This window comes from Xiphophorus hellerii, chromosome 11, assembly GCF_003331165.1.
Source record: "Xiphophorus hellerii strain 12219 chromosome 11, Xiphophorus_hellerii-4.1, whole genome shotgun sequence".
NCBI lineage: Eukaryota > Metazoa > Chordata > Actinopteri > Cyprinodontiformes > Poeciliidae > Xiphophorus > Xiphophorus hellerii.
This window is the reverse complement of record NC_045682.1, coordinates 6,517,916-7,012,549: the sequence shown is the minus strand read 5'-3', so window position 1 is coordinate 7,012,549 and position 494,634 is coordinate 6,517,916. Positions and strand designations below refer to the sequence as shown.

Below are 494,634 nucleotides of genomic sequence, written 5' to 3'. Positions count from 1 at the left end.
ATTCTGTGCTGCCTGGACTTTGGATTTTTGTATATTTTACCATTAAATCATCATTCTCACTCAACAACCTGGGTTCATCGCATCTTCCTCACCACCTCACACCGCAAATTATGACAGATAAGAAAGAATAACACAAGAATAAAACACAATAAGTGAAATATTTAGCTTGCTAACTGAGTATTTTGTGTGTAATCTAAATATTTAGCTTCAAACTAAATATTGAGCTCAGATCTAAGGATTTAGTTTGGAGCTAAACATTTCTTTTGTAAATAAAATAGCTCTGGATAAAAAAAATAACAAAATAAATAATTAGCTATGTATTAAAAATATTTAGTTTTGAGCTAAATTTTTAATTTAATATTAATATTTGCTAATGAAATATTAAGAAATTGTGACATTTATAAATAAATGAATAACATGGTTAAAATATCATGTTAAATGAACCTCCATTTTTTCTCTAGGATGCTAAATAATACAATTTTTAACTGTGTAACTACAAATGGCACCCTATAAGTGCACTAAGATATTTAGTGACTCATATTAAAGGTGAAACAAACAACCCAGGTTTAATGTATAATCCATGAAAACATTCTGTAAGCTTTGTAGAACCACTCTTGACAAACATTCAATCCAAAGTATTTATAAACATAACAGTTGCAAATGTTATGAATCATAGTTTGATTATTCTGAGATACCACCTGCTTGGAATAAATATGTCATTACAGGCATTTGGAAAGGATCTGGAGAAAAATGAAGTTTAAAGTTCAGGTCTGGGGTGTTCTGGTTGCTTCAAGGTTAAACATGTTTTGGAAGAAATATGTCTCAGATTAATGATACTTCAAAAATTAAATGAAACAAAAACATACAAAGAAAACGATCATTTGCAAAGAGGATAAACATCATATTGAAAAAAAGTAAGAGTCAAAAACAAACAAAAATCAAAAGCATTCACAAGAATTCAAATGTTAGGTTAGTCACCAGATAACAAACAAGTAGAAGTTTTGTTTTTATTAGAGGATTTGACATGCTGTCCTCACAAAGTTCATTCCTGCCTTGTGTCCCCTGGAGACAGAAAAACAAGAATAAACACACACACACTCACAGGGGTCAGGTTATAAATAATCGATATGGAAAGAATAAATCTATTGAGCTGTACATCTGCAGGAGTTAAGCTGAGCTGCTGTAGGTGGACCAGCCTCCTCTGCTGTGGGAGATTTATTTTCTGCTCTGCTGTTTAAACTCCCACTGAGGTTCTTCAAGAAACTTCTGTTTGTATCAGTTCAGACCAGGTTCTCTGAAAAACTGCTGGAAAGTGTCTGTTCTAAAGGTGTTTATCAGTTAAAGGTAAATTAACATGGTACACTTTCTGTTTCCAACTTGACTTTTATAATCAAAGAAACAGGAAGGAAAGAGTCAGAATTCATGATGGATGGCAACATTGAGGCTTTAATATTTTATTCATCAGTAAAATCTTGATTGATTGATTGATTGATTGATTGGATTGCTACAGGAAAGTTGAGTTTTGCGTAAGTACAAAAGTTGGAACTTTAGATTATTTTAGTAATCGATTACTCTATCAAATATTCTGATAATTATCTTAATAATTGGATAAAAAATTGCAAAATTCTGCAGATTTTCATCTGACTACCTAAGACTTTTAATACTTCTGCTGGCTTCAATACTAATTCCTGCATATTTACTCTGCCGTGAATTGTTACTGTTGATTAATGTGCACTGTCCTAATAAAATTAATGAGATTAATCTAAAAAAAAAGAAGCAAATATTTGATATGCAACTAGTAGGAAAAACAGAAAGTGAAGGGAAATCGGATGTTATGTTGATACTGTATTTCTAAACAACAAAGTCTGTCCAAATTAAATTAAAAGTAATTATAATTTTTTACCTCTAGGAATTAATATTGGGAGTCTAAAATTGTGTTATTTGCATAAATCAACCCTCAAGGACATGTCTTAATATATTTCTGGCTAATGTAATTGCTGCATTTTAAAATGAGCATAAGAATATTTAAATTGTGAAGATCTGAATATTAATTTGTTAAATTTGATCACAGAAATGTAACAGACTTTATTACCTCAGATTATAGCAACATTAACATAAAATCTGAGCATAAATGACAGTGAAGTTGAAATGTTTTATTTAATAATATAACTGATCATCTGTCTCTTCATGTAGCTTTTCAATCTCTTTTAAAGATAATAAACTGAACCAAGTCGAACATATTCTGACTTGATTAAAATGTAGCTTAGGCTCATGAAGCTAAGAGGCCGTTTTAATACTGGACATGAAAATCACTTTTCATTATGTAAATACATAAACTAGCACAAACATGTGGAGAATCCCAGGATTATTAAGGGAATTATTAACGCACGCAAGAAGAAATATAATTTATATAATAAATCTCCAACAACGAGAACAAATACGCAGAACTTAGATTTAAAGTATACAAAATTAAACTAATAAGTTATTAGTTTTCATTAAAGTATATATATATATATATATATATATATATATATATATATATATATATATATATATATATATATTCTCACAACGTAATGTAGCTGTAGAAACATTTTTAAAGAAATGTTGAAACTGATTTACAACATGAGAGAACTTCAAATGTGGAAAATGAAAACCAAAAGATCAGAAATAAGATCAGGAACATAATTAGATTTAGCCCCTCATGGTTCTCCCTTTGGTCCTAATTTATTTAAATGTACATTTATAGCAACTATTAGGTTTCCTTTGACCACATTTTAAAACAGTCGAAATAAACAGCTTAAAGCAATGAACTTCAGCAAGCTAAAATAAAACTTACATTTATAATTAGTAACTGTAAAATCAACAAGCAACTAAACATTATACTCACAGTAAAATCACAACTACAAGGTTAAAAAAGAACAATTAAAATTATTAACCACCAAATAATCCACTGTACAGTCTTTTACATATTTGGAAATGTGTAAGATTTCAGAAGCACAGATTGTATAAAATTTATATTTCAGGAAAATCAGTATGACTTTAGAAATCCAGGAACGTTCAAAGTTAAATTTAACAACATAAGCAGGAGTGAATTAGTATAAACAATTTGAATGTTTCTCTTTCTTTGTGTACAAGGTACAACGATTCTTGATAACTTTGTGGCTCTCTTCATAAACCAAAGGACTTTTTGCTGCAGAAAAAAGTAAATCCATCTGAAGAAGTGTGAATGAAAAAAATAAAAAGAAGAAAAGAAAAGCACCAACAGTTGTACTTGGAGCATAAAAGCTGTTCTTGGCAGTTTTCCATTGTGAAATCTAAAGGCCTGCTGTCGCGTCTCCCAGGGAGTTTCACACAACGAGGAAGTCAGTTTAATGTTTGGTTATATTTTCATATTTTATCCAGTTGAATATGGACATGAAAACAGATAGAAAAACATTTTGAAAACAGATATTTAGTTTTAAGATGGGTGGATTAAATGTACTGAGTCTGATTTTAAACTAACAAGAAAAAAAGCAATGTTACATAAATACAGCATGACGGTTTTATTGTAACTGTTTGTGTTTTCACAAAGAAAAACAAAAACTAAACAGAACATGAAATATTACAAAAGCTTTATATTAAACAAATTGTGCTTGAGTTCACATTCCTCATTATGCTTTTTTCATCTTGTTGCTTTTATTTTCAGTTTTTCAAGACAGAAGCATGAAGCACAACACATTACAAAACAAAACAAAGTTTATTTTATGTTTCTGATTTATTCAGGAAAGCCTCAGGCTGTAGACGAACTATGGATGCAACATGAATGGGAATAATTTTTCTACTGTTTCTCCAGAAGAGAGATTTGTTTTTTTTATCCTATTCCATCAAATTAATGTTTTTCAGACAATCAAAAGTAAAAATATTTGTAAAAATGATCAAATAAATTATCAAGTCAACTCACATGCAACTTTACACAATTTATTTGAAAAGGAACAAATTCCTCTCATAATTTCTTCGGAAAAAGGGGCTGCAGATTACACAGAATATGGTGCAATAGTGTGAAAGTTTTTACACCCTTAAAAGCACAGATAAATATTTCAGATCAAACAAATGTTATTATGTCAGATAAAGAGGACTTAAGAAAATAAAAACAGCAGATTTCTAATTTATTTTATTTATTTACTTATTTTAATTAAAGGTATAAAAAACAACAACCCCTAAACCTGTCTTTGGGAAATAGTAATCACCCCCTATAATTTTTGTTATTATTTTAATCTGCCCAAATGGAACTAAAAACAAAAAAAATACCTTTAATCTAAGGCCATTTAAATTATATTGGCAAAGTTTAAAGTGAATAAAAGCGATCTGGAATAAAAGCGATCTGGATAAAGCCAGCAGAGGCTCTGAGTGCTCTGACATGTTCCACAGATAGAAATAGAGTAAATAGATGCTGCGATAAAGCTCTCAAATGCTTCAGGAAGGATAGAAATAATCCTCAAGGCCGTAAGCCACATGTGTGAGTGTGTGTGTCTGTGCGAGCGCACATGTGTGTGTGTTTAGGTAAGCACCGTGTGCGGGCGTGTGTGTGTGTGTGTGGGGGGGGTGTATGAGAGGGTGTGTATTTGTTTTTAATGCCTATTTAGGACTTTTCCTGAAGTTCATTGGTTTTATAGGGACCAAAGTAGATTCTTCAGCAGGAGATCCACATTTCTAGGATTAAAGATGTTTAAAGGAGGAGTATTATGTAAAATTTTGCTTTTTTGTTTTAATATTATTACCTCATCTAAAACATTCCTGGAGTGTTTGTTTGATTCTCTTGTGCATGTTTTAGAATTTCTTTAATCTCCATGCCAACTATTCTGGTGTCTAAACGCTTGCTCTCACAAAGCTCCACCTCTTTCCACAAAGCTCCGCCCCCAGATCCCCATGCAGCTCCTTCACACTAGTGGCAGCAGCAATTAGCAAACACCTGGTGGAACTGCACATCTTCTGAGCTCCAGAATGGTTGAAAACAACATCATGGAGGAGTTTTGTTGAGATGGGCTCCTGAAGGCAGAGTTTCAGAAAGACCAGGAGGTTCTTAAAGAGACAGGGAGCCAATTTCAAGGAGTTAAATTACGAAATCAAATTTCTTTTAAGTCATGTTTGATATATGTAGCATTGTCACTACACATTGTGTAGTGACACTATGTGCCACAACAGGAACATAATGTAAATGACACTATGTGCCTGGAAAAAACACAACACCTGCCCTTTAAGGTTTAATCCACATTACCACAATTCACTGCACTGTAAATATACAGGAGTTGGCACAACAGCTAAATTTTATCCTTTGTCTCAAGACAAGTAAGCAGAAAAATCAAAACAGCCTCACTATATAATTCACAGGACAAAACCCAGTAAACATATTCTATTAAAAGAATTACATAAAATACAACATTTACACATGAAGCAACTAACCAACAGACGGAAAACATAAAATCAGCTATAAGACGTAGAAGATGTTACAAATGGGTACATAACTGGTTTGCTGGAGTTGCTTTCTAAAAATTGTGTAGCTTTCACTGTCTTTGTTGAGATTGTGACAAACCAGCACAAAATATTACATAACAGTGAGTTGGAAGGAAAATAATTCTTGTTTTTAGGAGGTTTTACAATAGCAATCCAAAAGCTGTTAATAAAAAAGCTGAACATGTATGCAGCCAGACTTTAAATAATATTCTTCCTCTCCATTTTGATGGTCTGTTATAAAATCTTGGACATGTTTTTAAGGCAGAAACTGAGCTGAAGGATTCAGATTGATGGTTTTAAACTCCAGAGCAGCCTTCTCCCCCTCCTCCTCCACCTGCTGCTGAACCTCACCATCCTCATCTTCATCACTAAATCTGCTGCTCTGAATCATCCAGTTACGCAACACCTCAATCTGCTCCACCATCAGAGGGAAAACTCTCTTCTTCTGATCATCCTGAGGCCCCGGCTCCCTGCAGCGGTAAGAACCTCCAGGTATCAGGTTAAGGTCTGGATCTGACCTGAATTCAGTCGTTATGACATCAGTCCTGCAGCTGAGCAGCATGGCGTCCTCCTCCATCCATCATGGTGAAACTCCCACCAGCTGCTGAAAGCCGCCGGTCCAGCCGGAGCGGAGGAGGACAATCAACTAAAACTTCTCCCAAACTCTGAAGTCCTGCATTTCCCTATTTAGAATCATGCAGAGCTGGTCCATCAGCACCAGGGTCAGAACAACGGAGAGCCTGACGCCGCTTGTTTCCAAGCTGTCGCACGCCTGAGCGGCCGGCGCTGAAAGCTGCAATCCCAGGAATGTGGGGCTGAAATTTAAAGGGGCGTGCTGCTCTTTTTAGACCGGAGAGGAATAATTCAAGATCAGAGAGCTGCAGGCCGCTCTCAGCACTGGTGTCCCGATCAGCAGATCAATCCCAACAAAGAAACACTGCTGGAAACCAGATCCAGAATTATGATTTTTAGCTGAAATCCAACTTTTTTACCTGCATGGTTCTACTAATTAAACCCAACCGCAACCAGACTTCTGTGTGATCCCCGAAGCGACACGCATGCGCAGAAAAAGAAAGTAGACGACGCCCAGCAGCGCTCTGTTTACAGCAGTAATAATGGCCGCCGCTGTCTACGGATGGACTTTAAATAGACAGTATCATGTAAAATTGACCTTTTTAGCTTTGCATCATGTTATAATGTTTTCCCTCATCAAAAGAAAAACCCTGGAGTGTTGCTTTGATTCTATCATGTTTGATAAATCCTTTAATCTCCATTGCAACCATTCAGCTGCAAACAGCAATTTTATACCAACTGAAGGAAATATAGTTGCTTGATGATGCTGTAACAAGGCTCTATGTGGCTGGAAAACACATAGCACTGCCCCTCTGAAAGGTTCTTCAGAACTGACAGAATGGTCACCAGATCCAAACAAGTTCAAGTTTAATAGTGCAGAACATTTCAGCAACAACTCTAAATTACCTTTAGTTTTAGGGGGTTTAGTCTAGATTTGAAGACACTCAGTGTTTTTGGCTGTTTTGCAGTTTTCTGGAAGTTTATCTGGCTTTTTCTGCTGCAGAATTATGACACATTTCTCACATCAATGACGTAAAAGTCACTTGGATGAGACTTTTTAACGTCTGTCAAAGCAGCCAGGATGTTGATGCCTAATGAACAGTGATGGTTTGGATCTGCAGTGCGTATTTCTACACCTGATGTGAAGTCACATCCTAGAGTTGAAACTTTCTTTGTTTATCGGCAGGAAACTCGACTAGATTGCATCAAGAGCGCCGCGGCGTTTTTGATTTATATTTGAAGAAGCTCGCTGAGACAAAGCCAGATGGCCGGAGTTTAGACATGGATAGTTTTATCAGACAGGTCAATAGTTTGAACCGGATCAGAATGAATCGTTTGGAGCCTCAGGTCTTGCTTTTAAAAGACTAAAGTGACAGAAAGTCATGCTTTGTCAATGCTAACTTCACCAGCACTGAAGGGTGTGTGAATCTGACATCCTGTGTGTTGATGGCAGTCTGCTACCTGATGACTCCTCTCCTCGTTGTCTGACTGAACTTTCTCAGCTGACGTGTTTCTTTCTTCTTTCTGCTTCCCAGAGCGTCTGAAGTTCATCCCTCATTTCCTGCTGGAGGAAAACAAACCAATCTGTTCTTCATGACAGCGCTGATGATAGATCAATGATCCCTACAGGACAAACACCATGTTCTCACACACAGTCTCCAAAAAAAGAAAGTACACCATGCTGCAATGCTTAGGGTCTTAAAACTAACGAAATCCAACTGAAGTCATTATTTAATCTGCATTAGTCAAACTCCAGGCCGTCTACCTAAAAAGTCCAGTTCGCTTTGTTTGTTTCGCTAACCGACCTCTGACCTCTGGTCCTCCAAACCTCGGTCTGGGTTCGGTTGAAGTGAGCTCTGGTTTGGTCTGAATGCATATGTGAACGCCAAGCGGACTGGAGACCGCTCCAAAAGCAGGAAGTGGACGACAGCACAGGGCATTCTGGGTAAATACAATCAAAGCTAACGTGCTAGCCTAGCGCTAGCTATAGAAATGGCTCATGGTTTTATAGCCAAAGTCTAAAGAGAAATCCTAGAACCGCTAAAATCTGACGCATCCATTTTAGTTTCCAAAATGGTGAAGAAGGAAGTCACGCTCCGTGTCTTCAGAGGTTTTTGTGTCGTTTCCTTCAGTGGTTCTCGGTGCAGCGCCCCCACAGATGAGGAGGGGAACAGGTTGCTCAGAGGGTTTGGTTGGTTTGACTCAGAGCAGAGAGAAAGAGAACCACAGCAGCCGGAGTTGGAACAGATGATGAAGCTTTGGACCCAATAGAACTGGGTCGACCAGACCATTAGGAGGAAAAACGCCATTAAATCCAGTTTAAACGCATTGTTTAAAAAAATAACAACAGTGTGGAATCTTGAGTAGTTTTGTACTCTGGAGCTTTAAGATAAACTATTTTATAGATTTGGAAAGATTGATATCTTCTATGAAAATAACATGAATGTGTTTTCATATTTTGTTGCACATGTTACTGATGATGTTTCATTCGGCTGTTGTGATGTGGTAGAGATGCAGAGATTCATCCCAGATTCAGCACTTTGAGTCAGCATCACTTCCTGGCCGGCAGCAGGAATAGGAACTGACTGATGGTTCCTGTGGGACACTGAAACCCGGATCAGAGCCAAGGCAGGAGAGGGCCACCTTCACAATCCAACACACACACACACACACGCACAGAGAGATGCAGAATTTGGCTCACAGTGTGTGGGCGTGCACAAGCACCCCCACACACTGTGCTGCAGGACTCATCTCAGTTCACTAAGATCAGGGTGTCCAAACTTCTTGTCACGCGGGACAAAACTGTCCTAGTGCATTTTGATTTTAGGTTTCTTCCAAAACTAAATTTACAAAGCAAATGTTGCTTTGTAAAAAAGACAAATGATTCTTTAAATTATTGCAGATCCAAAACTAAAAGATGATTTTGCACGTTTGCTTTTAAAAAGGAAAAATTGTAAATTGTTTTGGGCTTTACTGAAAAAACCCCACTATATGATTAATATAGCGTACAATTAACTTTGCATGGAAGCCATAAAATTAGGACTTTCTCCTGCTAATATTATGACTTTGTAGTTTTATATGCCAGGATTTCATTTAAAAGTCATATTTTTCCAAAGCCTTCACTCTGAAACCTTAGATGTGAGTTAATGTTGAACCAGCGGGTCCAACTGAACTCTGGGTTCAGACATGAACATAATGAGGGTCAGCAGGGGCCCGGCTACCTCAGGGGGCCTCAGGGGGCCAACGCAGACTCTGAAAACTGGAGTTTTTGTCTTTCCGTCTGCGTGAGATGTTTTCTAACATGGCGACCTCGGGGGTCATGGGAAGAAGCCAGTGCTGCTCAGCGCTTAGTCCCCCTAAAACTCTAATAATTGCTTGTATTTGTGTTTTGGATTAAAAGGATAATTGACATGTTTGAGGGCCTGAAAGCAGCGGAGGAGGAGGAGCAGGTCTGTGGGGTAACGGAGTGTTTTTGCTGCTGAGTGTGCCGGCCGCGGCGCTAAAGTTTCCCTGCAGTTGAATAATGAGCAGCATCACAACCTTTTAAAAGCACCATCTGCTGACCGAGCGTTGGCTCGCTCTCAGACGAGCCCTGCAGATATTATTGAACTAATCATAGTGCCAAACACACACACGCACACACCCACACACACTGCAACATCTCTGGATGATGTGTGTGTTCATCAGAGCTCCTGAGCGCCACCAGCTTCTCCATCCGTCAGCGACGGTGGAGATAAACAACAACATGAGGCGATGACACGTCCAGCCATCAGAAATGTAAAAGATAAACCTGAAAAGATCTGGTTTATTTATGGAGCCTCGTTCCTCACACGGCAAATAAAACGGTTTTACAGACCATAGAAATCTCTGAGGAAATAAAATAAACAACAGCTTAGTCATGAGGTTTAAAGAAAGAAGCAGTACAAATAATTTTTACCAAATAAATGCGTAAAGTGCTAAACCACTGCAGTAGCAATAAAGTTTCAGTGTTGAACAGTTTCTAGAACATCTTGTGTTTTCATACAAGCCTCTCTAGTTCTGGTTCTGGAAACAGAGTAAAGATGTTTCTGATGACAGAAACTCTGAGATCAGTAAAGTATGGCGCAAGCTTCAGCTCCATAACTAAAACTATTACAGCCACATTTCTGACAGTACTTGGAACGTGACAGTTGGATGATTTGGTTATGGACTTTATGTTTGTTTAAGTTTAACTCTGAGTCCATGGCTACACCGACACCAGACAACCAATGAATGAACCAACCTACAGACCAATCAACCAATAAAACCAATCATCCTATTAACCAATGAATGAACCAACCAACAAACCAGGAGACTGAACCATTGGTTTGGACTTTGCATGTTTTGTCTCTTGTTCACAGTAAACATGTTCGTTTAGTGGCTGAATGTATCAAATACATATAAATCTAAAGTTCTCAGCTTGTAGCACACTGGTGACATAGCCCAACCAGCAGCGAATCCCAACTGGAACACTGGAACCAACACTGGCTGGTTCGGCTTTCCCAGAAAAGCAGCATCACTCAGTGTAAACAATTAAAAGAGAGAAAGGAGCAGATTTAATCCTTATGGGTTTAAAATCTGTGTGTAAAGATGTTAGAATGGAGGTGGATTCAGCCTTGGACCAAACTGGATGTTTAAACTGTGTAGAACGAACACCGCTCTGTCTCTGTTGACTGTTTATGTTTAGATTCAACCTGCAGCGGCGCTGACCTGCACATTCAGCTCCCTTTGTCTCTCAAATCATACGCTCTCCCTCACAGCGGCTTCAAGAGATAAAACCCCACCAGAGAATCGATAAGTGACTGAAACAGAGATCATTAAAGAGCTCCGGAGGCGAAAAAGGACCTTGATGACGTGTTTGGTCTTTTTTAGACTCTGGGTCCTCTGACCGTTTTCCTCCTCATCCTCCCCATCAGCCTGTCAGCGGCAGATTTAAGGAGTCTGTGTGGAATTTAAAGCTGTGCTGACGTTGCCTCACCTCAGTCTGACTCACACTCCTCCTCCTCCGCTCAGACCGTTAGAAAGCTCTCTGTGCCTCCTGACTGATGAACAGCCTCCATGTGGGGGTCACACAGTGTTTTAATGTCAGGCTGATGAAGGAACCTACGGCGGCCTATTAGGGCCATCACAGAGAGAAAAACAAAGGAGGAGTAAATTTGTGCCAAAGAACAGAATCTTTCTAGAAAAAAAAAAACAAGATCTATAATCTGCAAAAATAGAAAATTTGTGAAACTTATTAGTTTTAAACTTTGAGCTTTTGAAACTGAGGAAATTTCACATTTTGTCTCTAATTTCTGAGACTAATTGAAAAATATCTGGGGATGTTTTCTAATAAGTGTTTTGATTTTTGAAACTCAGAAATGTTCAATTTCTAGGCAATTTGTTAGATTATTCTCACAATTTCAGAGTTTTTTTCTTGCAAATTTTTCTACTTTTTCAAAAAAAAAAAAAAAAGTCCATTTTTTTCTAGAAAATATTCCCAGAATTTCTGAGCTTTTTGGCAGAAATTTACTCCTTTTCCGTCACTGTACTGTGGCTCCAATGGGCCGCTGTAGAAGCCTGTGTGATGTTATTCATCAGATGTCAAACTGAAGGTGGTAACACCAACTGAACCTGAGACTCCCGCCTGTGGACCTGCACTGTGATTGGCTGCCGCTGTCAGGGCGGTTACTGCTGCCATGTTGTTGACGGGATTCTGCGCATTGCTAACTGGAAATAGCAGCTAGGCTACTTTTACCAGCTGGAACTGGGCGACCTTGACTGGGAGTGATGCAGCCTTGGTCTTGCATCACCCCCAGAGGGTGGGGCGGGACTCTGCCAGGTCTGGCCCGGATCCGGACCAGGTGTCTTGTTTCTGAGTGAAACCTGACAAACAAGCCGCTCTGCCTCCTCAGTGGGTCAGTACCCGGTGGTTCTGATTGTTCCGGAGGGAAGCAGCCCAGACGCATTTAATCTGCTCATTAAATCATTTCTGTGTTTGAGGACATTCGCCGTCAGCTTCAGCATTTCCAGGAAATTTATTAGCTTTGTTAATGGAGCCTCCAGGAATGAACTGAGTGCTGTGGTGCTGGTGGACGGACCCCCGGGGGGCTGAAGTGACCTCCACCGAGTGTCAATGTTTCCTCTCAAAAACCAGCAGCTGAACGAGAGGAACCGCAGCAAATCCAGATTAATTCAATCATAGTTACAGGATTTTACAGAGCCAAGGCTTTACAGAGGTTAGATTATGTAGTAGCATACATTTTAATGAGTTAAAAAATTTAACACAAAAAATTGCTTTTATTTATGTACTTTTTGTAAAGTCCCAAGGTGGAACTTTTGTGCTTAATTGTTTCTGGTACGTCTGTAAATCTGACGCATAAGCAGCTTACGCAAACAAGAAGAATTTATCTGGAAAAATGAATGCAGTGGAAGCTAAGAGCGATAAACATTTTGAAGGTTAGCAAAAACTCTGAAGCGCTAAACAAAAAATTAGCTCCAATGTTAACATGTTAACCTGTTATTAGCATTAGCATATATGCTAATAACAGGTTGAATGAATCCGCTGACATGAGACAGAGCTGCCTTGGTGTTTCTTTTCCCTCCATAAATCCCAAACATGTGCAGGTTGAGGTTCAACTTGCTTCATGGCGTTTTACACGTTTGGCCAAATATTGCACATTGTTTTACTAACTTTGACCCTCTGCATCGTTTCCATTATAAATGTGTGCAAAACTTTGTCAACATTTTGCTAAAAAGAAACTCACAATTTTGCTGAGCTTCCATTAAATAGGAAATGCAATTAAATCCACATTTAAATAAGTTTTTTTTTCACACAATAAGTCATTTAAAAACACGCAGTAGCAGCGGAATCATCCTCCAACAACTTCCTGTCTTCCTCCTCTGCGTTTCCACCAGTAGTAACATCTGGTTGTTTATCACGTGACTTGTGTGATGCAGTGATGCAACATCGCAGTTTAGCAAAATCCCCCCAAAAAACCCCCACCTCAACCAAGGACCAAAACTTTTTATGGAACAACATTTTTGCCGTGTTTCCATTAAGTGAATTTATTTTCTAAATGTCAAATTGCATAATTATATGATCAGTAGAAACAATATCTATAATATATCCCAACTTGTTCACCCAGTTCTTACGGTTTTAGTACGGTTCAAATTAATCCATAAATGTCCCAAATTAACACGTCATGTCTATGATGAATGGATGTAAACCTGAATGTTTAAGTTCACATCTTACATATTAAATCTAGTTTCTTGAGTGTTTTTGTGACATAATTTCATGAAGTTTTAGGGCTATTGTTTGAAAACTTTCACGGCTGAATAATAAATTGCCTCAAGTCTGAATATGTTATTCAGAAGATTATCTGTTCGGCTACAAGTGGGAGACATTAATTAGAAAAGGAAATAACTGTCCTGCATGCTGATAATTAAAACAACTGTTCACTATTACCTGACTGCATTTAATTAACACAACCTTGCCTGAAGCTGTTTGAGCAAAATGCAATAAAATGCACATGAATTTTAAAGCTTGTTGGTAAAGCCAACTTTACAGCAGTAAACAGAATCACTCAGTGAATGGCTTTAACTCTTCTAGTGAAGGGGTGAAAGGTCAAATACAATCAAATTCATCCAATTATTTAGAGCCAATTATGTTGAATCAAGCTGGTCTTTTAGAAATTACTTTAACTTTAGAATTAAATTAGTACTTTATCCTCTACGGTGGGGGTGTGAGGGTAAATTCATCCATCCATTCAGCAGACGGGAAAAGAAAATCACATTTTCTGCTGTGGTTCAGGTCAAACAACCTGAACTGGACTGAACTGGTTTCCATAAAAGGACCAATTTTGAACTGAGATTAGTTTTGAATTTTAGGCATTCGAAGAAAAGAATCAGTTGAGATAAACCAATAAACATTAAGTAACACAACGAATGGCATCTCTTGATGTAACGGAACCATATCATGACATGTGGTTGAAAACACTAAACAAAGCTTTTAATCACTTAAACATTATAAATTAACAGAAGAAACCCTGATACGTTTTAACAGTACCTGCTATGCAAAAGTCACTTTTCGTTTTGAAAGTGTTTGTTCTGTAATTTGGGTGTTTAAAACCCAAAGACACCCAAAACCTGAACTATTCTAACCGTGAGCTCTACTGCTCTGACTATCTGAGGAGGACTTTGTGCAAAAAAATGTAATAAAAATGTTTATTTGCCCATACAGATATAGCAACTTGCATAAAATAGAGCATAACAGGTCCCCTTTAAGACCAAAAATATTCATATTTTCCGTGGTATGGCCAAATATTTTTATGTGGATCGTGGGAAACAACTGATCACTCATAAATTAGGCCGCTGTGCTGGATCACAGAGAGATGGAGTTCTGGAGTAAAAGAGAAACTTTGACATTTCCTGTTGAAACCAACACAATTAGAATAAAAAATCTTTAAGCACCAAAACCCGAACAGTCATCCAAACCTGCAGAAACGTGTAAATGATTAAATAAACTTAAACCAAACTGAACTGGCCTTGAGAATGCGGCTGTGGTTACGAAGCTTTGAGCGTCTGAAGGAAATTGTTTGCAGTTTGAGGCTTTTCTCTATATCAGGTTTTATTTGCTGGCTCACCTCCAGCAGAGGAACGTTTTATACCTCCATCCTCTGCTCCTGTAACAGCTGACACATCGAGTGATATTAAATGAGTGGCGAACCTTCCTCTGCTCTCCATTATGAGGAGTTAATTACAGTCACTGAATTATTCACTTGGAGGCTGAAGCCTGGTGTCTGCAGAGAAACAGACTCTGGAACATTAAATATGCCGACTTTAACGTAGGAGGATGAGATGCAGAGCAGCAAACAGAAGGCGTTCCTGAGTTATGATAGAGACGAATAAAGCTATTTTAATAAACTACCACCAGTCTGATATTTGATTGCATTGATTTGTGTTGGTTATAGTCAAAAATCTGGTTCTCTTTTCTGTTTGTGCCACAATCCATTCCTTATTTCTTATAGATTTAATATGAAACACAGACAAGGAAGAAATTATTTTTTACTAAAGATGTGAAACATTAGAAACATTTTGTTCCTGGAACTGGCACTCAGCAGGAAGAATCAGTCACACGTTTTGTTGCTTTACTGAGGATCCACAAAAGGTTATACTCTCTGCACATGGAGCGTGTTTTAGGCAGGTTTTTTTATTTTTAAATATAATTTTGTTTAAGTGACAATTGCAATGAATTTCCACAAATAAATTACACTAAAAGTACCAGTTGTACTGTCTAAGATCTTGTTTTATGCCATTTTTAATTAAATATTTTCCACAAATGTTAACATCCCATAGAAGAAAATGCATCCATCTTCTTTTGGGAAAAGTTTTATGTTTTTCTTTATTTAAATGCCTAAAAATAGCGATAAAATGGGGGACGAATCACAATTTTCTTAAATAGACATTTATAATAAAGTAAAAAAAAGTTATGTAAAATTTATGGCTCTAAATTACTTTTATTCAGCTGGATTATGTGCAGAAATGGATTGCTGTTTTGGTACAACATCCCAATCATTGATCAATCCATCAGTCCCTGCAGTACCACCAGGACCGTCCACACTTTTCAGATTGAAAAGCAATCGTCACAGCTGCTTACCCTTTTGGTCTGTCACATAAAATCCCAGTAAAACATTGTAGTTTATGGCTGCAGGTTTAAATTGAAGCTGCATCTTGACATCAGATGAGTCCCGCTCTGCCTCTGGGAGGGAGTGATGCAGCTGAGTGTGTTTCAGTGTCTCTGCCTTTTCCCCCCTCATCTCTCCCAACTTTCCCACATTAAACACTTGGACCATAAAAGGAGACGCAGATCTTCTCCCTGCGCCTGAATCAGCAGCTCAAGCCGAGGAGGAGCTCCGCTGGGCCGGCAGGAGCCCGCCAGCCGCTCCGCAGAGCCCCAAGCCCCCCGAAGGAGTCCGAATGGACCCGAGCGGACCCGAGCCTCCACCTGCCGCTGCACAGCGCGCGCCTCCCGCTCAAACCGAGCGAGCTCCGCACGAGCGCCCAACTCAGCCCGGGATTTAACCAGAACCAGAAGCGGGTCATTTCTCTCTTCTTACAAGTTTTCATCCAAAAACTCTTTTTAAACTAACGGAACCGGAGCGGTTTGGACTCTAAAACACATTTAAAGAGTTCCCCCCCCCCCGACTGGATCAAAGTAAGTCCCGCTGTTACCCGCAGTGAACGTTCTTTTCCATTTAAACATCTGACCGCTTCCCAGCATGAGTCTGCGGACTAACGGCTCCCTGCCGGACCTGTTCCACCAGAACTCCTCCTCCAATCGGACCGGGCCGCCGGACCCCGCCGCTCCACTGGACCTGAGCCGGGCGGTGCCGGTCGGAATGGTGCTGGCCTCCTTCATCATGTTCGCCATCGTGGGGAACATCCTGGTCATCCTGTCGGTGGTCTGCAACCGGCACCTGCGGACCCCCACCAACTACTTCATCATCAACCTGGCCATGGCGGACCTGCTGCTGGGCACCACCGTCCTGCCCGTGTCCGCCACCCTGGAGGTCAGTGAACGCAACACTGATCGATCAGTCTCTGATCATTATGGATTATATACCTGTTTACTTTCAGCTCTGAACAGCTCCAGCGAAACCCAAAAAGTAGGAAAAGTTATTTTTATATTGAATAAATTGGTAAAATTACAGTAAAGGTGAAAAATAGCAATATTTAGTTCTGCTTTAAACTCAACTGTTTGGTTTCCTTTTTATGTGGCTGAGAAAACAAGATTGGAAAAGATAACAACATTAATAATAATAATAATAATAACAAAGATACAGAAAATGTCAGCATTTATTGTACCATATTGCTAATATTAGTGAGATAAATGCAAATGTAACAAGTGTAATAATTATGGCTGCACAGCAACCTGGAAATCTAAAATAGCAATTCATTTTAACATTGAATAAATCCTTTAATTAAATCAGTTCAATATATCTTATTGTAATAAACATGTAGGAATAGTATATTTTATTTATATTTTAACATATAATAAATAGTATTTATTAGCTGCATGATGTAGAAAAATGACCAAATCTGAAATCACTGTGGCAACCAGATGAGTGTATGTGTATATTTTATTGTGTATATACATGCACGTTTCTTCTTTTTAAATGGCTCCAAATTAATAAAGCAATAGAACAAAAACAGATGAATAAAAATCCTTCATTTATCCCAAAAGGAAACTAAATTTGATCAGAACTGGTTTCACCAGGTCTCTGCTGATGGCGATGCTCTGAGCTGGAAGGATTTCCTGTAGCACTCAGTCTAGCTACGGCTCTGAACAGGCCTCTGACTGAAGACTGTTGCTGTCTAACAGGCTAATGACTGTAACGACATGCTAACACTAGCATATCCTTTATGACATCATCAGCTGCTGCTCGGCCTCCTTTGCTTCAGCCGCTCCTCTCTGGTTGGAGATGCTGGAGTCTGGGAGACGAGATGATCGGCCCTGGAAGACTCTTCAGGGTCAAAGTTCAGGGATTATTTTAGCTGTAGAAATGCTAATCAGCTGCTCCCCGTCGTAAAACAAAGCATTGCCATGGTTACGCTTCACCACTGTCTGAAAGTTGAAAGGAAATGTCAGCTGAAATGTCAGCCTGCCATATATTATATCCAAGCAATGCTTCGATGTTATGATTATGCATATTTTGATATTACAATAAGAATTATAATTTGATGTGTTTTGCAGCTTTTAGAACAATAACATAAACATGTAACGTTTGTAGAAATACTAACATCCTGTTGGTGTTACTTATAATGCTGTAGTAGGGGGAACTGTTACTGTAAATGCAGTAATAATAACAATAATATAACAATAATAACAATAATAATGATATAATTAGTTGCACCCAGATGGAGGAAAATAAAAGAGGTGAAAACAGAAATCATTTGAGTTGAAGCGATTTAAGCAGTTTGTGTAAAAATGTGAAATATCTGTTTCCTCAGATGACTTTTGGCTTCAGCAGCAGATCAGATTATTCCATTAGCTGACGGCAGACAGAACGGCTCTGTTTGGAAACAGTTGTTGACTCGTTTTAAAGAATCGGCGTAATGAAGACCAGCTGCAGGAAACACACAACCTGCACATCCACACGCACCTTTCTATTCTATTTCAGGCCCAGTGGTTCATTTTTGGTCCAGCCCAGAAACAAACTCAGTAAATGTTTCTGTTCCAGCCAACATGGCCGCCGGTTCATCCTGAAGAGGAAACATCAGCAGCGATTCCTCACCTTTGAACCACGCTGTGACTGCAGATTAGTAAAAACAGGATCTTGCATTATTTTCATTTTATCATTATATTAGTTAAAAAATTGTCTCAAAATGTCAATAAAATCTTTTATTATGATCATTTCTGGGACATTTTATCCCATGGTACCATTGGCTGGTCAAAAGCTCAAGTTTGTTCAGTTTAGGAACCAAAGACTGATTTGTTTTGGTGGTGGCAGCATCATGCTGTGGGGGACAGTAAAGATGGTCAGAAGATTCATGGAGCTAAATCCAGAACTAATAGGTAAATAATTTGACATCAGTTGACATACAGTAATAAACCTGTTGCAAAAAGCAACAAATCAATAAATAACAGGATAAATTAAAATTAACTCAATAATTTCCATGATTTATTGTTTCTTCTTCTACCAAAAGCCGGATAATAAAAGTTTTCACTCTGCTGTTTTGGTCTCAACTAGATTTCTCTTTTATTTGAAGGATAATTTTGTTTAATTTAATAATTAATTTTATTTGTTTTTTCTGTTGTTTTGTTTATTTGTTTTGGATATCTAAATGTCTTCCAGATCTCTCAGTGCTAAATGTTTATTAGATTTCATAGTTTATTGATCTTTGATCTTACCTATTATATAACTTGAAAATTGTCTCAAAACAACAATATTATCGTTTATCATGATAATTTGGGACGATTTATCGTCCAGGATTAATGTATTATGGTGACAGGCCTGTACAGTAGAAACTTTGTTTTAAATTCACACAAAATGGACATTTCATACGAGACATTTTATAAAACAAAGATAATAAAACTAAACTCAAACACACACAGCCATATCAAACACACACACACACACATCACCATGTAGGCTGACCTAAATGTTTTTTCTGTTCAGGTCCAACGGATTCTTTAAAAACTTTGTTCCAGTTCAGAAGCCTACTGGTTTTCCTCAGAACCGGTGGGACTGGTTTAAAACCAGCAGAACATCCCTGAAGCGTTGTGTGTGAATCTGAACGGTGCGGTGGGCCAGTCTCTCTGACGTTCCTCCTGGTTCCTGCAGGTTCTTGGCTACTGGGTGTTTGGTCGGATCTTCTGCGACATCTGGGCGGCGGTGGACGTGCTGTGCTGCACGGCCTCCATCATGTCGCTCTGCGTCATCTCCATCGACCGCTACGTGGGCGTGCGCTACCCACTGCAGTACCCCATGGTGGTCACCAGGAGGCGCGCGCTGCTGGCCATGCTGGGAGTCTGGATCCTGGCGCTGGTCATCTCCATCGGGCCGCTGCTGGGCTGGAAGCAGCCGCCGTCACAGGTAACACCGGGCCCGTTTAACCAGATCAGAACCGTCTGACTGGAACAGGATAAGAACAACATCAGATATTTATTAAACGCTTTCACGCTCCAGGTCCAGAAACCAGAGGAAACTATTTACTGAATTCATCTCAGTTTATTTCCATCATGGATGTAAACAGATCTGTATGTATGTGATATTAATGCTGCAGCCAGTTTGCACTATTCTCACATTCTGCACACAACTTTTAAAATTGAGATTAGTTTTTGTTTGATTAAATAATACTGGGACAAATGTATCTCCATATTTGTAGCTAAAAAAATCCTCGGAACATGAAGAAGCTCAGACCTGAACTTCAATACTGTGATTATTTAATAACTGGATTCAAAAGGTGATTAATAGGTTCATTCACAGAAAGTGAAGCTTATGGCGGAACAGATTTTCAGATAAAGAATGTTTTATAATGTTTATATTTGCTGTGAGTGTGTTGCTCTTTCGTTCGTCTGATGGACGGTCAGTTCTGACCTCTGAGGCTGTGAGCGTCGAGGCGTTCAGGGAAACTTTGTTTCCACAGAGAGACGAGCTGAAATAATCCAACACACACGTCACTGTGGGTGGTCACACAGTCACATTGGCTCATCATGTTTTCATCTCATTTTAGCAAACAGCGTCGGAAAAACAAAGAGTTCATTCATCCTCTGGAAACTGAGTTAAATATTACTGAGATTTTCTCCACAGCTGAAGACTCAAATCATTTAGCTGCTTTTTCCTCCTCAGGTGGGATCAGCTGTTTTATGTTTCTGCCTCATTCAGACACAAGTCAGAATAAAAACTGAATGGTGACTAGAGGCCAGACTCTGTTAGCTGTTTTATCACCTCAATTCATCACCACATTTACAGAGTTTAACCTTTAGATGTGTTCAGGGTTCCAACTCAAGGTGGGGATTTTCATTTTTGCATTGAGGAAAAACAGATGAGCCCATAAATATTCATACACCTGGAGCCTCAAAAGCTGATAAAATGATAAACACAGGAACTCATTTTAGGGGGAAAAAAATCACTTTTTATTCATGTATTTTATAAAAATGTCTTGTTTAAAATGATTAATGGGAAAGTCAGTATTTCCTTGTTTCTCTAGTTGTCATGGTTACTCTGTGGTGAAGGCAGGAGGCTCTGTACCATCACCCTAATCTCTCCTCAGATTGATTCAGGCTGCGTCACTCTGAAACATGAACCACCAGCCAGAAGAATCAGGTCAAATCAGTACGAACAAGAATAAGTTTATATGAACATCCTACAATAATATCAACCTGGAAACACAAACAGTAAACGATGAGACAATATGATCAAAAACAAGTTAAAGATTATCTATCATTTAACAGAAACAGAAAAACATTAATAAAAATATAAACAGATGAAAACTTCACTGTGAGGTTAATCTCTGTTTTTGTTATTTTCCTCATATTCTACACATTTATCTTTTAAATGGGATTAATAAATTATATTACATTTAAAAGTTGTTAAATTATTAAAAACTAACATTTAAGTAAGATAATAAACTGTAGGAAATAATATTTCTAATTTTTAAATGCTGTTTTAACCTGATGAGTTGAAACAGAAATCAGGAGCTAACCCTCCTGGTTGTTCAGTATGTTACTTTTTAATACTTTAGGATTAAATATTATCTCTTTATCTCTCTGTATTAGCTGTCAATACTGACAGCGTTGCTCTGTCAGTATTACTTATTATCTGTATTTCTATCTGTGTTGGTGAGTTTTGAGTCGTTTCAGTTCCAGACGGTTCAGGTTCTTTTAGCAGCAGATGAACTAGTTCCCAGAATCTGTTTGTGGATCATCAGCAGACGGTTCTCCGTCTGTTCATACGTCTCTGAATTCCTCTGTGGGTCAGAAGCAGAAGCTTCATTCCTCCACCCACCTTCATCTTCAGCAAATCTGTTTTTTTTTTTTATCTCAAAAACCTGGAGATCAGTAAAAACTGATCAAATTATTTTACTGATGATATTTTCCGTTTGGTAACATTGTTTCTTCTTTCTGTGATTGATGAAGAAAACCAGGCGACTCATCTCCTCTCATCCTGACCTGAAGCTCAGGTTATTTTGGACCTTTAAGGATTTTCTGGTTCTGGTCTTCATCCTCAGTCAGTTGATGAGACAGTTTAACAGGAATCCTGTGCAGATTACTGGATTTAAATAATCCAAACAGGGTCAAAATTATACATTGGGGCTGCATCTAATGGTTGTTTTGGAATCGATTATTTTGACAATTTACTGTAAAAAACCCCAAAAAGTTCTCATTCTGCAGATTTCTTATTTAACAACTAATTTTATTTTAGATATGAACAACACATTCAAATACCTAAATAAATAAATCTTTATAAAAAAAAAACATTTATAGAAATTATAAAATAAACATTTTATTGTATAAAAGCAAATAACAGCATTCCTTTAGAGCAAAGGATGCCTCTGCAGCTAAAACCTTTTTCAAATATCAAACTTTCTGCTGGATTGAACATCAACACATTGTATTGATCTGGGGATTAATTATGGATTAACTGATTAATAACCGGACTCAATAGGTGTCATAATGTTTTTTGCCTCATTAAAATCAAACCTGCTGTGTTGCTTTGATTTTTTTCATTCTTGAAAAATCCGTCAATCTCTGTAGCAACCGTTTAGCTGTTCAAAACGCCTGACTGGGCTTAGCCCCGCCTTAGAGACGCAGCTCCTCCCCCCACTCAGCACCTTCAGACTAGCCAGCAGTAATTAGCAAACAGCTGGTGGAACTGCTGAGCTCATTACAGGAGTTACTTCTCTGAGCAACGCTGGTAAAAACGTTATTAAAGGGTTAATAGAGGAGCCATATTGGGCAGAACTTCAGGTACAGACAGAGAGACAAAGGTACAATTTCAAGGAATTAAATCAGGAAGTAAAATTTCTTTTAAGTCATATTTGATACACAGTATTTAGCATTTTTAAACCAACTGAAGTTAGCATAATCACTTACAGTAACTGTGCTATAAGAGCATTATGTGCCTAGAAAACACACGATACTTTAACTTCTGCTCTGAGTACTGTTCTTTCAGCTAATGGCCTTTTTAGAGTCTGTATAATCCAGATAACGGTTAATCCATTAGTAAATTAGTTGATTATTTCAATAATCCATTAATCATGATGAATCATTTCAGTCAGGATATAAATCTATTCTCTTTAAGACACTTTTATCTTCTGATGTTTATTTAGATGACTCTCCTCAGTGTAAAAACCAGCAGCAGGTGTTCTCCAGGGTGTTGAGAGGTGAAAGGTCAGGCTAAAGTTCTGCTGTGTGTGTGTGTGTGTGTGTGTGTGTGCAGGACGACACGGTGTGTGTGATCACAGAGGAGCCTTTCTACGCCCTGTTCTCTTCGCTGGGGTCCTTCTACATCCCGCTGGCCGTCATCCTGGCCATGTACTGCCGCGTCTACGTGGTGGCCAAGCGCACCACCAGGAACCTGGAGGCCGGCATGATGAGGGACCGCGCCGAGGACTCCAACGAGCTCACCCTCAGGATCCACTGCCGGAACCAGCAGATCCACGACCTCTGCCCTCCCGCCAAGGCCGCAGGGGGCGGAGCCTCGGCCGGCCGGGGCGCTCTCACCGTCAAGCTGCTCAAGTTCTCACGAGAGAAGAAAGCTGCCAAGACGCTGGGCGTGGTGGTGGGCATGTTCATCCTCTGCTGGCTGCCCTTCTTCCTGGTTCTGCCCATCAGTAAGTCCATACAACTATGCTGATTGGTTCATCTAAACCAGACAGGTCATATCCAGTATGTGTGGGGTCTGCAGAGGTGTTAGCTGAAGTCAGCCAGAAGCAGTCTTTTTTAATCTATAGAGATTAAAAAAGACTGAAGTGTCTCCAACAAATCATCCATCAAAGATCTTCTATTTGTCTATTAGCTGACAAAAAATGCATCAAAGGGACTGAAAATGTTGTTCAGTCCAGCTTTTCATAACCTTCAGAAGTAAAAGTCAAAGTAGAGTAAACATTAGAGATTCTTAATGAGATTCTTATCGGAGGTGGGATGTTATTTTCTCACTTTGATACATCTGTTTCTGGGTCAGAACCCGTCACAGCAGAACTGAGGCGCTTCATTAGAGGAGAAACAAGAAGTCCAGCTGAAAATCAGTCCGACACGCCGCCTCCCATCAATCCTGAGCAAACATAATTTCCTCTGGTTCTACACTGATAGCTGTTAGCTGTGGGCCCATAGTTCTCTCAGCAGGCCTCACCGTGTTTCCAGGATGAAACCAGATCCATCTTTACCCCAATAAGAGCCGACTGATGCTGAATGTCTGGAATAGTCTCAGCTGCGGCTCACCAACTTTCACAGAAAAGAACCTGAAACGGGTCCAGTTTCCTCACCAGGAAGTTTATTTCCCACATCATGGAAGTTTATCACTCTAGATCCAGCCGATCCCAGCAGACAGGAAGCGGTTTGTAAACAGTCTGTGAGATCTGTGCTGCCACACGGATCATCTGAGTACTGAGGAGGATTTAATAAACTCAAACCAGCAGCAACAGGTTATTCTAATCATCTGTTCTGTTTTTCATTTCAACAAACTAATTACCAAAGTTTTACGTCTTTAAAAGAACTGGATCCAAACCGAACATTTTCCACCAGTCCTGTTCCGTCTTCTTTAATCCCACTCCAGTCCGTTTGCCTAGAAAGTCCGGTTCAGTTGATGAGGTCTGAATGCTAATCGACCTCTGACCTCTGGTCCTATAATTTTGGTCTGGGTTCGGTTGAAGTGAACTCTGGTTCGGTTTGAATGTATATGTGAACGCCAAGCGAACCGGAGACCGCTCCAAAAGTGGACTACAGTGCAGGGCATTCTGGGTAAATACAACCAAAACAAACGTGCTAACCTAGCGCTAGCAGGAGAAATGGCTCATGGTTTTTAAGCAAAGACTAAAGAGAAATCCTCCAACCACTGAAATTTGACGCCTCCATTTTAGTTTGCATTTGATGAAGAAGGAAGTTGCTCTCAGTGTCTTCAAAAGTTTTTGTGTCGTTTCCTTCAGTGGTTGTTGGTGCGGCGCCCCCACAGGCCAGGAGGGGAACAGGTTGCTCAAAGGGTTTGGTTGGTTTGACTCTGAACCCGACCCGGTTCCTCTGGACTCTAAAACATGGTTGCTTCAACATCTAGAGTAAACTCAGTCTCATAGGACCTGCAGCTGGATCTGTGGGCTCGGCCTGGTTATCTGACAGACCGGACCGGACCAGCTCAGGTGTTTTCTCTTCAATAATGTGGGAAGTTTGTCTCAGGCTGAGTTTCCATTTTCCAACAGGCTCAGGACGGTGATGAGGACGGTCCACTCAGGGACTCGTCTCTCTGCTGAGTCATGATCTGCACTGCGTCCTCACAGGAAGCTCTGCAGTGTTGCATTAAATCTGCTGCAGCAGAGCAACTGCAGCATCTGACCTTCGGATCCAGGAGTTACAAAGAACAAAGTAGCAAATAAAGCCTTTAATAATGCGTTATATTTTCTTAAACTCAGCTTAGTTTATATTATTACACTTAAAATAATATTATGTTTTCTTGAAAAAGTCATTTAACTTTTCCTCTGAGATCAGAAACAATAAAATTAGTTAGGTGATTTAGGATTACTATTTTAAGAGTCAGATATTTCTAAAAATATTTAAATTAATTTCATTATTTTGAAACTTAAACTAAAAGGTGAAGTCCAAACTAATTTAATCTTTAATTTTCTGTAGCTTTGAATTAATCTGGATACCAGTTTCAGAAATATATTTTCATTAGGGGTTGGATGTTTTAATTTTTAATGGAGCTAATTCTAGGCTCTGTAATTAATAATCACATTTTAATCAAACCATATATCAACAAAATCAACATTTTCAATTCATAAAACCTTTTTGCTGCTAAATTATTGAATAAACAGCCGCATGAGCTCAACAACAAGTGAAGCTTCTTTAGAAATCAGGGCTGTGGATGCTAACATTAGCATTAGCTGCTACATGTTTAGCGTTGAGATGCTATTTTAGGCTAGCATAGCTTTGCTGACAGGCTAACTGCTTTTAGCCCAACTTGAACACAACAATAGCCTGTTCAAATCTGGTTGTTTAGAAGCAGAAACTAAAATTAAGAGAAGCTGCTTCATCCTCCATTGCTGCTGTTGGCGGATGTGTGTCAGAAATGCGGGCGTACCAGAAACACATGAAAACAAAGGTTCCAGGTGGAACCCTGAGTCCAGCTCCTCCGTTCAGTCCAGCTGTCCCACTGAAACCTGCTTTCCGTCCATCAGGCAGCGTCTGGAGTGTCCTCTCTGGTTTCCTAGCGACCCAGACGTGTCATCGTTGGTTTTATTGATAGTTTTTCTTCTCAGTTGCCAGAAACCACTTCAGAGTCCCTCTAACTGGCCTGAAACCAGCTGAATTCCTCCAGAAGCTCCTGGGAACCGCTGGACGACGTGGCAGGAACCCAAAACGTCCCCTCGCCTCCAACCAAAATAAGCCCTGCTGCCGGTTTGGAGGAGGATCTCCAAACTTGGAAAGATGAGTTTTCCTGGGACTGCTGCACGGCGGGCAGGTGTCACATGGCTCCATCGTCTGGTTCAACCAGGAAACTCTTCATATATAGTCAGAGATCAGAGCCTCAGGCGCAGGATGGCCTTACAAGTCCATGAGCAGCGGCGCTGATCCACCTGCTGAGGAGCTGGGCCGATCCAGAACCTGATCCTGCTTAAGTCCAGGAAGATCCAGGGACACGCTGCGAATCATCAGAGGATCATCAGCGCGAGCTCTGGGACGAGCCGAGGAAGATGAGGAAGCTTTCCTTCAGAGGCGAAGCTGAGACTCCAATGAGTTTCTGCAGCTTGGTTTTTATTTTTCATTTTAAATGTTAAAGTTACACTAAAGCTGAATTATTCCCAGCGTTATCAGAAGGGTTTGATTCCACTGATTATGTAGAATGATGTGAATACTGTCTGACTGGCCTGTTTTTTATTCAAATTAAAGACATTAGACATTATATTTAGCATTTCTACCTGCACTTTCTGAACCATTTGAAAGAAGGTTTGTTGAAGTTTATCTTTGACATGTTTGACAAAGACAGTCAACCTGTTGTTATTTTCTAGTGGCTGTAATTCTCCTACCTGCTCTGACTAACACATTAAAGTTGTTTTAACATGTTTGACCAGCTAGTGGAGCTGTTGGTGTTATGATGAGCTCTTCTGATGCAGTTATCAAATTCATGTGTTATTCAGGATATTTATGTCTGTGTTTTTGTGAAAGAAACATTTGAAGTGAATTCAGCTGTTTTTCTGTATCAGATCCGTATCACCTGATACTAAACCTCAAATATTGATATCAGAAGTGAAAAAGTGGGTCTGTGCATCGATAATGAAGTATAAATAAAAACATTTATATCCTCCATTGTTCCGTTATCTTCTCTCGTCTCACTTTCTCTTCACTATTTAGCTTCAGACTAAATGATTTACTTCTGAGCCAGCTAAATATTTAGCTTTAAACTGTGACATTTATAAATGAATATGGTAAAAATATGACTTTGATAAATGAACATTCATATGTTTTCTCCTGGTTCAGGCTACTTGCTGTTAATTTGGTTTGTTCCTTAATGAGCCTCGTTGATCTTCTTCTCTGTTGGTCCTCAGGCTCGTTCAACAGCAGCCTCCGACCTCCAGAAACGCTCTTCAAGGTCATCTTCTGGTTGGGATACTTCAACAGCTGCCTGAACCCCATCATCTACCCCTGCTACAGCCGCGAGTTCAAACAGGTAAGGCTATGAGGAGAAGCTCCTCCCCTCCCCGGAGCTTTTCTCACCGCTCTGCTCCGCCCGCAGGCCTTCATCCGCATCCTGCGCTGCCGCTGGAAGAGCAAGCGGCAGGGCTGGCAGGCGTACTACAACTACCGCTGCCAGCAAGGGTCAAACGCCTCGTCCTTCCTGAACGGCAGCCAGCAGACGCTGTCCTCCGCCGGCCATAGCCCCTGCTGCGTCTCCGCCAAGCTCCGCCCACCGCCTTGGCCCTCCGCCGCCAAGCGCCCGCTGCCCGGGTCGGCGCCAAGGCCCGGTCCGTCCCCGCTCGCAAAGGATGCTGGGAGGCCGGGGACGGGGCCAACGGCCTGAGAATCACCAGAGAGGAAGAGGAACGACACGGAGGAAACGCCCTCTGAGAACAGACAGGAAGTGATGTCATAAGCAAAGCACTGGCCAATCAGGCTCTCAGTCTCATGGACGCACCTGGCTCCTCCAATTCCAGGTGTAGACTAAGAACTCCAGGCTTTTATTGTGAAGGAGGCAATTAAGATCATGTAAAAACAGAACCTGATCAGATCTGCATTTTATTTAATTTAATCAAGAGAGTTTTTATTAATAGGAGATAAATCCATAATGAGTCAGTTTGTCTGCTTAAAGCTGTAAAATAAATAAAGCAAAGATACGCCGAGTTTAAACTGATTTTAAGTACAGATTCTCTTAAACTTGATATTTATTTATTCTGTTTTACATTGTGATGAAAACTTTCAGATCCTTGCAGGCTTTTATTGTGAAAGTATCAGTGGTTGTATTATGACTTTTATTGTGAAGGGTTTTTTATATCTCAGTGTTGAATTGAATCCAGCTGTGCCCCCCAGATGTTCCTGCAGCGACCCGAGGATGAAAAAGTTCTAATGAGGTTTTGATGAAGTTCTGAGACAGGCAGGAAGTTGGGAACTGTTAGTTTTAACCTGGTTGCAGGAAGACTGCTGCTGTGTTCCTGCAGCACCACCTGGCGGACAGCGGTAGAACTGCAGCTGCTTTGATTCTCTGTTTTAATGTTTTTCTACTTCCGGCATCAGCAGGTCTGTGTGAGTTCACCTCCTCTGTTCGGTTCAATAAAAACCTGTTTGCTGTGTTGTAAACTCATGCCTGGGTGTTTCTGATCTCATCTGGAGCCGATCTGGACCGAACCCTGAGTTGGAATCACTGCAGGTTTTGCATCGTTTTGTAGTTTTAGTTTTTTAGTTTGCCTCGGTGGTGTTGCACAACATTATAGTGTGATGTAATTTTATCCCTGCTCATTTCTTAAAAGTTCTGGCCCCTCTTGGCCGCTGCAGTTAGAACCAAACAAGTAGCTTCTATTGTACACTAGTCAGAAACTAACTCCCAGAAAACTGCAAAACAACCGAAACACTGAGTTCTTTTAAACCGAGGATAAAACCCACCTGTTTATAACTGCTTTTGATTCATAACTGGAACATTTATTCATGTATTTTATGTATATTTAATTACAAATTGGTCACTTATTTCATAACAGCGTACTGTACTATGTTTTTGCCTTGTGAAGGACTTTGAACTGTCTTGTTGCTGAAATGATCTTTACTAATAAACTTCATTTATTTGTGTAGATAAAAAGCTAAACTTAAATCAGAGGAAATATGCAAAGAAGTCAAACAAGATTAAGATTGAAACTCGCTGTAAAAAAACAACAAAAAAACACCTGTTTTCAGTTAATGCTAACGTCAGGTGACTGAGGAGAAACCAGGCCAGAACATTTCCTCCTTTCAGGATCGGTTCCAACTGCATCAGATGGACCTGCATTGATTAGATCTGTGAATGAAAAACAGTTCTCTGTTTTTGTTTTTAAATTAAATCAGGCAGTATTGTTTAGCCAAGCTTAATGGAATAAATCCTTAACCACTGCACATTTTTATTACAGGTGGTGCTGGCACAGGAAAAAATCATTCAATCAGGGCAATTGAATATGAATCAAAACATTTATTGTCGACTGTGAGTCGATAGTTGCTTATCAGAAGTGTTGTTTTTAGGTAAAGGAGCACATGTTGTGTAAAAATGTGATGGCTGATATCTGACATCCAGGAGATGAGTTATTGTCATTTCCTGTTTAGTAGTGAAAGATTAGCAAGAACTTCCTGTAGGGTTTGATAGACATGATGTGTTGTTATGAAGAGTTAGATGATCCCATTTGATCATACACACAGTGAAGAAGTAGGGATCAACCAATAATTTCAGTATTTTCTGAGAGACTTCATCATCATGTCATTTATGTCACTTAAATGTGAATCAAAGTGTAAAAGTAAGAAATCCAGCAGAAAAAACAGGTGACTTCCTGTTGGAAGTGGGTGGGGCGGAGGTTATGTCATCAGTTAACCATGTGAATGTGATGAGGGCTGGTCTATAATGAGACATAGAAAGTCTGATGCAGCTCTGACTTTGTATGTGGAAGTTATTGCACCTTGATGTTTTATGGCAAATAGTCAAACTTTGACACTAAGCCACGCCCACATGAAAAATCCTGTGATAACTGTTTGACCTTCAGTGCCTCAAGGTTATGCTGAGTGATTCTGAAGTCCGTATCTCAAAAGCTGTAGGACGAGTTCGATCAGATGAGACGTCTATAAAAAAGAGGAAATGGCGGCTTTGATCCAAAATGACCGTCTTCCTGTTGAGTTTGGACCATGGCTCCAAGAGACGTTTTTGTAGGTCCTGACCAGATACACATGTGTACCAAGTTTCATAAGTCTGGGTTGAAGCATGGCTTGGAGCTGATGTTTTAAAAGCTTCTAGGGGGCGCTGTAGATAAATTAGGCCACGCCCACCAAGGATTCTTATGGATTCCTGACTGGGGCTGGATAAGGATCCATCCCAGTAAGTTTGGTGCAGCTCAGTCGAAACATGTGGAATCTAGAGCCAAACATATGGCAATGGTGTTACAGGTCACTTCGCCACGCCGCCACGCCCACCTACTCCATCGAAACCAGTCAGGGTTGGAATACACAACCACTTATACCACAGCAGGTACGGAAAACCACAAACGCAAAAATTCTAATTTGTAGAAATCTACTGTTAATCTCTTCATGTTAAATAAAAAATATTACTTAATATTTAAGTATTTAGTCATTATTTCAGCTTGACTCATTCAGAACTGTTCTGATCGTTTCCATAGCAACGATCAGAAGCAAGACCTTGCCCCAGAAGTCCAGTGAGCTCACTGATGAGGTCATAGATGACATCATGTACATCACAATAGATCAAAGAAGTTCTAAAGATTTAATGTGTTGCTCCAACATTGAGCCCAAACAGTTTTCAGAGAGACCAGGAACAACTGCAGCCAAGATGAAGATCCGCGATCGCCTTAGAGCGTTTAGGGAGAAACTCCGTTTCCACCCAAAGGCGATTGTGGAGAGGGAGGACCCACTAAGCCCCATAAAGATGACAAAGAACATGAGACGCCTTGAACGGGACTTCAGACCTGTGGCACAATTTTTTAACAACCTGTCTGCTTTATCCAGCTGGCACTCTGTGTACATGACAGCCTGTTTTTTCTGTCTGTACATGTGCACAGTGTGGTTTAGCTGGACCATTTCCTCCATCGTGCTCCTCGTGATTCTCCAACTTTCCATAAATTATTTAATTTCCAAAGGCTGGAGGATCCCGAGGAGCATCATACCCGACATGTGTGAGCCAGGGGAACATCTGAAAGGCACAGGTGTCTTACATATGGTCCACTTGGCTTTCGATTCTGCTCACAAAACCCAGGAGCTTTTTGGAAACATGGCCGACACGCTTGAGAAGATCAAAAATCTGTGCATTTGGGTCCGGCCAGAGCCCACAGTAAAGATCTACGTGGGACTCTGGCTGGTTTTGCTCTTCTCATGCGTGTTGCCATACCAGCTGCTGGGTTTAATCCTAGGTGTTTCTGTAGGGATCAAGTTTTTCATCATTGACTTGATCTTCAAAAGGTTCCCGAAGCTGCGGCAGCGGTTTAACACCCCCTACAACTTCTGGGCTAGTTTACCCACCGACCTGCAGCTGAGGGAGCCCAGAAACACCTGGTGGAGCAGATGGATTGCCACGGCAAGGGCCCGATGGAGCACGGCCCGAAGGAGCATTTCTAATGCTCTTCTCGGTGCCAGAGAGAGGCGTTTTCTCCCTCAACGCTCTCGATTCATTGGGACCTTGCAAAAGTGGCGATGTCGGCTAAGGAGGAGGTAGCAGACCAAAGTGTGTCCCAGGTCTGTCTGGACGACGGCAGCAACTAGTTTTGGAAAGGCGTTTCAACGGCAAGGAACAACCGGCGGATGTCTGTGGGAAAAGGTAAGAAATGAAGTCACATCTGACGTTACGGTTTCTCCAGCCCCTCCTCTTCAACATGATCAAGGATCTTTTGGAGAGGAGCTAAAAATAACGAATTCGGAAGATAAAAAAATCCCAGAACAAATCATTATTGACCATTTGAGGCTGGAGAAATCTGACTGGGACTGAACACTTATCCTGATGTGTTCAGTTAAATTAAATTATTAGATTGAAAGGTAAAAAGATTTGACAGGTTTCCTGTTTGCAGGTTTCTCTCCGGGTGCTCCGGCTTCCTGCCACAGTCTGAAATTGAGACTGTTTAGTTAATTGGTTTCTAAATTTTGCTTAGGTGTGATTAAAACATTTCTTTTCTTTTCTTTGAATAAGACATTTGCCTGGGTCTGAGTTCCTGCCTGGGTTCTTCTGTCTTTATGGGGTTTGCATTTTCTCCAAGTGCATTAGTGGGTTCTCTCCGGCTTCATCCCAGAGTCCAACAAAATGACTGTTGGTTTATTTGGCTTGTCTAGTTGACCTTTGCCCCCTCTCTTCAAAAAGTAGTTTCCTGTTTGCAGGTTTCTCTCCGGGTACTCCGGCTTCCTGCCACAGTCTAAAATCACGACTTTAGTTAATTGGTCTCTATATTCTGCTAAGGTGTGATTAAAACATTTCTTTGGTTTTCTAAAATGTGGATTGCCACAGCAAGATGGCTGCCCCTTGCTGTGGTAATCCATCTGCTCAGGAAGGTGTTTCTGGGCTCCCTAAGCTGCAGGTCGGTGGGTAAATTAGCCCAGAAGGTATAGGGGGTGTCAAACCGCTGCCGCAGCTTCGGGAACCCAGCCTTGGCTCTTCTGTCTTCATGGGGATTGAATGTTCTCCAAGTGGGGCCAAAACTATCCATCCATCCAGCAAGGGGGCAACGTTGATGGCGCAGGAGACGAATCCTTGAAGGCCGGTCCGGCGGACAATGTCGGCGCAGGGGCCGGACCACCTGGAGGCGACGAGGGAGCTCTGGGACCACCTGGAGGCGACGAGGGAGCCCTGGGACCACCTGGAGGCGACGAGGGAGCCCTGGGACCACCTGGAGGCGACGAGGGAGCTCTGGGACCACCTGGAGTCGTCGAGGGAGCCCTGGGACCACCTGGAGTCGTCGAGGGAGCCCTGGGACCACCTGGAGGCGACGAGGGAGCCCTAGGACCACCTGGAGGAGACGAGGGAGCCCTGGGACCACCTGGAGGCGTCGAGGGAGCCCTGGGACCACCTGGAGGCGACGAGGGAGCCCTGGGACCACCTGGAGTCGTCGAGGGAGCCCTGGGACCACCTGGAGGCGACGAGGGAGCCCTAGGACCACCTGGAGGAGACGAGGGAGCCCTGGGACCACCTGGAGGCGTCGAGGGAGCCCTGGGACCACCTGGAGTCGTCGAGGGAGCCCTGGGACCACCTGGAGTCGTCGAGGGAGCCCTGAGACCACCTGGAGGCGTCGAGGGAGTCCTGGGACCACCTGAAGGCGTCGAGGGAGCCCTGGGACCACCTGGAGGCGTCGAGGGAGCCCTGGGACCACCTGGAGGCGTCGAGGGAGCCCTGGGACCACCTGGAGGCGTCGAGGGAGCCCTGAGACCACCTGGAGGCGTCGAGGGAGCCCTGAGACCACCTGAAGGCGTCGAGGGAGCCCTGGGACCACCTGGAGGCGTCGAGGGAGCCCTGGGACCACCTGGAGGCGTCGAGGGAGCCCTGGGACCACCTGGAGGCGACGAGGGAGAATCGGAGGGAGCACCAGGAGGCGGAAAATCGGAGGGCCTTCCATTGAGGAAGCTGAGCCTGGGGACTCTGGGTTGGGCTCTTCAGTCTCTGGGGACGAGGTCGCCGAGGTGCTTAAAAAGCTCCTTGGTGGCAGGGCCCCGGGGGTGGATGAGATTCGTCCGGAGTTCCTTAAGGCTCTGAATGTTGTAGGGTCGTGTTGGCTGACGCGACTCTGCAATATTGCATGGACATCGGGGGCAGGTCCCCTGGATTGACAGATTGGGGTGGTGGTCCCCCTGTTCAAAAAGGGGGACCGGAGGGTGTGCTCCAATTGCAGGAGTGTCACACTCTTAAACCTCTCTGGCAAGGTCTATTCAGGGGTCTTGGAGAGGAGGTTCTATCGGATAGTTGAACCTCGGATTCAGGAAGAGCAATGTGGTTTTCGTCCTGGTCGTGCAACACTGGACCAGCCAAGGTGTTGAGGGGATCCTTTTTGGTGGCCTTAGGATCACGTCTCTGCTTTTTGTGGATGATGTGGTCCTGTTGGCTTCATCAGGTCGTGATCTGCAGCTCTTGCTGAAGCGGTTTGCAGCCGAGTGTGAAGCGGCTGGGATGAGGATCAGTGCCTCCAAATCTGAGTCCATGGTCTTCAGCCAAAAAAGGGTAGAGTGCCTTCTCCGGGTCGGGGGTGGAGGGGTGGGAGTAGGAGGTGTCCTGCCCCAAGTGGAGGAGTTCAAGTATCTCGAGATCTTGTTCACGATTGAGGGAGAAGAAGGGAGCTGGAGATCGACAAGCGGATTGGCGCAGCGTCTGCCGTCAAGCGGGCGCTGTACCGGTCTGTCGTGGTGAAGAGAGAGCTGAATGAAAAAGCGAAGCTCTCGATTTACCGGTCGATCTACGTTCCCACCCTCATCTATGGTCATGAGCTTTGGGTCATGACCGATAGAACGAGATCACAGATACAAGCGGCCGAAATGGGTTTTCTCCGTAGGTTGTCTGGGATCTCCCTTAGAGATAGGGTGAGAAGCTCAGTCATCCAGGAGGGACTCAGAGTAGAGCCGCTGCTCCTTCACATCGAGAGGAGCCAATTGAGGTGGCTTGGGCATCTGGTCAGGATGCCTCCTGGACGCCTCCCTGGTGAGGTGTTCCGGGCACGTTCCACCAGGAGGAGGCCCCGGGGAAGACACAGGACACGCTGGAGGGACTATGTCTCTCGGCTGGCCTGGGAACGCCTCGGGATTCCCCTGGAGGAACTGGAATAAGTGGCTGGGGAGAGGGAAGTCTGTGCCTCCCTTTTTAAGATCCTACCTCCAACCCATCCATCATGCATGGATGGATGGATGGATGGATGGAGTAAAAATGTTGTAGTGATAGTAAAAATAGGTAGTAAATTCAAGTCTAGGGTTCCTGTATAAAGCCTGTTTTATGGCACATTTCAGCAACAGCAGTTCTTGGTGCTTTACATCACAAGTCATAGAAATAAATAACAAAGATATTTATCATTTTTAATCTGTTCTTCAGGTTCAAAATGTTTTTCTATCCTTTTATCTTCACAATTTCATGGAACGTCTGTAGAAATGTGATTATAAATGCTAACATTTGCATTAGCTGCTACATGTTTAGCATTGAGGCTATTTTAGGCTAGCATAGCTTTCTGACAGGCTAACTGCTTTTAGCACAACTTGAACACACTGGTCTCTCCCAGCATCCAATCAGATCGTGGCGCCGCAGGCCCAGGTAGAGCAGCCTGCGCCCCTCCTCACTCCTCTTCTTCCTCACTCACACATTGATCAGATTTTCTCATTTAATCTGGTGATAAAATAATTTAAACCGGAAGAATCAAATTCACATTTATTATCATTGATTATTATTATTGTTATTATTATTATTATTATTATTATTACTAGTATTGTTTGTTTTGATCGGAGCTTTTCTCCACCAGGTGGCTTCAGAATAATTAATAATTTAGATTTTTTTGCATTTTTTTATCTGACATATTAATAAAAATCTGGATGTTTTCAGGTTTATTCCAGTCAGGTGATTTACCTGCTGGGTAAACAGAAACAAAATCCTGACCTGCCTGCTGGGACGAGTTTAATGTTCACTGCAGTCCAATCATGTTAGAATAAATGTTTTTATTAACCATAAATTTGTTGATTTATTACTCAATTGATTGATTGATTGATTGTAAATCAGGATTTTCTGTCTGACTGATGGATGTTTCATCATTTTGGTGTTTAAATGTTGGTGGTTCTGTTGCTCCGGGTCAGGGCCGTGCAGAGATCTATGGAGGGGCCGGGGCTGAAATTTAAAAAAGGGGCACATTGAACAAAAACTCCATACAACAACATAGCAACAACCCATATTAATCAAGAATCTAATTGGTTCCTACTATATCATTGCCATCATGTGGGGAAATGCAAAGCAAATCTAGTCTATATTTTCCCCAACAGGTATAAAGTTTCTGTTTCTGCTGCTGACAGTCCTGGAGATCTGAGCTGATCTGAGACTGTAGCTGTTAAACAGACCAGAGGAGAGAAGGTCAAAGGTTATGAAGTTATGAAATAAGAAACTTTGCTGCCATTTTACTAATTAAGTCCTAATAATATCTATTTAACCTCTAGAACAACCTGGCTGCAGACTGATTTATAGATCAAAAAGCTCAAAGGGGTTAACTCTATATAATAGTTTGATGTTAGACTTCTAGATCTAGAATTATAAGACTGGGATATCAAGGCAAAGAAAACTCAATAGCTGCTGATAGGGGCCATTCAGGGGCCTCCAGACACTCAGGGGCCCCTAGAAATGGTTTAATTGTAACACAGACTGTAGATCTAAACATGTAGCATCATTTATAGAGAATGACAATGTTATTAAATTTTATTTAAGGCATTCAGCTGAGGAAAATAAATAGTACATGTAGGATTTAATTAGGACGTTTACTTTGTAAAAGTTTAAAGAATCATCTTGATAGTTTGATTGTTGCGTTACCATGGCTACAATATGGTGTAATCTTTGTGTTTGAATTGGGTTTGTTCACAAATGCATCACAGCAAATAACCAATAATCAGTGATTGATTTTAAACTGGGCCAATAAACCTGGTCTCCTTCTCACAGATTCACCTGATCGATATTTAAACATGTTAGTGATGCTGAGGTTCTTAGTAGGACGGGTTCCAGAGGGTTGGGGGTTCTGTCTAAGGCCCCATATTACCTTGGGCCGGCCCTGGAGGAACAGCTGCTGCGATGCGCATCTCTGGAGTCTACCTGGAATCCACCTGGAACTCCTTTCAAAACAGTCAGTTTCAATGAACAACCCACAGGGAAAATACCACTTTTTATCCATTCATCCACACCATACACACTTTTTTCTCCATATTTAATTATCATACAGTCAAACATTTCACCCGGAGGAGGAGATTGCGTTCTGGAACCACGTAGACCCATTCTTCTTGAATTGGGTGGCTTATCCTCTTTAGACTGCAAACGTCTTTGCAGAATCCAACAAATCAGCTTTGTGGTCGCTCTGCCTCTTACTGCTCTAAGAGGGGCCTTTATTTCCGATAAAGGTCTTTAGGATTCTCTAAGGGTTTAGTTCCCTCAATTTAGAAAACCAAAACTCAAGAAAATACTTGCCTTGTTTACCAATAAGGACTTTCACTAGGACTCTAACCTAGAAACCTGTGGTTCCTTTTTTTTCTCTTAACCCGGTTTGGGACTCGAACCCAAACATCTGGGAGGGACTCTACCCCACCCCTCTTTTATTTATTTATTTTATATATTTTTTAATTTTTATTTCCTCTGGGACTTTAACCCAACTTTTCCTCTTAATACTGCCAATCTCTATTCCCCAGCGTGAAAGGGGAATAGAGATCCTTTAATACAGTGATGCCCAACCCCCGGGCAAGAAATAATTAAATATTTCCGTTTTATGTATTACTTGAGTCTGGAGGATCTATTGTTTTGAAAATCATTTAACCGGATTCTCTCGGTTACGTCTTGAGCGCCAACATTGAGCCCACAAGCAGCAAAATGAGTAAGAAACAGATCAGATGTCTTTGGAAAGTTTCTTAGCGAAGTGGAAAAGACCCAGAGAAGAGACAGGAAAATAGATTTACCCTGGTAGGTTATTCCCACATTCCAAGCCCGCTCTGCATAATGTGGTGACCAGCTCGTTAATGAGGCAATGAAGCTTCAAACTGCTTCGCCATGTAGAGACCAAGCACCCTGAGCATAAGCAACACTTAAGCCCACACAGTTTTCATAGAGACCAGGATCAACAGCAGCCGAAATGAGGATTAACAATCGCTTTAGAATTTTTAGGGAAAAACTCAGTTTCCACCAGAAGGCGATTGTGGAGGGAGGACCCACTAAGCCCCATGAAGATGACAAAAAACATGAGACGCCTTGAACGAGACTTCAGACCTGTGGCACACTTTTTAAAAAACCTGTCTGCTTTATCCAGCTGGCGCTCTGTGCACATGACTTTCTGTTTTTTCTGTGTCTACATGTGCACAGTGTGGTATAGCTGGACCATTTCCTCCATCCTGCTCCTCTTGATTCTCCACCTTTCCATAAATTATCTAACTTCCAAAGGCTGGAGGATCCCGAGGAGCATCATACCCGACGTGTGAGCCAGGGGAACATCTAAAAGGCAACCCAGGTGTCTCCTCAAGAGGAGCCGTACAACTCTGGTCCCTAAGAGCTCGGATCTGGTGGAGCTGAGTAGAGTAGAAAACTGGAGGCCCATCTCTCTTAGCTCCACCATCCTGAGGCTCCTGTCTAAAATTCTCTGTGACAGACTGAGCGAAGCCTGCCCTGCCCACTCGTCACAGAAGGGCTTTACTAGGGGCGAGGGCTGTAGCACTAACCTGATGCTACTTGATGGTGTGGTGCGGAGGGCGGTTCGCCACAAGGAGACCCTCGCTGTGGTGTTTATTGATCTGGCGCGCGCGTTTGACTCAGTCTCACACCAGCACATTCGTGAGGTGCTGGAGCTGAGGAAGGTTGACGCTGGCATCTGCGACCTGATCAGCAACTCATACAAGCCGACGTGTGAGCCAGGGGAACATCTAAAAGGCAACCCAGGTGTCTTACAGATGTTCCACTTGGCTTTCGATTCTGCTCAGAAAACTCAGAAGCTTTTTGGAAACATGGCCGACATCCTTGAGAAGATCAAAAATCTGTGCATTTGGGTCCGGCCAGAGCCCACTGTAAAGATCTACGTGGGACTTTGGCTGGTTTTGATCTTCTCATGCGTGTTGCCATACCAGCTGCTGGGCTTTATCATAGGTGTTTCTGTAGGGATCAAGTTTTTCATCATTGACTTGATCTTTGAAAGGTGCTCGAAGCTGCAGCAACGGTTTGACGCCCCCTACAACTTCTGGACTAATTTACCCACCGACCTGCAGCTGAGGGAGCCCAGAAACACCTGGTGGAGCAGATGGATTGCCACGGCAAGGGCCCGATGGAGCACGGCCCGAAGGAGCATTTCTAATGCTCTTCTCTGTACCAGAGAGAGGCGTTTTTTCCCTCAACGCTCTCGTTTCATTGGGACCTTGCAAAAGTGGCGATGTCGGCTAAGGAGAAGATAGCGGACCAAAGTGTGTCCCAGGTCTGTCAGGACGATGGCAGCAACTGGTTTTGGAAAGGCGTTTCAACTGCAAGGAACAACCGGCAGATGTCTGTGGGAAAAGGTAAGAAATGAAGTCACACCTGACGTTACAGTTTCTCCAGCCCCTCCTCTTCAACATGATCAAGGAGCTTTTGGAGAGGAGCTAAAAATAACGAATTCGGAAGATAAAAAAATCCCAGAACAAATCATTATTGACCATTTGAGGCTGGAGAAATCTGACTGGGACTGAACATTTATCCTGATGTGTTCAGTTAAATGAAATTATGGGATTGAAAGGTAAAAAGATTTGACAGGTTTCCTGTTTGCAGGTTTCTCTCCAGGTACTCCGGCTCAGGATGATGAGAGCGACTGGTTATGGAAAGGCGTTTCAACTGATGGCAAGGAACAACCGACGGATGTCTGTGGGAAAAGGTAAGAAATTAAGTCACACATCGGACACAGAAAACAGCGATGACGTCGTGACAAAAACGCGCTTCTTGCCCAGAGAGCAAGAAAAGCCAAAGAGTGATTTGAATGAGATTAAAGGACTTCTAGAATCGCTTTACTAGAAAACCAATTCTTACAGAAAGAGCTGAAGAAATTGAAGGATGAGCCCCTCAAAGATTCACTTAAACAGGAACTGGAGAAAGAACTATCCAAACGCATTGAGCTGGAACAGAAAGTCATAAAATTAGAAGTTCAGGATTCTCCATCTCAGTCATCAAAACCTCCATTCCCTCAACCTACAGAAAAACATAAAGAGAACTTCCTGAATCGGCTTCACAATCATTTCGGAGTTTTCATGGAAAACTTCCGTTTCCACCCAATCACAATAGATCAAAGAAGTTCTAAAGATTTAATGTGTTGCGCTCCAACATTGAGCCCACACAGTTTTCATAGAGACCAGGAGCAACAGCAGAAAAAATGAAGATCCGCGATCGCCTTAGAGCTTTTAAGGAAAAACTCCATTTCCACCCAAAGGCGATTGTGGAGAGGGAGGACCCACTAAGCCCCATAAAGATGACAAAGAACATGAGACGCCTTGAACGAGACTTCAGACCTGTGGCACACTTTTTTAGAAACTTGTCTGCTTTATCCAGCTGGCGCTCTGTGCACATGACTTTCTGTTTTTTCTGTGTCTACATGTGCACAGTGTGGTATAGCTGGACCATTCCCTCCATCCTGCTCCTCATGATTCTCCACCTTTCCATAAATTATCTAACTTCCAAAGGCTGGAGGATCCCGAGGAGCATCATACCCGACGTGTGTGAGCCAGGGGAACATCTAAAAGGCAACCCAAATATCTTACAGATGTTCCACTTGGCTTTCGATTCTGCTCAGAAAACTCAGAAGCTTTTTGGAAACATGGCCGACATCCTTGAGAAGATAAAAAATCTGTGCATGTGGGTCCGGCCAGAGCTCACAGTAAAGATCTACGTGGGACTTTGGCTGGTTTTTATCTTCTCATGCGTGTTTCCATACCAGCTGCTGGGCTTTATCATAGGTGTTTCTGTAGGGATCAAGTTTTTCATCATTGACTTGATCTTTGAAAGGTGCTCGAAGCTGCAGCAACGGTTTGACGCCCCCTACAACTTCTGGACTAATTTACCCACTGACCTGCAGCTGAGGGAGCTCAGAAACACCTTCCTGAGCCAGACGAGAAGAAAGTGGCGGCTGATACCACAGCACAAAGAGAGGAGCTTTTCACGAGGCTTTCAACCTTCCGGAGAGTGAGCGGGTATGGAGAAGATAATTGGACTATTACTTTCCTGGGAAGAAGTCGGACATAGTTGTCTCTCAATTCCCTCAGGATGATGAGAGCGACTGGTTTTGGAAAGGTGTTTCAACTGATGGAGTGCCCCTCCTGGGGACTCTCTTGTTCTGCTGGGGGACTTCAACGCTCACGTGGGCAATGACAGTGAGACCTGGAGGGGCGTGGTTGAGAGGAACGCTCACCCCCGCCTCCCGATCTGAACTCGAGTGGTGTTCTGTTGTTGGACTTCTGTGCTCGTCACGGATTGTCCATAACGAACACCATGTTCAGGCTTAAGGGTGTCCATATGTGCACTTGGCACCAGGACGCCCTAGGCCCCAGTTTGATGATCGACTTTGTTGTCGTTTCATTGGACCTGCGGCCGTATGTCTTGGACACTCGGGTGAAGAGAGGTGCAGAGCTGTCCACTGACCACTACCTGGTGATAAGTCGGCTCCGGTGGTGGGGGAGGAAGCCGGTCAGACCTGGCAGGCCCAAACGTGTTGTGAGGGTCTGCTGGGAACGTCTGGCAGAATCCCCTGTGAGACGGAGCTTTAACTCCCATCTCCGGCAGAACTTTGAACAAGTTCCGGGGGAGATGGGGGACATTGAGTCTGAGTGGGCCATGTTCCATGCCTCCATTGTCAAGGCGGCTTATCGGAGCTATGGCCACAAGGTTGTCAGTGCCTGTCGCGGTGGCAACCCTCTAACCCGTTGGTGGACACCTTCGGTGAGGGATGCTGTCAGGCTGAAGAAGAAGTCCTATCAAGCCTTTGTGGCCTGTGGGACTCCGGAAGCAGCTGATGGGTACCAGTGGGTGAAGTGGCATGCGGCTCAGGTGGTTACTGAGGCAAAAACCTGGGTGTGAGAGGACTTTGGAGAGGCCATGGAGAAAGACTTCCGCACAGCTTCGAGGCGATTCTGGTGCACCATCCGGCATCTAAGGAGGGGCAAGCAGTACAGCACCATCACTGTTTATAGTGGGGATGGTGTGCTGCTGACCTCAACTTGGGACGTTGTGGGCCGGTGTGCAGAATACGTCGAAGACCTCCTCAATCCCACCAACATGAAAAAATAAAATAAAAGAAATAACCCATTCTTTTCTATGTGTCTGTCAAATGTTCTTTCAATGCTTGTTTGGTCTTTTCAATGTGTCTGTCAAATGTTCATTCAATGTCTCACGGCTAGTGACCAGTCGGGTCACCATCTACCAGTTCACTCGGTCCTCTGGGCTGGGGCTCGCCATCCAAGTTCTGGAGAGGATGATCTTGACCTGGAACAAGGCCAAAGTAAAGCATCTTAAAATACAGGATGCTAATATCAATAAAGCTTAAGCTACAATTCAAAGAGATATTTCATCATTTCTCAAGTTTTTTCCATGTTGTACAACAATATTCAAGTTATTAGAGTTCAATATTACCAACACATCAGTAAAACTAAAGAAATTAGCTTATATGTGGTAATACACACACACACACAGATATATATATATATATATATACACACACACATATATATATATGGGCCAATGAAGTACATCTATAACACTATATTTAACATCAGAATGTGGATTAGAAGCTCACATTAGCTCTGACCTACTCAAAACAGAAAGTTCCCAAGCAATGCCAACAGAAAAGCACATTACAGCACCATGAACCATGAATTAGCACCGTTGAAATATTAGAACATGTGCTAATAGAAAAATAAGTGCAACTACATAGATAAAATACAACATACACAATAATAATAATAAAAAATCTTACAATACAATTTTATTTTTATTACATTTGATCAGTTACTCGGTATTTTATCCAATTTTCAGCGAATTTACTGAGCCAACTGCCAAGCGCGTGCTTGGCAGTTGGCTCACCGATGCTCCGATGCTACACGATGCTACAAGGGGATTTTTCCGGGCTTCAGCCGCTCACAAGGGAAGCTTTCTGAGATTTAATAAAAACGGATTTACTATTTTGAATGATATATTTTGCGAATCTATTTTAACGTTGTTTTTTCTTACCGATTTCCAAGAGTCTGTCAAATTTGACAAGATCTCCAGGCTATTAGCGGAAACAACCGTTAGCGCTGAGCTCTCAAGCGTGTATGACGCAGTCTGAGCAAAATCTCAGCACATCAGTTAAAGAGGCGGGACAATCAACCTTATTGGCTGATGTGAAATCACACTGTGCCAGCTATTGGTTGTTTAATCCGTCACTAAAGGCAATCACTAAAAGCATATGTCAAAGTTTTTAAAGATTTTTAGAACTTTTTATCTATATTTATGAACATATTTATTAACTTATTTTTTAAACTTTATTACTTTTAACTCTTACTGTATAATAAGACATGAAATCTATTTATACTTTTTAATCTTGTAGAAGAAGACATTAAATCAACATCTATTAATTATTTACTTGTGTTTTTAACACTGGGTTACAGTTGGGATTCCCCCCTGGAGGAGCTGGAACAAGTGGCTGGGGAGAGGGAAGTCTGGGCCACCCTTTTTAAACTGCTACCCCCACGACCCAACCCTGGATAAAGTGGAAGAAAATGGATGGATGGATGGAGTAAAAATATTGTAGCGATAGTAAAAATAAGTAGTAAATTCAAGTCTAGGATTCCTGTATAAACCCTGTTTTATGTCACATTTCAGCAACAAGGTAGTTCTTGGTGCAGGCCCAGGTAGAGCAGCCTGCGCCGCTCCACATTCCTCCTCTTCCTCACTCACACATGGATCAGATTTTCTCATTTAAATCTGGTGATAAAATCATTTAAACCTATAATTTAAACTGTTCAGCTACCTGACGGGCCGCCGCGTCAGCGAGGCGTGCCAACTCGCCCAGAGGGAAGGTGAGAAGAGCGGACAGAACCTCGGGTTCTGATGGAGACCGGCAGAACCTGATAGTGAATTTAAACTGGAGCTATAAACAGTGTTTGGCAAATGAGTGTGTGTAACCATGGTGATGTGTGTGTTTAGGCGACCACCGCCTGGCCCTGCTGCTGTCACAGGCCTCCGGCTTGCGGTTCTGCCGCCAGCTGTTGGACCTGCAGCTGGCCGACTGGAGCCGGACACTACACTACACTACAAGGTGTATTTGACTGGTTCATGTATCAAGATAACGGTAATATTCCTGAGAATACTCTGGAAGTCTAAAAATCAACACTTGTATTACTGAGAAAGAACAAATACATATGGCACACAGTGAAAAAATACTAAATAAAAATAATAAATTCTAATAGAATACATTACGTAATGTGGATTTTCTTTAAAAGCATCCAGTGGAAACATAGAACCTCTAGCAATTCACAATACAGGTTCTGACCAATTACTGGACCAAATTTCATTCCAAAAACCTGAACCATAGACATTTTAGAAAGGTATTGGTTGATAAAATTCCAGGCAAACATTCCAAATGTGCCATTTTTGGACATTTTGGCACCAATTACAAATTTCTCTCTTTTTTTAAATTTATTTTTTCCCCAACCTATATCTTGCTATAAATATTATTTGCAATTAATAACAGTGATTTTTTGTAAACAATATAATAGTGAATTACTACTAAAAAGCACAGTCCTGGGCGCTCTGGTTATAGAAGCATTGAGTCAGAAAACCAAACATACAGGGGAGATTTTCTGCAGCCCATTGGTTGATTTGGGTGATTGACACATCTAACAGCCAATAGAATCAGGTTGATTACAAAATCCCATAGCAACATCATTCACCAATCATAAACGAGCTGAAACGCATTTGCGTAAACGACCGGAAAGCTCCAGCTAACAAAGAAAGTCGTTTGAGTATAGAGGCGGTATCCATGGAGATAGAAAATTTGAAAATGGTGAGAAATCACATCAGTGTGACACAAGAACAACAGATTACAGTACCTGAGTGGAAATATTTACTCTAACATGGATTATGACCACGAAACGGCAAAGGTAGAACTGAATTTATGTTTTATGGGTACAGAGTGATACAAAGGGCTACCAGTTTGATAAACTCTTCTGAAATAACAAATTTGCTCAGTTTGCATGTAGTATACTAGAAATGTCCTTAATCCAATAATCTGTCATATTTTACATTAGAACGGGATTTACCAGAAAGACTGAACTGATTCAGACTTACAGAAGGTTATAACAATGTAAATGTAAAACAAGCGTCATGAAATAAGTGCCATGTTGCAAAAAGCAATGAATCAATTAATTGTATGATCAGTTAAAACAAACTTAATAATTTCCATTTGCCTGATTTATTGTTTTTCTATTTCTGCCTAAATATGGATGATGAAAGTTTTCAGTCTGGAGTTTTGGTCTCAACCAGATCTTTTTTTGAAGGATAATTTAGTTTATAGAGACTTAATAATTCTTTTTATTTGTTGTTTCTGTTTTATTTATTTAAAAGGTCTTCCAGTTCCAGTGTTGAATCTTCATTAGAATTTCAAGTTTATTGACAAATGAAAATCTGTTCTTGCATTGTTATTGTCATGGTAGAGTTAATTGTCTTAGCCCACATGCAGAACACTACAGGAGGTCATAGAATCAGTTAAAGATGTTTATTATAACAAGGGTGGATGATGAGGAATAGAGGGGAGGAACACCTCAGGATGGACTAACGGAACAGTCGGCTCACTACGAGACAGTCAAAAGAGATGATGAGTTCAGAGAAAATGGGAAAAGGAAGTGATCAACGGAGCCGGGCTAATCTTACTTGTGAGGCAGATGGCCAATCCAGGGAAGGGGTTCGGCTGAGGAGTCGGGGCTTACGTAGGCTGACAGTCCATGTTCCAGGAAGCAGAGGCTACAGCCGTAGCGGATCTGCACAGAGGTGGGCAGACGTGGGGGAGGACGGACAGGTAAGAGCGAGAACACCAGGAGACCGAAGAGCGAAGACCACCAGCGGGGAAGGAGTCCAAGACCACTAGCGATCGACGGAGGAAGTGAGAGTGGACTCAGGCAACCAGCGGGTAAGACCCGCGGCGTCGCGAGGAGGATGTTTCCAGATATCACCAGTGGAGATCGTCTGTGGATGATCTTGAGCGTCACAGGAAAACAAACCCTGAAGGCAGGAAAGACAACGAACAAATTACTCAGGACGAACTACGAGGAAGGCTCAGAGAAGGAAAATTCTCTAGGAGGCTCAGGGGTAGTACTGGCGGTCATCTCCTCTTGTACTCCCGGTAGGATGAGGTAATTGGGTTCAGGTGAGCAGAGCCGCAACAGGCTCTCCCAGGTAAAACAAAGAGTCTTGATGCCTCCTGGTGGACACACCTAGATGCAACAAGGAAACCCCACACACCCCGATCCCTGACAGTTATACCATTGCCATTGTACAACAATATTACCGTTTATCACAATAACTTCTGGGACAATTTATTGTCCTGTAACATTTGTTGTTGTGACTAGGGGCACAACTACATACTTTCTGAGGTGTATGCGAACATGTCATCGCATGTCATAATTTAATATATATTTGAGCCAAAGAGCCACTTCTGTTAGCCTGTGTCTAGAACCGCCTGTGGGCTGCAGGTCTGAGGCTTTTTGTTAGCATGTTTTCTATCATTCTTATAGCTTGATAGGAAGCCTGATCCAAACTGGCAACCCACATTAATAAAATGGTGAAATAATATTAACCACAAAACACTGTATTTATAAAAGATATCAAAAAATGTTCCTACACAATCCTAACAAACGTTTTTAATGTTGAAAAAATAAACGGTTTCTCTTCACAATATTTATTTATTTACTATTAATCTATTTGTATGATTTGTTCTTTAAATCGCCATTTATATTATTTTTAGGTCTCAGGAAATGACTGAGGGATGAAGAGACTGATGTCTGGTTCTTTAGGTTCTGACGGGTCTGCGGTTCCTCTCCTGACCCATTCTGTCTGATATCAAACAACCCACTGTGCGCCACTGAATATCGCCGACACATTTTTTAATGCCCCTATTAAACTTCACTCTGGTTGTTTAGCCTGGAATGTGTGTCTTCCTACTACCGTCTGTGTTTTTGCCAGAGGTTTTGCTTCTAAGGACGGTGTTTTATCGGGTGGACATTTTAAAAAGACGCGGGTTGGTAGCAGCTCACCGCGCCTGCGCAGCAACCGTCTCTAGGTAACCATGACAACAGCGTCAGTTCGTGGGGAGGCGAGGAGGAGGTTCGCATTTAGGTCCCGCAAGGACAATTTAGCTGACCTTAATATTTCCTCTGTTTTGTTTTGGTCATTATTATTACACTTATTGTCGAGATGTGTGTGATAGGTGTGTCTATCAGACATTTATAGCAATACGGAATAAATCGCGTCCCGTATTGGACAACAACCGCCTGTCATTTTAGCCTAGCTTAAGCTAACCTGAATATTTACAACTCTCTTGTTGATACACTGACATTACTTACCTTCTGTCTTTCAACCACTTTGAAAAGCTTTTCTTCGTCTCTCTAACATCTTTATTCCTCCCCTCTTCCGTTTTCTGTTTTGTGCCCTGGTGTTTTTTCTGCCGCCCCATCTTTAGCTCCCTGTAGTCGAGTGCATTACTACAATTCAAATTTAAAAGAAAAAAAAAAAACGCGCCTCAGCTCGTTCTCGAAGGGCCGCTGCTCAAGCTACATGGGAGGGGAGAGCGGCTGGCAGGAGGGGAGGGCCGCCTGATCAGTGCTGTTCCTCTGTTATTGATCATTTCATACACAAACAGCTGTTAAGTACATAAAATGCTGACTAGAAAAAAATAATTCCCCACATCGTTTTTGCGCCCCGTCTAGTGCAGCGCCCCCTATGCGTTGCACACACTGCATACCCGCTTTTTGAGCCACTGGTTGTGACAGACCTATGCAATAGTAAACATTGAGACTTTTCTTTAACAACCAAGGTTTTTCTTCAGTGTTAACAGGGCCTTGCAGTGGACTGTTGGGATATTTTTGTTTTTTCCGTTGTGGTTGTGTCCGTACTCCAGATTTCACCGTAGGTCTTTTATTTTGTTGTGAAATAATAATGTCCAGTCTTTTTCTAACGAATGCCAGACTGACCTCGACATCCGTTGTCAGGCATGTATAAAACCAGCCCGTCCCTGGTGTTGGTGGACGGTGTCCTCTTGCGTTTGTCTGCTTTAGGTGTTTTAATCATTGATGTTCCAATCAGAAATGTCCTCCAGTGTGTTTTAAAACATCAGTAAATCTATCTACTCTATGGACCCTTGAAACCTCTTCATCAGCTGAGATACTTTCTGTAGACACAAGGGTTTCACTCCACATCCTGTTCAGTCTGCTGAATTCATCACAAGTGGCAGCAAAACAACTGAAGGATCATCAGGGAAATATTGACTGCCACAATGAATACTTTTACATTTTTATAAACTTACAAATGTGTCTACAATCATTTTTAGTTTCATCATTGTGAGGTATTTGTGTAGATTTAAAAAAAAAACAACAAAAGTAACGAAAAGCAACCAAAACTGATTGTGTAAAACTGTGGGGCTGTGGAAACGTTCTGGTGTAGATATGAAGCCGAACAAACGCAGACTGAACCAACAAGGAAACCTTGATGTCAGGCGACTGATGAGAAACACAGAAACAGAACATTTCCTCCTTAAGGCCACAGGAACAGGTCCTACTGTATCAGGTGAATTCAGCAGAGAAACCAAAACATGAAAACCAGTCAGTGCAGATTGAACATTTCCCTGTTTCACAGTCACAGAAAATACAGACTTGATCCACATTTACACTAATGTACCCAAAACTAAAGATATGTTCACTGACTTTTGTAAATCCCAATCCAACAGCATTACCTGCACAATCATTCATGACTTTTCAAGTTGAAACTGTAACAGATTATAAATTATTGGGAAGTGTTATTAATAAGCTGAGCTTTGAAAGAAACAGGGATGCAGTGTGTAAAATGCTACAGCAGTGATACTTATTTTAAGGAAACAATCGTTTTAAAGTTTGTAATTTATGAATTTTATTGGATCTGTTGTTATTGTTTTGGTTTGGTGGTGTTGTTCATAAGAGAAGACGACTCTTATGTCTCTGTATTGTAATAAATATTAGTGTCTTTATAAAATAAAAATAAAGAGGGTTAGGGTGAGAACTGTCCATATAGCACCGTGGAAGAAATGTTTGAAGGCTTGTGCATGAATCAAGATGTATTTGAATCAGAATTTAAACGATTTAGTAGGAATGGTGTTGAAAAGGCAAATTAAAGAAATCTGGATTAATCCATATAGTAGACCGCTGTTAAAAGCTTGGAATGCAAATATTGATATCCAGTATTGTGTTGATGCATATGCATGTTGTGTTTATATTGTATCTTACATGTCAAAAATTTAACGTGAAATTGGTTTTCTTCTAGGAAATGGACAAAAAGAGAAGCAGCCAAAGAAGGAAATGTTTGTGCTAAAGAAGCTTTAAAGAGATTTGATAGAGTCTATTTGCATAACCGTGATGTTTGTGCTCAGGAAGCAGTGTATAGACTCACCAACATGCATTTAAAGGAGTGTTCTCGGAGCGTTATTTTTATTCCAACTGGTGATAATATTGTGAAAATGAGTTTTCCCATTTCTGTTTTGAGACAAAAGCTACATCACAGGATCTTACCCCAAAAGACATGTGGATGACTGGTATAGTTGACCGCTATAAGAATAGGCCGAATGATAATATGTTTAATAATAGGTGCCTGGTTAAGTTGGCTTCAGATTATAGCGTTTTGACAAAACTTGAGAAATGTAGAAATGCAATAAAGTTGAATAATGACTTTGGGTTTATTGCAAAAAGAATTTAGACAAAACCAGCAGCTGTTCGATATGTGCGTTTCTCTGAAACAAAAGAGCCAGAAAAGTTTTACCAAAGCATAATGCAGTTATTTCTACCTTATCGCTTTGATAGTGAACTCAAGCCTTCAAGTTGTGCAACCTTTGGTGAGTTTTACAGAACTGGTTTGTTTGGTTTTGTTGATGGAACAAAACATTCAGTAAAGTCTGTTGTAGATTTAAGTAGGAGTGAGTTTGAGTTGGAATCTGTGGACAATGTTACTGGTGATGTAATGCTGGAAGACGATGGGCTGAATGGTGTTCTGAGGTTGAATTGGAACGCTTGGAGTGTGTGGTATTACAAAAAGGAAGACAAATAGAAAACAGTGATCAGGAACAAATACCTGATTTAAGTCTGCAGTGTAAAGACGTTTCATTATTTGAGAAAAATAAATTAGAAGAACTGAAAGCCTTGCATTGATTAGATCTGTGAATGAAAAACAGTTCTCTGTTTTTGTTTTTAAATTAAATCAGGCAGTATTGTTTAGCCAAGCTTAATGGAATAAATCCTTAACCACTGCACATTTTTATTACAGGTGGTGCTGGCACAGGAAAAAATCATTTAATCAGGGCAATTGAATATGAATCAAAACGTTTATTGTCGACTGTGAGTCGATAGTTGCTTATCAGAAGTGTTGTTTTTAGGTAAAGGAGCACATGTTGTGTAAAAATGTGATGGCTGATATCTGACATCCAGGAGATGAGTTATTGTCACTTCCTGTTTAGTAGTGAAAGATTAGCAAGAACTTCCTGTAGGGTTTGATAGACATGATGTGTTGTTATGAAGAGTTAGATGATCCCATTTGATCATACACACAGTGAAGAAGTAGGGATCAACCAATAATTTCAGTATTTTCTGAGAGACTTCATCATCGTGTCATTTATGTCACTTATATGTGAATCAAAGTGTAAAAGTAAGAAATCCAGCAGAAAAAACAGGTGACTTCCTGTTGGAAGTGGGTGGGGCGGAGGTTATGTCATCAGTTAACCATGTGAATGTGATGAGGGCTGGTCTATAATGAGACATAGAAAGTCTGATGCAGCTCTGACTTTGTATGTGGAAGTTATTGCACCTTGATGTTTTATGGCAAATAGTCAAACTTTGACACTAAGCCACGCCCACATGAAAAATCCTGTGATAACTGTTTGACCTTCAGTGCCTCAAGGTTATGCTGAGTGATTCTGAAGTCCGTATCTCAAAAGCTGTAGGACGAGTTCGATCAGATGAGACGTCTATAAAAAAGAGGAAATGGCGGCTTTGATCCAAAATGACCGTCTTCCTGTTGAGTTTGGACCATGGCTCCAAGAGACGTTTTTGTAGGTCCTGACCAGATACACATGTGTACCAAGTTTCATAAGTCTGGGTTGAAGCATGGCTTGGAGCTGATGTTTTAAAAACTTCTAGGGGGCGCTGTAGATAAATTAGGCCACGCCCACCAAGGATTCTTATGGATTCCTGTCTGGGGCTGGATAAGGATCCATCCCAGTAAGTTTGGTGCAGCTCAGTCGAAACATGTGGAATCTAGAGCCAAACATATGGCAATGGTGTTACAGGTCACTTCGCCACGCCGCCACGCCCACCTACTCCATCGAAACCAGTCAGGGTTGGAATACACAACCACTTATACCACAGCAGGTACGGAAAACCACAAACGCAAAAATTCTAATTTGTAAAAATCTACTGTTAATCTCTTCATGTTAAATAAAAAATATTACTTAATATTTAAGTATTTAGTCATTATTTCAGCTTGACTCATTCAGAACTGTTCTGATCGTTTCCATAGCAACGATCAGAAGCAAGACCTTGCCCCAGAAGTCCAGTGAGCTCACTGATGAGGTCATAGATGACATCATGTACATCACAATAGATCAAAGAAGTTCTAAAGATGTAATGTGTTGCGCTCCAACATTGAGCCCACACACTTTTCAGAGACCAGGAACAACTGCAGCCAAGATGAAGATCCGCGATCGCCTTAGAGCGTTTAGGGAGAAACTCCGTTTCCACCCAAAGGCGATTGTGGAGAGGGAGGACCCACTAAGCCCCATAAAGATGACAAAGAACATGAGACGCCTTGAACGAGACTTCAGACCTGTGGCACACTTTTTTAACAACCTGTCTGCTTTATCCAGCTGGCACTCTGTGTACATGACAGCCTGTTTTTTCTGTCTGTACATGTGCACAGTGTGGTTTAGCTGGACCATTTCCTCCATCGTGCTCCTCGTGATTCTCCAACTTTCCATAAATTATTTAATTTCCAAAGGCTGGAGGATCCCGAGGAGCATCATACCCGACATGTGTGAGCCAGGGGAACATCTGAAAGGCACAGGTGTCTTACAGATGGTCCACTTGGCTTTCAATTCTGCTCACAAAACCCAGGAGCTTTTTGGAAACATGGCCGACACGCTTGAGAAGATCAAAAATCTGTGCATTTGGGTCCGGCCAGAGCCCACAGTAAAGATCTACGTGGGACTCTGGCTGGTTTTGCTCTGCTCATGCGTGTTGCCATACAAGCTGCTGGGTTTAATCCTAGGTGTTTCTGTAGGGATCAAGTTTTTCATCATTGACTTGATCTTCAAAAGGTTCCCGAAGCTGCGGCAGCGGTTTAACACCCCCTACAACTTCTGGGCTAGTTTACCCACCGACCTGCAGCTGAGGGAGCCCAGAAACACCTGGTGGAGCAGATGGATTGCCACGGCAAGGGCCCGATGGAGCACGGCCCGAAGGAGCATTTCTAATGCTCTTCTCGGTGCCAGAGAGAGGCGTTTTCTCCCTCAACGCTCTCGATTCATTGGGACCTTGCAAAAGTGGCGATGTCGGGTTAGGAGAAGGTAGCAGACCAAAGTGTGTCCCAAGTCTGTCTGGACGACGGCAGCAACTAGTTTTGGAAAGGCGTTTCAACGGCAAGGAACAACCGGCAGATGTCTGTGGGAAAAGGTAAGAAATGAAGTCACACCTGACGTTACAGTTTCTCCAGCCCCTCCTCTTCAACATGATCAAGGATCTTTTGGAGAGGAGCTAAAAATAACGAATTCGGAAGATAAAAAAATCCCAGAACAAATCATTATTGACCATTTGAGGCTGGAGAAATCTGACTGGGACTGAACACTTATCCTGATGTGTTCAGTTAAATTAAATTATTAGATTGAAAGGTAAAAAGATTTGACAGGTTTCCTGTTTGCAGGTTTCTCTCCGGGTGCTCCGGCTTCCTGCCACAGTCTGAAATTGAGACTGTTTAGTTAATTGGTTTCTAAATTTTGCTTAGGTGTGATTAAAACATTTCTTTTCTTTTCTTTGAATAAGACATTTGCCTGGGTCTGAGTTCCTGCCTGGGTTCTTTTGTCTTTATGGGGTTTGCATTTTCTCCAAGTGCATTAGTGGGTTCTCTCCGGCTTCATCCCAGAGTCCAACAAAATGACTGTTGGTTTATTTGGCTTGTCTAGTTGACCTTTGCCCCCTCTCTTCAAAAAGTAGTTTCCTGTTTGCAGGTTTCTCTCCGGGTACTCCGGCTTCCTGCCACAGTCTAAAATCACGACTTTAGTTAATTGGTCTCTATATTCTGCTAAGGTGTGATTAAAACATTTCTTTTGTTTTCTAAAATGTGGATTGCCACAGCAAGATGGCTGCCCCTTGCTGTGGTAATCCATCTGCTCAGGAAGGTGTTTCTGGGCTCCCTAAGCTGCAGGTCGGTGGGTAAATTAGCCCAGAAGGTATAGGGGGCGTCAAACCGCTGCCGCAGCTTCGGGAACCCAGCCTTGGCTCTTCTGTCTTCATGGGGATTGAATGTTCTCCAAGTGGGGCCAAAACTATCCATCCATCCAGCAAGGGGGCAACGTTGGTGGCGCAGGAGACGAATCCCTGAAGGCCGGTCCGGCGGACAATGTCGGCGCAGGGGCCGGACCACCTGGAGGCGACGAGGGAGCTCTGGGACCACCTGGAGGCGACGAGGGAGCCCTGGGACCACCTGGAGGCGACGAGGGAGCCCTGGGACCACCTGGAGGCGTCGAGGGAGCCCTGGGACCACCTGGAGGCGACGAGGGAGCTCTGGGACCACCTGGAGTCGTCGAGGGAGCCCTGGGACCACCTGGAGTCGTCGAGGGAGCCCTGGGACCACCTGGAGGCGACGAGGGAGCCCGAGGACCACCTGGAGGCGACGAGGGAGCCCTGGGACCACCTGGAGGCGTCGAGGGAGCCCTGGGACCACCTGGAGGCGTCGAGGGAGCCCTGGGACCACCTGGAGTCGTCGAGGGAGCCCTGAGACCACCTGGAGGCGTCGAGGGAGCCCTGGGACCACCTGGAGGCGTTGAGGGAGCCCTGGGACCACCTGGAGTCGTTGAGGGAGAATCGGAAGGAGCACCAGGAGGCGGAAAATCGGAGGGCCTTCCATTGAGGAAGCTGAGCCTGGGGACTCTGGGTTGGGCTCTTCAGTCTCTGGGGACGAGGTCGCCGAGGTGCTTAAAAAGCTCCTTGGTGGCAGGGCCCCGGGGGTGGATGAGATTCGTCCGGAGTTCCTTAAGGCTCTGAATGTTGTAGGGTTGTGTTGGCTGACGCGACTCTGCAATATTACATGGACATCGGGGGCAGGTCCCCTGGATTGGCAGATTGGGGTGGTGGTCCCCCTGTTCAAAATGGGGGACCGGAGGGTGTGCTCCAATTACAGGAGTGTCACACTCTTAAACCTCTCTGGCAAGGTCTATTCAGGGGTCTTGGAGAGGAGGTTCTATCGGATAGTTGAACCTCGGATTCAGGAAGAGCAATGTGGTTTTCGTCCTGGTCGTGCAACACTGGACCAGCCAAGGTGTTGAGGGGATCCTTTTTGGTGGCCTTAGGATCACTTCTCTGCTTTTTGCGGATGATGTGGTCCTGTTGGCTTCATCAGGTCGTGATCTGCAGCTCTTGCTGAAGCGGTTTGCAGCCGAGTGTGAAGCGGCTGGGATGAGGATCAGTGCCTCCAAATCTGAGTCCATGGTCTTCAGCCAAAAAAGGGTAGAGTGCCTTCTCCGGGTCGGGGGTGGAGGGGTGGGAGTAGGAGGTGTCCTGCCCCAAGTGGAGGAGTTCAAGTATCTCGAGATCTTGTTCACGATTGAGGGAGAAGAAGGGAGCTGGAGATCGACAAGCGGATTGGCGCAGCGTCTGCCGTCAAGCGGGCGCTGTACCGGTCTGTCGTGGTGAAGAGAGAGCTGAGTGAAAAAGCGAAGCTCTCGATTTACCGGTCGATCTACGTTCCCACCCTCATCTATGGTCATGAGCTTTGGGTCATGACCGATAGAACGAGATCACAGATACAAGCGGCCGAAATGGGTTTTCTCCGTAGGTTGTCTGGGCTCTCCCTTAGAGATAGGGTGAGAAGCTCAGTCATCCAGGAGGGACTCAGAGTAGAGCCGCTGCTCCTTCACATCGAGAGGAGCCAATTGAGGTGGCTTGGGCATCTGGTCAGGATGCCTCCTGGACGCCTCCCTGGTGAGGTGTTCCGGGCACGTTCCACCAGGAGGAGGCCCCAGGGAAGACACAGGACACGCTGGAGGGACTATGTCTCTCGGCTGGCCTGGGAACGCCTTGGGATTCCCCTGGAGGAACTGGAACAAGTGGCTGGGGAGAGGGAAGTCTGGTCCTCCCTTTTTAAGATCCTACCTCCAACCCATCCATCATGCATGGATGGATGGATGGATGGATGGATGGATGGATGGATGGATGGATGGATGGATGGATGGATGGATGGATGGATGGATGGATGGATGGATGGATGGATGGATGGATGGATGGATGGATGGATGGATGGATGGATGGATGGATGGATGGATGGATGGATGGATGGGAGTAAAAATATTGTAGTGATAGTAAAAATAGGTAGTAAATTCAAGTCTAGGATTCCTGTATAAAGCCTGTTTTATGGCACATTTCAGCAACAGCAGTTCTTGGTGCTTTACATCACAAGTCATAGAAATAAATAACAAAGATATTTATCATTTTTAATCTGTTCTTCAGGTTCAAAATGTTTTTCTATCCTTTTATCTTCACAATTTCATGGAACTTCTGTAGAAATGTGATTATAAATGCTAACATTTGCATTAGCTGCTACATGTTTAGCATTGAGGCTATTTTAGGCTAGCATAGCTTTCTGACAGGCTAACTGCTTTTAGCACAACTTGAACACACTGGTCTCTCCCAGCATCCAATCAGATCGTGGCGCCGCAGGCCCAGGTAGAGCAGCCTGCGCCCCTCCTCACTCCTCCTCTTCCTCACTCACACATTGATCAGATTTTCTCATTTAATCTGGTGATAAAATAATTTAAACCGGAAGAATCAAATTCACATTTATTATCATTGATTATTATTATTGTTTTTATTATTATTACTATTATTATTATTACTAGTATTGTTTGTTTTGATCGGAGCTTTTCTCCACCAGGTGGCTTCAGAATAATTAATAATTTAGATTTTTTTGCATTTTTTTATCTGACATATTAATAAAAATCTGGATGTTTTCAGGTTTATTCCAGTCAGGTGATTTACCTGCTGGGTAAACAGAAACAAAATCCTGACCTGCCTGCTGGGACGAGTTTAATGTTCACTGCAGTCCAATCATGTTAGAATAAATGTTTTTATTAACCATAAATTTGTTCATTTATTACTCAATTGATTGATTGATTGATTGATTGATTGTAAATCAGGATTTTCTGTCTGACTGATGGATGTTTCATCATTTTGGTGTTTAAATGTTGGTGGTTCTGTTGCTCCGGGTCAGGGCCGTGCAGAGATCTATGGAGGGGCCGGGGCTCAAATTTAACAAAGGGGCACATTGAACAAAAACTCCGTACAACAACATAGCAACAACCCATATTAATCAAGAATCTAATTGGTTCCTATTATATCATTGCCATCATGTGGGGAAATGCAAAGCAAATCTAGTCTATATTTTCCCCAACAGGTATAAAGTTTCTGTTTCTGCTGCTGACAGTCCTGGAGATCTGAGCTGATCTGAGACTGTAGCTGTTAAACAGACCAGAGGAGAGAAGGTCAAAGGTTATGAAGTTATGAAATAAGAAACTTTGCTGCCATTTTACTAATTAAGTCCTAATAATATCTATTTAACCTCTAGAACAACCTGGCTGCAGACTGATTTATGGATCAAAAAGCTCAAAGGGGTTAACTCTATATAATAGTTTGATGTTAGACTTCTAGATCTAGAATTATAAGACTGGGATATCAAGGCAAAGAAAACTCAATAGCTGCTGGTAGGGGCCATTCAGGGGCCTCCAGACACTCAGGAGCCCCTAGAAATGGTTTAATAGTAACACAGACCATAGATCTAAACATGTAGCATCATTTATAGAGAATGACAATGTTATTACATTTTATTTAATGCATTCAGCTGAGGAAAATAAATAGTACATGTAGGATTTAATTAGGACGTTTACTTTGTAAAAGTTTAAAGAATCATCTTGATAGTTTGATTGTTGCGTTACCATGGCTACAATATGGTGTAATCTTTGTGTTTGAATTGGGTTTGTTCACAAATGCATCACAGCAAATAACCAATAATCAGTGATTGATTTTAAACTGGGCCAATAAACCTGGTCTCCTTCTCACAGATTCACCTGATCGATATTTAAACATGTTAGTGATGCTGAGGTTCTTAGTAGGACGGGTTCCAGAGGGAGGGGGGTTCTGTCTAAGGCCCCATATTACCTTGGGCCGGCCCTGGAGGAACAGCTGCTGCGATGCGCATCTCTGGAGTCTACCTGGAATCTACCTGGAATCCACCTGGAATCTACCTGGAATCCCCCTGTGGCTCCTGTCAGTCCACCGATGCTTTGGAGACATTTTGATTCATTTCATCGTGGCATGTTTGCCTTTTTGCTGCAGTTCTAATTATTGCTACAATATTTTCTCTGATGTTTATTTCATGAACTCTAAATGGGCCGAATCTTCCTTTAACACTTGAGGTTCTGCAATAACTTCTATTTACAGTCGTGAACCTCCAGCCCAGATCCTGTCAGCAGCGGCTTTAACCCTCCTGGTAGAAACGTTAAGGAGAAGCAGAAGCCAGACAGAGGATAATCTCCAACAATATAATTTAACTCTTCATCTTCTGTTGGAAGACTATATTTTACTGTATTAAAACTTAAAGATGGAATAGGTTTGTTTTCCAATGTCCAACTTTTGAAAATCTTTCCAATATTTTGGATGAAGTTGCAATTGAAAAAAAGATGTATTGTCTTAATTTCTTGTGGAGAGTCATTAAAGGGGTAACTTCGTACATAATTATGAAATTAATATTTAAAATTCTTTTGTGGGATTGAATTAGAAAGCTATTTGATTCTCATTTTCTTTAGAGATATCATCATGACAAATGTTTTCTTCTCAACGTAGAGGGGAAGAAAACTGAGGTCAGAGTTCACCCATTTTTCCCCTCTGTGCAGCACGCAGGTCCGTTTACCAGTGTCAGAATCCGACTAAAACCCCAGTGTCGTTACCTTGAGGAATAATGAGCTTTGGTTAACTATAAAACAGGCTTTAATGCAGAAAATGACCAAATGTTACAGGTCATCCAAGTGGAACAGATACAGAGTGACGTTCACCGTCCAGCGCTGGACTCCTCTCAGCTCACCTCAGGCCCGACACCAAGTGAAGCAAAGATTGTAGCGAGTTCAGCTTTATTTTCTCCTCATTCTGCTTCCTCTCTAAGCTGTTGGCCTGCCTAAATCAGGTTTTGTTTTTGTTTGACTGCCGTCCGTCTAAAATGTTACGGTGACGTCAGCGTGCAGCCGTGTGCGTGTGAGCAGATAAAACAGAGAAAAGACAAAGAGTCCTTTAGTCCATAACGGAGTGTTCCTTACGAATTTTTGTAATATTTGTTGTCTGTAATATCACAAGATTCATAGTTTCTTTTACGAAGGACATTTTAGTTCCATTAGTCATTTTGTGTTTCACAATGTGGCATCAGGTCTTTTTTCTGATTTTTTTTTGTATTTATGTTTGTCCTTAACTTGATCTTTGTTAGCTCATTAGATCCACTTTACACCAAACCAACTTTTGCCCACATAAAACAATTTTATTTTGCAGATGAATATGTAATCACATCTCTAATTAGTCAAATCACAGGCTGTCGTGTTCATTTTAAGGCTGACTGAGAGCAGTATTTGCTTTTGTTGAATATTTTAAACGTAGCACGGTTTGAGCCTGTAGCTAACAGAATGCGTCCCTTTGACCCAAAGTGCTGCTGTTCAGCTGTTCACAAATGCACCAAAGCAATCAAGAATAATTGTAAAAGCAAAGATCACGAGTGATGAAAGAGGTCTGCGCGTTTGATAAAAAGAATCACATCAGTTAAAATTTTACCACATGTTTCTTTTAAATGTGTTATAAAAGTCTGAATTGTTTTCTTTTAATTGGGTTAATTTCTGAGTTTTAATTTTTTGTTGTAATTTTGCATTTACAACAAATGCAAATGCTCTTCACCACCCAGCATTGTGATATTGTTCTTTTTCCAAATAAAAGAGGCAAACCCTTTTCTGTTTGTACAGAGGGTCATTTTCACAGCTCGTCAATAAACAAAATGATTTTACTTTTGGGAGCAAAGGCAGATTTGAATTCTTGTAGATTGGAAACCAAACAGTTTTTTCTTTAAAAAAAAAAAAAAACATCAACCTGAAAACAAGAACAAGTTGCTCTTTCTTCAGAAAATCACTTTATTTCATCAAGTTTACAATCAAGTTTATTGGACAGATCAGTGTCTGTCCTGTGATTGGTGGCTTCCTGTCCAACAGGAAGTTGTAAACAGAGTTTAAAAGCTGCTGTAGGGCAGCAGACGTTCACAGGAAGCTGGACCAGCAATGGCTCTGCTGAAGGTTCTGCTGCTGCTGCTGCTGCTGGGGCTGGGTGAGTCGGACACACTGGAGACACTGGAGACACTGGACACACTGGAGACACTTCCACTGGTTCCAGGGAGGCTGCTGCTCTCTGTGACTCTCAAACTTCCCTCTGATTCTGTTTCAGACTGAAACTTCTTTGCATATAAAGTGTGATGCGTTTTAATCTTTAACTGTTTATCCCTTTTCTGTCCCAGCAGTCATGCTTGCACCTGATTTCTGAGTAAAGTCCTCCTTTTTCCTCTTCAGGCGTCTCAGTGAACTCAGATGTTTCTCTGCAGAAGAGAATCATTGGCGCTCATGACTATGACGACACATATTGTTCTCCTGCGGCGCAGCAAAGGTACAGAAAGGTTCCGCTGTGGAGGATCTCTGATCCACTCTGAGTGGATCCTGACTGCAGCTCACTGCTGGAAGTCGGAGCCAGGCTGGTAGGAAAGAGACATTAACAGTTTATTTCTGAAGGCGATCAGGTTTTCTGTGTGTTCATTATAATCTAACCTTTTCTGCAGGACTAACGTAGCGATGTTAAAAGTTCATCCACGGTCTGCTGGGCAGCAGGATCAAGTAATCCGTCACGATCCTGTGGTGTACACTCGCCACGGCCAGCGGCATGACATCATGTTGCTGAAGCTTCAGACACCGGTAACAGATGTCCCACCTGCTCAGCTACCAAGATGCAATAATCGTCTTAAAAAGTAAGTCTTTCTCTGACTGAAAACACGACTTCAGGTTTTCTGTCTCCGTTCCTCCAGTCCTGCTGCCTCTGCTCCAGCACACCTGAGTCAGGTAACTAGGCCGCCAGCAGAACCAGAACCCGTTTAAATCAGGTGTGTTGGACCAAAGACACATGTAAAGGACGTAGGACACCGTCACTGAGGACTGGAGGTGGACACTCCTGTGTCAGTGGATGAAGATCTTAATGGATTTATTTTCTGTTCTTTCATTCTTCTTCATTTTCTACATTGTTTTTTGTATTTTTACATTTTATTCTTGTGTTTCAGAGACGATGTTGTTCAGCTGGCAGGAGAGGGAGCAACGACCACCGGCCCCAATAATCAGCGATGTGAGAGAAATATTGAAGCCATGAGAATAAAATCCTTGCCTCTGTCTCTACAGAGAGGGTCGAGTGAAGAACATGTTTATGATTCTCATGTTTCTCTACAGTAACCAAACTTCCTCCTGTTCCATCACATCTTCAGTGTGTCGACATGAAAGTTGATGCTGTTTCCCGCTTCATGCCGAGACACGGGCATATATTTCTTACTTCAGCACCGAACAAGGATGCATGTATTGTAAGTTTGTTTCTTCAGTGTCTCTCTACAGTGATGAGAAGACGTTTCTGTTTTACAACACGAATAAATATATTCACATAATTTTTTATTTACAGGGCGACTCTGGTGGAGCAGTGGTGTACAACAACATGATTTATGGTGTAATTTGTTTAGGCGGAAGCGCTCCATGTCAGAAACCAACTGTAATCATAGATGTGTGTCAATACATGGACTGGATAAAACAAACAACTGGCCTTAAATAAAACCCTCATCAGATTTCCTCTCAGATGTAATTTTGCAGTTGTACCTTCATCAGTTTGTCCCACATGTTTGTAGAATTAGGATAAATTAATAGTTGTTTTTTTTTTTCTGTCACCTGACCTTGACCTCCCTAATGGAGATTTCTCTGCCTCAGAAATGAAAAACAAATCAATAAATGCATGAAAAAGAAACATTTCCTGGCTGGTCGTCTTTACATTCATGGTTCAGTTGATATTTTCCCTGAAAACGTGGCACGAGTTTTAAATCGCATGAAGAGGAACACCACAAGTAATTTATTCATTCGGTTTTTGTCTTTATTTTACATCAGAAATGAACATGCAGCATCTAAACTCTGCAGCTCTGGAGTTACTCTTCCTGATTTTGTTCCAGAGAACTTTACACTCCAACAAGACCAAAGAGCTGTGCACAAAAAAATAATGAAACAGAAGTCACTAAATACAATTAACAAATAATAAAATCCTAATAACTTAAATGTAAAACAAACAAAAAAAAACACCTCATTATTAAAAAAAGATACCCTTTTATTTCGAGGAAATAAAAGGTTCAATATTTAAAGCAATTTAAAAGTCAAAATCTGAAATGTAAAGAAGTCTTCACCCTCTAAATGGGTCTTTTTTGACCCGGCGAGGTCATTTTTCTGCAATATCTTTGTAAAGAAAATTTTCCATCACTTAATATTCCAGGTACTCTTCAAAAAACATGTTGCTAATATCATGCAATTCAAGTTTTTGCTTTTACTTTGGGAACCACTGCACTGGAGGGACCCAGAAAATCAGCCACGACGCAGGAGTGAGCAGAAAACTCCGATTTATTGGAAGCTCAGCTCAGACCGGGCGCGCTGGATCTTCAGCTGCAGCACTGCGAGAGGACGAGGAGAGGAGAGATCAGTGACTAGAGAAATACTACTGGCGGAATCAGTTTACTGCGATGAGGGCGAGATGGGAGCGCTGGAAAACTACCAGCTGACAGCGTTGGATAATCTGGTTGTGACCGAGAGAGGAGTAAACAGACAGGAAAACAAAAACACAGGCGCAAGGAATAACGGACATGAGGGACAAGACATGGATCGACTCAAAACAGAAGACACAGAGCACCATGTGAGCGTCACAGGAAAACAAATGACCCACTCAAAACAGACCCACTCACGGAAGACTGTATAGTCAGTCACTCAAGCATCAGAGGGCTAAGAAAACATTTTAAAACGGGTCAAACTTATTAATGGTAGTTTCTCGTTGCCACAAATTTAACATAAAATGATAGTAGAACATTTTCCTCTATCGCAGTTAAACACAATGTCACTGTTAATTAGGATTTTTTAAAAAAAATTTTGACACCTTTTGTAGGCTTACAGAAAGATATATAAAAAAGACTTATCTTAAAAACATTAACATAAAAATCTCCTGCAAAATAAAGGAGGAAGTGCAAAAATATTTTGTTGCGGAAAGTGCCTCCACTGTATGAGATGATAGCTCAGTAAGTGGTGTGTATGTTGAGTGTAGTTGAGCGAGATGTGTGGCAGCCGTCCTCCGGTCCGTAGGGGGGGCGCTGCGTGCTGTAAACAAGAAGAACCGGGAGGCTGGGGGAGCGAAGAAGAGACAGTATGTGGGAGGGGTGAGGGTAGCCGACGACCGGAGCAGTAGCTAAAGGAAAAACTCTGTCAACTTCCAACTGTAAGCTGGCGCTATTAAAAGTAAACTTCCAGCCACCTTCGTGCCACCGTGTGATTCATGTACAAGGCGTATGAAGGAGTTAACCCCGAAGTAGACTTCACTTCGGCCCTGGAGGAAGAGCTCCCCTGTGTCCTCCGACCACGGTCAGAAGACTGAGCAGGAAAGGTTAACACTGGCGACCACGAAGGGACCTCTTCGCCTTGTTGGACGAGTGGTGAGCTTTGAATAAGAGAGATAGTAGCTGCTAGCAATAAAGCCGAGAGACTGCATTAGCCCGTTGCTGAACAACTGCAAGATGGACGCCGCCGCTCGTCACTCCCGTAAAAACTATGGGCTTGAAACAGATTATTCCAACCCGTTCATGACATTGGATGTGTCATGCGAGGGTGCAGAGTGTAGAAAAGCTACGGAAGATGTGGCGGTGGGGAAATGTGAACATTACAACCCTTTTCTGTGTGACGAACGCTGTTTCGGCTCGTACGCCAAAGGAGGGGACATGCTCGCACCGCAATACGGCCCCGCTCAACCACAGGCTAGCTCTACCAACCCATTCGTTGCTGCTGAATGTCAAGGTTATGCCCATGGGGGGGATGCAGACGACGGGACGCATTACTACCCAGCCCCCACGTTTCAAACGAAAGATAATTGTATCTCCAACCCATTCGCTCCTGCTCATGTACGAAGCTTTGTACACAGCACGCCGGCCCCATTTAACCCTGTGGCATTTCCCGCCGTGCAATGTACCCCTAAGCTGGATGGAACTATAAGCTACAGGCAAACCCCTGCACGGCCCCAACCCCGATTAAAAGCCAATAAAACCCGTTTCATGTTGCAGCAGCCTTTGTCCGACAGTGAGGAGGATGGAGATCCTAGGGAGAGGGTCCCCACTTTGCGTCCGGGACAATACGACGGCACCACACCATGGAAAGAATTTCTGCACCGGTTTGAGAGCTGCGCCGAAGCGAACTACTGGTCCGAAAAAACGATGACAGTGCAGTTGAAATTCTGCCTGGTTGGCGCAGCAGGGGCCATTGTCCACAGAAATCCTCGCTCTTCCAGGTGGGGCTACCGCCGCCTGGTGGACGAACTGGAAACTGCATATGGTCCATCTTCTGATCATGCTGCTGCGGTGGCAGTAGAACTAAGGCAGCGAGTACGGAAACATGGAGAGGCCCTGCATGCATTCAGAGATGATATTTATGGGAAAGTGACGGTGGCTTATGGCGACAGGGCAGAAGTTGAACAGGACTCTATCGCTGTCGAAGTTTTCACAAATGGGCTGGGTGATGCAGAAATAGTCCAGAAACTATTAGAGCAACGACCAGCCACACTCGCCCGTGCATATGAAATAGCTCATGCTCATGAAACCACCAAAAGGGCTGCAGCTTATGTCACCAGTGCCATGCAGCCAGGAGCCCGCAGCATGATTGAACGACGGCCCAGAACTGCTGTGGTCAGAGCAAATGACAAACATGAAAGAGTTATCAAAACTACACCTGTAATCAGTTCTTCACCGAATTGGTTTGCCACACACACACCCTCGGCCTTTAATAACCGCAAAAATTCTACAAAAGGGAAAGTCCGCTGCCATAACTGTCAAGGTTGGGGTCATATCCAGAAGCAGTGCCCTTCTCCCCACAAGACCACCAAAGATTTGACATCCAGCAGCTCCCCCTGTGACACCCAAGAACCTACTGTGCTCCACCTGAAAGACCAAAGCCAAGAAATGAGTATCCACATGCAAATCTACGAAGTGGAGGTGTGTGCTGTGTTGGACAGTGGGGCGCGGAGAAATGTGCTGCCGCTGCGCTACTATAATTCCATCCACCCTGACGTGAGACCTCAACTGTATCCATCAAATGTTGAGACTTTACTTGGGGTGGGACCTGTAGATGTGCCAGTGCTGGGTGAGGCCCAGATACCTGTCCACATCAACAACCGTCAGGTGGATGTGGATTTTCTTGTAGCAGAGATAGCAGGGTTAGAAGTGCTGCTGGGCCATCCCTTCCTCGCACAAGCTGAAGCCCGTCTTGATTTCGGCAGACACCGCATCACCCTGTTTGGTGAAGAAGTGCCCTACTACCAACCTGAATCTAACCCGAAGTCGCATGCAGTGAAAATATCCAGAACTGTGGTGGTGGAACCAGGACAGGAGTATGTTGTGAGGGGCAGCATGCATCTAAGTGGGACAGCCCGCAGCGACATGATACTTAGCCCTACTAAAGGTTTTATTGAGAAGCACAAAGTGCTCCTCGCTAGAGTCTTAGTTCATCCCCAGACGTCCAAAACGGTCCCCCTTCGCCTCTTTAATCCTGGCAATAAAGCTGTGACCATTAAAGAAGGATCCCTGGCTGGTCTCCTCCAGCCAGCTGAGGCCCTGCAGCCTCCCTGTGCCTCCCCAGCTGCAGACTCGCCAGTCAGCTCTCCGGTGGTTCCTCTGCACCTAGAGGAGCTCTATACTCAGAGCTCTAAAGACCTCAATGATGGGGAACGCCTCCAACTTAAATGTTTGCTTTCTACTTATGGACATGTGTTCTCTACTGGGCCTGCTGACCTGGGCCGGACCAACCTCGTCCAGCACGATATTGTACTTCGTCCAGGTGCCCCGATCAAACAACATCCACGTAAAATGACGAAAGAGAAGCAGCAATACGCCGACCAGCAGATACACGACAGTCTGCAGAATGGTCTCGCCCAACGCAGCCACAGCAGCTGGGCCTCGCCCATAATTATGGTACGTAAGAAGGATGGGACATATCGGCTCTGCATTGATTATAGGGCTCTCAATGAGCGAACCATACCGGATGCGTATCCCCTGCCCCGCATCCAGGATACGCTGGATACACTGTCTACTGCCAGATGGTTCAGCACGTTGGACCTTACCTCGGGTTACTGGCAGGTGGAGCTGACGCCAAGAGCACGCAAAGCAACTGCATTCTGTGCCAGGACGGGCCTCTTCGAGTGGAATGTCATGCCGTTTGGGTTGTGTAACGCCCCGGCGACATTCCAGCGGCTGATGGACCGCATCCTGGTTGGCATGCAGTGGGAGACCTGTTTAGTCTACCTGGATGACATCATCGTCCTGGCGAGGGATGTGCCAGAGATGCTGCGGCGGCTTGGCCAGGTGTTTTACAGACTCCAACAAGCTAACCTGAAACTAAAACCTGCCAAATGCTGCCTTTTCCGCCGGGAGGTGGCCTACCTAGGTCACATAGTGTCTGAACATGGTGTAGCTACGGACCCCAGCAAGGTCCAAAAAGTCCAAATGTGGCCCACGCCGTCATCCATTCAGGAGGTTCGACGTTTCATTGGCTTGGCCTCATACTATCGGCGATTTGTGAAAGACTTTGCATCCATTGCTGAACCCCTTCACAACCTAACTAAGAAAAATGCTCGTTTCCAGTGGCATGCTGAGCACCAGGCTGCTTTCGACGAATTAAAGAGTCTCCTCATCTCAGCCCCCATTCTCGGCTATCCCCTGGACTGCGGTGAAATGGTACTCGATACTGATGCAAGTGACACCGGCATCGGCGCTGTACTGTCGCAAAGGCAGGAGGGTGTGGAACGAGTTTTGGCTTATGGCAGTCGCAAGTTGGCAAAGCCTGAACAAAACTACTGCACAACAAGACGTGAACTTCTGGCTATAGTGGATTTCACATCCCATTTTCGTCAGTATCTCCTCGGCCAGCCGTTTAAGGTGCGTACGGACCACAGCAGCCTGCGCTGGCTGACCAAAATGAGAGAGCCAGAAGGACAGTTAGCTCGATGGCTTGAGAAACTGGCTGAATATGACTTTGAGATTATCCACCGTCCGGGTCGACAGCATACTAATGCCGACAGCCTCTCCAGGAGACCCTGCCGCCAGTCCTGCCCATGTAAAGTGCAGGACCTCTCAACATCATCCAAACCCATCAACCATCAGGCTGTCCAGTGTGAGTTGAACTCTGACATCAGTTCCCTGTTGCTGAGTTCAGTGGGGGAGGAGGACCAACCATCCACCACAGAGGTTTGTCCAGTGGGGGTAAGTCAAAACACCTTTACAACAGATACAAAGACTTTAGACCAAAACATTTCCACTGATACAGATAGAATGCATCACAATGTTCAAACTGATGGGTGCACTTTGAAATTGACTGAGAAAATATATGTGGCTAAGACTCTTGACACGACTTTGTTTCATGGCTGGACCATGGGGGAGTTGAGCCAGGCCCAGGATGCTGATGTGGACATTGCACCCATACGCGGCTGGATGAAGGCTAGTGATAAACGCCCCCCGTGGCCTGTTGTCTCGCCATGCAGCCCAGCCACTAAGACATACTGGACTCAATGGAAACGACTCTACTTCAGAGATGGAGTTCTGGTCCGTCGGTTCTATTGCCTTGATGACACCCAATTCTACCCACAAATTGTGCTGCCACGTAAACTACAACTTGATGTGATGAGACAGATGCATGAGGGGCCAGTGGGTGGACATTTTGGTGTAGAGCGGACCCTGACCAGATTAAGAACCCGGTATTACTGGTACCACATGAGGGAGGATGTTGCCCTCTGGTGTAAAACCTGTACCAGTTGTGCATCAAGGGCTCGACCCCAGAAGACACCGCAGGCTCCTATGGGAACAGTCCAGATAGGAGCCCCTATGGAACGCATTGCACTGGACATTATGGGTCCACTGAATGAGACTGAGCGTGGAAACCGCTATGTGCTTGTGATACAAGATTACTTCACAAAGTGGACTGAAGCATTTCCTATTCCGAACGAGCGAGCTGTGACAGTTGCAGGTATCGTTGCTAGTGAGTGGGTGTGCCGCTATGGAATCCCTCAAGCGCTACACAGTGACCAGGGACGCAATTTCGAGTCTGAGGTGTTTCAAGGGATGTGCAGTTTGTTTGGGATAGACAAGACTCACACAACACCATTCAGGCCGCAGTCAGACGGTCAGGTCGAGCGTTTCAATGCCACCCTCCAAAAGATCCTGGCTACTACAGCAGCACGCTGTCATTGGGATTGGGACCTGATGATTCCTTATGCTGTTATGGCGTACCGGTCAACCAAACATAGTGCGACAGGTTTCTCTCCAAACTTTATGATGTTAGGCCGAGAAGTAAGTGAACCAGTGGACCTCGTCGCAGGTTTGCCCCCTGATTCGGAACACCAGCTCACTGCTCCAGAATATGTGCAGCAGATGCGGGAACGGTTGGAGCTGGCCCACCAAATTGCTAGAGAAGCCCTGAGGGACTCGGTCACACGTGCAAAGAGACAGTACGACAAAAACTGCTGCCACACACAGTATAAAATTGGAGACCCTGTGTGGTATCTCATTAAAGGAACACGTCATGTCAAGAATAAAGTCAAAAAGTTCCTCCCATCATATGAAGGCCCATTCTTCATCCTAGGCCAACTGGATGATCTAGTTTACCGGATACAAAAGAACCCAAGGTCCAAGGTGAAAGTCGTCCACCATGACCAGCTAAAGCATTACCGCAGCCGGGAGCCTCTGGACAACGTGTGGGTCCTGGAGCAAAGTCAACACTGGGAACCTACTGAGGTTCCACCACCAACCTTAGAGGAGGACTCTGCAGACGGTGACCTGGATTTACAGGGTTTGTTTGCTGATGCAACCAGTGGAGGCGCTGGCTGTTCTCTGCTGCCTACCTCAACTGCAAAGGATCCCAATCTGGGTGTGTTTGTCCCATCATCCCCTTCCCATGTCAACCATGAGGATGGTGGGGGTGTGGTGGGATATTCACCTCCTCTGGGCCCGCCGGTTCGACGATCCAGGCGCCGGCGTAGAGCACCAGACCGGTTCGGCACATGGATAGTTCCAAGTAGGACCATGGACTCAGTTTAAGGTTCCAGAAGTTAGTTGAACCTGTCCAACAAGGCCACATGTGTCTGTTCTCTTTATTACTGTTCAGTTGTTCGAACTGCAAAGAAAATTTAACAGCAGAGCAAACGGTTTATCTCGTAGGACATGTTTTGCCGTATGTTTCTCATACCTGATGGAGTTCAGTTAGTGTCCTGCCCGGTCGTCATGTATGTTGCTGAGTAATTCCTCTCCTCCCCTGTTGCATGTAAAGCTTAATTTTGCACATGAGGTACACCTTAAATGAGCTAATTATGTCACTGGCTAATTATGGTTTGATGCTACGCCTCACCTATATGCATGAATGATTGTCACAGTAATCTCTTGTTTGCGATGGGGATTGTGTATCGGTTTTATGCATTGTAAAGCTGGAGTGGAATTATTGCTCAATTGCCATCCAGAGTGGGGGTAGTGTTGCGGAAAGTGCCTCCACTGTATGAGATGATAGCTCAGTAAGTGGTGTGTATGTTGAGTGTAGTTGAGCGAGATGTGTGGCAGCCGTCCTCCGGTCCGTAGGGGGGGGCGCTGTGTGCTGTAAACAAGAAGAACCGGGAGGCTGGGGGAGCGAAGAAGAGACAGTATGTGGGAGGGGTGAGGGTAGCCGACGACCGGAGCAGTAGCTAAAGGAAAAACTCTGTCAACTTCCAACTGTAAGCTGGCGCTATTAAAAGTAAACTTCCAGCCACCTTCGTGCCACCGTGTGATTCATGTACAAGGCGTATGAAGGAGTTAACCCCGAAGTAGACTTCACTTCGGCCCTGGAGGAAGAGCTCCCCTGTGTCCTCCGACCACGGTCAGAAGACTGAGCAGGAAAGGTTAACAATTTGTTTTCTTTCACTGTTGCGATCATAACAGTTCTAATCTCCCACTAGATGCAAATCCTTCCGACCAATCTCACTTATCAATTCTGATGCCAGAATAATATCTAAAGTACTAACAATTAGGCTTGAGAAATTTTACCATCCCTTTCCGACCCTGATCAGAACGGATTTATAAAGGGTTCACCACGGTAACCGTCGTGTACTGAATACAATTCATGCAAAACATGAACATCCTGATACAGCTTCGCTTTCACTTGATGCAGAAAAAGCATTCGATAGAGTGGAACATAATTATCTCTACAAAGTTCTCTCTCAATTCGGTTTTGGTAGTTATTTCATAAACTGGATTAAAATAATTTATAATAAACCCTCTGCCTCAGTTCTAACTAATAACATTGTATAAAAACAATAGATTTGGATACTAAACACCTTATTACCACGATTACACATCATAACTGTCTGAAATACTATGAAAATGATATTCATAATACTATTTTCAAAAGGTACTTTCAATCCGACAAACCAGACTCATCTGAACGCATAAATTAATTTAACAGGCCAAAGTGTCTTGTAGTACACCATTATGGCCGCTAGATGGCAGCAGTGACCCTTCACATCTGACTGTGTTTTCTCTGCTAAAAACGACATCAAAGACTTCTGTTGTGTTTTTATTCTTGTGATTCAACCTTTTTATTTTATTAATGTCTGTATTTGCGATCATCTTTTTTTTTTTTTTTACTTTTTTGGTCAAAAGGACCACAGGTTTCTAATTATATGGCCTAAATCTAATTCAATAACTATTGCAGCCAGAGATATAACAAACTTTACTTAAAGTGGCCAGTTTCACGGTATTTTTGCTATGCTGTGCTTTTTACTTTTACTTGAGTAACTTTTTCATAAAGTATTGCTCCTCTTACTGGAGTAAAATGTCTGGATACTCAAAAAATTCTCAGACATTATTTTTGGTTAACCTTCAGAATTTTGTTAAAGTTTCATAAGTTTTATATTGAAAGAAACTTATTTGGAAATGAATTTCTTTATATAGTGTGATTTTGTTATTTTGTAATTATGTTTATTATTTTCATTTTGGTCCTTAAAATACCAACATTTCCACACAACTTTATATTCTGGTGCCTTAAATTGTGTCATTTTAAATACTAAATGATTGATGTTTTGATCAATTACCAAATACTTTTTTTTTTTTTTTTACTTTTGAGTTAAAAATATGTTGAAGTAGTGCTAGTCTTACATGAGTATAATTTTTGGCTAAACTACCCGGCCGTGTATTGTGAAACAACTTTAATGTGCGTTTGGGATCATTTTTCTTACTATATCCAAGTTATTTCAGTCTCTGTTCATATCAGGTAAGTAAATTAGAAAGTTTTGCGATGCACTAGTAAAACAGCCCCACAGCATGATGCTGCCACCACCATGACAGCTCATACAGTGTTTTTACGTTTGAAAGCCTCTCCTTGACGTCTTGAAACATATTTGTTGTCACTGCAGCCAAAACGCTTCTCCATGTGGGGATTCTGGGTTTTGGTTTTGCTTTGGCTTTGGGACTCTCTCGGGCTGACAAGAATCTTTTCTTTTCTTTCGAGTGACACCAGTTCTCCAGGAGTTTCCTGTTTACGGTAGGATTGAGATCCTGCGGTTCCTGGACTGTTCCTGATTATCCCGAGCAGCTGTCTCTGATCTGAGAGGGACAGTTTAGATCAGGTGGTTGAAACAAGCAACAAGGTGACTTTTTGAAACGCCGGTTACCGCGGCGTTTTCCCCACAACTCAAAAATGTGTCTGCGTAGGACTCTAAATTGCCCTTGGGTGTAAGTTTGGGTATAATGTCAAATTCACCAGACAAGCAAACAATTTAAGTGAATTCTGCTACTTCTGCCAAATATTAAGAAGCTCGGTTATTGTGATATTACAGTCTCATGACTGATTACGTACTAACAGCCCAATATCTGGGTAGTAAAGACAATAATCTACAGTAACACGTCCTGGATGACACCAAGCTCTGCTAATCCAGCTGGTTTGCTTTTGCCACTCCTCTTTAGATCTCTGTCTTTCTGTATGACGATGGATTAGGAGATATGATCGTTCTCCACGATGCCTCCATTTTAGCTCCTCTGAGGTTTGAGGTCAGGGTTCGGGGGACATTTGAGCTTTTGATGATGCTAACCAGCTGCTCCCGGTTGTAGAAACACCTTGTCACCACGGTTACACATCATAACTGTCTGAAAGTTTTAAAAAAATAAATAAATAGCTGTATTCCAAAAATACAAAATCTTACCAAGTATTTTTGGTCTAGATTCTAGTCAGGATGTATTTAGTTCACTTGAAGTAACACAAAACTAACTTGCAAGTAACTTTTCAGCAAGATATAGGATCTTGTTCATATCAATTATTCCTTCATATTGATTACAAAAAATATTGCTTCCGCTGGCAGAATATTTCAATAATAAGACATTTTTCCCATTTTACAAGTGAAGTAATCTGCCAGTGGAACTAAAAACTTTTTCATCGGGAACTATTGACTTTAAACAAGCTCCTATATCTTGCTTGTTAGTTTTAAGTTAGTTTTGTCATATTTCAAGTTGACTACAATATTTGCACCAGAAATATGCCAAAATAAGTAAAGTAAAACTTTATAATTTTTTGCAGTGTCCAGCATGTAAAACCAGAGTGAATAATTGCCCAAACATGCAACAGTATAACCAAAATATTATATCAGAGCTAGCGTAACAGAGCTGCTCCAACACGCCGCCACCATGAGATTAAAAGCAGATAAACAACTTGATTTGTTTGGTCGATTTCAACACAAAAAGACATAAAAACAAACTTCAGTAATGAGCTTTGACCTTTGTTGCAAAATCTGAAAGGAGAGGATTGTGCGTTTCATGTTGTTTATGACTCAAAGAAAGCAGAGCGTGAGGCATAAAAAAAAAGAGACGCATGCATGGAAGATCTGAAGGAATAATACCTGAAAAATTTAAAATAGGAACCAGCTTCGGCTCCAATTTACCACAGCAGAGCTTCTTCCCCCAGCCGAGCAGAAAGGCTGCAGGGCCAGAGTGTACGGGAGGAGGAAGAGGAGCGGATCGGCTGGTACCAGCAGAGGAAGAGGAGGAGGAGGAGGGCCCCCTTTCATCTTTCTCATTAAAGCCGGTGCAGCGGGGGCCGTCGTGAAGGAGCCCAGGGACATGAGGATCGGGCCTGAATGGGGCGACAGTCGTAAAGTTACACAATGCAGAATTAACAGCAATATTTAGGTTTATGCAGTCAGTCATGGAGTATGTATGTTACTCATACATTCATAAATGTCAGAGTTATAGACTAAATATTTAATCCACAAGCTAAATATTTAGCTTACAAACTAAATATCCAAATTAAATATCTATTTTGCTAACTATTTAGCTTTTAAGCAGTTAATTTCCAAACTACATATTTAGCTTGCTAATGATAGCAAATAAATATTTAATTTGGAGGTGCATATTTAGTTTGCAAACTAAATATTAAACAAAAATAATTAGTTGGGAACTAAATAATTGTTTCAAAGTTAAATATTAGGCTTGCTAACTAAATAGCTAAGTATTTAACTTGCTAAGTACTTACTTAGCGAGTATTTAGTTATGTCTGAGCTAAATATTTAGTTTGGAACAAAAATATTTATTTGGAAATAAATATTCAATTTGGAGCTAAATAGATTAAAAACTAAATATTTGGCTAAGTATCTATTTAGTTAGCCAAAAACTAAGTATTTGACTCAGACTTAAACATTTAGTTAAATATTTAGCTTGGAACCATATTTTAGCAAAATACATAGTCAATTTACAGCTAAATATTTAATTAGTAGACTAAATATTTAGCTTCCAGCTAAATATTAGCTTGTGAATTAAATAATTTTTAACTATTTATTTAGTTATAGTTTTAACTGACATTTATGAATGAATGGAACGATGAAAATACGACTTTGAAAAATGAACACCCACATGTTTTTCTCTATGACCGGCTAAATAAAACCCAAATCTTGCTGTTAATTTTTTTTACTGTATAACTTGACAAACGGGCCTTCATGGCCTTCAGGCACCAGAAGGAGGAGGAAGTGGACGGGCCTCCATGTCAGACCTTCACCTTAAACTTCCCCGCCTTCCCCCAGGCGCCAAGATAAAGACCTCTTATCTGCGCTCACCTTCCCTCCCGGCCGGGGAGCGACCCCAGCAGCTGCCGGGAGGCTGAGGGGCCCGCCATGGCTGAGTGGCTCTGAAGCGTTCTGTCAAAGAGAGAGGATATGAAGGAGCAAAGCAGATGTTAACAGCCGCCATGTGGGACGGAGCGATTATCACGGGGAAAAGAGCTGATCCGGCGTCGGACAGACCAGGAGTTTCAATAAAACATTCAGACCAAGATTCTTATGTTTTGATGGGTTTTTTGTGTGTGTTTTTTTTTCATGCTTAAGCCTCTAATAGAGAATCCAGACCTTGAAGAATTTTGTTTTGTTCAGAGCTTCCTGTCCGAGTTTCATCAATTAGATTAATCTCTGAGTTTCAGAGTTTTTCCTGAAATTTGCTCCTTTTGTTTTTGATTTTTACCTATAATGGTTCACTTTTGATGTGAAGTTTCTATGCAGAAACTGAATCAAACCACTAAAATCTGCTTGTATTAACATTTTAATTTAAAGGACCTTGATCAGTTCCACCCAATCTTGCCCACTGTGGAAGGCCCAAAGACTCACATGACCCGGCAATCAGATGTGGACTTTCTGCTGAACTCGGGTTCACAGTTCTACTGCATAATGAATGAGTTGCTAATGAGCTTTTGGACTCATTTTGGTCGACGACTATATGCCTGGGAAGGTTCTCCATGGTTTGTTAGCTGTAAGACTCCCAGACTGTTAGATATCAGTGGTTTTGTTTCTCATTTGTTTTTGGATGTCTTCACAACAGGACCTTGTGTGATGCTTTATTCAGTGGACTAAATTGGGGACCAGAATTTCAACATTTATTACATTTTCTACTGTTGCGTGTGAAAGAGAGTTTGATTTTTCAACCAAACCCTTTGAAAAATATGTACTCCTCCTGGCCTTTGGAGGCGCTGCACAAAGAACCACTGAAGCAAACAACACGAAATCCTCTGAAGAAGACACTGAGCGCAACTTCCTTCTTCATAAAATGTAGATAAAAATTGAGTGGCGTCAGATTTTAGTGGTTGTAAGATTTCTGTTTTTAGAAAAATGAGCAATTTCTACCGCTAGCGCTTGTCTGGCGCGTTTGTTTTGGTTTTACTTACCCAAAATTCCCTGCACTGTAGCTCACGTTCTGTTTTTGGAGCGGTCTCCGGTCTGCTCGGCGTTCACACATGCGTTTGAACCGCACCAGAGTTCACGTTTTACCTTTGGGCTCATTCACACCAGCCCAGTCCAGAACACTTTAATCCAACTCCAGCCAAAGTCTGGTTCATTTGGGAAGGTGTGAATGTGTGTTCAAACTGGAACGAACTCTGGTCCGCCTACAAACCTCTCTCTCGGTTCGGTTGAAGAAAACTCTGGTACGGACTTCAAGTCTTTTAGCCTTCTTCATGTTGGCACTAAGGTTCTACTTAGTTTTTGTTTTAGAGTGGAAATTACATTTTTACAAAGGACAAGTTGGTTTGGATAGCTTTTTGTCCTTTCTTAAAGGAAATCATTTTCATAAAAAATTATTTTGTTTTTTATTTTGTATTTACTTGGGTCATGTTTGATAGTAAAAATAGTTTGATGATCTGAAAGATTTGCACATAAGAAATCCTCAAGGATATTAATAGTTTTTTACAGCATAAATGATATTTAATTCCTTTAAAAATGTGTTGAATCAGTCCTTTAATGGTCTCCAGAGGTTAGATTGGGATGCTGCAGGATCCTTCCTTCTCCTGCACCAGGGCATGGTTAGTGTTTTGTTATTTTTCTGTTGACTGTTTGGGAGAAATGCGAAGTGCATCCGCATTAAAGTAAACGCTTCAACAAAATAACAAATTCAAAAAGGAAAAAGACTTTTTGCTCATGCGGCGCTGCATCTCAGATCTCTCCCCTCCTCGTTAGCAAATTAAGTCCCATGACAGCAACTCCTTCACCTCCCGAAATACGAACGCGGAGACAAATTAAACATGCATATTTAATGGGACAGGAGCATGATTACAGGCTCTTGCTAAATGAGAGCGTGAGCGGTGAGGAAATCCAAGAGTGAGAGCTTCATGGCCCGCAGAGTTTGAAGGAAAAAAAAGAGAATTCATCTTTATTACATGGCGGCTCTTTGGGAGTAACCCTGGCAGAACTTCCCCCACTCTGCAGGGCTGATCTCACTCGGGTCGGTGCTGCGGGTTTCTATAACAACCACAAAAAGCAGACAGTGTAGTAGACAAGCTTGGCATGAGCCTTTACAACCACTTGAACCATCAAACAGCATTTTGGAGGAGGCCGTGCGCTGCCAAGTGGATTCAGAACCTCAAAGCGTTTCTTTGTCAGTCTGCAGTGAGAACGTTACAATTTTAAGCAACTCAGAAATTCTTGCACTTATGGAATCCTTTACGGACGTGTGGAACATCAATAACTACTAACAAACTTATTATATTTTATTAAGATTAAATCGATTGAGTATCATTATTATTATTAATCGTATAACAGATACCGAGATTCGGATATTAATATTGTATGAATGATTTTTCTCATGTTCATGTTTGTAGCAAAACAGTGAAGAAAAACAACACAACAGATCTAAAGATCTGTTTAGATCTTCATGTCTCCTGCATTTTTGCAGTGAGGACAAAAGGACAAGAATAGACTCCGGCCGTGTCGTAAATAGAAATGTGTATAAAACTCCTCTAATCGTTTGTATTTGCTGGACTGAAAATACTTAACGCTGCATTTCGTTTACATCAAAACACGTAGCTGGGAAGTCGACGTGACGCGATTTCCCCACTTTGTCGTGTTTCAGTTATCGGAAAGCCTTTAATTTACTAACCCAACCTTGCAACCGCCAGCAAACACTATTAACCGGGGCTGCACACGACTCATCGTGCAAATAAACACCGTTTTACTACTTGCTATATACACATAAAAAGTACTACTTGTACTTTTACGTGATTAAAGGTGAACAACAACTAAAACAACAAATATTGAAACAGTAAAAGTAACAGAGTTGACCGCTAAAGCTGAGAGCGCATCTTGAAATCCTAACTGAGTGCCAGTGAGGTTTGTGAATATTCTTTCTGTGTTTGGACGTCAAGTTGTTTGGAAATAGCTTCATAGCAATTCTCTAAGATTACATCTGATATCTTTCCGATCTGGCATTGTGTTTCCACACACCTTCATCCTCCAGAATCAACAAACTCCTGTTTTTACCGAGCTGCTTACCCTGATGTTTATCGATTAAAACAGTTTATTTGACTGACCTTGCTTCTACTCTAGCTCTTATTTTCTTCTGTTTAGCTTCCTTTGTCAAAGTTTTAGACGCGCTGGCTCCCCGATGAGTCAGACTCCCGTCTGATTTGCTTTGTGGTTATTTGTCACGATGAGCAAGAAAAGATCAGAAAACGAACGTTTTCAAACTGTTTGGGTTTTGTGCTGAAGACGTTGTTGAGCAACGTGTCGACAAAACAACAGTTGACGAGTTGCTGCCTGCACAGTCCTCAGACTAAAAATGTTATCTGGAGGGAAACAGAAACTTCTCCAGAACACTGCAACTCAGGAATGACCCAATTCTGCAGATACTTCTGCGTTTCCCAAAATTTCTTGGGGAGCAGATCTCCCAAGTAAATAAAGTATGACCTTCAAAACTCACACCGCAGCATTTGCTCTTGCGATTGTTGCATAACATATCTTAAGAATGCATTTCTAATGGAGGAAAATTGCATTTTACCTCAAAAGTCCAAACTTAACAGAATTTAGGAAGAAATAAAAGCCTGTTTCTGTGGACCTCTATCAGTAGAGAAAATGAAAACAAAAGAAAGAAAGAAGAACTTCTGCTGATTAAAAAATCTCTTGGATGCTGCACATTCAGTATGCTGGGAGGAACTGGGTCAACCGTTCTCTATAAAGCAAATTATCTTTCACTCCCTTGACATATGCACATTTGAATTTAGTGTCTGTCAAAAATCTGTGTTTTTAAGGTGCTGATTTGTTGAACGTAAAGTGTTCCTAACGCTGAGTAAAGTTAAGCTGTCGGCTCGGTAGAAACCGACTTAGAAAGCTGTTACTCTTGTAAATAATTATATATATATATATATATATAAAAAAGACCTCTGGGGAAAAAAGAGGAGCAAAGCTCAGCTGTAACCACAGGAAAATGCATCCTAATTCTGTGGATCCAGTAGTCATAAAAACCTGCTGGGTTTATACTGAGGTGTGATATTATTAATGCTACGACCTTCTTAAAACTTTGATTTCTCTCCCAGTCTGAGTTCAATGTCAATTGGAAAGCAAAGACATTAAATAATTCAAAGTTATTTGAAGAAAACGTGCTGATTTGTAAAAATTTTTTAAGTAGCAAATATCTGCAATATTCAAAAGAATATACTTGTGTGTAATCCTTGTTGTACCAGGGAATACCAGGGTTCCACTGTATCATAATAAGTTCTTAAATTGGACGTTGACCAGACTGCAACTAGACCCTCAACCTTTTATATAAAAGTTCTTTTGTTCTGATCATGAATTTTAAATCCACAATCTCACATTAGAGCCACCCAGCTAAACACAAAATTTAAAACATGAAAAGTAACATTTACATTCAACCAGTCGAGCTTTCCCATTTGTTCATGAATATGAAAAGAGAAAGCAATCAAGCAAAGAAAGAAAGAAAGAAGCATAGAAACAAGCAGACAAATACAGAAAAAAGCAAAGAGAAAGAGGCAAACAAAGAGACGACGTGCCACATTATGGAGACACTGTGCATTCGTGAAGGTTGACTCACGTCGGCATGCTAAAAGGCTTGGAATGACAGTTGGAAAGTTTCATCTAATATGTTCATCTAATTTTATATAAACACTTGGGAGCATGCATAGACTACAACATTTAGCTTCTAACCTATAACACATAAAACAGAAATAAAGCTAGACAACTCTGTGCTCAGTGGATCATTTAGAAGACAACTCTCTTAAAGGCTCAAAACGTATGAAATACCAACTGATCTAAATTACATACTATAAGAGGAGGTACATCAGAAACGATAACACACGCCATGTGACAAGACTTGCATTGTGATACTGACGGCTTACAATTTCCCCACAAAACCCCCCTAATGAGGAGCGTAAACTTTAATTTGTCACCTGCCTGCGCAAGGAGTCTGCACCTTCTCACACCGTCACACACAGCAGCGTCCCGTAAACGTCCTTGACCCACATGGATAAAATATTTGGCCCCCGGGGGACGCAGAACGAACAATAAACTGGGTCAAAAGGTTCGCTCACACACACACTGGGGCTTCTTGGAGGCCAGATGGCCAATTTGGTTCGAACTAAAGAAAAATTATTCACCACACATCTCGTCCTACATCTGAGTGGCTGCAGTCACCCAGCGCTGCCTCCTGCAGAGCGCTCAGCAGCCAGGTACAGCATGACCACTGAACAATTACACACCCAGCAGTCGACTGTGACCCACAGGAGGATTTCCTTCCATAGTTTCTGGAAGACTTTCTGCATCATTCTGTGCAAAAACTATTCCCGGAGAAACCAATTGAGATACGGCAGAAATTTAGACTGTTGACTGAATTTGATGAAAACATATGAGGCCAATTTCTGTATGAAAGAGTTGATGCATTTGTTTGAACTGTTTGGCTGTGGGTCAAAATGTTAGTTTTCCAAAGGGAAAGGAGTTCCATTGATGACATGTGAACACAGATTGTTGCAATTTAAAGGTCTTTTTCATTTTTCAGCTGTATTGAAATTGGTGTATTTTGCAAAACTACAATGGAAACATGTTTCTTGAATCACAAAAGTCGTGATCAACAACCGGATGCTACTCCTGCTGGAAACGCTGAAGAAGATAACAGGAAGTGGTTGGAGAACGGTGACACGACAAGTTTTTAATCACTTGTCGTGAGAACAAACTTACGTGTGATTTTATTTTATTTCGGGTTTTTTTTCCAACATTAGCAGAATATTGACAAAGTTTTGTGTACATTTGTAATAGAAATGCAGCTAATAAAAACATATTAACGCAAGAAAAAAACTGAAATGGCAAGATAATAAAAAAACACAGGAGAAACAAAACAGGAACAAAACGTCTAAACACCTACAAACTGACATAAAACTGTACAATTCTTATTTACAGTCAAACAGTTATTGAAAAAGTACACATGTTTGCATGTAAATATCTCATTTTAACTGTAATTGTTCAAATTTAATTTCTGTAAAGACCACGCCCCCAAATCCTTTTTCCATTCTGTCTCTGCCTGGGATGTAACTTCATTAAAATCTAATTAAAGTTAATAGTCTGGCCTACAGACTGTGAAATTTGCGAACTCTAACTCCCTATCAGCACATTCTTTGTGTGTAATGTAATGCTGTCCTGAGGTCATTAAGCTCATTTTCCCATAGATAACACTGAAAGCTCTTCCCTCTGTGGGCAAACGACACACATCTGAAATCTCAAATAAATTTATAGACCTGATGCTTTTCAGTGCAGAGAAGAAGAGAGGATGCCCCCACACAGATCCTGCAGATATAAATCTGATAGATGATGAGTTTATAGGAGCAGCTGAAATCCCCACATTGTTCACGTGACAGGGTTGAACTATCCCGTATCGTCCTCCGTTTCTCTGCTGAAAAGCTTTCTGTCCACTGTCGGTTGTTTCTCTCTGACTCCTCCAGCTGCCTTCACCCGCTCATTGTTGGTTTTACTGCTTCCATTGTCGATGCCCGCTGGTCACCGCTATTTCCAGTTTCCCCTGGTTACCATTTCACTTTTAAATCCGGGCGCGCGCCCACGCTGAGCCGAGGTGTAAACAAGCAAATAAAACAAAGCTGCTGCGAGAGCGCAGGCAAACAACACAGGCTTTAAATAGACACAAATGAGGCTCCGCTGTGTTACCGGAGGTCTTACCTGATGAACCGCTCCTCCTGTGGAACATGGCGGAAACGGATAAAACAACAGAATGCATGGAAATTGTTTACAGTGCTTTTCTCCTTTTACAGAATTTTTTCCGATTCAGCTTTTTCAGTCATGATCAAATGTTTGATCGGCGTATTAGGAGTACATTTCTGCCAATAAACTTGGAAATTCCTGAGCTCAAAACTTTGCAAGAAAACGTAGAAAATTTGAGGTTAATCTCAGAAAAGTTGAAGAAAAAAAACGTGGATATTTCTAAGTTTCGAAAGTCAAAAATGTTCAACTTTTCAAGCTCAGAAAAATCAAAAGCTTTTGACTTTTGACATTTTCTGGTCATCAGAAATGTTCAAGTTTTTTTTCTAAAAGATTTCTAAGATTAAAAATTTCTCATATTTTTTTCCAAGCAAAATTTTGACTTTTTGTGACAAAAAAATTCAAACTTTTGTAAAAATTTTCTGTGATTAATCTCAAAATGTGTTTTTTTTTTCTAGCTAATTTTCTAGCTAATTTTCCACTATCACAGATTTTTTTTTTTTCCTGTAAATTCTTTTACTTTTGCCGATGAGAAATTTTCTTGTTTTCCTCCAGAGCATTTCTGAGATTAATCTCAAACTTTGAGTTTTTAAAAAACATTTATGACAACTTTCATCACCTTAAAAAGATGCAAATCAAAATGTAACTGCTCTATTTATTCTGTAGATGTTTGTGGCACTTTACAGTTTGTTTTTCAGCATGGGATTTCACTGAATTGTTCAAATCAAATTTAAAATTGGATTTTTCTAGGGGGGCTGCACAGTGGCGCAGTTGGTAGCACTGTTGCCTTGCAGCAAGAAGGTCCTGGGTTCGATTCCCAGCCCGGGGTCTTCCTGTGTGAAGTTTGCATGTTCTCCCTGCATGCGTGGGTTCTCTCTGGGTTCTCCGGCTTGTATTTACGCGCCAATGTAAATACAAATGTCTAATTAAATAATATTGGTTAACCTCTCTGAATATGAAGACATGTCTTTCTTTCCCAGAGGACGGGTCAGGAGAGTTCACCAGGAACACGGTTCACAGCAAATCTTATCGGCACCAGAGTCAATATTTGCAGAGTTGTCCCGCTCTGGGCAAGACGCGGCTATTGGGCAGAAAGAAGGGCTCACTGTTTCTCATGCTCAAGGACATCGGTGTTCAATAAGTTCTGTTGTTGCATTGTTGAGGAAGGCAAAACATTGTGACTAAACCAAAACTACTATCCAGGAGTCCAAAACTATTACAGCTGGGAAAGAAATGCATCAGTCAGAGAAAAGTTCAGCCTTCAGATCAAACCACTTTGCTACACAAAGGCTCGAAAACTCCTTCAGTAGTGCTCTACGTGAAGTTTATTTTTCCTGAAACAGCCAGAAACGTTCAACATTTCGTCTCACCGCTGAGCCCATGCTGGCTGAACAGACACTGCTGCTAAATCATGTCAAAATTACAGATTGCTGCTGCAGCATTACTCACTCTGCAAAGCAGAAACAAGGAGAGAACAGCAAATGGCTGGCAGCTGCAGGACTCTCCTTAAAGACCAGGGTGGACAATGAAAACCACAGCAGCCACTGATGTGTCACAGCTGTCTGTGGTGAACGCAGAGGACCGCAAAAATGGATTGTGAGCAACACATCACAACAATAAAGCATCGTTTGAAATGGAAAAGGCTGCGAATGGCTGAATGACACAGCAGCCTGCGTGAACAGCAACTTTACATCACAAAAGAGCAAATAAAGACAAATTAATCCCAGAACTAAATGGCAAAATGAGAAATTGCACACAAGTTTAAGTAGGTAAATACATGTGATATTACAAGTAATTATTCAGATTTGAGTAAAAACAAAAAAAGAGAAAAAAGTCTGATCCTCAAGGAAGTGTAGTTTTTGGTTTTACTGGGGAAGTTTAGGGGTTTGTTGGTGTTTTAAATATATTCTAAGTGCAAAATAATAAAACACAGTAGACATGGTTATGGTTTATGGTTTTCTACTGCATTAGTGAGTTCTGTCCAGCAGTGCAGAACTCTGAACCGTTGGCTGCGTTGCTACGTTGCTACGTTGCTGAAATATAACTGTATTAGAAATTGCCCTGGTTTATTTCAAATGTAATGGACACAATAAAGGGAGAAATAAATAAATAAATAAGTCACAAAATTTCTAATAATGCTGAAGAAATTGCAGCTAGGTTTACTGTTTGTTTTTGTTTTAAATACAGTATAGTTTCACAGAGTGGGAAGCATAAAGCCAAGATTTATCCACATCCCTTTGATGCCACCTAACAGTGAGACTTCTTCCAATAGCAAAGTTTAAACCATTTAAACTTTATTATCTGTATTTATCATTAGCAGCTCCTAACAGGAGGAGAAAGCCTACGAGACTTGAACTGAAATTAACCTCAATCTACATTTAAAACTCAGCAGTAGGCTGTGAGTATCTGCCACCTTAGGGAATGCAGCGCTGGACGTTTTAATGTGATCGGCTGATTTATCGGTTTGGGGTTAATGGTGTTAGCGACAGCACTTGGAGCTGTCAGTCACACGCAGGCTGAGATCAATCGGGCTCTTGTAGCGCTGCCTTTAGAGGATAAAGCAGAAACTGCATCGCTACTTGTATGAGAGCTGTTAAAAGGCCTGTCACCGGGTCCGATGGAGACGTTGTTTATATTTCATATCTGGGTTCTGCAGGTTTGAAGCGGTGAGAGACGTTTAACATGAGTGTTGATCCAGGCAGTTCATTAAGCTCAGTTTATTGCTCAAATTAGTTTCAAAAGTTTTCTGTCAATAAAATGACAGTGGAGAGGAAAAACTCTTTCTTTGTCAAGTACATTTATTTGTCTAGCTCATTTCAGCAACAAGGTATTGCAAAGTGCTTTACACCGTAATACAGAGACTAGTTATGAAACAAGCAATAAACATTACATTTTGTCAAATGCCACCGTCAAAACTGAGGGAAACCTTCAAGTTCGCAGCTGGAATAACAACAAGTGATGCAAATTGGAGAGTAGTAGGAGAAGAAAGTGAGGGGAAGGGGTCAGTTTGACCTCCAGTAATCCAATTATACTGCAGGAAAACTACAGAGAGAAAGCTAATCCCTTAGAATGAGGCATGGTGGAGCCAAAACATCACTTTGTATGTCATTAATCTATAAAATGTTTCACATAGTGTTTATGGAGTTACGTGTGCTTTTATACGGTGGCTTGTTAGGAACACTGTAGATGAAAAAACGCAAATTGAGGAGTAAATTTTCAGCAAAAAGCTCAGAAATTTTTAGATTAATTTTCTAGAAAAAAATTAGAAATTTCTGAGTTTTCACAATGTTTTTGGGCTGGAAACTGTCAGATAGATCAGGCAATCCTGAAATAGTTCCTTTGCTCACCTCTGGCCTTTTCGGCCCGGCTGGTTGGACATCTACAGCAAAATGACCCGGTTCTCCAGAATCTGGTTAATCTCTCGTCTTTCTGCTCCTTCTGTAAACCAGAGGTACCAACTGGGGGTGACTGCGTCTCCTGCTGCTGATCACATCCTATGACAGGTTTTGCCCTGAAGGAAGCCGTCATGTTCCTGGTGACCCTCCTGAAAGATTGTTGCCATGGCGATACGACGCCTAAACGAGCTAATGAATCACTGCGGCACACCTCAGCATTGAGGGCACAGAGGGAGGGAGGCGGAAGGGGGGATGGGTCGGGTCGGAGCAACACACACATACACACATCCCCGCATGCACGCACACACACACACACACTTGGTGGAACAGTCCTGGGGTCTCAGGTGGCTGATTGTTCCAAAATGTAGTGAATCAAAATTTGGTCAGAGCAGCTCTTAATCAGCCGGCGGCAGTACGTTCCTCATTCATCCTCCTCTGATCGCATTACTAAGGCATCTAGAGGTGTCCAAAATGCGGGCCGGGGGCCATTTGTAGCCCTTGGCACAAGTTTATGAGGTCCCTCAACCGCAGATTAAACAGCACTTTTTCTTTTTTATACTTTCCTAGGATGAGACCTTCTTAAATAGAAAATGTTCAGTAACACGGAAAGTATTTTTACTTTACATTAGCCATGTTCTTCACCTTTATTTTAATGTCATTGGACTTTTTCTGGTAACCCAGACAATAAACTTGGGTAAAGAGAGCATGGATTTTTGAAGAAAGTTCTCACTTTTGTTGTTTAGATTACACTAAAAACTTTGGAGAAACCTTCAACCATTTTCAGAAAGGTGTGCACTCCTTCTTCACAAAATGTAAACAAACTGGATATTGTCAGATCTTAGCGGTTGTTGGCAAAAGACCAGGAGACATTGTGTGTAGTCAAATTCCACAACAACAGCAAACTCTGGTCCACCTAAACCTCGGTCTCGGTGGAGTTGAAGTGAACTCTGATGTGGTTTGAATGCATATGTGAACACCAAGTGGACTGGAGGCCACTCCTAAAGCAGGAATCAGGCTAACGTGCAGGGCATTCTGGGTAAATACAACCAAAACAAATGCACTAGCCTCACACTAGCGGGAGAAATGACTCATGGTCTTTTACCTACAAACATTAAAATCTGATGCCACTCCACTTTGTTTACTTTTGCAAAGAAGGAGGTTGAGCTCATTGTCTTCTTCAGAGGTTTTGTGTCGTTTTCCTCAGTGTTTTTTGGTTTGGCGCCACCACAGGCGAGGAGGGGAACAGGTTTTTCAAAGGGTTTGGCTGGAAATGTAACCAATGTTACCATTTTGGTCCCCAAACAAACCAAGTCTACTGGACTATTTATTGTTAATCTAACAATAGATCATCACACCGACGCCTTCTGCTGTAGTAGTTTATCTTTTTCCACTGCTGATTCAAGCACAATGATTGGCTGATTTACTGTGCTAAGCAAGTACTTATACAATTTCCTTTACCCGCTCATTTCAATTGTAAAATGTAGTCTAAATACTGTGATATATTTGATTGTTTTTCAGTGATTTGTAAGTCAATAACAAAACTTTACATTAGCAGCTGTTTTCTGTTTGCTATTTTTCTGTCAAAATTCTTCTGTACGTTTGCAGAATATGTCCCTTTAAGAGTGGGATTATTTCTCCTGATGTAGAAAACAGATTTCTTAATAATTTCTTTATCTAGCTTGTTTGCTTCTTCTGCAGATTTTGTGAATGGCCCCTCACTCCCCTGTCAGTCTGTGCAGATCACCAGTCCCTGACTTCGTCTGGCACTCCTGTGGAGAAACACTCTGGCCCCCCAATCTGTGTGAGCCGAGCAGCCAGTGTGTGGGCTCACCTCAGGCTACTCACACATGATGATGATAAACTGCAATGTTCTGCCTCAGTTTTCTTTCCCCTTTGTGCCGTTGCATGATTTAATTCGCTGCCCTCGTCTTTCCCTCTGCTGTTTGAACAAATTAAAGCCTCTTCAGTCGAATCCTGACCTCTACGACGGCGCGTTAGGGCCACGGTAGATAGAAAAAGAGTAGCGCATTTCTGCCACAAACTTAAAACATTTTTTTTTGTATTAATCTTGGAAATTTTCTTGAAAACCGTGGAAATTTCTGAGTTCAACATTTTTTTTTCCAAAATTCAAAATTTTTCTGCTTTTGAAGCTCAGAAATTTTCTTGTTCTTCCTAGAAAATGTATTTGACTGATCTCAAAATTTCTCAGCTTTTCTAGCAAATTTTTGCCTTTTCAAACTCAGAAGTTTCCATGTTTTTTCTAGAAAATTTCTGAGATTAATCTAAAGATTTTGCAGTTTTTTGGCAGAAATTTACTCGTCTTTTTTTTTTTTTTTTAAAATCTATGTCGTTGTGCATATACACCACCCTCGAGACTGGAAAAATATACATCTGTTGTACATTTGAGGTATGAAATATTACACATGGATGTAATTAGACGGAAATAGACGGAAAACATCTTTTCACAAAATCTGGATTCTGATCCTGCTGGACATCAGCATGAGACCATGTGTTTATTGTATTATAATTGGATTGAGTCAGACAGTGCTTATTTAGACTTTGAATTTAAAATCACAGTTTAAAATCCACCTGGTTTTTTCCCCTTTTTTTGGCAACTTCTACAGTTTTTTGTATTTTATTTTTTGTATTCATGCTATAAAATGTATTTTAAATTTGTGGAGTTTCTGTTTTTAAGCTTTGCTGGGTTCCCTGTGTTGATGAAAGCAGCCTAAAGCCTTATAAAAACACGTGAAATGATGAATGTAAGAGTCTTTTCTTTAACTCTATCTTTAACCACAGCTGCTTCCCCACAGCGAACCCACCTTTCAGCTGAGGGAAGTCACTGTGGTCAGGTTCAGAAATAAGACCTTCTGAATTACTCTCTCCATCTTTCCATGATCTCATGATGTTTTGCTGCAAGAAAAGGAAATGAGTAAAAACAAACATAAACATGTTTTTTTTTTGAGTTTATAACCTTTAAATATCAGATTGTTTCTGACTTTGTGAAATATACAAAAAAGTGTAAATGAATGTAAAGCACTGGTTGTCTTAGGTGCCCTACTCTGGATATTTGAAAACTGCAAAAAATTTTTTTTTACCAATTTAGTTTTTTTTTATTTTATTTTTTTTAGAAGATCTACATCCAGTCAAAACCCTTGTAATACTTTAGCTGCGTCACCAGGTGGAGACAACATTCACAATAAAGTCACGTTAAAATTCACAAAACAATGTGAGCCTAGCTAGGTTGCTAGGTTGCTAGGTTGCTAACAGTGCTAGGTTGAGCCTCTCTTAAAATGGTTATGGAGAAATAGTTTTTCAAATCACAGTGTATGAAATATAAAATTAGAGTGGAATAATTCACTAGTTCATATCTTAATCTGGCAATCCGCTAATGCACTAATAGCATAGCTAATTTTTAGCTGAGCGATTTAGCTAACTTTGAAAACCTTCAGTGCACTGAAAATCTTCCCTAAATTAACCCTAAATTAACTCGTCTGTCTGTGTTGAAGTTTTGATTATTGACTCAAGAATTCTTCATGTGGTTAGATGTTTACATTCATGCTCTTATTTTGAAGTTGGTCACCACTGTTCACACAGCAGATCCGTTTCCTCTCCTCCAAGCTCTCTCTCTCTCTTTCCTTTTGACTTTATTTTAAGCAAATAAGATACAGAAATAATTATTTAAAAACAGACAATTGAGAACAAGATTTAACCAAATACAACATCTGATGTCAAAATTAAATTGGTGCTCAAGGTTTGCAGTTTATCCAGGGCAGATAGAATTTGAATTGAAGTTAGCCTTTTAGCACCTTAGCATTAGCATCTTCTATGTAGCACTTTAGCGTTAGCAGAACTTGTGTTTTTGATTACTTAGCACAACTTAATGTTTAGTTAGCAGTGTCCACCAGTGTATTTTTATTTATTTATTTTACCAGTATAAATATTCCTTAACTGATAAAAAAAAATTGATGATTGAAAACACATCCTCACAAATAGACAAAATGTTTTTCTTTATAAAATAATAAATTGTTTGTAAACAAAGCTTTGCTCAGCAGTATAAGCTCTTTTGGGGAGAAACTCATAGATAACACTTCAATGTAACCAAAGTCACAGTTCAGTTCAAAAATATTTTAACTATGTCAAAGTGAAATCAAATGTTGTCATAACTCATATCACACAAGTGTCTCTCAAGAGTCATAGTGATGTCAGTCTTGCAAGGAATCTGACACACTAACATTTGCTACAGTATGCTAACAGGAATAGGAGTATTGTCTGTCTCATGACAGATTTAGTTGCATTGAACGAAGCTTTAAATCTTCCCTTTGACTCCCTGACCTGTCATATTGAACACATAATATCTCCCCCTGACTTTTTCTTTTCCCTTTTTGCTCTCAATCTAATCAGTAGAGATGATTGAAATGAAAAGAAGCGAGAGCAAAAAAAAAAAAAAGAAAAAAAGGTGAAGGCAAAGAATGTAACAAAGAGGCATAGTTGATTTAAAGTGGAGCAGGAGAGAGGGCTTCGGCAGTGGGGAATTGTCATTTTTTTCCTGCCTTCCTCCAAAGCTCTCCTACTGAGGGAAAAGAGGAATTTCAGATGAGGTTTGGGATTTCTGCCCACTTCAAAGACGTCTTCACACAAGTCCTCAGCTTTCTTTTCACTCTTATGTGAAACAGATTTCACTTCCAAGGGGCAGAGTAATTTGTGCCACCCTCCCTTTAACTCTATGAACTGTGGATTAAAAAGAAAAATATAGAGTTTTACTGCAATATCACAGCACCCTGTACTGCACTGTAAAGCTCTATGTTGTTTCTGACTTGAAAGCTGCTCCCAGCATTTACAGCTGAGGTCAGAGGATTGGACTAACTCACATTCAGCATAAATTATTTAGCTTTAAACTAAATATTTGAACTTTTTTTTTTAAATTATTTGCAGCATACATTTTTTCCTGTCATTTAGGATTACCAACATTATTTCTATTTGCTAAATACAAGAATAACTTTAAAATCTGGAGTTTATATGCATTGAGCATGAAGTGACATTAACAATTCAGCTTCAAACCAATTATTTGAACATTTTAAAACTGCTTTTAAACTTCTCCTGTTTTAGCTTGTTTAGAATTATCAACATTATTTCTATTTGCTAAATCCCAGAATAATTTCTTTTAAAATCAGAAGCTTACATGCACTTCCTGGTATTCCGGCCCTTTCTTGACAGAACTGGCGTAACTGGGTCAGGTTTGTGATGATGTTGATTATATGTAACCTCCTGCCTAGAACTGTCCTGCATTTACTGAGAGTTACCGTGTAAAATTTACAATTGCTGTGAAAATATGTCTTTACTTTCTGCTTTGTTTGTCACACAGAATAAAATATCCTGCAATAAATGCAGTAATTTTAACTGCGAAGAAGATTCAGATCTTGGATCGTGGCGAAGAGCAGAATAAATACTAAACAAAAAAGGAGACTAAATGTTTAAAAAAAGGTTTGATTTTGTGTCAAATAAGATTAACCCAGATGAAGTGGACCTGTGTCTGTTTGCAAACACTTTCCTGCCTTGTGAACAGGGAGTCACAGTTGAGTTATGGGAGCACATGGTTCCTGCGAACCTTCGGTTTGTTACGCTCTCCTGGCGGACTTGTTCCTGCATGGCAGGTGAGGAGAAGGAGCCGGTCACACCATCTGTTGCAGCCGCAGCACATGGCGGTCTGCACCACTCCCGAGGAAACAGAGCCAAAACAACACCGACCGCGGCTCAGAGGGCACCAAAGCAAAAGGAAAAGGTTGAGTGATGGTCCAGATAATCTGCTGTCACAACTCTGCAGACATTCTGCTTCTGTTGATGGATTTAAAATGTTCATAGAAAGGATATTGTGCGTGGCTGTACGCCATGTGGGGAGGCTAATCTCTATGGGGGCGATAAAAGGCAGGACGTTAGCAGGTGACCGCTCTGCACTTCCTGTTTCTGACCAGCTGTTAGCTCTGGTTCCACACATACCGACTCCTCAAAAATGTCACTGTTGTTCCATTTAGGTTTTACTGACTGAATGTGGCACCTGGAAGGTGTTTTTTTCTGATTTCTTATTAGTTTGGAACTATATTGTGCACCAAAGTTACAATAATGGGTTTTTCATTATAGTTTAGCTGTGGCTTTTCATTTGTCTAATTCAGAAAATCTTATTCATTTTTAGAGTGTGTTTGCTAGTTTTTATTACTAAAATATTTAGTTTTATTCATTTTTAGAGTGTGTTTGCTAGTTTTTATTACTAAAATATTTAGTTTTATTCATTTTTAGAGTGTGTTTGCTAGTTTTTATTACTAAAATATTTAGTTTTATTCATTTTTAGAGTGTGTTTGCTAGTTTTTATTACTAAAATATTTAGTTTTATTCATTTTTAGAGTGTGTTTGCTAGTTTTTATTACTAAGATATTTAGTTTTATTTACTTTTAGAGTGTGTTTGCTAGTTTTTATTACTAAAATATTGCTTAGGTTTTATTAGTTATGTTAGAAGTTTTAGTTTTTCATACTTTAGTTCACTTTTAGGCTCAGAATTCAAAAAGGTCAGAGTATTGTATTGCGATTATGTACATTGATTTGGTGATGAATACTCAACAGAAGATGCAATTTTCAAGAAATGGATTTGATTATTGTTGAGCAACCACATGACTGGTGTTTTCTCTCAACTTTTGCTGTCGCCATTTTGCAGACTAGCAATCACTCCTGTGAGTTTTACACCAGAGTATTGGGGCAACGCTCCAACAATTTTCATTTAATTTTGAGGATGTAGTCATAATAGTAAGATGCAATTTTACCAGAAGAATGTCTTAAAATCATAAGAAAAAAATTTGTTTCAATGAGAAAAAACTTAGATAATATTTTTTCATTATTTTTGTGTTGGAGTTCTCATAAAACCACAGCACGGCTACTACTTCATTCTCCTAATACTACAAACATATTTTGGTAATATTAAGGCTTTCTTCTTGTAGTTAAAAAGAATAAAGCATTTTATCCTGGCTCTAATATTTTTTTGTACAGTTGACTTGATTTCAAAGGTCAAATAAATAGAGGTTGTTAAACAATATGGCTGTCATGGACTGAATTATGGAAACCCAAGAAATGCATTAGTGAAAAACAATCATTATTTTGCAAAAATCAAATGTAGCGTCAACCAAAAAGCTCATGCTAACTCTGGAGGAGCTGCAGAGATCCACAGTTCAGGTGGGACGGTCTGTGGACGGGACTTCCATCTTGTCAGGGGGGCTGAAAACGAAACCATATTTTTATATTTTTTGTTTGAAAAAAACTTTTACAAACAAGCCTAAACTTCCTGTTACAGTAATGCGCAACTTGGACCAAATAATGTTTGTGTTTAAAATGTGAAAAGGTTCCAGGGGCACGAAAACTTTTTCACAGTCCTGTGGACACGAGGAATAAAAAGAAATCTTCTTGTTGGAAAGCAAATCAAAATCACAATGAAATGTTTTCCAACATGACAAATTATGCATATTCAAGAAGAATTACATAAAGATGTTTTCAATTTCAATAACAATGCTTTGAGTTCAGAGGAGGGACGCCTGAGTAACGTGGCTAACTAGGGCAGGGTTTATGCTGAAGGGAATAGAGATGGTGGAGAGAGAGCTTGTGATTTTTTTTTTTTTTTAAGAGAAAATGTGTGGGCAGAGGGGCTGAAAAAGCTCCTTTCCGGGGAGCCTGTTAAAAACCATCTCTTGAGTAAGAGGTAGATAGAAGTGCAGGAAGGCTTCCTGCAGAGAAGCTGGCTTATTTCCAAACCAAATATTCCCTCATATGCAGCGCTGCATACACTTTTGCACATGTGCACCGGCTGCTGTCCTCTTTTCAGCCCCAGGCTTTCTTTGGGATTATTTTTGGAGTTGACAAAAGCTGATTGGGTAATGATTCATATATGTGCTACCTTCATATATGATGAAGAGATGGGGGTTGGTCTGTGAGGCACACACTGAGTTGTGGTCATCAATCTTGCTAAATCTGAAAGGTTTCCAGGCAGTGAATGGGCTCATAAAGCTCAAACATAGTCTGTGGTTTACAACAAGATGAATAAACTGAACTGTGATTCGATAGCTTAGTTTGACTTAAATACAAATCAAACGACTTTCACTTCGTCAAGTCTCAAAGTACTAATATATGTTAAAAATAAAATGATGGAAATGTCATAAATGATATAAGCATTCTTCTTTACACATATCATCCAGAGCATTTTGTCCCTCTAGCTGCATTTCTATTGAACATAAAATTGTGCAAACAGGAATTATATTTCAATTTGCTTAAAGGAAACATAGCAATTTCGAAAACATTTCTTGATTAAAAGGTTTTTTGCGCTGGGAAGAGGTGGTTTTCCGGCTGTATTAAAATCAGTGTATTTTGCAAAACTGCGATGGAAACACTTTTTTTTTGTATCACGAGTCATGTGATCCACAACCAGATGTTACTACTGGCAGAAACAACAAAGAAGATAAGCAGAAATGGTAGATAATGGCACAGCCTGTTTTTAAGTAATTATAGCATAAACAAACTTATTCATGTGTGAATAATTATTTTTGGAAACTCAATTAATTATTAAATATTTAATTGAGTTTCTTATTTAATGGAAACACCTCAATTACGAAATTGTGTTTTTTTTCCCAACATTAGTGATGAAAAGGCAGCTTCTTTTATGTTCTACTTTGGTGTGTCACTTGAGGCCAGTATTGGACTTTGTGTCATGTTTTCCTATTAGAATACGACAATTAAAAGTTGGATTTCTCTAAATAGGTGCGACATAATGTTACTTTTGCTGCTTGTATAGTCAAGACCAGCGTCTCACTCTATAAAAACAAAAACACAAAATGTAGAATATGATTAAGTGTTTCTAAAATTAATCTGAAAGACCCACATTCCCATAAAGGCATCCACAAATTCATGTATAATCATGAGCAAAAATCAAACTTTGGTAGGAGTTGACATCAAATGCCCTGTCCCCTCAATTGCTCAAAGTCAATACTACATTTGGTTACTTCCCTGAATACATTAACTACATTAGCTTGTGGATCTAGCTAAGTAGTAAACAGCTGTCAAGAAATGGTAGCTAGTTCTCTAAAACATGCAGTATTTACTGTACACAAATAGCTAACTTAATATGTACAGCTAATATTGACTAAACGTCTTTGTGTGAGAACACGGTAAAGATTTTTGATGCAGAGGCAGATGGCTAATGTTAGCTGGCTAGCTAGCGTTGCTAATATCACTTACACATAGCTTACTTTTCTTTGTTCTTCCTGTCTAAGTAGTAATAAAAGTTTGATGTCTCTGAAAGTGAGGCATTGCAGAATTTACAAGTGGCTGTATGCTTTTGATGGATGCTTCTACAAATATTTATAATTTATTTAGCTGAATTGTGTTACAGAAGATTTATTTTGGTGACGTGTCTTGGAGTCCGAGAGAACAGTAAAAATATCTTTAGTGTTTTATTTGCTGACATCGCATGCAATTTTTTCAAGGTTTCATCCAACGACTTTCCTGAGGCGTGCGTGGCGGCCATCTTCTGTAACCCGATAACCAGCAGTTATTGTTCCCTAACCAAAGGTTTCCCATCTGCATATCTGCTCTAATCTAGTGTCCACATGTGATGAAGACAGGCAAGCAGGGTGACGAACTCCAAGGAGCTTTTTCCCCCCCTGCAGCTGTTATCCAAGGTGACCCCATTCAGTCACTGATAAAAACACCACAAACCTGCTCAAGTTACATGTTCACTGCTTCCATTGTTTCCAAGTCTGGACCAATCTTATTTTAACACTATATTTCTTGTGCCACGGTGGCTTGTCTAAACCCTAAGTTTTGATAATAAAGTGATGTATGCTCGTTCAGATGAGGAAACCATCTGTTAGATGGATGTATGTTGGAGAAACGTGTAGGCGAGCTGGAGAAGGGATGTTTCAGTGGTTGCTATGGCTCACTTAGTTATCAGAAGAGTTATGTTGGCTCATTTATAACCATGCATTTAAGTCTAGTAGGTAATAGAGGAAATATGAAAAAAAACAACAATCTTTATAAAAACGAATTTTTCAGTGTATTTATTAGATAAATTTAAAGGAAATGGCACAGGAAACTTCTCAAAATTAGGATGACCAAGCACTGGGAGGTAACGGTCTAAGACGTGAAATTCACTAACAAAAACAAAACTAAATGCCTTTAAACATTCGGGCCCGGTGGAGTTCAAACCAAGCACCAGAAATGGGGAAGAAAGCAGATTTCAGTGACTTTGAATGTGATTTTGTTGATGGTGCAGGTCAACTGGTCTGAGTATTTCAAGAATCGGCTCATCTACTGGGATTGTCACGCAAATAACCTTCTGTCAGATTTATATAGAATGGTTTCAATCATCTTTTTGTACAAAAGTCCAAACATAATTCGCAGTTCATTAAACAAGTCAGAATTTAGGTGACATGTGCACCATAAATCCCGCAGCTTGTGGAGAAGTATTTATACCTTGTTAGCTTTTATCGTAATTCTATGTTACAGCCACCAAGTTTGATATGTCTTATTTGGATTTTTTATGTCACTAAGACAAAGTGATGTATAAATGAGAGGTGGAAAGAAAATGATGCTGTCTGAACTTGGTTTGTTTGGGTTATTCCTGGGTTTGTATTTTTGATCATTTGTCATGTGTGTTTGGCGCCAGTTATTCCTTGTTTTCTTTTTCCTAGTTGTGATTTAGATCAGCCTTTGTTTCTGTTTTAATACTTCTGATCAGTCTATTCTTAGTTGTTGTTTATTTAGTTTTGTTTATTCCCCAGTTTGTTTACACCTTCTTTCTCCTCTGTGCCATCTCTCTCTCCCTCAGCCTGCTAGCTGCTCGCTTTTCACAGCTGGATCTTGATTCTAATAAAAATCTGTCTATTGTTCAAGCTCCCTGTATTTCACCTGCTCTCCTTCACTCACTCCTCACTGATTTCTTCCACTTTCTCATGTTTCTCTGTCTCCGTTAGCTCCTTCTGTGTCCCTTTCTGTTTATTTTTTTCTAAGCTGTTTTTAGGATTTTCTTCTTAAAACATTATTTCATCATATCCTCCCAGATATCTGCTTTCTCTTTGGTCCAATTCAATGTAATTGACATGACGGCTGCCTGGTCTTCAAACGTTTCACAAATGAAAATCGGAGTGTGAAACCTCAAAGTTATTGACACTACAGGTGGATTTATAATGAGACACATTTACATGCAGGTGTATTAATGCATTAATAAGGTGGCATCTGAAAAGTCCAGACTCTTATTTGTGGAAATTTAATTAGAAGGAGCTAAATATAAGAGTACAACACAGTTTTTATCTGAGAAAATATGCTTTACTGTTGACTGATGTAGTACAAAATCTCCACAAAATAGATAGTTTGTTGTTGCAGCATGACAACATGTCAAAATGTTCAAGGAGTGGGACTAGTAAGGACATTTTCAGCTTTAATTAGCTGAACTCCAAGCATCAAGTCTCAGACAAACAGAAACTAGGTAAAAATCTCAGCAATCACAATCAGCTGCGAGTTTTACTGTTGTGAAAACAACAAGAGGGTGGTATGTCACAGCTTGTCATCTGCTCTTCTTCACAGGATGGATGAACGTCGGTACCTGCTGACTTTAGGTCTCACGGCTCTGTTTGCTCTGGGAGTCGTCATTTCCAGAACCACCGCCCAGATTAGCGTTCAGTCTTAAAACTCAAAGACATTTTGGCTCTGGAGTGAAAGCAACAAACCCACCCAGTTTTTCCACCTCACTACAAGAACTACGCCGGCGTATTATCTGATAATAGAGCCATTGGTCAAACTAAATTTTTTTATGCATCCATTTTGGATCTAAAGGAACGGTCTCGGGTCTGCTTGGCACTCGCATTCAAGCCGCACCAGAGTTCACTTCAACCAACCCGAGTTTGTAGGTCGACCAGAGTTCACTGTTTTGGTCTGCATCAGTTTGATTGTGCATTCACACCTCCCCAAACGAACCTGACCTCCATAGGCAGATAAACTACAGTTTGATTAAAGTGGACTAAACGGGACTGGTGTGACAGAAACTATTGATAAATCTGCCAAGCAACAAAGCCACGTAATCAACAAAACAAACTCTGGTCTGCCTATACACTTGGTTTGGTTGAAGATTATCGTTAAGTCTTAAAACTTAACGCTAAGTTAAGGTTTCAAGACTACACACCAGAGTATTTGACCTCTGGTGAATGCCAAGTGGGCTGGAGACTGTTTCAAAAGCAAGAAGTGAAATATAGCGCCGGGCATTCTGGGTACAACCAAAACAAACATGTTAGCATATCGCTAGCGCGTAGCGGAAGAAATGGTTTGTGGTCTGTTATCACAGACAAAAGAGAAATCCTTCAAGCGCTAAAAATTTGACGCCACTCCATTTTTGTTGACAGAAAGTTGCGCTCAGTGTCTTCTTCAGAGGTTTTCGAGGTTGTTTTGTTTAGGTTGTTGTTGGTGCAGCGCCACCACAGGCGAGGAGGGGAAACAGTTGCTCAAATGTTTGGTTTGTTTGATACAGTGCAGTTGTGAAAGAGAACCGCAGCAGCTGAAAATGTAACAAATGTCGCAGTTGTGGTGCTTAGTCAAACCGAGTCACACCTCGGTTTGACTGTAATAAGTCTATTGTGAACCGCTCTGGTGAATGCTAAAGGACATGATCCGAGGAAGCTAGCAGAACTGCTTCATCCACAAAAAGCAACCTCCGCTTGAATGTTGTGATTCTATACACAATTAATTTCACCTCCTTTTTGCTCTTTCTCCATGTTTACATACTAAAAAAAAATAAAAGCTGTGTATTTTGTGAGGTTGAGGCGCAAAACTAAATGTCTGCACTTTAAAGATAAACCATATCAGGCCCAAAAACTCTTTCTTTTTCTTTTTTTGTTATTCTTTTATAAAAATATTCTGCATCTGCAAAATTAGACCTAAAAGGACTCGCCACCTCCAACCGATACGGGAGGAAATAAGTTGTGTGAATGCAGCCAGCGGGACCTCAAAGGTGTGGCGCGATAAGGCAGCCATGTTTAATCTCAACCTTAAGGTCTTTCTTCCAAGAAGAAATGTGAATTTGGAGCAGGAGAAACACAGATAAGCTGCTTTTTTTTTTTTTTTTTTTTTTTTAAATGCAGGAATAGGAGGAGGACCCCGGCAGGACCTTAATTGCGTCCCTCCCCTTTTCCTCCCTCCTCTTCTTCCTCTCTCCTCCGGGCTGCTGCCGAACTTCTCTTCCACACCGACTCCACTTGTGTTCAGTTTGTGTTTGGACTGAGTAGGAGAGAGGAGCAACGAGAAGACATGGCTTTCCTACGAGGAGCGTTTCTGCCGCTGTTTCTTCATATCTTCCTGCTGAACCGGAGCGGTGAGTTAAACCGCATTTTAACTCCTCTTCTTATTATTTTTATTTAAAGAAAAAAAAAAAAGTTTCAACCAGACAACAGACGGCAAGTTTTACTGAAAATTTAGCTGCTTTTTTTTTTTTTTTTTTTTTTGTGGATGCTCTTGACATTTTTATGCGCAAACTCGTCGACGCCGTTCAATTATAACTGCGTGCTAAATAACAACAACAAATAAAAAAAAATCTCGCTTTGCACTTATAATTGCAAACAGATAAGTAAGCATGTCCAGCTGGTCTAGTTTGTTCTTGTTTAACTTTTAGTTTGAGCTTTTTAGACCTTAAAGTCGGGGCGTTGTAAAAACCCTGAAAGGTGTAATTAATTACTTCGTAATTGATGCTGCTCATTAGCACTCCGAGTCCTGGCTTCAGCCGATAAAAGCCAGTTTAAACACTCTGACATGTGATGGGTGTTTTTAAAGGCGTGTGACCTTGTGCTCTGAAGTCTGGAGAAGTTATTAAAGCCTTAATGCTCCTTGCTGTGGAACCACTGTTCTTGGCCGCAGGGCTAAAACTGGATGGACTCAATGCAGTTTGGGTTTTGTTAGCCAGTAAATGTGATGGAAAGCTTTGTTTTACACTCAGTGTGGTCATAATGTTTGTTTCTTTTCATGCCTGCTGTAATTCACTTGTTGTGGGAAATAGTTGGAGGTGATCTTTTTTTTTTTTTTTGTAAAAATCTTGCTGTAGTCTGCAACGGAAACATTTCTTACTGAACTAGTCTGCAGTATTAACCCATAAATAATTAAAGTGCAGCTCCACGTAGCCCAGTATCTGTGCATTTGGGTTGCTTTGTATCAAGAAGTGTTGGAATCAATGGTATCAACATTTTGCAGGTTATTGAGGAGAAATTAACTGTGATGAAAATCAGAAGAAAAAAAAAAAAGCAAAAACAGATAAAAGTAAGAGTTGTTTACCCTCCCTTGACGTTTGTTGGTCAGGAAGTGCAGCGGAGATCGTCTCAGGGAACCATTGCTGGCGGCATTGTCACAGCTCGGATCTGGGAATGACTTCAAACCAACTTAACTGTGTTCCAGTTCCAAGTTCAAAACCAGTGGGTGGGTTGGTGGTGGTGGTGGGGGGTGGGGGGTCTCATTAAAATGCTCAGTGACCAGGCTTATGGGAACCGCCTCTTTCCAGACAGAAACCGGATTTTTACTGTTCCCAGTTTTAAATACGACAAGAACAAAGACCAAGCAGAATCAAAAGCAGTCGCCATGCATGTGAAATTTGGTGAGCGTTTCAGTCAGGAAGTGTTTGTTTGACCTTGTCACAGTTTATTTCTGATTAAGCTTGTGCTACATAGATAGGGCGTTCTTTTTGTAGTTACAAGTTAGATTTTCCCTGTTTTAAAATACATCAAAAATTTCCTCTAAAATCAGAATTCCAGCTCTAAAACAGATGGGGGTCCTCAAACATTGCTGCGCTCAAAATCCAATATGGCTGCCATCCATGTCAAACTGAATATGGTCATTTATTGGCATTACTTTAAATTGCCTGTTGTCAAAGTTGAATGAAATGCCTTAGGGTTGGACGATATGGCTGAAAAACATGTCACAATATAAGCGTTTCATATTAGTCGATATCAATAATTGTCTTTTGATAATAATTGATAAAAGATTTTTTGTTTTAAATATCTAAATTATTACCAAACTGGTGGCGTGACCTTTCCCGTTTTAGCCACAGCTTTCACCTCACCGCATTGTTTTCTTAGTTTTAAGGAGTTATGAGAGACAGTGGCAAAACCTTAAACTGCTGCTGTGCACGTTACTCAGCAGTTGTCGCTAGGTAACTGAAGTCGGGAGCAGGTTGTTGCTTGGTAACCAAAGAAAGATTGATGCCACCAAACCAGCTTAGCTGGCCTTTCTTGTGAGTCATAGTTCAGTGAATATTCTATATATTCCATCCAACCGTCCGTCCGTCCGTCCGTCCATCCATCCATCATCTTACATGGTTAACCCTAGTGGGGTCGCCAGGCTGCTGGTGCCTATCTCCAGTGGTATTTTGTATGTATTGAGTATTGAATATTCTATCAGATGTATTATCAATTGATATTGATCACTTGTCTGTTGCAATATACCCCTAACAGGCTTCCTTGGTGAGGTCTATGAGGTGTATAGTCGGGACAGTAAGCTCAGACATATATGCACCATTTTGTGCCCAAACAAAAGTTGGTTAGAAAAACTACAGAGGCAAAATTACCAGGACCCAAAAGCAGTATATTATTGGCTTCTGTTGCTAGTAACATTACAACAATTAGCAAGTCCAAAAAAATGCTCAAATGATGGGATGTTATACAGGACTAAGCTGCAACGTCTGCAAAAAGCCAATCCATAACTGCTGCAAGTAAAACAAACTGAAGGCAAAATATTTCTGTGTTTTGTGTTAAAACACTGAAGCAACGTTTTCACTTAAGGAGGTGGTTTAGTGTAACATATGTGAAATACTTTGCAAGATAGAGATTCTCAGAAGTGTAGATAACTTTCTTCAACTACCACTACCACTACCACTGTTACACATGCATGGTAGCCATATTGGATTTTGATGTTGGGGTCAGTTTGAAAATTCAGATTTCCCAAATTGGGATCCTGATTTGTGAAACGTTTCTATACAGGTGTGTGCGATATGGACTTAGAATGCTGTCATGATATTATGTGGTACTATTGTGACAATGATAAATATTGTGGAAAAATAAACAATTTATTACTACGTTTTAAGGTAACTGTATTACCTGCATGCCATTTATACACTGCAATGCAGTGTACAAGTGTAAAGTGTAAAGGCTAAGTATGGTTCTACTTCTGTTTAAAAATGGTGGTACTTGTAGTGTTGGTCTCGATCTGAGCTGATAGTTAAATGGTCAGTTTTTGTGTTTTGACCAGTAAAGAACCAGCAGCTTGATGTGAAAGTCCAGTTACGATGATATGTGTCCATGTGCATGCTCGTACTCCTCCTGGTTCTGTGAAACCAGTCAGAATCTCTCTTTGTTGTTTTTTTTCTTTTACAACCTCATGCCTCATTTCCTCTAATTGCTCCGGTTCTGTATTTTTGCCTAAACTCCCTCAGTTAAGGCTGCAGCTCACTGTATCTTTATCGGATCATTCTGCAGAACATTTTACGCCTTATTAATCCACAGATACTTTGAATAGAGATGTGTAATCTGCCCAACTCCGTGCAGCCCAAGGTCCTGCATGCAGATGTGTTGCTTTGTCTGGAACACGCTTGAGGTATGCGAGGTATTTGGTTTGGGACTTTTTAAACAGAGAAGTCACTCGCCAACCAAACATTTCAACTCCAAATTTAGCTCATGAGGATTTGTTGACAGAAAAACAGGTTGGTAACTGTTACGCTAAGTAGAGTGAGGTTCGAATGCATTTATTTCCTTTCACTCTTCAGCTACACTTAAATGATGTAGATGGAAGTTATAGCTGTCTTTTCTTTGTTTATTGGAAGGAAAATTTGCTCTGGTCAAGCTAGATAAAGAAAAACAAAAAACTTGAGATAATAGTTACCAATGTTTTTGTCTCCCTTTCCTTTAGAGGGTTAATTGGCGTGGTCAGCTGGGGACAGGATCTAGGTTTGATCCAGGACTCCCTGTCGGGATTATTTCTCCTAGCTGGCCAGGGAACGTCTGGGAATGTCACAGAGGGAAGAACGTGGTAGTGGAAACAGGGATTTTGTTTTAGGCATAATGTTGTAAGTTATGTTTCCACATTTTTGTCTTTACCTTATTGGTAGAATCTTGTAATGTTACCGTTCTTCACCGATCACCAGTTGCATTATTCCTTTTCAAAATGACTTTGCCCATTTTCTGGCTCGTTTAGTTTAATGTGAATCACATCTTGTCTGAAGGAAATGTCATTTCTGAACTAGAAAAAAAAATAATTTCAATAAAATACAAACTTTTAATGTAATCTATTACATTTTACTGGCAACTCTATAAAGTAAAGGATTAAGCAGGTATTTTAAGGAAGTGTTTTGAAGATGTCAAAGAATCTGACTCCAATTTTTGGTTCCCTTTCTTATCTTTACAAATTTGAATTTAACCTATATATTTTCAAAATTTAATTCAATCCAAATTAAAAAATACTTGATAGATCCCGAAGGAAAATTAAATAATAGGAGGATGTAACTTTTGTGAAAAAAAAAAAAGTTTTTTACGTATTCATTAAATTGTCACCATGCCATGACAGTATAATGTGAAACAGATAATCATTGAAAAGATCAATCTCCTCCTATTGCCATCTGAAGAAATGCACTTCTGACTAAGAACAACCAATCAGAGCCAGGAGGAGGATCTTAGCGCTGTCAACCATCCTCATGCCTTTGCTGTGCTAATTGCGGAGAAATAACTTACTGTTAACCAAAACCGTTTATCGCCAGTCATCGGTGGCCATGCTAACTAGCATTAGCATTCACAATAAGCTCTGCTAGCTGCAGTGTATCAGAGATCAAGGGCTGGGGATGAGCAGCGCCACAAGGAGGGTGATTGAGAGCGTTAATACCCCAAAACAGGACCAGTTAGGTTAACTGGTCTTTAAATAGTCCTTTATTTAAATGAGAAAGTATTAAACCTCCTATCTAAACTTTTCCTACCCAAGTGGAAGCCTCCTTCTTTCTCTTTGTCTCACAACAGGACAGCACTCTCAGTCCCGCCCTGATCCCCTGTTTTTACCCCATGAGCCTCGTCTTAATTGGGTTACCTCCATTACATCCTCATCTCCCCTCTCCCTCCTCTGGAGAAGGAGTAAGCTGTCTGTTTCTGGATTAGGTCGGGGGGGGCCACTCCCAGAGACCCCGGTTCCTCCAAATAACTTTTAAATCAGGCACCGTCTGAACCGCCCTGCTCCCTAACTAACCCTGAAGGACACTTAGTCAAATACAGTTTGAGGCTAAAAGCGTTTCTCTTGTATGGAAATGAACCCAACCGGTGTGTGAGGAGAAGCCCAAACATTTAGCCATTTAGCTCAGTAGATACAGCACACACACACACACACACCCCCACACACACACACTCACAAACATTGATTTCAAAGTCCAGTGTTCATCAGCATGATGGTCATGTTCTCCTGTAATAATGGGTGAGTGAGCCGCGCTGTTGTGCAGTAAATCTCTGCGTTGGCAGAGCTTTTATGTTGACATACACAGACAGGAAAGGATGGGCTTTTTAATCCATGCTGTAATGAAATATCTCTAACTAAACAAGTCTTCATCCTTTGCTGCCTTTAAAGGCAGGGTGGGATCGATAAAGTCGCTTTCTTTCTGTGCAAAGTAGCTTTTGCAATCAGAACATGGACTGGCTGTTTTTTATGCTGGCAAAGTAAAGCTACTTACAGTAATCTCAAATTAGACAATAAATATGTTCCTACCAGAGGTGGGTCGTATCTAGTTGCACTTACGTGAGTAACTTTTTGGGGAAAAAAAATATGTCTAGAAGTATTTTTACTAAGTTTTCCCTTACTTCTTATTTGAGTTATTTTATTCAGAGACATGTCTACTCTTGGGCCTTTTACATATGTAGCAAATATCTCTGCCACATCGTTTAAAGAAATAATATTATACACACAGGATTGCTTTCAGAAAAGTTTTCATCCAATGAATCCGCCCAAATCTGGCCTGAGCGTCATTTTAAATGTGCCAGACCCATAGGGGGCAGTGTACCATAAAGCTGATACCTATGTCAGCCAATCAAATAGCTTCAAAACAACCTCAACTTCCTGTTAGGAATTGAACATTGTGTGAGGACATTTGTTTGTGTGTCCGGTCATACTTCATGTTATTTTTTACATCTGTAAATTTTGCGCATGCGCACAGTGCTGGAGGGCAAAAGACTATGGGGCCCCATAGGGGACATTGGTAAAAAAAATTTTTGCGTTCCCTCGCTGAAGTATTGCATTCCTTCGCAATACTTTAGCTTTACCTCGCAATACTTTTGCAAACTTACAGACATAAACATGCAGTGAATAAATACATTTTCAATCAGTTTTTTGCACCACAGAGTTAAGAATAAACACTGAGGCTCTTTAAATGTGCATACATTTGAAATTTTAAATTGACATTTGTGACTGTTTACAAAATAGACCAGCAAATATTGCAGTAAGTATATTGCAAGGTAACACAAAGGTAAGAAAACATTTTTCTCATGTCCTCTAGAGCACTCCGTAAAAGACGATTCTTTTACTTGCCTTTCAAACAAAATGAAACTTGGAGATGTAGGTGTTATTAATTTATTGCCGTGTGCCACAACAAAGGGAAAAATAATGCAGAAAAAAATGTTCAAGAATGACTTAAAACCACTCAAATTCTTCTTTTTCTCCCTGTTGAGTATATAGATATATTGACGTATTATTTGTCATAGACTGTTTCCCACGTAGCCACACAAACACAGATACAGAGTTTTATTAAATCTTCACTTTGGTTGGAGTTTAAAAATAATAAATTTTAGTTGTATAAAACTGAGTTTTTGTGTGGATGAAAGACCAGAATGCATAGAAATGTTTGCCTACATGTGGGCTCGCCCTGACATCAGGAAACTCTACCAATGAAAGTACAAGTAACTTCCCTGAAAGAAGAACAAGCTTGTTTTAACCAAACACAAAGATATATACAGTAGATCAGATACTCAGAACTTCATCTGCCTGGTGTTTTAATGATCTCTAGTCTCTAAATACGTTTCCTTTCTGGTATGTCTTGGCTAAGTGCACAGCTTTGGTTCGGTCTCCTCCAATTAGAGCTGCTTTAGATGAATTGTGACACTAAACCAGTTTCTCAGTTTTCTCCCGGGGTTTCTTGAAAATCTGTCGTGTAATTTCTTGGAGAGCTTTCATTCGCTCCAACAGCCAATCAAGAGCGTGGGATGACTGTGGGACGGTTGCCATTCTTCAGCTGCAGCTCTTTGACTGGGCAGTGCTCACTTTTATTCTTGTCTGGCATCACTACTAAAGACAAACCCTCTGAAATATCTTTGGCTTTCTCCCATCTAAAAGCTACACATATTCATGGCTGTACTGTCAATTCTTTAAAAATATTTTGGTGTGGACATCTATAGATGGATTTCTGTTTTTCTGCTGTTTTTTTACTTTTTATTTATTTTTTTACCATTGGAGCAAACACAAAGGTAGATTGATCTGAAGATTTTATTTGTGGTGCTACCTGAGACTAAAAACCAGTGTCTGTGACAGACTAACGACTATTTGACTGTGACTGAAGTCGTTTTCGTTGGTCTGTGAGGATTTATTGCCAGTTTAGCTAAAGACAACATGAAGGATGAACAGTTTTTACCAAAATGTTATTGTTGGCAAAATTCATCGGGGCTGTAATCTTTTTTTAATCGCCATTCCATTTCCAAATCCTTGCATATAAAGATTGTACTTTTGTTTTTTTTTTTTTTTTTTAAATAAATGGAGACAGAAAACCGCCAGTCTAAAGATAAGTTTGAAACTGTTGGGATTGAATTAGCTACAAAATTCAAAGTGAAAAAAGAGAGCAAAAATGATTTAGCTCATATTTTTCTTAGCTTTAGAGTTACTATTCTATATTTTAATTGGCTTTTAGAAGAATAACATAAAAACTTTCAGTTGCGAAAGTTAAGGATAACAAGCTCTTGCTGCAAGGTCAAATGGAAATAGACTCTGTACCCAGAAAAAGTTGTTTTTCTCCTTGAATTCAAACCAGAAAACATTTTCTTATTTGTGATGCAATACACATCTTTATATATATATATATATATATATATATATATATACATATTTGTGGGGGGTTGTGTTTAATATGTTTAAGTTTAAAAAGATGACCCAGAAAAATAAAAAGCTGTTTGGTCTCCTTGTCTTCTTGTTTTTTTAACAGATAAAATGACTTTTCTATGGCAACGCTGATTGTGCTGTTGATAAGAATATCTAGTTTTGGAAACTTTATGGTGGTTGGGCCTATCAGTTAAAGTAAACACAGGCTGGTCTTTCTTTATCCGTGTCTGGGTGCCTGGGAATGCCTCCGACGGGCTTGTCTGCATGCTGGAGGAGGTGTGCAGCTGTTGGCTCCAGTTGTCCATGTGGGATTAGTGCGTTTGCCTGAGTGATAGTCGGCCATGACAGCCATATAATCTAATGTATTGGCTCATTGTTTTCATTAAAGAGAGTGTGCTGTTTGATCCCGGCAGAATTATAACGCTGCTGCCCCGTAACTTTCAGGCATATGTCAGCTAATTCAGCCGGCGCGCAGGTCAGTGTGTGGAGCAATCAAATCCCACCTTCCAGATATTTAATCTGCTTACTTTAACTGAGCTTCTGTCTACATTGAGCAGTGTCTGTTATCGCACACAGAAGACTAAAGCTGTAAATAATAAAAGGTTAACAATAATAATAATAATAATAAAGGTTCACAGTTATAATCCTTGTCCTGTTTGTTTAGGTTTGAATAGGAAACATTTCTAATGAAGCTCAAGGAATTTTAGTTAGTTTTGTTGTTTTTTTGTGGATTAACCACAAACATGTAACATTGTTTTTTATACACACTCTTACACTAACGTGTCTCCACCACACTTTACCGTTGTCGATGCGAGGAGCCGCCGTATTGGATGTCAAAGTTTTCTTTTGAGAAATTCTCTGACTTTTGAGTTTTGCCCCGGAGGTTCTAATTGATTTTCTGACTCAGAAGTCAGATTTTCCCAATTCTGGCTAAAAATGAAATGTATGTTTAATATCTCCTCTGAGAATGTTTCCGCCCAACTTCCAAAAGTTTTGAGCAAACTTTTAAACTCTGTTAGATGCTCATATAAAATTTCTGTTCAATGTAAGTAAACATTTATATTTATCTTCAAATTGACCTGTAAGGCTTTATGATATTTGGTCTGGTCCTGTGGACCCAAACATCATTGTAAATGTGTAGGGAGTGTGTCAGGTGTGTGGTCATCAATTTTATTTTTCTGAATTACATTCTTCACAGAAAATGACCCAAGGCCAACGAGTCTCAGGTTAAAAAAAAACAACAAACTCTAATTGTTTTGCTATTATAAAAAGCGAAAATGGGTCCCACACACCCGAACAGATAAGATGTTGCAAAAAAAGAGGGAAAAAAGAAGAAAAAAAAGTGAATTAGCCAAATCTACTGGTTTGGAATGAATTATCTATATATATTAGAATGGATGTAATTTTGTTTAATGTTGTCGTTACGTATGGCTGTAACAATTAGCCTCAGATAAACAGAGAGAACCCTCTCCTTCGCGCTGAAGGTTTGGACTGAAGCTTTTCTTTTTCAAGTTTTGTCCCTCTGGTAAGGCAGAGACTCACCAGTGAATGGGAATGTCCGCTATGTCACAACTTATTTGTCAAGTGTGCTTCCATCTCTCCTTTAGCGCTTAAACTCTTTCAGAAAATACAAAAACCACCCCAATCGTGTGTAAAAACGTTTTAGCGAAATTGATAGTTGTTTCAAATTTTGCTGTTTCCATCAACTGTTTCTTACTCATACGCATAAAACAAGATGGAAACGTTGCTGATGTTAAGCTTATTTTCTATATTTCACTTGTGGTTCACACTAAATGAAATGTGTTATATAACTTTAATAAATAGAGTTTATCAGCAGGAGGTTTCTTATTTTGGTTTGATCAGTGGTCATAATTCTTCACATTTTCCCCAAATGTGAGAGCAATGTCAAAGTAAATATGCAGTTAAATTACAACATAGGGGAGATTTGAGTCTTAATTTCTTTGAAAACAAATTTAAAAGCATTCATTTTATTTGGTACAAATTGGCAAAGAGAACAACTGATCAGTTTAACCCGCCTTGTCGTTTGTTTTTTGCCGTGTGTTTTAAGCCGATCATCAGATGTTCTGAATCATGTTTTAGGAAAATCAAAGAAACAGTGTTTAGCTGGCAGGAGCAGAACTGACAGCCACCCTCATGCCTGCGTTAAAGGCGGCTCGTCTTGCATGTGTAGGTTTGAAGTCTGACTGGGGCTTTTAGACCCAGCAGCTGCTTCTGTAGTTTGATCCAAACCCTTCTGGGAGGGAATTTCTTCCCTATCGACTATCTTTCTGGTGCTGAAGAGCTGCTTGAAACATCCTCGACTCGCTATCCTCAGAGCATATCTTCCGACTTTACGAGATTGGAGACGGTTATTTAAACGCACTCAGGAAAAAACGCAAACAGCTAACGAGAAAGCTGGTGTTCTGGTCTCAGAAATGTGCTCCGTGTCTCCTGTAACAGAAATGATTTTGTTTTTGTCTGTTTTGCTGAACAGTGCTTAGAGGCCTGTGCATCTGAATCACAGGTATTGAATTTGGCTGCCCTGCATGCACAGGATTGATTATTTCTGCGCAGCAGTTTGAAACGGTTGTGAAGTATGCAGAGGCAAGTTTTTACTGGCCTTGATCCTCCCACTAGCTTGATTTTTTAAATAGGTATTTCTAATGAATGCTTATTTCGCAGACATTATGCTTTATATACACGTCATATATATTATACTTAGAATTCCTATTTGCATTTTCTGAGCCATTTGAAAGAAGGTTTGTTTAAATTTGTTTTTACATGTTTGACCAAGCTAGTCAACCTATTGATTTTGTCAGTTTCAGTTTATTTTTTATTTTACATTGTCTGTTAATATACTCCTAATTGCCCTGACTGAACAAATTCAAGTTTTCCATGTTGGATGAAATTTGTGAAGTTGTGGGTGTATTTAAGTAAGCTGTACTGGTGAAGAGTTATCAAATACATTTTTACTTCAGTACATTTATGTCTTTCTTTAGAAAAAGAAATGTTTAAAGTCAGTCCAGCTGTTTTTCTGTATCTGATTGGAATTGGCATATATTAAATCTCAGTCATTGGTGTCACAAGTAAAGAAAGTCGGACCATTTGAAATGAATCACTGCAATAAATGAACTTTCCAATAAAGAGATAATGAAGAAGCAAGTAGAATTTGCATTATTTTGTGAATTATACGTGAAACGTCTTGCATATGAAGAATAATATTTGTGAAAAAGTAGATTAAATCAGGGATGTGTTCATGTTAATGAAAGAGAGGAGTCTCTTTCTTTGTTTTAAAACAAGACGTTCATTAGCCGTGCTTCAGTCCTCAGCAGATCTGGCAATTTGTCTCTGAACTATGCCCAGGCAAAATTGGCCATCTGCACATGATGTCCCTTCATATTTAGAAGGCCCATCTGTAAGGACACATGGCACTCTCCTGGGCCGGGGTCCAAGTGTTGGCAGAGGCCCCGCCGGAGCCAAAGGGGCAGGGGAAAAACACCCTCCAGTGAGAAGCTGTTCCTTCCTCTTTTCCTCACTTTTCTTCAGTCTGCAGAGCCTAAACAGCAGCTGCTCACACCTGACGCCCAAAACCTCGGATGGACCACATTCTGCAGGGTGGGGGGCAAGACCGGATTCACGTTACAAAGAAATTATACAAAAGGTCTTCGCCTGCCTCCCGCCTTTTCCAAGTCTTAGTTCCCTCCCCCCCTCACCACCACCACATCGTGTCTCCTGAGGCACCTCTCTCATGCCCCACGTCTTTGTTGTGTTTTTGTTTTCTGAGTGTCGTGGACGGAGCCTGGGAATATTTACTCTTCCTCGTAGACAACAGTTCTTTCAGGAACAGCAGGAGTGCACATGTAGCTGCAAGAGAACCACAGTTTTAATTTTTAAACTAGCTTTCAATAAGAGTTAGTTTTATTTAAACATATTTTTAGATGTTACCATGCCTTGCAGTTTTTCTCTGCAGTTTCTAGCTTCTTGTGCAAATATCTCAGTAAACTTAAAATAAGACAAAGCTAACTTACAAGTAACTTTTCAGCAATATAAATGTTACTTGTATATTGTAACTTTAATTTGATGAGAATTATTGATTTCCATCAAATTATTGATGAAAAAGTACTAGTTCTGTTAGCAAATTATTTCACTTATAACAAGACATTATAAGTGAAATAATCTGCCAATGGAATTACCGTATTTTTCGGACTACTAGCCGCTACTTTTCCCCCATGCTTTGAACCAGGCGGCTTTTAGCCCGGTGCGACTTTCCCGTGGATTTTTCTTCAACCACCAGGGGGCTCTTTAGCAGGAAGTGAATCATTGGAAGTCAAAATTGGAAACCAAAGAAGAAAGTGCTGATTTTCATTTAGACCAAGCAAATGCTAGCAACAGGCACGACGGAGAAATGTTTTCAAACTCATACCCCCTCATCATGGAAACAACACGAAGAAGTTCAAATGATGCAGCTTTTAAGTTGAAGGCTATCGATCTGATAGTACAGATCGATAGCCGCTGCACGTATTATGCTTGACGTGAACGAATCCATTTTTTTGGCGTTGGAGACGCAGGACTGCGTCCTTAATATCAGGTTTATTAAGGACACAGCCCTCTGCTGCGTCCTTGTGGAAAACCGAGAGCAGCGGAGATACCAGCGGCTAATAGGCCGGTGCGCCTTGAATATGTATGTTTTCCAGTTTTTAAAAAAAGCTATGTGGGTGTGGCTTTTACTAAGGTGCACTTTATAGTCTGGAAAATACGGTAGTACTTTTTTTAAAAATCAGTATTAAGGAATTATTTACTTAAAACAAAGTCCTGTAAGATAGGTATTTCAAGTCTACCTGCAATAAGCTTGATCAAAATTAGATAAGACATTATCTAGTTACATAACTAAATAATAAGGTCGAAGAGACAGTGAAATGTTTTTATCTAAAAAAATAACAAGGGAGAGGTCAATAGGTTAGCTATGCTAGCTTGACTTTGACAACCTTCACTTGTAGATCTGCTGCAGAAAAATAAGGTGGCCCACAAACCATCTCTCTGCCAGATCATCAGTAAAGCAGCTGTTTAAATTAACTACTGAACCACTGCTGTGTTCACTTATTAATAATCGCAAAATAAACATCAAGCCTGAAAACATTTAACTGTAATGTGTTCTTTGTGTGGAAAATGTTTGCGTGTTTTTTGCCGTTGGATCCCAATACTTGAACGTAATCTCTATGTTAGCTAATATGGAGCTGTTGTCAGCCAGTTGCTACGGCAACGGCTTTGTGTAGCCGACACGGAAAAAAGAAGAATATGAGTGGTTTTGAATTGTTCTTCAGCGGTTTCTCTCTTTGCTGTAGGACACCGCACTAAATGAATAATACATGCATCTCCAGGTTACATTCTGCTAGCGGATTTGATTCGTCTTTTTGCCCTCCAGCGTTGTGCGTATACGTAAAACTTCCTGTTGCAGACATTAAAATGCTATGGTGGCCTGTACATCTAGTGTTGCTCCTAGAAAAAATCCTACAGATTCCCAACAATACGAGGTCTGATTACGTCACCTGGAGCGTTGCATCATTCGGTCAAAGTTACCCATTAATCAGTTGAGCTGTAAAAAAAAGCCTCCTGTTGAACTCTGTTAGCTGCAGAGTGGAAACCTCAGAGACCTCTTTTCTTCCTTCGGGCCTGTTTGAAATGTGACCACAGGACTATGTCACTGCTAAGAGCTTACACTAGTATCTTCAAGCATGTTCTCTGGTAATGTATGCAAGATAAATCTCCTCTGCGAACAATGCACATGCCACAGAGCTTCTCCAGTAATTGCACTAGGCGTCCCCTCAGGCCTCGTCATTGTTCAGAGGAATGCCACGTTCTCTGATTACTTTTGTTGCTGGGTTGTGTGTCAAACTGCCAAGTCATGTGTGTCACTGTCTCACACTCAGAAAAGCCTCAAGAGCTTGCAAAAAGTAGATGTTGTGCTGCGTGTCATCCATCACTGCGGTTAAGTTGGGAAGCGATATCATGGCCGCGTATGATGGATTTATGAAAATAGCAAACATGGCAGGTATTCTTCGTGTCTCCCTGATGTTTATGGGTCAAAGAGTGCAGAGGCTGCTTTCACAGAATATGAGACAAGAACAGAAAACACTCAGATTACAGGTCATGCCTGAACGATTTAATTCATTTTGAGTTTCCTCTAGACAAGTGATGTCCAAACTAATCACAGGCTGCAAAAAGTTATAGTTTTTACAAATTTTAATATGCAAAAATACTTGCTAAACAATAAATGAAACACTCATGCTTCAATTGCAACAGAGTAGTAATTTCTTTTTGCAAAAAAAAGGGATCATTTCCTAAACATTTGCTTAACATTAAACATCAAATAGTTGCAGACCCAAATCATACAACTTCTACAGTTTTTTTTTTGGATCCATTGTTTTCTGATTTTTTTTATCTAGAAAAAGTTTAGCCTATTTTCAGCCCCAGGAAAATAAACTAAAATTTCTACCTTCAAATGTAATGAATAGGGCCGGTCAAGTCTGCTTCCGAGTACAAGTTTCCGGATTTATCCTGTCCCGTTTCCCCTGAAGGCAATGTGGCTAATAAAAGATAAATATTTTGTGCTATTCTTAATATTTTCCAAGATCGATCTTTTTCAGCAGAAATTTGGCTTCAATACTTTTTAAAAACTTCCCAGCAGCAGTTTGGACCAAGGTTATAATCGTTTTTCAGTCTAGTTTACCTTTGTTGGGACATTTTGTTTGTCTAAATCAGTTAATTTGAACTAGTTTTTAGAGCGTATTTGCTGCTTTTTATTAGTTATAATTAGTTAAATATTGCTTAGTTTCAGTTTAGTTTTTATTAGTCATAGCAAAATTGTCAATTTAGTTTTGGTTAATGTTGAGTTGCAGAATTCAAAAAAGTCGTAATATTGTATTGTGATCTTGTGTCTGACTGGGTAATAAATACTCAACAGAAGTTACTATTTTCAAAAGATTTATTCAATTATTGTTGAAAAACCAACAGATTCTGATGTTTTATCCCAGCTTCTGCTGTCGCCATCGTGCGGACTGGCGCAGGTGTTTCCAGAAGGAGAACAAAGTACCGTAATCTGCTGACAGCTGACTTAAACTGCTTGAGTGGGGAAAAAATATCAATTAATTTCACATCAGTTCGAAAGGCCAATAAATAAATTCATAGACACAAAAACAAAAGATATTATATGTATAATTTCAGTATGTTTTAGTTAGTCTTACAAACGCATGATACAGTTTCGGTTAGTTGTAGTTTCTCTCCATTAATGACCTTTTTTGTTTATTTCAGTTAATGAAAATGTTTTTCCAATTTCAGTTTTCATTATTTCATTAGTTTCAGTTAACTTTGTTAACCTTGCTTTGGACACTACCGCTTTGGACGCTACCGCTTTGGACGCTACCGCTTTGGACAATGGCAGGTTAAGTTAGACTGGTCAAATTTCATGCTTTCGAGGGGGAAACCCTGCAAACAAAACAGAGGAAACGAATCTTTTGCTTCAATTTCAAGTTTTTAGCCGACATTCAGTTTTGTCTCTCCTTCCCTGGAGATGAAACGACGTCGCTCCTCCATTCTGGCGGAGCTCCAGCTGCCTGAAACATAGACTTGCGTGCAGCCACATCTGTTGAGCTGAAATGAAATGTGTGTGAATGCAGGCTGTCTTTGATGGCTGGAGCGACGTGTCTGTGCTGGGTGTGTGCGTGTGTACATGAATATTCACGACGACCCTGGGGCTCACCAGACCCTCCGTCATGGTGTTTGTCTCCTGCTAATGGGCTGTGCCATGCGCTGAGCCTGGCGTGCAGCTGGCACTTTCTGAACCACGCAGAATTAGCTGCTTCAAACCAACCAGCTTATTGGAGAATTTCACGGATTTCCGGAGAATTTAAAGCATGAAATTTGCACATTAGTCTATTTCAATATGGCACACCGTGGAAAACAAAGTTTGTTTAATGTTATGCATATTGTAGGAACATTGTTTCTGACTGCAGCTCGGCAATAAATGGTAGCAACTCACATTTCATGGTTGAAGTGGAGCTCTGTCCTTTAGCCAATTAAAGATCCAGACTAATTGTTTCTGTCTTTTCTGCTGTTCAGTTAGTGGTTGCAAGGCATTTGTTTGGCAGATTCCCCAGAGGAACAATCTCTTGGTTTAATCGTCCCTCAGGAGCAACAAGAGGGGCAGAAAATCTGCCCCGCCGGGGGAAAACAGCAGCTACTGTTGATCCAATCCTGGAATCTGATGGAATGTTTTCACTCCGTTTACATCTTTGCATGAGGTGGACTAACAATATTTATCCCCAATGTTTATTTAAAGTGCCACAATCAGGAAAATATTTAGAATTTCATATTTTAAATTCTATTTAAATGTGTTCTTTAAATAAAAGATTAGGGGTGAGTGATTGAGGTAATTTGTGGTCCTACTGTCATAACAATAAGGATTATGTTTAAAAAACCGATTTATTACTTATTTTCAAACACAAATACTTCTCTTGAAAAACATTTCCATTTGAAACAGACTATTTATGTCACTAAGCTGCACACAGTAACTGCATTTAATTATATTTTCAAATGTAATTATATTTATTGATAATTTTGTGGAACAAATAGTGGAGAAAATGGTAAAAATACAATTTCAGATATTACTGTCAGTGCTGTTTTTAATTTAACATCATTAACTGAAATTTATCGAAACAACGATAAGTCAATATTATCATGAAGTTAAGAAATTTTTTTCAATAAATGATAAACAATATGATAATTGGCCACCGCTAAGCTGCATACTATATTAATCTTTCAATAACATAGGAAAAAAAATAAAAATATAAAAGTTATTAAAAATGGAATTCAGTAAGTGCTAAAAGCTCATAAAATAGTTTTGTTGTTTATTTTCTTCATTTATCTTATCCTGGAGGCCATCATGTATTAATTTAAAATATTGTGGTTTGTCAAACAGATGCTAACATCTGATTGGTTGCATCAGATGCAACGTGATTGGTCTGCAGATGTCAACTGCAGACCAATCACGTTGCATATAGTACTGACTTTAACTGGAAAATATAATTTATATGCAGCAGTGGGATATAATTAATTGACATAAATACTTCAATATTTATATATATGTTATCACATCTGATAAATGTGAATTTACTAAATTCTGATATTTATCAAAATAAATTATTGATATTTCTGAATTTCCAATGTTATTAGAATTTTAATGTAAATTAAATATGTATATATTGACTTTATTGTTTAGTGTTTTGCGGCAAATTTTACCGTAAATATTTTACTTTCACACATGTGAAATGAGTGTAAAAAAATCTTCAAATGAATCAAACTCATAATCTGAACTTGAAAATACAGTATATGACTTATGCAACATTTAAATTTGAGTATATTTATTTAGTGTGTAAAAGAATATAAAATATAATAAAATAAAGCAATGGTTACACAAATCTTTTCCACTAAGGCTAAGCAATGTATATTTCAGCTTTAATAAGTAATCTTATGTTTGTTTAGTTCATAGGTATGGCATGATCAGTTTCTCTTAACCACTCTTCAAAACGGGAAAGAAGAGAGAACACAGCAGGATGGTAAAAGAAGCAAAAACAAAATCTCACCCAGTGGTTATCAAATCTTCAAAATAGGTTATTTTAGGGCTTTTGTTCCCATATTTAGCAGAGGAGGCTGTCTCTGACAAAACTCCAGGCCTTGTTTTGCTTCTTACTGGCTTTTCAGACCAGCTTTGCCAGCATCAAGAAGAAGAAGAAGTTGACCTTCTACTCCCAGCTAAGCAATCTTAGCTGCGGTGTAAACACATGAGACAATAGCAAATAAACACTTACCTGACACTTATCTTAGCAATCAGTCGCCGAGGGTTAACGTGAGCTGGTGAGTTTTTTGCTGGCACCCCCACACAGATGTCATTCTCTGTTTCAACAGCTTCTCCATCAGATTTAAAGGACAACGAGGGCAGAAAAAGAAGAAAGAAGGAGAATTATGGTGTTTTCACACCTGATAGTCTGGCAGATTCAATTTGATTGGGGACCAAAATTGCAACATTTCATTTTCGTTGATGAGGTTCTCTTTCACACTGCACTGTGTCAAACCAAACTGCACCAGAGTTCACTTCAACAGTACCGACACCTAGGCCTGTAGCAATAAGCAATAAATCAATTAACCGCGTGATCAATTAAAACAAGCTCCGTAATTTATATTTGCAAGATTTATTTATTTATTTTTTCTCTCGTTCTACTAAAAACTGGACGACAAAAGTTTTCAGTCTGGAGTTTTGGTCTCATCTAGTCCTTTTCTTTTGGAAGGACAATTTTGTTTACACAGGCTTCATAGTTCATGTAATTTGTTATTTCTGTTGTTTTGTTTATTTATTTTGGGATATTTAAGATGTCTTCCAGTTCCAGTGTTAAATATTTGTTTAAATTTAAATCTTTGAGAATGTGTTCTTGTGTTGTTATGCCATTACCATCATATGACTTGAAATTAGTCTCAAATAAAAGTATCATTGCTTATCGCAGTAGCTTCTACGACAGTTTTGTGTACGCATTCAGACCTCCACAACCGGACTTTCTAGGCAAACGGACTGGAGTTTGATTAAAGATTACTAAACCAGGCTTGTGGGAATGACCACAGAGACATTTGAAGAGATCAAGACAAGACCCACCAATTTCAGGAAGAAATTTCCGTCTCTGGAGGAAAACCTGAGCTGGTAACCCAGTGAATGCTGGTAGGTCTTCCTATTGTCTGGGAACTGAATTATTCCTTCAGAAACACAAGGTTTGCATGAATAAGAATGAGAATCTCTCTGCATTTTGTCACTCTCTGCTGCGCTGTGAGGAGTCACCGGGCGGACGTGTGGGAGGGAAGTTAGACCGCTTGCAGCATCAAGTCAGTTGAGCTGAATTTAAATGAAACAAGATCAAACCAGTGTGTCTCATTCCAAGTGAATACAAAGACCTCAGCAGTTTGCCGGCTGAATAACAGCAGCTTTCTGTGGAGGGAGATGTTTGGTTAAAGCAGAGTCTTAATGGTGAGCGCTTTGTTGTGTGATGTCACAAGTCCTGACATGATAACAGGCTTTGTTGGCTGGACGGCAACATCAGAGTGGAAGAAAGGATTGATCAGGGAGCCGTGGTGAAGAGTCGACTTTTAGGGCACTTTGGTGCTTGCTGGAGACGGCCAGCGTCTTTTGAAGATGTTTCTGATGAAAGCTGTAACGTGATCCACCTCCTCAGCTCGAGTTTTGGGACAGGAATCCGCCCAAGGGAGGGGGCTTCTTCTGCAACTGCAATTTAAGAATAAACCCATGTCAATCCTCAGAGCTAACATAATCCCAAAGGGAGGGAAAAAAGTTGAATAAACGATTGGCTTAGCATCATAAAGATAAAGCCTGTGGCTAAGTTGTGTTGGTACAAATCAGCTTGTTGTATTTGTTTTTTTACCGAGTCGCATAACCAGATTAGTGCTGTGAAAAAAGGATTTACCTGCTTGCACATTTCTTCTGTCATGTCTGTGGCTGTAATTTACAGCTTCACTCCATAAACTGGGATAAATATTCACAATAAATGGGTAACAAACTGACTTTTTACAGAGAAAATATGATCGACATGGAACAAAAAAGAAATGGCATCAGTCGAGATTAACGTAGCTGGAAAATGTTCAACTTGATAAACAACTTGAATGAAACCCAAATGAACACATCATGCATCCCTCTGTGGAAGCCAAAACAACAAACAAATTCAAATTAATCTTTGTTATCAGAGGCAAACTGTTCTTGTGACCAAAACAATGTTCATCAGGCATTTGTTTTTTTGCAGAGAATGTGCTGAGTGATAATGATTCACAATGTTCCTCACTAGTCCTCTGTTTCTACACCCGGAAACAGGTCAAATATATTTTAAATTATTTTATATTTTATTTTTGCATTTGTTCTTTAATTTATATTGACAAATAGTTCTTGATTTGGTTTTGGTTACATGCCTGGCAATAAATCAGTGCAATCTACACAAGCACTTTTCTCTCCCAATTTTCCATTTCTCTTTTATTTCCCATAATTAACAACAATCTAATTATTATCTGCAGCCTCCCCACCTTGAGTTGAGCCTTTGTAATTTTGTTACTTTGACAAAGAATTGGACAATGTTTTGTTTTAAGTGAAATAATCTCCCAGTGGAACTAGAATGTTTTCATCAATACTAAGGAATTACTTACTTAAAACAAGCTGTTATAATTTGTTGTAAATTAGTTTTGCCTCATGTAAAGTGTACTAAGATGTTTCCACTACAAACTATACCAAAAATATTTGGTAAGGTTTTGTGTTTTTGCAGTGCAAATGCTATTTTCATACGAACTCTGGACTTAAAAGTCAACTGTCCCATTATAACGGACCCGTACTTGAATGAACTATAGATTTTTATCATTTCATTTCATGCTTACAGTCTCATATTTTCAGCTCTTTGAAGCAAAACAAGTCTTTGGGTCTATTTCTGTGAGTATCTGCATGGCTTAATCAGAAGGTTTCCAGTGAAACTTCTGCTTAAACACACCAGTGAGGATTTGCCTTGTGAGTTCAGTTCCAGGTCTGTTTCTTTTTCTTAACGTTAGTTTGCATTTAGTGTTTTTCCAGCTTGGGGGCTCTTCTGAGATCAGTACACTGCTGTTATTCATTCTCCTGATGCATCAGGGTTTACATGCACATCAATACGCTGCTATTAACCTGATTAAAGCTGTAGTCTGGATAAAACACTGCCATGTTAACAGCATTTCTTGATTGCATTAGCACAGGGGTGTTCAACTGAGATCCAAGGAGAACTCAAAAACACTGCAGGAAGTAACTGTTACAGGTATTTATCCAACGTTGCTCTTAGATATTTTATGTTCTCTGCTCTTTGCCCAGATTTTGGTGGGTTTGAATGATTACATCATTTCATTGCACCACTTTAGGTTGCTTTTAGTCCCCTTTATGTGTTTTAAACTTGCCATTGAAGAACAGAAATGAAATGTTTTCAGAAGCTGTTTGCACTACATTCTTTATAGTTCATTAACTTTAAACTGAACAAATTAAACAAACTAAACAAAGAGTGATCTTTTTTTTGTGTGCAGACACAAAATGTAAACTTGGATGATCACATTGATCATCAAATTAATGTGAATAAAATCAACCAACTTTTCAATTAAATGAATAAAATAAAATGTATGCTTCTGCTTTCAGAATTTGTGGAAGCGGATAGAGCAAATGCTTTTTTTCAAAGTTATTTTTTGGAGCTTTAAACCAGCTGCCTTTCATGTTTTGACAGTTTAGGTTAAAAGATACAAATTAAGGCAACAGCAAGGATTGTGTTGTTACAAGCTTTCTTAGACTTTAGAGGCACTTTCATGTTGCTTCAGAGTAGTTGTGGGCATCACTAATGTAAAAGTTAGCTGTGCTAATCCTAAAGCACTAATCAATAACATTATTTCCGCTAAAGTGCTAAGCCAACATGGTTAGCGGAAGCTAATGTTAGTGCACTAAAGGACTGATTTCCACCATATTGGTATACATACGTATGTCAGTAGTACATGTTGTACTATGTAGCATATCATCCTCAACAGGGTCAGATTTGTAATTACACACCTCCCTGTACAGTTTATGCTTCAGGAAGTGATTCTGTGGAACAGATCTTTCACTTATTGTTTCTTTTTTTTATAGCAGTTAGGTTTTGCTAACCTTTTTGGCAGGACTACAGTAGAACTTAAGCTTTTTACTGTAGAACAATGATGCATTCTGGGAACAGAATAAACATCACCCACTTGAAAATAAGAGCATGAATATAAACAACTAACCAAAACTTCAACACATGTTGAACTTTACTCAACTGAAAGTATACAAAACAGCCAAGAAGCTAAGCGTGCTAAATGTTTGTTAACCAAAAACGCTAATACGTGGAAAAATTAGCTCTGCTATTAGCATGTTAGCGTGCCCACCGCTGTTTCAGATTGTAACTGCGGTGGAAAAAAAAAAACACAAGTTACGGCTGTGAGACACCATGGTTGTAATCCCAACTTCTCTTCCATAGTTTGCTCCAAAAGTAAAAGTATTGGTTGGATAAATTTATTTCAAGTTTGATTATTTGAAGTTATGCTTTTCAGTAAAGAGTTAGAAAGTGTATTTCCTCTGACAGAGGCATCAGTTTAGTTTTATTGTTCTGTTTCTTTTTAATCACATGTTGTTCCATATTTTTCCACTTGTTGATAAAAAGTCTCACCTTACCGAGCCAAAGCCATAGAAAAGCCTTTCCAGACTGATGTGAGTAGCTTTTTCATCTGTTCTTCAGTTTCTGTAGATCGGAGCACGTTGTGTTGTGTTTTGAGGTCTTTTTGCCTGCTTCGATGGTCAGATATTTTGTTTTTAAGTGAGAACTTGGCTCTACAGAATCTCCAGTAAGTGGTGTTGGATGTGGCTTGTGAAATTGCAACCTGGCTTATCAAAAAATGTGGTTCATCCCAATTTATTTATGATTTAACAAGGGAGATTTTTTTAACTGCATTTCTCTTTATTCTCGATATTTTTGTTTGACATTGAAATTGGTTTGATTATCTGAAACTGCTGAAAAAATACAAAAGCAGATCACTCTCTGTGTAACAGAAAATTTCAGACTATAAAGTGGTTTATCAGTCTTTTGTGCCTTGCAAAGTCACCTCTCCTGCCTGTTCTCTGTAAAAGTTGCTAATAATGCCATAAAAACATGTGAGTTCAGCTTTAAGATCCCTCTGGAGAGGGGATTAACCCCATGTTTAATTTTCTGCATGTCATACTTATCTAATATTCAGTGCTATTGATGAAACAGACCCCATCCAGACTACCACTTAATAAATAATGGCTTCTTGATGGTCTTACACTCATCAGCTGATCGTTGCAGTTTTATATTGTCACTATAAATCGTAAGTAATTACAAACATGACGCCAAACAAGTGAAACTGTTGTTGGAAACTATTTCTGGAGATATGAAAGCACCATGAACAAGCAGCTCCCTGACATAATGGGATTCTGCAAAGCCCCCTGCAGGGCTGGAGGAGTCATGACGCCATGGGCTTCCTTCACCTCCAGCCAGTTTGGCATCTGCTGCCCAGCAGAGACCGGGAACACGGATATTGACAAGCTTTACAAACACACTGCTGCTTTTTAAGTAGAACATAACAAATGTCAAAAATAACACTGGATGCTTAAGGGACGTTTCACACATTAGTAAGAAACTGTCCTCTTAGTAAGTTCAGTAAAAATAAGTTTTAATGCCACACCTTCTGTTATGGCTTAAATGTTTTAATTCATGATTTTTAAAAAAATAAAAATGTAACTATGTAAGTCACAGGTGCAGCTAAGATGACAAATAGGGGAAAAGATTAAATGGAAGCGAAACTAATAACTTCAACTGAAGTAAGAATGTGACTAGAGCTATAGTTAATCTCACAAGTTGCACATTTTCTTTCTCAATGGTTTTACATTCTTACAAAAAAATATTTTGAAATATTAAAAGTGTTATTTTCCAGATTTTTTCCACATTTTTTAATATTTAATAAATATATTTATATATACAATCTGTGCCACATTTTTTATGTTTATGTATACAATATTATAAAATGTTTAAAAAAAAATCATGACAGAAATGTACAGTAGAAAATCACATTTTTTTATACCTTTTAAAAATGTCAGAGGTTTTAAATTTCATTCATGATGGTGCTCATAAAGGTCTTAGAAAGTCTTAAATTTGATTTTTCTGTCCAAGAGTCTTACTGATGTGTTTCTTTGTTTTAGAATTGTTTTTTTTTTTAGAGCTGTTTTGGTTTAGCTAAAAGTCTTTCTCTGTCTTAACGTTATTCGCAGGTTTTTACCTGGTCAAGATCTCAGTTTATCTCTGAAATTAAGTTTTTATTCTTTACTTCATTAAGTTTGAAGTTCATTCCTCTTTGATTTATTTCCACACTTAACATTTTTAAAGACGGGTAGTGAAAAAATAAGAACCGCCAAGAGGAATCATGGTATTAGTGAATATTCTGACTTTTAGATGCTTTTCCTCCTCAGAATACAAAAAAAGTCACTGCATAACACATTTCCCACAATGCCTTGCTCGCTGGTCTTTCAGAGTCTACATCCTAGTTTTAATATGGTGGGATTCCTCAGAAATGTCTGAAGTCCCCTGGCCAATGCGGCGTTGAAAACGTTTTATAACCGTTTCCGCAAGTTCCCTCGCATTCAGGCGGAGGAAGTCATGCTGTGAAGAAGTGCTGACGGGTTACGGCGACTGAAGGAGCCTCATCTCTGCAAACTCAAAGAGTGACGAAAAATGAGCTGACACTTGAATCAACTTTAATGGACTTCATAACTTCTTAAGCATCGTGAAGTAAACTTATTTTTCCTCTTTTTAAGCTCTGACTCAGCCTTTTCCCACTTATCTAGTCTGCATGTTCTCTTGTTCAGCCTCTGGGGCTTTCATGTGCTGTCTGTGCTCTCAATCTGCCTCAAGCGTTTGCCTCAGGCATTTGATCCCTCTATCATCTGAGGATGGGATCTGTCCTTTACATGCTAAGCACATTATTCTGCTTTATTCACTTAAAAAGCTATATAATAGCTAGTTAGAGATATTTATCACTGTCGTAGTGTTCTAAATAATGCAGGAAAAAACTTTATGTTTATGTTTTGAAAAGGGTATAAAGAAGGTGGCTTAAAGATGCAGATCAGCAGGACATCAAGCTTCATTTGGCTATAAGTTAACTTGCTAAACTTCACAGACACATAGATTCAACTCAAACTTAAAGGATACCACATCAGGATTCTTATAGACAGGTTGCATCATGACATCATGTGCGCAAGATCCTGCCCTGAGCTCCCTGCTGGAGGGCAAAAAACTGCTCGCCGACGTTGACTACCTTTGGTTTTAGCTGGCAAGTTGTCAACATAATACGCTAAATCTTAAATCTATATATAAAGGAAAAAGGAACGCATTGTTTGCTACTAATTGTCAGCGCTGCAACAACTAGAAAACAAGGTCAGGAAAGAGTTTTAATTTTTTTTTTTTAAATAGCGAAGGAGACAGAAACAGGTCAGTTATGCTAGCTTGACTATGACAACCTTTGCATGCAGATGTGCTGCAGACTTCGGCGTGTTTTGATTCAGTTAACCTACTCTGACATCATCAGTATCATCAGATCATCAGTAAATCAGTTTGTTTAAATGAGCTAATCAGCCACTGCTGGGTTCAGATGATCCCTTACTAATAATCGCAAGATAAACATCAACCTGAAAACATAAAACTGTTACAGTGTTGAATACTGATACAATAGCGGAGATGTTGTCAGTCAATTGCTATGGTAACGGGTTGGTGTGAAATGTACCCGACACAGAGAGCAAGGAAAAAGAAGAATATGAGTGGTTTTAAGTTATTCTTCGATGTGTTTTCTGAGTTTTCTCCCCCTTTGCTGTGACCCCACTAAATAAACTAAATGAATAATGGCTCCATCTCCAGGTTTCATTTTGCTGCCAGATCTGTTCTACTGCTACGGATGGCAAGTTAAAGATGACATGCATGAAATTTCCTAATATAAGCAATATCATGAAGCGTGTCTATAGAGGAAAAAAGTATGAAAAAGTATGAAATTTGAGAATAATTTTTCAGGTTTTAGATACGGAAAATAGTTTTTGTTTCCTGTCACCTTGTTCACATGACGAATTTGTAGAGATAAGTTGTTCGCACTTGTTGCTTTTTATGGGTTTTTTTAATATGCAGATATATTTGGCATTTTTTTCTTTATCCACACCATTGGACATTATTTATTCATCTGTCTGTCCATCCATTTTACTGGCTCATGTTAAAGGGATTTTTGACTGGTACACAGAAACAATCGCACATTACTCTGTTGTTTGCCTTATTACACTGAAAAAAGCTAAAGGGGTTTGGCAAACTTATTTTATTTGCACTTGTGTAGCATGACAACTTAAACTTAATAAATTTACTTAGATAAACCTAATTGAATTACTTGTGACCAGTTAATGCAACATATTTAAGTTGGGTCATCTGTTCTCTTTTTCCATAGGATCCAATGAAAGCTGTTTGTTTTGTTGTTTTTTTGTGACAGTGCTCTGGTCCAGCAGAACACTGAATTGTTTTACAAAGTGTTTAAAAGCATTTCCCCATAGTTGATTTAAAAAACTTAAGGTGCAAAACAAGTAATCTTATGTTTTTCACATTGTACAAAAGAAAATGTTTTAAACAACTCAAAGTTTCTTCAGTTCATTTGTTTAAATCTTACTTAAAAACACAGTTTTATTAGCTGACTTTTAATCCAATGATATTAACATTAATTGTTGCATTTATTGACTTAATTTTGTTTCTGTTATACTTTTTGTGCATCACTTTGGTCAACTTTGTGTTGTTACATACAGTTGCACATAAATAAAAATGGAAGGACATTTATACATGGTGAAAAAAATTGACTGAATAATTGAAAAAAAATAACTTTGAAATGTGAAAATGAAATAAAGAGGTATATGTGCATGTCTTCCCATGCCTGCCTGTGAAGAACACCTCACCCTGTGGGAGTGCAGATGTTCTCCAGACAGAAAAAAAAGTATCCAATCAAATTACTTCAATTCAGTTAGCACAAAACACAATGAGCGTTTCATTAGGGTAAAAAAGAACAGCTGTGATTTGATTAGATGTGTCTGACAGGAACCTGGGGAGCAAACATCAAAGATCTGTTTACCGGTTTTCAAGGAATCACCGCTAATAACACTCCATGCGTACCGCGCAGCGTCTCGCCGCTAAGCTGTCATGTCAGGGCGGTTAGCAGTCGCCTGGTAATTCCTCGGGTCGTCTTAGCTCACAGATCAAGGCCGCTGGTCTGTAACTTTGAACTTGACGTTTCAAAAGGGAGAGGATAAAGAGATGCTTAAATATCAAATCCTCCCCCAACTCCCTCGTCCTTCATATTGGACGCTGTTAAAAGATCAACCGCTGAATCAAAGTGGAGTGTTCAGGGGGAAGGATTTCCCCCATCTGTTTGTCTGTGAAAGTTAATTTATGTATGTTTGAGCTAAGAAATTGGTTATCCAACGTTCTTTTTTGTTTTCCCATGATAATCAGCAGATGTTTACTGATAAAACCAGTGTTGTATCCTCAAGCTCCCCACTTAAGAAACCATGTGCACCAAGTTAAAGGATTTTTTCTCTCAGACTCTTTAGCTTTTCCTATTTAACTGTTTTATTCAAAAGGGATTCCGTTAAATGTAAATGGTTTTATATTTGTATTTATTTAGCATTTATAAACACTGATATAACATATCAGAGTAAAAGAGCTTAATCTCAGACAGGACTGTTTGTCTGATACTCAACTAGTATGGCTTTATTTGGTAGGGCCTCATCACAACTTTATTTATTTCTTACTTTGTTTCATGTAACAATCAGTCACAGTCTAAATCATAACTTATTGATTTATTTTATTAGGACTGAAGAAGTAAATCATACCATATTCTGTGTTCTAAGTAATTTGTAAGATAAGTAGATATGACTTCGAGGCTGCACAGTGGTGCAGTTGGCAGCACTGTTGCCTTGCAGCAAAAAGGTGCTGGGTTCAAATCCCAGCCTGGGGTCTTCCTGCATGGAGTTTGTGTGTTCTCCCTGTGCGTACATGGGTTCTCTCTGGGTACTCCAACTTCCTCCCACAATCCAAAAATACAACTGTCAGATTGATTGATCTCTCTGAATTCTCCTTGGACTGTGTGTATGGTTGTTTGTCTCCGTATTGCCCTGCGATGGACTGGAGACCTGTCCAGGGTGTCCCCAGCCTCTTGCCCGTTGACTGCCAGGACCCCTGGTGACCCCACAAGGGGTGTAGATAATAAATGGCTATGATTTATTTTCGCATATGGATTCAAACCGTTCACTTCAACCAAACCTAGGCCAAAGTTTTGGTCCACTTTTTTTGGTCCGCATCAGAGATTGATTATGCATTCGCACCGCCCCAAACAAACCAGATTTTCTAGACAAAAGAACTAGAGTTTGATTCAAGTGAACTAAACAGAGTTGGTGTGAATGCACTCGTTTTTGACACTCATTTTAAATTAGTTAAAATGGAGATTTCTTAAAAAGGGAACAGTTCTTCATTCTTAAGAAATTCTGCTGCTTATGTGTTTAACTTTGATCTATTTGAGACTGAAAATGGAAAATTTATGGCCACTAGACGTCTGATTGGTGCATTGTGTTGTAGAACCAATGCTTACCTGGACAGTAATCTTTGAGTGGAAAGTTTCCTTTGTTGAGCTGGGTGTTGAGAACTGAAAAAAGAGAAATGTTTTTGCCTTTGGGCATCCGCCAGAGGAGGTTTAGAGGAAGTGCAAGATTTCTTTTTATAGCTGCACAGGTGTGTGTGAGAAGGAACATCAACAGATTTCCTTGTGTGTGGTCTTGTGATAACGTTTCACTAAATCCGCCCTCCCTCAAACATCCTTGCACTCACACACATACGGTACCCACTACCCACCCATGTTTGCCCTCTCTTCCCCCAAATCACCCTGACAAATGGACTTCCCACAGGTGTTGCTAACTCCCCCTTCCCAGCTGCCCCCATGCTCGGCTGCATGGGAACAGGGGCAGCTTTAGTATTATCCACAGCTGCTTGTGTCAACGTGAACCGCACCTCCCCTGGCCCCGCGGGACATAGGGCCACTCGACGGCTGGGAATCCAGGCATAACGACGACCCAGGCTCAAGGTTTTGGCATGCTGTGGCCCACTGAGTCAAACAAGTGGAGAATATTGTCTGCTGAGCCCTGAGAACTGGAGTCTCCCAGTCTGGAGATCAAGATAAAGTCTGGCCCAAACCGCTCACCGCTCCCATATCTAACAATGCAACTGGTTATGAGTTCTGAACACAGATGTATCTTTGTTACACGTTGCGTTGTATATCTGAAGGCCTGGTGTAGGAGTCACAGTGAAGCTGAAGGAGTCGGTGGTTATCAGTTCTTCAGTATTTTCATGTAATAATCAAGACCAGCCTGTTGTGAAAATACAGTTTTAGCTCTGATGAAGGTTGATGTCTATCATTTGACTTTTACAGATTGCTTACATGCATACATGTTCCAGGCTGTTGTGAAGCACAGAAAGTAAAACAGATAAAAGGTTGAAAGGTGTTGCTGTCCACCTGTGTTTAGCTCCCTTGACATTTTGCTGCAGTTACAGATGAGAGTCTTTTGAGGGATGTCTCTACCAGCTTTGTATGTCGTTTTTTCTCACTCTTCTTTGTAATATGGCTCACCTCACTCAGTTATAATATTCTATTATAATATTCTATTATAATATTATAATATATTATAATAACTGAATATCTATTATAATATTCAGTTATAATATTCTATTATAACTATGTTGTTCTTTTGGTAGGTGAACCTTCACCCCAGTTTCTGATGGAGAGCTGGAGCAATGACCCCAACTACACACGTTTCAGCATTTATATATAAGATATTATAAAATATTCCAAACTTTTGCTCACTGAATCTGTGTCTTTCCCACCAAAATACATTTTATACCATCTTCCATTTAGCAGAGAGCTAACATCTCGCAGTAATTGTCATTGTCATTCAGTCACAATATACTAGACGTTTTACATACAATCTGGAACCCTTAAACATAAACCTAAAGTTACAATAAATTTTACTTTTTATGGGTGGTTACATAAGCAATAACATAAAATATGGCAGAACCAACCGAAATTACAATAGAAGTTAGCTGCTAAGCTAGCAGGACAATTAGCATGTTAGCGACGACATGCTAACACTGTTATTTTAGTCTCAATACAAACCGCTTTAGCAGGTCAAAAGATATGCCACCCAACAGACTCACAAGCAGCACTGCCACCCAGTGGTGTAACTCGATATTACACCTCAATTCAACAGAACCTTTATAGAACTACGGTATTTCACACTAAGGTTAAATTACTCACAGTTGGGGTCGGTTTATTGCATTTTTTAAAACTATAAGTTAGTTTCTGCTTCTCCGCTCTGTATTATTTTTGTGTTGGTGTATCAGGTAGGTTCTCTAGTTTTGCACAGCTTTGTAAATCCTCTCATGCTGCCTGCTGGTATCGACTGGCAGCTAAAACCCACATGTGCTTTGTTTGCTGCCCTTTCTTCACAAGTTTCCCTCCCCCACTCCTCCGCTGTCTGCTGTGAACTCTTCCTAATCTGCAAGTGGTTGTACTTTGCTCTTTCACAGAACATTTATAAAATCAGTCGGTTTGCAGAATAACCAGACATAACGTCACCTCCTGAAATTTTTGGTTGTTTTGTAAAAATATCTTTATTTGTCTTTTATTGACAGTGGATTCTGTCTGATTCCACTGTGGCCCAGCAGCTACTGAGCTGTCATCTTATCTGTCTTTCATCTTTTGACCAAAGATAAAATCACTTTGAAACCAACCAAACATTGCCTTTGATTTATAAGGGAACCAAGCAGATCTCTGCCAATTACAAACTCAAACAGAAATGTCTTAAAAGGGAAGAAGGAGGTGACCTAATTCTTTGTAGACAGCTGTGTTTTTGTAGTGGTTAGCAGTATTGTACCACTGAAAGGAGTTCCCAGTTTCAAACCTCAAATACGGTGCATTCACACAATCTGTCTAGTCAAACTTTAGTTTGTTTGCCTAGAAAGTCTGATTTGTTTGGAGACCGCTCCAAAGCAGGAAGTGGACTATAGCGCAGAGCATTCTGGGTAAATACGACCAAAACAAATGTGCCAGTGTAGTTCTAGTGGGAGAAATGGCATGTGGTCTTTCACCAAAACAAAAGAGAAATCCTACAACTGCTAAAATCTGACACCGTTACATTTTTGTTTACATTTGGTGAAGAGGGAAGTGGCGCTCAGTGTGTTCTTCAGAACTTTTCAGGCCATTTCCTTCAGTGGTTCTTGGTACAGTGCCCCTACAGGCGAGGAGGGGGACAGGTTTTTAAAGGGTTTGGTTGGTTTGACAGTGCAGTGTGGAAGAAACCTCGCAGCAGCTAGCAATGGAACAAATGTGGTAATTTTGGTCTCAGTTGAACCGAGTTTTTGTTCAACTGAGAGTTCTGTTTCTTATGCTGTGTTTGAAATAGCCTCTCATTTTTGTTGAATTGTTCAGCTTAGTTATGACCAATCCAAGTATAAAAGTCACCATACTCATTGGAAAAAATGTGAAATACTCCTGTAAGGTTAGCATTACCAGGTGACAGCTAGCCAGTTGCTTTGTTGATTTTACCAATGATTTGTTCTCTGGATAAAAAAACTATTAGGCCATTTTAACACTTTGATATTGAGTTCTTGTTACATCCCAGCATCACAGATTAAAGTTTGTATCACACTGGATCTATGAGCAAATGTGAACGGTGCATGCTCTACTTTAACCCATTTTTGAACAAACACCCATACATGTTTGCTTGAAGTACAAGCGGATCCATTTGGATCATAGCTTAATGGTGTGCTTGTGATTCCTAGTACTACATTTAATGTGTTCAAATGTCTTAGTTAACTTTAGCATTCTCAAACTTTACATAATACAGTTGGTATTTCTGACCTACAGCAGATAATAATCAAAATACAATGCCTGGCCACCAGAAACCACCAGTTTCAGCTTCTCTCACGCCGGAAAAAAACTGACTGGTAACCTCTGACCTCTTGACTTTCCTCTTCAGTGGGAACCAGTACAGCCACCATTCATTAGCAGGTCAAACGACTGCAGCGGTCACAGATGTTTATCTGATGCAGCTCTGGTTAGCAGTAAAAATGACACACTTGTAGACGTGCTAATTTCTGTCTCTTTTGAACTGAAGGGATCCAGAGATTTAAAGGTCCTTATTTATCCCTGGCCATCAATGTTTCTGCTGTTTACTGTTTACACCTGTGTTTATTTATATGTTGAGGAAGACTGGCGTTTAAGTTACCCTTGGTATGTGACATTGTCTTCAGTGCCTTTGATGGACTGGGAACTTGTCCACAGTGTATCATGGCACTTTTCTATTCACCTCTAGTGGGAACAGAAATGAACTGTTTCTTTAGTTTTGTAATAAAATAAAAAGGAAATTCAATTTATATTAGGCATACTGAGATTTCAGTAGGAGTGGTACTACTACTGCAAACTGAATAGAGGCTTTTAGGTAGCTCATTTTTAGAGCTGAAGAGTGCTTTAAGGCACTAAAATGAAAAAAAAAGAAATATTAAAAGTGGGCAAATAGTAAATAATGAGAAACTAAAACTCATAAAATTGTAAATGTATATATATACATATTAATTGAATTCAATTAAAAATACTTTATTGATTCCAATGAGAAATTAAATGCTGTTGCAACTCATATTAATTCAAAATTCTTCAAAGAGTTATTGTAGATGGTGGTGGCTGTGGGCGTGAAGGTTTTATTGTAGCAGTCTGTATTACAGCAAATTTGAAGTAGCCTCTGACTGAAGACACTCTGTTTTTCTAATATTCATGAATGGTCATGGGTGGGTGTTTGTGTTTGTTTTTATTGGACAACATTAGCAGACAGCTTTTAGAAACAGTGAGCGATAGACTGTGCTGCAGTGAACAGCTCTGTGTGGTGCACATTGACCTGATCTGTACAAATGAACTATGTAATCTGGTGAACAGATCTTGTGAATGAATTTACTGATCCTAGAGACTCAGCACACTCAAATGAACTATGTATTACAGGATGAGGTCCCAAAGTCTTACAAATGATTTTAGGGCTGAAACGATTCCTCAAATGATTCGAGTACCTCGATTATTAAAATTGATTGAGGAAAATTTATCTGCCTCAAAGCTCCGTTAATTTATGGTTTACTATTTAGCGCACCGTGTTCCAGCCGGGACATCGCTGGCGTTGTACGGAGCTCTGACTTTCGCCTCGGAGTTGTTGACGAATGCTAAGTGTTAGCAACATAACGTCCAATTTTCAAGTTCCGCCCGCGGGGATTTTATTGATTAATGATAATGCCCAGGTTTTCATCGTTTTTGGGGGACCAGTAAGAATCCTTAAAATGACTGGCGTGATGCCAGGAGTACGGCAGCCTTTCTCCTCCGGGAGCTGCTGGTTGAAAGCGAACGGCGGGAAGAGGCTGCGGGATTATTTATACAGGTGAGCGGATAGACTGAACACGGCGGGCGGCTGAGTAGCTGATGGTTACAGTGTAAGTGTAGCTTTACGGACAAACAGCACAATAAATTTCATATTATCTCGGCCTCAACACACGGGTGGCGGAAATCATCAGGACATGGCTGGTAGATGAGTTTTTGAGTGTGACGATCGGAGGTGCCGTAAATATCCCGTATTGCTCCCCCTGTTCTTACGTTCGTCCCCTGGTTTAATTTTCTTCCCTCCTCCCCCATTTTACTTTTGTTCGTTTGCTCGCCCCCTCTCTCCCCCACTCCAAGCAATATTTCCTGTATTTTCAAACCCATAGCTTGACAGGTATGGGGCAAGGTCAGAGTTCATCTATTAAACTGACTGAAGATGAATACATAAACTAAAAACTGGAGCATAGACATTTTTTATTAGCGTGTTTGTGAGCCTGCCTCTTTATTATTAAATTGAATATCATTTCAGTTCTTTGTATAACTTTTCTTCAGGTTAACTTAGAGAGTTAACAAGTTGATTTTATTAACCTGGTTAACTTTCAGGTTAATTATTGTTACAGGTTAATTTTCTAAACTACGAAAAATATGAAAAATTGGACTGATATTGATATCTGATAGTAACTCTCCTGTTATGCCAGATTTACCAATATTTTATTTTATCAATTATTTTTTATCCGATTACTCGATTAATCGTAAGAATAATCGATAGATTACTAAAATATTTGTTTACTACAGCCCTAAATGATTTATAGCCCTTTCTGGACTGTTTGTTTCTCACTGGCTCTTGAATTAATTTAGATCCGGACATGATGAGTTGCTCTTTGAGATGTTTAGGCCTAATTCATGTTGTCAAACAGGTTCCTCTTAAAGGGGCAGGGGCAAAATCGACTTTTTTGAGCCTTACATCATGTCATTTGGGGTGTCTAAACGCTCACAATGCCTGAGCGTCACCTTTCCCACGCAACTCCTTCAGACTAGCAGCAGCAGTTAGTAAACACCCGGTGGAACTGAGCATCTGCTCAGTTTGGAGCTACTTCTCAGTGAAACACTGGTAAAATCATTGTTAAAGGCTTAATGGAGAAATGCTATTATGATGACTTCCTGAAAGCAGAGGAGCTGCTTAAAGAGGCAGAGGCCCAATTTCTTTCATATATGCAGCATATTTTTGACAACTGGAGGTAACAGAGTTACATTTGGACTATAAAATAACTGCATATGTGTGGAAAACATATAAAACTGTCCCTTTAAGTGATTTCTTTAGTCTATTGATCTGTCAGTAATCAGACCTGAAAAATGTGGTTCATCAGTGATCATTTTGATTTTAATGTCTTTATGTGACCCATTTTTGTGTCACTTTCCTCATTGTTGGAATCTCAGTTGTTCAGCCGTGAGTTGCTGGTAGTTGGATGCAGGTTTTCTGATGTCTCTGTGGAAAACCAGTCTGGTTATTCAGCAGGTTCAAAGGTTTTCAGCGGGAATGAGACAGAGTTTTTCCAAACAGTATTGTTTTTCGGCGTGTGCTTGTGTGTGTCGGGGGGTTGTAGGTAGGACTGGCCTGGGCACATGCAGTAAGTAGCCTTTCCTCCTCATTAACCCAGCAGTGCACCTGTGATCACTCCGATATTCTCTTTGAGAGCATTAGGGTTCCCAGCAGGGGATTTGCTGATGGGGGGGGTTTGGGGTTTTGATCCTGGCGAATTGGGTGTGGCACGCTTGCCCGACAGCTCGCCTCATGTCTGCTTGATGGGATAAAAGAAGAAGGAACGCACTAATAAGCCTTTGTTGCAGGGCAGGCCCTGCTTGAATACAAATACACTCAGAACTTTGCAAACGATTCAAATGAAGTAATAAATAAAGTCATTATAGATGCCTTCAGAGAAATAGACGCGTAAGTGGTAATCACTATTAAAGCTAATTGTACATAACTGTATGCAAAAGCTTCCCAGACTCATCAAGAACCTTGTGAAACAGATAATCCTCTGAATATATTCATTTTGTTGATTGATAATGTGGTTCTGTATGTAAATGAGCAGAATTAATCAGGCCTCCTTTGTTTTCTTTACTCTGTTGCTAGCCGTTTCTCTGCAGCACGACTTCACTGCAGGACGACCTCTAACAATTTAATATCTGAAAGTCTCTGCGAACCGTTGATACTCATGAAGAAGAAGCTGAAACCAAGAGCTGATTTAGCTAGCTTGAGGTTTGTAGCTTCTCCAACAACTTCAGCACAGTGACGACGACCACAGCGGCCAGGATAAGACGGCCTTTGTTGGACCGCAGCATCTAGTCGGTTTCTGTCATCAGAGGTCTAATTGGAAAAAGGTTTTCTAGTTACAGTGTTAGGATGACGGCCAGCATCTCATACCTGGACGCTCTTACCTAAATGTCTTCTCTTTCACACTTTTTAATAAAGGTGAAGGAGGAACCACTGCCATTTACACACTCAAAATGTCAGTTTTGTAAACTTTTTCCAAACTGGACTCACATGATGAAAATTAAATTTACTCTCTGAGGGTCGATCAGTCACAGAAGGCTGCAGAAAACTTTACCACTAACTATGAATGTTTAGTTTCAAAACTTCCCTGCAGTTCAAAGTTCAGCCTTGACAACAAGGCATCTGTTGTTCCTGTGATCTGTTCCTTTAAACTGTCATCTTTTAAAACGTTTCTGATGGTTTTAAGTAGCAGAAGCTCAGGAGAATTGGCTCAGCTGTGTTATAAACAAAAGGAAAAACCACATCAAGCTACAAATGTGACTCAACAGATGATGCACTGTAACCAGGGTCTTAAAAGCCGACTTTAATGTTGAAAATGCTGAAGGATTGCTCTGATTTAACTCAAGATTTTTACGTTCCCAGCGATGCACACTTGTAAAAAGACCAGAAACACAGCTTAGTTTAGAAATGTAGACCAATATTAGCATTAGCATGTCAGCATTGAGATCCTATTTTAGTCCTGAATAACTTCACTGATAGTCTAACTCCTTTTAGCACAGCTTTAACACAACCACAGTATTTTCCGGTGTCCCACCAGATTGTTTTTGAAGAAATAATTAACCCTCAGCTGACCGAGAGAAGCGGTTTTGTCATCCATTGCTGTTAGTGGATGTTGCTTGTGCATCAGATTTACAGGCGTACCAGAAACACATTCCGTCTGGAACCTTTGTATGTAAAAAAGAAATGCAATTAACTGGACTAAAATGTTTAACACGTTAAAATCTTTGTAATAATTAAACAAAATGAAAAGTCCCAACCAAAACATTATACATAAGCAGAAATGCTTATGTATTATTATCAAATCACTTAAAGGGATATGCTGACAGATAAAATAAGCATGACATTCATTTTTTTTACATTTAAACACTAATTTGTACAATAACCAAAAAGGGGATTTGTTGTGCCTCAAGGCAAACCGCTCTGCTTACTTCCTGCTCTCGACTCCAGCACCAGAAAAAGACTCGATTGCCTCTTCAAATCTTTTTTATTTTTTGGTTTTGTTTTATTAAAAATGCTCCCTGCGCGTAAACAAGATGAACTGCATACGTCTCCTTCTTTTATCTAAGCATACCAATCCATTCAGCGAACAAAAATCCCATTACATGTGCCTGAGCTAATGTTTCATTTTTAAAATGGAAGTTAAATAAAATTATACTGAGTGTTTTCCTCTTAAACCGAAGCATTGCTACCGGTACTCCTGAGCTACTGACCTGAGCTTGTTCCCAGGCCAGCTTGAGTTAATGTTGCTGCAACTCAAAGATGATGCATTCAGTTGTTGGAGAACAAATACGTCATTTCATTAATGTTTAAATTTCCAGCACTTCCCCGTAATGCACAGCTCAATCACTCCAATACCAGCTTTCAGGGAACTTTGTTACCGTCAAGCTCCATTTAACTGTTTGGTTTTGTGTTGTTTTTTTAACACTGATAGCTGAAGGAACTCCCCCATGATGCCGTGTTTAGCCCATTGACCTTTAATTATCCATCCTGTATCTGCAGAGCAACCTGCATGCCAGAGCCCAGCAGCTCTGCAGGGGGCCTTATTGGTGGGTCGTAGACGCAGAGGAACACGCCACACTCACTGTTGAACATCAGATACAAGCATAAATAAAACATTCGTGTTGCTCCTTTAATGAAGTCTCACCCACCGGGTGTAGTGATGAAATATTTACACAGCTATAGAAGAAGTTGCGAAGCAGAGGGAATGATTAGCAATTCTTTCAAAGTCAGAGGTTGCAGCTTTTTTTTTCAGATTTTAAAATGACGTGAAGCAGCTCAGAAACGTTTCCAAATTTAAAAAAAATAATTACTTGAGTTCAGTATGAAAATACGAAAATATCCCTTAAAATTACATGACTATTTCATTGATATCTTAATATAAAAATACTGTTTTATATAACTTAGCAAATCAACAACAATCATATTTACTTAAAATAAAAAACTTAACACCATCATTTATTCATATAAAAATATCAGGCATTATTCTCTTCTGAACTTAATAATAAATGGACTTAAGCAAAAACATAGGACACAGACTCAATAGTCTTTAAATAAAGTTTATTATTGTGCCGAATTTGACCCATTTTGTTCTGCTTTTTATAGAGTAAAACATGCAAAAATAAGCTGGTGATTAGGGGTGGGTGATACAGACCTCAAACTTTATCACTATTTTGTTGTACCTTTGTAATAACAATAAAGATTATGGTAAAAAAAAACAAAAACTATATTTATTACTTACATTTAGGTAACTGTGTGGCTGTGACAGCACTCACATCGCCACAAACACACATTCTTGGAAAAACATTTCCATTTGAAACCGACTTCTGCAGGTTGATTTACATCACTGTACTGTAAACAATAACTGCATTTAAGTCAATAATCACTTAATATTGATGGAAAAGTATTAGTTCCACTGGACGATTATTTTTCTTATGACACGGTAAAAATGTCTTGGTATAAGTGAAATAATCTGCCAATATTATCAATATTACAGAATTACGCGCTTACAGCAATCTCCTAGATAGTTTTTATTACTTAAAGTGTACTAAGATATTTGAACAAGAAGCTAGACAAAATACTTAGTAAGATTTTGGTTTTTTGCAGTGTACTACTGCAGCTCTGTTTACAGACTCCATGTCTTGTCCTTCAAAGTATCCCAGCCTTGTTCTCTCTGTGGGCGTCTTGAGCTGAGAGTTTTCACCTCCTCATTGACCTTGGAGGACCGATGAAGGCTCTGACCTGGAGCCCTGACATGCTCGGCTGCACTGAAATAAAAAGAGGACTCGGATACATAAAGAGGTGTCTTTGAGGAGATTTGCAGCACTTCCTTATCTCTCTCTGTGTGTGAAAGAAAAGAGCTCCAGCCCCCTCACTGTCACACACATCAGGAAGAGGCTGCAGGGAGATTTGTGCCAGATGCTGCTTCTGAAAGCACATCAGGTGGACAAGGAGCTCTCATCCCCATAGTGTGTGTTTTCTCTGTGTGGCGGTGTGTATGTGTGGCCTTTGATGTCAGCCAGTAGTCAGAGTCCCCCAGGTGTTCGGCAGCACATCAGGGCTGCATATTGAGAAACACTCCTGCATGTTATCCACTCTTGCATGCCGGCTTTTTACACCCTCCTCTCTCTGAGGGACTCTTAGTGTTGGTGTAAAACTTTCAGATTGGGTCTGCAGGAACTAGAAGTTCTAAAAATGCTGATCCGTTCACATATTTGCTCTTGAAAGTCTTAAAATGCTGATTTTCTCTCAAAATGCCTGCAAAGAAATTTTCACTTTAAAGCAACTTGCAAAAGTATTCATAGCTCTTAAACCTTCAGTCATTTTTTTGCACCGATTGCAGTTTCATGGCTGATCACCGATCTTTGAAAGGCCTGACCTCCCAATTTCGATTTTTAGCCGGATTTTTTATTTTTTTTTTATTTTTTTGGTGAGGTGTCTATGATTTATCACACATGGGCAGACAGGACCTTTCAGGTGGACCTGTCAGTCAGCCCTGTCTCATGGCAGAGAGGAAAGAGACAATGGCTGATTTTTAGGCCTTTGCAGAGGACCACAAGATCAGTTTCACATTTGTTTCCTAGATTCAAATATTAAAAACTTTTTTGAGGTTCTTATTGATGTAAAATGTATAAAATTCACATTCTACTTACATAAATACAATTAAAATACATAAAAGTTTCAGATTGTAACATGACAAAATGCAAAAAATTTCAAAGGCAACGAATAAGTGAAAGGCATTTTACAAAATCATGTTTTTCCTTTATTTAAAACCGTTTGTTCTGTGACTTTATAACACGGTCCACGCCTTTTTAATTTCTTCTCCAATCTTCAACAATTACCCTGATCCGTACAGTGAAAATGAGGGATTAAACAGCATTTCCAAGATGACATTTTTATGTTCTTAGAAGCATCCAGTCTAATTTCATGCCTCATGGAGCTTGTGAGAGATTAGTGTGAGTAAATGAGGCCGTTTTGTTGTGTCAGAGGTGATTTGGACTCTTATCAGAGGCTGAGCTGCAGATCTACTGGAGACCTAAGCTGACAGCCTTAATGGAATGGGAAAATCCAGTAATAGTGACCACTTTAGTTAGCATCTGAGGGTATTGTCTGCCTGTTTGGTGCATAATGAGTAACTGTATGCAAAGGCTGTGCTGGAAGTGCCCCCCTCATTTGGTTCTTTATTGTCAGATTAGTGGTGTGAGGGCATTGTGTGAGTCTGTGTCTTAAATGGAACAACTGAATGGTTATTATCTGCCTTTATTCTGCTTTCTTTGTGAAGGCCTTGAAGTGTCAGACTTGATTGTAGAGATGGAAATTGTCCCAGTGTTTGTCTGGGTCAAGATGCAAATGGCTTCTTTCGCGCCAGAAAGTTATGTATTGTAAATAAGGTGCTGAAGTGTCGTGAAGTTCATTAATAAAAATGTTAAAAATTCTCTATTGAAGAACAAATTTACAACACAGTAATCCTGATTTTTTTCCTGTGGAACGTGACTCCAAATTATTTACTGCAAACCTGCCTTTACACAGATCTTTCAAGCACTTATCTAGTTTGCTTATATTTAAAAAGTTAGTTATAGAACTAAACTAAAAGTTAGCTGCGCTGTTAGCGAATTAGCAGCTGTGTGCTCACCACTGTCTAACATATTCTATATAAAAGCAGTTCGGGAAGCTGAAATACTTAGCAGCAGTGCCGCTTGACACACTGTTGGCTGGCATTTGCAAAGCAGCCAATCCAGGAGGGTATTTATTTTTAGTGGTGCCAGTGTAAGCACCACCAGGACGGGTGTGGAGCGTAAAGCTCTTGTGTGGGAAAAAAATTAAAAATCAATTTCACAGCAGTTTGATCAGCTAATAAATAGACTTATAAACAGAGAAACAAAATGTAATTTCAATATGTTTTAGTTGTATAATTTAGTTCTAGTTAGTTTTAGTCCCCCATTATTTCATTGTTTACTGTTTTTTTGTATGTTTTCTCAATTTCAGTCTTTGCTGTTTTGTTAGTTTTAGTGAACTATAATGGTTCCAGGTTCTATCAGAAAATAAAACGGATTCCTGTTCTTTACCCCTGAATGAATTATCTCTGTACAACGCAGACACAGACAGCAGACGGACACAAATGTATTCACCGGCGCCCCGACGGGCAGCAGTTTTGGTTGTCAGGGTCTGCAGATCATGGGTCATGTGTGTTGGTGCTTCATTAAGTCACAACAGGAACAGATAAGAGCGGCCCCAGGTTGGCTTTGGAAGCCAAATCCGCAGCAGCCCCCCAGTGCTAATCGGATTAGCTGAAAAGTTAGCAGTATGGCCCCAAGGAGACACAACGTTTTTTACACTGACTTCTGCGACATCGTTTCTTCCTCAGCCTCCATAATCTCCTTCTTGTCTCAAAGCCCTTTCAGATCATCTGTATCGCAGTCGACAACAACAAACTGGAGGCGAGGTGAACTGGTTTTAACCTCTGCTGGGTGGGGGTGGAGGTCTTTTCCACCCAGGTGGGGGAACAATGGCGCGCCCGTTTTCTTAAAGAAATGGTTGGGCGAGCACCGCCAGAGGCAGGCGGGACAGAAATGCAAAAAAAAAAAAAAAAAACATGAGTTGAGAAATTATTGGTGGTGACGAAAAAGAGGAGGAGGAGGAGGAGAGGGAGGAAGAAGAAGAGGGGGGTGGTGGAGGCTGAATGGAGGCAGCAGGGTGGCAACTGAACTCCTAAAGCGCCTTCATGCATGGTCTGCTTCAGCCAACGCTGGAAACATGTAGGAGCAGCCTGAACTTTAGCTCCGCCGAACTGTTCCTCCTTTACCATTTAAAGCCGTTTGTTAAAAACAAAACGTTCCAGTTCCTGCTCCTGGGTGAAAATACTTTGGACCATAATAACTGGAACTTTATGTGTATTGATGATTTTAATGAAATGAAATGTCTGCTTCTGGTTTTCACAATTGTCTGTATGATGTGTTTATAATGTTTTTATATTTTCATGATGCAACGCGCTTTGAGCTGCTTTGTTGCTGAAATGTGTTACGCAAATAAATTTGATTGATTGATTGACCTACATTCATATGAGGAAACTGATGTCTTATTAGGGTCACTGGAGATACGGAAGAAAACAGAAGTAAAAACTCTGGATATTTTTTAAATTAATTTCCTAGAAAGAAAGAGATTTCTGAGTTTGAGAAGTCGACAATGTGCTAGAAAAGCATCACATTTTGAGATTAATTTCAGTTTTTTCTAGAAAACTCCTATTTTTTTCTGGCAAATGTTCAGCTCAAAAAAAAGAATAAAGAGGCCCACATCATGATGCTGCCACCACCATGCTTGACAGCTAGTTTGTACTTTTAGGTTTTTAAACTTCACCAAACATGTTTTTATGTCTTTGTGGCTAAACAGTCAACCTTTGTCTCCTTGGTTGTTGAATTTTGCACCTTTTGTCTCTTCCACTAAACTTTCCATTACTCTTCTTGGATGTAGCACTGAGCTGCCAACTTCTTTATCAAGGTGTCAGTGTCTAATGTTGGTCTAATACATTATTAATTATTAATGTATTAATGTAGCGTTCTTTTTTTGTGATGAAGTGAATTATGGGGTTTTATTTACTGTAAGCCGTAATCTTCAAAATTGAGAAGTAAATGTATAAGGAATATAAAAATATATGAGTTTTACTTTAATTGAATCATAGAATCTAACTTTCTGTGACATTTTAACTTATGGAGATGCTCTCCCATAAATTTAAGCCTATTTTTATAATATTTATTGGTGAAAATCCACAAGAAGCTCAAAAGTCAGCATTTAATTCCTATGTTTTTAAACAGCCTTTGCAGTTCAAATAAATAAATAAAAGCCCCAAATTAATAATAGTAATGTCTGTGAGCACTGAACGTGAGAACAAAGTCCCACTTGCTAATGAGTTGAGGAAATTAAGTTACACTATACTGAACATAACAAAGCACCTCGCAGCAGTGTGAGAACGTGGGAGAAAAAAATCTGGTATTCTTTTAAGATCCCCCAAAAGCAGCTTAAAGAGAAAAAAAATTGCTTTCTTTTGGTGTCATCCTTTTTTATTATTATTTGTCACTGCATGAATGGACCAATAGAACAGCTGCCAAGTTCAACATGGCTGAAAAAGCTCTTGGCACGCTGAATCAACAGCCCAGCGTCGAACTGGCCAGCCTCCCTTCGACTGCATTCCCAGAATGACGCCAAGGGAACCGATTTTTCTGGCCAAGATGTGGTTTTGTGGCTGCAGTCAGTCAGGCAGAAGGAAGATGAAAACGATGCCATGTGGACAAGGAACCTTTTTTCTTCTTTCTTTGTGCCAATGTGTCTCCAGATTGGCTTGGGAGGACAGCGATCTGCCAAGCCCACAGCACTGAGAATAAAGCTAAAGGTCAAAATTAGTTAGGAAGAACACAGTCGCTATGAAACGGATGTTTGATTTATTGTAATTGTGAGTTTTCCAGTTAATTTATGTGCATTTAAATGTGTGTTTCAGTGTGGGGCAAAGTGGAGCTGACTATGAATGACAACCTGGAGGTGTACCTCGGTGACCCGGCCGAGATCCCCTGCCATTACAGCTTCACTGGTGTGAACGAAGAGCCCAGCTTCGTCATAATCCAGTGGTTTGTGGTGAGTAAACTGACAGTGTCCGTCTGGAACTGGCTGTTCCAGAAACAGTCACGGTTTCTGCTTCACTTGTAGCATAAAGCTTTAGTTCGCTGTAATATTCCATGGAGAATTGCAGGTTGATGCCTGCAGTTTTCAAATTTATCTGATTAATCACAACACAGCAGCAGTGGTGGGCAACAATAATTAAAAAGTTAGTTGCTCTAACACTAAAATACTAATATAAACATTAGTTCCTCTTTTTCTAAAAGGCAGCACCAACACAATATTTAGCGGAAGGTAATGCGAAAGCGTTAGCTTCAATTCAAACTATATCTGCCCTTAAAAGACTACAATCCTTGAACACCACTTAAAATTTTGACATTATGTACATGTTCTACAATTCCCTTAGATATTAATTTTGTGTATATCTGGTTCTCTGCTGTCTGTTTGTCTCACTATTTTGCTTGAAATTAAGATATTAGGGAAACAAAAGAGACAACTTAAGGAGAGGAAATGCTGTGTGATCAGTCTTCACCCTCTTTAAAATAAAAAGGATGAATATAAGCTTCTATAAGAGTGATAAGAGTGCTTATCAGTCGATAGCCAAAACTTTAACACAGTCGTTTAATTCAACTGAAAGTTTGCAAAACAGCCAAATAAGCTTCTTTAAGTTCACAACAAAGTCTTGAGTTTAAGTTTTAAGTTTACAAATAAACCGTTTCAAATTTATCCAGGAAAATCAGTTCAGGGGAAGCTAGGTACGCTGATATTAACAAAGTTAAAGTTAGCAAAAATGCTAAACATAAGGTTAGCTGTGCTATTAGTGCATTAGCAACACTGTTATCAGTGTAGATCGTGACTAGTTTTGATAACCTTGATTGATTGCTATGTTCGTTGACAAATTAGAAAAATATTCAGTGGTTCATTTCCTACTTATCCAACCTTAAATTATATGTGACAACTTGTAATACTAGTCCCTTTTAGAAAACACTTCAAGATGAGATTACGCCTTCTTTCTGCCGTCTCTTTGTTTTGAGAACGGAACGCCTCTAGAAAGCCCTTGACTTGCCTTACCTATGATGTTTTAATTCAGTGTTCTCACCTGGTTTTTCTTCAGAGGTCTGCAGGAAATGGCTCACGGATGCGGATCTTCTACAGTGACGTCAACCAGCAGATAGTCGACAACAACACAGACTACAGCGGCCGCATCGAGGTGACCTCAGACCAGAGAGGAAACACACTCCTGATCCAAAACGTCCAGCTCTCTGACGAGAAGGAGTTCTTCTGCCAGGTCAACGGGCAGGAGGCTGGCAATGCCGAACGCAAGACTCACCTCAGGATTTTTGGTAAGACAGCGCGCAAAACGACAAAATATAATCTAATAGAAGATTTAAACACCTTAAACATCTTCAGTTGCAAATGTAGCTGTTATAATTTACCAAATATCTCGTTTTTCAGCTCCTCCAGAGGCTCCAGAAATTGAAGGCGTCCCTAATGGGATTTCTGTGACCAACACGATGCCATCTAAGGTCGGTCAACTCAGTCTGAAGGTCAACAAATGCAATAAAATCCTAAATCTGGATAATTGAAACTGTATAAAACCCCTCCAGGTGGCATCATGTGAGGTTCGAAATGGATTTCCTAAACCCAACATCACTTGGTACAAGGATAGCGAGCCACTGGTGCCTAAAGTAGGACGTAAGTTTTGACCCCTGTGGCTTTTCCTCCTTATTTTAGTGTATTTATATCAAATTTTACCTGATTGGTGTAAAGGTTTAACCACTGGCTTAAAATAAAGGTTTGCTGAAAGTTTTAAAATAATAAAAATAATCCATGTATCAGTACTGCTAGCACAATTAGCCTGATAAAAACAGTGCAGTCCTTAATGGGTAAGTATTGAAAAAGTACTTGCCTGGTAATTACTTACATATTTCTAAAGCTTGGTTTAACTTTGCTTGCTAAAGGTCAGTACTTGTAGAATCAAGAAATCCTGTAAATTGAACCTGTCTGACAACATGAAGTAGGCTAAAAACATGCGTCTTGCTAGATATGAAGCTATTGTAGCTAACAGTGCCTTGTGTTCTGCTCCTTATTTTCATTGTCATGGTCATTGTGAGAAAAGTATTGATAAAGGTAAAAATGCTGAAATGTTTGATAACCTTTACAGTGCCTATAAAAAGTATCCAAACAACCCAGACATTTTCTGGTAACAACTTAAAGCTTTTTAGTGTGTGGAAAATGAGTTTTTTCAAAAATCGCCAGATTGTTAAGTCACAATCAAATGGGCACTGCCGTGTTATCTAGCAACCCCTACCAAGCCCATCACCGTTACCTGGCAACCAAAGCCGAGCTCCAGCACGTTTGGTCAGCTGGTTTTACCGCTCTATGTGCTGCACCATGGCTGCTGGAAAAGACAAGTGCTCAGTTGTTGACTTACCATCCAGAAGACGCTTGCTGCATTGTTGTTGTGCTGGAAGCGCCACTGCTACTTTTTAAAATATGTATGGTTGTCTAATTGTGTATCTGTTTGCAGCTATTTTCACATGTGAGTTTAAATGTTGACTTGGGAGTTGAGGCCAGCAGCGGCTTATTTGGATTTAAAGTGACAAGACGCCCTAAAACAACTCATTCTGAAAGGATCTCAAAATAGACAAAACTGACCAGATAAAATCTCATGATCTCAAAATGATTTTGTGCAAATATGTAATGAACATGTTTTGTATAGTGCTAACCTGTTCAAGGAAGCATAGTGGCATCCACAACCACAGGATGCTGACTACTTGAATAATCAGGTTTTCATGCATTTTCAGCCACAAGTTCACATGAGCTGATTCAAACACTTCATTTTGACATTGTTTCTTGCTGTGTTTTCACTATTCCAGAGGTAAACGTGATCATCCTGGTGACCCGGGAGTTCAGAGGCTTCTACTCTGTGCAGAGCACCCTGGAGTACAGGACACTGAAGGAGGACAAGGACTCCCATTTCTCCTGTGAGGTCAGCTTCTCTGTCCCGGGAGCCATCAGGACGAGGATGTCCCAAAGCATCAACGTCACCGTTCACTGTGAGTTTCATACTGTTATACTGAGCTGTAGTAGAGCAGCAAGTCACTAATTAAACTCTAACGCTGTCTGTCTCACCTCGATTCTTGACTGTAATTGTCTCCGAGTTTTGTCACCATAATTGCCTTGACAACGCTTTAATTAGCTCGGCTCAATGCTTCCCGCCTTTGCAGTTAGATAAACAGTTTCCTTGCTGTTCTGTATTGGTTCCAGTTCTGCTGCTAATTTCAGTATTTTCACATTAAACCATACTTTTTTTATTTGGCTTGCAGTACGTGTGCTTCTCCTAGGGAGTTTATTGTTTTGCATTCGGCTGTAAAAGATGCTAATGTAATTGAACTTGCACTTTGTGAGTGGAATATTCATAAAAACACCCACGTCGGGAAAGCTAAAGCCAGTAAATCCGCAGTGCTGGGGAAAACTCCTGGAAAATGGAGGAAAACTGGTGCTCAGAGGCTAGACGTTTAAAATCTCTCCATCCCTTTCTGATTTGTCTGTTTGCTCACAATTTGTTAAAATCTGAATATTTAACAAAGCTTCTCCACCAGTCTTAAAAATGAATCTTATTAGTTAAAATTCAAGGACAGAAAAAACATCTATATTAAAATAATTATGCCATTGGGTGTAAGATAAACAACCATGGCAAACCAGCATCAATCATTTGATAACTTGGGGTATCTGCAAGAAAATGCATTGTATTCAGCATTGAACTAGTTATACTTTCAGATAATATGTGTTTGTACCCAAAATGATCTAATGACTAAGTGAAGAGAAATGTCCAGAACATTTGTTTGTGCTGTCTTGCACAAACAAGGGCGCTCTAAAGGCTGAAGATGCTTGATGAAGATGAAGGGGTTTACTCATTTTGAGACAGCAGCAGTCATTAAAGGGGACATTTTATGCAGAATTCACATTTTGCACATTTTTGTACTCTGATTTGAGTTTCTACTGATTCTAAAAACAACCCAAGCACTCAACAAGAAATCATGGCATCTGTTTTTGGGCAATAAGTTTAAGTTTTTTGGTGTCTGGAAAACGAGCCGTTTTAAACATCTCCAGAATGTAATGTCAAATCAGCAGGTACTGCCCGTTACATAGCAACGACCATTATCATGTCCTGGAGCTCCAGCATGTTAGCTGAGCTCCAGGACATTTGGTCAGCCGGCATGCTCTGTACAACGGCTCCTGCGAAAGACTTGTGTTTAGTTGTTCCCTTACCGTCCAGAAACCACTTGTCTGTATTCTTGTTGGTTGTGCAGGTGTCTGCACTTCTGCTTTTCAAAGATGTTGTTGTATAAATGTTCATCTGTCTGCAGTCATTCTCTAGTGCAAATCTAAATGTTAACTTGGGGGCATGGCCAGCAGCTTATTTGGATTTAAAGTGATAATGGCCTTAAAACAAGCCTTTCATTCTGAAAGCTGAAAATAGAACAGGCAGAACTGAGCTGACTAAAATCTGTTATATATTTTGTGTAGCTTGTGTATCCTAATCTGTTGAGGGATGTGTTGGGTCTATTTTGGTTCCCAACCTGCAAGGAATCAACCAGAGACACAAGTTACTCTTCTGCAGAAGAGGGGAGAGAAGCCAGACACGGAGAACCTCAGTCAAACAACTGTCTGGGACCAACTCCACCGGTTCTCACCTCTCAGCTGCTTTTTATTATCACGTCAAGGAAAAGAGGGTTAGGTTGCTTCACATAGTCACCCGGATAGTTTCGTCAGAGAACTCTGCCACAGGATGTTCTGGGATGCTCTTACAAGGCACAAAGCTGACTCGTCTATGACAGACAGTTTGATAACACCAGGAGAGTGAGTAGTGTTTCTAATCTTCAAGCAAACATCCAAAGAACAGTTAATAATGTATCATAAAAGAAAAGGGGTCAAAGAAGAAACACAAAAGAATAATAATATGAAAACATATGAACTCATAATTTAAATAAACTTTTTCCAACAGGATGTATTGTAGGTCACCTGTAAAGCTTTACTAACAGTCTGTGAAAGCTAAGCCCCGCCCCCTGACAAATGTTGAGCACCAGAAGAGGGCAGAGAAAAGAGCTGCAGAGGACATGGCCAAGAGGAGAAGAGGGCCCTTCATCTTTCATGGTTTTTACACATATCACACCAAATAACTAATGTCACAGATTTCAATTCTAAGAGTTCCTTTAAAATAACTTATTTATATATAACACAAAAAGAAAACCCCACCAAATGGCAGGATTCCAAAAATTTACAATAAACTCTTGTTGTTTCTCTTCACAGAAATCTTTAGTAAAAGGCAAAAGATTTATACACTTTGAAGAGAAACAAGAGATCATGACCTGCTGATGCTGTAAACGCCCCATTTCTCCTGTCACCATACCCACTTCACTGACGGCGCTACTTGACTGAGCAATGCATTGTGGGAACAAAAAGCTGGCCACGCCTATGTTTTTTCAACCAGTTTAAAGTCTTTTTTTCCCGTTTCTAAACTTTTTTCCAGTGGCAAATATTTTTTTTCACTTTCCACTTAAAATTAATTTTAAGTTTTAATTGATTTTTTTTAATTTCAGTTTCAAATGTTGTTCTTATGAACAAACTTTATGGCCCCAATTTGGGTCCATAGCACTCAGTTTTTGTTCAGCACAAAGATTTGGTCGTTTCACGCTTGGCCATGCCCATCGGTGTCTCTTAGCTCCGCCCACTTTGGTAGAATTTAAAATTTACCTTAATAGGGTAATTTAGTTACACTTTGAAGGTAATCTATTAAGCTTCCTTGAACAGGTTAGCATAGGTCTATGGGCAATACAAAACATGTCAATTACATTTATTTTTGTTAAAGGTTTTGTTGGCTCTTGTGGCCTTTATGTCGCAGTTGTCAGGAAGAAAGGTGGGTTATGAGAGAGGGGGAAGACATGCAGCAAAGTCTGTCAGGCTGGGACTTGAACCCTTGATGGCCTCGTTTAGGAGTAAGGCCTCAATATGTTGGTTGAACTTTTCCCCTGCACACCACTTGCATGAAATCATTCCTAAATAAAGAGATTTCAGTCTGCTTTGTTGTGCAAGCTCCTTTTAGAACGAAGTGTTAAGGCTTTACACAGATCATAAAATAACGCAACGTTCCAAGTCCCACTGTATGCTGTAAATTGCTCCTAGTTGACAAAGTATTTTAATATTGAACATAGAAGGACCACACTAAACAGCAGAAGAGGTAAAGTTTTCAGTCCGTTTAATGAACAAGAGTGAGATATTTAAGTTTTTGAGTTTTTTTGTTGCTCAATCAAGTAGCGCCGTCAGTGAAGTGTGTATGGTGACAGGAGAAATGGGGCACCTACAGCATCAGCAGGTCATGCTTTCTTGTTTCTCTTCAAATCATATAAATCTTTCGCCTTTTACTAAAGATTTCTGTGGAGAGAAACAACAAGAATTTATGGTAATTTTTGAAATCCTGCCTTTTGGTGGGGTTTTCCTTTTGTGTTATATATAAATATGTTATTGTAAAGCAAATCCATGAGTTACAGTGAAATCTGAAACATCAGTTATTATTTGGTCTATGTGTAAAAACCATGGAAGATGAAGGAACAGCCCCTTTCATCATGTACTCTAGTTGCCATGCTTGGAGTTTATTGATATCTTTTTCTTTTCAATACTGTTATGGGGCTATGGGTTAACAGGGAGGTTAGTTATATGTTAAAGGTAACATATTTCACTTCCTTGAACAATTGAGACTAGATCTATGGGTTATACAAAACATGTTCATGACATTTTTATATGAAACACCATTAAATGATGAAATTTTAGTCTGTTCACTTCTGCCTACTTTGAGCTTTCAGAATGAACCGTTTTATGCTCCACACAGTGTATCATCCTTTTATATCCGACTGCATTATAAGTTGCTATTACTTTATTTAGTTAATTTCATATTACACATGGAGTGAGCACCCTACTGAACAGCAGGGTATTAAAAATTTTTTATGTAACTCTAGTTGTTTCTCTCCACGGAAATCTTTAGTAAAAGGCGAAAGATTTATACGATTTGAAGAGAAACAAGAGAGCATGACCTGCTACTGCTGTAGCCGCCCCGTTTCTCCTGTCACCATACACACTTCACTGACGGCGCTGTTTGATTGAGCAACATAAAAACTCAACTATTCAAATATTTTGCTCCTGTTGATTAACTTTAGGCCTGTCAAGATAACAACGTTAGCTGGACGATAAGCTATTGTGATAAATGCTAATATTGTTGTTTTTAGACAGTTTTCAGCTAATGTAATATTAACACCATTACATTCAAGAACACATTCTCACAGATCAAGAAGCTTGAAGCTTTAGTGAACATTTAACACTGGACCTGGAAGACATTTTAAATATCCAAAATAAACAAACAAAACAGAAACCATAACTAGAATGAATTATGAAGTCTCGCTAAACAAAATTGCCCTTCAAAAAAAGGGGCAAGTTGAGATCAAAACATCAGACTGGAGACTTTTGCCTTCCAGTTTTTGGTAGAAAGAGAAAATGCAAATGGATTTGATTCAGGTCGAGTTAATTTGTCATGCGATTAATTGACAGGCCTTTCTGTCTCTTAACAAACTATCACAACATAGTGACAGTTTTACCAAATATGTAAAAACATATTCTTTATGATTATGGGCTATTGATTAACAGCTACAAAAGTTGATTTGGGGATGTAGTTACTCTTTAAAATTGTCTTGTTGAGTTTTAATTTGGAGAAGTCATTTGTAATATTGATTGTGTTGATCCAGTTGGGTTTTTGTTTCTTATGAACATCTGATAATTTGCATATTTTGCCAGTAAACCCAGTCTGCAGGTTCAGCTGTATCAAATAAAACCTCCTCTGATTATTGTTGGAACAAGCCAAGCCAAGCCAGACTGGATCTGTCAGCATTATGGAAATGATCTTGTGAAGTGACTTTACCAGCATGCCGAATAAGCCTGCCTAATTTAGTTTATTTCTTTGGGTGTGTGTGTGTGTGTGTGTATGCAGACCCCACCACCATGATGGAGCTGTGGAAGGATTCGCCGCAGGGCTTGGTCAAAGAGGGGGATACCGTAGAGCTGCGTTGCCAGGGTGATGGCAACCCCCCGCCGATCTACATTTTCAGCAAGGAACAAGTAAGAATGGAGCGTCTTTTCTCACCCTGCATCCTCCGAGAGCGAGTGAGTGACACACAAGAGACACGCAGGGAGTGATTTTGAAACGCAGCGCTCTCAGTGCCCCGTGCAGACACAAGCGTGGAGCGTCTGTGAGGACTCTGATCCGGCTGAGACCGGAGGCCGTGTTGGCGAGCAGGGCTCGTTCCCACGTCAGACACACATTCATTGTGTCTCTGCAGAACACAAAGGCTCAGCTGACTGCAGTCTGAGCGTTTCCCAATCAGCCGGTTGGCAGACTTGGTCAGACAGAGTGATTTGAAGAAAGGGAACATGTGGTGGAAACAACACATTTTAGAGATACATTGAGGCTTAAGGCTTCAGTATGTGACTTTTAGTAAAAATATCTTTTTACATATTTGTTAAAAACCGTCACCATGTTGTGGCGGTGTGGTGTGAGACAGATAATCTATGAGAAAAAATCGAGCTCCCAGGGCTAATTAGAAACAACCAGATATTTAAGTTTTTGAGTTTTTATGTTGCTCAATCAAGTAGCGCCGTCAGTGAAGTGGGTATGATGACAGGAGAAACGGGGCGGCTACAGCAGTAGCAGGTCATGCACTCTTGTTTCTCTTCAAATCGTATAAATCTTTCGCCTTTTACTAAAGATTTCCGTGGAGAGAAACAACAAGAGTTTAACACAAATTTTTGATACCCTGCTAATTGGTGGGGTTTTCCTTCTGTGATAATAGTAACATTAAATTATTACTAAAAGTCTTGAGTATTACAGGAGCCAGAAGGCGGGTCTTAACATTGTCAGTCGTGTGTGTGTTCTCACCTAAAGCCCCAATTATTTTAGTAATTGATTATTCTGACTATTAATGGGATAAAAATAGTGCCACCTTCTGCAAATTATGAATTTAGCCACATGCTTATTTTGTGCAATATAAGAATATATAAAAATTCAAATAAACTATAACTGAATTACTTTTTAAAGAAAGAAAATAAACATAATTCTGCCTAAAATGCAAAAACGCAATTCTTCTATTGGAAGCCTGATCGTTTGTCATAAAAGATAAATACTTCTAACATCACCAGGTGAAAAGCTCAACTATTTCTGCTTGACTTAACGTTAGTTGACCCGTTTCTTGATTTTTAAAAAAATTAATAATTGAATAGCAAAAGGTGCTTAATATGAGTTTTTTCCCCCCAGAATTTCAACAGGGTCTAGTTAAATCTTTGCAATTCCAGGAGTTTTGTGTGGAACATATTTAAAGACAAAGAAAACCTTTTGGCTTCATTACTGCTGTGACTGTGTTCTTTAATCAAATGTTATTTTTTAATGTCTTTAGTCTCCAGTTAGTGATTAATTGATTACAAAATTAGTTAATGATTATTTCAGTAATCGATTCATCAAGATGAATCCGATAAATCGTCTCATGCCTACGTTAAACCGTTGAACCACTTCATCATCTGCAGTCGAGGAGAAAAAAGTTTAAAGATCACGTTTAAACGTTGCTGAACAAACTAAATGGAGTTTCCTCTTCAGGAGCCGGATGCGCCGTTGGAGAGCAGAGGTGATGTCCTGATCCTGCCGTCCGTGACCCGGAAAGACAGCGGCATCTACCAGTGCCGGGTGCTGGACACTGCTGGACAAACAGAGGTCAAAGAAGAGGTCACGCTCACGGTGCATTGTACGTAGGAAAACATACGACACGCCTACACACTGCAAGTCTGCAGAATTATTCTATGCTTTAGTGTTTAGAGACTTGGAAGTTCAAATTTTGATTCAGGGCTGATCATTGGATATTTTAGGTTTTGTTCTGCGAGGCGCAAAACATCTTTGTGTGGAAATGTGATACTTAGCATTCTTCCAGATCGCTAAATCTGGAAAATTAAGACATTTTCTAGAGTAAATAAGGACATTTTCAAGTTAGAAAAGTCAAAAATTTTCTTGGAGATTGAGCTCAGAAATTTTTTAGAAAAAAAATGTGGAAATTTCTGTGTGTGTGTGTGTCATGTCGTGCTCCATCCCGTTTCAGATTTGGACCCGGCTGTTGTGGTTCCAAAAGATTTGGAGTATATGGATAAAGGTGAAAATCTGGTGGCATCGTGCAACGCCCTGTCCTCTCTGAAAACCGTAACCATCTGGTACAAGGTGAATAAAAACACTTCATTTCAATTTGAAGTTATTCCCTGTTGTTTGTGCACTTTTTCCTTCGACTAAACTTTCCGTCTATGTGCTAAGATACAGGGATTTCTGAGTGCCCAAGTACTTTAGCTGGACTAAATTTCCCCTAAACTCTTGAATGGGCTTCATTTTATAAAACTCTCAAGACTGCAGTTATTCCCTGTTGCTTATGCACTTTTTCCTTCCACTAAACTTTCCATTAACATGTTTGGATACAAAGAAATTTTTTAGCTACACTGGACAGCTGTCCAATCTGCAGTCTTCCCCCTGATTGTTATGGCCATAAAGTTAGTGTTGTTAGTGAATTGACCATTGTCGTGATGTTCTGACGTTCCGGTGGCGTCGCTGACCTTGGGGTCGTGTTTGGATGTTTGCTTTGGGTTTGTTTAGGAAGGGAAGCAGGTGGGTTACGGCAACACGCTGCACCTGAACGACGCCACCTACGAGATGAGCGGACAGTACGTTTGCGAGGTGACCGTTCCCTCCTTGCCCTCCCTGCACACCAACGGCTCTGTTCACATCATCGTTCAAGGTCAGTGAGTCGCTGCTGCCATCTTCCTGTTACCTTTTAAGGTCAGAGCTTTGAGAGTTCTGATAGTGTCTAGAGGAAGTTCAGGGTTATGAAGACGTAAACGAAACAGGGTGAAGTGTTTTTTGGGTATATTACAACATGTTGGTGAATGATTACTAGAACGGGATCTGGTGACCATCTTGGTGAATGATTACTAGAACAGGATCTGGTGACCATCTTGGTGAATGATTACTAGAACAGGATCTGGTGACCATCTTGGTGAATGATTACTAGAACAGGATCTGGTGACCATCTTGGTGAATGATTACTAGAACAGGATCTGGTGACCATCTTGGTGAATGTTTACTAGAACAGGATCTGGTGACCATCTTGGTGAATGATTACTAGAACAGGATCTGGTGACCATCTTGGTGAATGATTACTAGAACAGGATCTGGTGACCATCTTGGTGAATGATTACTAGAACAGGATCTGGTGACCATCTTGGTGAATGATTACTAGAACAGGATCTGGTGACCATCATGGTCAATGATTACTAGAACGGGACCTGGTGACCATCTTGGTGAATGATTACTAGAACAGGATCTGGTGACCATCTTGTTGCTCCAGGCGGGCCTCAGCTGGCCGGCGTGGAGGACGAGATCCAGCTGGAGGAAGTGGCCGGCCGCACACTGAACCTGAGCTGTGAGGCCCGCGGTCATCCACTGCCCAGCATCACCTGGAGCATTACAGGCAGCCAGGTAACCCTTCATCCAACCCTGCATCCAACTATTGCATTTATACAAACTCAACAACACTTCTGATAAAACTATCCTTGGCTGGAGTCTAATAGTTGGTAAAGGCAGCACTAAATAAAGACAAATATGCAAACATTTGCTTTGGAAGTTTTAGAAAAAAGACGTGCTGGATTTGGAAAGAGAGATGTCGATAACTTCTGCATAAATAAACGTCTCTTTCTCTGTAGAACTGGCAAGAAGTGATGAGCAAAGCAAACGACCACATGACTCACAGCATGGTGTCGGTCAAGATCAACTCGGACGTTAGCGCCGTTTGTAACGCGTCCAACAACCAGGGCACTGAGGTCAAGGTCTTCAGCATCAAAGCCAGTAAGCGTCTCTTTCTTAAGTATATTGAACACATGCAAGTTAAATTATCTGATTTAAAATTGGGAAATTGTTTGACGAATGAGTCACAGCTGTTCTTCTTCCTCCTAATTTAGCCCATTAAAACTGAGTTGTTGTTCAACCTTAAAATGTTAAATTTATTGTAAAAAGAAATTCTAGGCATTAAATAATATTTCTCACAGGATAAATTCATTAAAGAATTTTTAATATATATTTTAAGTCTGACTCATTCATTTTAGCTTAAAAGAGAAATTGTACAGTACTGTTAAATTTGTTTGATTCATACTTCTGAATTATCAGCAGCAGCAGTAGACAGTTGAAACAAAGGTTTGAGGTTGTTTGCTTCTGTTATTGTGTTAATATGGGGTGATATTGATTAAAATGAAGAGAAACTCAATGAAGTAAAAATGAAAACACCTGTGCAAAATGAAAATAGGTTTCCTGTTCAGTTTTGAAAATACTGGGATCTGTGTTGTTTTTATTTGCCAAAGCTGAAAAAGTTTGAAGCATTGATGCGCCCTCCCCTACATTTAGATGATTTATCTGGCATCATCTAGATATGAATGGAGAGAATATTAACACAGGATAATCTTCTGTCAGTGCTGAAATTAGTATCTGCTTTGTTCACTTTGCAGCGTTACACTAATGTTATATTTCACAGTTTTTCAGGAATCTGGACTACAGCTTGACGCTAAAAATATAAAAAGATGTTGAAAGTGAAAGGATAAAAATGAGCTTCAGCATTTTTAGATTATCAAGATTGGCTAACTGTTGGCTGCTACTAAACTAACATTAGCATTTGTATTGATTCTATGATATAGTTTTTAAAGAATGAATCTATAGTTTTGCCTTAAAATATAAAATAAAATGTTGAGCAAAGAACAAAATGTAAATAATTTGCAAGCACTGTGACCTGCTAACTAGTTTATACGGCTAACTGCAGTTTTGCACCTCTAGGAACTTTTAAATATTTACAGATTCTTTATAACAGTTTGAGATTCATGAAAAATGTGTTTGTTAAATCACACAAAAAGACTGTTTCAAAGTTTTTTAGCACTACAAGTTGGTTTTTGAATAAACTTAAACTGAATTGTTCGGCTCTGTTTAGAGATTTTTCAACAGTTTGAGTTGTGAATCCTTTATTCTCTCTGTGAAAACACAAAAGTAACCGTTTCAGTGTTAGCATTAGAATCACCTTAGAATAAAACAAAAACCAAGAAATTTAAAAATGGAGAAGTTGAACCTAGACTGAACTCTAATTACTGACTCTTTAAAGCAATCTATGCTTTATATATGAAAACAAACAAGTTGGATTCTTGCATTTTTAAAAAAAAATCTAAATATGGTCCCATTCTCATGAACCAATTGTCGAGTTGTGTCTCATGACCTGCATGAATCAACACACAATTGTTTAACCAACCCTTTTGGTTAAAAATGATGTCAGGTTTTCTTGATCTATCACGATCCTCGTTAGATGTAGGAAACTCTGAAGAATAGAGCAGAGATCTTTTGCTGTAGTTCAACCTGCCAGGTATCCGCTGCAGTCGACTCTCAGCTCATTTTGCCCCTCCAGCAATTTGAAGAAAAGATTCCCAAGACGAATACATATCTTTGTGTTTTTTATTACAGCCAAAAATTGGGGGCAAAATGACTTACAAATTTATAGTATTTTTTCCAGATTTTTTGACTTTCTTTAGAATTGGAGAGTCTATCTGTGTTTTTGATAATTAGATTGAAAAACACTGAGCTCTTTGAAATCCCTCTCACCTTGAGTCAGTTACTGACAGATGGGACTATGATTGTTTTCCCAAGTCGTATATGCCAGCATTGTCATGGTTTCTACTTGTTGAAGTCAAGCTAATTTAGGCTGGTTGGGGCTCATATCAATATATACAAAAGTTGGAAATAGCTAACTTAGAAAACACCCATACCTTCTCCTTTCTAATGTGTTTGTTGGTTTGATCAAATCTTTGACTTGGCCTGAATTCACACCTCATGATTTATTCCACGTCTACATGTTAAGGTTGTCAAAGTCCAGCTAGCAAAGCTGACCTACTTCCCTCTCCCTTGCTATTTTTTCTTTAATTTAAACTTTTTAGTAGGCCCTGAAATGTGACACCCTTGAACCTTGATATCTACATGTAGTGTTGACAGTAGAAGCAAATAACTGTGTGCATTTTTAAAATATATATATATGTCATGTGCACATTTAGATTTATATTGACAACTTAACAGCTAAAAGCAATTCTATCAGCAGAGAGCAGTTTTTTTTGCCCTCCAGCAGGGAGCCGGGGCGGGAGCTTGATCAGGCAACGTCACGCTGCAATGCATCATGGGCGTCACTGTCAAGTTGGATTTGGACATGCTTAAACTTCTCTAAGTTTAAAATAAAGCAATGCAAAAACAATTCTTTTTACACTTGCTTATGGCGTGTTCACTGATCAGAAACTGATACGATTTTTCAGTTTCTCAGCAGGCCAAGACGAAAACCGACCAATTCTGGTCACCAGCCGAATTCTTGTTGCATCTTTAATAACAACCGGCTGATAAATGACCACAGTTTGCTCTGTAACCAAATGTTTAACACAGTAAATGCAGGTTTGCACTGATCTTAAGGGATGTGTGTGTTTATGTGTTGGATTAATGTTGGTGGACGTGAACTTCTTCCCACTCTGAGTGTTGTTTTACTCGTCCACAGTTCCCAGGGTCACCCGCACCGCTCCCTTCTCTCCCGGTAAGACGATTACCGCCCTGCCGTCTCTAACGTTGCAGCTTTCCAGCTCAAACGCTTTCCTCTCAATGTTCACGCTTTTCACCAACATACGTATGTGACAATGCAGGCCTGCAGTAGGCCATGCATTATTTACAGGCATTCCACCCCATGACTGTCTCTAGCTCGCTGGCAGATCTTTGGGTTAGCCCTTGGCAGTTATTGAATATTCTGTTTGATTTTTAGCTTTAAAAAAAAAAATAAAAAATCATAACGCCAGCAAATCCCTGATACTCGGATCAAACGCGCTGCAGCTGTAAAATATTATTTGTTTATCCCAGAATTTTTTTAAGTAAACAAAAATCCGCAATGTGGAAAAAAAACTAGCTAGACATTAATCCTGTTTTATGGTAGGTTTAACATACCGGGTTAATTTACACTTCACCTTTGAGGGGGTAGCAATTATCAGGCAGTTTTCTGACTTAATCTGGGCTGTTAGCTCGTATCGTTAAATCTTTGCAGGACTCTGAGGGGAAACACGGAGTCTGAAATAAAAACAACAGAGGGGAAAAGCTGTGAAATCTGGTCCAAAATGTTCCCAAACAACTTTTTACAGCTTTTCTTTTTGTTTACGGCCATTCTAAACGAATGCCGTCAGAATAAGTTACGTCATCAACACTTGGTGCAATAAAAAAGGTTAAATGTTTTTCTCACTTTTTATTGAGTCAGTACATTTAAAGACCAATCCTGTTTCATTGGAAGGCAGCTGTTGAGTTAGTTAAAAACGGATGGAGTCCATTTTTGACTCCATCGGTGAAGTGAGGCACAGATTCTAGCAGAAATACATTTTGAGTTTTTTTTCCCTGTTAGGTTTCACTAGAACAGTTCGTGGAGTCTGCACAGAGCGATTCAAGTGGAGCTACTTGCTGCATTACTGATTTTGTCGCTTTCAAAATCGTTTCTCTCGGCATAAAACTTCTTTAGAAAGTCTGTTGCTAAATTGCAGCTGCACCAATCGGTTCATATTTAACTTGCAGACATGCAGTTTGGTTTTATTTGCAGAATATCAAAGATGGAAGCTTCTCCTGTTTTAGATGGGTGAAAAAAAAAATCATGTTTATATTGACCCTGGAAAACCTGGACAGAGAAACACATGAACTCTTTAGATTGTTCTGCAGGAGTAGCTTGGAGATAAAAAAAAAAAATGTTTTCAAATGTATTTGGTTTTTGTAAGGTTTTATGAAAATCTGTGACGGAGTATTAAGGCCAGACTAAGAATCTTTTTTAAAAAAAAAAAACGAGAATAAAGTCAGAATATGAAGACAATAAGGTCATAACAGCAGAATAAAGACTCAATATCACCAGAACAAAGTTGTGAAATTAATAGAAAAAAGTTGTTTCAATGAGAGCAAAGCTTCTTAATGATGATCTGATATTAATTTGGGATTCTTTCTTCTAAATAGGCGTTTTGATGTTGGTTTTAAAGCCCTGATACTGTTAATAATTTGATGCGTTTAAAGATCAAGTATTTATTCATAAAGCTGATACCAAGTATAGCCTCACAAGATGCTCAACATTCTTTATTTTAATTTATTATTTAATTATTTTGGTTGAATTTATCATAAAATGACTACTTCATTCTCTTAATATTATTATTTTCTTCTGATAATTTTCTTCTACTATTATTTTTACTTTGGCTTGCAACTTTTTTGGCGTATTACGACTTTATTCTGATCAAATTTTGACTTTATTTGCAAAATCTTTTTTTTTTTTTTTTCTTAGCCTAATACTCCGTTGCAAAAATGCAACATTCATTATAACATAAAGTTATTTAGCATTCTTTTCAAATTCAAAAATATTTTATTGATCCAGAAAGAAAATTAAATGTTGTTGCAACTCGTAAAATGACGGATGTGCGCATGCTTTTAAACTGAATAAACCAAAAACGTGAAAATATTTTACTCTTTGGAAAATTGGGCTCAGTTAATGGCTGACCTTTCTTACTGAAGGGTTTTCAAGTTTGGTTACTTTTTGACCTTTCTGGGGGGGAATTTTATTTTCAAGTTTCCAAACAAATTTCCTTCCAAGACAGAACAATATTGTTCAATCTTTAAGTTTGGCTGAAAACACAGAAGAAAAGTCAACATTTGCATATCTGTTTTGTTTGAAATAGAGATTTTGCAATATTGCAACACTGGGCCTTACAGGGTTAAACATGAGGGGTGTCCAAAGCATGGCCCGGGGGCCATTTGCGGCCCTCTGACTGACTTGGCGCGGCACTTGACCACAACTAAACGATGGCATAAATTCGGTGATATAGATGCAGAACTCTGCTTGTTTTGTTAAAATGTTGTGTGTTTAGTTTATTTTTGAACAGGCAAATATGAAAAATAAGGTTTTTTTTAAAAAACAAAACTCTGTGAGTACTTTCAGTTTGACGTGTTTCACTGCTGTTCTTCTTCATCTGCTCCATGTTTGTCTGCTTGCTCCATCTGCTCCGTCGTCTCTGGTGATCCTCGCTCTGCTCTGAAATGTTTCTGTGATCATCTGGATTGTTTTTCTGCACGTTTTCTGCCTTGACTGCATGATGAGAGTCCCTGCCTGATCTCAGAGTGGGAACGTTGTAGCGACGCCCCTGCAGAACCGACTTACTTCTGGTTAATTGGTTAATAATGACCTTTTTCACATAACTTTTTTTCTTTATTCAAAACGAAAAATCATTTAAAACCGAAAGCTGGGACATTTAATCTGTAAGAGAACGTAACTTTTTTTTTTTTTAACAGCACTGTAGATCGTGTCTAATGGTTGCTATGGAGATCTAAGGTACTAACTTTCTGCTCTTTGTGGCAGTTTTTCAACATGTCAGCAACATGTGGGGGTGGCACTCTAAGCTCCACACAGTCCTTCACGTTCTGTCATCTGCAGGGACTTCTAGCTTTTTAAAGTCTTGTGCACCAGCGTGAACCTTCACATAAAGAAACCAAATGAACAAAACAACAAACTATCACATAAGACGCATTAGAAAACATCTTTTTTCTGAAACTTTGAGTGGTAAATATGCACATTTGGTCTGAATTTTGTTGTAAAAAAAAAAACAAAAAACAAACCTGACCCATTTGTGATTATTTAGGCAAGCAAATAAAATCTGAACAGAAACCTTGACAGCGGATGTCTGCTTCTGTGTGCAGTTGAAGGCAGCGGGGTGATCATAGTGGTGATCATACTGTGTTTGCTGCTTCTCGCCTTCCTGGGAAGCGTCGTCTACTTCCTGCATAAGAAGGGAAAGATCCCCTGTGGACGTTCAGGAAAGCAGGAGATGTGAGTACCGTCTCGTCCTCTACTCGTTCTGCTGCACAAGATCTTCATTCGCATCTTTATTTTTCTGCATAGAACCCTCAAAAATGGCATCTGTTGGCAAAAGCAAGACATTTTTGAGTGTGAGCTAAAGTTGAGCAGCCATTCCCAATTCGCATGCAGATGCACAAAATAGATCCCAGCTGTATTTACACACTTATTTGGCTCTTACCGTTACAAAGGTAAGAGCTTTAAACCACCCACTTTTAAAGTAGAGAAACAAAGTGTTAACTCAGTTTGGCCTTTCAGAGTTGGTGTTTTCCAACTGAATCACTCAAAATTCCACAGCACATCTACATGTGGATGCTTGTCATAGTCAAGCTAGCATAGCTGACCTACTTCCCTCTCCTTCGCTTTTTTTTTTTATGAAAAGTTTTTCCTGACATTGTTTTTTAGTTGTCATAGTTTTGACAAATATTAGCAAAGCACTGTAGCCCTTTTTTCCTTTTATATACTACGCGTACATTTAAGATTTGGCGCGTCATGTTGACAACTTGGCCGCTAAAACCAATGACAGTCGTTGTCGGTGAGCAGTTCTTTTGGACTGTTGTGCGTGTGATGTCATGCTTCGACGCGCCTACAGCACCAGTTCATAACGACTGTGTTCTTCCGGGCAGCACCAAAGAGAAGCCCACCAAAGACGACATCGTTGTGGAGATGAAGAACAGTCCAAAGAATGAGGACGCTGTGCTGCTGAAAGCCGTGAACGGAGAGAAGAAGGGTCCCAATGACCAGGTAACTGTCGTGGTGAGTGAATACACCTGCAGAAAGAGAGAAAAAGCAAAACCCAGAAACCATAGCAACAAACACCTGCATAAGTAGCAATAAAAACAACGTCACTGAAAATTACATGAGAAAATCAGAGTTTTAATAAGGTAAAGGTATGATTTTTTTTCCTTCTTGTAAATGTACAACTTTTCAGCATTAGAGGATATTTTTAAGTGTTGCCACATTATTTTCTAGATATAAAACTTTATTAGAAATTGCGTTGGGTTTATTTCAAATGAACACAGAGACGGAAAAGGAGCAGGAAAAGGTTTCAGGGGGAAGGAGACACGAGTAGACGAGTGAGAAAAGGACAGAGAATACAAGTCAACAGAACCCAGAAACCATAGCAACAATCAACATAGCATCATCATCATCACTGACAATGGCATGTTTCAAGTTAATACAAGTAAATAGGATTTTTAATATTGTAAATTTATGCTTTTAATCATGAAAAACTCATTTTGTTCTTGCTAGTTTACCACTTTTCAACCTGCAAGAACGTTGGAAGTGTTTGATTGTAAATAAATCACTTCCAACACTTCAGTAAAAATGCTTTTTAGCTTTTTAGTGGAAATGTACTCCACTGTTGCCTCTTTCTTTCTTTCTCTGATCAACAATCCGTCGTGAAAATGTGCTTCTGAGTGAAAGCTGTGGTTTTAAATGCTTGGGATCTCATCTGAGTCTTGACCTCTCCTGAATGATTTGAGTAAATCTCACCTTCTCGTCTGTCTGTGCAGTAAACATCCTGAAGGTCGTGCGGAGCCGCAGCGGGTCGCAGTATCCGGACGGAGGCTCTGGAGCGGAGGAGACCCGGGACACTGACCTCCTCTCTGTCTGGACGCTCCCTCCCTCTTCCTCTCTTCATTTTTTGTTCTCAGCAGTATTCAGCAGGTTCTCCCAGGATCACACACACACACACACACGCACCAACACACGCACACACACACACACACGCCCACAAACAGAACACACACTTCCCAGGTGTGTTTGTACAGATTTGTACCTTCTGAATGAGTCTTTGCTTCAGCATTCAGTTCTGTCATTAGTTTCCAGCTCTTTGCTGTTGTTTAGTGTTTGTACGGTGGTGAATCATCCTTCTTTTTTTTTTTTATGAAAGTGTAAATATTATATATATTTTGTTATTTAAGATATTTTGACTCAGATTTCCATTTCACAGCAGCGTCTGGCTCGTGTGCATGTTTTCTATGGTTTTTATTTTAGCGTCCAGGTGAGATTTGATGCAGGACTTGATGGAGACCAAACGTTGTAAAAACTCGTCCTACATTCGACCAAAACAGTTTATTTTAATTTCTGCCGGTGATTATTTCACCGGCGGCCATCTTTACCAAACTGCTGTCTCGTTCTTGTACTGTTTGTAAATATGCTTAGTTTAGAGACCTGCTAGACCTCCTGAAGCTCAAACAGGTCAAAGTTACACATCTGCTGTGCCTGTTTTTTCTTTTTTTTTTTTTACATCAAACACTGAATTTATTTTATTATTTTGAAACTGTTTTTCTCTGTGTTGCCACTGATTGGTCAGAGCCTGAAGGTCCCCACGTGTTTCTGCATGTTTCATACCGCGACAGTTTGGACTGACGACGCTTTTACACAGAGATCAGCGTGATAGAGCACAGGAAGGTTCATGGTTTTCTTTATCTGAAGTGTTTGGAAACAAAAAAATTATTTTTATTTTTATAAAATCCATCTTAAATAGTTATATGTTTCAGCTTAAATGTTTCTATCATAATTCATTTAATTGGCTTAATTTAAATTTAGAAAAATTCATCTAATTTTGACAAATTTAAATGCAATCCAAATTTATAACATTAAAGAGAAAAATCTGACCCTACCACAAGATGGGTTTTTTTTTGTTTGTTTATTTTTATTTTTTTAAATATTATTTACAGATTTAAGGTTTGGATTTCTAAATTTTTTATTTGATATATTTCATAAAACAAGCAAGGAAAGATTTAAGATAAAACAGGTAAAAAAACCCCAAAAACTTCTTGTGTTCGTTATTCAGTGACCATTTGGTTTCTTTTTTTAATTTTCATTTCTTAGCTCACAGCTTCATGTTTCAGGAAAGCGGTCGTGCCGCTCTGCGAGTCGGAGGTAATTATAGTGGATGGAGCCACAAACTGGGGTTTTAATCTAAAACAGGCAAAGAAAACATGCAAGAAATACTGCTGGGGTCCTTCTAGAGGCTGGCGTTGTGAATATCTCTCACTGTGTATTTTATTGTGAAAGGGTTCTTTTGTTACCGAGAGTGCTACACTGCCCTGATGACTTGCAACACTTAAATTCGTAGGGAAGTATTTTCAGTTTTTAATTTCTCATGTCCCGCTGAGCGACGAGAAGCGATGCCGTCGGTGTTGAACAGATTTCTGGTTGAATCTGCGAATCTTTATTTGTTCAGTGGTGAGAAAACAGAGTTGGAAACTGATTATCTTTTCTACATGTGCGTAAATTAAGTGCTCAACATGTGATTCTTTTGATGCTTGTTTTTTTTTTACAAGATGCCAAATAAAAGTTCCACCTAAAGAAAAGGCCTTGACTTGTTTCTGCAGAGGTTTCGAGAGTGTTGTGTGTGTGTGTGTGTGTGTGTGTAGAAGTGAGCGCTTCCAAACCGCTGTCAGCGCAAACTGGGAAGCGCTCCGAACGGTAGCTCAGATTTCCTTCCTGGACAGAAAACACATCTGCAAAGAATTTAAAGCTGCAAAACAAGCGTTGAGTTCAGGCGCTCGGCGCAGAGCCTGCAGGCCTCCAGGTGACGACGGCTCAATAACGACCGAGATGAAGCAGCTCGGAGGGTTTAAAGGCATGAAACGGTTCAGATCGGGTTTTGTTTTACATTTTCTGCTCAGATAACGACATCCCGGTAGCTTACGGACTTGTGAGGGGAAAGGAAACGTTCAGCTTCTGTTTAATAAACTGAATGATGTTTGGTTCTGATTCAGGTGACAGAAGGCCGACTTTGTAACTGTCTTTATGGGACTCTGAAGGTTCAGATCTGAGTCAGTCACTGTACCCAGATTTCAGGCCTGATCATTAGTTTCTAGCTGTAGTAACTGAAGCTGCATGCCGACTCTGGATCGTTCCTCTTTAGGTCCAAAGAGAAAATCAGCAGGACAAATACTAGTCCACAGCAGATACTGTTAGATCATTTTGGTACTATGTCGTTTTTTTTATGGAAGTATGAAGTAGGTTTTCTGTAGATTTTACTTTTGTCCTGGAATAATGTCATTAAATTTATACAAGTGGTTTTTTAGATATTGTTTTGCCTTTTAAGTATGAAACAGTTTATTTCCATTCATTTCAGTGTAGACGGCCACCACTGTTAGTTAAATAATGAATTTAAGAGCTGGGCAAGAACAAATAACCCTTAGTTAAAATTGTTTTCACCATCTGTTATGAATAGCCTTTTACATTCTGTCCATTAATATCAATCAATCACAGAAATTTCAAGTTACTCAAATGTACTTTATCCTAGTTACTAACCTTGCTTCCTTATCAACTGAAGCTAAAGTTGACTTTTTATCCTTTTTCTCTGTATTGAGGGTAGAACTGTGTTCCATTACCATGGCAACATTCTCAAAAAAGTTACCAAAATAAAAGCATATAACCTCAGAGGTAGTTACAATAAACAGAGGTAACATACTCAGTTGGTCTTTACAATTAATATCCCAAAGCAGAAAATGTTTTTTTTTTTTGTTTTTTTTTTTTACATTCTTTTTATTATTTTATAACCTAAAAATAGAAATAAATGAACGGACTGGAATTTAGAATTTCCTATTAGTCCCTGAACGCACCATTTTCCAGGTTTGCGATGAGGCAAAACAAAAGAAGCACACATTAAATATCTGTTGAACAAACCACACGCACCAAAAGGTTAAAGAAAAATACAGTTTAATTAAAAATCTTAATGGCTTAGGCATGAAAACATGGCGGCACAATGAATGCAGAAGATATTAAAAAGACAATAAATAAAATCGTATCTATACAGGTAATAAAGCGACGAGTTTTTAGTAGGCAAGTTCCATTTGACGAAGGCCAGTTAACTGGGTAAACCAACACACACAGTCACAGAGAGACGTCAGCAGACCGGAACCGACACCGAGTCACTGATGGTTCTGCTCTCAGAGTTCAGATGTGGAGTGAAACGACAACAAGAGGGGGAGAGGAGAGTCCAGACAAACATGGAGCGATTCGCCCAGTTCTGCGACTGACAGGAGGCACAATAATTCACCTTCTCCCACTAAAACCAGTTTAAACTTCAGTGTAGAGAAAAGGACACTTCAGCCACCCTCTACTTACACAATTTTATATCAGGAAGTATTTTTACCAAGGATTTCAGAACATTTAGCCTACAAATTTTATTTACTGATGTATTTATCCTGCAGAATTCATAAAAAAAAGAAGCCTAATGACAAATAAATCAGTTTTTCTTTAATAAATGAAAATTGAATTTTGCATCCTCTGGTTTTCTTTGTCCGACATCATCATTGATGACAGCTTTGACAAGAAACTGAACAAAATCCATACGGGTCTAAATACTTTTACACGGCAGATAAAAGAGGCTGAGAACAGTAGCTGCGTTTCCGTTACAAGTATACGCAAAATACTGTTGGTGTTCTGCTAATATCAAAAAAACCTAATTTCGCTGTTGCTGTGTTTCCATTAAAGAAACACAATTAAAATCACACGTGAATAAGCTTGTTCACGTGATAAAAAAAAAAAAAAAAACATCCATCGTACTCCGACGGCTTCCTCTTGTCTTCTTCGTCTTTTCTGCCAGTAGTAACATCTGGTTGCTGATCACATGACTAGTGTGACGAGAAAAAAGGGTCTCCATTTCAAATATGAGGAACACATTCATTTTGATACGGTGAGAATCCATAAATTCTTGACCGAAAAACGTCAGTTTTTTTTAAATTGGCGTACTTCCATTTAGCAAATGTATTTTTTGTATTCCAATTAATTACATGGTCGATGGAAACGCAGCTACTGTGTTGTAATTTTTCCCATTTAAATGCCTTCTTGGTACCAACATTCTCTTTTTACACCTTTGTCCTTTTATATTACTTTGCAGTGGGAAAAAGTATATTTTGACCTTTTAAAATCTCTAAAACAGTTTTAAATCTGACTCACAGATTTGCAAAATTTAAACGTAAAACCTGCATTCTTCCCAACGACCAGCAGGGGTCACAAGAAAACATCCTCAGTCAGTTTCTGGTTGATATTAAATCTAATTTTACTAACCATGGCGTGAGTTCAGTAAAACAGACTGGAAACCGGGACTTTTCTTCTTCACAAAAAAAATAAAATAAAATAAAATGCGTGACGTTTGTGCTCTGGCGCCACCTAGAAATCTTCAGATCCCAGTGGCTCAATTTATACTAGAGGATTCACACACCTGAGAACAAGTTCAAAGCTTTTTCAATCAGTTCTTCTCCACCTTAATGCTTAATAAAGATGCTACTATGGCATTTAAAAAAATAATATACAATAGAAGTAAATTTAAATCTTTTTTCAAGTTATTTTTTTTCTAAACCTTTCAGTTGAACAATTTTTAAATTCACAAAAAAAGAAAAGAATAAATAAACAATAAGTTGTTGATCTGAGCCACTACCCATGAAGCCTTTGCAGACGACACACGTCTGCTCCAAACAGGAAGAAAGGATGAAGCCACAACGAAACGTAAATATGGTCTTAAATATGTAAAACTTGGAAGTTGGGCAAAAAAAAAAAAAGTCAATATTGCAGAAACATTTTGGAATGCTCCTTCCTACAATCTAGTTCAAAACAACAAAGCGTAATGAAACATTTGCACATTCATGTGGAATGACTTAAAGTCCGAGCGGATGGTGACGGGTGAGATCACATTAAAACCAGGGCTGCACAAAATGCTGCAGATTTATTATTACTGCAGTGTCTCTGCAGAACTGCTATAGATGTTAGCGAATCATTTAAACAACCTGCATTCAGGCTTTTAATGCTACTTGGACGTCTGGTGGCTCTAGTTATTCAATGCAGCATAAAAACAAGGACTGCAAGGACGTTTTGATGCTGAAACAGCAGCAACTCCTTTAACAAACCCTTGTTGTTCAGACAGAAATGACACCATCTGAGGATTTTGTTTGCTAAAATCTGAACACAGAGCAGAAAAACAAAAGCTATTGTATTTACCACAGATCACATCATGTTTTTTGTTTTTTTTTAAATAGTTGATGACAATGCAAAAACAAAATGTTACCAAGTATTTTTGGTCTAGTTTGTACTGCAAATATCTTAGTATTATGTCATTTCAACTGTGTAACTTTTCAGCCAGATGTAAGGGCTTGTTTTAAGTAAATAAGTATTTAATACTGATTTAGAAAATTGCTTGTTCCACCGGCAGATTGTGTCACTTATAACAAGACATTTTCCAATGTTATAAGTGAAATAATCTGCCAGTGGGAGAAGCAATTTGATCTACTTTCAAGAATTATTGACTTAAACTCCTGTATCTTGCCGAAAAGTTTGTTAGTTTTGTCTTATTTCAGGCGTAGTGAGACATTTGAAGTAGAAACTAGACCAAAAATACTTGGTAAGATTTTCTGCTTTTGCAGTAAATTTGAATCGAATTCAAAATGCAGAATCGAATGCAGCTGCTGAAAGGCCTACAAAGCAAAGTACAGATGCACTGGTTGGTCCGTCTGAAGTGGAAGTCAAGTCTATTCCCCTCGATCTGCCCCGGTCAGTCTTCTGCACGTCCAACACTAAAGATTCTGGTCAAATTGCTAGTTGCTACAGTCTCTCAATGCGGAGCGCTGAAGTCACAAAGCTGAAAACATCCTTTTCCAATAAGTTTCATTTGCACACGATTAACTGGAACCAAATTGAAAGCCGGACTTTTCAACGAGTCACATCAGAAGAGAGAGAAAACATGCTAGCATCAACCTGGCTTAGTGTTGAGCTGGATGCTAACTTGTAGGAACACTATAATGATGCTGATTTGATTCTTTTTACGTGACAAACGTGAAGTGAACGTGTCTGATGTCATTAAAAGGTACTTAGAGAAACTTTTAGGACAGGAAAGGATCATTTTCCCTGCAAGGTGAACGTTGGGTGACTGCTGTGTAAGTCGAGTCAGACACAGGTTTGCAAATAAATGATAAAGTTGTGGTGATTTTAGGGGAGATTAGCTTAATTAATCCATGTTGGAGATGTAGTGCTTTTTTTTTTTTTTACTAACCTTCACAGGGTTTCAAGACAGATCCATGGCACAAATTTAACTTTAATAGAGTATTGGACTAGATATGGGATCGTCCTTCCTTTTAAATGACTGACTGGGGAATCCTTGACGTCATGGAGAACTACTGTTAGCTCCGTCTCTCCATTTTCACTCTGTAGAGAGAGTGGGAGCTTCTCTGTGGACATTTGTGGGTCGCTCACATGTGGGAGCCAGTTTCTTGGGAACTGGGTGATGTGAATGGAAGGTTGTGATCTGTTGCCTGCGAAGTGGAAATGGACGAATGTTCGAACATCAGTCAGGAACGCATCCAGGTTTCTAATCTGTCCAGAATCTGCTCGGGGACTCGGAGCCCGGTGAGGTAGATCAGTCGGGGACAGGACGTTTAGGTAGGAGCGGACCTGTATTATTATTCTAGGAAGTGTTTGACATAAAGCAGCTGGAACGGAAACCATTTGAAGCAGACCTGCAGGATGTAAAGGCCAGCTCTGCCTCTTTATTTACTTTAAAAAGACCTGCAGGATCTGGACGACAAATCAGGGAGATTTTCACGCAGCAGGTCTTGAGGCTGAATTCTGATTTTTCATTTTTATTTTTTTACTGAAATCCGATTTATTTTTTCTGCGCGGTCGTTCATGCTACTAATTAAATGCGGCCGCAATAAGTTTTCTGTGTGAACAGCGAGCCACGCGCGCACACATACTGATCTAAATCTGCTCTTGCTTAATTTTGTTTTGTGCACTTATCTTGTTTGTTGAAGCACTTTGCGATTTTTATCTTGGTTTTACTTACTTATGTCACACAGCTGCGCTCTGTTTGCAGCAGTAATAATGGCCGCCGTCTATCGATCGATTTGAAAGTTCTTCAGAGTCGGCCGCATCGTCACGAGAACATAACAAGAACACAGCTCTGGATGTGAGGTTGGAACTAAAAGTGGGTGGCTGTGATGTGATGCGCTTCGTTGACACGGACGGCGTTCATAATTTCATAATTATAATTTTCAGCCGTTGTTTACGTCCAGATTTACAGCATCTGCCGTCTTCTGGTGCAGAATTATGGTGTTAAAGTTGAATAAGATGACTGTTCCTACTGCTGACGCTTTGAAAAATATTGGATATAATTTAGTCCCACATATATGTGGAACAAATCTGATTTATCTTGGGGTGAAAAGAATTGTGCCGTTCAGACTTCCACGAGAAAGTCGGATATTGTAAAAAATAAATAAATAAAATAAAGTTGGATTTGAGTCATATTTTCCTGCTTTGTGAACGCAGACATCGACACAGCGGTGCTGCTCGTCGACTCTTCTACTAGTTGCCACTCCAAACAACTTGATAATCGGGGATTCACTTTTCCTAGACTTCCCTGCCTCCACCGTTGGCAATGAGTCAAACCTGAATGTAGAGACGCTGTTGCCCAATTTTCCACAAAATAAACTGGAAAATGTTAGAAAAACATAATTAAAATGGAATTAATTTCCGCTATTGTTAGTTCTACACACAGTACGACATGTGAGGAGAGTACTTAAAGATGAAAGTACTTGCTGACCCAGAAGGTGATGGGAAATGGAACCACAACCCTGCAGCATTAGCACGCCACAGACTTCTACTCACTAATTTCTGATTAGTTACAGATTTGCACAGCACAGTTTGCGGAGAAGCAGCGAAACTGAACATGATGAAAGTTTGGCTTCACAAAGCTCCTTTTGCACATTTCAGATCATTTAAGCGGAAAGAGATGAACCAATCAGCTGATGGGGAATCCAGTTCCTTCCATTTCCAGCTGGGGGCGGCGTAGAGTAACTGTTGAGGCTTCAGGATCCGTCACAAAAAAAACCCCCAAAAAAACACAATCCTGTTTTCACACCTAAAATCCTTTTAGAAAAGCAAATAATACCTGACGCAGTTGATTACAATTAACTTTGGATGTTTTTCCTCAGATCTGGTGTTTTCCCGTGGAAAAGTGCTCGGTAAATGCTATCCACAATAATGGCGCAAAGCGGAGACAGGAGGCAGGACCTGAGTGACTATGTGGCGATGTGGGTCGTGGAGGGGACGGAGACGAACTCACGCAGGATGTTTTTGGCCGTCTCCAGGTTGTTCTGGGCGATCATCAGCGCTTTCTGGATGTCCTGCATGGAGTAGCCTTGGGATATCAGACATTCGATCTCACCGTTCAGGGCCTGGTTGCCAGCGGTGACGGTGGCAGCAGCGGCAGGCGGCAGAGGGGGAGGGAGAGGAGGAGGCGGCGAGGCTGACGATGGGCCGGGGAGTTCGGGCAGCGGAGCGGAAAGGTCGCGGTTGAAAGGTCGAGGGCAGCGGTCGGAGTTGGCTCTGCGTGGGAGGGGCCGGGGCGGCCGGTCCGACTCGGCAAACGCTTCTGGAAAACCCAGAAAAATCAGTTCAGGAAACAACGACATGGCAATTTACGGAAGCCGAACGCGGACATTTTCCCACAGATACTTTTCCTGATGGTTTCATCAGGACAACGAGTTAATCAGGTTGGTTTGTGTGCTAAACCTCATTCCAGCCGTCACATGCCGTTATGGCCTGTTATAAAACAAAACGTTTAAAATGATTATTTAGTTTGATTTTTCACATCAAAGGTCTTACTCAATGATTAGCAAGTTTATAGAAATAAAACACAGCTTTCTTTAAATGTAATTTTATTGTTAAGTTTGCTTCAGTTCTTTTAAACATTATCATTTGATGTTATGAAATCCATCAAATTCTATTCGTATTAAAACTAATATATTTGATTACTATAGTTAAATTGCAATACTGTTTAGAAATTAAAACTACAATGTTGTAATTCATTTTTAAATGAAGTGGTTTTGCTATTATGAGATATTTTACTTGAGTCACTTTAAGCCTTTAATTATTACCAACAATAATTATTATTATTTTTTATTTTTTTTACAATAAAAACAAGATTGTTGAGCTTTTTATGACGAGTCTACTCTGTGGAGCAGAATCAAGTAGCTTGTGTGTTTTTAAAACATTTGGGAAGCTCAAATCTATTTTTTAGAATCAGTATTTTTTGGAAACAGAAAATCTAACTACACTGGGAAAACATGGATGAAAAACTTCTCAGAAAGCTCAGGATTTTCTCCTGGTCTTAGATTTCTATAATACAGTTATTGTACAAATAATAAATAAATACCAAGTCCAGGGAAACTGCAGAGCATTAAAGTAACTTTCAAAGAAAACTTGATCCGTATGAGAACCTGGTCCTGAATGTTTACTTTCCTCCAGCAGAGGGCGCTGCTTGCCGAGGTTCACAGCGGCCCGTATACACAAGAAAAAACACTCAGCACGCACACAGTTATATTCTCAAAGTTACTCAGCGACTTTCTGAATGTGTTTGTTGATAACCTGCTGCATTTAAGTGTGAAGATGGAGGAGCTCAGAGTGACTGAAAGGTTGAAAAAAAGAAAAAGAAAAACAAGCCAATGTTGTTGAATCATGACTTTTTAAAAAAAAGGATTGGACTTTGCTGAAGATAAAAATGCTGAAAGCCAAATAAACCAAATGCGTTGAACTAATACCAGAGAGTAGTTTTAAAATTAAATTCCTAATTTCTGGGGGGTTTTCTTACTACTCTAAATAATATAACCATGTGTTTTCTGAGGTGTGTGAGACTGAAACCAGTTCAGAACCAGTTCAGAACCAGTCCATTTACCAGTCAGACCCTGGGGCTGACTGGACGTACCGGCTTCTACTGAAGCATCCATGCTGAGTGAGCTGAAGGCTGCGGAGGGACAGCTGATTTCAGACAGGATCCGTCGGGTGAGGGCGGGGGGTGCCACAGGGCGGGGTCGGTCGAACTCGTAGATGTCCTCCACTTCGCTGTCTTCCTTTTTGTCCTGGGAGGCCACAGCTTGAAGCTGGTCGGGTTCTGAAAGACACAAACAACGCGTTAATGATCAGCTTAAGAGAAAAGGCAGTCTGGAACTAGGAGATGCACAGCTGCATTATCCTAAACAACCTTAAAAACACCAAGTGGACATACACTGTCCACAGTTATCAGGCAAGTTTTTTAAGATTATTCTATTAATTACTAACTCCAGTGCTCTGTTAATCCAAAATAAACCTCAAACATGAATGTTTAAAGGGTACCTAATATGCAAAATTCTCATTTTGCATGTTTGAATCCTTCGATTTGGTTCTACAGTGCTTCTAAAAAACAACCCAAGCTCTTAAAAAAAACAACCAAACGGTTTTGGGCAGTGAGTTGATCTTTTCTGGGGTCTGGAAAATGGGTTGTTTCAAAAACTACCCATTAAGTCACATTCGACAGGCATTGCCCCGTTACCTAGCAACACCAGCGGAGTTCCAATCCGTTTGGTCAGCTGGTTTTACCTCTGTATGCGCTGTACAATGGCTGCTGGAATAGACAAGTTTTTAGTTGTTGACTTACCAGCCTCCTGCACAATCATTCTTGTTGATTGTGCAGGAGGCTCCACTTCTGCTTTTCAAAGATGTACGATTGTACAATTGCGCATCTGTTTGCAGTCATTTTCTGTAAATGAGTGTGAGTGTAAACGTTGATTTGGGGGCGTGGCCAGCAGCAGCTAATTTGGATTTAAATTAGTTTAAATCCAATTTAATTTATCAATTTAAATTAGGATTTAAATTGATAAAGGCCCTAAAACGCTCACTCTTGGGAGATAGAAAATCTGCCAAAAATGCCAAAATACTCACTTGCCTAATAATAGTACACAGAGTATAAGCACATATTTGTTATATTTAAATAATGACTGTCACAATGAGGAAAGTGTGATTATTAAAGTCATAACATCAATTTTGAGTTTTGTTATAAAGAGCTCTACTGACGCTGCTGTGCAGATCAGTTACTCTTAATGCACTCCAGCAAAGATGGCTTCCCATAAATATTTATCAAAGCGCTTGTGAAAGTGAACTGAAGCAGGTTACCCAGATCAGAGGCCTGCGTTGTGTCAGAGGAGCCGGCCTGACTCTGGATGTTGAACATGGATTCGTACACTTGAGGGTCATCAGAGTCGTCGTCGCCCCCCTCACTGCCAGAAAAACACACATATGGGAAATAAGAAAAAAAAAAACAACAACATAAAAACACGGCTTGAGGCAATTTGCCAGGGGATTTAAGTAGAATTATTTCAAATTTATAATTTTTTAAACATAACAAAAAGGGTATTTTTTTTAAACCAGTCCTGTAATAAAGACTTTAATTTACCCACTTTGCTTTAAATATTTAGTTTCTCTTATTGGATCCACCAATCTCTGTAAATAGGAAGCAGTCAACTTGTCATTAAACTCTAGGTAAAATTCAACAGTTTTTTATTTATTTACTTCTTTTTAGCAAAACCCAGTTTAATTCTTATTTTTATATGCTTATTTATGGTAATTGTACCTAGACCCAATAGGTGGATTTTCAGACAGTTGATGTTTTACATGGGAAATAAAATACCATCTGCTGAAACCTGGTGGTAAAACTGAAATAGCATTAACATCAGTTATGTTACTGTGTAGATTAGTAAACTTTACAACACCTCAACCTTATCCTTACACACTTCTGTAATCCTTCACAATGGTCTGATTTTGTTCATAAATCACATCTACTTGTATTTTTCCACCTCATTTAGGAGCATCTCCAACCAACCATCTTCTCTTCCTGCGGTTAGACACGACTTTCAATCACACAGAGATTGTAAACATGCATGGCTTCCTTGTCTTTATTTTTCATATTTAAATGCGGAGTGTCAAGGAAGGAGTCTGGCATTCCCTTATGTGTGCTTAATTCCATGTTTCATTCAAATTTATTTGCACATGTGTAGCTTTCTTAAATGATCTGATGCAAAAACAAATAAAAAAAAAGCACAAACACAACAAAAAGTTTAAAACAGTTGAGCAAGAAGTGCAGCTTTGTCAATCTAGGCCTCGTTAACGGAGAAATGTCTGTTCTTCTCATGATCAACAGAAACATTCTACACTCCTTCAGACTTTCATCAAAGGGGCAAGCTGTTCTCCAGCTGCATTCATCTTCAAAACCTCTGCATCTTCTTCATCTTCTTTAAATTATTTAAGAAGGGGGTTCACTGGGTTCAGGGGGGTTTAAATGTAGCCGGGGCGGTGGAGCCCCCTGCTGCTCATAATGTGTAGCACATGTCAACTTTTTAATGTATTCAGAAACCAATGAACTCAACCAGTGAGTCAGTTTATCCATCTTGTACGTTGATTAATTATGTAGACATATAATAAATGTTAAATGACAAAAAAAAGTCAAATTAAAGGATACAAGTATAAGAAACACTGGTTTTATTTTTACTTTCCCAACCAAAAGAGGTTGAGAAAGTTTCTCTAATAATATGTGGCCTCCATTATGACTCTGAATGCGTTGACAGAAGCATCTACAACCCAGATTAGCTGGATGAAGTTCATCAGCGAGGCAACAACAGGACCAGTTGTGTTAAAAATTCTTGTTTCTCTCACTGACCTCACAGAAGAAGAGCAGCTGAGATCTAAGTTTGTTCTCTATCAAAACATCGACATGGACAAATTTGTTCGTGTAAAAAAAAAATTAAAAAAATTGAAACTGAAAGTGAAAACTAAGCCCCAAACAACTTCTTTTGTTGATAAACTGTTTCTATGCATATTTTGACATTTTTATGTACATTTGTTTAGTTTTGAAACATTTTGCCTAAAACCCATCTTTTGTTGAACAGTGCAGTTGAATTTTTCCATTGTTTACAGCAGCATAGCTTGGTACAGCCACACGTCACTCTCTCCACATTTGGATATTAAACATCTCACTCAGACACACGCCACCTGGTGGCAAGTCAGGAGTTGCATTAGCGAACGTGGCTGCCATAAGTCTCCTCTGAGACAGAAAAAAGTCGCAATATTTCTACTTAATCACTTCTTTAATGAAAAGTCGATTAATCACGATTAATTTGAAAAGTCGCTAAATATAGTAACAAAGTCACTAAATTGGCAACAGTGCTTCTTTCATCCTGACCGCAGCTCCACTCGATCCTCTCCCGCTCATCATCACACGTAGCCACGCCCCTCAGTGTATCTTGGCCCCGCCCACTTTGTTAGAATTTTTCCAATTTTGTCGGGGGGCGGGCTTTTGTTTTCTCAGGAGGGTTAGTTACACTTCAAATAAATGCGTCTTTTATTGTTGTAATGTAATTGTACAGTGAACATCTTTCCTTTGAATGTGTAAATATACTTTACTGTTCTTCTTTTGTTTGCTTTAGTTTTAAATGTATTTTCTTTGTATATAAAGCCATCATTTGTTAATTATTTTACTACACTATGCTCAATAAAGTCAAAGTCAACTCAACCTCGTCATCGCTCTGAAGCAGGATTTTCTCCTCTAAATCGACTCAAATAAATAGAATGTCTAAAATTCTCAGAATAATCTGGAGAGACTTTTTACACATCTTGTACCAGAAAAGTTGTCCTGCGACAGACTGGCGACCTGTCCAGGGTGACCCCGCCTCTTGCCCGGAACGTTAGCTGGAGATAGACACCAGCAGCCCTCTGACCCCACTAGGGATAAGGGTGTTAGAAAATGGATGGATGTACCAGAAGAGCCAACAGATCTGTCACTCTCTATACCTTCTAGTTGCAGAGGGATCTGCTTGGTGATGTCTGCTTGGTGATGCAGAGCCCTGAAATGTAACCTGGTTTGACTAACCGGCCCTCTTGTTTACCTGACGTCGTTGTGGTTGTTTGTCTGGGCAGGAGGGGGGGGCACCAAGGAGCCCGCGATGACCCAGGGGGCGCCAGAGACCGGCAAGGAGGTGGGACTCATGTACTCGTTCTCCTCACCGTCTGACGATGGCTTTTCTCCAGCTGAGGCCGTCGATGAAGGCAGAGACCTTCACAAATGGAAACCAAGGATTATCAATGCATTCAGCGTTCTCACTACTGTGCCTCATAACTGCTTAAAAATAAAACAGAATGGCGTGGAGAAAAAAAAACAGCAGATAAAACAGGAAACGTCACCTCACCAGTTTGGCAGTGTTTCAGATATTTAAAACAAAAAACTCATCAACAATCATCTATCGATATGAAACAATTATATTGTGATACATTTTTTCAGGCATAAGTTTTATGGTTTTCTTTAAAAACCTCCCTTCCTCCACTGGGCTTCATATAAAATATAGAAACTTTAGCAGACAGGAATTCTCACAACTGTTTTGCAAGGAACAGCAATTTTTCTAGTTTTTAATGAGACTTACAAATACATATTTTAAACTACGGTGATGAAACTGCAGTAGAGCTGAACTGCTGTTAAATAATTTCTGTTTCGTCCTTTCTACAGTTTTCCAAGAATATTTTATTAAAGTCCAGCTCTAAATATGACCTCCAGGGGGAGCCAAAGTGGAGAAAAAACTCGTTCAAATCCTGGTTTTGTGTTCAAGTCATGAGCAGAGCTGCATACCTGGCGGTCAGGCAGTAGATGGCGTTGGTGGCTGCCTGGGGCCTGGTGCCCTCCCCGTTGGTGCCGCTGCTCTGGGGCAGGGAGGCCTTGGTGGCGGGCCGAGGAACCATGTAGTTGGCCGCCCAGGCGGGCTGGTCAGGGGTGGAGGGGAGCGGTCTCCTCTGCAGCCTGGGGTCCTGGACGGGGACCGAGGGTCGCTCTGGAGGGGGCGGAGGGGGAAGCTCCCTCACAGCAGGGGGGGGAGGTAGAGGCTTGTCTCTGTGAGTGACCGCAACCTGGGATGTAAACACAAGACGATGCTGGAGTTATAAACACGCAGGAGACGTGGAGACGCAGGAATGTAAACGGGTTCAGTCCATTTACAAATACAACAATATAAACAACATTTCTGTTATTTCACACCAGACTATCACTATATTCATGGTTCTGATCCTTACAAGAGCATCATATTAAAGAAAGGAATCACTAAAACTTTCACTTATTTCTGTAAATTAATTCAGAAAGTTAAATAGTTTTATTGCGGAGGGATATATTTCAAGTCTTATACTGCAAGATAACTTACATCATTATGAATAGCAAATAAAACCCCCAAATTATGCTAGTCTAAAAGTTTGGTTTTACAAACTCAACTATGAGGCTTTTAAAGAATGTTATGAATTAAATTTAAAACCTTTATCACGAGAGAAATGTATAAAAGAGAATTGCATATTTTATATTGTATTAGTTTCAAGAGTTTTTGCACAAAATGCATGTAACATCATATGAATCGCCAACACACGTGAGAGCCAGAAGCAAAGATGAACGTTGTGCAATAAATTTACACTTTCTGAGGAAAGTGTAAATTTTTACGCAAAAAAGCTAGCAAGGTAGCTAGCAACGGTATCTTAGCAGCTACAACCGGCTCAGGTCACAGGACAGAATGAGAACGTCTATATAAGACTCAAATGCTTGCTTGAAAATATTTAAATGTTTGTGATGACTTTTTTAAATTACTATGATTACCTTATTTAAGATCAACTTGCATTTCTTTTATGAATTTAAGACATGCTCATGCAATGCTCATGCATTGTAGATACATGAACATTTTTTAAGGACGTGCAGACACCGTATGGATACAAGTAAAAAGGGATTTTCTGTAATGAAATGTTACAATTAATGCTGCTGTCCAGCAGAGTTACTCACATAAAATATTGTTGCTAAAGGTCTCTGTTCACAGACAGATGTATACAAAAAGACTAATAGAAAGTTGAGAGGAAGGAAAGATCAGCTGGAGTGGTTTCAATCCTTTGAAGCCACTGCTGAACCAAATATTAACATCTGAAATATCTCACTGGTGTTCTCTTTTGTGTAAAAAAAAAAAAAAAAAAAAAAAGTGTTTATTTTTTCTCCATTTAGTAGATATACTCTGTGATTAGTTATTTAATTGATTTAGGACATTTTTCCAATAAATACAGTAAGGACGCTTCATTTCTTCACTCTTTGATCAAAGATGTGCAACATAGTTTTTTCTCAGAATCTTTAAAGGGAAAAATAAAAAGAACTTTCCTTTCATGTTCAGAATTTTGCATGTTTGTGGGGAGATTTATTTGGGATGTGTAGTCAAATCCTGCGGATAAATTTCATGAATAACAACAGTCCCTCTTGTGTTTCTTACTTCCTGGTAGAGCTTCAGCCACAGGGCAGCAGCACAAAGGTCAGCTTCACCAAACATTTTACTTTGTGCTGTGTTTACATAGCTCTGACTGAGCTGTCAGTAGGAACCATCCACAGGCCGACCAGTCAACCGGGGTTCTGCATGGAAACGCACCTTGGCTGTGGCGCCCTGACTCAGCGCAGACCTCTGCTGCAGCAAGTCCAGCCGTGGAGGCACCGGAGGCAGCTGAGACACCGGAGACGCCGGACGTTCCACCTTTAAATTCACAGAGACGGTTTTAGAGATCCACCATGACAGCAGAGAGAACCTGAGCTGCAGGCCGTACCTTACTACTGCAGGCCAGCCTGCTCATGACCAGATGCTGGTCCTCCAGACGGTCGTCCTCTTCCTCATCGTTTGCTGCTGCTTCGGCTCGGCTGGAGCTCTGGAAGCCGGCGAAGGAAGCCCCGCTGGCCTTGGGGTGGAAGGGGTCCACCACGATGGGCTCCGTGCCTTTGATCTCGCAGCGGCAGAATGGGCAGCCTTGACCCTCTGACTCCTGCAAAGGTTCTCAATCAAACCCAAACACACAATAAAGCTGCTAATGCTCTAAATAAGATGGATTACTTTGATTCTTCACAAAAAATCTAGAAGATAAAGAAAAAAACCTCCCTTTATTTAATTAAAATATTCCCAGAGGGCTAAAAAATACAGAGGAACATTCATATCAGAAAACAACAAGATAATTGGTATGGTATGTAAATATAGCACATTATTTATTCCAAAAAGAAAAAGGAAAAACAGTAGGTGCAATTTGTCGTTCAGGTTAAACCTTCAGTCAGTTTTAGGCCTTAGTGGTGCATCTAAACAGTTCAATATGTAAAAAAACTTAGTCCTTTCTGCTTGACCTATCAGTACAGTGTAGGGCTGACCTATTTATTTTTGGACTAACTGATTAATAACTGGGTAACAAAAGTTGCTTAAGTTTAGAGAATTAACCAGATGAAGGTAAGCACCAACTGGTCCTGTGTGTGAACTGTAATTCGTCAAAATAAGAAATGGTTTTCAGATTATTTTTTTTTTTTTCAAAAACAGAAAATATTTAGTTACCTTCTTCAGCATTTACTGTTATAAAATGTAGGGAAAACCATTTATTTCACCATGGTGGATATCTGATAATTTGCAGAAAACAGCACCCGCTACCTTAATCTAATAAAACATAACGTGATCTTTACTGCTTTATGGTAATCAACTGGAAGGAAAAACAACCTGAATCCGACACAACTGGATATTGATTCCTACCAGGAGGAAAACTAACAATCAGATTATCAGTGCATACCGATGTAGTCAAAGTTTACACAGTGGAGTCGACGTCCTCACCTGCCAGGCGGTCAAACAGGAAGTGCACATCAGGTGTCTGCAGGGCTCAATCTTCACATCTTTGTCGTTTTCGGCGCAAATCTTGCAGAGCTGGAAGGTGGAGCCCATCTCACAGTACAGCTCGTACTGCTCCTGCAGGGACCATGACCAGAAAATCACCAGTAAAACGTCCTGTTCAACACTCACAAGGCTTCTGTGTGATGACCATAAAGCTAATAGCTTTATCTCTGCAGGATGACGAATGCCTGAATGTACTTTAGTAGTGAGAAACAAACCAAACCTGAGTAACTTTGATGTGGTCCTGAGGAGAAGGCTCACACAGCCCCGTCAGGTCTGGGTTCTGCGCACGGCCGTCTGGGAAAAGATAGCTAGAAAACCACAACCGCAAGCGTTAACACCAACAGAATCACACAGGTGCTATTCTAATTCCACATCCACCGAATCTCACTCAGGAACATTTTCCTTACTTCTGTTAAAAATTAAACTCCATCAAACATTCATGTTCATCCATGCTGTCATCCAGTACTATGTTTTCCAGTCACATAGTGCCATTTTAGAGCACAGACAAGTTACTACTTTACCTTCAGTTTCAGAAATTTGACTTTGTAATTTAAAACCTTGAAATCGGGCCCCTGTCTCTAAAAATACCCTTCAGAAAGTCGCACAATTTTTTTCTCTACTTCACATAAAATTGAAACAAAACACATTAAAGTTGGTGGCATGGTCTTAAATAGTTAAAAGAATGAACACTTTAGCAAGTTTTAAGAATTCAGACAGTCGTTCGGGTCATTAAAGACAGTGCAGACGCACATCCTCTTATTGTGGCATCTGAGGAGGAAGCGGTACGCCATGCTTACGAATTGTGAAAGACGAACGAAACCAAAAATGACAGGATTGAGAGAGTTTAGAGACATTACTGCTGCACAAAGACAGATCTGCATCACAGGGAGATATTTACTTCATTAAGTGAGACACTTCAGGGTAAAAAAAACGTACTAAGAGGGGAGGCTTCTGATGCATCGTTGTGCAGAAGCATATTCTTCTTTCTGGCTACTAACTGATGGACTGAGGGTTGCAGCAGTCAGTAATGGCCCAGAGTGAAGCCACAGCCAATAGAAAAAATATCAATTATTAATCTGTTGTAAAAGGTTAATATTTACACTTGCATGTGAAAATGGCTGAAAACAGATGCTCAAATATGTGCTTGCTGATTTCTTACATTCAGAAGGTTTTATATATATATATATATATATATATATATATATATATATATATATATATATATATATATATATATATATAAATATACAGTACAGACCAAAAGTTTGGACACACCGTTCTAATTCAATGGGTTTTCTTTATTTTCATGACTATTTATAAGGCAAGAAATCCCACTTATTAACCTGACAGGGCACCTATGAAGTGAAAACCATTTCAGGTGACTACCTCTTGAAGCTCATCAAGAAAATGCAGAGTGTGTGCAAAGCAGTGATCACAGCAAAAGGTTGCTACTTTGAAGAAACTAGAATATAAGGGCTATTTTCAGTTGTTTTACACTTTTTTGTTTAGTGCATATTTCCACATGTGTTATTCATAGTTTTGATGCCTTCAGTGTGAATCTACAATGTCAATAGTCATGAAAATAAAGGAAACTCATTGCATTAAAAGGTGTGTCCAAACTTTTGGTCTGTACTGTATATATATATTTATATTCAGAAGGTTTTTGAAATGGCTCATTTTCCAGACACCAAGAAACATAAATTTATTGCCAGCAAAAAGGGTTTGGCTGTTCCAGTTTCTCAGAAGAGACGACCATGGCTACAAAAATGCACCATAATAAAAACATATTTAATGTTAAAAATTTTTATGTTTTTAGAAGCAGTATAAACTCCAATGGTAATATAAAAACGTGCAATAAGTAAATTTTACACATTAAAAAAAATATCTCTGGGGGCATGCTGTGGTGGCGTAGGGCGTAGCGCGACCCATATTTGGAGGCCTTGAGTCCTCGACGCGGCCGTCGCGGGTTCGACTCCCGGACCCGACGACATTTGCCGCATGTCTTACCCCCTCTCCTTCCCTGTTTCCTGTCAGCCTACTATCACATAAGGGACACTAGAGCCCACAAAAAAGACCCCTGGAGGGGTAAAAAAAAAAAAAAAAAAAAATCTCTGGAGGATTTGGCATAATGTTAGAATGTGACTCACAATCCCTCTCTGTATCCATCGATGAGGGCTTGGAAAAGCGGTTTATTGTGGGGAATGGTCTGCAGGATGTTCCCGTCGGCTGTAACGTAGCCAATCGCCCACTGTCCCAGCCGAGTGCAGCTCAGCCGGAAGATGTAGCTGAGAGAAAAGACAAATATCTCAACCCAGAAGCTTCAGCCGACACCCATCAGCCCTGAGGTTACATGAGTCTCACCTGCCAGGTTTGTGGATGAATCTCTGCAGTCGAGCCTTGACTTCGTCGTACGTCAGGAAGGCCATGTAGCCGGGATGTGTGACTGCGAGGCTGTTCCAGTTTCTCAGAAGAGACGACCACGGCTACAAAAATGAACCACAATAAAAACATATCAATGACTGAATGCTACTTTCCACTAATTTACAGTTCAGACATGCTCAGAAAGCCCCACCTGAAAGAGTCGGGTGAAGATGTCGAACTCAAAAACAGAGATGTAGTCGTTGCAGGTGAGGTCGATGGTGGACTTCAGCGCCATGGCTTCCAAACCAGAACTGATGGGGTGAAATTCATGCAGAGCCTGGCGGAACATCCTCCAGGGTACGATGGTTCTGAAACAGAAATACAATAACAGAGGGGAAATAAACCGAGATGCAAAGTTAAGGCTTTCTGAATCAGAATCAGAATTGTGTGAACATGCTATGAATCTGACTTTGGTTTCAATTGTTCATAGCGCACAGACATTAGATATAAATGTAGAAACCTTAGAGGAAATAAAAGATAAAACAACCTGCACAGTTACATTTTACATAGAGGAAAAAAAATAGAAAAGGCAGGTTGTGACATGTTCATGAGAAGTAACAGACTGAGGGAGGAAACAGTCTCTTTGGCAGCTGTTGTTGGCAAACAGGTTGTGTCCAGGATGTGTGGAGTCTGCAGATATGTTAGCTGCCCTTTTTGTGACCCTTGACCCTAAAGTTCACCATGAGTTAATGACAGAGGGATAAAAGGAAATGACAGATAGATAGATTAAAGGATGAAAGATAGAACAGATAGAAAGGTAAGAAAGAAAGGAATTATTATCAAAGGAAGGATGGAAGGATCAAACAAAGGATGGAAAGATCGATGAAGGAAGGATCAAAGGGAAGAAAGGATCAAAGCGTGGATCAAAGCAGAGCTCAAAGGAAAGAAGGAAGGATCAGAGGAAAGAAGGAAGAATCAAAGGAGGGATCAACGAAAAAAGGAAGGATCAAAGGAGGTATCAAAGGAAGGGAGGAAGTATCAAAGGAGTTAATAAAAAAAAGAAGGAAGGACCAAAGGATGGATCAAAGGCAGGAAGGAAGGATCAAAGGACGGATCAAGGAAGGAAGGAGGGATCAAAGAAAGGATGAACCTAAACTTATGGAAGTCCATTTTCTTTTTTCAACTCTCAACCAGACGTGGAAAACCGTCCTCAGAGTCCAGCAGGCTGTCAGAACCCGACTCCAACACTGGAATGACTTCAGAGCTAAAACAACAATAATGACTCTTCCCTGTTCTCTATTAACAACAGAAACTCACTTGTCTCCGAATGACCTTCTCCAAAATTCAGCGGCGTCAGCTTTGGTAATCCGGAAGTTGTCCCCTTGAAATAGGCCGTTGGGAAAGATGGCCTTCAGCTCAGCCAGCATGTGACTGAAGATCAGAGACAGCTTGGTCAGGTTCCTCCTGAGGGAGTAGCAACAGCAAAAGAGACGGGTTAGCTGAAGCTAGCTGCAGCTGAGCCACAAACTTCCCACCAGAATACATCCACCATGACTGACTGACTCTGAGAACGATTAAATTAGAAAGATTCAGCAACAGAAAACAGCTTTTAGTGAATAAATGTTTCTAAATGAGGATGACTGTAATTAATTAATGATTTCACTGAGTGACAAGTGGACTTCAGGAATAAATAACAAAAGTTCTTCTGTGGTTCAGTTAACAGGACTGACGCATTTACAGAGAATTGAGGAAGAAACGCTCGATAAAATCGGTGTGTCAGAGGAAGGATGAACTTTTGCTGCTAGTGCTTTTCTCAGAAATACAGGAAGTTGGTGTGATTGTGACACTTCAGTTGGTCCGTTATCTGACTTTTAAGCAGCTGTACATCACGGTGCTTTTTTCAAGGTTGAACAACTTTACAACGTTAATGAACAAAAACTTTACAGCAGACCTGATTTAGCAGGAGGAGATTTGAGAAGTTACAGTTAGAAAGAGCAGTTCAAGTCAAAAACAACTTTCTGAGAGATAACTGAATTATATTTTAAGCCTTGGTTAATTGATAATGAAAACAGAAAATTCTGTGTCAGAAAATAACAATATTGCATCAGAGCCATTTTAAAGGAGGATTTCTACTACAGAAATGGTATCTTACTGAACCTTACGTTCATGTACCCTGCAGTATCTGGTTAAGGTTCCTTTTGCATGAATTACTGCATTAATGCAGCGTGGAATGGAGCAGACCAGCCCGCGGTTCTGATGTCTCTCATCTTCCTTTTGACAACTATGAATATATTCTCTATGTGGGTCAGGTTAGGTCAGTCTGTTGGCCAGTCAGTCACAGAGTTACCATGGTGACTAAAGCAGGAAGTAGCTGGATTTCCACTGACCATATAATTGTGCAACTTGGAATTATAAAAATAAATTTGTTCAACGGAGACAGGCCCATTTGTGTTAGGATCAGGTTGTTTTTTTGGCTGTATTGAAATTTGCGTACTTAGCAAAACTGCACTAGAAACACTTTTTTTGAATTACACGAGCAAAGTTGAATAGTAACATTTACTCAGTAACCCCGTGGGAGACAAGTAAATGATCTTATCTTACTAGTTACATTTGATTTCCATTTGAATGATTTATCATTTTCTATTTTTTCCAAAAACTGGATGATAAAACTTTTCAGTCTCATGCTTTAGTCTTAATTCTCCCTTTATTTAAAGGACAACTTTGTTTACAGAGAATTCATAATTTATTTTATCTGTCATTTTCTACTGATTATTTAATATTCAAAATGTCTTCCAATTCCAGTGTTACAAGTTCATTATAATTTAAAGCTTATTGATCTTCGACTATAATGCCATTACCACTATATTACTTCAAAATGTTCTCAAAACAACAATGTAATCGTTTATTGCAATAACTTATATGGAAATTTACCGTCCAGCAAAATTAGTTATGACAGGGTAATTTTTACTATGCTGTATTTTTTACTTTTATTTGAGTAATTTTATTATCTTTACTCTTGAGTAAAATTTCTGGATGCTCACTATGAATAAACTTCACTGAATGGTGAACAAGCATGTTTTAACCAAAAGAATCACCAAGCAGTTTTGTTAAAGCTTTGTAAGTTTTATATTTAAAGAAACTGATTTGGAAAATGTTTTTCTTTTGCTTAATATTTTTTTTATTCATATGAATTATATGAATTATTTTGGTTGGTCCGTAAAATGGCATAAATTTACACATAACTTTATATTTTGGTCCATCTCAAGATTGTAATTTTTAAATATTAAATGAGAATATTTGTGTTTGCCTCTGTCACCACCATGTTTTTAATGACTTATTGTGTGAACAAACTTATTCATGTGTGATTTTAATCGTATTTCTTATTTAATGGAAACACTGCAATTGTGTTTTTTCAACATTAGCGGAATATAGACAAAGTTTTGCATACATTTGCAGTGGAAAGGCAGCGACTGGTACCTTTGGCAGTGAGGGTCGGTACCAAGTCCAGAAGTAAAATGAAACCAGCATCTAAAGCTTGTCAACAGGAGAAAGCAGGAAGTTCTCTAAACTTTCTCATTAGAGTCTAGACTCCAGAAAACTCAGGTAATCATAACCAGCAGATGACATGGCAACCCAGATCATCTGGACTTTAAGCAGAATAGATTCTGTATCTCTCCACTCTGCCTTCAGACCCTGAGAAATCCTAAATTTGCATTTCGTTTGCCAATTTCTACCCCGGGTAAGATTCCTCTGACTCGTCTCCGCTCCAGGACTGGCCTCACACCAGAAATGTGACACTTTCAGACTGTGTGTGGTGACTCCAGCTGCAAGCCGCTGAGTCTCCACTAAACTACCGAAAGGTCTCTGCTTCACAATCCTTTTCATTCTACCACATTTTTTCTTTCCACTAAACTTTGCATAAAGTTCTCTGTGAACAGCCAACTTCTTTAGCAATGACGTTCTTGAGGAAGCTGACGATGTATTAATCTGGACGATAAATCTTTCCAGTAATTATTTCGATAAACCATAATATTTTTGTTTTGAGACCATTTTCAAGCAAAATCTTGTCAATGGCATAATAATATGAAAACCAAAAAATGACACTCAAAACTGGGACTTGAAGATATTTTAAATATCCAAAATAAAATATGACAACCAAAAACAAGAAATAAAACAGAAATAAAAACAACTCAAACCAAAACCATATAGTGGGTTATGACGTCTCTGTGAACACTGTACTTCAAATAAAAATTACGTAATAATCATAATGGAGAACATCTAGCTCATTTTAATTTATCATGTGATTAATTGATTATTGCAATAGACTTGCCATTTATTAGTTAAGCCAAAACTGCAGAAAATAAATCAATATTTTAAAAACTCCCAAAAGTAGCATATTTTTAACTTCACTTGTTTGAGGTCTACTAAAGGAATGCTGAAGCATTGCATTTTAAGAAATAAAATGTTTATTTTCATACTTAAAAAGAAACTGAATGATTTTTTTTTTGCATCTTTTAATGTATTCCCTATATTGTATAAAGAAAGCTCAAGTAGTTCAATGAAAAATCTGTAGAATGTGCCATTTTTAAATCTGATTAATCAATTAATCAACTGCTAATATAACAGCCTTACTGTAGAGAAAAAACCTGAAAGGTGAAGCTCAGATTATACGACGGGTCAGAAAACAGCAGCAGAGCCAGATTAGGAATGATCCCGCCATCACAATCTTAAAGGCTCATTTTATCTCCTGGATGCCAGGGTGAAAGGGTGATTAGCTCTGAACCATCTGTCGCTCAGCCAAACGTTGCTCAGCCTCACAGCGCTTCTCGTGTCAGCCCACCTGGCCTGGGAGTTCTCCTCGTACATCCGCTCCTTGGCCTCCTTGAACAGGCTCATGGTCTGCTTCGTCTTGTTTGTGAGGTTATCGATGACCACCCGGAAATACTCGTTCTCCCCGAGGATCTCCATCTTGCCCTCGTACCTGGACAGGATGGTGCGCAGGTGCTGGTAGGTGTCCGGCAGCAGGTCCAGGATGTAGGGTGGGCTGTTCTTCAGCGCCACCTTGGGGTTCTGGCACAAACGCACCACCTGCACAGGAAACATAGAGGAGAGGTGACTTAAAGAGACAGTATTGTGTGTTTTCCAGGCACATAGTGCCATCTTATCGCATAATCAAGTAACTATGTTAACTTCAGTTGTAAAAACAATTCTATATGGCTAAAAATAAATTTGACTTTGTCATTGAATGCCTTAAAAGTGGGCCTCTGTCTCTTTAAAAACTCCTGCTCTTTCTGAAACACCGCCTTCAGGAAGTCATCACAACATGGCTCCTCTATGTTGGAGGAGGAATGTTAAGGGGGCAATAAATTTATAACAATATATGTTGCGATAAACACATGATCAATATCACATCTGATAGAATTTTCAATAATTTCACTGAAGTCTGATTCAGAACTGCGTTGCATTCAGGGTATGTTTTAGCTGCTCAACCTTTCACAGCCAAGCTAGGTTGGTGGCATCAACTCACTCACTCTTTGGTTTCCTAGCAACAACTTGTTCAGTAAGTTGCGCAACAACAGGTTCAGGTTTCACCGCCATGTTCCATAACTGCTTAAAAATAATAAACAACAGTGTGAAGTGAAAGGATAAAGTGAGTCCAACAGCTTGAGACAAAACTGTGGATAAAACAGGAAGTTTGGATGCATCTTAGATATTTAAGATGCTTCCAAACCCATCAATAATGATCTATATCAACTGATATGAAACACTTATATTGTGATATGTTTTTCAGCCATATCGCCCAGCATCAATCACATAAATATTTTAATCGCTGGTGTAAGAGCAAAAAATGTTAGTTTTCACGTTGTTTATTTTTTGTATGCTTTTTGTATATTTAGATATTGTCTTTACAGTAAGGTTTTATTTTACTGTGTTTTTTGTGGAACAGCGCCACCTAAAGGACACAATTGTATATATATAAAGGGCGGTGTCACTGAAGAGTAAAAAGAAAAGAATGTTGGATGAAGTGTGGTCGCTTAACCTCTACACAGTTTTTGACCGTTAATTTTAAGGATGCTGTGCAAGACAAAATAATTTTCATGTTATGCCAAAGAAAGTAAAGTTCATACTTTGTGTGGAACCGTAAGTATTGTTTATTATTTAATGCACAAGACATATCAATGAACAGAAACGCGTCAACTAAGAAGAGATAAGCTAACCGATACTAACAAAGAAAACTGAAGCTAATTTATCAATATAGTGGCTTTAAAGAAAAGAACAAGTAGCCACTACATAAGTCAAAAACTATTTACATCGTTTGAAAAGAAGGATGACTTCGTGTGTCTATTGAAGACGAAGGACAACGTAATAACGATTTTTAAAGCATAAGAAGGTCATAATGGCGGACAACTCAGACTCAAACGCTGTAGTAAACGAAGATGACCAAAAGAGGGCGCCAAAGCTCACAGAAAAGGCTCTGGATTCTAAACTCCATAAACTGATCAATGTAAGAAGGTACAAACTTGGACAGTTGACAGCTAAATCTAAGGAGATTGATAGCTTAATGCAAGATAATGGAAGTTTGATCCAGATTGAAGAAGAGCATTTACCATTATTTCAGACACTTCTTGAAGAGTTTAGTAAATCCAATGAAGCAGTTTTGGAAATTCTTCATGAAGATGAACAACATGTTGACCAAGAATATTGGTTTCAGCCAAAATATGATTTTTTCAAGTCTATTTTGGAAAAAACAGAAACATGGATTAAAGAACAAAAAAGGAAAACCATAGATGACCATCAGTTAGATGTAGAAGTGAGTCCTATGGATAGTGTATCCATTGCTTCTGTGTCAAAGAAAAGATCAAAAGGGACTGGATCTAAAGCAAAGTCAGTTAGTAGCAGTTCATGTGCTTCTTCATCCACATCATCGGCATCCTCAGCTCGCTTGAAGGAGGAAGCGAAAAGAGCTGCACTTCTTGCAAAGGCTGCTACTCTTAAAAAGAAGCAGTTGTTGGAATTAGAAGAAGCTCAACTAAAAGCTAAGAAAGAACAGTTGGATGTTGAAACTGCTATAGCAGAAGCAACTGCCAAGATAAAGGTTTATGAAGACTATGAAGCTCCAGTTATCAGAGATGGAACGTTTGAAAGCAAAACCTTTACACAAAAAGAGGAAAGTGAAAATGTGCATCATCCCCTCATGCCAAGAGATTTGCAGCAACAACCAACTTCTAATGATGCTGTTGTTCAGTCCACTCAACACGTCACTGATGTTCACTCATCTGAATTGTTACATGGAAACACACAGCAGAGTAATAATATGGAGGAACTTTGCAAAGTAATGCAAAAACAGAATGACATCACAGAACTTCTTGTTAAACAACAACAACTTTCTAAAATGCCACCAGTTGATGTTCCTATTTTTTACGGTGATCCATTGCATTTCCGTTCCTTCATGAGAGCCTTCAATCACGCTATTGAAACAAAGACTGAGAACCCTGCTGATAAACTGTACTATTTAGAACAGTATACAAGAGGTGAAGTCAGAGATCTTGTTAGGAGCTGTCAACACATGCAACCACACAGAGGTTTTCAGGAAGCAATGAAACTGTTACAAATCCAATATGGAAATGAGATTCAGATTGCTTCCGCTTATATGGACAAGGCATTACAGTGGCCTCAAATTAAGCCTGAAGATGGAAAGTCATTGAGTTCTTTTTCTCTTTTCCTTACAAGTTGTTGTAATGCAATGGACGACATTGACTACTTGGATGAGATGGACAATCCTGTCAACATAAGGATTTTGACATCCAAACTACCATATAAGATGAGAGAAAAATGGAGAGCACATGCATTTGAACTACAAGAAAAATCCAAAACTAGAGCCAAATTCACAGACTTGGTGAGTTTTATTGACAAACAAGCTCGGTTGATGACAGATCCATTGTTTGGAAATATAAACCCCTCTCAACCAGCAGAAAAGGGAGAAAAAAGAAAGACACAGATCAAAAGTGTAAAAGGAGATGGCTTCAAGAAAAGTAGCTTTGCAACAGACATTACCTGTAAAGAAGAAACCACTATTAAAGCTACTAAAACTCAATCAGAAAGAGCTACAAACAGTACTGCTTTTTCAACGCCATGTCTATTTTGCAAAAAGAATCACACATTTGAAATGTGTGACACTTTCAGAGATAAACCTCATAATGATAAGGTTGAATTTTTGAAGAAATCAGGACTTTGTTTCAGCTGTTTGGTCAGAGGACATCTTAGCAAAGATTGCAAACGAAAGATGTCATGTCAGTTTTGTGCTAAAAAACATCCAAGTCTGCTTCATGTTTTAAGACTTGAAGAAAATAAACCTGACTCAACCAGTGATAAAAATGAACCACAGGTCTCATCAAGTGCACTTGCATCAGTGCTTAAGGAAAATGATTTGACTGGGGATAAAGATAGTATTCTTGCGATAGTGCCTGTAAGAATCAAATCAAAGAAAAGTCCAAAAATGGTTGAAACTTATGCCTTTATTGACCCAGGAAGTTCTGGTACTTTTTGTACTGAAGATTTAGCAAGACAGCTCAATCTCACAGGCAGAAAAACAAAGATTTTTCTTACTACTATGAATAAACAGTCCAGCACTGATAGCTACATGTTGACTGACCTGGAAGTGAGTGGTATGGAAGGATGTATGTTTATTGACCTGCCAAAAGTATTCACACAAAAGGAGATACCAGTGAGCAAAGCAAACATCCCTCTGCAGGGAGAACTGGATCAGTGGCCATATCTGAAGGATGTCAAATTGCCATGCATAGATGCTGATGTGAGTCTTTTGATTGGAAACAATGCATACAAGGCCATGGAACCCTGGAAAGTGATAAACAGCCAGGACAGTGGACCATATGCAGTGAGAACACCACTCGGTTGGATAATAAATGGACCTCTCAGAGAACCCAATGGAGCCTGTTCAGAAATGGAAAAGCAACAACAGGTTACTGTTAACAGAGTTAGTTTGGAAACAATAGAAGAACTCACAAGGCAACAATACAACCATGACTTCCCTGAAAGAAACTGTGATGACAAGTTGGAGATGTCTCATGAAGACAACCTTTTCATGGAAAAAGTAACTAGCTCACTGAGTTCTATCAATGGTCATTACTGTATGAAGCTTCCTGTCAAACATGAGTCTGTCACAATGCCATGCAACAAAAAATTGGCTGAACAACGTGCAGTTAATCTGAAAAGGAAATTTCAAAGAAACCCATTGTTCCATGATGAATACAAAACATTTATTTCAAACATGTTGGAGATGGGCTACGCAGTACAAGTACCGGATCAACAACTCAACAGACCAGATGGAAGGATTTGGTACATACCACATCATGGTGTGTACCATCCTCGTAAAAAGAAGCTGCGTGTGGTTTTTGATTGTGCTGCTTCATTTCAAGGAACATCCCTAAATGACATACTGCTACAGGGACATGACCTTGCTAACTCCCTCATTGGAGTCCTCACCCGGTTCAGGCAGGGTCCTATTGCAATGACAGCAGACATTCAAGCAATGTATCATCAAGTAAAGGTTGCAAATGAAGACACAGACCTTTTGAGGTTCTTGTGGTGGCCTGAAGGTGACTTCACAAGAACTCTAGAAGAGTTTAAGATGATTGTCCATCCATTTGGTGCTACATCTTCACCTAGTTGTGCTATGTTTGCACTAAGGAGAACAGCTGAGGATAATCAAAGCAAATCATCATCAGAAACAGTGGAAACTGTACTAAATAACTTTTATGTTGATGACTGCCTTAAGGCTGTGGATACCACTGCTAAAGCCATTGTTATGGTTGAAGAATTAACTGCATTGTGTGCCACAGGAGGGTTTCATCTAACTAAATGGGCAAGCAACAGCCGTGAACTGTTGGCTACCATCCCCGAAGAAGAGAGAGCAAAGGAGTTCAAAGATCTGGACCTAAGTAATGACACATTACCTAAGGAAAGAACGCTAGGAGTTCAATGGTGCACTGAAAGTGATGCTTTCACATTTACTATCAATGTGAAAACCAGACCGATGACAAGAAGAGGACTTCTCTCGGTGGTGAGTTCTATTTATGATCCACTGGGTTTTCTAGCACCCGTCACCCTTCTCCCAAAAACTCTTCTCCAACAGATGTGCAAGAACAAACTTGGATGGGATGAAGAAATACCTGAAGAATTTGCAAGAAAATGGAAAAAGTGGCTAGATGAGCTTGACTTGCTTTCAAGCTTCAACATTAACAGATGCATAAAACCACCTGAGTTCAAGTCTGCCATTACAGCTAAACTGCATCATTTCTCTGATGCAAGTGAGTTGGGATACGGAACTGTCACATATCTCAGCTTAAAGAATGAAGAAGGAAAATTCCATTCTGCTTTCATCATAGGAAAGGCCCGTGTTGCACCGATAAAGCAGACTACAATACCAAGAATGGAACTTGCAGCTGCTGTCGTTGCTGTAAAAATGGACAAAATGTTGAGGAAAGAAATGCAACTCGACTTACAAGACTCCCAGTTTTGGACTGACAGCACTACAGTGTTATCTTACATCTCATCTGAAACACACAGATTCAAAACTTTTGTTGCAAATAGAGTTGCAATTATAAGGGAAAACACAAAACCATCTCAGTGGAGATATGTTAATACTTCCCTCAATCCAGCAGACTGTGCATCACGTGGGTTGACAGCAGAAGACTTTATGAAAAATGAGAAATGGATAAACGGCCCAACATTTCTTCAAAGTCTGGAAGAGTCATGGCCAGAAGGTCATGAAAGTAAACTTGTGGACCAAGATGATGTTGAGTTGAAGAAGAAACTAAAAGTAAACTTAACATTGACAACAAGTGCTCCATGCCCTATCAACCAACTGATTGAGTACTATTCCAGCTGGTACAAGTTAAAAAAGGCTATAGCATGGATGCTAAGGCTCAAAGAAATCTTATTACAACTTAGCCAGCAAAGACAACTCATCCAAAAGACAACCAGTAACGCAGATATGGTCAAGAGGATGAATGAGTACAAGACTAAAATGAAAATGAAACCACTATCAGTACAAAATCTACAAGATGCAGAAAGGGCAGTTGTTCAGTATAGTCAATGCCAACGGTTTCCAGAAGAAATCTCATCTTTGCAAAAGGGCGTTTGCGTGAAAAGAAACAGTGAGATCTATAAATTAGATCCTCTCCTTATTGATAACATGCTGAGAGTTGGTGGCAGACTTTGTAATTCAGCCATGTCTGAAGAGGCTGTACATCCTGCTATTCTCTCAAAAGACATGCACATATCAAGACTCATTCTCAGGAATATTCATGAGCAATCAGGACACAGTGGAAGAAACTATGTGCTTTCTCAACTACGACAGAAATATTGGATTCCTAAGGCACATTCAGCAGTAAGGAAGTTGCTTTCAAACTGTGCTGTTTGTCGAAAGCTTCATGGAAAACCAGGAGAACAAAAAATGTCTGACTTACCACAAGATCGGGTTTTGCCTGATTCACCACCCTTCACTAATACAGGTGTCGATTTCTTTGGACCAATCGAAATAAAGAGAGGACGGAGTAATGTTAAAAGATATGGTGTCCTATTTACATGCCTTGCAATCAGAGCCGTGCATATAGAAGTGGCTCATTCACTGGACACAGACTCTTGTATAAATGCAATACGGAGATTTATGTGTCGAAGAGGACAAGTTATGGTGCTTCGCTCAGACAATGGCACTAACTTTGTTGGTGCTGAAAGACAGTTGCGCGAGTCTATTGAGCAGTGGAACCAATCAAAAATTGAAGATACACTGAGACAAAATGGAATTCAGTGGATATTTAATCCACCAAGCGGCTCTCATCATGGTGGAGTTTGGGAGAGGCAGGTTCGAACTGTGAAAAGAGTGCTAAGCTCTGTGCTGAAACAGCAGATGCTTGATGATGAAGGTCTCCAAACGGTGTTCTGTGAGGTCGAAGCCATCATTAATGCAAGACCTATAACAAGTGTTTCGGATGATCCTAATGACATTGAACCGTTGACTCCAAACCATTTGCTGTTACTGAAAAAGCAACCTCTGTTACCATCTGGACTGTTTCAACAGGCAGATCTTTATGCTCGCAGAAGATGGAGGCAGTCTCAGTATATTGCTGACCTATTTTGGAAACGGTGGACAAAAGAGTATCTTCCCATTCTTCAAGAACGTCAGAAGTGGTTTCAAATTAAAGAAAACCTCGCCACTGATGATGTTGTCCTAATCATGGATGAAACTGCTCCCAGGAATGCATGGGTCATGGGAAAAGTCCTAAAAACTTTGCCAGATAAGAAGGGTCTAGTTCGCAGGGTTCTGGTGAAAACAATGACCAACACTTTGGAAAGACCCATTGACAAGTTATGCTTGATTCATAAGAAGGACATTGTATAGAGACAGTTACATCGCTTCTTTTTTTTTTGAATATATTCTATGTTTTTGCTCTTGCTAAAGTTCTGTTATATAATTGACATGTTTTCTCCATGTGCAATTATGGGGCCGGAAATGTAAGAGCAAAAAATGTTAGTTTTCACGTTGTTTATTTTTTGTATGCTTTTTGTATATTTAGATATTGTCTTTACAGTAAGGTTTTATTTTACTGTGTTTTTTGTGGAACAGCGCCACCTAAAGGACACAATTGTATATATATAAAGGGCGGTGTCACTGAAGAGTAAAAAGAAAAGAATGTTGGATGAAGTGTGGTCGCTTAACCTCTACACAGTTTTTGACCGTTAATTTTAAGGATGCTGTGCAAGACAAAATAATTTTCATGTTATGCCAAAGAAAGTAAAGTTCATACTTTGTGTGGAACCGTAAGTATTGTTTATTATTTAATGCACAAGACATATCAATGAACAGAAACGCGTCAACTAAGAAGAGATAAGCTAACCGATACTAACAAAGAAAACTGAAGCTAATTTATCAATATAGTGGCTTTAAAGAAAAGAACAAGTAGCCACTACAGCTGGTTTTACTTCTTAGTAGGCACAAGGGGAAATTTAGAGGGCTAATATATAATAAGTAGATAATCCAAGATACTTTGAGATGCTGGAATTGATCATTTGTTAAGCTAACTAAGTGAAAATGTTAGAACATTTCATAATTTGGCCTACAAATCAAACCGGATGTGATCTCTGCTCAGATTATTTTATGCAATAATCTTGATAAAACTTGTTTGCGGCTTTTCACGGTAGAATTGATCAGAATCGGCTTCAATTAGCGTCGAGTCAAAAAATGAAAACTAACATTTCTTTAAACGTTAATCATCAACAAACAGCGTTTTCTGGGCATATTTGCCGTCTGTATGAGGATGCACATGAAAACATCCCTTTAAACCATTCAGACTTTCAACACAAAAGAGACACAATCAAAACTGTCAGATGACTGATTACCCCATGATAATAACTCAGAAATAGTCCAAATAGTTTGGATGTATTTTTTTTTATTTCTTTCCTTCTTTCGGAAAGATTCTGTTTATATCATAGGTTTGTGGTGCACTTCTATCCTAAAGAAAAAGATATAAAACTTCAGATTTTTTATAACGAGATATTAAAACCTTACAAAACTTTATATAATAGCAGAAAGTACGATGACCAGCCTAAGAAAGGCTTTACAGTATTCAATTATGCCGCATGGAACTGATCAGTACATTATTGTGAGGTAACACAAAATCTTTTGGGAGGTTAACGCAAAAGTATTGCAAGGGAACACAAAAGAAAAAAAATATTCCCCATATCCCCTAGAGGGCTTCAAATCATCAGGATGTATTTGGCTGTTATTGTTTTGGGTTTTTTTTTTTTCTTTGGTTCAGCAGTGGCAACTCTGATATGATATTAAAATTTGTTTAATGGTTTGAAGCGTTAAGGTGTGATGAATCAATCCAAAATAAAAGGAAGAGGACACACTTTTTCCAGCTTTGTATCATCTTCCAACCAAGTCTGCAGACTTTATTAAAGAGGCGTTACACATCTGACCACTATGTAACCCAGAAACAAAAGGATTTAAAACTTCAAACAGGACAAAAGGGATATCAGCACATATCCTGATATGTGCAACCGATGCAGCACAGCACACACATTTCACCGTCTCCCTGCCTTATCTCCTCTTACTCCGGCCCTGCTGCAGTAATATCTTCTCAAGTCTCGTCTTGTCGTCTCTCTCTGCTTTCTTCTCTTATCTCCATCTCAGCCCAAAGCTGACGGCGAGAGATAAAACCAGAAAGACGGCGATAAAAGGGACCAAAGTAAACCTTCCCCTGGCCACAGATGCAACACACAGACGACACCTCTTTCTCATCCAACACTGGAAAAAAGGGGGCTGCTCTCCTAATGCGACCTACTTCACGTCATCCCAATTTGGAAATACATCAGGGACACCATTGTAGTCCTAATTTGGAGGGGCTCAGTTTTCTCATACAGTTTAAATCAATGCTTCCTAAACTTTGTAGCACAGAAAATAACAGCAACCGATCCAGATTATGAGCGGTTGCAGTAAACAAGTGCTGCTAAAACCACTTTATGTCAAAACAAACTGTCTCATCAACCATTATGATGCTTATTTATTCATGTTTTTATATCTTTTAACAGTAATGAGAAAAGCATGAGTTTTTTAGCTACGAGAGCAATATTAGTATAGTTAACTAAAACGGATGAAATAACTGAAATTAAGAAAACATTAACTATATTGGAACTCTATTGTGAGTTTATAAAGCTATCTAAAACATAATGGCATTATAGGTACAATATCCTTTGTTTTCATTTGTATGAATGTAGCTTTTCGAACTGATGTGAAATTGGTTTTTCTTTCCCCCCACACAAGCAGTTTACGTCAGCTGTCGGCAAACTACGGCAATCCATACTCCTGGTGGCGCTTACGCTAGTCCGCAAACTGGTGACAGCAAAAGTTTGGATAAAACACCAGAATTTTTTTGAAAATAGTATCTTCTGTTCAATATTCATTACCGAATCGAGTCAACGTATAAATAATCACAGTATTATCCTTTGAGCTTTTTGAATTTTGTACCTAAAAATGAACCAAAGTGTGAAAAAAACTAAAACCACTACCATAACTGATACGAAAACTAAACAATATTTAACTAATTATAACTAACAAAATCTAGTAGTAACACTGTAAAATCTCATTAAAACTAACCGAATTAGACAAACAAAAAGTCACGAAGAAATAAAACTAAAACTATTGTAACCCTGGAGGAGAGGTGTCACATTTTCCCAAATGATCAACTCAAAAAGACTTGTGGGCCAAAAGATATTTTAAAGACATAAATAAAATCACAAAAACAATGTTGTGATTTATTTTACCTGATAAAAAACAACAATAAAAACTAAGCATGCACTATTTTATAAAGCAAATAATTTGGTCGGATTTAAATATTGCATTGCTACAAAACTTACAAAAGGTTTTGCACTATGGCTTTATTGGAAAAAATTGCTGCATCCAAAGTGCACAAAGGAGTGTTACCACAGATCCTTCACTTACTCTAAATAGTCTTATTTTTTTTTGTACAATACACTTTTTAAATGATCTTACACACTCGCAGTTTTCTTTAACTCAGATTAGTCTACTTTTGATAACTGCATGGCATTTTAGGTTGTAATTTTGCAATTACTGTACAGTATTTAATTCTTTATTTAGCTTTTTAAATATATATTTTAATACTTTTACCTTTGTGTGAATCTCCACGGTGGGTCAATAAAAGAATATTTTTATTTCTTTTCAGTTTGAAAAGTCTTCTGGGATCAAATGGAGAAAAAAAATAACAGAAAAAAAACTCCATCTAATCTCACCAATAAAAACAGGATTAGGGCCACTCTTTTTGAAAATGCTTGCTGAATTTAGCAAAGTTTAATAAACTTATTAGGAACTTATTATTGTACTCAGGTTCGTTTTTGAGTAACTTACTGGAAAGTGTGGTTATTAAAATACTTTGTGTTGTATGTAATATTTTCCATTGTAACATAGGTTTTCCAGTAATTAAAACAAAATAACATTTTTCTATCATTCTAACTGTTCCACATCCATTCATGTTACAACATCAAGCTCCTACGCATTTTATCCAAATTTTATGTGACATACCAAGACAAAGTAGAGCTTGATTTTAAAATGGGAGAAAAACTATTCAACATTTCTGACAATTAAAAATAAGAAAAATGTGGTGCGAATTTATTTTCAGTCTCCTAAATCATATTTTGTACAAGCAACTTTGGCTGCAGCTTTGAACATCTGAAGACAGATCAGTGATTCTCAGTTGAATATAGGTTTGGACTTTGACTAGACCATTGTAATGCATTAATATGCTTTGATCCAAACCAGACCAGTGCATCTCTGGCTGTAGGCTTGGATTTCTTCCAGGACTGTCTCACATTTATCCGCATCATCAACCCGCACTTATGTCCCTGTTGAAATAAAAAAAAAAAAACACACATCTCCACAGCACGATGCTGCCAGCACAGTGGTTGGTGGTACCAATAATCCAACGTTTTACGATTTACAGCATGTTCATGTTGGCCAAAAAGCTCTGAAGTGGACTAGAATATAACAGAAATATCAGAAAATCTTCCAATGATTAAGCCAGTTGAGATAAATCCACATTTTTCCATCATCCTTTTTCCCACACCGCTTCGAACGATCTCTGTGACTTCTGGGCATCGTCATCTGTGTCAGGTGTGGGCAACTCCATCCACTAGCCCGATTAGTGCGATATGCAGCCGGCTCATGGTGCTTATTACACAATTACACACTCCAAACAGTTCTTCAATATCTTAAAATTGCTGGCACTTTTACTGAGATCCTGAAATATTTTGGATAAGTTCAATCTTCCACATGGCTTTTGGCTATTTTTCCTCTAACGTTCTCCAAAGAACCTCAAAAGTGTTAAATTCCACTCTGGTGGATTTCATTTTCTAATTTGTAATTTCAAGATGCATTCCTTTACGCTTAATTTAGAGGGATCTGATTAAAGAGAAGTAGATAAATACACTACTTTGTGTTGGTTTATTATAATTCTCAAAAAAATATATGAAGGCTGTTGGTTCTAACGTGACAAAGTCCAGGGATGTAAATATGTTTTCATATGAGGTGGGTTATCCAGAAAACCCGTTTGATTTATTACCTAAATGTTAATGATAAATGTGTAAGTGTTGGCTATAACCCTGATATGATCATAAATCTAGAAGAAGGAAGTGAGAAGTAAACACTTTATGATGCATAAGAACTGATAACAGCTTAAAGTCACAAAAAACAACAAGCTTTTATGTCAATATCAGAGCGTTTCTGAACCCAGAGACAGTTTGTACCTTATCCATGAGCTTCCAGCATTTCTCCACCATTTTCTTATCGACCACAGCGGGCTGGTGAGGCTGCAGAGGCTGCTGGTGGGGCTGAAAGGCGTCCTTCATCAGCCCGATGAGTCCGGCGCCCCTCCTCGGATTTCCGGCCATGAATTCGCTCGATGACCGGGGGTGTTAGCCCCGCGACAGGGGTTCACAACCTGGGAGTGTGGTGGTGGTGGTGATGAGGAGGGTGGTGGTCTCCCTGACACGTTTCCCAATAAAGCAGCCGCTGTACTACCGCCCTGTCCGCTCTGAACAGTGGGGACGGTTTGTCATGCAGAGGCTGTCCGGGAGCAGAACAAAAAGCCTGTTGTAGCTACAACTCAGCGGACCCAAAGCAGCGAGCTAACGGCTACGGCAGCCTAACGAGACGTCTCCACTCGGGGTCCGAACCGCAGCCATAACCGCCGTGTTGCTGTTTGTGCCGACCGAACGCGAGCCGACTCCTCCTGGCGACGGCGAGTGAAACCTCCCTGAGAGACGAACCCGGCTTGTAGCAGAGCTGGGTGTTAAAAACCGCACGGAGCCACCAGCGAACAGCCTGAGCAAGAGCTAAAGTAAACACGGATGTCCGGCCCGACTTTCAAAATAAGAGCCCGGTAAGCAAGCGCGTAATACCGGGGTTATTTCTATTATTTACAAACTAAGGCTCTATTTACAGGGTGCATTGAACGTTAATATAAATATTTAAATATGAATATTCAAAATTTTATTAGATAAAAAGTAATAAAAATGTTTGCTAAATATTTTTGATCAACAGGCTGCTACATATAGCACTTAAATAGATGGATGAATGGAAAGCAACTTTCTACCAGAGAACATCTGTCTGGCCTTTTTAAACTGTTAAACAGATGACAAGGTCCTAAACAGAAAACAAACTTTGAAGGATTATCTGTGGGCTGCATAAGAGTGAGCATTTAAATGTATTAGAAATAACACATCCCTGTGGAACACTTGTATTTAACAATCGGTGTTGTTACTGCAGGTCTGCTGTCGCCTATCTGCTAAAAACTTGATCCGGGCAAGAAGCCTTCTGTTTACTTTGAAACTCTCTGAAGATTGAACATCCAATTTATTAAAAAAAATATTTAAATATTTTGTTGCCTTGTCGGTCATCTTTGCATTATATTAATTTGATTAAAAAGCAATTTAATATACATATTTTATATTTAAATTCCTTGTATGAAAAAGTTAAAATACTGAAATTACAAATAAATTTTTTTATATTTCATTGTGTTATATATCACAATTTATTATGGTATATAGTAAATTTTAAGTAAAATGTATGCTCTTTTATTCTACGTAACACATTTATTAATAAAAATATTAAAAATACTTTATCACTTTATAAATGAGTACGTACTTATAAAAAAGACAAAATATTTCATATTACATAATACAAGATCAACATTTACAAATAAGGTTTGATACTCATCTGATAAATGTTAATTTATTCTGATATATAAGAATCTAATGTAAACTATATAATGGTTTATTCTATTGATGTCTTACAGAAATTAAGAAAATTACTTCGTTCTCCACTATGAAGATTAAACGTGCACTCTGTCGCCATCTGGTGGAAGGTGTAGAAATAAAACAATTTGCAGCAATTTGAAAGAGTTTTTCTCCATCATCGTCATCATAAACAACAAACAGAAAGAAAATACTTTATTTTCAGAATACAGGCGCAACGATTTGGATAAACTGTTGTGAAAGTTCGAATTAGAAAAAAACAACAACAACATATAAAACATTGCTTCACAACAGTCTTTGGAATATTAGAGCTGTTTTGCCTTGTTTTGGTAAATGGTTGCGCAAAAGACTACAAGCATTCACTTCAGTTAAGGACACTTCAGACGTCTGATGCGTTTATACCGGAGTTCCTCTGAACGTCAAAGCGATATTGAGCAGCGTGGCTCCCAGCTCCGCCTGCCGCCCTGCAGGCAGGAACTCTGCGGACAGCTCTCTATAGGTGCTGCAGACTCTGCGCTCCTGAATGTCCTCTCTCTGAATGGCGTGTTTCCATCTGTGCCTGGCCTCCCCGTACAGCGCCACCAAACACCTCCTAGGAAGCCTTACGGCCACGTGTGTCACCCCCACCAGTCCGCGCTCTGGCACGCCCTCCTCCAGAGACATGGTGAGCACGGTCTCCGAGAGCATGTTGACCGTGACAAGCCTTTCCCCCCACAGCCACGAGTCGTCCAGGTGTGGATCGATGGCGGAGCCTCGCTGAGGGTGGTAGTCCAGGTTGCACTGCTCCACCGGTTGGAAGCCCTGCAGGTTTGGCTCCTGTTGCATCCGCAGCACCAGTTTCTGGCTCAAAGCAGGGAGTCCTTTGAAGTCTGCCAGACGCACTTTCTTTTTCTTGAAGTTCACCTTGGGACCATAGTCCTACAAACATACAACAGTTTGATTGGCTTCATTGACAAATCAACAGTGGTTCATAGATTTTGGGGCTAGGAAAGATGGAGTATAACCTGTTTCCTTCGACCAGACTGTGACGGATTCCAAACATCCTGGTCCATGGAGCCAATCAGCTCCTTCTCCTCTTCCTCAGATATGAAGTTCTCCCATAGGAAGACACCAGGAAAAGAAAAAGATGCACCTTCTCCATCTTTGCAGACAGCGAGTTTTGTTTTAGCATCATAGAGGAAATGGTGCACAGTCTCCTTCCCCAAACACAAAACAATAAAGTTAAAGCTGCTGCCTTTCCTCCTTTACCAAAGGACGACTTTTAAATCTTTTTTTATTTGTCGGCTTTAAATTAATTCAGTATAGTTACATGAACATTTCTGCCAGTGAGTGCAGAAGTTACGATGCACACATCCCCGTCCACTATTTACTACACATTTATTACTAAAACTATGGTGTAACTATATAAACTATGGTTATATAACGATCATGTCAATCTCAGCAGGGTTTAAAAAGTGAATATTATTTTTGCAACAAATAAAAATTCCAAAGACATAGTTAAAACCTTGAACCTTTTTACTAGACTTGTCACAATAACACATTTTGCTGGACAATAAATTGTCCCAGAAGTTACAGCAATAAACGACAATGTTGTTAGGGACCATTTTGGTAATGGAATAATAACGTAAGTTCGCTCTCTCAAAGGTCAATATACTTTCATTTCTGACGAACATTTAACATTGGAACTTGAAGACATTTTAAATATCCAAAACAAATAAACAAAACAACAGAAACGACTAAATAAAATGAATTAGGAAGACTCTAAACAAAATTGTCCTTCAGAAAGCGCCACATTGAAGACTTTTGTCAGTCTGATAGAAAGAGAGAGCAACTCATCAATCATGCAAATGAAATTGCCGAGTTTGTTTTCACTTATCATGGGATGAATTGATTTAATTAAATCTATTAGCAACATTCTGTTTGTATTCAGAAAGTGAGACACGCGGGACATTAGTAAAATAAAAAAAGAGATTACGCACACGTTTTAGTACAGTAAACATTTTGATTAATGACGCTATGTCCTGAGAAGGCTTCCGTAACTTGTCAATATTGTGCATTTATTAGAACAAGGTAAATTATGGTTGATATGTTTGTACCTTCGGCTCCCTTGTCTCTGTCTGAGTTTTCCCTTTGTACTTTTCACATATGAGACATCGTCGGATGCCTTTACAGCCGCATGAAGAAACACCATCATTGTTGATATCAGGCGCCATCATTGTTGTGGTGCTTCTTCTTCTTCTTTTATTAGGAACTCACGAGCCACAGCAAAACAGAACGCGCGCCCCCTATTGACTGTATGTTTCAAAAGTTAAAAGAATAAAATAAAATAAAATAAAATAAAATAAAATAAAATAAAATAAAATAAAATAAAATAAAATAAAATAAAATAAAATAAAATAAAATAAAATAAAATTAAATTAAATTAAATTAAATTAAATTACCCTCCCAAAGAAATTTAGGAGCATAATTAAAACAAATATTTTTTTCTGTGACTTTAAGAGATTAAGTAATTTAAGATATAAATAAATATAATTAACTCTCACGTTCAATGTTTTGACTTAAATCAATTTTACATTAAGAGTTTAGGGAAAAGGGAAAAGGCATTTTAAAAAAAATTAAGAGTAACGGGACACACATTTTATGCAATGAACATGCAATTAGGAAATGAATTAATCTAATTAATAATTAATAGGAAATCAATCATTGGTAGAATTTTGGATCCCGTGATATTTTGCTTTACTACTTTGAACGAGAAAACTTTGAAAGATTGGGGGGTAAATATGAGTAACAAATAAGATTTTTATTTTATTTTCAACAAGAAGCAGAAATAGTATTTATTACCTTGTTGTATTTACCTTGGTCACACATTTACTGCAATGCAGTTTGTGGTGAATTCTTCACATTCCTTTCAGTCAAAATACAGGGGGAAAAAATACATCACGGGCCACGCCCACCGGATGTAGACGCAGTGTCCCCGGGAAAGCTCAGTTTCCGTAGTGGTGTGGAGTGTTGCAGAAGCTGAGTGAGCTTTGGTAAGTAAATTAATCTATAAATCTTTGGAAATTATTAAGACATTTGTTATCCTGGAATTTCTTTATAAGAGACAGCAGCATGAAGCATAACTACAGTTTTTTTGGTCGGTATTAATGTTAAATTAGGAAAGAAACCTAGCAGTTTGCGTTTCCAACGTGGTTAAATGGTATTGGTTGGTATTTGTAAAATACTTACGAACCAGGCCTTTAAATTTAACCACTGTACTTTTCTGCTCTTAACTGTATTCATCTCAAAGGTAGCGCAATGTTGATGAAAGTCTAATATTACTATTTAATCCTGGAATCTTCGGTGAAACATTAAAGCTCTATCAGTCCATTGTTGTTGTTCTTTTATATATATAACTTTATCTCTTTTCTTTAACTATAGATTAAACTATTTATGCAAATAGAAATCTAGAAGCAGATACTATTTCAAGCCTATTCTTTAAATCTGTCTGTCTTTATTTCTAAAATCTAACTGTTCCTGTAGATTAACGATGGAGAAAATTACAGAGAAGCTTCTATTGGAGAAAGGGTCTCCAAAAACCAACAAGTTGGAACAGATCGAAACTCTGAAGTGAGTAACATTTTCAATTTTTGCATGTTCTTATATTAATTTACCACTGTGTCCTCGCTTTATCCAGATATTTAGATACAAAGTGAAGCTGCACTCAAAGAATCTCAATGTTATTCATAGACTTGCAGACCTACTTATTGTACCCTCTGAGTGCAGCACAGTTTGAAACATGGGAACTTTTATTGCTAGTAAAAGAAACAATCATGGAGGAACCTAAAGAGCAACACGCTGATTCTCTGCAACTTTAGTCCCTCATTTTAGCATCTCTAATGTTCCTTCAAAACTGTAGCTGTGGAGCGTCTTCCTTTTTCTATCAGAGACTTCAGTGTATGAATAAACTGCTACATGTGGGGTACCCCAAGGCTTTGTTTTGGGCAGTGTTGTATAGTAACGAAGTAAAAATACTTCACTACTTTACTTAAGTATATTTTGGAGTACTTCATACTTTCCTCGAGTATGAAAATTTTTGATGACTTTCACTTTTACTTCACTATATTTCCGAACTTAATTGCGTACTTTTACTCCGATACATTTTCAATGTGTGGTTTAGTTACTCGTTACAAAAAAGCGAAAGAGAGAAACAAAGTGTTTTGATCCCACCTACTGATTAGCAAGTAGCAAGCAGGCTACCGAACAAAGTCTGTAGCCTGCTTGCCTGGGTTTGTTCATCACCACCAATAGGATACTTCTTCTTCTTCTTCTTTTCTATTATGGCGGATCACAAGCAACTTTAAGGTGCATACCGCCACCTACTGTACATGAGTGTGTAGAAGCATTACTTCATATCTATTAAATTCTACTTTTTAATTTTGTATTCTTAAGATAAATAAACAATGCTTTCCTTAATTTGTGAATATCTGTTATGTTTCCTTCATTTCCTAATATACCTTTAAGATTCCATTCATGCCCCATATTTCTAACTATTCTCTTTAATTCTTCCCTTTCGAGTTCATTTGACTTACAGTTCATCAATATGTTCTACATTTTCTTTCTCTCCACATCTCTCACATTTATCATTATTTTTCCTCCCTATTTTATAAAGCATGTCATTTAAGTAGGTATGACCTACTCTTAATCTACTAATTATTATTTCTTCTCTTCTGTTTCGTTCATTAATGCTTCGAATTCAAACTGACTTTTGTACTTCATATAATCTTCTTCCTTTCTTATCTTCATTCCACATTTTTTGCCATTTCTTGATTTCTTTACTTTCAATTAGGATACACCTGTTTCGCTTCTCCCATTAAACACAAAGCAAGTCTCGCAATCAGTAGCAGTCACATGGAAATTCTATCTTACAAAAACTCCCCGTCCAACTTGAAGAAACACATCGAGGTAACTTCTTATGAAATGGTTATAATCCTCCTGTTTCAGTAACTATAGCTTGGTCACTAGGCACTACTGTATTGTGAAATCTTGACCATAAATGAACTTTGTTTGGCATTGTTTCAGTTCCACACGTGGTGTATTTAGCTTAGGCCTAATGTTGACTGTAGCAGGTTACCTAGACTCCTCTGTTCAAGGGGGACAGAAGCCATAGCAATAGCAATTTAGACTAAATTTAATGAATATAGGAAAGGCATGCAAGTTCAAAACCAGGTTTACAGATGCCAATAAGCTGCATTTCCCTCCCAATTCTTTTTTTCTTTTGCATAATGACCAGTTGTGTGCACCACCTACTGACTGTAGCATTGACTGATTCACTGATTTGTGAAGTAGAGTAATCGTAACAGCTCTTTTTCTTCATGTTGGCCGCATTTTCTGTACTATTTATTTTTCTCATTTTCAGCACTGACCTTACTTGAAGGGAAAACTTAAGGCTTACAAAAACTTTGTATTTTCTGTCCTGGAGGGTTTACTAAGAAGCTGGTTCAGTTGTAAAGCAGGTTAAGTTAACCTTGTGCTATAGGTAAAGCACCTAATTTTCTTAACTAAATGATGCCTGCAGGTATATCTATTAGCAGGTTTAATTTTGCCTGCACTTGGTTGGGTACATTATTTTAAGTGTATTTGACAAGTTTACCAAAATATAAAAAATGTCATTCAAACTGCATTTGCTTTGTTTTACTTTTTACTTGTACTTTTCATTACATTACTTGAGTACATCCATTTTTACAGTAATTTCCATACTTAAGTACAAGAAGTTTCAAATACTTTAAGACTTTTACTCAAGTAACATTTCAGTCAGTGACTTCGACTTTTACCAAAGTCATATTTTGGAGAGGTACTTGTACTTTTACTTGACTCTGAGATTTCAGTACTTTATACAACACTGGTTTTGGGTCCACTTCTTTTATTGCAAGATATACACGCACGTGGAAAAACTAACTGGCCTCTACTAAACTCTAAGCGTCGTTTGCACGTACATGTTGAAGGAATACAGGATGTAACTCTAGTTAAGTAAAGTAAAACGGACATATGCAACATTGTAGAGTCTATATCCCTGTGGAAACACCAATTTAAACGTATCAGATTTTTCTCAGTCTGTCTAAGATGGCGCTGAAGCTTGAGGACCTTCCTGTGAAGCTGCTGTCACGCCTGAGGTCGCTGGAGCGTTGGGATCTGTCTGGAAACAGGCTGCAAGAGTTCCCTAAGTGTTTGGAGCTGCCTGCGCTCCGGTACCTGGACCTGAGCGATAACCAGATGGAGGACGTCACCACCCTGAAGTCCCTCAGGGCTCTGGAAGAGCTCAAGATGGACGACAACCTTTATATCACTGTAAGCTATCTGTCACGTTCAAAGGATTTTCTTTGGTTCTGTAATGTAACAGAAAGGCGCATTTAATGAAGTACTAATTGCTTCTTTGATGTATTGTTTTGCACACTGACAGAGCAAATGTACGCAGAATTAACTTTTAGCTTCTTGCAGATGTTTTCCATTCACCTCTGTAGTTGCACATCTGGAAGATCAGCGGGTGAGAAGGGGTGTAAGTGCAGCTGCTTAACTTTCAGATGGCTCACTGTTTTTACTGATGAGACTTGATTCTTCATCACTTTATCAACCAAAACTCATTTCATAAAAGTTACAAATGATTTAGCACGTCATTGAGATCATTTAGTACTTTATAACCCAGCAGAAAATTACTTGAAACTAAGAGAAAAATATGGACCAAAATTGGGGCCATAAAATGTGCTAAAATGGTTGAAACTGGGGAAAAAAGATTTTAAGCTGAAATAAAAAAAATAATAATAAAAAAAATTGAATCTGAAAAATAGTTTCTAAAATGTTTACATTTCTGTTTTCAGGTCAAACATTATTAGATTTTTTTTATTGCTTTTTTTTTTGTTTCAATATTTTTTCAGTTTTAAATGACTTTTGTTTAATTTATTTTCAGTTTCAAAATGTATTCAAAACCTTTGTTGATCAGCAGATTTCCCCAGATCTTAGGAGGGATTTGGACCCAGAAACCTTCTCAATCCTTTTTGTTTCTGGGTAACTGAAAACTTCAGTTTGTGTGGGGACTGACCGAGCCTCTCCATGAGCATAATTTACTACTGTAATATATATGCCCAATACGTAATGATAACAGGATGAAAATAAACATTGGTTGTCAACGTCATGTTGAAATGGCCGATACGGATATTCATGCAGACACGTTGTGCATCCCTAATTTAGATTTTAATTAATGCTTACGCTGCTGAGGGAAACTATAAATAAACAGTTAGAAATTTGATTTTAAAGAAATAAAATGTGATCTTGTCGTGTGTAAGGTTGGTCAGCTTTGTCTTAATTTGGCTTGCTCTTGTGTTTCAGGTGAGTGATAATTACAAGCTGTTTGTGTTGCTGCCCAACCTGCGGATTTACAACAGCAAGGATGTCACTGCCACTGCCAACCGTTTGAGATACGTTTACAGCGACAACCTGAGGACCAGGGTATGAAAGTGACGCATTAATGAAGGGAAATATCCATTGACATAAATGAAACCTATTGCTTCTGTTTTTAAATGATGATGACTTCATTTAGTAGACGGGGAAATCTACCACAACCAATTAGACCCTATGTAAAAAAAGAAAAGTAAAATAACTTTATCTTATTGTTGCAATTGTCAGGAAGTAATGACATGTTTATAAAAGAATAATCATTTGTTTTTGTCAATTTAGTGGTTTTCTAACAGGACATTCACGAGAGCAAAAATCAAACCCGTCACTTTTAAAAACTCACAGTGGTGACTGATCAAAGTTTAAGCTGTATTTTATTTTTCAAAAACTTTATTCCTAACAATGAACAACAACAAGAGACAAAAGTGTTCACATAACAACAGAAGATTAGCCTGGGGAAGCATGAATAATTCAAATAATAATGGGAAGAAAATGACAGAGTCACAAAAAGAAAACAATAATTGTACATAATGGGACAGTAACTTCATGTAAAATAATTTCATACAACAGATTGTCCCTAACCTTTAAATTGGGAACAAACACATATATTGTTAAAACTCAAAAGCACCAGAGAAATTGGTGTAATTGCAAAATGAATACATATCTGCCGATGTCATCTTAAACAGCTGTGATCGGTGCAGAGAAAACGTTTGTGCGCATGAAAACAAAGATTTAAAAAAAAGAGCAGAAGTTTTGAGTGCATGTTAGGAAAATTGTATTAGTAATTATCAAATATTTGTTGTATCATGTAGCTTTGTAGTTACATTTTAGATAATGTTTCTGTGTGTTAAATAACTTTGATTCTATCCTGAGACTTCCCTGGGAAATAGAGGTAACAGCTACTCTTAGCAGCTGTTGCCTTGCAGGACTTCCTACAAGACAGAGGTGTTAATTGCTCCCAGCAGAGTTTTACATGCCTGACAATAAACTCTGCTCTGTGCTTCTTTGTGATACAAAGCCGTTGCTTTGAAGCTATGCAACGTGTCTGGAGAAAGAAAGATTTAGAGTATAGATAACATGTGTCTAGATTAGTGAATGTTATTTAGCGCTGCAACCATGTTTTGACTCCACCCTTTTAGAGTTGCAGCGCCCCGTGTGGCAGGGTTTCCTAAAGATCAATAAAAGAGAGGAACAGACAGATGTGTTGCAGAGTGGTTGGAGATTTGTGACTAAAAGCACATCTCTGTCTGCTCTCCTCGCGAGTATAACAGAATCTAACTCTCTTGTCTTTCCTGTATTTGTTTAAATTGTCTCTAATAGGTATTTAGACCTGACAGTGCAACGATATGAAATCATGCTATGTAATTGTAAATGAAAGCTCTTAACTTTAGGCAGTAAAATTCCTCCATAAACAAACCAAACTGTGTGGAGCTGAGTAGAAGTGAACTGTTGCTAATGGAGAAACGCTAACAACCGCTCTACAGCAGCAATCGTTGTGCCCATGTGCATCTGCAGTCTGGTTCCTTTTGCACTACGTGTTGCTTTTGACTCTTTTTAGATGATTGCTGTTTGGGAGAGGAGCTTCAGTCTCCCGGATCCCGTCTCTGCTGAGAAGCTGTCTTCCCTCGAAGAGAACTTTGTGAGCGCCGCTCGTAAGCAAGTTAAATTCGGCCCCAGTTCTGTGGCTGATTTCACCAAATGGAGGGTAAGTTCTGAAAGGTAAACGCTTTCTGCAGCCATGATGGTCATTTTACCGCATGTTGGGATCTGCAGGTGGAAATTCTGGCTAAGGAGTATCTGCGCTCTCTGGCGGAACCGAAGGAGGACTCGGATGAGGAAGCTCAAACTGAGAACAACGACGACACCGTAAGAACTGCATCAATACTCGTTCTTTATCGGATCTAGCTGCTTTAATGCTGCATTTCAAACTTCATACTGGGTTTGTTTACCTCAGGATGTATCTGCACCCCCTAAGAGGAAACAGGTGGACGCAGCAGCAGACGCCTTCATCAGCCTGACACCCCGCAAAAAGCTGCGTGCCGACCTCCCTGAATCACCCGCTGAAAGCAGTCCTCGCAAATCCAGCCTCCGCCTCAAACCACTGACAGGCACCCAGAGCAGGATGAGTCCCCAGAAGCCGAACCAGGGTCCCTCAACCCCCAACAAGGCAGAGACGAGGGCAGAGACGCCCAGGAGGAGAGCCAAGGTCAAACAGGTCAAACAGGTCAAAGAGGCGGAGCAGAAAGAAAACCTGAGCAGAGAGGAAGCAAAGGCTGCACAGCCTCACAGAAACGTTCATGTGCTGCCCATCATAAAGGCTTGCAACAAAACAAAGGTAATATAAGAACAGAGACGCTCCACTCTGTGTTTTTTTTTTGTTGAACTACAACATGATAAACTAAAGGTTTTTCAATGAACTCCGACCAGCTTCCCAGTCCCTGCTGAAGATTTGCATCCCCGTATTATGATGCTGCCACCACCATATCCCACAGTAGGGGGTCAGTGTGGTCAGAGTGACATCTTGGTGCTGAATGCAAAGATAGTTAACCTGTTGATGTTTATTTTATTACAAAGCCAAAGTTCAGTTGCAGCTTCAAGTTGTGAATTTTTTGTTTCCTCCGTGTTTGACCGTTTCTGATTTCTGCTCTTTTCTCCTCCTGCAGCCAGTCTCTCTGAAGCCACTACATGCTCTGCAGTGCCACAGTAAGCAGGACAGCCCAGACGACGTCTCCACCCAGCTGTGGGCCTGCGCCTTCCAGCCGCAGTCAGAGTCCAGTGGTACCGCCTCTTCTTTTTCCCTGATATTTTTCTAGATTAAACGGGGTATAAGACATTAAAATATTAAAAATGGAGCGACTGAATTCACCTTTCCTACTTCGACAGCAGGAAGCCGATTGGTGGCAACATGTGGAGGAGACTCGGTCTGCGTGATCGACTGTGAAACGGGGAAGGTGATGAAGAAGTACAAAGTTCCAGGAGAGGTACGTTTTATTTACAGCAGGGGTGTCCAAACGTTTTGTAGCACGGGCCAAAATTGTCGAGTCAAAATTTATTTTATTTTATTTTTGGATTTTGTTCATTGTAGATCAAAAAACTTCCAAAAGAAAAATACAATTTTCCACATTTGCCATATTAAAAGTGCCATTTTCAAATTCTTTAGGACTTGGTTGAACAACCTTTTTCTCAGTTATAAAAGCAGGAGTTTTGAAAGAGTTTCTTTCAAAGCTCTTACTAAATTTAACTGAGTTAAAAAAAATTTGCTGCAGCAAAGTGTGCTTTTCAGAAAAAGACTCTGGATAGACATGACTCTACTTATAAAAATCTGGTTGTAAAAAGACGAATAATTAACATTTTCCATTGTAAGAAAATTAAGTCTGTAACAATATCAGGGCTGGAGGATATGGCTGAAAATATTCACGATATAAGCGTTTCTTATCTGTCAATATCGATAATTATTGGTTAAATATCTGAAATACTGCCAAAGCTTTCTGTTTTATCCACAGTTTTCATTTCACTCCATTGTTTAGTTTTTTAAGCAGTTCTGAGGCACAGTGGCAAAACCTTAAACTGCTGCTGCGCAAGTTACTCAACAGGTTGTTACTAGGTAACCAAAGTTGAGAGGAACTTGAAACTGCTTGTTACCCCCGCAAGTTGTTGCTAGGTAACCAAGGAATGAGTGAGCTAGTTGATACCACCAAACTCACTTAGGTGGCCATGAGAGGTTGAGCGGCTAAACCCTTTCCTCTGCCTTCATCCCCCACAGTGCTGTGTGGTTCTGGATTGGAGTTCAGTGAAATGATTGTATTGAATTTCCTATCAAGACATATTATATAGTGATACTGATCATGTGTCTATCGCAATAAATATTGTTACTGATGTATTTGTCCAACTCTAACCTAATTAAAAAATAAAAAAATAAATAAAAAAACTGTAAATTATTTTCATGCTTGTTACCCCTGACGACAGGAGTTCTTCTCCCTGGCCTGGACCACTGTGTTGATGTCCAGAGGTGGCAGCGCTCCGTCTCAGCCCTGCAGTGTTCTCGCCGCCGGCGGAAAGAGAGGACTCGTCAAGCTGATCCACCCCAGGAACAACATGGCGTACGGCGAGTTCAGAGCCAGCCGGAAGTCGCTGTCGGTGCTCCGCTTCAACCACCGGCAGGGGAACTTCCTCTTCAGTGAGTTTTTACTGACCAGATGTAATTTCAAACCAAAAGAAAATGAAATCAGCAGGACAAAGGGTTTAAATAGGAAAATGATTATCCAGACTGTCAGGCTTGAACATCCGACACGGTTTTAACATCCACCTCTTCATCATCATAGAGTTAGACTTTTTAATTCCCAGGTGAATTAAAAATTCCAAGGTGAGTTAAAAGTAGCTGATATGCATCTCCTGGGTTGTGCATCTCATGGATTTCTTACTAATAGTTACCGTAATTCAGCACGTGTGTGTGTGGGTGTGTGAGATGGGAATCCTTAATTTCTAATTTTGCTGGATTTGCAAATTAGCCAGGAACCCTTCGTACAAAATAAGAGCTGCTTGGTTTTATCATGTAACATTTTTTACTGAGCTGTCCTTGATTAAATAAACTTGAATAGAATAAATAAACAGCACATTTTAAATCAAGGGTGTCTGAAGTCTTTCATGGGGGCCATTTGTGGCTCTTGAAATTATTTTGTTCGGCTCCTCACCACAAGTCAAGAATTTCCAAAAAATGGGAAATTGTCCATTTTTCTTCAATTAAGGCCCTTTTGAAGCCCATCTGAAGCCCCTTTTTATTTTTGGATCTTTTTTAATATTCAGATTTTATTTAAAAAAATGTTTATTGTTGAGTGGGTGCAATCAAAATAAAAAAAACCCCATCACAATAAACACATTTTTTCATTTAATGAATGTTGTGGGCCACCAGTAGTTAAAAAAGTTTGAACACAACTGTTTTAAATCATTCCTGCCTTGTTTAGTTGTCTTCTTAATTTTGCAGGGATTTGACTTTATTTTTCCCTTGAGTTTATCAGATCTTTATATAAATGCTCATTCTAGCCTCACCGTTCAGATCTTTGTACATTTTACACACATCTCTGCTGTCAACAGCGCTCTGCCTCATTCAGTTTGGTTCCTCTTTATTTATTTTTGTCTTTTACCAACTTCAGCCTGTTTTTTTCTTACAGCCGGCTCCTACGACAACAAAATAATCATGTGGGATATTGGAGGAGTGGACAAGCATTTCAACTTCAAAGTTGTGTAAGTTTGACTGAATGAAGTTCTTTTATCCCAAAATCATTTCTCCGGAACTTTCTCAGGTTTCATCAGGATTTTATGTGACGGATCAACATAAAGCAGTGTTGGAAGAGGAAACGGAACATCATGCATTTGATCCACATTTGTCAACGCGGTAACTATTAGTCATGCGTTTTTATGCATGCTGGCTTTCTATGGAAGACTGGCAAGAAGAAAGACTTCCTGTCTGCAGTTTGAAACAAACCCAGAGAAAAAACACAGAATGGCAAGAAAATCAAACCAAATTAACCCTTCTGTCCTTGAAACATGGATGAAACCGTGTTTCCATCAGTTTTTTATGCGCATTTTGAAGTATCGCATTAGAAAACCTTGATGGAAATGGTAAAATTTGGCATAACTTCCCCCAATATCACAAAAAAAGTTTGATGTGGTTTTAGGCTGTTCCGAAAAAAGAGTTAATGCAGTAAAGATGAGATGGAAACACATTTGCAGAGTAAACTCCGATACAACGAATGCTCCCATCCACCGGTGGGTCTGTACCTTACCAGAGGCACAAAACCTCCAGCACACAGCGGTGAGGAGTCTCCATCTTTCTGAGGTGTATGCCAGTTTACAGCCATTCATACCTTTAACATTTGAAGAAATTTTGCTTAGTGTGGGTTGTTTGAATCGCTCTGAACTGGAAGATGGAAACATGACAAATTTCCTTCTTTTTTTTTCCTTCGCTCAAAATTCACATCAGAGTTGGACAGAAACACAGCTGCTGATGAAATCTTGGTAGGTTGTAGCAAATTTTCCCAGATCCACAGATTAGAGATCCTTTCTCATCCATCAGGATGGGAGAAGGATCAGATCCCCTACTCCAACATCTCCCTAAGTGTACAGCCATACAGAGATTTAAAGAAGAACTGCAAAAGCAAATGAGGTGGATTAGCAGAGCTTGACAATAACCGATGGTGTCATCCAGGACAAGTTGCTGTGGAATATTGTCTGAGACTGTCGTACAGCAACAATCTTCAGTCAGAGGCCTCATTAGATTCGTTGGAGGTCTAACTGCTACTGGAGGTTCATTCTTCTCAGAGCGACTGTTTGAAAATACTTGGATGATTGAGTTAATTTCACTAAATAAATAAAATGATTTGAACTGAATTTAAACTGTGGAACGATCCGAACCAGTCCAGATGTTTTTAAGGGCTTTTCTTGAACTCCCTTCTCGTCCTCCCTGCAGTCAGCTGCTGACGTTGGAGGTCGGCACCACTCCTCTGCACATCTGCCTGCCCCCATCCTCCCCCGACACACACCTGCTGACGGCCTGCGAGGACGGCCTGCTCTGCTACAACACACAGCTGGGAGCCAACAGCACCACGAAGAGGTGAAGGAACTTTAGAGGTTCTAGGATTAATCAGGAAACGCATTGCAAAGCTCCATGACGACCAGCCAGCACTGATTATTGTTGGGTTTTTCTTATAAGGTCAAACAAAATGGAAATAACTTTCCCCGTTTATAAGATGGAGGACAAACAACACAACTACCACACTATCGATGGGTTGAGTTTTCTCACTGATGATGTAGTGGGTAAGTTAGATTTCTTCATTATCAGATGTAGTTCTGGTTAAAGACCACATGATGGTGCTGTAAGAGGTAAGTAATTAATTCTTAGACAACTATAAATGGTTTAATAGTGTTTATTGTTCAATTTTATCCTGGTGGTTTGAGGTTCTGAGTTTAAAACACAAACATCCCTTGTTTCTTTTTGCTGCCTGTGGGGGGCGCTACACCAGCCTCTAAGAGCCACACCCACGGGTCCATTTACCTGTGGAGCTGGAGTGGCACCAGGAGTCAGCGGCCGGACAAGAGGAGCGGGTCGGTGTGCGCCGTGGTTTTGGCTGAGCTGCAGTGGGCCGTCACCGACGTTCCGTACCTGTCTCTGAACACCTGCCCAGGTGAGTTCTGCTGGACCTGGCCGGATGACCCGTCTAGACGCTCCCGGGTTCCTACCGACTGGAAAACTCCAGGATCTGATCAGAGTTCAGATCTGGAGAGGAAAACAAAGGCTGAAGATAATGGTTCTGTTGGCCTCAGGCTTTTTCTCAAAGATTTATACCCATCCAGCCATCCATACTTTGGTTTGTCCAAAAATATAATTTTAACATAATAACTCTGTTGGAACCCTAAATAAAGCAGTACCTGCCCTCTCTTTGCCACCGAGTGTCTTTATCCATTTGTTTTCTAATCGGTTGGATTGTTTTTAATGTGCAACTGTAAATGTTTTGGCAAGGGTCTTCAGAAACTACATCTCAGGGGTCTCCAGTCCTTCAGGTCCGATGTCACATAATGCAATCATTAGCAGGACGCTGTACAACCTGTAGAACCTTCTGTCATGTACAGTTAGAGAACATCAGCCCTCGAGGACTGGAGTTTGACATTCCTGATTTATTCGGTTGGCTGGATGTTTGGGGCCGGCTGCTGAATGTTACCGGCTGTTTGTTTGTAGCAGAAGCACTAACTTCCTGCATGTGTCGTCTTCAGGACGGGCCTACATAGTTTGTGGTGACGACAAGGGACGAATATGGACTTATCACGTCACCAACCTCCAGAAGAACAGCGGTCAGATAGGGAAAACCATTCCACCCACTGAGGTATTTCATTTCTACTCCATTTTTTTCCTTTTTTCTCTCTCTGCTGACCTTGATAGACTACAGTAGAAGAGTCAGGAGGATAAACATTGCTTTGGGTTGAATAGTTGGTGCTTAAAGTAACGATATGCCATGCAAGCTAGTGGCAGAAATCTGAGAAGATGGTGGCTGGGCTGAACTGGAGCCAGATGGTGGAAGATCTTATCTTGTAAACAAGCAGGATGTAAACAAACCTTCTGCAGGCATCTGTTGACTGCTAAACGTTATGTGCTAAAACAGATGGTTATTCACATTTTGGGTTGCTCAGATTATAACCCATAACCTAAAAAAAAACTGATTAATAATAACAAATATGGACCTACTGAACAGTTTGTCCAGTTATTTTTACGGTATATGAAGTCAATATTTGGTCTGGGCTCCTTTTGCAAGAATTACTGTCACAATGTAGCTTAGCATGGAGGAGGTCAGTCTGTTGTTTTACTGGGATGCTCATGAAATGCAAACTTCACTGTCATCTGAAAACAGGACTTTGGACCACTGAGCAAAAGTCCAGTTCTTTTTCTCCTGATCCTAAGTGAGAATTAACAGCTGTAACCAGTCTTTATCTTTGGCCGCACTCCAAACATTGTGAATCTGCCCCTGAACTCTTAAGTTAGCTTTACTGCAGTTTTCCCTTTTGCTTTTGCACAGTTTTCTACTGCACTTTTCCCTCCCACTCAGTTTTACACCTAGAGGGGTTGGCACCGCTAACGAAAAAGTTAGTTGGGCTAACCCTAAAGCACCAATCGTAAATTTTAGTTCCGCTAATGCTAACGTGGTATTAGCATAAGCTAATGCTGAGTCATGTTGACACCCAACATGTTCCACAACATGGTATATCGCCCTCAGTCGGTCAAATTTGCTACTGCACACCTAACTATACGGTTTCAGGAAGTGATTTTTTTGGGACAGACAAAATTTTGTTCATGTTGTCAGTTTTATGGTTGTTGAGTATTGCTAACTCTGTTGCTAATTTTGCCAAAATGACCATGAATATAAACATCTGACTGCTTGAAGTAGGCATGAGTTTTCATGAGCTGTAATTAAAAGTAAGAGAAATAAACACTTTAAATATATCCCTCTTTGTGGAGTTGGTCTGTTTATAATAAGCTTCATTTTCTTAACTGAATTAGTAAAATAAATGAAGCTTTGATGGTATTCTAAATTAAGATGCACCTCTTGGTATTAGTGGACTCAGTCATTGAATTCCATAAGTGTCTAAGAAAATGCAAATATTTGACATCAGACAATTTTAACATTTTTATTTATTTCAAAAGAAGAAATAACGTGAAGAATAAATAAATAATTTTAGGATATTCCATTTGCTCCAATGCGTTTTCTTGTTTCTCCAGGTGCTGGAATGGCCGACCCCGGTGAGGAAAAGCCTGGGCCGGATTGAGGGCCCGTCCATCAACAGTGTGGCGATGGACCCAGAGCTTCACTACCTGGTGGCGCTCACTGATAAGAACTTGGCGGTCATATGGAAGAGTGAGGCGTTGTCCTGAGGAATTTGAAGTGTACCTCATTAACAACAACTTTCAAGCAGGTTTTCTTCTGTCTGAAAAGAGGTGGAAGTACCAGGTGTTGGAATTTTCTTCCAAAAAAATGAATCAGTGATCTGTTGGAACATCAACATTTTATCCAGACTGCAAAGATCTTCATCCTTCCTCTTCTTCTTTAATGCCTTCAGGAAGTTGGCATGCTGCTCCCCATATTCAGAACATCTAATACAGTTACAGATTTGCTCTCTGGAAGACAATATCAGCTTGCTTTTTAATAACAGTTTTATAGTTTTTACCTGCTATTATTGTATGCCTTGTTCGGTCAAACTAAAACACACAGATTGAGATTTAGAAATGTTTGCAGAAACTATCTGTGACTCAACTGTTGTCCAAAATTGACCATTAAAACACATTACTCTTTGAGAATTGCTTGGATTTTTGCATTTTTGTTTCTGGTGACTTTGCAATTACAACATGAAGGTTTAGTTTGTGTGAGCTCCTCCTGGTGTTACTATTGCCATCAGAAGAAATGCTAACTATCCTTAGCATTCATGACAAGCTTTACTGACGGGGAGAAGAAAATGTGGGAAGGAGGGGGATCAACAGTGCATGATTGACAGCGCTAAGACCCTCCTCCTGGATCTGATCTAGTTGTTTCTAGTTAGTACTGGGAGAAGGAAGAGGAGCTTGATTATTGATTTTTAAAAATTATTATTATAAAAGCTACATAGTGCAGCTTTAAGTTTAATTTTCGGAAAATGTATTTATTTTTGTTCATATGCTGATGACACTAAGATATACCGTCAGCTGAAGAATATTTTTTCTGCTTCATTAAAACCATTGTTTCTGTGTCTTATCGAAGTTGAAGCCTGGACGGCTTCAGATTTCCTCAACTTCAGTGAGAACAAGATTGAAGTAACAATGTTTGTTACTACTGGTAATCACAGTTATTCTCACTTGGAGCATTCTTCACTTCCATCTTAAACATTTCAGGGTTATATTTAACTCTAACTTTATCTTCGGGAAAAACTGGTTTGTTCGTTTGTATAGCAGTCTGTTTTGAACCCAGGCTTTTATCTAAAGTGAAATTATTTTTATATTTAAAAAACTTGGATTCTTCATATAATCAAAAAAAATATGGACAATGCAAACCATCCTGAATTTGAATTGAATTGAATGCTTCTATTACATCCAAACTGGATTATTGTTCCTCTATATGTAGGTGTTAATCAGTTTTTTACATTTTGTGTTTTCTTTCTGGACATTTAGAAGGCTTGCCACCTTTTTGAACCACTTGTTTAAAGATTTGACCAGCCTGGGTTAGAGACCAAGGATTCTTGTTTCTATCACTGCTTCTTTCCTCATTTCTTCAATAAGAAAAGAATCAATAACAAATGAACTGCAGGGAACATTGCAATCCATAATTACATTGTTGCAGAGAACAATATAATTATGTTGCAGAGAAATTAATTGTAAAACTATTTAAGTATTTTTCTGTTTTTTAATCAAGCACGTTATTAAGCCCTGTCTGTACGCATTTATATATTTTGATATTGTAAAGGGCAGTACAAATAAAATTTGTTTATTTTTAGTTTGCATTTATTCTACTTTGTTTTTACCACTATTGTTTGTCCACATTACATGCCATGCAGAGTACAGTATGTGCCGTTGTGAGTGGGGCGTTGATTATACTTAGCTCCGCCTCTGACTGACTCGCTGATTGGCTGCGCTCTCTCGTCGTTACCGAACATCTTTGACCTAGTGACCAATAAGCACAGAGGCCTTTCTGTACCCCGTCTCTACTGTATTGAGATCAGATTCGTGCCTTTGTGCGCAACGACACAACCCTAATGGCTTCATAGCAGCTGCAGAATTCCGTTGTTCTGCACCAGGAACGGGCCAGCCCTGTTCGCGCTAACAGCTCGCCTCCAAATGCGACCGGGACTGGCAGGCATAGCGGCGGAGATGCTGAGCGGTGTCACCGGCAGGGCCAGGCCGAGGTTCGGCAGCCTCTTACTGACTCCCGCAGCCAAAACATTACCGGCGCTGCAGTCAGGCACCGGGAATCCCAGATTCCGGTCCACATCATCAGCGCAGGGTGTCTCAGAATTGGCAAGAGAACGGTCGAAGACTGTCACTTCCTTTTACAACCAGTCCGCCATCGATGTTTCGGCAGAGAAGGTGAGGAGTGGATTTTTTTTTTGTGCTCCCTGTTCATATGCGGCGGTGAGGGAATGTTAGCGCGAGCCGGCTGGAGCTGGCTCGAGCTTGGCGAGCAGAGCTAGCCGTTATAGCACCGTCGGTGCTACATTCAGTGAATGAGGAAATGCTGAAAACAACCAGTTTTAGTTCGGACTACTGTCTTAACTGTCAGTGAAGGTTGAAAGCAAAAACTACATTTATTGCACTATGTTATGCAATAAAAGAAGTTGCTTACATAAGTAGTTTAGCGGTTGAACCTCGCCTTCTTAAAGCCAAATAGGAAAAATGCGATTTAGACAATGAAATAAGCAAATGGCAACATTTTATTTTAAAAAAGTAGATTCGACAATGTTTCCTAATTACAGTACTCTAATTGGAATACATATTACTTATATAAATGGAATATATTTTGAAAAACATCTTAATTTAAGAATCAGAACCGTTACGTTACGCTCTGATTTCCTCGGCTGTTTGCGCGCCCTTGAATGCAGCATCGGGAGGACAAACTGTTTAGCTAGCTAAGCGATCTACTACTAATTAATAGTACCAGTGGTTGATGAATAATGGTGCAGAGCGCGAATCCTTTACTCCAGCAAAGCTCACAAGAGTGGAACAAGTTTGTGTTATCAGCTGAGAAAGGGTTAAGGTTTCAAAATCGGAGATTGAATAACCCAGTTATTACTAGAAAGTCGCTATTTGTTGCGTCTGGTAGCTAATCTGACCTTTTGACCCTATTTGAACTTTAATTTCGATTAAAATAAAAGTGTAAATTAGTAGTCCGACTAATTTGAGGATTAATTAACAGAACTCCTTCCGGTTTGATATCGTCATAGATGTACTTTTTTTTTTTTTTTTTTTACACAAGACTCAGTTTTTTCTCACAGTTGTCAACACTTTTTTCCTTCCTCTTTCTTTTTCGCAAACTCAGATGTTTTAGTTCCTCACACTCAATCATTTTCAGTCAGGTGTTTACCAATTATCTTTTTGTAAAGAGTTTTTTTAGTGTAGAAACAAAACCCAAGGTGTACTTTAAATTCTTTACATGATACCTGTGAAAGTTTAAAGATCTTGAGTTTCTAAACGGTGAATATTTAGCTGTGAAGTTGAACAAGCTTTAACTTCGTCATTTAACTGGACATTAATCTTGCAGAGCAGTTCCCAGATTAGCGCTGGTCACCAGACAAAAGGGAAAGCTTGAAATTGCTGTGTGCATTGGTGTGGTTGGACCAGGAGAAACTAGGTCAGATTGTTCCCCCTGACTATCCTCCACTTGTACTTACAAGTTTTGCATCTGTGTACACCTTGCCAAGAATTTTTTTTTTTCTCAGGTTTAAATTAAGGTAAACAGACACAACATGACTGTTTGTCTGTTAGACGTGCCTGCTAGGACTCATTTGTTGTTATGAAGGTGAAATCCGATCTCTGGGGGAAGCAGATTGCATGCAGATGTAGGATGACTTGTCTTTTTTTTTTGTTGCTCTCTAGATCAGTGTTTCTTAACCCTGGTCCTCAAGGCGCACTGCCTTTCATGTTTTAGGCGTTTCCCTGCTTCAGCCCAGGTGACCTCAATTGACAAGTGTTTTGTGAACTGCAATCAGCTGAATCTGGCATATTAAAGCAGGGAAACATCTAAAACATGCAGGATAGTGTGCATTGAAGACCAGTGGGAAACACTGCTCTAGATGACATCTTTTTTGCTACAAATTTGCAGCGCTGTGTCCTTTCAGATTTTTGCCGTTTCAGATCAAACACATTTTGCTGCCTGACTGAATTAACCAGAGTAAATACAAGATGCAGTTTAGTTTGTTACCAACCCTGCTGCTGCGAAGCACTTGAAAGCAACAACTGCTATAAAGTCTTTGGAGTTTAATTGAGTTTCTTACATCGTTGTGGAACGATGTTTCCATCCATGTGTTTTATGTGTGTTTTTAAGTGTCTCATTAGAAAAGGTTGATAGAAATGGCAAAATTCAAGATAATTTAGCAAAAAAGTTTTTGCGCCTGCCTGAGGGGGTTTGGGCTTTTCGGAAAAAGAGTTAATATGCTAAAGGAGAAATGGAAACACATTTGCTGGATAAGTTCTGAAAAAGCAAATTTTCTGAAGACTGGGAGTTGATGGGAGTCACATAACCTTGAGAAAAATCTAATTCCCGACCTCGCATCTCGAGAACTCTCCATTTTTCTGATATGTGTGGTCCATGCTAGTTTGCAACCTCTACTTCCTGTTTATTACAACCGTACAGAACTTCAAAATTTGACAAATTTTGCGTAGTCTGGTTGATTTGATTCACACCAGTAAATGCAAGCACAAATAATTTACATTCCCCCCCCCCCACACCTTTTTGGCAACAGTGGAAATGTTTGTTCAAAATTCGCATTACAATTGGATGGAAACATACTGTAGCTATCGATGAATTCTTGGAGTAGTCTTGGTAGGTCGGCATCTCCTGTTAAGGTTCTCTACTTTTGCATGTTTTCTCCGTGTGTGATGAAGGGCCTCACTGCTGTTCTCTGACATCCCAAAGTCTAAATAAATTACCATGTAACCTTTCCAAACTGATAAATGTCAATAAATTTGTTCCTGTACTTGAATTTCTTTTGATTGGGACAGGATGTGTTGCTTTGTAAGGTTTCCAGTCTTCTTCGTGTTGTCAAACAGGTTCTGTTTAAACCATGTCTTGATTTTACCAGTCTGGCAATCGTCAATTACGTCTTTCCTAGTTGATGTATGATTTATGGATTGCAGGCAATAACTTTTTTAGTATATTTTCTCCTAAATTATAGTCAGCCATAATGGATCTTTTAGCGTGTAATCACAGGAACCTGTAATTTGGTGTGCAGTTGCTGGAGAGTTTTGCCCTAACATGTCTGTTTTCTACGTGTCATGGTGTTTGTCACACAGATTGTTTTATCCTGAAAATCTTACTGAGACTTGTCCCACATTTTATGCAAGAGCTTTCAGGATTTTCTTTTCCCCATTTATATTTAGAAAATGATCAAATTGTGTAAATCAAAATGACTTAGAATGAGTTACTTTGATTGGATGCTAAAGCCAATGAACGAGTTTATAGGATTGCTTATGATATTATCCAGGAATTGTTCCTTATAGATGCAAGCAAAACACACTCTTACTTAAAGTGTTGCTTTTCACGTTTCATTAAAATAAAGAAACATGTTTTTTTCTTTTATTAAAAACGGATTTTAATTGACTTCTTTTGCAATTGTGTCTGCAGGCCTCAGTGCGGTTGACCTTAGCGACCCTGCTGTATTCTGGGAAATCTCCTGATGGACACCACATCTTGGTAAACACTTCACCCACACTGAGAGTACATCATCTAACCGCAGTGCCTTCACGCTCTGCAGCTTTTCACTGTGTGTGTGTGTGTGTGTGTGTGTGATCCCAGAGCAGTGCCAAGTACCTTCACAAGGAGCTGCCTGTGCGGATCGCCCATCGCATCAAGGGCTTCCGCAGTCTGCCCTTCATCATCGGCTGCAACCCAACCATTCTTCAAGTGGTAAGGGCACAATCCTGTAGAAACTCCTTGGTAAAGTCAGTATTTTATTTTTTTAGAGCTAAACATGAAGGAACCCGCTACAGCTGAGGTTATAATAAGAACTGGGACTGTCCTCATGAGTCAGTGCTGAACTTTCACAGACCGGAGAGAGGTGTGGAATAACTGGTGGAAATTTTTCTGTATAAAGTTTTTGCTTTAGGATGAGGTGGGGGGGTTTCTCAGCAGTACCGAAATTAATGTATTTCGCAAAACTGCAATGGAAACACTTTTTTCACATCACACAAATCATATGATCAACAACCTGATGTTACTACTGACAGAAACCACGAAGAAGAAGACAGGATGATGATATGTTGTCAGGCTTTGCTCCCAAAAATTGATGGAAAACTTTGAAGATTTGCATCTGGAAATGCAATATCTTTTCATTTTAGAGTAGAAGTAGCCCTTATTGTCCCACAGTGGGAAAATTCAAATGTAACAGCAGCATGTAGACATAAAGGCTCACAAGAAAGAACAAAAAGTGTAATAAAATAAAATAATATATATATAAATATATACATATATAAATAAACAATATTAATAATAATATAATGTACAAGATTATAACATGAAAATAGTTTTGTTTCATTCTATTCATATCAGAGAGGTAACATTCTGAATTCAAATGGGATTCAGTAATATTATTCTTTTAATTGTTCATGCTACAAAATCAAAACAATCCAGATTTGTATTTAAATTTTAGATGTTGTTGTTTTCATCCAAATAGAGAAGATTTAGTGCTACTGAATCCAAAGTTTCTGCTGAGCCTCATTTCTTGAACCCAGCGCCTACGAATATTTATTGCTATTACATGGTTGTTCATAAACCCAACGTCAAAACATGACCCCATTTCCACGACGCTTCTGATGCAGCAGTGAGGCGTTGTAAATCAGACGCTAGAGCCAAAACAAACGAGTAAATCAGAGGCATAACCTGCGTGCTCCGGGGTGTAACGTTTCACTAACTGCTGAGCAGAGCTGAAAACGGAGAAACATCCACCGCCGCTACGGGTTCACCCGGCCTGGGAATGAAGGGCCTTCCCAATAAACACAAAAGCTCTGTGCTGGTCAGGGTTTTCCAGTTATTTTGTGCTGAAGTTGCTGAGCCCAGTATAGTGGAGGAGCTTCTGTCTTCACCTTTCTGCAGGATTGACCTGCTAACTGTGGCAGTCTGCTGCTCTCTCTTCCCTTTTTAAATCCTTTTAACCACTTAAATGTTTGGTAAAGTGAAAAATCAAAACAGACGGATAAATGATGTGTGATTAGATTTAGTTTTAGTTCCTGCTGTCTTGTCAGATCCTCTGCAACAATCCTCAAACAAACTTTCCAGTCTGTTCTCCTGGAACTCTTCCGTCGATGTGTTGATATGTCGTCATGTCGACGTGTCGTCATGTTGACAAGCTGTCGTGTTTACATATTGTCGTGTTTGCCTGTTGTCATGTGGACGTGTTTACATGTTGACACGTCGTTTTGTTGTGTCAACACTGAAACTTTCACCTTCCGAAAAGTTCTGGAATAAATCAGACATTAATAACTTATATTATTCTTTAGAATGGATTTTTTTTGGACAAATAAAGCCTTAAAATAAAAAGACATAGACTCAACAAAGTGTTAATTTGTTTACTAGGTTTCTACATGAATCTTAATTTCAAAATGCTTCAGACGAAACATTAATCCACACCTTGTTGGTGTTGCAGAGCCCAGAAAAAAAAATCTGCAATGTTCTATAGATTGATTTTCTACAAAAATTTGACTATTTTGCATATTTGGTTTACTTTATTATTGAGCAAATAAAAATAAGAGAGGCACAATGTATTTAGTCTAAACGTTTTATCGAGAAAGAAGTATTTTTGTGGCCCCCAAGAGCTTTCAACTTGATGATTTGTGCCCCCCACGGCAAAACGTTTGGCCACTGCTGGCCTAGTCAAAGCTTTGACATAAATCTAGATGAGAATCTGTGGATTTTTCAATACTTGAAAATTGATGTTAAAATATTCTCCACCCTGACGTTTGCCTGAGGTTTTAGCTGGTTGACTGATTTTTGAAAACTGTGACTTTTTTTCCTTCCGCTTCACAATTATGTTCCATTTCTTTGCTGATCTAACCTAAAAAAAACCCCAGTAAAACACACTGAGATTTGTGGTTATAATGTGACAGAATACAGGAACATTTCAGGGGTATGAATACTTTGAGACAAGGCACATCTTTAAAGGTTGTAATGACGCTGTCTCATGATGAATCCGTCTGTTGTTTTTTTTTTTTTTTTTTTTTTTTTTTTGGCTGTAAAGTCGGGTGCCAGAACATCCAGCGGGAACACATTGTTCTTGGAGGTTGAGATTAAACAGGCAGCATTCCTCTGCACAGGCTGCACAGCCGCTCTAATCAGCCAGAATAAATGCTTCTGTGGAACAGAAAGAGCTTTTTGTGACATAAAAGCAGAGTCGGCGTCTCTTCCAGCCAGTTTTCTCCCTCTGAGCTCTTCTCAACGTGGTTGATGAACCTTCACCCAGATTCCTCCTCTGGTTGCGTAAAGCCCGACTCCTTTCTTCGTGCAATCAGAAGAAACGGAGGTCAGCTCAAATATCCGTTAGCAGATGAATTATAACTGCTACAAAATGTTATTACACAGAAAGAAAACAGAAGAGGATCCTGAGAGCTTCTGTAACGCGACCCATGCGAGAGTTTGTTGGCGTCGCTGTGCGGTCGATTCTGGTCATGTGACTGAGATCCGTCTCTTTTGCTCTTTCTTGCAGCACGAGCTGTACATCAGAGCCTACCACATGCTCAGCGACTTTCCCCAGGTGAGTGTCACGCAAACAGGAAATACTGCAACGGCACACGGTTTGGGTTCATGAGTTCAAGTTCAGCATTTCTCAAGGGAGGGGGAGGGGGGAAGATGTCATCTATTGTTAAAAACATGGATTCACCTGAAAACAGCAGCTTCACGGCTTTTTCATCTGCTCTGAACCAGGAAACAGCCGTTTTAGCTTTAAGGATAGAGAACATTTAGGTAAATGTCTCTTTTGCACAAAATTTCATCAAATTAATAAAAAGAAAAAAATCATTAGCAGTGTAGATCACGGATGTGCAAAGTGCAGCCTGAGAGCCAATTCTGGCCCGTTGCATAATGTGCTGTGGCCCCCGAAAGCGACCGCTATTCAGCAGTTGAGCAAATCTGGCCTGTAAGCAGGTCATTGAAGCAAATTGACTTTTTTATTATCTTTTTGACATTTTTGCAGATAAAACTGTGTTTAAATAAAGAATGATTTAGGCACAAGGCAACTTATCATTTATTAGCAAGATTCAAGCAGTCATCTTCATTTTGCAGTAAATTGAACCACAAACATTGAGCAACTGTTCCTCAGATCTGGGTGAAGAAATCAGCCAGATTTGCAAAAGTTTAGTTTGTTGTTGAGGAGACAAAAGTGCAAAAAAACACGAGAACTTTATTTTGATGAATACACTTTTGACTTTACGTTTGTGGCCCGCGCATGCTTTCAGGGTAACAACTTTGGCCTCCATCGCAAGAAGTTTGTACACCCCTGTTACAGATTTATTTGGTTTATCCCGTCATGGACTAGTGAAGCTAATCTGCTTCCCTCCTGTCTCTTTTGAAAACAGCTCAGCTGGTGCATGACAACCTTTCTACATTTACAATGATTTATGCCACATTTTCTACCATTTGACTATTTAATTAAAATATTGGATGCTTAGGTTACTGTTAAGCAAGTTCAAACATATTGTTTTATTATTATTATTTTTTTGTAATTTTATTTGTTAGCAAACAAAAAGTACTTTTAATCTGAAATAGACGAGAACAACAGGACACTGCAGACCCAGGTGAGAAGCTCTCTCTCATTTTTACTTCGGTCTGCCGGTTAATAAGAATTTAGTAGATAAAGTGCCAATGAAAAGTATTCATCTCTTTGAATGTTTCATTTTTTTTTTTTAATTTCTCTTACAAATCAGTCATGATCAACAAAATGTGGCTTTTCTGACAAAAAGTTTACAAAAAAAACAACCCTTTTTATGTCAAAACGAACATATTTATGGTTAAATAAAAATGTAACATAAAATGTGTGATTGCATAAATATTCACCCCCTTCAAGTTAGTATTTAGTAAATGCACTTTTGACTGCAATGACAACATTTGTTCATATTCAGGGCCGTAGAAATTGTTTTCTATCCATCCCCTGACTTTGCAATATGTTTCAATAATCTTCTCTCTGATTGGTCAGAGTGTTTCTTCAGCCATGAATACTGGTTCCTTTTTACTGCAGTTACTGCATTCAGGTGATCTCCGTTCCACTCAATTTGACTCGAAGCACTATTTGACTGGATCACTTACTGTGTTATTTTGTGTTATTATGCAGAAATCAGGTTTCATTTTGACATTAAAGTTGTTGGGGTATTTTTTTGTGAAAATCATTTTGTTGCTCATGGTTGGTTGATTTGCACAAGCAGTAAAAAGGGTAAAACATCCAAGGCGGTGAAAAGTATTTATAGACACTGTAGTTGACTTTAAAAGGCAAAAAGTTCTGCTCAGCATCACATCCTGCCTGGAAAAAATGAGTATAGGAACAAATGGGTATTTTAAACACACTTCTACAGATGGATTTATTGGGTTCGTCTTTACAACCACTTCAAATTTCATCGTGTGAAACAAAATTCCTTGACTGAAGGAAATCATTTTCAGACTCAGTGTGAAGTTTGCTTCTGTGGTCAGATCAAGGACCAGGAGGTCGAGGCTCGTTTCTGTAAACTGGTGCAGCAGCTGCTGGATGACCACAAAGACGTGGTGACCATGCTGGCCCAGGGCTTCCGGGAGTGTCGACGACACATCCAGGCAAGAGCTGCACTCTGGTCGTTAATACTATTTACTGGAGGAATTATGGCTGAGGGTTTCAGGACAGAAAGACCGGGAGCCTCGTCAGTTACCGTTTTCTGTTTTCTCCGTCTTCCAGGATGAGACCATCATCAGGAACTTCTTGGATACAACGCTGTGTTCCCGTCTGGGAATCCGAATGTTAGCCACACACCATCTGGCTCTTCATGAAGAAAATGTATGTCTGACTACTACATGAATTAGTATTTATATGTAGAGTTTTCAGACTTTGTATGTATAATAAAATAACGCGCGAGTATTGAACTTATCCGATGTAAAAACAGAAATATTGAAAAATTCCACTAAAGTGGGCGGAGCCCAGTGATTAATAGGGGCGTGGCCATGTGTGGGGATGAGTGCAAAGAGTTAAGCGGGGCTGTGGTTAGGAACAGGGAAGACTCTGTAGATTTTGTCGCTATATTTAACAACTTTCAGAACTCTTCTAGCACTTAAGAAAAGAAGTGACTTGTGACAAGTCCAGAGATTTTTTTCTCTTATTGACACTTTGCTGACAACCTCTGACTTGCCACCAGAGGGCGTGTGTCTTAGTGAGATGATTTTATACCTGAATGATTGTTACCAATAGAAAAATTAAACTGCAGTATCCACCATTCAACGCATAGAGGGCAGCACTGAGATGTTTTTACCAAATATTGCAGAATTTAAGAAGTTGACAAGAAATTTCACAATTTTCCGACAGCGTATTAGGGCCGCTGATCATAGAATAAAAAGAGGAGTAAATTTCTGTAAAAAGTAAAAAATGTTCGACTTTTATGACTGATCTCAAAATGTCTGCTTTTTCTAACTTTTCAAACTGAAAAATGTCCTCGTTTTTTCTAGAAAATTTCTGAGTCTTGTGGCGTAAATTGACTTTTTCTTAATACGCCGTCATACAATTTACACAGAAACATAAAGATGGCACCCAATTTATACAGCTTATCTCCAAAAAAAGGTTGAACTGGGGTTTAGGCTACAGAGCATACGAGGGAGTAGGTTTGGTCTCAGATCTAAATTTTGACAACTTAAAGTCAGTTAAAAAAAACATCACCAGAATAAAAGTTCTCCTTTATTTCCAGTAGGTTAAGTCGCTGCAGCTGTGTTTTCTGTAAAAAAAAACAACAACAACCAGACAGTTTCAGCTCATCCTGTTTCTCCGCTCTAGAATCAACTCCCTGAAAACATGAGATAACCAGGAACATTTAAATCTGGACTGAAAGATTTATTCTTTTATGCCTTTTCATATCTGCTCCTTAATTTTATTTTATAATTTTTATTCCCTTTGAGCACTTTGGGTTGTGATAATTAGTGCGCTACAAAAAAACATTCCTTTTCTGATTTTCGTAGTTGACTCTGGTTTGATAAAGTCTATAAATAAAAGCCGATAATTTAAAGAAGCTGATGTTTATATCAGGTGTTTTTCTGTGACAGGAATTTGTTTGTTTTCCAGGCGGATTTTGTGGGGATCATTTGCAGACGCCTTTCTCCTAAAAAGATCATCGAGAAGTGGGTGGACTTTTCCAGGTGAGTTTGTTTGCTCGGCGCCGTCAGATGGCTTCCTGCTGCTTTCAGCTCTTTTATTGGCAGAGGAAGGTCAGAGGTCGGCTGCTAAACACAGGTGAATGAGATATGAGCCATCGCTCTGTTTACCGTGAGTCTTCCTGTCAAGCGATGCTTCTGGAATCCGTCAGCAGCTTCCTGCTGGGTTTCGGATGATTTTGCTTTTAAATTGAGGCACAAATCAGTTATTTAGTTGGGTTAATACGTCCCAGTGATAATTTTGCTGTATTTTTAGTTGGGATGTTTGCTCAGCGGGCGGGACGATTTCTTGAGTGTAAATGTTTTAAAAATTAGCCGGATGTTAATCAAGTTTAAAAATGCTACGCTCCTCGTCATCTTTGCGCCGTTTCAGGAATTCAAAATTCTGACTGGAATTATTTTACGGTTCTGATTCGTGGGTTATATTTATGACAGCATGCAGTGTTTTTGTGCTCTGAGTAAGCTGAACGTGTGCACAAATCTTCATCAATATGCAAGACCCGTTGAGTTTGTTGGGAGCAGTGATGTTCATGGAGTCTAAATAGTTACTTTTCTTCTGAAAGCAACGTTTCAAGAAGAGATTTCTACAATAGTTTGTCTACAAACAGCGATAGTGGCCATTGGACCAAATATTTGAAGTGTTTTGTACTTTTAAGTTATTATTTCACGAAAGACTTTAATAGACACAGTTTCATTGTTTACACAAAGTCAATAAGAAAACTTGAAAGGTTGTTCTTGTTTGTTTTGACACCAACCTGCCAGCAGGACTAGAGATGGAAATTAGCCACTTGGCTTTAATCTCATGTATTTATGTGCTAATCTTTATTAAACTGTATTGAAAAATAAGCATAGCTGAACATAAATGCTAATTAAAGCATTTTTTCCCTATAAAATCAGCTTGATTTCAGTTAGAATCACTCATTGACAGACAAAGATTTGAAATTGGAACAAGCTGCTTTTCACTACTTATTAGATTAGATTAAATTTGATTAGATTAATCTCTCCAGAAGGTTAGGAATTTAAAGTAACTATAGTATAGGTTTTTTTTGGCCATTTTTACCCGGTCAAAAATACACAACGCAGAAAAAAGCAACCAAAAATGAACATAGAAATATGTAATAAACAATATTTGAATTCCTGCAAAGGCAAGAAGTCGAGGTGTGGACGGGAAAACGTGTTGGTGGAAGTAAGCCTTTGACTTTTTTATTATCGTGACCTCATCAAAATCACAACAGCAACAACAATAAACATACAAAAGAAAAAAAAAAAACTAATTTAAAGGGTAAAATAAAACGAGAAAAGACAAATGAAAATACTAAATATAGCAGCAGCGTAAGAATACTGCAGGACAGATGGAGAAATGGTCATTGTGGTTCGTTCTCTGTGGCGTCGACAGGCGTCTGTGTGAACACCAGTACGGTAACTCTCCCCGGGTCCGGATCAACGGACACGTGGCGGCCCGGTTCCCCTTCATCCCGCTGCCGCTGGACTACATCCTGCCAGAGCTCCTCAAGAACGCCATGAGGTAACAGACCGGAGCGTCAGCTCTCATCCCGCCGCAGCGTCACAGAGCCACATTGAGGAAGGCTTATCTTTATGTATTTTTTTTTGGACAAATATTTTTGTTAATTTGGACCTCGGCGCAGAAGGAGAAATAATGGCGGTGGGGATTGAAGATCTGTGGATGAAGGGTGAGGGATGTAGGAAGCTGGGATGATGGGTAAATGTGTTAAAATGGGGGAATGATGGCAGGAAGGCATGATGAATGAAGGAAGTGGAGAAGAGGGATTAGTAATGAAGGATGTTTGAAGACCGAAAGATTCAACTGTTTCTTTTTCCTCTTCTGAAACTTTGGTGGAAAGTATCACCTCCCTTACAGTTACTAAGAACTTTTCAGTGATCAGGAGATCCATTGAAAGTGGTTAAAAAAAAAAAAAAAAGCAAAAACGTTGTTCAGTTTGATGGTTTTTAGGCTGTAAAAGCAGAATAAAGACTGAATCGATCTCCTGTGTCTTACGTGACTCAGAAGTGTTTTGAGTTATTTTTGTTTCCGGGGGCAACGTTTCTGTTAGTGTTTTACTTTTTTATTGATGCTCCTCCTTCAGAGCCACCATGGAGAGCCACCTGGACACTCCGTACAACGTCCCCGATGTGGTGGTCACCATCGCCAACAACGACATCGACTTTGTCATCAGGTCAGTGGCTTCAGGTCTAAATGCAAAGATTTCGACTCTTGAGACCAAATGTTGGCCCGCAAGATAAATGTTTACCAAGAAAGAGGAAACTTGTGGCTTGCATTAATATTCAGCTAGCTGAACTTTAACTGGGCCATTCCAACACCTGAGCATGTCATATGTGGGCACCGGGCAGGAAGTTGAACTCCGATTTGACCGTCCTGTATTTAAACTCAGGCGTCCTCTCGACTTCCCTATCAATGCTGAAAATCAATCATCCTCTCAGACACGAGTTCCCAAACAGCGTTAGCTTCTGACCGCACAGACAAACGCTACAAAGTATGTAAAGAAGGTTTGACTTTTACAATGTTTATTTTTCTCACTTTATTCTCTATTCAGTCATTATTACGTTCATGCTGCCTCATAACTTTTGATTTTACTTGTCCATGAGTTTTGCGGGTGGGAATATTAGTATCAGGTGTTTAATTAAGGCTTTATTAATCTTAATTAATGACCTAATCATTTTTCATCACAATCCCTTGCTTTGATTATATGAAAATGTGTTATGTTTTATACCAATCACACATGAAAGCTTATCTAATCTCTACTGTTCTTATGGTTTCATGTTGGGCTGCTGGACCGTTTTGGTCTTCTTGTCAGAAACGTTTCCATTTTGCTCTCGCTACATTAGCTTGATAAATGTGACTGGCAGCCAATCAGAAAGATGAGCACGGCAACATTTCTACAAGTTACTTTAACAGATTAGATTTTGTTTTTAAATAACATAGAATTAAAAAAGTTTATCCGATTCAATTTTCTTCTTCTGCGACGGACTGGCTTCCTGTCCAGGGTGACCCCGCCTTTCACCCGTTGACCGCTGGACATGGGTAGCAGCACCCCCTCCTGCTGGTAGGGGGGGTAACTGTTCCATAATGATGAATGAATGGATGGATGGGATTTTCTTATTTTTACAATCTCCCCAACTTTCTGAAGCTCGTCTGGCGCCCCCCTAGTGACACCCACTTTAAAAAACACTGCCCTAATTAGACAGTGTAGTCCATATTTTTGGCATAAAGGCCACATTTGTGGAGTACACAACTAATATTTGTCATCACAACAGTTTGTCTCAAGCTGTTTGTCGTTGTCTGACACTTCTCCCTGACCGTCTGCTGGGTTTCTTGGTCTTTATGCTGCTGGTTGTTCTTTAAAGGAGAAACAGAACTGCTGCATAAAAGGGAGTGAAAGAAATCTGAGTTACTATGTTCAGGTTTTTATTTTCCCCGTGTCTTTTTGCTCCCCACTGATGCCCTCTTGGTTAGTCGAATAAAATCCCCCAAAGTCCATGGAAGTTAGTAGTTGGAGCATCATAGAAAGAGGAATATCGACAAGTTAAGAGTAGCAATAGTGGTGAAGACATCTAAGCTGGCCTGGTGACTCCAAACAGCAGCTCCTGCTTTGCACAAATGTTCCAGCCCTGTTTAAGGCCGAAGTACGTACCGAACCGTTCATTTACGTACCATCTTACCTCCAGTGCATCGTTGTGTAGGACGGTACGTCGTTTGACCTGCAGCGGTTTCCTCCGGTGACGGTTCTATTTTGTGCGCGTTCAGGATTGCAGATCGTGGCGGCGGCATCCCTCACAAAATAATCGACAAGGTGATGGATTACCACTTCAGCACCGCAGAGGAGAGCGTGCAGGACCCCCGCGTGAGCAACCTGTTCAACACCATCACCAACAGCGGGAACCAGTCCAGCCCAATGCATGGGTAAGAATGGGACGTGCAGACACACCCTTTCTTTCGTTTTCCATTCGTCACTAATCTGGCGATTTTTTAATTTATTTATTTTTTCTTACTCCCGTAGATTTGGTTTCGGCTTGCCCACATCCAGGGCCTACGCGGAGTACCTCGGCGGCTCCCTGTCCGTACAGTCCATGCAGGGCATCGGCACCGACGTCTACCTGCGTCTGCGCCACATCGATGGCAAAGGAGAAAGCTTCAGAGTGTAGAAGTCGCTCCCTGTAGGTCCAAACGAAGGAATCAGGCCACGTTAGAGGGTTTTCTTCCCCACGTGAAGGCAGGCAGAGATGAGGTTATATGAGATGAGGCAGCCTTCAGATCACTCTGTCAGATCGTCTTTGTTTCGCCTTTTACTGATTATAAGCTATGTTAGCTCTCTATTTAATGATTTCGGTTGTCTTTTGTGTTTTGCACCCTGTGGCATGTCATCTCTTACGATTTGGCGGTTCATGAACTCTTGAATGTTTTTGTTTATCGGGAACTTTCTCATAAAAGAAGAAGCTTCGTCATTTAAGAGCTTCACGTTGATATTTCTTGTTTTGAAACAAGGTCAGCTCACAGGTTTCACGAATCATCACCACATTTAGTGAGTTTTCTTTTTTTTTCAAAATCTAAAGCCTACCAGGGACAAACGGTGAGACTCAAAGCAGTAAATGAGTTCAGACCTCGTCTTTAGAGTTAAAGGGGTTTTGGATCTTGTGGCTTTAATAACAGACGCAGATGAAACGTAAAATATTCAAACTGCCAAAACTCCAGTTGCTTTCAGTCTCTGCTTCTGCTTAGAAGAAACTTAAATCTGTTTTCTGGACTGGAGATGTTCATCAGCCTTAATGTGCAACTGAACTGCATGATGACTTTTTACTTTCCTTTTTTTAAAACTTTTTTTTATTCTACTGTCCGACGCCTTCATCAGTTCACACAGATGCACAGCGTAGCATTCAAACACATCCGTTTGTTGGTTTTCCACTATTAGTAGATTTTGTGTGGTAATGCTTGGCTCTCCTCACCAATCACAGCCGTTTTTGACATTTCTATAGCAACTCACAAGCTAACAATATACCAGAGAAGTGTTTAACTTTTTTTTTTTTTTTCTAAGTGTTGGAGTTTCGTTAGACGTTTGTGGTCTTTGAGATAGGTTTCCGTTTGATCATGTTTATGAAAAGCTAACCAACCGAGTTTGTTGCACTATAATACTTTTATTTTTGCTAATTTGCATTCATTTGGCCAAGTAGCAGCTTGAGTCAGTCGGGTTTCCAGTGAGGGTGAAGTGTGCACACCTCCAAATTGGGCATATGGTTGCTGGGAGTCCAATAGGAAGGATAAAATTCTCCGTCTCCTGCTCGTAGTTTTAATACAGTCGGGCTTCGGTTCTCTGCCTTGATCTGATCTGCGAGTCCAGCCAAAATACATGGAAGGTTATGAATATTGTTGATGGAACCCTGTGTCTGCATGGTCTTATTATGCTGATTCAAAAACACTGATTGTATTTCTTCTTCTATGGTGTGGACGAAACTGCTGGTTGGGGTACAGAAACCTCTCATTTAAAGGAAAGTACCACAGACATAAAGCATCTATGTTGGATTAATAAGGCAAATAAGGATAGAAAACAGAAGTTATTAACTAAGAGCTCACTGAAAAGATGTTTTATTATTAGATTTAGCAGATTTACAACATCTGGCCTCAAAGTTGGGAGGGAAAAGAAAGCTAAGATGGCTAAGTTGTGTTCTTGAATGAACAAAAGTGACTAAACTTCCCCCCTTCAGTCAAAAGAAATGTTTAAAAAGCCTTGATTCGTGTGGTTTAGAGATTTACAACATAATAAACACTATGAGCACTCCCGTGACTGTGGCGAACATTCCCCAGAGTGGTGCTGTTGTTGTGCAGCAGATTCTCCTGAACGCTACATTTACATTTTCTTTTTCACGTAGCAAGATTTCTAACTGCTGCATTCGCTGTCCTCCTTTAAATGTGAAAGGGCGTCAGGAACCCAGCTTAACCCCACATGTTTGCAGCTTTCCACAGTAAAAACTCTCCAACGTAAAGTTTTTTTTTTTTGGTTTAATAACATGAAACCCATAAATAAAATGCTCAAATATTTTTGATTAGCAGCTTTACTTGCTGTCAAAATATCTCCTGGGCATTTGTAAAGTTTACACACAGACATTTAAATGAATTGTTGGCTTGTGAGGTGTTGCGAACGTATTTTATTTGTAAAATAGAAAACATTTGCTTTCATTTTTAAAAGGCCGCAGTATTTATTTCTCACCTTATTATTAAGAAAAGAGATGATCGTTATCAGTACCTACATTTCTTGGTTAAATGGTGTACATGACCTAATGTTTTTATTGTAACTCCGAAGGTCTTGGAAGCTATAAAGATGGGGAAAAAAATGTAGCTTAAGCCTATAAAGCATTAATAGTTTATTAGCATCCTTATTCCAAAAATATTGCTGGAACAATGTTGAAGGGAGGGAGGAGATTTTCAATTTGACTGTGTCATAAAATGTGCACTGTCGCCCTCTGCTGGTCTAAAAGAGTTGAAGCAGGGAGAAAACGTTGAAGACAAAATGGCTATTTCTTTCTTTCCCCATTTTCTTTTTCATTTTGGAATCGGTTACTAGATTTTTTTAGATTAAAATAAAAATAGGATTTGAACATAGAGAGTTGTGTTACTGAAAAAAAAATCTGCTGTCACGAAGAGTTTTGTCTTCTGGACTAACGCTGGTTTCTCATGAATTTTGTTTTGTTCCAAGATTTTGTAGAAATTAAATTTTGCCTGTTCACATCTTTGACCCTGAGCCTTCTTGAACACATGCTACAGTATGATTTCACATTACATGCATTATCTTTGGATAGTAAAATAGGATGCTCATTATTCTAACATACATGCTACCGTATGACCCTCCAGTCTAGTACGGGCTCCCATGACAGCTTTTCCAACGACACATAGCATAGTATTAACTGGATGAGTCAATTATTCAAACAATTGTCAACTAATTTAGCAATTACCTTATTTGAAGCAACAAATAAAAAAAAATAGTAACTAAAAAGGAGAACGTGTGTGTACTCTACGATATATGAACACAATGACTGACGTTGGTGGGCGTGGCCAAATCTATCAACGTTAGGACACAATGTTAGCCTAACAAGGATAGCCAGTGCTAAATTGCGTGAGCAAAAAAAAAAGTAAGGTTGCACATGCAGTAAATGGGTCTACTGCACGCGATCTACAATTACTCATTTGGTCTTTGGACTGAGAATTTCTTCTGCAGGTTGACGTAAGTCAAAAACAGTAAAATGATGCTGAGATTCTTTCTGATGCATCTTTTCCACGGCTATCGGTTCCACCCTTTGCCTCCACGCCGACGCTGAACAAAGGCGTCACACAAGACAAAGAAAACATTGACCTTTGTTTTATTGAGCGGTACATTCCAGGTTCCGACCCGTGACCTCTGCAGAACCCAGCAGGGTCCACAGGCATGAAACAAACGGATCAAGTTACTTATGACTTTACAGAACAGAAAAATAGAAAAAGTGCACTTTTTTTTTTTCTTCTGACAACAAAAAAAATTAAATAAAAATGAACTGAACGGCACTTTGGTCTGTCGTGTTTTTTTTTTTTTTGGAATGTGACAATAATTTGGTTCATGTTCCTTAAAAAAATAAAATAAAATATAAACAGTTCATCCAGCAAACTCAAGGCAGTTTTTCTGTAAGGCAATAGGAACAAGTTCAGATACTGAAGCATTTCAAACAGCATCCAGGCGGGTTTCTTTCCTTTGTAACAGGCAACAGAAGAAACTTTCAGAAACTATAAAAGCACAGTGAAGTCAGTCAGCTGTGGGATAAGTTAATGCATCTTTTTAAAAGTTATATAGACGTATCTGTCTGAATCAGCCACCTTGCAGAACCTTGCAAAAGAGAAACACTCAACTGATGATGAGAGAACAGGAAGTAAACATTTCATTTTCAGAGAATGAAAAAAAAAAAAAAAGAAACTAAATTATTCACAACCCGCATTCATTTCTCTAACTTTGATGATTCTGACTTACAGTCAATAAAAACCCACAATTTGCGTTCTAAAAATTTTAAATATCACATCAGACATTCCTGAAAATGAAGATGGCTGTTCAAAGACTGGTTTATGCAAACAAGTTGAAGTAAAATTAAGTGGAAGGAAAAAGGAATTTGGGCTATGCTTATTGTATTTTTTAGTTTTTTTTGTCTAAACCACTCCAAAATAGTCTAAATAATTTGGATTTATTTATTTATTTCTCACTGAAAGTTTCTGTTGCGTTTATCCTTTAGAGTAAAGATTGACACTTCATGTCTGACCTGTTTTATTCTGGCATTTTGCACACAAGTTTGAAGTGTTTCTATCTTAAAGAAAAAAATATATCAAAAACTTCAGAGATCTCAAAGGAGATATTAACATACAAGTAAATGTCTTACTAGTAGTAGCAGAAAGGCTTTAAGTATTCAAGATGCTGCATGAAACGACTAGCAAATACATTATTGTATGATGGCGTGTTAGTGCCATCATACAAGTGTTCTGGCATAAATTTACTCCCTTTTTTCCAGCTATAATGGCCCATTTATGCTGTGATATTATTAGAAGAGATCGCAAAAGATAATAATTCCTCCATGTCCCCTAGAGGGCACCGTCATTTTGGACACCATGGAAATGTAACATTGTTTCTGAATGGAAGCAGGCGAGGAGCTTTGGCATCACTTTTTCCATCACAGATTATGGTTAATCCAACTAAAAGCCCACCTGACTAAATGAGAACTCTCTTTGGCTGAGCATGAAAACTAGGTTGGTTCGAACAGAAGCTGCAAGTCAAATCCTGAAAGATTCCACTGATAAGACGAGATGAAAACAGGAAGTTGCTCATTTCCATATGAAGCTACCATTGTAAATCAGAGGCAAAGTGCATTTTGGTAAGCAATAGCCCTTTTTGTTGTCTGTAAACTTTTTATAGTTTTGACCTCAACAGGTCTGCAGATCAGGCCAGGATTCCCAAATCGTTCCCCTTTAGAAGAACTTGGCAGTCTGAGGCCCAGCTCTATAAATATCCAACATGGCGGAGTCTGTGGCGCCGCTGTGAGTCCCGTCATCACACCGTCTGCAGGCCTCTCTCCTGGCCGTCCAGCTGCACCTTGATCTTGTGCAGTTCCTCGATCTCCTGGTGGTGGCGCTCCGTCTTGTGGCCCACCAGGGAGCGATAGAAGTGGATGGTGAAGATGAGGAAGATGATTCCCACCGGGACCATGATGATGGTGGAGGCCAGCGCCGCCTGCCAGCCGCTCGCCGGAGCGCTGGAGCTGGTGGGGCTGGGGCTGGTGGGGCATTCCTTGGCGTCGTCCTTGGAGCCACGGTCGACGGGCAGGAACTTGATCCAGCAGAGGAGCACGACCTCGGCCAGGAACAGCAGGATGCCCAGCGCCGTGGAGAACCCCCAGGCCAGCTCGATGTAGTGGTGCATGCGCTCGTGCGGTGACTCGCTGACCGAGTTGAGGTTGTGGATGTTGCTGACGGCCTCCACGTTGGGCAGGATGCAGGTGCTGATGAGCAGGGCGAAGAGGTGAACGGCCACCAGCACCGTGGTGCACACGGCGAAGGAGATGAGCAGCTCTCGAGGGTAGCTGTACTTCGAATCCAGCTCCACCTCCACCATGGCCACCTGCAGCACAAAACCCCGTTAGAACAAACTTTGTGGTGAAGACGCACCGATCCGATAGGAATATCTGAATCAGGGGTTGGCAAGTTTTATCACTACATTCCATGGTAAAGTGGAATGTTATCAATAAAATAACTTTTATTGATAAGAATAACTTTTATTGATAAGAATAACTTTTATTGTTATGTTTATGTTATTGCTATATTCGGAATACACCATAACTATAAATCAAAGTTCTTGCTGTGATAAGAAATGTATCACAATAAAAAGTAAACGATGCGATACATGCCTATCCCCAACCTTCAATGCAAAACCGAAGCCACAAAGAGGAAACCTGCAACCATTTCCTGGTTTCAGGGATGAGTGTGGAGATAATGGTGAAGCCAAAATGTTTTCCAGTCTTTAAGTCCACACAAAAACAAAACACAGACTTCCTACAGAAAGTGTTTTTTGTTGTTGTTTTTTTAGACGTACCATTGCGAAGCCAGAGAGCAGGGCGGAGGTGCGGCTGCTGGCCTTCAGCTTGGCCCGGCTCAGGTAGAGCTTCCTCCAGGACAGGGCCTGGACTGAGTGGTGGTTGGAGCTGACCAGCTCCAGGTAGCTGCGCCGCACCCAGTCCCTGTAGTCCATGCCCCCGTTGTCAGGAGGCGGCGGCTCAGAGAGCCCGGGGACCGGGGAGCCCATCTGCACGTTCAGCTCCCGGCTCATGGCGCCTGCAGGATGAAAACACAGAAACACCGTCATCAATGCAGCTTCATCGTCTTTATTTACCCAGTGGTTTCAAAACGGGGGACAGATATTGAGGAAACACGAAGAACAAAAAAAAAAAAAAAAAAAAAAATCATTGTGAAGTTTCACAAATGTTACAATTCATCCTGTTTGGAGATTACATAAATGCATTTTGTTCTGGGAATGAATTAAAAAACATATAGAAAAACATATGGCTTGTGAAATGTCTAAACTTCATGACCGGTTTACGTACAGGAAGTTACCGACAAACTGGAATAAAAACTAAATTGTCATGATTTTCGGCAACGGGAGGAACTGTCTAACGGCTGCTGTCCCAACAAAAATGATTGCACTCATTGATTTAGGGGCAGGATTACACAAAACATTTTCCTTCCTCCTGTTGTCTTCTCACTTGTGTTGATTATGTTTGCAGCTTAATGTTGAAATTTGTTAAATCGAGTGAATAAACTGACTGATTGATTTTCACTTCACTACTAATCGCTTCCATGTGTTGCTCAATTAAGATTTGAAGTCTACAGCGATTGAAGGCTTCGCCCAGGAAGAAAATATGAATAACCGACAAAAATGTGGACAAAACACATTTAGTTAGTAATGGAGGAATTTATGCAGCATTTTATCCCATGGTCCTCTGGCAGAGTACTGGTTTCTGAACACCAGCAGCTATTTTTGACCGTCTCCCAGCGGTTCTGCAGTCTGTGTTCTCCTGTCAGTCAGCTGCTCTAACTCCAAGTTCCTATTCATGTCATCAGTAAAGACCTGAAATATTCCCACAATCCTCGGCTAAGCTTATTAGGACACAGAGTGTGTCCGTCACAGGAATGTTCTACTTTAAGTTGCTCCTTGTGACATTCCAGAGGAGCTGCCGTGGGAATTAAAGAGGAGGAAACAGGAAGACAAAACAGAAAGAAAAAAAAATAAACTATCTTCCAGCAGCACAAATATTGTGATAGGAAACATTTCAGCAAATTTTTTAAATAAAAAAAAAATGTATAAGGAACATTATTATACTGCAAGATGTTATGCTGTTGTGTTGGTGTTACTGTTTTGAACAGAATAAACACAAATTACTTTATTACCCCCTGGTGGGGAAATTCAGATGTTTGAAAAGCAAAGTGACAGACAAGACAAAGCATGCAGATTCACACAGAAGTAAAAATATGAAAACAAAAAAGAAAAAAGGAGAGACTGAGCAGGCAGGGCAAATTTACAGCATCAGGAAAACATACTATGCAGTTATCAAAAATAGCATACTGAGGCTCGAAGAAATATGGTAAAATTGAGCATAAAGCAACAAACTTGACAAAAGTGTGCAAATAATATAAAGTTAGGAAACAAAATGTTTAATATTTAGTTTGCTGTCTCTGCTGAACAGATCCACTGTTGCAAAAAAATAAAATAAAATTAAAGTTAATAAAATATTAAAAGAAAAAACTGGGATCCAGAGGCATGAGCCAATTTATAACAATCCAATTAGCATTTGTACCGATACTTTAGCTTTCGATTAACCAGACAAGTTAGTTTTGCAAAAATTGTACATTTTGCTCCTCACTGATGAAATCGTGTAAAAAATATTCAGAAGAGTTAAAACTGATGGTTTCTTTGAAAGAGAAGAAAGAAAACCTTTTATGAAGGAGAGTCAACATATTTTAAGATTAGAAATTCAGCATAAGGCTTTTAATCAGAGGAATATTATTGTTTATACTTTATTGTTGCACCAAGAAGGTCCTGGGTTCGATTCCCGGCCCAGGGTCTTTCTGCATGGAGTTTCCATGTTCTCCCTGTGCATGGTGGGTTCTCTCCGGGTACTCCGGCTTCCTCCCACAGTCCAAAAACATGACTGTCAGGTTAATTGGTCTCTCCAAGTTCTCCTTAGGTGTGAGTGTGTGTGTGGGTGTGTGTGTGTGTGTGGGTGTGTGTGTGCATGGATGTTTGTCCTGTTTATCTCTGTGTTGCCCTGTGATGTACTGGCGACCTGGTGCCAATCTCGCCCGTTGACCGCTGGAGATAGGCACCAGCACTCTTTCGCGGCCCCACTATGGATAAGCATGGATGGATGGATGATTGAGGGCTGCCTTCATGTTGCACTGCATAGATCCTTTGACACAATAAACTGCACTTTTACAGGATATTATTATGCAAACATATTTCTTTCCAGTTTTTGATGAATGCTTATATTATTTTCAATCGTCGCTATATCTTCACAGTCAGAATTTTTTCTTTTTTTTTTTTTTTTTTAAAGGTTCACCACATTTAATGTCCTTTGAGATATTTTCACACACGCAGACAGTTGCCCTTAGACTTCCTGTTTGCGGAAAGAAAGAGCAGCAAACCAGTGAGCTGACTGCTGCGGGGAAGAAACGGAAAAAGAAACACGACCGCTGAAGTTTAAAATGCTTCCAAAAAACGTGAAAAGCGATACATCAGAAACTATTTTTTCCTCTCTTGTCAGTCAATTTTGTAAAACTCAAGTGTTTTTGTCGTCTTTACTTTGAACAATTTGGCCATTACTAGCTAAAACCGCAAAAACACAAAATCCCACCAAGCGTCTCTGTCCGGCCTCAAGTGCAAATATCTTAATACACCCAAAACAAGACAAAAGCTGCCTTTCAGCAAGACACAGGAGATTATTTCAAGTCAGTAATTCTTGAATAATGATTTTACAAAAGCATTTTTTTCCACAGACAGATTTTTTTACACTTACATCATGGGAAAGAATATCTTCTTTTGAAATAATCTGCAAGTGGAAGTAGTTATTTTTAATCAATATTAAATAACTATTTACTGAAAACAAGCCTCTATATGTCACTGAAAAGCAAGCTAGTTTTGTTTTATGTTAAGTGTAATAATCTGCACCAGAAACCAGACCAAACACACTTGGCAAGGCTCTGTGTCCCCGCAGTGTGAACACTGTAAAAACGTGTAATTGGTATAATGCAACCAATTTTACGTGCTTGTATAATTACATGTGTGAACACTGCAAAAAAACAAAATCTTATATCAAAATATGTCTTGTTTTATCTAGAATATCTTAGTACACCTGAAATAAGACAAGTAACTTTTCAGCATGATATAGTAACTTGTTTTAAGCAAATATCTACCCAATATTTAGCTTAGAAAGTGTTATTTCCACTGGCAGGTTATTGTACTTATTTATTTTTTTAGAATACTTTCAAAAAGAAAAATCAAACAATACAAAAAATACAGAACAAACAAAACAAATATAACCTACTGGGGGGAGACTCCTATTCCAGAATTACAAAATTCAAGGGTACCGTTCATATCCAATATTAGTCCTGTAACGTTGATGTGATCCATTTTTCCTCACATTGCTCTTCTTGTGTCCTCAGTCTATGTGTTAGAATCTCCATCTCATATAATGAGTTCACAGTCTGTATCCATTCCTTTGTGGTGGGAGGATCAGATTGGCACCACTTCCTAGTTATTACCTTTTTGGCAGCCACCAACAGAATTTTAAACAAATAACAGTCATTATTAAGAACAACATTCTCCACAAGGCCAAGATATAAAACCAGACCGGTCTTAGGTATTATGTAACCCAATATTATTACAATCTTTTTTGTGTATTTCGTTCCAGAACTGTGTAACTCCAGGACAAAGCCAAAAAATATGGGCATGATTAACATCAGATGCTCCACAATTTCTCCAACACGGCTGAACAGTAGATTTGAATTTACTGGTAGTGTTGGGTGTTATAAAAAATCTGATTATATTTTTCCAACAATGTTCTCTCCAAATTCTGGCAGAGGATGTCGTAGTTTGGGTCTTCCAGACATTCAACCAGTCGTCTTCCGTTCGCAGAATTTCCAATTCCCTTCCCCATTTTGTTTTAATATCCAAAGTATTAGTGCCTCTATTTTCCAATAGATGTTTATACAGTAAGGACACTGTTCTGTGTTTTTTTTTTACCCTTATAGGTCTCGATCAGCATTTTGACAATCCCATTTTCATTTTGGTCTACTCTGCGTTTTATCTCTCAAGTCAGAATTTTAAACCCTTAAAATGATGGTTCTTAGAATAGAACCCAATCGCACATGTGCACACCGGATCAAATCAAGTTTGTGTTTCATGTATAAAGTTGTTTATTAAATAATTGCTCCATTTGAGACCTTGGCACAGAAAACTCACCACACAGAATAAATATTTATGAATCTTTGGAGGTTTTAAGCCCTTAGAAGGTCAGTTTTAGAAATATAGGCTCTCTTTCTATGTTTATTTTAGAAAACACACACTACTGATGTTTTCACTCGCGTTTAGTATATTTATCAAAAAGATATGCAAATTAGTAGACTCGGGAGAAGTCTACTATTTTGACATACTGACAAAATATCTTCAGCAATCGAATAAAAACAATTGAAGGGATTTGTATATTTAGAAAGGGAGCTAGTTTTAGAGAAAGTAGATTTAAACCGCTTTTTGTGGCGTTTATTCAACCCGAAAGTGCTTCTGGAGGACAGACAGACAGTTCAGCAGATATCAGCTCCTTCACGCCTTCATGTATATTTAGAAACCTGCTAGAAGTTAGCAGGATAGGTTTACAGACTTATGTAGAAAGTTAATTCAAAGTACTACAGTTATCTGTAGTCTGTGAAAACCTAGGAAAGAAAAGCGGACAATTAAAAAAAAAAAAGAAAAAGAAAAAAAAGAGAAGGAAATACATTTAAGCAGCTTACATTTAAAGATAAACGACGCAAAAAACTCCTCGGCAAGTTTTCAGGCAATCTGAAAAGACTCCTCTTGCTAGCTAATATAGCTAATAACAGAACAGTTTGAAAACAGCAAAATTATCAAGTTTTTGGTCAGATGTATTAATTAAAGTTTATTTTTCTTACCTGTTCACAAAGGTGCCTTCGGAACCTCAGATATAAACTGAACCACAGTCTTGTCTCCACGCTGTTAGAGAAAGTAGAATATCCCGCAGGTCCGACCAGGGTTTAGTTCACCGGTTAACGTCTTTTTCTGCAGGCAACGACTGCCCGTTTTTCTGCTTCTGCAGTAAAAAAAATTCACGTTCAGTCAGTTTAATGTCTGAACCCACAGCGAAAAGGCAGACTTCCTTCCGCACTGCCACCTGAAACCCGGTCGCTAAGGTTCGGATGATTTCGGGTGGGACTGAACAGAAAAGGAAAGCTGCAAAACTCATGGTTTCCGGTTTTGTGTGGTGCTTTCAAAATAAAAGAACACACAAACGTAGACGAAAACCTGACGTAGAGCAAAAGCAGGGGCCTCATTGGTCTAGGGAACGATACGTCAGCACCTCCGCCATATTGTAAATGGCCGGTTTATGGCCGGTCTCTGTTGGAAACAAATACAAACCTGTTTGGAAACGGACTTTTCCCAAATAATAATAATAAAAAAGAGTAATTTGTTTTTTAAAATACAACATGAGAGAAAATAAAGAACACCTTCAAATGAAAGTGGGCAATTAGTTGTTTAGTTTAAATTTCATTATTTATAATAATAATAATAATAATAATAATAATAATAATAATAATAATAATAATAATAATAATAAATAATAAATAATAATAAATATAAATAATTATACAATATTAAAACAATTACATTATTATTAATGAGTATATCTAACTTTGGGTGACTAATGAGACTAATGTTGGTTAGTTTGCTCATGCCTTGGATCAGCAAACTAAAACTAAAATGATCCAAGTTTAGATCAAGTTTAGTTTAGATGAAATTCATCAAGTCAGAATGGCCTAGTCAAGGTTAATATTTAAATCCAATGGAGAATTTATGGCAAGACTTGAAACCTGATGTTCCCACGTGCTTTCCACCTAATCTGACTGAGATTAAATTGTTCTGCAAAGAAGGATGCCAGTAATTTCAGTTTTTATACATCCAAAGACGATGGAGACACCCTAGTGGTTCTACAAATGATTGACTCAGAGGAGCTGAATATGAATGGCTCACTTTTGGGAATTTTATAAGTGAAAATGTGAAAACCATGTATAATTTTCCTTCTACTACACAGTTATGTACAACTTTTTCTTGAGCTATCATAAAAAATCAAGAAGTCAGGACTGCCAGACAATAATTAGTACAGAGATTATTTAAAACATTTATTGAAGGTCATCATAGAGTACAAGTGAAACATTTGCAAAATGGGCTTGAGTTGCTCCATTTGTCACCTCTAAAACCTGGATTCAGAGATTTCAGTGATGAGTTGAATTTAAGGCACAGAAACAACATGAAGTCCTCACAGTTAAAGGGTTTCTACAGCGTTGTCACTTATAACTTTTAAGATGTAATTATTTATTATAGTGACATTTCTGTCAGTTCTAATTTCTGTTTTGGAGAAATACAAAGAGATGATATAAAAGATGTATTTAAAAAAAGCCAACAAACCATATTTCTTTGCTGTGCAGAACAAATTTAGTGTTTTTTTAACCTAATGAGCATCACTGTGCCGGGAGCTGACTAAGCAACACAACTATTCAAATATAAACGGCGTCCTGCAGAACTGAGTCTAAATATTATTGTGCACAGTTAACAATACAATCAACCAGTGAAACATATCTGATTTATGAACATTTCAGGACATTAATTGGAGTTTATCTTTATGTGTTTGTGCATTTAGGAGATACTTTTATCCACACCAACTACCAGAAGAGAACATAATAATGCACTTAATATCAGATCTACCAATAAACTGCTCCGAAGGAAGATCAATAATCAGAAGAGGCAGGTGGCAGGCATAGAAGGAAGTGGAGGAAGTGCTACAATCGTTTTGTGTTTCGATCACTTCATTGTTTTTATGCTCTTTAGGTTTTGGCCTATTTCACTTAAAGGGGGAGTATTATGTCTCTTCCAGGCACAGTGTCAATTATAGCATATTTATAGATTATAGCATAATCAAGTAATATGTTGCGTTTGGTTGTTCTAAAAATGCCATATAAATGAAATAAATTTTAATTTGTAACTTAACGCCTTGAATGCCTCTTTGTGAAAACCCCTGCTCTTTCTGACACTCCGCCTTCAGGAAGTCATCACAACATCGCTCCACTCATAACCCTTTAACAACATTTTTCCCAGCCTTGCACTGAGAAGAAGCTTGTATAATGAGCTCAGGAGATGAGCAGTTTCACCAGGTGTTTGCTAATTGCCACTGGCTAGTCTGAAGGAGCTGAGTGGGGGAGTGACAGGGAGAAGCAGATGCTTGAAAGCTTGGCAACTGCACCTTCGAGGAGGAGCTGTGCTTCAAAGGCGGGGGCTAAATTCAACCAGGGATTTTGCACAGCTGAATGGTTGCCATGGAGATTAAAGTATTTCTCATACATGCGTGAAAGAATCAAGGCAACACTCCAGGCATGTTTTTAATGAGGGCATAACTTTATAGCACAATGTAAAGCTAAAAAAGACTTACTCTTACATAATACTGTCCCTTTAATTTCCCTGTCTACAGTATTATCTCACAGGTCTTGCTGTATTAGTTCATTACTTTGTGTTTAGTTTCTTAGTTTATTTCTATGTTCTGTTACTCTAATTGTCAGAAATTTTCCCTTTTGGTTTGTAGATTCTTGAGGCCCTGCTTCTACTGTACACCCAATAGGGGAGTGATAGTGATAGAGTCATATTTTTATAAAGTTGAGCAGTTAGTCATGTGAACGTGTCTGGCAGCACCTGGCTGCTACGTTTGCATTTTGTTTCAAAAATATGGAACCTGGGGTTAGATTTAAATCCCTTTAGAACCTCACTAAGGCCCAAATCATTATTACTATGTCCTGAAATGTGAAACCCTTCCATTTAACGACGTTGTCGTTTCTTTACACCAGGAATCAGTTTTGTTTATTTACAACAGATTTAAATGTAAAACGTGTAGATGTCTGATATTGGTCACTAAACATCTGCATTTTTGGCAATCTTTTGCTTTGCCTGCAAAAGGTTTAATGACTCTGAAGGACTGTTAGTATTGGTTAGGTGAGAAGGGAGAAAGCAAACAGGAAGGGCTAAACCATTATCCTCAGAAACTTCTCATTCAGTTCTTTCCTATTCTCGATGAGCTCGTATTTGTGCACTGTCTATCTAATCACAACGAGTGATTGCTGTATGTATCACATCAAATTTTCTACTCATGTGCAACTCCAAACCAGCAGCCATTAGGTACTACATGCAGGTGTGAACAATACTGTCCTATCAGCACAGAGCTCTCTGCCCGCCGTGCTGCTGCAGATGTTTGGCTCCCAGAGGTTTTCATGGGTTTCCTTCAGGATTTTACTGGACAGTTACTACTGTGGTGTTGTGAATGGACTCCATCACAGCGGCCAGGCGGCTGCACAGGTCGTGGGCCTGGTTGACGTGAACTTTTGGTGGATCTTTCAACACCACCGTCCCACTGGAGCCGTCCAGAACCCGCGGCAGCAACTCGCCCAACTTTACCTGCAGCGAATCTACAGAAAACAGAAAAAAAAAAACCCAGCAGAAATGAGCCCTTCAGATGGGAGTTTCTGGTTTTGAATGATTGATTATGTAGAGCAATTTCTTACTGGAACAAGTCATCTTCTGTAATCCTGATTGTGTACGTTTTAAACCAAACATTTAAAACACACAATTTTTTAAAATTGTGTACGTTTTTTTTATGCCCTATTTTAATAAATCTATTCCCTATTTTAATAAAATAGGGAATAGATGAAATAAGTAAATTTATGCTTGAGATCAGAATTATTGTTTGTTTTTAATTTAGTTTTTAAATTGCTGACACTGTGTGTTTTAATTTTGTTTGTGTGTTTTAAGGTATTTTGTGATGTTCTTTTGTAGTGTTTCTAAAAATGTTAGAATTGTTGAGGCGGTTGATTTGAATTTTGTGTTTTGACTTAAGGAGTTTCAGTATGTCTTTTTTTGTAATGTTTGTAAAAGTATGATTTTTTTTATTGTAATATTTGTGATGAGACTCATGCGAATCCTTACAGCAATAAACAAATGAACAATTACAGCAGTTAAACTTCTCATTATCCTCTCACGTTCTTCTTAATAACTCACCATCCATGTCCTGACCCAGGCAGCAGCACCAGTGGCTGCGGATGTTCTCGATAGCATCCCGGTCCTCCTGGGACAAAGCCGAGTCCCGGCTCATCAGGTGAAGGCAGGGAATGACGGCTTCGTCCATGATGGAGAGACCCTCCTCCACTTTGCCCTCCTCGCCGCTGCAGAACAGCCGGGACGCGCTGTCGTTCAGCGCCTGATTGGTGGATAAGTACAGAGAGTCCTCGGGTCTAGGTCTCCACTTTAACATTTACATACAGTTTTATTCTTATGAAATATTTTAGATGAAGTCGATATGGAGGTTGAACAACAAGCTTTGTGTTAGAGCTTGTGTTCAGATCCTACGCTGTCTGGAGGGTCAAAAGGGGCAAAATTAAATCTTTAAAACGCAACTTATAATCACCAGTGGAGATAATTAATTAAATAGATATTTGTTTATTTTGTATTTATTCCTGCTTCTACAGGAATAATTCTGTTAAAATGAGATAATTCTGTTAAACTCACCCATTAAAGTCAAGGGACGGGGCTGTGGGAGGGGCTTACACTAACCTGCTGAACTCCACTAGTTTACAATCAACTCTTCAACTTCTGGACTGTCTGCTAATTGTGAAATCTCTTTAAAGAAGTCATCGAAAAGCTCATAAAAATCTTCCCTTACAAGGGCCGCCATGATTTTCAAAGCGCGACGATAAACTAGCTAGAACAGTGTATGTTTTTGTACGTTTATGGAATAAAGGAACATATTCACCAACAGGCGGTGTACTCTGTTACGTGTCAAACCTGTGTGGAAGAACAAATAAGACTTAAACTCTCAGAAATGTGATGAGAGCATTTTTGAAAACACATGGCAGCCATATTGGATTTTTGAGGTAGAGGGTAATTGCAAAATTCTGACTTTCCAGGTTTTGATTCAGACCAGAATGAACCATACTTGGTTGTTTCGCCAACAAATCATGACGAGCCCGAAGTAAACTCATCCATATGGGATTGAAAAGCAATATTTTATTTGTTTTTTAGGTCTTTTTTAACTTAACGGTTAATTGAAAATATGTCTGTCTTCTCTGATCAAAGAAACGTCAATAAACAAATGAACTCAGATTGGGTCCACGATAAACTTCAAGGTAAAGTTTGTGGCAACAAAAATAACCTCGGCTTCATGGCTCGAATCCATCAAAAATGAAACATCTACTTTAAATGTGACTCCCTAAATTGGGTATAAACCACAAATATGTGTATTTGCATATGGGAAAAACCAACCCAGCCTCAGTCCTGCTGCAGAGAAAGTCTAAATAAGGGATATTATCCCACCAGTCGCTCACGTCTAAAGTTCTGCTCTAGAAAAAAAAAACTACTTCATAAGCTGGCTGAACGCCAGAACATGTCAAATAAAAATGATGGGTCCCAGCGATGATTTTGATGACCCTCAAAGTTTCCTCTAGTGCAAGCCAAGACCTCTTAGATATAAAAATATTTAATTAAGTGGCTGTTTTAGGCTAAAAACAACTGAAACAGCTAGGGTTGGAAATGTTGCTTTACTCACAGTGAGGCACTTTCTTCTGTAAACTGCAATAAGAGCTTTGTTCACACCATGTTTCTCTCCCTTTCCCAGCAGAGTGGTGTTGGTCTCATACGCATGAGCCAAGTAGTTCATAGCCTCTCGCATCCTGTGACACAGTCAGAAAGAAACCAAATAAGCACCAAAAACCACAGCCGCTCTTTTAACTGTGTAGTACAACATATACTAGCATGTCTCAAATTAGAGTATAGCATAAAAGTGAAATATTTTTTGCCAGTCATCTCAGAAAGTTGTTTTTTTATATATATATTTCAAACTTTTATGATTTAATGAGTTCCTCCCACATTTCTTCCTTCCACTCAATTTTTTGTTAATATGTTTGAATGCAGCTGACTGACCCAAAGTGAGAGACTGTTCAAAGGCTCAGGAAACCTCAGCAGGTGTTTTGAGTGAATTAGCTGATTAGAATGTGACACCATGAGTTTTCATTAATTACATTTTTCATAGTATTCTAATTTTCTGAGACACAAAATTTTGTGTTTTCATTATCTGTCTGCCATCGTCACCAAAATTACAAGAAACTTGGAATTCTTCCAAGATGACTGGCAAGAAGTGTTGCACTTTTACGCAATATTCAAATTTTTACAAATGTACTCGTACATTTCTTGTGTTTGAAATTAAAGTACCGGTACATCAATTAATTACTTAACAGAGGCATTTATTTTATTTTTGGAGCATTTTTTTCCTATTGTTTTAATTCATTGCCATTCAGTAAAAGTGAATTTGAAACAAATCTTTTAACCTAATTTGCAAGTTCATTTGGCTCTGGACTTTGTTTAGGTCATTGCTCTAAAAACCATACTATTGCAGATCTTGCTGTATGACTCGGGTCACTGAACTCTGACTGGCTTCCTGTCACTGTGTGGTTGATGTGTTCAGGATGATGTGCAGCATTTGTTTGCCTCCCCTCATGGTATTAGTTTTCTACTAATAAACTGGTTTTAGAGAGAAGATACTTTTGCAAATCGCTCAATAGAAATAGAGGATAATTCTGCCTTACTTTCCGTGCTGATACTGCTCGAGCCCAGTTAGCAAGTAGACAAACACCGTCCTGAAGTCCCTGTAGTCGTCATGCCACTGCTGCAAGAAAACACATGCACAGACACACACATTAACCAGTGCCTGTTTAATCTTCCTCTTAATTTGTAGAGTTAACAAACAGTAGGGAGATGCATCTGGTAGCTATGGTTTTGCTTGGTGTATAAATATAATTTGTTTGTTTTTTGCACTTCAGAGCAGTTTTACTGCTGAAGATTCAGCAGGTGTCACAAAAAGGAGAAGTCTATTGAAAGGCGCAAAGCCTCTTGCATCCTGTGGTTAAAAGAAACCCTCTTTTTATGCGAGACAAAAGACATTCTCAATAGTTTTGAACTATTGCACATTAAAAAAAAGGTTATTTGAGTTTGTCCTCAGTTTTAACTAGCTGCTGTAGTCACTGTAAGAATCAAGTAAGTTACAGCACTGTAACTTCATAGAAGTCACAACTTTATTTCACTAGTCTTGCCATTCAGCAAGACTCAGTTTTCAGTGAAAATATGACTGAAATGTACAGTTTTTTTCTCACATTTACATTGTTCTGATCCTGAAATCAACAAGCTGGAGGAAACAAATAATTAGTTCATTTGTAGTAACTAACAAAAGAAACAAGAGACATACAGGACAAATAATGTCAAACTGGGTTGGATAAACCCGACAGTACCATGTATTCCTCCATGTCCATGTCTTCTGGCTTAATGAGGCGGAGCTTGGCTCGGGCTTCCCTCATTATGCTGATGGCCCTGCAGGCACAGGAAGGACAGCTGGAGTTTATTGTTGCAGGTGAAATAGTCTCACAACCAGCTTTGGACACTAGATGGCAGCAGATGAACGACGTATGGCTGTTTTCAGCTACATTAGAAAAATCTTTCAAACTAAATATTTGGTGTCCAAAAAACCCCCCAAAAACCCCATTTCTTTTCATTTAAAGAGAGGGTTTTCCTTTATTAGAGTTTTAGTTGTGTGTTTTTTGTTACGGAGATTTCTAAATTCTGATCAAGCCCACGTAGCCAGAAAAGCTGTTATTAAAACTAACCAAACTCTGAAAATTGAAATTGAGAAAACCTTTTTGTGTTTACTGAAATAAACAAAAACTGTAATTAATGGGGAAAATAACTATAACTAAACAACATTTAAGTAACAGTAACAAATAAAAACTAGCAAACACACTGTAAAAACTAACTAAAACTAATTGAACTAGACAAACAAAAAGTTACAATGAAATAAAACTAAAGTCTAAAGAAAAATCCAGAACTATTATAACCCTGAAAGAAGAGCTGATTCTGTTTGCACACCTTTCGTCAAAGCTGAGGTTGCGGTCTGTAAACTGCTCCAGCAGCGTCCTTTCGATGACACGCTTGGGCGCCTTGTTCTGAAAGAAGTAAACCAGAGCGTGCTGCAGACGGGCGTCCTCCTGGGGGGTGATCTTCTCCTGGGAGAGCTCAAACAGCCGGGAATACTCCTCATGGAAGGCCTGGAACACCGCAGAGAAATCTGAGCTTCAACGTGTCACTACCTGCCTTTCTCTTACAAATGTGAGTAGATCTTTGTCTAATGTCAAAAAACCCAGAATTTCATAATTGCTGTGTTTAAGAAAATAAATTAAAATCACACGCGAATAAGCTTGTTCACACAATGAGTTATTAAAAATAATGGCCGCAACGGATGTAAACAGTTATGAAATATATCAGAGGAGACATCGGAGTCTTATTCAGTCATTGGAGCGAGAGGCCCACTATGTTTGGGAGCGGCTTCACACGCGTAGCCGCTCCATTTTCGTACATCTGTCTTAAAACGTCCGAAAAGCCGCCTCATTCTAGAGCAAAAACCTTTTATTGAAAAACTGAGTTTTTTTCTTTTATTTCCATTAAGCAAATTTATTTTCATAATTTTAATTTGTGCAATACTATGGCTAATGGAAACACAGCTAGTGAGGCCGGGACTCGGCATGCTGCAGGTTTAAGAATTCTCTGCAGTTTTATGCACAATTTGAAAACCCTAAACCTTTATCGTTATTAATAGAGCAGAAGTTTTTGGAGAATTTAATGCAGGTCTTACTTCATGAACTTTTCCATTGATATTTCAAAAATTACTTATTTAAAAACAAACAAAAAAAGGCCCTGTGGGAATGCATGTTTTGTTTCTTATCCAAATTCGAGCATGATGGAGAAAGACATTAAACATTTGAATATCTTACCTTGATGAGGCCAGCCTCAGGGCCCTCTTTGTCAAACGTTTGTCTTGCCTTGGCTATGGCCAGGATGACACCCTGCATAGCCGGGGTAAGCATCATCTATGAAATGAAAATGAGACCATAGCAAATGGTATCACCTTTAAAGATGTTTAATGAAAACAGTCCTGTAAAAAAAAGAGAGATAACTTTCTTACTGCAGAAAGTCAGAAGCAATTCTCCATAAACTAAGATCTCTATTTAAATCTAAAGGCTTGCATGTAATTTCCATCCATCCCTCCATTTTCTAACACCCTTATCACTTCGGGGTCCGGAGCTGTGCTGGTGCCTGTCTCCAGCTGTCAACAGGCGAGAGGCTGGGGTCAGCCTGGACAGGTCACCAGTCCATCGCAGGGCAACACAGAGACAAACAGGATAAACAACCATGCTCACACACATCTAAGGAGAATTTAGAGAGACCAATCAACCTGACAGTCATGTTTTTGGACTGTGGGAGGAAGCCGGAGTACCCGGAGAGAACCCACGCATGCACAGGGAGAACATGCAGACTCCATGCAGAAAGACCCCGGGCCGGGAATCGAACCCAGGACCTTCTTGCTGCCTCTCTACCAACTGTGCAGCCCTGCACGTCATTTATTGCTCACTGATTCAAACTTGCACATCTTGCTGCGCAAAAACACAAACTCAACAATCGTTCTATCAGAAATGATCCATTTGAAACCATGAATAAAAGAGGTCATCAGGCCCACACAAATCCACCATTTCTAAATTCTAATGTAACAGAAGTGAATGATTTTTGTTATAAAGTAATATAAGAACCTTCAGAAAAAAGTAAGTATCATCTAGGTGGTGTTTACTATAAGTTTATTGTAGAAAAAATCGACAAAAGGAGATTTCTGTCATTCAAACTAATTCAGTGCAATATAGATTTTTTTAATAAAGTATTTTCCTTCCCAAAGGGACCACAGTCCTTAACAGAATAAATGAAAACATTAAAAATGACATAGAATAGCAAAGATTTTAAATTATAAAAATTTTTTTAATGCAATTAATCGCAATGTTTTTTTTTGTTTTTCTTTGTCAAAATCTCTGGATAAATGTGGCTGTAATTATAAAAAAAGTTTAGTTTCAAAAGATGAATATTTTGTGTTGTGCTTAACATTTACCATTGCAAGAAAATGTTGTCAGTAATACTTTTACGTGAAATAAACAAATTGATATCTATCTTGAAGTGGAGTTGGAGGACACAAAAAATCAGTCCGGGGCCATGAATGGCCCCTGGACCGCACTTTGGACACTCCTGTGTTCCTTGAACGATCAGAGGTTCCTGAAACAACTGAAAGCTGAAACGGTATAATAACGCTTGAACCAATCTGATGGTTGAATAACCTACAGAACAGATTAAAAACAATGTCGATAAATGGTTTAAATCAACGTGGAGTTACCCTGATTAAAAATCTTATTCAACATTGTAACTTCCTCACCTCTTCGTTGTATCCGTCAGCATCGGCCCTCACCATGATGCGGCCCACGTTGGGGATCTCCACCTCCGACACCTCGTTCTCCACCTGCCTCTGCCTGGATGGAGCCTCCTGCTGCTCCTGCTGCTGCTCCTCGTTTCCTGGATCTGCTCCGAGTCCGGGAGCCTCCCCAGACGCTCCGGGTCCATCGTTAGCCTCTGAGTTTGGTCCCAACGTCTCCCCAGGCACACACACTTCAGCCTGGTTACACAGCTCTGCATCTGAGCCAGAGGTCTGAAAAAGACACCAGGGACAAGAATGTTTTGGACTTTTGTCACATGATTTAATAATTTTTTCACACTATTGAATATCTTATAGAGCTGCAGGGCAAGTTTCTAAAGGGTTAATTATTTCTTCATTGTAGTTTCACAAACTAGGGGCCCCAAACCAGCATCTTGCTTAGGGCCCCCACAAACCTAGGAACCACCCTGTCTGCAGGAATACCAGCAGTGGGACTGTAGGAGGAGCCGGGGGGGGCGGGGTTGACGGGGTTGGGGATGGGACTTTCCCACCTGACTCTGCAGCCCTGCAGGGTCCGGGCCCGGTTCCAGGGTGTCACTGACTGTGGGAGTGTCGGTGGGATCTGATTGGCAGCCAGGACTCGTAGATGGGGGCACGATCTCAGACTCCTCTGCTGCTGAGTAAAACAGACAGAGGCCTTCATTCAGTGCATGTATTAGCAAAGTTTTTTTTTATTAGATATTAGATTCAATTGGGTCCCGACCCCATTAGGGACAAAGGGTGAACAGAAAATGGATGGATGGATGGATTAAATTGGGTGTCGATGACAATGTGCCGGATGCATAAGGGCAGATCTATTCAGTCTAATTCTATGCTTTGTACTCTCAGTGACTTCATGCTTTACTATTTACTTTGCATCATATTCTAATTGCATTTTCTGAACAATTTGAAAGACGGTTTGTTGCTGTTTATTTTTGTCAGTTTCTTTATTATTTGTTTTACATTTGCTGTGATGCTCCTAATTGTGCTTACTGTACAAATTAAAGTTGTGTTGTTTTTACATGTTTGGTCAAGCTTGTGACGATATAGGTGTATTTAGGTGTGCTGTACTGGTGCAGAGTTATCAAAAACATTTGCAATTCAGTACATTTATGTCTGTTTAAAAAGGTCTTAAGTAAACTTGGCTGTCTTTCCGTATCGGATCGGTATCGGCCAATACTAGACCTCAAATATCTGTACTGGAAGAGAAAAAGGTGGATCGTTGCATCGTTGAAGGCAAAATGGGTCTTTATGGAAACTCATAGTTGCTTTTCTTGTTCCAGTTAGTGTAACACACCTTCAGGCGTCTCTCTGGCTTCACGATCTGCAGTCTTCTCCTCTTCTGAGCCGGACCGGGCCTCTAAAGCCGCTCCTTGCTCCGGCTCTTCAGTGGAAGGTCCAGACTGGGGTGCTGGCTCCACAGGTGTTAGCTCCGTGTTCTCCACGCTGGGGCTGGGAGGCTCCGCCGGGGTCGCAGACTCTTCCTGCGGAGTGGCGGTCTGGCAGAACTGCTCCTCCCACTCGCTGAGCTCCTGCTGGAACCAGCGGTTGTCTTCCTGAACGTAGCGTCTGAGCGCGGCCGGCAGGGAGTCCATGCCGTGCAGCACCTGGCCTGTCTCATCGTCTGTGTCTTCTGGGTGGAACGTGTGGTTAGACAGAGGGTTCACTCAACAAGCATGCCATGGTTTCTTATTTCATGGGTGCAAATTGAAAAAAAACAACAACAAAAAACAGCTATGATTTTTTGTTATTTAGTCATGAGAGAAAAAAAATGGGGGTTCCAATTTTAAAGTAATTTTTTCATCATGTTATTTATTAATTTATAAATGTCAGTTTCAAACTAAATATATAATTAGATAGCTAACTATCTAGCTTTAAACTCAATATTTAGTTAGCAAGCCTAATATTTAGCTTCATACAAAGTATTTAGCTAGGAAGCTAAATACTTAGTTTCAAATTGAACATTTATTTAGTAAGCTAAATATTCAACTTCAGGCAAAGCTAAATATTTAGTTTGAGCTAAATACTTAGCATGCCAACTAAATATATAGTTAACAAACTAAATATTTAACGTAAATCTAAATATTTATTTAGCAAACTAAATATTTTGCTTCAAACTAAATATGCAGCTAGCAACTATGACAGACTAAAACCCCCCAAATTATTTCTGTTAATTTAACACGTCGACATAAGTGGAAATTTTTATAAAATATGTTGAAATTAATGGCTGGATTTGCAAAAACCTTGTGACAGAAATCAAAGGAGAACTGACGAGTGCTGCTATGGCTGAGTGCTGTTGTACCTGTGATCAGCTGGGGTAGCCGGTCATCGATGTACATCAGGCAGTACGCGCTGGCGTTGGTCATCCCCCCAAACGAGTCTCGCTCCAGCTCCTCCCACGAAGACTCGGTGATGCTGACGTCGTTGTACTTCATCCAGCGCTGGTTGGCGTGGTCGTAGATGTACGCCCAGTAATGACCTGCCGAGGCCTGACCTTCATGAACAAGCACTGCATGCAGTCTGTAGGGCACCTGTGCAAAGTACCATTTTATTTTACTTTTTAAAAAAATTTTAAATTATCCTGGCATACCGTTTGTCATTTCCTTCATAGCGATGAGCAAATATTTCATTTCAAACAGTCTATTCCGGTGTAAATACTACACACTCATATTATATTTGCATTATATTGTGCGCCGTCAGCATGTGTTTGTAGTTGTAGGTTTTTACAGGTTTATCTCCACCAGCTTTCCTCGTCTACAGACTAGACTGGAAAAAGAAAACAGGTGATCCAACTTTAAAAATTGAGTTAATGCGCTACAAGTAATCAAATTAAGTTTATCAAAGCATATATACTGTATTACGTTGACAAACTTTTTTTTTTTTTAAGTTGGAGCTTCATTGTCGATTTTCAGAGCACAGACAAAACAGCTGAATCTTAGTCAGAGTGTTTACATACATTTCTACATCTTACCACAAAATTTCAATTTGCTTTAAGTCTTGACTGTGACTGGGACCATGCTGACACAAAAATATGCTCAATATTCATCCCAAACTCAAAAAAGAAAACGGGTGATCCAAATAAAAATATTTTTGTTAGTTTGTTACATCAAATTAAGTTTATCTATGTAAAAATTTATTAAGTTTGCTAAGGGGTTATGTTAAATAAACGTAAAGACTTAAGTTTGACAAAGTTAATTCCATTAAATGTAACAAATTAATTAAATTTTTTAAAGTTGGAGTTCCGTTCTTTGGTTGTATGTTTAAGGCGTCTAACAGGTTTTAAAACATGGTTTTCATGTATTTGGCTCCATCCATCAACTCTCTCCATCCAAAACAGACTACCCCATATGCTGATGCTGCCACCGCCATGCTTTACTGGAAGGATGAGGTGTTCAGTTGGGATTTCCACTGAAAACCCAGTTGGATACATTAAAATTTGAGGTTGTAATGTGACAAATGTAAAGAAGTCCAAGCGGTGTGAATACTTCTGGAAGCCACTGTGTGGTAAGTCAGTGAGGGGATTTTTTTTGTATGCAGAAAATGAAGTCAAAAGAAGTGTCACCTGGCAGAGACTGTTGTCTGAGTACATGCCTTCCAGCGTCTGAGTGAGTTTGTCTATGCTGGTCTTTAGCTCTGGAACACAGAACCAACACAAAGCCACGACGGAAACCAGATTTACAAAACTCTCCCTCTGATAAAGAAATTTTAAAACTATTTCTTTGTGAACATTCTGTGTCTGGCGTACCGTTTATGTCGTGCTCTACTTCAGTCCTCCAGCGCCGCAGGCAGGTCTTCACGAAGTGCAGCTCTTCTTCTGTGGCGCTGTGAGGCGCTGGGTGGGGCGGGCAGTCAGACGGGTGTTTGCACTGGGTGAAGGGCTTGTAAATGGGCGTCTGCTGGCAGTTTGAAACACTGGAAACCAGGCCGTCCGGTGAGTCTTTATCTCCAGGTTCGCTGATGGAAACAAGAATTTAGGCAAAAATGCTTCTAGACTCATTCAAGTGTCAAACTCAAATCCAGCACACTGTAGCTTTTTATGTTGGTTAAATGTATTTGTACAGAACATTTCAGCAACAAGACAGTTTAAAGTGCTTTACATCATAAAATCCCAAATATAAAAAGTCATAAAAACATCATACAATCACCAACTGAAAAACAAGTAACAAACATTGCATTGCGTCGAGTGCCATAGTCATACTCATCAAAACACGTCAAATATTAAAGGAACCTGCTGTCTTTGGCGCTGGCGTCGGACAGCGGGTGGCTCACAGGAGGCGGGGAAGACGTGGCGAGTCTGGGATCTTCAGCTGGGGAAACGCTGGTGGGTTTGGTGGTGGCAAACTCTAGAACGAACTGGAGCATGTCGGCTAGAGGGTACTTCATCGGTCCAGAGCCGTAGTTTTTATAACTTAGACCAGAAACAAAACAGATTTAGGTAAAGACTTATAATGATCTGCTGCTTTGGTGTTCAGATGTTTAGCGTCTCAGTTTGAAGGTTGCTTAATCATCAGTTTTTATTCTTTTTTATTCTCCTTTTAACGCTTCTTGTGTCCCGTTCCAATCATTGTTGACAAAAACTAAGTTTATTTCTTTGGCTACCTTCATTCAGCAGATCTTGATGTTAGGTTCTATAATTCACATTTCTGCTTTCTAGCCACTGTTTACATCTGGATTTACCGCGTCTGGCTTCTTCTGTGCAGAACTATGACGTGTCTCACATTAATGATGTAAAATCAGATAAAATGCAACGTGGCTTAGTTCCACATATGGAAGTGACACAAATCAGATTTTGTTTTAGGTGAAAAGATCAGAATTGCAGACTTCTGTGAAAGAGTAAAATATTCTAACCTTCCTTAAATAATGGCCAAAGTTATTTCTTGTGAAAAGTTTATTCTGCCCAAATCAGATTTGGGTTGCATTTGGCTGCTGTGTGAACCTAGCCTTTGTTTTCTGCTTCTTTAGTCCCTATTGGATTCTTAATAATAATAATAATAATAATAATAATAATAATAATAATAATAATAATTTATATTTTTATTGAATTCCTCAGTTTCTTACCACTCAAGTTTCTGTTGAAGTGTGGCAAGTTGCTCCTTGAGCTTCTTCACTTCCCCTCTCCTCTCATTGGTCCGTTCTATGTTTTTGTGAAGATATCTGTGAAATAAAACATGCTTAAAGTAGCACAAACAAGTTGTTTTATCTAATTTATTCAGCTTATACATACAGAGAGTAATAGATGATTTGTTTATTATTTTCCCTTTTGGATTGTATTATTCATATTCAAATTTACTAAGGTGCAGATTAAGATACGTATTTCTGTAAGTTTTCATGAAATTAAATAGGATTTTTGTATTACCTGTCCATGTAAACAATTTGTGGAAACTCTAATTTTTTGTGTATCTTCTCGGGACGCCCGAGCTGAGTGTTGAACTCGAATCTGGAAAGTTCAAAGGTCAGGACCGGCGGTAGTTTTTTAAACCACCTCTGCAAGTCAGAAAAGACACAGCGAGCCTTAGGAGGAAGACAGAAACTTACGGAATACTCAGCATTTAATATTTTGACTTATTTCGAACCGCTCACCTCTCGGCCAGACGTGACGGCGTTGTCCGAGTGCAGCGACTCGATCTCCTTCTCAACCATCGCCCCTTCCAGGCATTCGTCCAGGTTGCTGAAGCCGTTGACTTGCAGAGGGTACTGACCAAACTGCTCGATGTTGTACAGTGTCTTGCCTGAACCGAACCACACAGATTGGACTGAGACAGAACCCCGGGTGGGTGACGGAAGGACGAAGAGTCGTAAAGCACTCACCTTCATGTCGCCTCTCCGTTACAAAGGTGCCATAGAAAAGCCGAACCATTGGGTTTTGCTGCTTGTCTTCTGCGTTCCTGAATATAAAGGTGGATGTTATGTTTTCACGTTGATTCATAAAAAGTTAAATGTTTTGCTTCCTTTTAAGGACATTAGGATACCTCTATGTGTTACATAAAACATCTTTGTTACATTTTTTGCACAAACTCTTTCTCAGATAATGAGATTTCACCTCCTCAGTTCTGCCTGAATTGATCTTCTGTCAGAGTGAGTTGCTTTACTAGCTCAGCTTCCAAACTGGAATTGCCAAAATAAATTTGATTAATGAAAACATGCCACTTTTGGAAAAAAAAAAAGAAGTAATTTTTTTGATAAAAACTTTTCCCTCTAGGATGAGGTGGTTTCTCAGCCGTATCAAAATTTGTGTATTTTTGCAGAACTTCAATGGAAACACTTTGAATGACAGGAGTCACACCAGTTTGTATACAGAAGCAACCTCCTTGGAGAATGTGCAGGTGACTTCACCAGAGGGTTGAATCCATAGCAAAACGCTGCATACATAGCAGCTCCCACGTAGGCGGAGTTTGTCCTCCCTAAGCCTGATTAAGACGCCAAGGTCTCCTCTGATGACTGATAGATGATGTAATTCATGGCTGAATTACATGCTTACATCCATCACATCCATTATGTTTAATGACTTATGCTCTAAATTAACTTATTCACGTGTGATTTGTAGCTGCATTTCTTATTTAATGGAAACACAGTAATTGCAAAATTGTGTTTTGTCATCATTGACACAATCCTGACAAAGTTTTGTGCACATTTGCAAGTGAAAAGCAGCTGCTGACAGCTTTAACTAATGACTTACTTTCCGTTGGCGGCCAGTTGAAAGGCATCTTCTAACCAGTCGAGCAGTTTGTGGGAAAATTCGCTGACATCCTGAAAGTAGCAGACGAAGACATTTAACTGTCTGTCACAACAAAACATCCGTCCGTCCAGCCATCCGCCCACCCGCTTCAATTCAACCAGAGTGGAGGATTCCACAGCACAAACAACCTGTGTAAAGGTACGTCATGAGTGTAGACTTTGACTAGACCACTCTAGACCCTTTATTTGCCCATTTAAGCACTCAGAGGTGAACTTAGATTTTAAATTTGCCTCTAATTTTGACAGTTATGTCTCAATCTGACAACATGAGACTGTTTACGTGTCAGAGCTGCACATTCGTACATTCCTGGCAGCAACGGGTCCATATTTCAGGGAAGCTAAACTGGTCTGCAGCTGATAATGAGGACAGTCTCTGCCCAGTGTGACTGAGCTATGAGACACTTGTTCATCAGCAAGTGGGTTGGATTCTTCAGGTATCCTGTTTCTAGGAAAGAGTTGTGTTTTGTACCTGCTGAGCCTCGCTGGTCCGAAAGGCGTCGCGCAGCAACTCCACCGCAGCAGAGGGATCCACAAACCTGCGAGTGGATCCCACCATGAGAGCAAACAGGCACCGCAGCTCCTGCATGAAGGCAATGTTCCTCTTGTCCTGCCATCAGAAAGTCTCAGTCAAACATCAGCTTAAAAACTGTCACAATGTTTTTGAAATTTAGGTCATTTTTAAGGACAATTTATATGCAAAAAAAACAGTTGTGATGTGCCACAGGAAATCCAGGAACAAGTGGCCGGAGCAAAAACCGGGAGAAAAGATAACAACTACCAATTTCTGGGAAAATAAAGATTATTTTCCTGAATATACTAGTGAAAGAAAGGTTAGAATCTACATTTTCAGAATCTTACATAACTCAAGATGCCCTCAGGGAAACGTGTTCCTGGTTTTGCCATGGCCAGATGCATTTTGTCTGCAGGAAGGAAATATGTAGCAGAAAGCTAACTACTCACAGCATGACTCTTACACTTTTCCAGAATTCGTTCTGACAGATGGTAGTTGAGAACCAGCCTCCTGAACACAGGTAAGTGGAAGAGTGACTGCAACAAGATGACAGAACAAGCAATTTAACAATGTTTTCACTCCTGACAGTCTGGTAGATTCGGTTTAATTGGGGACTAAAATTGGAACATTTGCTACATTTTCAGCTGCTCTGGGTCGCTTTCTCACTGCACTGTGTCAAACAAACCAAACCAATTAAGAAACCTGTTCTCCTCCCCGCCTGTGGTGGCGCTGCACCAAGAATAACTGAAAGCCACAACATGAAAACGTCTGAAGAAGACACTGAGCACAACTTTCTTTCTCACAAAATGTAAAAAAAAAAACATGGAGTGGCATCAGATTTTAGCGGTTGTAGGATTTCGCTTTGGTCTTTTCTAAAAGACCATGAGTCATTTCTCCCGTTATCACAAACTCTTGTGTTTGTTTTGGTTGTATTTACCCAGAATGCCCTGGCTGTAGGCTGCAGGAATGCCAAAAACCTTCCTGCTTTCGAACCACATGGCGTTCAGTATGCATTCAAACTGCACCAGAGTTCACTTCAATCAAACTGAGGCCGAGGTTTGTAGTTAGACCAGAGTTCGCCTTTTTGAGTTTGATTACGCATTCACGCCTCCCCAAACCAACCGGACCTTCTAGGAAAATGGACTGGAGTTGGATTAAAGGGGATTATACAGGACTGGTGTGAATGTGCCCTATATCAACCTTAAAGTTTGTGCCAGATGTGGATAATAAAATAAATTTTGTAAAATATGACTCTATTAACATAAGACGTTTTGTTTCATTGCCGATTATGTTTTGTGACAAGTGTCAAAAAGTTTTACTTGTTTGTTACAGGATACCTGCGGTCGATACCACGATAACCTGGTGAGTGAAGAATGCTTCTCAGCGTTCCCGTTAGAGAGGGAAATTCAGTTATGCCTTATCTCAGGTTTACTGTAATTTATGAGCCGCCCATTGAATCCTGCAGTCACTCAGCTTCGATCTGAACCAGAGGAAATGGCGTTAACTCAGAAAATAGGAGAGCATTAGTATTCCAACAACACCTCCTCAGATAATACCGCCTGACGTCTAAATGGAGACAGAAGCATATCTCAGTTTAACAGACACAAACAATCCCCTTCTCCTGTCTCTGTCTGTGGACGTCCTCGCATCGCTCCGCGCTCAATTAACCGCAGAGGCTGCGTACCTCAGAGAGGGTTCTGGTTTCTGTCGAGCCACCTGATAGGCCTGCGTGGCTTCAGTCTGGAATGGACTTATAACACAATTAGCAGCTGAGATAAAAACTGTTTGCTCTGATTTAGCTGAAGGCCTCCCTCCCCCTCCCCTCCTCTCTCCGGTTTGTTTTTCAGGTCGATTTTTAACCTCATTAGCAGGAAATAATGATGAGGAGGAAATTTGAGCAACATCCCCTTGCAGCCATGTCGTCAACGCTGGTTTGGAGTCACGTAGGACCTTGCTAAACAGCAGCAATAAATTGAAGGATCTGGGAGGCTCATAAATTTGGCAAGAAGCAGAAACAGAAGTGTAAAAGCTTGTTTGAATATTTGAACAACTGTATCTACATTTATTCTGCTCCCCGCTAAAACACATATATGATGGTGTTGGTGTGTGTTGTGCTTCCATTCAGAAAAGTGTCAGAAATGAACAGGAATCATTTTGGTTATTTAGCCTCTCAGAAGAGGAAAGAAATGGAGGTTTAATTTTTACATTTTCAAGCCTATATTTTTCACATAAAAATGTCAGTTTCAAACTAAACACATAATTAGCAAGCAAGCAGTTAGCATTTAGTTAGAAAATAAGCTAAATATTTAGCTCTAAACTAAATATTCACTAAAAATTCCACTACTGGAAGTGGACTATCAAAATAAAAGCTGGACCTTGCGAAGTAGACTCTTGCTGGTGAGTCGGTGCAACGGTAAACATCTGTATTCCCATTAAAACGGCTTATCTTATGAAAACATTTATAGATATCAGTTCAAACCAAATATTTAATTAGTTAGCTAAAAGTTTAGTTTATGAAGGAAATATCCTTAGATACACAGATCAACTTAATGAAAGCATAAATGATAAAATATCTTAGTTGCATGTATTTTAAAGGAAGTCGAAGCTTTTTTGCTGCCTTTAAAATGAAATTACAAGATTGGTACGTGACTCTGCAATAAAACAATTTTATTAAAGGCTTTTTATACATTTTTACCAGATATTTCTGAGGCTGCGGTATTTATGCTTTTTGTTCTGATTGTTTATTTAACTTTTCATGTGCAATACTTTGTTGAATTCCTTGTGGAAAGTAATTTGAACCTGTTAGAGTGAATGGGGACTAATTTACTTTCAGTTTTTGTGTTTAAATAAATGAAATAAAATTCTATATTGTATTTTTTATTTTTATTTTTTTTTACAGAATTTCTGCAAAGCTTAGCTGTTAAGTTGAATAGTTGTGCAAAGCTACTTTGCCCCATAGAGTACATACACCCAGTGGAAGCTTCTGCACACTACAAGCTTCGTGTTTACAGAAATGACACAAACGTAACGCGAGGTGTTCACTCTCACCTGGATGACAGCACTGAACCAGCAGGTGTTTCCTACGTTGCGGATGCCGACGGGCCAGTCATCCTGACGGATCCAGTCTGCAGGGCTGCACATCTCACTCTGCGCTTCACATCTCTTCCTCTTCATTCGTGCTGCATTTTCTTCAGCGCTGGCTTCCAGAGCTCTGTGGGACATCAAATTATCTTTCTGAAAACATCAGACTGACGGCTATATTAAATACAGGCAGGCTCTAAAATACCTTAAACAGAGAAGAGATTGCTAAACATTATTATTTTTTAAAGATTGTATCTATGGAGGACAGATCCAGCCAAAATTGTCAATAAATAAATATATAAGACTGGGAAATTAGAACACTAGGTATAGTGATCAGTGATATCAGTAACACGTCACTTTGCAACGCGGACCACTTTGGCACCGGACCACTTTTTTCAGTAACGAGTGTTGTAACTCGTTACTGAAAAAAGTGGTCCGATGCCAAAGTGGCATTACCATTTCAAATACCACAATCAGATTAAAGTTACTTATCCAAATCACTGTGCGTTACTATTCTCTTTTGTAATTTCATTGTATTTCTTAGTTGTCTTTGGGAGCGAGGCTCAGCTTCCTCAATGGAAGGCATGTTGGTGGGATTGAGGAGGCCTTCAAAGTATTCTGCCCACCGGCCCACAACGTCCCGAGTCGAGGTCAGCAGCACACCATCCCCACTATAAACAGTGTTGGTGCTGTACTGCTTCCCCCTCCTGAGACACCGGATGGTGGACCAAAATCGCCCCGAAGCCGTACGGAAGTCTTTCTCCATGGCCTCTCCAAAATCCTCCCATGCCCGAGTTTTTGCCTCAGCAACCACCTGAGCCGCATGCCGCTTTGCCCGCCGGTACCCATCAGCTGCTTCCGGAGTCCCACAGGCCAAAAAGGCCCGATAGGACTCCTTCTTCAGCCTGACAGCATCCCTCACCGAAGGTGTCCACCAACGGGTATGGGTTGCCGCCGCGACAGGCACCGACAACCTTGCGGCCATAGCTCCGATAAGCCGCCTCTGCAATGGAGGCACGGAACATGGTCCACTCAGACTCAATGGAGAATATATTTCAAAGATATCTTCAGCAGGACCGATGGAGGAACAGAAAGGCGTCTACGATACCAGGAATGATGGAGGAACAGAAAGGCGTCTACGATACCAGGACCGATGGAGGAACAGAAAGGCGTCTACGATACCAGGACCGATGGAGGAACAGAAAGGCGTCTCGATACCAGGACCAATGGAGGAACAGAAAGGCATCTCGATACCAGGACCAATGGAGGAACAGAAAGGCGTCTCGATACCAGGACCAATGGAGGAACAGAAAGGCGTCTCGATACCAGGACCGATGGAGGAACAGAAAGGCGTCTACGATACCAGGACCGATGGAGGAACAGAAAGGCGTCTCGATACCAGGACCGATGGAGGAACAGAAAGGCGTCTACGATACCAGGACCGATGGAGGAACAGAAAGGCGTCTCGATACCAGGACCGATGGAGGAACAGAAAGGCGTCTACGATACCAGGACCGATGGAGGAACAGAAAGGCGTCTCGATACCAGGACCAATGGAGGAACAGAAAGGCGTCTCAATACCAGGACCGATGGAGGAACAGAAAGGCGTCTACGATACCAGGACCGACGGAGGCACAAAGAGGCGGAGGCACAGGAGGCACAGAGGGGCGTCATGGAGCCAGGATTGACAGAGGTATGTCACTATCGGCCCTCATTTGTTGAAACACCGGGACAAGATATTCCTAGCACCAGAAAAAAGTCTTGTAATAAAATGACAACCCTTTTTCTGGTGCTTTTCCAGTTGACTCAAAAGACACAACACAATTATGTCGTCAACTACCTCATGCTCCATGAACGCCAGAGTCCATCCAGCAGAACAGCCCAAGCTTTTCGTAAGGTCCCTGAAGACCTTTTTGGTCAAGCTTGGAATCCAGTTCTGCCGGATTTCGTCTGGCTGGCCCTCGATGTTAGCGCAGATATGATGAACAATCCGCTCCTGTGCCTCTTTCAGGGAGCCAAGACAACAATGTGTGTTGGACTCCCTGATGCCTCGAGACATCAACGACCTAACAAAAAGTCGGATTATGTCCTTTCTCTGTTCCTCAAAGGACGTCCTCAGTTCTTCGGTTTGTCTTCTCGCTGTTGTCAGTTCTTGGACAATACTGACCACAGTTTTAACCAAAGAACTGAGCCTTAAACCCAGCTTAAGGAACGACTTGGGGTTTTCATCATCCACAGTAGATGTCACCACAGATATAACGTGCTTCAGAAAAAGCACGTCAAATACCTCGGCACACTCTCCATGAATGATTTCGTCGATTCCCATAGCCCGGGCAAAGGCATGAGACACCTGGCTTCCAAATATGGCTTTTAAATCGCCATATTTGTACTTCAGGTTCTCATGGACGTCCCAAACGAAATCAGAGAAAACCTCCGTCAGGTAATGTAAAAGGCATGTTGTCCTCTCTGTAATACTCTCCCCCAGGTGTAGTAATTCAAAATGGTCCCAATCCTCCTCCAGAATCTGACTAATGTATTCCTGGATCGCAGGGATGACACAGTCTTTTACTAAATATTGCAGCTCTTGTCTCAGTAAATCTCCCAGTAAATCCATTGCTGTGTTAAATTTAATTCGATGCTGTCTCTTCTAGTACTGTCTTGGAATGTGGTAGAATTTTGCCAACAGGAGTTATATATACACTGTGTTACACAACAAAGCAGTACGTGACATCACAACCTATGACGTCTCAGCACAAGAGTACACGCAACGCTGTGACGTAATAGGCCTACAAATCAGACGATCTGTGCCACCTCGTCACTTTGTCTCAACGGACCTCTTCTTTCAGTAACGAGTAATCTAATGCGTTACTATTTCAAATCCAGTAACCAGATTAAAGTTACTTATCCAAATCACTGTTCGTTACTATTTTCTTTAGTAATTTGATTTTATTTCCTCTAGGCGTCTTGGGGAGCGACCGCCGTTTCTAGGCGACAGTTGTCAGCAGCGACAGAAACGTAAACAATGGAGGGAGCAGAGAGATGCGCATTTTGTTGCTGGACAATCAGGAACTCTTTTGAGTTTCTGTCAAGTCCGATTATTATAAGTGACTTTTTGCTTGTATTTTATTTATTTATTATTATTTTTTTTAAAGTCGCAAGTTGCGGTTTTTCTGGGCTTGTTTTTGAACATGAAGTTGCTCATTTGGGCCTGGAAATAAGCAGAGACACACAATGAGACCCAGATGTTGTCTGACACCCAGGTAGTTTTAGTCAGGCTCTCCCTGTTCATAATTTCCCGGATGAACAGGGAAATATTCACCTGCGTCATTACTAATGTCAAAGTAATATAAATATGTATAAATATAAATATATGTTTTTATATAAGTGTTTATATATATATATATATCTATATCTATATATATTACCTGTGAATGACGTCGGGCTTCGCGTTGCGCTCCAGAGAACTGCAAACATCGAGACTAATATGAGCGGCGCAATAAGCGCAAAAACAGCCACGAAGGAACGTGTCCGTAAAGTTGCACAACTGAACGCCATTATAATCATTAAGATTAAGACAAGTGTCACAAATCTGTGCAGCCATCTGAGTTGTGGAGCCGCATGAGGAGCGCTGCGCGCTGCGCTGTGACACCAAACGCAGGGCCGTAACACAGAACCTGGAGGATGGGGGGGCGGAGGCCCTAAAACCCTATCTAGAGTCTTTCTGATAATAGTGGAACACATAAATACACGTAAAAATTACTTTTAGTTAAGTTTTTATTTTGGACTGTTGTAACCATTTAACAGTTTCCCCTTGAGGTCAGCCTAATAAGTTTAGAGACATCGTTGATGTTACTGAAATAATCAGCAATTACAAAAGTATTGGCAAAGCTCAATGTCATTTTCACAGGTGGTGGAGGGGTTGTTGTCAGCTGCTGCTGAAAGTAACTAAAACGTTACTTGTAATCTAATTGAGTTACTTTCCAAATCAAGTAATCGGTAATCTAAGTTACTTTCTCAAGGAGAAATCGGTAATCTGATTAATGTTACTTTTTCAAAGTAACTATCCCGTCATTGATTGTGAGCAGGATACCACATTGACTGATGTCATGAATATCAGTTCATTCACAGAAAACAGTTGAGTGGAAAAGCTCAAACTGATTTATCATGATCAAAGCTACTGGACACGTCAAGAAAAAGCAACTAGAAAGCTTTATATCAAAATTGGTCAAAAAGACTTTTTCCTGTCTTTCCCCTTTTGAAGCTGGGTGAGAGAATGGGCTTCACAAACATAGAAAAAAATATTTTCCCCCCTGTTACCTTCAAAGAAATTGTTCCGTGTCACAAATTGTGAAACCTTATTTTGTAAAAAAAAAAATGAACCAAAAACTTTTTTTTATTTTACTATTGGAATTAAATATTGGAAAGTGTACGAAAGTTGGTTTTATTTTCTTTTTCTTTTCTTGTTTTCTTAAAACAAGTACCAGTAAATATGAAACATGATGTATCTTATCGTCCTAATCATAAGGACGATATGATTATCGTCATAATCATGTCGATAAAACCCCAAATAAATGACAGAATAATTCTAACTCTGAAAGAAAAACAGAGTAATTAATTAAACCTACCTGTTGAACTCACGCTCTTCTTGCTCAGCATTGTGGGATTCCTGCAGGCTGAGTTCAATGGCCGTCTGCAGTTCATCTTTAGGAAGTCCTAAAAAACCCCCAAGAAACATCAGATAAACTTAAACTCAACATGTGTGCATTTATAGGTGTCTCATGTTTGTTTAGTTTCAAAAAACAAAATTTACAAGCATTTACTTAAATGTATCTTATTAAGGACTCTATTTTTTACACTATTACCCACAAAAATATGGCGCCTCACACATTCATGCCTCTTTTTCACATTATCTCACAAAATGAAATGTCTTTTATTACAATTCTATATGACAATTCAACACAAAAGGTAAAGGTAAAGAAAAATAATACATGACTTCTGAAAAATGCGGCATTTCTGAGCAGTTTGCAGTTTATGACTTTAGAAATGTTGTGATCTTCAACTCTGTTGGAAATCAGAGCTTATGGGTCAATCCTTCACTTTACCAAAATAAGAAGTAACCTTATAAATATCATGCTTACAGCTTTCAATCTTTTTTTAAGTTGATACATTTCTTATGGAGTTTCAGTTACCATATCAAGATCTTCCTTCATTCTGCCTTCCTATGCTGTTATAAATTAAAACATGCACAATGGTACATCTAAATGTCTTCCAGTCAGATATTGCCACGGTGCACCTCTCTGTTTGTCCCAGGTCTCTGCAGACGTGCCGGACTCCTGTGGCTCTGCAGAGTCCTGAACTTCCACAGTCTGGGTGGTCAGTAGTCCCACAGCGTGTCCGACGTCCCCCTGGCTGGCCTGAAGGGGAGAGCACAGAGAAAACCTTCCCAGAAAACGACTCCACTATGGCAAGACGAACATCGTTTCTACTGCAACTACTCGGTTTGAACCCAGTTTCTGCTTGTTTCAACATTCGGCAAAGATATTTCCAACGTACTGCAGATCCAAGATGTCTAGATTTTGCAACCTAAAGAAGGTGGTGATATGTCCTCAAATCTGGAAGACTTTTTTAGATTGAGGGGGAAAATGATCAAGTCGAGAATAGATGCGGATAGACTTACTAAAGAAGACTGAATCCTGAATCCTTTGGATGTATACACTGATCAGATCTGGAGTTTGAACTAGACAAAGCCCAGGAAGTACCCTGCTAACTGCTGCTGAGTGTGTGTGGGTGTGTGTGTGTGTGTGTGTTACCTTCAGGGCTTTGTAGAGGACCTGCTGGTCCTGGATGCCAGTGATCTCCTTCAGCTGCTCCATCAGCATTTTGAGCTGTTCACAGAAAACAACTTGAGTTCTTTCCTGCACAGGTCCAGAAACACTCTGAGGAATCACTGGACCTGACCACAAACCACGTCTCACACAGTATTTGAATAGTAAATAAAGAAATTAGACATTATATGTGTTTACATGTTGACACAATATCATCACTTGCGTTTTGAGTTTGTGAAGGATTTAAAGATCAGATTTAAGCAGCTAAAAATAAATTGTTCCTTTGTCACATACTGGAGTGAAAAAAGCAGCTGAAGTCTAGAAAAAAGTCCCTCAAAAAAAAAGTCTAAAAACAATTTTTACGACTTAGGAAATACAACTGGAAAGAGAAAGGAAGTTGAAACCAAATGTTTACATCCACTATATCAAAATACACAATCATATTTTTCATCCCCCCCATTTTTATACTTTTAATCAGATGTTTTTTTTAAGCTTTAGGTCTGGTTTTCTTTTATTGTTTTCTTCAAATGAATCTTCTGATGAATATGCCTTTAAACTATTTTGGAAAGCCCAAACAGATTTATGAGATTCTGACAGGTTAATTCACAACATCTTAGTTAAATGGAGGCGCAGATAAAGATGAACAGGCTGAAAGGCCACTCACAGAGGAAGAAGCCATTCCTCCCGAAGCAACATGAAAACCCAGACCACAGTTAGCAAACGAAGTCTTATTGTTTGATGGAAGAATAATTGAAGAATTTTGGCCGTAATGACCTTTGTTACAACAAAGAACCCATGAAACCTTCAGACAGACCAAACCAGGATTCAAACCAAGGCAAGGCATCATTGCTACCAACTGTACCACTGCACACAGTGCTGATAAATTCAGTATTTCACACCTGTTTATTTTGTTCTTAAAGTTTTGAGCCTGGCTTCCAGTCGTCTCCAAACCTTTGCAAACACAAACCACAATGCAGGAACCTAAGGGATGCACTCAATTTAAAAATAAATCACCTAATTCTGCACAGTGAGAGGCGCTAAATAAAGCTGGCTGTCCCGGCAGCAGGTGCTCATGTCATTGTATTGCTCTCTCTCTCTCTCTCTTGCTCTAAAACAGAGAGGAAGCCAGGACCAGGCTGGCCAGACTTATATGGAGCCCGGGGGGCAATCTGAGACCCACTTGGTTTGCCTCTATTTTAGGGTACTGACATGGATAGCACAAGCTTCTGTTTATCATTCTGCTCACCATGCCACCAGGCACCAGGGTGCCTCTTTTATCCTCCCATACACACACCACCAACAACCAAACACCCAAACACCAGTAATGCAGGTAAACCTTTTTTTTTAACCACACCTTAAGCAACACATGTTAAACTATCCATAGGCTGCATACAAACACCATACAAGCAGACCACTTCATGCACTGAGCAGGAATAACTGCAATGACCTGTTTATTGCTGCAGTGACAGTAATGGACGACAGTAGAACCAGATTTAAACGTAACTCTCTGAAAATGACTGTAATTTAATGATGGGAAAAAGCCACCAGATATCGCCAGTCCACACGTTGAACTGATGACGTCTACATTTTAAAAAAAGAGTTGATCAAAAATATAACCTGAGTGCCTATAGGCAGACATGTTTAACACATGCAAGATGAGAACATTTTATTTTTAATATTGGTTTAGTAAATTGGAAAAAAAAAAAAAAAAAGAAAGTTAAATTTGTCGAATAAAGGCTGGGTGGAGTTAGATGTGTTGACGTTAGTAGACGTTAATCAAAGTCTCCATCATTTTCTCACCGAGTTCGTTGAGTTTTCTCCATTTTCACTCTGTTCAGCTCTCATTGCAGATTTAAAAAAAACAAACAAAAAATAAATAAAAATCTCGATTTATTCACGTCTTTTCCCCTCCAAAAAGGGCTCGCGGCAGACTCTCTCTCTCTCTCGTTCAAATCGACTCCATCTGCCACGCGCCGAGAGCGAGCAGCCAGCTGCGGTGCGCTTTCTTTAGAAGGCGCGCGAGGAAGGGCACGCGCACCGACAACCCAGTAACCCTGTAAGCAGCAGCAGCTTGCTTAGGTTCTGGAGGCCATGGAGAGGCAGCGCGGCCCGTTAACATACCGGGTTCTCTTAATATGAAAGGATGCGTTTCTGTTTCTGCTTCGTTGTTACGCATAAAGATGTTGAATCCTCTATCAGACAAGTTCAATAAGTAAAAGAGGAAAAAGCCCAAATCGGCGGATATGGACACACAAAATAACAGTTCATTGTAAATGTTCTTGGGTCAAGAAGGGAAAACAACACCCCCAAAAACAAACAAAAAACAAAATCCTGAAATTCAATTAAAATCGTCCAGCAACAGTGCCATGAACTAGTTACCATTATAACCCGAAGAGCCATTTTCACCTCAGGTCAGAAAAAAAGAAAAAAGAAACATAATGTCACATAACTTTTTGGAAAAAGACATCGTAGATAAATATCTACTTTAGGAAATTTGTTGTAATTTCAAAGAACCTCCACTCTATCTCTGTTTTTAGGTTTTAAAATAAAGATAAACAACATTTTGCAAAAAGAAGAAAGATAGCTTTTTCTTTAGGCTAGAAAGTGGTGTGAAATAGCAAAAAAAAAAAAAAAAAGCATGGATTCCAACCTAATAACTAGAAAACTAGATATAAAAGCATATTAGTGGTACTCTCAGTGTCATTCTTTATGGAATTTCAATGCTAACATTGCAGGAAAAATAATCAAACCTGCATTTGTTATTCTGCCTATATTTACAGATGTTTAGCTGGTTCTTTTTTTATTTTTTAACCAAATTATTAGGAACCATTGTGGAAGGTCCAAAGAACCCTGCACCTTGGTAAATTGCTAAAACGTGACTAATTACCGGTGGTTGAACAGTTTGACTTAGTCTGTTCTGTGTGAAGATCTCTGAATCACAGTATTTCCCAGCACTACTATACAACTCCTCCTTTGTTATTATTTCTTATATTCATTTGCAGATGTGTTAAAAAAAAAGAACCTCTGCACAAGCACCTTCCTAAATGACCCTATTAGTTTCTACGGCACTGAACCAGCAGAACCTGTTTTTCTTTTTTCCTCTGCTGCACGCTCCACTATCATTCATATCATCTTACCATCGCTGTGGGAAATCAATACCAAACCAAAATGTCCGCACAACACCGCATATTGTTCCTGAACGCCTCTCAGTTCACATGCAGCTGAACGTTTTTGTGGATATTTCTGCTGTAAACAAAGTGAACTTTTGAATGGCTGGTTCTGGCATGATGATTCTGGCTTGGATCGTATTGTTTTTATCAGGTAAGACTGTATTTTACAATTTGTAGGCTGTAGAAATGAGTACCTATTGGTTAGATTTTAGATGCTTAGTCTCTACACAGACATGCAAGTTAAAGAACGTTTTCTTCATGTTGTAACTTTAATCGGTTACCTGGTGCTTCAAGTCGTAAATATAAATATTAAAGTAACATGAATATTTCTTTTGAGCTGCTGTGCTTTTTCATTGCAGTTTAACAAGAGTGACTGATTAGTATTTCAAACAAGCATAAAAACGTAAAGCGTAACCAAGGATAGTCTATATTACTTAATTTTAATTTTCCTAAAGCTACAGAAGCAATACATTTTACCTACTAATGCAGTTCTAACGTAGACTGGAGGGTTTTCTTAGTTACTCCATGAATAAAGTTCGCAACAATATCTCAGTTGTAGTTCTGAACATGAGTAATGGCTAAGACGTCTTTCTTCCATGAAGCCTTTCTCAAAATGGGACCATTCAAAGTAACTAACCACATATACCATTATAACAGATGCATATTTATCATAGCTATCAGTATATATTTTTGTCTCATAGTTAATCTGGCTGAATGCGTGCCAGAGAAGCCAAAGAGATCCGCTCTGAACCAGCTGACCCGAACCCTGCTGAGGAAATATGACAGTGGAGTTCGACCTGTCCACAACTGGACCAGCTCTACTACGGTCTACATAGACCTCATACTGCAGTCTGTCCTCGATGTGGTATGTCACTTCAACAGGTTTAGTTTATGTTGCTCTCTGAATTGTTGTGGCCTGCAAGTGTTGGACAAATATCCTTCGTGTGCTGCAAAATGACCCCTAAGTTCAGTGGCAGTAACCTTTTGAGTAACCAGCAAGTGACCATTAACTTTACTTTCCAGTAGACCGATATTACTAGAAACCAAAAGTAACTTCTGATTATTCAAAAGTAATATTTTTGAGTAAACAGCAGGTAACCACTAAGGTTCAGAAACTAATCTGTAGATTTCTGTTACACTGGTGTCAAAGTAACCAAAAAGTTCAGCAAAAGCAAACTAGAGGTACAGAAAATAGCCTGTAAGTTTCAGAGCGCAATAGATTTCACTAAATCTTCATGTATGTTTCACAAAGCAATCTGTTGATTCTCTTACAGTAGTTTTGATGTTTTGCTGAAATAACCTTGAAGCTCAGAAATCATAACCCCAAGTTATAGAAAGTTTTTTTTTTTTTTTTTTAGAACGCAACCCTTGGACACAATTTCACAACTCCAGTAAAAGTGACATGAAATGTTTAAATCTAATCAACCGTCATAGTGCTTCAGTTGTTAATTAGTTTTTTAGTTTTTTATCATGTCAACCTCTAACTTAATTTATCATCTATAACCACAACCACGGAGCGTTTTTTTGTTTGTTTGTTTTTTTTCCCCAGGATGGAAAGACCCAGAGCATTACTACAAGCATTTGGTACAGACAGGTCGGTGTTCTCTTAACCATTTCATTTGTTTCTCATTGGTAGGTTTAGAAAAGTAAATGTTTTGCCAGTTTTTAACAGAAATCTGCCGTTTTCAGATCTGGAGGGATGAGTTCCTCGTCTGGGACCCGGAGGACTTTGACGGCATCACTGAGCTCTCTCTCTCCTCTGACGCCATCTGGGTGCCTGACGTCATCGTCACCGAATTGTAAGAGGAATTTTCTTGCTGTGCATCTCTGCTCCTCGTCCTAAGTAGTTATAGCATTTTTTCTTACATAATTCCATTTTTAGAATATCTTAAGAAGATATCTGTTTGCCTCAACGAAATGTGACTTGATTCTAACGTCCAGAACTGAAGCGATGTTAATTTGAAATGCAAAATTTATGTAAAAAAAAAAAAAAAAAAAAATCACTGGGCTAGAGGCTTAAACATTGATTTGTGACATAAAAGAAGCTCCAGCAATAGTGCAAATTAGGAGAGACTTTCTGTGGAAAATCCAGAACTTATTTGGAGTTTTTTTTTTTTTTTTTTTTTAATAAACAGATGAAAGTGTTTGTGGACGTTTTGAGAAGATGTAGAGATATTGTCAACAGTCTTAAGCATTTTGATTAAATTTAAATACAACACACAAGAAAGAATATAAAATAGTTCCTCTTCTCAAATTTGAGCAAAGCCAGAAGTGACACATTTCATGATTTCATTAAGTTAGTAAACATTTACAAAGGCTTTTTTATAATTCGAATAAAACTACAAATACATTTGTAGAATAAAAAGATTTATTAATTTTTTTAATGTACATATAATTTATTTCATTCAAACCTAAATGTTACATGCTAATATAAAACCCATTATTATTCATGCTAGTTTTACGCAATATTCCAATTTTGCAGTTTATTTTTGTTGAAAATTTTAAGACATCAAATTTTGATCAAACCTTTTTGATATTGTGAGTTTAATAAAATGTCAACCCATTGCATCTTTTTATTTCTTAAATCCTTTTATTGTATTTGTATTCAAATGACTAAACATGTAAACTAAATATTTAGATTTGACCTAAGTGACTCAGCAGTGATAATGGTTTTGGTTTCAGAAATGAAATAGAAGAGCAAAGCGTCTTTCTATTGTCTGGTGGCAGTTTGCAGGAAACTCTGAGGGTAAATCAGCTGCAGCAGGTTCTGAACTTTAGATTCAGAGATCAAGTCTAGACCTTAAACTAAAACTAAACGTGATGCTGGATAATTAACCAGCACAATTCCTCTGTTTCCTTGTGCTTTTGTCAGTGTGGAAGAGGGAAAGTCCCCTCCCATCCCCTACGTTTATGTCAACTCGTCTGGTTCTGTGAGGAACTACCGGCCGATCCAGGCGGTGCTGGCGTGCAGCTTGGAGATGTACGCCTTTCCTTTTGACAGGCAGAACTGCAGCCTCACCTTTCGCAGCTGGCTTCACTCAGGTTCGCCTCCAACGTCTGCTCCTGTAAGCTAACAGATGGGACACGGTGTCCGGAACTGTGAAAGATACTTATATCTTTCACCTTCCAACATAAATTAGCAAAGAGGAAAATTCTTCACGGTTTCTAGAATTTTCTGCATATCTGAAAAGTGTGGCATGCATTTGTTTTCACCCTCAGATGTTTGTTAGAGAAGAACAGAGACGAAGGGACCCAGCAGACAGGAAGACCTTCGGAAAAAAAACAAAACAAAACAAGACGTGTTTTTTTTTCTTTCGAAATGTTTCATTGTTACTTAGCACATTTTAAAAACATGGCATTTTACAGTTACACAGAAATTTTCCTTCTTTTTCCCTTTAATACCGGTAAATACAATTCAACATGTGATGCTTCCACATGTGGTACCTGACTGACCACATGTGGAAGCACACATTGACACCACATGTGAAATATCAAACGTGTGCCATGTGTTTTTGCAAGCGGTTTCACATGTTAAAGTGACGTAAAAACACACATGTGAAAGTACAATGTACGAGACATTAGAGTATTTCCATTTAAAAACAAATCTTCCTATGGAGTTTAAAACGGGTGTTATATGTTACTATATGATATGATTTTCACATGTTATAGCACAATATCATGTCTCACATACTCCAACTCGATTAAATCGTTTTGACTGCACCAAGCTCGTTGGTGCAGTCTGCAACAAAACAAAGGACACAACAGAGAAAATAAATTTTCCCTGCGCCCTGTTGTTGGGTTTCCATCTTGCCGCCTCTAGTTTTATTCTCCCTCCTGTTTTATCTCTCTCGGCAGTGAAAGAAATCGACCTGGCTCTGTGGAGGAGCGCAGAGGCCATAGCGGGCGATAAGAGGGAGTTCATGAACGATGGCGAATGGGAACTGCTGTCCGTTCCATCCCAGTACTGGCATATCCACCAAGACGACGCCGACTATGCTCAGATCCAGTTCAACGTACGTTGAACACGCGCATTTTCACCCCGAGAAGACTGTTTTTATGAAAGTAATTATGAAGGAGGACAATAAAATGGTTCACATAAAAAAAAAGAAATCTTATTTAATCTTAAGTTAATGGTTATTGCATATGGACGGAGTAAATGCAGTGTGAGGACTGATGGCTCGTCGTAAACCGTGGCCCTTTAAAACCGTGTAGCAAAGTGTAAAAGCGTGAAGCAATTGGCTGCGACCTTCACGGATTGAGCCACGGAGTTAATTCCAAACGATGAAACGGCGGCAGCGGCTTCTGGCGAGCAAAGAGACGGATGGAGAGAGGAGCTGATAGACAGGGCAGGGTGAGCAACCATAATGAGACTGTCTCAGTGGCTGCCTGATCAATGGACCTCTTGTTAGTCGAGAGCAAAATGGCCCCATAGCCCAATGCAGGTGGAGAGCAGGGAGGGTGGCTGTTTATTCAGCTCAAAGAACGAAGGCTTCTCAGTAATGGAGCATTTCATGGCTCACTGTGTTATTGTACGGCTGGTGGCAGCTCGGTCCCTGTGCCACATGAAAGATACAGTGCTGGGAAGAAATGGGCCTTCTTACAAATTTAATCTGGTTTTTTTGACACAGTTAAATGTTTCAGATCTAATGCTCAAAGCATTAGGTTGGCCCTTTCTTATAAATAGGGTCGAAATCATTGTTTTTATTTTTTTTACAGGAACTTCTTGCTGCAACATTTCAATCAAATTTAGATCTGGCCTTTTGATTCAGCAACTCGACTGTTTGTTTTCATCCATTCAGAGGTCATCTTATTTATTTTGGATCGTAGTCCTGCTAAGAAAAGCAAGCGAGGGAGAGCTTAAAGCTGCAGTATATACCTTTAAAAAATAGATGTTTTTTATACGTTTGTTAAAACTGCCACCATGTTGCGACAGCATAACATGAGAGAGGTAGTCTGTGAAAAGATCAATCTTCTCCCAGTCGAAAACAACCAAGCAGAGCCAGGAGGAGGTTCTTAGTGCTGTCAATCGTGCTCATGTACACGCTCACCTCTCTAACATCAAAACATATAAAGAAAATCAGAGGAGAAAATTAGTATTCAAAATCTAATCATTACAACTATAAAACATTTACACACATTGTCCTTAAAATGCCTACTTCTCTTTGTGCAGTGTGATTTTTTAAATTTTCTTTCAAGCAGAAACTTACTTTTACTTTGGCTTACTTAATTTCTGACTGTTGTGCAGGAAGTGACCAGCCATCATATGTGCAATTTTAGTCTAAACTTGTTGCTCTTTTTGGATTTTAAGCCAGAGACGTGCTTTGGTGTCACAGCTTGTTTTGGGAGACCACTGGGAAATTGTGTGTTTCTCTATTGCCGAAAGTGTCACATGTGGCTATGGAGGAGTTGAGGAACAACATCCAGTAGAAATAAGGCTTTCTTGTCTGACCAGCTCCATAACCCTGTGCACTTGACATTCTGTGCAGCTGCTGATCCGCCGGCGCCCCCTGCTGTACGTGGTCGGCCTCCTCATTCCCAGCATCTTCCTCATGCTGGTGGACGTGGTGAGCTTCTGCCTGCCTCTGAACAGCGGGACGAGAATCGCCTTTAAGATCAGCATTCTGCTGGGTTACACCGTCTTCAGGGTCAACCTGACAGACGAACTGCCTGCCACCGCTCTCAGGACTCCTCTCATTGGTACGACGTCTCCTCATGTTCACAAAAAAACATTTTGTTTTCCACATCAACGGATTTCAACTAAGTTAAGGCCGTTTTTGTTTTAAAAAAAAAAATCATAAAAACAAATAGGAATCTTGTAATCCTAACACAGGTTAAGGCCACAAACTGATGCAGGAGCATTTGGATTTCTTAGAAGGAAAAATGGGGAATAATTTTCCCAAGTCATATTTTTTATCATGTTATTCGTTCATTTGGAAATGTCACAGGTTAAAACTACGTATTTTATTAGAAACTAGGATAGTTTCCAAATTAAATATTTAGCTACAATCTGAACAGCTCGCTGAATCTCTGAGTTAAAGCTAAATATTCTACTATCAAGCTAAATATTTGGCATCAAAGGAAATATTTTGCTTACAAACTAATGTAGCTCTGAGCTAAATATTTAGCTAAAATTCAAATTCACTTGCCGATAACCAGAAGTGGACTACCAAAATAAAAGCTCTGTCTCGTGATTTAGAACTAACGTTCAGTTCATTTGCTAAATACTTAGCATCGAGCTTGCTAGCTAATGCTAACTGCTTTCTTTCTGATTAAATATTTAGTTTGAAACTGACATTTATTACTGACGGACAAACATGGTGAAGACAACTTTTTCCTCTTATGACCTAAATAACCCAAATTATTGCTGTTCATTTTTGACTGTGACTTTGCAAATGACACTCTGTTATTGTGCATCAAAGAACCATTGCAGTAAGAAGTTAAAGGGAAAATTTAAGCAAAATTATGCGTTTAAAACTAAGAAACCTTTGTTTCGAGAAATTGCCCTGAGCTAATATCAGAACAGAAAAGATTGGCGTTACCGGTCAGCTTAAGCTGGTTCAGTTCTCAGGTAAAGTCACTGTATGGATGAAGAGGGAAAATTGCTTGAATTGCCCTGGCAAACCAGAAAACACTTTTCTCTGCCTCTTTGGGATAATCGATCCGCAGAGTGAAATAACAGGGAGCCGATCGGATCCGCTCTCCTTTCAGGTGTGTTCTTCGCGGTGTGCATGGCCATGCTGATGCTGAGTCTCATCAAGTCCATATTGGTGGTGAAGCTGCTGCATCACAGCGAGAAAGAGGTCAAGCAAATGTCACTGTCTGCCTGCCTGCTGGACCGGTACGGCTCAGCCGGCCACAGCCTCAGCGAGAGCGCTTTGACCTCCATCAAAACCCTCGACAACATCTGCGCGCCTGGAGGTACGCAATAAGCTTTGAAACCGATCACCTGTCAGCGGGGACAGCGGAGATATCTGACAGCTTTTCTGTCTTCACTCGACAAATAACAATAGAGTCGACGAACGCCCCAGACTTTCTGTGGGGAAGTTCAGCCGAGCAAGAGACGTCTGCCATTTTCGACGGCCGTTTTGCTTCCCTGCATGTGTTTGGATTAAATGACAGGGAAGAGGATTAGAGCTACTGAAAAACGTGTAAAAATACAGACTATTTTTCTCAGAATACAAACTTTAAACTGAGAAATCTTACTATAATCTCAAAATTCTGACTTTTTATCTCACAAAATGAACATCAGAATTCTGAGAAAAGGTCAGAAATCTGAGATTAATCTTTTTTTTTTCTTCTAATGGCCCTGATCTTCTTCCATAGAATCTGCTAGTTAAACCTTATTCTTACCTTTTCACAGATTATGAGCTTGAAAGCTCCCTGGAGGAAGATCTCCTGTCCCTGAATGACGTCCCAGATCCTCCCTCTGGCCTGGAGTTTCTTCTCCAGGAACTGGTTTCCCTTCGGATGGCTTTTTCCCAGGAGGACAGTGAGTCTTCAGCTCAGGCCGAATGGCTGTCGCTCTGCCTGCGGCTCGACCGCTTGCTGTTTCGCCTCTACCTGCTGGTTTTAGCCGTGTACACCGGTACGCTGCTGCTGCTGTGGGCCAGATGGAGCTTCACTTGAGCCAGCAGCACATTGAGGCCCCGGCTCCTGAAATACGATCAACTTGGTGGTTCGGTTCAACCAGTATCGCTGATTGGGAAACTCATTCAGAAGAGAAGTCATTCAATTTAGACAAACTTACTGTACTGTAAATGGTATTACTAAGTCATAGATTTTATAAACAATTATCTAAAAGTTTTGCATTTCTTTTTTTTTCTAAAAGAATGACCATGTTTTAGAGGCTCTGAACTTCCTTTTATTGCAAAAAGTGATTGAACAAGAGCTTTTAGATGCTCTGATTGACTCCTTCTACAATTGTTAGTCTGTATTTTTTTTTATTTGTTGCGTATACTAAATCATATATATTTTTTAATCAAGTTTCAATTGACTTGTTTTGCATGACTTGCAGGACAATCTGCGGTCTTAGTAGCCCTGGATTCAAGTTCAGACTTTGACACCAAGAAGCTAGGGAGGCATATTTTTGATTTAGAAATATTTATTTTGCAAAATCAAACTTTAAACCATATCATTGGTTATTCTTAATGCATGGAATTCCACAGGGTTCTGTTCTTGATCCTGTTTAGTTTGTGTCTTATTTGTTTCCCTTATCTTATATGAGCATCACCATGTAATGTAAGAAGCTTTTTTTGTGGCGAGTCAAACATCCATTAGGCATCTGCAGGTGATGTGAAACGCTATTATGTGTATTTTTTTGCTTTAGCATTTGGCACAATTTAATTTAATAGACTCCAATATGTGTATTTTCATGTCCTTTGCATAGAAATTTGTGAACCACTTTGAAGTGTGTCATTAATAAAGGCAGTGTGTTATTTTTTACTATCTGAGATATCTAAAATCACTGGTGCGCTGATGACATTCAGCTATTTGTTCCTACTGTACATTTTGAACCCTAGAGTACTGCAAAGCTTTTCACAAGGCCATAAAATCCTGGTTTTCAGAGGTAAACGAAAACAAAATGGAGGCTCCGAAGACTTTTATCTAAAAGAAAACATCAATAAAGTCTCCTCCATGTCGGAGGATGAGTTACGCTCTCATGACGCCAAACATGAATGTCTGGGCCTCAATTTCAAAAATTACGAAACAAAAAACATCGCAGAGAGTCATCGTAATCACAGTAAAACATGTTGGGGGCAGCATCATAATATGGGGTTACCTTTGAGGTTTTATTTTCTCATCACAGATGCAAACATGAATAGTTAGAAATCCTGGAAAGCAGAAAATTGAACGAGGATTTAATTTTTCAGTCTACAGACGGATGCGTTACGTCACGTTGATGATGTGATGGCAAAGACAGAAAACTGAAATTCTACTCAAGTTTTAGTTTAAGTTTGTGCACGAAAAACATTCAGGCAACTTTGTTTCTTACAATTTTCCTCCAAACAGATTTATTTGTTTCACAGTTGAAGTGAACAGGACATATTTCAGAATAAAAATGGAAAAATGTTTTAAGGATTTTCTTGGTCTTAGTTTTTTTAATCAACTTAAAATTCAGATTTTTGTAACCAGGAACTTAAAATTCAGATTTTTGTAACCAGGGTGTGACGAACTCTTATTAGGGTTCCATCAGCATTATGCCGCTGAGAACAAACTTTATTTTATTCTTTTTATATTAATCTGACACATTTCTTCCTTGCGTCTTCAAACCAAATGAGTTATTTAAAAACGAGTCACATTAAACTCTCTCCTGCTCGTTCTGTTACTGTTCCTGGTCCGTCATTATGTTTTCGGACAGCAGAGATTAACTCAGAGATTCAGTCTAACACTGAAACTCTCTGGAGACAATCCCTCGCCGTCCGTGTGCTGTTACCATATCATTTTCATACTTTAATCTCCGTCCGCCCGCCACAAAACAGATCAGTAAAAACCATTAATATCTCAGCTGCTGCAGCTCTGCTCCCCGTTGGCTTTCCAACAGCCGTGATAAGAATATTAAAAGTGCATTTACAGGAAAGCAGCTGCTGGAACAATCCATGGTAATGCAATCCTGGAGATATTGGCAGTGGATCAGGTGACACTGTGTTATGCAATAAAGAACCAATAATTTATAGCTGCTTTATACTGATTACTGTCATATCTTCAGTAATAAGAGAGTAGAATTCATATTCTGTGAATTTGTGTTGCTTTAAATATAAATCACAAGTTTTTTTGTTTTTTTTTTATGTTTTGCCTTTTGTAAGACAAAAAAGCCATTCTGCAACTGCAACTCCTGCTGTGCCACGATACTGCAGCTTCAGTCCTGCTGCAACGCCTGAGTCAAATGACTGGTTAATGAACAGGCCTTGGCAAAACTTGCTGACAACCCAAAGAGATAATTCAGCTTTTTGATCGAGGTGCTTTGGAGCAGAGATGCATCCAAAAGTTGCAGGAGAGTTGCAGTCGAGGATCCGATTTCCAAACCTCGACTTCATAGGCATGAGATTTTTCAGTCAAAATATTAGGTGACAGAAATGTTCTTCATGCTGAGATAATAATTTTAGTCGGTGGGACTTCCTTTGTGACATGCACACATTAAAAATCAACAAAAAGTCTTGATAGTATGCTCCATCTTCAGAGATGTTTGAAAAATGAAGAAAACACACACGTGGAAGATCTTCTTGAAGTTTTTTTTCCTCCCTGGCAGATTTCTCCTGCATCAGTTAAATCAGTGTTTGTCATTGTGGCGGCCTCAGAAAGTTGGAGGAAAGATGAGAGGGAAAAAAAAGCAGAACACACAAACAAATTATCTCATAATTCTTTTTAATCTCAAGATTTTATTACAATTTTGGTTTTCAGTTATTCTTTTTTTTTTTTTTTACACAAAAAAGTAAGTTAAATTAATTGATTTAAAGGTTGTTTCTGATGGTCCTTTTCTGATTGGCTGTCAGTCAAATTCATGAAGCTGCTTTGTTCCTCAAGCTACAAGCTAGTGTAGCTGGCAAGAAATAGAAAAATTCTGACACGGAAACGACCGAAGGAACCAGCTCTGCTGCAAAAACCATGAGAACTGTGGGGGGAAAAATAACATTTTATATAATTAATATCAAATATTACATACAATGAGAGAAAAAAGTTAATTTTTTTTGGTAATAAATTCATAATGTGCTATCTGATGAAATCTTCTGCCACAAAGGTCCTGGCCATCTAAAAATCAGATGGTTTCAGGCAGAATTTATGCTAAATGGATGCAAAAATGACTGAACAGTGAATAAAAAAACTTTCTAAAACTTGATGTTTCTTTACATGTTTTGTAGCATTGTCTGTGGGTTTACAGAGGGGGTCCCCAGCCACAGGTTAATACTCTTTGGGGGGAAAGTTTGGGAAGCCCTGTGCTAAATAAAAGTATCAAAAACTGAGCTTTAATTTTATTTAAGGGAGCAAAAAAAAAAAAAAAAAGAAACAATTTTTCTATGGGAAATATTTAGTATTTTGCCAAAAATACCTTTGGAGCAGAAAAAATAAGACATGCTGAATTTGACTTTTTAATGTCATAAAACAACTGGAGTAAAAAAGTAACTTTTAATTTTGCAGCAGCAGATGAAGTGGAATCCTGCCTAAAAGCCCCTAGTTGATATTCATGTCATTCAGCTCCAGCTGTCATTTCTCAGACACGATGTATGAACTTTAAATGGACTTTCTGCTGCAGTGAGCTGCTGCTTTATGGAGCGGAGAGGTGGGGCTTCACATGGATACGCCCTCCGCAGCCCACTGACGCTAACAGGGTGTCATAGTGGAAGTGGGTGAAGTGATGCGTGAAGCTGATGGATATGGAGGATAAGAGAGTCGGGCGTCCCGAGGTCTTTCATCAGAACGACAGGAGAGCCGTCACAGCAGCAGAGACCCGGCTCAGAACATGAGGCTGTCATCGGGCTGGACGACGCTGATTTACCTGCTGCTCCATGGAGCTGCTACCGTCTGCACAGGTATGCCACACTTTACTTTAATGCACTATAAAAACTGAAATATTAACACCGACCTACGATTAAAGCGCCAGATTCAGTCTTGGTGGCCGCAGAATGCTCAGAGGTCATTTTTCTAATTGTTAAAAGCACATTTTTCTCTGTTCAGTAAATAAATGAGCATGTCTAAGTAGCATATCTAAATTTCAGAAATTATTCAGATATAACTAATGCAATTAATTTCTGAAAATGCTCAGACTAGTCAAAATTATTGCTCAACAAAGTTTGATTTGCCAAAAATACAGTTGATTGCCCCAAAATACTGACAAAAAGGACAAATTTAAACCAGTACAAATGATTAGTTTACTATAACTTGTGATTTATTATTTGATTGTAAATAAATAATAAATCGAAATAATGTTACAAGGTGGGTATTTTGTTTTGTTTTGCAAATATTTATTAATATAGTTTAAGTTACTCAAATTTAACTTTAGAAAACATTCACTACTACTCATTTTGCTGTTTGTGGAAACAAACTGGGGTTTAAATTTTTACCTTAAAGCAACATAAGGGAAAACCTGTAACTCATAAAATGTAAAATTTAAACAAATGTTTGTAAGATGTCTATAAGTGTGTTCACCACGTTTAATGCAAGTAAAAGTTGTTGAGAAGTTTTAGTTAAACTTTCATATTGGGATTTTATTTTTTTTTAACTTGCAGTTTAAGTTTTACCAAAAGTATTTCACTAAAGACAGTCCCCTAAAAGTACAAGCAATTAATTTGACCTTGCTTCCGGTAAGTGGCGCTTTAAGATTTTTCAACCTATTTTCTGGTTTTGTTAAGTTTTAGTTGACAGATTTTCTGATTTCACAGGTCTGCCTTTAGAAGGTTTTTGGGCTGCAAAATTGAGTGACGCTCCAAAATGTTTTGATAATTGATTACATTCAACAAGGAGAACATCCAGTCAAATAAGTAACATAATTTAAAAACTGTATTTCATATTTACTATGGTTATATTTGACAAATATTAACATTTATTTCAGGATCTAAAACATGCAAGTGTGGCAAAAACACTGAAGAAATTTAGGGAGGTATTACACTTTTTATTGTAACAGAATTAGTAAGGCTTTAATACTTTCTGTTCATATTAACAGAATTACATTAAATCACGCTTTTACTGTTTTGACACTTTTACAACAGCGAGTGAATGTTAGCAGAATAAAAAGTCCTTTGTTGATTTTGGCGTGAAGTAGAAAACAATAAGCAGTGAAAGCATCAATGTTTTCTTTGTGTTGAGGCTGCTGACATAAAATCCACTCTGAGAGTCTCTAGCAACCCAAGAGATCCACACATACAAAGAAATCAACACAAATGAGTCCATAAGTTGGGTGAAATAAAGTGAAATGTCAGCGAGAGAAAAGCATTGAGCTTGAAATGTGTTCCGCGCTCAGCGGCTTTCGTTGGCAATAACAGAATCAAAATGTTTCCTGAACGGAGAAACTGGTGACATGCATTATTACTCAGGTGACCAATTCTTCCACTCAAACTTTCATCAGATCTCGAAGGTTTTCTGCATTTGTCTCACTGAAAAAATATCCGGTTTTGTTATTTGATTCTTATGAAGAACAGTCCTATACATTCCTCAGCTCCTCCATCCTTCTGCCTATACTATGACGGTTCCACCTTCAAACGTCACATTCATTGTGGTTTTTGAGGGTTAGGTGGAATGAAATTTTCCTTCTACACATGGTGTGAACAAACATATCCAAAAAGTTGAGATTTGGTCTTGTTTTAATGTTCCGCAACTAACTTTAAGGAAGCTTTAGCATGCTTTTTTCTCAGCAGTGGAGTCTTGTGCAGTGAATGCCTACATCAGCCGTGGTGATTGAGTGAATCTCTTACTGTTTTCACGTTAAAACTGGATCTGCTAATGGATAAATAGATAGATTATTCTTTTGTCAGATTTCTTGAGATCAGTAGCTGGTGGTGGCCAGTTCATGGTGAGATTATGTTCTCTGCACATACAGATTATGCCCCCAGTGGTGCTCAATGGTACATTTAAATGATGAAAGGTATGTCTGTACTTAATAGCATCATTATGTTTAGTTTCTTGTGTTATATATTGGCAACAAGAAACCTTTTTTATGTCTAAAACAGCTGAGTTTATTAGGAAGGAAGCAGATTTCAGTCATTTTTCTATTCTTAGCTTTACTTTTTCATATATTTAGTGCATGAATTCCACTTTATAACACATAACATAATTTGTGGACAAAGTTTTCTGTTCATGTGTGGATTACCACGGTTGCTACAGGCCTCTGGTGGGAATGTAATTTATTTTTGTCTGTTCTAATGTGAAGAGCATTTTTCCTTCCTGCTGATTCACATGCGAATGTGAATAATTTGACGTCTTTCAGTTAAAAAGCCGCCCAGTAACCCTGGAAGGTTTGCCAACGCCACCTTGGTGCAGCTGGCTGACTTCCTGAGCGCTGGATATAAGAAAGGAGTGAGACCTGTGAAGGACTGGCGGACGTCTACTATCGTTGCCATAGACCTCATGGTTTACTCCATCCTCAATGTGGTGAGTTCTGCTCACCGGTCGGTGGTTCAGGAATGTCTCTGGGCAGATCAACGTCTTACTGGCACTTAAGCAACGTGACGGATTTTATTTCTGTATCTTAAAGGACGAGAAGAACCAGGTTTTGACGACGTATGTGTGGTACAGGCAGGTAAGAGCAATGACTATTAAGCCATCTGAGTTACGGCTGGACAATATGGCTGAAAAACGTACCACAATATGAGCATTTCATATCAGTGGATATTGATAATTATTAGTTTTTCTGTTATAAATATCTGAAATCCTGCCAAACTGGTGACCTTTTCACCCCGCGCTATTGTTTATTATTTTAAAAACATTATGAGACGCGGTAGCAATACTGGTGCTGCTCAACAGATTGTTACTAGGTAACCAAAGAGTGAGTGAGTTGCTAAGTTTAATCTGCCTACATCCCCCAGAATGCTGTGCGGCTCTGAATGGGAGTTCAGTGAAATTATTGAAAATTCTTTCAGACATATTATCCATTGATATTGATGATGTGTCTATTGTGATATACTGTATATTGCTGTTGATTAATTGTCCAGCCATAGTCCGAGTGAATAACTACTTATTGATATTTTGTGAAAAACAATGTTTTAATTATTGACCTAATCTCTAGAGATTGGAAAAAAAAGCTTCAAACACAGACAGTCGGCCCCTCAGATGAAACAAAATATCTGTGTTTTTTTTTATTTTATGTGATCCAAATCGGATTGAACTGTTACAGTTAATCTAGTGTTTTAGATTTCATCATAAATAAAAATGTAATTTTTATGTACATTTTTATTCTTATTGATTAGGTACTTTTTTTTCAATGTTTTAGAATTTCAATGTTTCAACAGTGTTTATGTCTGCTTATATTGATCAGGTTATTATTCTTTGTTTTATGCACTATAACAAGTGGCGTACTGTTGGAAAACTGATCATTTATGGCGTTGAATCTTTCAGTCGTGGACGGATGAGTTCCTGGTGTGGAACCCGGAGGACTTTGATGAAGTCAAGCAAGTCTCCCTGCCTACGGCTAACGTCTGGGTTCCTGACATTCTCATCAACGAGTTGTATGAGATTTCCTTCACTTCGGCCCTTCCACTGCGCTGAATGTGATCATACAGACGTGGTTTGCATTTGTTGTGTGTGACCGGCAGCGTCGATGTGGGGAAGTCTCCAGATATTCCTTACGTCTACGTTACACATGAGGGTCTGGTGCAGAACTACAAGCCCATCCAGGTCGTCACCGCCTGCACACTCAACATCTACAACTTCCCGTTTGACGTCCAGAAATGCAGCCTCACCTTCCAGAGCTGGCTCCACACCAGTAAATCGGCATTTATTCACAGGGGAAATACAAAATGTGAATTGCTTGGCTGAGATCTGAAAACCTTCAGTCATAACAATACCAGCGCTGTACAAACACAGACGGGCCTCTCTGCAAAGTTCTTGTCTTTTTGCTTTGCTTTGCTTGTGTAAATATTTCAGATCATCAAACTAATGTTAGCATCAAAGATAACCTGAGTAAATATAAAATGCAGTTTTAAAATGATGATTTCTATGGAGGCTCAGAGGTGCAAATGTGATGCGCCGCAAACACACGAATGATGCAAACCCCAAAACACACAAACATCAAATGCATCAGAATAACTGTTGCAGTAATCTAATGGAGAATAATGCTACAATTTCAGAAAATATATTCACTGCAAAACAACAACAAAAATAATCACACCAAGTATTTTGGGTATGACTTGTAGTGTAAATATTTTAGTACACTTAAAATAAGACAAAACTAACAAGTAACTTTTCCGCAAGATATATTAACTTATTTTAAGTGAATAATTCCTTGATATGAATAAATATTGTTATTCTAAACTGATAACAAGACATTTTTTCAATTTTATAAGTGGAACTAGTACATTTTCACCAATCTTAATAAATTGTTGATTTGAAACAAACTCCTACATCTTGCTGAAAAGTTACTTGTAAGTAAGTTTTATCTGATTTCAAGTGTACCAAGATATTTGCACTACAAAGTAGACCAAAAATAATTGGCAGGATTTTGTGTTTTTGCAGTGCTCTGTTTATTGAGATGCTGTATGTGTTTTCTTTGAACATGAAATCTGTTTTATTTTGCTTTAAAATTTAAATCTCAGATCTTTTAAGAGACGAAAAAAAACCCACAGAAAATGACAGGTTTCACCTCCAAAGCAGCACATTGCATCCCGGTTGCGAGCAGAAGCGCTGTTGTTTTGTTTGGCGCCTCCTGCTGTGGTTTAGGCTCACGGAGCGGAGGGGGTGGATGAGAACCGATTTGTTGTCGGGCCTGCTTCGCGCTGCTCCAAACATTGTGCTTGATCTGCAGTCGACGACATCAACATCACCCTGATGCGAAGCCCCGAGAAGCTCCGGGACGACAAGAGCGTCTTCATGAACCAGGGAGAGTGGGAGCTGCTGCACATCCTGTCCAATTACAAGATCTTCAGCGTGGACAACGACGACTACTATGCAGAGATGAAGTTCCATGTAAGTGTGCAAGGAAAAACTACTGAGATGAAATATTCAATGTTTCTCATCAGATTGGAAACACCAAACAGGACAAAAATCTTTTAGACGCTTGCTTGTTTTACGTTTTGCATTCCACATTCGGATGAATTTTGGGTTCGGAGCTCATCCAGATGGATGACTTATTCTCAGGTCACACATTCAAACCGTAAATTAGTAACAAATCAAAGTTTAAATAGACTTCTTATTCAGCCTAACATGCTGCTGCTTTCCCCAGGTGGTGATCCGACGGCGGCCGCTGTTTTACACGGTGAACCTGCTGCTGCCCAGCGTCTTCCTGATGGTGATGGACATCGTTGGTTTCTTTCTGCCTCCAGACAGCGGAGAGAGAGTTTCCTTTAAGATCACTTTGCTGCTCGGCTACTCGGTCTTCCTCATCATCGTGTCCGACACTCTGCCTGCCACGGCCATCGGAACGCCACTGATAGGTGACTGGGGTTCACGAAGTCTAAAAGGAGTTTCCATTTAACCAAAAGACTATTTAATTATCTCTAAAGATTTGCTACATCATTCTGGGTTTTTTTGTTGTTGTTGTTTTTTGTGTGTGAACAGTACATATCCAAAACTAATTTACTCAAGCAGACAGTATTGTAATGCAGCATATTGAATTGTTTATATTGAATTGTTCTGTCTCATTTCAAATCATATCAGATTGTCTCATGTCAAATATTTCAATATGGCTGTGCATTACATCAAACCTAATCAAATTGCATCAGGTTATGCTATTATATTATTTTATACTGTCGGATGTCAAAATATTGTAAATCATATATCATGCAAAACTATTTTATTTTGTATTGTAAAATATTCTGTTGTGTTAAGTTGCTGTGTTATATATATAAGAACATCAAATCAAAAAGCATCAAATTATGTATTATTTCAGATTTTTACTGTATCATATTGAATTTGGAAAACAACCACGTATCAAACCCAACAGGGAAATAATGAATGCTTGTGTTTTGTTTTAAAAACAAAAGTCTAATTTTCAGCATTACAGAAATTACAAATGCAACTCCTTACTGTGCAGCAAGCTAAGGAGATGCTACAAACCCGTGGTTAAAATGGTTCCAAATTGTGTTATTTTATATCATCTCACGTATCTCACCTAACTCGGTAATGTATCTTATCAGATTATATTGTATTGTTTCATTTCATATTATATGTTCACATCACATAGCGTTTCAACTTCAATATGATTGAAACCTGTGGAAGACCTATGTTTACAATAATCTTTGGATTTGACCAACACTAGTGTCAAAACATTGGAAGTTCAGGGGAAGCAAAGCCAGATGGCAAAGAGTAGAGGTCTTTCATTTCACATCATATTGAAACCAAGTTGCATTGTACTGTATCTCCAAAACCTCCAATCTTTGCACTCTTACCTGGTCCTGCAGGTGTGTACTTCGTGGTCTGCATGGCTCTCCTGGTGATCAGCCTAACAGAAACCGTACTGATTGTTCGTCTGGTCCACAAGCAGGATCTGCAGCCACCCGTCCCCCACTGGGTGAAGTACCTGGTCCTGGAAAGAGCTCCGGTTCTCTTCTGCATCCACAAAAAGCACCGCTTCTGTGCGAGGCTGTCGTCTCAGGCTTCAGAGCTGGACCACTCCAAGGAAAACAACTACGGGACGGGTAAAGTAAAGATGGCTGTCAACATCGCCTCTCCTATAAAAGTTTAAATCAATTTCATTTTATTTCACTTTATTTTGCCTTTCATTCACTCAATAATAAATATGAGCAGTTCCTGTAACAACTAAAAGAAATAACTAATGAAACAGAGGAGAAAGAAGCATAAACTTATAATATTTCCCCCATTCACGTTCAAAGAAAGTTAGCTAATAAGCTCAGAAGACAACAATGACGTATTTGGGCCAATGTAAATAGAAAAAATATAGAATAAATCTCCACCAAAAAAATCTCAGAAATTGTCTAAATAAATAAAATTAAATTTCTGAGTTTTAGAGGTAGAAAGGCAGAAAATTTGCTAGAAAAAACTCAGAAATTTCCTTGAAGAAACTTGAAAATGTTCCAAGTTTCTTAAACTTAAAAATTTCTGAGTTTTTTTCTGGAAAATTTCTGAGATCTCAACATTTTTTTTTATTTTTTCTGGCATATGTTTACTTTTCAGGTTACATTTTTGTCCCCCAAAATATTAATCTAAAAACTCTGGGCTTTTTGACCATTCTAAATGTTCTATTTGCTTACACTGTCTTTTCCTTTTGTCAGTCACATTACCTAAAACAGAATCTTTAGATCGTTTAAATAGAAAAAATGGTTTCTGAATTAAAAATAATTTCTGAATCAATCTTTTTTTCAAATTGTGACTTTTAACTTCAAAATCGAATCATTAGACATTGAAAGTTTTGCATCTCTATTTTAAGTTCTACCCCACACTTCCACACAATGTGTCACATCTGGTGAAATAAGAACCAATCGTTGAGCCGCTTTAACATTTTCTTCCTAACCTGTCGCTTTCTTCATAGGTGTAAGAGGCTAAATTACAAGATTACACCTTTGTCTCATTCTGCAGCCCAGTGCTCCCTCCACCACACCTGTGAGATAGGCCAGAGGCTCAGCCAGCAAGACAGAGAGGGTGGAATGCTTGGACTTCGCCTGGCCCCATCCAGGGACAACACTCCGCCCGTCATGGACAACATCCTCCAAGAGGTGACGGCCATTCGGCAGTTCCTGGAGAAGAGGGACCGGTGTCGGGAAATCGCCAAGGAGTGGCTCCAGGTTGGCTATGTGCTGGACGTGCTGCTCTTCAGAGTCTACCTAGTGGCCGTGATCGCCTACAGCATCACACTGGGCACTCTGTGGTCGGTCTGGCAGGTGGCCTGAGTTTCGCCCCTCCACCCAGTCAGCGTAGGTCAATCACAAATAAGTATATCAAGTGTAAGTGGCTGAAGCTCATCGGATAAAGGAGGCATTCATGAATAGAGAAATAACTCCTCTAGATGAGGCCACCATGTAAATTCAGAGGACGAGACAGTAAAATGTCCTCGTAAACATTATAATTTAGGCCTAATCCAGTAGTTTGAAGGCATATGACTCAAAAGTAACAAGAGGGGCTTCATCAGGAGGAACACAAAGGCTTTCTGAGACGATCCAAAGGCACATTGGCATTCTGTCCCAAACTGTTTTAGGTGCAGTTAATACGCATCATTACAGGGGGTAAAACGGGGACATTAGTGAAGCCAAAGCTAAGTTTTATCCCAGATATCTACTGAGTTGAAGAAACTAGGAAATGAAAACCAATAATCTGAAGATGAGAAATGATAATAAACTTGGTTACCAAATGAGAAAATATATAAGAAAAATCTATGAATATATAAATGGACGCTTTATTGCTACACAATTAATGACTTAATATATGTAAATTGCTAACAAATTGTTTAGGACTGCTTTTTGCATTTAGCTTTTCCTGTACCTGAAACTTAGGAAATGTGAAGTGGGGCAGTTTTTTGGAGAGCTACACATTAACGCTGTTGACACAAAGTTTCTTATCTCTCCACATGAAACATAAAACAAAACAAAAAAACCCTGACAGCTTTAATGTTACTTGCAGATTTAAACCAGTTTAAGATTTAAAAAAGAGCTCAGCTCAACTTAGTGATTTTTCAGTAGACAACTGTAGATAAATTAAATGATGTAAGCAGACAAAGAATGCGTGTTATATTAAAATATTTAATCTCTTTGTTGCTAATTACTACAGGCTACAACTGTAGGCAGCAGTTTCTGGTTCTGCCTGTCTCCCAGAGCGGCGGACAGAAAGTTACAAATACCCAATAAACTGGCATTTATATAGCAAAAGTTAGCTAGTCTCTGCATATTAGCTACATTTAGCTAATGCTAGGATATAAATTTATGTTAGCTCGCTAGCATCGGCTAATCTTGTAATCTGAGCTAACTCGTAGAAAGCCAAATCCTGACTTTTACGTTCTCGTCTGATTTTAATGTACATTTTACATTGACTGATGCTGGAAAATACAACTTGGCTGACACAGTGTGCTACAGCAAGACAGTAACAATGATTTTATTTTATTTTTTTTCCCAGTGCAACATTGTGCACATACATTTTGGTTGTGTTTTTGTGCCAACGGAAAAATAATGCTGTCTGTAATGACCGAAAGAAAAACAACAAACGCTGTAAACATTTCTACTATGTTGTAAAACGTATCATCAATTTTGAAGATATATTAAACAGACAAATTTAACTTGAAATCATTTTTTATTCCTCTCCAATTGTCTTTATGTGACTGTGTGCACTATTTAAGAAAAGATACGTTAACAAAAAAGAGAAACAACAGAATTTTCTGGTTATTGAGTGTATAAATGAATAGTTTTGACACAAAATAAATGACAGATTAATCAGAAAAACTTACCACTTACGTTTTAACTATATTATTAACTGCTCTTCCTTCCAACCATTATTATTTAATAGCAACTCTAATAAAATTCCGTCATGTCTCGGTGTATAAAATGTATACTACAGTTTTAACAGCAGCCTGTAGTTCACACAGTGACCACATGATGGCAGCATGTACAACAACATCCCCCGCCTTCTACAGCACCCACCCACATGTGAACCCTATTTTTCAATCAAAAGGACCTTAATATTGTTCCTCTGATTTGAAGGAGAAAATGTCACAAATATAAAGGAGTTAGAGATTTACTGCACTAAGTGAATAAAACAATGTTAAATGTGTGGAAAGTGATCAAAGAATAGAAACAAGAGGAAGAGTGTTTAGACATGTGGGTCAGAGATCAGACCTGAAAACTCCCTCCTTAACAAGCCTAGCAAACCATTCACCAACCCCTTCCTTCCTAACGCCCCAAAATAAGATCAAAGTGACACCAAAGCAACAGGTCCGACAGAACCATTCACAATGACTTTTTCCTCCTTATTTCCTGTTTTTGTTTTCCGTCAAAATCCTGAAAGAGAGGCCTCATTAGTTTCCAATATGCTGTAGCCCAGATCTGATTGCGAGTGCGTCACATGGAGGAAATGAGTAAATATTGGAGCGATATTAGAACACAGAGGAGACACTTTGATGTGACACGGTTTTCATATGTAAAATAAAAAGGCATCCGCACAGATTTGACTGAATATTTCATATTAGTGATCCGTGCTTGCTTCTTCTCAACGGCAGAGAGAAAATATTACCAGAACACACGTCCTGCCGCACCACCTAAGTACAGAAAATTGTTCATGCATTTATTTGAATGAATTAGAGGTCATGCGTCTGCTTTTCTGGATGGACATTTCATGATGCGATCCTAGAACTCCATCAGCTGTGAAGTAAACATTCACTTCAGTAAATGTGGTTAAAAAAAAACCAACAGGCTGCTAAAGGTGTTGGAAATTGTACCTAAAACTCTCTCCTGAAGTAAAAGAAAAACACCTTTTTTTTATTAACTTAAAACTTAGAAAAGTTTCTTTCTTCCCTCTGAAATGCTTCAAGATGTTGCTCCGCCTCAGCGGGACTGGAATATGGGTCAAGGTTGGCTGTGACTGCATTGCTATAAAAGGTATTTTCTAATTCAAAACCTTCTCTGCAAATTTGCGAGCAGTTCTTTGAAATATCTCATTCATAAAGCTGCATGTACTGTATATAACTTTGATAAAAAAAATACATATTTTTAAACATTTGTTGAAACTGTCACAGAGTCATGACAGTACGAGACAGGTAATCTGTGAAAAAATAAATAAATCAAGCTCCTCTGCTTTCTCCTAGTGTTAACTAGAAACAACCAATCAGAGCCAGGAGGCGGGTCTTAGCGTTGTCAATCATCATTGTGTACTTTACAGTGTGTTCCAGACAGCAGAGACTGTTGTGAATGCTCAGGCTCGTCAGCATGGCCTCTGATGACAGATGAATAAATGAATGAATGAATGAAATGATGAATAATTGGTTGTATGAATGATATGATGGGCAGATTGATGAAGGGATGGTTGCTAAATGAATGATGTCTGGACAGATGAACAGAAGAATGGATGGACAACAAAAAACTCCCTCCTTAACAAGCCTAACAAACCATTCGCCAACCCCTTCCTTCCTAACGCCCCAAAATAAGATCAAAGTGACACCAAAGCAACAGGTCCGACAGAACCATTCACAATGACTTTTCCATCATCAGTTGGACAGATGGACATATGTAATTAAATAACACAAATGTCTTTCATACATTTCTGGTGTGATGTGAACACTGAAGAAAAACATTTTTCACACTATTTTACATTTTGTAAATTCTGCAAACTTTGAAAAAACTTGGATCAACTTCAAAACAGTTGGAAGAATCAATTTTTTTTTTAATTGGATGTCATTGCATACATTATGAACTTTGATTTTAACTGCACTGCTATAAATCCCATTAGTAAGTTGCTGTGGATAAAAGCATAAACATAGCAAAAAATATTGATGAATAACTAAATATGGATATAATCCACTGCTGCAAGTTAAACCAGCACTAATATTTTATCACATGAATCAGGTTATTTTATTTTTAAACAATAAGCATTTCCGGCTCAAACTATGGTCTCAGAGAAAACCCAGGGGTGTGTCTGGAGGTGGCACACCCCTGTAATATGATTGGCTGAGGCCAACCCGGCCTCCATGCGCTGGGTTCTGCTTCTATGAGCAGCCAGATTATTTTCAGTGCCTCCTGTGCCGCCGCTGCTCTTCCCTCGGGTTTTATCGTGCTTCAGGGCAGGAAGGAGGAGCAGGATATCATTTTGAATGTTTAAAAAACAAATATTCTGAATGCTGTAATATCTCAGCGCCTTGAAAATAAACTACTCCATATTTTCTCACATCAAAACTGAACAGATTAATGCAATGTTCTCTAACCAGAATGGATGGAAAACATCTGAACATCAATCTGGACTTTGACTGGACCGATCTAATATATATATTGGGCTTCATCTAGATCTGCGGTTTTGAATCGTGGTCCATTATCCTGCATGTCCGAGGCGTTTTTCTAGCCTCCAAACTGCCAACTTAAATAAATAATGAAATTAATTAATGAGATTTATTTTTTTTACTTCACAATTATTCTGCACTTTGTGATGGTCTGTCACATAAAAAAAATTCACCGAAGTTTGCTATGCTGAGACAAAATTGCAAAAAAATAAAGTTATCCCCCGTTTGGTGCTCAGTTCACCCTGGAACAGCTCTTTGAATGAGTTTATTTAAGGTGTTGGAGTTGAACAAACTGCTGCTTTAGAAGAAAAAAAAGAAAACGTTTGATGAGAACAGTGAAAGAAGAACCGTCACGGGGATTAACTTCAAAGCATCTTCCATGCATGCATAATTAATACAGATGTATGTGGTTTGGCATACTGTATTGTTGCTACAATTTGTCCCGTATGCTTTGAGAAAACTACTAGAATAATACATATATTTCTTTAATTCTGTTGTCACTCAAATTATTTTTATTGTCTAAAATTTTAGCACACATACTTTGCATCGACTTGCATCCATCTTTGATTGATTTCTATAGCCGGACACTAAGCCAGGGGTGTCCAAACTTTTTGGCACGAGTCAAAATCGTCAAGTCAGAACAGGTGAACCCCAATGAATGTAATAACTTTAAAAACTAAATTTACTGAGTAACATTGTGATTTATTTCAATCAATGTAAAAGTAAATCACAATACATCAAAATTGAACTCACTCAATGAGCTAAGCATGCTAAAGTTTAAATAAAGTTGTCAGATTTTTACAGGGAGTGGATGTGCACTTCAAAGTTAAAAAGGGTTTTGCATGTTTGCTTTATAAGCAAACATGCAAAAAAAACAAAACATTTAGCCCATTCTATGCAATTAGACCAAGATTTGAGTCTGTTTTTATTTTTTCTTAAAGTTTAATATATTCATTCATTCATTCATTAAAATCTAATCTGGGAGCACCAGAATCTGCTTCTGAGGAAAAAGTCACTGCATAGTTGGGGTGAACACAATATAACAAAAGCCTTGTTATATTTAATTTATCAAGAAGGATTTTGTTCACATTAGGGATAAAAAGTGTCCATCTGCATCAACTGCCACACTTTGGACACCCTTACCCAGGCTTTGGGCCCCATAAGGAGCAGTGGGCCCTCAGCGCAAGTACTTGTTGGAAAACTACACCTTACAAAATGAGAAATACCAACATACACACACACACACCCACACACACACCAACATGCACACGCCAGCACACGCAGACAGAAAATAAGCGGGTTTATTTTTCTGTTAAAAGTGTTTTAAAGAGTAAATATAGAGCCAGATGATGAGAAAACATGAAGTCCAGTTTTTTATTTCGTTTTCTAACTGCAGATTCAAAGTATACAACTCAACATCATGATTTGATTTTTATTATGAGACCCATAAATAAAAATACAATTAAAAAACCCACTTCAATCAACAATCTACTGTTAGTAGGATTTGAAAAAGGATTCCTTTTTAATATATTTTTTTTTCTATCAAAAGGCACAACATTGAATTTATTAACATGGAGAAGAGAACCTGCAGCATTTAAATCTTTTCATTTTCCTTTTTATTAATTTTTTTTCCAACACTCCATCAGAGAACACTGAAATGTTACAAAGATGTGTCTGAATCTACATGGAGAGAAACGAAACAGGAAGAAACAACCTCTATATCAACAGACGGTGGCTATAGATTGGTGCCACGGCTTGAACAGGAAACGTACTGCCACGGGAAACAAAACGGAAACCAACCGAAAAAATGAAAATAAAAATAGCACGTTGTCGCCGGAAAAGACAAAGGACCTTCGCAAAGCTCTAATGCAAAATTTCAAAAACATTTTTTTTCCATTTTATTTTTGTACAAGTGACAACAATACGAGAACAACAACAACAACGACGACGACAAAAAAAAAAAAAAGAAAATAAAAAAACAATAATTGGGCACCTTCTAAGATTAGGCTAAGATTAGGTGCTGAGGTAGACAAAAACTAAAACAATTCAAATCATAATAGAAACACTATTTTCTTAATACAGAGCAACTCGACTGGCACTTGTGCTGCAACGACAATGGAGGAGAGAAGTAGCACAGACAAAGCCAGGGCAAGACGGGGGGGAAAAAATGCTTTGTTACGATACAAAAAACAACAACAACAACAACAAAAAAAAGCTTCGTCACGCTTGGTCCGACGGGGCAATTGGTCCTCAGTGCTAATATAAAAAAATACAATGTCTTGGTGCTTTGTTACTCAAACAGTTTTAGTCTAGACCTCAATGGCACATGCACTGCAACACTGCATGAAAATGGCTACTTTGTTCTAGAAAAACACCACACCAAAAACACAGAGTGCCAGCTTCCAGGGATGCCACGATTCCTCTCGGACCAAATTTTACATCCCCGACTGATAAATGCATTTTGTAGAACAAGGGGGATAAACAAACAAATAATAATAATAATAAAAAAAAGTACTTTAATAGACAGAAGCCTAGTGCCAACCTGCACGAATGGAGGTTTTCCACTCATTTTCTCCTAAAAATCCCCAACAGCAAGGCTGCTGAGACAAAAACAATTGCATTAATTCAGAATGTTGTTTTTTTTAATATATATATATATTTTACTCTAAATCAGCTGCTGAAAACAAAAGAGCTTCTGGATGCCAATAACAGAATACAGCTTAAAGAAGTGAATCCAGAAGTTTTATTGCAACAATTGGCTCTAAAAAAAAAAAAAAAAAAGAAGTCATAATTTGAGCTTCATGACATCCCTAGGGTGCTGGAGACAACACTTTTATTTTTCTTTTGGAAATACAGAACATAAGCAGATACAGATGGATTATTTTTGTCGAACAATTTCCATTTTTAGGCACAAAGATAGTACAGAAACACCCGAGGAACACTGAGGGAAGAACTATATCGATGCCAATGTATATGTATATATTTTTTTTATATATATATATATATTCTTTTTTTCCCCAACAGAAAAAAGTGGCATAGAATATCATTTTATTTTGTATCTGATTAGTGCATTTTCCCCACTAATACGCACACACACACACCCACGCCCTCACACAGTTACACACTTTTTCAACAAGTAGAAAACATTCAGAGGACGATGAGAAGAATAATGTGACTGAACAGGCTTGCATTGTGGCGTTCAGACTGAACCGTGACTGGGTTTTCATTTATTATTATAGTGGGTGGATATTACCCGAAGCCCCACCCACCACCCCGGCCTCAGCTCACAGTGTTTGAGAATAAAATGGCAAGACACCACGGGACATGCCATCCCTTATTCTTTTCTCTCTTTTTTTTTCAAGTACAAAGAAATAAACTAAATAAAAACGTCCACAGTCAAGTTTGATTGACATAAACAACTGAATGACGAGTGCTAATTGGTCGGTTCGGCAGCGCCCCCTGTCTGCCGTCTCCGTTTTTTTTTCTTCTTTTTGTATTGTCTTGTGTCTTTCTTTTTAATAATCGTCACTTTTTCACACATTTGTAAAACTGGTGGATAGATTTAGTCCTTCACCGACAATGCAACTGACATCCAGAAAGCAACACTTATCATTACAACGTGTTCACACAAATAATTTTTTTGTTTTTTTTTCCTTTTGTTTTTGTCCAACAATATCAAAGAGGAGCAGGCAAAAATGATTCACACCCAGAAGGAGGGGGAAAGTAACGCTTTAAAAAAAAAAATTACAAATATTTGTGCCCTGCTTTAACCCTCCACAAAAATGGAAAAAAGGACCGACACTGAATACAAAAATATCACCATTTTTTTATATATCAAATTGCCTCTGTTGGCTCTTGTTCAGAAACACACGCATGCTTCTCTCAAAGGGAGAAGCTCTATTTTTAACCTTCTGGTAGGTCTTTTTTCCTTTTCTTTTTTTTTTTTGATTACGCCCTGCACGTCCAAATTGTCCAATGCGCTCCGCATCAAATGTGACCTGCCCTGTGCGCTGCAGCGTTTTCCACCAACAACCTGTTCACTTTGCTCTTTTTTTTTGTTTATTTCACATTACAAAACTACAACTCTATTCACATATGTTCAAGTTTAAATTCTTGTTTTCAAACGCTCTCAAGAAGCAACAGAAGTCATCCGTCTTACTTGTCACTTTAAGGCTTCAAAATAGCTTTTGTTAGCTTTTCTTTTCCCCCCCCCCCTCTGCTCTTTGTCGTCGTCGGAGGCGCAGGGGGAGAACGTAAGAGAAGAATAAACATCCATTCGAATGACTTTCCTCATCCCGTCCACCTCCGCTTTACCGTTTCATAGAGACTTTTCTTAAAAACACAATCATAAATCAGCTTAAAAAAAAAAGAAAAAAAGCATGAGATGATGTAGCATTGACAAATATTGCAAAAACACAAACACAAAAGAATGTGAGTTTTCTTCTTTTTCTTTTTTGCCCCCAAAAAAACAAACATAAAAACAACTCAGAGGTAGCTTTTAGAACGAATGAGCGAACCATCCGGCTCCTTAACAAACAGACTTAATACCAAGTTTGGTAACACAGAAAACAAAATGAAAAAAGAAAACTGAATCTCTTCTCTGTGGCACTTAATTTCTCTGCAAACGTGTTCCGCCTCATCACATTTTTTAATTTTTTTCTGCGATGCGTCCTCCGACACGCACCGGCCCAAACGTACACATGAAACAAAAGGGAAATTATAAAATACACAAGGAACATGAGGTCACACACACACACACACACACACACACACAAAACCCAACAAAAAAACACAGAGAGAGCGAGAGAGAGATAATTCAAGTACAATGTGTTGAGCTCAAACTCAAAATCAATAAGAAGAACCACAATAAGAGACGAGAGGGACGAAGCGCACAGACGGAAATCGCAGAAAGAGCTCATTTCCTCTGCCTGGCTGCGTCTCATCCGACCGGTGACCACCTGTCTTTTGGATATGTAAATCCCCAAAAGACGTCATGACAATCACTTGTGTGGAACAGGTTTAAACGCCAGAAAGTTGGAGGTGCCCATCTTCACTTTTCCAGCGCTGTTTTCCTCAGAAGGACTGAGTAGAGTGCACATTTCAAACGATAAGGATGCTTCGCTTTACCCAGGCAGGAAAATGAATAAAGCAACGTATAACAAAGGTGGGGACTTTCCGCTTTCTGACGTCGAAGCATCAATCTGTACTTTCATACAGCCTCATCATACGCTCCTCATTTCCAGACGTTCACATTCAGGGCTCTTGCCATTTAGTCCTTAAAACCGACGAACGTTGGGATTGTGCAGCTAAGGCATCCTCAGCACGTTTACCGCAAACCGTCCAAGTCACAGGATTCACGCAGACGACAAGCCGTCTCCCGCTCATGATTGGTTTTCCTCCGCTGTGGTGAGCTGACAGATCTACGGCAGCTGAAGCTTTTCTGCTATGAGTCAGTTTATGTTGGGTATCGTTAGTGTGAGACACTGATAGTCACGGGGATAAATGGGTAGAAGCAGTCAAGACACCTATTGCTGAATATAGCTGGGTTTTCTTGTGCGATATTATGATAGCAAATTATATTTTGTTGAGGGGTTTATACACCTTGCTGACATCAAACAGAGACTGTTGTCGTAGTTTGCTTTACCTGTGCAATCAAGCCATGATAAACTATGATGCAGAGCTAAAAAAAATAATAATAACATATGATATAAAAGTGACGGTTGTCGGCCTTGAGCGGCCAGTGGTGACTGGAGCGTCTCCGACCCAGGAAGACCGCTGAAGAAGCCGGGGGGACCTCCAGGGAGAAGCAGCGCTGGCGTCTTCCCTGCTTGGTTTGCAGCATCTTAATACTCCCACTAGTCCAGTTCAGCTGTCCCGTCTACTGCATAAGCCTGCAGAGGCCCACACTGATTCTCAGGGGCTATCTCAGAGCCACCACTGCTTCTGGTGGAAATTCAGGAATGGACTCATAAACTTGCAGGTTTTTTGGGCATTGGAGAAAGGAAACGGAAACAGTTCAAGAACTTAAAACAGAATGTTCATTAAAATACTCAAATCTAGACATAGCTTGGAAAATAGCAAATGCAATATTTGGAAAGCATGGCACCACAAAAGCAATGTGACAAAAAAAGAAAAGAGGATGGTCAGATAGCCCTTGAGAATCTGCCTTCTCACCAAAGTGGCAGCAGCATCCAAACAGTCACTTCTTTGCAGCCTACTTGCTTTGTGGTGCTGCAGGAAATGACCTGAAACAATAGCACAGTTGCAGATGTAGTGAACGACCCGGTGAATCCGAACAATGCTGGAGAACTCTCTCCACGTCCAAGTCTTTTTAGCCCCACCGCCCCCCCGCCCCTACGCACAGCTCCTCGTCGCCGCCTTTGCACGTAAAAACAAAACAAACGCAAAACTAAACGCTCTCTTTTTTTTTTTTTTCAAGCATCTTCTTGTTGACATTCCTCAATCTTCAAGACCTCCTACCCGCGCCGTTACATTCCTCTTACCTCTCTGCCCCCATCCACTCCCTCCCTCCGCATTCGCTTCACCCCATTCCCGTCTCAGACGTAGCAGAGGTAGAGATATGTCTTCTCTATGCGCCAGTCTGGAGGGATATCTTCAGGCTTGTGACCTTTCATGTGCTTCTGCATGGCTGACAGGCTGGGGCAGTACTCCAGGCAGATGGTGCATTGGTAGGGCGAGGCGCCATTGTGGGTGCGCAGGTGCTTGATCATGGCCGAGTAGTCCCTGGATCGCTGGTGGCACAGCTTGCACTCGAATGGCTTCTCACCTGCAGATGATGGGAAGGTGGTGGAAGACAACGATTATGTTAATTACAAAGTCATTTTGGGCTCATTTTAGACTCCTGCTGAGGACCGGTGCTAAATCTGACTGAAAGGATAAGAAAGAAAAGGTTTTATTGCCAGTGACTTCCATCATTCATATAAATGTTAATACAAACCAAACAAGGAGACGCGGCATTCAGCTTCTATACACAAATCTGGAACAAACTTCAAGAAAACTGAAAAAAAAAAAACCCAGCTGAAACACTGAGTTCCTTTAAACCAAGGCTAAAACCCCCACCTGTTTAGAGATGCCTTTAACCCATAATAACTGGAACATTGCCCAACATATATATGATCCACCTGTTTACTCCTCACTACGTATCGGATTCATTTTTACACCTCTCAAAATGAACCAAACGGTTCTTTGTCTGATCAAACATTTAGTTTGTGCATAGCATCAAACGGTTTTTGTTGAGATTTTGATGTAATTCTCTAACAAACAGAACCAGATGCATCCAGTTATAAAAAAAAAAGCGACATATTTGTGCTAGACTTTAAAAAAAGAAACAAAAAACAAATGGAAACATTTGGATTGTTTGTTGTATGTTTTTAGCTATGCGTCCACAGCTCCTTAACGTGATTTTTGCTACATAACTCGAGTTAAATATGCAAATCATTATGAAACAGTACAAGAGTATTGTTTAAATAAAGAATTTACTGTAGAAAAGACAAAATATTTACCGTAAATGTGCAGAACAACGCTGATTCAATGGCCGCGATAATCTGTGATCTATCCAACATGCAGCTCCTGCCACTTTAAACTCCTGAAGGTGTTATAAATCAGAACGACGCTGTTCTCCTGCTGCTGGGGCTGTTATGTTTAACGGCCACATTTCAATTTGGCAGCAGCGGCCGTCCTGAACGTGCTAATGATTTGAGTGATGGCAGGGAATAATCCACCAGCGCTCAAGCCGGCAGACTCAAATTAGACATGTAAATGCTGACCTTTACCAATGGCATTTGAAATGAGCTGTCGGAAGTGATCTGGCCCGGCGCTTCGCTGTCACCTTTCAGCAGAACCGCACACGTGTGTGCGGCGACAAACAGCCGTGCTCCCGCCACTGCCGCTCGTGCGGTCTGTCCCGGAGAAACCCCGGCTAACCTTGACCTCAGCCAGCGCCGGATAACGGTGTCACTTAGCCAATCGGCATGAACGCAGCGCTGAAAACCTGTTTAATTTCAGTGCGAGCGCATGCGGGGCGTTGATATTGATAACCAGACTGTAAACACAGTCCCCTCAGATAATCAGCTAATAACGAATTGCAAATGGGGCCTTGGTATTGATCAGTCATTGGCATTTGGGATGTGTGGAGGGGCGTGGGGTGGGTAGGGGTTAGGTTGCCAATGTCGATGATTCATCAAGCAGCTGCTTTTGTGTGAGGTGGCCTTTGACTGTGAGCTTGTCACTCGCTCTTGTTATCTGCTGTTGCTCTCCGGCTTAACGCAAAGCCCCCCCTCCCTCATACAAAAGGGGAAAGGGTGGACGGAGGGGAGCCAATTATTGGACAGGCTGCCTTGATAGTGTGGCTTAACAGCTGGTTTATTGAATGGGAGATGGGAGGGTGCTGCTGCGAGTGGGTGTGTGTGTGTGTGTGTTGGAGGGAAAAAAGATGGCGAGAGAGCATAAACCCTTGGCCGTGTGCCACCCTGGTGAGCGCTCGTGGTAGACTATACTCACTCAATCGAGTTTGCAGCATGCACTCATTCTCCAGGGCACCTAGCCTATCACTGTGTCAACATCTTTATGGGGCTCTAAATATACTGGGATCAATACAAAGTCTTCCGAGACATTCATCCACTGTATCACAGTAATACTGATTTTCATCTGCTCTGCTCTGGGCTTGGGAACTTTGATATCCTGAAGTCTTTTAATGGCTGTTTAAAAAAAATGACCAAGAAGTCCCTGAAGCATTGATTGAAAGTGTTTTTCTTAAAAATAAATGAATTTGACTTATGGTAGCAGGATGGCTCATGCATATTTTGGAAAATGCTAAGAAAGCTTTCATTTCATGTTGACTTTGGGAGCGTACTTCAAAGGTATCAAGAATTTATACTTTTATGTCGTGAAACCAGAATACACAGAGCCATGGAAAAGTATTTGGTCCTTAAAGATATAAAAGACAATCAGAGTAAATATAAAAGACCCTTCCCCATTTATTAAGGGAAAAAACTCTCCAAACCAACTTGACCCAACAGGAAAAATAATTGCTCCTCTTGTTAAATTATTATATCAACAGTGATTGATCAAACAAATTTGTTCCATTTCACTAGCTACAACCACGTCTGATTATTGTCAGATCTGTTGCTTAATGCGATCTTTTAAAGAGGACCTGCCTGACAACATGAAGTAGGCAAAAACTTCTCAAAAAGAACACATCATATCCTGATCTGAATTACGTCAAAAAACAGAACCAGTCACAGACATCTATGTGTCTGGAAAGGGTTACAAAGAAATATTTTGTCTGATAATCTGATTAATCTACTCCATGCCCATGTTAATTACTGTTGACAATACAAGCTAATAGCTATTCTCTGTATTCAAACACTAAAAGAACATCTTCATGAATATGTATTGTGTGGTGTATCTGTCACTGTTTAAATAATATAAAAAAAGATGGCTTCTTTCTGCAACGCTTCGCAATGGGTGGGAGCCATACTAGTTTTTGAAGGTCTGGTTGGAGGAAGAGAATTCAGCCTTTAAAGTTTTAATCCAACTTTAGAGGCATTCTAGTTGATTGATCAAAATTTACCCCAAAGTGGAAATGAAAGTACCAGTAAACCTTTTTCCATCTTCAAAATGCAAAAGTACACGTTAACTGGAAGTCAGTCTCCAGTGAGGTAAATGAGGTAAATGACCGAATCCATTCCTCCTTGTTGAAGAGCTGCTGTTTTACGTCTGACCTTGTGTCGGAGGCAGTACCTGTGTGCACACGGTAGTGGGTTTCCAGCTGGTGCTTGAGGCTGAACTTCTTCCCACAGCCGTTACATTCATAGGGCTTCTCCCCGGTGTGGATGCGCTTGTGGCCCTTCAGTGTACTCTCGTCTCGGAAGCAGCTACCGCAGAATTCACACTCGAATGGGTGGTCCCCTGCTGTGATGCAGACACAGAAAGACCAATTCACTTAAAGTGCTGACAGTACAGAGTTGCAAAAAGACACATGATTATTAATATACATACCAAACCATCTGACGGCTGAGCTAACAGCTCAAAACAAAGCTTTATTATGTGGACAGACAGGGTTATGCACAAACAACAAGCATGTTTTAATGGATATCCATTTCAGTACCAGCAGACAAATACCAGCCTTTGTCTTTTTCTACAATTTTCCCGCACCGCTGTTGTGCTTTGTTTGAAGCCTTATAATTACAGCCTGTCTCGGCTATTCAGCAGCCATCCAGTGTATTATAAACCATACAGACGGACTGTTTACAATGCACTAATAGACAACCACACTGATAAATGGGGTAATTCTAGAGGGATGAGCTTGTCATCAGGTGTTTTATCTCCTTTGAATTGTTGCACTCCTAATTCAACAAAAACTAAGATGTTATTGTCTCTAGAAAACCTGAGAAACTTGACGAGTCGTTTTCTGTAGTTTGATCACCGTGTTATTGTGAATTCGAAGCTCTTTTGTCCATCTGTGATGTATCAGACCCATTTCAGAAACCTTGCTGCCTGTGGATGTACAGTATTTGTGCATTCTGAAATGAAAACAATGAAAGGAATTGCGTTCGACTCCTCAGGCTGCCACAGCACGTGTCCCTCCAGGGCAGCCGTAATGGATCTTCACGTGTCAACGTTGGGCGATATTATGATTTGCAGGGAGTCTCTCCACAGCAGCCCAAGAACTAATTGTATTCCCGTGTTTGATGAGGACCCGCTCCTTGCGTCATTTGCTCCCTTATGTGTTATCCTCTCCATCTGAGTGATGTTGCAGATATTTATTAATGTATTTTGCTCCACCGCTGCAGGTTTAAGTCACCATCAATGACCTATGCCTTTCATTATCTGCCTGTCCAAGCAGCAACGTGCCGGGGAATAAATTGCATTTCTCGTTATGTGCCTCCACCACTGCCCTGCTGTTAAAAAACAATTTCACTTCCATCCATATATTTTATTTATAATTTTATGTAAGTACATACAGTATGTATGCCCGAGCTGGTTTATTTAAGATCCAGAGAGGAAAATGGGAGTAAAAGCGGAACGTAAAACGTACACATCCTCGAGTCCGATCACATTATGGGAATGTTATACTTTTATGGTGGAAAACGTTTTCAGATGCCTTAGGGATGATGTTGGATGCACTTCCATTAAAGGGAAGCGATGGGAATGAAGGGATGGGGAATAAAACCCAGACAGGGATAGAGCAGGAGATGTGGGTGTATATGGCCTCGGCGGTGGGGGCGGGGTAAAAATCAATAAAAGTGACAGTCTTTATTTGTCTGCATGAAGTTATCAGTGGCTCCCGCTGTAAGACATTGTGCTCTTTCTAGCGTCTCATCCACAGCAGAGATCACAATCCATCACGGAGCTCGGTGGGCTTGCACGATGCTGCAGGAATAATAATTGAGTTCAGATTCACCTGCCTTTAATTAGGAGCCTCCTATCAGTCCGGCAAATGCAATGCTAATGCACAGAGGAGGCCTATGGAGGGTTATTTATGTTTAATGTCCTGTTGCTGTGCAAGTGTCTGCTGCTGGAAAAAAGGAGGCAAAATTTGACGAATAAAATACCTTTTCCTGTTCGGGCAAGACTTCATGCTTGGAACATACCTTAAAAACGTAAATAGTACGCTCCACTTAAGACTGCGATTCTGTCCTTTACACTGCTTACAGTCACCGATTTAAGCCTTCGAGGGACAAGTCTCAAAGAAAAAAAAAATGTCACACTTTTTGAGAGCCAAGCCCAAGTCTAAAGTCTTTGACTCAAAGTCCAAGTCGAGTATTAAAGGCTTCCACATTTCCGGGCATACTTCAGGCTGCAGTGGACTCAAAGTGGACGTTGGCTAAATACATCCACACAAACGTCAATCGTTATGACAGAGTATCTGTTTTCTTCCAGCTACTTCCTGCATTATTTGAACTGAATCTTCCATAAGTTGATAAGTGGCCAAGGAAAATGGACGTCTGTTGACTTAATTACAGGATCTGCAATTAATTAATCACAATCACATTTTAAAACTGTATATATTTACAAAATAAGGAACACTTTCAATTCCAAAACCATGTTTGCTGATAAATCACTGAATATATTGACATGTTATAACAAAGACAATTATTTTTCTGTTGTTTACATTATTCAACCTTCAGATTGGCACAAAGTGCTTTAGAAATGCGCACTGTGGATACCGACATCATCATTGCTGCTGCAGCAGCGTTGGAGCTAATGCATTGAGATGCTACTTTAGGCTTGGATAGCTTCCCTGAAAGGCTAACTCCTTTTAGCACAACTTGAACACAACAGTAATCATCTCCAGCGTCCCATCAGAAATGTTCTTTGAAGCGGCTTTGTCGTCTGTTACTGTCTGCGGATGTTCTTGTGCGTCGGATGTTTGGGTGTGCCAGAAACATGTGAACACAAAGGTTCTGGTCGGAAAAATAAGAGAGGAACATGTTTGACATTTGGCTGCCGTGCATTTTACTGAAATAGACAAAATAGAACAGGATGATGTCTCCCTCCCGTCATCCTCCGCTGCCACTTGGGAACACTAAAGCACAAAGACGTAAAGCAGAGCCGTATGGAAATCGCACACATTTCTGTCGCCACAAAAGGAGTTCATGTCAGGATCTTCTCCATGCCGTTTCAGATGGAGAACACGTCGTCTGTCCATCCGATAACTGCTACCATCCCGACCCGCTTTCATTTCACTCCATTTCTCCGTTTCATTTCTCTTTCTCTCTGGTGCGACCACATGGCGGCGGGGTGGGGAGGGGAAGGGGCGCCGCAGATGAGGACCCGGCACAGTGAGGTGGAACCGCAGCACGCCAAGTGAACCCAAGGGTGCCCCCAAGCATCACCACCTGCGTCTCCTGACCCCCCCCCCCCCCAGTCCCTCCCACTCCCCTCCAATCACCTCTTTTGACACCCCAAAGGGCCGCCGAGGGTGCCCATGGGCGCACGGAGTGTGTTCATTATACACGGTAAGAGGCTGTAAATTACCGGGCGACGTCTCTGCCAAGACCAGAACTGGCTTCGGTCCCCTCTCGCTTTCTTTCCCTCTCTGTCTGGCTGCGGCGCTATCAAATACAGCTGCGAACACAAAACAACCCCGCCACAGCAGACAGCAAATTGGCTCCGAGTGGAAAAAAAAAAAAAAACTAAACACACAGACACTTACACACAGACAGTGCACAACAACAGAATATTAATGAAGGCCTGATCTGTAAAGAGAGTGTCTGCCCTCTGTGTGTGCGTGAGAGAGCAGCTTAGGAAAGGGAAAAGCACAGCTGCCATGACTGCACTTCTACGAGCCAGCATTGTGTTTATTCACAAGTGCTTGACTCTGTACTGTACGGTACACATGCTATACAGACGAATACAAAGAGGCAGCACGGTTGTAACAGTATGTCCAGCGGAGGTGATGAAACTGCAGGTGGATGCAGAGAAATAACAGACTCGCTGAGGCAGAGGAGGCGAGATGGTGAGATTAAGAAGCTGGAATAAACACCATTAAATCTGTTTCTTCTTTTTTCTCCTCCTTCTCATCCCTAAATGGTGATCCAGTGTCAGAGCCGGTGGCTGCAAGACTGCTTTCACAAGATAAGGCTGCAGACAGGTAAAATGAAGCAGACGCAATGAACGTCCATAAAAGTGCTTTCTGCTGTCAGCCGATACGACTGAATACTGATTCAACTAACAGCCGAGCTGCATCTAAAAAGCTTCCGCCCCAAACAGGCGCTGCCACGCTCCGTCCATTAAAATTAGAGTTGAACAGCGAGATCTTGGGATTTACAGGGAATTCTTGTCTTAACTTAGGCCACTTTTCACGGGAAGCGCCAACGGGAAGGAGCGAGTTGTTTGATGCTTTTGTGTGCGAAAAAGCTGCCCGAAACAAAGAAACCTCATGAAAACATCATCCACAGCACAACTGACAGGCTTCAATACAGAAGTCGGAGAATTGTTGTGACCTTTAGGGTCTGGATTGAGTCCAGAAAACAAACTGGAGATGAAAGCTGGAGAATAATTTCAATTTAATCTGGGTTTATTAGCAATAACTGAAACGCCTGAACTATAGAATATACTTCATTATTGCTAAATTTTGATGCTTTTTCTTCATACAGTAACACACTGGGATTTTATTTGTGGAACGTAACTCCAAATTCTTTGCAAAAATGTGAATACAGCATGTATAGAAATATTGGATAGGAAATATGGCTTGTGAAGCTGAAATCCACAAAGCTACTTGTCGCGCTACTGGAAGCCAATCCAGGTGCGCCGTTCATTTGACTCCTGATTGGCTGAACCCCCAAGTGTGGAGATAAGGAAGACTGTAGATGTTCGCTTCTGTGATAATGCTATGATGGTTTCCACATTAATGGATTAATTTATGGATATCAGGGTATATTTGGCGTTTGAGCTTTTAAAATAGGCTTTTAAAACAAAATGCTATCTGATTTTATTTGGAGTTTAGATAAAGCTTAGAGACATACAAGCACATACAGACAAAGTAGAATATCATTGAAAAGTAAAAAAAAAAAGACATTCATTTTGTACATTAATTGCACTCAGAGTGAAATATTTGGTGTTTATCTTTCTTAATTTTGTCAACTATGGCTTCCACTTACACACTGCAAAATCATGAAGACCAATAATATTAACAAGATTTCTAAAAACAGGATCAAAGACTGCTGACCTAACACCCGACCAGCTGATGAGGAGCAGAAGGTCATTGCTGCAGAAAATGGCTGTTTACCCAGTGTCTTGTCCAAGAACTTTACTGGAAAGCTTAGTGGAAGAAAAACACGTGGTGGAAAAAGAGCCATGTCATTAGCTGGTGTTGGTCCACTGTGTTTTATAGAGTCCAAAGTCAACTGTGACTAATTGGCCATCAAACTCAGTCCATATAGAATCTGTTTGTTTATTTATTTATTTATCCACCTGTTATTATTCCTGAGAAGTTGAATTTTAGGTTTTCAATATCTGCAATCCTCAAAATGTACCAAAACATTTCAACTTTAACAATTTCAGCAGAATTTGTCACTGATTGAATTGAATTACTGGAACATTTTTTGTTATTTACCAAGATGCATCTGTATGATTGGCTGCTTTAACTGGGAGAATCTTAATTTCTCTTTCATCTCCAAATACTCTCTTGAGGGCAGACAGAAAAATGAGAATCAGCAACAAAAAAAATGAAGTGATAGTAGATAGTAAAGCCACAGTCTTTATTTTTCTCTGACAAGTCTTTAAAGATTTAAATATCCCCAATCTCATAAGACAGTATTTAGCAGAATCTCTAGCAGCTATAGAGCTGATCTTCTAATGCGAACCTGATGTTTTAATCAGGACTTTTGCAGCGTTACGCACTGAATGGTAATAACATCAAAGGGTGACACCAGAGGAACACCAGCCCTCTAGTTTTATTTAAAGGTTAAATTAGGACCCATTTCTGGCACACACGACGGCTGCGTCAGTTGCTGACTTCATAATCCCCCGACAAAAGCCTCTGCATCATATTTAAACGGCCGCGCTCACGGCTGGCTCATTGTGATTTAGCACACGCCCACAGTGGGGACCAGGTTCAAAGTGGCAAAAGGCTGCAGAGTCGCATCTGCAGCTCCGCCGCCGAGCTGAGGTGACATTTGCGTCGCCGGGGTGGGCAGGTGGATCAGAGACGCCGCATGTGTCCTCTCCGGCGTCTGGTGGAGAGAACAGATGTGTGCATCGCTACTGTAACCCCCCCCCCCCACCGCCCTTCCCCACAACCCTCCCGTGAAGCCCCTCAGCTCCCACCACCATCACACACTAATGGTGTACTCGCCTGACTTGTAAATAGGGCCGACTGCTCTCATCTCGCTGCCTTTCGTTTCAAATATTTATCCGCGAGCTGGTGAGCTAAATCGGCTCTGACAGTGAGACTGTTATTTAAGGTCGCAGACAGGCGGTTGGGTGAGAGACGGAGAAAAAGAGGGAAGAAAAAAGGCCTCTTTCCTCGCTGCTGAAATGGGATTCATTTCCATGTGTTCATATTCTGTCATGGCCGCGTTTCCCCCCCTCCTCCACCTCTGCTCTGAATAGCCGCATCTGTCAGGCTACCTCTGCTCCAGCGAAAAAATGTATTAGAATCCTGGTCTTGTCCTTGAGAGCCGACACTGAGTGAATTATAGTGGACTGATGGAAAGGGAGGGGGAAAAAAAGAAAAAACAAAACAAAACAAAAAAACAAAACAGCCGCTGTAAATAATCTTCCCCCGAGTGCTGCAGAATGCATCCACGTTGACCTGAATTCATGCTGTTTATTCAGCGGAGCTAAATTTCCTAAAATAAAAACGCGCCTTTGTACTTTGTTTTGTACTGTAGGCTGTATTCGAACATGAGAATCCTTGTAGTACTCGCAGGAAAAGCTGAAAACAATTTAATTTTAAGCTGTCAGGTATTCTGTTACCCAGAAATCAAACAGGTGGGAGAAAAAAAAGTGGGTCATTTCACGGAGGAGCTCCAGGGCAGGGCCATTAAACAATATCAACTCAAATGTTGTGTTAAAAACTTTAATTTTGTAGAAAAACCTCTAGTGGGTAACTTATTAGACAACAAACGTGATGTACTACTATGTTTAGTGGTTAATGTGTTGTTTGATGCCAGTGAGTGACACTGTGCTGTACCATTATCCTATAATGGTACAGCACAGTGTATTGGGCCCAGGAATGGTGTGGAACGTTCCGGTTGTATGTTTATGTTCATGTATCCAAGAAATAGTCTGTTTATATTTTCCCACAAATTTGGAAATAAAACCATTTTTGTTCGTGTTACAGAAGAAGGCGTACATTTCAAATGCACCTTTGGTTTTACAGCTTTTGAGACCATATGCAATGTGTAATTTTAAAATAAAAGAAATTATGCTAGTGAATCAAGTAGGTATCAAAATCAGATCTTTACTCATCCGTTTTCTCAATACTGGAGAAATAAGATTCATTTGGATAAAAGACAAAAAGTATGTTGCAATGCCTGTAGTACATTTTCACTGCAGTTTCTGCATTGGAAAGGTATTATTCACCCGCTAATGGTGCCTACTCTTTGTCTCAGACTTAGAAGACCTGACGCTCATCCACTCCAGTGGACGCCGAAGGTCAAGACTTGAAGACACAGAACCACAAAATCCACAAACGGCAAAGTTGAGCAAAGACGGCTTTTGCAAGTTTAATGTTGGAGTCTTTTTGTTTTTTGTTGCAAAACCACAACTTTTCTTCCCATCGCTGCTCACAGGGCACTGCACGTCTACTCTGGAGGCCTGGATGGAAACTGTAATGAAGTCCCTCCCTCACTATCCTGTTGTATTAATTATAAACTTATCTCTATAATTTAGAAATGTCAGTCAAAAGGGGAAGAAACTCATTTTCCTTAGCGAATATAGAGCACAAGATATAAGCCAAAAACAATAAATCCAGCATTTGACAGCTTATTTTCCCCCATATACCTTGAATTAATTAGAAAAGATGATGGACTTGTTGAAGTGTTTTACTATTTCACATTGTCAATGGATATGAAGTCAGGTTAGGCGTTTAGAAATTTCAGCCTCGCAAGTTTGAATTCTGGATATTTACTAAAAGGTTACATTAAAAAGGTATAGTAGAACGTTCAAAGCATGTTGCATAGCAACAGCAGAGTTTAGGGTAAACAGTAGCACAACAGAGGAACTTGAGTCAAAACGAAGCAAGATAATGAGACATCAAGTCCAGCAGTGAAGACGGACGCCGAGTGCTTCCACTGACCTGTGTGTGAGCGGAGGTGGCGTTTGAGTGCAGTATGGCTGGGGAAAGTACGGTTGCATTCGCTGCAAATGTAGCTGCGAACGCCGGCGTGCACTTCCATGTGCTGCTGCAGTGCTGTCTGGGTCTGGAAACGCTTCCCACAAAGAAGGCAAAAGATGGCCATGTCCGAGCCTGCAAAGAGGAAAAAAAACAGAAACAGAGAGGTCACAGGTTAATCGGAGGTGGAAACTGGACGACATTATTCCAATATCTTTTTCAATGGCCTGTTGCACGTCTGTCTGCCAATGTGTCACTAGATTAATGTGACAAATAGAGGAAAGGTGGTCAGAATTACAACAAGTTCTGTCTGACTAGATCGAAGAAAAAAAAGCCACAGTGCAATATGCCCAGTTTGCGACATCAGTTATATTTATCCAACAGGACTTTGTTCCAATTGTTTTACTCATTAGGGGCAAGTCAGTGGTTCCTTAATTGTGCAAAAGTCCCGAAATACATTCATATCCTCCACACAGCACAACAAGAAATGTATGACAGTAAAAATAGTCTACAAAACATGCATGAACTGGAAAACAACAAGGGAGCAGAGAGCATTGTCTGCAGCTACCTCTCAGATCTGCTAACATTAGCATGTAAACGCTAATACAAATGGTTTCCGTTAAGCAAATATATTTTTGTAATTCCATTTTCTGCAATTTTGTGGCCAGTGGAAATGCAGTTAGTGTAAAATGTATTTTGCTCCCCTCGTAGCATTAGATTTCACTTTCTTTATCCTCCACTAACACACGCTGAAGTTACTTTCTTCAGATGATGCTCTGAAACTCCTCTGCACCTTTCCTCCCATCATCATCCTCCTGCAACATCTCCCCCATCATTCTTTAGCACGCCACAACGGTGACTGATCAGGTGTGCAGGCTGTCGTGGACCCTCCTCTTCCTCCTCCTCCTCCTCCAGTGGTTATGAACATGAGGCAGGCTGCTCTTCATAGATTTTTAAATTAGTGTCAGCTTTGCCCCAAAGATGTGTTATTGACTGATGAAATAGAAACTGAGCTCCAAACACTCAGTCCTTCCCCAGAGTTTTCCCCAGCCTGGTAATTGAAAAAAGTGTGAAGGGAGTGTGTGTTCGAAGCGGCCGTGCAACCCTGTGGTGTGTGTTTGCATTTTTTTTGTTGTTGTTGTTTAGCTGTTTGTGCGCTTGCAACTGTGTGCTCTTTATCTCTGCTGGAGAAAAATGCACCGCGCTCGCTGGAGTCGAGATTCGATTGAAGTATTGCATAGGAGATCTTTATCGGTCTGCGCAGCCACCCTGAAGCATTAGAAATGTGTACGTCTTTAATCTCTATAAATACAGTATGCAGCACGTAAGCCCGCCGGGGAACAGTTAGTAAAATATAACATGTCACACGTGTGTGTGTCTGTGTTTCCTGTCGCGTCATTCACTGTATCAACAACTTGTGTGATTTGTTTGCGAATGTTCACTCCTTCATTAACTATATGGAGAGGGAACGTGTGTTATAAGGACACCCATGTGTTGTTCTTCATTTATGGTGCTGTAGTAATTCATTGCAATATTATACAATATGTAGCATAAACAAACACCTGCACCAGTATTCACACCTACATCGGAGGTGAAGGAACAGTTTGATTTTTGCTGCTTTCAGCTGAAAACTCTGCTGTAATTGACTATAAATCGTTGTTGCAACAGCCACAGAATGAAACAGTGTCACAACTTTTAATGCCAAAAATCCCGAGTTTACTAATGAGAAAATAGTTGATATAATCTGTTATATATGGTTGAGGTCTAATTAAACACATATTTGCATATTTTATTATTATGAAATTGATCTGGTCTTTGCTTGGAGTACAACAGTACATCAGTCCACATCAATACATTGATTAAACACAAAATTGAACTGCATTTGCACTTTAATAAATAAGTCTAGTGGTGCTAATCTTGGTTAAATTCTGTGAAAATGTTTTGTTTGAGACATTAAAAGAGGTGGAAGCTTAAATCCTGCTTCAATGTTTAAAAAGAGGCTTAAAAGTCTGTTTAAAAATGTATATTAATTTATAGAAGCTGAATATATATTCTGTTTGTTTCTTCATGACTGAAAGTTTATCAAGGGCACTTTTAAGTTACTAGGTTAGCAACTTACTATTGTAACCGATGAATTTAAAATTTTAGGGCAACAATAATAATCTGACATTTTTGGAGATGAGTTGCTTCACAGTTCAAACATCTGGGAAATTATGCTTTTTGTGCTTAATGGATCTGAGTACATGTTAACATGTTAACACTTATGTTTACACGCTAGCATGTTTAGATGGTTCCGGATATTTTTGTCAAGCATTTTTAATGAACCGTGAAGTAACAATAATTTGCTGTTTAAGTTAGCACTAGCACTCTAGGATGTGAAAGTTATCAGCCCTGAACTGCTAGTGCTTAAGTGTAGTGCTGGCTTCAGCATGTCGATGTTAGCAGATCTGAGCAGTTAGCGTTACTGGTAACATGCTAATGTTAGCAGATCTGAGCAGTTAGCGTTACTGGTAACATGCTGATGTTAGCAGATCTGAGCAGTTAGCGTTACTGGTAACATGCTGATGTTAGCCGATCTGAGCAGTTAGTTTTACTGGTAACATGCTAATGTTAGCCGATCTGAGCAGTTAGTTTTACTGGTAACATGCTAATGTTAGCAGATCTGAGGAGTTAGCTTTACTGGCAACATGCTAATGTTAGCAGATCTGAGGAGTTAGCTTTACTGGCAACACGCTAATGTTAGCAGATCTGTAGTAATAATTTGAGAACTGACATACTAATGTTAGAACTGACGTCAATTTTTTTGATAAAAAGTTCTTGCATTACGTTGAAATGATTTTTCTGGCCGCATTGAAATGAATTTATTTTGTAAAACTGCAATAGAAACACTTCTTACACTTCACATGATTTGTGATCAGCAACTGGATTTTGCTATAGGCAGACAGGACGAAGACGACGATAGGAAGTAGTTCATAACACAGCGTGTTTTTTAATGAGTAATCTACAGAACAAACTTAATTCACTTGTAATTTTAATTGCATTTATTATTTAAAGGAAACAGCTCAATTGCAAAATTGTTTTTTCGACATTAGCCAAACATTGACAAAGCTTTGCACGCATTTGTAATGGAAATGCAGCTATTTATTACCGCTACCACCTGCTGTGTTTCCGTAGATTAAAAAACTTTTCAACTAATAATAAACTGAACTTGACTGCATTATCCGACAGGATCAATTGGAATGGACGGACTTTTCTTGGTATCTGTACATTTTGTAAAGTTGATGGCGTGTTGTGAATTGGTGCTAAATAAATTAACTTCAGTGGTAGCTGGTAGTGGTGCAAAGAAGTCTTTGATATCAACCATCACACACATTGATATGACTTTATAATTGCTTCCAGACTATTTCTTAGGTTTATTTCTTTTTAGATTAAGGCTTTCAGCCTGCTTCATGTTGTCAGAAAGGTTATATTTAAATCAATTCTTGATTCTACAGGTTAGGGTAGTAAAACATGAGAGTCACAAAAACAGATAAAACAGTTTTTTGTAACTCCTTGAAAACAATTTTACAAACACTGACATTACTGCTAATAATAAGGAATTTTTATAAGTTAATTGAAAGTGTGCTTCTAAAAAAAAGAAGAAAAATGTAAAGTTGATTATTTTTTCATGGGTTTAAATTAGACTTCTCACCTACCTGTAGGTAAAATAGTTTGACTTGGAATACATACATAATGCTTGTGTTCCAGATCATTTTGGAGAAAAATCATTCATGACTGAGAAAAAAAGAAAAAGTTTATTATGGTTGTGGAAGTGGTCCAGAGTCAAAAAAAGCGGGAGAGAAGTAGATGTTAGAGGGGTTGGGGGTGAATTTGGCCTCACAAAGACTTTGGCCAAATATGGGGAATTAGAGGAGAAAAGGTTTCTGGAATGTAAAAGGTCAACACACCTCTGACCTTTGGGCTTTAGCAGGGCGGATATATGAAACCCAGATGCAAACACGCCCTGACATCCTCACAGAAAAACAAAGCTTGGAAACAAAAAGTGGAAGCAAGAGACAACAAAAAAGGGCCACTTTGAAGTCAGGGCAGCTACAGTGGCTGCTGGGACACATTAGGTTGATTGGAGAACAATATGTGTATCAGATTTAAAAGCAGCCAGTCACTTCTGTTAGAAAAGTTAGACACGCAAAAGCATGGAACGACGGTGGGAAAAATAGTTGCATAAATCCAAAAACTCATCAACATTTATATGCATCACTTAAGTCATGGTGAAAGCAAAGACAAATGTACCAAAGCGTGTAAGACGTCGGTCAAAAACAAAGCTGAAATGAAAAAAAGTCTGCAAAAGAAAAAAACCCCTCATACATGCTTTCAAGGTATTTTGTGGTATTTTGTCTGTATAGCAGCATGACTGAATAAACTTCATTAATTGATTGTGATCAGTTACTTCAGTTTGCTGCTCTGGAGCATACAGACATCAGACCAACTTCAGAAATGACCTTAGAGTTATTAAGCATTGACCTAGCGAGGGTTATATGACTATTTTCAAAACACTTTACAGAAAGATTCACTATTGAAAAACATTTAAGACAGCTGACCATCTTCCCAGGAGCAAAAATGGACCTCAAGGTCAGAGCAAGCAATGCTCAGAGAAATGACAAACACAAGACCTCTCGACTTCTCTGTCCTTTGGACAGATGAGACCAAAGTAGAGATGTTGTGTAGTTCCATATTGTACAGCTCCATGTTTGAAAAACCCAAACAGTGCACCAGGCAGAGTGGTGAGTGGATTTTGACTTGTGCAGTTTTGCAGACAATATCAGAGTCATCAACTCGGCAATGAACTCGGCTGTATGGAGTCACATGTGATGGCAACTGTTCATCATCTGAATAATAATTACCGTCAGTGTCACATCAAACCCAACTTTGATCATGGTGTTATTATTTGCCGTTGGACTTGACTCAAATTCTGAACTGAGTTATTTGCAGGGTCTTTAATCAAGTTTTTCAATTTAATAAATAAATAAGTAAAAACATACATAGAAAAAAATACACATTTTCATTTCAAACCACTTTTTGTTGTGAAATTAGTGAATAATTATATAAGCTCAACAAAGACATTTGTTGCTTTTAATGTGTCATTCGGGTTCTTCAACCATCAGATTGATGCTACTCTACCTTTAATCTTTCCAGTGTCTCAGGAAGCCCTGATCATCTACGGATCCTCTGTAGAAATGTAAACTGCGGACGCTGACATTAGCGATGCAGACGTCTGTGCTGCTGCTACATGTTTAGCATTGAGTTGCTATTTTACGCTAGAAAAGCGTCGTCGATGGGCTAACTCCTGTTAGCACAACTTGAACACAACATTAGCCTTTTCCAGCGTCCAATCGGATCACTTTTTGAAGCAGGAATAAACCGCCGGTTGGCAGGAGAAGCTCCTTTGTCGTCCGTCTTTGTTTTCAGATATCATCTGTGCCTCAAATTTATGGGCGTATGAAATGCATGAATACAAGGGATCTGACCGGAACCGCCGTGTGTAAATAAAAAAAGTGACAATTCTAATGAGTTGCAATCTATGTAATTACTTAGTAGAAATAAATGTACATCTTTAAAGAGCTGGCTATTTATTATTTCCAAGACATTTCACTCACCAGTGTTTTTAGAGTAAAGGGAAAATGTGCCTCCGGAGCTCAGTTTCCTCCACTTAAAAGAACTTCAGCAATAAAGCAAAAAGAAATTAGAAGCAATCTCTTAATTGAGGTAAATTTCTAAATGTAAAGAAAAAGCAAATTAGCAACTAAATAAAGATAAGCTAAAGAGCATTCAGATGTAATTTGAGAACAAATTTGTCACAAACAAGTTTGTTCCTAACAAAAGCAAAAACTGCAGGTTGTTTCACTTCACCTGTGGTCAGTTTGAAGGAAATCTGTTTGCTACTTACTTTCATTTGGACTTCTTGCCTGCAAAGAGTAGTTTGTGGCAAGGTGCTAACTTCGATTACCTTTAGAGAAAAATTAAGTGGTACAAAGCATACAGTCAGCGCGGGGAATAATTGTGTGTCTCAGGGAAGTGAGTTAAGGTGTTGTCAGAGGCTGATAGATAAAGAGAGTGGACGAGAGATAAAAAAGAGGAAGAGAAGGTGGGAGAAAAGTAGTTGAACCGGGAGGTCCATTACAGTGTAAAATTGAGTCAGCCGAAAGTGACACCTGAAAGGAGGAGCTGGGATGGCGGCGGTGGGGTTCTTAAGTCTCATTCCTGTTTGGCTGTTTGGGAATAATTTATCTCCTCTAACCAGCCTCTCTCTTTACTTCTCATGCCATCTATTTATAAAGGCGCGGTGCGGTCGGGTGCAGTTTGCGTGTGGATCGTAATGGCTCTGAAGTGGCAGCGCTGCTGTTATTTAAGCGGGGGGATGGACAGAGGCAGGTAATGGAGAGGAATACTCCCTGAAGGGAGGCGACAGTGGCCGGATGGGCGAGGAGCAGAGAAATGGCCCAAGGCGTCGAGGCCGGTCACTGAGCCGAGTACGATGTGGAGGAAGGTAAACACACACCGGCCCGTCTGATCCGACCCCCCGCCGACACCGAGAAGCTTCTTCTAATTCGGCTTGGACGGGTGGGGAGAATTTGGGTTTACAGTGACGCCAGTCAGCAGTCTGTGCACAAAAACAAACTGAAAATATGAACAAAAAAGAAACTTTTTTGGAAGAATGTCAGTTTTTAATAATGCTGAAGTTATGGAACTACAGATCTATCGTCGTAGTTTAGTGTTTGCTGGAGTTGGAGTGAGAAAACTTATTTAGATGTACTCAGAATACTGTAGTAAAGACTTAGTAATTATTATTATTATTTTTTTTTACATATTTAGAACATTCACTGTGAAAACAGTAATAAAAAAAGAAATAAGGAGCAACTCCCATAAATTTCTCTAAAGTGGCCAAAAATAAATGATTTATTTATAAAAGTCATTTATTTGTTCATTTGCACTTTTGCATTTCTAATATTGTATAAAACAGCCTAAGTGGTTAAGTGAAAAATGTACAGAATGGGCTAATTTAAAATAAATAAAATAATCTTAAGTAACTTTGGTCACTCTATTAAAAATCAAATTGATACTGGAGATGCACCAATCTGATGTTATCTGCATCAGTCCCAATAGTGGAAACATTTTTAGATCAAGGATCGGTGACAATGTGCTCGATCCATGAGGGCAGATCTACTCAGTCTAATTCTATGCTTTGTGCTCCGAGTGATATAATGCTTTATTATTTATTTTACATTATGGTTAGAATCCCTAATTGCACTTTATGAACAATTTGACTGAAGGTTTGCTACAGTTTATTGTTACGTTTGACCGAAGTAGTCAACCTATTGTTTTGGTCAGTTTCAGTTTCTTTGTTATTTATTTTCCATTGGCGGTTCCACTGCTAACTACACTGACTGAATCAAATTAAAGGTGTTTTTACATGTTTGACCAGGCTTGTGAAGCTGCAGAATTGGTGCAGAGTTATTGTATACATTTGTATTTCAGAACATTTATGTCTGTTTATAAAAAGAAGCATTTTAAATGAATTCATCTCTGTTCTTCTGTTTCAGGTGAAACTAAATCTCGTATCGGAAGTGAAAAAGTGGATCAGTGGATCCCTCGCTGATATCAGCTGATTAATATTACAGTTATCTTCTAATTACCAATTTCCACTCTTTTTTTCCTTCATTGGCAGCATTTTAAAGCAGCAAAATTTCACTTTCTTTAAAGCAAGTTAAAACAAATACAAGCCTCCTTTTAGCCAGCTTACCAGCAGTGTGCAAGCACGATCGTACTCCCGCCCAAACGCTGAAATGATTTCTGATCCGGTTAGTAAGGAAGCTTTAACGCGTTTTCAGAGACCTAAAGGTGACAGCTACACTCCGACACTCCTTATTCACAGAAGAAGCTCCCCAGCGGTCACTGGTGTCATAACGAAGTGTAATAATAACACAAGCGCAGCTGAAACATTGGGACTCCCTGAAATCCATCTCCAGTCCACATGGTCCAGGGAGTGCCGCAGCCGAGACGCTTTAATGTGTGCCGACGGTGTCCTGCAATGCAGCGTGCCGAACAGAGAACCTGCCAGATTTAATGAGGCAGCGAGCAGCGGGACGTCCGCACAAGGTGTTCAATCACAGGCCATTACCAGCAGACCTCAACCTCTGTTACTGCTTGCTCCTGTCAATAGCAATCTATGCTAAGGTATAGTTTATCTATGCGGAGTACGGAATAGTGACTAAACGTAGGCATCTGTATCCTCGCACGCCTGCATTCGTTCGGTGGCGTGCGAGACAGAAGCACGATGCCAAAGCTGCCTTCAAGCGCTGCTCATAAACTCCGACTTGCAAGCTTCAGCTCATCTAAACGTCATCCATGTTGTGCCCGAGTGCTCGGAGCTCACCTGCTAACGGGAAAAACAACAACAACAATTAATCTCTTTAACTTGAGGGTTCTGCAAAAAAAAAAAAACAACCTTCCAAAGTAGAGCTCCATATAAGAAGTTCTGCAGAAAAGAAGTTCATCCCAAATGCAAGAGGCACGATCAAAGTATGCAAACAGACGCTCCACTTTGAGTTGTTTTAACTCGGTGAAGAGGAATAAATAGATCTGGCAGTTGTGAACGCCAAGCAAGAAATATGAGCAATGTTTACTAAACCTTAGTCTATAGAGCGCTTCCTTAGGACACCGGTCACATAAAATGAGTGATTTGTGTCACTGAACTGAACACAGCGACTGTATTTAACATCATTATTTGGAATTTATCATCAATGATAAATCAAAACTCCCATCATGAAAAAAAATTTATCACAATAAACTATAAATGATATATAAATGATGATAAATTCCCACTCCTACATACCACATGTTTTTTTTTTAGATTTTGACAAAGTCTAAAAAGTGTGGCAGATGTCATAAGATCTAAATAAAACATACTCAAGTAGGTGGATGTTAGGTGAAAACGTGCAGACGTTTCAGGCCATCGTAAAACTATATGGAAACAGGGTCTTCTTTCCATGAAGACAGAAGTCAGTAATTATTTTCTTTTGCCTTCCTAACCGTCTTCACTTTGCACCAGCCTGGGAATCTACGTCCTCTGCACTCAGCCACAACAACCTTCACTCCCCGTTTTGGCGCGGCACTGCTTTCTGTCAACTGCCAGTTGCCACAAACACCAGTCACAATAACCCGCCTCCCCCGTGTCGGCACTTCCAGGTGTGAGAAACGAGAAAAGGCGAAGTTCCTGCCGCTCTGCAGCTCCCGTCAAGTGTTTGTTTGTTACTCTAATCGGCAACGAGGCTTCATCGCACATCAGGTCACAGCTTCTCTGAAAAGGTCGCCTCAACCAGAAACTCTGTGAAGCGTCGGCGGGGGACACGCGTCGTAATGTAAAAAAAAAAACGCTTTCACCATCGAAAAGGTCTCTGATATAATATTAGGACATATCCATCTAGGCAGTTTTACAATTAACAACATCCTCCTGCTTACAGTTTTGGACAAGAAAAGTGTATTTAACAACAGCAGTTAAAGCATTGGAGTACAAACATTTTGCCACAAGGGCCATTTCTATTCAATCAATAAAAAAACTGTTTCACTTGCTCAACAACAAACTACACACGCAACCACTTAAGAAACAGTCATTCTTATTTAAGGAAAAATGTCTGAAAATTATAGCAGAACTAAACTGTGTTCTGTAGGATTGTCTTATTTAAAGAAACGCAGAGTTTACGTAAATGTTGTTGGGTATTAGTGGTCTTGTTTACTATTCAAATGATAAAGAAAGCAAACAACATTGCTATTAAAAGATTAATACTTTTGGTCCTAAAATGTTTCACTTTACGATTTCAGTAAAAGTCTAAAAAAACCCTCCACCTTTCCTAATTAAATTCCATTTGGGGGACCACAAATGGCCCCCGGTCCACACTTTGAGCACCCCTGGATTAAAGGATGCAGATTGAAAGGAAGAAAGGGAAGAACGTAGGACACAAGTAAGAAAGGACAGGAGGGAGGAAACGACCAAAAACAAAAAAAGAGAAAAAGAATTAAGACCCCCCCAAAAAACATAAATCACAATAAAGCAAACAACTGGGTCACTGTTCCAAACCGCAGGACAAAATATTCTAATTTTCCATTTCATCCAGACCTGGAGCAACCCGACATCAGATTCCAGGTCATTCCCTAAGAGATATTTCCTGTCTGAATAAATGTATTCAAATTAAAGTGATATCCTCCCTTTGCAATAAAGGATGAAACTATTTTGACCGTTTTTAGTAATAAATGTGGAAGCCGCTGCACATCCGATTGTCAGCATGAGAAAACAAAATGAAAAGCCGTTTTTTTCCCCCCATCCTCAAATCAAACTCTCAGAGATTTCCCTAAGGCATCAGAATCCACCGTTTCAGACCTCTGTGTGAATAGTTAGAGAAAAATCTCCACACAGCAACTGAATGTTCTCGGCTGATAAACGAAAACTGCCAAAAGTGATGCAGAACGGGGAGGGAAGTGGCTCGCATAACACGTGTTGCATCAAAATTACATCATGCTGCTGCACAAGCTTAGCAAATGACTTCCTGTTTGTCATATTCAAACCTTTATCGGCAACAGTTTGGAAATAAAACCATCTTGGTATCAAAAGAAGGGAACAAGTCGGGATATCTTTGAAGATTTTCGCTGGGATTGACGTCTCTTTTGCATCCAGTTTCCGTAGATTTCCTCAGGAACAGCGAGTAATTTGAGAAATTGAGAGTGGAACATATTAAAGAAGTTTTCAAACAAGACCAAAGTGTTTATTCTGTTTTAAGGCAGAACGTGCATCTGCTGGTTGTGTTGATCCTGTTATCCAGATCTGCACAGCACAGAGACACAGAGCTGCACCTTCAGAAACGCAGGGCTCTGGCTATTACATATGGTAGGAGAAAGAGAAGAAGTTTGAATGTTTGCGCTACTTCTAATTCACTTAAAACACCCCCACAGAAGTATTTATTGATCAGAGCGGAGGACGGAGGAATGAAAATGAGCCTGAGAGAGATCTGAATCCGGGGGAAAAGCTGCTGGATTTTATGTTCTACTCTAAAGGCATGTAAAATCTAAAAACTACAACATTACAGGTAAATGCTTTAAACAATATTTTAAAAAAATCAATCAATTAGATTTTATTTAGGGATAACTTTTCATACAAAGTAGCACAAAGTGGTTTTATAGAAGGTAAAACAAGAAACGATCACAGTCAACAACAAACAGTTCTAAACTACTTCAATAAAAAGTGTTATTAGAAAACTAGAATTAAAATCTAAAAGTGAGGAAATGCACAATTAAAAGCATTTAAAATGCAGCTAGAAAACAGTTAAATGTATGAAACAATTAGAATCACCTACGTAAGCTGAAAACGGTGCTAAAAAGTAAAAAATATAAAACATTAAAAGCATTAAGATCAAGTTGTATATGTAACAGAGCAAACTAATGATAAGCCAGCAATAAACTTAATTAAAACAAATTGTGAGAATATTTAATTCAAGACGCTATTATATTCTAACAGCAGTGGGAATAATTGTCACTTTTTTCGTTTTGAGTAAAAGTAAACAGATTATGTTTTACCATTTTGTTTTACCATTTTTTGTTGATAAGTTTACTTCACTCTTTTGTGGCGAGTTCCAACCGTTAGAAAGCAGATTTTGATTGCTGTGATGTTAACATAAATGTCTGTTTGCAAAGCCTTTTTAAGTTAAAAAAAACAAACACACTCCCAGCAAAGCAGCACAATATATGATTAATCAAATGCCAATATAGATCAGATTATAAGAGAAAATATCCGGCCGCATCTTTCAGGCAGAAATGAAACAAATCAAAGGGAAATAAATCCGTCCGAGCAGAACATTCAGCGACCTGTTTTGTTTGTCTTTCTTTTTGTTGATGTTATTTTTAAATTTTTTTTCCTCCTCCTCGTTTCGCCGGGCAGCGATAATTCACGTCGGGCCCGCAGCGGCGCTGACACTGTAAGATGAACGGCTCCCGGCTAGATTAATGCCACCAGATGCCAGGCGAGATGCCATATTAATTACCCAGAGATAATGTCAGCACAACCATATGGCAGCTCAACCGGCCATTTAGTTTGACAGGGAGAGGTCTTTATAGCCGCGCAGATTTGCTCATCTGCACGCCGCCATGTTCCCTGCTTACTGTAAAGTGCCACTTCCTGCTCTTTACGACTATTTGCACATCGCCATACAAGCTGTGGCGTCCGCTCTTGGTCTGCGGAAGGTTACGGAGGACAGAAAATGTGGAGAAAACAGAGAATGCCTTTCGGGTCTCATTATTGTTATTAAAAGAAAGAATAGTTCATCCTAATTCATCCTATTAGCTCTGCTGCTGAACTGAAACACGGCGTCGACCTTCCTTGTGTGGATCGTTTGATGGTAAACTCTCTGATGCTCGGCTTTGAATCTTCGCCAAGACAGAGAAAGAAAATATGTTTGTTCCGACTTAAAATACTTAATATCTCAGCTGAGCTGGGTTTAAAAGTCCAACAGGAAGAAAAGCTAATCAAAAATGCTGGGATTTATCCATCCCGTTTTGTTCTTCTCATCACACATAAAACTTTCAGAAATGAATGTTTGATATTAGTTGAAAATACAAGAAGCAGAATTTTAGGCGATGAGTTCATTTATAGTACCAACCATTTAATTCGGTCACATTGGAGGGTTTTTTTTTTTTTTTTAGCGTGATCGCCCTGTTTAAGGTAGTGCCACAGCATTTAAATCAGATTTAAGCACAGACTTTGACTATGCCATTCAAAAACTGTATATTCTCCTTCAGGACTTTCTGGTAGAGAGCAGAATTGATGGTTCAATGAATTACACTGAGCCGTCCAGGTTCTGTAGAAGCAAACAGGTCCAGATCGCCACACTAACACTGCCATGTTTTCCTGGCAGAATTAGATTTTTCTCTGGAGCGTTTTGCTACTTTTATGCCAATATAACATGTTATAAAATGTTCCACTGAACTTTTGGCCATTGAGCTGTCCCATTTTCGCCCAGTTTCTGTTTTTGAATTATGACCTCTCTGGAGGCAGCGAGGCCTGCGGAGATTTAGATCTGGTCTGGATTCCTTTTTGAACTCTTGGACTAATTTTGGTATTTTAACCTCCACAGTTCCTTTCTTTCTTCTTTTTTTTTGAAAGTTTTCGGGAATCTCAAAACTTTAAAGACGACTTTATAACCCAGATGTCAGATGTTGTAAGACAGGTCCTGCTTTAATGGGTCTCACCCATAGTTCTGCCAATAAATGAAATTAGACAGGTTCTCTGAGTCGATTCATAATTTAATTTAACATTCATCCAGGTTGATTTACTGGTACATTTTACCCTTAAATAAAATTATCATTTAAAAACATAGATTTTTATTTAATCAAATCATCTTTTTTCGATGTGAAAATCCTCTTAAAACCTTGTAACAACAAAGCATGAAATATGTCAGATGGCAAATAGTCTTTGTTTTGTTATTTGACCTTTATTAATACGGGTCTCATTTACAAGAGAGACCTGTTTGATAAAACAAAAGTAAATTTACAAAAAAACCCCAGCAAAACAAGCAATTAGGAAATTTGACCCAAATAATGAAGCTAATAAAGTGTGAGCTAGAGCGAGGTTCATAAAAAGGTTTCTTCTTTTCTCTTAAAAGTAATTTGAATTGTCCCAAAGGAATCAAAGCGGAAGCTTCAGATCAATGTTGAGGCTGGGAAAACACGACTTTTGAGGTTCTGACTGCACTAATGGAATATTCTACGATATTCCAGAGGAGCAGAAATTCCAGATAGCTTCTGGTCCTTCATACTGTTGTTATTCAGACCCGGTGAGTCTTTGTTTTCCTCCTTATCGCAGCACCGACTGTACGGCTCACCAGCAACGGGAGGCGGGAATCGACGGCAACGAGAAAAAATAAAGAAGCAGCAAATCCCCTTTTTGGTAATTTACAGTGGCACCGCTGCGATCCCCCCGTTGTCCTTTCTCGTTGTGAACCTACAAAGATGGACCACGCTTGTCATCCAATCCAGCTGGCCCCCGACCGTAGCCTCCACCAACACCACCGCAGGAGCTCCCACCGACCCCACCCCCTCCAATCCCCACAAATCCGATTTAATCAGACAACTTGTGCTGTGCGGCTCGGAGTAAGAAAAAGGATAATTAGTAAACAGAGGGGCTACTCGCCAGGCTTCATTGGCATTCGCACCGGGTTACTGTGTCGCATTTAAAATGCAGTCTGATGAAGTCTACAGAATCAAACCATTTGTTACTCCTATTGAGGAGGCTTCAGGCTACTGGCAATTAAATTGGAATTAGCGCTGGGGAATGAGATACGGCAGATTCATACCAAGAAGAGGAGGGAGGGAGAGAGGGAGGAAAAAAAAATCTGTTTGGGCCTTGCTCTGCACCACACTGGGTCAAATCTGGAAAGGATTTGGTTTCCTTTAGTTCGTGCGTGACTCCAGATTTTATTCTAAAAACCTAAGACTGCTGTCCTTTGTTAAGTTAAATAAACAACAAAGCAGCTGTTCAAAAGTGGGAAAAATATTGAGAATCCTTTGGATACAAAGTTAGAGTCGCCGCTTCGCAAAGATAGTCATATCTCGACATCTTTCCACAGTTTGGTGCACTGCAACCACAAACCTCAACATATTTTGTCAGGATTTTATGAGACAATCCAACACAAAGTGCTTAATTATAAAAAAGGAGAAAAGTGATAAATGGGTTCATAAAAATTCCCCAAATAAAAAAGTTAAAATTGTGGTTTTCAACATTTTAATTATGCCAATCTGAGGTCAGACTGCAAGGAAAACATCTCTGAACATCCTTTTCCAACTCTTGTCACTGATTCATAGTTCGTTTAAGGTTTAGACTTTGACTAGGCCATTCCGACCTATGAATATGTTTTGATGTAAACCTTTTATCCTTGACCCCAGGCTCAGGTGCTTTGAAGGTTTTCTTCCAGGATTGTCCTGTATTTAGTTCAGGTTTGGTGTCTCCCCTCTCAAAATAGTTTTCTATTCTTAAGACTTTTCTATATTTTTATAACATTGGTAGTAGTTGTCCTGTCAGCAGATTCTTCTACCCAAGGAATAGATCTCTGCAGCTGCTACAGAGTTATGAAGCTGGCATAAACTTCTCCAGAACTTCCTCCCCGACCGGTCTGCTTCGTTTCTTGGTTTGAACGTTCAGAGCCACATGAAGAGAGTTACAAAGTCGGCCTTCTATCACCTGAAGAACACTTCCAGGTTTAAAGGACTAATGTTGCAGCAAGATCTAGAGAAACTCATCCACGCATCTGTCTTTTGTCGCATTACTGCAACAGCGTCTGCTGTGCATCTTCAGAACCAGAACCAAACCTGGAGAACCATTTAAATTCTATCCACCACAAATCTGGAAAAAAAAAAAACTTCCAGAAAACATCAAAACTGCTGAAGCACCGAGTTCATTTAACTAAGGCTTAAAACCCACTTGTTTAACGTTGAAAGGTATTTAGAAAAATGCACTAATTCCCTACAAAACTCAAACATCTCCATGGAAAACTTTTACTAGGTAGGTATTGTATAATGACTCCATGTAGCTAAATAGGTGCACAGAAAGTCGGTGTGTTTGAGAGAAAGAGGCGGTGAGGTGAAGGCGTGGTCCGGCCCCGGTGTCGGTCCACTGGCAGAGGCAGAGCAAGGTGTGGATGGATGGAGTGGGAGCCGATAAATGAAGTGGAAATGAGAGGGAACAGTTCCCGCTCTACAGCTGGCCCCGGCGGCTCCCCGCCTGCCCCGGCCATGACAGCTGGCCTGCTCTTCCTCCTTCAGGATGGAGGGGGCAACAGAACAACTGGGACAACTGGTACCGAGCCAGTGCTGGCCACCGAGAACGTAAGCTGTGATGATACGGATATTTGAGCAGAGATTTGTTACTGTTTAGTGTTCATACCTCTGGGTATAAACTTATCCTGATTGAAAACATGGACGCTCCGATTAGGTCTTTTCTTTTTTTTTAATTATCTTATTTTGTCTAGGAGATAGGGCTTGTTTTGGGTCTGAAGCTCCAGTGGAGGAGGTGGTCTGTCACTGTGAAACGTTGACTGATTCAGACCAGGACACAAGGTGAGATTTACGTTTCCAGCACCTGAAAGCAAAATGGAAATGTGGTCGATGAGTAGAAGCCTAAATAATGTCCACATGAATGAGAACCTGGTCAAAAATAAGTTGCTGTAGCTGTTGGGGGGAAGAGATCACTAGAACTGCTGCTGAAATATCCAGAACACAGCAACTTTAAATCTTTGGTTTCCGTTTACAGTTTAGCTTCATCATCTCCTACCTGCATTTCATGCACAAGAAGAGAGTTATTAATATTTTACTTCTAGACACCATTAGTATTTTTTGGTAAAAATAATATCACACAGTTTGGAGGGACATGGAGCGTCTGGATTCTGAGCTTTAAGAGGATCTCTGTCTGGGATCCTGCTGCTGCTGAGCAGAGATCTACTTGTTGCTTGGACTGAAACTCTGCCGCAGATTTGACATGCAACCTCCGTGTGATAAAAAATAAAGAACAAAATAAAACCCTGCAGGTCAATTGAACATTAACGACTCACCCAAATTAAAATGCTGGAGAGGATTTTCATTGCAGCTCTTTAGAAAAAGGGAAAGCACTAAAGCAAAATGTGGCATTAGACGAGGGGGAGAAACCAGAGCGGGAGATGATCATTATGATAGTAAAGTGTGTGTCTCTGTGTGTATTTGCAGCCACATAAATGTGCACATGCACTCAGATGCTTCATCCTCAAGGTTAAATACAAAGATGTCGTTCAAGCGAAGTCCATTACGGCAGCAAAGCAATGAAAATAAATGACAGCTTTCAGAAGGACGCTCGGGTATCCCGCCGAGAAATCTGCATGGGCCGATCATTTGTACGGCCATTTTTTTTTTCCCTCCTCCACGCAGACATGCTTGATCGTGTGTTTACAGATGAAGCACCGCATCCGAGCGCCGACCTATTTTTCTCTTTAACAGGAAAATGGAGACATTTTTACTCCAAATATATCAGGGAATCTGGCTGATGTTAATCCCCGTCTCCAAAGATTAATGACGCCGAACCAGAAAGGAAAAAGAAAAGGAAAATCCTTCTTTTCCTGAAACCTTTCTAAAGTTGTAAAATGTGGATAATTAAGGGTGGATTTTGGCTCTGAAAGCCAATTTATTTGGGGAAATGGAAAGAAATTTGGGTATTTATATATATATATATTTTTTTTTAAGAGACAAAAACCCAAAGCTGTAAAAATAAGGCAGTGAAGCAAAATTTAACACCGGATTGAGAACAAAACATCCTAAATCAGATCAATATTTTGTGCAACTCTGAGTTCTGATGTTGGGACCAGGTCTCTGGGGGGCAGCGGGTTGTAAAGCTGCACGGAGATGCGTTTGAAGCGCCGCAGCTGATAGACGCTTCTAACTCCAGCTGCAGGTTTGGGCTCATTGTCATGCAACGGCTGAGCGAATATGACAGATCTGATGCCTTTCCGACTCTGTGATGGAGAAGAAGACAAACGTCTTCAGTTCAGAACTTCGGCGCCGTTCTGAAAACGCAAGGCGGCTGCCAGGGAACACAAGGCGAGAGGGGATGATCTGAGTTCAAGCAAAGAAAAGTCAGGGAAATGTCATCTAACTTTAAAAAAACTGAACAACAATCCTCCACGTAATGCTCACTGCTCTTCACCCCGTTTAGTTGGGAAAACCTAAATCCGTTCATATGAGAGAAATAATTACAAGGAAAAAAAAAAAGTAGATTCTCTGATCTAGTTATTGTGGCAACAGCAGTAATAAAAGGACAAAAAATAAATAAAAATTTTGGTTCAAGTCTAAAAATGTTGATGCTTTCCTGGAGTAATAATAATGTCTTTTTAAATTAAGGAAAAACATAATTTGAATAAGATAGAAAGTACTTGTATGCTAACAGATCTAATAATGATTAAAATTACTGATAAAAATCATTAACGTTGATCGTCACTACTTCTACCAAAGCGTTATAGAAAAAAATCCAACTACTAGTCATAATATTAAATATTAAAGACAATTAAACAGTAAATTAACAAAGTTCTAAAAATTCAGACAATGGGACTACTGATATATTCGAGTATGTTTTTTGCTCTAAAAATATTTTTCCTAAGCAAAAGTTTTGTAGGCTACATAAAAAATATTTTTTAATATATTTAATAAATTTATATATTGAAAATCCAGAAATGTAAATGAAAATGCTGCCATAGCTAGCACCTTAAAGTAAATCAAATCAAAATTCAGTTGCACAGAGCAGTATTACTTTGACATATTTTGCTCAAGTAACATAAAACGTAGTGGTCCAAAAATTACTCAAGAAAGCATAAAAAAGTATTTAGTAAAAATGCAGCAATAGTCCTCAAGAACTGATTATAATGTCCCATTAAATATTCAAATATGATGCAATCAGACAGAAAAAAAAATTAGTTACGTCCAAATTCTGGTATTTTAAAGCCTAAGATAAAAATAATATATATCATGCAAATAACACTATAAAAACAACTAAATTAAGCAGAGGAAAGATTTTAAACACAAGATTAATAAAACTTATACAGCAGGTAAAGTTTCCATTTATAGTGTTTCCTGTATTCGATTAAATAATCAGCAGATAGAAAAAAAATCCCCAGAAGAATGAGGCTGGGATGAAAACCAGGTCTACATCATTCTTGGTTAAAACATGTTTATTTTTCATTCAGTGAAGTTGCTGTCAGTGGAGGAATATCCAGAAATTTTAATCAAGAAAGAATAGCAGTAAAAGTAAATAGAGTAAAAAGTATGATGTAAGAAAATATTCCTAAAAGTTTTTTCCTTCCTTCCTTCCATCCATCTATTCATCCTGTACACTGCAAAAACACAAAATCTCACCAAAAATATTTGCTCTACTTTATGGTGCAAATATCTTAATACATCTGACAAAAGACAAAAGACAAAACTAACTTATAAGCAACTTTTAAGAAAAATATGGGAGTTTTTTTTTTTTTTTTAGGTCAATAACTTGGAATAATTATCAAAATTCCCATTTTTATGTAAAACATGGGAAAAATGTCTGGTTATCAGTAAAACCATCTGCCAGTGGAACAAGTGTATTAAGATATTTGCACTAAAATCTAGACAGAAAATGCTTGGTAAGATTTTGAATGTTTGCAGGGCATCCTAATCAGGAGTTTAAATAACTCAGATATTAAGAATTGTCAACAATAGTCATGTGATACAAACATAAGTTGAGGTTTAAGGGGTCGTCTCTGACCTTACAGTCTCATCCATATTGTGATGCATCTCCACTGATCTCTGACCAGGCGAATGTTCTGATTTCCCACTAAGCTTACAGTATTCTTGCAGAACCTCTAAATAATATTTCTGGGCCAAATATTTACTCCCCCAATGTTTCACCCGGAGCCCTGTACTGGAATCCCAGATTTATTCCTCTGACTGGCCATCTGGGCAGTGGAGGAACACAATGTGGAAGGAAAAGGGGGCTGGGTGATGGGGTTGCAAACCCACATTAGTCACAGGCTCTTAGGTCCTCCAACCTGCACACGCACACACACACACACACACGCACACCCCCACACACACAGAGGGGCTGAGGCCAAATGACCCCGTCTCCCCCCCTCCTTGTTTCCCCTCCTCACTTTGGCTGCTGACATCGTCTTTCCTGGCTGGACAAAAGGCTTTTAGCACCTCGATCTACTGTCCCTAAACTCCTCACATCCCCAGCACCCATCATCCTTTGCAGCGTACCGACATGTAGAGCAGGGACGGGGTGTTTGTTTTGTTTTCTCAGACGAGGAGAAGCAGGGAAAGGAAGGGAAGGGAAGGGTGGGGTGCTGGAGCCGGCAGCGGGGAGCAGGGAGGCTGGAGCTGTTGTTCTCAGTTTTAAAACGGGAGAGCGAATCATAGCTGAATGCTGGGGAAAAGCATGGCCGAATCGCTGCTGAGCTCTAAAGGTGTTGGGTACAAAGGCAATGGCATGCTTCTGGGCCGGCTTAATGTAGTTAACACAGGCCTTTTGTCGGGAGTCGCAGAGGATGAGTCCAGGGGTGGAGGTCTGGGAAAAAAAGTCACAGTGCACTACAAGCCTCTATTGTTACAGAGGGTTTGCATTTAACATACAGCTGAGCTGTTTTTTTTTTTTTTTTTTTGCCGTTTCCTCCGGAAGAAAACAAACATGGAAATTAGGCGCAAACTGTGACCTCGACGCTCTGGAAAACCGCTGGACCTGTCCAGAACCGAACCGGGACACTCAGCCGTCAATCTGAGCCCACGTCTCAAAATCAGAATAATACAGACAAATGATGAACGAGGTCATCAGAGTTGAATCGATCAAATCACAGCAGCTTTTAAACAAGAAGGTAACAAAAAACAACAACAGGAGGCGAATAAACATCAGAGAATATGCAAAAGTAGAGAAATAGAAAATAAAATATTTTCTATGTTTTTTTTTCTGGTGGCAAAGATTTTCAGATTTTTTTATTTAGAAAATACTTTATAATTTTTGGTGCAATATTTCAAAGATTATTAATAATAATAATAATAATAATAATAACAATAATTTTTTTTTAGGTTATTTAACCCGATCTTAAGAAACAAAAAAAAAAGATCAGTTCCGTCATAAAACTGATTAAAACTTAATTAGCTACATAGTAATACCACTGCTACTACTACTAATAATTACTATTATTATTATCATTCATATCATTACTCAGAACATTTTGAGAAAAGTGATAGAAAATACATTTCTCTTCATATTTGTATTAACATGTAACTTATTATATTTTTGCTATCAGAACATTTAAATATTTTATTTATTATTTCCTTTACAGTGACATCAGTGTCTTTAGGGAAATGTTGTGATTAAAACAGAAACAAGATAAAGTACGTGAACCACATTTGTTTTCTTCGTACTCTGAAAAAATCGTATGGGATTATTTTTATTATTGCTCAATGAACTCATTTGACTTAAGTGAATTGTTTTTTTTTTTTTGGTAAATATTGCTTAATAATTGGAAGTGTGATCAAGCTGACCTTTCAAAGTAACTTTAACCTCACGTGATTAAATACTGTTCTTAAATAACTCCCTGCGGTTTCCTTTACCACATCAGGGTTTTCAAGCAGCATTTCTGTGCAAGTAGAATAAATATTAATATTCACGATTCATAACTTTCCCGTGCAGCAGCAGCAGCAGCAGATTTACATTAGCCTCAAGTCCGGCAGACATGTTTTCTTCAGGATCAGGAGTGAATGAATGAAGTGAAGGAGGAGCTGAGGCAGCTGTGACCCTGAGGCCAGACTGCAGCGGCTGACTCCACTCCACGGACCCAAAGAAAAAAAAAATAAAAGCCTGTATTTATAGATCAGCTGTGCGTCGATCAAACTACTTTGAGGGGAAGCAGCAGCTGATGGAGAAGACGACGTATGTGCGTGTGTGTGTGTGTGTGTGTGTGTCAGCTGCTGCGAGGGTTGCTTTTAGAAGAACTAATACAGTGCTGTGCCTCAATCTCACTTAATTCCATTTAAAGGAAATTGATTTTGGGGGTGAAGAGGGTGGAGGCGGGGTGGAGCAAAGGGTTTGTTCTCTCAATTTTAAATGTGATCGAGGCTCAACCTCGTTTCATTCGTTCAGTCCTTTAAATGCCCCACGTGTCGGCGTCTTTTAGTGGCGTACGGTTAAAAACGAATGGAGAGACTGAAGGGCTCGGCGGGACAAAAATGAAGCATAAATATTAAGAGAATATGTGTATCGTTCCATTAAAACGTAAGTTTCTTTATCAGAGGGGGAAATACTTCTGATAAAGACTTCAAATAAATGCTTCAAGTAAATGTATCTTTTTTTTTTTGTGCAAAAGCATAGTTTTACACCAAAAAGAAAAATACAGCATTTAAATTAAGTCCATTTGTTCAATTTGAGAAAAATCTCTACATGAAAGTCACCCATTTCAGAAGTATTTCCTCCTCAAACAACTAATTCAAAATGAACGTGTGTTGAAGGCGGCCAGTTCCCTGAAAAAAACAGAGTTTTCTACAATACTGCCCTTCCCCCACCTGTTGCTGTGCACTGCCTGTAAGGTAGCTGAGAGAGGGATTTTTTTTTTTTTAGCTCATGATGGGACAAAATCAGCTGGTTTTGGAAACATTTCTATTAAAATAAAATATTAAAACAGCGCCACCTATCAATTGCAGTGACACTATTTCGAAGCTGCAGTATGTAAGAGACTATAAGCAGGTTTAGTAATCAGCACGTCTGCGAAGCCGCAGCGACCAGAGCAGACAGTGTGATTGGTTGGTTTTACTGCTGTTAGCTGCAAAACAGCAAAAAAGTTAAAAGAAGAAGAACATTCCGAAAACACAAGTTTTCTTTTGTTCTATATTTACAATGAGACAAAAATGTAAATGTATTTTAGCAGTAGATTAATGTTGCTTCTCTGTTTTAAATAAATAAAAATAAATGACCATGTTTTATTTAATTTATCTTGCAGAGAACATTTAATAAAAACTCCTCGGCTGCACTAAACAAGTTAAATAAGTCAAAAACAAACAAAACTTTAAAAGGAAAAAACCCTCAAGAGCATTGAAGTATTAGTTTTATTTGTGAATGTTTTACCTTAACACAATAAAACTTAAGTTTCTTTTCACTAAACAGTCACACTGTGAGAAATTCCCACTGGTCCACGCATGAATAAGAACCTCCAGTTTGACGGAAAAAAAGCCACGGAAAACAGAACCATTAAACCAAACTGACTGGAATGCTGCAGAACCGTTTCTACGCTTCTGAAAAGGTCAGTTTGTTTTTTAGTTCGTCATTAATTAACCTCGGATTGACATTGTTTTCTCTTATTCCAATTGTAATTAAAATTATAATTCTGCACACCAGCCGATTTGCAAAGGTGTAACGTCAAAAAAAAAAATAAAAAATCCAAACTACAATGAATAAATCAAAAATACCCTATGCTTATCTGACAAGCAAATGTTGGAGCAAAATCTAAATTTTATTTAAAATAATTAAGATGATTTAAAAATGTGTATAATGCACAATTTTAAGAATTGTAAAAGGAAAATAATTTATATAAAAAGTGATTTAAATTCAGTTTTGTCTGAAATAAAGTAAAAGAATACGTTTTGTTTAGTAAAAAAAAATTACGTTACGAAAAAAAGCTATAAAACAAGAGAAAGAAAATCACGCAACTCGATGCACTGATCAAGTTTTTTTTCTTTTTTTTACCAACAAATACCAATATTCCTTTCACATCTGGCCATGATGTTACAGTTCTCTATAAAATATAAAAAACTTAATCTTAACTTTATTTGCATTTAATAAATAAATGTAAAAGGAAATAAATTATTATTAATTATGTTTAAAAAAATTTCTCAGATTTGCATTGAATTTAAAGGAAAGTAAATGATACAATGAGCATTTGTCTCACTTAGAAATGTGAGTGCGTAAAAACATTAAAAACATGAACTTATATCTATATATCTTATTATATACAGTATATAGATATATGTATATCTATATATATATAAAAGTTAAAAATTGGGTGTCTTTCCGATCTCATTATGGATATTTATGTCTTTATGCTAAAAGTACTAAGCATTAATTCACGTTCATCCGCTCCTCCTTATTCCAGTTTTGAAGAACAAATGAGGAAGAATGCGACGCTCTGATTTAAATCCCGTCATTGTTTCTTTAAGTGAATCCCACTCATCAGAACATCACTGAGCGACTGCAGATTCAGTCATCTCACCGCTGGCAGGCCGAGGCAGATGAGCGCGGAGGAGGTTCGTGTTTTCCACATTTTGGATGGGATGTAGGGGGCGAATCAAAGGCAGCCGAGGAACTCGGCGAGGATCAACAAGCTTTCCCCGTACAACAGAGGAGAAAACAAATCTGCTCGCTGCCAGGACTGTCAACGGCCACCTGTACCCCACCTGTGGTTCCTGGAATAACTAACGCACCGAGACGATACCCCAGACAACACAAAACCCATCCTGACATTTATGTTTGGAGAATTACAGCTTTGAAAGTATGCAGATTAAGATGTCATATTCAGGAATTCGCGCAACGAGTTGCCAAATTGCGCTTAGATTTTACAGCCAGGATGGTCAGACTGAGGCCGACTGAAATCATCACTAAACGAACATCATCTTAAGCCTCGGTCTCTGGAGGGAAGCAAGAAAAATAACACGCAGGCAAGACGAAGCGATGCTGCTCCAGAAATTGGTCCTGCAGGAATATCACGTTGGAGAGATTAGCGGAGGATAATCATATAACGGTAATGATGGCAACAAAACGGCCTCATAAAGTCCCCTCTGAATAAAGACGAGGCGGTACAGGCAAGACGGATAGAGCAGCACCACCGGTATCATTCCAAGTAGCATGAGTGGGAGGAAAAAAAACAAAAAACACAGTTTGTGTGTCTGTCCAGCAGGGGGCACTCCTGGTTCCCCCTGCTCCACTGGTTCCCACTGGAGGGGAGCAGGGAATGGGAAAAGTCCTCACATGACCTCCCAGTTCACAGAAGTTTACCCTCCAGATAAAAAGCCTCTTATGAGTTATACGTTAAGACTTAACGGCCTCGCTGTCCGCCGCGGAGACAGTTCACGGCTCGGAATAAAGATTAGAGAAAAGTTTAGAGGGTCATGAGTTTGTTACTGAGGGGCGAGGGGTTAACCGCGCAGGCGGTCGCAGCGTGAACATGGATTTACAGATGAAAACTGCAGAAAGACCACAAATAATCAGCATTTGTTCTTGTGAGTATTAGCTAAATCTGCAAATGGAGACCCTTCAGAAGAACTTTACAACCTCAAACTAGATTCTGACTTTAATGGTTTGGATGTTTTGCATCAAACTCCATTCATCAGCCTTCCTGGAAATAAACACAGTAATATCTGATTAAAAGATGTACGCAACATGAGAATATCAGTGTAATATTTTGCACACAAATACTCGTGGCAATGATTGCTAGGCTGTTTAGTTTTGATTTATAGAATCTGAAGCTTCCTGAAAAACACTTGGGAAAAGACCTTTAATGCAAACGATGAAGAACCTGAAAACGGCGCTACAGTCCGTCTCCTCTGCATCAGCTCACTTCTGCCCCATCATCTCTATCTTTAGCTGTTCCTCCTCTGCCTCCGCAGGCCACAGTTCTCCAGCATCGGGTCCCAGGAAATCATAGTGCGGTGTGGGAAGCGGAGAGCCTGAGTGCCCCTGACCCACACTCTCTCCACTATAAATCCACACTTTCTTCCCTTCCCCCCCCCCCCAAAACCTTGACCCCCATCGTTTCCTCCGTACATCTGGCCAACCAACGAGCTGCCAGACGCACTCAGCGGCAACATACACCAGATGCAAACACGAGCTCTGCTCAGACGCGCGGGTGGTCAGGAGGGAACCCCGAGCAAGAGTGTCGTTAACTCAGACTTTAACAGGACCGGCGAGAAGAAATCAGCCGGATCAAACAGAACGCCGTCCGTTACCACTTGGATTATGCAAACATTCAAAAAACAAACAGATATTCAATCCGTCAAAAGCGTGGTAATCCATAATGGGAGGATGTGTAACTATTACAAATCATGTTTCAGAAGAAAAGGAACCTGAAGTTACTCGCTGAGGAGAAATTTTAGTTCGGAAACTAGCTAGTTCGTCCAGCAAATTTTAATGGTAGACAAAAATAAGTTGATTATAAATGCTAAATGTAGTTTAAAGCAATATTTCATATATTAAAATAAAAAAAGCTATCCAAACCAGCATGACCACCATTGAGCCGCAGTCTTTTGTATCGCTGCAAAGGATTTGCTTCACTCATCTGAGCAGAATTATCTTAATGTTGTTTTCAAGCTTTAACTCCATCGTTTAGGTGATGCTGGAGAATCTAGGTTTTGACTAGGCCATAACAAATATTTTGTATTTTCTGAGCCGTTAAAAGGTGAACTTGCCCAGCGTGCACTTTAACTTCAAGTCATGAACTGACGCTCAGACGGAAGAACTCATGGTTAGACCAATTCCAGTAAGACCTCTAGCTCCTACAGCAGTAAACGCAGCCCCAGATCATCACACTGCCACCACCGTGCTTGCCTGTCAGTATAATTTTCTTTCTTTAAGAGGCTTAGTTAGTTTTACAACGGGAGATTTCTTGACTCTACATGTCTGCTAGTAGTCAGACCTGGACATGGAGATGTGGCTAATCACAGTTAATTCAGGATTTAACAGGCCAGGTTGGTTTTAACAAGTTTCTTTTTTTCACTTAATAGATGAAGCCATTAAAATTACGTGACTGTATGATTTTTTTTTTGTATGGTTTGATGATAGGTGTGCCAATGAAAAAGTAAAAATAATAAAAAATAAAAAGAAGAGTCAAAATTAAAGATTTAGGTTTAAAGGTTGAAAGACATTATTGTCAAAATCATTTCCATTAAAAAAAAATAGCGCAAATAAATAAAATTATTTAAGAATAAATATTTCAATGACCTTCTGTGTGTAATTAGAAAACAGCAAGTTCTAAGCATTCTAAGCAACTCTAAGCATTTATCACTATTTCCTGTTTATGCTCCATTTTCACTTCTTGATTTTTTTCTGTTCTATAGATTTTGCCTTCGTTTGGGTCCGGGAAGTGAATGCCGTTATGCGTGGTGTAATAAAACTGAATTGAAAGTGCTTTCCTTCAGAAAAAAATAAAAATAAAATCCATAAACCTTCACCTTCATCGTCATCTTATGATAAAAGTGGAAGAACAACTTCCCAACAACAATGCTTGCGAGTCAGCCTTGTCCATGTGCTCTTAGTGGGAGTGACAACACCTGGCATCAAGGTGAGCCTCAGATCTACCGCTAATTCTTTTACAGATAAAAACGTCTCCTCTGATGGAAAACCTTGGCTTTTGTTCAAGACGAGTTGAAATCAAACAAGGACTTTGAAATTATCAGCTGCTGGTACAGAGAGAGACATACTGGATCGACTGTCCTCTCAGGTTTTTTTCTCACATCCACAACATGTCATTCTCTCCTAACGCTTTTCAACCAATCGGAGACGATTATCTTACAATTTAAGAGCTGTGTTCAACAAAACCTGTGGTTTGCTCGATTCAGAGCCGCCTCAGTAGAAGCTCAGACTCGGATGGAGATGTAAATACGTTAAAAAGCGATGTGCATGTTCTAATTAGCAAGGAACAAAAGGAACAAAGCCCAAACAGTGCGATCCTCTGAGGTGGAATTCAAATGAAATACAGGACTGCGTTTGGGAATCTTTGAAAGGCGGACTTTCTCCTTCCCCCCTCCTCCTTTTCCACCCTGTTTAAGATTCCTGGCCTTTCACCTGACCCCAGGCCTTAGCCAGGAGGTGGAGGGGGGCGCTGGTTGCTGGCGGTGCTGGGGTTAAAGTGTAATCCCGGTCCTATGACCACAAAGGCTTGGCCCCCAAGGGCCAAGGACCGGCCACATTTTCTGAATTGCAACGCTCTGCCTCGGCAAACCTTTTCGCACAAACTGGGATTATATCTCAGAGTTCCTCTGGTTAAAGGTCGACCAACGGCAAAATTCCCCTCTATGCATGTTCTCCTATTGTATCGTTTCTATCGAAGCTTCTGGAGTTAGGAACAAACTGTCACTGTCATCATACCAGAGTCTCAATCAAAACCAATTCTTTCTACTAGCCAATGAAATTTTAACATCAGAGCACCATTTTAACATACTGGCCTTGTATTTTAAGCTTCTTAGATGCTGATATGTGGTTCTTGGAGTACAGCTAATTGCAATCTTAAGTAATCTATTAAGGGCTGTTTCTCCAACAGCTTGTACGCTCCATTATCATTAGTTTTATTCTCAGGAAACCTTAACAAACTCTTTGTAAGAGCTCTACGGCTTGGCCCTCAGCGCCTCTTTGCATCCAAACCTAAAGAATTTGCTTTTTTTTTTTTTTTTTTTTTTAAAAGAGCAACTTCAGAGGATAGAGACAAAGAGAAAAAAAGGTTTAATTGATGCCTCCCCCATTTTCCCATGGTGAAGATGAGAGGGCGGAGGGCTGGGGGAGAGAAGGAGAGGAGTGGAGGGGGGGTGATGTGACACCGCTCTCCCTGTATTGCGACTGTACAAAAGGAAGCAGATTTGCAGAAGAGATGACCCCTAACCTCTAAGGCTGCAGAAAAGGGTCCTTGGTGGCCCCAGCGCCACCCAATCAATCACCTCCTCCAGCCCGCTGGTCAGCCGGACTGTAAGAGGACACCGTGGTCCGACTGGCGGACCCACCCCCCAAACATTCCTCTGCAGGAAACCTTTTCTTTTTTAGCCCAGGGTGGAGGGGGGGAGGGGGGGGGGGGGGGGGGAGTTCAGAAATGAAAGCTCAACTGTTTTTTCTTTCCATAAAGAAGTCCATGCTGTAAACCTCTAACTTCATCCTGGTTCAACTAGTTAAACTTCAGAACGAGAAAAGACAACCGCTCCACTGCATCTCAAGAGATGATGACTGAAATAACTCTGGAGATCTTAAGTGGGACGATAATATTCATATTGCAAATTAATTAACATGGTTTTATTGGCTGGCTGGATGTCTTGGTTGGGCTTCAGCTCAAGCTGCTCATGTTTATGTGTCAAAAACAAAGTTTGATAAAGAAATTAACAGCATATTAATCATAGAACATTTGGTTTCTGATCACTTTTCTTTTTAATTCTTCATTCTTTGATCATAATGAAAGTGTGTAAAGTTTAACGAATCAAGCATAAATCTTAGTTTTATGTTTTTTTGTGGTTTTAACCCACTTGAGTTTCTCTGAATTTTCTGACATCCTTTTACTCTGAAGCAGTAAAAAGATGGCCGAAATGATTTTAATACAAATCACAGTTCATTCTAATCTAAATTATTATGTGGTATTTAAACTGCACCAGCTGCCTTAAGACCGGCAGCATTCCATAATAAAGTAAAAAAATCAATTAGTCGTACATTTTTTATAATGTACACACACACACACACATATATATATATATATATATATATAAAATTTTCACCATAAAACACCATCAGAAAATGAGCCAATTAAACTGAATGTTGCAGGTCTTGTATTTCTGTTGTCTCATGCAGAGTGCAATGTTACCCAATAGATAGTGAATGTCAGCGAGGAGTGAGCAGCTGGCTGGTTCGGTTAACTTCAGTCAGAACTGAATGTGAATAAATAATAATTAAATGCCACATTACTTCACATTTACATTGAAAGGAAGACAGAAAGGAAGGAAACGGATAGAAAACAGCTCAGCAGCCACTGACTCGCCTCACCAAGGAGTAATTCTGTTCATTTTAAGACTTTACTTTAATCCTGTTACATGTTTCAAACAAGGATATTACTTTACATTTCATGTTCGCTGATGTTATTTTGTAACTAATGCAGGTTGCTGTTCTCGTGTGCTTTCCCGAAAGCAGTGGCAGCAGCGTTCCTAATGTACACAACATGAGAAGAGCACTCTTCAACTATTTGAAAGCAAAAACCCGAGAGCCTCCTGATCCTTGGGAAATCTTAAGCTTTCAACCTGAAGGACGGCAAACAAAAGCTTTTCAGTCGGACGCTCCTGGACCTTGTTGAACCAGTTCAAGACAGATCGAATGGTCACAGATCCTGAATGAACTGTGACACACAAGCTGATCTGGGATAAAGATGACAGCACTGGGGTGGAAAACTTAATACTCTACTTTCTTTGTTGTCCTCTTGGTCAGTGAGCATCGTTTATTTAATCTGAATTATTCTACTTGGAAAGTAGGTAATAATACAAAGAAAATGAGCATAAATTGAATTTCTCTCAGACATTTTGATCCTAAAGTCAGATTTACTTTTTTTTCTTTTTAGGTCTGTATGGAAACCCAGCATGGAAATATTGCAATGCCTGAGCCTCTTCAGGTAAAACGGCTTTTTTTACTCCAAACAAACGCAGCAGGAATGTCCAATAATAAGGTGTTGGAGTGAGTCGCCACGCCCGCCGACCGTTCACTGTCAAAGGAGCAGAAACTGGAAAAAAAAAAGAAGTGAAACAGGAAAGTTCAGTCTCCCGCCACCCCCACTAGCCTTTTTCATTTCAAATGAACCCTTAAAGCAAAAAAAAAAAAAAAAAAAAGAAACGCTCTGTTTCTCTCCCTCTTACACAGCTTATCTAGCAAACCCCGTGGTTTTTATTTTTTTTTCCTACAGCCCGGTGGCAAAGGCCTGACCAGGTGCCATCTATCAAAACAATCTGCTCTCAAAGGGAAACCTGCTATTACCTGATAAGAGGCTGCCCTCGCTAGGGTGTAATGGGTCCCACTTGAGTTCCTTCTTGGAGCATTGTCCCCGGCCGGCCACCTCCGAGACAAACCCGACGCGGTGACGGCTCCGCGCCGCACTCTCACGCCTCAAACTGTGACAGTCGCTTTGCAAAAAAAAACCAACAACTACCCAGTCTTTACGTTCACCAAGGTGCGGCGTTACTCTGCTACTGACACTGTGAAGGGAATCCTGTTCTGGAAAGAGTGATTTCTTTCATAAATAAATAATGCATTAAAGAAGTTGTTCAATAAGCGATTTCTCAAGTGTGCAGTACTCAATTCCCGCTCTAAAGATGCACAAAAACCTCATCATTTCACTTTTTTTTTTTTTTTGCATGATCTCATGCAGGAAAATGTAGAGAAATTCAACCTTTTATGAGAGTTTATCCATTTGTTTGGAACTTTGCATTCCAAATAATCGCTATTAACTAAAAGATTTTATTTTATTAGGATGAATTAAAATGAGCTCGACAATTTTCATTCTGACTAATATGTTTTGAAGGGCAATTTTATTCAGAGACATCAATCATTTTATTTATAGCTTTGGTTGTTGTGTTTTATATTGGCTTTTTAAAAAAAATGTTGTCCAGTTCCAGAGTTCAGAGTTGTTTACAGAGTTAGGATTTATTGATCTTTGAGCAAACTTGCATTATTTTGCCATTTTCAATATAGTACTTGAAAATGGCCTCAAAACAACAACATTATCGTCGCAATAATCGCTGGGGAAATTTATCATCCAGAACGTATTATCACGACATGTCCGTGTTGGGCAACTGCAGTAGAAAGGGGCAACTTGGTTTGGCATAAAACAAAGAATATTTGTGAAAAAGCACTGCAGTTATGCACAGTGAAGGACCCGTGAGGCTGTGGGCCTGATTCTAGGTGTGGGCGATAATATAGACGTAGAATTTTATTGTGATATTTTGTGGTACTGTTGTGATAATGATTAAGTTTATGATAAAAAAAAACCAACCAAAAACCATTTATGATTTATTTTTTTTAGGTAACTGCATTTGTAGCACCGCAAACAAGTACTCTTCATGAAGAACATTCCCATTTGAAACGGGCATCTTCAGGACACCGTTTTCTTTTAAAATTGTGAAAATATCACTGAACTGCACAACATAATTGCATTTCATCACATTTTCAAATTAAATCAAAATAAATGTGATGTTCTTGCGGAACGGTGAAGAAAACATCGGAAACAACATTTCCGATCATACTGTCAGTTATGTTTTATTTTAAATTCCATTAATCATAATAAAATTCTTATCGTGAGAAGAAATTTTTCACAATTAATGATACACAATATGATAAATGCACCCCCTACCTGATTCCATAAGAATATTTAGCAAAAATCATTTTTTTCTTCTCAAATAAATCCATCCAGCACAAGAATAGTCCAACATCACAAAGCTACTGATGTAAAAACATAACGTAAAATAGAAATAAATACACCACTTAGCAGTCTGCTATAAAGAAAATTATATTAAAATCTCTTTATTTTTAATCGGTGCTGCTTCTTAAAGCTCATTACCTTCAGGAATAGATTCAATTTCCTCATCAACTGGGAGCTGATCACATTTAAATGAAGTGATAATTAGATCTAAATGTCATTTTTTACCCCATTTCATGCCTGCTGTAGGACATAGGAAGACACAAACACGGAATACAAACGTAATGTCTCCTGAATAATAAATATAGCCATCTTATCCTAGAAATGGACGTCACAGACCAAAAAGAAGAAAGTAGTTTCTGTCCCCTCCTGTCGAGTCTCGCTCGACTCATTTAGGAATGCTGCCAAAATGAGCCATTAGAGATTGACGGGGGTTAAGCTCCCATAATCAATATGACACCGCTAAGTGCCGTTTGATTGAGATGCACGCAGTGTAAAAGGACATTTCTGCATGCCCAGCTGCTGCCGGCACCAAGAAGCGCAGCATTTGTCCAAAGCTAAACGGTCGTCTGAATGTCATTGTCATGGGTACATTAACTTTTATACGAGTCTGAGAGAGCGACTTGGAGTGAGGACCAACGACCATTTTCATTAGCGACGCCACTCGGTGTCATTATGGGTGCTGTCAGATGTACGGGGGACACGTGACAGCACCCTGTCACAGGAGGTTTGGACAGGTGGGGGGACCAAGCAACGCTAGAGGAGACATCACCTGTTCAGGAGTTAGAATATCATGGAAAAGTCCATCTATCACAGTGATTCGATACAAAAAGTCACCAACTGACACTATATACATTTGCTACAGATGGAGTGATATATGTGTTCCCCCAAAGGCCACTGCTAAAGAAGGAGGCTGTTCAAGTATGTTAGAGAATTTGGTGGAAGGAAAAACTGAAGCACTTTTATTTTCAGTCTGTAAAGGCATCAACTAACAGTTCTGCTAGTTTTATTAAGAGTTTAGATAAAGCTTACGCTGTAAAAAAAATAAAAATGCTGATTTAACTTGACTCAGCCTAGTTTCCTTGTTGCTTTGACTCATTTCAGTTGTGTCAACTTTAAATGTCCAGAGACGTACACTTAACAATTATTGCTACAACTTCAATTAAGTTAACGTAACTTTCTTTAGCAACTGTGTCAAACCGAAAAGTTGCACCAGCGTATTTAAAGTTTTACAGTATTCCATCAAGAAAGCCTAACATAAAATATTTTACATTTTTATGACTTTTTAACTGATATCTAAATTAACTCAACGTTGAAATGTTCATTTATTACTCTTTTTTACAACTTTAAAATGTTCATTCTTCTCTTATAAATTAAGTTAGTGATTATTGATTCAGTTAATTCAGTTACACAATTCAAACATACATTAATTACACTAAAATATGACATAATATATACGTATTTATATTTCTTCAGTTTGATAACTACGGCTTATAGCCAAAATAATATAGATTTTGAAAATGATTTTAAAAAATGTAAAAATAATCGAGATTTTTCAAAGCAGAAATGTGACATCACAGGAAGACTGCTGACCTAACAACTGACCAGCACACAGCTGCTGACCAGTAAGCAGAAGGTGTTTGCACAGTGCCTTACCCAAGAATCTCAGAGGAAAAGTTATTGAAAGGAAAAAATATATATTGGTCCACTGTGTTTCACCAAATCCAAAGTCAGCAACGGATGTCAACCGGGATACATTCTCTGCTCACAAGTTTTATGGAGATCCCATTTTCATTTTCCAGTAGGGCTGTTCAAACTGCTTAAAGTGCCAATGTCTGCCATGATGCCACCAGAACTGCCCTGACCTAAACCCAACACAGCAGGCTGTCAGGAGAAAGATCGGAGACCAGAACCAACAACACAGATGAGCTGAAGGCTGCTACTGAGGAACCTGGGCTCCTCCATCATCTCAGCTGCTGAGCTCCTCCATGCACTGATGCAGTAATTCATGCAAAATGAGCCACAACCAAGTACAGAGTGCATCCGCTGGACAGTATAAGGACATACGGTTCAGTAGGATAACATTTCTGTATGAAAACTGCAGGTTTCATATGAAAAATGTACCATTTTTGGGAAGTTATTTTTTTAAATTTGCATTCTACACAACATTCTCTTAATATACAGCACACAGTGAAATTCAAGCTTCCTCAACAATAGCCTGCTGTGGCTTCCCCTCATCATGGAAGATGTCAACAAGCGTCAAGACAACAAACAATAATTGTCCAAACTATCCAGAATTCCAATATACTGATCGTGTATCTCCCATATCCAAGTTGAATGACTGAAATAAATGACCATTTTTAATGATTCTCTGATTTATAGATACACCTGAGGAGCTGGTGTCGGGAAGGTAGCGGCTCTGTTTGCCGGTGCGAAACCTCATGTCACCAGGCAACTGCATCTGATGGCTCCTTTGTTCGGGGTGAAAGGTTGGAAGCACTCCTACTAATCTCCTTGCTACACAATTAAGGAACAGAGGCGAGCGGCTCGAGCCTCTTCCCTCTCTCAAACAACAACAGGAAGGAAGAAAAAGCTTGAGAGACTGGCCCATTGTCCCTCCTGCTCAGTCTCCCCCCCCAGCTCTCTCCACGCTAATCGAAAGGTATTTGCACTGTAAATTAAAAGGGCCCTCGCATGTTGCTGCTTTTACCACTGATGTGCTCTCCTAAGATATCCACAAACAGTTCCAATCTAATTACAGAGGGAGATTTACTTCAAATAACGCCGTGAACAAAAGAACCTCAGCTATTGTCCGAGTGGCTCCGATGTTCCGTGTCTCTTTCTCTCTTGGGTGAATCCCTTTATAGTCAAAGTCCTCGCCTCGCCAAGGTTAAAATGCGATGGGATATCTGGAAGCAGGGAACCTCCTGACAAAAGCGGCCCTTTTTATTCCCTGGATGCTGATTTCCACTCTCCGTCCTTATCTCAGCTTTCCCTCTCTCTTAACCAGGCGGATCTCGGACAAAGCCACAGCGGCCGACATGCAAATGCGACGAGAGAATGGCGGCGTCCAAGGGAGTTGAGATTGTCCGACAACGGGACGCGCTCGCCGGGGTTGCATTGTGACGCACGGCTGAGACACATCCTCGGGGTCGGAGGAGGGAGGCGGGGGTGCAGGGCAGGAGGATATTGGCTGGCCAGATTTGCAGCATGTCCTGCTGACTTCCATTTTCTGGCCTGTGAATCGCAGAGCCCCTCTGGGAGTCTATAATCCGCCCCCACCTCTGCACCCCTCCAGTCCTCCTGCACCGCATCATTTTATTGCTCTCCCAGGATGTGCAGGCTGATGTCTTCGCTCCACAATGATGTGTCCATGTGGGGATCCACACTGTTGCATCCCAATTTGCTACTGGATCCCACCCAGCTTATAAGAATGCCACCTCCCCTCCCTGACATGTTGTCGTCCTGTGGTTTCCCGTGGCGATGCCTCAATGCGGCCGTGCCCACCGTGACACTAAGCCTCAGCGATGAGGCTCGGCGCCGCAAAAGGCCCAGCTGGGTATTCCTCAATGAATGACGCCGGGTGCAGGGGAATGTGGCTGTGCCAACGCTTATTCACACGTTTTATCTCATTTACACACAAGCCGCCTATCCTCTATTCACACGGGCCGGTGTGCATAACACTTATAGTGGCGGCGAATGATTACAACTGAGCGCTGGTCACACTGTAGCCTCGGAGCCGGGTATCCATCAGCCAGAGCGAGGATCTCCCTCCGCCTGGAAAAACTCATTTAGATCTTATCTGGGGAAAAATTTGTTTGTGGAGGGAAAAGGGAGGGAGGTTCGCAGGAGAAGTGACTGTAGTCTGGCTAGTGCCGCTTGATTTAATTTAGTTGGCGATAGTGTCTCTGACCACTTGTACTCTCCTTGGTTTGGAAGGTGAGAGAGCGCCGAGGAGAGGGAAACGAAGGGACGAGACGAGGAAAAGCTGTTTGTTTACAGAGAAACAAACAGGCAGACTGAACCGTGAGAGTGAAACTCAATCTGTGCGCCTGGCATCTTTTACATCAGATTATCTGGATTAGTCATAGGAAGAGATGATTCAATCACAGGAAAAAGCAAAGTTGGATTGACTGCTTATCATATGTACTGATTAACCAATCATCAGAGTGAGAAGCTCTATATGGGCAGAGGTTGGATGATTGCTGGTATGGAGAATACAGGTGTGTGTTAACACGATGACAGGTGGGAAAGACGTTAGGGACCAATTTTAGTAATCGATTTGACTAATTGAATAATTGGATAAAACAAATTGCCACATTCTACAGATTTTTCATTTAACCACGTCAAGAAAAATGTAATTATTTAAGGAAATAAACATTTCACTGCCTACAATGCAAGAACACAGCACTCATTTGAACAAGATGAAGCTAAAATTGTCCCATGAAAAATTTTGCAGAGAACATATTTACAGACAAAGGTGTGTTTATCTTAAATGTAAAATGTATATTTATTTTGTACAGTCTTGGCTTAATTACTGCTATGAATGGCCATTTGTTGTTTTTTTAAGCAAATGGTCATTTTTTAAAAATTGATTGCTAAATTAGATGACATTTATTCCAATAATTGATTCATCGTGATTAAAACGACTAATCGTTTCAGCCCCAAAAGATATTAGCATCAACGATAGACGAGCAGCTTCCACCAGGCCAAGAAGGGTTAGGACATAACATCAATCCATACCACAAAAAAGGACATTTATTCAAGCAAGAAGCCTTCATCATCCTGGCACATTCGCCCCAGGGTAAGATGGTGCAAAGCTCAAAAACCCAAAAGCTCCATCTCGGACTGCACAGGCCTCAGTTAAGGACAATGCTTACTCCACAAGAACAGAGACATTTGTTCATTTACTCAATGCTGCAAGAGGCGAGATCTTAAACTTTACAGGGACTAAAATGCAGAACCCCTGGGAAACTCCAGACAGAACAAGTAGAAAGAGACGGATCAAACGCGGTTTGTTTGGAAAGTTCCAAAGAAAAAAGCATCTTTTTTCTAAAAAAAGAAAGTGTCAACTTTGGTCTGCAAGCTGCAACTAAATAAAACATAAATATCCCTCAGACAAATTACATCAAAGTACAGATGTCCGTTTGGGGGGGGGGGAACCCCTCAAAACAAATGTAAAGCGTGGTGGTGGAACGGTGATGATATGAGTTTGTTTTTCTGCAATTTGAGCCGATCACAAACTCTTCTGCATCAAGTATTCAAAGGTCAAATGTGAAGTTCTTCATCCAAGAGTTAAAGCTGGATCCCAACAGGAGAACCATCCCAAACGCAGCAGCAAATCTACAGCTGAACAGCAAAAAGTAACGCGTCGTTTGTACCGATGAGAAATCTGCACAGAAAAACCTTTGCAGCTCGTTGTGACTTCTGCGCGACTGAAATTTAAAAGCGAACGGCCTCTATTAACCGTAAAAACATTAAAATGATTGTTTTGAAAGTGCTTAGTGCTCCTAAATACAACCACTGTTTACATTCATGTTGAGGTTAACGTATCACAGCGCAAACATCACAGCGCTAACGCTATTTAGCGTTGGTTTGAGCAGCACAGATGAATCACATCCATCTCTGCGAGTCCTGGCCTCGTTCATCCAGTCCTGCTGCCAGAACGCTCGCCGACAGCCGGGTCGCAGACACACAGACGGATAATCTCCCCCGGACCGTGGACAGCTTGCTCAATTATGAGTGGGCCGCCGACGCGTCGAGCAGGAGCGCGGCGCTAATCAGCATTTTGACTTAGCAGATGACACCGACAGCAAGCCTGACATTGCAAACGTTTTGGTAGTCAGAAGCCACAATGCTAATGCGCATCTGCCCTCCACCAGAAAGAGCAGAACTTGCAATCGCATTGAAATTCGCTTTATGGCGTTCATTTTGAAGGCAGCGACCGCACAGAGACAGCGACTGTGCGGCTGCCGGCTTTCCTGGCGCAACACAACAACGTTGCCTTTCTGGGCTGCAGGAATATTTGCTTTGCTTATCGCTGCCCTAATGCTCACTGACAACTTAATAACATCACAATTAACTAAATGCTAAACAGATGCCAGCGCTGGACTAATGTGATTGAGACAATCGGCACTTCTGACGTGACCCCTGTGTAGCGCTGCCATTGGCCTAATTTGCTCGAGTGACATGACTGGACGGGGTGTGTGTGGGTGTGTGTGTGTGTAGGGGTTTGATTGCGAGGCCACCGGTGTGAACAATTTGCGAGGAAGAAAAGGCAAAGTGAGGGCGTAATACGACTAAAAGAGCTCCTTATTCCTAACCGCGACAGTTTTCTTCTTCCCATCCTCTCTCCCTCCTTTTCCAGCGCTCCCTCTCTTTCTCTCTTCAGCCAAAGTATTTCTGGCTTGAGAAAAGAAAGTGTTTACTCTGCGGCTGAGGCCTGCTGGAATCACGCTGTGTTCCCACTGGCTAAACCCGCCTTTGCCACTCCATGGTTTGCATATTGTGTCTGTTTTACAAGACTTTCTTTAAAAACAAAAAATAAAAATAAAAAAGAGCAAAGGGAGATAGAGTACAAAAAAAAAAGCAAGAAAAAGAGACGACAGTAAGAGCTTTCCTCCGTCTATTAGATTTGGATCTCCTCCAGCGTCGTCTATGTGCGTGTGTTTGTGTTTGTGTGTGCGCACAGAGATGAATCATGTATAAACAGGAACACCAACAGTCAGACAACAAATTCTTCCGAGGCTTGTGGAGTCCAAACTCATTTATACGCAGGTCACATGGGAGATGCAGTCCCTGTTTCTGGTGCTGAATAACTGCAAGCGGCTCACACTGTGGCCTGAACTCAGCAGCTGATTCTGCACATTTCACTGCGGATTACAGCTGTTTACCTCTGGATATGTGGCTGCATTCCAGTAAGTTGAAAGGCAACTTCATAAATTTAATTTTAAAAGGTGAAACTTGCGTATAGATTTAGGCAAGTCCCACCGGGAGGAGGCCCGAAGGAAGACCCAGGACCCGCTGGAGGGGCGGTGAATCCCGGATCTTATAATTTCTGATTGTATTTGGAGCCACTTCGGTTTCTCAGAACAGCAGAATGTCCGTGTGTTTTACAGTGTTTTATTTTCTGGGCTCCTTTTGCATGTTTTACTACATTGATGCGGCGTAGCATGGAGGAGATCAGAATGTGATTCTGCTGCGGTCTACTGCAGGCCCCTGTTCCTGTGAAGGGGGGCCTTCAGGTCACCAGATCAGGTTCTGGTTAATCAAGCTACGGTCAGCGAACCAGCTTTTGCAACCTTTTCTTCCACTAAACTTTCTATGCAGACAGTGGGCTTTAGCATGTTATACAGCTTATACCTAGTTGGAATTTCAGTTCAGGGCAAAACTCAGAAGGTTCGATTGAAAAAAAAAATCTATATCTTTTCTGTCATTTTTAATTTCTTTCTAAAAAAAAAAAAGATTTAAATTTATTTGATATAAAAACCTGAGCATTTTCTTTTAAACTCCCAGCGTTTGCATCCACCATAACTGTTATTAGTCTTACCTAACATTGGATTTTTGGGTTTTCATTAGCTGAAAGCCATAATAATCCAAAGGGATTGAAACAAACATATATACCACTAAATGCGTAATATATGCGAGTTTCGGTTATTGAATCTTTTTGATGATCTTTAAATGTGTTGAGATGCAGACGTATGTAACCACCTGCGCCGATGTCCGACAGAGAGATCTGCATTTCCTCTGCACTTCAAAGAAAAAAGACCTTCAACTTCAAATTCTTGCTTAGTGTTTTGTTTGTGAGCAACTTTTCTGACCTTTCGCTTTGCAGCATCAAGCTACGCTTAAATCAAGCCGAATGTGTGCACAGCGGGTTTACCAATAAAACGCAAGAGCTATAAATTACAGAAGGGAACCAAAGCGATTTACTGGAGAGAAAGAAATGAATCCAGCCGACAGAGCCGCGGAGATGGAGGCAGGAGTGGAGAGAAAAATCAACTGGGAGAGGCTTTACTGGAAAAGCAGCCTCAAAATGACACGTTAGATGTGGCCTCGTTAAAAAACGAGGATGGCGTGGGACAAAATTCACTTTCAAACAGCCGCAGGATAACCAAAGTGATGAGAATGACATGGGCATGATGTTCGACTGCGACATCTAGTCCATTTTCTTCTAGAATATTCAAGCATTTGTTATGAAGTCTCTTGGGATCCAGAAAACAGAATGCATGACTCACACCACTAATCATAATTAGGTCCTTTAGTCCGCTTTCTAGCTCCCAGTTTAAAGGAAATCATGCTCATGTTTACTTCATCCATCACATTCAAATCACATTCACATTTTATCACAGTTAAAAGGCCTGACCGATCATTTGCTGGTACCAGGTGGTCATAATGTTATGCCTGATCAGTGTAAAACAGTTGAGGAGATTGCGCCGCTTTGAGTGGGCTTAATAAGTGCTCTCAGTGACAGCAGCGTTTCTCCTTTAAAACCAGGCAGACGGTGTTCCTGGCTCTACAAAAGCCCCACAGTGAGCTCCAATTTAGGGAAACAGGGTCTCCGACGCGATGCCATCCAGTTTGGGAAAACATGAGACAAAGAGAAGCTGTCAGGAGAGCTTTTAAAACGCAGTTTGTGTTGCACAACACGTCAGAGGAAGGATGGTAGTCGGCAGAAGAGTGTTCAGTGGTGCTGAAGCACACGAGAACATCCAACATTTACATCAGAGGTTCAGGAAAAAGAAAAAAAAAAGATTCTGTAAAGAATTTCAATTCCTAGTCCTGGGAATTCTGAATGGATTAAGTTGCACGTCTTTGCCTCTCCTATTTGCACGTATGCTGCAGAGCACGTTCTCTAGGCTGTTTGGATAGAAAAAACTTGCTTCTGAATCGAATCGTGAATCTAAAGATTGGAATCGAATCGCTAGACAATGAAGGAGTCTCAGCTGTAAATCCTACATGTGGGGAAGTTGGTCCAGGACAGGGACAAACCCAGAAACCTTAACGCTTCTGAATGGCACGCAGAGGTGTGCACTGGCTAATGTGTCGAAACCAGAAGATGGACGGAGAGGGAGGCGAAGAGGGATTGAGTCAGACTGCAGCTGATCCGACCAGCGGAGGAGACGCGACAATAGTTCCTATTCAGAGCAGCCAGAGAGAGACGGAGAGAGAGGCAGCCGCAGAGGCCAAATATTGTCATGGGGGAACATTAGCCAAGAGCTGAAGCTCTGCCAAGATTCAGCCAGAGATCAAATCTGGCTTTGATGGCCAACAGTGACCCCCCTCCTTCCACCACACGCCTACTCTTGTGTGTCTTGGGCACTGTACAAACCTTCCTGTATGAATGCATTCCTGTTTGTTCTGTTTACAGCATCAAATGAAACTCAAAGCGCTTTGTTGTTGGTGAAGGTCTCTTGCTGTTCGATGTAAAGAAAACGACAGCAGCTAAAGCAAGGCTCTAAATTCTGAGGTCTCTTCATGTTCCTCTAGACGAGTAAAATAAAGTTTTTCTCTCCATCAGCTCACAGCATGGAGAGAGCTGATAGTTTAACAAAACTATTTATGTATTAGTCTTTACTGGACTGATCTTTAATGTCCTAGTGACATTCAGGTATTGACAGACATAAAGTTCTTCTGTAAATCCACTAAATTCTTCAATCTGTTGACTAATTTCTTCTGTTTTTATTTTGCTTCATAGTAGGTTATCAAACTAACTTTAAAATCAGTCTAAGACAACTCATGGAATCACATTTTACAATATATATTTTTTTATTGTTATTTTAAGTCAGTAACCATGAAGGCGAATCCAAGTTTTTAATTGATGGCTTCATTTATTACGAGAAAAAGCCTGAACCAACCTGGATGTATTCTTGTTAAATCATAAGTTAATCACATTTCTTTGGTCAGGTTTTGTTAGCCTGATTGCTGCCAGGATCAGCAGAATCAATAACTCCCCTAACAGAACCCATCTAACAACATGAAGTAGGCCAACAGAGCTCAAAAAGCAGCACGACCCGCACTGAGCTAAAGAACAGATGAGAAAAACATTGTTTTTTTTTGTTTGTTTTTGTCATGGTGAATTTTTGCTCTATTTACACAGAGTTGTGTTATTTGTGCCTGAATAGATCCAGAACCAGGACAGATAAAGGCAGATTGGTGCGTCTCCAAGGAAACGAGACAGAAGGGACAGAACGGAGGACGTTGCTGCGTCCCGCTGCTCATCTCAGTCGCTCATCCTGGAAACGGGCCAGCTGGCTAAAGGGAGTCGCTCCTCTGCACTCTGTTTAGCTCAGCACATGAATGATACTTAACCTTTGAATGTCACCGTATGCAATATTCAACACGTACACACAGAGCAAAGGAAACATGCAGCCTGTTTGTGACGAGGCAGCAGCCGCTGGTGGACGTAGACGTGACCGGGATGGTGCTAAAATCAGAGAGCAGACTTTATGTAGAACAGAAATGAATAAATACGGCACAGAAAAATCCGTTATCCCGCTGAATATGCAAAGTCTCAACAAATAAGGTTAACATGAAGTTAGCTATTTAAAGTCCAATGAAGCAATACATCAATAACTAAATGATAAATTAAGTTTAGATTTATACTTTAATGAGCTGATTCCCTGTAATATCATTGAAAAGGCTGGATTTTGAAAAATGACGTAAATATTTAACAATCAGTGTGAAGTTGTTAGTTTTCACATTTTTAAAAAACAAAAACCTGGAACTTTTGCCTGTTTTCTCTGGTTAAGCTGAATGGTTAATATTTTTTGAAACACAATTTTGATCACAGAGACTTCCTAATACAATTTAATTGTTTTATTTATTTTGGATATTTAAAATGTTTTCCAGGTCCAGTGTTAAATGTGATTTAGAAATATCTCTATATATTTTTTATCTTTGAGAAGGTGTACTTGTGTTAATATGTTGTTATTATTACTATATTAGTTGAAAAAGACGTCAAAATGTCAAGTTTCATTGTCCATCACAATAATGTCAGGGACAATTTATCATCCAGCAAAATATAAGTACAAACCTACATGTGCTGCACTCAAAGGCAACAACATATTTAGAATGATGTATAACTTACACTTCATCTGTAGTATTATTAATATTTGCTAACAGTCTGATTCACACACTTGGGAAAACACTTTTTACACTTTCTGTCACATGAGCCAATATCACCAAGGGAAGCGACTGCAAGCCATAAAAACACAATTTTTATTCTTTAAAATCTATTTTCAGCATCAAGAACAGGATTTGGGTCATTCTGTCTTTGAAAACATTCTTATATTTTTCCCAAGTTTAATAAATCAATATCATTTATATTTGGGTGCGTTCAGGTTTAAGAAATGACTCTTTGACCGTGGCGTCTCCTAAATTTCATTAAGTATGTTGCACATATATTTACAGTAGAGCGGTTGTTCAGGACATTAACAAAGCAAATTTTTCTTAAGATAAAATTTTCCCCTGCTGAATAAATATCAAGTAAAGGTCAGATTTTTCTACATGTTTCAGAGTGAGATTATTGCGCCGCTAAAAAAAAGCTGAACTTATTCAGAAACTTTTTCCGCGTTGACTCGTTAGCAGGTAAAGTGTTGAACTGGAATGTTTTTGCTGTCAGGTATTCCGCCGCGGACGGGGGAACGAGGGAGCACGGCGGAGAACAGAAAACTGAAAGTGGGAATCCGGCGGAGCGGTGAAAGCGTCGCGTCATGTTCTACCAGGCCCCATTTCTCACAGTGTGATTCCTCACAGGGGCTTAACACACGGATGATTACTATACTATTACTGCTGCTGCCGTTGTCTGGCACGGAGACATGACTGTAGCGGCCCCCCACCCCATCTCTCCCCAGCCCCCCTCCCCGCCATTCGTTCCAGACTGGAATGCCTATATTTAGAGCGCTCCTTTCCGCTGTTATGGCTGTTGAATCATTAGCCTCGTTTAACCCTTCTTTACCTCCAACGAGCCGGCTGGCGGAGGGCGAGCCCCTCAGGGGGAGCTCCTAAATCCTGCCTGCACCAAACCAGAGCCCCCTTTCCAATGAATGACGACGAGTGTTTGGAGAAAACCCGAACACTCGATAATAACAATAATAGAAACGCTCCTGGCCTGGGAGGGACGTCTGTCTCTCATCTTATTTTGTTTGACATGTTTGAGGGATGGTGATGTTGACTGGCTAGTTGGAGGGCGTGACCTTTCATCCGCTTGCACCCTTCGGGGGCCGTTGTCCCACATGTGGACGAGCAAAGAGGAGGCAGAAGCAGGAACTGTTTATTTCTGCGAGATTTTACGATTCACATTTAAATGACCTAGATTTCCGCTTCTGTTGCTGTAGAGCCGAGGTCCAGAGATGGACGTCATGTCATCGGCTATAACACAGGAAGAGTCCACGGACTTCCTGTCAGAACTACAGTAGGTTAACGAAGAAAAGCAGCAGAGAAAAGGAAGAACTGAGGCGAGAGAGAAAGGTTTTAATTCAGACCGACATGTTCCCTCTTTCTATGCGGAGATGAAAACTTGTCTTCAGAGAGAGAAAAGCATTAAACTTTACGATGTGCAGAGCAGCCAAGAACCAAAAACCAGAATTGGAGCACAGAAAAACAATTATTAAAATAAGCAGTTTGACAGATCCACCAGTCAGACAATAAATCAGCTGGATTTTAAACCAATATGCAGATTGACTGGTGGAGCAGGTATTAACTGTTGTCACTATTTACATTGGAAAATGAAGAGAGAAAAAAGGAAATGTTCAGATTTACTGTGTTTTCCTCATTGTATTTTACTTGTAATGTTAACCGGTCAGTATGGTTTTATGTTTTATTGTGCAGCTAAGCTTTATTATATAATCAAAGAGCCTTTAACAATGGGGTGTCCAAAGTGCACCCCGGGAGCCATTTGGAGCCCTTGGAAGGTCTGTGTATGGCCTCCACCTCAATTTAAGCTTTTACTTACGAACTTCCATCCATCCATCCATTTTCTAACACCCTTGTCCCTAGTGGGGTTGGGAGAGGTGCTGGTGCCTATCTCCAGCTAACGTTCTGGGCGAGAGGCGGAGTACAACCAAGACCGGTCGCCAGTCTTCGTAGTGCTTAGCGAACGTCCAGGCTAAAATTATAAATAAGAAACGGTTCCTAATGTTTTGTCTGTTGAAATAAAGGGTCAACTAACTTGAGTACAACTCTGGCGTGCCAACAAAGGAATTTGATAAGAGATTTTTTTTGTTGTTGTAATCTTTAGGGTGAGAATTTCACAGATTTATTAAACATCTTCTTAACCTGGGAATTGTTAGGTCCGATACAAAGTTTTGGTCTTTTATGAACCATCATTTTAAGGAGACTGGATCAACAAATGCATGACGACTTTTAGTAAACAAGTGGCTTGGGCACATTTAAATTAATTAAACTTGACAAAAAAAACCAACTTTTTTTAAGAAACGGTGAAATTAAAAACTTTTCTAGCCAACCAACAAAATAACTAAAAAAGAAAAAGCTTTGTTTCTTTAGAATATTCCTGTGGCAAAACGATAACAGAAATTCATTCTAATTAATGATTATTAAATTAGGTATAATGCCTTAAAAATAATGCTTATAACACATTTCTGGCCCACTGGTAACCCGGTTGCACACACTCCAGCCCAGTAGGGGGCAGGCATGCGCCTCAAGGTTGTTATTGTTATGCATTATAAGCTGCAGAGAGTGCATAGTGCTGCAGCAGCACTAAAGTCAGTTAGGTGAAATAGTCGTGGAAAAGATTCAGAGACAAAATCAGCAACACGATATAAAATTATTTGACAAAAATGTAAATAACTGAAATGAATCTAATGAGTAAATCACACTCTGCACAATAAATATTTATAGTATGACATTTTCTCTTTGTGAGAGCCATATTGGTCTGTAAATTAATGCTCAAATTGTCATGTCTAACTAATCTTCAGGAACAGCTAAAAGCTATAAACTTATTCCGAATCTTAATTTTTCTTGCAACGTCTGAGGGGAACATGTTTTCAGATCTATGCAGCTGCATAGATAGTTTCACCTTTTAAAATTAAATTCATGAAGTTGCCTTTCAACTTACTGGAATGCAGCCACATATCCAGAGGTAAAAATGGTTTAAAGCACAAATAAAATGAAAGGATGATGAATCAGAGAGATCTGATCTATAAATCTCAGCTTTTACCACATTCTGAATTCATTTAAATCTAACCTCAAACGTACAAGACTACAAAACCAAGTGCAGGTTTTATGCTGAATTCGACAAATGACAAAATGGAAAGGTATGTCAATCTCCAAAAGTTTAGGAATATAGAAAATGCCTAAATTTAAAGATTTTCAGTCATGGACGCTCTAAAGCAGCCCCAACGCTCTGGACATCTACAACAGAAATTTGACACAGTCGACTCCTCCCAAATTAAAAGGAGTTCATCAGCAGCGGTGAAATGCTCCAGGCCAACCACACATCTGCCGAACGGGGATTTACTTCCTCCTATTTCCATCTTGGCACCTACATCGTCCTCGCCTTCCCATGTAGGGAGCCGAGCGCTGATAAACAACGTCGGTCTGCCAAGTTCTCTCTGCTTGTTGATTACTGTTGGGTCTGTCTTGATTTAGGGCGAGCAGGACTAATCCGAGATGAGGCGATGTGTCTGTCAATCATAGCTCCGGTTAGTCAGAGAAGGCTGATTGGAGACGGGCGGATGAGCCTAAACAGCCCAGCTTCTCACGGTAAACACAGCGCATCCTAATTTATGAAACAGGAGGATACGTTGGTGTTTTCTCGTGGATTTTGTGCACATATGAAGCGCAGCCGAGGCCAGTGGTCATGAAGGTGCATCTGGGTGTCGGGGTGTGTGTGTGCGGGGGCCTTCCTACCGGTGTGGATCTGCCGGTGAGCCTCCAGGGATTCCTCGGTCTGGAACTGGGCGCCACACTGGTCACAAACGATGGCCTTCTCTCCAGCTGGACAGAAAGAAAGAGGCAGATAGTTTTTAAAATCAAAGTCTGCAGAATCTTTACATACAAACATGTAAGAAGACTCAGTTTTTCTCCGCCTTTTGTTGGACACAAAACTGCTGAAAATGAATTTGGCCACTTATGTGAACCAACGCCATGAAAGCAAACTGTTAAATGAGAAGCCATGTCAGCCAGAGAGACTTAGGCAGATTTACAGCTAATCGGTACAATAAAGCCAGAAGAAATGGTTTTAAAGGGAGGCTTATGTACTTTCCAGGCACACAATGCCAGTTTATAGCACAATCAAGTAACTTTGTTACCTTCAGTTCTTATAAAAATGCTGTACATATCGAACATGACTTAAAAAAAATCTGACTTTGCCTCACTGTCTCTTTAAAAAGCTCCTACGCCTTCCGACACGTCCCCTTTAGATCATCGTCACAACAATGCTCCTCCACGATGCCGTTTACAACCCTTCTTAGTAGCTCAGCCGATGTGGAGTTTCACCAGGTGTTTGGTAATTGCTGCTGCCGCTAGTCTGGAGGAGCTCTGAGGAGGAGGTGGAGGGGAAGGGAAGGACGCTCAGTTGGGGACTGCAGCTCCAAGGCAACACTTTGTGAGAGGAAGCATTTAGGCTCCCCTGAATGGTTGCCGTGGGAGATTAAAGGATTTCTCAAACATGCATGAAAGAATTGAAACAACAGTCCAGGTATGTTTTTGATAACTGAAGCAAAAAGAAACAAAAACTGTGAATTTTGTACAATAACTCACTTTAAGCTAAGAGGTAATTCAAGAAAACAAGTCTTGCATAAAACAAAAAATATCAACACTACAGTGTAGTGTTGATACCCAGTGTCTCTGGGTTTAGAAACAACAACCACCCAGAAATACTGCAGAGCTCCCCTGAAACACTTAGAGATGCCTATTTTAATAGTTCAAAAACCAAATATACCTCAATATGCATGAATACACTGAGTAGAAATTATATTAGCACAACCACAGAAGCTAACATCTACACACCTCCTCATTTCCAACAGTCACCATCTAGGAGAATGAAAGGAGCCCCTTGATTGGCTGCTCTGGAAACATCAGCCAATAATGTCTCAAGTAGCATTATGCTAACTATCTTAGATTCCCAAGCTGAATTTTCTTCCCAATAACTTGGATATGAAATAACCTTTGAATAGCTGGGGGTTAACTGTACTTTGTTTCATAAATTGATATACAAGAGAATCAAAAATCATTTCTTCACCCACTGTGGAAGTAAGAAAGTCTTAAGAGGACGACTCAGAGGACCGTTCTGGATCTGAACATGTGTGAAACATTTCTGAGGGTGAACCACCTTTCATATTCCGCATGAAGGATCTGCTGACGCTCTCTCTATGATCACAGTCTGGCAACCGCAGTCCAATGTGTCTGTCTGTCCATCTTACCAAACATAAATATCTTGTATACATTTGAGACACTTGTAGGACTCCAGTCATCAAGCTGCAGACTTCCGTGAGGAAACTTGCAAGTTTCCATTCACTCTGTTGTGATAACATGCTGTAATTTGCACCATACCGTTTCATTTTTAGAACTTTTATGAATATATTTGAATGTTTGATGTGTTGTTCTCTGTAATTTAGCTTTCAGTGCATTTAGCGTCTAATCTGATAAATCCCTCCATCCGCCCTCAGACTGGTCAGACTCCAGACTTGAAACTTCATGAATATGCAAATTACGGCAGAGGGTGTCATCTCCTTCCCCCGACACGAGTTCTGTGGGCCGATTCTCCTGCACAAGATGATTAAACGTCAAACAAAATGTAGTTAGGAGTATGATTTGCCTCTGCACATTTAAAGACTAAGTAAAAAGAGGATTGCATATTGCTCAGCTGCGGTTATGAGCTCTGGATCATGAATCGGAGAATGAGAGCCGCTGAAATGAGCTCCAAGGCTGCACTCAGCCTGTTGCCCCGGCGACTTGATCTCAGATAAAAAATAAATAAACAAAATAACGATTCTCTTTTACTACAATTCCAAATCAATGTCTCAAAAATGTATCAAAATTGATTTGAAAAACTTAAATATATTTTGTAAAGAGGAAAAAATGTTTGCCTTCTCTGCTAAAGGCAAACATTTGGACTTATTCTGTTTTTTTTTACTGAATTCTGGGGAAGATCAACTTTGACACGAGTTTCACCGTGTGTGAGGTTTCGCTAAATGAAGATCGAGAACTTGGAGGAACGCCGCAAATGGACGGCATGAACTTTAATGTCTCCATTTGTGATTCTGCCTTGCAGAGGAGACTGGAGTAGATCATGAAGATCATTTTCATTTCTGAAGCAGAAATCATTATGAATAATCGCTTGGAAAACAATAAAACAATCTATTCTGAATCAAATTGTGTCCCCAAAATTAGCATCAACAGATAGTAAAAGATTCTCACCCCTACTGAAAAGACTGCAGTGATGCATTGAGAAGTTCTCAACGCATCACTACATATTATTCTTGCCATTAATTTTTAGCTGGACTTAAATCTGGACTTTGACGAGGCCATTATATCTAAACCGTTATATTTTATCTATTGCTTTATGTTCAGGGTCATTGAGACTCCATCCATCAGCATGATGCTATCGGCGCCACGTCTCAGATAACTAAAATATCTCTGAGTTTGCATTTTACTGAATGAAGAAATATCTGAACACAACAATTTTGACATCATGAGAACTTCAACAGTCCTGCAGCACAGCTGTAATTAAATACGCATCAATGACCCTTTAATGTGTCAAGATGTGTCGCACGACTTCTCTTCGCCGTTAACCCCAGAACAGGATCTTAAAGCTATCTAAATAATGTTGGGCAAACCTCCAGCTCCGTTGCGCAACATTCGGCTTCTGTTTATGCAAGACTTCGGAGAAGCATGCAGCCACCGAGCTGCAGGACGGATTGCCATGTTGCTGCGTACTTTATCGACACGTCCAACCCTGAGCAACAATAAAAGAGGCAGAAACAGGAGGCCGCGTGTACATCCACGCAGGCCGCCGTTGAAGGGCGCATCGGATCAAACTGAGGCAAACGACTTTTTATGGGTTGGCAACGAGCTCCGTACATGCCATACACATCACACATGAACCATGCTAACTGCTCTTTAACATCTGGTTGTGGTGTGTGCAGAGCAGCTGTGCGTGCGTGGGGGTGTGTGTGTGCGTGCGCTGCAAGCACAGAGCGATCTCCCCTGACTAGACCTTGGTTTGTTCTTGGCACGGCCTTCTGGGTTACGACACCTCCACAGAGAGAGCGAGGGAAAGAGAGAGAGAGAGAAAGCTAAAGAGAGAGAACAAAATGAAAACAGGAAGCCAATTCTTAGATGACAGAGAGAGAGAGAAAAAAAAGTAAGGGAGCGATATGCTGGTGTGGTTTTGCAACCGCAGTGACATTAGGGAACGGCTTGTACTGTAATAAGCTCCACCAAAAGCAGAAATGACACGGACCGTAACATGACAAAGAGTGCCAGCCAGCCAGCCAGAGGAGGCGCTTACGCAACAAGTTATGCAAAAGACGGGACGGCGCACATGTGATCGTGACTAGATCATGAGCCGCTGTAATGCAGCCTGAAACGCCTGAAAATCCCGGATTAATCTGCAATATCACAGCATGCATTTCCATTTGGGGAGGTTTTAAAATGCAGAGCTTTGGAGACAAAAACAGTTTTTAAGTGGCTGCAAGTTCAGGAGGCATCTTCGCAGAGTGAGCCGCAGACGAGAATATGGCTGAATTAGCTTGGCGAAACCATCCACTTAACCTTTGGAGGAGAGAGACGTGCAGAGAAGATGCAGACAGATTCCCTCATTGCCTGATCTGCATTCATCACAGCCTGCCTTTGTTGCGGCTGAAAACTCCGGATTCATCGCTGCGCTATGTGTGATTATTACTTCTGTGAGCCGCAGCCGCTCGGATAAACTTCTCTGGACCCTTTCCACGTATCGATCCGGCTCCATCGACTGGCCTCGCAGAAAGCACCTGGGACGATTTTATGACCACGGGAGTGCAACTCCAGCTCCGTCACGTGAAGCTGATGGATTACATCAAAGTAAATACACATTGTGGTCCAACAATTCATCAGCTTCCATTACTGGGTGCAAGCTACCCGGCGCGGCGCGGCTCTCTGCTTCCCCACGTCACTGAAGAACTCAGATGCTGCTGCTATTGAATTCAAAACGGAAAAGTTTTTATTCCACCCAGAGAGCCTTGCTGCGTGTTTATTTCTGCCAACTCTAGCATGCAGCTAAAGAAAGCCCAAAACTTAGAAAACTTGAATAATAAATCAAAAGAAACAATAAAAAGCAATTGTTAAAACAAATCTTTTTTTTTCATTGGTTTAGTGAGTTCTCCACTTCTCTTTTCCATCACCACGATGTTCCCATCACTCTCTGTGAGCTGGATGTTAGCCAGTGCATGGATTCAAAAATATTGCATCCAAGCACTCCTTTGCAAATGTGGTCTTGCACACTTTTATATTTCAGTGATGACTGAGATCAGAGAGGTTGTGCGGCTTTATCAGAAAAAAAAAAAAGCCCTTAATGCCTGCAAAACCCTTGGGAATCTGCTGACAAGAAGATGCTAAGCACACAGGCGTCAACAGCCTCCATGATGTGGGTGCGCAACAGAAACTCTTTGCTAAGGATCTGGTTGGTTAAAAAGTGCTGTATTCAAATATGTTGATGGAAAGTTTAGTGGAAGAAAAACATGTGGTAGAAAAAAAAAAAGCTGACAAGATTGTGAAGATAAGCCATAAAAAGAGCCAGGATGTGGGCTTCGATAGTGTTGTGCTTGATTGGCCAGCAAATGGGCCTGACCTTTAACCCCATAGAAAATATATGGAGTCAAGAGGAAGGTGAGAGACACCAGAACCAAGATAGCAGATGAATTAATTAGCTATTTAAAGAAAAGAAAAAAAAGCTAGGCTTCCTGAAAACCTCACACTAAAAAAGAGAATAGAGGTCCAACTTAAAAAAAGAAAAAGTCAATTTGTTTCATTTAATAAAATTCAATTTGTGAAATTTTATTTGTTCCTTTAATATGACAATAAACTTCATGTTAAATTGGATTTAATTTGATAACTTGTAACATTTTTTCAAGCTAGATCACCTGTTCTCTTTTTTCAGGGCAGCAGAACCTCAGGCTGATCTCCTCCATATTACGCTGCATTGCCCCAACCAAGAACCGAGTGTACATACTGTTCATTAGGTTCACATTCACGTATTAAAAACTATTTTTAAGTTGGTTTGATGACATTTTATTGGTCTGAATTTTTTCGTCCTGATTAGCTGTAAGCCAGAATAATCAAAACTAAAATATTTCAGTCGGTGTGTCTACATCTCCACATTTTAAGTTACAAAAAACATATTTATTTTCCAATTCTATTCTAATTCACTGACCTGCATGTTGCTAAAAAAGAACATTCTGAGCTCTTTTTTTGTTCAACTACCTGCAATTCTTCAATAACTGTTTTATTAGTTTCACTCTGCAGTCTCTAACGGCAACAAGGTGTCGTTTAGATCAACACTTGCATGGTTAGAAGTAATAACTGTGACATCCAGACAGTGATTGAACACCATAACCAGTCTTCTGGGAGGCCAAGAGGAGTGTGCTAAATGGGCCAGGGATGGGATTTTAGTGCAGGGCACGCCCCTGCTTGTGGCACAAGGACATAAATTATTGGGTAGGGGGCTAAGGGGGTTGGGGGGTGCCTGCATGGTGCCTTGCTTCAAGGAGAAAGGAGCTGCATGAGGTCACTGCAGGGCAAGGAGAGGAGGAAGACAAGAATTCAGGGTGCACACGGCCAGGCAGCCACCCGGCCAGATGCCCGTCGCTCCAGTTAGCCGGCTAAGTGCTAACAGGGGGCCCCTCCGCCTGCTAATAGACTCCATCAGCCATTTTCAGTGCCAAATTAAAGGAATAAATCTTAAGGCCCCTTTGATCACAAGACGGAGAAGTTGTTAGTTTGGAAAGGCAGGGCAGCCTGGGGAACGGGGGAGTCATGCTGTTTGTCTTGTTATGTGTGCTCTAAATGATATACATGCCCGCAGAGTCCACAGCAGAGCAAAGCTCGGGTTTCAGCGGGTTCAGAAGACAAAAGAAGAAGATCCAAGAGAAGCCGCTAAAAGTTTAGAAATGTAACAATAAAAAATAAAAATAAAAAAGCTGAAAAATCTCCGTAGCTGCTGGGGGGAACCACTGAGTCACCGCCACATATTAGGCCTTAGCTGACATAAGACAAAAAATGTTACACAACCAGCGTTGAGTTTGCGTGTGTGTTTGAAGGAGGGAGTAGGGGGGGGGGATATGGTGTGGCGATCAGGTGCCACATGCAACCGAAGCCGCTTCCCTTTTCGCTTCCCTGTTTGAAATGTTGCACAACTGCTGTTGCAGCGCGCTGCATAGAGGCCTGCATAGAGGCCTGCAAGTGAGAAGGAGCAAACCTCCACCAGATAACGCTGACATAACAGTGCTAGTCCATCCGTCTCACATGTTATGACATGAAAACCTTTTTTTGTTTTTAATAGTCTCATATAGCTGACAGTCACAATCAGATTAGCTGCTGCTCCTGGAAATATCTCAGTCCTGCTGGAAGCGCTAACGGAGAGTTCGCTAGCTGATGGAAGACAATGACTGCAAATGTACAATCGGTGCTCTGCTGCACAAAGTAGCGGCAGTACTGGATCAGCAGAACTTGCCAACAACTGATGATGTTTCCTGGATGACTTAGGTGTGAAATATCATCATGAAGCTTTTTTTTTTTTTTTAAACCATTTACCATTTACTTATAGGCTGGAAAAATAAATTAAAAAAATGGATCAAACAATTTATATGGTGAATTTTTTAGCTGCGCAACAATAAACTAACCATGGAATATTTTACTTTAAAAAAGTAGGTAGATTTTCTGTAGAAAAGTGATGTAAAAATCATAAAAAAGGATTTGCACATTTAAAAGCGAGGGATCCTTTTCTCAAATTAGTTTGAACGAGATAGAAAAACGCATAGGCGATGCTCACGATGAGAACACTCGCCTTATTCAGCCCTGTTTAAGAAATTAGAAGCAGATTTTCATGCTTTTGAGTAAAAGTCACGAGATAAATGTGTTCCTTTTCACAATAAGACTGAAGTGTATGCAAAATGTTGTTAAAAGATGAATGCTTTGTGCTTTTAGCAACATTTTCCAAACGCAACGAAGATTTTTATTTGTCGGAAATAATTTTGCCTCTAATAAAACCAAAACTCAATACCAGCGGACCTTCTTAAGCTGCAGTCGGGGGGCCGCGCAAAATCAGCCGGGAAAGCTCTCCATAGTGAGCCAAGCTAATGAGACCCAAAGAGAGGAGAACTTAATTTAGGACGAGATTTAGTTAAAGTACAAATATTCCCGTCTACAGACAAAGGGCCACAGGTTTTAGACAACACAGAAATAAACATTAAACATAAAATATAATCCCTGTGAAACAAAAGCAGAAACTCTGACCCATCTTTGTTTTTATCATTTCCAGTTCGGCTCTCCCACCTGAACCTCCTCAGGCCCGTCTCGTACGTTTCCCATTCAGGGCAGATTTGACTGATCCGCTCGTACATAAAGAAATGCGACACATGCTCGTTACACAGCATCCCACTTCTACAATATCAAATTAAAACGTCTCTGGTTTTAAAATCCGTCATGTGGAAAAGGGCAGCGCTCAGGGTGACAGAAAAACAAAAAGGTCTCATATTCTGTACAATTTTCACTTAAATCCGGCTGACCAAATTAGAAAATCTTTGTTCTGTTTAAGTCCAATCATCAATAGGTAAATTATATTAATGGATTTCTAAAAGACAGTAATCAATATGATGTTTTCAGAAGTGCATTGTCTGCCTTCATTTTCATTTATAGATTTTAGAAAACAAACCAGGTCCGACATCAAAGAAAGCCAAGATTTAATATCAATCAGGAATAAATAAATAAATTGATCAGTGTATCTGATTATTTTAGTAGCTGTCGGAATCATTTATACTTTCCAGTTTGAAATAAAAAAAGAAATTTTATGTCATAAGTTCTTGTTTTAAATACCATATAGCAGCAAACGCCTGATAAAAGCTTAGTGAAAATATTATTTAACATAGTTAATGTCAGTAGAAGTTCAAAAGAAATTTTTGTTTTTAAAGTTTTGAACTGAAGGAAAAATTCAATAAAAGCATCTTTTAACCCACAATTTGAAGGTTTCAAACTAAAGCCGTTTTCATTCTTTTGAACTCATAATTGACCTTGGGACTTCATTATTGCAACTAAACACAACATCTGATAAGGATTAGCTCTGATTCATTCTAGCTGATCTGACGTCTGATAACCATATTAGAGATGGTTTCTACAGGAAGCTCACAACTGCAGAAGCGTTTCACCACAGGAACCTGATGAGGTTGTGCATTAGCACAGGATCCCGGCCTCACAGGGAAGTGATGGTGCATTCGCTTGCCGACAGTCTCCCCTTGACACAACAAGTGCTGATTCTGCAATTTCCCAGCACGGTGTTGCCACGACCACGTTTGTTGACATGCTTGTTCCAGCTAAGGGTCTGAATGCAAACAACAGTAAGGCAAGTAGAAAACGCTAACTGGAAAAAAGAGAATAAAATGAAAAAAATATAAAATTACACACTAATGAACTGCACCTCTTTTTTTTTACTCATTTATATTCATTTATTTATTTAGAGTGAGTCTTTAAATCTGAGTTGCTACCAAAACTATTTTTTAAATGCAAAGACCTTGAGAAAAATTTACTACTAATAATAAGAATAATAAATTAAATAGGGCAGAGATGTTAATGAGTTAATTTAATTACATAGATTTCAATGCATAATCTTTTTACATCACACAAATATATATCTATATAAATATGTAGAAATGATCTGATGAAGTTGTACTAAGAGAACTTAGCCTGTCAGCGAAGCTATTCAAGCCTAAAATAGCATCTCGATGCTAAACATGTTGCAGCGGCGCAGACGTCCCCAACACTAACAGTCCACATTTCTAAAGAAGGATTTTTTCAAAGAGGTTTCAGTTTCCTGAGCCACTGAATAAGTAGAACAGCACTTTGCAGCAACCTGATGGTTGAAGAAGCTCAATAAACTAAAAACAACAAATATCTTTGAGCTCATTCCAAAAGTTAGCCGGAAAAAAAAAAAGAAAAAGAGTTTTAGAATTGAAAATGTTCATTTTGTCCAGATATAATTTGATCAGAAAACTTTAACTAAGCCCTACCAATAGTTTTGAAACAAGAGGAATAAAACCTCAGTGTGGTGTGTATGAGGGCATGACACACACCACCATCATCACACTCCCATCATGCTCCTCAGCAGTGTGAGCTCATAATGCCACCATTCAGAAGCTTTGTCATTCAGAATAATATATCGGAGACATAAAGAGGCCTTGTTGGTTTTTCGGGGGGATGCCGCCCTGGTTTTCTCCCCCTCCCCTGAAAGGCTAAATATTTTTTTCGTCACTGCATGCACACGGAAACTTATCACTCCTGTCCCAGTATTTTCTTCTCCATACGTGGAGCCAACACTGTGTGCTTCGTTTGCAACAGATGCCCCCCCCAGAGGGAGTCGCAGTCCAAACAGAATCTTTCATCAAAGACAGGCGACGGAGAATTAAACATCACAGTTACAGAGACCATCTTTGTTCACAGCAACACACAAAAAGTAGGTCACCATGTTGACATGAGAATTAAACATTTCGTCCTGCATCGCAGATTAAGGGAAACGTGTTTCTCCTTCAACAACCAAGACCATTTTGTCCCCCTCCTCCTCGCCCTTTTGCTAAAATATTTACACGATTAAATGTGTTTAACTTGCAAAATTATAAATACAAAAACAGAACTAAACATGGAACTTCTTAGTGGAAACCGCACAGTCATGCAAAAAAATCTTTTGCAAGGACGGATGAAAATAAACCGTCAACAGATCTCACACACCCCGCTGCATTCGATGGTACAACACTATTTACAATCTGACTGCATGGAAAAAAAAAGAAGAGAAAAACGAAACAAAACAAAACAAAAAACAGATCTGAGAGCTTCCATAAAGATGAATGCTTGAACAAAGGAAGAGGACATAAAGGATCGCTGTAATGCATAAAATGAATCATTCAGCTCTGGGAAATCCATTTCATACGAGAGGAGTGAAGTAAACAGGCTGCAGAAAACAGCAGCTGAACATGAAGCAACCATAGGGAATTTTTCTTCATAATCATGATTTGTGGAAGAAAATCTAACCCTTGGGAAAGATCTCCATGATCAAGATACAATCAATCCTAAAAAGAGAAGCTAAAAACATATTAATAAAAATGTCTGCACGTTAGTGTTAATATTTCTGGGTTTTCCTCAACTGACTGAGGGAATTAGAACCGAGTTTGGGCCACTTACCAGCACCAAGGCTTTAAAATATTAGGGTTTCAAATAGTGATGCACAATATATCGGCATTAACATCGGTATCGGTTCATGTTAGACATTTTTTAACATAGCTATCCGTCCAATGCGTAAAACTGGGTCGATATTAGCAGCCAGTGTTTATTTCCATATTGTTGCCGTTTGTTTTTCTGGATGGGTGCAGTGAAGGATTATTGCAGGTTTAATTGAGGCAGAGGAGCAATGTATAAATAATGTTTAAAAATATTGGTTATCGGACGTAACAGCAACAATATCGACTACCGACACTGGCCTAAATGTTTTGAATTGTTGCATCCCTACTTTCAAAACTAGGGATGGTTTTCTGTGATGTTAGAGAAAGTGTTGGAGGGACTGGAGTTTCCCTCACGTGTTGCTGTTCACTGCAAGTCAGCAGCCTGAAAGACAGTCCATACAGTTATGCTAAATTAAAACGAAAAAGAAACTTGGCTCTTTGGAAACAGCAGGAATCTAGATTTAATGCAATATTAATAACAGTGACTATATCATGCCAACATCTTGCATCATCATAAGCAATGGAGATTTTTAAATCATTGTGAAATAACTATGAATAATTTAAATGAGACTTCATCAATAAGAAGCCTGCCTTATGTGTTTGCAGTTGACAAAAACATTTTCCAGATTAACTTCGCCCTGCAGCAGGGTCAGCATTGAGGTTAAAACTTATTTTTACAGTAAAACAGTAAATACATCTTTCAACGTATTGGGCGATCTCAATGGGAGATCCGTCAAGTCCAGTTTATTTGTATAGCACATTTCAGCAACGAGGCAGTTCAAAGTGCTGAACGCTTCATACGGTGATCAACTATGGAACAAGCAATAAATATTACATTTTGTCAAATGGCAGCATCAAAATCATCAGTCAAATACACATCAAATACGTTGATCAATGTTGCACTTTAGTCCTAAACAGGTGGGTTTAAACCTTGATTTAAAGGAACTCAGTGTGTTATGATGAGGAACCTGATTTTACTCTTCAACAATATCCTCTTGGTCTAAACTCGCCCCTCATTTCTCACAGTTTTCCTTTTCCAAGTTGTGAAATATTTTGCCGTTAGTCCCTCAAGGCCGACCGAAAGCCTCTCTTAGAGCTTTTGCTTCTGCAACCACAGAAGCCATAGATCTTTCAGAGTTCCCTATTATGTATTTAATAAAAGCATTTCAACACAGACATAACTATTGATGAATGTACTTTTTTTTTTTTTTTACTTATGCATTTCCAGTAAAATTGTGGCTCTTCATAGCTGGAAGGCAGGACATATTTCTGCAGAAAGTGGCTGAAGGACCCGTCAGGAGTCAGAGGAAACATGGGGGGAGGAGAGGGGCTAAATGGGAAAATAAAAAGGCTAATTATAGTGCATCTGTCAATGGCTGACCAATATTACACTCGGTGGTTTTTAACAGCCTAAACAGGGCAGAGGAGAGAGCGGCAGATTAGTGGGACAGAATGTGAGTGTGTGTCTGAGGCAGACAAGCGCAGTCACCAACGAAAACACAGCCTGGCTGTTCACTCAGCCTACATAAATGGCTTACGTAAGAAAGTACTCTCAGTACCAAAAAACAGCAAAAATCCATAAACACACAGAGACAACACAACTCCGCCCCCACCGCCCCCCTCACCTCGGCTCCCCCATACACACAGATCTACAGTGCTTTAACATACTTGTGAGGTCCTTCGCTCATCCATTCCCACAGCCAAAAAAAAAAAACATTTCATCTGTTTCCACTCCAACTTATAAATTCACAGTAGAATAGAAGCAAAACAGAGACAAAAATAAGTCTTAAGTATCAAAGAAAACAATCCTATTCCCTGCATCTACAAGTAAATCTGTTTCACATCCAAATATCAAAACACACCAACTCCTGGGAACACACACAGACACAGTATGCCGTCTGAACAATGAGTACAGACACGGCACACTCTCTCTCATTCTCCCCTGCCCTCCCGCGCTCCACCTTCGGCGTCATAACGAGCTCTGCCGAAATGTTTTATTTACACCGGCCTCTTATCAGCGGTACAGCAGCACACTGGCTGCCAATTGGAGAGGACAGTGCCCCGGTACTGCCTGTACCCTGTGGTGGAGTAGGTGTGTGCTGCCTTCCTCCTGGCGTAATTTCTTTTTTTATTATTTTTTATTTATCAAGTCTGATCCTGCGCCAGACTGCCTCTCAAAAATAATAAAAACACCCAGCGAACAGACATACAGGCAGAGGACGGGTGAGTTTAAAATAAGACGCTGCGAACACGTTGTGGCACAGGGTCTTTGTGGCAACTTAGAGGGATTTACATTCAAGGAGGCAAAGGCAGGTAATCCTCTGACAGCCTTGTCGTTATGCTGGCAAGCAATTTAGCAGATACATTTTTAGCTGCGATAGAGTCTTCCAGGAGGAATGTGAGAAACGGCAGAAAGCGAGGAGGAGGTGATTTAACCATCAAACACAAACAGGGCAGAATACGCATGGTACACATGCTACTTATAAACTGCATCTAAAACGCTCATTCAATCACTCACTCACCGTATCGTCTTCTGTTCACCCTCACCAGGCAGTTTATTAGGTACACCTGTTCCAACTGCTTGAAAACTGCCCAAACAAATGACAGCAGCTCAATGCATTTAGGCTTGGGGAACATGACTTATTGAAGTTCAAATGGAGTTCCAGAACAGGTGAGAAAAGGGAATTTAAGTGACTTTAACAATGACCTGGTTGTTGGCGCCAGACAGGCTGCTCTGTATTTTACAGACCAACTGAGGCTCACCAACACCGGACAGCAACAGATTGGGAAGGCGTTCCTGGTCTGATGAGTCTTAGCGTGTGCCCACACTAGGAAAGTCATTTGGTCGTACCAAGAGCAGACTTTTTCTTTTTTACGTTTCATGAGGTTTGCTTCCATGTTGTGCTTTTTTTTGCAGGCACACAATAATGTGTCACAGCCATAAGCGACGATCATTGTTCCCATTTGACAGAAACTTTGAAAACAGTTTTGCCAGATCAGTCGGGTTTCTGCCTGGCTGGGTCTCTTTGGGCTGCGTAAAACTTCTCCAGTCAGGTTACTACGATTTGGGCAGCATTTCCCATCACTTGGTGGAATTTCAGTAAAATTTTAAGCCTAACCCTATTAAAATAGTTGTTGTGTGGCAGAAAAGCAAACAAAACTTAACAGTGTCCTTGCACTCATTTTATTAGTTAATTTATTTTGAAATCTCTAGAAATGTGGCAATCAGTAATTAAGTCATTGGTTAATAAAGTGTCTAAGAAATGGTTTTGGTCGATGTCAATTGTAAAACACCGCAAGTAGGGTTAAGAGTTACCAGAACACATACCCACACAGCCTGCGTCACAAAATCTGTCAACGACAGTTTGTCAGAATTATTTGTACCTCATTAATAATGGTGTACAACCCCTGACAATAAGTGTTCCTACAGCATTAAATACAGAAAAAAAGTGATGCTATCTTGTTTTGCTAACAGGACTTAACAAGTTCACTGGAAACAATAAGCACATTCAACTGCTTCTCCTACTTCAGATAGACAACAACGTATGAAGGTTAGAGTTACTTCAGTTCAGGATCTCTGACTTTCAAGACAAAGGGAAAGACTGGACATTTTCAATTACTAATTGTTAGCATTAGCAAAGTAAAACTAGCATCAACATGCTAAAACATTGCATTAGGGATTTTCTAAAGTTAAAAACCAAAAGTATGGCCTAATGTACATTGAATTTTGAAGAAAATTTGACATTTCAGACAACTGAGATGTCTTTTATCCTTAAAATCTGTTTCATCCAAGGTCACAACAGGACTTGCATAGCAAAGAGATGTGTCAGTGAGGTAGCTGGTCTATTTTTCGTTTTAGTTCCCAAGTACTCTCAGTGTTCTACCAGTTTCATCTGTCATCCAATAATCAATCTCAACTGTAGCTGGCAAAGTCTGGTTACTCAGTTTAGGTCTACCAGGATTGTCATTAATTTTTGATGAGGCAAAAGTCAGACTTGGCAGTTCAAGCCTGGTCGACCCAATGGGGCCGAAAGATGGAGCTCAGGAAAGTCTGAGTCACGCAAGCTGGAGAGTAAATGAGGATAAGGCAAAGCAATCATGAGAAGTGAGCAGAGACTTTAATTAATAAAACATAATTTCCAAGAGAAAGCTTCTTATGGTGCATTTTCGCTCCAGGAACCACCAAGGTACAGTGTACCACAGAAAACCGGCTTGATAGTTTTCTCTTACGTAGACTGGAATATTTTAAGCAACCCTACAACCCATAAATGCTCTTATCTTTAAATGATAAGAGTAACAGGTTTTAATATTTGCAAACATATGAGCGTAGTTGTACTGGATCTCATGAAGTATTACAGTATCTAGATACAAATGTTTCCTTAATGGAAATATTTATATGAAACAAATGCAGTGTAAACATCTGCTTAGAGATGTTTACAGAGGTTAAGAGATTAATACTGTTGTCAGAGCCATTATGTTAGGGATTTAAAATGGTAATGCTACAATATTGAGATGAATTCATGTTTTAATATGTAAATTATAACAATCAATTCCCTCAGATTGTGATTGTGTTTTAACTAATGTTGTATGCGGTTTACAAATTACATTTTTGATTAATGCAGACACACTTGGAAAAAATATTACAAACTTCCTCAGAGTTGGAAGTGACTTAAATTCAGCTCCAGAGTGTAAGCACTGTGAACTTATTACAAGTTAAGGCTATGAAAAAAACTTTCCTCTCCTCTGGGTGAGGACACAGGACGTTTAAGTCAGCTACATTCATTATTAATAATTTTTTAGACTTTTCTGTGAGGTGTAGAGTGACTCTACATGAGTTGTAAAGTGTAAACACTGTTTATTGTGTCTGAAAATGAAAGCTTTTGTTTTTTGTGACTGCATTTTTCCACAAAGTCAGAATCTGCTAATTTAATTTGAAATCTGTTGTAGTTTAAATGTTTCTACACACTTTGGAGGGACAGTACTTAACATTTAAACCATAAGTGCTGTTAAACAATCTTTTTTTTTTTTGTCTTTATTTGGTTTCTGGACTTGCTTTGAAATCACGATTTCCTCATGTGCTTCAGGAAATCATGTTCCAGTGCATAAAACACTGACGGACAGAACAATCCATTGTGAAAATCTATCCCAGTAGGAAAATTCTGTTTTAATAAACATATAAAAGAAAAAATATATATATTTTGAAAAGATCACCAATATCAAGCCAGCAGCTCAGATCCTGATATGGCATTTATCAGTTAAATTACAATTAGCTAGCTGTAAGAGAAAACAACTTATAACAGGTGAAGTAAATATAGTGCAGACACAGCAGCTACGCATGGTGATACTGAGCCAACTAGGTGCTATAGATGAAGTATAAGCTTATTTTCAGATATATCAGCGACGCACAGAGGCAGAAAATAGTTTATGATGCGAACAAACACAGTGATATAGATAAGAGTAGATAATCTTGCTCTTCCATGGGGGTGGTGGGGGCGGGGATGTACAAGCCATCAAAATGCACAGAAACACGTTTTCTCCCAATGACATTGTTATCGACGGAAAAGAAGAAGAAATCAAAGGGAAGTGAGTGAGCACGAGGAAGAGGGAGGGCGAAAAACGAGAGGAAGCAGATGAAGACAGAGAATATTCAGGTCGCATTTGACAGCTTTACGGTCTGTTGCGCCGAATGGGATGTCTGGGGACGTGGCAAAGCAGACAAATATTGACTTGCAGAGCGTTCAAATGCACACACACTCACACACACACACACACACACACAGAGTCTGGGGAAAATACACGAGACACTTGCACATGAAGCCTCTAAATTCAACCTCCTTCAAAATGGATGAGCTCACATTGCAACATCATTCACCCTGTTTTTCTTTTCCTCAGCTCAACCTCTTAATCCATTTTGCCAACAAACCAATTTGTTTGTCCAGTAGGTCAGAGACAGTTTCCTGCCCTCACTGTTCCCTCTCCTCCGCTCCAACTGTTTATTTCCCCCCTTCCTTTGTCGTACTTTCTCTGAATGACGGAACCGTTTCCAGAGTTTTTGCCCCCCGGGAGATGGAGGGCAACTCAGTCCACAGCCATTCCTCCTGCTCCCTTCTTTCCTGCAGTTGCTTCTGCCCTTCCACGTCTTTCATAACCATTCCCCTTATAGGGATGTAGAAAAATTTAGACTACTATAAATCATTTTAAATGCAACTTTCATGTGACATAGATGCAACTGGAAAACAAATATTTTAGGACGAGGATAGAAAGAAAAAACCGCTGCAGGAGCCTGGTTACATAAGACAGCACACCCTTGAACTAATACCTTCTGAAAGCAGTATTTGGATTTATTCTCGGCATCCAGTCTGATTCAGTTCACAACTGCCTTTGGTCACAGTTCAGCTGCCCTTGAATAACTTTATCCCTCCTTCTGCTGTAGTACCAAGATGGTTTCCACTGTACATATTAATGCATATTAAAGTATGTTTGGTGTTTAAACTATTAAAACATGCAGTTAAAAGTGTTTTTAAAGGAAATAAAATACCGGGACTCAAAATGTAGAGTAGAGTAAACTGATAGTTTACCTTAAAGGCTTGTTGGTTTTCAGTAAAATGTCATACCTTAGTCTTACAAGGTAACTTTACTCGTTGTGTAATGACATTTTCTTGATGAGACATAAACGCATCTTTTTCTCTGTAAACGGAGAACTGAAAGGTGCGAGCGGATGAAAGGTGGAATAAATACGATTGAGGTTGGATGAACGTTTCCCAGATTAGAGAAAATACAAACTCTGCTTTATGTGTCTCATCTTCTAGTCCAGTAATAGTAATTACTCTGCCTGGCACGACGCTGACTCAAGCACTTCGCAAGCCTGCTGCCCTCTCCAGACCATGGCCTTTCTTCTTCTGTGGTTGCCCCTTAAAGGTGAAAGGTGCCACGTGTTTTTAGCTCTACCTCCGACCCCCCTCCGATTCAAAAAGAGAGAGAAGAAAATTAGGCTTTGACACTTATCCCTGCACTCAGGCCACAGATGCCAGGATATCCCACAGGGTCTTGGGTGGATTATGTGTGTCAGTACAAGGATGGGTGTGAAAAAAATAAAGAGTCCAGCATACAAGAAGTTGAAGCCAGAGGAACCACCTGGGGCTCCTCTGGTGTGCGGAGGCAGGAAGTAAGTTAATGTTCCTAAAAATGAAGAGGCTGTGGATTTAGCAGTCTAGAAAATACGACCCATGCTATCCTACAGGTCACCTAATATTCCCCCAAAGGCATCTTGTGATCTTTAACTCATTGGTAATTGATCATTTTAAAGCCTATAAGCTATAGAAAGCTTGAGATATAAAAAGGTAGATCAGACATCCAGAATTTACCATTTTCATTTTTTTTTTTTCCTTTTCACACCTGGGTTGAGCTTTGGCAATAAAAATCAAGCTGCGTTTTAAGAACACTTGTGGAAGTCACTGGTTGAGGTCCAGGCAGTAAACCTTCCTGGACTGGGTTTGATAAAGACACGACGGGACAAAAACGACGCCACCATGACAGCAACGGATGCCATTTTGTTGGTTACAGTAGCAACATGACAACAGACCCTCATAGCAATGTAATGATAGCAGCTATCACACTTTCTGCTTGAGTTGTTGCAACAAACTCTTAGTGAAAGACTTGACAGCTAAGGGGTAAAACTTAGATAAAGATCATGGTGTTAAAATACATCGTAATGACTCTCTTCTTCCCTTGGATTAAAATAAACTAGCCAAGTGCCTTCTTTAGTTAAAAATATGTCTTCATTTTATAAGACATGATAATAAAGCATTACATCAACCAGTTAGTGAATCCTAAAATATTTCAAATGCTCTTCCAAGAATTAAAAACAGAAGAAAATACCTTTATTTTTACAGTTTAGAAAAAAAAACCAGCCCTTCCGAAATTATTTTTCTCATGCATTGAATCTGTTTTCATTTTAGTTTATACTGAAAACAGACATGACACACAGTGAGTTGTGTTGGTTGCTGTAGAGCCACCGCTGTTTGCACACGCACAGTTGAGTTTTACTACAGCATATCAACAAATACGATATACGTAAACACAATATAGCAACCATAACTGATATGAGCGTCTAATCTTAGGTTCAGGGCTCTAAGCGAATCAATGCAGGCCCCGGTTCAAGGTTAACCAACATAAACTAGTGAGGTCAGTGGAGCAGCCTGTTAATGTATAACCTGGTCAAAGTCATTGAGAAAGAATCAACCAGAAGGGTGACCGACCAAAATAACAAGGGTCATGGCAACCATCTGTCGATCTAATGGTTATACATTACAACTCATTTTTTACTAGGCCACTAAAACCAAAGCATGACCTTGAAACTTTGTTAGCCTGCTGCAAAATATTTAACATTCATCTTATTAGCTTAAGTCTATTCATTTCTTTTAAAAATGTATCCAATTTTTAAAAACTGAAACCTTCAAATAAGTTTCTTTAATGCAAGTTTCATCCATAGTCTAATCTGACTGAAATGCAGATATTTGTCAGTGGCTGAAACATTATGTGAAGAACTTCTTAAGACTGGTTTTGTTTTGTCTGTTTGTTATCTGAATGAAACCGTCCAAAGGTTTTAATCTGCATCAATAACAAAAATCACAATCAAGGCCTGCATCATATTTGTCCAGCCAAAGGGAATGTGTGTGTGCTGGTTGGTTCATATACAACCTCCTCTCAACCTACGAGGTCCCACAAGGCTCTATTCTTGGAAATGTTCAGCTTGCACTTCATATTGATTTACCAGATGTCTCCACAAATATTAATGCCCAAATGTATTCAGATGATGCAGTAAACTTCTTGTTTACAAGTACCTGCTAGTGAGTCTTTGTCATAGACCATCTTTAAGACTTGGCTTTATGAAACCAAGAAATCATTTTGATTTAATTTCCCTTTGGGATCAATAAAGTATTTTTTTTATTTTGAATTGAATTTAAAACCAAATGTGCATTTCTTTAATCTTTTAATTTGTCTTTAATTGTAATTATATAATTTTTAATTTCTTTCTCTGTCTTGTTTTTCAGGTCTGGTGCAGGATGGGGTGAGCAGAAAAGACTTAGCTGCTTTAAATTAGGACTGAAAACATTAAAACTGACTGCAGCTTTCATAAAAAGCTATGAAGCTATTTTAGTCATTTCCTTACTTTTTTTTAAACGTACTTCAATGTTATTTTAGTCCTTAACATGCTGCTTGAGTTCTACAATGATTTTTTTTAAAAATTACATGCCTTTTTTATAATGCAATTTTATGTACCTCTATTTTTTTAATTCCTTTTAAGCATTTTGAATCATCTCTGCATGAATAGTGCTAGTCAAAAACTTGCATTGCCTGTTGGCCAAATCTGCCATATGCTCAATAACCAACAGTGCTTATCATATTGGATTACCTCTTTTTAATCCAATATGTAAATGAATGAAACAAACTATAGCATCTGCCTTATTCCACATGCGCTTTGACCAGCCATTGAACCTTTACCCCTATGAGCACCACCAACTCTAAGCAGCTCCTGGCAATCCAGCTATTGACATTCTCTTTACAGTGCTGTAAATGCATTTATAGTTGAAGAGAGGACGGAAAAAGATGGTTGCTGGAGGGAGGCAGGAAAACTCATTTTGGATGTAGTTTCAGCCTGGGAGGGGAGTGGGGATTCTAGCGGTCAGCTGAGGTTCGAAGGAATTTCGCAAATAACAGAAAACCAACACTTGTTGCCCTGTTTTCATTAATTTCTTCTGTGGTACTGACCAATCAACATTACGGCAGGGTTTAAAGACAGGAAATGGAAAAGCTTGTGTAATATGAGAACAGACCTCCTGCTGCCCAAAAACCGTGAAGTGGGAAAATAATATATTCAGCTCATTAGACAAATCTTTTTATTGGCTTAGCTAAGTAAAAAGTTGCCTGTTTTTTGCTACCAAATCTCAACTTTTCTTCTATCTCGTCATCTTTTACTGCTAATCTTTATAATTCTTTAAACAAAATTGTACAGAAAACATGACTAGTCTCTCACACACACATTCCCTCCCTTTGCCCAGCTCAATAACCTGTAAAAATTTAGTGTTTAGGGCCCATTATTTCCTGCTTTCAAGTCACACATTGTCAAAAGGCAGTGCTCAGGTTATTAAGGCTGAAGTCTGAAACCAAGGTGGAACGAAGGGAATACAGTGAACACTTGTGCAGTAAAACTAAGACAAAGAGCCGAAGGGTGTTAAATTGGCAGAGGAAAAAACACTGGCTTTAACCTCCCTGCTGCAAATAATCGTGAAGGGGGTCTGTCTGCAGACGCTGCATCTAGCGGAGCTTCAAACTGCAATCCTCGAAATCAGAAATGTGTACGACAAAACAACCCTGTCTGGCAGCCAATGACCGGCTGCTCTTGTCAGAGCAGAATGGGCAGACTGGTTTGAGAGAAGCAACAGTAGCTCAAAAAGGATGGTTCATTTTAGTTCATTTTCAATTCAGCAAATGGGGTGTTATTATTTCTTGTAAAACACAGTTTTTATTTTTCCAGAAACAGAAGAATTTCCCCATTTAAACTTGTCTATTTCAGAATCCTGTAGTTTTAATGTAAGTGCATGTGCTTCCTACTGTCTACTGGGCCAAATCAAAAATACGATATTTCCTCTAACTGATCAGACACCCAAGCTTTTCACCAGCCTTGAACGCATCATCTCATTTGTGAATCGCGTGTGGCACAAAAGCCTCAAAAGTCGAAAGCACAAGCGAGCCGATCCGTGTTCTTGTGTTGACCATTTGATGATTTGTATTGGTTATGCGTTACGAATCGTGCAATTTGAAACATGTACATTTGAGAAACTGTTTACACACCGTCACACACACGTCAATTCCGTTGCACACTTACAAATCTTGTTGTCAGCTTTGTGAGTCATTTTGAGACTAATTTAACTCCATATGTATCTGGTTGATACAGAAATAATAATCACTGATGAATATGCAGCTTGCATGTGGTCTTTGTAAATAATGTTGTAAACCTCATAAAGGTTAAAGCTCATCCAGATGAGCCCCTGGAGCCATGACTGATATGCAGATCTGAGGAAATCCAAATGTCTCGAAAGAGCATAAAAAAAAAAGCTCGAAACATGTTTTCTTTTACTGCACACAGGTGCATTCATTTACATACTTGTTATTTCGTTTGACTCCAAAATCCTCTCCCCTCCACATTGTTAAATCTTCCACATAAAACTTAATAAGTGCCAACTTCAAACAAGCAAATCGGATCAATTAGGGAAATCTCACAACAAGGGCTATTAAGGGAAATAAACTTACCTCAAATTACCGCACAACTTTTAGTCATCAAGCCTGTGTTATCAGCCAAATGACACCATTCAGAGGTTACCAGCTCTTTTCCATGAGGTCATCTGTTTTCCTGCAAATGGCTTGTCAAGACTGAGGATTTAAACTGCTGAGCAAAGTGAATTATAGGGAGAAAACTCCAGTGTGAATATTGTGTCCAGGCCCACAACACAGATGACATTGAGATCCAATTAGTTATCATTTATGAGAGCAACGGCTCCGCTTTCTGCTGGCCTGCCTTCCCCAGCTGCTTTCATTCTGTCCAGCATATTATAGCATGCATGCTGCTTTATACTTTTTCACAGACACAACAGTTATAGACTATTTCTTTAATTTAATGCAAAATCTAAAAAAAATATATACGTTTCTTTTTTTTTTAAGCGTGTATGAGTCCTGATCCTCCTGCAGATGCGCCGCTTTGTGCTCAGGGATAAGCGCAGCTCTGGATATAGATACAGCAGAAGTCCTACTGTAGAGGCAGTGACAGCTCTTGGCGGACGGCCAAAACTCGGGAAGAATGCGTTTATGTGTGGGTGGGTGGTGGTGGTGGGTGTGTGTGTGTGTGTATGTGGGATAGGATCAGCTGAGGAAGAAGTAGGCCAAACGGTGACTCTGCGGTTCAAAGAGTTTGTCTGTCCTCTCTTCTTACTCTAACTGGGCCTTTACCCTCCTCTTCTTGTTTTGCTGTTATTCTATAAGGTCACGTGGGAAAAACTATTTTTGCACATCCAGTTCATCCAGTTTTATTTGAAGTGCATGATATTCATTTGGTTTTGCAAGTTATCTGCAGAAACTAGAAAAATGTTGTGTAACGTATGGGGCAAACTTCTCCATACTGGTTGCATAAGTTCTTAACATATTTTAAAAAATGTCTTTTCTTTTTCATGTAAAAAAGAATAAAATCAAGATGCTGTTGAAATTAAGGATTTACCTGCATGAATAAAGTTTGAAAATATAATATAATCCACACATTCTGACCGGTTTGTTTGTCTGTAAATATAGGTCTTCTGAATTTTTTTTTCTCAAGATATGAGAGTCAATTTAATCTCCAGACACCAAATAGTATCTTTAAGCTAACAAGTCATGAAAAGCAACATGTGCAAATCAGGAATAACAGCTGAAGTGAAAGCCCTGTTTATCTCAGCGGGTCGTACTGAGCATTATGTCGTCAGAGCTGAAGTGATAGAAGCAGGAAAAATGTGGGGTGTCCCTGGTCTGCTGGACTCAGTATCCATCATTGATCCATGAGAGCAGAAAAGACTGGCCCATGCACTGAAAAACAAGATCTTACCAAGTCATTTTAGTTTAGTCTCTAATGCAAACATCTTAGTACATTTGAAATTAGACAAAACTAACTTGCAAGTAACATTTCAGCAAGATATAAGTCAAGTAATTCCTTTATAGATGAATGAATAATGAATATTCCTCCATATTAATGGAATATTGACTCCAAGCTAGCGCCTATATTTTGCAGAAAAGTCACTTTTAAGTTAGTTTTGTCTTTTCTCAAGTGCACTAAGGCACTTGAAACAAGCAACACGACCAAAAATACTTGGTAAGATTTTGTGGCCGTTCAGTTGTGCACATTGAACCTGGTTCTGACAGAAAGGTGTCAGAATACTCAATGCATTGCAGTTTGTTGCGGATGGAGCGCCACACTGGCCACAATGCCGGATTGGTGAAGAATTTTTATTCATCGGTTAAAATTTAGCCGTTTTTTTGAGGTGAAGAATCTGTAACGGTCTGAGCAGCGGCTACATTTAAGGTGTTCCATTTATTTAAGGTGGATGTGCTTTTTGACGCTGCCGATTTGTCCTGATCCATCTCCTCGTTTGCAGCAGTCTGACTTTGGGTCAGCAGGCACAGACGCCAGGACTTATGCCATTAACAGAATGCCGTGAAGCCTCGATGAGTAGTCTGTCAAAGCAACAACATTATTCATCTGCAGTATTTACAATTCTGCCTCTAGCTATTAGCATCATAGTCTGCAATAATATTTTACAGCTGCTTTTGTCTTATAAAGTGATGTGCAGTTGGTGTAAAGCAGAATCTGAAGGGCAGATGACTGGAAATAACGTTAAATAGTACTGAGCTCAGATGTGATTTTTGAATATGGACTTGTGCTGTTAATTGTTGGATTAAATACTTAAAATATGTTTAGACTACTTGATATAGGAGTGTGCGAGACATTCATAAGTACTTAGCAGCAATTCCTTGATGCTGAAGCTCATGGGCAGTTTTATTAAAATGCTAGAAATTGATTTTGATCTTGGGCCTGCTCCGGCTACCCGCTAGCGTCGTCCGCTAACAGTAGCAATAGCCAATAGCTTTAACATCTGGAAACAACAAATCTGTACCCTTAACAAAATAACCTACTAATGGTGTTCTTTTAGAGGAGTGGTGAGGACTGACTTAAAATTTTAAGTTCCTCTTTAATGTTGGTGGTGTTTGTGTGACACAGATAATAAAGAAGGACAAATGTTGGAACACTGAGCTATAGCTGCTAGCTATAGCCGTTAGCTACAGAAAAAAAAAATCTGTTTTCATTCAAACAAAGATTACTATAAAATGATCAAACTTGGATAAAAAATATTTGCTTTTAAAAAAAATCTTGACTGAACTTAAAGTTGAGGGAAATTATTGTAATGTTGAAAACCTTTGAATAAGTGACGGTTCTAAAAGCTAGTTATCAAACTAAGTTCAAGAAGCAAACTTTAAATTCTGTGAACCTTTCAGAAAGCAATTGTAACTGTGAGAGTTTTAGAAACCGCCTCCAAGAACTTCAACAATAGCTGCAAATCAATACGTTCTGTTCCCTCGAACCCCCCAACAAAGATCCTCTGGGGGGTTTCCCAAAAGCCTGTTTACCCCCGGATTGAAGTGCGTTTGCTTCTGACCAGCCCTATTAGTATTCTGAAGCCACTTGCTTGTTTTCAACAGTTATAACACAATATCCATGCTTTGCTTTTATGTCGCACCTCCCAGTGGAATTAGCAGCATAAAAGCAATCCTTGTGTGTCCTGGCTACTTCCAGATGGCTTTGGGAGAGCTTTTATCTCTTCCCTCTGCCTCGCTCCCTCTCTGTCTCCTTTCACTTTCTCTTGCTCTCTTTATTCCCCCCACATGAAAGTGCCGTCGGCAGATCTTTGCTTAGCCGAGTTCATTCTCTCGTCATCCAAAAATATAAAAGTTTCAAAGAGCATTTCATGAGGGAGCTCTTCCATAAATGGGATTCATAGCCCCTCTAATCTGTGCTGCGAAATTGATCTAAAAAGTTTCCCAGAGCTATCGGCCAACTTACATAATGCAATAAAGTGCCATGCCTCAGAGGATATTTACTTTTATTACCGTTTGTATCACAAACAATCATCCCATCCTGGTTTCCCAGTCTCAGGCTGCAAAAAGAATGTCGATTCTTTGCAAAAAAAAAAAAAAAAAAAGCTTTTCATTCAAATAAACGCATAACAGAAAAAAGTAAACTCAGAGCTGTCAACACAAAAGTGACTGAATTTGATAAATAATATAAAGGAAGGCAACATAAAAGGGCAGATATGCTGTCTGAATGCAGTTTAAAGTGGGCAAATATGACAGAATGGCGTTCTGATGATAAATTCATGTGACCATCACAAGACTTGGTCAAGGTCTTTGTAAAATAATTCATTTATCTGGCCATTTATTTAACTACGTACTGCTTCTTTTGTCCAAGCTTTGAGATTTAAGCAAACGACTGGGAGCGATGTGAACAGAGACTGACTGCCTGCTGACGTGAAAATCTGTTGACACGTGTGTAAAACCTGCCTAATTACACACACAATGAAGAAGCTGTCAAATCTGAATGACTGACTTCAATTTCTGCACGTCAGTGAATACCGCCGGCTCATTACGGAAACAAACAGGAGGCAGCAACAATCTAATAGCTATAGTGCAAATGTATGAACCACTGTTGTGTCCTTAACACAACAGTGTTTTATTGTGGGGGGATAATGCTGCAGAAATGCAGACACCAGATCAGGAATGTGACAGTCACACGGTGTCCGTCTCTAGGATAACGCTCACTTCTCCTCCAGTTTGGATCAAGAAGAAGCTTCGATTTGATGAACCACCGTTTGGCTTCCAGCTACAGACCGATGTCTTCAGAGCAGCAGACAGGAGATTTAGTTTCCTTCAAGCACTGAATAACTTGGATGAGACGTCTTCCTCTATTTGGGTCAAAATCTCATTTAATGCAGCTGGATGTGCAGCACAAAATTAAGCCTAATTTACTGTATTTGTTCTTTTGAAAGCTTCTTAAGTTTCACCACACTTCACGTCACTTGGTCAAGAAAATACGTCGTGAAAATAAAGAGTTTGGATGAATTATAATAAGAAAAAGACTGCACTTTTTGCTAAATCCACTTCATAAAGTTATCAAATAATGACATAGCATTTTTTTTTTTTTTTTACTGAATAGGCACATCACAACCAGGTCTGGTCTATTTGCAAGTATGTAAAGATAAAAATACTTAGGGTTTTTTTTTAAAAATATGGTTTCAAAGCTGAAAAAAGTCCAACATTGCCTCATTCTGTTGGACAATGTCTCCCACCCAATGAAGCTGCTACTGAACTGGAGAGCTTCTTCAGCTGCAGACCGCTGCATCCTGGGCGCACAAAGAAGCGTCATCAGAGATCCTTACTCCCTACAAGCTCAACAAATGTTTACATCCTTGCCGTTTTCTTGCACATTTTACTCCAATTCTTAATAGTCTGTTGTATTTGATGAACAATATACATGCGTAGGCCAACTACGAGCTGGATCTGATGTCAACTGGAGGCTGTAACTGAACAGACGGGCAGAATGAGCAGCAAATATCAGCGTGGTGCATTTGTGCTGCAGTATAAACAGCAAAAAACAAAAAATACCCTACACAATGAGCGGGTTTACTACTTTTACTTAAATCAAAATCAAACTAATGATCCATGTTTTAAATGAAATAAAACATATATATTTGCTTTTCATGCAGATCTTTAAATTACCACCCTGAGTATCTCTGGACTAGGACTGGCTGTGACGGTAAAGTGAGTGCAGGATAAACACCGCCGTGGCTACAACGTGTGCCGACTGTCGTTACGGAGCACTGACACACAAACCCAAGGAGGAAAAGCTGCACTGTGATTTTCTCCGAGTAGTGATGCAGAAATCCTGCATCAGTGACCGTCTGCGTCTGGGTCTGCATGTTCATGTTCATATGAGTTTTACAGTCCTGGCTCAATACAGCCAGTGTTGTGCGCACGCACGCACGCACACACACCCCTGCACAAAGCAACACAAATCCATACTAGCCACAGGCTCCTCTCCAATCTATTTTCTGCTCAGCTGGTTTTAAATGAAGTTATTATGACTCATTAAAATGCCCACAAGCTTGTGGAAGTCGGCCAATTACGATTTAAATTTAGCCTCCTGCTCTCACAACCTTATCTCCCCCCGCTGTACAACCTGCCTCTCATTGCTGATTCTCTCTTTCATATTTTAATCGGGAGAAAAGGTTTGCAATGCGTTCAGGAATCCTTCGGCGGCCTCAGACGGAGCTCTCACCCGAGAAGCAACAGGGGCATCACTGCTCCACGTGAGCACCGTCGCAAAGAATAATTACACGTTGAGGAGAAAGATAAAAAAAACAAGAATAAAAATTAAGCCAGGATTATATTGACATGTGCAGTCCAGATACGCATAAAGCAGAGCCTCCTCCTTCTCCCAATGTGGAAAATACCACTAATTACTATACAGAGCTGAACAAATGGACCTTGCCAGTACCACAAGCACACACTGCCACATACACACACAGTTTCTCTGGGAAACTTGGATCACTTGGCTGTTTTTTTTTTTTTTGTTTAATCTAATGTAACAAAACAGTATCTGCTTTTCCTATCCTCCGTCCTCATTCTGCCCTCCAGATGCAAGGTAGAGACGGATGCAACATTCCTGGAAGCAGGTTCATCTCCAGATGTTTCTGAATTTATTGGGATTCATTGAGGTGTTTTTTTTTTCTTTTCTTTGTAATTTACTGTGGAGGGGATTTAAAGAGCATGTCGTATAATAATCTGCAATATTTCATTATGAGCATCATGTACAGTCCGACACGTTGGGGACAATAAATATTCTACATGATAAATCTTTCATATTTCTTAAACACTTAAAAATGAGATCACGAATGAGCCAAACACTGCAGAGATAAATTAAAAACACTAATTCTATTGATGGTATTCATATTTATGGTTTTATTTTCTTTATTTGAGACAGGTGCTATTGGGTATAACTGCTTCATTCCTGAGCCACAGGCAGAGCAATCACTCCCAGTTGAACGAACCACTCACCCAGTGGGCCGTGTCTCCTTTCAGAACAGAGCACTTTCTGATGTCAACTTTATTTTCTTTGCTTATTTTTACTTTTCATAGAAGGTAGTCCTGATTCCATGTGGATTTGTTTTCAGAATAGAGCCGTTGGTGTCATTCATATTGAACATTGGACTGGGCATTTTTCCTATGATCATTTATCATAAAAAATTCTGATCACGGAAAGGTTTTTTTGTTTATTAATGTCTCAATAAATAAAATTTTAAAAAAAGCACAACTGACGGTATTATCAGAAATGTGATTTTTACCATTTTCTCCACAATTTGTTCCATGAGAGCATCAATAAATATCAGGAAAGTCTGAAAATCTAATGAGATACAGTTACTGCTGACTATTTCTAGAGCGGTATTTGTGTTATGGATGTTGTGCTATACGCAGATGCAGCAAAACAGTTACCTAAAAAAAAAAAAATTTAATGAATCATTTCTATCATTTTCATTTGAATAACAATACTACCACAAAATATCGCGATAAAATCCTAAGTCCATGTTGCCCACCCAGAGTTGCAAATGTTCTGTTTTTGGATTTTACTATAAAGTAATTCATGTTCACCGTTTCAGCTAATCTAGAACAGAGTCACTGGCTGTTGCTGTCATTGACTTTGTGTGCCCTCTTTGTGTTTATGTTCTTGTAGAAAGTAGCCCTGGTTCGCTGATATGAAGCTTAGCAGCGTCTCTGTCCAGATCCGAATCCCTGCCACTGCTGCAAATAATTCTGTACTCTGCCTCCTTTCCCCTTCCTTAGAAAGTACTCCTGGTCGAATTTTCCTGTGTTTTCAACTGTCGCTTTTTTCACCAAATTAAATTAAAAAGAACATTGTTCCTTCATCAAGGATAAACAAGTCTACAATAAAAGATTATTACTGTCCAACCGTTTTCTAATGTAAAGCTGACATAAAAACACCTTGGTACCAGGGTCACCAGTCGTTTCCACATGGTTCTTATTAGACGTCGACATGAACGACGAGCTTTAGATACATCCCCACACAGATTGTCCTATCAATCAGTTGTGTCACATTTTGGAGACTTCCATGCTACAGAGGACATATAAAAACCTGCTCCATTGTCCTCATGCTACCCTGAGCTGTTCTGAAGGACCCTCAGCCTGAATAATACACTTCCAGAGCAGACAGAGCATTTCCACCTGATCCTGCTTTAGCCCCTGTGAGCAATGTTCACTATTCATCCTGTAGCATCCTCCCCCCCCACCCCCAAACACACACGACCTATTTTAACATCCCATTCTGGAGCAAACAAACGTCTGCATCTAGCGCGTCTGCTCTCTCCGTTTCAGTTAATGGTGTGTGAGGGCGTGCGGGGGTGTGGGTGTGTGTGTGTGTGTACTAGATTGGCGTGCACACACACACCGGTGTTTATGGGTGTGTGCATCCTACAGTATCACTTGAATTTCCAGGAGAGCAAATTAATTGGCAGCCTTTTGCAATAATTGACTTTTACCACACACACACCCCCACACACACGCACACAAACCAGCATCATGTACACACTGCAAGCAATCACATCCCTCCCTCAGACACACACACACACACACACACACACACTGCTTGCTGACAACAAAGCTGCTGGGAGGAGGGAGGGATGATGAAGCGAATCCAAAATTCAATCGACTGTGTTCTTGTTTTGAGCAGAAGGCACACAGTGTACTGTACTCTGAGAGGCCATAAAAGTCTCACTCTACACACACACCCCCACACACACACACACAAAACAGTCTTTGGTAGACACAGACGTTTCAGCAATCACCCTCCATCAAAACACTTTGTCTCGCATACAAAAATAAGACTTGGCATCAGAGCGGAATACCAAATCAAGCCCATTAAGGGAGCACAGGGGCACTCGCTACTTAGCAACCAAAAGGATTTAAAGCTGCAATATCCCTGTAATAAAAGGAATAAGATCAAGTCTTCCTGTTTTTTTCTTCCTTTTAGTCAGAAAATAGAGAGGGCTGAAAAGTCAACTTTGAGCTCTCGTTCTAACTTTTCAGATTGACGGGTTTTGGAGTAATCAACACCACGGAAAAAAAGGAGAGCAGTTATTGGATTATACACTAATCCGCTGGAGCCATTCGTTTGGCAAGAAATGGTTTCCTCAGGGATCTTTTATTCCTTTTATTTGTTACTGCTATTAATTCTTAGGAGGACTTTATCTACTTACATCTCTGAAAATGAGGTTTAGGCCTGCACATGTGTTTGTTACTATAACTTATTCTAAAGGGTCGACAGTGGTTGGCCAAACCTTTGCTCTCATTTAGGCCACATCTAGTTTGAAGGAGATGCTTCAAATCTTTATTTTGGTTATGACATCAGTAGATGGCTTCATGTATCTTTAGACATTTAAACATAGGAAAGAACGACATTCAGTAAAATGCTAATATTTTAGCTAATACCATGGGTGCATTCTAAAACATATGCATCAAAATTTAGAATAGAAAAGCATAAAAGTACCATTTATTGTTCCAGCTTGGGTAAATTTAAGTGCATAAGCAGTAAGCTACAGGTAAATGCAAGGACATTCAGACAAAGGTGAGAAATATAGAGAAAGCAAATTTACAACTAAATAAAAAAAACTGTACCATTATTAAAAACATCATATTCTGCTTAAAAGATATGTGTAACTCTTTTAAAAGAATGATGAAATGTGTATCTCTGCATAAAAATCTAGCTATTTACAAGATAATTAAATATGCAAATAACAGAAATGTAAATACTTAGTTTGATGGGAGCAGTGGTGGTTAGAAAGTCTAGGAAGGATCTGTTATGTCTCTTCTTTGCGTACCAAAGACGCAGCAGTCCGTCACCGCAGGAGCTCTCCAGCTCTGCAACAGTGTTTTTGTAAAATGATCCAAATGGCTTTGTTTACAACAGAAAACTACTTTGAATTTCTGAAGTTCCAATTATAAACGTTGATATACGCACCCTGCACGAAAAAAATGTACTTCTTAAATCACCGAGCATCTGGAATGTTATCCCCATCTTTGTTTTCATGACTGAAAATAACGACCAATTTTATCTAAATGGAGAAAAAATATGTGGAAAGTGAGTTAATACGCAAAGCATTCAGAAAGATTCTACTTTTAAATTCATAATTATATGACCTTACGCAACAAATATCAAAAAAAGATACATTTTTGCCGACAGCTTATTGGTCCTCCCCCACCATCTCAGCAACCAAACCCAACAGAACACCTTTTGGATGTGGTGAAACAGGAGATTCGCTTCACCGAAGTTCGCCGAAATTCTGCTGCAACTGAACGATGTTGTCATGTAAATCTGGACCCAAGTCTCTGATTCATGTCTCTATGATTCATTGATTCGTTGAATCAATGCTGTAAAGCATTAAGGCAGTTCTGATGGTAAAATGGAGTCTAACTCATTACTAGTAGGGTGTATCTAATAAAGCGGCCACGTCAGTACGCAAATACAAAGCTGGAGAGCAAATGGAGACCAGAAGCATATAAACTCTAATCTGAGAAGCTTAAATGAGACGATGAAGTCATTAGACAATAACTTTAACTTGGATGCAGGTGATGCATTTCTCAGGAGTTACAGTTCGAACCTACAGTGTCTCTTCAAGAAAGGCTGCTACAGGTGTCAGGTGGGGACACACTGGGCTTTAAAAAAAAAAGAAAAAAAAAGAAGAAGATGACATTTACAGCATCAAGCCATCAGGCCTGAGAGTGGCTCCAGCCACGGAGCTGCCAGCCCGCTCATCCAGACTCTTTATCACAGGGGATCATCCCTCACATACTGTTCACTTCACCTATTTTTGTGTTTCATTTCTTCAAAACCTCACTTCTGTTCCCAGAAGCCCAGAGCGCAGGCACACAGAGTTCTGGCTTAAGGAGGGCACTCGCTCCGAGTAACACGTTTCCAATGAAGTCGCATTTGCTCAGGACACAAGTCTAACAAGCCCCCCCCACACACACACACACAGTCCACCCCTCCCCACTCCACTCCACCATCTCTGAAGGCTACTAAAAATATTAGCTCGACAGCTACGCCTGATGCTGCTGTATTATGAGCGGGCCCCTGTGCTGTGTCACCTCTCACTTGCGCCCTGCCGTGTAATGGAACCCAGCTGGGAGTCCTCCAGTGGCCCGATGCCGGCGGTGTGGGGAACCGTAAATCACCAGGGTCAGGGGAAGTACGGCGAGGAGCGCAACATCAGTTTTAAGTTGCAGAGGAGGATAAAAATATGCCGCTACGTAATGAGCTACTGCTGTTGGCATTCTCTGTCAAGCTGAGTTTTATGCACTTAGAAAATCAGTGTAGTAAACGGAGCTTCACAGAAGTATTCACACCTGCACAGGAAGAGCGTTTTGAGAAGTCCTAGGTTCTACAACAGCATTTCACTGTTGTAGAACACCGTTCAATCCATAATCTGACCTATGACCTCTGATGTCCATACATGAACTTACCAGCTTTCGCAGCATGTTGCTGCAAAAATCTTTCAAGTGTGAATGCAAGCAGGGAACGTTTGTGTTCTCATCTTGAAAAATGGCTGCCATCTTGAATTTTCCAGTAGTTTTTAATCAACCAAGCAAGCTCCTGGGAACATTAGTGGCAAGTTAGACTCCTGTATCCACATGTGAAACATTTTGCTGAAACATTTAATGTTCTGCTGCACTAAGCTGGACGAAGAGAGCATCAAACAGAGAAACAGCCAAAAACCATTCATTATCTCTGGAGGAGCTGCACAGATCCACAACTCAGGCAACTGGAAGAAATCCTGATAGAGCTTGCTTTCAGAGTTTAAATCCGAGCATTCCATCTGTTGGGATGTCCTAGTCAAAGTTCAGACCTGAAGCCAATATATTTCAGTGAGGACTTTAAAACCATCCAGTCTGATAAAAAAGAAAACAAAACAAACAAAAAAAAAACCTTTCAAGTCCTGGTAGAAATGTTGCAAAGTTTTGACTCATTGACTCAAAACTTTTGCACAGAACTCTGAGGGAGTTGGAGTGGATTCAGGAAACAAAATCAGCTGTGAAATAAAAAATAAATAAATAAAAAAGTGAATGCATACTACTAAACAATTTGGTTCATTTTTTTTGTTCTGATCCACTTCTCTTCCTGCTACTTGCTTTTAATAGCAGCCCCCCGCCCCCCACCTCCTCTTGATTCCCCTGACTCTCGTCTCACTCAAGCATACACACTACAGACACACACACACACACACACCCGCACACCCCCACACACACGCCAACACACATGCACATTTAGGAATTTGTGGCCTGGAAGGCAGTCAAGTTTCATTAATTTCTGGGTTTGGGTACAGTACAGTGTGTTCCTGGACTCACATCTGCGAGCGATCATAAATGCTGGAATGCTGGCAGAACATCCAGACCTGCCGGCACAAATATGTCGTCATCAGTGAGAGGGAAGAGCCGGCACCGCGCCAAAACAGCCGACCGGCCGAGCCGAGCGCCAAAACAGCCAGACAAAAGCGCCACGGAGAAGGAAACAGGCAAAGCCCAATAGGACGGCTGACTCTCCCACCATATTTATGTGAATTCAAAGCGTCTTTTTGTTTTTTATTGAAATGTTCTCATTTATTGGGCCATTTTGCTCTCAAACTCTGACTGGGATCAGATTAGAGGAGTGAATTGGCACTTTGGAGCCAAGTCAAACAGCTGGCTGAGGCTAGATCTGTTCTGGTAGATTTTCTTTTATACAAAAACCTGTTTCACCTTCAATGCCTCCCTGGACATTTCCCTTTTTTATTACAGGTAAATGATCAACCAGCATTTTACTATATATTGAGCATCTAGGTTGTGAGTTTGATTTAACGAGATGAGCCACCAAAAAGCATCTGGCTTTGTGCCATACTGATGGACCAGATTGTCCAATCTTTAAGCGTCGTAATCTAGATACGGCACTTGAAAAAAATTGTGCTCCATTTAAGTTATTCAGATTGTCACACTAATTTTAACCTAAGAAAATACAAAAAAGAAGGTTTTAAATCATGATTTAGTAAGAGAAAACAACACCAATCCACAACAATCCAAAGTAATTAGCCACTTCACCTTTGAATGACTTAAGAAAACCCAGATTACTGTTTTAGAGTGGCCTAGTCAAAGCCCAGCCTTAATTTGGATGAAGGTGCTGTCATTCTTTCAATGCGACTGAATTAAAGCAATTCTACGAAGCATAGTGGGTCAAAACTCCCCCACAGTGATGTTAAGGACTCATCGCAAATGGGTATTAGCTATACAGGGGGATTATTCTTCACAGTATTATACTCTTAACTAAAAAGTGAAATATAATTTAACTTAATATAAGAGTAGTAAGTTACCAAGAATAGTGTCTTGAAAATAAACTAAAAAAAAAAACTGCATTGGGTTCATTAAAAAAAAAAAGAAGCTATTTTAAAGATAAACACACTTCATTTATTCTGACTTGTGTAATGTCAACAATTATCCAAAAGACGAGCCTTTTCAAGACACGGCAGCCATTTTTAGGTCAGGGTGGAGTTGAACAGGCCGCATCAAGATGTGCGTTTGCATAATGAAGTCAGCGTTGTAGAACCAACGGAGCTGTGGCAGGGATTTGGTGGCTTTAACATGTCAAGATTCGGTTCCTGGAGATCAGTAGAAATGCTTGATTTAGAGCTCTGCTGTGTTTTTATTTCGATTTAGTCTACAATTTCACTTTGATTTAGATGTATATTTTTTAACAAGTAGGCTTTTATTGAGCTTGTTTAAAATAAAGAGTAAACTGACAAATTTCCACAAAGATTAAGGAGTTGAAAAGATGCGTACCTATTATATTTAGAAATGAGAAAAAATTATTTTCTACCCACAAGTCTTTGAAAATGTAACTGGAAGATGCACTGAAGGCACGTCCTCCAGAGGAAAGTGCCCTATTTGGCAGATTTTCTGAAACTGATCCAGATCTGTCTCAATATTTAATGACCGCCCTCCCACTTTGCAACAAAGTTGAGTCAAATTTGGTATTTTCTAGAACAATCTGAAAAACAGAAGGAGCAAAAAGAAGTGTAGAAATAAAAGAAAAAGGAAACATTTTATTTACCTTATATTCCAGCCTTACTTTATCTAGACAACTGATATGATAAATGGAATTAGGAAGTGTTAATCTTCTTATGGTGCCTTGCAAAAGTATTCATACCTCTTGTTTGGTGTATTTATGACTTTATATTTCTGTGTTTTATGATGTAAAGCACTTTGAGCTGTTTTGTTGCTGACTAATGTCTTATACAAATAAATAAGACTGATTAACTTTTTCACATTTTGTCACATTACAAACATTTCACTCAACACTGAGTTGAAAAGATAATAAGAAAATAACACAGAGTCAGAACAAAACATTTATTTCTAAGTTTGTACTCAAGCCCCTTTAACCTGACATCACTAAATAAAGACAAATTGTGTCTGGTCTAAATTTGGTCAAATTTGGTTTGACTTTTGAAAGAGAGAAAAAAAGGGGGGAATGTGTCTTCTGATTTCATTTGTATGTGGGCAGTAAATTAAAACCGCTGAACACCTCTCACACGCTGTATTTGCATTATTTTAGCCTTTAAATTAGCAGGCTAAGTTTGTTGAGAATGAATTCTTAATTTTAACTGTAGCAAAAAAAACTTGTATAAAAACAAAAACGATACATGTAAAGCATGGTGGCGGCAGCGCCAGGCTCTGGGAATGCTTCTACTCAGCAGTGACGGATGTTGAAAACTAACATTAAATGCTACTTCATTGTTCTGAAACTCTGTGGCTGTAATGTGACAAAATGCGGAAAAAAAAGTCGAATACTTTCGAAAAAAACACTGGAAAAAGATGCTCAATACTTCTGAGTTCCACCCTCTACATGCAGGCCTTGGCTCCACGCAGCCTGTCAAACATTAAACAGCATGTGGAGATAAAAACAATGCTAACAGGGAAAAAAACCAAACACGTGGCCTGAGACGGAACAAGGCGAGGGGAAAACAAAAATGAAATAGCTGGCAGAAGGTAGACTGTACATACTGTACCCTCAGAGGTGGCACGCTGCCCAGACGGGCGAGCTGCCAAATCTTCTGTAGCTACAACAAGCTGAGGGAGAGACAGACAGAAGGACAGGAAGACAGGCAGAGAGAGAGAGAGGGAGAGAGAGAGATGCAGCAAGCAAGGCAGCGGCGTCTGAAATGCTCCACATCCACGACGCGCCGCGCATACCAACAAGCCTCTCGCCTCATCTCCACAATATTCTGGCTTTTGTGAAGCGAGCTGATGGAGTATAGCGACAGGAGGAGAGGTGGAGGAGAGGTGGTTGGAGGGTGGGGGAGCCGGGGGGGTCGGAGGGGAGGAAACAGGCTCAAACTGAGGGTTTTTGGGACTGGGTGAGGTGTCGTCATTACAAAGAGACATGCTAAAAATCCATACGTGGTGTCAGACCCAGAAAAAAGCCCTGAGAGTCAAACGGTGGAGGCGGAGGAGCAGAAGAGGAATAAAAAAAAAAAAGCTAAAAAGAAAAAAAAAAAGAGTTAAAAAAAAATAAAAATACGAAAGAAAAAGACAACAAAGAGTATCAAAGAGGCTCTGTCTCTGCGCCGTCTCTTCCCTAACCGTCGCCCGTCTCGACTGAAGCGCTCGGCTTGCCTTTCACTCCAGACCAAAGCGGCGATGAATCAACAGTGATGCGTGCAACAGCACAGGTTGATGTCGCGCTTTGACACAGCCTTGCATGGAAAGGGGAAAGAAGAAGAAAAAAGAATGCAAAGAAAAAGTTTGTGCACTTGCTGCCACAGATGCTAAAAATACACTGCCCACATCTTCCGCTCATGGTGGGGTATGTGGTTCTTCCTCGAGTTTTCACCGTTCTGTTTTCCACTTGATCATCACTTTCATTCAGTGACAGCAGATTTAAACTCTGACTCATTATCTACCTGTTGATATAACATACATGTTGGCCTGCAGGAGTCAAAGCCCTTTCAGAAGCTTCACGATAAAAAAAAAAGATACAAATATTCCTTATTGTTACCTCATAGGACAAGAATAAGGGATAAGCATTCCTTCTGAAATGTGCAGCATCATCTCTACAATAACTGTATTGATTTTTTAATTAGTAAATTAAAAGAGAGAAAAAACATGACATGAAAGGAAACAATCACTGAAAATGTTCTTTAAATCAGTGAAAAGGAACATTAACCTAGTAGAATCCAGCGCAAAATACAGGAAGTTCACACTATTTTCATTTTGGGTTACTATTCTGGTGCAAAAATACATTTTGTTTCAGCAATTAATTTTAAAAACTAAAACTCATATGGACTCATTAAACCCAGAGACTTTTTTCAAACATTTATTTCTGATCATTTTAATGATTATGGCTTACAGGAAGTTTAGTTGGAGGGAAAAATCATTTGGAAAGTGTCCATAGGCAGCAGGTAGAAGAGCAGCAATGATGCACAGACACAGGAATTTATGCAAAATGAGCTCTGACCAAGCAGTGAGTGCAGATACTTTACAGTACCCAGGCAAACCTTTCAAAGGGCACGCGTTTCTGTGTTAAAAATCCTTCTTTCTTATTTATCCGATGCAGTTTGCTAAACTGATTTTAGTATTTTCATTAGCAGAAGTTCTCTAGACTACAAATTCATTATCATGGCTTCATGATGACCGATGTTAATTTTTCTCCCAGTGAGTGAACCCACCATGCCTTAGCGCTGCAGGTCTCTGTGATAAAAACACTTCTGTGTTTGTTTCTGAGTGACGAGTCAAAAACAGTCATTTTTGATTGTAAGATCAAGTCAGACAACCAACAAAAGGTGTAGGAGACTTGGAAACACTAGCTTCAGAAGTTACAGTAAGGGTCGACTTACTACAGGAATAATCACAGAAACAGACAATAATGCTAATTAGGTTAATTATGTGAATCTTTAATAATAAATAATAATAATAAAAATAAACCATTTAAATTAATTATCATTATTTTGAAACGGTACAGAGCTGTGTAACACCGACTGATCTCTCCTACACACACAGTGTGACATCGCCTCTGGTCCTGATCTGAATAATAACTGGACAATTATAGTAGGGCTTCTAATGCTTTGCATTAAATCCGTAATTTATTTAGCAATCTAAAACGTAATAGAATCTTTTTTACTCAAAAATTACAATATATGTTTTTTAATAAGGAGAATATTTGATGTTGCGTTACTTTTTTTAAAGCAATATAGAATTTTACTGTGTAGGTAGATTTTCAGTGATGAAGGAAAAGTCATTGAACTTTGACATTAAACTAATAATAATAAAAAAACAGAAACTTTTGCAATCGTCTATTTGACCAGAAAAATCGGTATTGGCAGATCATAACTTTACAAAGTCATCAATCGTGGTGTTTAAAGATTCTAAAACTTTTGTAGAAAGTAAAAAAAATAAAAAGTAAATCTAAAACATATAGTTTCTATAATGAACATAAATTAATAACAGCCTTAAAAAAATGCCTCTCAGTTGATCAGAGGAGACATATACAGTAATGACCAACACAGGAACATAATAATTTGTAAACTATTTGCTTTCTGTTGTAGAGCTTCATTCTTTCTGCTCCGACAAGTGATTGAGAGGATGGGGGGTTTGGTGGTGGTGTGTGTGCGTGCGTGTGCGTGGGTAGGTGGGGGGTTGGTTGTCACATGTTTGGGCAGTGAGGATTGTGAAAACGGGGTGTAATTTAAAAATAAACAGTGAATATTTGCTCGGAGCAACTTCTGCTTGTGACACACTGAGCTGTGTGCTGAGCCAATTCACTGGCACAGCGTGAGTTTGTCATTCATCTTTGTCATAAACATAGCAAGGCTGTCAGCATCAGTGTCAGTCACTGTTAAACTGCTGGTGAGACACGAACAAACAAATGATTCCTGTAATTATTCTCTTCAGAATCCAGGATTGAGAAGTGGGAGGGTTGGGGACGTTGCTGTGTCCCAAACAGGGACAACTTAAGCACCTTGATGTTTAAATTGAGGCATTTAAATCTTTGGCTTTTACTGATTTCATAGTCCGTATGGAAGAGAATTAGGGAACTGTTAGCCACTTAAAAAAAACTATTAAAACTACGTGTGGTTGAGAACCAGACGTCAGTTCATTTTATAACGTTTAAAGACCCAGAGGTGTAGGGAGACTGGATGGTGATGAGCCTCAAGGGCGACTCAACGTTACCGGAAGCCGATGAGTCAGCGCCACTCATTGGTTTGTTCAGCTTCCAGGATGTCATCGGTATCTACGTCTACAATCTCTCTACAACACCCACGTGCTGCAAAAACAAGATATTTCAAAGGCTTTGTGATGCTGCACACTACCAAGATTCTGAGCCATCCTCGGCCATCGTTGCTAAAAGTTTGGACACCGCCGCTTTAAAGAATTGTCCAAAATGTAATTCATGTCTGCTGTTTGAAGTGTTTTTCCCCCCCGTTTTTTCCTTGTAACAAAGCATCAACATAAAGGCGCAGTGAGTTCTATACATTTATCATTTGTAATTCTTTCATGATGAAAAAAAAATATTTATAATTATTTGTTTTGGTAAAATAATCGCTCCATGCACAGCAGTGTGCAGTGCCAATGGCACTGGTCCCATAATTTTAATGCTCTTGGTTATAGTGCAAGGTCTATAATGGTGTGTATTTTATCGGTACCTGAATGGGAGAGCAAGTGCATCCGTAGACGGAGACTGTCGAGAAAGCTCTTCCCACAAAGCTCACAGCTGTAGGTCTTCATTCCACTGTGCATCTTTCTGCGAACGAGAGAAAAAACAGAGTTATTCCAACTGTACCCCATTAATAAGAAAGTCAATTACAACAGGATCAGCTTTACAAGCAAGTCAACTGGTTTAGAATTCAATCTCAGCCTTAAACCATTACATTTCATCAACATCTGCTCAAAAAGTATATTTTTCTTTACATAATACTTTTGTTGCACCTACATCTATAGACAAAAGTAAGATGAAAAATTAAAGACAAGAGTTCTCCAAATTATTTCATGCATTAAGAAAAAAACTTTTAATTCAACTTGCCAATTAGACTTGATTACTGTCAGACACAAAGAACCAAGACAACACGAAGTAGGCCCAAAGATCTCAAAAGAGCAGCACATCATATCTCACTCTCAAGAAATGTAAAAATGGATCAGAAAAAAGTTACCAACATCTGTAAAGTTCAATACAAAAACCATAACTCTTTGATCTCTTATACAAGCCAATAAGAAAAATGTTGAAATCAAAAATGATCTAATTATAAGGTAAGGTAATTTTATTTATATAGCACATTTTCAGCAACAAGGCAATACAAAGTGCTTTAGAGGAATTAAGAGGAAATATTCCTTTTAATTCAACAAACTAATTATTTTGCTATTTCAACAAAATAACAAACCAAAGGAAAGAGCAAAAGAAGAAAAAGAATCGAATAATGTAGATTAAGGTATATAAACTAGATACTGCTATCCAGGGTTGCTATAGTATAAGTAAGTATCCTCTGGTCTAATTCCATTTTTGGTTTGGAAGAATAAGAGTCTAAAAAGTATTGCTAGGTAGTTTTTCTGGATTCTAAGTTTGTTCTAATCCCTGTTGTGGGTTGCTAGATAAGTAGAAGTAAGTTTTCTCTGGACTTTCTAAGTGTGCTCTAAATTTGTAAAAGTAAGGAGCACTCCACACTTTCTAAGTAATAACAAAAACTAAACGTTCCTGTTTTGGAAGAACTTTTTCTGGATTCTAAGTTTGTTCTAATTCCTTTTCTGGGTTGCAATAATAGGAGTCTCTCTGCATAATAACCTAAAAATTAATCCAAGAAGTACAATATTGGTCTAAATAGTGAGTACCCTACAGTTTCTTAAAAAAATGAGCTAAAGAGTGACTAATTAACTAGAGTCTCTAGATTCCAAGTTTATTCTAATTCCTTTTCTGGAATTAAGCATCTTAATTATCCAAGTATCTCGGATTAGACCTCATTTTAATTGGTTGAAAATTTGACCCTACTTGACTCAAAGATCAAATTATGAGTCTCGATAAAACCAAAGAAATTTTAACCAACCATCTCCTAGTAAATACTTATTAGTCACATGACCACCTTTCTGACAATACACAATGAGCAGATAACAGAAAGTGGACGAGGCAGATCGAAAATGGCTCCAACACACTGCTCCAGTTTTCACTTGAAAAAGTCAGAAAAGAAAAAAAAACAAAGAAAAGAAAACACAAAAGAAACAGTAAAACCTTTTTTCGAACTCACAGTGGCAAAAAGATCAGCACTCTATGTGCAGGGAACATGCTCCGATCTCTAATGGAGTCACTTTAAGTTCGTTTCTTTGGGAGCTTTGTTATTTTTGTGAGATGATATTGCACTTTCATCAGCAGATAAAAATAACACTCGGTTCAACAACTACAGGTCAGTGGAGCTCGACTGGAAACTGTCAAAGCAAAATTCAAGCGAGGCTGCAGCAAATTGAATCAGAATGCTTCCCTCATGCAAAGTCGCAGGACGGCTAACGGCTTTATGAGAAGGGTCAATCCTTGATTGACAATAAATCATCTATTTTCAAATGGACAGTCATTAGGCTGACAGGCAGTTTAGGTGACAAAACGAAGGGTCAATATTTGAGTGTGTGGTGAAGGTCTTGAAGGTTAGGTAACTAAATAACAGACAACACTAAAAACCGCCTGTGTTGCGAAATCCTCAAGGACCCCACAGCTCAGTGAAAAGCATATTATTCTTGAGCGATATCTAAAACAGCGTTCTAAAGCAATTAAGGTGACAAGAATTGCCAAACAACTGCCAGGGAGCCTTAAGCCTCCTAAATACTTCAAATGCTTCATCTTGAGAGCGGCAGCACTCACACGCCCACGAATGAGATGACTGTTTGTCAAGACGGTGCACTTTCAGAGTTTAATCTTCAACACAGGTCACTGTCTCACATTGCCAGATCGTACGGGTGGAATCATAACCAAGACAGCTGGCGAAGCCAAAATTGTAGCACAAAAAGAAAGGCTTATGATTCAACGTTCAGGTGAGGAAAAAAAACAAAAAAAACGACAATGTCAAACAGATTTCACAATCCCACGGTGAAGTTGGGTGGCAGAGACCGATCAGCTCTGCGAGTTCTTGGGGAAACAATGCCCTTGATAAGAGATCCGCTCAACTTGGGCGAGATGACAGCCATCCATCACGCCGGCTCTCCAAGTCTCTGAGGAGGAGGCGGTGCTGCTCTCCCAAAACATGACTGATTGATGTCAGATGTCGAATGCAAATTGATTTACAGCTTTCCTGTGCACCTCAAATCAGACGGAGGAAGACAAGCGCAGTGACGAGACAAAGACGGGCAGAGATTATAGCGCTTTCCCCTGCGATGGCTGCAGGAGTTGAAGCGGCCAAGCAGTCCTCTCAATTAATTGCTGCATAAAAGCCTTGAAACTGGATCAGAAAATGCTAAGAGGACACATAAGTCAGGGTAGCCATTTTGTGGTTGAAATTTGAATAGAGTGACTGTTATTGGGAAGATTCAAGTCGATAAAATGTTCTATAAATACTAAATCTGTTCCCGAAAAAGTAAGAGACAAAATCTTCAGAGAAATAGTTGTATGGAGAAGGAGTATGATAATAGTTCAAACACCTAATATACCTTGATATGCAAGAATACACACAACATAAACCAAATAAAGCTAAGCACTAGCGCAGAAACTAAGATCCACAATCTTATCTCTGCTCTTGAGCTTACAGCCAATCAGTGCCAAGGAAAATTAATGATGTTCATGGATTGGCTGCTTTGTAAATGACACCTAATATCATTCCACTGACATATTTCAGCTTCCCAAGCTGTCTTTTTTTATATATATATTTGATACGCTGTATGAAATACATTGATGGATAAGCAAATTCTCCTTGTGTAGTTTGTACTCACAGTCCATCAAAAATATCCACAAATACTGAACTGCAAATAGACAAGGGTCCACTGTAATCCTACCCAGCCACCACAGACTAACGTGTATGGAAGACCACATCATACATGTCACAACTCTTACGGCACCTGACCTCAAGTTGTGCTTGAGAAGCTGAGGATTCAGGTGGAGGTAGCCTCCTGCTGTCATTTTGGGCTCCCCCACTAGGTGGTCAATGGTGAACTCCTGGCACCAGGTCTGGCTCCATGAGGGAACCAAAGTTATCCATTCTGCTTGAAGCACACCAAGAATCAACAAACGTTTGTCTAGTTTGTTCTTGGTCTGACCTCCCCAATGAGAACAAGTTTCATGAGAGACCCTACCAGTCACCAAAGATCGTAAACATTCTCAAACCCATTGAACGTGGCAAAATTGAGAACATTTTTTTCAAATTTTCCATTTCCATCAATCTTTTCTCATGTGATTCTTCGAAATGCCCCCCAAAAAGGACATCGATGGAAACACAGTTAAAGAGGAGGAGCAATGTTTGCTTTAGTACAAATCAGATCCTGATCCATCTCTCTCCAGCTCCATCCTACCGTCACTCGTTAAGAGGACACCATGATACTTGAACTAGATATAGGATATATTTGATGTTTTATTGAATTATAGCAGCACCATGTCAGCAATTTAAACCCTCTACTCCAGTTTCAATCAGAATACCATAGCAGAGGAATCAGACGGTGAGGAAGTGTGCATTCAGACATATTACATGTCCAACAGCTGCAGTTGCAAACATAGTGCGACCATTCAGCCACCATGTCACAGCTACATTGCATTCCACTTAAGCAACTGTCACTCGTACTCAGGAATGCTCACCTCGCTGTTGGGGGGAGAAAAAAACAGCTGCACTCATACTCTGCTCTTGCACATTTTCTCTAATTAACTGAACCGAGTCCTGTGATTATCCATGTTGCAGGTAGTGTGCGTTGAAATCATCAGAAATGAGTGATTTTAAATGGTAGGTCATCCATCTCCACCAAAGATACAGCAACCTGAGCAACGCGTCAGGAGCGGGTCAAACGTGAGGTACTCACTTTTACGCCGATAAGAGGGGAAACACACGTAAGCGGCAAGCAACAACACACACAGAGCACAAAGACTTTCTAAAGCCTTTTGTGTCCTGCCTCAATCTGACCATTGTGCCCCCCAGACAGAGCACCGATAAGGCATGGATGGTCTCATTAAGGGCACTCAAAGTGGAACCAGTGCTTCGTTTTGCTTTTTTTTTACTCTCTAAATGTAGCGCTGACGAGCAAAGCGTTTTGTCTGCAGCTGAGAGTGTGTTAAATTTAACAGCAACAGCCAGCACTGCTCAGTGAAACAGCACATTTCTTGATGTCGAACAGAATGAAAACAGCGGCTGGTAAAATAATCCTGTCTCTGAAAAGTAGGGTTTAGGACCATTAGCAGCTTGGCTGGGCTAACGCGGCAGGAATAAAGGCTACATTACAGATGTAAAGTGCAGGTTCCTGTCAAGAATAAAAACTTTAAAACCCAATATGTAGAGCGAATCTATGGCCAAAATGTCCACTGTAGTCAAGTCAACCAACAGAACGGACGGTCTGACAGACCGCCAGAGGGATTCAAATTTTAAATCAATGGAATCAGGAACAAAGTCTGGAAATAAGAATATTTTTCCAAAGTTTATTTTCCACTTGGACACTTTTTCAGTCATGGGACATTCTTGAATCAAGAGTTTTCCAAAGTGAGTAGGAAAACCCAAACAAACCTCCAGACAGCACTGCCAGGGAAGGACCAACATTTGTAAATGAAAATACCTCATTGGTGCTTCCAGTTGGATTCATTTATGAATCTTTAAAAAGACATTAGAAACACTACAATTGTCTGCTTATGTCTTGCTTCCGAGATATATAGCGGAAGGTGTGCGAGTGTGTGTGTGTTTTGTCTGCGCGGTGGGAGGGACAGAGGCTGATTTGAAACAGACTGACTGTAGCCATTAAGGAAGTTCTCATAAAACTCTCTGAGGCCATTTACTCAGTTAATAATCAACTTTGTCCAACAGTCACTTTTGACAGCGGCAGTAAATTTGAAATTTATGTCAGCAGAACATATGCTGATCACCTCGTGCGGTGTGCCTCCTCGTAAAACGCAGCCCCAACCAAGGGCTGTTTGACTTCACTTGTGTGTGCGACTGAAATGTGAGCCGATTACAGGCCCGTGTTATTGAGCCGTAACAGCTTGCCTCGTGTAATTCAGAAGTTTTCCCCTTTTTTTTTTACCGCCTCATATCGCCGCCGGACTTGGCTGGGTATAAATCATAACTACTGCTACATTCACTGAAGGAAACACACACAGGCTCCCCACCCGCCCTCTTTTTCTTGCGATAGCTACAAAGGTAAGATAAGGCAACCTGCCTGACAGGATGAAACAAGAAAAAAAAAAACGTAAACGGAGACGTAACAAGAAACAATAAAGATAATATGATTCAAGCTCATGGTCTTTGGGTGGTTTTCATCATCTGGATGTCCCAGAATGGGATTTGACAGAGGCAGCGAAGCAAAACCCGCAGAAAAATCCACAAATTGATGAAGCGCAAATAGGCGGAGATCCACTGTACTCCACCAGTGGAAAACCAAACTGGTTCTTAACTGAGATAAGAACTGAGATGCGTTTTCATCTACAATCATGTGGAATTAAATCATTTAAAATTAATTGGACAACTATTTTAAAATCAAACAATCAAATTGACCAATTTTTTGTGGTCAATTTGACCTCAGTCTGTTTAACCTCTCACATCAACCAAACGTCTCTATTATTACTGGATGTCTTAGGCAGACAGCTGATTGGCTCGTAGCACGTTGAGCTCATGAGGAAACAACATTCACAGCACTGGGCTCACAAGTACAAGAATGAGACATTGAAAATATGTTTGAAAATTAATCCCTGCATTAAATACATTTGAAAATCACTGTTTTATAAATTACAAACCAGGTTTAAAAAATAAACAACTAATCAGAGCAGAGAAATTCAGTTGCGTTTAGACTTTTCTAAGGTGCATCTTTTGGGTGCAGTGCAGTCCATTTTTTGGGGTGTTAGCTACTTTTAATGGTTCGCAGAAGTCTGTGTTTATTGAAACTGTGCTCAGTTTAGAAATGTGCAGCTTAGGCTTGATCACTATTGTATTTCAAACATCGAGCCAAGTCTGATGAAAATCAGAGCAGATTACTTAAAACCGCTAACACAGTGAAAAATCCCTTTATTTCAGCGCTTCATGGGGACGCAGTGAATCATACTCCAACTTCAGCGTCATTACCACATTGGCTGTTCCAAAGACTGTGAGAACATTGTCATAATTCAGTTTGCCTTTGAATTCTCTGGTGGAAGGTTTAGTGGAAGGAGAAAAGTGTGGTAGACATTATTGTCTGCCTGTTGCTCCAAACTGTTCCCACACAAACAGCTTCAACATGGTGGGGGGTATTTCAGCCAGATGACGTCATGCTAACTGAAGATGGATCGCTGTTTTGTGTTTCTGTCAACAGGAAGTAACCGTGTCCAAACAACTGTCACCATTTTTGACAGTAGACTCTCCAAGTAAAGCGAAATGTGTTTTGTAGCTTGAATGAGTACAGAATAGTAGCTGGAACCAATTACCCCACACAACAGCAGAACAGTAACAAGCCGTTGTAATGGCATTAAAAGGAAAGACAGGCCAATAAGCATTGCATTACAAACGAAGCTCCGTTCAAACGCTGCTGTAAGTGCAGTAATGCATTGCAGGAATAAGAGCCTGAACAAAGCGAGTGTCCATTTGAAGATAAAAGCACGCTGTGGAGGAAGACTGTTGCTGCATGACTTCCCCGTCATTAGAAACAGAGCTGAAATGATGCACAAGGCGTTTCAGTGACAGTCGGGTGGCTGATCCTAATGCAGCCGTAAGTGGCCCAGTGTGCAGCCGCCACCTCTTATTTCGGTTTCCCGACAGAGACGCCGAGAGAGGCGACTTTTATCAACAGGACTTTTTGGTCCACAAACAAAACAAGCGGATGATCGAGAAGAACGTAGAAGGAGTTTGATCTCCGCTATAGACAGGAGTCGAGAACTTGACACAGCTCCTCATTTATTTGTTGTCCTCTAAAGCACAGTCCTGTCTATCGATGCGCCATGAATCCATTTTGTCTGGAGGAGGAGGAGAAAGCGGCTCCCGTTGGTGTCATCTCATCCGTCCAATTCCGCCGGCCTCCCGTCATCCCGCCTCTCTGTCTTTGCGCAATCTAAATGTATCAGGCGAGGCTGCTGTAACGCTGTTTATCCAGAGTCCTGCTGCACATATCAATGACTCGGCCCCCGTCGCCCCGCGTCGGGGAGACGTTCATAGAAATTCAAGCCACACACGCGAAGCGCCGAGGCACTCGTGTCGAGCATAGATGAGTGGTAGGGCAGGAGGAAAGGGGAACAGACAGAAGAATGAGGAGATTTTCATCCTTTTTAAGTTATTTATAATACAGACGCCAACCGCAGGCAAAATCTGCTCCGGAGAAAAAACAGCTACACTTCTCGTTCAGGATGGAAACAGCAGGAAAATTGCTTTAATGAATACCAACGTGTTGCATCGTCAACATTTCATACTGAGGTGATATAACAGCTCAGTTTTAATAATGAATGCAATTATGACAACTGGCTCCAAGTAATAATGAGGTATATACAGGCGAATTAAAATCCAATCGGTTAGGCTTGACATGCAGAAATATTACACTCCCACTGACTGTTGATGGCCTCCAACCTGTCAGATTGTAAAAAAAAAAATAAAAAAAAAATTGCATCATTTGATCAAAAACGGACTGATGGAGACATCAGAAGACGGAAGAACAAAGAAGCTGCTCTTTTTTTTAAAGTGTCTAAGACAAAATGTTCCAGACTTTATAAAGCTGAATTAATGCAAACCTTATAAAACTAAATTATCTTGGCACGATGTTAAACTTTTAACCTAAAATAGTTCCAGATGAATTCCTCAGATCTGTATGGAGTTGTGCAGGTTAGTCATTTCACCTTCTTCTCTGCTCCCGTTTTAGCCACATTCTTTTTTCTCATTATTTCTATAGATCAGAACAGCTGAGAATGAAAATCAGACCAGAAACAGGATCTTTCTCCCCCCGGAGCCCCAATAGAAGGTACTCCTGGCTCTGGGCTTCTGGGTTTTTATGTTTACTTCCTGAACGTCGTTGATGGCACCATTACTGTCACTGAAGAGTAACTAAACCCTAAATCAACTTTTTCTTTTCCTGATAAGCTGTCTAAATCGGCTCTTCAAGGTGCTATCTTTGTTTCTGTGCACATTTTCACATTTTTGTGTAAATCTGTTTAATTCTAGAATGAGTCTCCCCTCTGATATAGAAGGCTTCTTCCTGTTCCTCTCTATAGTCACCACATGCTTGTAAGATTGACTGCTGCAAAAAAAAACTGGCATTAATTGACCTTCTGAGTTTAACTGCATTGCGTTCTAATTGGTCGGATTGGAGCTGACTAATGGATGAGGTTATAATGAAATTAATTGGACCGATCAGAATTGAGTTTGGGCCAAATGGGATTGAATATAACTGGTTGGCACTTTATAAATAAAGTAAACTGATTTGAATTTAAGACCTGAGACACTTAGAGAAAAGTATGTATCTAGATTGATTTCTACCAATCAGATATTGAAGACAGATTATTGCTCAAACCTGAAAATCAGGGTTTTCTCAAATCTGAACAAGACTGAAAGCACAAAATGTCAAAAGAATAAAATTAATTGAAGATGGTAAGAGAGCTGCAGTTCAGATTTCGGCATATCAGTGTTTTTAAAGATCAGTAATCTGGGATCGGCCAGAAAACTCCAATCAGTGCACTGTTAATAAATACTGCTTCTAAATTGCTGCCGGCTGTGAAGGGCGAGATCCAGAACACCAGAACCGAGTTTGGGCTGATGCAGAAAACAAGAAGGACACGAATGAGAGGTGGGATATTATTAAAAATAATACTAAAGCGCAACTCATTTTAACTGGCTTGTTGCAAACACACTTCAAATGTTTATTTCTATTAATTGTAACCATTATGGCATAAAGCTCACAAAAGCTCAAAATTCAGCTTAAAGGAAAACATTGTGAAAACAATACTTTTAATACAGAAATGTTATGGCCTACATACTCATGTTGATTTAAAACTCGTCCAGCAGACCGCGATTGACCAACAAACAAGCTGATTCAAAGAGCTCTGCATTTATATCAATGGAAAATGTAGTGGAAGGAAAAGGTGTGGTAGGAAAAATGTGTACAAGCAGCAGGTATAACTGCAGCCTGGAGAGGATTTTGAGGAAAAACAACTTAGAAGTCAAACAGGATCTGAGCCAGAACTGCTACAGTCTTTGTTCTTTTGCACTGAAGTCATTTTTTTTTTATTTCAGAGAAGATGGAATGAACCACTCTCCGTGTCATAAATCCATACAGTACATGAGTTTCAGTAATTAGACCAAATTAATGACATGAATGAACTTTTCCATCATATTCCAATTTGTGTAAGATGCATTCATTTTAATTAACTGCTCACATATTAATTAAAATGCAGCTTTGTGAATTTTTCTCACATGTGGAGGGTAGAGTTTACTGCTCGACTTTTGAGAATAACTTCATTTAGTCTAAAGGTTTCCTAAACAACTTGGTTTTATTAATACAGAACGCATACTTAGGAAAGAAACATGATGTAACAATTAAAAATTGCACCAATTATTAACACTCTGGAGCCAATAGGGTTACTCCTTCTAATGCTGGAGATCAAAAACACGGCTCTGCTAATTGTGCTTCCCCAGCGTTAAGACTATTTCGGCCTAATCCCAGTTAGATTCCCGGATTCTCCAAAGCTTAGAAGGTGGGATTCACACCTTAATGCCCCTCAGTGTAACGAGCAAAGCCATTTCCTCCCGTCTTCTTCCCACTCAATGCAAAGTGCTTCCCTGCTCCAACAAAGTCATTTTATGCAGTGAGGGGTGACGCCGACAGCAGAACGTGACCCTGAAGGCTGCCGTACAAATCCTCGGCCTGACAGGCGAAAATTTAACTGGAGAGAAATTATGAGAGTGGAGCCACACAGAATGCTGATAGTCTGAGTGAGAGCATTAAAGAGCTGCAAAAATCCACTTCATCATCATTTTACTTAACCTGGACGCCGCGAATATTATACTGCAGACCTGCAGTTCTCGCCACTGGTGGTACTCCAAAGGTATTTTGCTCTCAGTTATGAGGTAAATATGCCGGAATAAAGATCAAAATGGGCTCCTTTCAGCATTACTGCAGACTCCTAGAGCAGCTTGTTTATTAACGAAAACGATTCATAATTATTTTTGTGATTTTGTATAGAAATCACGATTATATGAGTCGAGAAGGAATGCAGCTGGAGAAAATGGATTTACCTTAAATGAAAAAAATTCAGTCTCCTTCTTAACAAATACTCTTAAAAAATTAGTTGGTTTTTTTTTCAAAATATTAATCAATTAAATAATAATAAAATGACAAAAATTAAATATACAAAACAACATTAAATAAAGTACATATTTATCAGTTAAAGCCAGCTTTCTTAGCTCTAAACTACTGAGCTGTAACTCTAACCTCAGTGAACTGATTAACAGTCGACATGTTTAAATAACTTCCACATCACGTTGCAGCCAGTTATACTCAGTTATGGCTGACTTTGCAGTAATGTTGATAAACAGATACATTAGTGTTCATGGTTTGCTACTTTGGGTTTATTGCAAACATAGAACCTAGAAAAAAGTTATTTTCCCCCCATCAGTGCATTTTATTCAAAATTTGACATTTACTAATTACTGGGTGTGAAACAACTTCACTGCTTGCTTGCAGTTTTTTAATGCCCTAATCAAATTATCTCATATTATTGGTATGCATAGCTTGAATCATGATAAAGAGAAAGAAAAAGTAGCGGTTCCAATCTGGGTTTCATATCTTCATCTCAATATTCAATGATTATAATGCAATGTGGCGTTTTCCTCAAATCGTGCACCTCGAACACTAAAATATCATTAAAATATAAGTGCACATAAAGTCAGGCAATAAGAGGTTCGCTTTCTTTCTACAGTTAATGAGGTGTTTTTTATGACGCAACCAAAGAAATTCTGTCCCATTTTACTGTTTTTAAAATGGGTGTTAATACAGTTAACAGGAAAAACTTTAAAAACATTTACTTAGGTGGTCCTTTCTATAAAACGGACTCCTGCAGACAGCTGCGCGGTGAGGGCGTCTCTGAGGGATCTGAAAGTTGGAGGCTGCGCGTCGGCTCAGGGCAGCACACAGGTGTGAGCGCTCCTGAGCGCAGTTCGCTGCAGCTTCTCCCCTCGGTCATTACTATAAATGATAGCGTGCGCTTAGTCAAGCAGCCTGGTTAAATAAGGATTAGAAGGATGGGGAGAAAATAACTTCACACTTTTGAGAGCAGCAAATGGTGTTTGCAAAAGCGCGCAGCTGAAAGCGGAGAGAGGCAGGGGAGAGCTGGGCTCTGCCTGCAAGTAACCCGACGCGCGCACCTTCCCTCGTTTTGTTTTTCTCTTCCGCAGCTGAACCAGACCTGCAGACACCTTCGCCGAAGCGTTGGAACAAAGACGAAGGAGGGCATGAAGGATCACATGTAGAAAGTATTTCTGATAAAGCCCATCTCTGAGACAAACATGAGCCCTGCTGCTCCCTCTCCACCCCTCACCACCACCCTCCCTCCCTCATGCTTCTCGTTTGGTTGAAGCATCAAACGGCCCCGCCGTCTGAAAATAGCGCGTCGACATTTCTGTTTCGTCTTGTCGTTTCCTTTTTTCCTCCTTTTTATTCTCGACAATGTTGCCAGTTTGCTAGACTCCTGTTTCTTCTCATGCCTCCTGCCTTCTTGATCTGTGAGAGGTTACAGCGCAGAGTGCCTCAGACGGGCGTGTGTGTGCGTGTGTAAGTGTGTGTGGCGCAGGAGAGCTTTGGTGGTCTATAAAAAGCAGCCAGACAAAGTCTTCCCTCTCTCTTCATGCATTATGCATCGGCATCACCTTCCATCAATTGGCAGAAAAACCTCAAAGATGTCTAACTTTAGCTTCCACTCTGAAAGCCAAACAGAGGAGAAGATGTGGTATTTTGACTGCCACAGTCGAGCTAAGCACCTGTTACATCAATAAAAGCTGCGTTTCGCAACAAGACGGCGGCAACATGTGCGATGGAAGATGAAGAAAAGAGAAGCACTTAAATGCGGAGTGTGGAGAAAGGGAGCAACAACAAACCTGAGCAGGATGAAAGATGAAATAAAATAAAAAAAACAAAACAAGCATGTGTTCAGAGTTTCAGCTTCACCGCCAGCGTGGCTAATGGTTCCAGGTCAGTATGACAGGTCAGCATGGGGGCATGTAAAGGTAGGTTTATATTAACTGTGTAAACTGTTTCCTAACCTCGATGAATCCCAGGAATTCTGCATATTTTAACCCTTCACCAATTCTTTTAATACTTCCCCCGTGAAACTGCATAACCAAAAGCAGGCAGGTCGAGGTGATTACGCCGATGCCTATCATATAACAAGCTTATATCATATCTGAGATCACGTTGCTCCAATGAATGGAACTGAAGGCTTTAAGCACATCGTTACCAGCGGCGTGGAGAATGCACATCGCTCCTCCTGCAGCATCATGTTGACCAGATGTTGCTTATCTGTGGAAACGCTGGCGCGCCGTCAACATGGCGTCGACAGTGCGGAGCGTGCTCCGTGGCACGGCTCCGTGTAAACACGGCTGTTTGTCTGGAAACAGGAGAGGGACCTTGTGATTTCTAGTTTTGGGAGTCAGCGAGAGCCAGAGGGGACCGGCTGACAAGGTGATTATTTTTGGTGTTCTGGACGCCGTTATGCAACGGCGCTGGGATTGATTTACTGTACAGCCCAAGCCAATGCTGGAAAAAAGAGAGGGAAAAAAAACAACATTAAGAGGAAAAAAACAGCAGGCCAGCGGTGTGTTTGTGTGTTTCAGGGAGAATCTCTGAGTGTGTATGCAGAGAGAAATAAAAGGATTTAATACTGGGGGGGGAAAAAAAAAGAAAGCTTCCAGAGCCTTATTTTGACACTGGAGATGGCCGCCGGCAGGTTGTTTTGATGTCTGTGACCTCACACACTCCTCTGTGTACGCTTGCGTGTGCGTCTGTGTGTGTAGGGAGGTTCAGGTGGCAGCGGTGGCACTGAGCCATGTGCACCGTCATTCACAGCACGTCCGCCTTCCAGGAGCAGCAGCGCAGCACCCAGGGGCGACCCAAACAGCCCCACCTGCAGCTCTGTGGGGCAGCAGTAAACAAGCGCTCCCATCTCAGCAGAAAGGTTGTGATGGTCTGCTCTATTCCAGGACTGTCATAGTGTTTATTTACCTTCCTGACGGACTCAGGCTGCCTCCACTCTGACGATATCCTTATGGAAGCCGGGGAAATTCAGCAATCTGCTCCAATAAAAGTTACAAATTTTTGCGGCTTAATGCATGTAACAGTCATTTCATTGTCCTTTTAATCAAACAATCAATGCTGCACCCTTCCAGTCAGCTGGCTGAAAGAATCCTCAAAAACCAGAAAGACAATATCAGTCATTTGGAAATAAATGGCAGGCACAAAGACGCACACAGTCAAACTATGGAACCTGAAAGAGCGCCCCCTATCTGCGTTATGCCGTTTAAAAACTACAACATGCATGGTCGCAGCTGACTGCAGGTTCTACCCGAGCAGATGGCCTGACTAATTGATGGTCTAATTTTTTTTTTTGTATTTTATGTGAAACTGTGATGTCTTTACCATTGTAACACAGACATCTTGCTGAAAAATTGTAGTGGAGAAGTTTTTTTTTGTTTTGTAATCAAAAATAAAATGGAGATTTTAGAATATCTTGATTAAACTATTGGTGTTTAAATACATAAATATTCTCAAGACCTTTTTCTGCCATCGCTATTTATTTTTAGATTTAGGGGGCATTCATCCGCCCTGCTTAGTCTGCATTATTCACACTCTAGCTCAAATTCTACCCCAATGAGTTTTTGTTTGATGTAATCCATGTAAAGACAATCTATATCCAAATATGAGAATAGGCGTGCCTTTCAAGACTTACAGAACATCTGTATCAACCAGTAAAAGCTGGATGAATGTATTTCTAAAAATGATATCTTATATTTAGCTCTGATGTTCACAGCAGATGTCAGACTTTTGTATTTAAAAGCTGTAACAAAAAAGAAAAAAGAAAATGACTTGCCACTACAAGTGCTGCATAATTCATGACACACCTGCGACACTATTTCCATCATCCATATTTTTTGCTAAACTAAATAAAGTGATACCCTAACAGGATTAAAACTGTATTCGATATGACTGACTGGAGACTAAACTCGCTCCAAGGAAAGCCAAACATAATGAAGCATGACAAACGCTTCCATTTCCAGCAGACAGACTGATTTTCCCTGCAGTTTCCCTCGAACCAGACTTTGGGACTCATTGCAGCTTGTTACGCTGCAGCGGCGGCTCTCCGCACGGCCTCATGGCTGACATTTAACACGCAGTTCGTCTACGGACAAACACGCCACATGCAATTGCTGCGGCTCGCATTAGCACAGTCATCTGCGCGCAACGATTAAGCAGCGAAAACTTCAGTGACTGAGTATGACAGCTGAACAGCAGCCAGTGAAAGGAGTGGGCGGTCTGTGCCAAGAATTCCTGTCGGGTTGAATCAGAGCCTGCGCCGCGCAGGGTCATGTGAGACCTTTGGGTCTGAGTGTGTGAAATCTATCTAATAACAGAGTGGCATGCAAGTGGCCTTTTTTAAAAAATCCTCCAGTTTGGGTCTTAAAGGACAGATCTGGGGGGGGGGGTAGGAAATATGAGACATGCAGGAAGTGGTCCGGCTGGTTCTGGGCTGGACCTGGAAAACTTGCTGCTCAGGGTGTTCAGAAGCAAAGTGTGCGGTCCAGAAGAACACACCTACCAGGGAGTCTCAGTAACAACTGAATGCCCGTTCTGTCAGTCTCTAGAGGAGAACGCTGCAGGGGAATTGCCCTGAACGCTGCCAAGTGGAAAATTTCTGACAAAAACAATCAAGTTGCAGGAAAACACGCGGAAAAGTCAAATCAAAGAATTTTAAAAACATGATTTTTATAAATCCCTCACATATTGTGTGATTATCAAGGCCAATTCCCCTCCAATGTGCACAGAGGGGAGGCACCGTTGCCATAAGACAAGCGTTCCGGAAAGAAATGGAGGGGGAGGCGAAAATATACTGTGAGAGCGAAAGGATAAAATATGTGCTGACAGCTTTTTGGCCAGGAGGCCAGAACACTGAAATAGTAGCGTCTGTACGTCAGGCCGGGGTCGTTCCCTGCACTGGAGAGCAGACTCTCCCCGACCTCGGCGAGGGGAAACATCACACGGCGCTGGAGTCAGCTGATAATGTGCTATCCCGCAGATGATCTGCCCAGTGGTCCAGATGTGACGCAACCGTAGCCCCAAAACGGCCCAAACCGCAGAACAAACGGGAATTCATTACATCAACAAGTGGGAATTCACACACTTGTGCATATTAGGGTTCAAAAAATAACAGAGACTCAGATATATAGATACACCCTAAACGAATTAGTAAACTCTAAAAACTGGTTTCCTATGCTGAAGCTTCTAAGCTCCTAACATGGATGAGCTGAACGACAAAGTCTGAGCTTTTGATCAAAATGTTTGGAGGAATCCAGATGAAGCTTTCAAACCTAAACACATCGCACAAACTGTGAAGCTCGGTGGTGGCAGCATCATGTTAAGGCAGTGGTTCCCAAAGATTTTCTTCTGGGCCTCCCTATGGATTACAATAAAAATCCCCCCCAAAAAGAAAAAAAAAAAATCAACTGGGCACACACATTGTTCAACCAGACATAAACCGATACACATATTTTGTCTTCAAACTCCACTGATGTTTATTTCACGCTTCAGATTGCAGCACAACACACTAAAACACCATCTCTACAGTGAAACACTTTTGTGTAACTGTTTGTTTCATTCATCCATACTGCTTCCCAATGGCGCAGCCCCACACTTTGGGAACCACTGTGTTAAGGGATCGTTTTGTTCCAAAGGCTTCAAACTATCATTCAAGACATATAGGCACGAAACATGTTCAGATTAAAAGTGTTCATACAGCAGACGTCACTAACATAACGTTGCAGTTTGTTAAATGGCTGTTTCACCATTTTCCATGTTTAGCATGTGAGCTAACTTATATCAGTTCTCAGTAAAAATATGTGAAAGTAAAATTTCTCCAACCAGAACGGATCTTATTACCCATTCTACAGATTTTGCTATGTTTCATGAATGATCTGTGAGGAATCAAGAGTTTTGATCAAAATGAGCTGCAGGTCAATAAAACCAGGGAAATTACTGTTTTTCCAACGTAGGAATGAATGTGTGTATGAAAAAAAAATAGATTTCTTCAAGTATTAATCAGCTAAACAAAAGAGTTAGTTTTGAAATTTGGATTTTTATGTAGCTGAATGAAATGAGTATTATTGTCTAGCAAAATTTATAGTAAAGAATTCATTCATACTAAATTGTTATTTTCCACATTTCTCCAGACATTTAATATAATAAATGGCTACACAATAATTTTTTACTTTCTACTTCACCAGTATTCTCTTATTTTGTAATGTCTCCTGACTGATGAGCACTTCCGCCCCCTGGAGGGCCTCACCTCCATGTTGAGGTCTGACGTGTGACGTTAAAGATCGCTGAAGGAGGAAAGAAGGAGCAGCATCGGCAAACGCTTCACAGCGGGAATAAGACAGGAATGAAAATATCGAAACTGGAAAACATCGACGTGAACGTGAAGGCGGCAGCAGTGTTTAGCAAAAAAAAACAAAAAAAAAACAACCTGTCAATTCACTTTTCTCCAACTGCAATACAGTTTTTCTTAGGAATGAATAATCAATTCAAATAATCATGAGTTCAATATCGACCAAAATATGGCCATGGCTATTTCCCATCATTTAGACATGGTGCAGATAAGAGGGAACATTTGCAGTTTTATGTTGCATAATCAGCTCCAATAAAACAAAATGCTGAAATAAGTCACTAAAAGAGAAACTTAATGACATTTGTGTCGATGCTGACTGGATAAACAGGATTAATGACGTTAAGAAGGGAGTGGTTTGTGTATCACAGTGAAACAGTAAGAGACTGATTACATTAACGCACTGTAATTCAATGAAGTCATAATAATATTACATAACAGCTCTGAGATTATTAATCTGCTGCGGTGGCTTGGACCTGCACTCAGACAGCAGTGGGTGGACTTTTCCCTTTCAACAGGTTAGGAGGAGCATAGAGGTAGAAATCGATATGACTGCTAATGCTGTGACTTACCAGACGTGTGTGTGTGTGTGTGTGTGGGTGGGCGTGCGCGTGTGTGTGGCAGAGAGAGCAGACGGGGTGCAAGATGGTGAAGTAAACATCAAACAGAACCGTTAAATCTCCTGTTTGAGGAACATGAGCAGACGATGAGGAGATTTTCATTTCCCTAAACCTCAACACAAAGTATTCAACCCCTCTGCACAGCTAATTACACAACATTTAAAAACACTCCCAGTGTCGACTGTGGCCTCCAAATTATTCAGCACCTTTAATAGAAATCTTCAGAGTGCCAATCAGATGGTGCCTCAGGCAATTTGGACTGTTGACTGCTCTGCATCACCAGAACCAGAACCAAACACGGAGAAGCAGCATCCGGTTTTTATGCTCCGCTAATCTGGAGCAAACGTCCAGAAAACTGCAAAACTGCAGAAACACTGAGTTCTTTTAAATCCAGGATAAAACCCCACCTGTTTAAAGCAGTCTTTGATTATTAATAACTGGGAAATTGATCAGAAAATTCAATGTATATTTGCAGCATTTGGCGTAATCGTAATGTTTATCGCTTTTTCATGAATGTGGACTGTATTATGTTTTTATGATGCAAAACACTTTGAACTCCCTTGTTGCTAAAATTTGCTGTAAAAATAAACTTGATTGTGACTTGAAGAGGAATTTGATCAAAAACTGAAAAATGAACTTCAACCAAACATTTGACTGACAACGATTTACGTCAGAGGTTTTCGCAGTTCTGTTCTGTTCCGATGAATCAGAACTTCATGTGTCGGCTGCATGTCCGTTGTTAGAAGAATGAACAGTGACGCATGGTGGTGGCTCAGTGATGCTGTGGAACTGCGTCAAACATGATCGCAGGCAGATGATGAAATGATCCCAGACAGTCCATCAGGACCTGGTTTCAGAGTGGTGTAGGACACCAGAGAGTCCATCATATCTGCCAGACTTATGAGTCAAAACTTTATTAATTAACCTAACATTAAGGAGGCTGTTGGCTAAGATGTCTCGCATCCGCTGACAGAATGTGGTGTCTGCTTTTGAAATCTGACTGAAATCATCCCAATCCCCTTAATTTTGGGACATTTGGCAACCGGTCGACAGCTACACGTGAAACCAGTCGTATCCACCGGTATTATCTATCTCTGATAAGGTCTGAAAGCCAACCACTGTGCTCTTTTAGTCACCGCACTGGCATGTCGGGTTTTTCAAAGATAGGTGATCGGCCAGATAAATGCAGTCTGTGAATTGTTCTTGTTTGATTTGTTTACTGCAGATTCGGCCTGGCAGGCCACCTGATGCAGAGTTAGGTACAAACTACAACACATCCTGGAAACACTGGTCTGAAAATAACTAACAGCTACCAACAATAAGTCATTTTACAAGACTTTCCATAATGCACCTGTTGTACAGCACTACAATCTCAATAAAAGGTTAAACGGGAGAGAAAAGGAAAAGCATCCAGTAAACACTAGATCTGATCAGTGGCGGTGAAATTACAGACGCTTTTGTGGCCGTCCCTGGATAAAGTCATGTATATTCTCCATAATCCTTCATTATCCTGCTGTCTGCTAAAGAAATCTGCCCTGAGCTCCGTGCTCGTTCTGAAGGGCCCAGATTTTTGCAAAAATGCATAATAAAAAGAAACACTCCTCTTTTCCCTCTTAGGATGGATCAGTGCAGATCAAAGTTGGATCAGTTAGTGGTACGCTCTGCAGGGATTGGCTGGTGTATTATAATACACATCTAGCTAACTGAAAGCTCCTTTTACCGAGTCCTTTTAAAGAACGACGGCTGCACTTTCTGCCCAGCTATACCTGAGAGCAAGTCTGCTTGTTGGATCATATAAATCATCTTAAACTCTTTGAAGAATTACATGAGTTCAAACAATTAATTTCCCTTTGATCCAGTAAAGTATTTTTGAATACAAAACAAAACAACAACCCAAAGCCTATGAAGATACACACCGAGTTGGAGAGCACACCCCCCCACACACACACACCAACACTGGAGTGACAACACGTTGCCTCGGTTAAAGAGACAGGCAGCAGAAGTTGGAAGGACAAGATGTGCATTAAAAGGAGAAGCAAAAACCTATTTTCTCAGACCGAAAAGCACAAATACTGGTATATCTGGGCAAATTATTTCTGATATTAGTTAAAAAAAACTAAAGCTAAACTTGTATTTTGCATAAATGAAATACACAGTGATATTTCATGTGTTTTTATCTATTAATGTGCAGGGCTATGGAATTAAAATCTGTTGGTGCACCCTTTTCCCATCATTTATTTTCTTCCACCAAACTTTCCAATTATATTTGCTCAGGTACAGAACAGCCAGCTTCTTCAACTGTTGCAGAGGGAATATTCTAATTTTTGGAGAAACTGGACTTTAGTTCATCTTTAAGCCATAATCATCAAACAGAAATAACCACCCAAGGTAAAATCAATCACTCTGTGGTGGATCTCTGAGTTTTGATGCAAATTTCACTTTGACTTGGAAGCTGAGGAACATTTCAATCCTTTTATTCTTAAGCCCAAGTAAGACATGCATTACCACAAGAAACACACGGTATTTTCCACCACCGGTGGAGTTTTTCCCTCCACTGTATTTTTCTTAAATATCCTTGAATACAGCTCACATGTTCTTCTGGTTTTCCTCTACTGCTCTGACAAAATTAATTCTTTTTAGATGGTAGCTGTTATCACGCAAATAAACAGAAATAAAACTTTAAAGTAAAATGAATTTCTGAGTTTTAATTAAAAATGTGTCTTACCTAAAATGAGGCCTGTGGGCCACTGACGAACATCCCAGTCCTTTTCTCTTTAGTGTGAGCATTGTCTACGGTTCAGCAGTGGCTTAACACAATAAATTGCATTCAGGAAGGAATGAAAGAAAAACTACATATTCAGTTTTTCCTTCCACTGAACCTTCCTTCAGTAGGCTTCAATTTCTCCAGATTTTCTTCTAATGTTAGCAGTTATAAACCATAACCATCAAGATTAACTAAAACGTTTAAAATATTGAATTGTATGAAAAAAATCCTTTTACTGAATGACATTTTTTGTTGATATCATTTTGACAGAAATGATTCGTTGTTTCTCCGATCCAGAGCAGCAAATCAAACAGCTGCCTGTGCAACGACCCGGTCCTCCAGAGCAGAGTGGGCATCACAGAGCCTCCTGCTTAAATATTTGCCAGCTGAGCTGCTTTTCCTCCCCTCTGCATATTGTGTGTGCGCGCGCGTGTGTGTTTGTTTGACGTTGTTGTCATGAAAAGCACAGTTCAGGTGCTGAATCAATCATACATGTAGATGGGATCCAATAAGCGGCGAGCTAAACTGCAGCTGGGGTCCGAGGCGATGAGCGCCGGAGAGAGAGCAGCGATGCTCGCTCAATCGCCCCGTCTCAGCAGATGCCATGTTACAGAAAGGGTAATTAATAGCCCAGTGGAGCTGGGGTGTGATCGCCAAGACACACACTCACGCACACGCCCGCAAACACACACAATAATAATGTCTCCATTTGCCCCCTGGAGCAGCTTTGTGCCAACTAGCCTTCACCTCATTATGCCAATCAAGTGGAGCGAGGGATGAGGAGGAAGGAGAAGGGAGGGAAAGAGCTGTCCTTTCTCATTTAGCCTCGCTCACTTTCTCCGTCCATGTGTTCATTAAAAGAGAAAGATCTGATCTTAATGAGAGCAACGTAATCACACAGGGCTGTCAGGAAACGAACAAATCATGGCGAGCTTTTCTTTTTTTTCCCTCTGCTTCTCAGATTGTACCTCAGGTTGGTAAGGAGCCACTCACCACTTCTCTTCTTCCAGGAAGTTAAAAAGGAGCTGGACCAGGTAGCTCACAGTCCGCAGCTGCGAGCAGGTTTTAAAATTTAATTTTGCCTTTTACCTCTGAACTCCACAGTGCGGTCTATTTACAGCAAAGTACTTCAGAATAACCGACTTAAAGGAAAGCATTCCACCACTGAGATTCTCTCACATCCAGACTCGATTTACTGTAACTGCTAAAGCCCCCTGGACGTAACTTAATGTGAGTCCTTGCTGTAGAATATGCTTCGGATCTGCCCAGTGCTTTTTAAACAAGCTGCATGGCGTCTTTGGGTCACATGCCTGCTTTAGGAAGGCAAAGCTATGAGTGAACATTTAAATTATTGGACTCTTTCAAGCAAATGAGGATGAAATTAATCGCCAGCAGAAAGCTTCTTAAACAAGCGCTACAACCAGTTGAAAACATGAAGAGTCATGAAGACAAACAAAAATCAAAGCCCCAGTCATTACGGAACGTCCTGATGTAACAGCTAGCATAGCCATGTCGAGCAGCCATGACAGGAAGTAGTCATTTAGTTCTGATTTTATACAACTCTCATATCATAGAGGATGAGTTCTGAACCAATCCTATTTCCAACATCACTTCACTTAATTGAGGTTCAATCAGATCTGGACTTTGACTAGCCCACTTCTTTTGGTTATTCTGTTGTAGATTCACTGTTTGGTTTGGGCTCGTTGTCCTGTTGATGAACCGGTTTGGTTCAAGCTTAAGTTGTCAGACAGATGGCCTCACACGTCAGTCTGCAATACTTTGGTTTACAGAAGAGTTCATTGCCTGCAAGGTTCCCCAGCCAGTCCAAGCCCCAAACATGACCCCACCACCGCCGTGCTTCACCACTGAAAACAGGCATTTTTGCTTATGTGTTGGGTTTGTTGTGCTCTTCGTTGTGGCCAATCATTTCCATGCAACATTTGTCATGCTAACCGAGACTGAGGTTTTGTTTTTAACTTTGATTCCAGCATCATTGGGACTTGGACCCAAATTACTCCTGAGAAAACTGGCAACTATCTTTGATATTTTCCACTTGTGAATATTTTCCCCTCAAAATACTGAGGGAAAAAAAATTTTTGGTAACACTTTATTTGACGAGGTGTGCTTAACACTGACGTGACACTGTCATAAACACGACATAATACCTGTCATGAAGATGAAGGCGTATTCATGAATGGTTGACTGTTGTCAGGAAGTGTCATTCTGTAAATAATCACACTTTTAATGCAAAGTTGACAATTTTAATGGACCTTTAATGCATGTTTTTATGCACCTTTGCATTAAAAGTGTCATTATTTACCAAATGACACTTCATGACAAGAGTCAAACATTCATGAAAACGACACCAGTTATATGACAGTGTCATGTCAGTCTTATGCACAACCAGTCAAATAAAGTATTACCAAGTATGACTGTTAGGGATTCATTTGAATCCATAACCACAGTAGATGTCGGGATTCCATTTTTTTCTTATTACTGTACTGACAGTCATGGAAAGTTTTTTTTTTTTTGTCTTTACGTATGCTCGATAACACAAAACAATTATCCATAATCATATAAACATGGTTAAAGAATGCTAATTAGAGATCACAGAATCACAAGAACATTTTTCAAGTGATTCTTGAATAGAAACAGAAACATCTGCTTGCCAACATTTTGGCTGAGGGAAATACATTAAAGCTGTATGTTTCCCCACAGTGTGCTCTCTATCGCCAGGAACTTAAACACCCTGACCTGCCGTCTGCAGGCGACAGGGGACGAATAAGGAGATGTACTTAGCGGCAGGCAGCCTCTGCAGAGGCGCGGCGGTGTCGGGTCAGCGTTTAGACCGCTTTGCTAAAATGCATCGCTGCATCTCATTGTACTCTGCTTCTTAACAAACACATCTCCATCCTCTTATTTTGTCGCTGACCCTTTCCCGCTGCACCCCTCCACCCCCTGTGTGCACCGCCTGCCACCAGCTGACTCCCCCTGCGCGTTACCTGAGACAAGCAATTTACCTTTTTTTTGTTGTTTGCCTGACCCAGAGAAAACAATTTCAGAGGGGTCTTCCTGCACTCTTAACAGCCCTCGGTTTGAACAGGTAAAGGCGACTGGCATGCCACAATGGCTCTTTTTTTCCTCCGCAGAGAAGATGAATTGGTGAGCTGTCAGCCTCAGACAGGCCGAGTAGCAGTGTTTCTGTAATGGGACACTGGAAGTGTCTTTGATTAATGGAAGAGCCACACTGAGCTGTTAGGGAGCCCGCCGTGGCCCAGGGAGAGCGATTGAGCGGCGGATACATGCCGACAGATGTGCGAGGGAGCGTGGTGCTCGATACATGCAGAGGAGGAGGTAAAGGAGGCGTAGAAAGGGACTAGAAACATTCGTATCGGCCGGAAGCCTTTTTCTAACCCCGGGCCTATTTTAACGTGTTCTCTTCACTGATTTAAAAGTGAATCTTGTCAACGGAGCTGCTTAACATCTGGTCTTGGTTTGATGCAGCTCGCCTCCTCTGCCTCTTTGATGCTTCAAAAATAAAGCCAGAATAAAAGCTTTCAGGAATCTTTCTGTTTATCACAGGGATCCTGGGAAAAAAATGACTTGTTCTGAAGAGATCCGGGAGAATTTGACATGAGAACAGTTCAAACTTATTCAGCCTTTGCTTTCAAAGCTTTAAATGTGCCTGGCTTTGATGGCATGTACAGCTTCAGCGCTATAACAAGGAGACACCAGACATCCTCCAAGTTTTGGAGAAACCCTTAAAGCCAAACTCAAAAACAAAGGATTTCACAGCAGCAGCAGCAGCAGCAATACTCCGGATCACATCCCATCCATTCAGGGATCCTCAGTCCATTATAATGGGACAAATTACAGCCAAGAGCGACAGGTCTCCTTTTATTCTCATAACACATTTTGCTCAGTTTCACATTTCTCTTTGTTCATGTTTAAAATTTATCTAACAGAAAAAGGACTCGTTTTCTGTTCCACACAATGAGAGATTATTTTACCGTTTATTATTAACCCAAAAGTTAGGCAGTAAAAAAGGAAAGCAGGAACACAATAGAGAGGAAATGTAACGTAAAGACGGCAGGTCCTCCTCTTCAAAACGCAGCCAGTAAATCAGCTGATCTGACTAAATAATTTCCAAGCAGCAGTTTCCATGTTTCTGCTGATTTTCTGATGATTTAACTGTGGTGATGTGGTCCAAACCCTTCAGGATAGAAGGCCTCCTTTTCATCACCCTAATCTTTGTAAATCAATTCCATAATCATTATTTTAAACACATATATGCCAGGCGTACAAATGATTTTGACCTCAATTGCAAACAAACAATAGTTATGTTTCCATCCTAAAGACCATGTGAATTTTGAGTGAACCTTTAAAATGTTTGATTAAAAAAAAAAAAAAAAAAAAAAAAAGCAAATTAAGTGTGTTTTCATCCACGTGTTTGGAGCGAATCGAGCAGACTATGCAAAGTTTCATCAGATGTTGACGCTGCACCTGGATGGAATAAACAATTTGTACAGGTTGAAAACTATCACGGAGAACACATCCCAGGAACATGGAGCGAGGCCTCCGTTTCATGCTAGACGTTTTGGACTTAAAGTGAGTTTTGTGCCTCTGGTCAGGAACAAACCCACCAGTAGACGGAATGTTTGTTATATTGAAACTTAATTGGAAAACATATTTCCATCTCCCCTTTAACACATTCACTCTTTTTCAGAAAACCCAAAAACTACCTCAAGCGAGCATAAGCACTTTTTTAGGAAATATGAGGAAGTAATTTTGAAATGTTCTCATTTCCATCTAAATTTTCTAATGCAATGCTTCAAAATGTACATAAAGAAGGTTGATGGAGACACAGTTAATGTCCCAAGACAAGGAGGACGAAAGATTATAAAAACCAACGCATCACATCCCAGACTGAAAACATATCAAGAAAATACAAGAAGAAAAGTTGCATGTGTCCAATACTCCCAAAAGACCCAGGTCTAAGGCTTTTGGACTCCAGAGAACCATGGCCAGAACCCATTATCCATAAATGGAGAAAACGGGAAGAAGTGGAGAACATTCCCAGGAGCGGCTGACCTTTGAAAATTACTCCAAGAGAAGACTGGCAACTCATCCAGGAGGTCGACCAGAACAACACCTACACCAAGGTCAGGCTCAAGGTCATGACTCTGACATTCAGACAAGTGGTGGCAGCATTATGCTCTGTGGCTGCTTTGCTGATGGTGACTTGCAGTAAATGAAGGAAGCGTGAATTCCTGTGACCTCAATCTACAAACTGTGGGATTAATCAGCAGAACAATGATTGAAAGCAAACCATCAAACCCATCTCTGAACGCATCCAAAAAGTAGAAAGGTTTCAGAGTGACCGAGTTCAAGTTCAGACTTTAGTCTTGGTGAAATCCTGAACAGGCTTGAAAACCTTCCAATGTGGCTGAATTAAAACAATTCTGTTAAGACGAGTTTGTCAAAATTTCTCCTCAGTGATGGAAAAGACACATCGTCAGTTATTTGATTGTTGTCATAAAGGGAGCCATCAGCAGTGATAAGCTTTAGGGTGTATTTACTTTTTCCCCAAAAGGCAAGATTAATTTAGTAAGGGTTTTCGTATTAATAAAATCATCTTCTGCATGTTGTATTTGCTCAGGTTGTCTTTGTCTGGTAATGACATTTGTTTGACAATCTGAACAGAAACAGAACTGGAGGGAAATTTATTTTTTACAGCCCATCATGTCCAATTGTTTCCTCTTGAAACAGGTGGAAAATTGTAATGAACTATTTTGAATACTTACCAGTAACAATGCAACCGAATCATCCCAAACAGCAGCTGTTTGTGTTTGTAAGACGGCTGAAATGGAGGCTCCAGATCGGGCTCTCGTGCTTTTTGTTTGGACTAATGCCTGTTTATTGGAGCTGTGGCATTTTGCTGTACTTTAAGTGGAAGGAACCACATTTTATTGGTAATTAGTCGGGCGGTGATCCCACACTCACCGTCTCTCTGGCATTCACACACATTTTGCTCAGTATGTTGCATCCGAACACCATTAAGTGACAAACCCTTTCTGACACCCGCAATTCTGCTTGAAAAGTGTCATTTGTAAACCTGTGGGAAAGATGGAAGCTCTTCCAGCTGAAGATTACAACTGCTACCAACAGTTGGAGGTGTGATGTCACATTTCTATAGGTTTTCAATAAGCCCTCATCCTGCTGCAACCTCATTATGAGCTCTGACAGGGATCGGAGGGGTTGTAGGTGAGGGCCACAGTGGGGGTTGGGCATGGGTGTTTATGTTGGCCCTTGTTTCCAGGGTCGGGAACTGTCCCGAGGGAGTGCATTCCTCACCCAAAGCACAACTAAAGGTATGTGAACCATCTGGACAAAGACATTGGTCACAATGGCCCTACACAGTCCCATGTATTTAGTCCGCCAGCAAACTCATACTGAGGAATATTTCCATTCTACTGGCGCCGGAGGAATAAAGACAGATATCCATCGACTCCATTATGAGGGAACCGTTATATTAACACTGTTTGCATATGTGCTGCTTGATTTGGTCCTTTTGGCTCAGCCGAGGTGCACAGGGTCATCTATGATGCCTGCATAACTGCGTGGAGGTAGAGAATGCTGCTAAGGTCAACGTATCACCAGTCAAGAGGTCAATGAGATGATTGTTTCCTCGTTTGCTCATTTTATCGCCATTTCAAATCATCATATGACTCCCGCTAGCGCATACCAGCGATGAATGCACAACAGACAAATGAAATGCTTGCTCACCATGTCCGTGCAGGACAAAAAGTTGATTTAAACAAGTTTCAGTCCGCAACAGGAATATGCCGGTCTAATGCAAATATGTAGAACTTTTACAAATAAAGGCTTTGAGTAAAATAAGTAATCAATACCACTCCTACAAAATGTCGGTTTCTTTTCAAACCGACAAAGTCAAATAACCAGAGGCTTATGAGTGAACATGATCCATACAGCTGCATTACGCCAGCATGAACTTTTAACCTCTACGCAGTATGATACTTCAAATACACAACAGTCGCTACTCAGACCAAGAATGTACTTTTGCACACCAGCAGGGGACTCATGATCATCGGTTGTGTCTGACAGTTTGTTCACAGAGGACTGCTTCAGCCGGGTGGATGAGTGCGACTCTGGAGCCGAGTGACCGGCCTGAGACGGAGAGCATCGCGGCACCAGCACTGCAGCTGCATCTAATAAAGAAACTGAATTTGATAATCGGCTGAGACAGTCAATTTGCTAATAAGGGATTCTAATTAATTAATCAATGTGAATTTGGTGGGAGCAGGCGCTATTGTCAAGAGCGGTCAAGTGTAGTTTGTTTCGCCTCACCCCGTTTCTCCCCCGCCCTGCTCTGAGCTTTACACTTAACTTGATTTCTATTTCATCTGGCACTCAGCAAATTTTCTCACAGCAAAAGGAGAGGTGGGGGAGTCGAGGATGGGGGGCTTAGACAATTAGGTCTGAGAGCACACAGACAAGAGCGGGTGTGTGCATGGGAGTATGCAGACGCCGATCTCTATTCAGAGTAAGGGATTCTGAGAATATGATAACCTCGAGCAGAAATATATCTGACATTATTATGACGTTAAAGGAGTCAACAATAACTTAAACTGGTAAAACAATACAAATATTTCCATATTTTACCTTTGATACAGATTCAGTTCAGTTTATTCATACATAGAAGTAAAATGTCATCTCAAGTCAGACCAATCCAGTTTAACTAGAGATAATTGGATCAATCCAATCATTTAGACAGATTAGAATTCAATTGCCTATGATCTGATATGATCCTAGTTTCAATAGAGGACAGCTAGGTTTAGTTTAAAATACCAATTACGGAACAGAGAATGACAGAACAGATGAGGGTGTCAACAATCCCCTAGTTTACGTCTCAGGCAAGTACTTCATGTGCTCTCAATACTACAAGACAGTTACAAATGCTTCAAAAAAGCAAAAAAGAATTTACCATGTAAAAATATTGAGGATACATTTTGCCAGTAATTGTGAATTTTTTTGCTGACATTCATTTTTAATATTGAAATGTACACAGCAGTGGAAGTCAGAAGCAAAATATAATACCAGCTAGATTTACTACTTATTACTTACAAAAAATGTGCCGTTTGCCTGGAAATTGATATTCGCTAGCTTATTAGCAGAGATAGCAGTCTGCTAGCTAGCATATGGTAGACTGTCAAAAAGTTTTAAAAAAATGCTGCTGAAATTTTTTTCTACCAGATAAATTTTTAAATTATGAAAATTGTCTTAAAATGGAAACTGGAGGAAAACTATCTAAATCAAAGTCTAGTTGATTTAGTCCTTTGACTTTGAATTTCTGAAGTTGGCACAAAATGTTGCTAACCTGCACTCTTTCTTGTAACCAGGCACCAGTCTGTAAACTTAGTGGAACATTTAGTATAGAAAATTCTTTATGGATGCAAAAAAATTTACTCTGCTATGATAATTTTTCTCTTAAAAAATTATTCCCAACCACCGACTTGGAGGTATTTAGTTTTCTTCAGATAAGTCCTTACAATTTAAGTTTGTTCACATATTTGTTGAATTTTAACTAAATTAACCAAGTTTCACCCACATGGACACTGAATATATTTAAAGACAACAGATCATTTACAGGGATTTATTTTTTATTCATAAATAGGCATAAGCTAAATATAACTAAATATAGTAGTAAAAAAGTTATGCTAATCTGAAAAGAATAATGGCTTTTCTTATTAATAGTGTTTGTAAGGTAACTACCCATCAGCTAGCCATATTGAGGCAGTTTATTTTACCAATAGACACAATAAAAATAATACAAAAATAAAAATAACCATTAGCTTCATGCTAATATATAAATATAAAGATACATTTTAAAACAACTGAGTTTGTCTTAGTAATTAATATTTGATATTTATAGAAATTCTCAGCTTCAGCCCCGATGTGCAGATATCTAAAAACTAAGTTACTCAAGACAATTAAACAAAACTATGAACAGTGTCTGGCAATGAATTAGCACAGAAGAACCATGACACATATTTCAAAACTAAAACAGATACTATGCCCATTCTTTAAAAAGCAGCCTAAGAAAAGTTTTTCTTAATGTTAAAATATGCTAAGAGAAAAATCTGAATCTTTTTTTGCCCATATATCTGTAAAGTGACTTGCAACAGCATTTGACAAGTTTAACTCACAGGGACTGAAGCAATATAAATTAAACAGATCGCATGCATTTACTGTGAAGACTCTGGGCCAAACACTGCTCCGTCATTTTAACTTGAGCGTTTAAACAATCAAAGACGTGATATAAATTATCTTAGCTTGAGGTTTTACAGAGCCCAGCTTTCCAGGCCATCTTGAAGCAATAATTGACAACACACTTACCACCTCCAGCCATCACTAAAGCATGTGTTTGAAGCAGCAAATGAGCCAGAGTTACATTTAAATACATTTAAACGTGGGAATCGCTGTACTTTTTACAACACTACATAAACCTGGCATCTATTGTAAAAACTCCCATGTTTTTACAGACAAATTAAGTTGTAAAACATGTTGTGCTTTTAAAACATGACACATTATAAAACATGATGTAAGCTTAAGGTTGTTTTTTTTTCTTTTGACATTTTCTAAGTTGTGACAATACCAGATTTTGACCATTTCTGTCCCGCAGAGTTACATTTGTGTATTTAAGTTTGAACTGCAGTAGAAGTTCAGTATGTTGATTGCAGTAGAGCCCACTAGATGGAAACCAAAACCTCCCCCATGTTTTACGTAGTGAGCAAAAGGTTTCAATGTGGTCAGTAGGAGACGGACAGAACGGACGTATAAATAAATATGCTCTCTTGGTTGTTTTTTTAGTTCAGACCGTGACCTTAAAAGCGCCCGAATCCTTCAGCTCAATCTCAGACACTAAGAGAGGGAAAGAATTTACGCGACAAGTGGTTGACTGACACCACCTACTTAAACAAGGTGTGTTTGAGAAACTAGACCCAAAGAAACACGATGAAGAAAGATTGCTCTCTCTCGCTCTCTTTTTTTTTTTAAAGAATAAAACAAAGACATCTGAACGACCTGCAGGATACGCTGGCATTTCTGAGACATGGAGTCAAGTCAGGATGTTTCAAAAACCTCGTTTGGACAAACACCAGACAGACAACAAAATGTTGCAGAGCTGGAAGTGGAAGGAATTTATAGAGGGGTGGGGGTTGCCATGCTGGTCATACTGGTGTTGGTGGGAGGGAAGAAGCCTAGCGGTGCTGGAGGTCAGGGGTCAGCTTCTTGCACTCAACAGCTGTCCTAAAAGCAGCAGAGATAAGGACTGAAAGCATCCTGTGTGTGTGGCTGTGTTGTGTGCGTAGGTCTATAAGTGCAAGTATATATGTGGTGTGTGACTAATGCCCGCCACTGGGCAAATAAGATACAGTAAAGCCTGACCGACTGGAATCTCACGACTCCAACATCTATTGCTCAAACTTTGACTCAAGTGTTGAGAAAATGAGTAGATTGCCCAACTGGGCCAATGAAGGAGGAGGGAGGTCAAGGCTTGACCGGTAGGCCGGGTCATTCATCAACCACTAATGGCCCGAGCTTTATGCTGTCATGATGAATGACCTTTGTGCAAGAGGGAAACGACACAAAGCTTAACTGCAAGACAATGGCATCAGCAGAGGCATCCATTCTGCACTTGTCAATCGAAGTCTGTAGGAAGCTGGAGATGGTGTGTGTTTGTGTGTGTGTGTGTTGGTCTGATGAGAGGTGTTGTAAAAAGTTTGTGTGTCTGTGCAGGGCGATGGCTTATTTCCAGCTTTGAAATGACATGCAGAGACAAAAGCAGCATTACAGGTGGCGACATCTTGTTTAGGCCTGCATGGGCTGGTCTGTCGTTCGCTCCTGGACGGAGGTTGGGCAGGTTTTAGTCTAAAATTGGTCAAACAAACAACTAAATTCTGATGCAAAAAGATAACCCAAACACATTCCTCATAGCTTTATCATTATCTGCAATACTGACACAGCTCATATACAATATTTGGCATAAGATTATATGAATAGTGCTATGACTTAATGACAATTTGGCAGGTTAGATGGTGTTATGAATATAAAGTGACATGTAACTACCCAGATCCTAACGGTCACAGCGTAGTAGAAATATCATGTTAAGAAAAATGTGGGATAACTACAGCTACATTTTTCCTATATTTTAACATATACTAAATGCAATATGCTGTTGAATTGGTTTTAGATAGAAACTTAGAATTTTGTTTAACTATTTTGAATAATTACCTGAGCTTACTGCACTGCCAGGATCAATTGGAATGCATGCATGATTAAATTGAAGTGATTTTTATTTTTTGTAAAGTGCTTCGAGTTTACATATATTGTGAACTGGTGCTATATACAGTACAGACCAAAAGTTTGGACACACCTTTCTAATTCAATGGATTTTCTTTATTTTCATGACTATTTATAAGGCAAGAAATCCCACTTATTAACCTGACAGGACACACCTATGAAGTGAAAACCATTTCAGGTGACTACCTCTTGAAGCTCATCAAGAAAATGCAGAGTGTTTGCAAAGCAGTAATCACAGCAAAAGGTTGCTACTTTGAAGAAACTAGAATATAAGGGGTATTTTCTGTTGTTTTACACTTTTTTGTTTAGTGCATATTTCCACATGTGTTATTCATAGTTTTGATGCCTTCAGTGTGAATCTACAATGTCATGAAAATAAAGGAAACTCTTCGAATTAAAAGGTGCGTCCAAACTTTTGGTCTGTACTGTAAATAATAAATAATAATGAATTGAACATATATGCACTTCCTAATTTGAGAATCCAGATTGAAGCTTGAATGTGAAATCTAGCATCTCTTTTGCAGATCTGAAGGAAATTACACTGTCAAAAATCCAGCAGCTTTGAGGTTCAGGTAAACATAACTTTAAGGCATTTCAATAATTCATATGAATGCAAAACTCCACTCTTCAGCCAGAGAGCTATTGGTTCCTGAAAAGTGTTCAAAACCAAAATCCACACTTTATCTCCAAACAAGTCAGGATCTTTGTCACATTATCAGTTTCCTCTGCACCTTCACTGTCACCATCAACCATGAATACCAGCTACTTCAGAGCACCACAGACTTTAGATGTATACAGTATATTTATATGCATTCATGGGGACATCTGCTCTGTCCAAAAATTGATTCTGCTGCGTATGACGACCCCCGAGTGCACAGCCGGGGTCATGAAGTGCTATCTTCAGCTACAAGAAGGATAAGAAGTCCTGCAACAGATGGTCTGGCCCCCACAGAGACTGCTGGGTCACTCCGGGTGTATACCAAAAAAAGACAGCGTATGGAAGACCAACACTGCAATTAAAGCTGCATCAATTATAAAATGGGTCTGTGTTTATTTTAAACACTTAACGGAACAAAATAAACTAAAGTCACAAAGATGAAAGATTTTTATGATTTACTACAGGATGAAAAGTTACAAATACCAAAATACTGTTTGATTTTATCACATAGGGAATTCATAGTTTAACTAAATATTAATATTTCATTGGTAAATTGTGTAATTACATATTTAAAACTACAACACGATAGAAAAATAGATATATTATGAGTATTTTTGCTCGGGGAAGTTGCTATGTTAAGGTTATTAGTTTCATTCCAACTTCCTCTTGTTCCCGCCTGTGTCACTGGGCAAGGCACTTAATCACATATTAATCACATTAATCACGTCTGCATATCAGTGCACGAATGTGTTTAATTGGGTGAATTTAACTTCCAACATGACTAGATTAGTCCTATATAAATTCAGTCCATTTACAATATTTAACAATTATGTTTTTGGATTTATGTCACTTTCGGCTTTCCGTAAGAGAAAGGCAGCAACATGCTTAAAAATAACTTTTTTTTAATCAGAAAAAGTGTGTAAAAAAATGTCATGGAACAGAAACCTGTGACATTAAAACTGCCTTTTTATTATCCACATATGACATTCTGCATGTTTACATCCTTTACCGATGTTTGTAATTACATCAGTATTGACATTTGTGAGACAGCAAGAAATTCTTGAATCGATTACTAAGGTCAAGCCGGCTGACCGCACTTAGTAAAGTATTTATTTAAATGCTTTTCACAAACAAAACTACAGAGAAATTTTGAAATGAATAATTAAAGTAAGTGCTGATAAAAAGATAAAACACAACGAAAACATGATGCAACTAGAAGTCCGTTGAAAGTTGTTCCTCTGCAACTCTTGGTTGCATCAGCATTTAGCAGTTCTGTTCCGATTGCCCCAACTGATTGATAAGATAGCAACTATTTATCAGTATTGTGAGAAAACCAACACTTGGCTAACCATTAGCCACTAATTACACCCAAGCTTTCATCTGTATCTGGGCTTCCTGTCGGCGCTGAGCTAATGGGCCATTTCTTATTTTAATGAGTCCGAGTCACATTTGATTCAAATAGTTTAAATTTGAAAAAAAGCGATCAGCTGGCATCAGTAAATATTGAGTTTAAGGGCCATACTCATAAACCATGAAGTTATAAGAATAAAGTCATAAAATTACAAGAATAAAGTCGTAGTATTATGAGAATAAAGTCATATGAAAATAAATTAATATCAGAATAAATGAGAATAAAGTTGAAATAAAAGAATAAGGGTGTAATAATATAAGTTTTCTGGTTGCATTTGAGCTTCGAGGAATTTAAGTTTATGATTTTGAGCCAAAGTTTGACTCCGATGATTCTCAAACCACGATGAATACAGCCATGAACAAAACTGAATAATGACTGATCTGCATATTCACCACTCAGAAAATGTGGAAAAGCTGCTCACTGTTCGTGGTTTGCAAAACAGGCATCCTCCACTCTCTACCCGACATCTCTGATTCTGACCGATGAACGACTTTCTTTTTTTTTTTTCTTCCCTCGTCCCCGGTGTTAACTGGAATGGTGGTGCTGGTATAGGCTGTGCTGCAGGTGCAAAGCATGGTGGGGCTAACCGATCCGGCTCAGGTCTATGTGTCTGGTGATCATTATCCGAGTAACGCGTGATGAAGCAGTTCTGCAGGAAACATTGTTGGGATGTCATCTTAATGGAATGCACCAACAAAACCACATGGTTTTCAGCACAACTTGGTTTCAAATAATCACTGGAGATGCTTGGTAATAAAATCTGCCCGTTCTCCTCACAAACCGCTTTCATGTGTTTTCCTTCCCAGATTTGACTAAAATCCATGAAGTGTTCTCGAAAGTAGTTTAAACACCTTTTAGGAGCAAATCTTGGTTGATTGGATGCATTCAAAAGAAATCTGATTAGATGCCTTATTTGATGTCATCAGATCCATGTGTGCATAGAGGCTAATAATAATTTTTGTTGCCTCATACCCGACTTTACTGGGTACCAAGTGGTGAGATCACCGTCACACCTGACGGAGGTGGTCTGGTGCCCGTTCTGACAGCCACTGAAGTCATTTTCTTAGAAAAAAGCTCAGTTTACTGCAAAGAAATCTTAGTGTTAGTCCAATAGATAATATTTAGAGTTGCTCTGCTTTGATCAGAGGTTACAGTTATATTCTGTCATACTTCTGAGTTCAAACGGGGATCAGAAAATAGAGGTTAATGAAAAGTTCTCAGTTAGAAAATGGTAAAATAAATAGAAAAAAATAACCATGAAAGGCTTTACTATAGTTGACAAATTGTACCTAAAGCATGTTTGATTTCACATAAAAGTCTGGTTTTAATTTACAATAACTTTACAATAGCTTTGTTTTTCCATTAGAGTCTGTTTAAAAGCTTCTCGGTGTACCCTAGTAAACTCGATGATGCACGAAAAAGGCTGCACTAAGAATAACAGCGGGCTCATGTGAGTGATCCCAAACAGCCTATCAAGCAGAGCTGGAGGGAACTCCTCTTCCTTCATGCCACTATCACTTCCTCATTTTGAGGTCTGGATTTATTTTTCCAGATGCTGAATAAGTGTCGAAAACCACAAGGCTGTGATATTATTAAAGAAAGCAGCTGCTGACACACAAATCCGTGCACACGTGCAAACCCCAACGTTCTCTCTCTCTTTTTTTTTTGTTTCTTTGTGGTCAAATGTTTCTTCTGTGGCATTTTCCGTCCAGTTTGCTGAAGTATTGAAAGCAGCACTTAAATAAAATTGACAGCAGAAGCGCAGCGACTCCGAGCACGCCACGTTGAATCAGCCACCTTATCTTTTTAATAAAATTATGCTGCATGCATTCCTCTCCTTCTCTGATCACAGAACGGGTGTTGCACTTGGCTGAGTCAGGCGGCCTTTTGGCGGGAAGTCCACCTCTCTGATGTGTTTTATTAAACGCAGCCATGATTATTCCTTGGCGTTATTTTAAAGCATTGAAACTGAGCCTTCCTTTTCAATAGTCTCCACTGGAGCCATTCCTGTTGGCAACATCCCAGTCCTCCAAACAAAGTCTGCCCTGTGACTGGCACTGGGCGCCTTAAACAAAACACAGCGTTTTTAATTAGCTCGGATACAAATTAGAAGAACAGAACACACCTGACTGCCGTAATTGGCCGAAGCATGATGCATTGATGGTGATGGCTGAAGGCTCTGGCTCACGGAGGCATTTTTCTCATGCGTGTTTCTCAGACAATGCAGACCTCACAATTATTGATCAGACGCAATTGGAACCTTCACACCACCAGAAATACCACATTTCATATCAAAAATACAAACTACAGGATCAAATTTCACGAGTTCTGCTGTCAGTTTCCACATTTTTGGATAAATCCAAAGTTTCAGACTGAATTTATGGATAAACAGACGGACAGGGGAGCGGATGATGAAGATGGATGAATGTAGCAGAAAATGATGTAGGGAAAAAAGTTCAAAACTCCAAATATTTATCTTTGCTTATTTATTTTTTTGCAGCATTCCAGATCTGGAAAATACTTGAATTCCATATATTTCCAAACTTTTCCTGACTCTGTAGGAACCCCGATTCCTCCAATGTTTCAGGATCTGCAGCGGCTAAAATAAAACAAGTGTTGAATAAACCCAGACTATCTGTGTGCTGCTGCTCTCGCCTGAAGCCACACAGCGGTATCACTTGTAGGCGGCAGAGGAATCTGTTCAGACGCTCCTGAGATGAATATCAAGACAGGTGATGGTGACTGCACTGTATATTCCCCCTCTCTCGCTAACGCTCTCCACCCTCGCTCATCATTCCTCTGTCACCTCGCTGAAAGGTTGGTGTCTTTCTCTCTCGCAGGGTGTTTGTTCAGATGTGGGCAGCCAGGACCGTGTGCACTGCCTGGGGCTTAACAATGAGATTAGACGGTGACAGTGACACGGTGGCATGGCCAAATGATCTCCAAAACCAAAGGCGGGGGCTGAAAAATACAGGATGTTCTCAGCTTCAGACATCAGTCTGAGACTCTGTATGCTCTCCTGAGCTGCTCTTCTATCATATTTAGGTTTGGTTAGATTTTTATTGCAGCCAGAAGGACACAAAGTTGCAGCCTGAGCTACAAATCTTCAATTAAAGCTGTTAAAGTGGAGCTGGATGTCTGGATTTGCTTTACACTTACCGAAAAGGTTTCCGTGCAATGTTGTTCTGAATATTAAAAAAAGGAGAAGTGTTTAATAAGTCAGAGGGCGACGCATCTTTCATATTGCACATGGAAATAATGTTATGAGAGGAGGCGTTAGCAGCTATTCTGGACGGGTTATTCACTCCATGCTCCTTCAAGGATCTCTTCATAAGGCAACAGGCTTCTCTTTTTCTAATGCAAAATACCTCCGTCAACAAACTAGTTCAATAACTAGTCGATATTCAAGACGAGACAAAATGAAAGTATGTTAGACGTGTTCTGATCTAGCAACCAGAACAAAGCTACTCGCCTAAACTTCATCTATCGTCAAAGGCAATAATTAAAAAGCTTAAAACAGCTGGAGCTGGGTGGTGGCAGCATAAACCCAGGCTCTAGTCCATCTTGGTTTGTCACAATATGGGGAGGATAACAATGGAGGAAAATTAAAGCTGTAAAGCTCACTGTTCCAGAACAAGCAGAAAAAGGCGGCCTCTTGAAGTCACCAATTTTCCATTACAGTCATGAGGCTATCTGAAGGCCGACTGTTTGTGAGCATGCATGGACCCACCATTGCCAAAGTTAGCATCTCGACTTTACTTCGGCGTTTTTATAATTTATCATTTTTTGTGGTAAACTGAGGTTTTGTGTGAATGGATATTCATTTTCATAGATATCCGGCTATGTTTGGTCTGAAATCGATCCGTTAAAAAGCAACTCGTCTTCTCTGTCCAGTTTTCCTCCAAAGACTCCTTCAGACCTTTTGTTCTCTCTTTCTGTCAATTTCCTGTCTGATTGTTGTCCATAAGAGCCACTAGTGCCACAAAAAGCTCTGAATACCAAGTCACTTTAAATGAAAAATCTATGGCCGCTGCTAGAAAACTGAAAAACACAGCCAAACCAGCAGAAATGTTTCACCACACAAAACAACAAATCTTCTGCCATGGGCATCTTCAGCCCTGAAGTCTATAGAAATCCTCTAAGGAAACAGAGGACCCAGGACTGAGGATGACCTAGAGAATGGTCAAATAATCTGCTCTCTGACACTGAAAAGTAGAAGGAGATTATTTACTGTCCTGTAGGTTTAAGGAGGGGCCAATAAGACTGGCACCAATAATTCAGCTAAAATCAAATGTTTTCCTGATTAAATAAACTGGATTCATTCATTCATTTTCAGTGAGATTGTGCTGCTGTTATTAAAAATATATTCAGTCTTAGGTCTCTTTACCAGGCGTGCCAGTAAGAAGGAAGAGTGCCGCCTTTCACTCTTTCGCCGGTGAGTTAAAGGGGATATAATACTGAAGAAATCTCTGAAATTGTGTTGTTGCACAAACTCTTTATTAGTGAAGCCCTGGAGGTCACTTTTTACTGGTGCTAAGAAAGGTCTGTTAAAGGAGTTTATGTAGTTATGAAAAGCTGTTTGAAGTAAAACAAGTGAGACACTTTCAATGTTAAACACTTAAGATTTCATCACCCTTAGAGTGGTTGTGCCCCCCACCCCCCTCCCAACCTCCAACCCACGCTTCTGCAAGAAACTCCTTAGTACAAGGTTATTCGCTTGTCTTACAAAGAACTCTCATTCAAAAGATTTCAAACACTTTCTGACATGCTACGGAAACAAGGTTGTTTTTTTTTTTCTATGTTCAAACCTAAAGATTTGGTTATTGCTCTCCAACACCTCTTCTTAAATTGACTCTAAAAAATATTTTAAACATTCAGGTAAGTAGGTTACTTCCTCACTCTGGAAGAAGTTAAAAGTTCAGACTTTACTTTTACATTCAGACAGAAACAAAACTCCCCGTGGCAGCATCATCACTGGCAAACACGTGTTGAGACATGCAAACATAAATGTCCAAATCTTAACCTCTGTATTCTTTTGTCCTTTTATTAAAATTATACTGAGGTTCTAACCTTACTAAACCACACCTGAGGTCAAATTACACCTGGATCCTGCTGCCAAATATTCATCACTGTATATTAAGGGTGTGATACTCGTGACTTTAAATGATATTCTGATTCAGTGAAATGGAACTATGACAAATTTGAACTGAGCAAAGTAGAAAGTTTTTCTAACTGTAACATTACTGGATTCGCTGCATATTTGATGACTAAAACACGCTGCAGCTCTATTTTCAAGTCTACCAGGGCAAACAAACATGCTCTTTCACAACCTGCTCCATTTCTGGCTTCAAAAAAGCGAGTTCTGCTGGACAAAGGTCCAAACTGCCACCTATCATCAAAGCATTGACGGCAGGACCAGACGTGCCATGTGGCAGATTTTACATCCAGACTCAAACAGAATCTACTGTAGTGGCAGAAATGTGCGTTTCAAAAGTAGGATTAGAGCTGCTGCATGAAGTCCGGGACAGTATGAAGTAATAACAGCACAGACCGTCTTAACTGTTGCGATGATAGAGTCCGTTGCACCTTATCAAAGCTGTAATTCTTGACAGCCACGCACACATCTGTCAGTGACTACATTTCCTCTGAGGATTATAAGACTGGTGGACAAGCATGCTGCCGCTGCTGCTTTAGCTGAGCTCCTTCAAGGAGGAAGATTTGTTGTGTGATGGATTATTATAACCCCACCGCAAACATTTCACAAAGATACACAGAGCTGGTAAAACAAAAATTATAATATATTTATTTTTCTTCTGTTTTTTTTTTGTCACACTTCACATTTTCAAACCAGTAAACGGATAACCACATCACATAAAAGCAAGTTGAGATCTCTTTTTTTTTAAGGGAATAAAGCTGTTCCAACCAACCTCCATGTGAAAACTGAATCATTATGTCTTGTGAAATAATGAATAATGCAGATCCACCGATATAAAAGTTTGGGCCAATCTATCGGTATTTGAGAGTAATATTGCTGCTACGCCAGATAGCCTATATTTACAGATATTATTTCTGCACATATTCATTAAGAAATCCCCTAAGAAATTGTTTATTATCATTTATTATGTTAATTTAATCTCAATGGGTTCAAATTAGGAATGCACAATGAATCGGCATTCCTAATTCAGCGGTTTCAGATGATATTTGACATTTTCTATAAAGTAAATGAAACGGGGCCAATATTAACAGATATTTATTTCCATATTCTTACCGCAGACACCAACGTGTCCAGGACCTTCACTAATAGGTCCTACTGGAAGCATCTCCGGCCTGTCCAGCCCATAGTCAAACTCTAGCGATCGGTCTATTGTGCATCTTTCTTCCAACATGGTGGGTTGCAGACATCATATGAAACCACACTCTGAAAGCCAGCTGAACACAACATGTCTGCATTTCATGTTTCAGCGAAAGAAAAGAAAAAGAACTAACTCAGTTGAGTGACGAGACTTTGAAGCTTTGGATGGTTTCCCTTTGCTCCTGATGTTTTTTGTGACCGAGTCTGGACACTGTTTGGAGTTTCCCTCAAAGATGCCTTTGATCCACACAAGCTGAGGAAATACTATGCCCCATACAAGAGCAGCAAATTGAATTGACATTGAAGGTGATAAATACAGAGGCAATGGCTTCAGATTATTGCAATGCAAACTCAAAAAAAAGTTTCTACTTCAGAGGCCCAACAACAGAATAGGTGTGATACATCAAGTCGTGCTGTTAATAAAACTTTACACTGAAGAGTCACTGGCTGAGTTTGTAGCATCAGGACTCAGCGGCTTCAAGAAGTGTTCACATTTCAGAAGCAGTTCTTTAGATGTGAGTCAGTCAGGGTAACTGTTTCTGCGTAATAAAATGACATACTGGAGATTTTCAAAAATGCATCTTTGTGTTTAAACTACTACTACTAATAAAGAGTAGTACATTTTAATCCAGCTGCTGGATATTTATGTATTTTCTGAAGATGGAGAGCATCAGTCGAGACAGATTAGGTTACTAACGAGTTAACTGTACCTAACCACACATTTCATCTTCAACCTCCACAACTGAGTTTTCTTGGACAAAATCTGCTTGCTGGAATTCAAAGACTACATGAGAAACTGCAATAAAAACCCACCGTACAAGACAAAAGTCCAATTATATAAAATCCAGTTCAATTCAAATGAATCCAATCCATTCCAATACACTCCTCGGTCCGTTCAAAGTCTGGGTGAAACATTTAAAGAGGCACTTTGCGTATAAAACCGTCTGTTTCGATAAAACACAGCAAACCATTTCCGAAGAGCTTTATACGAAGACCCCAAGAGGCCATGCTAGCAAAAGTGAAGCTCTGCTTTGGTTTGTTTCCTTAAGAATAGATTAGATCAGAACAATTCATTAAATAGTGGCATGGAGTGAATGATACAACTTCAACTAGTTTAACACTGAGATTACAAACAGGACCGTCTCCCTGAGAACTGCCAGGACTTTCAATCAGAATCTAAAGACTTCAACTTAAGCTACAAATGATTCACTTGGGCAGCATATTGCCGAAACAGACTTTACAGTCATATAACGTGCCTCGATTTATCCAATAAAAGTTATCATTTTCCTGAAAAAGTTAACATGGAGAACTAATGGCTAAGTGCAGGAAACTATTCATTCCTGTGACAAAGTGGTTCAGTTTGTGTTCACCACTTGTCCCTTATTCTTATTTCTGATACATTTACTTTCTGTAGCTGGTCATAAGGCTTAAATTGAAACATTAGTTTGCAACTTTGCTACACTTACTATCCCGGGTTTGTTTGTGTTAGCATTATGTTGCAGTTTCCATCTATTTATATGCTTAGTTTAAAGCTACAACTTCTGGACCATTGGTTGAACTTGTTTATTTTGTTTCAGAGTATATTCATTGTATTTGTGTTTCTTTTTACTTACCATTGTTTGTCCCTTGTGGATCTGCAGCAGGGCCGGGGTATGGGAGGGGCCGGCCCAGTATTTCCTGCTTAAATGGTTGGATGATGTCACTGATTGCCTTGCTGGCTTCTACCAATTAGACAGTTTTCTTTGAATATTGATGTTTGTTTTTCTTTAAAGTAACTTTTTGAGTTATCTTACAGGGTTTATTTTGCAGACTATTTCATTATGTAGATGAGTTTGTAAATTAGATTAATAATTGTATTTTTGTTTCTGTTTAGACTTTGTTTTTTTGGGGTTTTTTTTTTTAACTGTTTAATTGTGGCTTGGTCCACTCATGTGCAGGTGTGTTGCCAATTGGCTATAAAAACAGTGTTTTTGGGAAGCTCAAAAGAGAAGGTTGTTGTCAGAGAGTTAAGAAGCATATAAAAATTCATTGGAAGACTCTGGAAACTGGTGGCTGGTGAGGTTGTTTTTGTTCACCTTGTGGCTCCTTGACCACACTGTCTTACAATTCAATTTAAACTATTTCCCATTGAGTCATATTACAACCTTAGGCTTCTGTGCATTTTATTGAAATTTGACATAAGAAAGTCTGTGATCATGTCTTGTCACCAATTGTCACTGGATTTAGGTCTAGACTTTGACTAGTGTATTAGTATTTATTAATACTAATAAATTAATATTCATTTTCTTTCACTAATGACTATTCTTAACAGAGGCCTTAACAGAGCAATTGTACTTATGTTGAGATCAAATTGCATACAGGTAGACTATTTAGTACTTAGACTAACTTCAAGGCAATCAGTTGAACTGTATTTAATTTAGGGGTATTTAAGTAAAAAGGGGCTAAAGCTCAACTATAATTGTACATGACACCATTCAGGTTTCTGTTTGAAATAAAACTATGAAAACCATGCATCATCTTGCTTCAACATGACAGTAAAGCGTCACTTTGTCGGTCTGTCAGACAAAACATCAATAAAACATATTCAGGTTTGAGATTGTAGTCTGTAAAGATGAGAGAAAAGAACTCATGACACATTTCTGAGGAGATAATCGGGATCTGAATGCTGCGCAGAAATATTCAGAAGACATCCATCCAGGCAGCGAGCCGACCGCTGCACTCTGTGGTGACATTACGAGACATTAGCGCAGACAACACCTTCCCTGCAACGCTTCCTTTGGACCAATAAAATCATAAAACGCCTCTCAGGCTGCTTCCCTCTCTTTCAGCGTCTCTTTGAACTCGGGTGACGCTCACTGCAGCACAGCAGAGACGGCAGACATGACAGTGTGAACAGCAACAGTCTGGTGCTAGACACCACTTTACACCACGGCTGCAGTTCTGAGTTCAAAGCGCGCAGCTGGGAAAAAAAAAAAGAAGATTTTTCCGAATCATAGGAAGGGTAACCGATGCGCCGGCCAAGTACAAAAGGGTTTATTTTGGCTGCTTTTTTTGTGTGCCTGACGGGTTTGGCGACAAAATGGCGGCGGATGGGATGTGTGGGAAGGTCTTCGCCAACGCGTGAGCTACATAGTGAGTACGTGTCACCATTCCGGCAGAAATAAAAGTGAAACCGAGGCAAAAATCGAGGGCGCGGCGGAAGAAAGAAGGAGCGATGTTTTGAAAACAAGCTTGAATAGACGAAGGTATACAGTAACACAAAGACGACAGCGAAGCCCTTTGAAACCAGGAGCGATTTAGCCCAGCACCAGGCATGGAAAACAGCAATTTTACAATTCTCCTTTTGAGGGGTTTCTTCTGTTTGGGTGGAGTGTTGAGGGGGTTAGTGGCGCGCTGGCAGCGGAGGCAATCTGGGTCTCAAGCACATCTAAGGTTGGGCAATTAGTTCCAGTGCCACTATTAATGTGGTGAAGGGGCGCGCTCTGCGGGGGGCTGAGGGCCCGGCTCAAAGGGCTGCGGTCCTCGCTGGGAAGATGGGGGAGAATATGACCAACAAAGGTGGGGGTCAGGACCTCGGGGCCATGTGAAAGCTGCACCGTGTCCACTGACCTCTGAGTGCTGGTCCAGGCCCGGCCGCCATATTGCACACCATCACAATGAGCCAGTCAACCGTTACACTTATTTTTGTCTGTTGCGATAAGGACAATGTCCGTCCTAATATCTGGAAAGAAAAGCCGGGCTGAATCTGGTTCCCCAAAGAGACCGGGGCCAGATTTTTATCTGCTGAGGTATTTAATAAAGCTCAGCACTGGACCAATTACTGAAGAACGCCTTGAATAAACTTCAGACCTTCAATTTACATCTTATTGTACTCGGCTTCATAAAAACCAATGCATCCATCACAACGTAATGAGAAAGATTAAAGTGTTTTAAAATGACTCAGGAGCCTCCAGTAACCAGAGTAGGCATTGCTATATACTGTAGTAGTTGCTAAACTGACTTTGCTATATAATGATCAATGCCCCATCCTTATCATATTTATGGATTGTTGTCAGAAATTCAAACACTTTTTATGCGGCGGTTTTTCTACATTTCCCACTGTGGACAAAGAAGTTCTACCAGTAAAAATGCTAAATAATGTAAAAGTGAATTATTTGCTTTAAATGAAGCAAAGCGGAGAAAAACGTTTTGAAAAAGGGTCTCAAATGTTTCCTTTCAAAGAAAGTTGTCCAGTTTTCAGTCGTTGGCTTCAATACTTTTTGTTCCGTTGGTCTCAAACATGTTTTAGTCTCTTCCCTGCAACAAAATGAGAATTTTCTTTTTTTAAATAAATAAATAAACTTCTAATAGGTAGATGAGTCCAATTCTTTGTTTGAGCAGAAAGTAAATATATATATATATATATATATATATATATATATATATATATATATATAAATGAAAAGAACTTTGTATTGATCAAGTCAATGTGATATTATCAGTTAAAATCTCAAAAAATTAATAAAGAATTGTACTAATAAAAATTAGTACAATTCTTGGGCTGCAGCTGAGGGCCACACTAAATTATTCTAAAGGGTGCAAATGGCCCCTGAACCACACTTAGTCAAAATAAAGCACTTGTGTCCCAAGAAAATGCAAAAATAAAATAAAATAAATAAATGATATAATCCACATTATGTAATTATTCTAAACATGTCTTTTGCTTATTAGAAGGTTCAAAATGAAAATATCTCACCTCAACTGAAACAAGCAACAATGAAGAAAATGCGGGTCAGAAACAGAGATGGGTTATTCTTTTGCCGGGTTACGCTCTTGCCTATATTCTACTTTAACATCCACGCCCAAACCCACATCCCTCTCTGCTTTTCATCACCTCCACTACATGTCAAGGGCATTTAGAGGACAGAAAGTAAGACGGAGACGAAGTGAGACCGGGTGTATTATTTCTGTTACTTTCTGCATGTTATGCCTCTGGATTTGAAAAATGTCTTCTTGCTCCGGCGTCTTTTTAATGCAAGTCGCCGGTGTAGTTTCAGGATGGATGGATGACAGCAGGAGATGCTGACTTATAGCTCAGCTGCTGCAAAGCTGTAGATTAAAATGTGGCTCCTGGTGGCCATTCAGAATATTAACCACCAAGCTTTTGTCATGGATGAGTAAAAATCATTTTAATTCCTCAACAGCTACTCTAGAAGACCAAATTACATATATTATCATTAGTAATTATTATTGTTGTTATTATTAGCCGCATTTTTCAACTTTAACCTTGTTTTAGTCAAAAATACCTTCTAAATATTTGTATTTTAGTTATTTATTTTTTAAAATAAAATATTTCCATTTTGGTTTATTTTTGCATTTTGATAATCTTTTGGATTTTATTAATATAATCTAATGGATATATGTTCTTAATATTACTGGCTGGCATTTGCAAAGCAGCAAATTCAGGAGTGCTTTAATTTTCCTTGTCACTGATTGGCTGTAACCACCATGAGTGCGGATAAAGAAAACTGTAGACATTAACTTCTGCGGTGGTGCACTGTGCATGTTAAAATATATTTGGTAAGATATATTTGATATATTTGGTGTTTGAAATATTAAAATAGGCAGTTGCAAACATATCTCAAGTATTTGTGGATTTCAGCTACCAAGACCCCACTGAAGTAGAAGTATTTATTAATTATTACTATTATTATTATTTCTCCACTTAAAGCTTATTTTTGTAAAAGAAAATGTGATGGATTATGTATTATATATATATATATATATATATATATATATATATATATATATTTTATTCCTAGCATTTTTTTTTATTATGAAAAAATAGATCCCAACCTGAAGGCACCATTTCAGACACATATATCATCTGTCTGTGTTCTGGTTTATTTCAGTTATTATTTTTTGGTTTGGCTTCGCTTTGCATGTTGTAAATTGGTCAAATAAATAAGTGTCGATTGACTGATTGATCTCAGCCAATCAAATGAATCAAACTCCTGATGCTTTAACATGCTGTAGCTTGAAGCAGTTTATGTGTATTTTCTTAAATGTTTAAATAGTGCATCAAAGCATCACTTTAATCAATCTTCAAAAAAATCCATAATTTTCATAAACTGCTCAAAAAATGAGCAAGAATCATAGAGCTGTACTAAGATGAGTTTCTTGAAAGTATTTTTTGGGAAGATGAGCGACCGCCTTCGTCTCCTGATTGGTCGGCGTCTGTGACTCCAGTCAGATTCAAATCTTTGGCTGCGGTTTGCTGACCACTACAGTTTGACAAGAGTCCTTTGTGTTCCCTCAGGACAAAGGAGGTGAAAGGTGGTGGTGGTGGTGCTGTGGGGAATAGAAGAAGCTCACACCCCCCACCCACCAACGTACCCCACCTCATCTGTAAAGTTCTCTCTGGCTGACCTTTGACCCCTTCTGCCTTTGTCCAAGTAAAAATAACTAAATCTGTTCTGGCAAATGAATGCCTTTGAGACCGCCGCCGTTGTTGTACATCTCTGCGTGGCTTTTTCCCCTCCGTCCGTGCCTGATAATATGGAAGGTTGACTTAAAGATTACGCTCAGATTAAGTTGGAGTTTTCTGGCAGATGGTGGCGCTTCTCTTTCTCGCTCGCCGCTGGCCCCGGGGTAACTTCTTGTTTCTTAATGAAAGACGGCAAACAGAAAATTGTCTTGTAATGAACCTGTGAGATTAAGGTTAATAAATGTACTTGGCAGCCACCGCGTTAGTTAAGAGTCCGCTCGATTGGACCGTTTGGGTTTTAGGATTTGTCACAAAACGGGGGATGATTGCAGAGATGCGAACCCAGCTGGAGCATCAGGTTAAAATAAGTTTGTTTTGTTTTTTTAGATCGTGTTTGTTTAGCTTCCACAGCGGGTCAGATTTTGTGCTGGGATTAAATAGGTCAGTGAGTAAAGGCAGGATAATTAAATATGTGGGCAGTCATGGGCACTCTTTCAAAAATGAAGCCTTTGCAGAGTAACCGAAAACAAACTACGGAGCCGTCATAAAGCCAATTTTCATCCAGCTGATAGGTTGCTTATTCCGAATTAGAAACCAACAAAATCAACAGCTTCATGCAATCAGCTGAGTTTCCTTACTTTGCTAACTGGCATTAAATGAGGGAATAAATTTTCCTGGATTGTTTTTAATCTGGATTAAAGTGAACTGTTCATTAGGAATCCAAACATGGATCCGTTCATGGACAACATGGACGGATTGTATAGGAATGAATTGGACTAATTTGAATTTCAGATTCCATAACACTGGAAAAAGTGTGAGTTACTGGTATAAATAAAGTAAAAAGATTTATCTACACCATTAAAAAATAAAAATAGCCAATCAGAAAATGATTTTTTTTTCTCCTATTTTGAAAGTAAACATGACTATTCTATTGACAAAAAAAATGTAAAATAAAATAAATAATTAGTATACAAACTTCAGAATAAATTTTAAAAGTAGTAATGGTAGCTATTTTCAAAACTGGCTGGTGTTTAAAAGTGATGAAACTCAACAAAAAAGGAAAAAAAATCCCGTTTTCTTTCCGTCTCTTAAATGTATCGGCTAAATTATGTCCTTTGATGGAGCTTGTTTTGAAGTTTATGAAATAAAAACATTGTCCTTTACATATATATTTTATTTGTTCAAGAACTTCCATTGAAACATTATTAATAATATTAATGCAATTCTACCCAACAGTTTCCCAAAGCTGGTCTCCATTGTTTGTTTCCCCAAGAGAAACAAAATTTAAACAAATGAGTTTATATTTGATAATCTGTGGAAAGAAAATCGGGATCTGCAGGTCGGACATCAGAGGAATCTGAGAAACCTTTCCACTAGTTTTAGGTCTGATTGCTGCATCTCTAAAGGATGGAGTTTAGTGAAATTAGCCCCCAAAAAAAGGGCTTAAAATTGGTGGCTCTTTAAGCTAAACTAAAATTACTGTTGCCAAAAAGAAAAAAAGACAAAACAAAACCAAACTAAATTTACTTCTGCAGGATAAAATTATTTTTACTAAAACTTCTGGAAAACGTATGTTAATGTGTCAAAATTATTTATTAAAATATATGAAGAATCAACAACATTGCAAATATTTAAAATATAAAATTTACATTAAAAAGTGACTCTGTTTTGTCACTGAAAGGACTTTAAGCTGTACAAGAACTCTGATGTTGTATAATCTTGACATTTCCTTCTTCAGTACTCCACTAACCAGATGCAACACCAGAAAACACACATTTATATCAAAATGTTTAGTTTTCATCCCGTGCCATCCTGTTCTGTATGGAAGTTATTATAGCCGGCTGTTCCCTCCAACCTTTCTTCTCCTGCACCAACTCCCCCAACGTACAGACAAAAGTCAGGTCTGTAACCCCTCCGGTCCCACCCCCGTGCTCTTTGACCTGTAGTGGAGGCCTGGCTGAGCACAAACAGTGGTCGTCCCCGAAGCCCCGCCACCACCACCTCCGCCGAGGGAGCGGGGTGGCGGGGCTCCCGTTTCACTCGGCCAATGAAAGAGCCTACTGTAAATAACGGGGACCTGCCTCGCCCCGGTTTATCTGCGCTGAGACCCCAGCATCCATCCTACTGTAACAGAGCCTGCCGCTCACAATAGACTCTCTCATGGGTGTTAAGACTGCGGGTCTCTCTCTCCTTCTGTGCCCACTCAGAATAGGGATTAAGGGGGGAAAAAAGGCTCCTGTCAGGTCCTTGAAGGGGGTCAACCACCCCCCCACAACCCACCACACCACACCACTACAACCCCATCCAACAGACACTTTAGCCTTTGTCCCGCTGTGAGACTTGGGAGCAGGAAAGGATGGAGGGAATGTGGAGGTGGGGCGAAAGGCTGAGACCAATCACTCTGACAAAATGCTGGATCAAACTCTTGGGTACAAAAAAGCATCAAAGCTCACCCAGCGCTGAAGCCACTAATGCATTTCCACTGAAAATCCATTGTTTTCTGCGACAAGAGAAGCAGGTTGGAGGGTGGCACTTTGTTTCTTTTAGTTCTGAAACTCTATTCTAAGCTGATAAATGTATGATTTATTGGAAAACTAAAATAAAAGAATGTCTGTTAAACTACTCATATGGCCATTTTTTTAATGATTCCCTAAATCTTTGATGCTTTCTGAGTCTAAAGGAGTTACGATTTGCCCCGTCTTCCTGACTTTGTGCAACATAGAGATAAAGATAAGAACAATAAGACGCGAGTTAAAGATGATGAAACGCCACATCCTGTCAAACAGCAAGCCACTTCTTCGGTGTGTGAGCTTGTGAGCTGGCACGAGGAGGGAAGGAGGCCGAAAGAGATAGAGAGGAAGGTTTCGGGTCAGAGGCTAAGTGAAATATATCCCCACTCTGAGGCATGCAACAGAGAGGATGCAGGAAGCTGAGGGCCAGAGATAAGGGCACAGACGTCCGTGATAAGCACCCAAACACCTGTTAGGGAAACTTCAGCTCCTCGCCTCGGACCAACACTTACAGGAGGCAATAAAAACACAGCCAGGCCAGGAAGAGGGGGGAAAACCGCCGCAGTAATCCGCTTTTCTTTTTCCGAAAGGTGAGCAAAGAGACCGAGAGTGTCTGGGCGCTTGGTGAGCGTTCGAGGCGCGGGATAAAGCTCCCGTCCTGCTTGGCGCGGCATGCTTAATGGCATATGGCAGGAGCCTACAGCATCATTTGTAAGGTCAGCGGCGAGACAGCGGTGGCAGAAATGATGCCGTTTGAGTCATGACATGTCAGAGCCGCCCGCCTTGGCGATCAGTCCAGGAAATGGAATGGGTGCCCCCTCCCCAGCTGTTTTTTTTTTTTTAAACAATCCTACTTTCCTTTGAAAGCTGAGAGAAAAACAGACAAACACAAAACAATCTAGGAGCCGTCAGGAAAGACCTTGGAGACGACTGACAGTGAGCGCTGAACAGAGGATTGATGGTGCATCAGGACTCAAAGCTGAATACAGCCTGATCCTCTGCTTAATATATGGGTCAAATATGACTGTGATAAGCAATGTCTAATTATTCAACAAAAAGAATCTTGTATACTAATAAGTACTGATGTATTTTTAACCCTTTAAACTCAAAACTTAATAATGGGAAAATAACAAAGACCATTTAATACACCAGAATAGGGGTGAGCATTTGTCATATCATGATAAATTTCTTTTGGTTCACTGTTGTCACGATAAATTCAAATTAATGACATTTAAAAAGCTATCCGTATTGTTAAGTTTTACCATGTTCTCCGGTGTTTGTTGATTTAAAGTGTCAGTAAATATGAATAAATCTGAAAATATGGCTAAATCCAGTAACAGCGTGCACTTTAGTGTTACAAATGGGAATGTTTTTTTTAAAAGCAGTATTTGTGTTTGTGAGGCTATGATGGCTCTGACTTCATGACAGTTACCTAATAAAGAAGTAATAAGTTGCTTTATCGTTACTCTTATCGTTATCACAATAGTACCACAAAATGTGATAAAACTTGAAGTCCATATGACTCACCCCTAATTACAGGACATAAAACTTGCAGGTAAGAGTAATGAAGTATATTTATTAACAAGTCAACAATAACTAAAGACAGCTAAAAACAGCCACACAAAGCTTTTTGACCTCAATTATTCTTCCCCAACTCCCCCCCACCCCCAAAAAAGGCAGAAAGACAGTTTAAGTGCCGCACTGCTCCTAATGAAGCATCCCTTTATTTCCAGACATTCTTCATCTCTAAGCAGGAAAACGTCGGTCTAACTGAATTCATCCCCAACTCCGTAAGCAGCCAGCCAGCCAGCCTTACTGCCCTACTGCCTGCCTGCTTGCCTTACCGCCTGCCTCGCCCCGACGAGCGAGCGGGGCGGGGGTGTATCGGCCACATCCATCATCAGCTCTCTCCCTCTGGTAATCTCTCTAGGCGTCTTCGGTCAGCAAATACATAAATCAATTATGGTTTTAAGCTTTATGCCATGATTTACCCAACTGATCCCTCCTGGATTACAGCGGAGCTTAAAACGTGTCGGCCAGCGGTAAAGCCGCGACTCGCCTTGACATTCATTGTGCTGCTGCCACGGCGCTCACCGAGCGGCATGGCAGCTGCCACGTCAGGTCTGAGGGATTTTTTGTTTTCCTTTTTAATAGAGATAAGGCAATCATCTCCATCATTAGTAATTTCTTAAAAGATAAGGGACTAACTCATCTTTTAAGAGAGCAACATTTTAAGTGGGTATTTTACTAAAGAAGAATGTTGTACAATACATCACAAAAAATATTTTTAAACATAAATGATTTTGATGCTTGGACATGTCAAAGACCCAAAATAGAGACCTGGCATGTAGTTCTGAGCTTCTAATCACTTTAACACAACATATCACTATCATTTTCAATTCTAGCTGCCCATTAGATATTGTAAGATCATTTAAATATGAAAAGGCATCCAATTAAAGGGCTCCTTTGCCAAAGGAAATATTCATGTTGCTCATCTATTTAACGTCACATTGATGGCTTTAATGCAGTTAAATCTAAAAGGCAGCAGAGAAAGTTTTCACATTTTTTAATTACATGAAAGTAGCTTCAGTATTTCTTAAAGTGCTATGGTATGGTTATATCACTCGTTTAATTTTGCATCCAAATTGCCTGGTTCTAATCTATTGCATTATAAAATCATGGGTAAAAAAAAGAAGAAAACTACACCTTTGAAACGACTGAAATTTCACGTGCTATCTGTACCCTTTGAAATCTTCAAATTAAATTTCTGGTGCTGTTGTCATTTTTAGGAAATTGAAAACTATATTTGGGAAAACTCAAACAATCAGGAGGGCAGTGACACTGATGCAGCACACTGGATTGTGCTGCGTGGTCGATTTTACATATGTGCATATAATTTTGGTGTCCATTGGTTTGCAGTATTGGCCCAAAAAGCTAACTGCTGCTTCCAGGTGCCTCCTAGAAAAGGCACTAGAAAAACAGTAACTAGATTACATCAGCTTTTCAACTCCCTGAATTAAAACCAGTCAAAGTGCAGAAAATATAAATAAAATATATAAGTATAATTTTAACCTTTATGTTTAAAATATCTACAACTAATTAAATAATCAATGTGTTGAATAAATAACATACCAGATGCTGGAAAATGACTAAAACTCCTTTATGTGTCCTTTAACTTTCCTTAAGTGTTTCCATGTATCAGAATCAAAATAATTATAAATATTAGAAAAGAATTCTGTTAACACAAATGAAACCATGGTATTGTTACTCTGTGTTAGTATGGTCTCATTACCAACACCAGTTTCTAGATATTAAATGGGCCGTCATGTGGTGTAGTGGTAGAGCAGGAGCCCCATATACAGGAAGGTCCTGAGTTCGATTCCCGATCTTGAGACGCATGTCTTTCACCGTTCTGTCGCTGTCTGATGATCATCAGTACAGTTAAATATGTGTTTTGTTTTGTTTTTTAAAGAGAGATTTGCCTTCCCCAGAGCTAAAATCGTATTTTTGTCCAATGTTTAACAATAAAGACCTTGTTTTCTGTGCCAAAGTCTTGACATGTAAAGTTCCTGGTTACTACAACATGTCACAAAATGTGTTTTATAACACGTACAATCAACCTGAGTGTCATAAATCCAGATCTAATAAGGAAAGAACTGTAAAAACTGCATAAAAGCTGAATAGTTTGACAACACTTGGACTTGTTTTGACTCGATGAATAAGAGGGAGACCACTTCATCGGTGAGGTAATACATGTTGAATCCTAAATTCACCTGTTGAGGCAACATGCCGCCCCTGGCCCTGAAGAGCTGGATAAAAAACTTACATGGTGTTGCCATGTCCTCATTTTCCTACCTGAGGGCTCCTTTGTGACAGGTGACGTCGAGGAGAATAGGGGCTAATTTTTTACGACCAGCTTCCTAGCGTGCTGATATCACTCCATTGGGGCCCCTTGCCAATCTCTGGCGAACCATTCAAGTGGCAACAAAGAGGCTAATTAGAAGCTCTCTCCCTTTAAGCCACGAAGGGTTCAGTTTTTGATACTTCCCAGGGAGGCTAAGGGGCCTCTGAGGTGGCAATGGTAGCTTTTCACACACACACCCACAGGCCCGCCCACGCACGCACGCACACACTCGGTTTGGCCCCTTGGCTGGAGCACATTTTCTCTTTGTGGCGGCCCTGCTCACAGTCTGCCAGACTGATAGAATCAGAGAGAAGGAACCGACACATCTTCTTTCATGTGGCGGGGACCCAGAGAGGGGATGCTAATGGGATATCGACGGGATTAGAACCCAGAGCGTTCAGGTCCAGGAGAACAGAGGACAGACGGGGGGCGCTATGAACCTGAACTAAAATTTATTGACTTTGTTGCTTTCCATTGGAAAGTTGACAATGATGCACAAACGGGACTACAGTAGGAAAGTTTTCACAGGGATGAACTTCTGCTGAATATTCCCTAAACCTTCACTTTCCTCATAGTTGCTCAATGTGCGTTTGTAGATAAACTACAGCACGACTAACAGCCTCTGGGACCCCAGATACCCATCAGGAAGTGAAGACTGATAACACATCTGCATCTCACCTGATAAGCAGTTGAATTAGGACAGCAGCCCCACACCTCAACAGCCACAACGCATGTACAGAAACATATGAAATATTCCAAACATTTTTAGTAATTTTGCCGCTTTGGTGAATTTTATTTTATTTTATTTTTTTTCACAAACAACCATTTAAGGCCATGTTAGAGCATCTCAATTGGATTTAGGTCCAGGCTTTGATTAGGCCACTCCAAAAGCAGATTCTTGGGTGTCTGTGTCGGACAACCCAAGTGCACCTGAGCTTATTATTAGGGATAGGGTTATTTATTTAACGATTATTCAGAACGATCTCTGCTTCAACCTGTAGGTGTGCAAATGACCTTTGAGGGCAGAATGACAAATGGAGACATTCACATTTCTTTTACATTTACTAAGCTTTAAAGTTCCATTTCTGGAAAAACTTTGCAACCCATAATAATCTGTAACCACAGGGGGCAATAGCGTGCATTTCTCTGCATGTACATCTTGAAGTCCAGTGAGAAGGAGAGTATTTTCACCAAACTACATAATCACCGATACATCTCAGGATGTAAACTGTACAGCTTTTCTATTACCAATGCATTGATAGAGAACATATAATGTATGCACGTAATGTATTTGACGCTGAATACTGTATGACATATCATGTTACCTGAGGTTTCAAAAAAGAGACCCAACATTGCTGTCCAAGAGCAATTATGCATAAAACATGTTAAACTTTAGTGTCACAGTGCATGCGGGGAAATGTCAGGAAAAAATGGGGGCCGAAAGACTGATTCTCTTTTAGGAGTTTCTGGAAGGAACAGAATTTATGGTCCCATCATGCAAGGCAGGTTGTCGGAAGCATCCATGGACCATAAGGATAGACGTAAGGAGATGTGTGTGCCTTTCAAAATCTTTTACAGAATATTTTTCTTAAACTTTTGGGGTTCATCAAGATGTTTTCTGAAGGTAAATGCGAGACCAGTCTTTGTGTTCTTTAGGGTCTCTGAACTCTTTCATGGAGGCCATTTTTTCCTTCTTGAATCATAAACTCTGACCTCAACTGAAGCAGTGAGAGCTTTAGATGGTGTTCTGGGCTTTATTTTGGACTTAAAAATGACTTTGTAACCTTTTCCAGACGGATGGATGTCAGTGAATTCTCACATTTAAATAAATGTATTGTTTATTATTAAATTTGGTTAGTCAGAGCTAAAACATTCTTTGAAATTAACATTTGAACACAATCTGCACTGATGCCCGCACACACACTCTGTCAACTTCTACAGCAGCATATGAACCTCAAACCTTCTACCTGACCAGAGGGGCCCCAGAGGAGGAAAAAGATGGGGCCCTGATGTCATTCTGTGTCTGACCACATCTCCTGAGCAACGTTGAGGCACCTGGTCACACCAAGTAAAGCCGCTAACTTTTATCGCGCGTGTGCATCCCTTACCTCTTATCTCGGCAACGAAGCCGTTTTAATCACCCTGCTGATTAGATCACTTCCCCCTACTGCCATTAGAACTACCCCCACCTCCGTTTGGAGACGCCTTACGCTTCAATATTTCCAAAGTAAAATGAAGACAATCCATTTTACCTGAAGCTATCAACAGCCTGAATAAGAATCCAGAGCTTGACGTGTCTTAAGGTGTGTGTTTGTAGTTTGTGCAGCCGATTCCACATGATGGATCCCCTCCCTGTGTTAAATCTTTAATCGATACATCTCCCTATCCTGACAGTGAGGACAGAGCCCAGATCTGAGATCAGAGCGATGGCGGTGTAAATCTTTACGGTTCAACCAGAGCCTTTTAAAGCCTGTCTATAATTGGGCCTCAGCCAGCAGCTGCCGTCACCGAGGGCCCGGTCAAATCGGGAGCTCCTCAGGGGCACAAACAAACACCTCGCCGCCCAGAAGGGCAAAGGAAGCACCTGTGTGCGAAGATAAAAAGGAAGACGACGTCAAACCGCCCTCTGCCGCCGTCTCTGGCTCAGGTTTCTGGAGAGGCGTTTTTTGTACTCTGATTATACTGTGAGCATGAGCCGGGAAGACTTGGCTCACAGAGTGATTTCAAATAGGGGGTAATCCACTGTCATGTAATGGATGCTTTGTTGTCAGGAAAAATGCTTACAGCCTCACAGGTTGGGACCGCGAGCCCCTTACTCCTGTGGGGCTCCTGTTTCAGAAAGTTTGGCCCATACCTCCATCACTTCATCCTCACCGTACAGACTGAGGCTCGATTTGCGTCGTGACGTTAAACAAAGGAAAACAGAGGAGCTATAATGGCGCTGTTGGCGCTGACGGGGGCTGGGTTAGGGTTCAGCACCACAGCTCTAGGTGTCTGTCATTTCTACACGACACCCGTCATTAGGAGTTTTCTGCAGCCGCGCATCATAAACTGATACTCCTGCTGCCATTCAAGTAAACAGAACTCAGTGAAGCATGTCGTTAAAGAAAAAAAAAAAAGAGCAAATTTACCCCAAAGACGCTTCTTCTGTTACCAAGGCTTACTCAGCTGCTAATTGGACGATGATACATTTGACATTTACTGTGGCTTATTTCTATATTTAATCAGCATCGCCTTCACATGCTCCGGGTTACCAAGAGTCGTGCAGTTGGCATTTCTGCAATTTGATGATAATAATACAGCGAACTGCTAGATAGTTCAGTTTAAATGATACTAGATATGAACCAATGAGAATGTTCTTTGGTAATACTAAGGCTGCGCGCAATTAGGAAATTATGTTTGGGTTTTTTTTGTTTGGTTTTGGGGCGGGGGGGTTAGAATTTCTCATGAAACTGTAATAAATTCCAACTGCAAGACAAACAAACAAACAAAAAAAAGAATGATGGAATTTGGCAACAAAGCTAGCTTCAATTAGCCACAGAGAACTTACACGGCATTACACAACATCTGTGAAAACATGCTCATTATTAAAACTTCTACAATACAATCTGTATGACACTAACAGTAAAACCTGGAAGTCACGATTGCATTAAAGCTAGCATCACTTTTTACACTGGCAGCAAAGCTAGCAATGATTACAAATTGCTAGCAGACCATTACTTCACATTTGCACCATGCTGCAGTTCTACTGTTTAACGTTTTAGTTACAGCATCTGGGCTGTGAAGGTCTCAGTAGTTTGTTAGAGAGCATTAGAGAACAACCAGCATCATAAAGAAGAAGGTGCTTTGGTCCAATGAGACTAAAGCTGAACTTATTGGCCTATGTTTAAAACTCAGTGTGGTAGATTAATCTTTTCAGCCCAACTCTGAACACATTTTTCTCAAACAACATACTGTGGGAACAGAGAAATATCCTTTTTTTGTCCCACACTTGGGAAATTCAGGAATGCTTTTCTTCACCATGAATAGAGAAGAAGACAACAGGAAGTCCAGGAAACACAGGAAGAACCAGCAGAAGACTTGAAACCATGAAAATCTCCATCGGATCTGATTCAGCCTGAGAGGACAAACTGAATACAAATGTATACATATTACACTGAGGTTTATGCTTCTAAGATGACAAAATATAGATAAAAATAAGAGATGTTTAATTGTTTGCAAGGCTCAGTATGTTTAAGTCTATATTTGGGTCAAATATGCATCGCATGCACAGGGAGAATTCACGGTACCTTAAATTGAACAGCCAAATATTACATCTCGGCAGTTGTTTATTGCACACATTAATGTTGTGTTGACTGTTTCTATTAAATATATTACTCAGCTCTAGCCAGCCTGAACACATTTCTGGTTTTCTTCAGCTTCTCCTGGTTTGGGCCAATTGCACAGTTTCTTTCATTTCATGTTCCTCCTAAACTTTAGCAGATTTTTCCTCAACTCTAAAACGTATCGCATTAGTAAATATTGAACACAAACTGCTGTTGTGTTCAATGACTACTAAAAGTGGGAGTTTTTGGTTTTGATGCATTAAATGGAAAAACAAATGGGATTTTTCAGTGTTTTGCCAGTCAATCAAACGAAAAGAAAAATACTTGAGGAGACAAATATGTTACAATTTAATATGCTGCAGAAGCTCAATTTGTTATTGTAGAACAAAGTAAAATTAGCTGAAAATATCACAAACACTTAAATCAGATCAAACAAAAGCTTTCTCAAGTAAATTCGCCAACTTCTATTCTTTGGATTCTTGCAGGTTATTGCTATCAGCAGGCCGATAGAACCCAACAATCTACTGCGACTACTATAAAAACAGGCAGTTAATGGTTGACGGTGGCCAAAGAAGCCACTCAAGAGTCAGTGTGTGTTTGGAAACGATCTCTATACCTTCCCTTGACCTCTCTTCAGAGTCCAGCCTATATGTACACCTGTGTGTGCATACTTCGTTATCACCTGCAACAAACGCATTGGAAGTGCTATCGGGCCTCAATCTGCTCTTGGTTTACTAAGAAAGATTGCCAAGGGTTATCTGTCTCACTCTGATATGCAGAGATAAGGGCCTGGGGCTGGCTGTTTAAACACCTGGGGCCCCGGGTATTAGAGCGCCCTCCGTCCCCCTGGTTTTGCCACAAAAGGGGAGAGGAGATGGAAGAGCGAGCGCTGGCTGCTGCGACTGAAGGGGAAATTTGTGTGAAAAGTAATGAACACGAGAGCGTGCGCGTGCGGAGGTTAATGCGGGGGTGATTATTTCCCACCACTCCCACCAGCCGCACGCCTGATGACAATAAAACACGAAGCTGAGCAAAGGCAGAGCATATTTTCTTCAATTTTATCAACACAACTGGATAAAATACGAGCACAGACAGATCTGCAATTGATCTTTTTGTTTCGTTTAAAGCTTCTATAGTGGGAAATCTCTTTCTTCACATATGGGACGTACCTTACAGCAAGGGTCAGTCATTTGCATGAGAATGTACGATTAAGTGAAAGAGATAGAGTCAAGGCTGTGTTCAGAATACAAAAACAAGGAGGTTTTCCTCCTCTATTACCCTCCCCACTCCAGTCCCTCGAGTGTTGATTACTTTCTCAGAGCAAGGGTTACTAAAATATTGCAGTAATCTTGTCGGCCTGAAGCCCTGACAACGCTCGGTCCATTCGCCTTCAAGAAATAAATCTATGACCCGTCAGCATGGAGCTGATGATGATGTGCCTGTCAGAGTGTGGTGGGGGCGGGGCAGAGGGGGTTGGGGCGAGGAAGGAAAAGTCGCGGTCAGACGGGGGATTGCTGATGTTTAGAAAACTTAACCTCAGGCTCTTATAAAGTGTGGCCCCTACATTTAGTTTTAGGCTCTTCCTTCAAATGTAATAAACGTCAAACAGGACTGGAAATGAAGTGCAGAAACCTGGAAACAAATTATAGTCAGAAAAACTGCAGAATGCCAAATTTAGAGATTTTCTCCTGAAGGTCGAGCAGAAGATGCCGGAACAACTCAAATTACTTATTTATTTGGAACAATAAATGGCAACAAAGTGACACACAAGACATGAAGACAAGAACTACAATTTGCTCAGATACAGACAGTGGCAGAAAGTATCACTATAACAACTGATGGTTGTTAGACACAGTCAACGTGTCTAGCGGTACGTTGAAGCACAGTCTGAAGAGAAGGAAAAAAATCAGAAAAGTTTGGTGAGTTTGTGGTGAAATCTATAAATAAAAATGCAGAAAAAAAAGCAAATCATTTTTGCAGCATAAATGTAGATATTTCCAGTTTTCTTGAAAGTATTACTAACTAAATACCATCTTGTCTCATCTTGTGAGTTTTAAATATCATTACACTGTTTGATGTTAAAGTGATCTATTTAATAAATGTTGAATCCAGGCTGTATCTAGTGAATAATCATTCATTTATCTTTATCAAAATATCCATCCACTTATGAAGCTAGATGAGATACTCCTTCACTCGGGTCAGCACCCCCTCCCGACCCGGACGGGTCACTCAACCCCTTTTTTGGCACATCCACTTCCTGGATGTGCCAATGTTCTCTGGTCTTTTCTCATTTTGAAAATGCATGAGAGAAGCAACTCTTCATTTTATAAGGAAGTTACATTAATTTGTAGCTATTAGAGCTTGAGATTTTGTTGAAGTAATTTATGTCTGAACACAGCGTTTGAAAGATATCCAAATAGAGGCAGGATTTTTCTACAATCTCTGTGTCAGACTTTGCTCCTGAAATAAAAAAGGCATATATTTTAAGACTTTTTACACATCTTCACCCGGGGCAACAATAACCGTGGAGGACACTGCCCTTATCTCTCGGCTCCTCTCCGTTTTTCTCCATTCCAGCCTGATTTGCAGTAAATAACACGTTTCCAGGTCTATGTCTGAAGCGGCCTCGGCGTATCTGTGCCGTTCTTTGCGATATAATCCAGGGCACAGAGGAATGGAAGGGGGCAAAGGGCAGATTTATTCAGGAAGTGGGTACTTTCTGGTGCATTCACTGCAACACCAAAGCACACACGCAGACACCTCACAGCACTGACCCGTGCCACATCTGGAAACAATTACACCCATGTTTTGACTTGACCCGCGTGCACCCAGGTTAAACTTTTTTCATGCGCTTGTTCCTAGGGAGGGGGGAGGCAGAGGTGACCCTGACACGGTGGCTGTGGGGAAATGATGTGTAATTAGTCCAACGAAACAGAACCCAGCCCGTCTGAAATAAAACACGAAGAATGCCCAACAGTTTGTACGAGAGTAGACGAGGGAGAGGGAGTTGATGCGCCGCTCGACGACCCACAGAGGAATCTGTGAGGACACGAAGAGCATCTGAATTATCAGGCATCTCGGCGCGGCGCGGCGGCTCTTTCATGTGCGGACGGCTGCGGATGATGCAATGTTTGATTTCCACACTTCAGGAGGCTGTCAGGACAGCGCATGCAATATTAAACAGTGTCGTGTCGGTGTATCAACCAGACTAAATTAACCCATTAGTATGCTACGGTGCAAAGCGAGAAGATCAATGCATGAAACGGTTTGGAAATCTCCTTTGATACAAGATTTCCCAGCTTGAGCGAATTGATGAAATTCCTCTTGAAACACAGGCAACCATTTCACACACGAAACCCCCACCCACCCCACCAGAAGACAGAGACTGATGGAGCTTGTCCATTAACAAAGTGAGTTGCTGCCTCTTACATAAAGGCTTGAGGAGAATTGATCATAAGCAGCCAGAAATCTACCTGAATGTTCACCTTCTCCCCATGAAACAACAGTCAGTCCGCACTCAAATTCCTCCTTTATATCATAAATAATGGGCACTTTTCATGAAGGCCAAGCAAATAGAAACGCTTTCAGTCGTAATTGCCAGCACCAGAGAAGTAACAGACTTCATTGCTGTTATTAAATGGTGGAGAAACATTAGTGAGAGGCTCTGAACAAGGACACTGCTCTCATGAGAAAAAGCTGTTCTGTCATTTCCACTATTCCTCCCAAAAACAACCGGGAGACACATTTAGTTAGGAGCTGCGACTGAACCGGCTTAAGGGGTTAAAGATTGAACTTTAACCGCTGCGTTTCTTATTGATCTGAGCAAACATTGCAGGGTGAGAAGGTGGCCTTGAATGCAGCAGAATGTCTCCAGTTAAGGGGAAAAGTCGGACTGTTAAAATCCCAGGAATACAAGGTTAGCGAGGCCGACTGACTCAACAGGCTGAGAAAGCTGCAGGGCTGATATCTCGTCTGCTGCCACTCCCCTCTCCCAGAACTACCTTGTTGTCTCAGGGCCCGGCTTCAGCACTCATTTCCTGAGCTCACCGTCTACTCCAATTATCAAGCCAATAAAGGACCCCCTTGTGCAGTTATGGGAAAGGGGAAGGGAGTCAGGTCCAGGACAAGGGGGTCCCACAGCGGTAAGTGTCTTCGATGGCTGCTGCCCACATATTGGAAGGTGTGACTAATGGTCTTGGACAATGTTGAGACAGCAGTGCTTCGGCAGTCACCTGGGCAGGCCTGGCAGTTACTGGAGGAGTGAATCTCCTGGCCGGAGCTGTCAGCTGCACAGAACTGCAGTTTGACATTTAAAGGACCTGAATTCTTCAAATGTAGCATAACAGAGGAACTTTTTTGTTGGCTGTAAAACAAAACAAAAAAAACAATCTATAAACTTCTTCTCCTTCCTGCACATCGCCCAGAAGTGGATAGGCGACATTCACACAGTAGGTAAAGGCAATGTTTTTGCCACAGTCTTAATAGCCCAATTTCAATCTTTTCACCCCAAAAAATACAATCTGTGCCACTCCCATATGTGGTACTAATCCGGATATGTATCTAATGCTGTCTGAACGGTCATGCCGCATTTAATCTGACGTTAATGTCATTAATGTGAGACGTGTCAGAATTCTGCACCAGAAAAAGCAAGAAGCAGTAAATCTGGACATATACAACGGCTGAAAATGATACACTTCTGAGAGAAGTCTGTGTCAGTGACGCACATCGCACCACAATCCCACCACTCCTGGTCCGACTACGCATCCAAACAGAGCTCTATACAGAAATTGCAGTCAATGCTTCACAAAAGGCCATTACTATTAATTGTGCTTTATGTAGTTTGCTTCCTTTGTGTTACGATGGTGACAGTGGAAGGAGTTTGCACCGCAATCGGTGGGTTGCTGGTTTGAACACCACTCCACCCTCCTCTGTTGTTGTGTCCTTGGGTAAGACACCCACCTCCCCTGCCGGTGGTGATCAGCGGGCAGTAGTTTGCCACTATCAGCGTGTGTGCGTGTGAATGGGTGAATGTGAAGTGCTTCAGGGTCCTCTGGACTTGATAAGTCGCTATGCAAGTACACTACCATTTACCATGATCTTGCGGCAATACGGTCAGCTAACGCTGCCTCATAAACTTTTAAATCATTATTAATTCCGTAAACAGAGCACTGCTGTGTGACATCTACATTCTTCTGTGCATGCATGGGCTCTTAAACTTTTCACAGAAGTCTTATTGCACTCAGGTTTAGTTCATTATATGAACGCCCAACCAACAGCAAAAAAAAAAAAAGCGTTTTCAGCAAAAAAATAATAATAATTTAATTGACTTGTGTGAATATAGACTTAGATTCAGTTTCTATTTATCTTCTGCAATAAACAAATAAATAAATATCACTTTGTCTGGTAGACATATTTCTACATGTCAAAAAAATGATAGTATATGTAGTAGAATAATAGAGAAGCCAGATTCAACACTCATGATATCCATCCTGCCAATTAGGTATAATGGAAACACTAATTAAACAGTATTCAAAATCAAACCTGTGAGAATTCTGATCAGTGAAGACATTCATTCTGTCAAACAGGTGGCCGTTATTTAAAGACATCATGCTGGATTGTAGTGCAACCTGAGTATTACAGATCATTCCAGGCATTGTTCAGGAGAAGAACTGAAATAATCTAAAATGGAAACTGTAGACAGAAAAGCATGGAAAAACACCGAAAACTGAGATTTTAATGAATGGAAGAACGATTAAAATGGAAAATCTGAGCAGCCAATGGCCAGCAGACGACAAGAGAAGAGTTAAGCTCCACATAGCAGCTGTCTTGAGATAATTTGACTGTGAAAAATGCCCTGTTGACTTACAGTATATACCAGCACTTCAGATGCTGCAGTTCTTACTTTAAACAGTAGATGAAGCTACAGATAAATTTGCCTGTATTAAACCACTGGAAGCAAAAAATAAAATAAAAAATACTCCACAGAAGAAGTCAAATCCCAGAATAAGTCTTAACTACAAAGTTTGACTGCAAAAGTCAAACTTTTTTGCTGTTTTTACAAGTCTATCGAACATTTAGTGATGCGCTACCTGCTTGTATGCTTTTGTCGCGAGTATAAGCTAGTCACAAAAGGTATCTGTGTGTATTTCAACAATTAGAATGAGGGGTGCACCAATTCAAGTTTTCTTGCCAATCATCTTTTAAAAGCCTGGCCAGCCAATTCCGATTTTGTTCCATGCTGATTTTTTTTGTCAGAAAAGTCACTACATAAAGCAACAAAGCCTCTAAGCTGGTAACAGTAGAGTGACTACTGTTAACTGCACACATCCAGACATGAATAAAATACACAGTGGCAGATTTTCAGACCTTTCCACACAGCATAAGATTGGTCTCTCTTGTCAGTCAAAGTTAAAACAATCTGGGCCAATTTATAGGTCAGGAAATTTATTTGTCCACCCCTAATTAGAAGACACCTATGTGAAGGCAAGCACTATGCTGTCGAGACATTTTCAGTCATCCCATTATTGTCCCATTATTTCAGTCGTTATCATTGAAAAAAACAACATGAGTTGAAGAGATGACAGTTTGGTAATAAAACACACCAACAAACCTAAAGAGGAACTGAGGAACAATTTATAGACTGATAAAAGCTAAATTCTACTCTCTGGGTTTCAGATGACGACAAACACTGAACTTAAACCATAAAACACTGTTTACAGTGTCAAACATGCTGATTCTGAAGCCACAACAATCAATGTAAATAAACTGCAGAAGGTAATTCCTGTCATGCCGGGCTGGAATGCCTGTTGAAAGGTGCCAGAACTTGTGTGACTCCATGTAACAGATATGTAAAGCAGTTCTCGGGATGAGTGGTAGTAAAGGTAAGTAACCGTTTAGTGATTCACAGGAAAGAGAAGAAAAGTTGTCTGGTGGTCCTGCTAATGGTAGTTCACCCATTTTCACTTGATTTTTCACATTTAAATATCAACAAACAGATACTGCAGTCAGGTGTCTTTGACCACCGTTGAGTTGTGATTCATTTTCATATTGACTGGAGATCCACTGGCTTGAATAGGAAGTCTGTGACTGCATCAGTACACAGGTGGGTCTATCAAACTTTGATGATTTTTCTGGGCTTTAAGTTTAAATTTAAGATTCCTCAAAAGTGTAGCCTCACATCACAGTGACTCACATTGCAACGTCTAAACAAATATGACAGAGTCTGAAAACCAAGCTCTTATTTTAGAGAGTTTTTCCCTCAATCTTTAAAATTTTTCTCAGGCTCATCTATCTGGAGGTGACTCACCTGTGCTGCTCCACAGCTTCGTTATCCGGAAGCTCTGCGCCACAAACGTTGCATCGTTCGTGCTGGTTCCTGCCGTCCGGTTTCATGCCCACTGCCAGCTCCCCGAGCTTGCTGAAGAACTCTCTCTGGATGAAGCTTTGCGGCAGGAGGCCCCCGTAGGTGCTGAAGTCCATAGACATAGCCAGGGCCGGAGACATAGGGAGAGCGGAGGCCATGGACACCGGCATGGATATCATGGCGTCTGTTTTGTGGTTAACGGGTAAGGAGTACAGTGAGGCCAGGTGTTTCTCCGTCATCCCCGCCATCGCCTCCAGCCCCATCTGACTGACTTCGGCCTGGTGGTCGCCCATGCTGTCGTCACGGACGTAGTGCAGTTCTCGGGCGCTGGTGATCACGCTGCTCCTAGTCGGGGTTCCGGGTCCGTCTCGATTCCTGTCTTCGCCGCTTCGCTCTCCATTGCTGGAGGTGCTGGACTCCATGTTCTGAGGGCTCTCATGGCCATTCCCACCCATGTCCACCTGCATGTTTTCGGTCTTGATCTCAGACATCAGGTGGTGGGAGTTAGCGTGGATGAGCTGCTCCCCGGTGAAGCCCTGCTGCAGCAGAGACTGGCCGATGCTCATCAGGCTGTCGACAGCGGCTTTGGTGGGACTCAGGTTGGAGACGTTGAAGGAAGTGGAGACGGAGGGACTCTGGTCGACTATGCCAGACATGTTGAGAGCCTGTTGGGTACCTGACAGGTAGGAGCTCTCCATGGAATGTTTTTTGGAGATTTTGGCTCCGTTCTGGCCTTTGCGCTCCTCGTCCTCCTCTGTGCTGCCATCATTAGCGCTGACCTCCACGTCGTTCTCGTCCGAGGACTGGATGGTTTCCAGAATCTTTAGGCATTGTTCTTCTAAATACTCGATCTCCAGGATCTCAGCTGCATACAGAAGATCATCCAAGTCTTCCACCTTGGCCTGGAGAGTGGCAGTGTAAGCATACTCCAAAATCTGCTGAAAAGTCTTTGGTGAAAGAAAGTCCAGGGTGTAATGCTGGCTGCTGCGGTGGAAGAGGATTTCAAACATTTTGCTGGTGCAGGCTAGCACAGTCCGGTGAGCATGAAACTCTTGGCTGTCCACCATGATGATCACATCACAAAGAGTCCCGGCCAGGCGCATCTGGTTGGCCTTCTGCAGCAGGGCGGTGGGATGGTTGGGGTTCTGGAGCTGAATCACACCCATTTTACTTAAATCCATTTTGTCGATGCAATACTCGAGGCTGACTCATGAGGCTCGCCTTCCCCCGTTCAGGAGAGCTTTTGACTGTCTTTGTAAACAAGTTAAAACCTGCACAGAAAACAAACAAAATAAAAAAAATCATAGAATCAATATATAGGTGTGAAAAAGAACTTACACATTTTAGCTTTTGCTCTTTTGACATGCATTTCAGAATAAAGATAGCTTGGAAAAAAACATTAAAAGCCATTTTAAAATGATGAGCCCATTTTTTAAGTTAAAAAAACAACAAAAAAAACACAAATAGATTGAAGTAAACACACTTTTGGAAAGCTGAAGGTATCTGGAAAGCCAAACCAGGCCTGATTACTTCCAGGCCTATATAGAGTCAAACAATTAAATAAAAGTTGTCCAAACAAAAGAATTAAAGCATCACAACCCGAACTACAAACATTCAAGGACAGATGAAAAATAAAATCATGGCTTTAACCAGTTCTACTCCAGTCAGCCCCACACAGATTCGTCTTCATTTGCAGATCCTGCGTGGTTCCTCCCAGTTTTTCTGGAAACACCTCAGGACTAGCGTAAGCCGGCCAAGCTATATATTGGAAGCGATTTGATTAGCAGCAGATTGCATTTGTTGATTGGCCCGTGGATTTACGTCACTGGATGAGCGAAGGTGGTACTTGCGCAAGGCCACATGCAACATCAACTGGACAGGGCAAGCCACAATGAACCAATATACCGGCTGCCCAACGGTACACATGCAAGCTGACATCAACAACCACGGCTCCTGTGCGCTCATGCTCCCACATTCCTGCCTATATTCACGCCCACATAGAGAGGAACTATGTTGGGTGTGTCTTCCAATGAAGACACACCCAACTTGCCTAGAACTGAACCAGACATTAACTAGTCAGAGTGAGACTTGACAATGGAGAAGGAGCTGAAGACATTTTGAAGAGAATCTCAGTGAAAACTATTATCCACAAATGGAGAACGCATGGAAGACCAGAGAACCATCTCGAGAGAGTCTGGACTAACACAATTATCCCAACAAAATTATTACGTTTTTTTTTGTGACTCATACAGAGGAGGTCACAAAAAAATCATAAAAACATTTAAAGCACTTCAGGTCTCACTGCCTCAGTTAAGGTCAGAGATCATACTTCAACAATAGGAAGAGAGAGAGAGAGGGAGGGCCTCCATTGAAGAGCTGCAAAGCCAGAACCACAGTTGGCCCAAAAGAACACAAAGGCTCGTCTCACATTTACCAACAAATATCTTGAACTCCAAGATTTTTTGGAGCAAATATTCTGTGGAGACTGTCAAACACAGCAGCGGTGGTGTGTTGGTCTGAGTCCGCTTTGCTGCTTCAGCCTCAGAACAACTTGCTGTACTTGATGAAACATGAATTCTGTTCTAGAGCAAAAGATCCTGAAGGAGACTATCTGGCCATCAGCTAAAGCCTAAAGCTCCAGCTCTCTAGTGTTATGCAGCAAGACAACGATCTGAAAAGAGTCACTTTCACTGTAGGATGACACAACCAGTTACTATGTTTAGGGTGCGAATGCTTTTTCGGATTGTTCTGGGTTAGTTTGGATGGTTTTATTTTCCATCAGAAACAGAAGAAATCTATGAGAGGAAAAACTGCTTCAAATTCAACAAGTGGAAGGCTCTCTACCACATTAGGAAGGTTATGTCAAACATTTAATGTGACAGTGTATGTATTCACAACACACCTCAATTTATTATGCAAATGGAAAAGTGTGAGGCCACTGGAGTCTCAGATTGCAAATATCCTGCAGGGACGGTAAACAATCTGTGCAGCGGCATTGTTCTGAGAATGTGCACAGGGTATTGACAGTATTTTCTAAAAGGAGACAATTTGCTGGCTGTCCAACAGGCTCCCCCTGCATACCAATCAGTCCGACATATGTTATGCTAAAAAGATGTCTTCATTTGCTTATCTGATGGGGATGTACACCAGTTAAACAAGAGTGAATTGTGGGGCTTTCACTCCGCCGCTTGGCTCGCAGCGACAGTCGACAGCCTTTCTGAAATTAAATAGCATCTTACTCAGTATTCTCATCACAGACGGGAGCAGAGAGCAGCGGCCAGGAATGGGTGGAAAAAGAAAGCAGGATGAGGCGAAGGCACACAACGCTGCTGCACTTAACGCCCCTCTCCTCTCCTCTTCTCTCGTCTCCGCTCCGCTCTCAGGCGCTTAAAATCTCAAATGAATGAACATGTCTGTTGACTGTCGGTAATTTCATTATCCAAGTTAACAGGGCAACATGTTGCTCCACCTTATTTCTAAAGCATGTTTGACCCACGCTAAATAACGAGGACAGGTCCAGATTCAATTAGCAGCCCTGAGGCGACATTGCACTTTAAAAATTGGACATTTCTGCATTCAGATTCGCCCGACGTGAAGTTACAGCAACGCCGCTCCCCGGGTCCAATTAAATAAACACTGTTGCAACAACAGATGATGCATGAATGAAAGAAAAGGAGGAGAAGCTACCAGCTACCACTTCCACTGACCTAGTTTCTGGCTGAGTTCATAGAAGGTGAGTCTTATGAGAAAGGACAGCTCTGACTGAAAAATAAAAGACTTAAACGCAATCAATCGGCTGAAGATCGGACCCGTGGTCTGAGGGTCAGTTACTGAAAAAGTCAGATTGTTTTCCTTGTTCATTAAATGCAACACAACTAAGAAATCCCACAATGTAAATCCATCAAAAAACCGATCTGATTTTTCTCTGCCCAACAGAGGTTTACAAAATTTTCTTCAAGATCCAGCCCACCACATTTGACTGATTATGATGTTAAAACATAAAGCAAAAATATATGCTGCATGAAGTTTGAATTAAAAGATTTTTTTTCATGAGTCAAGCCTTCCTCTGATTATTGCCAAGCTCAAAAACATATATCCAGGTGGAAACTGTTTTTCTGATACATTATCACACTAACATTTTGGGAAATTCTTTGTTTTACTGGCATTTAATCCAGAAAAGGTCAAATTTTTCAATATCAAAGAAACTGATTTTGGTTTCTGAACAGGCAGCATGTTGTCCATTGCCAACTTTGATGCACTTTTTAAAGTGTATATTTTTCAGATCACATCAAGTCATGCTTTGATGATTTTTAAAAAAAGAAAATTGGATTCTAAACTACTACCTGTATTAATGAAACTGGAGTTCATTTAATGTGTTCTTTTTTTAAGAGAGGAAAACAGTCGTCGCCAGGACAAGATCGGACCAGTAAGACTTTTTTTTTTTAAATTGATCATTCTCCTCAGTCAGAAATCAGTAAAGAAGAGAAAAAGTCTGATCAGTGCATCTCGCCTTTTAAAAACTTCCTTATTTCAAAATCTTCCATTCAGCTTGTTGAAACATTTTACAAAAATAGCTAGAGAACGTAAAAGTTAGACTTTCCTCAAGCCGTAACTAGTGTTTCACAGGAATTAAAAAAAAAAAAAAAAGTCTGATCTGTGCACGTCTCTTTTTAAAACTTTACCTCATTTGAATTTGTTTTCTGCAGCAGTCAATATAAGGCCTACAAAGAGAAAAGTCACATTTGTCACCTGAAAACTCCTTATATTAACGTCCTATTTTTATTCTTGAAAACAAAACTGTTCAGCTACTCCTATAAGCCCAAAGTGGAGCAGGCTGCGGTGATGTTAAATGATGCTGGCACCTATTGTTTGCGCCCTGAATCACAGAAAATGATCCCACCACTGCGTGGACCGGTTGTCTTTTTTTGGGGGGGTTGGAGGGGGAAATTAACCCAAATCGATTAGGAGTGGGGGTAATGATGAAACCACAGGTATTCCTCTAGCTGGGAGCCCTCCCGTCTCTCTCTGTAAACAGAGATTATGCCTCAAACCGAACATTATCTTTATAACATGTTTGCCAATAGGAGCGATTTATGGCCCCCGTAAATGGTCGATGCTTGTTGCGCTCTGCGCTGGGATGTAAAGTTCCCGTTTCTGTTCTCGGGGACTTTGTCTGGTCTCTATTAATAAAGAAGAAGGCTGCGGAGCGTCTAGACGGCGTTAATGTTGAGCCGGCCGTAGGAGACAAATTATACACAAGGTTATGCATTATGCAAAGGAGCGGGGACTACATTAAATACATTAAAGCAGTGGAGATTGTCTCCCCAGAGGACAGTATAGATCGCTGACAATGACCATATTAGGCAGGCATCACAGGGGAGAAAAAAAAAAAAAAAAAAAAGCAGCAGAATCGATCAGATCACGGGTTGTCTGCCATTGCGCGCCTTGACGAGGCAGCCACAACAAGGATAAACAGCGCTCAATATTCCACTCTGACACACAACAAGCGCAGAGAAAAATAAATAAACGGTCCAATCTCAGAGACTGGCCGTGGCGTGTTTATTATTATTTTTATTATTTATTTATTTTATTGCCTCAAGAAGTCCACCTGAGACCCGGAGAACAAGCCGGGATCAACGCGCAGGTGGCGGAATGAAAGAGGGGGGCAGGTACGGTCTCTGCCGCTGCGTGGAGATAAAGAGGGAAGGAGTGAAAAGGGGAAGAGAACGATCAGACACATTCGATAACAAATCAACTTGCCATCGCTTCTGTTACCAGTCCAGCCCCCCTCCACCCACCTCACAGCGATTATTGATAACCAATCAAACATCCAGTTGGCTGCCAATCAATTAACAGCCTGACAGAGCAGGAGCTGCGTGGGGGGTTTTGGGTTTGTTTTGTGAATAGAGACCGGTGTCTCCAGTCCTCACCGTGATGTCACCTCAGCTAAATGAGCCAGGCTGGTGCGCCTGGAGACGCGGGGACTGGGAAAAGAGCGCGTCTGTCTGGAAATTGCGTAATTTTGACTCAAATTAAAACGAGCGGAGCGATATATTTTGGCCCCCTCTCCCTAGCAAAGTGACGCGCCGCGCGGCGTCATGTGCTGTCTGGCTCCCGGTGAAGCAGCCAGACCTCACGTCCTCTGACTGCGATCTCCAGAATACTAACCAGACAACACAGAGAGAGGCAGAGGGGCTGGGGGAAGGTGGGTGGAGGGCATGGGGTGGGGGGGCGCACGTCAACCTTAACATCTCCACAACAGGCTTCATGCAAACTTCCACACCTTGCAGCGCGACCAGGTACACACTTGTTCCCAGCCAGAACTCTCCAACTTGGCTGAGCCCAAGTGGCGTCCGCTGGCAACTTCAGCGGCAAGGTTGAGCGAGGACAGGCGCAGCGGAGAGCGGCGCTGCGAGCAAAAAAAAAAAAAAAAAAAAACACGCATGAAAACATCCCATATGGTGAATGAAAGTACGCGGAACACACAGAGGGACGCGCATGCAGAGAAGCGGGTCTGGCACTTGTCGCAGCTGCGTTTAGCCCGGGTCGGTACTCACCTAAGTTGCACGTTTTGACTCCGTGAAGTGCACGGGGGTTGGGGCTACAGCATAGTAAGGCAGTTCGCAGTACCCGCTCTCTCAACACGCACTAACTCCTTTCTTCTCTCGCCTCAGCAAATCAACACGGTGCTGACGTCAACGCAGCCAGTCAGCCAGACGAGCAGCAGCAGCAGCAGGCAGGCAGGCAGGCGGGCAGCCGGGGCCGGGCGCTGCATGCGCTCCGCTCCGTCCAAACGCTGAGAAAGTGAGACACCTAGGGGGCTGTCTCATGTCGAGCTACTGCTGCCTTACAGTGTTGGGAACGAAAGGTGACCGACACTGCCCTCTCTCCAGCTGTTTGAACACAAATACAGTAGCCCACAGCTGTACTGTATGCAGCCAGGGGCGCAGCCAGGGCGACTGCGGCCCTGTGGGGGGGGGGGGGGGGGGGGGGGGGGGGGGGGGGGAGAGACCTGAAAATGGGGGGCGTGAAAGAAACGTAGCTATGGTAATCATGACAATAAGTATTTGAAGAAAAAGATTGATGAAGAGTTCTCTTTTGAAATAATGCATGAAGACACTAATATCAACCAAACTGATCAATCGAAAGCACTCAAAGTTCGTGATCAATAAACATACATAACAGTGATGGCAAGTAAAGTTTCAAAATTTAAAAAATAAATGTAATAAAATTAATAATAATAAACAATGAAAATGAAAAAAAGGCAACTAAGACCTTTCTCAAAAGGCTTTGGGAAACAATAGAAGTGTTGTCCAGTTGTTGATAATTATGAAAAAAGGAAATAGAAAATATATTGGTAGTTCTGTGCTTCAGTGGTTTATAGTTCCTCTCTTTCCCAATAGCTAAACAATACATCCATCCATCCATCCATCCATCCATCCATCCATCCATCCATCCATCCAGCCAGGTAAATGTACTTTTCCTCACCTGCTTCCTGAAAGAAGCAGAATCCCTCCCTATTGTTTCCTCTCTGCAAACCAACTGTCAAAGTGTGCGCAGTAACTTATTCCTTCTGTTCGTATACGCAAACAGAAGAAAAGGACTGACCGACGAGGGTTACAATCAAAAAACTGAATGGATGTGGCAGCTGTTTTTATTTTAATAGTACCACATATGTGCTCAAGTTAAACCCAAGTGGACATTTATTTGGCGTTAGTGTTATTTTGTATATTCTAGGACTGGGATCTTTGGCTCTTCAGTCTCTTTCTGTGGTTCTTTATGACTCCTCCTGGACCAGCAACATGGATAATTGCTCGCAGGCCCTGGCAGCAAACGTTTTGCACTGTAATCCAGAATCAGCTACTTCAAAGAAGTCAGGGACCATAAGTTTTCTATATTAAATTTTGCATTAAAAAAAAACAACAAAAAAACACAAAATATTTTATTCTGAATTATTTTCTATGAACCTGTTCGGCAGCAAATCAAAGATACAATATCTGTAAAAACAACGTGGAAAATAACAAATTGAAGTATGTCCAGAAAAAGTTCTCAATATTTCCCCTAATAAAAGAAAAGTGTCGACTTTTCTGTCTTTATGGTTTGAATATTTTGTTGGTCTAGAAAATATTTCTAGTCTGCTCCTAGCGACAAAAACGAGAAGTTTGCATGCAGTGACAGTCGAAAGGAAAACTCCCCCTTAAGGAGAAGACACTTCCAGCAGAACCAGAACCAGGACATCTGCCACGACCAACTGGGTTTGAGAATAGAAAACATGCACATATCCACGAGGACTTGAGTTATAAAGTGTTAAAAATCAAATCAAATCAAAAAATGTTACCTATAGCAGTTTTTCATGCTTATTCATGGACCAGACTATGTTGGTCCAACCTATAGTCAGTAGGTTCAGCCGATATTTGATTTGTGGCTCTAGAATTGAACCTTTTCTTCCAGTTTGTTGTCCACTACTATCTGCTTAGTGGTCAACAGTTTCAGCTTCTCAGCAGCGTCTGCCAGCTTTATAGGAGAAATTCTTGTTTTAACAAATTAATCAGCTTCCCCTCCCATGGCCCCCCGTTTTATATAAATACAGCCAAAAGGATAATTGGGTTGTTTTTGTATGGATCATTTTTGCAGTGCATTACTGGCCCCGAGTGCTTTAACTCCACTTTTTTCTTTCTACTGTAGACAAATGAGCAGTGATGCAATGGATGGTACACCTCATTATTGTTTGGTCCGATAAAACCCGTAAGAGTTTTTTTGTTTTTTTTTTGTTTACTAAGAGCACATGTTGGAGCTGTTCTGGATATAAACTTGATGAATGTCTCTGCCTTAATGCTGAGTCGAGGAAACCTTTTAGCTATGGTTTAATTTGCCTCTCTTTTAATTCTTTTGTTATGCTCCCTTTAAAGGCTCCCTCTGAGCTCTTCTTCTCCCAAATTTCGCAAAGTGTCCGGCATTCAGTCAGAAGAGGAAGTTCTGGCTATAATTTGTGAGTAATTTAGTTTTCTGCGAAGATCTCCGTGTTCCCAAAATCCTATTAGATAAAGTAGTCCCCTGGGTTTTTAATCAAACGCTCCAACCACTGTACTAAATCTATTGATCCTTTCTCCACACGTTTTTGTTGAGATTCAACACCTAGAATTATAAAGCCATCTGAGAAGAACATTTTAGCAGAGACACACCACATACAAGACACCTGGTTGAGGTTTTGTCGAGGCAACATCACCAGTTTGATGGGTTCGGTTCCGCCTCGCACCTCAGACTCACATCAACACTCTGCTGACTGGAGCTGATCAAATGAAAGCAATACAACAAGCCAGAGTCTGGGTGGATTTTGTAAAGGAAGGCCGGGGTCACGCAGCGTCTGCAACGGATCACTCAGTATGTCTGATCACTCAGCGGCTGGCAGAGCGTTTGGACGGCTTGGCAACAAAGGAACCTTTGCAGCAAACTGATATCAACAGGAACCCCAGCAAAGATTCAAAGGGCGATTATTATTTTTGCAGGCTTTTGCTGGAGATTAGACATTTGACTGAAATAAATAAACGAATAAATGATTTTAGTATTTACGGCAGACGCTCTCCGCGGTTCAGAATTTTGTGGATTCACAAAGCCGTGTAGTTTTCTGTGGAATGCAACTCCAAATTGTTTGTGGAAAATGTGCCTATTTGTAGATTTTTCTTCTTTTTTTAGTAGAGCATATCTGAAGTATTCAAAAGAAAATGCAGCTTGGAACCAATCCAGGAACTTCATTCATAGTTCTTGGTGCTGATTGACTGAACAGCACCAAGAGAGAGCAGAGAGATTAGATAGTAATAGTAGTACTAAGACAATTTCCTCTGTACATAGTACTACTTATTAAGCTTTATTTGGTGTTTAAACCATTAAAACAGTCAGATAGAAGCCGTTTTAGAGGTCTCAGGCCAATTTTTATTTCTTGGCTTCATTCATGTTCATTCATTTACAGTAAAAACCTGTGAATATTATCTGAAATGAAACAGTCGAAGATGACAAGCTGGATTGTGAAAATCAAAATATAAAGGAACTAAGGAACTCTTTTTATTATTATTTACACCTTTAGGAAGGATTAATGGGATATCAACAATTTTGGTGTCAGTTTAAGAGCTCATCTCCATCTGGCAGCAACATTTTAGCTTGTGTAAAGGTTGAATCTCCTTGCGTGTTGTTAAAGAAACTGATCCGAGGGTTTTCCCTTCTCAACACCTTTGAAACGAGACGCAACCAGTCGAACGTTTGAAACAGAGAACTCAGGTCTGAAGGCGCCTTTCAAGGAAAATCTCATTTCCTTTAAAATACAGCTGTGCTCTGGGAATTTTTAGATTCATCCAGGCATGGATCACAGAGAGCTTCATTACCTCGGATCTGCATGCTGTGCAGGCTTACCCGGGGATAAAGAAAAAGGCACTCCCTTAATCTGGCAATAATCCGCCGTTTTACTGAGGGAGAGGAGGATGAGGGCAAAATTATAAAAACCAGATCACCGCTGCACTTTAAAATAATACCACCAGCCAGACAAAGATGGGCTCCCTGCGTGGAGTTCTGGGTTAGAAACGGGGCAATTAAGTGTGGGAGGCTGGTTATCTGCAGCGGGACACACATGTGTTTCTGTTCAGATCTCAGAGCTTTGTTTGGGATTTATTTATGCAGGCAGATGAGGATCTGATGTACACATTAATTCCTTATTTTATGGGATTCCACTGAAACCAAATTAGCCAAATAATTGGTACACGAATGAATATCAGTGCCCTTCCCTCCAACAGTGCATTAAGTAATGTAAAGGGATCAAGTCAACCGGTCTGCTCGCAGAAAGAGCAACAAGCAAAGTGTCATGATAAACATTGAATTACACTGGAAGAGTGAGACGTCACTGCAGCGGCCCAACGGGGCAGAACTTTATAAAACTGCATTTTCTTATCAAGCAAATTATGAGAAGGCTGTTAACTATATGAGCCAATGGGACAATCAGACAGCCAGTCATGGGAACACTGAAGACTGAAACAATATTTATATTAGGAATCAAATAAATGAATAAATTGCTTAAATATTAACAGAAAAAGATGCAATCGTACAGAAGGTATCAAAAGTGCAAATAAACAGGTAATTCCTGCAACTTTCATTGCATTTAAACGTGCGGCAGCCATGTTGAATTTAAACTAGTGACATCTTGGCAACTTCTGTCCAATTCTTCTGACTTGAAACTTGGAAAAATGCAACTTATGAGTAAAAGAGCACGTATTTTAGAGATGGAAAGCATATGAGATGGAAACATTTATGCTGAATGGAATTCAAGCAATGTCAGTCTGAATTTTTAGGTTTTGTTTTACTTTTTTTCCTTCCTTTATTATGATGGAGTACTAGAGTCATACTAAGAAGAAAAATAAATAAATAAAATTGTTACAAGAAGTCATAAAATTATATAAATAAACTCTTAATAATAAAAAAATAAACTTAGATCAGAATAAAGTCAAAATAACACGAGAATAAAGTCCTGATATTTTGAGAACAAAGTTACTACAATAACGTTCATTCTCACATTATTTCAACTTTGTTCTCATACAAATTTATTCTTGTAATATATGTTACTTCTTCTGTTTTGTCATTCATTTCTTTAATTATTTTTTAGAGAGGCCCTTATTTAAAAAAGATAAGAAATGGGTGAATAATTTTTTTCTGAAAAAAATGTCACACAATTATTTGAACCACCAAAAGCACAGTTCTCAAATACACCACTGAAAAGATTAGTTTGTGTAGAAATCATCCATGTACACAAAGACCTAAATGATGGATATGTTTCAAATTATGTTTGAAGTGATTGATTAGATTTATGTCGATGACAACAGACAAGGCAGATTGTTTGAAATGTAAAAAAAATTTAACAAACTGTTTATTTAGTCTTCAAAAATAAATTGTACTGTAAAAACATATGTTCTAGTTATTGTTCTCAACTCATTTAATAAATGTTATATGGGTATATATTTATCTATTCAGTCTTCAAATGCAGAGGAAGTTTTTAAATTGGGTTGAATTTAAAAGCGCCATAACGTGTGGCCCTTTTGCATTCAATGTATACAATTATTTATGAGATTGAGAAGCCTCCCATTCTTTTTTCAATCATATGCATTATATATTATCCATATCCTGAAATATTAAAAAGGCACTTGAGAGCAACACCACTGCAGTGTGTTACATGTGCTACATTTAGGCTCCATGCACCAAACAATTCCAAGTTATTCAAACAAACCGTCTGCTGCTGTGAATCTAAATCTGTGCCGCTTGATGATTTCAAAAATATTTCTAATATCTGCAGCATTTACAGAATCGAGAGATAAAATAACGAGCCCAGCTTTCTTATCGAGCTCTAATTAAAGGCATCTGTGTGACCCATATTTTTGGGATGAATGAGGTTTGGGACTAAGTGCCACACAGAGATGCTAGAAGTCAGAACTCTTACAGATTTAGCATTTTAAAAACCAACAATTTGACTGTAAAGACGCATATATAATAAAATGGGTTATACATTGAGTTTATATAGATTAGAAGTTACTATTGGTTCCAGTAAACTCATCGTCTATCGTTAACTAAAGTAACTGAAAACATTTCAGGGACATTTTAGCTGCTCATCAGTTGGTCCTGGACAGTCAGGAGTTTCTGAAACACTTCAACTGAAATATGACTGGAGTATGTTGAATATGTCATTAAATATCTTATGCTGGTTTTTCGGTTTTAGGTCATATTTATGCCTAAATATAAGTACATAAATATAATATTTTACAGAAACTTTTAAGACCTTTGAAAATTTATTGACAGGAAACTGAGAATCACATTGGAACAGATCCCAGTTCTGGTTCTGACCACAGGTTTCAATATCTAGTCATAGCTTGACCAAAATGGATTGAAGTTAACATTTTTTCAATTAGTTTTATTAGATTAAATCTTACATTGTAGAAGGTAGAATGGATTGTAAATTTAGCTGACTGAAATATAAAGAGCAATCTGTTCTTCAAGCCCCTGGAGTCGCAAAATTTAACTTTATCAGATGTTCCTTTTTCCATTTTTAACAACCTGAAATCTGTTTGTTTCTCTATAAAATGCAGGTAATTTTAAATTCAAATTAAAAACTGTAAAAGCAATAACTATGGCAAAAAAAACCCAGAAACGTTAGCTTTACATTTATATTTTCAAAAACTAAAATGATCACCCAAATAAATGTATTAAAAATATATATACAAATTTTCTCTTCTGTTGAATCAATCCAAAAACATTTGATCTCTGTGGTTGTTTCCAAACTGTTCCTCTACTAATATCAGGTTTGATTGGATTTAGTTTGATCCAACATCTTTTTCCTCATTTTTTTTCCCCCCTCTTTGTTTTGGCCAGGGTGACGTTTTTAGTTTTCATCTGGTTGTTATTAGTAAAAAAAAACACACATTTATTGAGGATGATGGCAATATTTTTGACAAAATGTTTTATAAAATAACATTAGTATTTCTGCAGACGGTGGGCAAACCTGAGGAATATTTCTATAAATGGCTTCAGGTTAAGATGTACGTGGCTCTGCTGACACACACACCAAAACCACCCCCATTGTCTGTATCCTGTGTAGACATGGTGCTTGGAAAGGTTGTGTGTGTGTGTGTGTGGGGGTGTGTGGGTGGGTGTGTGTGTGTGTTGGGGGGTGCAGGCCCCACACAGAGGACCTTTGTGAAACTCTGCCCATGAAGCCCGGCTGAATGGACTCTTTTTACACTTGTGTAAACCCGGGGGCGTCTCTGGCACAGAGGCCACGCCTCACTGACCTCTGACCTCCACCTCTGACCTCCACTGGATTTGGTCAGGAGGTGCCTTTCGGTCACCACGTGCTCATGTGCAAAGCCGAAAGCAGCTCAATCTTTGCCTCACCCTAGTTCTCAGACTCGTAATATAGTTTCAGTGAAGCACAACCAGCAGGCACCAGAAGTTTAACGAGCTTTTTATGCCCAAATTGTTGACTGAAATTTCTGCAAAAACCAAAAGTGGTGAACAAGTTGAAGCAGAAGTTGATAAATATTCCCCCCAAAAATAGAATGAAATCTTCTCTTCAGAGGGAAACCGTGTCGGTTTAAACCTTCCTTGACACCTGATTCACCTCTTTGTGTTTACCAAAGTTACAGGTTTGCTCACTTCCACACGCAGACAGAAAAGCCCAAACCTGCTTCAGGTTAATGGGTGAAATGGCTCTGTTGACCTAGGTGTTTTATTTATCAAGTGCCTCTTTACTTCTCCATTCCAAGCCTTCAGCTGCTCCCCCAGAGGACAAACCAGAGCGCTTAAGAGAATCCTGTGGATCAATAAATCTGTTGTCTTGAATAGCAAAGGAAGGGCAAACCCCACAAATTCAAACCGTTTGGTCAGTTTCAGATGGAGAGTACACCTGATCCAAGACACAGCAGCCAATCTTTTAATGAACTGCAAGTGGATGTTAATGAGACGGGAATTATAACAGTAAGACGTTTCAAGACGAATCATTAAAAGGACACTTTTTACTGACTATAAACAATAAAAACATAACTATTCATACATTTCCCCCCACTTATAGACAGTAAAAGCACCCCCCATAATTGTAAATCCCTGCAAAAAAATATTCACAGCCCTTAATGTTTTCATTTTAATAAATTAAATTCAGAAGTCAACTAATCCAGGGATTCTACTGTTGACTGGTGAGAACAAAAAAAAACATATTTTGGTCAGCATGCATGATGCTGTGCATAGCAAAAAGCTAACAACACTTCACACTGCACACACTGGCTCCAAAGTGATACATGGTGGTGGCAACATCATGCTCTGGGGCGGGGCAGCTCAGCAGAAGGATGGAGCTGAAGAAAACCTTTCAGAGGCTACAATACGCATGAGGTTGAGAAGGACAACAACCATAAACATACAGCCAGAGAAACAAACACATGCTTCTTCTTAAAGCATATTAATGTGCTAGAATGGCCTAGTCAATGTCAAGAGCAGTCTCCATGTGATCTGACTGAGAAGTTTTGGAACCAGGAAACCAATTCAGTCTCTAAAAAGGTCCGAAGCTAATAGAATCATGACCCAAACGACCTGCAGCTGGTTCCGTCCCGACACAGACGAAGCTCGTATCCAGAACGAAACACTTCCACTGCTTCCATTCTGCACCACGTCGTGTTGGTCTGTCACATGAAATCCAATTCAAATATACTGGAGTTTGTGGACGGATGTTAAACATTTTTAAAACATTAGCATCTAGACAAACCAAAAACAACAAGCTGAGAAATGTGACTACAGCCCAGTGATCAATGCGACTCTGATAAACAAGTGACTTTATCCAACAGTTTCATGCAATCTAAGGTGTGTGTGCGTGTGTGTGTGGGCGTGGGCGTGCGCGTTGACTGTTAGGAATTTGGTGACTGTCGTGTGTGTGTTTCCTGACTGTCCTCACGGAGATGCTGCAGCATCGTCTCAGGCTTACAGCTCTGTACAACAGGACAATGTTGACATGAACACATATTACTCTGCCTGAGCTTTTTATATAGTTCATAATATGTCAGAACCACATCTGAGTTATCCTAAATGTAGGTAATATTTAGGTAGAAAACTATTTCTGCACATCCTTGGTATGTTTTATCTGATGATAAAAGTTCAGTCTTTTGGCAGGAAAAAAAAACACAGATTTTTGTTTGAAATATTCTGGTGTTTCAAAGATGACAGACTCACCGCATCCAACATAATTAACAGTGAGCTTTAATTAAATGTTCATAACTTCTTCCAGACCAGACTCACCTGGACTGTTGGAGAACTTTGACTTTATCTCATCTGAACAGAGCAGACACTTCCATGCCTGTGTTTCCCATTTTGAAGAACGGGCCTCTGCATCCCGTCACATCTATGGCAAAAGGAAACACTAATGTCAATTTGATTTGATTTCTTCATGAGAAATGCTCTTGTTGCTAAATGAAAAGCTTTAACCAGTGAACTTGTTTGAGTTTCCAGAATATTTTTTTTTTTATTTTGCTTTCAAGGGCTGTCAGGTTTATGCAGATGTTTAGAATAAAGACAAGTTTATTCTTTTTTTTTTTTTTTAAATCTTTTTCTTTTAGCTGAGGAAAGTTTGATGGAAGGAAAATCTCAGGTCACCCCGATAAATGTGTGTATTCTTATTTTCACAGGCTGGAGAATCAAAGGCTTCAAAGTGTCCTTTGTGAAGACCCCAAAGGAAGAGGACACTTTTATCCGTCTCATTGAAAGTCACTTAATTATCCTTAATATCCAATAAACTGTTCATTTCTGCCTACATCCTTCCAAACTGTCTGACCTGAATCTGTTCTGCTTTGGGAGGTCACAGGGAAAAGTGTTTTGACCATAAAGCTGCTGAGACAAACACTAAACCCCACATGGACCACGGTGGGGTAATTTTCTCATTAATAATTAACATATTTGAACCCATTTACACTCACTCACTGTCAGCTGATCTTCTGCTCTGGAAAAAGCAGAAACGGCAGCAGAGAAGCAGCTGGGATGATAGGGGAGCGAGTCGCTCCGTCTTTATGAGCTGCAGACTGACGGTGTGAATCAGAGGGATTTCACTTCTTCCCACCACAGACCTTTACAGATTTAGCATCTTTCGAGAGGTCAAGATTAAAAACCAATATTGTAATTATTTTATAGTATTAAAATGTTTCCTTTTAGATTCATTTGTAGGGAAGGAATACTTAACAACTTAAACTACCAACTGACTTGTCACTATAATCTCCCTACCGCTCATCTGTTTATTTATGATTTAAGACTGTTCTGTTGTTTACTCCCGTGTTGTCCTTTAGTCTATATCTAACAACACTGAGGAGTTTTAGTCTTCCCAAATAAAACCTGTACATATTTGCATTATTTGCCCAGCATCTAATCAGCTTCTACTGTGAGCTAAACAGCTAACAGCTAACAGCTAACAGCTAACAGCGACGCCCCTACAATCTGGCAGAAAGCATATTCTTGGAATATCACAAAATTATCACCAAATAAAAAAAAAAGCACATTTTTCTAAATTGCCCCTTTGAATCAGAGTATGCTAGTATTGATAACTGTACAGTTTTTTTATGTAGTACATTTGCCCTTACTGTACATTCTCTTATTCTTATTTGTTGTTCTATTAAAATATATTTCTATCCGACCTAAAACATCAAACATTTATTCTTTTTTTTAAAGTCAGCTTTAAAATCATCTTTATTAAACAATTTGAAATGAAAATAGCTATTTCAAGAAAGAAACAAATAATGCTATATTTTTTCGGGATTAAAGCTTTAAAAAAAAAAAAAAACTAAATCTGCTGTCCTTCAACACCAAGATTAACTTTCTTCTCTGTTAAATGGGACTTCTGTGTGTAATGTTTCACAGTCTTTACTGGCGGCCATATTTTCTGGTTGTCTTGTCTCTCAGCAGCAGAATGAGCAGAAATCTTGTTAGAACGCCGAGGTCTGTGGTTAGCCTTCTGACTGGGCTCCATATCAACCATATGTTGGAACACAGACAACATTTTTGTCTGTGTATTAAAAACAGAAACGGCATTTTCCTTCTTTCAACATGCACAAATATTTACAATAAATCCGATTTAAGACATCGAACAAACACTCCTCCCCACTCTCCAGTTTACACCAGCAGTGTGAATTTGTTTTCTTTCTGCCTGCTTTCAGCAGCTCTCAGTCTGACTCCTTTCCTGAAGAGCTGCTTAATAGCCTCTTTCCTCTCACAGGAGATTGCACAGACGTCTTTGCTGGGCCAAAACGCCCAGAGAAAAGCTAACTTAGTGCTAAATACTCAGACTCAGATTCATCTCACGTCACTGCAATGAATAAAAGAACTAGTCGTGAAATGGAGAATGAAGTCTGCAAAGAAAGACAGTGAGATTTTCTTTAAAAAAGGAAAATATATATATAAAATAGAGACATATTGTACTAGAAAACGGTTACCGCTTTAAAACTAGTGTTTATTTATTTTGATAAATAATTGTCTGCAGGTTTTTCAAATTAGACAAGACCTGGAGAAACAAATAATTGATTAAGCAAATGAACCAATAAATGACTTAATGAGTGAGAAATGTCCTGAGAATCAAATGTCTCTTGATTTTATGTAGAGTCGTACTCTGTCATTGAGAATATAAGTTCCAATCAGGCTCCCTTGTTAGTTTAAAAGTAACTTTCAAAAATAACCTCTAACCAAACTTTTCACTCAGCTCACATTTCCGTCTTTAAAATATTTTTATGGTCTGACGTAATATTCTAATGTTAACTGTTGTGTTTTCATTTGCTGGAAGCAGAAAATCATAATTTCCAGAAATAAAGACCTGAAAACATGAGTCTGTGTGGAATTAATCACATTAATGTGCTCCACTTTGTGGACCGAGCTACTAAACTTCAGTATTATTCAAACATATACAACATAAATGTGACATCTGTGTTGCTTTAAATTTCATTTCTCTAGTCAAAAGTTCCAAAAACAGAATGAAACTTCAGTGAAAATGATTAAAAGTAATGAACCTACAGGAGAAACCCAGGACTTGGATCCAAGCAGCGAACAGACCAGGAGCTGAGATCCAAAGGAGGGTGACTGCTGACAGGAGGCAGGCGGTTGATTACTGACGAGGTGCAGCGGGGAGAGAAGAGAACGGACTGAGAGAAACTGAAAAATGAACAACAGGAGCCGAACAGAGATAACAGAGAAACTATAAATCATAACAACACTGAACAAAATCTAATTGCATGAACAGAACACACACAAAAAAAACACTGAGAAACTCCACAAACTGAAACAAAAACAAAATTTTGTATGGCAAGACCTTTTGAGAATTAATAAATGCAGGGGACCTGAACAGAGGACGACAAGACCTACATGGATCTAATTAAACTCAGTTCTTACTGTAAAACACATTATTTCAGAGGGTCATGGTGTTTATATGAAAAGAATGCATTGATCTGATTGCTTTTTTGTAAATCACAAAATAAAAATAATTAGTACTGCTACTACTGCAATATAGTTTATGTTAATGTTTGCCATAGATTTTTGTGTATTATTGCAAATTAGACACAAAAAGGCAAAAATGTCAAATAAAAAATGCTTAATTTAGTCAAAACTTGCACAGAGTCTCATGTGTGTTGGTTGTTGAGCTTTAACATACAGTATATCATGTGATTCATTCGTCAGCCATCTTGTGAGAGGCATTCTATCAGCGCCACCCTCCAAAATCTGAACAAGGTATGCTCTGCTCCACAAGGTTTAACTCAGTCTATACAAAAAAACCCTTTCTGTTGCACTTTAGACATAAAATGAATAAATTCCAAACAATGAAAAAACAAAATAACCAAAACTAAAGAAGATTTCTTTCTTAGGAGATTCCTTCCATCTAAAGCAGAAAAGTGTTATTATTCAGCTAACAATAAACATTTTCTCTTTCATTGAATTAATAAAATAATTTGATTTGTTGTTATTATTACTAGTATTTAATAAAGTCATCCTTAAATTGTTTTTTTCTTTCTTTCTTTCTTTTTTCGGTCTGTCCAGCATCGTTGGTTGTTTCAGGTGATGCATGTGTTTGTACGGAAGTCGAACCAGATGCGCAGTTGTTATTACTCTGTGACGAAATGTTGTGCTCCACACCTTCTTTGCTCGTTTCCGTTTACAGAGATGAATGAGAATGTTTCACTGCTTTACCGACCGCTTCTGTTTTGTAGCCCCAGTTTCCACCACAGGCGGCCATGAACTGTAGGGAAGGCGCCGCTGTAAAGGAAGCCCAAACCCAAACTTCTTTATCATTTTCTCTCCTTCCCCCCGTTCTGCTGGGAAACAAAAGGCATGTAAAAACTCTCATTCCTATTGTACAGAGAAGGGCCAGCCAAGCTTGTGTGTCCATAGTGTTTAACCAGTGGACCGATGGCAAACGACAGAGTAATCACCTTACAGTGCTGGTAAAACCAGAAGGCCCGGCCACTGCAGGGAAGCCCCTCACAGCTAATCCTTCATCACTTCAGTCTTCGGTTTCCAGTGTCTGTGAGGGAATCATGCAGGATGACACAAATGCACATTTCATTTTAAACAGTATTGTGACTTCAATCAAGACCATGGGATCTGGTTAGAACTGCTGAATGACAGATAACAAAACTCTTACATCTCACTGGCATGACTCAAACAGAAGACTTGAAAATGTCTCAGCCACGTGTTATAATTGTCAGCTCCTAAATGTTTCCGACGTGAGACCCGTATCCTGGACAATTCAGATGAAAAAGGTAAACAATTAAAAAATATACATATTGCAATCACCTAGCAAAATAAAACCTTGTTTTATTTAAAAATTATTTTAATTTTAACACTCAAGGAAAAAAAAAAACAACAACTAACAAACAGAAAAAAGCAATACTGTTCTCCACCGAAAGAATATAATGTCATGCTATGGGGTTAACACCAATGCGCTCAAAATAACATTATGCCTTTAGTAAAACAGGGTGGCAGCATCAACATGTTTCTTTTTTTGTGTGGTGGATGAATTATCAATAGTATCGGTTTTAACCCTGAACCTTCAAATGTCTGCTGTGGAGAAAACGTCCTCATCAGCTCATAGATTTCATTTATTTTTACTGATTAAGTGATCAAATATTACACAGTCATAGAAGCTGAAAGGTTTTAGGTTTGTGTAGCATAAATATCATATTTAGCTTTATTTTACCGTGGGGTGTCCATAGGAGTCATTATGCTTTTGATGTGATTCATTTCCAACCAGAAAAGATGAACTTTAATCTCTTATGGAAAGGATTATAATGACTTTAATAAGAGTCATTTTTTATCCCTCTGGTCTTGATTTCTAACTCGCTTTACTTGGTTGCATGGTTTAAAGGTTTAACAGAGCAATAAAAACGAGTTAGGTTGTTAATTAACTGCCAGGTTAGCCGTACTCTTTTAAAAACTTCCACTGAGAACGAAAAAAACCAAAAACACTTCCCACTCACTTCTCTGGCCTTCCAGCCAGGTCTCAACATCTTCTCAGGCAACAGAGCAACAATGCAGATGTGGCTTCATTTGAACTAACGTCACGCTAAGCAATAACGGGCCTCAAAGATGTCAAAATCAGAAAAGAGATTTAAATCTCATGTTTCATTCTGCATTCACGCGTCCCAGAAGTTGCCTGGCAACATCACAGTTTTGGTAGAGCTACAAAGTACCGGCCATGCGGTGAAGTGCAGAGCAAGCTTCAGAATAAGGAAGGAACTGGATTTCAGCGATTTCGAGCTTTGCATGGTCGTTGGCGCCAGATTTTCCCACCACAACCGTCTCTGAGGCTTACAAAGAATGGTCCGCGTGGACGAAAATGGTATAAAGTCAGAGCGGAGAGGACAGACTGGTTTGAGGTGATAAAAAGGCAACGTGATCATCATTTATCTGCTCTAAAAGCCTGGAGGCAGATGGACGACGACTGCAACAGAAAACCACACCAGTTGACAAACAACCATCAAGCTCAGTTCATTATGAAAACTGATTTAAATAGTTTTCTGTTTAAGAAAACCCAGCACTCTGCATCAAGTTATTATCCTAGAAACATGTTTAATATGGGATTTAAAAGACTCTATCTATCTATCTATCTATCTATCTATCTATCTATCTATCTATCTATCTATCTATCTATCTATCTATCTATCTATCTATCTATCTATCTATCTATCTATCTATCTATCTATCTATCTATCTATCTATCTATCCATCCATCCATCCATCCATCCATCCATCCATCCATCCATCCATCCATCCATCCATCCATCCATCCATCCATCCATCCATCCATCCATTCCTAGTAAAGTAATAGCATGTTGTGCTGTTTCCACATTATTTGATGATTTCAAAGTAAAAGACATCAGAAGAAGTGAAATAACAAAAGCACAGATAAATGGACCAGTCAACACCTTCTGCAGTTTGACAGCGGCCGCTGTCAGAGGAATCAGGCCAATAATTGCAGTTGTTTCATGTGTGTACCTGTTGACCCCACCCGCCCCCTGTCCCTCTCATCCCCTCATCCTCTGTATGTCCGCTCCATGACCAGAGGATGGGAGTGGGCAACAATGCTGCCAGCTGCGGCCTCACGCTGTGAGCAAAAGCCATTCATTTAAAAGGAGTTTTTGTTCAGCTTAAGAAGTGAAGTGGGAAGTTATTTCTTTGAAGAAGAAGCCCTCCCCTCCCCTTCTGGAGATTTCCTGATCAAAAAGCACGAGTTCTGTAATTTGCTGAAAGTCCTGGTGATGTTCTCTGGGAGAACGGGAGCAATGAGAGGATACAGAAACACAGAGGGATCTGGTTGGGGGAGGTGGGGAGACGGGAGGGATCTGAGTGGGAGAACTGGGGTGGGGGGATCTGGGTCACTGGTCATCCTGAAAAAACAGAATGCCAGTTCACTGTAGTGTTTTCCTGCATGGGGGCCATACATTTCCTCCTGCACTCAGCTTATGGCGCTTGCCATGTTTATTGTCCAGCACTGTAAAGTTGAAGTAAATGTATTTCTCTTTAAGGAAGCATAATCTCACTTAAAAATGTATTTTCCCAAAATCTAGAAAACCCCCCAAAAACATTTACTTTGGGTCCATTCTGAAGAAGTAATTTTCTCTTAAATAAAATCCTAATTTCTCAGAAGCTCAGCTTCTATTGGGGCTCCAAATGGATCATCTTAAAAAACAAAAACTGAATCCACAATTCACAAGCACAAGCTTTCACTCACTCACACATTCATTCATGTCAGCGTCTGACCTCATTAATAATGCCAGTCCACAAATCCCACACGCACTCCAGAACATAGCTGCAAAGGCTGGACCCAACACATTTTAGAACTAATGATCTGTTCAGTCCCATCATTTCATTGTTTTATGAACATATATTTCTGCAGTTAAAGCTGCGAGTCTCTGCCACCTCTACACCTGCTAAGATGGACATTTGAGCCAATTGTTCTTTGCTAAACATCACAAACTCAGTCAGGTTATATGGAGAGGGTGTTGGAATAGCAAGTCTCATCACAGATTCTGTTACATTTCAGCCTAAGCTTGGACTAGGCCACCATGACACATGAATCGGCCAAAGTCCAGTTCATGTAAAACCATCCAGTCTGGGCAGTCATTTTGTAACACTACAGTCAAAAATGAACAGCAATACTTTAGATTATTTGGCCTGACGTAAGAGAAAACAACGTGGGCTCAATTTTTGCCAGGTTACGTATTATTTATAAATGTCATAGTTTCAAGATGAAAATGTATTCAGCAAGCTGAATATATCAAGCTCCAAGCTAAATATTTAGACAGTAAGCTAAATATTTAGCCTCAAACTAAATATTTAGCTTATTATTTAGCAAGATAAATGTTCAGCTTCAAATGAAAATCTAGCTCCAAACTAAGTATTTAGTTCGCAAACTAAATATTTAGTTAAACAAGAAAATTGAGTTCGCTAACTAAAGTTTTAGTTTGGAGCAAATATTTAGTTTGTAAACTAAACATTTGGCCTGCTACATAAATGTTTATCCCCAAAAATGTGACATTTATAGATGAATGAATAACGTGGTGAAAATGAAGGCTGAATGATCCAAATTATTGCTGTTCATTTCTGACTGCGTGACTTTATAAAAAAAAGCAGCTCATAATCCCATTTCACCTGTGGTCGTATGGTCAGGGACGGTTTCCTGTTGAAAGGTGAACTTCCACCCCGGTCTCGTTCTGCTGCTGAGGAGAAGCCAGTGTTCCCTGGTGGAACCCTGGTGGAACCCTGGTGGAACCCTGATGGAACCCAGGTGGAACCCCGGTGGAACCCAGGTGGAACCCTGTTGGAACCCAGGTGGAACCCAGGTGGAACCCCGGTGGAACCCAGGTGGAACCCAGGTGGAACCCTGGTGGAACCCCGGTGGAACCCCGGTGGAACCCTGGTGTTCAAGGTTAGCTCGCCTGCATGTGTAGCTCATTTCATAAAAAGCAGAAACTTTCATCTTAGTCCAGCCTGAGCTGAACATCTCCTTCCGCGTTTTGACTAAATGACTTGTACGCGAACTGCAAGCAGGACTTCTTATTCGCTTCTTCCAACACTGTCTTTCTTATTTAGCTCAGCCATAAATCCGACTTGTTGTCTCAGTTTTCTATGTCACGTTAAAGGAGGTGAACCTATTGAGATTATTAAGAAGAAAATGTTGCATTGACTATTTTCTTCCTACGCTATTGTTTTCCATTCCATGTAATCCCAATGAGACAAATTTATTTTGCTATTGTGATCAATGATTTTGTGCAGTAAACGCACCGACGTCTCCCGGCGGAGCAGCTTGCCGATAAGCCGGACGCTCTCTCTCTGTTTTTTTTGTGGCTTCCGCAGAAGGCTGGAGAGAGACAGAAAGTTTTCAGCATGGGAACGAAATAAGTCAGCCTGCTCATCTGCTGTGATGCAACTCGGATGTGATTTAAAGGTTGGGAAACGGAGATGAAGCAGAGTGTTCTGGATCGGTATGCATGCTTGGCTGCCTCTGTGCTGAGGCAAAGTGGGGGTGGAGGAAAAGCCGTGACGGCAGGAGCGGCCTGGAAATGAGGGAAGTGAGACGTGGCTCAGCAGAACCGGAGAGCAAACGTCTCTCAAATGATTGTCCCCGAGAAATCTGGGGAGGAAGGAGGACGAGACGAGCAGAAGGTGCCGCTGCGCAAACGTCGGCTCAGATTTATTTCAAAAAAGCTCAAGGTTTGCTAAACTCCGAGCTGCTTCCTCATCTTTCCCACAAAGCTTGACTTTGACGGGAAGCACGGCCTCCCGTTTCATCCAATCACTTCGGCTCAAGTGACGGCGGTTCAGTGTTTACAGCAGGCGAACCTGCGGAAAGGAAACCAGGCCGATACCTAAGAGAAAAGCAAAAGTTTAATCATTCAAACATGTTTACTATAATAAAGCACAGGAAGTCGGATAAGCAGCACTGAGAGATTAACATGAGTATAAAAAGATTTGTCTCCCTGGCGGAGATGTGTTTATTTCAGTCAGAAGAAAGAACTCCCTCTTTTCACTAAAATGACTTGGTACTCCTTCTGCCAAGACGGGAATAAAATCTGAAATAAAATTAGGAACGGTCTGTTTCAGAGAGTTTCTGAAGCTGGCAGGCGTGTTTTCCCATCACATTAAGCCGTGAGGAACATGTCTTTAGAAGAGATCCTTCAGAGACCATATAGCACCCCTTATTGGCACCTCTGATCGAGAGTAAAACACCTTGAAAAACAAAATTCTGCTTTTATTGCAGGAACATAATCTCTCAGGGACACATTTTTGAAAAATCCCAGCTTTAATTGAACTAAACGAAGTCAACAAGCAAACATTTTACACATCAATAAATAATTGTTTCGAGGCACAGAAGGAAAACCTCAGACGCCTCCTATTACACAGTAACAGTGAGGGGTATTTAACCATTCCTGTTGCACAATCCGTCCGAGCTGACCACGAAAGAAAGGCACCACCGAAGCTCAAGTTACACCTGAACTGTGACCCCTGACCCCACAGGAGCTGAAAAGGAGGTTTCGTGGATGCAGAGCAGGACCAGTTTGTCAAATGTCGTCTTCAAGGATAACCGTCATCAAATATACATTGAATGTGTCACTTAATGATTCTGTTGTCTGAGCTGCAGGGAGTGAGCGTCAGGCCTTTAGATCTGGGCGATGTGCTCCGCCTTCCTGGTTTTAGTCAGAACGCCTGCAGCAGCGTTCTGGATCAGCTGCGGCTGGAGGACTGATTTTTTTTGTGAAGACACTGTTGCAGTCAATCAATGCGACTGACCATAAACATAGATGAGTTTCTTATTTGTTAGTCCTTTAATCCCGGAGATGTTCTTCGGGCGATAGAAGGCCGATTTTGTAGTCGTCTCTATGAGTCTCAGGTCATCACCACAGTCGGATCTTAGCCTGATCTCTGGTTTCTAGCTGCAATAAATGAAGCTGCTTTGACTCTAGATCGCTCTGCAGCATCACCATCCACATCGACTCTGAAGAAACTCGGATGATATGAGTTACGACAACATTTAATTTCCCTTTGGGATAAATAAAGTAGCTTTGAATTGAATTGTGCTGTGGGTCTGTGGGCGGTGTGCTGCTGCCTTTTGAAGCTTTCTGCACATCTCTATCAAGTGTGCCTGCAACTACCGAGGGCAGAGTTGGACTTGCAGGTCAGCGTTCTTACAGCATGGGTTGGTAGCTGTTTTCTCTGACAGGGAACTAATGGCTGAAACACGCTGCACATGGAAAGTTTGGCAAAGACAAAAAACTGCCACCAGCATTGGCTAATTAACTCCTTCCACTCCACAGTGAGTAATGCCCTCTTTAAACATGAGACAGTGGCGTGTGTTGAACAGCTTAAACACAGGACTTCACTCTGTGCGTGTGAGATCAGACAGGTAAGAACCACGAGGCTGAGCTGTGTGTCGGTAGTTATCGGTGTGCAGCATCGGTCCGAGGCCAGAGAGAAGCAAACTGCAGCATTGTTGCCGTCCGGGGAGGAACGGCGCGGCTGAAAGGACCCTAATCTGCTGTGTGCAGATCTGAAGGGGCGGGGGGGGCGAAGTGATGACGGTCTTCGCAGGAATGAGCCGGAGCTTTGAGCCTGACGGTGGATTGTTTGGTTCTCCTGACCCATATGAAGATCTTATTTAGCTGCTCTTGGGAAGCCGAGCGCTGCTGCACTCGTATGGAAATGTAGTCGATGTTTGTTCAAGTGGTGAAAGAAGATTAAAGGAAATAAAAACTGGGTTTTAGCCCGCAGAAGAAGGGAAAGAAAAGAAAAGAAAAAAAACAACTAATGCACTGCAGCACTAAAATGAGATCCAGTGGGATCAATAAAAATCAGGCTTTCCAAAAAGAATTATGGCTAAATATGATTGGATGAATGTGAAAGATGCTGGGTTTAAAATATTTATCAATATGTAAAGCTCATAAGAAGAATTTAACTTCACTGCAAAAACCACAAAATCTCAGAGCAATTTTGTCCGGTGTTAGAGCAAATATATTGTTACACTTAAGAAAAGATAAAACTAACTTACAAGTAACTGTTTAGCAAGAAATAGGAGCTTTTTTAATACATCATTTCTTAATATCAATGAAAAGTACTTGTTCTGTTAGCAGATAATTTTACCTTTAAGAAAACATTTTTCCTATAATATTAGTGATATAATCTAGTAGCAACTAGTAACTTTCCATCAATATTAAGGAAATGTTGGTTTAAAACAAATTCCTATATGTTGTTGAAAAGTTACTTTATATACCTAATTTACTTTTGGCTTATTTCACTACAGATTCGACCAAAAAATAGTTGGTAAGATTTTGTGTTTTTGCCGCGCTGCTTTCCAAATTTAGCTGAATTATATTGTAATCCAAATGGATTTGAATACACATGTCATAATGCAGCATCCTCCATTCAGTTTCAGCCACAGACGTTCTTGAATTTACAAACCAGATATTAACAAGCAAACCTTTATATGTGCATAAATATATCACAATACGGTGAGATCAAAGCCTATTTTACTTAGAACCACTTCAACATAGGAAAGACCAGATAAATAGCTCCTGATGTCAACCTGTACGTCTAAATGGAGATTACTAGTGACCCCAGTTTGTCAAGCAATAACTACGTTTATGACAGGAGCTTCAGTCTAACAAGCAATAACTGTTAAAGGCGGTTTCAAAAATTCAAATTCAACCAGTGAAAAACTAAAACATTTTAATCTCAACAGTTTTGACGGACCCATTGAACCTCAACTACAATAAAATAATTTCAGTCATATTTGCTAAATTAAATATCCTAATATTCATCTCCATGTGTAGAAAAAAGGCCCGAGACCAGTCTTTCTGGGTTAGGCCTATGTTACAACTGGGGCCATGCTGCCCTCTGGTGGTCAATATGTAAAAGTGCATGTTGACCACCATAAACCCTGTTAAAAGTCAGTCCGTGTAAGTTGTTCATGTGTTTGTCAAAGCATGTTTCTCTTATTTAATTTTTTGCTTTTCATTACTTTTTTTCTGAAGGAATTTTAACCTAAGTTTGTACATTATGAATATGTTAACAGTTGACAGACTTACAGGAAAACCTTTAAGTGGAACAATCCACGGCTGGATGTCCCAGTTTCTCCTTGTGTTTAATACATCAAAGCGATAAAATTCAGATTATTCTCCTGTGTAGAAATTCTGATTTTAGTTCCCAAAGAGCCTTTAGTTCCAATTTTTCACACCTTGAAGAAGAGCATTAACAGCTGAGGGTTGTTTATGCTCATCTGTTTCTGTATTCTCATCTATTATGGGAGTTGAACAATTGCAACATGACTTTTAGTATGTTTATTGTACTAAAAAACATTAACTGAATGTTAAAATGTGTATTAATGTTTAAATTCAAAAGTCTAATTATGTGAAGGTCAACAGGATTCTGTTTTGATGCTGAGCCTCTCAGGTTGACGTGTTGCGCTGCAGGTCAGCTGGGCGAAGGCAGGCTGCTCTATTTCCCTCTGACTCACAAGAAAGGCAAATTTAGCCGTTTGGAAATATTCCCAGCAGAGAAAGGAGCTTACCGACCCGCTAAAGCTACGCTTGGTAAACTAGAC

General features: G+C 39.9%; 13 protein-coding genes, 2 long non-coding RNA genes and 4 other non-coding genes across 30 annotated transcripts; 12 read left to right on the top strand and 7 right to left on the bottom strand.

Moving 5' to 3' along the window:
- The first annotated feature begins 15,402 nt into the window (after nucleotides 1-15,402).
- LOC116728928 (alpha-1A adrenergic receptor-like) lies at nucleotides 15,403-28,574 on the top strand. Of its 2 annotated transcripts, XM_032577276.1 has the most exons (6): nucleotides 15,406-16,279; nucleotides 16,389-16,634; nucleotides 19,410-19,661; nucleotides 23,010-23,403; nucleotides 27,325-27,446; nucleotides 27,513-28,574. In XM_032577276.1, exons 2-6 carry the CDS (start codon nucleotides 16,464-16,466, stop codon nucleotides 27,795-27,797), a joined length of 1,224 nt encoding a protein of 407 aa, XP_032433167.1. In that variant the 5' UTR covers nucleotides 15,406-16,279; nucleotides 16,389-16,463; the 3' UTR covers nucleotides 27,798-28,574. The 2 variants fall into 2 exon arrangements, with proteins under 2 accessions (XP_032433166.1, XP_032433167.1); XM_032577275.1 differs by having other exon boundaries at nucleotides 15,403-16,634.
- Nucleotides 28,575-39,814: 11,240 nt separating this feature from the next.
- Nucleotides 39,815-41,321, top strand: LOC116728930 (GRAM domain-containing protein 4-like). Its single transcript, XM_032577277.1, has one exon. It carries the CDS (start codon nucleotides 40,021-40,023, stop codon nucleotides 40,828-40,830), a length of 810 nt encoding a protein of 269 aa, XP_032433168.1. The 5' UTR covers nucleotides 39,815-40,020; the 3' UTR covers nucleotides 40,831-41,321.
- A 17,944-nt stretch (nucleotides 41,322-59,265) lies between these two features.
- On the top strand, nucleotides 59,266-61,190 carry LOC116728833 (cationic trypsin-3-like). Its single transcript, XM_032577149.1, has 5 exons — nucleotides 59,266-59,942; nucleotides 60,024-60,209; nucleotides 60,516-60,577; nucleotides 60,679-60,806; nucleotides 60,902-61,190. Exons 1-5 carry the CDS (start codon nucleotides 59,779-59,781, stop codon nucleotides 61,046-61,048), a joined length of 687 nt encoding a protein of 228 aa, XP_032433040.1. The 5' UTR covers nucleotides 59,266-59,778; the 3' UTR covers nucleotides 61,049-61,190.
- A 35,973-nt stretch (nucleotides 61,191-97,163) lies between these two features.
- mcama (melanoma cell adhesion molecule a) lies at nucleotides 97,164-160,097 on the top strand. 4 transcript variants are annotated; one of them, XM_032576171.1, is made up of 17 exons: nucleotides 97,214-97,318; nucleotides 100,891-101,047; nucleotides 140,235-140,368; nucleotides 141,465-141,693; nucleotides 141,806-141,876; nucleotides 141,958-142,045; nucleotides 143,230-143,409; nucleotides 148,392-148,519; nucleotides 150,048-150,192; nucleotides 150,541-150,656; nucleotides 151,080-151,221; nucleotides 151,831-151,961; nucleotides 152,186-152,327; nucleotides 155,044-155,079; nucleotides 158,244-158,373; nucleotides 159,027-159,156; nucleotides 159,915-160,097. In XM_032576171.1, the coding sequence occupies exons 3-17, from the start codon at nucleotides 140,258-140,260 to the stop codon at nucleotides 159,915-159,917; spliced, it is 1,782 nt and encodes a 593-aa protein (XP_032432062.1). In that variant the 5' UTR covers nucleotides 97,214-97,318; nucleotides 100,891-101,047; nucleotides 140,235-140,257; the 3' UTR covers nucleotides 159,918-160,097. The 4 variants fall into 4 exon arrangements, with proteins under 4 accessions (XP_032432061.1, XP_032432060.1, XP_032432059.1 ...); XM_032576169.1 differs by lacking the exon at nucleotides 100,891-101,047 and having other exon boundaries at nucleotides 97,165-97,318; nucleotides 159,027-159,144; XM_032576168.1 differs by lacking the exon at nucleotides 100,891-101,047 and having other exon boundaries at nucleotides 97,165-97,318.
- On the bottom strand, nucleotides 145,606-145,720 carry LOC116729042 (U5 spliceosomal RNA). Its single transcript, XR_004341063.1, has one exon. It is a non-coding gene; the product is annotated as a U5 spliceosomal RNA (small nuclear RNA).
- LOC116729043 (U5 spliceosomal RNA) lies at nucleotides 146,736-146,848 on the top strand. The gene has a single exon (XR_004341064.1). It is a non-coding gene; the product is annotated as a U5 spliceosomal RNA (small nuclear RNA).
- LOC116729041 (U5 spliceosomal RNA) lies at nucleotides 147,324-147,439 on the bottom strand. Its single transcript, XR_004341062.1, has one exon. It is a non-coding gene; the product is annotated as a U5 spliceosomal RNA (small nuclear RNA).
- Nucleotides 149,117-149,231, top strand: LOC116729034 (U5 spliceosomal RNA). Its single transcript, XR_004341056.1, has one exon. It is a non-coding gene; the product is annotated as a U5 spliceosomal RNA (small nuclear RNA).
- A 2,969-nt stretch (nucleotides 160,098-163,066) lies between the features above and the next one.
- On the bottom strand, nucleotides 163,067-198,177 carry LOC116728232 (E3 ubiquitin-protein ligase CBL-like). Its single transcript, XM_032576164.1, has 15 exons — nucleotides 197,616-198,177; nucleotides 185,116-185,363; nucleotides 181,593-181,739; nucleotides 180,487-180,643; nucleotides 180,276-180,397; nucleotides 180,062-180,199; nucleotides 178,135-178,222; nucleotides 177,855-177,986; nucleotides 176,821-177,033; nucleotides 176,649-176,750; nucleotides 174,842-175,116; nucleotides 174,108-174,275; nucleotides 171,343-171,446; nucleotides 170,120-170,305; nucleotides 163,067-168,787 (listed from the first exon to the last, which is right to left on the bottom strand). Exons 1-15 carry the CDS (start codon nucleotides 197,757-197,759, stop codon nucleotides 168,435-168,437), a joined length of 2,577 nt encoding a protein of 858 aa, XP_032432055.1. The 5' UTR covers nucleotides 197,760-198,177; the 3' UTR covers nucleotides 163,067-168,434.
- LOC116728239 (uncharacterized) lies at nucleotides 198,167-199,384 on the top strand. The gene is made up of 2 exons (XR_004340967.1): nucleotides 198,167-198,250; nucleotides 199,166-199,384. It is a non-coding gene; the product is annotated as an uncharacterized LOC116728239 (long non-coding RNA).
- alkbh4 (alkB homolog 4, lysine demthylase) lies at nucleotides 199,303-201,359 on the bottom strand. The gene is made up of 3 exons (XM_032576173.1): nucleotides 201,221-201,359; nucleotides 200,129-200,320; nucleotides 199,303-200,042 (listed from the first exon to the last, which is right to left on the bottom strand). The coding sequence occupies exons 1-3, from the start codon at nucleotides 201,338-201,340 to the stop codon at nucleotides 199,521-199,523; spliced, it is 834 nt and encodes a 277-aa protein (XP_032432064.1). The 5' UTR covers nucleotides 201,341-201,359; the 3' UTR covers nucleotides 199,303-199,520.
- A 634-nt stretch (nucleotides 201,360-201,993) lies between these two features.
- lrwd1 (leucine-rich repeats and WD repeat domain containing 1) lies at nucleotides 201,994-216,393 on the top strand. Of its 2 annotated transcripts, none has more exons than XM_032576167.1 (16): nucleotides 201,994-202,156; nucleotides 202,647-202,733; nucleotides 205,217-205,451; nucleotides 206,487-206,606; nucleotides 208,111-208,257; nucleotides 208,326-208,418; nucleotides 208,507-208,887; nucleotides 209,216-209,330; nucleotides 209,439-209,533; nucleotides 210,519-210,729; nucleotides 211,721-211,793; nucleotides 213,019-213,162; nucleotides 213,262-213,365; nucleotides 213,572-213,733; nucleotides 214,320-214,429; nucleotides 215,818-216,393. In XM_032576167.1, exons 2-16 carry the CDS (start codon nucleotides 202,654-202,656, stop codon nucleotides 215,968-215,970), a joined length of 2,223 nt encoding a protein of 740 aa, XP_032432058.1. In that variant the 5' UTR covers nucleotides 201,994-202,156; nucleotides 202,647-202,653; the 3' UTR covers nucleotides 215,971-216,393. The 2 variants fall into 2 exon arrangements, with proteins under 2 accessions (XP_032432058.1, XP_032432057.1); XM_032576166.1 differs by having other exon boundaries at nucleotides 202,003-202,156; nucleotides 209,436-209,533.
- Nucleotides 216,394-217,733: 1,340 nt separating this feature from the next.
- On the top strand, nucleotides 217,734-234,904 carry bckdk (branched chain ketoacid dehydrogenase kinase). The gene is made up of 11 exons (XM_032576172.1): nucleotides 217,734-218,148; nucleotides 221,402-221,470; nucleotides 221,573-221,683; nucleotides 224,475-224,522; nucleotides 226,448-226,567; nucleotides 226,686-226,784; nucleotides 228,054-228,127; nucleotides 229,539-229,667; nucleotides 230,248-230,337; nucleotides 231,927-232,082; nucleotides 232,180-234,904. The coding sequence occupies exons 1-11, from the start codon at nucleotides 217,900-217,902 to the stop codon at nucleotides 232,322-232,324; spliced, it is 1,290 nt and encodes a 429-aa protein (XP_032432063.1). The 5' UTR covers nucleotides 217,734-217,899; the 3' UTR covers nucleotides 232,325-234,904.
- Nucleotides 234,905-235,511: 607 nt separating this feature from the next.
- orai2 (ORAI calcium release-activated calcium modulator 2) lies at nucleotides 235,512-243,943 on the bottom strand. Of its 2 annotated transcripts, XR_004340966.1 has the most exons (4): nucleotides 243,396-243,943; nucleotides 238,270-238,508; nucleotides 236,613-237,798; nucleotides 235,512-236,565 (listed from the first exon to the last, which is right to left on the bottom strand). XR_004340966.1 is itself a non-coding variant. In XM_032576174.1 (3 exons), the coding sequence occupies exons 2-3, from the start codon at nucleotides 238,501-238,503 to the stop codon at nucleotides 237,232-237,234; spliced, it is 801 nt and encodes a 266-aa protein (XP_032432065.1). In that variant the 5' UTR covers nucleotides 238,504-238,508; nucleotides 243,396-243,943; the 3' UTR covers nucleotides 235,512-237,231. The 2 variants fall into 2 exon arrangements, 1 of the variants encoding a protein (XP_032432065.1); XM_032576174.1 differs by having other exon boundaries at nucleotides 235,512-237,798.
- A 676-nt stretch (nucleotides 243,944-244,619) lies between these two features.
- On the bottom strand, nucleotides 244,620-272,037 carry usp28 (ubiquitin specific peptidase 28). Of its 5 annotated transcripts, XM_032575411.1 has the most exons (27): nucleotides 271,835-272,037; nucleotides 270,934-270,985; nucleotides 270,020-270,094; nucleotides 269,503-269,623; nucleotides 268,835-268,922; nucleotides 264,177-264,339; nucleotides 261,578-261,664; nucleotides 261,087-261,224; nucleotides 260,559-260,629; nucleotides 259,691-259,767; nucleotides 259,463-259,611; nucleotides 259,239-259,366; nucleotides 258,941-259,036; nucleotides 258,111-258,290; nucleotides 257,628-257,836; nucleotides 257,445-257,515; nucleotides 256,185-256,413; nucleotides 255,180-255,515; nucleotides 254,395-254,519; nucleotides 253,847-254,116; nucleotides 252,369-252,464; nucleotides 251,467-251,645; nucleotides 250,836-250,914; nucleotides 250,137-250,216; nucleotides 249,101-249,224; nucleotides 247,558-247,756; nucleotides 244,620-246,968 (listed from the first exon to the last, which is right to left on the bottom strand). In XM_032575411.1, the coding sequence occupies exons 3-27, from the start codon at nucleotides 270,086-270,088 to the stop codon at nucleotides 246,793-246,795; spliced, it is 3,540 nt and encodes a 1,179-aa protein (XP_032431302.1). In that variant the 5' UTR covers nucleotides 270,089-270,094; nucleotides 270,934-270,985; nucleotides 271,835-272,037; the 3' UTR covers nucleotides 244,620-246,792. The 5 variants fall into 5 exon arrangements, with proteins under 5 accessions (XP_032431302.1, XP_032431299.1, XP_032431301.1 ...); XM_032575408.1 differs by lacking the exon at nucleotides 270,934-270,985; XM_032575410.1 differs by lacking the exon at nucleotides 270,934-270,985 and having other exon boundaries at nucleotides 255,180-255,512.
- A 1,112-nt stretch (nucleotides 272,038-273,149) lies between these two features.
- On the top strand, nucleotides 273,150-282,235 carry htr3b (5-hydroxytryptamine (serotonin) receptor 3B). Its single transcript, XM_032575417.1, has 9 exons — nucleotides 273,150-273,355; nucleotides 273,906-274,069; nucleotides 274,754-274,798; nucleotides 274,894-275,003; nucleotides 276,077-276,246; nucleotides 277,060-277,217; nucleotides 278,691-278,901; nucleotides 279,913-280,122; nucleotides 280,565-282,235. Exons 1-9 carry the CDS (start codon nucleotides 273,304-273,306, stop codon nucleotides 280,828-280,830), a joined length of 1,386 nt encoding a protein of 461 aa, XP_032431308.1. The 5' UTR covers nucleotides 273,150-273,303; the 3' UTR covers nucleotides 280,831-282,235.
- Nucleotides 282,236-283,670: 1,435 nt separating this feature from the next.
- On the top strand, nucleotides 283,671-294,077 carry htr3a (5-hydroxytryptamine (serotonin) receptor 3A). The gene is made up of 9 exons (XM_032575416.1): nucleotides 283,671-284,729; nucleotides 287,120-287,283; nucleotides 287,387-287,431; nucleotides 288,247-288,356; nucleotides 288,444-288,613; nucleotides 289,652-289,812; nucleotides 290,069-290,279; nucleotides 291,246-291,482; nucleotides 292,381-294,077. The coding sequence occupies exons 1-9, from the start codon at nucleotides 284,660-284,662 to the stop codon at nucleotides 292,689-292,691; spliced, it is 1,479 nt and encodes a 492-aa protein (XP_032431307.1). The 5' UTR covers nucleotides 283,671-284,659; the 3' UTR covers nucleotides 292,692-294,077.
- Nucleotides 294,078-298,303: 4,226 nt separating this feature from the next.
- On the bottom strand, nucleotides 298,304-472,826 carry zbtb16a (zinc finger and BTB domain containing 16a). Of its 2 annotated transcripts, none has more exons than XM_032575413.1 (7): nucleotides 472,562-472,826; nucleotides 465,948-467,275; nucleotides 401,145-401,242; nucleotides 361,223-361,309; nucleotides 314,544-314,714; nucleotides 306,536-306,706; nucleotides 298,304-303,560 (listed from the first exon to the last, which is right to left on the bottom strand). In XM_032575413.1, exons 2-7 carry the CDS (start codon nucleotides 467,183-467,185, stop codon nucleotides 303,331-303,333), a joined length of 1,995 nt encoding a protein of 664 aa, XP_032431304.1. In that variant the 5' UTR covers nucleotides 467,186-467,275; nucleotides 472,562-472,826; the 3' UTR covers nucleotides 298,304-303,330. The 2 variants fall into 2 exon arrangements, with proteins under 2 accessions (XP_032431304.1, XP_032431306.1); XM_032575415.1 differs by lacking the exon at nucleotides 472,562-472,826 and adding an exon at nucleotides 472,288-472,395.
- LOC116727800 (uncharacterized) lies at nucleotides 363,388-366,571 on the top strand. Its single transcript, XR_004340860.1, has 2 exons — nucleotides 363,388-365,377; nucleotides 366,453-366,571. It is a non-coding gene; the product is annotated as an uncharacterized LOC116727800 (long non-coding RNA).
- Nucleotides 472,827-494,634: the final 21,808 nt, after the last annotated feature.

Coding starts and splice junctions, on each gene's coding strand:
- mcama (XM_032576168.1), top strand. CDS start 97,255: ATGGCTTTCCTACGAGGAGCGTTTCTGCCGCTGTTTCTTCATATCTTC. Junction 143,410..148,391: donor CATCAACGTCACCGTTCACT/GTGAGTTTCATA, acceptor GTGTGTATGCAG/ACCCCACCACCATGATGGAG. Junction 150,193..150,540: donor GGTCACGCTCACGGTGCATT/GTACGTAGGAAA, acceptor ATCCCGTTTCAG/ATTTGGACCCGGCTGTTGTG.
- LOC116728232 (XM_032576164.1), bottom strand. CDS start 197,759: ATGGCCGGAAATCCGAGGAGGGGCGCCGGACTCATCGGGCTGATGAAG. Junction 180,644..181,592: donor AGAAGGTCATTCGGAGACAA/GTGAGTTTCTGT, acceptor TTTCTGTTTCAG/AACCATCGTACCCTGGAGGA. Junction 177,987..178,134: donor ACCACATCAAAGTTACTCAG/GTTTGGTTTGTT, acceptor TGGTCCCTGCAG/GAGCAGTACGAGCTGTACTG.
- LOC116728928 (XM_032577275.1), top strand. CDS start 16,344: ATGAGTCTGCGGACTAACGGCTCCCTGCCGGACCTGTTCCACCAGAAC. Junction 16,635..19,409: donor CCGTGTCCGCCACCCTGGAG/GTCAGTGAACGC, acceptor TGGTTCCTGCAG/GTTCTTGGCTACTGGGTGTT. Junction 27,447..27,512: donor ACAGCCGCGAGTTCAAACAG/GTAAGGCTATGA, acceptor CTCCGCCCGCAG/GCCTTCATCCGCATCCTGCG.
- bckdk (XM_032576172.1), top strand. CDS start 217,900: ATGCGACCGGGACTGGCAGGCATAGCGGCGGAGATGCTGAGCGGTGTC. Junction 226,568..226,685: donor AGTGTCGACGACACATCCAG/GCAAGAGCTGCA, acceptor TCCGTCTTCCAG/GATGAGACCATCATCAGGAA. Junction 232,083..232,179: donor CAGTCCAGCCCAATGCATGG/GTAAGAATGGGA, acceptor TTACTCCCGTAG/ATTTGGTTTCGGCTTGCCCA.
- LOC116728930 (XM_032577277.1), top strand. CDS start 40,021: ATGAAGATCCGCGATCGCCTTAGAGCTTTTAAGGAAAAACTCCATTTC.
- alkbh4 (XM_032576173.1), bottom strand. CDS start 201,340: ATGATGGCGCCTGATATCAACAATGATGGTGTTTCTTCATGCGGCTGT. Junction 200,321..201,220: donor CAGAGACAAGGGAGCCGAAG/GTACAAACATAT, acceptor TGTTTGGGGAAG/GAGACTGTGCACCATTTCCT. Junction 200,043..200,128: donor AGTCTGGTCGAAGGAAACAG/GTTATACTCCAT, acceptor GTATGTTTGTAG/GACTATGGTCCCAAGGTGAA.
- lrwd1 (XM_032576166.1), top strand. CDS start 202,654: ATGGAGAAAATTACAGAGAAGCTTCTATTGGAGAAAGGGTCTCCAAAA. Junction 205,452..206,486: donor ACGACAACCTTTATATCACT/GTAAGCTATCTG, acceptor CTTGTGTTTCAG/GTGAGTGATAATTACAAGCT. Junction 211,794..213,018: donor CATTTCAACTTCAAAGTTGT/GTAAGTTTGACT, acceptor TCCTCCCTGCAG/TCAGCTGCTGACGTTGGAGG.
- zbtb16a (XM_032575413.1), bottom strand. CDS start 467,185: ATGGATTTAAGTAAAATGGGTGTGATTCAGCTCCAGAACCCCAACCAT. Junction 401,243..465,947: donor GAAGCTGTGGAGCAGCACAG/GTGAGTCACCTC, acceptor TCTCGTTCGCAG/AAAGATGCACAGTGGAATGA. Junction 361,310..401,144: donor GCACTTGCTCTCCCATTCAG/GTACCGATAAAA, acceptor CTTTCTGTCCAG/CTGGAGAGAAGGCCATCGTT.
- htr3b (XM_032575417.1), top strand. CDS start 273,304: ATGGCTGGTTCTGGCATGATGATTCTGGCTTGGATCGTATTGTTTTTA. Junction 273,356..273,905: donor GATCGTATTGTTTTTATCAG/GTAAGACTGTAT, acceptor TTTGTCTCATAG/TTAATCTGGCTGAATGCGTG. Junction 275,004..276,076: donor GACGTCATCGTCACCGAATT/GTAAGAGGAATT, acceptor TGCTTTTGTCAG/TGTGGAAGAGGGAAAGTCCC.
- usp28 (XM_032575408.1), bottom strand. CDS start 271,879: ATGAGAGCTGAACAGAGTGAAAATGGAGAAAACTCAACGAACTCG. Junction 260,630..261,086: donor GGACCAGCGAGGCTCAGCAG/GTACAAAACACA, acceptor TGCTACTTTCAG/GATGTCAGCGAATTTTCCCA. Junction 258,291..258,940: donor CTTCAACAGAAACTTGAGTG/GTAAGAAACTGA, acceptor TTCTGGTCTAAG/TTATAAAAACTACGGCTCTG.
- htr3a (XM_032575416.1), top strand. CDS start 284,660: ATGAGGCTGTCATCGGGCTGGACGACGCTGATTTACCTGCTGCTCCAT. Junction 284,730..287,119: donor AGCTGCTACCGTCTGCACAG/GTATGCCACACT, acceptor GACGTCTTTCAG/TTAAAAAGCCGCCCAGTAAC. Junction 290,280..291,245: donor CATCGGAACGCCACTGATAG/GTGACTGGGGTT, acceptor CTGGTCCTGCAG/GTGTGTACTTCGTGGTCTGC.
- orai2 (XM_032576174.1), bottom strand. CDS start 238,503: ATGAGCCGGGAGCTGAACGTGCAGATGGGCTCCCCGGTCCCCGGGCTC. Junction 237,799..238,269: donor TGCTCTCTGGCTTCGCAATG/GTACGTCTAAAA, acceptor TTTGTGCTGCAG/GTGGCCATGGTGGAGGTGGA.
- LOC116728833 (XM_032577149.1), top strand. CDS start 59,779: ATGTTTCTCTGCAGAAGAGAATCATTGGCGCTCATGACTATGACGACA. Junction 59,943..60,023: donor TGGAAGTCGGAGCCAGGCTG/GTAGGAAAGAGA, acceptor CCTTTTCTGCAG/GACTAACGTAGCGATGTTAA. Junction 60,210..60,515: donor TGCAATAATCGTCTTAAAAA/GTAAGTCTTTCT, acceptor CTTGTGTTTCAG/AGACGATGTTGTTCAGCTGG.